Source organism: Oryctolagus cuniculus, chromosome 12 (assembly GCF_964237555.1).
Source record: "Oryctolagus cuniculus chromosome 12, mOryCun1.1, whole genome shotgun sequence".
Classification (NCBI taxonomy): domain Eukaryota; kingdom Metazoa; phylum Chordata; class Mammalia; order Lagomorpha; family Leporidae; genus Oryctolagus; species Oryctolagus cuniculus.
Genome location: NC_091443.1, coordinates 37,960,550 through 38,496,325, shown reverse-complemented (window position 1 = coordinate 38,496,325; position 535,776 = coordinate 37,960,550). Strand labels below are relative to the sequence as shown.

At 38.5% G+C, this 535,776-nt stretch overlaps 3 protein-coding genes across 10 annotated transcripts in view; 1 reads left to right on the top strand and 2 right to left on the bottom strand.

Moving 5' to 3' along the window:
• The window catches only part of SLC25A21 (solute carrier family 25 member 21), a 557,570-nt gene extending 457,462 nt beyond the window's left edge, over positions 1–100,108 (bottom strand). For both annotated transcript variants that reach the window (XM_008269507.4, XM_017348267.3), the window contains exon 1: positions 99,304–100,108. In XM_008269507.4, the coding sequence (XP_008267729.1) occupies positions 99,304–99,373 (70 nt within the window). In that variant the 5' untranslated portion in view covers positions 99,374–100,108. The remainder of the gene's footprint in view (positions 1–99,303) is intronic.
• Positions 100,109–123,105: 22,997 nt separating this feature from the next.
• On the top strand, positions 123,106–476,404 carry MIPOL1 (mirror-image polydactyly 1). Of its 7 annotated transcripts, XM_051822775.2 has the most exons (15): positions 123,112–123,363; positions 168,689–169,005; positions 174,003–174,140; positions 174,695–174,773; positions 177,027–177,098; positions 195,335–195,566; positions 197,843–197,978; positions 199,297–199,402; positions 216,630–216,759; positions 234,784–234,817; positions 235,077–235,247; positions 283,974–284,081; positions 362,970–363,064; positions 422,212–422,442; positions 475,660–476,404. In XM_051822775.2, the coding sequence occupies exons 6-15, from the start codon at positions 195,409–195,411 to the stop codon at positions 475,724–475,726; spliced, it is 1,236 nt and encodes a 411-aa protein (XP_051678735.1). In that variant the 5' UTR covers positions 123,112–123,363; positions 168,689–169,005; positions 174,003–174,140; positions 174,695–174,773; positions 177,027–177,098; positions 195,335–195,408; the 3' UTR covers positions 475,727–476,404. The 7 variants fall into 7 exon arrangements, with proteins under 7 accessions (XP_069909834.1, XP_051678737.1, XP_051678735.1 ...); XM_070053733.1 differs by lacking the exons at positions 177,027–177,098; positions 475,660–476,404 and adding an exon at positions 443,178–468,495 and having other exon boundaries at positions 123,106–123,363; XM_051822774.2 differs by lacking the exon at positions 177,027–177,098.
• Positions 476,405–517,256: 40,852 nt separating this feature from the next.
• Positions 517,257–522,854, bottom strand: FOXA1 (forkhead box A1). The gene is made up of 2 exons (XM_051822779.2): positions 522,593–522,854; positions 517,257–520,253 (listed from the first exon to the last, which is right to left on the bottom strand). Exons 1-2 carry the CDS (start codon positions 522,662–522,664, stop codon positions 518,919–518,921), a joined length of 1,407 nt encoding a protein of 468 aa, XP_051678739.1. The 5' UTR covers positions 522,665–522,854; the 3' UTR covers positions 517,257–518,918.
• Between the last annotated feature and the right edge of the window lie 12,922 nt (positions 522,855–535,776).

The following is a 535,776-nucleotide window of genomic DNA, read 5'->3' as shown; positions in this document are numbered from 1 at the left end:
TACCAGGACTCAATAAATAAAAAAGCAGTTTTCATAATTTTAGGGATGTAATTCATAGCTTCCTTTCTCAGTCATCTTCCTTTGTAAATGCAGCTCTTTTTTTATGTTACACTAAAATAAAACTCAATAAATTAACCTACTTAATTTAGTAGCTATTCTTTTGCTAATGTCAGTTAACATTTTCTGCACCCCGACTCTTTAATCACAACCTCATTGAGGGTGGGTGACCAGAATCGCACACTGTGTTCCCAGTATGAGGCACACCAAGGTACAAAGAGAGATTGTTTATTCTAAAACAACCTCTAAGCAAGCCTGGAAGTGATTAAGATACTTGTGGAATCACCACATACACTGGAATCAAGACGGGCTTTGGGTGAAATGGTGCTTGTCAGTGAAGAGAGGGTCTAGAGGTGAGAAGCAAGCTGCTGCTGTCAGGTTCACCTCCTCTCAACTCTGAGCTGCTTTCCTTGCTGGATAAACTGTCACAACAGATTTTCTAGAGCAAGAAATCTTCACACAAGGCCATGAAATATCTAGAGTGTCTTTGAAAGCATAATTTTCAGCTAACATTGCAAGACAAGTTAAAGGACACTGATCATACTAACCCTGAGCAAGAACTCGTCAGTGTTTTTGGTATTCATTACAAATCAAGTCTAGTTGAAAAATAAGATTAATCTATTTGATACATATTCAGGTCAGAATTCAATTAACTAGGTTTCAACTTTGGGTTACATTCTAGTTCCAGAAATACATTCTGGTTACTCAAGACAGACTAGAGAAAAACCCAAGGTTATTTTTTATACTACTTTTTATTTTTTCAACTCTAAAACGCAGTCAGAATCAAATCCACTATTGTTTTTATCTGTCACTAAAGAAAAATGCTACTAATTCTAAGGCTACAGTAATGATTATATACACCCTGATGTCAGATGTTAAAATGTATGTGCAACTGTGTCTGGAAAACAGTATTTTCATTCTCATATTTTTTTTCAATCTCAAATTCTGAGAGTATGCTTCATCCAGGGGCCCCTGCTCTGATTTTACATATTCTCAAGCTATTTTTTTTATTTATTTGACAGATAGTGTTAGACAGTGAGAGAGAGAGAGACAGAGAGATCTTCCTTCCATTGCTTCACTCCCCAAGATGGCCACTACGGCCAGAGCTACGCCAATCGAAGGCCAGAAGCCAGGTGCTTCCTCCTGGTCTCCCATGTAGGTGCAGGGGCCCAAGTACTTGGGCCATTCTCCACTGCCCTCCCGGGCCACAGCAGAGAGCTGGACTGGAAGAGGAGCAGTTGGGACTAGAACCCAGCACCCAAATGGGATATGGGCACTGCAGGTGGAGGATTAACCAAGTGAGCCACGGTGCTGGCCCAGTCAAGTTATCTTAAAGAAAACTTAAAATCAGTAAATGCTAGGAAATTGAAATGCTACCAGGTAGCTTTTGATAACTCAGTCAGAAGCAGATGAGTAGAATCTTTTTTAAAAAAATTATTTGAAAGGCAGAGTGACAAAGACAGAAATCTGCTACTATTACTACAACTGGGGGTAGACCAGGCTGAAGCCAGGAACCTGGGCTTCCATCTGTGTCTCCCACATGAATGGTAGGGGTTCAAGGACTTGGACCTTACTCTAGTGCTTTCTCAAGGGCATTAGTAGGGAGCTGGAAGTGCAACAGCCAGAACTGGAACCAGTGCTCCAATATGGAATGCCAGAGTAACAGGCAGTGGCTTACCCTGTTTTGTCACAAAGTAGGGTCTTTTTTGAGGTAAGTCTTCTGGTTGACTGCAAACCAAAGTGAGTCATGTTTAATACAACAAATCAGGAAATAGTCTGTGTCGCTCCCCCTCTTCGTGGAGGAACGACACAGGATCCTGCGCTGTTCTTTCATCTGCTCGGCCCTCCCCGGGTTTGCTGCTGGTTCTTCCCGGGTTGGCTACTATCCCTTCCACCTCCGTGGAAGGGCGGTTCCCCCTGGCCGCTTTCCCCACTTCCGCAGGGGAGCGGCACACCGCCGGCCGGCCAGCCGGCCGGCCAGCTCTCTGGGGGGCTGCACAGGTGTTCCCTTAGATGTTCCCTGGTGCATGCCGTCTCTCTCCTCCTTTATAGTCCTCCTCCGCCAATCCCAACTCGGCTGCCCACACGCCGAGTACGCTGCTCTCCTCCAATCAGTAGCAAGTCCTACAGTTTATTGGTTGAACTGGAGGCAGCTGTGCGGAAGCTGTTTACTTCTCTCCCAGCGCCATATTGTGGGAGAGCAGATGCATAGAATAAGTTTTAATTCCAGTAACTCAGTCCAGTCTGGGCTGCTCCCCACAGTCTGGCGGGCTTAAAAGAACCAGTGCACATAGAGATAAAGATGTCATATCTGATGATGTGTTAAGTTCTAAAAATAAAAATACACACAAATGGCATGCTGGTCCTGGTACAAGGTGTCACATGAACATGGTCCCCAGACTCATCAGTCCAGTCTTCCCTTATTAGCATCATTCTGAAGCCAATGAGCTCTTTCAACTTGTGTCCAGACAAAATGGTCTGCCACAGGCACGCTGGTACTGATTCAAGATAAAGTGCTGATCCGTCTTGTTTGGGCAAAACCCAGGGTGGTCTCCTGTTTTCCCATTGCTCCTTGATCGAATGTGGAATTTAACTAGGTCTCTAGACTTCAACAAAGCCGTGGAATCCTAAAAGCCTTCTTTCTTCATCATAAGAATACCATATGTATCCAAGATACAAAATTCCTAGAAAGCAGCCCAGAAATCCATCTTGTCATTCTTTCTAGAAGCAGTCTCTTCACTTCCCCAGAAATAATGTTCATCTCTGTCCAAATAGGTCAGGAACCATCTGACTTGAGTAAATAAGGAAAGAGCTATAGCTCCATATATACAAGTGGACAAATATCTCTAGTCCTTTATGTTCTATTAACAATAAAATGATTCAAATGCAGTAAAAAAGAAAAACCATATAGTTTTTTTTTTTAATACCAAAGAAGGCTGTGTCTAATGACCTGGTACTCATCTAGATTTGAAAGTAAATCCTCTACATTTCATAACATACAACTTACATCATTACAGAAAATGGGACAGCTCTCTATCAGTGGAACTAGAAATCAAAATCCTTGATAATGCTAGATATTGTTTACTCCCCTAGATTCATTTTTCTCTAATTTCAACCTTGCTCTCTTATCCCAGGGAGGCTGATTTCTAAGGGCTTCATCAGCTGAACTCCCTTTTTGCCTTCTGGCTTCCAATTGGGGTCAGCCTACAGTAAGCACCTGCAAGAACTCAAAGGCAGGATGAGAGAGGGGTGTATACCTATATTCCCAGCTCCCTCCTCTCTAAGCATAATTTCAAGCTCTGTCCCCACCCCCACCCCCCATTAAGGCCACATCTCCTAAAAGGCAGCATTTTCCCCCTGCTTCAGCTATAGTCAGGAGTGGTACTGGTTCCCCATTGTGTGCTGCATGCTCCTTTCTTGGTTCCTTCATACTGTCAGACCTTGTTAAAAGTTCTTCCATAACCTCCCTTCACTGACATATGCTTTTTCAGTGTCATTTGCTTCCTGCTGGAACCTGACTGCTACATCAGATTTACAATAATACATGTGACCTAATGCTAAGCATAGATCATTTCTTCAGGCTAACGTCTGAAGGATATCTATCTCCTCCTTAGTGACTTGCTGGTAACCTCAATTTTAAATTGTCTGCCATTTTGCTATCACATATCCCAATTGTGTGTGTTCTTTACAAGAATCCAAGTGTTACCTCTGTTCTAGGCCAGATCACATGGAAGCTCCCTACCTCCACTGTGTCACTCTGTTTACAGCCTGAGAACTGCCTCACCTTTTCCTGTAAAAAACCATAATTCTCCCTCTTTTCCAGCATGCCTTGGCTAATCCTCTTTGGGCTTTCACAGCAACCTGAACTTATCTATTTGTCTCTCCACACTGTCTTTTTAAACTTTTATTTATCTTTCCCACTAGGTTATAAGCAATATGAAAGTACAAATTGTTTTACACACTTCAGTAGGTTTGGCATCTAAATCTGTGCACCAAACATTCAGCAATATAGTAAATGAATGAATATTATTGCTTTTGAAGTTAATGAGAAACAAGGTAAGAAAAAGAAATCACAGGTGGAACACAAATTATTCATAAGCTGCTAATGATTACACTGGCCAATTGTAGCTTCATTCACTGCTTCATTTGTTTATTATTCTATCAAACATGAGTTTAGAGCTTGCTATCACAGAGCTTGAGGCCAGGTCCAGGAAACACAAAGTTGCCAGAGACACTGTCCTTCCCTGGAAGCAACATTGATAATTACATGGACCCTGCGAAGGTCATTTTTTTCACCTTTGATGAAAGTTTCCTATGCAAATTTTTGTTAACTAATTCTTGAAAGAAACTAGCTTCCCTTTGCATCCCAGTAAGAACTTGGAAATTTTGTGTGGTGAAGCTTTTCACCACTAGCACCTCTTGACATAACATTTCCTCTTTTCTCTGAATACTTCGCCTTTCTTTCTCTGGTTTGCACCTTATAAACCATTCTTTGTCACATTTTTTCTTGCTTTGGTTTTTCTGGCAAGCTGTTTCAAATAGTTCTTAAAAGAAGCTGAAGGAAAAAATAACAGAAAAACAGATTGTTTTACTTTTTCCCATTGGACTTGTTATCCACCTTTGAATTTTATTAATTCAACCAATTTTTACTTAATTTTAAAAGTCATAATTGTATTACACTGTTAACAATAGAAAATTCAATTTATGATTAATAAGCAATTGATCCATACCAAACTGTTAATAGTATATGTCAAGTGGGAGCATTCATTGAGGACATTAACTTGCAGTATTACATAATTTTAAAAATTTACAAGCATTTTTACTTGTAAGTATGCAGTAAAAAAGATTTACAGGAAACAAAAGACATTCTAGATTATCTTTGTATTCCCATATCCACATAGTGGTCAAATGAATGTGCAGATTTAAGATATATAGAGTGATAATTTGATTATTGAGTCATATATGACCCAGCTGAATGAATGTAATAACTGTACATGATGGTTTATGTTGTTGATAGGAACTGGTTTCCCTCCTTCCATATTTTAGCAGCCAGTCATTTCCAGAATTGGCTTAGACCTTGACAATGTCCTCCAAAGGGATTGAGTTTTGAGCCTGGGACATTCTCTGACAGCTGGAAGACATTTGGTGACTTCAAATGATGAGGGCCACCAGGAGCGTGTGAGGATGGGCACCTGCCCTAGAGCGAGTCTCTACTTCCCTGAGCTAGGAAACACCTTGCTCTGGTGATGAAGTATCTCTTGGGCTCTTTTGGATATTGAGTTTTGGAAGAAAAACTAAATAATGACAGTTCATTTGAAATAGTCTCATATATAAAGACCATATTGTGTTTTTAAGTTTAATATGAGTCTGAGCATGGAGATGAGGAAGGGTACATCATGAATAAGCTTATTTTCAAATCCATGGCCACTTTCCTCAGAATAATTACAAAGACTAATAAAGCAAGTTCTTTATATTGCAAAGTAAAATTAAGTCTCCACAAAATGTAAACCTAAATGCAAAGCATATGAATAATTAAATACAAGAGTTTCATGTTTACATTCTGATAGCAGAAAACATTTGAGCTGTTTAACATTAAATCCTAAAGATCTAATTAAACATAAGATATCTAAGCACTCAGACACTATAATTTCAACATTGTAGCATTGTATTTACTAGCAGTTATAGTCAGCTCTTTCATTGCATTATCATTTAGTCTATAACTTAAATAAGCATTGATAAAGTTTTCTTTTACAAAAGATGTTATCACAAAACCAGAGGATTTTGTATAACTTCAAAGATTATTTATTATACATTCAAAAAATTCAATGGAAACAGGAAAATAATGTCATGATTTTCTAAACTTGACAACATCTGCTTTTACTTATTTTTCAGCATTATAAAGTCCTCTGGTTTTTTAGTGAATCACTTTACTCTCCCTTACTCCTTTATTTGACCATCTTCACAGTAAGTTGTATATGCACACACAACATACAACCACATTAAAATGCCTATGGTACATATAACAAAGGAATTTTAGAACTTATGACACCAAACATGAAAAGATAAATGAAAAGGTGAGGTGTGTAGAGAGAACAACCCTTTTAAAAAGAAATACTCGAAGTTCTGTATCGTTCTTTCTTATACCATCCAGCACTGAATTACTTCCACATCATTCACAATCTTAGATGCATAGTAGCAAAAAAATTTTCTTAAAAAAGGACTTTTACATATGTGTAATGTGTGAGTACGTTTGTGTGTTTTATACTAATACTCTCATGGGGATTTGGACAACAGTCAGTAAATCTTCAGGTTTTGATCCAAAGTCACTAAAATCTGGTGGTCTACAATATCCTCAATGTTAACCCATCCTATGGGGCTTTTGGTTTTCTTTCCAAATCAAAAGACTTAAATCCAAAGACCTTTTAGAGATGATTTCTAGATTTTTAAAAGAAAGATATTTACTTCTCTATACTCACTGAGAGTTGCCCATAGCACACTAATGTCCCATTATTTTGTGGGACCTGCAAGTCTCATTTCTTATCCTTCTGTGCTTAAAGATTGCATTTATCTCAATTAAGTGATTTCGAAAAACACAACCGGGACTGGTGCCATGGCATAGCAGGTAAAGCCTACCCACTGCCTGCAGTGCTGCCATCCCACACAGCTGGTTCAAGTCCCAGCTGCTCCACTTCTGAATCCGCTCCCTGTTAATGTGCCTGGGAAGACAGCAGAAGATGGCCCAACTGCTTGGGCCCCTGCACCCACATGGGAGACTCAGAAGAAGCTCCTGGCTTCTGATCGGCCCAGACCTAGCTGTTGCAGCCATTTGGGGAGTGAACCAGCAGATGGAAGATCTTGTGCTCTTTGTCTCTGTAACTCTGCCTTTCAAATAAATAAATCTAAGAAAGAAAAGAGAGAAGGAAAAATACAGCTGTCCTTCTACTAGATTTCCAGATTTTTTAAAATTTGAGATTTCAGTTAATTTTAATCAACAGGAGACAGTAGTTAAAAAAAAGGTGATATATTGGTCATCATTCAAATATACCTTTATTCAGAACTTTCTTAGAAACTTTGTTGAGATACTTTAAACATTTGTTGGTGGCTTCTTGTAAAGTCCGTTTAAAGCCTGTAGGTTATTCGTGGCTAACACACAAGAGGGGAAAAAAGAAAAACGGGGGACCTGACCTTTTAGGCACACACTTGGGAGGTTTCACTGCTGGGTTAGCTTCACGTTCTTTCCCTCCCTGCCCTGGTTGGGCTGACCTCAACATTCTTGGTGCCCAAGGCTTCTAAAAGAATGTAAACCACACTGTCTTCCCCAGAGGGGAAAACAGAAACAAAGTTGGATGATATGTCAGGATAAGGCATAGGTCCACCATGTGTTTAAGACGGAAGGAGAGTTCCACCGCAATCACACCAAAAATCAAGGTTTTGTGGACACGGGTTTCTCCACATAAAAAGAAAAGTGGCTTTTCCATTTAGTCAAGGGTCCTTTGCAAGTAGTTAAAAAAGAGCAAATTGGGAGCCATTATTCTTGGTTTCTGCCATATACCTGCAAGATCCATCAACCAGGGAGAGCGAATACGAAGATCTATATCTCCAAGGGATTATAGATGGAAAGATATTGGAAGTCAGTGGTACAGAGAGGGAAAGGAAGCGAGGCCCTTCTTTGGTCATCTCTGAATGCTGGCAAAACTGCCTCTTATGGCTGCTTTGATTATGTGCTTTACTTACAAAGCTTTAGCCATGGATAATTTGATGCTTTGGTTCTCCTTTATTCTCCACTTTTTCACTGCATGTTTAAAAATGGTTTGTGTTCAAAGACCAATTTCACCACAATAGAAGAGACTGATTTGGAATTTGTATGATTTTACTTGAGGTGAAATTAAACTGGAAATCTGTTCTGGAAAAGAAAGGAAATGCAGGCTCTATTCTATTTTTCTTTAAAACATTTTAGAAGTGTTTTCATCTCATATTCTCTTTAAATCAGCACTTCAAAAAACATCCTTTAAATGGCAATCCTCCTCTGAAGGCCCAAAGGCCCTCAGTACTTTTTTTTTTTTTTTTCATTCTTTGGGCTTAGAGAGTTCTAATTAGCATCTTTTAATTTTTTATTTCCAGTCCAGATCTACTGGTGTTTGGAATCATTTATCCAACCACTTAATGGGCAATAGCCTATTCGGTATCTCACAAGTTTAAAACCAAACTAATTTCCTTCTCCCCTACCTCTTTCCCCACTCCCAGCTTTTCCCCAGTCTTCAGTGTCTACCCATGTAGCTCAAATACTTAAGGATTTTTAACTCCTCTGTCTCAATTAATGATCAACTTCTGTCAATCTGCCTCCTTAATCACTTTATATTCATTAATCTGTCCACTGTCACCCTAATTCATCATTATCTGACAAATTTTACTGAAATAGCATCCTAACAGTCTCCTTACCAACAATCTTTTACCCATCCAGTCTATTTTACCTTCACATAACAACTCTAACAGTTATCCTTTCCTGGAGTGATCTTTATAAACACAAACATGTTCATGGTATTCTAGCCTGAACCCCTTTCATAATTTTGCATTTTTATAATCAAGAATAAATGCCTAAACATGACTTAAAAGACTTAATATCTAGCCCGTACCTCCTTCTCCACTGCTGAGGTTTCACTTTCCCTTGCAGTAATACTGAGCATCTTTCAGTCCCTGGAACCCAGTAAATTTTTCATTGAAACTTGCTTTCTCCTTACCTCCTCCAATCCAAATGTAACTTTCTTAGTACTATGAATTAAATGTCTATGTCTTCTCAAAATTCATATCCTGAAACTACCAGGATGGTGGTAGTAGGAGGTAGGGCCCATGGGATGTGATGAGGTTATGCCAATGAGCTAAAATTTAAGAGACACCAGGACTGAAAACTTTGTACAACCATTTCTCACTCTGTCTTCTTAAAGCTTAGTTCTCACAAAAGAAGAGGGAGTAATACTACCTATCCCACATGATTGTTATGAGGATTAATTAGAATATGCAAAATCTTCTAGCACATAGTGGAGTACCTAGCCTCTAGCAGGTATTCAAGAAAATGTTAGTTTCAGCATTACACACTGTGTGATTAAGCTATTGCTTGGGATGTCTACCTCCTATATTGGAGTGTCTGGTTTCAGTGCCAGCTACTCCACACTTGAAATCTAGCTTCCTGTTAATGTGCCTAAGAAGCAGCAAATGATAGCCCTAATAGTTGTGTTCCTACCAAGTAACCCAGATGGAGTTCATGGTTCTTGTCTCTGTCCTGGCCTTGCCATGGTAATTGCAAATATCTGGGGAGTAAACCAGAGGATGGAATCTCTCTCTTCATTTCTGTCATGTTTCATTTCAAATAAATTTTTAAGAGTATCCCCTTCCTTCTCACTTTTCCCCAACCACCCTCAATTACCTAGCGTACCCTGTAGAAGTCAGATGAACACTAGACAACATACAAATCTGATGCTAGCAAATCCATTCTACAAGGCCTTTATTCAGAGTAGTTTGGTCTATCATTTTTCTTACAAAAATTAGAACTTTAAGTTTTTATTCTGTAATAATAAATGTGGCACATTTTGCAACTTTGTGTTTGACAAGGCTATCTATATTCAGTATAGCAACCCAAAGAAATTTCTGAAGTGGATATTTCTATAACTACTCCTCATCTATTTGAACATAACATTAGTATTAAATCTATAATTCACTATATTCTTAAATGCCAGGAAACTCTCCATGAAACTGTCTCATCAAAATCAAGTTTAAATCTATCCTAACTGGCTTAATAAATCAAATTGTTCACAGATGAGAGACAGAATTTCCTTATGCTGCAGTTTATGTTGAGTAGTAGCATATAAGGCATGCTCTAAGAATAAAAAGAATATGATAGAAACCAGTTCTTTGTATCAACACAGTTGTAATAAGTGAGTTCACAAATAATTTATTCAATTGACAAGAATTAAGAGCCTACTACTTCCCAGGTACTGTAAATGCAACAACACTTCTGGAGTTGATTTACAATGCAGTATGTGAAACACCTTCATATTTTTATCTGAGCATTATATACCATGATTCTTTTTGCCTCGCTTTAAAATATAACAAATGTTCAGTCCTTACAATAATGCCAGACACAATGCCAGCTGCTTTCTTTATCCCAATTATTCTTCCCAATATTTATATAAGGTAATGATGGTAATTTCTACTTACCAGATGAGAAGAGAGAGTAGAAATGATACAGTAGTCCCCTGTTATTTAGGAAAGGACAGAGATACATTCCAAAACCCCCATGGGGTGCCTGAATATTACATATATGACTGAAACCTCAGATAGTACCAAACCATACTCTTTCTCTCTCTCAATATATAGATATGTAAATATATACATATATATATATACATATATATATATATATATATATATATATATATAGCTAGAGAGAATACATTTTTCTTATATGGTGATACCTAAATTTATAAATTAGGCCTACTAAGAGATTAACAATAACAGTAAAATAGGACAATATGTTGTAATAAAAAGTATGCAATGATGGTCAGTCTGTCTCTTCAAGAGTCAAGACAAGCTCTACATAACAGGATTTAAGCCAATGATGAATCACATATACAATGGTGGCCCCAAAAGATTATAATTTAGCCTAAGTGTACACTAGGCTATACAATCTAGGTTTACATAAATATGCTTTATGACATTTGCACAATGACAAAATCACCTAAGGACATATTTTTTCAGAAATTATTCCATCATCAAATGACGTATAAGTATATTGATATTTTCAGATAGCGGTTGACCATGGGTAATTCAAACCACAGAAAGTGAAATTGTTGTTGGGGGGAAGGGACTACTATATTTAACTTCCCTAGGACCACCCAGTTAGTAACCAACAAAGCTGAAATTCAAACCAAGTCTGTCAAACTCCAGAGTCTATTCTGTAAGGTCTATACCAGTGCTACTTGTAATCTGGTCTTCCATGAATTGTCAGTATCTGGGAGCTTGTCAGAAATGCAGAACCTACCAAATCATAGTTTCAGGGGATGGAACCCAGTCATCTATATTTCACAAAGCCATCCATGGAATTTTTATGCATGTTTAAGTTTGATAAGCACTACTCTAAACTATTATACTGCATATACTACTGAGTCTCCCTAATTTGTAAGTTATTATTGGTGTTGATGAAATTTTTGCTTGCTTGCACTTAAGAATTTTTTAGCCCTCTTCAGTTATTCTCTTTGGTCAGATTCTATTGGTAGTTAAAATTCAACTCTGTGCCATATCCTTTAAGGAGAGTGACTCTTCATCCTAATTCTTCTAGAACAATCCCATTAAGCCTTTGGTTGTGACACAATAATTAACAGCAGTTTCTTTTACTCTCTGAAGTGTCACAATTTGGACCACAAATCCTATGGCAGCCCTAGCTAAAAGGTATTACTTGCCCTTTTTGCCAGTCTGTATAACCTCAGGTCCTACCACATACTCCCTACTTCTATGCTGTAGTTATAAGAATAACCTTCCTTCAGTTCCTTAAAAAAATATCAAATCCACATGTTTTGCAAGGGTTCAACATTTCCATTCCCTCTCAAGAAGCCTTTCCTTTGTATATCAGACAGTTTGTTGTCCTCAATGCCTTCCCAAGATGGGAAGCAGCTGGCATTGCATATGGGAAATTTTGAGATATTAGTGTTGGTGGAGAATTTTAAAATAATAGTAAAAACCAACTAAAAGTCAGACCACTTTTTATTTATCACATGCACCATCTACACTTGAAACATTAGCAATAGTGATAAAACACTACTCCTCAAAGTATTTCATTAGTTGTCCTTTAAAAACATTGTACTCTACACGGAAATCAGTTTAGAGAATTCCTGGTTATGGTTGGCCTCCAACAGTCAGAGATTTGCATTCAATTCAAGAGTGGAGTTCCTAAATAAGTTCAGGGTAGCTACAGGTCATTTTGAGTACAGTTTGTGTCTCCAACTCCTGTGTTCCTACATACTCCTGAGTTTAAACAACAGATTCTAAATAAATTGTAGCAGCACAATGATTGTAAAGATGAAGAAACAGAACTAAAGTTACTTCTGTTCTGTCATTATATGCAACTTCGTGCAATTTTGATTTGTAGCTAAGAGTTAAAATAGGAAATTCAAGGGAGTTGGAATAGACAAAACAATCTTCAAAAAAGAACAAAGTAGAAGGATTCACACTTTCAATTTCAACACTTACTGCAAAGCTATAGTAATCAAGACAGGGTGGTACTGGCATAAAGGCAGTCATAGAAGTTAATAGAATATAATTGAGAATCCAGAAATAAACCTCCACATTTACAATCAATTTCAACAATGGGGCCAAAACAACTCAATGGGGAGAAAACAGTCTTTTCAACAAATGCATTTGGGAAAAAGGATAACCACAGGCAAAAAGACTGAAGCTGGACCATTGTTTTTTGTTTTTGTTTTTTGTTTGTTTGTTTGTTTTTTTACCAGCCCTGAATGTAAGAACTAAAACTACAGAACTTTTAGAATAAAACAGATATAATTCTTGAACACATTGAATTAGGTCATGGTTTCATAGATATGACACCAACAGCAAGAAAAAAAGTAGCAATTGGACCATATAAAAAAAAAAAAAGAAAAAGAAAAAAGAAACATTTTGTGATATGTGATCCTGGCATCCAATGTTGGTGTGCCAGTTCAAGTCCTGGCTGCTCCACTTCTGATGCAGCTCCCCGATACATGGAACATACATGAACACTGAAAACATGAAGCTTGTGCCAGCACTGTGGCACAATAGGCTAAGCTGCTTATAAATTAGGCATACTAAGAGATTAACACCAGCATCCCATATCAGAGCACAGGTTTGAGTACCAACTGCCCTGCTTCTAAGATTTATTTTATTTATTTGAAAGACAGAGTTACAGAGAGAAGTAGAGACAGATAGAGAGGTCTTTCATCCATTGGTTCACTTTCCAGATGGCTGCAACGGCCGGAGCTGTGCTGAAGCCAGGAGCCAGGAGCTTCTTCCAGATCTCCCACGTGGGAGCAAGGGCCCATGGACTTGAGCCATCTTCTACTGCTTTCCCAGGCCATAGCAGAGAGCTGGATCGGAAGAGGAGCAGCTGGGACTAGAACCGGTACCCACCTGGGATGTTGGCACTTCAGGCCAGAGCTTTAACCTGCTGTGCCACAGCGCCAGCCCCAGCTCTGCTTTCAAATCCAGCTCCCTACTGATGTGCATGGTAAAACAATGGAAGATGACCTAAGTATTTGGGTACCTGTCCCTGTCATACACATGACAGATCCAAATGGGCTCTGGGCTCCTGGCTTTGGCATTGGTCCAGTCCCCAGCCATTGCAGCCATCTGGGGAATGAACCAGCAGATGAACGATTTTCTCTCCCACTCTCTTTATTTATATATATATTTATATTTATATATTTTTTATTTATATATATATATATATATAACTTTGCCTTTCAAATAAAAACAAAAATTTAAAAAACTCAGTGAAAGAAGCCAGTGACAAATAACATTGCACGGTTCTATTATGTGAAATATTCAAAAGAAGCAAATCTATTGACACAAAAAGTACATCACCAATCTCCTAGGGTTGTGTGTTGAGGGGGGAATGACTGTAAAAGTGAAGGGGCTTTCTTTTGCAGATGAAGAAAATGTTCTAAAATAGATGGTAATACAGAAAAACTCTATGAATAAGCTAAAAACCATTGTATACTTTACTAATGAACCCAACAAAAATATGATACCCAGAAAATTTCCACACTCCCACCCCCAAACAGTTAACAGCAAAACTGTGCAAACTGGAAATTGTACAGGTATGCTTTTCCCCTTTTAAAAAAATACAATTATGTAATTAGAAAGTAACCCATTATTTTCCTTTTTTATACAGTAATATTTAATTTTTTAAAATTGATTTTGTGACCTATATGAAGCTCATTGCCTGTGGGCTTTTTTTTTTTTTTCTGGCCATTATTATAGTTTTTTTCCTTGTTTATAGTTAACTAAGAAATAATCTTGTCTGAGGTGAGGGGATATATTAATAGTTTATCCTAGGTATCAAATATACTAGAAATATCACTATTGCTCTTGGATTTTTGCTCAAGTACCAGGTCTCAGAGAAGCCTCCCCTAATCATGGTGTTTAAAATGGGAACCACTCCTTGCTGCCTGAATGACACTACTTTCTATGCCCTTACCCTGTTTTATCCATAACACTTGTGATTTTTGGACACACTGTTTATTGTTACCTCCTGCACTAGAATGCCAGTCCATTAACGAGTCATCTGCCCTGCTCAGTGCACAGAAACATTCAGCCAACTCTTGGTGAATAAATAAATATGGCACGTTCTATCTATTGTTTAAATTAACATAAAAGTTTATATCAATTTAGCTTTGTGCTAATTTTTTTTACAATAAATTGAACACACTCATTTTCATTATTTCTCATCATCAGTCTCTCTTATATGGACACTGTATTCTGTTGATAGGAAAACAAATCCATTTGTTGAAGAGTTACAAATCCAAAAAAATTATGTATGGCATTTTCTTAACTTTGCAATGTGCCTTTAAGTTAGAAAAAAAAAAAAAACCACACACACACCATAATTTTCTTAAGGTTAATCAAGTTTAGATTATCCCAGAATTCATTATTCCAGTCTAGTGATAAAAACCAGCCTACTTTATTTTAGCTAAATGTTGCTGGACTTTGTTAAGTAGACTTCAAAAACACTTACTTCTGAAAATTTGATATATTTTTATAGAAACTACTTCTTGAAACCTGGATTTTTTTATTGCTATTGCTTTATCTCCTTTTCAAAATAATAGTTGGGTTTTTGAAACAAAGCAGAGCTCTGCTATATTTGGTTCACCATTATAATTGTTTGGGCAGATCAAACCGTGTCCCTTCTAAAACACAACAATCACACATACTATAAACTTGAACACATTGTTAGCCTACAACTATTAGGGGTATTTCACTTTCTCTTTGCAACCCCACAGAAAGCAAAATTGTTAGTTATGTACTAGAATCTGCATGTTAAGATACACAGACAGTATCTTTTTAGGTATGTTAGTATAATATTCATTCTAGAAAAGGCTTCTTAAAATAATGAAATATTCTTTGGAGTATCAAGTAATAAATTCAGGGGTTTACTTGTTTGTTTATGGATCCTCAACTACTTAACCAAAGTAAAGGCCACTCCAGAGAACTTTGAAACTGGAATGCTAAAGTCTATATCCAAATCTCTAATCCACCACTCAGTGGCTGTGTGACCTAGGCAAAGCTACCAATTCCCTCAATAACTCAGTCTTATCACTTTTAAAATACAGATAACAGTGCTCATGCCAAGATATTGTGATGATTTGAAGAGCTAGTCCATGTTGAGTAAATAAAATGGTACTTGTTACACCAGACAGTATGAAAAAGTGCTAGCAATTGTCTTTAGGATGAAGATATAAACCATTTAAAACTAAAGCCATAGTTATCAGTAAAGTACCAATTAAAAATAAAAGGATAGTCTCACACATTTTAATATGAAATTGGTAGGAAGACTATTTTTGCTTCAGGCTTTCCATGTATAATTATATTTCACGTGTGCAGCCAAAGTAATGACTTTCTGAAAGAGAAATCTCTGCAGAAGCCTAATAGAGGCAATATTATTTTCTTATACTGTTGCAACCTAGGAGAAAAAAGGGTCCATAGCCCTCCTGCTAAGTTTAGACTAGACGCTTTTCTTAAACAGTCACATATTTCTTCATTAAACTGTTTTTTAATGGCCCTTTTGATGACTGCCAGTTTCCTCCACAATAAAAGAAGTTCTGACCTGTGAATTCATTTTTTTAATCTAGTAATAACTTTGAATATATTAACTGAGCATTGTGGAGCAAAGAAGGGCCAATTAGTTCTATTTTCCATCTTCTGAACGAAATACTTAAAAGGTTGTCTTCATTGGCAAAGAAGTCTAAGTATTGTTCTGCCAACTCAAGTTTCTCTTAGAGAGTAAGGAGCTCTTGAATTATCTGTGACCTGAAACCAATTGTTTCATTTTCCCTTTCCCTTTGTGAAGACTAATCAAGTGACCTATCACCATTCTGCAGTAATAATGCCCACAAAATTACTTTAAGAACTCATTACTTAGAGCACGATCAACAAATTATGACCCAGCATAGTATTCATTTTCTCAAGTAGATGTTGTCATTTTTTCTTGTTCATTATTTTCTTTTTGTTCTCACTCATCTAGATCCTGGGACAAGATTGCCTCTACTCAGCAAGCTACCATCTTGGGCGAACAGACCTCACAGATAATCAACTCATCAGCTAGTTATGACAAGCCAGAAAACAGCCCAGAGTAAGTCTATAATCTTAATTCAAACACTCTCTAAGCACGTTTGTCTTTGGGGAAAGTACATCCTTTCCCCTCAAGCATTTAGTTTTGAGGAGAGGTCAGTGAAACAATTTCAACAAACTTATCACCACTCTGTGCCACTCCAGGTAGACAGTGAAAGGTACCTCAAATCTAACAGGAAATATGATTTCTCTCCTCAGTGCATATTGGAAAAGAAGATTTCATTTTTTGGCATTTCCATGTGATCTTTCATTGGGGGGTTATCAAAAGAGTAAAATACCACATATAACTTTAAATCTGTCAGCTTTGAATATTTTCACAAATAAAAATTGTGTGGGATTTATCAGTTATAAGCAAAACATTTAAATGCATGTTTCTCTTAAAAATGTATCTTTAGATCAGATGATCTTTCATTTTCCTATTTGCTTATATAATTGCTAATATAGAATACACACCAGCTCTACTTTTAAATACCCTGATTTGATAATACTGCTATAGCTGTTGCTTTTGTAGGGTTCATTGTTAAATGAAGTTGAAGAACAAGCAAGCTAATAATATAAGGACAATTCATAAACCATTTTATGTTTAAAAGTAATTAATTGACTGATGACTAATTAAAGAGACCACAAAAACCCTGGCTTTAATACTCACAGGTTCTTACTGTGAATATTTGTTCTGTTACATATTTTGCTGTCAGGCTAAGTCTCCAAGTAGGGAATGGGACCCTGCCAAGTCTCTGAAAATTGATTGTTCAAAAATCTTAATTATAAGAAAAGTAAACAAAGAATGGTTTGAAGCAGTGCAGAGTTCTAATGAGTTAATGTAACAAAACAGCAAAGTCAACTCTCTTCAAAGCCAGCAAGCTTGGCTCTGACAGTCATCCATCAAACTGAAGGTCTCCTTAATAAATGCCAATTATAGGGTATATATGCACAAACGTGGCTAGCATAAGCCATAGGATCATTTCCTTTCAAGAAAATTAGTGACCAAGAAAACACCAGGCAGTGCTACCAACCAACCCACCCGACAGTAAGACTTGCTCCTGATCAGAATCCTAACTAGTATTTCTTTCTTTCTCTCTCTCTCTTCAACTTAGGAAAAGTTCAGAACCACACAGATTTTTGTTTGGGGTTATACAAATTCCTTTACAATTTGTATAGAAGTCTAACATAACTTTTTAAAAGCCATGACATGCCCATAATGTATACAGAGTCTCTGACTTCCGCTGTAAGCGAGGCTTTTTCCTAACTTAATCATACTCAAATTTCACCCCTTTTAAAGATCCTGATTCAAAAATGTTCACTCATTCTCCACAGTCCACAAATTTATACCATCTCTTCCTGTGGTATTTTATGTGCATAAATTAAAAAAGAATGGCCTCCAATGAGGATTAAAAGGTTGGAAAAAAAATCAGACTTTCTAAATTTAGTTTCATTTTTCTTATTTCAACTCTCCAAATGTGTGTGTTAATAAGACATATTTTTCTACACTCTTATGAAATAATCCATTCATGTTAACCTCACTACCTAAATAAAGTGCTGGATTAACTCAGATAGGAAGTTATATTCTAGTTTTAGGATTATATCAATATACAACCCTACATACTTGCAAAATGAATACAGAACTCATGAGAAAAATCCAAAATATGTTCCACTGTAGCTTTGGTTCTTACTGTGAAATTCACACTATTATATGAATCCCAGCTGTAAAAAAATGTTTCTCTGCTGCCTTTTTCATCATCCACCTGGCCAGCCACTGAGCCCATCCTTAAACAGGTTTCTTAGTGCAACTTGATGACATCAGAGGAAGGGAAGAGAATATCTTAGAAAATACAGCTGGAGATCTAGTGTCCAGAAGCCGGAGACTTGCATTTTATATCACAGCACTACAACTTCAATGAAAATAGCGTGGCTTTCAAAACGCAGTGTATCTTCCAATGATGACAGAGATAATTAATGGAGTAAATGAAAACATTCATGTTTGATATTTTTATGAGAATGGATTAGAATAGTCTGAATTAGCCCCAAGTTGATGTCTTATCTAATTGCCCTTTAAAATGACATCTTCCATCACACATGCAGACCCTTGCTAAATTAATTTCCATCTTGCCTGAAATTATGATGAATGGTCTGAGCTCCATTCAATTATTTAAAATGTGCAAAGAAACAGAAACAATGAAACTGGCAAAACCCTCTACATTCTTAGGAACAATTTAGGCTAATTAGCATCAACTTCTCCCCCATTCATCATACCCCTTTAGAAATATAAACAAACTGTCAGCTCTAACCTAACAAACAGATCACTGAGCTACTTAACACAAATTATTCTTACATGAAAAGCTCCTTCTCAGGCAATATTCTCCTTTAGGGCATCTGGGAAGCTGAGCTATTAAAATTGAAGACATATGTTCCAGTCAAACTCAACTCCCGGATTGTAATGATCGCTGTTGTGACAGTTTTCAGTCAGCATACTTGCTGCTGGCAACACAGTCCCGAACTTGAGTGAAACAAAAGTCAAATGGAATGATATGAGCAGATGCCTCCTCACACCAGCTATCACAATTTAGTTGGTGGGCATCAACTCGCATGATCTCCTGTTGTACAGGTTTTTGTGATTTTTGGTTTGGGGGCAATAAGAGAAGGCGGCAACAAATGCAGCCTGGGATAAGACTGTGGATTCTTTTCAATACATCCTATTTTTTTTTTCAATACATCCTATGAAGCGGCTGTTACTTAGCTTTCAAGGTTCAGTCTACTTACTACTTGTTGAATCCTTTTATTTAGTGGGGGATTAAGCTTGTGATTATAAAGTAAATTGAAAGTATGTCATTGTAGAAGTTAAAAGAAAAATAAGGAAGGAGGAGGGTGGGAAGTATCATTATGTTCTTAAAGTTGTATATGTAAAATGTATAAATCTGTTCCCTTTATGTAAGTAAATAAATTAAATAAGTTTTAAAAGCCTGTAAATCTTGGCCTATCATTTCAGACATGCTACAGATGACATAGTTGGGAGAGCTCAGGTGGAGAAAAGCTTGTATTTCCAATAGATTAGGGATGTCCCCCTCAAACACACTACTTAGAAACTCCGAACTCTTTCAACTAAGAATATAAACAAATTATCTACCCCTTTACATCTAGAATTCTGTGATTAAATCCCCTTTGATAGTGAACCATGATAATATTTTCTTCATTTTTTCATATTTAAATGCAGTCACACATGCAATTTAGTCTCACTGTGTGTGGTAATAGTGTCCCACAAAGTCTCAGTGAATGCTGAATTAGCTGATGCTGAATCACTGCTCATAGGGGAAATAGGAAGTCAAGGTACCCAGACCACAATTTCAGCAACAATGAATACATAACCTTGTTGCATGTATGTTTCTGCTTAAAGACGTCTTATGTAATGCATATTGTTCATTTTTAACACTGAGCACTAAAACTCATGAATGAATGCTTATCTAATGCAATGTATTTTCTCGTACATCAACTGATCTCATATTCAGCACTGCTAAGCAACACTTCAGTACTATGCTTGAAAGCATTTTAAATGTCAAAATAATGAACAACAACAACAAAAAAACACAAAAATACCAAAGCATGACACTATATAGGATACAAAAAGGCCATTTGTTTTGCAGTATGAGAACTGAGACAAGACAGAGCATAACCAACTTAGACTGGGAGCCTGGGCTCAGATGACTAATTTTTCACCACCTTGCACTTACCTGAAAATGACCAGGAAAGTACCCTAAGCAATTGATTTGCATGTTACAAATAGCGTTTGGCAAATAGGAAAATTCACAAATAGAACATTTGTGCATAATGAGGGTCAAGCATGAACCCATTCATATATTTTCTCCCCTCAGATTTCCCAATGGAAACCTCTGAGTTGTTTTTCTCAGTAAAGCAAAGTTTATAGTCTGGAAGCCAAGCAAAGCCTTTATAAGCTCACTGATAAAGTAGGTGTTCACAGGCTTCTGGGTAACATGGGGCGCCTCCAAGCCCTCCCAATATGTTCCTTTTCTTCAGCCTCCTAGATGCATGAACCTCGATGTCACCTATAACTCCTACAGTCGAAGAATGAATCCACAAACAGCCTACCCTACACAGCAATATGTGTCTACCTCACCACAGCCCTGGGATTACCAGGATCCCCTCCCCCGCCCTCCTCTGTCTCAGATTTCCCATGCATGCTGTTTCTCGATAGGGTTGTTCCCTTTAGGTGGGCTATTGGCTTTTAAAATTTTTTTTTTTAAATTTAAGTTATACATGTTTCATGCATTTTATATATACAGACTTTAGACCATAGTGATACTTCCCCCACTCTCCTTCCCACCCATGCTACAACCCTTCTTCCTCCTCCCCCTCACATTCCCACTCTAATTTTTACAAAGATCTATTTTCAATTTACTTAATGAGAGTATAGTTAACCCTACACTAAGAAAAAGAGCTCAACGAATAATATGAAGAACAACAACACTGTTTAGCCAACTAGGGTATGCCATTCTCTTATCCACAATGATTCAAGATGAGCACATGCCTCGGTCCCAGCCTGATAACAGATTAGGAGATATTTGCCAAGCACTTCTGTGAAAAATAGTTTCTCTTTCTAAAAGCCATGACAGAAGCATCCTCAGGATGGAGCTCAGCAAGACACAGAAACACAGAAGAACTGGGTTTCATATAATATTGCGGAGCTACTGTAAAAGTCTCACATTTAGTCATTTGTTTAAATTTTTCAATTAAATGGTCAATGAATAGCCTTCGGTGTTTAAGGAAACTTAGGCAAAATTCTGTTTTTCTTGTACCCAAGAGCATCCCGATATATTTACATGCCAGTTTTACCCCCTGCTACACACACACACACACACACTGAAAGAGAGAGAGAGAGACAGAGAGACAGAGAGAGACAGTCAGCAATGGCTTGAACTATCTTTTGCTCAACTTTTTATAAACTGTTTACTGCTTGACATCATGACTGATACATAGCATTGATAAATATATCGAATCTCCATAGAAAGGAGAACACTTTCCCTGGATGGAATAACCAACAATGCACTGCATTAGCCCAGAGTGATTAAACAAGGTGGCTGCTGCCTACTCAGGAAACCAAAGGCCCCATCATAATTACCTTGAATATAAAGTGATTCATTTTACCTTATACACAACTGTATCCTAGAAGACTGAAATATGACCAATCATTGTTCAGTTTGGCAAATAAAATTACAAGGACAACACAATCTTTTCTACACACCCTACAAAGTAGAATAATTTAGGAATACTTTTTCTTCGGTTTCCCTAATTCCAGTTTTTCTGTATTAGGATAATGAATACAACTGAATTTTACTTGTTTCATTCATAAAAGGTGAGCAATACACCAACTTTTTAGTTTCTGCCCCGTATTTTCTTTCTGTATGGGTTGATTAAACAGTCATGATTACTTGTGGATGCCAAACTGTGTGTACAATAAATTGCAACAGCAATTGACTAACCTCAGAACTGACAAGTGACTAATTACTCCCACAGGTGGTCAACTGCTTTGGCAATTAGCCCATTGTGGGCAAAAATCATTGCATGTAAGAAAGAGGTTTCCTTTTCAAAATATTCACACCTACTTTTTAGGAGGATGAGTGAAGGAGAGAGGACTTACAGGGAAGACGGGAGGTCTGAGAATAAAGGGATAAGGAGCAAATGGAAAAATTAATGTTTCCTTTAACAAATAAGCATTTAATTTGAATTTCTCTCTCAATGGGGTGTAATTCTACCACCATCACCATCACTACCACAACCACCCCCACCACCTCCCAAAACAACTCAGTAGTAACCTTAAAGATCAGGCCAGTTAAACATTTTATAGAATGCTAAACTCATTCAGCATGAATCCACATTTTTATTTTGCTTGTTGTATAAGTTTGAAAAAGTCTGAACAATACTAATTTTGAACCCATTCCTCAGAGCATATAACAATCAACAGAGAACAGTTGTATCTAAATGTACTTTGTTTTCCCAGTTATTTTGCTGCAGTTATATTACCATTAGCTTTCTACTAAAATGTCCCTAATTCCTAGATAACATTCCTATACCATAGCAATATTGCCCAGTGTGAAATTTAAGAGTCTAAATATTTCTTTCCATGAGGGCAAGACTAGTAGCACAATAATCATGAACACAATAAGACATCTTACACACCAGACTTGAAAAAAAATGAAGTCTCCATTATTATCAAGCTGAGATGAGGTCTATTAATATGGAAAAAAATCAAAACATTTGATAACTCCAAGTTTTATGATAATGGGGAGATATAAGCATTCACATGTTCTGTACTGAGAACAAAAATTAGTGGGAAATTTTAAAGCATTTATCAAAGTGTAAAGCCAAATGTGTGGGGCCGGTGTCATGACTCACTTGGTTAATCTTCTGCCTGCGGCGCCAGCATCCCATATGGGTGCTGGGGTCTAGTCCCCATTGCTCTTCTTCCAGTCCAGCTCTCCGCTGTGGCCCAGGGAAGGCAGTGGAGGCTGGCCCAAGAGCTTGGGCCCCTGCACCTGCATGGGAGAACAGGGTGGGGGATGGGGGGTGGGAAGCACCTGGCTCCTGGCTTCGAATCGGCATAGCTCTGGCCATAGCAGCCATTTGGGGGTGAACCAACGGAAGGAAGACCTTTCTCTCTGTTTTTCTCTTTCACTGTCTATAACTCTACCTGTCAAACAAAAAGCCAAATGTGTTTGACCCATACATTTCTATTTTGAGGGATTATCCTACAAATCAAGTTTGTACATGCACACTTCACAAATAATACAAATACACACAATCATACACATACACATGTACATTCACACATGTGCACCTACATTAATATAAAACATTGCATGGTTAGCAACTGCACGTTTTAAGTGGAGACAATAGAAATGTCACCACTAGTGACTGGTTGAATAAACTATGGTGCATAGAATAAAATCCAAAACTAGAATATATATTTTTTAAAAAAGGAAGTAGGTCTACATATGGAGACACAAAAGATATGTTCAAGATAGAATATAAGGACTGGTATTGTGGCAGGGCAGGTTAAATAATCACTTGAAATGTCAGAATCTCATATTAGAGTGCTGGTTCAAGTCCCAACTACTCTGCTTCTGATCCAGTTTCCTGCTAATGCACCATCCATGTGGAAGACCAGGTTTTGGCATAGCATAGGTCTGGATATTGAAGCTATTTAGGGAGTGAAACCAGAGGATGGAAGGTTTCTTTCTCTCAGCCTCTTCCTCTGTTACTCTGACTTTGAAATAAATATTTTAAAGTCAGAATATACAGTGGGTTTGGCGATGTTACAAAAGGATAAAAAATTTCAGTTGGATAGAAGAAATAAGTTCAAGAAAACCATTGTACAATATAGTGACTATAGTTAACAGCAGTGTGCTGAATTATTGAAAACTGCTGAGCAAGTAGATTTTGAGCATTCTCATCACAAAAATAAGTATGTGAGGTGCTGGATGTGTCAACTGGCTCCAGTTGGCCATTTCACAGTGTTTACATTTTTCAGAACATGTTGTATACAATATATACCTTTTTTTTCATTTAAAATAAAGAATATTATCAGATTGTAAATAAAGAGTATTGTTGGATTTTGTATGTTTTGACCATTGCTACATCATCAAGATCTAGAATCACGCTCAGCACATACTCAGTAAATATTGAATTAAAATAACTAGTTTTCAGTAAAAGCAAATTGCATGAAAGGTTAGAATTTGAACACCATGACCAAAGTGATTCACATTAGCATCACAAAAGAGGCACAAAAGAATATCACATGTCCCTGGTTGGAATATCTTAAAACATGACACCATTAATGTATATAATATTCTACCCAAAAATGCATAGCCAGTAGCTAATCACAAAGAAATATCTGAAATCCCAAAATGAGAGACATTCTAGTAAACATTTTGATAATGTCAAAGTTAGAAGTAAGAAAGTCTGAAGAACTATTTTAGGTTAACAGGGACTAGCAAAATCCAACAAGTAAATGCACTCCATGGTCCTAAACCATAACTGGTATGGGAAAATAAAAATAACTCTAAAGCACATTACTAGGTCAATCTTAAAAAAAATTGTATCAGTGATAAGTCACTTGAAGTTTTGAGTTTAATAGCTACACTTTAGTTGTGAAAGTCCTTTTTCTTAGGAAATGCATGCAGAACTATCGAGATATTAATGGCCACAACTGCTACTTAAAAGATAGTAGATCTTCTAAGTATATGTGGAGACGTATCTTCTGAATGTCATTGTAAGACATCACTAGAATATATGAGATACTCCTAGATAATCACGTATCTAGAAGTACATACTAAAAACTGTTAGCAGTGTTAACAAACCAGGGAAATGAGACAGAGGGGCTTTGTAGTGTTGGAGATAAGGTGGAATAGTTGAGGAAGGAACTCAGCTTTCATCTAAAGTATTTCTCTACTGTCATAACACGTTCACATTAACTTTGTAAGTAGAATGCCTCCCAATTAATTTTAAGATGGCAGTGCAGAGTTGCAGAAAAGTGCGGACTTTGCAGTCAGACGTTGGCTGAATCTCATCAGATCCCACTTTACTCAGGGAGTAGCTTCGACCAGATCAAGATGTGTGTAATTGTCTGTATATTTTTCCCATCTATCCAGGTATATACCATGGAGCTTTGGGAGTGAAGGGGAATATATTGGTTATAAGACAGCAATCAAACATATGGAAGAACTTTAAAAGAAACTTCCTTGGGTGTAAAATTCCTTTGAAAACCAAGTTTCTACTCCCAGCTTTGCCATGAACTTCCTGGGGGACGTTAGGCCACTTCATCTCCCTGAGCCTCACACCTCTTAAGAGTCTATAAAATGGGCCGGCGCCGCGGCTCAATAGGCTAATCCTCCGCCTTGCGGTGCCGGCACACCGGGTTCTAGTCCCAGTCGGGGCGCCGGATTCTGTCCCGGTTGCCCCTCTTCCAGGCCAGCTCTCTGCTGTGGTCCGGGTATGCAGTGGAAGATGGCCCAAGTGCTTGGGCCCTGCACCCCATGGGAGACCAGGAGAAGCACCTGGCTCCTGCCTTCAGATCAGCGCGGTGCGCCGGCCGCAGCGCACCAGCCGTGGCGGCCACTGGAGGGTGAACCAACGGCAAAGGAAGACCTTTCTCTCTGTCTCTCTCTCTCACTGTCCACTCTGCCTGTCAAAAAAAAAAAAAAAAAAAAAAAAAAAAGGAGTCTATAAAATAAGAAAACTCAACCATGATTTCATGCCAAGTCCATTTGTGCTTTTTTTAAAAAAAAATTAAAAGTTGGTTAGCCAGGACTTTATCTTCTTAAACAGAAGGAGCTCTAGATGGTTTCATTGGAGTTGATGTTGCAGTGCAGTGGGTTAAACTGCCACTAGGGAAGCCCACATCCCATATCAGAGAGCAGGCTACCCTGCCTCTGTTCCAGTTTCCTGGAAATGTGCCTAGGAAAGCAGTGGAAGACGGTCCATATGCTTGGATCCATGACACTCCCATAGGAGATCTGGATGAAGTTCCTGGCTTCTGTCTTCAACCTGGTCCAACCCTGACTGTTGCAGGCATTTGAGGAGTGAACCAGTAAACAGAACATAGTATATATGTTCACTCCTTCACTTTCTCCCCCTGTTGCTTTGCAATAAATAAATAAATACATCTTTATTAAATAGCTGTGACATTTGGGGACTGGCGCTGTGGAGGAGCAGGTTAAGCCGTCACTTGCAGTGCCTGCATCCCATATGAGCACTGGCTTCAGTCCCTGCTGCTCCACTTCCAATCCAGCTCCCTGCCAGTGTGCCTAGGAAAGCAGTGGAAGATGGCCCAAGTACCTGGGCCACTGCCACCCCTATGGGAGACCCAGAAGAAGCTCCTGGCATGGCCATTTGGGGAGTGAACCAGTAGATGGATGACCTTTCAAATAAATGAAAGAAATATTAAAAAAAAAAAAAGTTGAAGCATTCATTTGGAGAAAGGATGATTTACTATCTTCCAGGTTAATGGCTATTATATAATTGATCTTCTAAGAGGTCTTAAATGCCTTCTAAACTTTGGTGTTGAAGCCACACTGATTTGTAAAGAATTTGGACCTTCCCAAAGTCAGAGGCCAATTGTGTGATATCCCGTCCCTTCCTTTTTCCCCCTCCTTTACGTTTTGCAAGGAGCATTTCTCAGCCTCTGTGTTTCTACCTAAAATTCTCCAAAGGGGTCGGTGCTGCGTTGTAGTGGGTAAAGCCACCGCCTGTGGAGCCAGTATCCCATATGGGTGCTGGTTCAAATCCCAGCTACTCCACTTCTGACCCAGCTCTCTGCTATGGCCTGGGAAAGCAGCCAAAGATGGGCCAAGTGCCTGGGCCCCTGCACCCATGTAGGAAACCCAGAAGAAGATCCTGACTTTCAATTGGCCCAGCTACTGCCGTCACACCATTTGTGAAGTGAATCAGCCGATGGGAGATTTCTCTCCCTCTCTAACAATGCCTTTCAAATAAATAAAGTCTTTCAAAAAATAGAATCCTCCACTATCAGCAAGTTCCTGACCAAGCAGCGCTCTATTCTCATGCCTCTTCCCCTTAACAGTTAAAGCCATGCATCACTGAAAGGAAGTTTAATCCACATGCTAGTGAGTAATTTACATTGAACACAATAAAATATTCAGTTGCAATAGTCACTTGTCTCAGTAATTCTGAGTTTTTTTTTAAAGATTTATTTATTTGAAAGTCAGAGTTATAGAAAGAAAAGGAGAGGCAGAGTAAGAGAGGTCTTCCATCCCCTGGTTCACTCCCCAGCTGGCCACAACAGCCAGAGCTGCGCCAATCCGAAGCCAGGAGCCAAGAGCTTCTTCCAGGCCTCCCATGTGAGTGCAGGGGCCCAAGGACTTGGGCCATCTTCCACCGCTTTCCCAGGCCATAACAGAGGGCTGGATGGGAAGTGGAGAGGTCAGGACCCGAACCAGCACCCATATTGGATGCCAGCACTGCAGGTGGCAGCTTTACCCATTACGCCACAGCGCTGGCCCCCTGAGTTTTTTAAAGAGCTTTTATTTTTAGCAAATTCAGTTTAGAATTAAAATAAGGATAGAGAATAACCATCCTTTTGGAGTTCGGATTCCATTATTTTACCCTAAACTGATGTGATTTGCCTACAATCACATAGCCGAAAAGGATTTAGGTGTTACTAACTCCAAATACTGTGTTATTATCTTTAAATGAGAATATTGCAAACAATTGGAGCTCCAACTTCCATGTCACTTCCTCTCTGAATATTTCTCAATTGATATATCCTCCTCGGTCATTTATCACACTTCAACATAATCGTAGTTTTCACGTCCATGTTCCTTTTGGACTATGACCTTTTAAGTTCAGTGCTTATGCAGTGTTCATCTTTATCTTCCCAGAGTCCAACCCATGGTAGATGCTTAGCAGATGCATGTCCATTTGGATATCTCTTTTTTTTTTTATTTTTGACAGGCAGAGTGGACATTGAGAGAGAGAGACAGAGAGAAAGGTCTTCCTTTGCCATCGGTTCACCCTCCAATGGCTGCCGCGCCTGGTGCACTGCGGCCGGTGCACCGCGCTGAGCCAATGGCAGGAGCCAGGTACTTATCCTGGTCTCCCATGGGGTGCAGGGCCCAAGGACTTGGGCTATCCTCCACTGCACTCCCTGGCCACAGCAGAGAGCTGGCCTGGAAGAGGGGCAACCGGGACAGAATCCAGCGCCCCGACCGGGACTAGAACCCGGTGTGCCGGCGCCGCAAGGCAGAGGATTAGCCTAGTGAGCCACGGTGCCGGCCTTGGATATCTCTTAAGATTGAGTTAGAACTGTTACCCATTGGCTCATTTTTCACTCTAGGCACTGAGGACATGGCAAGTTCAAACAAGCACATCTGGAGCCAGCACTGTGGTACAGCAAATAAAGCCACGACCTGGGACCGGCTCTGTGGCCTAGCGGGTTAAAGCCCTGGCCTGAAGTGCCAGTATCCCATTTGGGCACCGATTCTAGTCCCTGCTGCTCCTCTTCTGATCCAGCCCTCTGCTATGGCCTGGGAAAGCAGTGGAAGATGGCCCAAGCCCTTGGGCTCCTGCACCCACGTGGGAGACCCAGAAGAAGCTCCTCGCTTCAGATCGGTGCAGCTCCAGCCATTGCGGCCATCTGGAGAGTGAACCAGCGGATGGAAGACCTCTCTCTGTCTCTACCTCTCTAACTCTTTCAAATAAATAAAATCTTTAAAAAATTTAAAAAAAAAAAGCCACGACCTGTGACACTGGCATCCCACATGAGTGCTGGCTTGAGTCCTGGCTGTTCTACTTCCAATCCAGTTCCCTGTTAATATGCCTGGGAAAGCAGCGGAAGATGGTCCAAGTGCTTGGATCCCTGCCACCCACATGGGAGACATGGATTAGATCTCAGGCCCCTGGTTTTGGTCTGACCCAGCCCCAACTCTTGTAGCCATTTGGGGAGTGAAGTAGTGAATGAAAGATATCCCCCACCCTTACCCACATACAATGTAACTCTGCCTTTCAAATAAATAAAAATTAAAAAAAAAGATCACCTCTCACACCCAAAATGATTCAGGTTCAGAGCCTATTTCTCCACTCCCCATGGACTGTATCTGTGTATTCTCTGAAGCACGTTATCAGTAGGGTGCAGTAGATATACATGGAAACAGCAAATGCAGAGGTCAAGTGAATGTAGTCTGGTACAAACCCCCCTCCCTGAGCACATGATAAATATAATTCCTATTACTGGATGGTTGTGTGGCTATAGACACAACTTATAAAACTGATCTTACACGTAAATTTAGTCCAAGTGTTGCTCCCAACGCCTGCCCCTAACTAGCAAATACAAACTAATAAATTAAATGATCTAATATGATTATTTCACAGATCTTTCCAAAAGACTTGTATATTGTAAATTGATGTAATAATCCTATCTATAGGTATCCAGGCCAAATAGACATAATTTCTATACAAAATACAATTATTAATTAGATACTCTTTCTTCCACAATTTCTCACAGATATACTTCTTTTCCACCTTTAAAGTCTCTACCTCCACTCCACGTTTTTTTTGTATTTTTTTCTTTCTCACTTCTTCTAAGTCTGCTTGTTAACTCAAAAATGTTCTGAAGTCAAGGCTATAAGTTAATTCCCTCTATAAGTCAGACTGTTCCCTGTTTGATGGCTGCAGAATTGACCCCTAATTTTGGCTAACATTACTAACAAACACCAGTTATCACAGGAGATACCAATGGATCAAGATGCTACTTCATGCTTAAAAAAAATTATCTATTGTAATGTAATGTGGTGGAATGAGAAGGCCATGCCAAGATGGCCGCTGGCAAGTGAGCATCAGTTACTCAGGAATGACTTTGAAACCCACCTGGCAACGGAGCCTGCCTGGCAACAAACTGTGATTGGATGGCTTTGGAAACCACATGGCAAACGGAGCCTGCCTGGCAACAGGCTGTGATTGGTTAGGGCATAAGACCTCCCCTTGACCAGATTGGCTGTCTTGGCTATATAAGCTGTTGTACCAACTGAAATAAACGAGTCTGCCGGCTGCTCCCTTCTGGCCCGCTTTCACACGACTCCCGGGGTCTGTGTGGTGACTCCGTGCCTCTTGCCCCCACCATGCTCCTCCTCTCAGAACAAATCCTCTCAGAAAGAAATCAACCTCAACATCGTAGTATTCAGATAAATGGAAAAACACATCATATTTTTTCCAATTGTTAAAAATTTGAGCAGGTATTTGTCCAGTGATGAAGCCGCTGTTTGGGAAGTCCACATTCCATAGCAGGATGTCTGGGTTCGAAGTCCCAGCTCCGCTGCAATTCCATCTTCCTGCTAAAGAATACCCTGGGGAGGAGGCAGGGGATAGCCCAAAGACAAAGGTCCCTGCTGCCCACATGGGTGACCCAGATTGAGGACCAAATCTTAGTAATGGTCTGGCCATGCCCCAAATACTGCAGGCATTTGGAGAATGAACCAGTGAATGGAATGTTTCTGCCAGTCTTTCTTCCCTGTCTATGTGTCATTCTGCCTTTTTTTATTATTATTTCTTTTTTTTTAACTTTTATTTAATGAATATAAATCTCCAAAGTACAGCTTATGGATTACAATGGCTTCCCCCCCCATAACGTCCCTCCCACCCGCAACCCTCCCCTTTCCCACTCCCTCTCCCCTTCCATTCACATCAAGATTCATTTTCGATTCTCTTTATATACAGAAGATCAGTTTAGCATACATTAAGTAAAGATTTCAACAGTTTGCTCCCACACAGAAACATAAAGTGAAAAATACTGTTTGAGTACTAGTCATAGCATTAAATCTCAATGTACAGCACACTAAGGACACATTCTGCCTTTCAAGTAAAAGTAACAGCCATTTTTTAAAAAATTGAAAAATCAAGTATTCAAAACAGGATAATGGACTAACAAACTTCATGGTTTTGCAATGGATTTTAAAAGATGGCTTGTGAAGATTTTTAAGTGACATTATAATGTAATTACAGAACCATATGTATTATATAGAATCCATTCAAACATATTTACTGACACCATATTAACAGAAAACAAAACAAAGAAAATGTGCTAATATTTTAATTGATTACATCTGTGAAATGAAATGAAATATGGGTGATTTTTATTTTTTCTTTATCATTAATGTCAGGGTCGACCTTGTATGAAATTCATTATGCAAATCACTCATGTTTCAGTCTCATCTATAAAATGATAATTTCTTTACAAGTATTGTGATGTAGATGAGATTAATTCTTTAAATAATGTATTAATAAGCATGAAATAAATATTAAATTAGAAAATAATATAAATATTATATTATGGACTATAGCAGTTAAGAGTAGAAAATTTTATTCAAAAAGTGTACAACAAGGGCCAGCACTGTGGCATAGAAGGTAAAGCCTCTGCCTGCAGTGCTGGCATCCCGTATGGGTGCAGGTTTGAGTCCTGGCTGCTCTACTTCCCATCCAGCTCTCTGCGATGGCCTGGGAAAGCAGTAGCAGATGGCCCAAGTCCTTGGGCCCCTGGTCCCACATGGAAGACCCAGAAGAAGCTCCTGGCTTCAGATTGTTGCAGCCACCTGGGGAGTGAACCAGCAGATAGAAGACCTCTCTCTGCTTCTCCTTCTCTATGTAACTCTGACTTTCAAATAAAAAATAAGTATTTAAAAAAAAAAACATAAAACAAATATAATGTGTGAGACTTTTCTTCTGGGACTTTTTCCAGTTTCCTAGGAATTCTTACTCCTTTACCTCCTCTAGCTATGACACTGTTCTTACCAGAAGGGCGGGGGTAATATTAACAGTGATTGATTATCTATCCAGAAGACAAAAGAAAAAAATAGAAATTTCAGAAGTGGACTCCACTATTTTAACCATCTTCACCATCTTCCAGAAGAGCTATATAGTCTTCTCAAAGATAGTTAAACAATATTGTTTAACAATAAGTTAGCATCATATCAATTCCAGCCATACTTACAGCTAAGTAAAGAAAATCAAATGCTCTTTCAAGTAAAACAGAGTATCCCCATTGGTTAAGAGTGAATGTTAGCCAGCGCCGTGGCTCACTAGGCTAATCCTCTGCCTTGCAGCGCCGGCACACCGGGTTCTAGTCCCGGTCGGGGTGCCGGATTCTGTCCCGGTTGCCCCTCTTCCAGGCCAGTTCTCTGCTGTGGCCAGGGAGTGCAGTGGAGGATGGCCCTAGTGCTTGGGCCCTGCACCCCATGGGAGACCAGGATAAGTACCTGGCTCCTGCCTTCACGCCAGCCGCAGCAGCCATTGGAGGGTGAACCGATGGCAAAGGAAGACCTTTCTCTCTCTCTCTCTCTCTCACTGTCCACTCTGCCTGTCAAAAAAAAAAAAAAAAAAAAAAAAAAAAAAAGAGTGAATGTTTCAAGGTGATATGGGGAAGGGTATACCAGAAGAAAGAAATATTTTATCCTACCCTAACTGTCAGTAAAAAGAAAAGGAAATGGCAGATTCTAAACACCGCAGGAGCTTTTATCAGTGGGTTTAGCAATACTCCAAAGCATGGTCTGGTTTTGGTTTCAGAATAAAAATAATTGCCATGGAGCAAATACTACTATATTTCAGGCTCTGGATAAATGTTGCTTCTCTTAAATCTTTCAACAAGCAAGTATTTTATTATATATTTTGAAAATGAAGATTTCAAGACTCAGATAAATCAAAAAACTTGCCAAACACCACAGTGTTCAAGGAGCAGAGCTGGTGTTCAAATCCTTCCAAGACCCATGTTCTTTCCTCTATGTTCTTCTTTGCCACCTACTGCAATATCAAAACTTTTCTTTGCTTCCTAAACCATGAACTAGCATCTTCATGCTCTTCTGACTGCCCAAAATTCTCAACTCTTATAAGAGAGGGTTGCCAGTTCTAAAATATCCTATCCCTTCTCTGACCTCAAGTCAAACTACTTGTATGTGCTTACTTGAGATAGTTATCAAAATGTGAATCATATCTGATACCTAAGTTTAATTTAAAAAAGCAAAGATTATTTGGAAGTTAGAATAGAACAGAGTTTATTCCTGTACATTAATATGAAAGCCTCCAATCTAAGAAATAAGGGTTGAGTTCTGTTGCCTAGGGGAATTCTGTGATGTGAAAGCACAGTAGAGAAGCACCTGCCATCAAGCCACCCATTCAGTCATAAAGCACCTATCAAGAATTTGCTGTTTGTTCAGGATGCTCTCAAGGCATTTGTCACCCACTCGCACTGATACTTAACAAGGCTAGCCAGAACTTACCTACCCAAAATCTTTGATTTCCACCAAATCAAATATTTGATGCCTAGCTTGGGAGATAGAGCACATGCAGGAAGGAGGAGTGTTTCTGGCCTTTCCAGTTCTCATGGACCACTGTCAAGCAGTCAGAAAAGCCTAGCACATAAGGTAAGAGATCACTGCCAGACGAAAAAGTCAGATCTGATTATTGTTTATAGCCCTTGTCTATACACCTGAAGAACAATGTTTCGTGTTTAAGAGTTTTTTATTTGAACCACAGAGTTATAGAAGAAGAGAGGAGAAAAAGAGAAAGAATCTTTCATCTTCTGGTTTATTCCCCACATGGCTGCAATGACCAGGACTGGGTCAGGCTGAAGCCAGGAGCCAAGAGTCTGGAGCTTCTTCCAGGTCTCCCACATTGGTGCAATGGCCCAAGGACTTGGATCATCCTCCGATGCTTTCCCAGGTGCATCAGCAGGGGGCTGGACTGGATGTGGAGCAGCGGGGACTTGAACTGGTGCCCACATGGGATGCCAGCACTGCAGGTGGTGGCTTTAACTGGCTGCGCCACAGCACTGGCCCCAGAACAGTGATTTGTCTACTCACAACTTGTTGAATTCTTTATAATCACAAGGTTAACCTTTCACTACAAACAAGTGAATTGAAAGTATGTCATTGCAAAAGTTAAAAGGAAAAAAAAGGGAAGAGGAAGGTTGGCAGAGAGGGAGGAAAAGGGGGGAACAGTGGAAAGGTAGGATGGAAGTATCATTATGTTCTTAAAACTGTAAACATAACGTATATGAAAAATGTGTACTATTCATATAAATTAAACAATTTAAAGAAGGAAAATGAAAATCCCCTTATACTTCAGAAATGGACACCAGTGATGATTCTGAAATGGTTTGCTTCTGCTATCAAATTGGAATACTACCATATTAGTTATTTTATTAGAAATGCGTGTTCACTGGGCCATCAAAGAAGGAGGTACCTTTCTCTGAAAAGAGGAGAGAACTTCCACTTTGACTATGACCTTGTCTAAATAAGATCGGAGTAGGTGAACTCAAAAGGCTTCCACAGCCTTGGCAACTCATGACAAGAGCCTAGGGTGATTACTGATGCCATAAACAAGAATGTCAATTTGTTAAGTCAACAACAGGAATCACTGTGCACTTACTCCCCATGTAGGATCTCTGTCCTTAATGTGTTGTACAATGTGAATTAATGCTATAACTAGTACTGAAACAGTACTTTATACTTTGTGTTTCTGTGTGGGTGCAAACTGTTGAAATCTTTACTTAATACATATTAAATTGATCTGTATACAAAGATAATTGAAAATGAAAAAAATTTATCAAGTGTGTGAAGTGTTGGTAGGTGAAAAGCATAACATATGGTTTGTGGGTATTACAGAATATAAAAATAAATAAAATTGTGCCCATGAAAAAAAATACGTCTTCACATTTAAACTTCAAATCAAGTTACTCTGTCATTAGTAAACACCCTTATTTCAAATTAATACTTAAAACTGGGAAATGCTATGGTCTGAATGTTTATAGCTCCACAAAACTTATGTTGAATCCTAATCCCTAAGGAGATAATATTGAGAAGTGAGGCCTTTTTGGAGGTGATTAGTCATGAGGATGGAGCCTTTATGAATACCATCAGTGCCCTTGTAGAGGCCCAAGGGAGCTTCCTAGTCCCTTCCACCATGGCAGGATGCAGCAAGAAGGCACCACGTATGAAACAAACAGCTGGTCCTTGCCAGAGAGCGATTCTGCTGGCACCTTTATCCTAGCCTTCCCAGCCTCCTGAACTGTCAGCAATCATCTGTTGTTTATAAATTACCCTGTTAAGATATTTCGTTACTGCAGACTGAACAGACTAAGACAGGGACGTAAAACAGGACGAAGGGTTTAACAGCCCACACCGTGTTCCCTATATTGTGATAAGGCCTTTAAACATACTGTGCACACAAAACAAGTGAGGAATGTACTTTTGGGCCTCCTTCTACAGAGAAGGAGACCAAGGCTTATAGAAAGTAGTTCTCTTTCCCCAGCTCACACAGATAAGCAGTGGCCTGGCCCAAGGTCAGCTGTGAGTAGAGCTAGCTTGAGAGCTTGTGATCTGAACCATGACTACCATGTTGTTTCTTAATCTCTAGGAAATCCATGAAACCAAGAGCGAGCTCTCCACATTTACTGTAATCTCTGATCATTATCACAGCCCCTGGCATACAGCAGGCCTAAGTTCTCAATACATGCTTTTCCTCGTGTGCACATAAGATGTAAGAAGTCAGCTTCAGTCAAACTATTATGACCCACAAGCATTTCCAGAAATGTCAATTCAACCTATTCTTGTTTGTATTATTATAATCATTGGCATACCTACATTTTCAAACATTGGGCCTGGAACATAATATTAGAAATCAGATTCTAACCAGTGACAAATCAACAGCCAGGGTGGATCTCGGGCCTTTGAATAAAAGCCTTTGCCTGAGAGTCAAGGCAGGTGAGTAATAATCCCAAGGACACTAACACTAATGTAAATAGTGGAGAGTGAAATCAAACTCTGAAGCCCAAGAAAAAGTTAGATTTGCAGTCACCCACATACCAAACAAAACAGAATGAATATCTGTTCACTATCCAGACAAAAAACAATGATTATAGTCAGACACAGCCTGACTAAAAATGTGCAAGTCCAAAGGGCTAAAAGAGAACGAGGTGTCTAATCCTGAACATAAAACAGACAGGCAAGGTGCCCTTGGAACTGGAGTGCGGGCCTTCTTTCAGTGGATCAAATCAGCTCAGAACAATTTCAGAGGAAATGCCTTTCTATGTTTCCCATCTCAGAATGTGCCATTATTTATTTTCATTTATTTGAAAAGTGGGGAGACAGACATAGGGAGAGCTTCCAAACACTAAGTCACTCCCCAAATGTTAGTAATAATCAGTGATGGGTCAGGACAAAACCAGCAACCTGGAAATCCATCTGGATCACCTATGTGGATAGCAGGAATCCAACTCAACGACTTGATCCTGCTGACTCCCAAGGTGCACAATAGCAGGATGCTTGAAATAGAAGCTGAGCTAAGATTCAAATCCAGGCACTCTGATATGGGATGTAGGCATCCCAAGCAGTGTCTTAACTGCTGTGCCAAATGCCCATCCCAATTTTATTTTTAATTTTAAGAAATTGTGTGTGTGTGTGTGTGTGTGTGCGCGCGCGCGCGCGCCAGGGGGCGGGGGAGGGGAGGATAAGTCAAGGATATCCATTCCAAAAGGAGCAACCATATATCTTGAGTTATTAAAATGAAGCAACCAAGTCATCTCAAGTATCAGAGATCGCTCATTTCTTAAAAAAAATTGTCAGAACAGCATTAGAAGCATTTTATTAGATTTCAGAAAATGGTAGGTTATGAGGTCTATTTCAGACACTCAAAAGGCTTCAAAATGAAATCAGTTTGCTATTTCTTTCTTTTTTTTTTTTTTTTTTTTTTTGACAGGCAGAGTGGACAGTGAGAGAGAGAGACAGAGAGAAAGGTCTTCCTTTGCCGTTGGTTTACCCTCCAATGGCCGCCGCGGCCAGCACGCTGCAGCTGGCGCACCGCGCTGATCCGATGGCAGGAGCCAGGTATTTACCCTGGTCTCCCATGGGGTGCAGGGCCCAAGCACTAGGGCCATCCTCCACTGCACTCCCTGGCCACAGCAGAGAGCTGGCCTGGAAGAGGGGCAACCGGGACAGAATCCGGCGCCCCGACCGGGACTAGAACCCGGTGTGCCGGCGCCGCAAGGCGGAAGATTAGCCTAGTGAGCCGCGGCGCTGGCCGCTAATGGTCTTTTATGTACATGATAATATTTTGTCAATATCTCTTCAATAAAGTGCTAGGAAAACTGGGTATTTATATGCAGAATATTGGAACTTGACCCTTTCTCTCACTGCATACAAAAATTAACTCAGAACGGGACAAAGACCTAAAGGTAAGACCTGAAACACTTCAAGATGTCTGAATAGACAACAATTTTATGGAGACAACCCCAAAAGCACAAGCAAAGCAAAAGCAAAAAATAGACCAATGGGATTACACCAAACTGAGAAGCTTCCACACAGCAGAGAAAGCGATGCAAAAGTCAACCTGTACACAATGAAATATTCAGCCACAAAAGAGTAGAATTCTGTCATTTTTAGCAACATGGATGGAACTGGAGGACATTATGCTGAGTGAAATAACCCAGATGCAGAAAGACAAATACAATAAAAAATACAAATAAAAAAAGTTGATTTGGATGTATAATAATGATTACTAGAGGCTGGGAAGAGTGAAGGGAAGGGGATGGAGGAAATTTGGATAAGGGCTACCTAAACCAAGAGAGCACAGTAGGGGGACTAGTTCACAATACCCCTTACATATTTTATGGAGAATTAGGAGAAGAATTCAAAGGCTTTACACATAAACAAATAAGGTAGAAGTTATTTGATCATCTCATGCTATATAAATATCCTGAAACATCATATAGATCTCCAAAAATCTGTACAACTACTAGATATTAATGAAAAGTATTAAAAAAAAAAAAAGATTGTGTCACCCAACATGATTGACACAGACATTAGTTTTTTGTTTTTTGTTTTTTGAACAGGCAGAGTTAGAGAGAGAGACAGAAAGATCTTCGTTCCGTTGGTTCACTCCCCAAATGGCCGCTACAGCTGGCACACTGCGCCAATCCGAAGCCAGGAGCCAGGAGCTTCCTCCTGGTCTCCCATACGGGTGCAGGGCCCAGGGACTTGGGCCATCCTCCACTGCACTCCCGGGCCACGGCAGAGAACTGGATTGGAAGAGGGGCAACTGAGACAGAACCCGGCGGTGCCCTAACCGGGACTAGAACCCGGGGTGCCGGTGCCACAGGCGGAGGATTAGCCTAGTGAGCCGCGGCGCTGGCCGACACAGACATTAGTAATATGAGGTAGAGACAGGCAAAGTATAGTACACCAAAATGTAGAGAATATTCACAGAATTGATTCAGAAAAAATCCTCCTGGAATTAAAAAAAAAATGGCTAAGTGATTTTTAATTTTTCCTATTAAAAAGGCAGTTATGGCCGGCGCCGCGGCTCACTAGGCTAATCCTCCGCCTAGCGGCGCCGGCACACCGGGTTCTAGTCCCGGTAGGGGCTCCGGATTCTGTCCCGGTTGCCCCTCTTCCAGGCCAGCCCTCTGCTGTGGCCAGGGAGTGCAGTGGAGGATGGCCCGGGTGCTTGGGCCCTGCACCCCATGGGAGACCAGGAAAAGCACCTGTCTCCTGGCTCCTGCCATCGGATCAGCGCGGTGCGCCGGCCGCAGCGCGCCAACCGCGGCGGCCATTGGAGGGTGAACCAACGGCAAAGGAAGACCTTTCTCTCTGTCTCTCTCTCTCTCACTGTCCACTCTGCCTGTCAAAAAAAAAAATAAATAAATAAATAAAAATAAAAAAAAATAAAAAAAAGGCAGTTATGGGGGCCAATATTCATGTTTTATTATTTGAACCTATACTGTCTATTAAGTACTAAACTGTGTTCCAAACATTTTACTATAATCCAATAATGTAACTATTACCATCTCCATTTCATTGAGACCAAGGCAGAGAGGGTAACTTGCCTAAGAGTTCACATCTAATAATGAATGTTCCAGGATTCAAGCCCAGTCATTCATTCTGTCTCCTATAACCATTATAAGTAATTTTATATACTCAACAAGAGCACATGGGAAGTCAGAGAATCAGTTACAGAGAAGTGAAAATAAGCGAGAATCAGTTATGAGTCCTTGTTAAAGTGAAAATAGTCTTCATTTCCTGGGACAGTTCCAGTTGATATCTATTGTCCTAGTGCCAGATACTGACAACACCCATTGTCATTTTCAACAATGTTCAAGTCTAGGCAATGGATTATAAGTCAACATGTTAGAAAGACTATTCTATGTCTACGGCCACACCACCCTGAATGCACCCGATCTCATCTGATCTCAGAAGAAAGACTCTATTCTAATACCGTGGGCAAGGCTCTCAAGCTTTGTAGCAGATAATCTCCCCATCTGTTAGGTAGGAATGGTAACCTTTGCTCTTTCTGCCTCCCAAGATGATATTTTTGTGGCATTAGGTAGCACAATGTAAATGTGAGGCATTTTCAATGTTTCAAATGTCAGAGTTGTACAGTGAACTTCACCTACTAAGTCCCCGTCTGCACCATGCATGAGGGCGGGTGCTTTCCATTTGCTCACAGACTCACTGCCCCTGAGGACAGAATGTCTTTTACTCTTACAAAACAAACATTTATGATAGAAACCTTGGTGTCAGGATAGAGTACAAACAAACAAATCATTAAGTCACTATTAGCCATTATTACTGAACCAGAAACTATGTCAAGAAACTTGAAAAGGAAGGTTTGCTGATTTCATTAAATAACATCCACTTTATGACTGACTCATTATTTCTACTTAAGCAAGAAAAATGAGCAGAATAAAAGGAATAAGCTGTTTGTTATTTAAAATACAGTTTAAAAGGCAAATACTGATAAGTAATTTCTCAGAAAGAAAGGCTGTAGATTCTTTCAACAAAGGAAAAAGAACATTGAGACCTTGCTACTACAATAACAAGTGGAAATACAGGCAAATCACCTATGCTTTGGGAATTAAAAAGGTGTAAGCTCTGGCATAGGGTATGTCTGGGGCAGAGAGAAGCGGGGTGTAGATGGGTGTAAATTCCTTGTTTTGGCTTTTTATCCTGAAAATTCACAAAAACAGGAGAAATAACATCCAAAAAGCATAATTATATCCTTTTTATCTTTTTGTATTGTTCCTCAGTTTAACTTTTTGTTCCCTTATTTCCACCCTTCACTGACCCACATTCTAATTTCTGATGTGGCTGCAACTTCGTCATAGCCAATCACTTCTTTACTCCCAGTGATCATCTCATCTATTTGAAACTAAGGGAAAAAAAAAAAAAAAAACTCAATACACTGTGCCCATTTTCCCCCCTCAGGTCTCACTCTGCAAAAGCCAAACCTGAGCTCTTCATTCCCTTACCTATGAAAGAAGTTTCAGTTGGTCCCCGTGAAGTCCACAGCTTTTTAATCACATAGCAACAGACCATATGAATGTGGGAGCTTAAAAATGCTTCAGAGTGACAGACAGATGGAGTCCTTGATGATGTGAATGACTCTGTCTTGTTCCTGGCAAGAGGTAGGGGAATCGTACCAACAAACCATGCTGCAATTAAGCAGAAAGTCTCTAGCCAGAAAGAGAAAAATAAAGGACCAAGGAAGGAAAGAAGAACCAAAAGAAAATGAGCAAGGAAAAGAGGGAATAAACATTTGGGTATATAAAAACATAAAATATCAGATTCACAGTGCTTAGGCCCCTGCACACACATAGGAGATATGGAAGAAGCTCCTGACTTCAGATTGGCCCAGCTCTGGCCCTTGCAGCCATTTAGGGAGTGAACCAGTGAATGGAAGACCTCCCTCTCCCTCTACCTTCCTCCTTCCTTCTCCCTCTCTCCCTCCCTCCCTCCCTCCCCCTCTCCCTCTCCACCTTACAAACAAATAAATAATTCTTTAAAAAAAAAAAAGTCAATGATGTGGCGTGGCCAGGAGACCTATGTGCTAGCTGTGCCTCTACTTCTTGTTAACTGCACAAGGGCCAGCAAGCCACTGATTTTGAGAGGCCTGGATTTTGTCATGGTTCCTGAGGCACCTCACAGGAAAGAATGTAAGAAATTATGTGTATCTTTAATCCTTTAGAACTTTTTTACATTGCCAAATGTTCTTACAGTTAACTACTCTTTTCCATAGATAACCTGAGATCTTTATGAAAGAAAAGAAAAACACATTTAGTGAATAATATTTCCAGCTATATTCCTCATAGAGATGTGAAAATTACTAACATTGCATGCCAGAAATCAAATCACAGCTTAAATGTACATAAGGAAAGTAAACTATTCAATATTAACATATTTTATGGTTATTCTTTATGACATCATAGTATTCCAAGAACCAGAGCTTCTGACTTTAAGTTGACCTGTGCTTTCCATGAAGAGCATTTCATACTTGTGAAAAAAATGTATAATTGCCGTAAAACAATAGTTTGTGAACACTACTTCAGACATTCTAATCACACCCTAGGGAATTTTAGAACTCATTTCCTCTGAACTCCTATTACTTATGTTTTATGTTAAGAGGTTACAATGGTTTGCAAAGGCATTAGCTAGCCAAAAAATTAGTCCCTGGAGCACTTGTTCCATTATTAAATGTGAAATAAGATACTAAATAGCAGGATAAAGGCAACTTTCACATTTACCAAAATTACCTACATAGGCCTAAGGAGAACAGGTGAATATTGTTTCATTCCAGTTTATTAAGCACATCCTTGAAACATGGAATACACAAGCCTCTCATAGGACTCTTTTCCTTCCTTGACTTCTCACAACCAAAAACAGCCTGTATAGACAGAAATGATGATACGGATGCAGCAAAGGCACCTCCAGATTGGATAGAAGAGGGCAGGACAGTGATGGGGCCATTCTAACCCATTTCTCTCCAGGTCACACCCTCCATGTGCAGATCCAGAATCAACCCCACCCATTCAACCTCACCAGAAAAATTCAGTTAGAGACCCTATCATATTATACTCAATCATTATCAACTGAATCTGTGACAATGATACTCTTTCACTCCCCAACACAGTTTATCACTGATAATACAATATTCACATGTTACTTGGTTTTGAAGACATTATAAGCTGTTAGAAGAATTTGATTTCCATGTCAAAACTCATTGTTACCAAAAAAGGAAGCTATACATTTCTCAGAATTTTAAATCAATTTTTTTTAAGATTAGAGAGCAAGCTCCAATATGCTGGTTCACTCCCCAGTGAACTTAACCCAGAACTGGGAATTCATCCTGGGCCTCCCAAAATTAAGTCATCACCTGCTGCCTCCCAGGCTGTACATTAGCAAGAAGCTAGAATCAACTAGACTAGAGTGCAACTAGGACTGGAATCCAAGCCCTCTGATACAGGATGAGGTCATCCCAAGTGGTGTCTTAACCAATGCATCAAATGCCTGCCCTAAACAGCTCGATTTTTGTATATCATCAGCAACCAAAAAAAAAAATCACTGACGTAAAAACATTTTGGGGCAAGTTAATACACAGTATAGTGGAAAGAAATCTAGACCAGGAATAAGACATTGGTTTTGCTTTTGAAATCTTTGAGAAATTATACTCTAAGCCCCAGTGTTTTCATATAAAATAAGGAAATTTGGTTCAATTTGAAGGTTTCTACACTTTTATTAGAAAGAATCCTTTTATCAATGAAATTGACTAATTAGTCAACCTGTTAAACTGAAAAAAAAAAAATGACCCTGCTGGGGCTGGCACCGTGGCATAGAAGGTTAAGCCTTCACCTGCAGTGTCAGAATTCCATATGGGCTCCAGTTCTAGTCCTAGCTGCTCCACCTCCCTTTCTGATCCAACTCCCTGCTAATGTGCCTGGGAAAGCAGAGGAAGATGGCCCAAGTCCTTGGGCTCCTGCACTCAAGTGAGAGACCCAAAAGAAGATCCTGCCTCCAGCCCTCACCATTGTGGCCATCTTGGGGAGTGAACCAGCAAATGTAATGTCTCTCTTGGTCTCTTCTCTCTCTGTATTTCTGCATTTCAAGTAAATCTTAAGTAAAACACACACACACACACACACACACACACAAAAGAAAGAAAACACGACCCTGCTTTGGTTGAAAAGACAGGAAACAAAGCATCACCAACCACCTTCCTGTCCCCTCCCTCTCAATCCAGACTGCAAACCACTGAGCTTTAGAATCTCTCAGGTCACTATGATTCCAGAATGACCAAAACCAGAAAACCATTCAAACAGATGTTTGTGTTTAGGGTTAATACTGAGCTATCCGAAGCTCAGGGAAGTTTGAGGAAAAGAAGAAACTGTCCACCCTCTCACAAGAGCTCTGCCTTATGGCAAATGGAGCTTTCTTTATAGATCCCTTTTATGTGCTATAATTCACTGCTAGCTTAAAAGCCAAAGAGTTAATTAATAGAATCAATAAGAAAGAATACATTTATTGTAGCAATTTTCATATTCCTCTTCTGAACTAGTTCACTCTCCTCTAAGGACAGCCAACTCATGTTTAAAGTAGGATTGTCCCTATACTTTTACTCTTGTTCATAGCAATTCTATGTCAAAACATCCTTGAGACACAATTATAATCTAATTCAAAAGGTGGAATCCATATTAAAACAAAGTTAAATCTGTTATTATAAGGTAGTTTGAGACAATACCAAGATAAATTTGTATATAAACTCATCTTGCATTCAGGAAAGACTTTTCTAATGGAAAACTAGCATACTTGAGGTTTTTTTTTTTTTTTTTTAAGATTTATTTTGAGAGTCAAAGTTACAGTGAGAGGGAGAGACAGAAAGGTCTTCCTTCCGTTGGTTCACTCCCCAATTGGCTGCAACGGCCAGAGCTACGCTGATCCGAAGTCAGGAGCCCGGTGCTTCCTCTTGGTCTCCCAAGTGGGTGCAGGGGCTCAAGCACTTGGGGCATCTTCTACTGTTTTCCCAGGCCATAGCAGAGAGCTGAATCGGAAATGGAGCAGCCAGAACTAGAACCGGCGCCCATATTGGTTGCCGGCACCACAGGCAGAGGATTAACCCACTGCGCCACGGTGCCAGCCCCAGCATGTTGGAGTTTGAAACAAACTTGAGAACATAGCAAGATGGAAAAAAACTTCGTTCATTCAACAAGTATTTTTCCAGTACCAACAATGACCCAGGCAATATTATAGGAGTTGGAAATAGAACTGTGAAACAAAGAAGAAAAATCCTTGCTTATATTCTTCCTTCTTTCCCTCTTTCCTTATATATTTCACCTCTTTCCAGAAAGTATTAAAGGTGATAGAGGAAGGCATACCATAGAATTTAAAAAATCACCACACACACCTACCCAGGGGTCAAAATTGTGGTGCAGTAGGTAGAAGATATTGTATGCGATGACAACATCCCATATGAGCATCAGTTCAAGTCCCAGCTACTCTGTTTCTGATCCAGCTCCCAGATAACGTACCTGGGAAAGCAGAAGATGGCCCAAGTAATTGGGTCCCTGTCATCCATATGGGAGATCCAGATGATGTTCTTGGCTCCTGGCTTTGGCCTGCCTGCTGTTTAGGCCATCTGGGGAGTGAATCAGCATATGGAAATTATTGGGCCCAAAGAAATACTATACAGCCTTTTGTGGGCCACAATCCAATAGCAAACACTAGCTACGTAGGTTGAACATTCTCACTGTTATTACTGCATAGAAACAGAAGGAAGAGGAGACAAAAACCAAAGAGATGAATGAGGAGGAAGAAAGAAAAATGGAGAAGCAGCAAGGAAAACTGGAAATGTTAATTAGGGTGCTCTGGCAGAGACCACCGATTGTCCTCCAATATTCATTTTCTTCTTCCTTTCAGTATTAGAACACATCCCCTTCATTACCTTTCAGCTGGACACATTATTGTGTAGCCCCCCAGTGACACTTTCCAGAGTCCTCTGTAGCATTGTACAGCCACATGACAAAGTTCCAGCCAAGAGAATACCAAAGAAAGTGATGTAAACGATTTCAGATCATCTGTGTTTAAAGAAGCTGCTTTCACTCCCTTCTTATAACTATCCCACCGGCAATTCAGGCTGGGGGGAGGATAGTGTGTAGGTAATCCATCTTTCACCAATGCAGAAGGGGTCATATTGTAAGGAAAGCAGAGAAAACTAGAAGTGACAGGGATTTCTCAACTTTATGGAACAAAAACTCCTATATGCCTCCTTTCCAGAGGCACTGTATTTCACTGTATTTTAGGGCCTCTTTGGTTCAGCATCTTAGATTATGTTCCAGTTAACATGTTTGTACCCTATTAATGACAAAAATAGAAAAAAAAATAGATGCAAAGGCACAACACTCATTAAGTGGTCTGTGTCTACATTCAAGTGTGAAAACCCCCAGGGGGTCTTAAGTTGAGCTCAGTTCTTAGAGTGTCAGGTCACACTAAGAAGGTTTCATAAAGTGATTCTGAGGGTTTCTGTGGTCACGTCGGGTCAGCTGGATTTCAACAGTCTGAAAGGAATTTCAGCAGGAGGCTAAAATCATTCACCACAGCCAAATGTTGGCTATAGCTGTCCATTAGTTTTCTTCATGAAGCTTAATACACATCTTTTTTCATATCACACAAATATCTCTACCTTATTATTTTTCTTAGCAGGATGGGTTTGCTGTGGGATTAAACGCAAAATATTTCTAGTCTCCTACTCTTTTAAGATTTATTTATTTATTTTGAAAACCAGAGTTAATAGAGGGAGAGGGAGAGAGAGAAAGATCTTCCATCTACTGGTTTACTCTCCAGGTAGCCACAATGCCTAGTGCGGGGCCAAGAAGTCAAGAGCTTCTTCCAGGTCTCCCACGTGTGTCATCTTCTAGTTTTCCCAGGTGTTAAGAGGGAGCTGGATCAGAAGTGGAGCAGCTGGTATACAAAGTGGTGCCCATTTGGGATGCTGGCATTGCAGGTGGTGATTTTACCTTCTACATCACAGTGCTGGCCTCTTTACTTCCCTTTCTTGTGACAATAAAATAGAATGATATTTTAAAGATAGAGTGGATTACAAAGCCAATGTATATAAACTGGACCAATGAAAATCTTCAGTGCATAGCAGTTATATTTTTATCATTGAAATTGCTTTCTATCCTCATAGACTTTTCTCTAGTTACTTCAACAAAATCACATACAATTACCAAAAGTTATGCCTTGAAATAATGCTAAACTTGTTTCTTTTATTTGGTATATTTTAGCCCTCATATATTTGATACTAAGATATGAGATTTTGAACTGAACATTGAAAAGCATTTATATACTCATATTTTAATAATCTAGGTAATGAAGGATTAACAGAGGGAAAAAAAGATTAAACACTATGATACAATAAAAATGTATAGTGTGTCCTGACATCTCATTTTTCTCCATAGTTTTGTTTGCTTTCCCTCCTATGTACCATAATAAAATGGAATCACAATCAATGTGTAATGACAAATGGTCTCAAGATTGAGTTTGCATTCTTCTAAATATATTGGCATTTGTAAGCTGGAAAAGATAAATGTAATCAACTAGTTCCAGACAAAAGTAGGATGACTATTCTGGCAAAATATTCAAACCACATTAAGCTCTAATTTGAAATAATGTTTGAAAGCAAGCAATGCAACAAGGACCAATTTATTTGTACAGCAACTAAAAACTGAACTCACTAGTCATATTTAAGAGATGGAAACAAATTTGTTTTCTAAATAGACCAAAGTATATTAGAAACTTCGAAGGTTAAAAAAAATCCCATTTTACTAGACTATTTGTTGCTGTGCAATATTCAAATCATTTTCTTTAATGGCCCTCCAAGGTTGTTCTAATAAAACATGCTATTTTTAAGAGTAAATAAAATGTTCAATTTCACATTATCAATATGAAAAAGAGTTTTATTCTAATTATCAGAATGTAGAAGGAAGTAGTTCTAAGACAGTATGGGGCAATTTAAACAGAAAACCACCTAATGGGGTTACTGTTGGCTTTCATTCTTATTTTTCAAAAAAGATAAATTTTTTCTCCCAGTATTCAAATCAAGTTTCTATATTATTCTGAGAAAATTCCAAAAAAAATTGTCACATGGGTCCTCTTAGGTGTCTATCTAGACACAAAAGGCATTTCAGCTATGGATTACAACTGTTCTGGCTCTAAGAAAACTGAAATAGTGATGTCTCTATTCAGGATGATATTCCCTTCCAAGTGCGGGATGGCCAGAAACCAGCATATCATCAAGCCTTTGGCTAATATAAGTACCCTGACCACTCAATCAAGGAGAGTTTCTTTAAGACCAAGTGTCCTAGACTCTCTGGCGTCTTTTCCATGGGGCTATATCCTGGCAAGCCTGGCTAACAGAGGTGGCTCTTTACACATCTTAATGAAGCCCAGGTCCTGGAGGCTAGCACTGCCAAAGTCCCATTGAAGTTTGCCAAGAATTGATGCTACAGAGTATTGAAAACAGGACAGGGCCCTCATCAGTTCCCTTCCTCTGCACCATGAGATTGTAGCAGAGTCCGACCAACCTTTGATTGAACACACATCCAAAGGAATTTGTTTTCCCTAAGAACCACACATCAGTGAAAGTACATTTGGTCTGTGGACCCACATGTAAGACACAGGAGAGACTGACAGGAAAGACATTTGTAATTTTTTAATCTGATTTTTTAATCTCATTACCGCATAACCCCAAAGTGCTCAGTGGCTCTCCTCTGGGCTTCTTTGTGCAGAAACACTAACAAGTTCAAGTGTATTACATGATCCTAGTGGTGTTCCTACCATCCATCTATCTAGGGTTAGGAGAGTATATTTGACCTTGATGTGTATCTATTCAAGCTGCTGAAAAAAATAAAGGATATTTGGGGAGTAAAAGCATTTAGCCTCAATGATATTAACAATGCTGCAATATTGGTGAGACAATTAAAACATGACTAAAACATCAAGGTTAACTAACTGCTTCATTCTTGCCATTCTCAGATTTGATATACAACATTTTAATTGAGAAAAAAAAACCAATGAATTCTTCAGATGCTATCATTCAGCACTTTAGCTAGAGTATTTTTTTGACAAGCAGAGTTAGGCAGTGAGAGAGAGACAGAGAAAGGTCTTCCTTTTTCCGTTGCTTCACCCCCTAAATGGCTGCTACGGCTGGCGCGCTGCGCCCATCCGAAGCCAGGAGCCAGGTGCTTCCTCCTGGTCTCCCATGTGGGTGCAGGGCCCAAGCACTTGGGCCATCCTCTAATGCCTTCCCGGGCCACAGCAGAGAGCTGGACCGGAAGAGGAACAACCAGGACAGAACTGGTGCCCCAACCAGGACTAGAACCCGGTATTCCGGCACTGCAGGCAGAGGATTAGCCTAGTGAGCCGCGGCACTGGCCTAGATAGAGTATTTAAATATTTCAAGTAGTTTCTTCTTTAAGATTTTTTTGTTGTTGTTGAAATGCAGAGTTAGAGAGAGGGAGAGAGAGGGACAGAGACAGATCTGTTCCCTGGTTCACTCCCCAAATAGACACAACAGCCAGGGCTGTACCAAGCCGGATCCAGGAGCCCAGAGTTTCTTCCAAGTCTCTCACATGGGTGCAGAGGCCCAAGTACTTGGGCCACCTTTGACTGCTTCCCCAGGTACATTAGCAGGAATCTGAATCAGAAATGGAGAAGCTGGGACTCAAATCAGCACCCACACGTGATGTTGGCATAGCAGGTATCAGTTTAAACCACTACGCCACAATGCTGGCCCGAAGTGCTTTAAAAGCACTATAAGTATTAAAAAGTAGGGGCCAGCATATGGCATACTGGTAGGGGAGGAGGGTGTGAAGCATCACCTGCAATGCTGACATCACAAATGGGCACAGGTTCATGTCCCGGTTAAGAGCCTGGGAAACGCAGATGTCCACAAGTGCTCGGGCCCCTGCCACCCATGTGGGAGACCCAGAAGTTCCTGGCTTCAGTATGGTCCAGACCCAGCCTTTGTGGCCATCTGGAGAGTGAACCAGCAGATGGAAGCTGTTTCTCCCTCTCTCAATCTTAAAGATAGTAAATGATATGTTTAATTAAAAATACATTGTAAAGAAATTCACATTATAGATTTATTTATGGAAGAAAAATAAAGACAGAATAATCTGTTATAACACAAGGGATAAGAGAATTCAAAAAAATTTTAAAGGATAAGCTTAAAAAAAGCTAAAAATCATTGAGGATAGTCATAAAATTGACATCAGCTAGCAAACATTAAGTGAGCACATATTATACATCATGTTAAGACAGCATGGTTAAATGATCTTGGCACACAACACATTACACAACATCCTCTCGCTTCTACCTCTTAGCTGAGCTTGCTACTAAATGTCCAGACCCACTTAGTACTAAATGTCATATCCAGATTATCTGAACTTTAATTAGCCTACCCTTAGTTGGAGTTTTGAGAGAAAGAACTGCCTTACAGTATCTATACATCCATGATATGTGCATTTTATAACACTTAAGGCACACTAGTATTAGAAGACATATGTTACTTTCTCTAACTTCAACATTACATTCTAAGTCCTGCGACATGCTATTGAAAGCCCTTACTAGGCAGACCTTTCCAAACTAACCAGAACATATCCTTTTAATAAAAAATAATAGCTATGTTCTCATTTTCAAAGTTTGCGATTAAAACCTACAGTGAAAGAATCCAGCTGAGAAGAAATTTCCTTTTGGTTAAAAAAAAAATAATGTCATTAAATTTATCGGAACAATATGAAATGAAGATGTTGTTGTTGGGTCTTTCTCTTATAATGGAAACCAAATAGGCTTGCTGGCTTAGTTAAATCCATAAATTATTCTTCACATAGCATCTCAACAGTAATTTTAAACATATAAAAGGCTAAGATACAAAAGAAAATCCCACTATCAATGATAATCAAACTAAACAATTACACATTTTTTGCATGTGATTTAATTGCCCAGATTTCAAAGAAAACCACATAATCTCATACCGGCACTGTGGGTGCTGTGGCATAGCGGGTAACGCCATTGCGTGCAGTGCCAGGATCCCATATGGGCGCCCGTTCGAGTCCCGGCTGCTCCACTTCCAATCCAGCTCTGCTATGACCTGGGAAGGCAGAAGATGGCCCAAGTCCTTGGGCTCTTGCATCCATGTGCGAGACCTGGAAGAAGCTCCTGGCTTCAGATCCGGTCAGCTCTGGCCGTTGTGGCCACCTGGGGATTGAACCAGTGGATGAAAGACCTCTCTCCCTCTCTTTCCCTCCTTCCCTCCTTCCTTCCCCCTCCCCACTCTCCTTTTCCCTCTCTCCCTCTGTGTGTGTGTGTGTGTGTGTGTGTGTGTGTGTATGTAACTTTCAAATATATATCTTTTAAAATATATTTCTTTTACATATTTTAAGCATGGCAGGACAGCTTTTCAAAACATAGCTTGCAGAATTGGGTGCTATTCCAAACGCCGATTTAGATCACTTGACATGGTAGCTTAGTTGACTAATCTTGGTCTTATACTTTAAAAACAAGTTATTACAACTTTACTGGGTAGCATTCTATTTTTCTCATAGTTTATAGCCTGAAAATGTACTGTTTAATTACTTTTGATATTGACAAAGGGCACTGCTACTCATTTAATTTTTCAAAATAGAGCTAAAAGGTACATGAATCATCCTTTTGAAATTTGGAATGCAGGCAAAACAGTGGATGAGAATGGAAAGTAAATAATTCCTCTCGTCATCTAACCTTTTTTTTCAGAGCATCAGCCTTGGAAAAAGTAATTTTCTTAGCAGTCGTCTATTGCCTAAAAAAAGAAATGGTGAAAATTTATTCCCAGAAAACAGCTTATTTACCATAAGATATGACTTAGCAAAATGTTTGTATTAAAAATTGCAACACTAACTTTCCCCATCAAAGCCTTAGAAAGCAGGCACATTGTAAACATGCTTTTGTATTTAGAGCCGACCCCTTTTTATTTTAGAAGAGGATTTTTCCTATATGTCCCTTTAGTCAGCATTCTTAGATGTGCAGAAATGAGAATAATTCAATAGTATCCTTGTATGACAGATCCAACATAACATATTGGAGCACTCTTTCATTCTCCACATGGGAATACAAAGGAGATGGGGGAAGGGTAAAAATGAAATCCCAGGAGATGAACTGAGCTTAGCTAAAATGATACTTCTCTGTGAAGAATTTTAAGCTCCTCCAAATAGACCAAATACTGCTGTCAAGTTAGAGCCAAGGCTCAATACTGCCATCTCCTTCTTAAATGAAGAAATACAAGAAGCAGTCTCAGAATAAGAATACAGGATAACAAAGCAAAATGAGGGAGCTACTAGGTACATAAAATTCACTAAATATATAATTTTTATCTTAGCCATTTCAGAAAAAAAGCCCAATCACTAAAGACAGTATATAAGCTTTATTAAATATTTTCATATTACAAACAACTAAAGATTCTATGGATCCCCCTTCAAAGGGCAGAATATACTACCTACTTGTTTATTATTAATAGTCTAACTTATTTTTTTCTTATTTTTAAGACATGTAAGATTAGAATGATTAAAGCCTTAAATTCAGGTAGAGTCATTCACAGAACTATTCTAAAGCTCTTATATTCATTCCCTGACTCCAGTGGTTTCCTTCCAAAGAAACTGATCTGTGAAAATCCACCATTACAATGTTTTTTTATTTAAAGCTTTCAGTCCTATTAAAATATAAATAGCTCACAGAAAGCTAAATTTGTAATGTGTCATCAAAGACACAGTTCTCAGGTAGAATAACAGCTTTCTGTACTGTATGGATTTATGTCTGCTCTTCTAGAGAAATTAAGAGCTTCCCTTTGAATTCTGACAAATGATATGATTACCTCTCTGAGGGAGGATTAAGCAGAAGAGAGAAGGCTATTGTGGCGGGGGGGGGGCACTATCAAAGTGAGTAGGAGAGAATAAGAGAATAAGTGGGGCACTGTGGTGTAGCAGGTAAAGCCGCTGCCTGCAGCGCCAGCATCCCATATGGGCACTGGTTTGAGTCCCGGCTGCTCCACTTCCCATCCAGCCCTCTGCTGTTGCCTGGAAAAGCAGAAGATGGCCCAAATCCTTGGGCCCCTGCACCCACATGGGAGACCCAGAGGAAACTCCTGGCTCCTGGCTTCGGATTGGCCCAGCTCCGGCCATTGCAGCCATCTGGAAAGTGAACCAATGGATAGAGGACTTCTCTCTCTGCCTCTGCCTTTCTAACTCTGCCTCTCAAATAAATCGAGGCCGGCGCCGCAGCTCAATAGGCTAATCCTCCACCTAGGGGCGCCGGCACACCGGGTTCTAGTCCCGGTCGCGGTGCCGGATTCTTTCCTGGTTGCCCCTCTTCCAGGCCAGCTCTCTGCTGTAGCCAGGGAGTGCAGTGGAGGATGGCCCAAGTCCTTGGGCCCTGCACCCCATGGGAGACCAGGAGAAGCACCTGGCTCCTGGCTTCGGACCAACGCAGCGCGCTGGCCGTGGCAGCCATTGGAGGGTGAACCAACGGCAAAAGGAAGACCTTTCTCTCTGTCTCTCTCTCTCACTATCCACTCTGCCTGTCAATATAAATAAATAAATAAATCCAAAAAATTTTAAAAAGTGGATGGGGAAGATCAAGAGGAAGTGGGCAACTCGGCAAGTTACACAAGTGCTACCTGTACAGGACTTACACGCAGAATCAGCCTTAGACAATGACTGCCTCATGAGGGGTGCTATGGTACTGTATGGCCCCATTTATCAAAAATGTTTTCTATGCATGGATCTTTAGAACACGGAAACTTATTATCACCTTTGCTGTTGGAGAATTTACTCATTGCCAAAACAGCTCCAGTTCCCTGGCTGATACACAAATAGCCCACATCCTTAAAGGCTGGTTCAAACCCAAGAAGGTACTTGACTCAAGGTGGGAAAAGGAGGATGGGGCCGCTCTTACTGAAGTCACAGTCATAAAGGAGCCAATTCTCTAACAGCCGGAGTGTTCATACTTCAGAAATAGGAAATAAGACACCATCATTTGTGTGAGTTTCATGTGGGCTAGGCAAGGATATGAGGGACAGGAGCGATGGTTTCCAACACCCAGAACTTATGGGCCACCCTATGCCAATTCAACATAGCTAAAGATCCACTCCTCATCGTGCAGCTAAACCTCACTTTATATCAGACACCAGGTGCCTGGAGATGACCATGTGTACCACAGCCCCATCCCAATCCCTTATCCAATAAAAAGGACAACTCCAGCCTAGGTGGGGGCAATTTTCCTTCATGAGGTTGCCCACACTCATGTCTTGAGTATGTACTATTCCTTTGCATTTCAAAAACTCCTGTTTTTCTTCTCATCTCTCTCTCAGTCTTATGGTTGTATTCTTACATACAGGAAGAAAATTACCTGGACTAAGTCTAGTTGGAGGTCTCTCTGAGCCCAGCAAACCCCTACAACATAATTTGGGTGTCCCTACCTCCAACAAGTCTACCAAAGGAACATACTTCTTTTAAGTCATATGAATTATATTAAAGTTCAACTACAAGAATATGATGTTTTACACCTTCTAAATTGGTAAAGAAAAACTACCTTGAAGTTTTGAATTAAGTAAACTACAAAATGAGATCAGACTTAAGAGGAGTTCTCTTCCTCTAACAACTAGCAATCTTTATGTAAAGTTACTGGAGCAAATTATCTCCTTACCTACCATCTCCAAATTTAATCAATGTATGTTTTAAAATTTTTGTCTTCAGACCTTTTAATAAGAAGCATATATTTTACATGCATTTACTGTCATTCAAAAGAATATGTCTTGAAAAGTGATTACGGGTCATATTACAAGAAGTAAAAATGACGTGTTTTTAAATGACCAATTGGAATTTCATGTTCACCAATACGGCCTCTAGTTCTGAAAAAGTAATGCCAACTTTACGTCCTTTCTGCCTTTTAACTAGAAAGACAGCAAGCACAGCTGCCAACTTCTGCAAAGCAGAGGACAGGTGAATCTGCCAAAGAAGCAAAAGGAACACCAGATTGTTTGCTTCACCTCTGTCCCTTGGATAAGAAGGCTGCACCACAACGATCTGCCACTCCTAAAGCTTCAGTACCAGACACATTGGCTCAGTTGTGGGGAAAATGCTGGCCAAAGGAAAACACTTAGAGCTAGCGTGTTTTATGCCTTCCCCTTAGTATTAGCAAGTGGCAGCGTTCTACTGGTGGGCCCAACAATGAGAGCGCACAACACAGAAGTTTCTCCACACAAACACCAATAGAGAAAATATGGAATGCACCTTGAAGAGCACTGCCAGCCACACACTTTTAATTTTCCACTTTTAAGAGGAAAATAGTAGGAGAGCTATTGTGGGTGCTATAGAATTGAGATCACTTATTAAATGATGGCAGTCTGAAGCTAGTAAGTGAGCCAAACAAACATTTCTTTGCAAAAAAATATGATGGCCAAGGACTTTTAACCTTAAGTGACCTGAGGAAATACCCAAAGGTCATAGTAAGGGTAACCATCCCACCTTTAAAAATGACTTTCAATCTTTTTCAGGGGGGAAAAATCCTACTTTCTCACAAAAACTATTAAAAAATCTTGATTTTCCTGATACCCTATTGGGAATGTTCATGTGTAGTTATTTTGCCCTTTCTTCTGGCCGATTACATGATGGAGCATGATTTTTCGCCTGAAATGATAGATGTGAGCTTGAGTTCAATTAATGTTACTAATCTCATCGACTGACTGGGCCGGAGTAAAAGGACATATCAGTGCAAATTAGTGAGCCATACAAAGAATGAGAAATGCACATAACAAATTATCTGTACGTTACAGTCCGCAACTAAGGAGTGCTCACTTAATAAAACACCAAGAATGGGAAATTCATGCTGGAGAAACTGACTCCTTTCCTTAGATTCCATCTCCTCTCATGCTCCAATACTAGGAATCATCAGGTTGTTCATCAAGGGTCCCTGATGCCCAGATATGTAAACTATTCTTTATCTCCACTGGAAATATAGTCTGTCTATTCCTCTTGTCATATTCTATCTTGCATTTTTATTTTTATTTCTTCAGGAACTTTACCATCTCAATTATCTCTAGAGTATAGATATTGCCTTAATATACGATTTTAAACTCCTTTTGGACATCTGAGAATGTCCCTTGCAATTAGAATTTTTTTCTTACCGAATTTCAAAATTCTGTAAACACGTTTCCTTAAGGTAAAACCACTTTGTAACTCACACAGGTCCTGTGTGTTCTAGAGTTCTGCAGAAGTCTAACCTAGCTTTCATGTTATAATCCTTAACTATGTTTCATTTCTCAGACTAAACAATTCCCCTAAGATTGGCTTCTGAACTCTTAATTCTCTTTCTTATCCTGTTTAAACATATCTTCCATTTAGTTCATCAATACCCTTCTTAAAATCTTCACATTAGAAACAGGAAAGACAGATGATATAATACAAAAACAATACAAATATATGAAAAGAACAAAGTACTACAAAAACACAGTGGAAGGGAACTTTATCTGGCTTATGAATCTATTATTTCACCACTGGTGAAATCACCAAACAGGGCTGAACCAAGGTCACAGAATCCTATAGCATCCCCTCATGCACAACAGTGCACAACAGTGGTTCACAGTTTTCCGAGGAATATAGCAAAGTAAGCAAAACTAGCAACATCAAAACTTAATTGAACATATAGCAGGCATTGCACATGTACTTTCCTATATTAACTTATCTAATATTCATAATAATCCTTTGAGGTAGATATTATCATTACATTGTTTTATAAGGTAAGAAACTGAAGCTTCAAGCAAGAATTTGCTAAAGGTTAAACAACTTGTAAATGGAAGAGCTGGAATCCTACTGAAGTCTATCTGGTTGCAAAGAAAAATTTAGGTCTTACAATATATTACTTACTCTTAAAGATGGATGATGGGGCTGGCGATGTGGCATAGTGGGTAAAGCTGCCACCGCCTGCGGTGTTAGTGTCCCATATGGGTGCTGGTTCAAGTCCCAGCTGCTCCACTTCTGATCCAGCTCTTTGTTGTGGCCTGGGAAAGCAATGGAGGATGGCCCAAGTCCTTGGGCCCCTGCGCATTTGTGGGAGACCCAGAGGAAGCTCCTGGCTCCTGGCTTCAAATCAGCACAGCTCCAGCCATTCCAGCTACCTGGGGAGTGAACCAGCGGATGGAAGACCTCTCTCTCTCTCTGCCTCTCTCTCTCTCTCTCTCTGCCTCTCTGTGTAATTCTGACTTTCAAATAAAAAAATAAATCTTAAAAAAAAAAAAGTCAATGTTAAATACCACATCAACAGGATATGGGACAAAAATCACATTATCAGTTTTAAAAAAAAGATGATGGATAGCTATTAAATTAAAAAGTAGGTACAGTCATAAATTACATAAAGAAACAGATAACAGTTCAATTTTTCCAAATCTCTAAATGCCAATATACATTGCTAATCTCCAACAGTGGGATGCAGTATGCCCTGTTTCCCGCACTTATTTACCTAGAAACACATTTTCTAAATGCATCTTGAAGGATTATGGTTATACAAAACACACCTTGAAAAATGTTACTTTAAGTTAGGAACAACTCTAAAATTTTTTGGGTACATCTGTCTAATCAGTTATGAACCTACCCAATAGTATTATACAGGTGAATTTCATACCTAAATTTTTCACTTGGGGAAACCAACTGCCAAAATACAATCTAGGGATCATAGGGGAATGTAGCATTTATTTACACAAAGCAAAGTAATAAAACACTACCAATAACAGACTCTGTGCTAAGTACTAGCCATACAAAAATGGGTATAACATAATTGATTACTTCTGTTAGGGTGCCATTTTTTTTTTAAAGATTTATTTATTTGAAAGTCAGAGTTACACAGAGAGAGAGACAGAGAGAGAGGTCTTCCATCTGCTGGTTCACTCCCCAATTGGCCACAATGGCAGAGCTGTGCCGATCCAAACCAGGAGCCAGGAGCTTCTTCCAGGTCTCCCACATGGGTGCAGGGGCCCAAGGACTTGGACCATCTTCTACTGCTTTCCCAGACCATAGCAGAGCACAGAATTAGAAGTGGAGAGGCCAGGTCTCGAACTGGTGCCCATATGGGATGCCAGCACTTCAGGCCAGGGTGTTAACCCACTGCGCCACAGTGCCAGCCTCATCAATTTTTTTGAAGACATTTTTTGAGAGGGAGAGAGCATGAGCTCCCATCCTCTAGTTTACTCCCAAAATGCCTACAACATCCAGGGTCAAAGCTTGGAACTGGGAATGCAGCTCTCCCGTATGGGTTGCAAGAACCCAATCACCCGAGTCATCACCACTGACTCCCATGGTCCGCATTAGCAAGAATCTGGAACCAGGAGCTGGAGCCAGAAACCAAACCCAGATGGAGGCATCTTAACTCCTAGGGTAAAGGCCTGTTCCCAAAGTGCTGATCGTTTTGTCGGGAAGTAGAGAGATTCACACACTGTACACATCTCCAGAGACTTGACTCACATTGTGTTGCTATAAACAATCAGAGTACCCTCACGTTGAAGCTTTCAATGGGGAAAGATAAATAATACAAGGAATGCAATAGTTGAATCTCCACAAAGTTCAGATTATACACAAAAGCTAATATAACTCCATTTGGATAGATCAGAAAAGATTCCACTGAAGAAGGGCAGCATCCTTTTTCCCTTTGCCCTGATCACTATTCAGAGTAAAAAAAAAAAAAAAAAAAAAAATGCTTCATGCATTTTGTTTCCTAATAACTGAAAATTTTATCAAAACTCTAAATTTTAGTATTTTAAGAATCTCAGTTAACCAAAACTTCCTCTTTTTTACAAAGCAGGTTTTATGTTTTCGTAGATAGCTCCATATTCCTGATAACAATTTGCTGCTACACCTTCATATAATTCTGGAGTGAAATGTGTTCTGTGAATCCTCAGGGCCTAGATTCTCAGATGAAAAGTCACTTATACATCACAAGTGAGATGAATGTTAAGATATAAACTGGCTGTTTCTAAAGCATTTTAATATCTGAAAAACTTGAGCTTTTGGAAAAGGAAAAGACTTCAAGATTATTGCAAAATGCTTAAAGTTAGAACTAGGACTAATTTAATCTAAGGGAAAAGGAGATTAAAAAAAAAAAATGAAATAAACCAGGCTTGAGGAGCATGATTTGCACCAACTGTCCTTCAAATTTCTCAACTTCACTCATCAACAACTAAGTGAAAACAAGCATATGTAACAGACAGGAAAAGAATGGTCAGGTCCATAGAAAGTAAAGAATGTGATTTTCCTTGATATGGAGTTTTTGGTTTTTTTTTAAGTTAAAAAGAAATACTGAAAAACCAACATGTCACCTATGTCATTTCCCTACTAGATACTCTGAACTCTTTCTCTATTAAGATAATGATGTGATGTTAATACTAAAAAACTGGAAAGAATAATATAGGCAACAACAGGGTTTAGATTAAGTAAACTGTGGTAAACTTCATTTAAGAAGTGCTACTTGTACTTATAAATTGGTAGAATTATAATACATGAAAAATTTTAAATGTATCATGATAATTCTATAGATACAAAGATAAAAACTGAAGAATAAAATGAAATATATAAAAATAACCATGATTGTTATTGGGTGGTAGAGTTTCTAGTGATTTTTCTTCTTTATGCTTTTCTATATTTTCCAAATTAACTTGTATTGCTTTTAAAATAAAAAAATTCTCACCAGAGACCCAGATGGAATTCCTGGCTACTGGCTTCCATCTGGACCAGTCTTGGCTTGTGGGCATCTGAGAAGTAAACAAGCAGAAGAAATCTCGCTCGCTCACAAGAAATTTTTTTAAAAATGAGCATGTGGATGTGCTATAATAATTCATTTATTAAATTTGAAAGGTTATTTCCCAAAGCTGAAGATATCAGTAAACCCTCTTTTGGTTACAGTTGCCACCTATATGGAAAATGTAGGCTAAACCATGAATGGGGTCTGAATATGTGACCACTCAACATAAAGAGCTCTGTACTATGTCAACATCCATCTAACACCAAGGCTCTAGTCCTGGAAATGGCACTAAAGTGACCTAGAACGCCACTTTCCAGAGGTGCAACGTTGGGGAATTAGACCATTTAATTGTCTGAGGGCTCTTCTGATAAGATGATGAGTGGCATCTACAAATGCCTAAATATTAGAGAGCTGCATACAGAATGGGGTAATACTTAGGATAATCTATACAGCCACAAAAAATATTTGCTAAAGATCCAGGACCTAACCAGTGGCAGATACAAACCCCAAGTCTGTCGCTAGTTAGGTGTTTGAGCTTCCAAAAATCATTTCATTTCCTTAGACCACTGTAACGGCAGGGGGACTAGATGATCTCTATGTCCTTCAAATTCTAATTTCTAGGACTTGGAACCAAAATCCTGGAAAAGACAGAAGGAAACAGATAAAGGATAAAAACAAAAAAAGAATTCAGATTTTTCTTTGCCCCGAGTTATATTTTCTTTAGTTGTATTACCTGGTAGATGAACAAGTTAGGATAACTATTGCATTCTAGTTGATGGTAGGATAGCAATTATTAAAAGGGGAAAATGTGATTAGATTAAGAGGCAGGCAATCAGCTACCCAAATGTTAACTATTATTTTAAATATAATAATTAGCTCCAGAAGGCAGGAGCCATCTAGCACTTTATAGTAACTAGAAAGCACTCAAATATTTATTTTATGAGTTATGATTACCACTGTTCTATTTGAATGAGGAAGAACTGGGAGCAGGCAGTCTTCAGTGGAAGATTCCAGTGGTTAGAAATTCTGTTCTTTTTTCTATTTCAAAACACTCCAAGTCTATGGACCCATTAAACACCCATTATGTGTTTATGATCTAGCACAGTGAGAAAGAGTCAACTGGGATGCACAGTATTTCACTTACTTTTAAGACTGTCCAAATACTCTGGCAAGATTTCATTGTATTGAGTAAGTGTCAACAGGGACTCACGGAGCCTGACAATTCAAAAGAAACCTTCCTTGTTCACATAAACTAGGAGCAACTATGTTTTCCACCTTTAGTCCAATCAATAAATGACACAATAATTTTCAAAGATACGGATAATATGTGCATGTACTTCAAAAAGTTTGTGGAAAATCAAATTGGAAGTTTATTTGGTACAAAACATTTTTGAAATCTATATATAGTTTTCTTATTATAAACATTTTCTGTGAACTTTTTGAAGATCTTGTTATACAAACATATGGTCCCAATGTCTTTTATCACATTTCCTTTTATCCTGTGTACAACTTAAGAAAATACTGTGTATATTTTCATTTTGCTCATAAGTCATGGAACTGCTTCACTGTGGCCTACTCAATGGCTTTCCTCCTAGCACAAATGCTAGGTGTACACTACAATCAGTAATTGGTCTTTAACAAGGATTGGAATAAGCATCAGTTGCACCCACTGTCACAGCACTGCAGTTCACTGACATCAGATCAACACATTGAAAGAAACTCCTCAGTCTAGGTTTGAAAACATTGGTGCTCCATTAAAACTAGCGAAATGGAATCTGACTAGTATCAATGTCCTTATCACTATATACCTAAGTTAAGGCAGGACACTCATTTGTGGACTTTACTTAGGTAGACATATTATTTACCCTTCAATTTCTGTTTGTGATGCCAAATTAACACTCCAACTGTACATTTCCTATGACAAGTTTGAGGTACTATAAAAAATTGTAACAAATAAGGGTATACACATATATAATTCATGCTTTTGGCAAAATTATACATCACATACATGGTATCACAAACATAGGGGCCAATTGTCACCCAATCGACTCGCACAAGCCTACAATATCTAATTATAGCCAAAGGTTCACATCAACTTGTTGGTCTGATTCAATTAACATTTACAAAAAGGCTGCTTGATACAGGACACAAACATTCGCCTCCCTCCCTTCAAGGAGCTTACAAGGACATTCTAGTCTCCCTTACTCATAAAACTAGAAGGTTAACAATTCCCTTTTTATAGAGTTCTTAATAACAGAAGTTAAGGAACTATATTTTTGCTACATGGCTGGGATTGGAAAGTAGAACTGATCTTATTTGAAAGAAAATAGGATCTATTGGGAACCACTGAAACACCTGTCTCTATAACTGTAGTATTATGAAGATATCACTTGCCCATCTCCAGAGATGTGGTTTTGAGAACCCTGAATTCCACTAAGGTAAAAGACTTTAAGAAGAGACAGAATTCATTATATAGCCTTAGGTTAGACAAGACAAATAATAGTAACTACCATTTGCTGAGTGACAACCAGGTCCCAGACTTGTCATAAATTTTATCCAAGTAACAGTGCAAACATGGGCATTTTCATCCAGGTTTCACAAGTGAAGAAACTGAGGCTCAAAGGATCTAGGAAATTTGACTGGGGTCATAGCCATTTTTCAGAATCAATTCAAGTTTCAGCTCTTCTTCCAACTTGAACCCAGGCACTCTGATAAGGGATGTAGGCATCTAAAGCCCCCTACTTCTCCTCCCTGTTTTAACCACTGTGCCCCTAACACCCACCCCTAAATGCCTGCTTTGATCTCCTTACTTTCATGTCAATGGGCATTTGTCTTTAAGAAATGGCTGAATCATAATAGTTTTAGAAATGTGTTATTTAAGCCAAGTAAGTCCAGAATGTCAGCAAACACCCAAAATTAGGAAAACAACATAGAACAAATTCTTCCTCCATGCCTCTAGAAGGAACCAGCACCACTAAAACACTTATTTTGGATTTCTAGCCTCCAAAATTATGAGGCAATAAATTTTTGTCTTAGAAAAAGGTATTTAATAAGAATTTTATCTCAGAAAAATGCAACATTAGTCATACTGAATTATTTTCACATATTCAAAGGAATGCCAACTCCAAAGTAAACATACAAGTCATTGTGGTTCATTATTCTGAATTTAAAGCATTATTTCTTGCTTAGCACAAAATAATCATCTAAATGGTGCTAATACAAAAGCTATTAGCCATATGTCTACTTAAGTTAATTAAAACTAAGTAAAATTAAGACCTCCACAGTCCCCCTTGCCACATTTCAAGTATTCAACAGCCACATGCACTACTAGCTAGGGCAGATACAGAAGATTTCCAACAGAAAATACAGTGGAAAGTACAGGTTTAGACTTGTAGAAAACCAGAGTTTTATTTTAAGAACTTCTAATATATCCAACACTGACTTCATAACACTCATACAGTGACAGCTATACTCCATAGTCTCATAAATATCATTTTCTTGGATTTACAATCTAGAAAAAAACAGAACAACTGGCACCATCATGCATGGTGGCAGGTCAGCATCTAGTTGAGAGACACTATTGTCCTGACCTTGCTGTTGGCAAGAGTTATCTTGTGCAGTTCCATTTGTCTGGATTAGAACGTGATTGGAGTGAGAAAATGGAAAACATGACGCTTCCTCTTCAGCAGTGACCCTGACTTACCCAGTGTTCCCTGCAGAATTGCTGCCAAGAGACTATGAAGAACATTTCACACCAGCAGTAATCCTGCACTTTCGAAACAGCTATAATAAGCTCTCAAGATAATGAAAGGATTGATCCTGTATAGCTATGAATTTTCCCAGGTCCCATATTCTCTCATTGAGATAGAAACACTGAATATAAAACAGAAAAGTCCAACTGCGGTTAGAACACCCTACCAGAAGACAATCAATATGCCTGGGATGCCTATAGCTCTCCAAATAGGCTCAGAGTCTTCTAAAATTACGTTTTAGGGTTTCAAAACTTTCCATATTCTATTCCTCAACTATAAATCAACATAAACTAAACAGAATAAAATAAGATAAATACATTCACTCTATTTCTTGCCTGAATCAAAGCCTCCAAATACATTTGAAAACTATTTCAATAATTTCTCAAGATCAATGCCTTTAGCATTTTAAAATCTTGAAAACTTTTTTAAAAAGACTCAGTATCCATAGTATAAGAATTTCAAAGAATGAAAATAAGTCTGAGTTATGCATTAAGACAGCCTAGACTCCCCACTGAAACAAAGTAATGGCCAGTATGAATCTAGAGAGATCGCATGATCTACATGCTTGAAAAGACAGAGTTGTATTAACAGCTAAATTGGATCCATCCTGATTATTCTTAACTTTGTTTAAAATAAGCACTTGAAATACGCTATGACACTAAAAGCCTAAACACAAAGAAAAACAATAAAGGGTATTAGTATGGCTACAAATATGATAAGAACTCTGACCTATGCAAAAATAAAAGGAAAACTATTTTTTTTATTTACAGCAGCCTGTGTGTACCCCATGGCTCTTTGAGAAACACAGGCTCTTAGAGGGACTTATAGCCAAAGCAGATTTGGTGGTTTCTCATTAACCCCCTGGCATGTGTATTTCAGAAAATTAAGTAGTTTATGGAGCACATACTCTTGAGACATTCCCTTGCTTGATTAGATGAGGCAACAATACAATGTGGATGTGAATTCTAAACAGATGGGGAAAATAACCATAGAAAAGGAGCTGCTGGCATTAGCCAAATTGTAAAAGGGTTCTCCTAATGGGCAAGCAAAATATACCTCATTGAGAAAGAAATTAGAGGAGATCTTGCCACCAAGCCTAGGAGCCAAGGCTCTCTGTAGGCCTCAGTGTTGGGGAGCAGGGAGAAGGTCATGATGGAAAGCAGGAACACGAGGAACTTCTAGGTTGCTGGTTACATTCTGTTTCTTAACTTAGGTGATGGACACAAGTGTGTACACACTGAGTAATTCAAAAAGCTCCACACTTAGAATTTGTGCACTTTTATGGATGTTACCCTTAAATTTTTTTTCAACATAAAGAAGTTAAATGCCTCCTCACCCTCAACAGTCATAGTCTCAGAATCTTTGTGGGTTTCCAGGAAAGAAACAACAAAAAAAGGAATTTGCTTAATTTAACACTAGGGCACAGCACTGAGTCAGACACATGTTGCTGTGGTGACATTTCATACTCCAAGGTTCCTTTGTGAACATTCTGGTGTGGCACTAGTCCAAGCTATTGCTGCATACTAAATAAGACATTATGTTTGAATATTGGGGATGAACCAACACAGTTGTCAGCCAACAACCATATGTAGAGAACCTCATACATGCATAGCTCTATCTGCTGCACTGGCCATTGTGGCGAAAGAAGTACCCCAACCACAAATGATATAAAAATGGCTTTTTTTTGCATAAGCAATACATCAGCATATGTATTGGGATTTTTTGGAGACAGAATTGATAAGATATAGATACATAGATGAAAGGGAAATTTGGGGGGGGGGTATTGGCTCACATGATTGTGGCAGCTGAGAAGTCCCATGACAAGTCGTCAGCAGGCTGAAGACACTGGGATGCCAGTAGCATGGCTCAGTCCAGGTCCGAAGACCTCAGAACCAGAGAAGCAGACAGCATAATTCTCAGAGGCCAAAAGCCGAAGTACCAGCAAGAGGGATGCATGTGTAAGTCCTGAAGCCCAAAAGTCAACAGTGAAGTCTAAGACAGGAGCCGAGCACACAGCAACTCTCAGAGCAGAAACCCAAGCCACCTTCTATATATAGTGGCCCCAGACACCCCACCTCAAATCAACTGATGGTGCCCACCCACGAAGAGGGTGGGTCTTCCCACCTAGGGCCCTCAGACTCACATGTGGATCGCATTTGTAAATATTCTAATGGATACACCTTAGCAATGCCTTTCTAGGTTTCTGGATATCCCTTGACTCAGTCAAATTTGATCCAGTCAAATTTTGACATATAAAATTAATGATTACAGCATAAAAATAATAATACTATTCACACTAAAATTATAATTTCTAAAGGGAGAATGACTACCCCTACTACATTACTTTAATCATAAAAAATCTCCAAAAACTTGTTGCTAGTTCAGTGCAATGGTCTCACTTTGGCTACTCAGTGGAATCACCTAGGGGAGATTTTAAAAGCAACAATGCTTGGCCAGTGCCACAGCTCAATAGGCTAATTCTCCACCTGTGGCACCGGCACCCCAGGTTCTAGTCCCGGTCGGGGTGCCAGTTCTGTCCTGGTTGCTCCTCTTCCTGTCCAGCTCTCTGCTGTGGCCTGGGAGTGCAGTGGAGGATGGCCCAAGTCCTTGGGCCCTGCACCCGCATGGGAGATCAGGAGAAGCACCTGGCTCCTGCCTTCGGATCAGCACAGTGCGCCGGCCACAGCGTCCACTGTGGGGTGAACCAACGGAAAAGGAAGACCTTTCTCTCTGTCTCTCTCTCACTGTCCACTCTGCCTATCAAAAAAAAAAAAAAAGCAACAATGATTGAGGGCCATTCTGGTTCAAATAGTCTGGGACATGACCTGGTCATTCCATTCTTTTCTAACCCTGCAGATGATTCTAATGTGCAGTCAGGGATAAGAACTACTGCTTAGCTTGGGACTTAAGCTATTTCAGGTGAGGATAATACAAAACAGAACAATAGGAGAATGAATGTAAAGATCCTGTGCCCAGGGAGAATTAGCACTGTTGACCAGATTAAAGGGTCACATGCAGAGGTCAGATTAGATCACTGGTTCCCAAAGTGGTTCCACCACAAGGTAACAAGAAATAAGAAATGTTTTTGTTTTGAAACCTCCATTTAGGCCTGTGCCGCGGCTCAATAGGCTAATCCTCCGCCTAGCGGCGCCGGCACACCGGGTTCTAGTCCCAGTTGGGGTGCCGGATTCTGTCCCTGTTGCCCCTCTTCCAGGCCAGCTCTCTGCTGTGGCCCAGGAGTGCAGTGGAGGATGGCCCAAGTGCTTGTGCCCTGTACCCCATGGGAGACCAGGAGAAGCACCTGGCTCCTGCCATGGGATCAGCGTGGTGCGCCGGCCACAGCGCGCCAGCCACAACGGCCATTGGAGGGTGAACCAACGGCAAAGGAAGACCTTTCTCTCTCTCTCTCTCTCACTGTCCACTCTGCCTGTAAAAAAAAAAAAAAAAAAAAAAAAAAAAAAAAAAAAAAAAAAAAAAAAGAAACCTCCATTTAGACTTAAGGAAGTCAACATGATTCCTCCTGATTGGAGCTATCTATATGATTGACTCACTTCTGTGATTGACTCAGGAATGGAATAAAGTCACAATTTCTTCCTTTAAAAAAAAAAAAAAGATTTATTTTAAAGGCAGTGAGAGAGAGAGAGAGAGATTGAGATTGACTTTCGATTCACTGGTTCACTCCCCAAATGACCACAACCAAGACTGGGCCAAGCCAAACCCAGGATTCAGGAACTCCATCTGGGTATTCCACATGGGGGAAGGAACTCAAGTACTAGCGCTTGTTGCCTCCCAGGTGCATTAGCAGAAAGCTAGACTGCAAGTGGAGTAGCCAGGACTAAAACAACCAGCATTTTGATTATGGGATACTCATGTCCCAAGCCATAGCTTAATCTGCAGCACCATAGCACCTATCCCACAGTGTCTTTATTCTAAAATAGCCCTTTCAAGCTCTGGATGAGGGATACATTAAGGATTTTATGTTGAGGGTAAAGTACTTTGAAACATACTAAGAGTACTTACAACAATCCTGAATTACCAATGTTTCAGTTACAACATAATAACTGAGTGCTAGGACTGCCACCTATGATGCTGGCATTTCATATTGGAGTGCCAGTTCAAGTCCCAACTCCTCTGCTTCTGATTCAGTTCCTTGCTAATGTGCCTAGGAAAGCAGCATAAGATGATCCAAGCACTCGAGTGCCTGCCACTCATGTGGGAGACCAGGATGGAGTTCCTGGCTCCTGTGTGGGGCTGGCCCAGAACTGGCTATCACGGCCATTGGGGAGTGAACCAGTAGATTGAAGATTGTCTCTCCCTTTCTCTGTGTCAGTATTCCTTTAAAATATATAAACATTTAAAATGAATAAATAACTGCATGTCTACTATGTGCCCGATACGCTTTTTGTATTAACTGGTAACCATCACAGCGACCCCATGAGATTGGTACTTTTAATTATCCTAAAATATAAGAAAATTAGGGGCCGCTGCTGCAGCACAGCAGGTTAAACTCCAGCTTCATTGTCAGCATCCTATGCTGGTGCAGGTTTAAGTCCTGGCCACTCCACTTGTGATCCAGCTCACTGCTAATGTTCATGGGAAAACAACAGAAGAAGGCCCAATTCTCTGGGCCCCTGCAACCTACGAGGACCTAGATGAAGCCCTTGGCTTAGGTCTGGCCCAGCCCTGGCCATTGCAGCAGCTATTTGAGGAGTAAACCAGTAGATAGATGTGTGTGTGTGTGCATATAATTCTGCCTTTCAAATAAATAAATCTTTTTAAAAATAGAAGAGAGTGTACCATGGTGAAGAATTATTTAACAAGGTCAATTGTTAATAAATGGAGGATCCAGCATTCAAAACCAGGCAGCTTGGATCTGTTGTAAGCACTTTGCTCACAGGGAAGTTGGAAGAAGATAACACGAGCAGATGGTACAAATTTCAAGATGGAAGCCTTGAATACCAGGCCAAGGAAATTTAACTTGCTTGTGATAGACATAATCATGTGGGGGTGAAACATAACAGGGAGGTTTTTCAAGCAACTAACTGTTGTGCATGAACTAGAAGAGCATTTGACATCACTGACTTCCTGGACATGCTGTTTCACGTCTGATTTACAGGCACTCTCTCCCGCTGGTCTTTCTTCTTCTCTGCTGATTCCGTTTTCAGACTCTTTCATGTCTCCTTCCCTTTCTCCTCCTTCCATACCTACCCTGGAATTTTTCAGATTCTTGATGTGTTTCTTTTCTGCCCTTCTGGCTGCTCTAAGCTACTATTATTAACAAGTGTGTGAAGAGGGGAATGTTTAAGTATCTCAGGTGGAGACGAAATTTAAAATCCCCTTAGGTGATCCCAATATACACAATGAGAATCACTGGCTGATAAACATGTTGATTACCATCAAAACATCTGTGTTCAAGCCTCCAATCACTTATTCAAACTTCAGATACATAAAACACAGTTCATTTCCCCCATCCCTCTTCCTACAGTCTATATCATGCTTAATGATAACAGACATCAACTTCACCTAGACTCTAACTTTGAGGGTCTTTCTCAGTTTCCCAAATCCAATCCACCACCAAATCCAAGTGATTCTTCTTTAAATCCGCTCTTTCACTCTCTTTTATCTTTAAATCCCTCTCTTTCCCATGACCATTGTCCTAACCTACCCTCCTGAGAAATGACAACTGCCTTCCAACCAGTCCCCTTATGGCAATTCAGTTTCTGCATTACTGCTACTTTACTTCCCTAAATATTATAAATTTTATCAACCATATATAATGGGGTCCTCAGTGGCAGAACTACTACTAGAAATCAGGTGTTCTAACGTCCAGGACTTTTTCCACTGGAGTACACTTACTCTTTAGGTTAGATTTCATAATCTAGACTTTAAAATGGAATATTCCAGAAAAAAAAATCTATAGGCCAGGAATTATCAGATGATTTCTCTTAAAGGAGAGTTTCATAATCAAGCTTAATATTTTATACATTTTCTACAATGCTTATTTCTTGACAAATTTGCTCAACATCATTTTTATTGGATCACTTCAAACCTACTTGGAAGTTTTATTTAATTTTGAATTCTGTGGCACCCTCATCATTGATTAAAAAAATACACATAATTAACCCTTTCCTTTTCCCCATATGTAATTTAATAATTGTGCTGGGTGGGCAGAGTTGTATGATTCATGTGAGGGCTCTGAAGCCAGAAGGGCTGACCTTGAATTCCAGTGCTGCCACTTACAGCATATGCAAGACTTACTCAACTTCCTCAGTTTCCTTATTCATAAAATGAAATTGTTAACATGTTCCATAAAACCTGGTTATGTCTAATCTTAAAATAGTCCTATCCCATTTAACTGTTTAATATGTTATGTGTCATTCTAATAATGTTTATTATCTTAGCATCTATGCAGTGATAGTTCAGTAACTATCCTGAATATCTGTATTAATGTTATCTGGCTTTGTTTATAAATTCCTTGGTTGTTCAAGGGTGTATACCCAAACAAAGGTTCTGAAATATGTCTAACAGAGAAATAAATTCTATTATAGCTAGGTCAAAACCAACCTTCAATTACCAAGGGAGACACTCTTATCTCATGAGCACATCCAATAGCTGTCTAATTATGCACTATGTTCTTCACTGTCATTTAAATAACCCATTCTTCACATTAATTTTAATTATCTCACCAAATTATGAGTTTGTCTCACCTTGGGATGAACAGTGGAAAAATGAACAGTGGAAAAGCATGAATTTGAATAATATTTCATACCTATGTAAAATTATTCAGAGAAAGGAACAGAATTCAGTGGTATAAATGCAGGGAACTTTTTTTCTTTTCTTACTATTAACTAAAACTGTGACTATTCCTATATACGAGAGACATTGTTACAACTAAATTTTTTTTTTAAATTGTCAATGATCTAGTAATCACACTCTTAGGTATTTACCCCATTAAGTTGAAAACACTGACACAAAAATGTGCACCTCCATAACTGCCAAACTTAGAAGTAATCAGTATGTTCTTCAATACATGAATACACAATCAAAGTGTGGTATATTCCCTATCATGAAATTAAAAAGAAATAAGCTATTGAGTCATGAAAAGACACATGGCACCAATTACACAATGAAAGAAGCCAGTCTGAAACAGCTACATACTGTATGATTCCAAATATATGACACCTAAAAAAGGAAAAACTATAAAGGTAGCAAAAAAAAAGTTAGCACTTGTCAGAGCCTATAGGGTGGGAGTGGAGAGAGAGATGGGGATTTTTAGGAGAGTGAAACTATTCTGTATGTCTATAATAGTGGCTTCTTTTCAAACCTCATTTTGTTTCTTCTTTAAAAATAATTGAATTATTTGAAAGGGAGAGACAGACAGGGGGGGGATCTCCCTTCCACCGATTCACTCTCCAAATGCCTAACAAGAGCCTGGTCACGTGGATGGCAGGAACTCCACTACTTCGGCCATTACCTGCTGCCTCTCAGGGTCTGCATTATCAGGAAGCTGGAATGGGGAGCAAAGCCAGAACTGAAACGTAGGCACTCCGATATGGGATGTGAGCTGGCATCCCAACAATGCCAGCTTCTATGACAAATGCCTACTTCTGCCCAATATGCAAAAATACCCACTTTATTCCCTTTTTGGACTCATAGACATCAGCTGATTTTCTTAAATAACTTTTTCATTGTTTACTGGAGATATGTAAATGTTTTAGGATGAAATAAGTATAAAGTAAATAAGAAAATATCCCTTAGTAGCTCTCAAATGCATCCCATTTGTGTAAGCTGCCTGATTTTTATACATTACTACATTACAGTGTCATGAATAAAGCCAAAAATAAAGTAGATGCTGTGGTATAAGCCATCACTCCTATACAATGCGCCTAATCTAGGAAGTGGTTATTGTCTCTGTTATTCTCAAAAGTAAAAGATACTAAGAGGCTGCCATTGTGGCCTAGCTGGTTAGCCCGCCACTTACAATACCAGCATCCCATATCAGATGTCAGTTCAAGGCCCAGGTGCTCAACTTCTAATCTAGCTCTCTGCTAATGCACCTGGCCAAAGATGGCCAGATGCTTGGGCTCCAAATACCCCTGTGGGAGACCAGAGTGGAGTTCCTGGCTCCTGGCTTTTGCCTGGCTTAGCCCCAGCTATAGCAGCCACATGGGGAGTAAACCAACAGACAAAATATATCTCTGTCTCTTTCTCTCTCTCTCTCTCTCTCTCTCTCTCTCTCTCTCTCTCTGTTGCTCTGCCTTTTAAATAAATAAAATCTTCTTTTTTAAAAAATTATTTATTTATTTATTTGAAAGGCAGAGTTACAGAGAGGCATAGGCAGAAAGAGAGGCACAGGTAGAGAGAGAAAGTCTTCCATTCTCTGGTTCACTCCCTAAATGGCTGCAATGGCTGGAGCTGGGTCAATCCAAAGCCAGGAGCCAGGATCGTCTTCAGGGTCTCCCACGTGGGTGCAGGGGCCCAAGCACTTGGGCCATCTTTACTGCTTTCCCAGGCCATAGCAAGGAGTTGGATCAAAAGTGGAGCAGCCGGGACTCAAAGCAGCGCCCATATGGGATGCTTGCACTGCAGGCGGCCGCTTTACCCACCACACCACAGCGCCAGCCCCAATAAATCTTCTTTTAAAAGTAAAAGATACTAAGTTCCACCAGGCATCAACTACTCCTTAAAATTTATAGTCTGCTACCATTTTTCATGTCTGTATGTTAGTAAATTAATTTTATAGGTATTTAATAACTACTGACACCCAATAAAAGATGTAGAAAAAATTAAAATATGTAAAAGGTGTATCATCCCTCAAAGACACATTCATCAATGTCAATACTACATTAGTATCCTGTTTTAAAGTGCTTTTACTTATGTTGCTTGCATTCCTCGTTTTTTTTTTTTTTTTTTTTTGTCTTCATTTTGCTCCAAAACTTCTTCCTTAAAAATATTTTATATGTATTCTACCAGCTCCTCTTGGCAAACTCTCTCTTAACCGACCACTTAGGCTTTTAAATGGTGACAGCAGATATCCCACCCCCAAGGAAGCATTTATTTCCCCCACCATTTATTTTTTAAAAGTTTTTGAAGACAAACGATCCCATTTTCAGAAAAGTGAAACAAGCAGAAAACCAATAAAAGAGGTAAATAAAACCAAATAATAGTTCTAGAAGTTTTAAATATGAACTATCTCAATTAATTTATGTACTTTAGCATTCAACAGTCACATTCAAAATTTATAACAAAGCCTTTAAATCATTTATTTTTACATAAACTGATTCCAAAATGAGTAGCTTTTAATAACTGTCTAAAATTTGAGAGGAAATGTGGTGGTTTTCATTGTAGACTGCTTTTTAAAACTAAAATTTCCATAGAAATGTGATTTTCAGTTATAGTATTCTAAGTTCTAAAGAAAATGGCAATATGCAAATACTAATATAGCTATGCCTTAAACACACTTGTTCATACACATTATCTATTGTCTTTGGACAATGTCTGTTAACTCTTATCTCTTTTACTCTATGCAATTGCCTATACATTTTTAACAGCTCCATCTGTTAATTTCTCTTTATTGAAATATTAAATGCTGTTTGTGAACTTTCAAAAAAAATCTTCCAAAGGTACTAACTATATGTTAAAGGTACATGGATTTTCATAAAGCAAAAATAGTTTTAAAATAGGAAAACTATTTTAAATGTTTATGTTTTACCCTACAAAACAGTCTTCAACTAAATTTTTTGGTAAACGATGTTGCAGTCTTTTACCAAGTTCTTTGGTTCAGTATAAATGATATGGTAAATTTGCATTCAAATTCATGGAACTTTTCAAATCTGTTTCCCATTTAGCTGGCCAGCCAACAACAATATTTTCATTTGTAAACAGCTGTTTCATAATCAGCTCTTTTGTATGAAATTCTTTGTGGAATTCCATAAAAGATAGAAAATTTTCTTTAAAATATAAGAATTGCATTAATCTACTGCAAATCATTGATTAGCTTTTGTATACTATCACACAGTTTAGCTTATAAGGGAAGATTTTAGGGAAAATTTAATCTTGTGTCCAAATATAACATTACTTTAAACATGAGGTCATCTAAACATCTGTCTCCAATATATCACTGGGGATTTAAATCAAAAGTCTGCTAAACATGTACAATCATTTTGAAAATAAATAACAGGACAAATTTTGTCTTGATTATGATTATCATGCATTTTAAAAGGAAACATTTATTCTAATAAGAAAAGTCTGAACTAATTTAAGCTTTATTGACATTAAGTTAAAATAGTTTCATACAAGACTAAAATAGATATTTCATTTGTCTGCTGCTTAACAATAATTTTCTTTTCAACATTATACCCTAAATTTTTCCTCACTAAAAAAACACTTTTCATTTATCTCTCCATATATTTCCAATTTTAAAATAGTCAAAGAAAATTTTGAAGTAAATTTTTTTCATATAATAACTGAAAAAGCAATATTTCTGAAGTTTCCTTCCTTTAGTACGACTATAAAACTATAACTATGAAAGTAAAAAGAATAACAACTAATTACAAGAGACAGTTAAGGCAGTTAAGTCATTGTAAGACTCTACAAATGGCAAACAGTGGATGCATTTTTAAAGGAGATTAATTCAACTTATACTGTATACCTAATTTGTGTCTAGTAAATATGAGCATTTAAATTCAGTAACAGGACCACTTCAGAAACCAGCAGAACACTGAGGACTAATTAGTATTAAAAATGAAGCAAAATGCTTAATCATTAAAAGTTTCTGCCAGAACTAAAATGTTAAAAAGTTAAAAAGTTAAAAAGTTGGAGAAGAAGATATGAAAACATCACTGAATAGCACATTTTTAAGAGAACACAACAGCATTCCCTAAATTTGAAGAAATCACCAAAGAATCCAGCTGCAAGGGATGTTAGTGTCCACGTTCATCTTCATCTAATTGGCTACCACAAAATATAACTGTAGAAGGTGGATTTATGGCTTTCTGAACCACCTCAATTTACTCCCACTTATAGTATGGATTTGCAAGCTTTGACAATGTATGCTGCCTCGGTCAGCACAGACCAAGAACTGTGAAATGTATTCACAGCACTGCGTGTGGAACTCTGTGGGTGCGTTCATCTTGGATATCCATCACCCAGGATGAAGTTTGCGTGCTTGGTAAATGCATACGTGAGGTAATGAAAGGAACATCTGACAGAAACCAAGAATTTTCACCTTACTTGTGTTGAACTGATTACTAATAAGCTGCTTTAGTTTTCCCACCAAATGATGATGGGTATTCTTGACCTTTACCCTGAGATATTGGGGGAATTCAATAGAGTCTGTATACAAAACTAACGGTAAAACCAGTGGTAGTTGACAAGCATAATGATTATGATGGATAGCAACAACCTATCTAGGTTAAAATTGTATATGCAGAGAAACAGACACTGAATGTTAGTTAGATTTAGTATTTATTTTTTAAAAATAGTTTAAAGAAGCTTAAAATTGAAATAGAATACTTAACAAAATAATGTGGTGTGTTGATATAGAGAAAAATTCTCTTGAAAAATAGTTAAGGCACTGGCAGCTGCAAAATCCCTTTGGAAAAGTTAAATATGGCAGTATCATTTTTTTCAACTTTATATGATCTTAGGAACTTAAAAATTAATGTCTTTTGGATTACCAGGGAGAAATTGAAGCTTTCTTATATAATTAATACAATTGAGTTTATCCTGGATTTTAGCATCTCCACTCCAAAAGGTTTAATACTATAATAGCTAGCTAAAAATGCTGATTCAGCATAAGCAATATTAAAAAGAATATTTCCAGGTGTTGCCTGTGTTTTTCCCAAATTAAACAAACACAGATATGACTAAAAATGAGAAGAATTTGAAATCATACTGGATTTTGCATTAAAATTGCAAAGAATGGCCGGCGCCGTGGCTCAATAGGCTAATCCTCCACCTTGCGGCGCCGGCACACCGGGTTCTAGTCCCGGTTGGGGCGCCGGATTCTGTCCCGGTTGCCCCTCTTCCAGGCCAGCTCTCTGCTATGGCCAGGGAGTGCAGTGGAGGATGGCCCAGGTGCTTGGGCCCTGCACCCCATGGGAGACCAGGAAAAGCACCTGGCTCCTGGCTCCTGCCAGGATCAGCGCGGTGCGCCGGCTGCAGCGGCGGCCATTGGAGGGTGAACCAACGGCAAAGGAAGACCTTTCTCTCTCTGTCTCTCTCTCTCACTGTCCACTCTGCCTGTCAAAAAAAAAAAAAAAAAAAAAAAAATTGCAAAGAATTGTCTTTATGATTAATTCTTTCAGTTAACTCAATTTTTTCAAAAATAAAACTAAAATATAACATAGTTTTAGTATAGTTTTTGCTTGTGTACATTTGTCTCACACATTCAAAACTTTAGTTCTCATTTATTTTATTACTTTCCATTTCTTCTCTACTAAATTCACTTTACCATGATGCTGCTAATAAGTTTACTCTTGAAAAAAATCACTTAACTTGGTTTTCTCCTATTGTATTTCTTAAAGTATATGCAACAAAATATACAAGATATTTTAAGTTATTTTTTATATTTCTCTAGATCAAGTTGACTTTATTTTTCAAAATACCTACATTAGTTTCTTGCATTTTGTCTAAGACAGGCCTTGCCTTGAAGGACAGCATTTCTCAAACTTGGCTAAGCAAGTTTTAAAATGCTGAGCCCTGGTTCCAATCTGCAGATTCTGATTTTCTCAGTCTTGAGTGTGGCCCTGGCATCAGGATCTTTTAAAGTTGTACAAGAGATTCTAAAGTGTGGTCAAGGCTGAGAACCACTGGTCAGGGAGCTCACAGCGTTGCAGATAATAACAGCAACATGGCTAATACATATATGAAGAAATGCACAATAGCACTAGCCATCAGGGAAATGCAAACCAAAACTACAGTGAGAAATCACCTCGCCCCTGTTAGAATGGCTATGACAAAAAGTCACAGAGTAACAAACACCGTGGAGGACATCAGTAACACGAAACCTTTACACGCCGTTGTTGGGAATGTAAATTAGTACAGCTACTATGGAAAATGGTATGGGGATTTCTTTAAAAACTAGAAATAGGCTTACCATATGATCCAGAAATCCCATTACATGAAATCAAGTAACAAAGAGATACCTGCTCCACTATATTTATTACAACACTTCACAATAGCCAAGATATAGAATCAACCAAGCCACCCATCATCACATAAATGGTTGAAGAAAATGGGGTACATATACACAATGGAATACTATTCAGCCATAAAAAAAGAATGAAATCTTGTTATCTGCTGCACAATCGATGGAACTGGAGGACAGCAATGTTAAGTGAAGTGAAATAAGCCAGAAATGGAAAGACACAGACCACATGTTCTTCTTCATATGTGGGAGTTAAAAAAAAAAAAAACCTCAATCTGAATACAGAATGTTGATCACTAGAAGCTAGAAGGGGTGAGAGTGGGGGATAGAGGGAGTTTGGATGTTAAAAAGTGGGAAGTTGGGAGTGGTTCATTAACATGACAAATATACTATATGAGATGTTAATAATGGCAAAACTGTGGTTTATAGACTGTCAAACATATCATACAATAGAAGCTGTTAATTATGGGGCAGCAGGGTGTGGAATACATGGTAACTCTCAGTACTACTTCACAACTTTTTAAATTTAAAACAATTCTAAAATAATATGATTTAAAAAAACAGCAAGAAACCACCAGTTGATGGTGTGCTTACTGATGCCAAGCAATGGGCTAATTGCTTTCATGTGCTATCTCACATAACTCACAATAACCTTCTGGGGAAAGATTCTATCACTATTCCTATTTTATGAACAGGAAGATGAGGAGTAGAAAGATTAAGAAAGTTGTCCAAAGTCCCACCAGTGTTAATTGGCTAAGACAGAATGCAAATGTCTCTGTCCAGCTCCAGAGTGGGAACTTCAACAGTGCCTCTCAACATGGAGGAAAACATTGCCACTAAGCAAATTGTTTTAGGAGCAGGTCACGGTGTTTGTGAATAGAAGTGGCAGAAGAATCACTTTCAGGGATATAAATCTATGAAAACTGGCCAGATATTGGAAATGTCCACTTTTCTCCTTAGTCTGAGTATTGGAATAAATTGTAAATTTCCTCAAACTAGTAGTATCTGAAGCAAAAAATCAAATCAAATAAAATACTCCCAGGCAGTTTCCCAGTCTGGCTGCATACCTCCCCGTTGTCATGGACACAGGAAGGAACAATGAAATCATTATTTGAGTATTATTTTCTTAGTTGCTGGTCAGCATATGATTCTGTCTGTAAACTGCATCTCTGCATTCCCTATGGATGGGGGAGCTGTCCCTTGGTAGTGACAGAATAACCACAAACAAAACAACCCTGCTCAGGGGAAAGCCATCTTTATCTGTCAGTATTAGTCAGTTCAGAAACAGAGCTTCAGGCAGCTGAAAAAACAGTTTGACTGTTTTAAGTGTACAGGTGGCCTTATAATGGAAAGTTTTACACAGTGAGATGCCTTTTCAACTTAAAAAAAAAAAAGTTTGGACAAAAAAGGGACAAACTTTGGCAGTATTTTCATGCAATGCTGCAAACCAGCTTACGAAAGCAAAATATCAAATTTTAGTAAAGTTTGGTGTATTAAACGCCCACCCTCTGGCAACAGGCTCAGCTGTTACCACCCTTTCTACACTGCACTTTACTCACGGGTGAAATCAGAACAGCCATTCATAACAGTTATCCTGGGGCCTGGAATATATAGAACCTTCTAGAAATGTTTTCTGAATGAATTTATGAACACTGAGAGAGCTCATTTACAAAATACTCCTGAAAAGTAGACAGTATCATAACAATCACGTCAGCATGTAAATAATAACACGGCTCCTTGAAACCTACGTAGAATGTCTTTTAACGTGTGCATTTGTAAATGTGGGTATTGTATGTGTGTGTAATGCTTGTCTAGAAGGAACCAGGATGAAAAGGGAAAGGGGCATTTGACTGATAATTCCTTAATCATTAGCAGCTTGGATCAGATTCTTGCAGTTGCATGAAATATACCTGTTGTGCTTTCTCCAACATTTGAGTCACTGGTGCAGACAGAGCCAGTTTTGAAGTTGCTCAAAATGTATTTTTCCTGATTCTTCCTATTATAGTTTAAACTTTTAAAGTGGCTATCAAAATGGATTAAGCTGGTGGAAATTTTGAATACATTATTCCTACAGAACAAAGTATAATTAATTAAATTTATCAATTTAGCTACTCCTTTCCTAGAAAAATGGTTTTAAAAAGTCAGATTAGGCAGCTATTGAAAAGAGTCAGAAAAGCATGGCATGCCTTGATGGGAAGCCTAGGGCAAGCCTTGACTGAGAACACTGAACCTTGGGTGTCAGCGTTTGGGGAAAAAAATACAAGAAAAGGAAAGCCAGTGAATTACCAACTTGGGTAATGATGTTGCTTCCAAACCCTGGGAGAAGGACTGACGGACCCTGGCTGCTGTAAATCAGTAGTTGTCACATGTTCTCTTTATCACGGGGGTGGGATATGGAAATAATTTACAATAAAGGCAGGGTTTTATATCTTATCTTGATTAATAATGGTTGATAAAATTTTCTCCAAATATATGTAATTTTAACACCTCAAAAGTTTTAAGAGTGATAAATATAATAGAATACCTACAAAAATATAAACTCCTTTTGTAACAAAAAAAAAGTATGTTTCAAGTAAAGGGAGTAATTTAAGTTATTAGGATGACTACTAGGGTAGAGTTAAGAACCACATGTTATCCCATAAATAGTTATAATTATTGCTTGCCAATTAAAAATAAATTTAAAAAAAGAATTCCTCCTATTAGACCTTACATGAGATATTGTGATAAAATATTGCATTGTAATATTGATTTCACTTTTGGAATAAAAAGACCACTTTAGTGAAAAATATTATGCTTATAATATCCAGTTTTGAAAACAAAATAAAATTCTACTTCCTCAAATCAGTAAAGTAAAACAAAATTAAGTTTCTAAAGGGCAAACAGAAAAATATAATTCACAATGGAAATTGCAAACAGAATTACAGTTAACATATACACATATGTTCATATTCATATGTGTAACTCACCTATGAAGATTTTTTAATGCTTGGAAGGTGGCCAAATATTTGCATGTTCCCCCTCTATTAATAACTAAAACTTACACAGCAGTAAGTGCTACTCATATTTCCAAACACTTTATATGTATGAACCTATGTGATCCTTTTAACAATGTTGTAAAGAAGACTGTATCATATTTGTGTTTTAAGAATTGGGCACAGAGATGTTAAACTGCCTGCCCAAGGTAACATAGCTAGTATGTATCAGAATTGGATTTGCTGCAGGACAGTAAACTATCAAAATTCCCACAGGATAGCACCTCCTGTCTTACCTCTATTTTCTTTGAAAGGTAAACTTCACTGTTAAGATACAAATGCCTCATTCGGATCCAGCTAAAAAGCCCATGAGAGTATTTCAGGCATGGAAAGCCAAGACACTCTGGCAAAAAAAAAAAAAAAAAAAAAAAAAACACCTAAATGAAAGATCTCTGTGAGTGAGATCCCAGTGGAAAGAACAGGTCTTCAAAGAAGGAGGTACCTTTCTCTGAAGGGAGGAGAGAACCTCCACTTTGACTATGACCTTGTCTAAACAAGATAAGAGTCGGAGAACTCAAAAGGCTTCCATAGCCTTGGAAACTCATGACTGGAGCATAGGGAGATTACTGATGCCATAAACAGGAGTGTCAATTTGTAAAGTCAACAACAGGAGTCACTGTGCACTTACTCCTCATGTAGGATCTCTGTCCTTAATGTGCTGTACATTGAGATTTAATGCTATAACGAGTACTCAAACAGTATATTTCACTTTGTGTTTCTATGGGGGTGCAAACTGTTGAAATCTTTACTTAATGTATACTAAACTGATCTTCTGTATATAAAGAAAATTGAAAATGAATCTTGATAAGAATAGAAGGGGAGAGAGAGCGGGAAAGAGGAGGGTTGCAGGTGGGAGGGAAGTCATGGGGTGGGGGGAGCCAATGTAATCCATAAGCTGTACTTTGGAAATCTATATTCATTAAATAAAAGTTAAAAAAAATACAAATGCCTCTTGATGGGGTACCTTTTCTTTGTCTTTTTTGTTGATGACTTCAGTTGTACTCACTTCCTTCTCTAACTCCCATGGTATATTCAAAAGTTTGTCAACTACGTAAGTCTGTTTTAAAAACCATATAATTCCCAGGTCGACAGTGTGGCATAGCAGGTTAAGCCTCTGCCTGCATTGGAGGTATCCCATGTGGGGACTGGAACAAGACCTACTTGTTCTACTTCTGATGTAGCTCCCTGTTACTGGCCTGGGAAAGCAGCAGAAGACGGCCCAAATGCTAGGGACCCCAACAACCACATGGGAGACCTGGAAGAAGCTCTGGGCTCCTGGCTTTGGCTTGGCCCAGACCTGGCTGTTGTGGCCATTTGTAGAGTAAACCAGTGGATGGAAGATCTCCGTCTCTCTTCTTTTCTTTGTGATTCTGCCTTTCAAGTAAATAAAAAAAATCTTAAAAAAACCTACATGATTACAAAACAGCTCACAAGTATATATATATATACACACACACACACAAATGAGCAAAAAACTCTTTGAGATACCACAGTAAAAATTTAACAGACAAAAAGAGAAATTTAAGATTAGGTTGCCATGACTCACTGAGTAAGTGTCCTATCACATGAATGCCACACTGTGGGACCTGGTCTCCCTAAGGGAGTATAGGACAAGTAGAAATATTGGCTGTAAAAACTACCACACAGTGGCCTTTGAGTTTCAGTAAATAAACCTATCACCAAACAGTAAACATCTCAGCAATCAAATACTCTACTTCTTTTTTTTTTTTAGATTTATTTATTTATTTATTTGAAAGGCAGAGTTACAGAGAGGCAGAGGCAGAGAGAGAGAGAGAGAGAGAGAGAGAGAGAGAAAGCCTTCCATCTGTTGGTTCACTCCCCAAATGGCTGCAATGGCCAAGCCTGGGCCAATCCAAAGCCAGGAGCCAGGAACTTCCACCGGGTCTCCCACTCGGGTGCAGATACAGGGGCCCAAAGACTTGGGCCATCCTCCACTGCTTTTCCAGGCCATATCAGAGAGCTGGATTGGAAGTGGAGGAGCTGGGACTTGAACCAGTGCCCATATGGGATGCCAACACGGCAGGCAGTGGCTTTACTCACTACATCACAGTGCCGTCCCCTCTAATTCTTAAAACAATTTCTGTAAGCTAGTGTGGGCAAAGAAACAGGTCTACATTCTCACACAGTCAAGGTCCAAGGAGACAAATATCCAGGTTTGCAGAATTAATGAGACTTATGGTTCCTACTAGTATTGTCCATCCAAGATGCACTACTACTCGGATTAACCAAAGCAGGAAAACTAGGGCCCTCTTGCATTTCCTTTTTTGAGGCTAGGAAGAATAAAAGGCAATAGTGTATGTTGGACAGTGCATGGATCTGGGGTTAAGCCTGAATTTGGTGGCAGGTTATAAAAGCAATGATTCTCCTCTTCCCTGGGTATAGGGAAAACTGCAGCAACTCCTGGAGAAAAATCTCCTTTCTTGATGAAAGTTCAGATGTTTTCAAATTAATGAACAAAAAAATTGATAACAGAGGTGAATCTGACCTTTATTCATTCAACAAATGTTTACTGAGTACCTGTCCTATTCCAGGTTCTATTTTAGGTAATAGTGAGATAGCAGGGCACCAAATAGACCAATATTATTCTTCTCAGGGAGCTTACAGTCTACTAATATAGATAAGAATAGCATATTTTAATACCCATGAGTTCTGCAAAAAAATCATGGAAAATAGAATGAAAAACTATTATGTATTTTCCATAAACTTTTTTGTATATCATTTTACACCATTTATTTAACATTTAGCGATATGTTTCCTATCTTTAAATAAACAGAGCGATATTTTCCTATATTTAAATAAACATCAGTGTTACAGGTCAATAAAATACAAAAACTAGAATATTTGCTTTGAATTTAAGATATGATTATTTTCTTAGTGATACAATGTTAGTGAAATGTATATTAAAAGTGTGACTTCTGTCATATTTATTCAAAGGCAATATGTGTGGTCACATAAACCTGCACAAACCATAACAAAATAATTCAGGTATTTTCTAATTTAGAAATAGTAATTTGCTAATAACCTGTGCATCCTAATGACCACTGCAATCCCCATTTTCTCCAAACTTGATGCCTCCTCATTTCCAGCTCTTCGGTTTACACTTTTCTTTTGGCCCTCTGCTGCTTCACTGTTCACCATCATCCATCCATCCATTTCCTCATTGACCAAATATGGGCCAGGAATACTGCCATGAAAACCTCTAGAACAGATTTGTCCTTGGACCCTAGAACCAGAGCCTGATGGAAGTTGAATGACATTCACTTCTTTTTTTTTTTTTTTTTTTTTTTGAGCCTCTCAATACTTAAAAAGTAAAGAAATGGGCCGGGCGCCGCGGCTCACTAGGCTAATCCTCCGCCTTGCGGCACCTTACACCGGGTTCTAGTCCCCGTAGGGGCGCCAGATTCTGTCCTGGCCGCTCCTCTTTCAGTCCAGCTCTCTGCTGTAACCTGGGAGTGCAGTGGAGGATGGCCCAAGTCCTTGGGCCCTGCACCAGCACGGGAGACCAGGAGAAGCACCTGGCTCCTGGCTTCGGATCAGTGCAGTGCACTGGCCGCAGCGGCCACTGGGGGGTGAACCAACAGTAAAGGAAGACCTTTCTCTCTGTCTCTCTCTCTCACTGTCCATTCTGCCTGTCAAAAAAAAAAAAAAAAAAAAAAAAAAGTAAAGAAATGCCAGCTAACGCGGTTATTAACACGCGGTTTATTTAAATTATCTTCATTTCACATAGTAATGCTTTTAATGCAAACAATTGCAATGACAAGGGCAATGACTTTATGTCAAGCCATGTTTGAGGAAAATGTCATAGGTTTACATGTACGAAGCCCTCTGAATGTGAGACCCTATTCTAATGGCCCTCAGGGTCCTACCTGGCTTCCTGTCCCTCTTCCTATCTCAATGCCAAGGGGAAACCACTAGCATATATCCCAGATGAGCAACTCTGTCCTATCCCCCACCACTTAGAGTTCCTAAAACTGCCGGGGACACTGGCCTCAGAAAAGCAGCAGAAGCCACACTTGGACTTGGGTTCTTACATGCTGCAAGGCTCAGGGTTCCTATTAGTGGTAATTTATACGTGTGTAACAGGTTACCAACAAGAAGACAGGCTCGGATGGATGCAAGGAGGAGGAAGAGGAAGCAGAAGGAGGAGGAGGGGGAGGAGAAAGAGAAAGGTGGAGAACAAGGACAAGAAGAGAAAGCAGCAGTAGCTCTTTGTGGCTTTCACGAATCACACACCGTTGTTCTGGGGGAAGTGCACTCTGACCTCAGACAACTCACTGAAAACTACAACATTTTGGAACGCGAACTACACATTAGGGCATTACATGAAACTATACTTTTTCCTCACACATGGCAACAGTATTTATCTTTTTCTTATATGTTTTTCCTCCATATGGTAACTGTGACTCTCCTCTTTTGAATTCAACTTCCCCATAAAAGTAGCTTTACAAAACTGTGTCATCCACTTCTAACTTATGTAAATAATGGGAGCAAATAGCTTTCTTTTTTGAGTTTACAATACAAAATGCTTCTGCATTAGTGGCACACTAGCAGCAACTGTGCGTCTTACAGTGGTTTTGTGTCATACATTCCTTTATAAAGGGGAAATCATATTGTTTAGCATAGGCTCATTTTCACTTGGATACATCTTCAATCAAAAATGCAAAATTTTATTTTCAGCACTCCTCTGAAAGACTATCATGCCTACCAGAAATGTTCCCTGCACTAAAATGCTATGAAAGAGTTAAAAGTACTTTGGCTTCTAAGTCAGAAGGTCTTTATCTCTGACACATTTATGACTGTTTAGGCAAGGATATAAGCAAAATAGGTCTCAATGGAATTATACTGCTTTATAGCAAATGCTATTTGAATAAAAATATATTTATTATGTAGTTACTATATTTCAAGTACTGTGCTAGGCCGAGAAATACAAAATAAACAAAACCTAGTCCCTATGTAAAAAGGGCCTCAACTCTTTGCAAGACTTGAAAAATTAATAGATCTAGTATCATCTTTTAAGTTAATCACACAAAAAATAATCAAAGAAAATTAAATTCATTGTGAAAAGCATCCTTGCAAAGTGAAACATAATACTGCATTTTATGTTCGCATACCAATGAAAACGTAAGTGCAGATAATACTGCATAATAGCTACTTAAATACCCACTATTGAATGGATGGATGATTCATTTTTTAACTATAGAAGATGGAAATCCAACAAGAATCAGATATAATCGTCATCTTTGCTTTTTATAAAACTTAGATTCCAGTGTCTCTACTTTTCTCCTTTTCCTTCCTTCCTTATTTCTCTGTTCAACTTCTAATCTCCAACAAATTTTCTACTTCTGGAAACAGAAAAAGATTTTAGCACCTCTTGATGTCTGATTAGGAAAACACAATGAAACTAAATTTCTCTGTAAAAGAAATTTTCAGATATGCCTTACCATTTTGATATCACCATGTTTCTACCTCTACTTTAAAGAACATAAAATGTATGCTTTCCTAGTGCTAAAATCTGTTTTTAAAAAATCACTTACTAGACTTTTGTACATTCTTTCTTAGGTACTTTCAATAATTGTGCTAAAATTCCACATATGTATATACACACACACACACACACAGACATATATATATATGTCATTCAGAGAGAAAGAAATAATGTGTTTATTTTAGCAATCATTTTAAAAATGTTTTTTAAGACATGAGAAAGTTATACTGCCATCTTGTGGTGCAAAGTTTGTGTACAGAAGCAGGCATGTCTACTTTTTCTCATTAACACAGTACTGGTATTATTAATTTTTTTTTTAATTTTCACATTTGGAAACTACATGTAAGAAAACTGTATTATTCATATATATATTTACACATATATTCCCCTTTCTTATGCTAGAGGTCACTAGATTAAAACAAGAAATGACATTTTTGAATAGCTGCTTCTGGCAAAAAAATAAAAAGAATGGGATTTAGCACTATAGCTCCTGCTCATAGAAGCTAATAATGTACCATTCTGTAACACACACTTTAGTCGTGAGAATTTTTGGAACCAAAATTACAGAATCTAGGATTTTCAGATAATCTGTAACATATACAAGCAATTAATATAATGTTTCTGCTAGTGTTATGAACATTTTTTAATCCAGGAATCTACTTAAGAATCTAAAGCAAGACACAAAGAAAATAAATAACATAAAATAAAAATAGTTTTTCCATCCCTCTTCCCTACTCATATATACAAACCTTGACAAGAATCATAATAAACTGGAAAAACTAATTCCAAAAGTACAACTCTTCATATTTTTCAAGTATAGAATCCTCTAAGATCTATGCAAGGTACCTGTACCAAATGCTTTGCAATGATGGAATCTAATTAGAAAGTAACACATTTCTAGATCAAACTCAATCTGCACAGTTACCCTTAAAAAAGAAAAAGTAAATCACCACAATTATAGGAAGACAGCGCCATCTAAAGGTCCACACAAGTACACAATGATGATCTTGTATTCCAATTTGAATGCCCATGGTAATCATAGCGATCTCCAATTAGACTTACTGCTGGCTTCTCATCAGAAACTCTACAGCCAAGGTAAAAATGGAGAGACATAGTCCAAGTCTTAAGAGAAAAAAACTGTCAACCCAGAATATTTTACCCTGCAAAACTCTAATTTTATGAATGAAAATGAAATAAAAACCTTCCATAACAAACAGAAATGGAAAAGAATTTGTTACCACTCGTCCAGCCTTACAAAAAATGCTTAAGGATGTGCTACACACAGAAACAGAAAGATAGCCATCATTATGAAAGAACGTAAAGGCAGACATTCTCCCAGGAGAAGTACAAAAGAAATCCAAAGTAAACAATAGGAATATTTATGGAAAAATGGCAGGACCAAGTCGTTACTTATCAATAGTAACCTTGAATGTAAATAGCATCAACTCTCCAGTTAAAAGATACAGACTGGCTAAATGAAGTAAAAAATAAATGTACTACCCTCAAAGGAAACTCCAAAGTAACTCTGCTGATCCCTAGATCTCTAGAGGGAATCTTACAAATTATCCCAAAGTATTTTAACCTATTTCTATAATAATTTTCTGATATAATAATGATAATAACAGCCGGCGCCACGGCTCAACAGGCTAATCCTCCGCCTTGCAGCCCTGGCACATGGGGTTCTAGTCCCGGTCAGGGCGCCAGATTCTGTCCCGGTTGCCCCTCTTCCAGGCCAGCTCTCTGCTATGGCCCGGGAGTGCAGTGGAGGATGGCCCAAGTGCTTGGGCCCTGAACCCCATGGGAGACCAGGAGAAACACCTGGCTCCTGGCTTCGGATCAGCGCAATGCGCCAGCCACAGCATGCTGGCTGTGGCGGCCATTGGAGGGTGAACCAACAGCAAAGGAAGACCTTTCTCTCTGTCTCTCTCTCTCTAACTGTCCATTCTGCCTGTCAAAACTGAATGTGATCCCTGTTAAACATAAGAGTGGGGATAAGAGAGGGAAGAGATGTACAATTTGGGACATCCTCAAGCTGACTTGCCCCAAATGGTAGAGTTAGAAACATACCAGGGGACTCCAATTTAATCCCATCAAGGTGGCATGTACCAATGCCATCTCACTAGTCCAAGTGATCAATTTCAGTTCACAATTGATCATAATGAAAGGACTAAGAGTCAAAGGGAGCACATAAACAAGTCTAGTACCTGCTAATACTAACCGATAGAATAAATAAAGGGGAGAGTGATCCAACATGGGAAGCAAGATACTCAGCAGACTCATAGAATGGCGGATGTCCTAAACAGCACTCTGGCCTCAGAATCAGCCCTAAAGGCATTCCGATCTGGCTGAAAAGCCCATGAGAGTATTTCAGGCATGGAAAGCCAAGACACTCTGGCAAAAAAAAAAAAAAAAAACAAAACCTAAATGAAAGATCTTTGTGAGTGAGATCCCAGTGGAAAGAACAGGTCTTCAAAGAAGGAGGTACCTTTCTCTGAAGGGAGGAGAGAACCTCCACTTTGACCATGGCCTTGTCTAAACAAGATAAGAGTCGGAGAACTCAAAAGGCTTCCATAGCCTTGGAAACTCATGACTGGAGCATAGGGAGATTACTGATGCCATAAACAGTAGTGTCAATTTGTAAAGTCAACAACAGGAGTCACTGTGCACTTACTCCTCATGTAGGATCTCTGTCCTTAATGTGCTGTACATTGAGGCTTAATGCTATAACGAGTACTCAAACAGTATATTTCACTTTGTGTTTCTATGGGGGTGCAAACTGTTGAAATCTTTACTCAATGTATACTAAACTGATCTTCTGTTAAAAAAAAAAAAAGAAGAAATTATCAATTCCCAACTTGACTCTCGCTGGGATTAAACATGACAATAGGTCTGATCTGATTTCATCATCATTTAAAAAATCATCTATTATTTTTCACTTTATGTTTCTGTGTGGGAGCAAACTGTTGAAATCTCTACTTAATGTATGCTAAACTGATCTGTATATAAAGAGAATTGAAAATGAATCCTCATGTGAATGGAAGGGGAGAGGGAATGGGAAAGGGGAGGGTTGCGGGTGGGAGGGACGTTATGGGGGGGAAGCCATTGTAATCCATACGCCGTACTTTGGAAATTTATATTCATTAAATAAAAGTTAAAAAAAATTAAAAAAATTTAAAAAAAAATAATAAAATAATGATAATGACAGCTGCAATGATAATGACAGAAGAAAACAGTATTTCTTACAAATGTTATTACTGATTTGGTACACCTCATATACCATAAAGACCCCATAAATACTGGTAACTTTTAGTGATCCATAAATTTGTAACATTTCAAGAAATACTAGTTTGTAGGTAAGTGTGTGCTTGTGTGTGTACTCTCTCTCTCTCTCTTTTTCTCTCCCTCACTCTTTATTATGTAAAGCTTTTTGACTCAATTCTACTTTAGATGTTATCCAATTCTTTTGACACATTAGTTCATTCTTCTTTCTCTAAAAAGAAGGAAGTTATGGGGCCGGCGCTGTGGTGCACTGGGTTAATGCCCTGGCCTGAAGTGCTGGCATCCCATATGGGCGTGGTTCTAGTCCTGGTGATCCTCTTCCAATCCAGCTCTCTGCTATGGCCTGGGAAAGCAGTAGAAGATGACCCAAGTCCTTGGGTCCATGCACCCGTGTGGGAGACCCAGAAAAAGCTCCTGGCTCCTGGCTTCGGATCGGCATAGCTCCAGCCATTGCGGCCATCTGGGGAGTTAACCAACGGAAGGAAGACCTCTCTCTCTCTGTACCTCTGACTTTCAAATAAATAAATAAATCTTAAAAAAATAAGGAAGTTATATCTTCTCTCTAGTAGTCCATTCCAGTTTTTAACAGACATTAAACTTACTTTACCCTTGCATCCAAACTAAAGTGACCAGATTCATACAAATAAAAAGGCACAAAACAAATATATCTCATGCAACTTAAAATGCTCTCCTTTTTCACACAGAGGCTCCTTTTGTTCATTGCAGGGTTGTTCTTGCTCCAGTGAGTCACTCCAAATGTCACTTAGTTGTGTAAGCATTCATTTAACAATACATGAGGGTTAAGGTTTGAGTCATTCCTAAACAATTGCATGTAGGGGATGGCAAAGAACAGATGTCCCCAGAGATGCCAAAGGAGGTCCCTTCTGGATGAAATGGAGAATTTCATATAACTGAAGTTTGGCTGCTGTTTAAAGATTCTTTGAGGCCGGCACCGCGGCTCAATAGGCTAATCCTCCACCTAGCGGCGCCGGCACACCGGGTTCTAGTCCCGGTCAGGGTGCCGGATTCTTTCCCGGTTGCCCCTCTTCCAGGCCAGCTCTCTGCTGTGGCCCGGGAGTGCAGTGGAGGATGGCCCAAGTCCTTGGGCCCTGCACCCCATAGGAGACCAGGAGAAGCACCTGGCTCCTGCCATCGGATCAGCGTGGTGCGCCAGCCGCAGTGCGCCGGCCGTGGCGGCCATTGGAGGGTGAACCAATGGCAAAGGAAGACCTTTCTCTCTCTCTCTCACTATCCACTCTGCCTGTCAAAAAAAAAAAAAAAAAAAAGATTCTTTGAAAATAAGAAATGACGGGGCTGGTGCCATGACACAGTAGGTTAATCCTCTGCCTGCGGCACCCCCCACATGGGTCCCAGTTCTAGTCTCTGCTGCTCCTCTTCCGATCCAGCTCTCTGCTGTGGCCTGGGAAAACAGTGGAAGATGGCCCAAGTCCTTGGGCCTCTGCACCTGCATGGGAGAACAAGAAGAAGCTCCTGGCTCCTGGCTCCTGGCTTCAGATCTGTGCAGCTCCAGCCATCGCGGCCAATTGGGGAATGAACCAGCGGATGGAAGACCTCTGTCTCTCTCTCTGACTCTCTTTTCTCTCTGCAACTCTGACTTTCAAATGAATAAATAAAATCTTTTAAAAAAAGAGAGAAAGAATAAGAAATGGCCTGCTGCACGAAGAGATTACTATGTTTGTTCATTGGTACCCAATGAACTCAATGGGGCTGCTTACCTGGTTTCTCATTGTGCACACTATGAAGCAGCTCATCGCAGGTGAATACACAAGATTTGAAAACAAAGGGGGTAGTTTGGGTTCATTCTATGTCACCAGTCTTAAGCAAGTTGACTTAACTTCTCTGGCTTCACTTTCCTCATCTCCAAGAAATTACAAATTAATATACATGATTTAAGCGAAGTAAGATGCTTTGTACTTAATAAGTAGTCAATAAATGTTGGCACTCAAAAAGGTAAGATTTATCTTATTATCACTAAATAAGATTCATCTTATTTAGTGACTATGATAATAGGATATGCCCACCCAAACATGCAAAGATGGAAGTTCATTTATGACTTAAGATGACATAAGTAATCAATGAAAAAGACTGAATTCAAAACAGGAATGAGTAAAATAATACAACAAACAGAAAATGGTATTTGATTTGATCTAATACAGTTTATATATATACTTTTGAAACATCTTTGAAAATCATTCGAGTTCATTTAACTCTCAAGACTACATTATTTCTATTGTATACATTAGAAATGTGAGTCTCTAGGGCACAGATAAATTGAAGAAACATCCGGGAGTCACTTCCAAACAGATATTGAAGCTAAAGAGTGGATGTGCTACGGCCACAAGTTCAAGTCTCAGCTGCTCCACTTCGATATGGCCCAAGTCCTTGGGCCCCTGCAACTATGTGGGAGAACTGGAAGAAGCTCCTGGCTCCTGGCTTTGGATCAGCTCAGCTCCAGCCATTGCGGCCAACTGGGGAGTGAACCAGAGGATGGAAGACACTTCTCTCTCTCTCTCTCTCTCTGCCTCTCCTTCTCTCTCTAACTCATAAATCTTTAAAAAAAAAAAAAAAGAGTGGACATGCTTGTTCAGGGAAAAAGAGGGTGTGGAACAGAGAAATGAGAATGCTGTAGAGTACCAATTTTTAAGGAAAGCGAAAGAGGAGCCTGCAAAAAAAAAATGTGGTAAAAAAGTGATCAGATATGAAAAAGGGGTTGAAAATCAAAGAGACAATTGAAAATCCTAAAGAGACAACTTTAGGAGAAAAATTGACCAGATATGTGAAATTCCACAAAGATTAAACAAAATTAGGAATGAAAACTGGTAGGTAACAGCTTCACCTGAAAAACAGATATGCCAGTTATGTCAACTTGAAGTTTGAGTGAGAAACTTATTGAGGCTGACAATGAAAGGAAGGAGGAATACAGCACCACAGCTTCAGCTATGGGACTGAGTCTGAGAAACACAGCATAAGGAGAAAACCACAATAGAATGCCTACTGTGAGACAAATCGTGTCCCCCAAAAGATACTTTCAAGTTTAACCTCTGATATCTGGAAATCTGACATCATTTGGAAACTGGGTCTTTGCCGATATAATCATTAAGATGAAATCACATTACAGTAGGCCTTAATTAAATGATTAGTGTCCTGATAGGAAGGAGGAAATATGAACCCGCACACCGGGACACACAGGGAGAGAAGACCATGTGAATATGAAGGCACAATGTATCCACAAACCAAGGCTCACCAGCAACTGCCAGAATCAGGCGAGGCATGGCATAGATCTTCCCTCAGTGCCTTTAGAAGGAACCAGGCCTGCCGACACCTTCATTTGGATTTCAAGCCTCCAAAAACATGAAAGGGTAAATTTCTATTGTGTAGGCCACTCAGTTTGTAGAATATTGTTCTGGACAACCCTAGCAAACTAAAACAATGCCTATAGATAATAATTAAAATACACAGATCTGATAAAAGACTTATAATGTGTACAAAGCATGACTACATTAAAGTACAGAAAGAATTGGCACAAATAATAATTTACATGTTTTAATGACTTGGAAAATAACTGTATGCCAACTTATATATAATATATATGATAACAGTGTAAGAATGAAAGCAGAAACTGGTATTACGGCACAGCCAGTTAAGGGGCAACTTGCCATGCCGGCATCCCATATTGGAATGCCAGTTCCAGTTCCGGCTCCTCCACTTCCTATCCAGCTCTCTACTAATGCACCTGGGAAAGCAGCAGCAAATGTCTCAAAAATTTGTGCCCCTGCCACCCACATTGGAGACATAGATAGAGTTTCTGGCTCCTGGCTTCAGTCCTGGCTGTTGTGGCCATTTGGGGAGGAAACCAGTGGATGGACTCAATCTCTCACTCTTGCTCTCACTCCATGTGTGTGTGTGTGTGTGTGTGTGTGAGAGAGAGAGAGAGAGAGAGAGAAAGAGAGAGAGAGAGAGAGGATGCCTTTTGAATGAAATAAATCTTTAAAAAAGAATGAAAGCAAAAGGAAATTGATAAAAAATCAGTTTCTAGGAATTATAAAAAAAAACTAGTAATTGTAATACTCATAGAAATACCTTAACCTGGTTCCTTTCATTCGTTGGCATTTTGGAGATACCACCTGTTTAAATCATAAAGACGTCTGGAAATGATTTGTGCATCTCTTTTCAGTTTAGCTTCCCACAATGAAAGGTGATACATGAACAAAAAGACTATCATTTGTCTCCCACTCAGAAGGTGGCAGAATTTAGATCTGAAGGTGTCTTTTTTTTTTTAACATGATCTACTGAATGGTCACAACAGAACTAAGTATTGGTGAAAAGCAATATTATCAAGGGTGGGTGTTTGGCACATCAGTTAAAACCCTACTAAGGATGCCTGCCTCCCACATGAGGAGAGTATCTGGATTGGAGTTCCAGGTTCCTGCCGATGTGCACTTTGGGTGGCAGCAGGTAATGGCTCATGTGGCTGGGTCCTTACCACTCATGTGGGAGACCTGGATTATGTTCCTGGCTCCCAGCTTCATCCTGGTCCAGCCTCAGTCATTGTGGGCCTTGGGGAGTAACCACCCCTCCCATCTCTTTCTCTCTGCCTCCCAAAGGAAAAAAATTAAATACATAAAAAAGAAAGGAAGTGCTGCTGCAAACATCGACTGCTTAATGACTAGAACCCCCAGACATATTTCTCTCTCTAGAGCAGGGACCTAAGAATAATGTTCTGTGGCATGGGCTTCTGATACTCACTCATTAATACAGCAAAAAACATTTCTGTGCACCTACAGTGCTATACTCTGAAACACCTCGTCCTTGATGCTCTGAGATGCAGTCGGGGTGGGGGTGGGGGAGGGAAAGCTGGTTTAACGACGTGTTCCTAAAATGTTATGTAAAGTTTGCTTCACGTTTTATGTTGATTGAATCATTTACCCATGCAAGGTACTTACGCCTTTAAAATACCTTTCAGGGAAGGAAAGTAAAATAAGATATCCTTGGCAATGCAATTATGCAATTTACATTTTATTTGTTCTTAAAATTCATATTTTGTAGAACTAGATTTTCTGAAAGACAAGACTACATTTTAATTAAAATGCATCTATTAAAGGTATTTTATAATTAATTTTAGCAATAGAGTTGCTTCCTCCTATGGGGCTGAAATAAGGGGGATTTTTTTTCCCTCCCTAATTACCCAGATAATGGGTTCCAGCCTCCCTTTGATGTGTCATAAAGGCTCACCTGTTTCACTACAACCTGCTATTTATTATCAAACAATTACAGTTTCCCAAATCCTGAATGTCTAAAGGTGCCATTTACCCAAATCACATGTGTGTCCCCTTTGCACCCATTCTCAAAAAGAATTTTCCTTGATCAAAAATTTAACTTTGATTACCCCCTGGTGCATCAGCCCTTTTATTACCTAGTCCAAATTAAAATCCAGAGAACTTCTAGTATACATACTATTATGGCATTTCTTGTAACTATATTTTAGCTGTTCTGTTAGGGTAAGAAAAGGTAGAGATTTATGAAAAAAAAATGTAGATATAATATAGAAGATTAGGAGTTTAAAAAACAAAGATTTGAAATTATTCTATAGCTTGTTATTCTCCTTGGAATCCCTCCCCATTAGAATAAAACACAATTAGCATAAACTCACAGATAATCTCCCAAAATTCTATCCATGAATCCTAGGTTTTTCTTCCCACAAAAGGCCTGTCATTTCACTCTCATTTGACTCTTTGAAGGTGATTAATGAGATTATACTGCACAAAGTACTTGAACTGTGTCTAATGTAAAATTGAGAAACTTCTCTACAGTTGATTAAAACGACTTCAATGAAAGCAATGGACTCCAGAGAAATACACAAAATAAAAACACAGTAAATGATAAAGACATGGTGCGGTGTGGGCCTCCCGATACAGGGGCCTAGGGTGAGGCTACGGAAGAAGAAACAGCAGCCTGGAAAATCAGAGAAGTAAAACGGCATCCAGCCAGCACAGTGAACAGGTATGTGCCAATGGAGGGGAACAATGCTCCAGGAATATTCTGGGTAGGACTGACTGAGCTGGAGGAATACAAGTGTAGGAATCTGGAGGCAGGAGGAGGGCCCTAGAGTTGCCATTGTGGAAAGAAATTCAGTACAGACTGGGTATAGTGGTGACCTCAGAAGGAAGCCTGACTGGTGCTGGCAAGAGCAGAACCTTCCTGGAAGGTTCTGAGGTTGCATGCAAAAGCCTTACGGGGGTCTGGAGAGAATGTCCACTGTGTGGGCCTGAAAAGGATCCTGCATGATGTGAGACATACGAACAGCTCCATGGGCACACAGAAGGGCTCAAAGTATTCCTCAGAGAGAACAGGAGGGTCTGGGGTGGACCCATGCTCCTGGCTCTAAGTAAAAGTAGCAATGAGTGCTGACAGTTGGAGCTTCTTAAGAGCCCTGGTGATGTGCAGACAGAATAATGATGTAAGACACAGTGGCTGTCCAGGTCAGGGATCTTGAGAGCTCTGACCACCGTGGGGCAATTATGTCAGCATAGTAATCAAGTTTGCTGCTAATCTGTTTGGTTTCTTGGTGAGAAACAGAAAAAATGTGCCCCAGGCGGACACATCTGTGCTATAGGACACACAAATTACAGAACAGGGCATGAGCTAGATTTCAGCATCTACTTGCTCCATGGCTAGAGCCCTTTTTCAGTTCATAATCTGTCCAACTACATGTAGAGGGCCTAGATAGAGTATTAATAATTAAATTTTCTTCTTGCCTAAAAGCTACCCCTGTACCTATACAGATATGAAACCATCTGGAGTGAACAAGATACCAATGAGTAGAAAGAGTGTAGAATTCATACACAAAGGCATAGCGAGTTACACCTTTGCCTGTGATGCCAGCATCCAATATGGGCGCCAGTTAGTGTCCTGGCTGCTTTACTGCCAATCTATCTCCCTGCTGATGGCCTGGGAAAGCTGCAAATGATGTCTCAAGTGCTTGCGCCCCTGCTACCCACATGGGGACCTAGAAGAAGCTCCTGGCCCCTGGTTTCAGCCTGGCGCAGCCTCAGCTGTTGTCGTCATCTGGGGAGTGAACCACCGGATGGACGATCTCTCTCATTGTCTCTCTGTCTCTCCCTTTCTCTGTAACTCTGACTTTCAAATAAATAAATAAATCTTAAAAAAAAGAAAATAATTACTTTAAGGAACATAAAATAATAGAAGCTAGTAAGATAATAAGAGTCGGTAGACTTGACTTGATCTCTCCAACTTCTAAAAAGCCTGGCAATGGGAATGACATTTTCCTTGTCCCTTCCCTATCTCTGATGTCCTGCAGACATGTTGCATGCTTGTGTGATCATGGGCATCATAATCATCCCCTTGGTGCATCATTTTCTTCACCTGTAAACAGGGGTTATAAGAGTGTCCACTTCTGATCCAAATCCCTGCTAATGGCCCATGAAAAGCAGCAGATGAGCCAAGTGCTTGTGCCCCTGCCACCCATTTGGGACACCCAGAAGAAGGTCCTGGCTCCTGGCTTCGGACCAGCTCAGCTCCAGCCATTGTGGCTATTGAGGAGTGAATCAGTGGATGGAAGATATCTCTCTCTCTCTCTCTCTCTCTCTCTCTCTCTCTGTATTTGGCTGTTTTGTTTCTGTAATTCTGCCTTTCAAATAAATAAATAAATCTTTTTAAAAGTATTAAAAATAAAACAAACCAAAGCTACTTCAGGAAAAAAAATGTCTATCTTTGGAGTTGTGGCAAGCATTAAAAACATTAATACATGTAAAGCTTAGAACTAGGCCTGGCATCTAGTATTTACCTAATAAATGTTTGCTTGTTCTATTATTTGCATCATTCATGTGTTAATGAGAATGTTAAAGCTGGATGGAGCTGGAGGCCATCTGGGAAACATTTATGCAGAAAACTGTATTCAAGCTGGGCCTAGGAAAATGGGTAAGATTTCACTAGAGGCAGAAAATAAGGAAAGACCTTCCAAGCAGTGGGAACATAGGTGAAAAGGTACAAGCAACTTTCAGAAATGTTGAGTAGACCTATTTAGTGGAAAGCAAAGGGAATGTGCAAAAGTTGGGTAGAAAATAAGCCTGAAAACTAAATTGAGAGTACACAATAAGAAGTACAGAATTCATTCTACTCTCTCTGGTCATTGGTGAAAGCCAAGCAAACTTCACTCATGACCCTCTGCAATCTGACTTTGGCCCTCTCACTTGATGGAATCTCATTTCTCAAAGGTCTTCTAACACAGTGCTAAAACATTTTACAAGTCAACAACTTGGAGACTCCCCAAAATGTAGATGCTGATACAGTATGTCTGGATGATACCCGAGATGTTGCATTTTATACAAGTCTCCAGGTACCGCCACATGCCTTCCTGCTGCTCATCCATGGACTGCACTTTGAGTACCAGGGACCTAATCCAGTGACTTCTTACTCTCATTTTCCACAATCTTGGGTCCTGCTGGTCTTCCTGAAGTTCTCATCACTGACTTCTATGACTCTCTCATCTGTCTCTCATACTATTACTTGAACCTGAGAATCCAAACCAAAACAAATAATTTCAGTGAAAACAAGGGACTTCAGGGAAAATGAACAAAGTAAAAACACAGTAAGCCACAAGATATGGTGGGGTGTGTGCTTACCAGATACCAGGGACTAAATGTGTAGCAAAGAGCAACCTGAAAAATATGGGAAATAAATCAGTGTCCTGCCAGCACAGCAATCAAATTCAAGGCACATGGAGGGCAACAATGCTCTAGGAAGCATTCTAGGTAGGACTGGCAGATTTTGATGGATATGAGAGTATGACACAGAGGCTGGAGGAGGGTTCTAGAGTTGCCATTGTGGAAGGGAATATAGTGTGGACTGGGCCCAGGAGTGCTCAGGAGGAAGTCTAACTGGTGTTGGTAACAGCGGAGCTTCCTAGGGGTCAAGGGGACTTTGTCAGCAACTCTGGGAGGTTCTGAGGTTGGAAACCAAAGCCCTCAAGGTTAAGGAAAATGATCACTTGAGTGAGCCTGAAACACTAAGATCACAGACTTCTGTGTTAGAAACCAGTACATTTTAACCCATCTTGCCTTCATCACACAAGCAAAGGTGCGACTGGTAACTATAACAACTATGTCCACAACTCAAGACCAAGCTTTAGTTATGTATTATCCAAGCAACTGTGAATGTACCTCTTTAGTCTTTTAAATGCAAATATTAAAAACCATTTTCTAATAAAATGCAGGCATATTTCATTATAGAAGACAACTATTTCCCCATCTTATGATGTTTCTAGTTTCTCTCAAAAATTATCTCCACTGAGAAGCCCACTCTACTTGCCCCCAATCCACATAGAGATTGGCTATAATTGACTGGTGCTGAGATGTGCCCCTGCCAATGCTGGGTTATTTGAATCTTTCCTCTGGGTCTTGGACTATCTCCAGAAAACAGAAGTCAAGGGCATGAATTCTCAGAAGCTGTCGGGGACTATGTTCACAGAATGCCCTGGGATTTCCCCAAGTAGAAGGGAAGATAAACAGTCTGGGGAGGAACTGCTCAGAGGCAGTCTTCCTCCTTATCTTGAGGAGGATTGTACAAGGCCAGTTTTCCTCCATCTCCCTAGTTTCAGCTGAGCATGAGACTTTCCACCTTACATTATAGGCAAAGTCTGTAAAACAGCACGACTGTGGTATACAGGTATCTCCTCAACAACAGAGTGACCCACCACTGATACTATCACCCAGCCTCTTCAGAGTTGTCTGGGGTCGAAGGAGCAAAGGGGACTGACACTATTATGACTTGTTCTTGCTGTCTGTAGAAATAATAAATGCCTGAATCCATTAAGACGTGTTTACTCCCTACCAGGCAAATCTGTAGAAGTATGGCAAGCCATCTTAACTCTCTAGCAGTAATACTCATAGGCCTATTATTAGTCACCACCTGCTGCCTGGGGAATAATTTGCCACTTGACAAAGAGAAGTAAAGGATAGAGAGTCCCATCTCAGTGCTCTAATCCTTAATTCCAGTTTGCTTCAGGAATGCACCTGATTTCCATGAGGTATCCTCCTATTTCTCCAATAAACCTCCCCAGTTTCTTTTCTTCTCCTTAAAATGCCAGAATGCACACGTAGTCTTGACCTTTACAATCAAAATATCATCATACACACACACACAAACTGCTGCTGCATTCAATGACACTATCAACAATCAGAACTTCAGTGGCTGATATTAAAATCCATTTTCTTTTTATTAAAATTCTATCTCTCATATTGACTCCTTTCTGGTCCTTTACCTAGTATATATAGTCTGCATTTATTACAGTGCAAGAAATATAAAGTTTTATGAAAATGCTTTTGGCCAAGTATTTCACTATGATGCAAGTATTAATTATTCCCTTTTATCAGTAATTCTATAATACAAACTATATAAATCACAAATGCCATTATTTTTAATATCTTATAAATGTCTTAACTTTTATTCTTGTTAGTTACAATGATAAGAATATATGATGGAATCACACAAAATATCTATGTCAAATATTCACTATCCAATGAAACAGTTAAGTAGGATAAGAGTTGGTCCACTTTCAACATTCTTTGAGTTTAGCTGTGCTTAATAAGTAGTATAATAATCTAAAACAATATAAAGATATTTGTGAATCATCAGTCATAGCTTAGGATGTTGATCAATTAGCCTCAATTCCCTTTGGACCCACTGTTTTCTTTAATCAGCACCACAGAGCGAGAATCAAGCCAGTTAGGTACAGCCTACAGAATCTTGAACATACAGGAATTTGACCGAAAGTGATGAATAAATTGGTATAAATTCATCACCACTACTAGGAATTAACTGGAGAAGTAGGCAGTGGGGCCACTGACATCATAATGTTAAATAGGTAATTTGCAATTATCCATAAGATATTAATGTCCCGAGTGTCATAAAAATGAAATATCTTCAGGAAAGTATACAGATACATAAACAACAAATCTGGGTGCATGGGGTAGCCCTCAGGTGCAAGTACTTCATTCCATAACAACCAATCAAAAAGTCTAAATTTGTTTAAAAATAAATTTTACTAGTCAAAATTAAACATGAGACATCTTCTAGTCATTTCCCTAATATAATTTATTAGAATTACCATAATATAATTTGCAAAAAGAATAACTACATTTGTAAAAAAATATTTTATGGTGATAAGCCAATTATGGTCATATTGCAAATACATATTTAGAATAAAAATGCAAAACAGTATGTACGATTAAATTTTCACCCAACTCAAATTTTATATTATAAAATAGCTTACAATTCATGCACAGAACATACTCTCATTGCTAGTAACTTTCTTCAGTCACTTTTACTAGTGATTCTTTCCAAGTTATAACAGATTTTTTCTAAAGGTTTTCTTGCCATGGAATAATTCTCCATAAACTTACGTGAGCCCATTATATCAAATGTGTTTATATGTTAACACATGCACTTAATTTTAAATGCCTACTTAAGGCGCAAATATTCCCCAAGCAAACACTGTATGCTCTAAGCGCTGTGGAGTCCTGACGTAAAAACTTTGAGAGGCGGCATTTACGTCAGATCTGAATTAGTTTGGAGCAAAGTCCACAACGCATAGCAAACCGAACTCAGACGGAACTGGATCATCTTAAGTAAAATAGCCAGCAAGGAAAAGGGGCTTCCTCAAAGTTGCAGGCCCGGGTTGCGTCCCTTGCTTTTCCAGTTAGGAACTGAGAAGGCCTGGAACCCGAGAGTGGCTGCCTCTGACGCCGGGGCGACTTTACCTGAGGCACCCGGCACCCGCCGCCTGCTCCCGGCCGCCTTTGCTCTGACGCTGGCAGGACTCGGTTCAACGTGAGGGGAGCGCGGAATTTGGAGGAGGAATGCAAGCAATACTTCCGCTTAGAACTTGTTTGGGAAACGTTTCGAGAACACGCAGTGGAAAAAAGCGCCTAGCCTCCGCCGGCGGGGAGGAACACAACGACCTTACCAGCAGAACCACCGGCCACGATCTGCCGAGAAGCTTCGCGCACTAAGCCGACTTCTGCCTTGGCCGACATCTTCGCCCGGCGAACTCGCCGCCTGAACGCCGTCCGCACAGCCTCTCCTGATCCGGAGAGCCGGCTCTGGCTGCCTGTGGGGCTACAATCGTGCGACCGCCTCAGGCTGTTGTTCCGGCTGGGGCTTGCCGCGGGATTCCCAGCGGGTCGGAACCTGCCCGCTGCGCTCCTGCAGGGCGCGCCCTGGTTCCTGCCGGGGTTCTCTGTGCGGGGACGCTCTCTGGAGCGAAGACCCGCCGAGGGGGTTCGGTTTCCCCAACGCACGGATGGGGCTTGGTCTCCTGGATTGGCGCCCACCCGCTTCCCTATCAGGAGCTTCCTGCGGAGTTTGGCTGGCTGGACGGCCGCCTCTGATAAGGCCAAGTGCCCGGGTCTGGAACTCCCTCCAAGGGCAAGGCTGGGGCGACCGTTGCCCTCCTGGCAGGCCAGAGCCCAGTGTAATTGAAAAGCTGGGGCAGGTGAACGAATTCCTCAGAGTTAGCTGTCCTGAAATTGTGGACTGTAGCAACGAAGCAAAGCAAATCCAGTTTATACTTAGTCTACAAAGGAGTTAATGTAGTACTGCTTTACCAAGAAATAGTTTTAATTTAAGAAAATTTATCTTATACCTCGTTTACTTGAGTTTCATTTACTGAAAGACAAAAAATAAATAAAATAAAAAACAGGCTTGCTGAAAAATGTCTCTTCTATACCAAGGACACAAGTTTTCATTGTGGTCTTAATACCCAGCAGTATCAGCATAATTTGTGATTTTCTTAGGAAATCAAATTTATGGGACCTATTGACCTACTGAGTCACTCTCTGGGAATAGGGCCTAGAAACCTGTATCTGAACCGTTTGTGAACCACTGACCTAAAGAGTCAAGAACAGGGCATCGTGGCAGGCTGGCTTAGGCAGCTGCTTGGGACATCTGCTTCCCCATATGGAAGTGCTAGTTGGAGCTCTGGCTACTGTGCTTTGGCTCCAGCTTCCTGTTAGTGCACCCCGGTAGGCAGCAGATGCTGGCTTAAGTACTTGAACTCCTGCCACTCAAGGTGGAGATACCTGGCCCAGTCCTGGCTGTTGTCAGGCATTTGGGGAGTGAACCAGAAGATGGAAGATCGCTCTGTTGCTCTGCCTTCAGGTAGATGAGATGAACATTAAATAAGTTTCTTTTTTAAAGCTCACAGAAAAGATACTTTTTAAAAATCAGAAACAGGATCTTCCTGTGTATTCTCTATAAAATGTGTGTTTATTCTTATTAGCTCAGTTATAGTAAGACAAAACAAAAATATTAATTTATATTATTTTTAAACCACAAGTTGCAAATGCTAAGTATGAGAGAAATATGATTGTGAAATTTTAGAAACATCTGCCACACCCCTAACAGGCAGGAGATGATAACACCAAAAAAATTGGAAAGCTTTGAAATCCCTATTGTCATTTCTTAAACATAGCATTTAATATTTATTTTGTGCCATATAAATTTGCCATTCTTGAAGGTCAAAAAAATTGAATATCAGCACTTTAATATTGCTCTACTTAATATATATCATGCACAACCAGATGTACAGAATACAATCACTTGGTTTCATACTTTATTTCTTAAATCAAACCGTTAAAGTTGATGATAGTGGCAGGCATCTACCCTAGAAGTTAAGACTCCCGTGTGCCATATTGGGGTACCTGGATTTGCTGCCCTGTTCTGGCTCCTGACTCCAACTTCCTGTTGATGCAGACTCTGAGAGGCAGCAGTAATTTCTTAAGGAATTAGATTCCTGCCACCCACGTGGGAGATCTGAACTACGTTTCTGGCTGCTGGCTTCTTCCCAGCCATTGCAGGCATTCCAGTAGTGGGCCACTGGATGTAAGTGCTCACTCTCTTCCCCCTCTTTCTACCTCTCAAATAAACTGTTTTTAAGTTGCTGATAGTAATAGCTAATTATCAGAATTATTTAAAGTGTTTGAGGAATTGGGGAAATGTTATGTGATCAGATATGCAAATAGTTTATCATCTTTGATTAAATATTTGATTGAAATTGCTAAGTTTGAAAGTGTGTACCAAGAAATATAGTTTCCAGAAATTTTTTTAATTGTTGCCTATCTTTTTTTTTTTAATTTATTTATTTGACAGAGTTAGTGAGACAGAGAGACAGAGAGAAAGGTCTTCCTTCTGTTGGTTCACCCCCCAAATCGCCGCTATGGCCAGAGCTATGTCAATCCAAAGCCAGGAGCCAGGTGCTTCTTCCTGGTCTCCCATGCAGGTGCAGGGGCCCAAGTATTTGGGCCATCCTCCACTGCCTTCCCGGGCCACAGCAGAGAGCTGGACTTGAAGAGGAGCAACCAGGACTAAAATTGGCGCCCATATGGGATGCCAGTGCCACAGGCGGAGGATTAACCAAGTGAGCACGACGCTGGCCCCAGAAAAGTATTTTTAATTAGATAGAATTAAGAGCTTTTGAGCAACATCTTTCACTGTCTTTAATAATTAAGTATGAGGGGTCAGCACTGTGGCATAGCCAGTAAAGCTGCCACCTGCAGTGCTGGCATCCCATATGGGTAGGGTTCAAGTCCCAGCTGCTCCACTTCCAATCCAGCTCTCTGCTATGGCCTGGGAAAGCAGTAGAAGATGGCTTTAGTCCTTGGGCCCCTGCACCCACATGGGAAACCCGGAGGAAATTCCTGGCTCCTGGCTTCGGATCAGCTCCGCTCTGGCCGTTGTGGTCATTTGGTGAGTGAACCAGTGGATGGAAGACCTCTCTCTCTCTCTCTGCCTCTGCCTCTGCCTCTGCCTCTGCCTCTGCCTCTCTGTGGCTCTGCCTTTCAAATAAATGAATCTTTAAAAAAAATAAGTATGAGGTCTTGAGTACAATATAGAATCTCTTATTCTTTCAACAAACACTGAAAAGCTATTTTATACTAGGCATATACATATGTGTGAGAGAATTTCAAAGCTCATAGAAAATATTTCCCTCATTTTTCATTACAGAAATATAGGTTTCTACAGTCACACCAGTAATAACAGTATAGTTGGAATTCCATTAAAGGATTCCTTCTGATAGAAGTGGGATTGTAGATTTAAAACATTAACCACAGGCTGAACAAAATAGATCTGCCACACAGAAACCTAAAATAATTAAATGCTCTCCAAAATTTATTTCATGTGTATAAGTAGAGAATCTTTAAAGTTAAAAATAAAATGGCCACAATAACTAATCCCAAAGGCACATTAAGGAACCAAATTCTACATAAATTCACCGAGAGCTTACTAAGTGTAAGCATATATAAAGGAACTATTAGCAGCTAAAATCCTTCCATCCTGGATGTGTAAATTAATGAAGGAGATCCTACAAGCTTGCATTGTAAGTAAAATGTTGCCTTTACTAAATTATTTCAGGAAATGCAATAATATTTTCAGGTCAAGATTTAAAGACAACCTATTGGCATCATTATCTCTATATGTGCCTTCACCTTTGAAGATATTATCCTGAGAAGGTGAGTGTAGGTTTGTGGTCTCACTAAGACTTTAGCCTCTCAAGTCTTTCTTTGGATTCAACAAGACAACTAGCAAACATCCTTTCAAATATCCTGTAAATAAAATTTGTTCCTCTTTTTAATCTCTCTGATCTAGAACAGATTTCTCTGAGCAGTAAATGAAAAACTGGATATCACATGTAATTCAGTACTATACCTGGAATAGTTCAGATAGGGCCAAGGCCTTAGAACATTCTGGAATCAGCTAGGTTCATTCAAGAGTCAACAAGTGCCTACTATGCTGAGAGCTCTGATTATGAAATATATCTCTGATGTATAGCTGAATTTGCCCATGGAAAAATGGGAGTGCTAGAAGCTTAGCACTAGGAAACAATGGTAAAGTCTATTTGACCTACTCTGAAATTCTGTAGACTTAATCCATCATATTGTTCAATTATCATTTTAAATAATGCTGTAATGTACTAATAGAGCAAAACTGCTAAGGTATCAAGCTTATAATTTAAAAGTTATTGATTTGTTTATATTATCTTAGTTAAGAAATACATAGTCATAAATTGACCTACCAGTTTGCAAAATGGCTGAAAATTGAACCTTCAGGAATCTTAAAATACCCACTGAATTTAGATCTAACAATTTCTTCGATGTCTTTTTGGAATAAAGTGGGGGTCTTTTTAGAGAGGGTACATTGGATCAGCTTTTGTACAAGCTTCTGTAACAATAATAGTGGCTTAAGCATGACAAAAGATTGATTTCTCTGTAATGTAATAACCCAAAGTCAAGCCAACAGTAAAGCTTCAGCTAACAAAGGGAGAAAGGTAAGAAGGATAAAGAAAGCCCTGGAAAGTAAAAAACTTCTTGGCCACAAAAGCTATACCTGGGTATCAGAGAAAGAGGAAAATGTATTTTGCTGGGTGACAATGTGTCAAGAAAAACAAATTTAGCATTGTGGAAAAGGGGAAAATATTTTGCAAACAACCAGCTATATCTGCTACAGTTTGGAAAAAAGTTTTAGGAGAAAAAATATATTTTAAAATGACAAGATTTGCTCATTTTGAAAGATTTGGTTTTCTTCAAGTCTATAGTTTATCTTAATATCTAACTAGAAACTGTAATATAATCCCATGGTACTCACTGTGCTATGACCAGAACCATAATTTAAAATACCATTCTCTTAAAAATACATGGCAATTATGTCTTTTTTTTCCTGGTGTCAAAATACCCTTTCCACATACATACACAGATTCTTACACACAGAATTTTACATACCTAGAGCCCATCCATGGAATACGGTGGCAAGTAAGAGAAACTAGTCCGAGGACACCAGATTTAAGGAATCTTGAGCAGTGGAAGAGGTTATATTGGACTATTCAAAAAAGCTATTATTCTATGACATTCTTACACAGAAATAATAGAAATGCTTAAAATCTATAAATATGAGTATCATTGCTTCAATCTTACAATTTAAAAACACCAAAGCATCATGATTTTATTAGGACCTATGTATTAGGTTCCCATCATCTAACAGATCACTTCTAAATTACAAGGAATTCTACTGAACAGTGTAAATGAAATAGTTAATAAGGAAACTTTTTCAATACTTTATTGTGATTTGATAGAAACAAGACTTAGAGATCATTCATTTGACATGTTATTTGAGACTAAATGGGAATCTATCAGTCAAGAGGACCTGTGAACAGTCAACATGAATAAATCCATGCCCTTTTGTCCTATGTATTCCCCAGGTCTTCACTTAGAACTAATTTTAAGGTCAATTTTTAAAAGGCTTGTAGGGTAGAAATCTAATTTTTCTGGTTCACATTTAATCAGGAAGAACATATTAAAAAAGAATGGGAGGCTGGGATTAGCTGAACAGAGGAGGTTCTAGTGAAGAAAATTCGGGAACCATCAGGTCATATTCAGCCTACCTAGTAAATTGTATTATAACAATCATTGAATGCTATGCCAGGCAGTGGGTTAAGTATTTTGTAATTCATCATCACATTCACATATCTTTGTGATGGAGACATTTTACAAGGAGGAAATTCTGGCACTAAGATAAAGTAACTTTTCTGAAGTGGTTCTGATTATTTGGTTATCATTTGAACCTTAGTATGTGTAACTTAGGAGCTCTCTTTCTGTATCATTGACTATGTTGTTTTATAATCTAATTTTTATTTCAAAATTATTTAGAGTAAATAGTTTGTGGCACCACTGATTTTGATAAACAACAAATTGATGGCCGGCGCCGCGGCTCACTAGGCTAATCCTCCACCTTGCGGCGCCGGCATACCAGGTTCTAGTCCCGGTCGGGGCGCCGGATTCTGTCCCGGTTGCCCCTCTTCCAGGCCAGCTCTCTGCTGTGGCCTGGGAAGGCAGTGGAGGATGGCCCAAGTGCTTGGGCCCTGCACCCCATGGGAGACCAGGATAAGTACCTGGCTCCTGCCATCGGATCAGCGCGGTGTGCCGGCCGCAGCGCGCCAGCCGTGGCAGCCATTGGAGGGTGAACCAACGGCAAAAGGAAGACCTTTCTCTCTCTCTCTCTCTCTCTCACTATCCACTCTGCCTGTCAAAAATAAAAAAAATTAAAAAAAAATAAATAAATAAAAATAAAAAAAAACAACAAATTGATAAGCTGGATCAGGAATGTATTCATATCTGAAGTCAGAAAAGCACTAACTTTAGTGCCATAAATGATATATATAAAAATGTTGTAAATTTTGTTTTCTAAGGGTTTCTCAAAAACAGTACTGTTGATGTGTGAGGTCAGATAATTATTTGTTGAGGAAGGCTGTCATGTGTTTTGCTAGATATTTAGCAATATGCTTGGCCTCTACCCAGCAAACACAAATAATAACTCCTTTCCCAGACAACCAAAAATATCTCTGGACATTGTCCTGTGGTACAAAATTTCCCCTAGTTGAGAATCACTGGTTTAAGTAAAAGAGGTAATAATACAGTCTATTTCACTTTCTGTTACTTTAAACATTTGTGTACAAGAGTCTGTGCAGACACATGCTTTCAAATATCTTGGGTATATGTATTAAGTAGTGGAATTATTGGGTCATATAGAAATCCATGTTTAACTTTTTGAGGAACTACTAAACTCTTTTCCATAGCAGCCCTACTATTTTACATTTTGGCCAGCAATATATTAGTATTGAGGATCCTTTTGTTGTGGGGATGGGGATCTTTAAATTACCTTATGGGGATTGAGAGCCCTGGATGGTTTTAGAGAGATCCCCCTCCTGCTAGACACAGTCCAGGTTCTTGCCTTCTGTATGTAAGAGTACAACCGAGAGACCTAGACAAAGCAGAAAAGCAAGATTTACTGAAAGGCAAAGGGATACTATACACTCAGATGTGAATGTGGGCAACCTCAAGAAAGAGAATTGTTCCCATCCAGGTTGGGGTCATCCTTTTATAGCGTAAGAGTGGTGCTCAGGGCAGGGCCTGATTAAAGATCTAAATGAAAGGATGTGGGACAGGGCTGCACGTGGAAATCTCCCAGGGTGTCATGGTGTTTGGAGCTCAGTGGAAAGTGAGGCTTAGCTACATGATAAAGACTGGGTGTGTTGGGTCTTCAGCCATGTTGAATTGGTTGGAAGATGATGGGATTGGCACAGTGCAGGCCTTAGTTCCAAATCCCTTCCAGATTCCCTGCTCCATCCAGATCACTATGTAATGACTTGTTTCTTTCTTGAAGATTTCAAGATTTTCTCTTTGGACAGTTTCATTATAATATGTCTCAGTGTGGATCTCTTTGACTTTATCCTTATTACTATATTAATTATAATTTATTACTTCTATCTAAATGTGCTTTGGTACAGATTATCTAACCTTTCTCTGTCATCCAACCCTTCCCAGCCTCTAATATTCACTCATGTAAGAGTTTTTAGCTTCCATGTATACAAAAGAATATATAGTATTTGTTCTATTTTGTGGGCATCAACACATGAATTTGGAGTTTGGGTGGGCACAGTTCAGTCTACAACAGGGTCATGTCTTTATCAAATTTGAAAACATTTTGGCCATTATTTATTGTAAACTTTCTGTTTTTTTCTATATCTCTTTTCCTCCTCAAAATTGCTGAAATGCATATACTGATATGTTTGGGTAGTATCCCATAAGTCTCTTTGACTCTGTTCATTTTTTAAAAATATTTACTTATTTATTTAAAAGGCTGAGTTACAGAGAGGGAGAGTCAGACAGAGACAGGGACAAAGACAGAAAGAAAGAGACAGATCTTCCATCCACTAATTTACTCCCCAAATGGCCACAAAGGCCAGCACTGGGCCAGGCTGAAGCCAGGAGCTAGGTTCTACCTCCAAGTCTCCCTTGTGTGTGTGTGTGTGGGGGGGTCCAAATGCTTACACCATCTTCTGCTGCTTTCCTGGCACATTAACAGGGAGCAGCATTGGAAGCAGAGTAGCCAGGATTCAAACCAGCATTCATATGGGATCCCAGCATCACAGGTGGCTTAATCTTCTGCACCACAACACCAGGCCAGCTCTGATTACCTATCTGCATTCTTTTTTCTTTCTGCTCTCCAGAGGGTACTTTTAATGGCCAATACTCAAATATGCCAATTCTTTCTTCCACCTGTTCAAATCTTACATATACAAGGAACTTTAAAAAAGTTCATGAAAAATGGGTGTTGTGAGAAAAGCTGCATGGGTTTCAAATTTTTTTCACAAAATAAACATTTATATATTTTGAAAGACAGACAGATACAAAGAGGAGGAGATCTTCCGTCCACTTGTTCACTCCTTAAATGCCCACAACTACTAGGCTGGGCTAGGCTGAAGCCATGAGTTGGGAACTCAATCCAAGTTTCCCATGTGGGTGGCAGGGATCCAATACCTAAGCCTTTACCCACTGCCTCTCAGACTGCACATATGGCAAAAAGCTATAATCAGAGGTGCAGCAGGGGTTTGAACCCAGGCACTCCAATATGGAATGTTCATGCCCCAAGCAGCATCTTTTTTTTTTTTTTTTTTTTTTTTTTTTTTTTTTTTTTTTTGACAGGCAGAGTGGACAGTGAGAGAGAGAGACAGAGAGAAAGGTCTTCCTTTGCTGTTGGTTCACCCTCCAATGGCCGCCGCAGCCGGCGCGCTGTGGCCGGCGCACCACACTGATCTGATGGCAGGAGCCAGGTGCTTCTCCTGGTCTCCCATGGGGTGCAGGGCCCAAGCACTTGGGCCATCCTCCACTGCCTTCCCAGGCCACAGCAGAGAGCTGGCCTGGAAGAGGGGCAACCGGGAAAGAATCCAGCGCCCCGACCGGGACTAGAACTTGGTGTGCCGGCGCCGCAAGGTGGAGGATTAGCCTAGTGAGCTGCGGCGCCGGCCCCAAGCAGCATCTTAACCACTATCCCAAACACTCACCCCTAGACCTACCTTTTATTTCCATTTTGCATAAACTTTTTAAGAAACCCTTATATTGATGCATCCTATCTCCATTTGAGATCTTTTCACTGTACTCCATTCTGTTTCTGTGCCTATTTCACTTTCTCTCCCTCATGAGTAACTCAAACTGAAATCAGATTAGAATCCATTTTTCAAGATCCTGTCTCAACATCACATCTTGTTTACCTTCAGTCATTACTTTAACTCTTCTACTCATCTTGCTCTATCCATCTCCTAACGTGTTCCAAAGTCAGAACTCTCTTCTGTCTCTCAAATTCTCCTGCTAGTCTGTCTGATAATTCTAGCTTATTATCAACAAATTCTTATATTTTCATCTCAGATTTAAATGTTCCCTTCACTTTCTTGCCATAATTAATAATGCATTTGTCTCCCTGAAAGACACTTATTTCTCTACAACTCTCTCAACCATAGTCTTTGTCTCCTATATGATTTTCCTCCATCTTGAGATGGGACAGTTGTCCTCTGATTCTCTACTGATACTTTAAAAGCATTTCTTCTTTATTCTTAATTATTTTTCAGTAAATATTTAAGTTAACAAATGGAAGTTGCATATATTTATCATGTATAACTTCTTAAAAAATATATACATAGAGGGGCTGGCACTGTGGTGTAGTGGATAAAGCCGCTACCTGCAGTGCCAGCATCCCATATGGGTGATGGTTCAAGTCCCAGCTGCTCCACTTCTGATCCAGCTCTCTGCTATGGCCTGGGAAAGCAGTAAGACAATGCCCAAGTCCCTAGGCCCCTGACCCATGTGGAAGACCTGGAAGAAGCACCTGGCTCCTAGCTTTGGATCGGCCTAGCTCCAGCCGTTGTGGCCATGTGGGCAGTGAACCAGTAGATGGAAGGCTTTTCTCTTTCTCTCTGCCTCTGTCTCTCTGTAACTCTGCCTCTCAAATAAATAAATAAAGCTTTAAAAAAATTTACACATACACACACACACACACACACACACATTGTAGAAAGGCTATATTGAGCTAATTAACATAGGCGTTACCTCACATATTTTTAATTTTCTTGCGGTGAAATTCCTTAAAATCTACTCTCTTAGCAATTTTAAAGAATGTAGTACATTGTTATTAACTCTAGTCACCACTTTGTACAATAGATCTCTTGAACTTATTTCTCCTAATTGAAATTTTGTATCCTGACAAACATTCTCCCAACCCCTCCCATTTACTTCATGTACATAAAATAAATATACCTCTTTTGAAATTTGTAACATCATATTGTTATATTGCTGCTTCTCTCAATCAACATGAAATCAACTCTTTGTGAATGATAAATATGGATAATCTACCTTAAACTATGTTGTCAAGAACTGTGAAGGACTTAAAATTTTAACCTACTGGTAAACTAACAAGTTATGCTGCTACAGTTTCATAGACATTGGCAGAAGATATGAGACTTTTGAATCAGAGGCAAAGGATTTTATTACTCAACACAATAGGCATTATGATTCGAATCACTTCCACTCACTCCCCTCATGTTCCATGGGGATAGGGGGCAAGGAAAATTCATACGCAAGTGTATACTGCATACCAGTGGATTGTGTCAGAAATAAGAACTTCAACCTTGAGAAACATCCAGTCTTACAGGAAATATACTAGGAAAAATTACCCAATCTTTGCCCCAGAAGAAGACATTATCTTAATTATACTAGTCAAGAAACATATTGACCCTCTACACTGGAGAGAAGCATTATCTCTGTCTTCCAAGGCTATTTGTTACACAAATATCCTAGAAAAGATAGTCTGGAATGAAAGTTGTCACAAGATCTGTAGACTTGAAAGAGACCCATAGAGAATTTTTCTCCTCCAAGATATGGCCCCTATCCTCCAATCATGTTTTCTTTACCTACTTGCTGACTTCTTTTTATACCTGGACCTTGACGTCAGCATAGTAGCAACATCTCCAAATACTGATTTTACTGATTTTTTAAGAATTCCAACTTCGGCCACTATGTCTTATGCTTGTAACATAATCTATAAACCCAGTGCAGTAACGCTTCAATCTCATCAGATATTCCAAGACATGAATCCAAATATTTCTCAATACCCATCTGCTCTTACCTACTCACTTTTCTCCTTCTATAGCAATAGAATATACAGCCCAAGGCTGGCACTATGCCTCAGTGGGTCACCACCTGGACTGCCAGCATCATATATGAACACCCAGTTTGAATCTTGGCTACTGCACTTCTGATCCAGCTCCGTGCTAATGTGCCTGGGAAAGCAGCAGAAGGTCCATGCACTCGGGCCCCTGTCACCCATTTGAGAGACCTGAATGGAGTTCCAGGCTCCTGGCTTCAGCCTGGCCTTGCCCTGGCAATTGTGCAACCACTTGGGGAATGAGCCAGTGGATAGAAGATCGGTGTGCATATGTGTATGTGTGTGTGTGTCTTGTGTCTGACTTTCCCTCTCTCTAACTCTGGTTTTCGAATCAATAAATAAATCTAAAAATAGGGAATATATGGCCCATAATTATACTCAAGCTCTTAAAATTTCTTAAATTTGCTGCTCCTCTCTTCTCTAATTACTGCCTTGAAAACTCCCTAATTCTCTTCTAATTAAATTATCTCTCCTCTTTGTACCTATAGTAGACTAAACACTGCTAGAGAAAATGATATTTGATATAATTACCAAAGCTTCAAATTGCTACCAGGCATATCTATATACTAGTCAAATAAGATCACATCATTACCCAAGATTACCATTTTATAACTTCCCATTTCTCCACAAATTCTTCCATTTCATTTAACACTCCACTTCATTCATAGTTTGTCTCTTGCATCACTCATCAATCTGATAGAACCCATCAGAAAGGAACTTCCTCATCCTCTCATCTTCAAATCACTCCATCTTTCTCCATACATATTATTGCTTTTTCCATCTGTTACAATGGGGAAAATTAGTTGATACCATCAAAGAGCTAGCTCAGCTAGACACAAAAGATCACATATATTCCTTTATATGAAATATTCAAAATAGATAAATCAATTAAGACACAAAGTAGCTTTGTGGTTGCCAGTAGGTGGGGGCAAGAAGGACTGCAATGAGTAGTACCTGCTTAATCGGTCCAGGGTTTCCTTTTGGGGGATCAATTTAGGAACAGAGATTCTGTGAAGATAATGAATTTATTTGGGAGTAAGCAGAAGGATTATAATCTGGTATGTGCATGTCATAGCAAATCAAGGGCACATCTGTAGAGACTGCGGTATGGGAAAATTTTAAAGGTAAAAGAGAGAAGTACATGTAATTTGTTTTGAAACAAAGAAGACATTGGTTTTAGAGGCTTATCACAGGAGATGATGTCAGCTCTTTAGTGAAGAGTATGTATCAGGCAAGTCTTATAAATCTGGCAAGCTGTCTTTCTGACTCATGTAGCAAGCTACAGTCTGGAAAGTCCTTGGAAAAAGCTCTTATTACAGGCATATATATGTAAAAATCCTTTAGCCCTTTGTAAAAGCTTTTATCGTAGGCATATGTACACAAGGACCCTCCTACATAACATTCTGGCTTGACACAAGCAGGATTGATACAGTGATTCCATTCAGATTCTGGCCACTTTCCCAGGGAGATGAAACTAGCTAAAGATGGTGGTTGCACAACACTGTGAATGTATTAAATGTCAAAAAATTATTCATTCAAAAATGGTTTATTTTCTTATGTAAATTTCACTTCAATAAAGATTAAAAAATAGTCTATTTCTTCCCACAGGTTTGATTATCCCTTCTTCCTCATTCTCCCATGATTGATGATATGAAACCCTGCATCAGCAGTTTCTCACTCTCTATTGGATCAGGCTCACCAACCCACAAATAAGCTCTATTATCTTACATCTTAAAAGACCATGATGACTGGGGGCCAGTACTGTGGCATTGTAGGCTAAGTCTATGCTTACTGTGCCGGAATCCCATATGGGTGCAGGTTCATTTCCCAGATGCTCCTTTTCTGATCCAGCTCTCTGTTTCTGGCCTGGGAAAGCAGTGGAAGATGGCCCAAGTGCTTGGGACTCTGCACCTACATGAGAGAACTGGAGGAAGCTCCTGGCTCCTGGCTTTGGATTGGCCCACCTCTGGCCACTGCAGCCATTTGGGGGGTGAGCCAGCAGATGGAAGACCATTCTCTCAGTCTCTCCCTCTTTGTAACTCTGCTTTTAAGAAACAAACAAACAAAAACTATTAATGACAACAAAATAGAAAACCTCCCTTGACCTCTATTGAATAATCATCTGGAGAACTTTTAAAAATCATTTATTTTTATCTATCTGAGAGGCAGAGAGACAGAAATGGACAGACAGAGTGACAGATAGAAAGACAGAAAGAGCTTGTTTACTCCCCAGTCACCCACAATGGCAGAGGCTGGGCCAGGCTAGTTCTCCCATAGAGGTGGCAGGGACACAACTACTTGAGCTATCACCTGCTGTCTCCCAGGATCTACATTATCAGGAAGCTGGAAGCAAGGGTAGAGCTGAGAGCTGAACCAAGGCACTCTGATATAGGACATAAGTATCCTAACTGGAGTCTTAACAACTACACCAAATGCCTATCCCAGGAAAACTTTTTTAAAAAAGACCTTGTTCTTCTCCTAGACCAAATGAAATCAGATGCTGGGAACAGGGGTACTGGGCATCAGTAGTTTTAACTCAGTTAGGGTTGACAGCATCTGGCTTACAGTAGCTATCCTCCTGGCATCTGTTAGGAATACTTTTAGCTCCAAGTAATAGAAAATCTAATTGCGAGAGGATAATAATAATAAGGAATTATCTTTTTAATCTCCTATACAAGAAGTTAGAGATAGGCAGTCCAGGACCGGTGATGCAGTTTGACTAAGAACCGAATCTTTTTCTATCTCTTCAAGGCACCATCCTCAGTATGTGCAAATAGCTCTTGGTCCTCCACCTTGTTGACTCATGGTAGAATGACTGCCAAGTATTGTGTCCTTACTCCAGCATCCCAAACAGAAGGAACAGGCAGAGGCAAAGGTTTCTCCTCATATGGCTCTTTGCTTTGGAAAGAAAGTCCTTAATTAGATTTTCCTTATGAGCACATCTTGTTAACCAGAACTTGATTATACAACATTCATAGAGACAGCACTGGCAAAAAGAACCAGGGTTCATAAGAGTGGATTAGGTTAATTGTGAGGTGGGGAGCATGCTACTTACTCTTGAGATGAAGGGATCTTCACCAGTAATAAAACTGAAATTCTGAGAGACAGTATCTGCTACTTAGAAAATGTACTATGTCTGTCACACAATTTCTCTCTTGCCTGTCCCAGGAATTAACTGTAGAGCATCTGCTATTTCCTCATTACCCATTTTATCTCCAGGCCACTTTAAACTGGCTTCCCATGGGACCAATTCATTGAAACTATTTTTAACAACATCACCAACCATTCCTGTGTTGCAAAGTCCAAAAGTCATTTTTTCTGACTTTATTTTATTCAACTTTCCAGTAACATTTGATATAAACTGACCACTCTGTCTCTTTAAGCACTCTCTTCTCCGTGCTTCCATGACAACATACTTTTCTGGATTTCTTCTTCCTTTACCATGTGATCTTCTTGGTCTTCTCTATTGACTCTTCTCCCTATACCTAACCCCTTTATATTAGAGTGTTCAGGGCTTGGGTCTGTATTCCCTTCTCAGTGAATCTCAGCCAGGCTCTTAGTTAAAATTAGTTCCTACACTGTGATGAACTTAACCATTCTTATATTCAATTTCCTAGGCAATCCGGGACAATACATCCAAGTGGTACATTTCCACTGGGTATCAAGAAAAAGAGGGATAGAGAAAGAGACCGTGGTGGGGAACTGGCGATGGGATTAGAGACAGGGAGAAGAGGGAGAGGGTTTGAACTTAAAAGAACTTTTGAGTATAGCCCCTCAAACTTCTGTATTCCCTATTTCTGAAAATGGCAATACTAGCCATCCAACAGTTCTCAGCAAAAATGTAGAGGTCATCCTGATTTTCTAATCTTTCTACATCCAGACCATTAGCCTATGATGAAATTTTATCTTCAAAATATATCCTGATTTTATCCACTTTTGTCTCTATCATTGTCACCTTGGTCCCAGTCACATTATCTTTGAACTGTACTACAAAAATAGCTTCCTAATTATTTTCCTAGCCCTTATAGTCTCGACTAGGTATTCAGCATAATTTTCTAGCAATATAAAGTAGATCATTATAGTGCCCTGTTGAAAAATCTTCCAGGGGCCAGCCTTTGTGCCCTAGCAAGTTAAGCTATCACTTGGGATGTGGGCATTCCATATGGAGTTCTGGTTCCAGTCCCAGCTGCTCTGCTTCTGATCAAGCTCCCTGCTGGTGCTCCTGGGAAGGCAGTGGATGATGACTCAAATACTTGGGTTCTGCCACCCATGTGGGAGACTAAGATGAGATTCCTGGCTCCTGGCTTCACCTGGCCCAGACCTGGCTGTTGTAATCATTTGGGAAATGAACCAGTATATGGAAGATTGATCTCTCTCTTCTCCATTTCTCTCTCTCTATCTCTGCCTTTCTAATACATAGATAAATCTTTTTTTAAAAAAGAATAAAAATCCTCCAGTGGTTTTCAGATGCATGAAGAACAAAATCAGACTTATTATGGTCTTTTTGGGACTCTATATGATGGCCTCCCTCTATGTCTTTGTCTTGTACTATTTTGCCCCCATACATTCTGACCCAATATAATGGTCTTTCTGACCATATGTGTAACTTGATCTGCATCATGGACTTTGCACTTGATGTATTCTCTGACAGGAGAATTCTTTGCTAGGCCTGTCTCCTTCTCATCTTAAAGTCTCAGCATTATTACAGTGAATGCTGTTGAGGCATGATTCAGTTCACTTTACTAAGCTGGCCCACACATTCCTCAGCTGCTCTGAGTGTTGGTTGCTAGGAACTTTGGTTAATTCATTTTCAAGAGAAGCATTCTCAGTGCCACCGGCATTGTGGCATAGAGGTAAAGCCACCAGTTAGTGTCCTGGCTGCTTCACTTCTGATCCAGCTCTTTGCTAATGGCCTCAAGAAAGCAATGGAAGATGGCCCAGGTATCTGGGCATCTGCTACCCACATAGGAGACCTGGAAGAATCTTCTGGCTCCTGGCTCCTTGCTTCAGCCTTGCCCAGTCCTGGCTGTGGTGGCCATCCAGGAAGTAAACAAGCAGATGGAAAATATTTCTCTCTCTCTCTCTCCCTATTGCTCTGTAACTCTTTCAAATAAAAGAGAGAGAGAAAGTAATGTTCTCAAAGAGAAGCTTCAGAAGTCACATCACCACCCCTCCTGGGAGGTTACAATCACAATTTGCTGCCTCTCCACTTCACTAGCAGCCCCATACCCAATGACTGACTAAACAGGAACACAAAATGCTGACCTGCTTGCCTTAAGGTAAGAACAATAGCATGTCATAGTTCATGCCCTAAGGCTGCCCATTGGATCTGCCTAAAATTAGGCTATGGCTGAGATCATACCAATGCCTACCTTTGCAAGCAATCTGTCCATTTCATGCAAGTTGTCAAGTTTATTGGCAGAAAATTGTTTGTAATATTCTTTTAGTATCTGTAGAATTTGTAGTGATGTTGCTTTCTAAATTTATGATATTGGTAGTTTGTGTCTTCTCCCTTTTTTATTGATTGATTTTATTGGTGTTATCAGAGAATCAGCTTTTGGTTTCATTGGTTTTTCTCTATTGCTTTTTTGTTCTTGTAGTTATTATTTCCTTTATTTTGTTTACTTCAGGTTTAATTTGCTCTTCATTTATTAGTCTCCTAAGGTTAATGATTTGAAACCTTTTCTAATATTATTGTTTAGTGCTATAATTTTTTGAAGTTCTGTTTTATCAACATCCTACACATTTTTTTCAATTCTTGTAAATCATGGGATTTTATTATTTAGAGTAGCTTTAGTTTTGTACAAAAATTGAACAGTTTCCATATCAATCTCATTACACAGTTTACCCTCCTAGTAACATCCTGCATTATGTATAGTGCATTTGGTAAGATTAGTGAATCAATATTGATACATTGGGGCCAGTGCTGTGGCACAGTAGGCTGCCTCCACCTGCAGCATCGGCATTCCATATGGGTGCCACTTTGTATCCTGGCTGCTCCTCTTCTGATTCAGCTGTCTGCTGATGGCCTGGGAAAGCTGCAGAGGGCTGACAAATTATTTGGGCCTCTGCACCCACATGGAAGACCCAGGAGAAGCTCCTGGCCCCTGGCTTTGGATTGACTCATCTCCGGCCATTGCGGCGATTTGGGGAGTGAACCAGCAGGTAAAAAATCTATCTCTCCCTCTCTCTGTAACTCTACCTCTCAAATAAATAAATAAATCTTTTAAAAAATATTGAGACATTACTATTCACTAAAGGCCATAGTTTATATTAGGATTGTGTTGCTCAGTTTTACAGGTGATTTGAAAGTCTGTTACTTATTTCCCCAAAATTTGGGAATTTTCTAGATATCATTCTCTTTTATTTAGCTTATTCCACTCTGGTCATAAAACATTGTTTGTATGATTTGAATCCTTTTTGATGAATTCGCATTTGTTTTGTGGCCTAGATCATGCTGTCTTTGTAATTATTCCACGTGGACCTAAAAAGAATGCATATATATTTGTTGATAGGTGGAGTGTTCTATAATAGTCAATTAGTCAATTTGTTTGATAGTGTTGTTCAAATCTTCTGTATCCTTACTGATTTTTCTTTTTTTCTTTCTCTCTTGTTCTATCACTTACTGAGAGATGTGTGAATTCTCTGACTATAATTGTAGATTGTGGATTTCTTCCTGCAGATCTAACACATTTTACTTCAATATTTTGATGCTTCATTATTAAGTGTTTAAGAAAGAGAACAGCAGCGGCCAGAGAAATGGACGCTAAGATAAGGAAGGAAATTGAGTTTGATTTTTTAAACAAGAAATTACATATGTGATAAAATAAGTCATGAAGGTATAAAGTTTAGAAAGAAATAAAGGAACAAAATTGTTTTGTGTGCAGATAACATGATTATCCTGTATTGAAAAAGTTGGGGCTGGTGCTGTGCTGGAATGGCTTAAGCCATGGCCTGCAACTCCATCATCCCATAAGGGTGCTGTTTGAGTCCTGGCTGCTGCATTTCCAATCCAGCTCCCTGCTAACGTACCTGTGAAAGCAGTGGAAAATGGCCTGTGTTCTTGGGCCCTTGCATCCACATGGGATGGAAAACCTCTGTCTCTCCCTCTATCTGTACCTCTACCTCTCAAATAAATAAATAAATAAATCTTCTTCCATTCTGAAGAAGCTCTTGACTGCTGCCTTTGGCTTGGTCTGCCTTTGGCTTGGTCCAGTCCTGGTCACTGCAGCCATTTGGGGAGTGAATCAGTGGATGGTGAAGCTCTCTCTCTCTCTCTCTGCCTCTCCTTCCCTTTGTGTATAACTATGCCTTTCAAATAAATAAATCTTAAAAAACAAGAAAATTCCAAAAACCTGACAATATTAACAATGAATAAACCCTCCTGGAACTAACAATTGATTATAGTACAGAATGCACAGTTAATATACAGAAGTCAATTGCTTTTTTTTTTTTTTTTGACAGGCAGAGTGGACAGTGAGAGAGAGAGACAGAGAGAAAGGTCTTCCTTTGCCGTTGGTTCACCCTCCAATGGCCGCCGTGGCCGGCGCACTGCGGCCGGCGCACTGCGCTGATCCGATGGCAGGAGCCAGGTGCTTCTCCTGGTCTCCTGGCACTTGGGCCATCCTCCACTGCCTTCCCAGGCCACAGCAGAGAGCTGGCCTGGAAGAGGGGTAACCGGGACAGAATCCGGCGCCCCGACCAGGACTAGAACCCGGTGTGCCAGCGCTGCAAGGCGGAGGATTAGCCTAGTGAGCCATGGCACCGGCCGTCAATTGCTTTTTTATATACCAGCAATAAACTATTGGTATTTGAAATTAAATACTCAGTACTATCTAGATTAGTTTAAAAATTAAACTACTGCAAAATAAACTTAACAAAATATTACAAAATTTATGAGGAAAACTATAAAACTCTGATAAAATATTTAAATAAATGAAGTATTCCATGTTCATGGAAATGAAGCTCAATGTTGTTGTCAGTTCTTCTCAATCTATTTATAGTTTCATTGCAATCACAATTAAAATTTAAGCAATTGCCTAGAACACATCCTTGCTTGTGAACTATGTACCTATGGATGGAAAGCTTCTCTTAGGTGTTCCCCAAGCAATTCAAAGTCATTGTATGCAAAAATAGACTGTTTTACTCATTCTTCTAATATTGTCAACTAATTTACTAATTTATGCGAGCTTTATGTCACACTTCTTCAACCCTGCCCTACCCTGGACATTTCATTATTTTCAAACTAGATTAAAAAGTCTTGTGACCTTAAGAATTTTGATTCTGATTTATATTTTCCAAATTTATGATTTATTTAAAGTGCAAATTTGATTACACCAACTCCATTTAACTTCCAATTCCTACTGACAACAGAATCAAGGCCAGAATACTTAATGAAATGAAAGGCCATTCATAATCTATCCCATCTTATTTCCTACCATTTCCCACCTTGAATTCTATATTGTAATATTACTAAAATGCTTATACTCCCCCACAGTATCTTACCCTCGTATTAACCCATCTATAATGAATTCCACGGTTTTCTGCTCATCTACTCCCACCTCTTTTTTTTTTTTTAAGATTTTATTTATTGATTTATTTGACAGGCAGAGTTACAGAGAGAGTGGGAGGGACAGAGGTTTTCCATCTGCTGGTTCACTTCCCAAATGGCCGCAATTGCCAGGGCTGGGTTGATACAAAGAGAGGAGCCAGGAACTTCTTTGGTGTCTCTCATGTGGTTCAGGGGTTCAAGCACTTGGGCCATCTTCCACTGCTTTCCCAGGCCATAGCAGAAAGCTGGATCGGAAGAAAAACAGCCAGCGGAACACAAACCGGCACCCATATGGGATGCCAGTGCCTCAGGCCCCCTCCCACCTTTTTAATTTGCAAACTCCTCTCCAAACTTCAAGATTCAGGCATTATCTCCTCCAGATCCTCTTGAATGTTCTTCATAACCATTACTTGCCTCCTCCAAAATGCCATCTATCAGTTTACCTGGTGTGGTTAATTTTATCAACTTGGCTGGGCCATGGTATCCAGATATTTGGTCAAACATTATTCTGTTTCTGTGAATATATTTTCTTGATGACATTATTATTTAAGTCAGTGTATTTTGAGTAAAGCAAATATGCTTGGCATCACCTAATCAGGTAACAGCTTCATTAGAGCAGACTGATGTACCCTAACCCCAGCAAAAAGCATTTCTGCTGGCAGAGGACTTCAGATCTGATCTGCATAATCGGCTTTTCCTAGGTCTCCAGCCTGACTGCTTTTGGACTCAAAGTGCAACTCTTTCTGAGGCTTGCTGGTCTCCATGATTTTGGACTCACTAAACTTCTTTAATTGTACAAACCAGTCTCTTAGAATAAGCGCGCGTGCGCTCTCTCTCTCCACACACACACACACACTCTTGTTGCTTCTGCTTCTCTGGATGCCCCAATACAGTGTTTTTGGCTAGTTTGCACTACATTTGATTCATAATTTTATTCCCAGAATTGACAGGAATTCCTGACACATTGTGGGATCCTGATATATTTGGACTTCAGAGTATTCATGATCTAATATTCTTTTGCTATCAGTAATGAAAGAGGAGTTAATTTTTCTTCTTCATCTATATAGTGCTAAAGCCCAAGTCATATGTGGGTATTTCAGAAAATAGTGAAAATGAAAATAAATTTATTTTGGTACAAAAATTTTGAAATTCATGCACATGAGGGGCCTTCAAAATGCTGATGTAAAAATGTATAACATAAAATGCTATGCATTGATTTAAAACTAATTTTGCACCAAAATAAATTATCTTTAAAATTTATCATTTTTAAAATGTATTTAAAAGGCAGAGCAAGAGAGAAAGTTCCATAAACGGTTTACTCCCCAAATGCCCACAACAGCCAGGGGTGGGCCAAGCCAAAGCCGGGAGCTCAGAACATTGTGTGGGTGTCCCCAGTGATGCCAGAGTCTCAATTAGTTCAGCCATTATCTATTTCTTCCCAAGATATATCAGCAAGAAGCCGAAGTGGGGTAGCCAAGACTCAAACCTAGCTCTCCAGTATGGCACAAGGGCAAACCAAGCACTGACTTAATGCAGTGGGCCACAACATTTGCCCCTAAACTTTTGTTTTTGTTTTAAGATTTATTTATTTATTTGAAAGGCCAAGTTATAGAGACAGACAGACACATACACACACACACACACACACACAAATATTCCACCTGTTGGTTCTTTCCCCAAATGGCTGCAATGGCTAGGGATGGGCCAGGTGTAAGCCAGGAGCTTCATCTGGCCTCCCACATGGGTGGTAGAGGCCAACTACACAAGCTAGATGGAAAGTGGAGCAGCCAGGACTCAAACCCACACTCATATGAGATTCCAGAATCCTAGGCAGCTTAACCCACTGAGCCACAATGCTGGCCCCAAGCTTATCTTTTAAATCCATTTTCCATGAATTTTTAAAGTACACTTGTAGGAGGGATGAGGGCATCAACAACACCTTTGATAACTGGCTTGAGAAAAGCAAAGAAAGCTCTAGCTGCTCTCTTTCATTTCTTGTAGACAGGATGACTTTTAGCAGATGGAAAATGAAGAAATGTGTATATGACTTATGGTAGGAGAAGCAAAGGGGGAAACTAGGTACTGTAGCATGAATAGCTGCTTTAACTTCTTTGCATATAAAAGAAAGCAAGAAAAAAAATCACTGTAAGAAAAGTTTCTCTTAAGATGACATTGGTTTCTCTTTACCCAGGAGACTTTAAAAACCCAGATAATGAGCTTTAAAACACAAGGGAAAATCCACTTTACACAATGGAAAATACTGTAATCACTTTCTTTAGCTATTTATCTTACTAATTCATTTGGTTTTATTTTACTCAATGTTGTATTCATCCCCCCTCCCTTTATTAACTTATTTCCTACCTTGGAAAAGCAACTTTCTCTTCCCCCCACCCCCAGCAAGAGAGATCTATCTATCTATCTATCTATCTACTGGTTCACTCCCCAAATGCCCACAATAGTTGTGGCTGTGCTAGGATGCAGACCAGGAGCCAGGAACTCCATCTGGGTTTGTGACTTGGATGGCATCATCTGCTGCCTCTCAAGGTGAACCTTAGTAGGAAGCCGGATCTGAAAAGTAGCTGGGACATGAACCTGGCACTCTTCTATGGGAAGCTCACTTCCAAGCTGCAGTTTAATTCTCTTTTCCACAGTGTCTGTCCATGTCCTCTTTTTCACACATAATTTGACTTGGCCTAAACCTCTGAACAAGCCATTCTTCCTGACTCCACTCTCTATTCTAACAAATCTACATAACTCCTCTTTTTGTCGCATATAATTTTTTACAGTGTTTTATGCCCATAAATATCTGATTCAATTCCTCATGGCAGCAAAGCAAAAAATGCATTTCAAAGCTAAATCCATAGGTAACCTCCTTAGAACACTAGGGCATTGTCCATTATCAAATAACCAAAATTTTGTGAATGTCATAACCTATTTTTCCCAACTAATTTACATCCATTTCCACTCTTTTTTATACTTACGACAGTGTAAATTCTTTTCATTAACTTTAATCATTTAGGAACCCATCAACACTTCCTATTATGCCTATTTTTGAGTATGTCTAGAAAAATTACTGTATTATTACTTATTATCCAGCATCCAAAAGAGTACCTGGCACACAGCATGTGCTCAGTAAATATTTGGTATCTGAAAGAATAAGTGTAACAGGGGTTAAAGTGATACCTATAAAAGTAATATTGATCTGTGGAAGAAGAAACCCACATCTAGGGCCGGCGCTGTTGGCCGGAAGCGCCGGCATCCTATATGGGAGCCTGTTCTAGTTCCGGCTGCTCCTCTACCGATCCAGCACTCTGCTATGGCTTGCGAAAGCAGTAGAAGATGGCCCAAGTCCTAGGGCCCCTGCACCAGCGTGGGAGACCAAGAAGAAGCTCCTGGCTCTTGGCTTCGGATTGGCGCAGCTCTGGCCTTTGCGGCCATCTGGGGAGTGAACCAGCGGATGGAAGACCTCTCTCTCTGTCTCTACCTCTCTGTAACTCTTTCAAATAAATAACATAAATCTATTTTTGTTTCTTTTTGACAGGCGGAGTTAGACAGTGAGAGAAAGAGAGGCGGAAACTTTGAGGACCTTAACACTGGGAAGCTTCAACATTTTGTCTTGGAGAGGTCAGTGGGCGGACGTCAGACTTAGGATCGCTTTGCAGTACTTAGGTTACAACAGTCACCGCCCCAGGGCTGCAGTCAGAAGGCGCAGCGGCCGGGAGGGGTGGCCGCTCCCGCTCTCTCCACCGGGCAATCTCTCCACCCGCTTTCCCGAGAGCGTCACTCGACTACGCGCCCCTCACCTCTCCCCCGCGCCCCATCACCGCTCTCCCTGAAACTCCGCGCCCACGCACACATAGAAACGCCATCACAAGGCCGCCAAGTCCCGTGAGGACTCACAGCGCCCAGGCTGAGGCCTCAGGACGCGCTTTCCACCACACGTTTCCCCTCCTCTAACCAGATTAGGTTTTGTCTGGTCAGTGTTCTGTTCCTCCGGAACCCCACCACTGTCTCAGACTCGACCGCCGCGGCGCCCTGCTGGAGCAGTCACCGCTCGCCACGAAGCCCGCTCCTTTCCTCCCCAAAGTTCTCCAAGGCTTTCTCTCGTCTCTCTGGGTCGCTCCCGAGGCCCCGCCCTGCGGCCCCGGCGGCGCAGCACGCGCATGCCCGGTGCGCGCCGCCCCGACTCCCCGAAGGCCCTCGCGCTCGGCGGGCGGCAGGCTGGCTGGCTGGCGCCGTCCGTGCCTCGCGCGGCGCGCCCCGCCGGGTGGTTTTGGGGGCGCGCGCAGCTCCGCGCGCTGGCGAGCCCCGGGCCGGGGGAGGCTGCGAGCGAGCAGCGATTGGCTGACGCGGTGGCTGCGCCTCCGAACGGAGAAACCCTGGGCGAGCTCACAGAGTGGGCTCGGGGCGGTGCGGGACGCATCTGAGGTAAACGGGTGGGCTGGGGAAGTTTGGGCGATCGGAGGAGTCCTAGGGGTGGGCACAGAAATGAAAATTCCAGCCTTGGAATTTCCGGCCCCAGTCTCCTTGGAGGAAGAGAAAGGAGTCTGCACCCAGTGAACGCTGGCTGAGCGCGGCCGGGAGGAATGGGGTTTCCTCGCCGGTCCGTGTCGCGGGGTCCTTGGGTGACAGACAACTGTTTCTGGATGTGGTTTTGGCACTTTCCCCTGTTTCCTTTCACGACTTCGTCAGCAGAGCATTGATTCACAGGTGTAGGTGTCTGCTTGTTTTCCCTAAAGTCTCCGCGGGTTGGAAGGTTCTGGTCCTGGCTCTTCCCTGACAGCCACTTTGAGGTTTTGTCTTTCAGATCTCAGCATTCCTCAGTGTGGGCAAAGAATGCGGCGCTGCTTCAGGCACGCTGAGCTACGCTGAGCCACGCTGAGCCTCGCTGAGGATAGAAACTGGTAGAATTGCTAGGTTCCCCGTGTCTGTGGGCCCGCGTTTTCTCCAACTAGAAGGTGACACCACCCAACAGTATTTGAGAACTACTTTAAGCTCTATGGATGAATGGAACTGGAAAAACACAGGTTAACCACATTACTAAACAAAGACAGTAGAAAGAGACAGCCTCCCACAAGAACAGGCTTTCTACAAAGCTCCTTTGAGAATTTTATGTCGGTTAAAACTCTTCGGTAGTAGACAAAAGTAAGCCCATTCAAAAAAAGGTCAAACAAAACCACACTAAAGAGCTTTTGTTTTCTTCCCTTCTTCAGATAAGCTGTATGGCTTTCCACAGTTTCTCCTTGGGCTCTGGTGTGGAACTAACCTAAAATGACAATTACATGATCATCTGAGTACCCTTCGCAGTAGTATACCAATAAAATTAAGAGATGTACATAATTTTCCTTCAAAGGCATGGAGTTTATAGAACTCTAAAAGTGCACAGACCCTAAGTGTGCAGTTCATTGGGTTTTCACAAAGTTTACATACCCATGTGTCCAGTACCTAGATCCTCAAAGAATATTATAGTGCATGCATCCCCAGAAGCCCTCTATGTTCCCCCTTTCCAAGTGTAATCCTGTGTCAGTGGCTCAGGTTATTGATTAGTTTCACCCATCATATTAAAGGTATCATACAGTATGTAGTCCATTGTGCCTGGATTTTGTTCAATATTTGTGAGATTTATACAGGTTGTATAGCAGTAGTTTGATGGTTCAAATGTTATGCTCAGTTTTTAGCTATTACCAACCAGGAGGACTGCTATGAACATTTTTTATAGGTATTTTGTTGGGTTTGTGTATTAATTTCTGTTGGATATGTACCTGTTAGTGAAATGGTTGTAATATGCAGATGTGTATTTCTGGTATACCCAGTCAGAAAAGTTTTCAAGTTGATTGTATTAGTTTACATTGTCACTACCACTGTGTGAGAATTCTGGTTCCTCCCAATATGTGTAACACTTCATTCATATTGTCTTTTGCACTTTAGCCATCTGATATTTAGTTACATCAGTATATGGTATATATAGTAGATAGTGACATCACATTGGGGTTTTTCCATAGTTTCCCTAATTACTAACATTATTGAACTCCTTATATGTTATTGATCATCTTGTATGTTTTTGAGGGACTGGATAGTGAATACAGGCAGTCCTTGCTTTGTAGTTTCAGTTAATGCAATACTATGCGAATCTAGGACTACCAATGTATTTTAGATTTTGCAGGACATATACAGTCTCACATCTTCCTTTCTGCTCCCCCCCCCCCCATAAAATGTAAAAACCATTCTTAACTCACAGGTTATGCAAGAAGAGTTGATAAAAAGTAAACTTATGTGCACTAAAATTTTAGATTTTCATTTATTTCTTCATTGAAAAGAAAAAGGGGGTAGAGAGAGAGAGAGAGAAACACACACTGGTTCACTTCCCAAATGGTTACAAGGGAAGTTTTGTTTGTTGTTTATTTTTTTCATTGAGATAGAGAAGTAGACAGAGCTTCTACCTGCTGGTTCACTCTCCAAATGCCTGCAATAGCTAGGGCTGAGCCAAAAGCCAGGAAATGGGACTCAGTCCAGGTTTCCCACATGAGTGGCAGGTACCTCACTACTTGAACTATCACCTGCTGCCTTTCAGGGTATGAATTGATAGGAAGCTGTAATGGGGGGCAGACACGGGACTCAAATCCGGGTACTCTGATATGGCATGCAAGCATTGTAACCACTTGGTGTATTAGTCACCTTTTTATTACTTTAACCAAAATACCCAATAGGAGCTTCTTGGGAAAGAAAAGGTTTATTTTAGTTTACAGTTTGGAGGTCATAATTCAGGGTCAGATGGCCACAATAAATAGTCTGGTGTTTGATGGAGGCTGGCCATGATGGAGAGGTTGTTAAGGAAGGATCAAATGGTAAGCCAGGAAGCAGAGTGAGAAGCTAGGCTGGACTTAGCTAAATAACCAATTCTTTCATGAGAACTACTTTCTGAGGGCAAGCCCTCAATGATCTAAAGACCTCCCATCGGACTCACCTCTCAGATGCCATAAGTAGATCAAATCTTCACCCTTAATCCATCAACCGTTAACATTAAGACTTAGAAGTTTAAACATCTGTATGCGTTTGGGGAGCCTTGTCCTGCTCAATCCATAACACTGCACACTCAGAACATTTCCCTGCCTTTAGTTTTTACTTACTTATTTGAGAGGGAGAAGGAGCTGGAGATCAAAATTTTGATGAGTTATTTGAGCATCCAGCTCAATAAATCCATGAATGGGGCAGCACTGAACCACAAACAGTTCAACAAAGGGCCACAAGAAGAAAATAGTTACAAAGTGAGGAAGCAAGACAAAGACACTATTTGATTGGTCAAAGTGGAAATTTCCTGGTTTGGTGCTTCAGATTTGTAAAGTTTTGCTTTACTGTTACACTGAGTTAGGTTTAAGTTTGTTTACAAAGAAATCTAAGGAACTGGAACCATCTAAGTTAGTGTCCTCCCAGTTAATTTAGCACAATCAGTGGGCTGGATTTGGGCTGTGGGCCACAAGTTTGCTGACTCATGCTCTATTGAAAGATGGCTGTTTAGGTTTTTTTGCTCACTGATTGGATGTGAAATAAGTAACCAAGATGGACTACATTGGAGAGGTAAAGAACATTGATATTAAGCAGCATATGCTGTAATGCTTTGGGGTTGACTTTTTTTTTTTTTTTTAAAGATTCAATTATTTATTTGAAAGTCAGAGTTACACAGAGAGAAAAGGAGAGGCAGTGAGAGAGAGAGAGAGGTCTTCCATCCGCTGGTTCACTTCCCAGATGGCTGCAGCGGCTGGAGCTGCGCCGGTTCGAAGCCAGGAGCCAGGAGCTTCTTCCGGGCCTCCTACATGGGTGCAGGGGCCCAAGGACTTGGGCCATCTTGTGCTGCTTTCCCAGGCCATAGCCCAGGCCATAGCAGAAGCTGGATCAGAAGTGGAGCAGCCAGGTCTCGAACCGGCACCCATATGGGATGCCGGAGCTTCAAGCCAGGGCTTTAACCCACTGTGCCACAGTGCTGGTCCCCATGGGGTTGACTTTTAAAATCTAAACATACTGGGCCCGGCGCCATGGTGCAGTAGGTTAGTCCTCCGCCTGCGGCACTGGCATCCCATGTGTGCGCCGGTTCTAGTCCCAGCTGCTCCTCTTCCAATCCAGCTCTCTGCTGTGCAGGCGCCTGGCAGTGAAAGATGGCTCAAGTCCTTGGGCCCCTGCACCCACATGGGAGACCAGGAAGAAGCTCCTGGCTCCTGGCTTTGGATCGGCACAGCTCCGGCCTTTGCAGACATTTAGGGAGTGAACCAGCAGAAGGAAGACCTTTCTCTCTGTCCCTCCCTCTCAGTGTTTGTAATTCTACCTCTCAAATAAATAAAAAAAAAATCTTAAAAAAAAAAAACTAAACATACTTTACTTTTTACCAGTTTACTTCAAAACTAATTAGGTTTCTTTAAGTCTTTTCTGAATAGTTCTTATTGTTCCTACTTTCTTGTACCCCTTTAAATCTGAAGAACAAAAAAGAGGTAGTAAGTGAGAAAAGAAAGAAGCACAGGTGCCAGCATTGTGCTCTAGTGGATTAAGCTGCTGCCTGCAATGCCGGCATCCCACATGGGTGATAGTTTGTGTGTGGATGCTCCACTTTTGATGCGGTTCCCTGCTAATGTGCTGGGGAAAACAATGGAGGAAGGTCCAAGTGCTTGGGCCCCTGCACCTAAGTGGGAGACAGAGATGAAGCTTCTGGCTTCCCAGTGTGGCCATGTGGGGAGTGAACCAGAGGGTGGATAATGTCTCTCTCTCTCTCTCTCTTCCCCTCCGCTCCCCCCTTTCCTTTTCTCTATGTGGCTCAGCATTTTAAAGAAGGAGAGAGAGAGAGAGAGAGAGAGAAAGAACTCTTAAAATACTTCATAAAAGGTTAGGAAGGATGAATAGGGGGTTCTAGATGTTTTGAGGAAAAAAAGTATAAAGTATAGGATACTTTCTCTAATTCTCTGAGGTTAATGTTTATTTTAAAATTGATTAATTTTGAGAGAGAGAGAGAGAGAGAGAACGCTCTCCATATCTTTTTGTTCACTCCTCAAATGCCCTCAGTGGCTGAGGCTGGGACAAACTGAAGCCAATAACCATAATCCAGTTCTTCTATCTGGGTGGGAATGACCCAATTACTTGAGACAGCACCTACTGCCTCCTGACTGGGCATTAGCAGGGAGTCAAAATCAGAGGAATGGTGCTGCAATGTGGGATGCAGGTATTCTAGCAGGCAGCTTAACTACTAGGCCAAATGCCTGTCCCAGCCATTGTTTTTTGAGTTTTTCATTTTGGGATGGCTTGATTGAAACCTTCATCTACCTAACTGAGCACACTCACGATACAGGAAGTAACAGCCAATGACTTGGGCCATGAAACTCAACTGTGATGTGCCCACAATAGTGGTCTTTTTTTCCTTAAATGCCATGCTGGTCTGTCCGTCTCCATCTTCTTTAATTATAGACTGCCTTTTCTTCATTACCAACTAAGTTTTACCTTGAGCACCATTCCAGTTAATATTTTTAGCCAACACTATATTTTTGTGTTTTATAGAAATGGATTTGGTATAAGTTTAGATATACACTACCACTATTGAGAGCCTTAGGGTAATCTATCATTGTGATCCTTTCTTTCTGTGATATGAGTGATTAAAGCTTTTACATCTTCCTTGACTGTTATGCAAAGTTGGATTTCAAAAAGGCTCGCTCCACCTTCTACCACCAATATATTATTACTGTCCTTAAGCTTTTCTTATACATAATTTCTGGATGGGATAATGTGTTAGAGAGATTTATATAGCTGATGCATTACTCTTATTAAGTCTGGAAAATTTAAAGAACTACTTTGTCCTGAAGTTTTAATGAGCAATTTCAATATGGAAGATATGTTATTTTTATGTCCTGAAAAATTACATTTTAACTATTTCACTGTAAATGCCATGTTTGGTTTTGGTTATAATTAAATTGGTAGTCATTTGTCTTATTTCAAAACTGGCAACATAAAGAATATTGAAGGGTTGGTTTGGTTTGATGTTTCATTAAACCAGATGACCAGTGGGATAGATTTACCATAGAACTGCTTTAGGCAGTTGGCATACGCACCTGTGATTCAGATATTGTCAGTTCTGAAAGTGTTATTAATTGGGATAGTGCATTGTTGAGTGTGTGTGTGTGTGTGTGTGTGTGTATATATATACATATATATACATTATATATATATATATATATAAGAACCAGGTAGTCTATTCTTGTTAATAATTTACAGTTAGGATAATTTAATTATGTATAAATATTACTTTGAGAATTGCTTTAATATGCCTGGATTTATAAGTTTTGGAAGCCACTGGAGTACAACAGGGGTCATTTTATTGGAACCCTTGATCATGACTGTTGTTCTATTGTTTTTTCTTGAAATATACCAATTTACTATCTTCACAGGTTCATCTCAAGGGTTTTTAGCTATGTAACAAGTTTTGAAACACTGAAACACTAATATAAAAATGACATAGATCAATTAATTTTTTTAAAAACCTTATTTTGAAATGTAATTAAGTCTATGAAGCATATATAGACAGATTAATAAATAAATGAAATATGAGCACCATAAAAATACTTTAAGTTGAATGATCATTGAAACTTGTTAGTACATGCTTTGCATATGATTATTTTTTAAAGCATGCATGTATGTGTATGATATGATTTTTTTCATTTGATGAGTGTGATGCTGTATTAATCAGTTGTTCATAACTATAACAAAATATCTGAGGCTAGGTAATTTATGAAGAAGAGAAGTTTAGCTCACAGATTTGGAGGCTGTAAGTCTAGGATTGGGTGGTCCTGTTGTTTTGGCCTCTAGTGAAGGCCTAATGGAAGATGGCATCATGGTGGGAGTGTGTGCAGGAGGGAGAAATCACATGGTGAGACAGGAACCTAGAGAGCAGGGAGGGTTTTCTAACAAACCTCTAGGGAGAACCTAGAGAGCAGGGAGGGTTTTCTAACAAACCTCTAGGGAGAACCAATGAGACAGGGTCCTGTGAGAACCACATTATGTTCTTCTTCTTTTTTTTTAAAGATTTATTTTATTTATTTGAAAGAGTTACAGAGAGAGGTAGCAACAGAGAGAGAGGTCTTTCATCCGCTGGTTCACTCCCCAGATGGCCGCAATGGCCGGAGCCGCACTGATCCGAAGCCAGGAGCTAGGAGCTTCCTCCAGGTCTCCCCCAAAGACTTGGGCCATCTTCTGCTGCTATCCCAGGCCATAGCAGAGAACCGGATTGGAAGAGGAGCAGCTGGGACTAGAACCGGCATTCATATGGGATGCCGGCGCTTCAGGCCAGGGCTTTAACCCGCTGTGCCACAACGCCAGCCCCCATTATGTTCTTTCAAGGGCAGTGTCCCCAGTGACCTACTTAATTCCCACTAACCCCCACCTCTGAAGGTTCTGTCACCTCCCATGTCACCACAGTGCAGGCCAGGGTTCTAACACATGAACCCTTTGGGAACACATTCAACCATAACTAAACCATAGCAGATGCTTTATATTTATGTCCATTTAGTGACTTTTGTTATTGATGTTGTTAAAAATCTTATTTCTTGGGGCCGGTGTAGCGGCTCAGTTGGTTAATCCTATGCCTGTGGTGCCGGCATCCCATATAGGTGTTGGGTTCTAGCCCCGGCTGCTCCTCTTCCAGTCTAGCTCTCTGCTGTGGCCCGGGAAGGCAGTGGAGGATGGCCCAAGTGCTTGGGCCCCTGAACCCACATGGGAGACCAGGAGGAGGCACCTGTTCCTGGCTTCGGATCAGTGCAGCACGTCGGCCCTAGCGGCCATTGTGGGGTGAACCAACGGAAAGGAAGACCTTTCTCTCTGTCTCTCTGTCTCTCACTGTCTAACTCTGCCTGTCAAATTAGAAAAAAAAAAGAAAAAAAAATCTTATTTCTTTGCTGATTTATGTGTGTATGTATGTGTGCTAAACTCACAGTTTACTATGTGTTAAATCTTCCTGTGTAATTGTGGAATCTCTCCATGGAGTTTTGTAAATCTTTGATTTATTTATTTTGAGATCATGTTATTCAAAGCATTCAACTTTATGTTACATCTATCTTTCTGTAATGTTTTCTGGGTCTAAAAACACCTTTGTTCTGTCCATACTTCACTTATTGACATTAATCACTTTTTATTATAATAGTAATACTTTTTCCACTCATTTCTTTCATTTCTTGAAGACCCCTCTGGCAAAAGATTATCAGCTTTTTTTTTTTTTTTTTTGGGACAGGCAGTGTTAGACAGTGAGAGAGAGAGACAGAGAGAAAGGTCTTCCTTTTTCCGTTGGTTCACCCCCCAAATGGCTGCTACGGCCAGAGCTACGCCGATCTGAAGCCAGGAGCCAGGTGCTTCTCCTGGTCTCCCATGCGGGTGCAGGGCCCAAGCACTTGGGCCATCCTCCACTGCACTCCCGGGCCACAGCAGAAAGCTGGACTGGAAGAGGAGTAACCGGGACAGAATCTGGCGCCCCAACCAGGACTAGAACCCGGTGTGCCGGTGCTGCAAGCGGAGGATTAGCCAAGTGAGCCGTGGCGCTGGCCAGATTATCAGCTTTTATTCATATTTTCAGAGACTCAACTTTTGGTTTCATTGAGTTTCCATTTTCAAGTTTCATTGATGTTAGCTCTTTACCATTTTTTCCCTTCTGCTTGCTTTGGGTTTAATTTTCTCTTAGAATTTTTAAAGGTGCAAACATCTAAGGGTTGGTAAGATGCCTTCTTTGTAGTACTTGCATATGGATTCAGTACAGAAGTCTTCCCTCTAAAAGCAGGAATCGGAATTTTGATATATTGTGTTTTCATTTTTACTCAGTTCAAAATATTTAAAATGTTTCCCTTGAACTTCCTTTTTGAACCATTAGCTATTTAGAATTGTTTGGGTTTTTGCAGATATCTTTCTGTTACTGATTTCTGGCTTATTTTTAATGTATATGATATTTCAATTCTTAAGAATGTGTTGAGGCCTGTTTGATGGATGGAAATAAGATGCATTTTGGTAAATGGGCTGTGTACTCTTGAAAAGAATGTGTATTCTGCCTTTGTTGGATAGCATTTTCTATAAATGACAGTTAAGTCAAGTTGGTTGATAGTAAAGAAAACCAGAGCAAAACAATAGTTAAAGTGGTAAAAACAGGTTTGATTCAGGATCGATTGCAATAGAGAAAGAGACTTCATTGTAGAACTGGACTCAATTCCAAATCCTGGAAGGACAAATAGGGATTTATAGCTCAGGGGCAGGGTGGAGGTCAGTGCATAGGAAATTACTAAGTGAAAAATCAGGAGGAGGGGGATTCTGGTTGAACCAACTGGACAGGATTCTTGCTGAAGGCAGCCTAAAGTTATCAGATACAAAGGATGGGGATTTCTCCAAGCTGATTAGGATTCTTGCTAAATTAGACAATGCAAAGACAAATACAGAATCCCCAAGATCAAGGGCTGAGTGAGTAGAAGGTTTATAGGAGCTGGGTTAAAGTTTGATCTTTTGTTATTGAAAGTGTTGTCCATTTCCTGATTATCTGTGTACTTACTCTTCTGATTACTGAGAGAGATGTAAAGCTTCCAACTGTAGTTATAGACTTGTTTGGTTTTCTTTTCATCAGCTTTTATCTAAGTATTTTGATGCTCTGTTTTTAAGTGCTAATACATTTAAGATTGCTCATGTCTGATTACTGAATTTTTAACTTTTAATTTTTTTTTGTTTTGGTGAATATTCCTTGTTGTACTTTATCTGATATAAATATCGCCATTTCTAAATTACTTTTGATTAATATTTGCAGGCTTTTTTAAACCATATTCTAATATCTTAAATAATACATAGTTAGGATAGGGTAATCTGTCAGATATTTTCATTTTGTGTGCATTTTGTTATTTCTTTGTTTAAATAACAACTTGATTTTAGGAAATATTTTAGGTGTGAGCTGAGATTCTGTAATTTAATGTTATGGTGCAAAGATATAAGTATTAATCACATAATTAGAAAAAAATTGCACTATTTAGTTTCTTGTAAATTATAATTTCTTTCAGGTAGTATTAAAATTTGAGTACTGAAATGCTGTTTTGCATTTTATAAACCATATGTATATAGCCTAAACAAAATTTAATTACTTAAATTTATTATTTTTAATGAACTATTTTTCTGAAGTATGGCAGGCCTCTTTTTTAAACAGCAGGTCTAGAAACTAATTAGTACTTTTATACTTTCATTATCTTCTAAATTTAATGTAAATTGAAGCCACTTCCTTAATTTATGTCCAACAGCTTATTGCCAGCATGAGATCTGCAGATATTGTGTATTATAGCTTATGATATCCCAAAGTAGAACATTTTATTCAGTGGCATGAGCTGACACAGTTGGCAAGATAATTCTAATTCATTTGGGTAAGTGAACTGTAACTTGGGAAGTTCATGTACAAAAATGCACTGTCAGAGTTTCTTTGTTATTCTTTATTGGTAAGAAACTCTGAGTTTAGAATTTCAGCATTGATTTCTATTGCCTTTATTTTCATGGAGGTGATTAATTTTGACCTTATAAGATAAAATGTATATACTTAAGTAGCTAAGTTTTGTTTGCTAACCATTTAGAATGAAAATGTTATAAATTTTTTGTCACATGATTACTAACTGGTGGTTCTGGAAGCTCATGGTCTCCATATAAACATGTTTTAAAAATTAGATAATTATTTTCTTCACTAAAGTTATTTGGAATAGTTTTTCTTCTAAAATAAATTCCTAACATAAGTGGTACTTTATGAAAAGCGAACTCTATATTATTTATATTATCCTCTCAGTGGCTAAATTTAGATGACTCTTTAACATATGTAACATTTAATATTAGTAGGATATTATAAAGCTGCTACAAAGATGTTCCTTTTAGTGCTCATGACAGAATATGACTTTGCCATCCAGTTGAATATTAACTATAAGTGATGGTTTGAAGAAAAATGCTTAGGGTATAATAGTTTGATGAAAAAATCAAATATGTGTAGAAATTGTTTACACATATGAATATGTAAAACAAATAAGGCAAAAGAACACACTAAGATTTTAAAAGCATTGTACATTTTGGTGGATTTTAAGGGGAGGTAATTTTTTCATTCTTTGTGTTTTTGTTTTAATGTATTCTGGACATTTTCCAGAGGATATAGTGATTTGGGCAGAGCCTAGACTTTATATTTCTAAGTTTGCTTTGCTGTCTTCACTGGTTTTTACAAAATCATGAATTTGACATCATTTGAAATTAATGTTGGATCAACTCTAACTTCTAGTGGTTATAGTTAGAATGCAACCCATGTATTTGCATTTTTGAAGAGCATAATGATTTTTAAACTCTTTACAGACTTTCAAATGAATTGTCAAAAATATTTAAAGGTAAATTATTATTTAGCAAAATGTTTTCTGTTATTTTTGAGAAGTTTAAAAATTGGCCAGTGACTTTCTGAGATTGCCTGACTGAACTGTTTCCTATACTAGTCCGCTTTCATCACTAAAATAAAATACCTGAGGCAGCCTAAATATAAAAAGAGAAATGGTATATTTAGCTCACATATTTGGAGGTTCAAGTCTGAGATTAGATGGCCTCAGTAGTTTGGTTTCTGATTAGGGTGGTGAATGGTAGTGGTAGAGTTTGTCCAGAGGAAGGATCACTTTGGTGAGCCAGGAAGCAGAGACTGAGCCTAAACTCAGGCTTTTGTAACCACCCTCTCATGAGAACTACCTTCTAAGGGCACTTGGCCGATGTTCTAAGGACTTCAAGTTAAACCTCCTGAAAGTTATACCACCTCCCAATAGTGCCGTACCAGAGACCAAGTCTTTACCATGTGGACATTTAGGGTAAATTCAACATCCAAAGTAATATCCAAACCATATCATCTCTCATCTCCCTTCCGCAGCTTTTACTTGGACTTCTTTTTCACTTGTTGCAATTGTGCCTTTCCTTTCTACTGAATTTGGATTTTATTTCCAGTTTCTCCTTCGGGTGTAAGAGACTTTTGTCCAAGTGTCTTAAGAGTTCATAAGGTTTTGACTGCTCCATCTCCTTGAGCTGTCATTTAGGACCTTTGTGCTCTAATTCACCTACTCAGAGAATCTTGTTGGTTTGGGGGATTCTCATGATTTTCAGATTCCGGTTTGCCTCCTGTTGTTTTTCTGTGCTTCTTCTTGGGTAGATACTATGTGTCATGCAGGTCTTAAAAGTTGCTGTTGTTGTAAAACTTCATCTAACTTTGTGGTAGTTTTTGTTTATGGGCTTGGTTTTGCTGTCCTTGGTTGCTCTCTGGCAAGATAAAGGGAATTTCAAAAACCGTGATGCCCTTACCACAGTCTTCCCAGAATCCTCCTGGCTTTTTAAAAAAGTTAAATTTATTCAGTTTAAATTTTGAAGTTATGGGCAGCTAAAATGTTTTCTATTTTATGAAAGTCCATTGGTGCTGGCATTTTGGTGAAGTGGGTTACGCTACTGCTTCCTATCCTGGCATCCCATATTGTAGACCTAGTTTAAGTTGTGGCTGCTATTCTTCCAATCCAGGTCCCGGCTAATGCACCTGGGAAAGCAGCATAAGATGGCCCAAGGGCTTGGGCCTCTGTCTGCTATGTGGGAGACCAGTGGATCAAAGATTCTTTCATTCCTTGTCACTCTGCTTTTCATATAAATGAATAAATAAGCAAATCTTTTAAGTTAATGTGTGATTTTTTTTTCCTCTAAGTTGTTAAATTTGTCCTAAAGCTGCTTCCGTATATATTTTACATTTGGCCTAAAGATTTCTGTGTACATATTGAATATTAACCTGATGCAAGACCATAACCTACTCTTGTAACAAGTAGCTAAGTCTCAGAAATCACTGCAACAAGCTATTCCAACCATGTTCACATAAGACAGATGCAAATTGTCATCAATAGGGCTGTCTCTGAACATCTCTGTTTTCATTTTTTTGTCCCCCCCCCCCCATACTTCACTTACTCTTCTCTGGTCATAATTCTAACCTGCCCATGTGGTAAGGTGGAGTATTATGAACCATTTTTGTCTTGTACTTCTGCCGGATTTTAGAATCACAAATAAAACCAATTAAGATCTAAAAAACTAGATTTGTTGTAATTTTATCTTTTAACAAAGTCCTTATTTTATGCAATAAAAAACCTAACAATAGTATTTATTTTGGAGATTTTACTCATTAGTGAAATCTAGAATTTTAATGAGCATTTTTTTGATTCCCTAAAACAGGAAAAACACATGATTTGCCAAAAGCTATAATTAATAAATGGAAACACCTATATCAAAATATTCATTTATATGATTCCACAGAAAGCATCCCTGAATTAGCTTTGGGAAGTAACTGAGAGAAAGGGAACTCTGTTTAGAAAGAGTTTTATCCCTCAGCTGCCACATGCCAGGCTGGATTAAGACTCTTCTGGGTGTTTTAAGAAATTACCCTTCTAGAGAAAATAGAGATAATGATTCTTTCAAACTGCCGATCATCAAGAATTCAGTTTAACAGTTAACTCATAACTGTGATGGCTCCTCTATTTTAAACTTGTTCTAGGAGAAGAGAAGCTAAAAATGTCTGAGTATACTAAGTGGTGTTGAGTACTAGGAAATGTTGTTGGTTTCCTATTATCGCTGTAATAGTTACAACAAATCACTGCAAAATCAGTGGCTTAAACCAACACAAATTTGTTATCTTATGGTTCTAAAGATCAGACATTCGAAATGATTTCTATTGGGTTATAATGAAAATGTTAGTAGGCTGCACCTTTCTTCAGACTTCTATACAAGAATCTGTTTTCTTGCCTTTCCCTGACTCCTAGAGATTGCCTATCAAATGAAAGGTACATTTCTCCCAGGAGCTGATCAATTAACATTTTATAGTCTACTTTTTTTATTAGTTCTTTGAACTTTTTCTGGTATAGTTGATTTTTTCATTCAACCAATAGCCACTGTCTCATTACATCTGGGGTTTGGAAATGGTCATGGAGCAGAGCAGAGACATATCCAAGTTCTAAGACATGAAGTGTGTATGTGTGTGTCTTCGGAAGAGGGGATAGGATGAGCTTAGGGTTAGAGTATATCATGCCACCACAGAATTCATGTTGAGATTTGTTCCTACAACAAGGAAGAAAGTGGCGGTCTCTTTATGTTATATACTAGGATAGGAGCCAAACCATGGCAGAAATCACAGTTTCATCTGTCTTGTGATGCCATCATCAAAAGGATTTCGAAGTTGTTGTGAGAGGGCAAGAGAAAGCTAATGAGCTCACAGGATTCCTGAAATTGACTTGTATTGCTTCTGCCTGCATTTCTATGGCTTCAATTCAAAGGACCAAATGTAAAGAAGGATAGGAAATGCAGGTTTTCTGCACAGTCAGAATATGGGAATTGCTATTGTGATAAGCCAGTCAGTTTTAGGATTTAGAAAGGGAGAGGGCAAAAGAGTGAGAGATGTTTCAATATCCTCTGTCTTTTTTGCCCCAGCCCTGACATTACTCCATGGTACTTGCAGCTTGGACTATTGCTGCTGATCTCTGTAATGGTACAAAAGACACGAATTGTCCTAAGGCAACATGAGCAATGTAGAGCCACAAAGTCTTTTCTCTCACTTGTTCTTTTGGCATCACAAACATCTGCCCTCCGTGAAAACTGCAGGCCTGGGTCTTGCATTGTGGCGTAGCAGGTTAAGGCTCTGCCTGCTATGCCAGCATACCATATTGGCTCCAGTTCAAGACCTGGCTGCTCCACTTCCAATCCAGCTCCCTGCTAATGCACCTGGAAATCAGTAGAAGATGTCCCAAGTCCTTGGGCACTCACACCCACATGGGAGACCCAGAAGAAGCTCCAGGCTCCCAGCTTCGGCCTGGTCCAGCCCCCACCATTGAGGCCATTTTGGGGGTGAACCAACAGGTGGAAGATCTCTGTCTCTCCTCCTCTCTCTATAATACTACCTTTCAAACAAATAGCTATAGTCCTCTCCTTAGCCCTACTTCAATATAGCTAACACATGGATTTCTTTAAGTTTTGTGGGTGGTTCCTCAGTGCAATGAAGAATCTCTTTTGTAGTTCTAGATGATTTGAGTGGAGGGAGTCATATCAACATCTTATAGTTCACTGTCTTTTTTTTTTTTAAATTTTATTTAAGATTTACAAATTTCATGTATTTCCTATATACAGATTTAGGAACATAGTGATACTTTCCACTCTACCCTCCCTCCCGCCCACACTTCCACTCATCTTCCTCCTCCCTCTCATATCCTCATTCTTAATTTTTACAAAGATCTATTTTTTTAATGATTTTATTTATTTATTTGATAGGTAGAGTTACAGACAGTGAGAGGGAGAGACAGAGAGAAAGGTCTTCCTTCCACTGGTTCTCTCCCCAAATGTCTGCAATGGCCGAAGCTGCGCTGATCTGAAGCCAGGAGCCAGATACTTCTTCCTAGTTTCCCACGGGGGTGCAGGGACCCAAGCACTGGGGCCATCTTCTGCTGCTTTCCAGGCCATAGCAGAGAGCTGGATTGGAAGAAGAACAGCTGGGATTAGAACCGGCGCCCATATGGGATGCCGGCACCACAGGCGGAAGATTAACCTACTGCACCATGGAACCGGCCCCAAGGATTATTTTCAGTTAACTTTATACTCACAAAATTAATCCCAGGTATTTAGAATTTCCACATATCAAATGAAAACTTTTGATCATATTATTGATTGAGAAATGTGAGTAATTAGATGTCATGAATGAAAGCTTTTCTAAAAGTCATTTGTTAAGTTTACTACATTAGTACTGAAAAATAAGCTTTGGAAATGTTTGCATATTTCTCCACTAGATGGAGCTGTACGCTAAGGTTACTGCTCTGTAACAGTCAACAGCATGTATCTGAAGAGATAATACTAATACTAAGATTATATTTAAGTAAACCAATATCTACTTGCATGATAGGTAAAATATACCTTTATCCATCACAAATATAAATATCAGTCATCTGCAGGAGTTGTGTATAGTTGAATACTTTGCTAGAGTTGTGAGTTTCTATTGATATGTCTTTATGTTTCAGTCAGTACCCTAGTGACTCAGAATTTTTAAAAAATTTTTCAGTATACAGTAGAAATGTTCTAAAATGGCTACCACTCAGTGCCTTGCCAAAATAATTACAGTTTGCATCCCTTTGGCATAAACATTACTAACTGTTCCCTATGACATATTTAATACTCAGGATAGTAGCTTGATCACTTATCTGAGGAGTATTCAGAAAGTTCATGGAAAATGCATGTTATAGAAAAACTATGCATAGACTACAAAAAATTTGCAACGGAATATCATAGCTTTTAGTGTTTTTTAACTAAAAAAATTAATTTAATTTTCCAGAAAATTTTTGAAGTCACTTTATAGATACTTCAACTCCTGTCAGATCAGTTGATTTATATACCTAGCAAGTGTCAGTGGTGTTTATTCTCAGACCTATTTATACTAGTTTGAACTGTGATTATACTTATATAATTTGTATAGTTTAATTAAATTGAAATATGTTAATAGAAATATAATGAAAGTGATTCTTCCTATAAAAAACAAGGAAAATGTTTTGGAACACTCAGTAAAAGAGGATTGCTAAATAAAAATATTATTAAGTTAGGTGTAAGTGAGGAGATTGTGAAGAAAGCTAGAAGGATTTTGGGAAGAAAGACTTGAAATTCTGTAATTTCCATGCAAAAGTTTGTTTTATTTAATAGTGTGTTTGTAAGTATGGAAGTTTCACATTTAAAAGCTATTTCTAAGTAATGATTCAAGGAAATTTTCCTTCAAAATGCTGAATGCTCTAGATGAAAGTTATTTTAAATGATTTACATACAGGCTTGGTAGTTTTTAAGATTTGTTTCTCCTTTAATGTTACTATCTTATTTATTTATTTATTTTTTTGACAGGCAGAGTGGACAGTGAGAGAGAGACAGAAAGGTCTTCCTTTGCCGTTGGTTCATCTTCCAATGGCCGCTGCGGCCGGCCCCATGGGGTGCAGGGCCCAAGTACTTGGGCCATCCTCCACTGCACTCCCTGGCCACAGCAGAGAGCTGGCCTGGAAGAGGGGCAACCAGGACAGAATCCGGCGCCCCGACCGGGACTAGAACCCGGTGTGCTGGCGCCGCAAGGTGGAGGATTAGCCTAGTGAGCCGCAGCGCCGGCCCACTATCTTATTTTTTAAAAAAAGTTTTATTTATTTATTTGAAAGGCAGAGTTACAGAGAGGCAGAGAGAGAGAGAGACAGGCCTTCCATCTTCTAGCTCACTCTGTAAATGACTGCAGCGGCTGGAGTTGGGCCAATCCAAAGCCAGAAGCCGAGAGTTTCTTCCAGGTCTCCCATGTGGGTGCAGGGGCCCAAGGATTTGGGCCGTGTTCTATTGTTTTCCCAAGCCATGGCAGAGAGCTGGATCAGAAGTGGAGCAATGAGAGCATTTGAGGCATGGAAAGCCAAGAGACTGTGGCAAAAAATGACCTACATGAATGATCTCTGTGAGTGAGATCCCAGTGGAAAGAACGAGACATCAAAGAAGGAGGTACCTTTCTCTAAAGAGAGGAGAGAACTTCCACTTTGATTATGGCCTTGTCTAAATAAGGTCTGAGTTTGTGAACTCAAGAGGCTTCCATAGCTTTGGCAGCTGATGACAAGTGCCTCAGGTAATCACTGACGTCATAAATATGAGTGTCAGTTGTTAAATCAACAACAGGAATCACTGTGCAGTTGCTCCCCAGGTAGGACCTCTGTCCTTAATGAGTTGCACTATGAAAATTAATGGTGAAACTAGTCTTCAAATAGTACTTTATATTTTGTGTGGGTACAAACTGTTGAAATCTTTACTTAGAGTTGATCTTCTGTATATAAAGATAATTAAAAATGAATTTTAGTGAAGAATGGGATGGGAGAGGGAGTAGGAGATGGGATGGTTTGGGGGTAGGAGGGCGGGTATGGGGAAAGAACTGCTATAATCCAAAGCTGTACCTATGAAATTTATGTTATTAAATAAAAGCTTTCTAAAGAAAAAGTAAGTGGAGCAGCCAAGATTTGAACCAGCATCCATATAGGATACCAACACTAAAGGCTACGGCTTTACCTGCTACACCATAGCACCAGTCCCTACTATCTTACTTTATATGCTTATATTAACTGATAATTAATTAGAGGACATCTAAGGAAAAATATTAATAGAAAAGATTATATAGATATTAAGTAAGTTATAGCAATTTTTCTAGGTATTTAAGTAGAAGAAAGTAAAACTATTCTTTATCATAATCTCCAGATACAGAGCCCACAAATCATATAGCTTTTTTAGTCTTGATTTAAATAACAGTTTTTATATTCCATTATTCTTGATTTTAAATAACAGTTTTTGTATTCCATTATTCTAGATTGTGTGATTTGTCAGGATAAGTAGCATGGAAATGCCAGATTTACACAACAGGAAGTTTTGGTTCAGAAGTGAGTTCTTCTCTAATAGGAGCTTCTCCTTCCCTGTTTTAATCTTATGACAGCAATGTGATGTTTCAAAAGGTAGGAGATTTTTTCCTCTACTATAAGGAAAGAACACTGCACTAGGAGTCAGAAGGTCTAGGTTTTAGTATCAGAATCTTAGACCTAGAACAATAAATATTTGCTGAATAAATAAGTGAATGAATAGATCTGCTACTTAATAGTGGTGGGATTATAACCTGGTCAATTAACCTCTCTTAGAACCTTATCTATAAAATGAGATTTTATTAATTCAACACACATTTTTGAGAATTATGAGTCAGGCACACCAATGAGAGATATAAGCCTCCTTTCAATGTAATCAGACTGCTTAATTGGGAGGGACAGATAAGTCAATATTATGCACTGGGACAAGTGCTCTGGTAGAGTATGGGTAGGTAGAGCTCATTAGAGACAAGTGAATAGTCCTGTAAATATCTGTCAAACATTTATTTACTATTGATGAGAGAGATTGATTTTATGTTCCTAAAATTTATTATAAAGAAACCGATTAAAATACTAGTTTTCTCCCACTGGTTGAAGAAAAAGATTCCTGGAAAAGATTTTTTTAAATGTGTCAAGTTTCTTTGCTTTCTGGTTTTCACTATTCAAACAAAGTTCTTGGTAATTCATATTCATATATTTAAAAATATAATTTATCAGTAAAATACTGTGCATTGTTTTCTGATTTTAATACACTTTTGTCAAGGAGTGTATTGTAAATATTGTCAAGGAATGTTTAAATTTCCACTTAATGAATGGTGACATTTGGAAACTAGTTAAGTAACATTATACTCCTAATTTATTCCAGTGATGTTTTACCCTCATAGATTGTTTCCTTACTCACTCTGATCCTGAGCCCTAACTGGCTTCTTGTATTTAAGGTGAACAGAAGAGACTCTTTAAAAATGATCAGTTTTTTAGTTCATGGCTGTGGTAAATCCGCCCCCCCCATCCTCCCCCTCCCCCGTAACTGCAGTTCCTTTAGGATTAACATCTGGCATTTGTATGGTACTGTTATGGTTTGGATAATTGTTTGGATGTCACCTAACCATGTGTTAAGGGCTTGATCACCAGAGTCATATTAGTAGATTAAAAGATGGAAATGGATTCGATTGTGGTATCTGAGGATGGTGCCTTTGGGAGGTAATTGGATTGGATTTCATTACTGGTGTTGATCCCCTTGGTCACGTCATGATGGCTTTATAAAGAGAAATCACATGTATGAGTGTGCTCCTGGTTTCTCTGCTTTCTACCTTACCATGTGATCATCCCTCTGCCATCCTGCAGCCTCACCAAATGTCTGAACCATTGGAGTTGCCTGTCGCTCCCCCTCTTCGTGGAGGAACGACACAGGACCCTGCGCTGTTCTTTCGTCTGCTCGGCCCTCCCCGGGTTTGCTGCTGGTTCTTCCCGGGTTGGCTCCTATCCCTTCCACCTCCGTGGAAGGGCAGTTCCCCCTGGCCACATTCCCCACTTCTGCAGGGGAGCAGCACACCGCCGGCCGGCTCTCTCGGGGGCTGCACAGGTGTTCCCTCAGATGTTCCCCTTAGATGTTCCTGGTGCATGCCGTCTCTCTCCTCCTTTATAGTCCTCCTCCGCCAATCCCAACTCGGCTGCCCACACGCCGAGTACGCTGCTCTCCTCCAATCAGGAGCAAGTCCTACAGTTTATTGGTTGAACTGGAGGCAGCTGTGCAGAAGCTGTTTACTTCTCTCCCAGCGCCATATTGTGGGAGAGCAGATGCATAGAATAAGTCTTAATTCCAGTAACTCAGTCTAGTCCGGATTGCTCCCCACAGATCCCCCTTTCTTTTTATTTTTGGCGTTGATACGTGCCTGTCTTCGGTGTCCCGCGGCACACACTCTGCTCTGCTTGCTAGAGTTGCCACAGGTTCTTACAAGTCCTATCAATCAGGCAAACCGAATCCGGGTCCTCTCTTCGCCATGTTGTGAGGAGGTTTTTAGGCGCTGATGCGTGCCTGTGTTCGGTGCCCTGCAGCGCATGCTCTGCTCTGCCCGCAGGGGCTTACAAGCCCTAACAATCAGGCAAACCGAATCCAAGCCTTCTCATTGCCGTATTGTGGGGGAGACTTATTAGTGTTGGTTCGTGCCTATCTTCGGTGACCTGCAGCTCATACTCTGGTCGAGCTGCTTTCTGGTGCTTACCGCCTTAATCAGGCAGACCGAATCCAAGCCTTCTAATTGCGGTATTGTGGGGAGGCCTTACTGATGTTAATTCGTGCCTGTCTTCGGTGACCTGCGGCGCATAAGCTGCTAGCCGCCCGCAGGTGCTCATCGCCTCACTTAATCAGGCAGACCGAATCCAAGCTTTCTCATTGCGGTATTGTGGGGAGGCCTTACTGATGTTAATTCGTGCCTGTCTTCGGTGACCTGCAGCGCATAAGCTGCTAGCCGCCCGCAGGTGCTCATCGCCTCACTTAATCAGGCAGACCGAATCCAAGCTTTCTCATTGCCATGTTGAGGGGAGGCCTTTCTATTTCTCTATTTCTCTATCTCCGGGCATTCCTATTTCTCCCATTTTACTTCTATCTTCCAGCATTCCTATTTCTCTCACTTTACTTCTAAACTTCTATTTCTCTTATCCCTGCAGCTTCCCGGCGCCTCGCCCTGCCAGCAGCTTCACGGCTCCGCAAGGCTTCCCGGCGCCTCGCCCCGCCGGCGGGCTCCGCCCCGAGGCTGCTTCTCGGCGCCTCGCCGGCTCTGAGCCGCTTCAGCCCGTGCCTCTCTTATCTGCGCGGCTCGGCTTTGCGCGCACACTCCGCGGTTACGCACTAGCCCCGCGTTCCCTATCTACTTGTGCCCCGCACGCTCTCTCTGCGCGCGGCAGCCTCCACGAACCACACAGCGTAGCTTACGTCTCCGCCATTAGCATTCAATCTAAGTTCCCCGGGCTAGCCTGGCGAATTCAACCCAGCTCACGTCTCCGCCCCACGGTTTGGCTTCCCGTCCTTTGCTCCCCGGGCTAATCAGACGGATCCCAACCAGGCTTACGTTTCCGCTTCTGGTTTTAACTTTTCGCCCCCTATTCCCGGGCTAACTTGAGAATCCCAAAGTGGCTTTCGTTTCCGCCTCGGCCTGCCCCCCGCGGCTTCAATTTCCCTAACATTTTTCTCTACCCGGTATGTTTCCCCAAGCTTTCCTCCAACAATACTCCTCCCTCATTTCTCCTGGCCTCTCCCCACAGTCCGCATCCGAGTCAGTCTGTTCTAGCTTTCACTTTCGCTTTCGACCTTAGAGATTTCTCCCAGCTTCCCCCCGTAGTCCGTATCCGAATCTATGCCTAGGCTTTCAGTAGCTTCTTCCGGCACCCTTTTCGTCCGGCTTTTCCCTAGGCTGTTTGCTAGTCTCTCTCTCCGATATTTTCCCAGTTCTTCCCGTTTCTTCCCTCCTAAGTTTCCTATCCGTCCTAGGTTTCCTATCCGAGTCACGGCACCATTATGTCGCTCCCCCTCTTCATGGAGGAACGACACTAAACCCTGCCTAGGCTTCATATCCGAGTCACGGCACCATTATGTCGCTCCCCCTCTTCGTGGAGGAACGACACAGGACCCTGCGCTGTTCTTTCATCTGCTCGGCCCTCCCCGGGTTTGCTGCTGGTTCTTCCCGGGTTGGCTCCTATCCCTTCCACCTCCGTGGAAGGGCAGTTCCCCCTGGCCACATTCCCCACTTCTGCAGGGGAGCAGCACACCGCCGGCCGGCTCTCTCGGGGGCTGCACAGGTGTTCCCTCAGATGTTCCCCTTAGATGTTCCTGGTGCATGCCGTCTCTCTCCTCCTTTATAGTCCTCCTCCGCCAATCCCAACTCGGCTGCCCACACGCCGAGTACGCTGCTCTCCTCCAATCAGGAGCAAGTCCTACAGTTTATTGGTTGAACTGGAGGCAGCTGTGCAGAAGCTGTTTACTTCTCTCCCAGCGCCATATTGTGGGAGAGCAGATGCATAGAATAAGTCTTAATTCCAGTAACTCAGTCTAGTCCGGATTGCTCCCCACAGTTGCCCAATCTTGGACTGTGAACCTTCAAAACTGTAAGCCAAAATAACCTTCTTTTCTAAGAACACCTCTTAGTTACAGTGATAAAAAGCTAAAACAGGCACATTAGTTGTAATTGATGAGCCAATACTGATCTATTGTTATTAACTAAAACCCATCATTTTCCCTAGGGTTCACTCTTAGTGTTGCCTATTCTGTGGCTTTTTTGCAAAACTATAATGATGTATACAGAGACAGAGCCAAAAGCGGACAAAACTTCATTTTTTCAAGAATCCATTCCCATGGTAGTGGAAATAACCCACTATTGTATGGACTTCTTTTTCAAAATGTTTACTTATTTTTTTTTCTTTCCTTTTTTTATTTTTTGACAGGCAGAGTGGACAGTGAGAGAGGGAGAGACAGAGAGAAAGGTCTTCCTTTGCCGTTGGTTCACCCTCCAATGGCCGCCACGGCCAGTGCGCTGCGGCCAGCGCACCGCGCTGATCCGATGGCAGGAGCCAGGTGATTCTCCTGGTCTCCCATGGGGTGCAGGGCCCAAGCACTTGGGCCATCCTCCACTGCACTCCCGGGCCACAGCAGAGAGCTGGCCTGGAAGAGGGGCAACCGGGACAGAATCCGGTGCCCCGACCGGGACTAGAACCCGGTGTGCTGGCACTGCAAGGTGGAGGATTAGCCTAGTGAGCCACGGTGCCGGCCAATGTTTACTTATTTTTTTAAAGATTTATTTTATTTATTTGAAAGAGTTACAGAGAGAGGTAGAGCCAGAAAGAGAGAGAGGTCTTCCATCTGCTGGTTCACTCCCCAAATGACTGCAACAGCCAGAGCTAACCTGATTTGAAGCCAGGAGCTAGGAGCTTCTTCTGGGTCTCCCACATGGCTTGCAAGGGCCCAAGGACTTGGGCCATCTTCTGCTGCTTTCCCAGGCCATAGCAGAAGCTGGATCAGAAGTGGAGCATCCAGGTAGAACCTGCACCCATATGGGATACTGGCACTACAGGCCGGGGCTTTAACCTGCTGAGCCACAGCGTGGCCCAAAATGTTTACTTATTTATTTGGGGGAGGAGAAGAGAGAGAGTTCCATCTTTCATTTGCTGGTTTACTCACAAAATACCATCAACAGTTGAGGCTGGGCTAGCAGCCAGGAACTCCATCTGGGTCTCTCAGTTGGGTGCAGAGACTCAAGAGCTTGAGTTATAGAGCCGGTGCTGCGGCTCAATAGGCTAATCCTCCACCTTGTGGCACCGGCACACCGGGTTCTAGTCCTGGTCGGGGCACCGGATTCTGTCCCGGTTGCCCCTCTTCCAGGCCAGCTCTCTGCTGTGGCCCGGGAGTGCAGTGGAGGATGGCCCAAGTGCTTGGGCCCTGCACCCCATGGGAGACCAGGAGAAGCACCTGGCTCCTGCCATCGGATCAGCACGGTGCGCCGGTCGCAGTGCGCTAGCCGCGGCGGCCATTGGAGGGTGAACCAATGGCAAAGAAAGACCTTTCTCTCTCTCTCCCTCTCCCTCTCCCTCTCCCTCTCCCTCTCCCTCCCTGTCCACTCTGACTGTAAAACAAACAAACAAACAAACAAACAAGATCTTGAGCTATCACCCACTGCCTCCCAGTGTACACATTCACAGAAATGGAGGCAGGACTTGAACCGAGGCCTTATGATATGGGATACTGGCATCCCAGGCAGTGGCCTAGCCTACTGTTCCACAACAACTGTCCCCCTACATGCTTCTTAAAGGACCCATCTCCTAACTCCTCTGTACTGGAGATCAAGTTTTCAACATGTGAACCTTTGGGACAAATTAAGGTCATTGTAGTGTTTTTAGGATTTCTGGGGCTCCTTCACATAATTTCCCACTGCAGAAGATTTCTTTGTGGACTTCCCTATAAACATGGGTGTGATGAATGAATTGATTTTAGTATTTTTGCATACTTCCCTTCTTTGCTGCCTTCATGCTACCTTTTGTGGTTGCAGCTGTTTGGGAGGATGTTCTAGCAGATTTTTCTTTGGGACATGTTCTGACCTCAGAAGGCCAGGAACATCTGTAACTCAGTTCTTTGTGGCTTAGCTTCTCTTAATAGGTCAGATTCCCTGTGAAACAGATTTTGAGGAATCTATCAACAGCCTGTGTGAAGGATGAGAGAGTTGGGATTGGGTAAAGGAAGGAGTTAAACTGCAGTCATGCTACATGGAAGACTTTGGATTATCATCCAGAGAATGAAGATGGTCCTTTAGAGATGTCTTACCTTGCAGTGAAGGTTGGCTTTTGTACCATCAAGTTGACTTCACATTGGAGGCAGACTGCTAGTAGGAAGGGGACATGATCCTGGGTGAGGGGGCTGTCTTTGTCTGAGGGCTGCTTCTGGCAAAGTACTTCGCTGAAGGATGTCAGCAGTCATACTTTGAGCATTATAACTTCTGAACATTAATTCTTCTACTTAAGCTTGTGTTCTCTCTCTCTCTCAAAGATTTACTTATTTATTTGAAAGGCAGTTAGAGAAAAAAGGAGGGAGAGAGAGAGAAATATCTTCCATCCATTGGCTCACTCCTCAAATGGCTGCAATGGCTGGGGCTGGGCCAAGCCAAAACCAGGAATTTAGAACTCCATCTAGGTCTTTTACATGGATGGCAGGGACCTCCAGACTTGGGGCTATCTTCCAATGCTTTCCTAGGCACATTAGCAGGGAGCTGGATTAGAAGTGGAACAGCTGGGACTCTACTGTGCTAGGATATTGAATGCTGGCATTGTAGAAATGCAGTGGCTTAACCTGCTGTGCCATGGCACCAGATTCTCTTTGTTTCTCTCTTTGTTTTTAAAGATTTTATTTATTTATTTGAGAGGTAGAGTTACAGACAGTGAGAGGGAAAGACAGAGAGAAAGGTCCTCCGTCCGTTGGTTCACTCCCCAAATGGCCACAACGGCCAGAGCTGCATTGATTGAAGCCAGGAGCTTCTTCCTAGTCTCCCATGTGGGTGTAGGGCCCAAAGGACTTGAGTCATCCTCCACTGCTTTTCCAGGCCACAGCAGAGAACCAGAATGGAAGAGGAGCATCTGGGACTAGAACCGGCACCTCCTACTCATGTGAAATGATTTTGAAAAATTTGTGATAATATAGAAAAAACTCATCACAATTTTTATAGAGGATAAGTTATTAAGAAATTATCAATGAAATCTAGTTATTAAATAAATTAATACTTTAAATTATCTTAATATGAAGATTATATAATCTGGGTTGTTGTTTTAAGGAGTTGGAAAGAATTTATCATGCTCAAAGTAAAGGAAAGCTTACTATTTAAACATTCTTGTTGGCTGGCACTGTGGCTCACTTGGCTAGTCCTCCGCCTGTAGCTCCGGCACTCCGGGTTCTAGTCCTGGTTGGGGTGCCGGATTCTTTCCTGGTTGCTCCTCTTCCAGTCCAGTTCTGTGCTGTGGCCTGGGAAGGCAGTGGAGGATGGCCCAGGTGCTTGGGCCCTGCACCCACATGGGAGACCAGGAGGAAGCACCTGGCTCCTGGCTTTCAATTGGCGCAGTGCACCGGCTGTAGCAGCCATTTGGGGGGTGAACCAATGGAAGGAAGACCTTTCTCTCTGTCTCTCTCTCTCAGTCTAACTCTGCCTGCAAAACAAAACAAAACAAAAGAAATTCTTGTTAAGTTCTTGTTTGTAGTAACTAATTGTCAGCTCTGGCTGATAGTCACAGATTCTGTCTCCTATAAAATTTCATTCAAGATTATACTTTTTCTTGTGAAGGACCCAGAAATAAGAAGCTTGGTCTCATGCACATGTAGTTCGTCTACCACTTGTGTAGGCATATGCATATTACTTTTAATTTTATTCTCATTCCCCTGGGCCTCTGAGATTTCATGTGGGGTTAGAGAATGGAGATGAAGATATAAGCAGATATTTTCTTCTCCATTGAATTTTAAGTATCTGAGAAAATTACACTTTGTCTTTTGTAGTTTTTTGATTAGTGGGTCTTAATTATGTATTTATATTTATGTATCACTGTTAATTGTATCTCATTTTGTATTATGAAATACATCAAGTATCCAGAAAAGTAAAGAGAATAATATACCTACATTGAGCCATCCAGATTTGTCAGATCTTAAATGTCTTCCATTTTGCCCCATTTCTCTTTTCTTTGCTAAATATAGTTGAAAGTAATTTGTGGAGATCAGGCATTTAGCCTAGCAGTTAAGATGCCTGTGTTCCATATTAGAGTGCCTAAATTCAAGCCCTATCTCTGGCTCCTGATTCCAGCTTCCTTCTAATATAGACTCTGGGAGGTAGTGGTGATGGCTCAAATAATTGAGTTCTTACCACCATGTGGTCATCCTTGATTGTTTTGTTGTTGAGTTTCTTGAGCTCATTATAGATTCTTTATATTAATCCTTTATCAGTTGCATAATTTGTGAATATTTTCTTCCATTATGTTTGTTGCCTATTCACTTTGCTGAATGTTTCTTTTGCAATGCAGAAGCTTCTCAATTTGATGGATTCCCATTTCTGAAATGCCTATACTGGCAAGGGCTGGGCCAGGGCTAGAATTAGGAACTCAAACAACTCACTTAAGAAATGGACAAAAGACTTGAACAGGCATTTTTTAAAAGAAGAAATCCTTATGGCCAACAGACACATGAAAAAATGCTCAGGATCACTAGCCATCAGGGAAATGCAAATGAAAACCACAATGAAGTTTCAACTCACCCCAGTTAGAATGGCCTTCATACAGAAACCAACAAACAACAAATGCTGGCCAAGATGTGGGGAAAAAGGTACTCTAATCCACTGTTGATAGGAATGTAAACTGGTTCAGCCACTGTGGAAGGTAGTATGGAGATACCTCAGAAATCTGTATATAGACCTACCATATGTCCCAGCCATCCCACTCCTGGGAATTTACCCAAGGGAAATGAAATCAGCATATGAAAGAGTTATCTGTACCCCCATGTTTATTGCAGCTGAATTCACAATAGCTAAGGTATGGAATCAACCCAGATGTTACCCTGTCAACTGAAGACTGGATAAAGAAATCATGGGATATGTCCACCATGGAATTCTACACAACAGTTGGTACACAGTTACAAAATGAAATCCTGTCAGTTATAACAAAATGGATGCAACTGGAAAACATTATATTTAGTGAAATAAATCAGTCCCAAAAAGACAAATACCATATATTCTCTCTGATCTATGATAACTAGTAGAGTTCCTAAAAGGTAATCTATAGTAGTGAAATTGACACTTTGATATGTGATGACTTTGAACAGCCCTTGTCTTGACTGTTGAGGAACAGTTTTATTTTTTTCTTCATACTATTTGTTGAACTCTTTACTTAGTATAGGGTTAATCTTAAGTGTATAAAGTTAATTGAAAATAGATCTTAGTTAGCGGCAGCCATTGGAGGGTGAACCAACAGCAAAGGAAGACCTTTCTCTCTGTCTCTCTCTCTCACTGTCCACTCTGCCTGTCAAAAAAAAAAAAAAAAAAAAAAAAGAATGAGAATAGGAGAGGGAGGAGGAAGAAGAGTATGAGTGTAAGTGGAAGGGAGGGTAGGGTGGGAAGAATCACTGTGTTCCTAAATTTGTATGTATGAAATGCATAAAGTTTGTATACATTAAATTAAAAAATTTTTAAAAATGAACCAGTAGATGTATAGGTGGAGCACTTACTTTGTCTGTCTCTCTTACTCTTATTCTTACTCTTTCTTTTCCTCCCTTTCAAATAAATAAACACTAAAAAAGGATGTAAGTTGTTTATTTTACCACATCATTTCTATGTATTAATTTATACAAACATTTAAATATCAATATACAAATATAGTTTTTAGTTTTTTTTTTTTTTTAATTTGGCAGGTTATAGTCAGTGAGAGAGAGACAGAGAGAAAGGTCTTCCTTCTGTTGCTTCACCCTCCCAGTGGCTGCCATGGCTGGCACTGCACCGATCCAAAGCCAGGAGCCAGGTTCTTCTTCCTGGTCTCCCATGTGGGTGCAGGGTCCCAGGCACTTGGGCCATCTTCCACTGCCTTCCCGGGCCACAGCAGAGAGCTGGACTGGAAGAGGAGCAACTGAGACTAGAACTGACGCCCATATGGGATGCTGGCACTGCAGGTGGAGGATTAACCAAGTGAGCCATGGCACCAACCCCAGTTTTTAGTTTTTTAAAAAATAAATGCAGTCATTCTATACATATTTTTTATATTAGTTTCATTTTTCAATATATTATAGATACACTTTTCAATATATTATAGATATTTTTGTGTCAGTACTTGTTGATTTATTTCATTTCATTAATGGCTTTTATAATGTTTTATCTTAGTGTGTTCTCTATGTTCTCTAGTATATAGTAAGCACTCAGTAAATAGTTACTGTGATTGTAATGACAGTATTTTTCCTTTATGATATTTCCTTTAGGATACTTACTTTTCAATCACAGGTCCTTTCATTTTTAGGTAAAAACTGTTTTTTAAAAAAAGAGATTTATTTATATGAAAGGCAGAGTCACAGAGAGAGAGGTAGAGAAAAAGAGAGAGAGAGCTCCCATGTATTGGTTCCCTGCCTAAATGGCTGTAATGGCTGGGGCTTTGCCAAGCTGAAGCCATGAACTGGAAACTCTGTCTGGATCCCCCACAGGGGTGGCAGGGGCCCAAGCACTCAGGCTACCTTCTGCTATTTTCCCAGGCAATTAGCAATAAGCTGGATCAGAAGTGGGGCAGCTGGGACTTTAACCAGTGTCCATAGAGAATGCTGGCATTGCAGGCAGTGGCTTAACCCACCATGCCAAAACGCTGGTCCCTTTAGATAAATTCTTAGTAAATAAAGTGTACTTTAAAATAACAATAATTTGATAAATATTTTCATTTAATAAAATAGCTGAAGAAGCAATCTATTTATTTTCTCATGGACCTTGAAACTCTTAGAAGAGGATTAAAGTCTTCCTCATATCCATATTTACTATGCCAGTTTACTAGGAACTTAGTACCAAAATTTTCTTAGATTGAGAGTTAGCGGACTGTGACCCGTGGGCAAACCTGGCAAACTGCCCATTTTTATAAATACAATTTTACTGAAACACAGTCATGCCTGTGTATTTATGGGTACTTTCATGCTAAAATGTTGGAGTTGAATAGTTTCAACAAAGATCATGTTGTCTACAAACCCTAAAATACTTACCACCTGGTCCTTTACAGAAAAAAAATATATTGGCCACTCTTTTATGTGATATTATATGTTGGCCAATAGTTGAATAGTATCAAGAATATTAAACTTGTAATCAGGAGTTCTAACTTTGACTTAGGGAGTTTTGTTTTATCTTCCTAAACAGTTTCTTAATCTGTAAGATGGAATAATACTAAATGACTTTTGAAGATTGTAGCTCTGTAATTCTGGGAAGCCTTGTGATATTAATATTTTAAAAGGCATTTAGCATATAGGTAGGTAGTTATAGATGTAAAATCTACTAAATATATAAGGTAGATATAAATGAATGTGCAAATGCACCAGAAAAATTGAGAAGATACAGAAACTTGTTCTTAGAGCTTAATAAATATAGGCATCTTCATTACACAAATATGATTTTATATTAAAAATGTGTTAAATAGTGAATTTTCTAGTAATGAAAGCAACTATGTTTTATTATGTTCCATGGGAAAAGTAATAAGGTGTTACTAGCTCAACCCTAAATCCTAACCAGATATTCTGCACATATTACTAAAACACTCTTCAGCATAAATGTGGTCATTTGTAGTTGTCATTGTATGACATTTAAAATATTAATTACCTAATTATATAATTCTTCATGAACCCATTTTCATTAATAGGTGCATGATGGTTTGGCATATAAATTGTGCTTTCCTTGTATACTAGAACATAATGTATTCTGTCTTATAGTATACAGTGTTATAAAAATGTATCATGATGGCCCAAGTCCTTGGGCCCTGCACCCGCATAGGAGACCAGGAGAAGCACCTGGCTCCTGGCTTCGGATCAGCGCAGTGCACCGGCCACAGCGGCCATTGGAGGGTGAACCAACGGTAAAAGGAAGACCTTTCTCTCTCTGTCTCTCTCTCTCTCACTGTCTACTCTGCCTGTCAAAAAAAAAAAAATGTATCATGAATGCAAATAATACTTAGAACATAAATAGTTGAAGTTAACTGTCTAAGGAGTTAATATTCAACTAATAAATTCTGTAGATCAGGGTCTCTAAGGAGTTCTAGTTAAGGTCAAAAGGACATGAGCTATCATCTACTACTTTCCCAGGCCACAGCAGATAGCTGGATTGGAAGTGGAGCAGCGGGGACTCAAATCGGAGCCCATATAGGATAGCCGTACTGAAGGCAGTGGCTTTACCCACTACGCTACTGCACAGGTCCCCAGATTCACTTCTTTTTTGGTCCACTTTTCAATATCATGTCTCTTTAGACCTTTTAAATTAGCCTAAGAGAGTATGTTCCAATTTAGGAGCTCAAGTGACCTTGATTTCCATTTAATTCTGTTAGTAAGCCAATAATCCCATTGTTGAATCATATTACATAACAGAAGTATTAAAATCTGTCCAGTTTAAAATTACTAGATTTTATAATGATGAAAATATTGAGTAGTTTTTCCTGAATGAGATATGCTTTTTGCACTGTAGTTATGATGGTACTATTTCATCATCTTAGTGAGACATTCACTCTACCCTGGTATAGCTTTCTTTCTTGATTTAGTTCCAGTCTTAACTAGTCTTCTAGAAGACAGCACTTTCTGCTATCTCCTTTTGGAGTAACAAGTTTATTTCATTGTGCTGAAATACCATTTAGAACACCACTTGTGTGTTCTTTTTTTTTTTTTTTTTTCCAGTAATTCAAGTCTATTCTGAAGCTTCCAAGTTGTTCTTAGGTTACTAGGGCCAGTATTTCTGTAGCCACCACAAGTGTTGGCATTGAGTAGTTGTGGCATCAGTACAAATTAAATACAATACAAACAAATAAATGTTTTGTCCCTAGAAATAGTCAATTCAATGTATTTCATTTTCAGATATAGAAATGCCACAGTGACCATTTTCTGAATTCCAGAGACAAATCCCTGAATGATACCTACTATGTTATTATGACATTGACTCTCTTAGAGACCACCTTCATCCCATAAATGCTATCCATAGTAGTGTCTCCTAGGCACTCATGTCATTTCCATCTGAAGGATCAAAGCAGGTCTTTTATAACTGAGTAAATTTCAGCAATATTTTTGCCCTCATGTCCCAGTAATTTTCTCAGGAAGGAGTAATCTTATGATTGGCAGCAACACAGAACATGGGTTGTCTGCTATCTGTTAAACTCTATACCACTTGATTGAAAGGTAGAGTCTGTTAAGAACCAATGTGAAAAACAACCAACAAAACTGTGGCTGAACTAATCTACTAATATTTAAGTATGTTATTAATGAGATGTTCTTTGATATCTTTTCTCCAAATTATATGAAGTGAAATCTTCCACAGTTGTCATAAGTCAGCATTTTTTTTCATACCCTAGGGAAAATGAGTCAATTGCCTCTCCCAGCCTTAGACATTTTTTTTTTTTTGCTTTCTGTGAGAAGTGCTTGTGAATGGTAACAGCATTCTTTATTATGTTGTAGCATATTTCTCTGCTCCCTTATTAACTGGTCACTGGTTTTTCTGTTTTCATTTATTATCCAATTTAAACTGTACTTTCCCTTGCCTGGTGGGTACCCTGGGTTGGCCCCAGTACCTTTCCATATGGTGGACAGTTAGAGCAAGCTTGCCAGAATCTCTGCTTTTGTTTGCTCCCAGGAAAACTTCCTTAGAATTGACAGGTGAAGAATTATAGAACTGGGTCTTGCCTAGTAATAAAGCAACACTTACAGTTACTGTCAACTTAGCAACGTAGGGTAAAGTCATGAGCCATTCCAAAGTTTCCTAGGAATATGTACAAAATGAATATTATAGATAATGTGCCATGTGTCACCACTTCTCTGCTTCTACTGGCTGATTGCTGTCTTGTTCCTAGGACAACAGGGTCTGGCAAGATGAAAGAAAACTTTGTGAGGTTGTAAATATACAAAGTTTTGAATTGTATCACGTCCATTTCTTTATCACCACCTCCAGTTCCTAGAAACCCTTCCAAGAGAGTCCTGTCTTTGTTTCCCTTTGAAACTTAGTACATGGTAGCCCAGTTGAGTTACTCTTCAGTGTTCTTATCTCCCATTATTTTGAGTAACAAATGTTTTAATTTCCCATTCCAGTTTTCAAGGAGACCACCACTTTGAAAGTGATAAGGAATATGCTGTACCTATAACATTTTATTTCTTTGCCAATTTTTGTACATAGGTAACAATTAGAGGAAATGTATCCAGGTGGATCAAATTAATAAGTAATGATTTATTCCAAACTTTTAATTGAAAAAAAGTTCTTGTGAGTAGGTTTTTTTTTTTTTTTTGTACTATAAATATTTTCATCATGGGTAATTTCCATCTAAAAACATGGCACTAGCTCATCTTGCAGTTGAGAGGAGACATAAGTAACTTATGCAAGCTGACTTTAGCACACCTATTATTAAACCAAGTGGCGTGTTAACACTTTGGCTGGGTGAGAATCATAGGATTCATGTCATCTGCAATCCATATTGGAATTTCTACCAGTGGATTCCAGGTTACTGAACTGGCCTGTTAGCACAACACTATTTTTTGAATTTATCCCCCAACATAGTGTTCCACATAACAACTCTATGTTGTCAGTGAGCTTTGCTGAGAAACCTCCTCCTTATTTGAATGAGGCCCTGGCTCTCAAAATTAATAGGAAGGCTGACACTGAACTCTCTGTGGACTAAAGATACACATCTCAGGATACACTTTTATCCCTATGAACAGCATCAGACTAGACCACTGTTACTTATAGACACAACTGACATTGATTAAGACAAAAGAAATCACTCAGACACTCATAGGTTCATGTAGGACCAAAGTCAAAGCAAGAATCCAGGTGATACCCTGTATTCCAGCTAAACCATAAACTCTTTTACATTAAAACATACTCCACAATGAAGAAAGAACGTTTAGACTGGATGCACAGACATCAATGTAGGGACATAGGAGACATGAAGATGCAAAGTAGCATGACTCCTCCAAGAATAAAATAATCCTCCAGAATTAGATCTTGAACTGAAGGAAGTTTATGAAATGACAGATATAGAAGTCAAAATGATTGTAAGGAAAGTCAATGAGATATAAGAGAAAACAAATTTTAAAAATGTGGAAATCAATGAGTGACATGAATTAAAATATTACCAAGGAGATAGGATTAATTAAGAACTAAATAGGAATTTTGGAGATGAAATCTTCAATCAATGAAATAAAAAAAATACAACTGAGAGCTTTAACAGCAGACTAGACCAAATGGAAGCAAGAATTTCTGACCTTGAGGACAAGAATTTAGAAGTAACCCAATCAGAGTACAGAATTAAAAATGAAGAAGGTCTATGTGAAATATGGGATACAATCACATGACCAAATATTCATATTATAAGTGTTCCTCAAGGATAACAAAAGGAAAAAGGCATTGAGAACTTGCAAAATGAATTAATAGTTGAACATTTTCCAGGTCTTGAAAGAGATGTGGACATCCAGACACAAGAAGCTCAAAGATCTTCAAGCATACTCAACCAAGAAAGGTCTTCTCCAAGGCATATTGTTATCAGATTATCAAAAGTTAGAGTAAAGAATCTTAAAGACAGTAAGAGAAAAGCATCAAGTTACTTATAAAGGAAAATCAGTTAGATTAATATCAGACTTCTCAGTGGAAACCCAATAGGCCAGAAGAGAATGAGATGATGTATCCAAAATCTTGAAAGAAAAAACTTCCAACCAAGAATATTATATCTAGTGAAGCTATCCTTTAAAATGAAGGGGAAAATATTTTCCAGATAAGCAAAAACAGAGAGAATTCACTATCAACCAGACCAGCCTTACAAGAAATTCTGAAGGGCATCCTGCATTAGAAATAAATATTATGGGGGCTAGTGCTGTGGCATGGCGGGTGGAGGCACTGCCTGCAGTGCTAGCATCCCATCTAAGTACCAGTTTGGGTCCCAGCTGCTCTACTTCTGATCTAGCTCTCTGCTGTGGCCTGGGAAAGCATTGGAGGATGATCTGGGTCTTTGGGCCTCTATGTCCATGTTGGGGACCCAGGGAAGCTCCTGGCTTCAAATTGGCACAACTCCGGCCACTGCAGCCAATTGGGGAGTGAACCAGTGTATGGAAGACATCTCTCTCTCTCTCTCTCTCTCTCTCTCTCTCTCTCTTTAACTCTGACTTCCAAGTAGATAAATAAATCTTAAAAAAAATTATGAAAACACATGACACCATCAAATTCACTAACAGAGTAGGTAGAATCATTATCTAATCAACAAAATGACAAGTCTTAGTTCTTGTGTATCAATGCTAACCTTGAATGTAAATAGATTAAATTTACCAATCAAAAGTCTTAGGTAGGCTGAATGAATTGAAAATAATAATAATTAAAAAATGACCCTGCTATATGCTGCCTACCAGAAAATCACTTCACAAAGATACCCACTGACTGGAAGTGAAGCTGGAAAAAGATATACCAGGCAAATGGAAAACAAAAATAAACAGGTGTACCTATCCTGATATAATAGACTTTATATAAAAAAATTGTAGAAAGAGACAGGGACGTTACATTTTGATAAAACACTCAATTCAGTGAGAAGACATAAAAATCATAAATACATATGCACCTAACTAACACAAGACCACCAAGATATATACAGCAGATACCATTAGACCTAAAAAGAGAGAAAACGCCAATATTGTGCTGGTAGGTGACTTCAACACCTCACTCTCATCAATGGACAGATCAACCAGGCAGAAAATAAAGATACATTGAAGTTGAAACATACTATGGAGCAAATGGACCTAACAGACATTTACAGGACATTTTACCCAACAGCTATAGAATACCCATTTTTTTCATCAACACATGGAACTTCTTCTAGGAGAAACCACATATTAGCCCACAAATCAAGTCTCAGCAAATTTCAAAAGGTTGAAATTTATCTTCTCAGACCATAAAGGAATAAAATTAGAAATCAACAACAAGAAGAACAATGGAACACTCAAATTCTTGGACATTAAATAACATGGTACTGAGTGATCAGAGGGTCATTGAAGAAATTAATAAGAAAATAAAAATCTTTCTTGAAATAAATGAAAAAAATGAAAGCACAACATACCAATATAAATGCTGGCAAGACTATGAAGAAAGGGGGGACACTTGGGAATGTAAATTAATGCAGTCACTGCAGAAACAGAGTGGAGACTTCTTAAGTAAGGAATAGACTTGACATAGGACCCAGGAATCCTGTTACTGGGTTTATACTGAAAAGGCATGAAGACATTTATCAAAGAGATAGCTGCACCACCATGTTTATAGCATCACTGTTTGCAATAGTCAGTATTCAGATTCAAGGTGTCCATCATTAGTTGAATGGATAAAGATAATGTGGTACATATGCAATGGAATATTATTTAGCTATAAAAATGAAATGCTACCATTTCAGCAAATTTGACACAACTGGAAGACATAATGTTGAGTGAAATAAGCTGGACCCAGAAAGACAAATACCTTATGTTCTCCTATTGTGGGAGTTAAAATTAAAAAAAAAAAAATCAACCAACAAATAAACATAAAAAGAAATGCCTGTGTGTATCAGTATTGCTGCAAATACAGTTTAAAAAAATTTTTTTTTATTTTTTGCCAGGCAGAGTTTGACAGAGAGAGAGAGAGAGAGTTATAGGCGATGAGAGAGAGACAGAGAAAAGTCTTCCTTCCTCTTGGTTCACTCCCCTAATGGCTACTACGGCCGGCACTGCGCCGATCCGAAGCCAGGAGCCAGGTGCTTCCGCCTGGTCTCCCATGCAGGTGCAGGGCCCAAGCACCTGGGCCATCCTTCATTGCCTTCCCGGGCCACAGCAGAGAGCTGGACTGGAAGAGGAGCAACCGGGACAGAATCCGGCACCCCAACCAGGACTAGGACCTGGGGTGCCGGAGCTGCAGGCGGAGGATTAGCCAAGTGAGCCACAGCGCCAGCCATAAATACAGTTTTATAAAACTTTTACACCTTTGTCAAATCAATTGTTAATGCTCTTATACTATTATACTTTCAATGATCTGTTTATATTAGAATTCACTAAATATGAGTGAAATGGTCATTTTTCCATTTAATTATTGTTTATTGCCTTTGTCTATATTCTCACTAAACTAGGATCTTCTTGCTTTTTATTTTTAAACTTGTGAAGCATTAAGCCTTTTTACTGTAATGTAAATTTAAAAGATATTATCTCAAAAACTAAAAAAAAGTAGTAAGGATAAAAGGAGGCAGGCAGGAAGGAAATATTCTTAGGATTTTATCAAAGAATTCTATTAAATCTTTTAAAAACTAATTAAAATTATAATTAAAAAATATGAAAATTTAAATTTTTAAAGTTTAAAATTTTTATTATTTTGAAGAAAAAATATTTTCAACAATTTAAAAAACCCTATCTTATCAATATAATTATTCAGATAATCACAACAATATCTTTTACATCATTAAAATACATTCACATCATATAGCTTTTAGCATTGAAGAATTATAATCCAGAAAGGGCAAGAGAAAAACAGAGTAACTGAAGCCTCATATGGTAGACTATCTATGTGAAGAATAATGGTATTAAATCAGTTTAGTTATTGGCAAAATAAAAAGGAAACAAGAAAGGGTATTAAATGATGTTAGATTTTCCTGATTTTTTAAATGACTTTAAAGTCCAGATACAACGTCAGAACTCTGTGACATGATTTCTTCTATTTGGATCATGAATCTGCTACCTGTATTAGGTATTTGAATGGTTTCAAGTATCTAAATCACATTGGAGTTTTTTTTTTTTTTTTTTCAAAAAAATTTTTAACAAATACAAACACTAGCAGGTACTAATTTAAGAAAAAAAAAAGATGGGGTATGCAGAGTTTTTAGTTGTCTGGGAATGCTAAAAATTTTTGATACATGACATAAACCATTAATTATAAGATTTATTTTATTTATTTGAAAGGCACAGTTACAGAGAGAGGGAAGGAAAGATAGAGATAGAACTTCTTTCCTCTGTTTCACTCCCTAGATGGCTGCAATGATTACGGATCGGCCAGATCGAAGCCAGTCAATACTCCTGTAGTTAAAAAACTTTTCAAACTTAACATATTGTTAATTATTGAATAATTGAATAGTTTCAAATTTGGGTTTATTGTTGCAATGATAGAAATATTTTTAAACCGATATTATAAGACATTTATTAAAATAAAATATTTAGCACCAAAATTATATTATAAAGGAGTCTGGTTCATGATCTTTTTTTTTTAATTCTTTTAAAAATATTTCTGGCTGCACTATATGGTTCTAAGGCTGTTAAACAGATTGTTGGTTGATTGGCTTAAGTGCAGAGTTGCAAACCCTGCCTCACTACAGCAAAGGCTTTTGATTTTGATCTTAAGTAGTTAACTTTTGCACCTAAGTTGGTGTTTGGCTTGTTTCTGAGACATTGTACAGGTGGTTAGAAATATCTGATTGCAGTTTGAAGAAGGGGAGAGTCTGTGCACTTGAAGTCTAACCGTGAAGGCCGTTTGCTATCAATATTTTTGTGGACTACATGGCTTGAGTCCTACTCAGTAACACTTATGGTTCAGTTTTGACATGTGAAGATTTTCCTTTCTTATTTTGAGCTTATCTATTTTTTTTTTTTTTTGACAGGCAGAGTTAGACAGTGAGAGAGAGAAAGAGAGAAAGGTCTTCCTTCCGTTGGTTCATCCCCCAAATGGCTACTACGGCTGGCACCCAGCGCCGATCCAAAGCCAGGAGCCTGGCGTTTCCTCCTGGTCTCCCATACGGGTGCAGGGCCCAAGTACTTGGGCCATCCTCCACTGCCTTTCCGGGCCACAGCAGAGAGCTGGACTGGAAGAGGAGTAACCGGGACAGAATCTGGCGCCCCAGTCAGGACTAGAACCTGGGATGCCGGCGCCGCAGGCGGAGGATTAGCCTAGTGAACAGCGGCGCTAGCCAAGTTTATCTATGTTTTAAAATGTATTTTAATAAGTATTTCAAAGAATCAGGTGTATATATCAAGGGATATTCCACAGAATGTTTAATAATATCCATGAGAATGGAATTGAGTTTGTAGTTCCTTGAATAAAAAGCCAAAAAGGAAATCAAACTGGATGTAGGATCTGACTCCAGGACAAGGTATCATTTCTTCCTGGTGCAAGATGACAGACATACACGTGTATTTATTTTATGGGTATGAAAAATTGTTACTTATTAAAGTTATTTTAAACATTATGATAAATTTCAAAATTTGCCTAAATATATTGGTTTAAGAATACAGTTAACACCTACTAAATGGTGGAAGGTGTTGAAATTTTAAATCTTTTTAGTATAGGCATCATCACTGTTTCTGTTTATGATTCTTCCATGACAGTTAACCTTCTTCTTAATTTCAAATACTTGTTATGCATATACAAAGAAATATGACCATAACATAAATGGGAAACACCTGCAATGGAAATAAATGTGTTCTATATTAAAATTACAAAATATTTTTTATTTTATTTAATAAATATAAATTTTCAAAGTACAACTTTTGGATTACATTGGGTTTCTCCCTCCATAACCTCCCTCCCACCCGCAGCCATCCCATCTCCCACCCCCTCTCCCATCCCATTCACATCAAGATTCATTTTCAATTGTCTTTATAAAAAGAAGATCAATTTAGTATGTACTTTCTTTTTTGACAGGCAGAGTTAGACAGTGAGAGAGAGAGAGACAGAGAGAAAAGTCTTCCTTTTTCTGTTGGTTCACCCCCCAAGTGGCCGCTATGGCTGGTGCATTGCGGCCAGCACGCTGTGCCAATCCAAAGCCAGGAACCAGGTGCTTCCTCCTGGTCTCCAATGTGGGTGCAGGGCCCAAGGACCTGGGCCATCCTCCACTGCACTCCTGGGCCACAGGAGAACTGGACTGGAAGAGGAGCAACTGGAACAGAATCTGGCACCCCAACCGGGACTAGAACCCGGTGTGCTGGCGCCGCAGGAGGATTAGCCTACTGAGCCGTGGTGCCGGCCCAGTTTAGTATATAATAAGTAAACATTTCAACAATTTGCACCCACACAAAAACACGAAGTATAAAGTACTGTTTGAGTACTAGTTATACCGTTAATTCACATAGTAGAACACATTAAGGACAGAGATCCTACATTGGGAGTAAGTGCACTCCTGTTGTTGATTTAACAAATGACACTCTTATTTATGGCATCAGTAATTACCCTAGGCTCTTGTCGTGACTTGCCAAGGCTATGGAAGCCTCTTGAGTTCACCAACTTCGATCTTATTTAGGCAAGGCCATAGTCAAAGTGGAAGTTCTCTCCTCCCTTCAGAGAAAGGTACCTCCTTTTTTGATGGCCCGTTCTTTCCACTGGGATCTCATTTGCAGAGATCTTTCATTTAGGTTTTTTTTTTTTTTTTTTTGTCCAGAGTGTCTTGGCTTTCCATGCTTGAAATACTCTCATGGGCTTTTTAGCCAGATCTGAATGCTTTAAGGGCTGATTCTGAGGCCAGAGTGCTGGTTAGGGTATCTGCCATTCTATGAGTCTGCAGTGTATCCCGCTTCCCATGTTGGATTGTTCTCTCCTTTTTAAATCTATCAGTTAGTATTAGCAGACACTAGTCTTGTTTATGCAATCCCTTTGACTCTTAGACCTATCAGTATGATCAATTGTGAACTGAAATTGATCACTTGGACTAGTGAGATGGCATTGGTACATGCCACCTTGATGGGATTGAATTGGAATCCCCTGGCACGTTTCTAACTCCACCATTTGGGGAAAGTCCGATTGAGCATGTCCCAGATTGTACATCTCCTCCCTCTCTTATTCCCACTCTTACATTTAACAGGGATCACTTTTCAGTTAAATTTAAACACCTAAGAATAATTGTGTGTTAATTAGAGAGTTCAACCAATAGTATTAAGTAGGACAAAAAAAATACTAAAAAGAATAAAGTAGTAAGTTGTTTCTCGACAGGATAAGGTCTGATCAAGTCATTGTTTCTCATAGTGTCCATTTCACTTCAACAGGTTTCCTTTTAGGTGTTCGGTTGGTTGTCACTGATCAGGGTGAACATATATTTTTAGATTCACATAGTTGTGATTCCAACAAATGATACACTTGATGACCTACCTTGCAAATGAGTAGCAGTAACTAACTATGTTGTTGCTTTTGGGCACAGCAGATGGTCTCTAAATAGCTTGGTGAGGAAAATGTTTGCTAAAGGTGATAGAGTAGACCTACTCTGTTTCCCACTTGCCCACGTCACTGGTAACATCAGGTCTCGGCTTAAGGAAATGTTAAACCTGAGGTCAAGGAGTAATTCCAAAACATTTAAATAAAGTACATATCCATTGTGGATAGTATTTTCTTTTCAGTTTCTACTGACTAAAATAAAATTTTTAGACTTTGCTCTAAGTTATGTGCAATATAGAGTTCTTATGGAGTTTATGTGAGTATTTGATGTGTATATATGAGTATATCAGGCATGAGGTATTATGAGGTTTTGATACCATTCTGATATGAAAGGGGATACTCAAGCAGGTTCTGTGAAAGAATTGTCAATGAATTTTCCTAGAAAGGAAATGCTACCATTTTGGACAAAAAAAGTAAATGCGATATATTTTCTTACATTTTGCAATTCTTATGTCTTATAATATGTATTTTACTTTTTTATTTTGAAAGATAGGAAATATATTTTTTAAAAAAGTAGAGAAATAGAACAACAGACACTGACACATGCATGGCCCAGCATCGGCAGTTATCCATTGTGATTCATGCGGTTTCATCTGCGTTCCCGTATTCTGCTTGTGCTGTGAATGCTTCTCCTTTCCTTCAATCCCCCATTCCTGCCCCAGGATGATACTTATTAGTGAAGCATATACCCATCAGGAGGCATATAATGTTTGAGTTTTTTTGTAATATTTTCAATATTTAGGATAGGATAAATTTCAATTTTTAACAAAATTTTTAATAGAATCAGCAGTGTAAAATGTTATTACTCATACATGCATTTTGTATTAATCATGATTATATTACATAAACCAAACATAGAGATACAAGTTTCTTGAAAGAAGAATTCCGGGATCAACACTGTGGCCTAGTGGGTAAAGTCATCACCTGTGGTGCTGGTATCCCATATGGGTGCTGGTTCAACTCCTGGCTGCTCCACTTCTGATCCAGCTCTCTGCTATGGCCTGGGCATGCAGTAGAAGATGGCCCAAGTCCTTTGGCCCCTGCACTCACTTAGGAGACACATAAGAAGCTCCTGGCTCCAGGCTTTGGAAAGCTCAGCTCTGGCCATTGCGACTATTTGGGGAGTGAATCAGCAGATGGAAGATCTCTCTTTCTCTGTGTCTGCTTCTGCCTCTCTGTAACTCTACCATCCAAATAAATAAAGGAATCTTAAAGAAAAGAAAGAAAGAATAATTCTTAGATTTTTAAAATGAAAAACCAACAATGTCTTTTGGAAAATATCTTTTTAGAATAATATATATTGCTTTATTTAATATTTTTATTGGAATACTATATAATCACTATCAATATTGTAGGTAATATTTTAAATTGATTTACCATTTAGGATAGGTTTTAAAAATATATATCTTATTAAGCAGAAATTTCAGTTGAGTATTTGCTTCTGAATCCTAAGAAACTATAGTGTGGTAAAAAACATAAAGGACAATACATGTAATTTATATAAAAGTATCTTATAATTTTTTAAATTTAATTTTTATTTATATAAAAGGAAATTGAATATTTTTCATATATACAGTTTTAAAAGCCTAACTACTTGTCGAATTTTTTATTTAGTGGAGGGTTAGCTTGTGATTATAAAGTAAATTGAAAGTATGTCCTCTCTCTCTCCTACTCTCTCTGTCTTTATAACACTGATATTCGAATAAAAAAAAGATCAAGTGGCCGCAACAGCCAGGACTGAGCTAGGACTCCATCCGAGTCTTCCAAAAGGTGCGTGGGGCACAAGTATTTAGGCCATATTCTGCTGCTTTCCCAAGCACATTAGCAGAGAACTGGATCAGAAGTGGAACAGCTGAGACTTAAACTGGTGCTCCTATATTGGATTCCATTGTCACAAACATTGTTGTAAGCTGTGGTTTAACCCAGTGCATGACAACTCCAGCCCCCAAATTTATATATACAATTCAGCTTATTCTTATTTTTAGGGAGCAGGCTTTGTGGCTTAGCAGGCATCCCGTTTGGGCACCTGTTTGATTCCTGGGTGCCTCACTTCTCATCCAGCTCCCTACTAATGCACCTAGAAATGCAGCAGAAGATATCCCAAGTACTTGGGCCCCTGTGCCCACGTGGGGGACATAGTTGGAATTCAGGCTCCTGGTTGTGGCCTGGTTGTTGGGGCCATTTGGGGAGTGAAGCAGTGAACCAGGATGGAAGAGCTTGCTCTCTCTCTCTGTGTCTCCCTCCCTCTCTCTAACTCTTCCAAAAGATAAATCTTAAAAAAAATTTTATTATCTAATACAGGCTGTTATTATTACGTACTTTTAATGAAAAAAAATGAAGAATGATTCCAAAGAAATTAGATATACTTTTGTAGTTCCTCAGAATAATAAATGGTGTGGTTGCAAATTTCTTGACATTGTACAAAAAATTAGAGATTGAAGCCTAATGTTACTTTGCTTCCTTTAAATATTAGATTTTTAGTTATATATTACAATCTAGAAGCTATCTTCAGTATTATAATTTTTTAAAAATGAAATCTTTTGTTTGCATGTAGCACTGTTTATTGAAAATTACAGCAATCTTAGCAAATTTAATAGATAAGCATTGTATTAATTATAAAATTGCTGTTAAGTGTTCAAAAGTCAAATTATAACTGCTGCTATTAGAGTATATTTATCATCACATATTTGCCTGTATTTTTTAATGTGTTTTTGTTAGTATTGTTAAACTACAGAAAGTGTAGAAATTATTAAATGGCTTATGCTCTGTTTGAGGAAATCTGTTAGTAGACAATACAATACTATATAATGAATAAAGAAAATTAAATGATTATACATTATTTTTAGAAAGACTCTATTTGATAGCTGTTTTATTTTAAGTTGCTGCTCATAACAGTTGTCATTATTGGTTAATTTAACCTGCTCTAATACTTTTTTGTCTGTGGTTTGCCAAGAATTTCAGTTGATGGTATGGAAATGTAAGCCTTGTGTGAAGCAGTATATCATTGCATCAGAACTTGACACCCACATGAATCTTAAGAAAACAGGCTGTTTGTTCCTTGGAAAAGCTATTCTATAAACTGACTTTGTTTTTATATTCTGTTCTCTGCTAGATTAAGTGACTTAGTTTAGTTTAGCTTAGGGCAAAACGTTTCAGGATATTGTAGAAAATCCTAGTATATGTTTAGACCTCTGAAAATAATACTAGTTTTTTGGTTTTTTTTTTTTTGACAGGCAGAGTGGATAAAATAATACTAGGTTTAAAGTTTTTTTTTTTAAATCAGCAGTCTGTGCAATGCCATATCCATTCTCAGTGTCATTTGCAAATGACATTGAAGAACATTGCAGTATTCAAAACAGTATATTGTTTTGTTCTCAAATGTTGAAAATGTGGAACCCATATATTTGAAACTCCAAATATTTATTTGTGTATCTTAATATGCTGTACTTTTACGTCTGCATTAGAATTCTACAGAGAGATAATCAGGAGATGTGCACGTGCACACACACACAACAGCGGTGGGGAGGGAGCCTTCACTGTTCATAGGAAATGAATATAATGAAAAAGTCATGCCTGGCTTTTTTTTTTTTTTTTTTTTTTTTGACAGGCAGAGTGGACAGTGTGAGACAGAGATAAAGGTCTTCCTTTTCCGTTGGTTCACCCCTCAATGGCCACTGTGGCCGGCTCACTGCACTGATCCGAAGCCAGGAGCCAGGGGCTTCTCCTGGTCTCCCATGCGGGTGCAGGACCAAAGCACTTGGGCCATCCTCCACTGTACTCTTGGGCCACAGAAGAGAGCTGGACTGGAAGAGGAGCAACCGAGACAAAACCTGGTGCCTTGACCAGGACTAGAACCCGGTGTGCCAGCGCCGCAGGTGGAGGATTAGCCTATTGAGCTGTGGCGCTGGCCCCATGCATGGCTTTATTTTTTATTTTTTTGCACCAAAATAAACTTATCTTTAAATTCCATTTTCTTTTCCATGAACTTTGTTTACACAAACACACACACACACACACACACACACACATACACACACAATTTATTATAAGGAATTGACCTAGGTGATTATGAAGGCTGACAAGTCCCAAGATCTGCAGTGGCAAGTGGTGACGCTAGAGTGGCAATGATGTAGTTCCAGTCTGAGTCTAAAGGCCTGAGAACCAAGAGAGCTGATGGAATAGTTTAAGAACTGAGGCTTGAGCCCAAAACAGTCGGACATTTTAGAGTCTGAAGGCAGGAAAGATGTCCTAGTTCCCTCTTGGTTTCTAGAGGTCGGTCTTTTAACTTTTTCTAGACTCTCAACTACCTGAATGGCCTAGTCAATTTAAGGAGTGCTATCAACCTCACTTATTGTACTGACCCAAATGTTACTCTCATCCAAGAATACCCTTGCAGATACCTAGAGCAATGGTTAAACAAATGTCTGGCACTAATGGCCCAGTCAAGTTGACACATGAAATTTGCCATCATAATGACCTTCAGTGATGGAAAGTAATTTTTTTTAATAGTAATTTTTTCATCACTAACACTATAACAATTGGGAACTGTCTTGTTTTGAACTTTTCACTCTACTTAAACTAAGCAAGCAAGCAAGCAAACAAATAGCTATAGTATAACTGTGTAACCAAATTATAATGGTAAAAGATTACTTAGGCAGTAATAATTTTTTCAGTTTAAAAGGAATTATAAAAATGACTTTCTTCTTATTCATTTGATTATCTCAGTTGTAATGGAATGATTTTCATCTTTCCTATTAAGAATAGAACTAGTACATGGTAAAAAAATCAAGTTACACATGTAGATATAAAATTAAAGATAAGTATTTTTTCCCTCATTTTTTAGCCTCCCTATTCTTAGGCTGTTTCTTCAGACTAACTACTAGTAATTGTTTTATTTTCTTTTTTGTTTTTAAGATTTATTTTACCTCTTTGAAAGTAAGAATTACAGAGAGAGAAGGGGAGGTAGAAGATCCCCCATCTGCTGGTTCACTCCCCAGACGTCTGCAACAGCTGGAATTGGGGCAGGCTGAAGCTAAGAACCAGGAGCTTCTTCTGGGTCTCCCATGTGGGTGCAAGAACCCAAGCACCTAGGTCATCTTCTGCTGCTTTCCCAGGTGCATTAGCAGGGAGCTGAATTGGAAGTGGAGCAGCCTGGATTTGAACTAGTGTCCATATGGGATGCTGGTGCTGCAGATAGCAACTTAACCCACTACACCACAGTGCCAGTTCTGGTAATTTCTTTCTTTCTTTTTTTTTAAGATTTATTTATTTATTTGAAAGTGAGAGTAACACAGAGAGGAGAGGAAGAGAAAGAGAGGTATTCCATCCGCTGGTTTACTCCCCAATTGGCTGCAACAGCTGGAGCTGTACCAATCTAAAGCCAGGAGCCTGGAGCTTCTTCTGGGTCTTCCATGCAGGTGCAGGGGCCCAAGGACTTGGGCCATCTTCTGCTGTTTCCCAGGCCATAGCAGAGAGCTGGATTGGAAGTGTAGCAGCCGGGACCCAAACTTGCACCCATATGGGATGCTGGCACTGCAGGCAGTGGCTTTACCCACTAAGCCACAGTGCTGACCCTGGTAATTGTTTTCCATGTGAAAAAAATACTAGGTGTATTCAAGCATGAATGTGTATGTAAGTAAAATTTTGTATTTTTTTCTGTTACTGTTTTTATTTTTTCTATGTTTCATGCTTATATTATTTTGACTAATGACATACCTGTATAAGAAACGTATATTTTTTAGAGAGATTTATTTATTTGAAAGGCAGAGTTACAGAGAGGCCAAGCAGAGGTCTTCCATCCGTTGGTTCACTACCCAGATGGCCATAGCAGCCAGAACTGGGCTGATCCGAAGCCAAGAGCCAGGAGCTTCTTCCGGGTCTCCCACATGGGTGCAGAGGCCCAAGGACTTGGGCATCTTCTGCTTTCCCAGGCCCTAGCAGAGAGCTGTATTGGAAGTAGAGTAGCCAGGACTTGAACCAGCACCCATATGGGATGCCAGTGCTGCAGATGGGGACTTCAACCCACTGCACCACAGCATCAGCCCCTATATTTATCTTATTTTCTATTTTATACCTAACTCAGACAGTGTCTAACTTACACTGTGAGGTGTTTAACAAGTATCTGTTGAAAGAATCTTCAACACATAGTACATTTAGATATTTTGGCTTTGTGATAAAAACCACATAGATTTTCTGTGTAGTTTAATCATTTCATTTTATCAGTTTTCTATTGATGGACAATTATGTTCTGGTGTCCCAATGATCATTTGTTTCTCCATCTGTCAATGCATCTGTCTATTCATCAAAGACACACTGAGTCCTTACAGTAAACCAAATATTCTTTGAAGGGTCTTGTTTTCATGTACCTTTCATGTAAATCATTGGCAGAGCTATATCAAAACCAATGAAAACCTAAGAAAAAAAATAGTTCAGTGAGGGTAGTAGCTCAAGTAGTGTAATGACAAAAGAGTATCTGCTTTAGATAGGATGGCCAGGCTAACCTTTTTGAAGAAATACTTGGGAGCAAGGTATAAATGACGAAAAAAAAAATGTGATTGAAAATTTGGGAGAAGTGAATTTTAGACAGAGGGTATAGCAAATATTAAAGCTCTGAGACAAGAATCAGCTTCCTGTTGTTCAAGTGACAGCAAGAATTGGAGTATGAATGGGAAGCTTGAGTATTTGTCTTTACAAATATGTACTTCTTTAATGAGTTTCTTTGTACATAACAATCTTTTTAGTTTAAGAACTGTGGGGTCAAGTAGTATATGCATTTTTAATTTGGTAGCTGTGGTGCAGGGCCATTTTTATACCATATCCTTTCTCCCTGAACTACTTCTTACTTTCCCTGGCTCTAAAGAACTTAAGTTGTCTGGGCCTTGGTAGGGATTGGGAACATTGGGTTAAAAGGATTCTTTTTGAGAGAGAATGTGCCAGGAGGCCATGAATGTTTGAGAGACTTTTGTATGATAAGATGAAGCACCAGTAGTAGGGCATAGGCTTATACTGTGTATGTATGTTCTGATAAAATGTTTGGCTCTCAGATATATAGTGCAAAGAAACTATTTCAATGCAGAAATTATCAACATTTCTCTGATATTTAAAAATTATTTTCCTAGTTACAGTTGGATATAATGCAGTATTATAAATGACTCCTTGTTTGACCTTGAATTCAGTTTATACAATTTTTAATCAAATTAAGAAGATATTTAGAAAAAAAAACTCCACTAACCAGAGCAAATCAAAATCCTTTGCAGAAGGCTTTTTGTAGAGGAGTTAAGAAGAACATTTTCTATTTATAATAGGTTTTAAAAAATCCTTAGTGCTATTACATTGGAGAATAAATGAAATTCCATTTTGAAATGTTTCTCTATGAAAGGGTAAATGTTAGAATCACAATTTTTAGACAATTTAGAAATTTTCACTGGTCAAAGAACACATTTTCTTTCAAGAAGTGTTTTAGTACTGAGTAAACAGAGTCAAGTCACATTTGAGGGCATAGAGCTGTTGTTTAAATTTTTCAATCTGCTTTTCTTTGATTGATGAATGCAGGAAACTGCAGAAATGTTGAGATTCCCGTGTACCTAGAGACAGAGAAGGGGATATACAGTTTGCCTTATATTGTTTTCTTCTTTTTGTGTCTCTTCCTTTTGAGAATTAAACAGTTGGAATAAGTTAGAGGATGGGAATCTGTGATGGAGATGATTTTAACTTAACAGGTTAATATGATATATTACGTTGGTTTTATTTTAAACAGAGGTGATTTTTCAGGTACAGCTTGTAAACAAACTTTAGTTCAAAACTGATTTTACTTTGCTTCCAGTGTAGTTCAGTAATTATAAAGAAATTAACATATTTTGTCTGGTCAGCATTTTTATTAAGACATCTAATTTATCTGATTTCTATTGTGAAATTATCTCAGAGTTTTAATGTGAACATATAATTTTTAACTTGAATTCTTGATACTAATTCTTTAAGGTAAGGACAAGAATTAGTATTTGATTAGCCTTAATCCTTTGTTCTGAGAAAGAGAGGATTGTAAAATATGTTGCATGTTTACAGATATCTATTTATATAATATGTAGATATAGAAGTTTTAAATGTTTGAATCATTAAAACATCTAATTTTTGCTTAAGGATATGCAAATGTGCCATTAAATCTGTTTTTTAAGATTTTTCCAGTTTAATGTGTGAATCCAAATTCATAAAGAGTTGGAAAAATGAGATGTCTGAGCTATAGGATTCACAGGGATTTCATATGAAGCCTATTTAATCAGGATAACACTGTTATTAATATTCATAATGTCAGCTGGAACACAAATGACAGACTATGGGGCCTAAAAATTTTACTTGGTGAATTTATTAAAAGTAGCTTAAAAAATTAATGGAATTTAAGTAAAGTTGGTGAATATGAAAATCTTGTGTTAGCAGAAAAAAAAATCTCTATTCAACTTTCTTTAAGACCATTTTGCATTGATGTCTTTTGACAGATTTCATTGGTACTTAAAGAAGAAAGATGCATGAATGGTCATTTAAGAGGATTTAAATACATTGGCACATTAATTTTTACATGAATAATAAGTACTTTCCAAAAGCAATTAACTTACAGTGTACAAGATATGAATTGAAAAATAAGACTCTGACATCAAGGGCAAAGCAAATGTGCTGTACATTTTAAACTTAGTGACAGGACTTTTTAATATTTTGATTTATTTTATAGTTTGCACAGGATCTGACTTAGAAAATGGTTATTTTAATGCATTTGAAAGCAAATTAGAAGGACATTAATTTAATGCTCTCCCACCCCCCAAATACTGGTGTAGTGATAAGCATTATCTTCTGCAAGTGCCATTTGCATTTATTGAAGAAGTAAACATTTGTTGTACTAATTACCTTATTTTACTATAGAATATGTTTAATTCTGTAGAAAGGCAAAGAGATGATACTGATTAGGCTCAGTGGTAGAAACACGTGTTTTAACAGCCATAATGAGTATGACTTAAAGTATAATAAATAAGCTTCTGAAAGTTTAATGCAAAAAGTTAAGGGCTCTCTGAGTAATATGCAAACAAATTCATCATACATTTACCCCAAGTGTGTGATAACTTGAAAATGGCTTAGCTAAGACCAGTATACATTTTAGTTTGGGTGAAATTTGTTACTCTTTGTTTTAAAATGTGCTTGTAATGACAGTTATACCAGTGATCAACCTGTTTTTACTTTTAAACTTCATAAAATCATTAATTTTCGACCATTATATAATGTTTTCTACTTATTATGAAGGCATAATTTAGCTATCAATAACATTCCATTTATGCTTTCCCAAAGCCATTGACCAACACTCCAGATGTTTCTAGAAGTTTAACTTGAAGCCTGTCAATGTCATGAAAGCATTTTTTGTTTCATTGAAGGAATAGGCATCATCTTGGATGTTTTAGGACTCAAACACAGAGCTTTAATGGAAAAAAAAAAAAAAACATAACTTTATTACATATGTTGCTGTATATTACTGTAACATAATATGTATATTTTTATTTTTCATATAAGAAATGAAATCAAATTGAATATTGGTTATTATTACTTTGTGGAGTGTTTTTAAAGTTAGGTTTTTTTTTTCTTTTTTATTGTGACTCTGAGATATTCACTTATATGCCCAGGAGAGGGCAGCATTTTACTATGTCAGGCTCTAAAAAGAATTTGCTCTGCTTAGACTGTCAATGTTTCTTGTAATTACTCCCAGTATATTTGTTGCTTGCTTATGAATTAACTTGCATTTATGGAACTAAATCATTCCAATCATTTAATTACACCTGAGGAGCTGAACTATAATTGCTTGCTTCCAACTAGGATCTGATATGGCTTGAGCAGTATTAATTTGGTGTTTACTTTTCTGAGTGCTAAAAGCATTAAAATGATTGTGCAATGGGATTACATTTTACTAATTGCTGGCATTCATTAGCTGGGTAAATGATGAGGAAGAGTGACTGTATATTGCAGAGGGATAAAATTATGGTTTTAAATAGTATATTACTAAGCACATTAAGGCCTGTAAGACATGTTTTAAAATACTCCAGAGGTTATTAAAGACTGTATTTTCTACATGTCTTGCTATATGAATCTCTTATTAAAATACTGCAATTATTATTAACCTTTTTGGGCAATATGTAGGGAAATGGCTTCATTGACTGGAACATATTTCTTTGATATTAATAACTTACTATATTTTCAGCTAATCCAAAAGTAAATGAGGAAGTTAGAAAAAGACTGCCAACTCCAGATCAACATATTTAGAGAAAATTGGAAAAGGAGAAGCTTACTACAGCTTTATTTGAGGACTTTTTAAGGAACGCAGTGTTCTAGCTGTGAGGTAAATGTAATTTTATTATCCTTAAAAACATGAAAAAATACTTGCATAGCATTTGTCATGTTTACTATGGAAGCAACTGTAAGAAAATACCAATAACTCCACAAGTTAATGTTCCTTTATGTGTTTTAAAAATTGAAAATATCATTCTTAAATTACTTTTACATGCATTAAGTGTTTGATATAAATACATACATGGCAAGTTTAAGTTAAAATTTTGAAATTTTTGTTGTAAAATTTATGGCAAACATAGTAAAAAATTTATTTTTCTTAAACATATGAAGTTAGAGAAAATTTAAGTTAAGTAAATTAAATGGTTCTCAAACCAAATAAGCACAAATGTCTAAAAACTTAACCTGAACTATAGTTATTAAAAGTGTGAAGAATAGGAGCTTTTACTGATAAAGATTTAATTTCATCTGCCGAAATATAGTTACTTGTCCCATTAAAATGTTTTAAAAATTTTGTCCTGTAAATTCTCTGTAAAACAAAAGTAAGGCTTAGGTGTGTTCTGATATTGTTTTAAGTTTATTTATCTAGAGTTGGCTTTATTTTAGCTTCAAATCTTGGAGCAAAAACCAGAGACACTGCCAGAGCAAACAAGAACAGAAGTACAAATGGAGGACTGGTCAAAAGGTAAGGACCTTTAAGGTATTAATGCCAGCCCTCCAGTGTTGTGCTAGTTCATGATACTGAATGAAGTGTGTTTATTCCAACTAATAATGTTAAGACAGAAGCAGGCGAGCAGGTGCGTGAACACACACACACACACACACACAGAGAGGCACATACACACAAGAGACTCACATATTACAAAATAGATACAAAGAAAGACATACAGAGAATGAGACATACTGAAAAGAGACATCAAAAGAGGAAGAAGAAAAAGACCTACAGGAAGAGAAAGAAACACACCTACATGCAAAGAAACAGAGAGAGGAGACAAATGAGTGAGAGAGAGAGGCACAGAGAAAAAGAAATACATGGAGGAAGAGACATAGAGAGAAGATACTTGAGTGAGACATACAGAGACAGAGACATGTAGAGACACACGGAAAGATACCAGAGTAAGACACACATGGTGTGCGCGACGCACACACACTCAAAGGAAGGAAAAATACCAGAAAAAAAAAAAAAAAACAAATGGTGTAAGGAGGGAAAGAGAAAATAAGAGTCAGACAGATGTATATATCAAAACAGAGGGGAAAGACATAGATCTGAAGATACACACACACACATACCCCAAAATACACTGAGACACACACAGACACAGAAGCACATATAGAGGCACAAGCATGTCATGAGACACACTAAGATAGACACTCACAGAGACAGTCAGAGGGAGCCAGGAAGATAGCTACAGAGTTTGAGATCTGCAGAGATGCACAATTGGAGATGAAGAAAAACACTGTGAGGCAGAGAGAGACATAGCACAGCCTCAGACTCAGGGACAGATTTTGAGAAGAAAACACTCACAGATATGCACAGGCAGAAAGACACAGCCCAAGAGACAAAAAGCCACGCACAGAAATCCAATTTAAAAGACAGTCTGAAGACAGACTGAGAGATGGCTGGCTGGATAGCTGGCTGGATGGACGGATAGATGATAGATAGAGATAGACGCATCAGCATCTACATAGGAGGAATGGAAGATTTAATATCTATTACAGTAATATATTGAAAATTTGAAATATTTGGTAAATAAATCATTCTGAATACGTTACATATAGTTGATGACTTAAATCTTTGTGTCTCTGTGTTTTTTATTTCCTCTCAATTTTATTACTTAAACAAATTCTTATTAAAAATCACATAGCCTTTTCCTTTTGTTTGACTTCACTTCTCTCCGTGGGGCTCTTTTCTTTCTTTTGTGTTATTTTTTAACTGTGTGTCAACCACATTATTACATTTTTTGGAAAGCAGAAGGCCATTTTAGAAGTCTATAACCATTTTATTAAGTAAGTTAATTATTACACATTTGTTTATGGTATAAAAGATAATGTGCTTTCTGAGTACCTTTTTCTGATTTCTGTGCTTGTTTTAAATTTCCATACTGGTGTACATCTTCTCCTACTTTTGTGTCCACCATTAGCAGATTCCCTTCTTATTTGTGACTCTGGGCTACTTTCTGTGTGCTCCTCAATTAGATAACTGATTGAATTGCATATAAAAGAGTAATACATAATACCTTAATAAGGTGGTTAAATATTTTTATGAAAAGTTAGTAATTATAGTACATGGGTATGTGACACTAAATTTTGATCTACTGTTTACATTCAAATTTATGATAATATGTTGGTATGAATTTAGAACCAATTTTTGTAGCTATTTTAATTAATTTATTCAAGTAATAGAATAAACATTCTTTCCTTGAGGAGTTCAAAAAAGCATTATACTCAGTTTATGTACAAAATAAGAAAAAGGAAGCAAATGATGATGTACCTATTTTTTATGTTCTGTGTTCACAGGTAACATCACTGTGAATCATGTTGTTCAAATTTGAGAACAAAGTATCTTTAAGGAGTCCAGGGAATTGTTCCTAGTATATCTAAGGAAGTAGAGGCTACGGAGGAAGGACTTATATAAATGTAAATAACTAGGGAAGATGTCAAGTAAGGAGCCACGGAAGCTCTCAGAAAAGGAAGGTGCTGGGTTTAAGACATAGATTGCCTAGATAGTTTGTAGGAGCCACAATCACAACAGATACTACTGAAACTGCATTACAAAAATAAGCATTTTTATAGGTATTACATTAGTAATAGGAGTAGCATATTACGTAGTATAAGTATCTGTTTATAAACGTTATTAACATAACAGAATTAAATGGGTAAGTGATAACTGGTATGTATAAACAATAAAATCTCTCATTGTCATCTCCTTGATAACCAGGTACTTGGGATTTATCTTAAAGCACAAGTTACTTCAAACTTCTGTCTTACACAGATGTCATAATCTGTTTTTGTGAGTAGTTATTTAATATGATTTACTTTTTTTAGAAATTGAGCTACTTAATTAATACTTCTAATACATAGATATGCCTTTACATTGTCTTACAAGTTTCATTATAAGAAGCACAGAAGTGGTCATTCTTTTCCTAGTTTTATTTTAGAAACATTGCTGGAATATTCTGTTGAAGTTGATTAAGTAGATAATGTAATAACTATATCCATTATTGATAATAGACATTGTAGACATTTCAGAAACTGAAAGAGCGGTTGGTAAGTGAGGTGCTGAAGACAAATACTGAATGTATCCCAGTTACTTTAAGTAGTTAAAAAAAGAAAAATCCTGAATAAATATCTTTTAAGGTGGTATGCATAATACAAGTGTGAATAAAATATGTGTTGTCAATGAACAATAGTAAATTATATTATTTTTGTGAAAGCCTTGTATTTTCAAGGTTCTTTTTTATCTGTTTTTAAGAAAAAATGAAATGTCATAATCAAAGGAGTTTATGTGAAATCAACCTTTGGAAAGAATGAGTTATCATATGATAGATATTAGCTTTTTTAGCATTTACTTCTTAGTATAAGAAAAAAAAATGATAAATAGTTCAGAAATCTCTTATGACTAATTATTTCAAATGTTAGAAATTCTTGAATATTTCTTTTATCAATTTTGGTGGTTTTTATTAACAGAAACATGGTCTAATATTTTATAATAGTCAACAGTCCTTTAGAAATAATTTACATATTGTTCATGGATAAATATGTCTGCTATACATATACCTACTTATAATAGTATAGATAAAAATGTGGCCTGGATTTGTAAAATTGAGAAAATTGTGAAACTAACTTAAATTTGAAACCTTTAGGGGTCAGTGTTCCCTAAGAAAGGTTAAAAAAGGTTACTGTGCCTACCAAAATTAAATGGTATGTCTACTATCTTTTAAATATTTCTTACTAATTGAAGATAACATGTGGTATGACAGGTACAGCTTGAAGAAACTTTAGGAAAAAACTTTTCAATTCAGTGAGTTTCTCCAATATTGATTCTAGATTTGTTATTTTAGGGATTCATATTTAATGTATATTTTACACATAGTAGTTATTTTTACTTATCTGTCATCTAAGTTTAGATACGGATTATATTTTTTTACATGTTCCCACTAGTTTTTATTTTTTCCAGTTTTATGTTTTATTTGGCGTGTAAGAAGTAAGAAGTTCTGATATTGTGTTTCACGGTCAATTGGCTATAAATAGCAGTAATATATTATTTATTTTTCTTTAAAAATGCGAGAAAGATTTTGAAGATTTTCACCATAAAGAAAGGATAAATGTTTGAATTATATATTTTTAAGCTAATTTTTTTTAAGCCTAAACATGAACATGATTCTAAGTGAGGAATCTTTGTACTCTTGTGAAACTTGGAGAGAGGAAAAACAATTTCTGGAACTGCTTATGTTAGTAGAATCTTTACATGTTGCAATTTATTGGAAGCTGTAAATGTTTTTTTTTAAAATTTATCTTGCAGGATTTAGTTGTCTTTTTTAATCATCATTTTATTTTAAAAAACAAAACAAAATAATTTTCTGCAAAATTGATCAGTGAAGCGTCCCTAAACAAAACTTGTAAGTTAGTATGTTGGCCTTTTATTGAGCCAAAATAGTGTTTGCTTATGCTTATCATTTTGAAGCTATATTACCATCAATCTCTATTATTAATGGTTTGCTCATCTTTCTCTCTGTTCACAGAGTTTACATTGTTTTTATTTCTTGTTCATCAGTTATTCTGTAATTGGATTATCAATAAAAGTTTTGAATAATTTACAAACATAAAAATACACAACTAAAGAAGCTTTACAGATAAACAGATATGATGCTTTTAAATGTCAATATGATTGTAGAATCTCATATCATTTTCATAAAATATTTTATGTTTAAGACAGAGAAAAAGGAAATGGGAAGTTGCTTGGAGTGAACATCCATTTTTACTAGTAAGATAGCTGACAGAAAAACACTTATTCGCTAGGTACTATGTATGATTAGGTACTTCTTCAAGACTTAGGTAATGTCATTGTGTTAAATTATAACACTTAAATTGTACATAATAATTGTTTTTCTTTATTAGAGGAAAGTAGAAAGAAGTAATAAATAATATAATTAGTATTTTTAGCTTATTGCCTATGTTTTCATTAGAAAGTAGGTTGTACTGGAGAACCAGTGCATTTAATGGTTTTCAGTAGAATGTATTGATAGAAAAGTCACCAGTTTTGGAGCTAGGTGAACATAAATTTCAATGTTTTAATGTTCTACGTACTAGCTACTTGAACTTGGGTGCAGGTTTCATAACTCTTTGTAAACCTGAGCCTACTTGTATATGAAATAGGAAGATGATTCCTTTTGGATTTTTCTGAAGATTGGGATGGTACATGTAAAGACTATTATAATGCCTAAAACAGGAAGTGAGTTTATTTAATATGTATTCCATCCACCAGAGTAATTATTTTTACTAACATGTTGGTGGTAGTGATTACAAATGCTAAAAAATATCATTGACTTATTTTACAAGACCTTTAAGTAAAGTATGATGGCTGTCATTGTTATTCCTTGCAGCTATGGAATGCAGATGTAGTTAAGTCATAAAAGTATTAATAAATGTTAATAACTATTTGAAATTAGTGTTAGTCTTAAAAATCTATTCTCTTCAAATATATTCAGAATATCTTTAGAGATTTGATTTTTCAAAATGGCATAGCTTATATTTAGTCTATTTATAGTATAGAATCTGTAACATTCTTTTAGTGACAAGTCTAATTTTTTCTGTATTAAAATTCCAATAGCAATAAGAATGATGATTAGTGGCATCAGAGAACACTTTATGTGCTGCTTCATTTTGGCAAGTGTCAGTTTAAGATTGTACTTAAAAATTTTTGTAGCGCAGAGGGGCCGGAAAAAAAAAAAGAAACATGTCTGAGAGATGATTTAATTTACTATTTTTTTCCATAAGACCTAGCTTAATAGAGTATAGTAGCTTCTCACACATGACCATAAGAGAATATTTGAGAAAATGGTTTTAGGAATACTGGCAGTTGGCCAACAAGGATTGATTCATTTCCTGTGGAAATGCTTAGGCTACTTTTAGAAGAATGATTGAGGTTATACTCTTTTATTAAAAAATTATTTTAAATAAGCTTATTAAATAAGATTCTGGACTTCTTTCTTTTTTAACTTGAATGATTCTATTACTATTCTTGCTCTCAGTAGAAAAATGGAGTTAAAAATGTTTACAAGGAAGGACAGCTTTGTTTTCTAGCTGGTTATAGCATTTGTTATGAAATATATGTTTTGAAATTCATCATTTTTAACTAGAATACTTAACTTTGGTACAGTCATGTCAAATTCTTTTTAAAAATTATTTCTTGACATTTTAATAGACTTTATTTTTTAAAGTAGTTTTAGATTCATAACAAAATTGGGAAGAGTACAGAGAATTCCTGTTTACCTCCTACTCCTGGCGTGTGAAGCTTTTCACACCTCACCATCAACATCCATACCACAGTGGTAGATTTGTTATAATCAACAACATATTTATAAATTCTTAATAAGATAAAAAGTTTATGAGATCATAGGTATCAATCAGTCTTCCTGCCTGCCTTTTCCTATCCTACCCCTCCCTTCACTTTCTTTCTCTTTCCTTCCCTCTGTCTCTCTACTAAAGAGTGTTTTATATCACTTCAGCGTATACTCTTCATATGGAATTCTTAGTATATCTTGTCTTCCATATTATAAAAAATAATCATTAATAAGAAGAAACTGCACAAAAAATGATGTTTGTCCTATTTAATAAGATCTCCTGTTCCCCATTTGTTTTCTATTGGTATGATTTTTTTTTTTTGTAGAACTTAAGACTGTATGAGTATTTATTTGGCTTTAGGAAGTACTGATTGCTTTTAATATGTAAACTCTTTCAAATTTATTTGTGGCCATGAAAAATATGAAATATATGTGTTTTTTTTTTAAGTATAAAAGGCTAGTTAGAGTGGTCAGAAGTTTTTTGATTTGTTTAAATTTCTCCATACTTAAGATTCTGAGCTCTTATTCATTTGATTATGACATTTCTTGTCAGAACACTTCCTGGAATATATTTACAGCATAAACCTTGATACAATATTACCTAATCTTTAATTTTCCAGGAATTAGATTTTTGGTTTAACATATTTAAGGTGATTGTTGTGATCTCCTCTGTGTGATTACTGTAAAGTTCTGAGGGTGCATTGGCACTTAGGAGACCAAGGTCAATGTACATTGGTATAAAAACTAAATTTAAGGACATTTACAGAATTGGTCCAAGTTGACTCTGGACCAATGATACTACTTCCTGGATTTAAAAGTATTAAAATAGTTTTTAAATTGTCTCTAAAATGTCAGAGTTACATATTTTAGTGTATATTTACTGATTGCTTTTTGGATATAAATATATAGCAGTAGAATAAAATTTTCGTGGAGGGGTTCACCAAATACTCCAACTTTTATACCTTGTCATGTAGGTGATTATTATCTCCTCTGGGAAACTTCAGATATAATTTTTTCATTGTGTTTTGATTGGTTTGGGGCATATGAAAAAAGCAAACAGAAAAAGTTAGACTTCAAAATTTTGAAAATGGTTAAGCTGATGATTTTATAGTCTAAATTATGAACTAAAGTATTCTAATCTGTAGCATTTGGTTAAAATTAATACCCTTTGCCAAATGGTAAAATTGTGTCGACAGTTTATATGGTAAATATATAAGGTAAAAAGTAGCATTTTAAAAAATCATAGTTTGACTTCAATTTTATTTTGACTAATTTTAGTTTTCATTATAACCATTTAGAACTTTAAAATCAGGATACCAGTGGGTAAAAAGTGAAAATTGGTTGATTCATATTGATAAAGTCATGCATGTTACATAGAAACTGAATGTGTTTTTTTGCTGTTTTATTATCTTTTAAATTAATCATTAAATCCTCCTTTTAACTATAGTTTTGCTGTTTACACTAAGGTAATTTGATGTGTTCTAAAATTGACCAACATAGTTAGCTAACATAACTAACAATGTTTATTGAATTTTTTTAGTATAGAAATATAATTAAAATTAAGGCCAAGATACTCTTATTCCCTTCTTTAATTGTTGTTCTCCCAAATTTTCAGATTAATATCAATTCCTAGAAGATTAGAATAGATATGGTTTATTTGGCATTCATTTCCTTGAGCCAACAAGTGATGAGGGAAGTCAATGTGATAGGAAGATAGAACAAAATCTGGTCTTTGAAGTTTCAACTTTTGTACAACTCTAAGATTCGCATTATGGAATGCCAAGTGTTCTGTGTCCTTTTCCAGATTAATGTAAATGTAAATAAATTATAATTTGAAAAAATTCCTATTTTAAATAGATTAGATGATTTTAAGATTTTTATCAAAAACCAGATATCATATAATATAGAGTCACTGAATCCTTTTACCCAATTGTTTTAAAGAGTTTAAAAAATCTGTAATGATTACAGGCCAGTAAATCTGATTGTTTCCTTTCAGAAACGTTCATTGTCTATATTCTTTAATCAACCAGTGTAGAGTTTAAGGCGAGGACAAGACTGCATAAGTCCAGGTAAAAAGAGCAAAGACAAAAAAAAAAAAATTCATTAAAAAAAGCAGTCCTGGATCTCTTGAGAGTCTAGTTGGAACTAGCACTGGAGACTTCTGCATTTTTAATAGGCCATTTGCTTTCTAAGATGTTGTGTATTGACCTTTTATTACCTTTTTTTTGTTGTTTTAAAATCTCTGCCTCTCCTTGAAGTCATTTGAAATGAACATGTTATCAGAAAACAAATTTACTTTTCTGAGGCTTTTTTTGGTGTCAAGTATTTCGTGCTTAAAAAAAAAAAGTTTAAAAGTGCTAAATCTAAGAAGGGATTGATGATGCATAGGTACCTAACAAGGCATTGGTTTCACAGTCACAGTTGATTAATGAAACAGCAGTTCCACCTTTTCCTTTTATGTTTTTGTTTTGGTAAAACAAATGGTGAATTTGAATACAACATACCATTTGCATAGGAAGTTATGTAATGATGCCATATAGCATATAATGATTTCCTAAAACCTTGTATTTAAAGTAACCTGAATTACAATGAGAGATAAACAGAATATTTACCCATCCCTTATGAGCTGCTGCTGATATGTAAATTTATTCTTCTACTTTGCACAAATATACTTTTGAGCTACTGCTTAAACACTTTGAGGTCCTTAGTCAAACAGTTTTAATGATGCCTCCAATATTATGAAAGTGTGACATTTGATGAATGTCTCATATAGTTTTGATATCTGGGCACATGTCAACAAAAAAAATTGAGCATTGGTTTGTCATGCAACACCTAGATAATTTATAATTTTACTGTTTATATCCATCTTGACATTTTTTATCTGCCAAAGGCAGGTTTCATTTGGAATCTTAATCTGAGATTTATTTGGTGGATCTGGAAATCATAGCTAGGGTTCCCACAGGAAATGGTCCATCTACCAACAGATTAAATGGCAGTCCTGCAGTTGTTAGGGGAGCTCTGCATTTAACACACATGCATACTCATTCAGTCAGCACTGTGGAGAAAAATTAAAGTAGTAACCCAGGTTTAGGAACAATGTAGCTAAAAAGTCCCATATTTGCTGAATGACAAAGGGTTATATAGCAGCATTTCATTTTATTATTCGTGCTTGAATTTCTTGTTTGCTTTGTTGAGTCTGCTGACGAATACTAATAAATGCCTGCAACAATCCAGACGAGAGATGCCTGGCAACAAAGCTATGCGGTGGACCTCCCTGATCTTCTCCAGTTCACAACCTGACCTTTTGAAAAATTGGCTGGGCTAAGCTGCAGAATTTGGGTGTAATGGTTATTGTTAACTCCAGCTTTAGGATTTATTAATTTGTGTGATCAAGACTTACCTATACTTCAAAGTTTCAAAAGACCAAACACAATCATCCATCCATTAGAACTAACATTGTGTTTCAGTGATTCTCGCTTAGGATCTGACTGGTGATTCTTCTATTTTGCTTTCTGAATCTAAGGATGTTCTTAAAGAAAATGAAAGACACATATAAAGAAAGTCTATTTTTCTCTCCCTGCACTTATTGGAAAATGTGTTTTTCATAAGTGACTTAGGAAATCTTGAATTCACAGATAATTCATATGTATTCATTCTTAGAGAATAAAAATATATTTTAGTCTATTTTACTTGCAGTTATAGAAATTTAAGACTTCTTTAGCTCATTCATGTTTTTAATTACCTTGTAAAAATTAACCTTATGATGAGATAATTTGAATAAAGCTTAAAAGGTTAAAAATATATCCTAATAGCCATATAGCTCTTATCACTAGGGAAAAAGAATAATAATTATTGTTATATTAGTTAATAAAATTTCAGGATAGTTTTCACAGTCATTTCACTCTAAATAATGTTTTTAATAGAGTGAGAGAAGTGTTACATAACCTTAATTTATATGATATGTTCATAAGTTAGTTAGGTAGCCAAAGCTTCAGGAGATTACACTGTTATACTTTGTTCATTGCCTTTGTGTGATAAAAGATGTTAAAATTGAGAAGTTTAAACATTATGATAAACTTTCACAAATACTTATATAATTTTAAATAATTCTTGCACAGAAATTTGAACTTTCCCACAAAAGAATGATTGTTGATTAATTCATGACTGTTTAAACATGATGAAACAAACATAATCACCACAGTAAATAGTTTTTTAAAAATGAATAACAACATTCCAGTAATTTCTATGAATAGCCAACTAGTAATTTGAAATGTGCTCTATTAGACTGTTGATTTGCTGTATAAAGACAAAATAACCTTACCACTTTTTTTTGACATGTGTGTTTATCTAGATATACAACCATGTGTAGGTACAGAGGATGCAGTTTATTTTGAATGTCTAACCCTATAATGTCCAAATGAATGAGTTATGTGATAATGACACATTTTGTGTCTTCAGATTTTACTTTTATAAAAGCTAATTTTAATTTTCATATCTGGCTTCCACTCCCTAATACATTTTTATTTTCCTTCAATGTATATGCAATACACATTATTAGAACTACATTAGATCGCTTCTCGGCCTTTTGGCTAAGATCAAGTGTAGAACTACATTAGAGGCCGGCGCTGCGGCTCACTAGGCTAATCCTCCACCTAGCGGCACCGGCACACCGGGTTCTAGTTCCGGTTGGGGCGCCGGATTCTGTCCCGGTTGCCCCTCTTCCAGGCCAGCTCTATGCTGTGGCCAGGGAGTGCAGTGGAGGATGGCCCAAGTCCTTGGGCCCTGCACCCCATGGGAGACCAGGATAAGTACCTGGCTCCTGCCATCGGATCAGCGCGGTGTGCCGGCCGCGGCGGCCATTGGAGGGTGAACCAACGGCAAAGGAAGACCTTTCTCTCTGTCTCTCTCTCTCACTGTCCACTCTGCCTGTCAAAAAAAAAAAAAAAAAAAAAAGAATCTGTATGTATGCTCTTCAATATGGTAGCCACTGGCCATATGTGACTTTGAGCACTAAAATGTGACTAGTCTAGACTGAAATACACTGTAAGTATAGTGCAAAAAAAGATACACAATGTCTGAAATTTTATAAAATTACATGTTAATTTATAGTATTTATAGTATTAATATTACTTGTTTCTTATTTTTTATTGAATGTGCTTGCTAAATAATTTAAAATTAGGTAAGTAGAATGTGTGACGTATCATTTAGATAATGCTGATCTACACAATTGAACATATCACTAGCCCTACCCCCCATTTGCCACCAGCGTTTTGTTTGCTTCTTTGCAAGAGTTACTCATGTACTCATGTTGTCTTTCTCCCTAATTCTTTGTTATCTTCCCAGAGACCAAACACTTTGTTATTTGCCTTTACATCTTACACAGCATCTGATAACACTTAATAAGTGTTAAATAAAGTACTCATTTCTAATACTTGTTTGCTGTCCTTAGATCTTTTAGATGATTATCTGAATCAATATTTCCTTTCATTGACACATTTTATTTCAATGAATTAAAGATATAGTATATATGTTTTACGAAGATGAGTATAACAGGGACTTACTGTCTAAAAGGGAAGACAAACATAGATGAGAAGGCTGTAAACTGCAAAGACCACCTCTATATCCATCTTCTTCTATAATGTGTCCACCAACAGTGTGTCAAGTTGGTGATGAGGTTGAAAAGTAGACAAAAGGAAAGAATTCTCCTACAATTTCAATTTTGATGTAGGTAGAGACAACCTAACATATATGTTGGCAAGTTTCTCTAAAGCCTAGATAGAGGATATTAAATATGTATACCAATGAAAATGAAAATATAATTTTATTAATTTAGGGCTGCTGATGCCAAAAAACAAATTTGAAAAATCCTGAGAGAATTAGTGTTCAGCATCCAAATAAGAGCATTGTATTTTTTAAGCCAAAGTATAAAAGGTACCTAATTTTTCTATGACTCTGAAATTAGATTCTTTGAAGGGAAATTGTCAGTGATCTACTTGCTGTGACCCTGATTGTAATTAATATCATGTACCAATATACTAAGTATTCAAATTATATTCTAGAAATGTTATTTAAATTTCATATTTTCTTACTGTGGGTTTCAATTTATAAAAAGTACTATTTTCATTTTATGGGATTCAATTTTGTATTAGAATCTTTCCTTAATATCAGGATTTTAACATCTTAAAGTCCTATTACTTTTATAAAATATTAATGTTATAAATTGATAAGCTTTATTAAGCCATCAAATCATATAGTTTTTATTAAGCCATTATGTATTCATTGCAAATTTGAACTTTCTTTTTTTGCACTTATGTTTCTTGTTTTCTCATAATATTTTATTTATTTTCTGTTTCCACATCTTCCAGTTTTTGGAAACTATTATATATACTAATGTTTCTGAGAGATATTTCTATATAATTGCTTACATTTCCTAGAATAAAAAATTATGTGTGTAAATAACATTTTGGTTGATTAGGATACTGATTTTAGCTACACAACTCTATGTTAGTTATAGATCGTCAAATGTGTTTATGAAACTGAGGAATTTTTAAAATTTGAAGTCCCGAGTAATAATTAGGAAAATAGACATTTTTCTTGATTTTATTCTTAATATTTGAGATAAATTAATTAAAGTTATAAATTTGAATTGAAAGTTTAAATGGGATCATCCTGGGGTCATCCTTGTGGCTCACTGGGTTAAGCTGCCATTTGCAATGCCAACATTGCATATTAGTGTGCCAGTTCCAGTCCCAGCTGCTCTGCTTTGCATTCAGCTTCCTACTAATGTGCCTGAGAAGGCAGAAAATGATGGCCCAAGTGCTTGGGCCCCTGTACCATGTAGGAGACCTGGATGGAGTTCCTGGTTCATGGCTTTGGTTTGTGCCAGACCTGGCTTTTGTGGCCATTTGAGGAGTCAACCAGTAGATGGAAGATACTTTTCTCTCCCCGTCTCTCTCTCTCTCTCTCTGTATCCCTATCTCTCTCCCTCTCTCTTTTTTAAAAAATTCTTATTTATTTGAAAGTCAAAGTTACACAGAGAGAGAAGGAGAGGCAGAGAGAGAGAGAGGTCTTCCATCGGCTGGTTACTCCCCAGTTGGCCACAACAGCTGGATCTGTGCCAGTCCAAAGCCAGGAACCAAGAGCTTCTTCCGGGTCTCCCACGTGGGTGCAGGGGCCCAAGGACTTGGGCCATCTTCCACTTCTTTCCCAGGCCATAGCAGAAAGCTGGATTCTAAGTGGAACAGCCAGGACTCGAACCCGTGCCCATATGGGCTGCCGGCACTGCAGGAGGTAGCTTTATCCACTACACCACAGTGCCAGCCCCATCCTAGCCCTAGCCCTAGCCCTAGCCCTCTCTCCCTCTCCCTCTCCCTGTCCCTCTCTCTCTCCCTCTCCCTCTGGCTCTATATCTTCTCTATCATTCTGGCTTTTAAATAAATAAATCTTAAAAAATGGGATCATCCCAATATGTTGAAATTTTTCTCTTGGAAAGATAAAAGATATTAAAGTAGAGAAACTAGAATTTGAAAAACAGATTTTAAAAATAATGAAAACTAACATTTATTGGGTATGCTGGCACTTTCCAATATATTTAATTTAAACCTTATAACAACTGTTTTAAATACAGTTTTATATTTTTAACTGATAGAGAAATCAGTGAGATGTGAAACAACTTGTTAAAGGTCATACAGAGTTTAAATCCTGTGGTCTGTCTTTAGAACGTGTATGCTGACTATGCTGTAGTAGTTAGACTACTTGGATGGTCTGAGCTTTTCTCTTGTACAAACTCTACTTGTGTTAGGTGGAACCACTATGACAACAAAGAACTTTCTGATGTGCTTTTCCATTATGGTTAGAGAGAAAGCATTTATTATATGCATCTAGTTGAAAAGTTAACCCTATACTCCACTAAAAAATAAGATAGCATTGGTGAGTGAGTGGGTGGATGGAAGGTGGACGATTAGATAGATGGATACATAGATAGACCAACCTACATTTAATTTATATAAGGAATTGATAGAAGTCATTAGAAAGCACTAGTTTATATTGTTTTTCTGATTATTTTGAAATTAACGTTCACTTAAAAAAAACAGTCTTTTACCATTGGGGGAAAATATAATTTGTTTAAAATGTGGGACTACTATAGTAATTCCATTATTACATCAAATTTACATTCTAATAGAAAACGTGATTTTTTTTTTTAATATAATGTGATAGACAATACAGAAAAGAGAAGCAGGGGTAGACATTGTAGCTCAGCAGGTTAAGCTGCTTCTTGAGACATCAGTTCCCATATTGGAGTGCCTGATTCCAGTCTTGGCTATTCTGTGTTGCTGATCCAACTTCCTACTAATGTACCTAGGAGGCAGCAGATGATGATCAAGGACTTAGGTTCCTGCCTCTAGAGGGAATTCAGGATGGATTTCTTGATTATTTACTTTGACCTGGTCTAATCCTGACTGTTAAGGGCATTTGGGGAGTGAAGCAGTACATGGAAGATTCTAATTCTCTCTCTCTGCCTTTCAAATAAATAAATATTTAAAACAGAAAAGAAACAAGCAATAAGTAGTTTTTTTGTTCTTTTGCATTTATTCTAAGATGTAAGTAGAAACCTCCTTCCCTTTCCTTCCCCGAAAAGATAGAATTTAAAGAAGTAATGACCTGTTGTGTTAACAAGTGTCAGAGCACATTAGCAAGTTGCTGGTTTGTTTAAGATTAACGTCTATCTAGTAGCACCTTCATCTGAAGAGACAAGAGAGCAACTTATTTGAATGCATTTGCCCATCTGCTCATTGTTCTTCTATCTCCCTTTCTCTCTGGACACTGGAATGTTGATATTCTGAGTAACTCAGTAGGATCTCTAGAGACCATTCTAGCTCAACCACTTTAAAGAAACAGCTTTGTGAACCGTATTGAACACCCCCCCACACACACACACACACAAGGGACCATCAAATGCATTTACACAGATACCAGTTGTCACAAACTATTTAGAAAGCTAGGCAGAACAAAATTTCCCAAAATTCCTATTTGGTTTTTGTTACCTCCTCACTTCTGTATAGTAGTAGTGAAATAATAGTTGTTTTGGGGCATGAGGCATGATTCCTTGAGAAGCATTAATTTACTGAGTCTATTATACATTAATTATATAGTAACTAAAGTATAATTGGTAAATTGAATTCAAAAGGAATATCAAAATTTTCTTTTCTAGGATAGGAAATGGTATCACAATGCTTTTGATTTTTCTAGACTGAGGAATGAAGGATTAACAACAATAGTAGCATTGAAATAGTTGCACAATCATTTTACATGGCCACGGTAGAATTAATAATAGCAAAATTTGGAAAATACATTTGGTTTAATATATTTTGGCAGATTCTTATGTTCAAATAAAAGTGTGCCCACCAAAGAGCAAATAATGGTTAGTAGCCATGAAGTTTTTCTCATTTAACTCTGAAAAACGTTAAGTCAGACTTCATAGACTTATGGATTATGAAGAGGAGATTGATAATTTATTCTCTAAGTCCATATGGAGAAATGAGTTTAAATAGTATTAATTCAGCTAGTCATAATGATAGAACTACAATGACATTGATTAAACACTGAAGTGGATTACTAAAGAGAGTTTCCATTTCAAAGCATAAGAGAGAGAAAGAGAAGAATCAATAGAATGGCTTTAGTTTTAAGTTTTCATCTACCTAGAGATAAGATTTTTAATCAGAAGTGAATATCCATCTTTCTGCTTAACATTGATCTCTTAAATTGACTTCTGAGCAAAAGAGTCTTATAACCACTTTTTGTGGAATTTTATTGACTTGGGTGTTTATGTTTTTATATGTGATTCTTAAGTGACAGGGTAATATAAATAGGCTCAGCTAAAGTCTTTCATAGCTTTATTCCATTATCACTTCATAAAGATCTTTCACTGCACTGGAGAGTTTTGGGAAAATTAAAGACAATTTAGCTATCATCTTTTGTTTGGAGAAGATACTAATTCAGAAATTGTATTTAAATTGAGCCTTGAATAAGGTTAAGAAAATTTGGCAAAATACAAGATAAAAGAGCAGTATCTTAAAATTTGTTTTGAAAGGGGCTGGTAGGGTGGTGCAGTAGGTTAGGTCATAGCTTGTGACACCGGCATCCTATATTCAAGTACTAGCCAGTTGGAGTCCTGGCCATTCCATTTCTGATCCAGTTTCTTGCTAATATGCCTTAGAAGGCTGCAAAAGGATGGCCCAAGTACTTGGGCCCCTAGCACCCATGTGGGAAACTTCAAGCTAGCCTAGAGTGGCTGTTGCTGCCACTTTTGGAGTAAACCAGTAGGTGAGAAATCTCCCTCTCCCTCTTCTCCTTGTCCCACTCCTGCTCCTGCTCTCAGTCTTTTTCCTCCTTCTCTGTTTCCTACTTTTCAAATAAATAAATAATAAAAAAATTGTCTTGAAAAATCAAAGTGCATCATGCCTATGACTTGTTCTCAAATGTTTCAGAAAAAATTTACGTGATAATGGATAATGAATAAAAAATGTGGTAAGCTGTTAATACTTGGAGAATCTATATTAAGAGTATAAAGGGGGGCTGGTGCCTTGGCTCACTTGGTTAATCCTCTGCCGGCAGCGCCGGCATCCCATGTGGGTTCTGGTCCTGGTTGCTCCTCTTCCAGTCCAGCTCTCTGCTGTGGCCCAGGAGGGCAGTGGAGGATGGCCCAAGTACTTGGACTCCTGCACCCACATGGGAGACCAGGAAGAAGCACCTGGCTCCTGGCTTCGGATCAGCGTATCTCCGGCTGTGGCAGCCATTTTGAGGGTGAACCAATGGAAGGAAGACCTTTCTCTCTGTCTCTCTCTCTCACTGTCTAACTCTATCTGTCAAAAGAAAAAAAAAAGAGTGTATAGGAATTCTTTGTACTGTTTTTTTTTTCAACTTTTCAATAAAACAACTTATTTCAAAATAAAAAAGTAAAAAGAAATGACATCTACCATCAGTTTTTGTTCACTTTTTCGTGGTCTCTGGCTTCCTTAACATGTTTCTGTAGTCATTGAATTCTTTGACATTTGGCACTCATTTCTCCTCTCCATTTCTTGTATTTCTGGATGACTTCAGTGTTTTCAGCAGTGGCACTTCCAGCACCTGATTGCTCCTCTCCAAGTACCTTCACATCAATCTGTTTCATCAACCCATTTCCAGGCAAACTACATCTTACACTTTGTCCTTACCTGATACTTATTGCAGAAAATGGCATTCATTTACAGGAGTGTCTTTCATTTCAATACAAGAGTTATACACTAGGGTTATAGAGATCATGTACATGTAAAATGCCACACATAGTAATGTTCAAATGGAATACTACAGTTTCATACTGACTTCACACACATTCTTTATTTTTCCTAAAGCTGTTCATTCACTGTAACCATTCCTGTTGTTCTTATTCTCTTCTTATTCTCAGAGTCTGTCAGCATTTTTTTTTAAAGAATTATTTTGTTTATTTGAAAGAATTACAGAGAGAGGTAGATCCAGAGAGAGAGAGGTCTTCCATTCCTCTGGTTCACTCCCCAAATGACTGCAACGGCCAGAACTGAGCCCCGAAGCCAAGAGCCAGAGCTTCCTCTAGGTCTCCCATGCAGCTGTAGGGGCCCAAGGACTTAAGCCATCTTCTGCTACTTTCCCAGGCCATAGCAGAGAGCTGGATCCGAAGAGGAGCAGCCAGGACAGAAACCAGCACCCATATGGGATGCTAGCGCTGCAGGCTGGGGCTTTAACCCACTGCGACTCAGCGCTGGCCCCATCACCATTTTGTTTACTTCACTTAACTCTAACCCTTTGGAAGTTTTATTACTTTGCATATTCCCTTTCTCTGTGGAAGCAAAAAATGTGAACATCTGACTATGTGTGGCATTTTACATGTACGTGATCTCTATAACCCTAGTATAGTCCTTACTGCATTATATTCAAGTCATTGAATCAGTTTGCAGTAATCACTGTACTGTTGAGTCCTTAAGGGGAATATCTGTTGCTTGCTTATCTTTGTTTCCCTAGTACCTATCACAGGATAAATCACACTGTAGGTTTTCCATGAGTTATCATTAAAATATTGAATAAATTTGATAGAAGAGTTAAACTTTTGATACGAAATAATTAAATATTGGTAGAGGATAATGTAGTATTACTGAGAAGGACTGCATTGAGAACCTTCAGAAGATTTTATTTTGTTTTATTTTATTTTTATTTTTATTTTTATTTGAAAGGTAGAGTTATAGACAAAGAGAAAGGTCTTCATTCTGTTGGTTTACTCCCCAAATGGCTGCCATGGCCGGCGCTGTGCCAATCATAAGCCAAGAGCCAGGTTCCTCTTCCTGGTCTCCCACGTGGATGCAGAGACCCAAGCACTTAGGCCATCCTCCACTGCCCTCCTGGGCCACAGCAGAGAGCTGGACAGGAAGAGGAGCAACCTGGATTAGAACCCGGCGCCCATATGGGATGCTGGTGCCACTGGTGGAGGATTAACCAAGTGAGCCACAGTACTGGCCCAAGAAGATTTTAACTCTAATTTGCTAAAATTATACTTGTCAAAATAGTTTTTTTAAAAAAAGTCAGGAAAATTTTATGAATCAGCCTTTTTTAATATAAGGTGAAATTATATTCTCAGTAGAGAATATGCAGAATGTGATTTATAAAAGTCTTTAAATGTCTGATGAACAGTTCAGAATAAAGCCCTAAAAGATTTTTCTACTGATGGCTGGTGTTGTGGCACAATGGGTGAATGTGTTGCTTGGATGCCTGTATCTAGTATCAGAGTGCTTCATGTGAGGCCATGCTACTCTAGCTTTTCATTCGGCACTCTGCTCATGCATTTGGAAGGCAGTGCATGATGGTGCATGTATTTGGGTCCCTGCTACCCCTGTCAGAGACTTGGATGGAGATCTTGGCTCCTGGTTTCAGCAATGCCTAGTTTTGGCTATTACAGGTATTTGGGGAATGAGTTAGCAAAAGGAGGATCTTCTGTTTCTCTGTCTCTCTCTCTTGTTTCACTCTTGTCACTCTGCCTTATAAATAACAAATAATTATTTTAAAAAAAGCTTTTACTGATGAATAAAATTAGAGATACCCAAAGACAGAGCCTAATCACACAGTACAGGTTCTTTAAAAATACTTTAAAATTAAGAGTTTAAAATTTTAGAATTTGCTTTTTGAAAAGTTCAAGGGCCGTCCCTGTGGTCCAGTGGACTAAAGCCCCAGCCTGAAGTGCTGGCATTCCATGTGAGCCCCAGCTGTTCCGCTTCCTATCCAGCTCACTGCTATGGCCTGGAAAAGCAGTGGAGGATGGCCCAACTCCCTGGGCCCCTGCACCCACATAGGAGACCCAGAGGAGGCTTCTGGCTCCTGGCTTCGGATTATCTCAGCTCTGGCCATTGCGGTCGTTTGGGGAGTGAACTAGCAGAATGGAGGACCTCTCTCTCTCTCTCTCTCTGTCTCTCTCTGGCTCTACCTCTCTCTAACTCTTTCAAATAAAAAAATTAAAATAAAATAATTCTTTAAAAAAAACTTCAAGATTATTTCTGCTAGAAATAATGAAATGATAATTGCAATCACCATTTGTGCTGTTGATCTAATGTACTAGTAAAAAAGTTATGTGTGCATGTATGATTTTTCTCCCAGAAACCATACTATGCTTTGAAATGTGCACTACTCCTTTGAAACAGATTATATTTACTAGTGGTAACTTAAAAATAAGTTGTGTGATATATCCAGATATTATTCTCTAATTTGAGAGTACTTCACCAATGATGTGTAAATAAAAGTATGAGGAGCTTTTTTCCTTGGCACAATTTTTTTTATATCCATGCATGATTTTTTCAGAATTTGTATTTTCTGTGTATTGTGGAAAAACTTTTGCATGAAAATGAGCTCATACTTTTAATTCCATTTTTCATGAATTTTTTGCAGTATACTCGTGCATGGTACATACCTGATAAAATGAGGGTTAGAAATAATTATTATATTCTATACATTTTCATGTTGTGATGCTTAGAAAAATAGCAGCTAATGTTTATTAATGTGTCAGGTCCTAGACCAAGTACTTCGCATGTATTAGTTGAGTCCTCACAACAACTCAGTGAAATAGATGACGTTATAGTTCCCTTTTATGAACAAGAAACTGAAGCATGGAAAGGTTAAGTAACCAGCCCAAAGCTATGCATTTGGTAGAGCTGAAGTTCTAACCCACGCAGTCATAACCACCATTCCATGTACATTATCATTTTCCTATGACCCTTAACTTACTGTATCTAGAAAACAGTACATCTCTCAACCAGTGGTTTTCAATCTTAAATGTATACTGAAATCATCTATAGTGAGCTTAAAATATAAAGATTGGGTCCTAATCCCAGAGATTCTGATTTTATTAAAATAGGGTGTGGTATGGGTTTAAGATATTTTTGACTCCTTACATTATTCCAATGTGCAACATTGTCAGTTACAATCATAAGTGTCTATTGACTTTGGAAATAGGAATATTGATGGCAACAACCACTCTGTACATGCTTATCCAATTATAGTAGGAGTAAGATTGGTAAGTGTATATTTAAAGTTTTAGGACTATTCAGAAAAAACTATTCATTACTATTCATTTGTATTTAATAAGCAGCTATGGTGTCTCATATATCATGTTATGTTTGTTTAAATACAGATATAGCCCACATTTATCCTGAGCAAGAAACTGCAGGGAGAAATAAAAGTGCACAGTCAGATGAGCAACTGACTATGAATTCCAAGGGAAGCATGCATCAGAAATCCAATGAATTCATAAATGAAGTCCCATACGAGGACACGAAACTGCTAGGGCAGAGTTCAAGGAATTTTCAGATCATCAGTCCTTATCCAGATGATGCGACAGCTTACTGCACTACTGAAAAATGCAAGTGAGTGCTAGCAGCCTGAGATTTAGAAACAGAATTGGGAGAACTTTCTCTTCCTCCCTACCTCCTTCCCTTCCTTTCTTTCTCTGTTTCTTTCTGGTGTGGATTAAATTTGACATGTCATTAACTGACTAGAAGTTGGGATCTTTCCTAGCACTATTTCCATAATAATGATATACTGTGCCTAGTTAGCTAAGTGAAAAAGCACAAGGTGAGTATGAAGGAAAGTGATGAGATTTTATACTTTGTTCAGTATTTCTTTGATATTACATTATAGATGTAGAAATGACTGTTCAGTTAATATAAAAGTATTGTTGCTCAGGAGAGAAAAGCTAGCAGCTCCAGGATAAATTAAACCCCAAAATGTGTTTTGGTTTGGGTTACTACTGTTTTTCATTTAAGTGAATTTTAATACTTTTAGAAGAGTCTTGTTCTCTACCATATGCATTTCCTTATTACTTTACATTCTGTATTTTTTCCATTCACCTTGCCTACCTATCTCATGAAGGGATTTGGACTTTGTGATTAATGTACTTTGATAGCCATGGGCTATGAAAATATTATGTTTTTAAATTTCAGTGATTAATTTTCATTCTAGACAAAATATTTTCTGGAATAATTTCTGACAGTTTTGCATATAAACTGCTATTTCTATGTGCTTATAGATTATTTAGTAGATGTATTAATGAATACTAATATAATGCTATAATATTTTGGTTTGTTCCTCTCCCTCAGCAATCAGTTAGATTCTTGCTGCTCCTCTGCACGCGGAGGAGCCGCACCGGACCGGACGCTTGTTGTTCCCTTTTTTTTACAAGTCCTTTCTATAGTAAAGTAAGAATAAGTAAACAGCAAACTCCCAAAGCAAGAATGAGTAGAGAGAAATGAGAAAGAACGAAGTAACGAACTTCCCCGCGAACTCTCCAACGCACTCTCCAACCAACCCACACCACCATGCCGTCTCTCTCCTCCTATATAGTCCTCTCCACCAATCCGTGCTCTGCTACCCACACGCCGAGCGCGCCACTCTCCTCCAATCAGGAGCGGCTCTTGCAGCTTGTCAAGTTGGTGAGAGGCAGCTGGGTAGAAGCTGTATGCTCCTCTCCCACCGCCACATTGTGGGAGAGCAGATGCATAGAATAAGTCTTAATTCCAGTAACAGTATAGTCCGAGTTGCTCCCCACAGATTTTTACAGAGGTTCAGATTGGAGTACATTTGTGGTGGGGGAGAGGGCAGATAAAGGTAGAGATAAGTGAAAAAGAGATAAACATCTTTATAACCACATGGGGAAAATAAATAGTAGAACTTGGGCTAAACCTGAATTATGAGACTTATAATATGTTGACAACATGGAATATATAAGGTGAGTAGAGTTGTACTAATTGTCAGAGACCTCAATGCTTTCAAAAAATAGCCTATGTCTTTTCCCTTCCTTTCCTTATTAACACTTCCTTACAAGGTGATATTATTCTCAATAGATAAAACGTAAAAAAATTTTGTTTTAACTTACCCTTAAATATTACATGAATAGCTTTTCATTTTTAATGTTTTTGATTTAAAAATGAAAATATATTCTTTCAAAAAATTCTTTAAAATTATCTGATTATTACTCCCATTTTTAGAAAAGTGAGTAATGTATCTAGAACCCCAAACAACAGTATAAAACCTGAATTGTTTCTATAAGATTTACCTATTTATTATGAAAGAGTTATAGAAAGAGGAAGAGACAGAGAAATACTTTCTATCTCCTGGTTCCCTCCCCAAGTGGCTGCAACACCAGGCCTGGGCCAGGCTAAGTCAGGAGCATCTTCTGAATTTCCACCCGTGGGTGGACAAGCCCAGGTACTTGGACCATCTTCTGCTACATTCTCAGGCAATTAGTAGGGAGCTGGTTCAGAAGTGGGAAAGCCAGGTCTCCAACTGGTACCCATATGGAATGCTGGTGTCACAGGTGGTGGCTTTCCCTGCTGAGTCACAACGGTGGCTTCTAATGCCTGAATACTTTAAGTATACTTAACCATGAATCTGTCAGACATCACTAAATACTTTCTTTAAATTTAACTCTCTCAGTTGATAAATTGGCATTTTTCTGTGAAATTGATATATTTATTCTCTTTAATCAATCATATTTTCTCCATAGTACATATAAAGAGAAATTTAAGATCTGATATCTTTTCATATTTGTTGTTAAAATTAAATGTTGCTATTTGAAATATAAAATTTATAGATATTGTACAGTAGAAATCCTATGTATATATTGTTCATTTTTTTATTACAGCATTACAGAACACAAAAATGATGACTTGCATTATGGATATATGATTCCTTGTCAAGTTACTTCAGATGTAAATAAAGAAAAGACAATAGCATTTCTTCTCAAAGAATTGGATATTCTCAGAACAAGCAATAAAAAGGTATAATATAGAAAGTCTGATAGTTATACAGTATACTTTGAGCTGTTGACCTTCTAAATTTTCTTTGTTGCCTGTCATAATTCAGTTTTGTTGGGTCTTGCAATCAACAGCAGCTTTCTGTTGTTGCTGTCCTTTGCTGTCTGGGCATAATTAAGGGACTGGCTATGAAAATTAATTATTTTGGTTCCTGCCTTGCTAGTCAGTGATATCACTTCCTTTTTATTAAGCTTTCATTGCCTTATGTAGGTACCTAAAAAAATAGATTTGTTTGAATTTTACTATCGTAAAACTTTTTTCTTCAGCACTGTGGAGAATGAGAAACATGCCCTCCTTTCATGTTACTATCTTCACTTTTCTTCTTTCTTTATTAGTATCAGTGCCCTGTATTTCACCTCAGTGATATATGTAATTAAACACTAAAGTAGCAAATCTTAGCCAATGTTGTCATTTACCTTGTGTTATCTTGTTGCAGTTTATCCATTCCAATTTGTCATGTCATGTTTTACCTTCTTTTATGAATTTTATTCTAGTTACAGTCCTGTGAGCATTAAATATAAATAGTGTTCTTAAATAATGTTCATTTTATTTGTCTTCTTTTTTTTTAACCTGTGCTTATTTTTCTGTTTTTAATATTCTTGTTATTTGACTGAATCACATTGTTGATGCCTGATGTTAAGAATGTTGATCATGTCTGAAGGAAAACAGCACAATGATAAAAGCCTAGGGAGGAATTAAAAAAAAAAAAAAAACATTTGGAAGGATTCCCTATGAGAGGATGAGATATTTCTATACTTTCATTTAGCAGTTATTTATTACATGCCAATTATGAATCAGATGCCAGTGCCAATCAAAATGGAATGTGATGGGATAGCATTCTCAGAGGGAGATTTGTGTCTGATATTAAGATTATTATGTTAATTAATTTTGTTTTAAAATATTGGAATTACTAAGAGAAGCTAGAAAGCTGTGCTGTCCATTTTATTGAAAGTCCCTTCCAAATCTCTTGCTTTAAGACAAAAGAATAAATGAGATTGCTTTTGTGATAGTTTTAATAATATTGTTGTTTGTAATTTTATTTGCTTAAACATTCTTATCATTCACACATATTTTAGAATGTCTTGTAGTTTTTATACTTTTAACAGTTAATTAGTGACTTATAAAATATAATACTTTTTATATTTTTCTAGATTATCTACTTAAGCAATTTAATATAATATTATATTAAGGTTTAGGAAAAAAATCTTACTTTGAAATTAATTATATTTCTGCAAGACCTTTGTCTGGTAAGAATCTGCATTTTTTGTTCAATATATTTTAGCTTCAAGAAAAGCTGACTAAAGAAGATAAAGAACAGAGAAAACTAAAGCTTAAGCTTGAACTCCGAGAGAAAGCAACAGAAGCTAAAATTGCTGAAAAGACAGCAGGTATGGTAGCTGAGTGTTAACATAGGGCCTTAAGAATTACACGTAGGGTTATTCTGTGTGTCTTGGTGGATACTAGCATAGTGGCTTATTTGCCAAGGGAGGGGAAGCTCCGTCTTTTTTTTTTTTTTTTTTTTTTGGCTTCTTAGAAAATAGGTGGCTTTAACATCCTGGTACTGGTATTAGTGAGAGCTTTACCTGTATTCATACTGATTTGGGCATTAAATGCATTGTTAACACCATGTCAATCCAATCACAAAAAGGTTGTTTGTTTTGTTGGAAGGGCCTGAACAAACAAGGAGAAATAATGATTACCAGTGCTTCTACCTTTCAACCAGCAGTTCAAATACCACTTATTGTTTTAGCTCTTTGAGAGAAAATACTTCTCTTTTGTATGAGGATAGTCATATATTCATTGCCAATGGAAACCTTCATTTGATTCTAAAATCTGTTTAAGTAATTAAGAAGTTTACATCTGATGATGTAAATAACAATAGAGGCAATGTTTTCCCTGAGACTAAAGCTAAAGGTTGCCAAGATTTTCAATGACTGCCTATATTTTGGAGTTTATTTTTACTCACAGGTCTTTGCAAGGGGAAAAATGTTAAACATATCTGTGATATGTTGCACATCAGATGATATGCAGGAGTCTATGATCTCCATCTTTGTATGCTGCTGTGACTGTGACTTTCATAATATTTAGTGTGTCAAGGAAAGAAATTTCATAAGATAATAGGCATTAGTATTAGGAGACATTTTAGAGATCACATTTTTATATCAATTGGAAAGAGTATAAGAAGCAGTTGTATTTTATGATTGAATCTGAGGCTGTAATCATGCTTACAAGCCAGTTAAACTATCATATACTTACATATGAAAGAATTCTTAGCTTTTAGGTCAGAGATATGATTAACTAGTTTTGTCTGTCTTCAAAATACTATTGTGGCATATAAAGCTAAACATCACTATGAAATTTTAGCCAAGATGGCCTTAAATAAATACTTCAAAGGAATATCAGATGGTTGCCTTTCTATTAATGTCAAACTACCATGAAGTTTTTGGTTTGTTTTTGGTGGAGAAATGTGAGAGTGATAGATTATTTTTTAATGAGATGTTAAAAATGAATCAGTAAAATATAAATTTAGAACAATTTGAAAGTTCCTTAGCTTTCTATAATCAAATATATGTAGTAATTGCTAGTACAGTATTACAAGAAATACATTTGTTTTGAGGTATTTTCATAATAATTTAACTCTTCCTGTGTCTCACTTAAGAAATTTAATAAGATTTGTGTTATCCTAACTTCTTGAGAATCTTTTTTTTTTTAATTTATTTATTTATTAAGGCAGAATTACAAAGAGGCAGAGAAAGAGAGAGAGAGAGAAGTCTTCCATCCACTGGTTCACTTGCCAAATGGCAGCAACAACCAGAGCTGGGCCAATCCGAAGCCAGGAGCCAGGACCTTGTTCTGGGTCTCCTATGCAGGTGCAGGGGTCCAAGGGTTTGGGCCATTTTCTGCTGCTTTCCCAGACCATAGCAGAAGCTGGATCAGAACTAGAGTGGCCGGGACTCAAGCTGCTGCCCATGTGTGATTCTGGCACTGAGGTGGTGGCTTTACCTGCTACACCACAACACCGGCTCCCTCCTCCCCCTTTCCTTTTAAAGTAATTAATTTATTTGAATGAGAATCTTGAACTAATATATCTGCATGGCCCATTTATCCCTTGAAGGGGGACACTCATTAAGCAATAAAATGTGTTCTTTTTTTTAAGATTTATTTTATTTATTTGAAAGGCAGAGTTACTGAGAGGTATAGAGAGAGAGAGAAAGAGGTCTTCCATCCACCGATTTACTCCCGAAATGGCCACAACAAGGGGCCAAATCCTTGGCCCTGGCACCCCCATGGGAGACCCAGAAGAAGCTCCTGGCTTCTGGCTTAGGATAGTTGCATTGCGGTCAACTGGGGCATGAACCAGTGAATAGAAGACATCTTTGCCTCTCCTTCTCTCTCTGTGTAGCTCTGACTTTCAAATAAATAAATAAATCTTAAAAAAAAATTAGTATCAGATAGATTCTCTGGAACAAAACAATGTAACTAAAAGAGATTTATCAAATAGAATAAAAAATGTATGTCTATGTATTTTAAAAATAAATAATAGTATGAAATACTCCAAGGAAATTGTAGATATATCCTTAGTAAATAAAATAAAAAGACATATATAATGATACTATAATACTAATGAAAGACATAAATAATGATACTATAATACTAATAAAATGTTAGTTATTATAGCAAAAGAATTTAAAGTGATCCAACAATAAAGGAACTATTAAATTTTGGTGCATGTATATTATAAAATGTTGTTCAGTACCTAAATACTATTTCTGAAGTATATTTGAAGATATAAAAAAAACTTCACAATTGAACGTTAAGTGAAAAAGGAAAGCTATATTTATATTCTAATTTTATTTTAAAAACTTTATACATATATAAAAATGAGAGACAAATTTTGGTAGTTTTTATGCAGAGATATTTTTGCCTTTTTCAGATTTTCTACAGTGAATGTGTATTATATTTAGTATTAGGAAAAGTAAACATTACTTTTAAAAGAAGTGACTTTAAAAATTACTTGCACTCTTTACTGATGCCATAGACAGGAGTGTCAATTGGTAAAGTCAACAACAGGAGTCACTGTGCACTTACCCCTCATGTAGGATCTCTGTCCTTAATGTGCTGTACACTGAGGCTTAATGCTATAACGAGTACTCCAACAGTATATTTCACTTTGTGTTTCTATGGGGGTGCAAATGATTGAAATCTTTACTTAATGTACACTAAACTGATCTTCTGTTAAAAAAAAAAAAAAAAAGAAACTATCAATTCCCAACTTGACTCTCACTGGGATTAAACATGACAATAGGTCTGATCTGATTTCATCATCATTTAAAAAAAAATCATCTATTATTTTTCACTTTATGTTTCTGTGTGGGAACAAACTGTTGAAATCCTTACTTAAGGTATACTAAGCTGATCTTCTGTATACTAAGATAATCGAAAATGAATCTTGATGTGAATGGAAGGGGAGAGGTGGTGGGTGGGAGGGACGGTATGGGGGGGAAAGCCATTGTAACCCATGAGACGTACTTTGGAAATTTATATTCATTAAATAAAAGATTAAAAAAAAATAAAAAAAAAAATTACTTGCACTCTAATCTTAAAATAATTCCTATTATAGGTTTGAGACGTAAGGACCTTATAAACCAAAGTTTTATAAAAACTGTATAATAGCTGTGATCCAGTCATTGCCATTTTACCCATGCCATTTTTCTAGTATTTCAGATTTCTGTGGTATTTATGTTTATATCTTTTATATGTGTTTTTTTTAATTACATATATGTTAGTGTGTCTTTTCTTGTAGCTGCCTGTATGATTTATAAGAATAAGAATCTGGTACAGTCAAAACTATATGAAACAGAATGTGCCCAGTTCTCTGTGGGCAGTGCGAAGCAACTGGGAAAACCAAAAGCCTTGGAGTGAGATTGACCTAGTTTCATTCACAGCTTTGATGCTTAATATTGACCGTATACCTTTGGGAAGTCACTTAGCATCTCTAGGCTTACTTTCTCCCATGTAAAATGTGAATGTTAACTAATTTACTAGGTTAGTTTTAGGACTGCAGATAACATATAAAAGCACCTAGTGTATAACTAGTATTCAGTAAGCTGTATCTAATATTATTTTATTACATTACCTTTATGAAATTCCTAAACCATTGATAATGATAATTGCCAGAAGTCATAAAAAGATACTTTATTGTTTAGCTTTTAATTAAAATGATGATTTACTATTGATAGACTTTAAAAGGGAAATGAGTAAAAATGTCTAAAAATTTTGGAAACAAATGATTGGGTTTATTATAAGGAAAATTACTATATTACTGTACTTTGTAGTACTAACACATTTTACTAAAATGTACGTCCAAAATAAAAGAAATGGCATACAAAGAATTTAGGTTTTAATGCAGTGAGTACCAGTGATAAACCTTCATGTAGACTGTTCCTTAGCTTCAAGTCTGTTGCCTTTGTTTCTCTCTTGGTTTTTGAATCATGTGAATACCATCATTCTAGTGTGATCTTCTAAGTGTGTGAAACTCTGTGTCCTGGAAAGAAGCTCTTATGTCCTCTGTCATGGCAGAATCTCAGGTGTTCAACCCTTTAACCTTCCCCCACTTTCTGATATCATTATCCTCTTCATCATCATCACCATCATCAATACTGCTTATTAGGCACTTAAATGTCTGATGGTAACAGTGTTAAATTCTTTACAAATCAAGTAAATAGTTATGAAGTACCTGTTATGTAAGTACTGAATATACAGCAATAAAAAAGGCAAATTTGAGATTTCAAACATTTCTTTTTCATGTGGACCCTTCTTAACCATAATATATTGTATATGTATAGGTAGTGGCTAAAGGCTGACTTTGTATTCAAGCTTCTGTTCTCCTCTTTGTCCATGTGTAATGATAGCCTCATTAAGCCTTCATTAAAACATAGTATAAGTTACTGTGATGTTTAGCTGGGATAATGTCTATGAAATGCTTAACCCGTAGAAGCCATTCAATAAATGGTAAGTATGATAAGATGAGAATGTTGCTGCCATCTTGTTTTCTTAAGATTTGATTAGCTATATAAATAATTACCCCAGAGTTATTTATGTGTGGGTTAGTTTCACAAGAAATTATTATTTCTTTTTTAAAAATAGTTTATGAAGCTCTTAAATTATTTCATTTGATCCCCATGTTCTTGAGTTTTCCTTATTTTGGGTATTTATCTTCCTTATACAGTTTGAAAATCTGAAAATTAAAAAAGCTACAGCAACAAAATAAAGGAAAATGTATGATAAGTGGTTCTTACTTAGTTTGGGGAAAAGCTAAAATGACAAACTCATTGTCCATACATTAACATTAGGAAAAATATTGTTAACGTTTAAGACTTTTCACTGTGATTTGACTCACTACATTATATGAAAATTTTCAGTATGTTGGTTTTCAAATATTAATATTTTAGAGAAGCACATCAGAAACATTAAATCTTTGTCCTTTACATTAGTGTGTATTTCTTCTCACCTAAAAATAAGTGATTAAATGATACATATTTCAAAATTTAGTTAGTTAAATGGGTTTAAAGTAAGAGGTAGTATTTCATGGTCTGATATGCATCTATTAATTTGCTCTTATGTCAGTGATATAGTGTATTTTTAAAAATACTTTGTTTAATTTAACCTTTCATTTTTACTAAGTAGTATCAGTGGGCATTGTCTAGTATTTATTCTCTCTTTAATTTGTATTATTCTATTCCATTTATACTACACAGATCATATTTAAATTTTATATAAGAATATTTATTTAAAATAATTTCTTATAAGTTATTTCCATATTATTCAAAATATTTATATTTCTTTAACAGCTAATTGTTATATTTCTTAAAAGCTCTATTTAGAGCCTGTGCTTTCTATGTTAGTAATTTTTCTTTCTTGCATGTCATCCATTAAAGATTAGCTGTGGAAGGTTGGAGCATGGAGAGATTATGAATGACAGAACAACTCCTGTAGAATAATAATCAGTTTTTGGTATTTAATGCTGTTTGACTTTTGCAGACACATTTCTTATTAACCTTTGGTACAAAGAGAAATCCAGGTTCCTGATATCTCATGGAGAAGATGAATTTGAGATCCTCTTCCAATTAAACTGAAATAAAGCCAATATTGGGTTTTAGCCAGAAGAACTCCTTAGTTTCTAAGTCTTCTGTTTATATCTCTATCTATCTGTCTTGCTACATTTTAACATATAATTCAGTAGTTACATAATTTGCTTTGTTCATACAGACAATGCAAGCATGTAATCTGCTTTTTATCTTTAAAAAGATTGCTTTTTATGAACTGAAATTGACTGATATTTTGTAAATTAAAAAAATTGTCAATCCCTCCTTAATATAGAGAATGTTAAATTGTTTTTTGTAGGGAGGAAAGGAGCTTAAATGTAATTGTGGAGAGGATTAGAATGTAGAATCCCTGAAAGTTACAATTTAAGTTTTTCTATTCAGGTTAAACTGTAAATATTAAAAATACAATACAGATATATAATCTACCATTATATCAGATGTATCAAGATACCACAAATAATTGACAGAGAAAAGTAAGTATTGTATAATAGAAAATGTTTGCATTGCTATTTTATAAAAAGATTATATGTTACTATGAAATATATCTCTGATAGTATTGAATATTTGTTGAAAAAGAACAAGAGTTATTTCTTTATATCGGAAGAATATAAGCTTCTAGAATATAAGCTTCTAAATAGTTAATAGGCAATAATAAAATTGGATAGCCTTTTATCTGATAATTTTTACATATAAATTATATATGCCCTTTAATCTTTATATTATATATATGAATTATAGTGAAGCATTAAATTTTTTTGCATCTGGAAGAAAAAAGAATTTCAAGAATATGACCACTAATTTCAGATACAAGCAAAATGTCTCATCTCTCTAAAATATATCAGGTAGAAATTTTGACTGCTAAAATATTGATTATATTACTGTCTTGTCTACAGAGCTTTATGGATATGAGTTTGTATGAATTTCAACATATTCCAGGTAAAATGATACCTAGGGATGGAGTATAGGCAGTTTTGTATCTTCTACCTAGAGAATAGAAACTAAAATAAGTGTGTGTAGACAAAGAACCTATTATGTGTAGCAATTTTCAATAATTGGAAATATTTTATTAGATATGGCTTCTGGCAGAATTTAGTATCATATCAAACATTTGAAAATTGAGAATATATGTAATGAAGTTATTTAAAACATAAAAATAACAAAACTTCAGATTGTGATCTAAAGACTTTTTCACATGTTTGGCTAATGATTCTAAAGGGAAATTATACTCCAAAAAGTTTAGGTAGAAGTTATATTTCACAGAATTTTCATATTGGTATCTATTAAAATTAGATGCAGATTGAGTAGTAAATAAGTAAAATATTTTCAGAATTATATTTCAATAGTATACAAAATTATTTATACTGATTTTACTATATGAGGACTAAACTTATCTCTTTCACATTTAACAAGGTAGCTTCAGTATTAATATTTTATGTAAACATTAAACATAATTTTCAGTTTTCATATGATCTTTAGCTATTTATAATAATGCATTATTTAATAATTGAAGGTTTTGTAAAAAATAAAAAGGTTCTTATTTTACTTACCTTAGTATTCTGTATAGTTCCCCAGTTCTTAAAAATGTCCATGCTGCTTCTGTTTATAAATTTATAAAAATTTTACAGAAGAAAGTTTGATGACATATATAGTGTTTGAAATTTTATTTATTCAGTTTTATTTGAAAGGCAAAGAGAGAGAGAGACAGGGATGGACAGAGATCTTTAATCCACTGGTTTACTTGCCAAATACTCATAACAGCTAGATCTGAGTCAGGCTAAAACCAGGAGCCTAGGACTTAATCCAGGCCTCCAAAATGAGTGGCAGAGACTCAAGTACTTGGGCTATCATCTAGTGCTTTCCAGACATATTAGCAGGAAACAGAATTGGAAGACATTATGGAATAGCAGGGACTTGAACAAGGCATGCTTGTCCTCCATATTACTTTTTAAATCAGAAAGGGATTTTTTATATAGAAGATGATTGTATAAAATAAATTCTAGGATATTAAATTAAATTCAGCCATTATGATGTTAAAAATACAAGCTTCAAACGTTTGCCATCTATTTTAAAATTTCTAATAAACAAATTATGCAAAAAGATAAAATATATTTTTAAAGAAATTAAAAGATATTCCATAATATTTGTGGTTCTGATTTATTTACGAGGTAGTTTCATAAAACACTAATTATTATTATTATATTTGCAAGGGATCCATTTGACATTATAACTCTCAGAAAAAAAGCTTTACTCCTCAAGAAAAGCTTTAATCTTAGATATTTATAGAATTTCAGATTCTCCCATATTTGGAAAATGATTGTCCTTTATGAGACTATTGACTATATTTGGTACTTAGAATTTTGGAACATGAATTATATTCAGTGATTATTTGATATATTTAAAATTCTAATTGATTTTTTCCCTCTCTTCAGTTCACACATTTATATTTACATAAGTACCACAGGATGTTAACAAACAGATTCTTTTTCCTAAGAAATGTCTATCCTCCAAATTATGTTATTTAGAGAATCATGATCCAATGTTTAAACTAGAATGTTTTCCAATATACTGTCTCACTCCAACTGTATTTTAAAAGTAGTTTGAAATGTGTAGAATATGGTTCTGTCAATAGACTTGGGTTCTACTAAGAAAATATGTACTCTGCCTTGACTCAATAAACTCATGCTTGGTATGGTTCAGCTTCTTCATATTTACTCTTGCTCATATTAGAAAACAATTAGCTTACTAAACAAATTTGAGTATTTGGTGGGGGTTTGTGGGTGATCCTCTCTGAATCTTTCTCATTTGACTAAGAATTATAGGATATTTGATAACCGTGTTTAAAAATGGAGATATCCAAATATTATTGTAAACACCCAATGATTTGTTTTACCTACAATATAAGTATTTTACTTGGTTGGCTTACATAGTAGCTAATAATATTTGTTAATGTAATTTAACTGCTGTGAACCTTTACTGAACAAATATTGAAATTTATTCAAGTCAAAGAAAGTGAATCTCTAATGACTTTTGTTAAAGCTTCTATTTAATAGTTAAGGAGAAAAGTTTGTATGACATACGAGATGCAATTAACAGTAGATTTTACATTTAATAAAAAGAAAGAAGCATGCGTATTTGCTTTATTCATTCCATCATAATTTGCATTAGAGCTGTGGGTGTTTAATGAGCAAATTCCAACTAAAATGCTATATTGATTTTCTAGTGAACTTTGTAATAGTCATCTACCTTGGAAAAGCTCAGTGTTTACAATTAAGTTTTCTTTACTAAAAATGTTTGAGAGTTGCATATTGATCCTTTAAAAGTACTGAATTCTAGAAAGAATCAGGTTTTTTATAACCAACAAATTTCACATATAACCTAGTAGATGTTAAAAATAATTATGCAATAATATCTTATTATTGAAAAACTTTCATCTGTAAATTTCTAAGTTTTCTCTGTGTATATCCATATGCATTTTTTCTTACACTAAAATTAATCTTAGAAAACTTAAATAATGATGATCTCTTTGTTTTATGTTCTCTTTTGAATATAAACATCTCTGGATTTGCAAGAACATGATAAAGGAAAACTGTTTTCTCTTGATCACACAAGAACAAATAAACCGTATGTGTAAAGTATTTACCTTAAGCATAGAGACAATTAGACTTAATAAAGTCATTGATATTGCTTGCTTTACAACTTTCAGCAGAAGCTAGTGTGTCTAGTGAAATACAACTAACAGTACATTTCACTTTATAAAAATCTGTTCACACTTTAAATGCCAACACTTCCCATCGTCTCTGTAAAGTTTAGGAATTAGCATTTTAAGTATTCAGTATGCCAAAGTACTTAGGGGAATATAAAATCCTTATCATATATCATATATGTAATCATTAGTGTTATACACATTATGTGATAATCTGCATTTATGTTACAATTTAGCATTATTTTGTGCATCCTGTTTGACCTACAAATTGGAAGCTTTTTTTAATGTAAAAATATTTGGGGGCCAGCACTGTAGCATAGTGTGTAAAGCACTGACATCCCGTATGGACTCCAGTTCAAATCCTGGCTGCTCCACGTCTGATCCAGTTCCCTGCTGATGGCCTGAAAAAGCAGTAGAAGATGGTCCAAGTTTTTGGGCTCCTGTACTCACGTGGGAGACCTGGAAGAAGCTCCTGGCTCCTCACTTCGCATCGTCTCAGCTCTGGTCATTGCGGTCATTTAGGGAGTGAACCAGCAGGAGTGACCTGGCGGATGGAAGACCTCTCTCTCTCTCTCTCTCTCTCTCTCTCTCTCTCTCTCCCCCTTGCAAGTAAATAAATAAATCTTGAAAGAAAGAAAAGAAAAAGTCCAAAAGGGAAGAATTTTTTGAATTGGATTTTTATATAAATGGGCTAAGTTAATCAAAATGATTTTATCAATATGTCCAAGAATTTAAGTCACATTGCAAGTCTGTAGGTTGAGTATGGTACCACTACTGTTAGAATGGAACTAGAGTTTGTTAAGGATCCACTTTATTTAAGAGCTTTCATGTGTTGCCTAATTTGATTTTTCTTTTTCTTTTTTTTTAAAATTTTATTATTTATTTGAAAGAGTTACACAGAGAGAGGAGAGGCAGAGTGAGAGAGAGAGAGAGAGAGAGAGAGAGAGAGAGAGAAATCTCCCATCCCCTGGTTCACTCCCCAATTGGCCGAAACGGCCGGAGCTGCGCTGATCCAAAGCCAGGAGCCAGGAGCTTCTTCTGGGTCTCCCACACGGGTGCAGGGTCCCAAGGACTTGGGCTATCTTCTACTGCTTTCCCAGGCCATAGCAGAGAGCTGGATGGGAAGTGGAGCAGCTGGGTCTCAAACCAGCGCCCATATGGGATGCCGGTGCTTCAGGCCAGAGCGTTAACCCGCTGTGCCACAGCGCCGGCCCCTGATTTTTCTTAATGACCCTAAATAGTGGTAATATATTTATTTTATATGCCTGGTCTGCTACTAGCATAATTTAAAAAATTTAAACAATGTTGCTGAAACTCAGTATCTTGGATCTGAATCAAGCCTGTTATCCTCTCTTATACCATTCCTGCTTTTCATATCATAGAAGATTTATCATGTTTTTTTTTTTTTTTCTTTTTAAGATTTTAAAAATTTACTTGAATGGTAGAGCGACAGAGAGGATGAGTCAGAGAACTATCTAGTCAGAACCTATCTGCTGGCCGGCGCCGTGGCTCACTAGGCTAATCCTCCGCCTTGCGGCACCGGCACTCCAGATTCTAGTCTCGGTCAGGGTGCCGGATTCTGTCCCGGTTGCCCCTCTTCCAGGCCAGCTCTCTGCTGTGGTCCGGGAGTGCAGTGGAGGATGGCCTAAGTACTTGGGCCCTGCACCCCATGGGAGACCAGGAAAAGTCCCTGGCTCCTGCCATCAGATCAGCGCGGTGTGCTGGCCGCAGCACGCCGGCCGCAGCGGCCATTACAGGGTGAACCAACAGCAAAGGAAGACCTTTCTCTGTGTCTCTCTGTCTCTCTCTCACTGTCCACTCTGCCTGTCAAAAAAAAAAAAAAAAAAAAAAAAAAAAAAACAACCCTATCTGCTGGTTCACTCTCCAAAATGGTCGTAATGGCCAGGACTACAGGACTAGGACAGGCTGAAGCCAGTAGCCAGGAACTCCATCCCACTCTCTTTTGTAGGTTGCACGGGCCCCAGTACTTGGGCCATCTTCTGCTGTTCTCCCAGGCACATTATGAGGTAGCTAGACTGGAAGCAGAGCAACCAAGACCCCAACCACTAATAAGGGATTCCTGTCAGGTGGTGGCTTAACTTGCTGTGCCGCAATGCTGCCCTATTCATGTTAATTTTTTCTAAGCTGTTATGGTTGTCTATCCTGGAAGGAGATTATATACAATTAAAAAGGGAAAGTAAAATTCATTTTTATGTACTACATTCTGGACACAAATTTATTTATATACAGAGTAATGAATTGCCATATGGTAGCAGAATCATATTGCCATAGTCACATAGCAGTAATGATAATGCTTTTTAAAAAGAGATACGATGGCCGGCGGTGCTGTGGTGCAGCGGGTTAACACCCTGGCCTGAAGCGCCAGCATCCTATATGGCCGCTGGTTCGAGACCCAGCTGCTCCACTTCCCATCTAGCTCTCTGCTACAGCCTAGGAAAGCAGTAGAAGATGGCTGAAGTCCTTAGGCCCCTGCACCTGTGTGGGAGACCTGAAAGAAGCTCCTGGCTCCTGGCTTCAGATTGGCGCAGCTCCGGCCGTTGCAGCCGATTGGGGAGTGAACCATCAGATGGAAAACCTCTCTGTCTGTGTAACTTTGACTTTCAAATAAACAAATAAATCTTTAAAAAATAAAAAGAGATACAAAGTATAAACAATGTATAGATCATGTATCATTCCTTCCAAAATCTGTGTTCATACGAATTTTTCTTTTTTTTAAAAAAAATTATTTGTTTGAAAGGCAGAGTTACTGAGAAGGACAGACTGAGAAATTTTTCCTTCCACTGGTTCACTCCCCATATGGCTGCAACAACTGAGCTGGGCTAGTCTGATACCAGGAACCAGGAGCTTCATCTGTGTCTTCCACCTGGCTCAGAGGCCCAAGCACTTGGGCCATCTTCTACTACTTTCCCATGCACTTTAGCAGGGAGCTGAATTGGAAGTGAAGCAGCCAGGACTCGAACTGGTACCCATATTGAATGCCTTTTTCACAGGCAGCAACTTTACCTGCTATACCACAACTGTGCCACAACTCTGGCCCCTCAGCAACCTTGTACAAATTTTCTGATTAACCCTTTCTAAGCTGTTTAGTAAAAGCATTTTTATTTTATGCATGTGAATATCCTGTTGTTGCAATGCATTTTATCATATATTTTGTTTTCCATTTATTTGCTAATAGAAATGTGAGTCAATTCTAGTTTTGGGCTATTATATATAAAGATGTTATGAATATTTGTATTTAAGTATTTGTATGGACATGTGCTATAACTTATGTTGGTAATATGGTAGGAGTATATTTCATTTTGTTAAAGAAAGTGAGTGACACACTAGTTTTACTATCTTATATTCACATCAGCATTGTATAAAATTCAGTTGTTCTATAACACTTGGTGTGGTTAGTCTTTAATTTTAATCAATGAAGTAGATATGAGGTGTTACTACAATTTTAATTTGCATTTCCTTAGTTTTAAGCACCTCTGTTTTTATTTACTATTTGTGTCTCGATCTTTTGCACCTTTAAAAATTTGCATTGTTCCTTTATTACTGCATTTTAAAAATTTAAAGAATTATGGTCTGGGGTGGGTGTTTGGTGCATTGGTAAAGTTACCACTTGTCATATGCACATCCTATATTGCAATCTCTAGGTTCATGTCCCAGCTCTACTCTGCATTTCAGCTTTTGATAATGTACACCCTGGAAGGCAGCAGGTGATGGCTCAATTAGTTAGGTACCTGCCACCCATGTAGGAAATCCAGATTGAGTTCCTCTCTCCCGGTCTTGGTCAGGCCCAACCATGGCTATTGTCGGCATTTGGGGAGTGAACCAGATCTCTCTCTCTTTCTATTTCTATCTTTTTGCCTTTCAAATAAACATTTTTAAAAGATTCATTTACTTATTTGAATGAATTACAGAGAAAAAAATGAGAGAGAGAGATCTTCCATCTGCTGGTTCACTTCCCAAATGGCCACAATGACTGGGGCTGGGCTTCTTCCAGGTCTCCCATGGGGGTGGCAGGGGGCCCAAGAACTTGGGCCTTCTTCCACTGCTTTTCTCAGGCTATAAACTGGGAGTTCACTTGAAAGTACAGCACCTGTTACTCAAACCAGCACCCATATGGCTTTACCCACTACACCACAATGCTGGACCCTCAAATAAGTATTTTTAAAAATTATGTTCTTGATGCAATCCTTTATTATATGTATATTTACAATTGCATTTTTCCAATTTTTGGCTTTTCTTTTCATTTTCTTATCACTGAATTTTAGAAGTCCAGACATTTTTACTTGAATTAAATCTGAATTCAATTTATCATTTTTTAAAAATAAATCATTCTCAGCTATTATAGTTAAGAAATCTTTGTTTACCTGAAATCACAGGTGTGTTCTCTTGTGTTTTCTTCCAGAAGTTTTGTAGTTTTAGATTTTGCATTATATCTGTGATTCATTTTGTGTAATACAAGTTGTTTCCCATTCAGAAATCCATCAAAATTAACACATTTACAAACCAAGAAGAGGAAAACTATTTAATCTTTTCAAATATAGATTCTAACATAAATTCTAACAACTTCAGTGAGCTTTGGTAACTGACATCTGTTAAGTGCTTTTTCAAATATATGTTGATGAATTTATGAATATAACATTCATAGTATTCTGTTTGTAGGATCTGTAACAGTGTTACCTCATTCATTATTGATATGCATATATTTCTGTCTTCATTTGTTCCTGATCAGTCTGACTAGAAGTTTATTAAGTTCATTGATTTCAAAGTTAGATTTTTATGTCATTGATTTTCTGTATTTTTTGTTTCAATTTTTGTTGATTTCTGTTTCTTTATTATTTTCTTCCTTCTGGATGCTTTGGATTTGTTTACCTCTTTTCTAGTTTCTTGAGGTATAAAATGATTTGAGAGCTTCTTTCCAATGCATTCATTCAATATTATACGTTTCTCTCTAGACATTTCTTTAGTTACATCACACGGATCTTTGTATATTGCATTTTCATTTTTATTCACAATGTTTTCTAATTTCTCCTGAGACTCTGGCACTGATCCATGGATTAGTCAGAAATACATTACTTAATAAACAAGTATTTGGTGGTTTACTTATTTTTTTTTTAAGATTTGTTTGTTTATTTGAGAGGCAGAGTTATAGACAGAAGTAGAGACACAGAGAGAGGTCTTCCATCTGCTGGTTCACTCCCCAAATGGCTGCAACAGCCAGAGCTAGGCTGATCTGAAGCCAGGAGCAAGGAGCTTCTTCCACATGGGTGCAGGGACCCAAGCACTTGAGCTATCTTCCACTACTTTCCCAGGCCATTAGCAGAGAGCTGGATCAGAGGTGAAGCAGCTGGGACTTGAACCTGCGCTTATATGGGATGCCAACACCACAAATGGAGGCTTAACCTTCTACACTACAGCAGCAGCCCCCAGTGGTTTTTTTTATAAATTTATTTTCTATTTTAATTCCAATATTATCAAAAAACTCTCTAGGTATGATTTCAATTCTTCTAAATTTTTGATATTTCTTTTTTTTTTTTTTTTTTTTTTTTTTACAGGCAGAGTGGACAGTGAGAGAGAGAGACAGGGAGAAAGGTCTTCCTTTGCCGTTGGTTCACCCTCCAATGGCCGCCGCGGCTGGCACGCTGCGGCCGGCGCACCGCGCTGATCCGATGGCAGGAGCCAGGAGCCAGGTGCTTTTCCTGGTCTCCCATGGGGTGCAGGGCCCAAGCACCTGGGCCATCCTCCACTGCACTCCCTGGCCACAGCAGAGAGCTGGCCTGGAAGAGGGGCAACTGGGACAGAATCCGGCGCCCCGACCGGGACTAGAACCCGGTGTGCCGGCGCCGCTAGGCGGAGGATTAGCCTAGTGAGCCGCGGCGCCGGCGAGATTTCATTATTTTTAAAATTTTCATTATGTGGAGGACAGAGAGACCGAGATATATTGTATACAATTGTACACTCCCCATTGTCGACAGTAGCCAAGGTTGGGCTCGGCTGAACCCAGGAGGCTGAAACTCAGTCTGTATTTCCTCTTTGGTGACAGGTACCCGATTACTTTAGCTGTCATCTTTGCTTCCCATGGCATGCATTAGCAGTAAGCTGGAATCTAAAATGCAGCCAAGACTTGAATCCAGACACTCAAATATAGGAGTTGAGCTTCCCAATTTGTATCTTCTTTATTTTTGTTTTTGAAGATTTATTAATTTGAAAGGCAGAGTTACAGAGAAAAGAGAGAGAGACAGAGAGAGAGCGAGTGCAAGAGCACTTTCTTCCATTGATTCAGCCCCCAAATAGCTTGGGCCATTCTCTGCTGCTTTCCTCAGCACATTAGCAGGGAGCTGGATACAAAGTGAATCTAGCCAGAACTCGAATTGGCACCAGTATGGGATTTGGCAATACAGGCATAATTTAACCTACTTTGCCACAATGCCAGCTCCACCCTCCCCGCCCAAGCTGGATCTTAACTTCTATACCAAATGCCCACCCTAATGTTTAATTTGTGATCGAAGATTTGATGTATTTTGCTTAATTTACAATGTTTCCTTAAAAAGAATGTATTGAACCATTTCAATTATATATTGAACCATTTCATTATACATTTTTTTCTTTTTTATGCCCTATTATGGAAAACATATAATTGGTTTAGTCTCAGGTTTTGTTTTCTTTTTACCATTTATAATTTAGGTAGTACAATAATAGCTATATTAACTAATTATGTATTAATCTATAACAAGCCTTAGGCATGAACCTAATGTTTCCATAAGCAGAAGAATATTTCAAATGTATTTCATGCTTATTTTGTGGTTTGACAATGTAAATTGATTTATTGATTCTGGTCTTTGAGTCTCTTTTTGTCCAACATTGAAGTGATACTTTTGAAATAACATAAGATATCAGGTATACAAACAGTAGAAATTATGCTTAAGAAATTATAATTTCAGATAATAACAAAGCCCCCCATATAATGTTGCATAAATCTGGTTGATGCCATTTGTAGTACAGTCTGTCTTGATGGTGCTGCTTGCTCTATGCGGATGTGTAGTGCTGAATTAGCCCACTTTGCCCCTTTGTGTTCTTCTGTAATCCATTGCCTTTCTTCTTCTCTCCTTCCCACTGAGATTAGTACTATCTTAAATGTGGTGTTTATTATTTCTGTGGTCTCTTCATTATCCTTACTAACTTATTCATAGATGGTAGGTAGAAGTGATTTATGTTGCAGCTTGCTACTTTTGCCAACTTTTTGTTTTGAGTATTTGCCCTTGTGTTTATAGTTAATTTATTTTAAATTCTGGATAGTATTCCATTCTGAATGTAGAATAAATTATTTATTGCTGCTCATCATGTGGATTGGTATTATTTCTAAGATTTTGCTATTGTAAGCAATGCTGTAATAGTATTTTTATACATGTTTCTGTTTACACTTGTGTAAGAATTTCTCTAGGCTGCATGAAAAAGGAGATTTGCTAGGTTATAACTTAGGCACATCTTGAACTTCAATAAACCTTATTGAATTGCTCTTCAATTATTTGTAAAAATATATATGCCTATTTGCAATATCTTTGAGAGTTTTCTTAATTTCATGTCATTGGTAATTTTGGACCTTTTAACTTTTCCTCTTATTGTGGAAATGAAATGACATTTAATTTTGCAATTTTATCTATTAAAACAATGTTTTTTCAATCAATTGATACAAATTCAATTGAATAAAGATTTTTAAAATAATGAAATTATTTTTACTGAATATATGTGTTTTTCTTTTTTTCTCTGATTGTGGGTTACATATTTTGATAGCTCTCGTTGAAGAAGTGTATTTTGCACAGAGGGAACGTGATGAAGCTATTATGTCAAGACTACTGTTAGCCAATAAGGAGAGAGATGAAGCAATTGCCCGAGCCCAGCACATGGAAATGTCTCTAAAAGCGTATGTACACTTTTAAAATTGCATGATATTGGGAGCATTTGTAAAATTCATACATTATATGGTAGTTACATATTCAAAAATGTTACTCTTCTTGCATATTATACAAGGAAATTACATATTTTCCATAATCTTTTCTAAAACTTGAATGCTAGTAGTTTGCCTATCAGGAATAATAGTCAAAGAAAGAAAGAAAAAGAAATGCACCACACCTCTGGTTAATGACGTGTTTTTGCTTCATGGTTCTGTTACTGATGAGTATGTTTTTCCATACATTCCAGGGTCCTTCCTTTTTATACTTCTTGTATCCTCTCCTCCTGTTGTCACTTTTTAAATTTATTTCTGCTATCTGAATTCTTTCACTGCAATCTGCTTAATTCTCCTGTGTCTATTCTTCGCTATTTTTTACTTGTAAATCTTTGGCCTGGTGTTCTTAAAATTTAGTGACATGTGTAATAGGGTGGATCCCAGGAGTCTACACTTTTAACCAATAATCCATGTGTTTCTGATAAGTAAATGATAGTAAGATCTCTTGAGAAATGATTCTCTAGAAATAAATACTATTCTTTTCAGTTTTATTTATTTTTTCAAGATTTATTTGAAAGATATAATGTATTATATAATGTAGAATATTTAAATATTATAAATAAATATTTAATGCTGATTAGCTGATACAGCGTATGTGCTCTGCACAATGTTGATAAGTAAATAATTGGCCGTACTTGAAAAACAATGCTTTAGATATAAGTATTTTTCAGATTTATTTTTATTTACTTTTTTTTTTTTTTTTTTTTTTTGCAGAGAGACAGAGAGAAAGAGTTATAGACAGTGGTGTGAGAGAGAGACAGAGAGAAAGGTCTTCCTTCCGTTGGTTCACCCCCCAAATGGCCGCTACTGCCGGCATGCTGCGCCAATCCAAAGCCAGGAGCCAGGTGCTTCCTCCTGGTCTCCCATGCTGGTGCTGGGCCCAAGGACTTGGGCCATCCTCCACTGCACTCCCGGGCCACAGCAGAGAGCTGGCCTGGAAGAGGAGCAACCGGGACAGAATCCGGCACTCCCTTCCCCCCGGACTAGAACCCGGGGTGCCAGCGCCGCAGGCAGAGGATTAGCCTAGTGAGCCTTGGCACCGACCTTTATTTACTTATTTTTAAAAGATTAATTTGAGAGAGAGAGAGAGAGAGATCGATCTTCTATCCACTAGTCCTTAACAGCTGGATCTGGGCCAAATGGAAGCTAGGAACTCCTCCTGGATCTCCCAAGTGGGTTCCAGGAACTCAGGTACTTGAATCATCAACTCCTGGTTCCCAAGTCAGAAGCTGAGTAGCCAGGACTTGAACTAGCATGCTGATAAGGAATGTTGTCTTTGGAAGTTGCAACTTAACCTGCTGTGCCACAATGCCCACCAAACTTTTCAGATTTTAATGTACAATATAAATACTTGGGAAACCTGTTAGAATGTAGACTGTGGTTCATTATTTCTAGGATGGGACCAGAGATTCTGCCTTTTAACCATGTGTCAGAAGATATGAATGATGTTAGTCTACAGAATTTGCTTTAATAGAAAGGCCCTGCAGCATCAAGAAATATGTTACCTGTAAAGAGAATATAGTAAATGATGATCAGTGAATATTCTTAACTGTGTATTTGCTCTGTGCAGTGTTATGATAGCCTCTGTGGAGGATCAGAATAAAGTACTAATTAAACACGGTTCATTAGAGAGAAGACATAAATAATTAGCAATGTCTGTGTTCATATTGTGATTAGGAAATGTGATTTATTTCTTGTTTAGCTTAATGGCTTTTTTAAGATTGATAGAAACTCAGTATGAAACAATGAACAAGTTGAGAAATTAAAATAAAACAAAAAAGTAAAACCAAATTCCCCAATTCCTACTCCAAAATAATCATTCTTACCAACAGGCAAACATTATTCCAAAATTTTCTCTTTATTTATGTATTCAAATATTGTTATCTAGAAGGATAGATGATTTATGGTTGAATAGATGTATCCATATAATTAATTTTTTGAATTAATATTTATTTATATTGTACATTAAAATCCATAGAATAATTCCAGTCACACTCTACATGCTTTTTAGTGTAAGAAACAGTGTGGCATTGAAGGGGAGAGCATGATCTTCAGATTTTGCCTTTCCTGCTTGCTCGCTGTACAGGCGTGGACATCTAACTTAGAGTCTCTGAGATTTAGTGTTTGGTTTCCAAATGGATGTACTAATGCCTAACTAACATGTTGTTATGAGGTTAAATGAATTACTAAATAATGTGAAGTATCTAATCTTAGCGTGTGTGTGCTACATAAGTGTTACTTGAATTTGATAGTCATAATCGATTGAAGTGAAACTGAAGAAAATTTTGAACAGCATGCAATGTTTTCTCTCAATATAATATATTGATTTCCTAAAGAGCTTTCTAATTTTAAGAAAAGAGACTATGGAAAACATTAAAATGTTTAAGTCATCAAATTTTTTTAAATACACTTTCTCAGTAAAGTAGTATCATTTGACCCTCGGGTATGAAATACAGAGGTAAGCACTTTTGTAGCTATTGTGAATGGGATTGATCTTAGAAGTTCTTTCTCAGCCATGGTATTGCCTGTGTATACAAAGGCTGTTGATTTTTGTGCATTGATTTTATATCCTGCTACTTTGCCAAACTCTTCTTTGATTTCCAATAGTCTCTTAGTAGAGTTCTTTGGGTCCCCTAAGTAAAGAATCATATCATCTGCAAAGAGGGATAGTTTGAGTTCTTCCTTCCCAATTTATATCCCTTTAATTTCTTTTTCTTGCCTAATAGCTCTGGCTAAAACTATATTGAATAGCAGTGGTGAGAGTGGACATCCCTGTCTGGTACCAGATCTCAGTGGAAATGCTTCCAACTTTTCCCCATTCAATAGGATGTTGGTTGTGGGCTTTTCATAAATTGCTTTGATTATATCGAGGAATGTTCCTTCCATACCCAGTTTGCTTAGAGTTTTCATCATGAAAGGGTGTTGAATCTTATCGAATGCTTTCTCTGCATCTATTGAGATAATCATATGGTTTTTCTTCTGCAGTCCGTTAATGTGGTGTATCACATTGATTGATTTGCGATGTTGAACCATCCCTGCACACCAGGGATAAATCCCACTTGGTCTGGGTGGATGATCTTTCTGATGTGTTGTTGCATTCTACTGGCCAGAATTTTATTGAGGAGTTTTGCGTCTATGTTCATCAGGGATATTGGTCTATAATTCTCTTTCAATGCTGCATCTTTTTTCGGCTTAGGAATTAAGGTGATGCTGGCTTCATAGAAAGAACTTGGGAGGATTCCCTCTTTTTCGATTGTTCTGAATAGTTTGAGAGGAATTGGAGTTAGTTCTTCTTTAAATGTCTGGTAGAATTCAGCAGTGAATCCGTCTGGTCCTGGGCTTTTCTTTGTTGGGAGGGCCTTTATTACTGTTTCATTTTCTGTCTCAGTTATGGGTCTGTTTAGGTTTTCTATTTCTTCTTGGTTCAATTTAGGTAGGTTACATGTGTCCAGGAATCTATCCATTTCTGATAGGTTTCCCTGTTTGCTGGCATACAAGTCCTTGTAGTAATTTCTGATGATTCTTTTTATTTCTGTGGTGTCTGTTGTTACATTTCCTTTTTCATCTCTGATTTTATTGATTTGGGTCTTTTCTCTTTTCAGTTAGTTGGGCCACTGGCGTGTCAGTTTTGTTTATTTTTTTCAAAAAACCAGCTCCTCGTTTGGCTGATTTTTTGTAATGTTTTTTTGGATTCAATCCTGTTGATTTCTTCTCTGATTTTGATTATTTCTCTTCTCCTACTAGATTTGGGTCTTGTTTGCTGCAGATTTTCTAGGTCCTTGAGATGCAGTGAAAGCTCATTTACTTGGTGCCTTTCCAATTTCGTGATGTATGCACCTATTGATATGAACTTTCCTCTTAACACTGCTTTTGCTGCGTCCCATAAGTTTTGGTATGTTGTGCTGTTATCCTCATTTACTTCCAGAAAATTTTTGATTTCTCTTTTAATTTCTTCTGTGACCCATTGTTCATTCAGGAGCATGTTGTTCAATCTCCATGTGTTTGCGTATGCTTTAGGGATTCCTGAGTTGCTAATTTCCAACTTCATTCCTTTATGGTCTGAGAAGCTGCATGGTATGATTCTAATTCTTTTGAATTTGCTGAGACTTGCTTTAAGGCCTAGTATGTGGTCAATCCTAGAGAAGGTTCCATGTTAGCTGTAGGATGAAAAGTTCTGTATATATCTGTTAGATCCATTTGGGCTATAGTGTCATTTAAATCTACTGTCTCCTTGTTGATCTTCTGTCCTGTTGATCTGTCTATTTCTGAGAGTGGAGTATTGAAGTCCCCCAGTACTATTGTATTGGTGTCTAAGTCTCCCTTTAAGTCCCTTAACAAATCTTTTAAATAAACCGGTGCCCTGTAATTAGGTGCATATACAATGATAATCGTTATATCTTCCTGTTGAATTGATCCCTTAATCATTATATAATGCCCCTCTTTGTCTCTCCTAACAGTTTTTGTGGTAAAGTTTATGTTGTCCGATATTAAGATGACTACGCCTGCTCTTTTTTCATTTCTGTTGGTATGGTATATCTTTTTCCAGCCTTTCACTTTCAGTCTGTATGGATCTTTGTTGGAAAGATGCGTTTCTTGTATGCAGCAAATAGCTGAGTTTTGTTCCTTTACCCAATCAGCCAATCGGTGTCTTTTAACTGGATAGTTCAGGCCATTAACGTTCAATGTGACTATTGATAAATAGTAGCTTTGCCCTGCCATTTGCCAAAGATAGTCCGCTTTCTACATTTTCTTCACTAACATTACTTTAAAAATTATAAAACTTGTTTTAGTTTCTATAGTCATATTAGTTTATATAGCCAAAGTGCCATTTGTTACTTGTATTTAAAAGATTGACAAGTCATTACTAGAACTTTTATCGTAGATGGCATTTTTTTTTTGGCTTTTTAATACTACTTTTTATTGTTTGGACAGATGGAAACATGTTTCTGTATTAATAAAACAATGAAAAGGGGCCAGCACTGTGGCTTAGTGGGTAAAGCCACCGCCTGCAGTGCTGGCATCCCATATGGGCAGCAGTTCAAGTCCTGGCTGCTCTACTTCCAATCCAGCTCTCTGCTGTGGCCTGGGAAAGCAGTATAAGATGGCTCAAGTCCTTGGGCCCCTGCACCTGCCTGGGAGACCCGGAAGAAGCTCTTGGCTCCTGGCTTCGGATTGGCGCAGCTCGGCCATTGCGGCTAACTGGGGACTGAACCAGTAGATGGAGGGAAGACCTCTCTCTCTGCCTCATCTTCTCTCTCTGGAATTCTCTGACTTTCAAGTAAATAAATAAATCTTTAAAATAAATAAATAAATATAAATATCAAAGGTACAGCTTTTGGATTATAGCGGTTCTCCCCCCCATAACCACCCTTCCACCCACAAACCTTCCCATCTCCTACTCCCTCTCCCATTCCACTCTTCATTAAGATTCATTTTCAATTATCTTTATATACAGAAGATCAACTTAGTATATACTAAGTTAAGATTTCAACAGATTGTACCTTCACAGACACACAAAGTATAAAGTACTGTTTGAATACTAGTTTTACCATTAATTCGCATAGTACAACACATTAAGGACAGAGATCCTATATGAGGGAGTAAGTGCACAGTGTCTCCCATTGTTGATTTAATTGATACTCTTAATTATGATGTCAATATTCACCCAAGGCTCTTGTCATGAGCTGCCGAGGCTATAGAAGCCTCTTGAGTCCACAAACTCCGACCTTATTTAGACAAGGCCATATTCAAAGTGGAAGTTCTCTCCTCCCTTCAGAGAAAGATACCTCTTTCTTTGATAGGGCCTTCTTGTTGCATCATCACATTGTGGAAGGTGGAAGGGTAAAATGAAGCAAAAGGAAGGTGAATTCCCCCTTACATAATAATGGCATTAATTCTACCTATGAGAGTGAAGCTTTCATGGTCTAATCACCTCTCAAAGGACCCACTTCTTAGCACTGTTTCAATAACAAATAAATTTTAAAATGAATTTTGGAGAGATCAAACATTGAAATAATGACACATGTTTTAGGTTTTGTTGTTACTATCATCTTGTCTCTTTTTTAAGATATGTTTTTTGGTGTATTTGCAGTTGCTATTTCATTTTTTTTTTTTCTGGCCAGAACTTTTCTTTGTTCTGATGTGGTAGAGATGAAATTTCCTTGGTAAACATACCACATTTGTGATCTATTCACCTTCTCTTTGCTACAGTTTCTTGGATGGGTATTGCTGTTTTCCTACTTTTGTGTATAACCCTGGGAGAGTTGTGTGGGAATGGAGGTTGGGAAGACCTGTGTGGAGCTCAATTCCTCTTTTGTGGGAAGCTGTTTCAGGTTAGCACCTCATATCTTTGACATATCCCAATCCTTTTTATTTCTGGCATTACAAGATGCTCCAGGGTCATCTGTTATAGGCATCTTAGGGGTTTGCCTCAGCTCTAAAATCAGCCATTTTCTCCTAAGTGTTCTTTATATAGAAAAGTGGTTTTATTGCGATGCCAGGTGTGATGCCCATTGTTGCTGGAATGTGATTACTTCTAGACCTTCCCAACAGAGTAGGAAATTTATGTTTGCATCCCCTATCTCATGTGCACACACATCTCTGCTTATCAATTCATCTGTATTTGTATTAAACTAAACGTGAGTTCTTACTGATATCCTTAATTCTAATTAATTACTACAGAGTTCATTTTAACCTCACCCTTACTCATATGTAATTTACCTTTCCCAACAGTGAGAACCCAGGCTCCTACCACACAACATCCATTTACGTACTCGTTCAACCCCAGTATGCATTACATGTCCTTCAGAATCATTAGCCCTTTATTTCTATGAGAGACAACTTTACTGATACAGTTCCTTTAGTCTTTATTCTTACAGCTTCCAGTCAATAGGCCATTTTCCAAAGTAACTTGTTGTTTAACTCCCTTATCCTCCTATCTCTTGAAATGAGGCTAAGCCATGTTTTTTACTGCAGGTAGACATTTTTTAAAGCAGAATCTACATTTCTATTCCAGGTTCTGTTGACTACTGGTTGATTCTTTTATTTTATACATTGAGGGTCACTGTGTGCTATAAAGTTCCTGTGGGTTTTGGCAAATGCATGGTGTCATGTGTCCAAATGTGTATTCAGATTAGTTCTGCCACTTAAGAAAACTCTGTTTCTTCTAGTTAAATAGTTGATATTCTCCATCCCTAAACTTGTTGTACCTCTGACCAATTTTCTGCCTTTTATATAATGTCACATAAATGGAATATTATACTATGCAGCTTTTTGTCTAACTTCTTTCACTAAACCCACATGTTGATACTCTAATTAGTACATTATTCTTTTTTCTTATTGAAATCAATATGCCACAGTTTGTTTATCCATTCTCCTAAATAAAGGATATTATATACAGTTGCTTCAAGTTTGGGTGATTTTGAATAATGTTGCCATAAGCTTGTACGTATTTTGTTGTTGCTGTTGTTTGGTCTGCTTTCAAATCATTTGAGTAGTACTCAACTACTCGAACAGTAGTACTGTTCTTGGATCATTCATTAAATCCATTGTAACTTTATGAGAAACTACTAAACACAAACCAGATGACTGTACCATTTTGAATTCCAACCACCAATGAATCAAATTTCCCTTTGCTCTGCATCCTCACAGAAACACAAGAATCAAATGTTTATATACATACTTTTAAAAATAAATGAGTCCCCCCATGTTTCAGTAATGCATCTATTAAAACCTTCGATGCTTTCTTTGAGGACTTACAAGTAAGCTTATGTTCAAGTTTCCATCTACTGAAAAGTGCTATATATACATGAAATTTACGTCTATAAATTTTGTTACCTAGATTGCTAATTTTATTGATGATATTTACTTCTATATAGATTTTGATCTTCAAAGAAATCAAATTTTCCTCCAAAAGATAACAATTCAGGTTATCATTCAGTGCCACAGTTCTTGAGGTTGGTGGCTTTATAGATGAAAAAGCTTAGAGTATTTCATTACTTGGGCAAAGACTCAAAGACAATCAATTGCATGTTATCTACCTTAGTTCTACCCAGGAAACTCAGATTCAAATATCCAAAATGAAATTTGTTAATTCATTCTTAAAACATGATTTTCCTTCTTGTTTCCTTATTCCAGTCAGTAACGTAACCATCTGCCTGCATATGTAAGCCAAACTTCTTCCTCAGGACCCCTTTTTAAATTGATATTCAAAAAAATTTTTTTTTTTTTATTTGAGAGGCAGAGGGAAAGGTCTTCCATTCACCGGTTCACTCCCCAAATGGCCACAATGGCTGGAGCTGGGCCAATCCAAAGCCAAGAGCCAGGAGCTTCTTCACAGTCACCCATTCTTGTGGATCATCTGCTGCTGCTTTCAAAGGCCATAATAGAGCTGAATTGGAAGTGGAGAGCAGCCAGGACATAATGCAGGCAGAGGCTTAACCTACTATACCTAAACAGACCCATAACTGAGACAGAAAATGAAACAGTAATAAAGGCCCTCCCAACAAAGAAAAGCCCGGGATCAGATGGATTCACTGCTGAATTCTACCAGACATTTAAAGAAGAACTAATTCCATTTCTTCTCAAACTATTCAGAACAATCGAAAAAGAGGGAATCCTCCCAAGTTCTTTCTATGAAGCCAGCATCACCTCAATCCCTAAGCCGAAAAAAGATGCAGCACTGAAAGAAAATTATAGACCAATATCCCTGATGAACATAGACGCAAAACTCCTCAATAAAATTCTGGCCAGTAGAATGCAACAACACATCAGAAAGATCATCCACCCAGACCAAGTGGGATTTATCCCTGGTGTGCAGGGATGGTTCAACATCGCAAATCAATCAATGTGATACACCACATTAACGGACTGCAGAAGAAAAACCATATGATTATCTCAATAGATGCAGAGAAAGCATTCGATAAGATTCAACACCCTTTCATGATGAAAACTCTAAGCAAACTGGGTATGGAAGGAATATTCCTCAATATAATCAAAGCAATTTATGAAAAGCCCACAGCCAGCATCCTATTGAATGGGGAAAAGTTGGAAGCATTTCCACTGAGATCTGGCACCCGATAGGGATGTCCACTCTCACCACTGCTATTTAACATAGTTCTGGAAGTTTTAGCCAGAGCCATGACAAGAAAAAGAAATTAAAGGGATATAAATTGAGAAGGAAGAAGTCAAACTATCCCTCTTTGCAGACGATATGATTCTTTACTTAGGGGATCCAAGGAACTCTACTAAGAGACTATTGGAACTCATAGAGGAGTTTGGCAAAGTGGCAGGATATAAAATCAATGCACAAAAATCAACAGCCTTTGTATACACAAGCAATGCCATGGCTGAGAAAGAACTGCTAAGATCAATCCCATTCACAATAGCTACAAAAACAATCAAATACCTTGGAATAAACTTAACCAAGGACGTTAAATATCTCTACGATGAGAATTACAAAATCTTAAAGAAAGAAATAGAAGAGGATACCAAAAAATGGAAAAATCTTCCATGCTCATGGATTGGAAGAATCAGCATCATCAAAATGTCCATTCTCCCAAAAGCAATTTATAGATTCAATGCAATCCCAATCGAGATACCAAAGACATTCTTCTCAGATCTAGAAAAAATGATGCCAAAATTCATATGGAGGCACAAGAGACCTCGAATAGCTAAAGCAATCTTGTACAACAAAAACAAAGCCGGAGGCATCACAATACCAGATTTCAGGACATACTACAGGGCAGTTGTAATCAAAACAGCATGGTACTGGTACAGAAACAGATGGATAGACCAATGGAACAGAATTGAAACACCAGAAATCAACCCAAACATCTACAGCCAACTTATATTTGATCAAGGATCTAAAACCAATCCCTGGAGCAAGGACAGTCTATTCAATAAATGATGCTGGGAAAACTGGATTTCCACGTGCAGAATCATGAAGCAAGACCCCTACCTTACACCTTACACAAAAATCTACTCAACGTGGATTAAAGACCTAAATCTACGACCTGACACCATCAAGTTATTAGAGAACATTGGAGAAACCCTTCAAGATATTGGCACAGGCAAAGAATTTCTGGAAAAGACCCGGGAGGCACAGACAGTCAAAGCCAAAATCAACTATTGGGATTGCATCAAATTGAGAAGTTTCTGTATTGCAAAAGAGACAGTCAGGAGAGTCAAGAGACAACCGACAGAATGGGAAAAAATATTTGCAAACTACGCAACAGATAAAGGGTTAATAACCAGAATCTACAAAGAGATCAAGAAACTCCACAAAAACAAAACCAACAACCCACTTAAGAGATGGGCCAAGGACCTCAATAGACATTTTTCAAAAGAGGAAATCCAAATGGCCAACAGGCACATGAAAAAATGTTCAAGGTCACTAGCAATCAGGGAAATGCAAATCAAAACCACAATGAGGTTTCACCTCACCCCGGTTAGAATGGCTCACATGCAGAAATCTACCAACAACAGATGCTGGCGAGGATGTGGGGAAAAAGGGACACTAACCCACTGTTGGTGGGAATGCAAACTGGTCAAGCCACTATGGAAGTCAGTCTGGAGATTCCTCAGAAACCTGAAGATAATCCTACCGTTCGACCCAGCCATCCCACTCCTTGGGATTTACCCAAAGGAATTTAAATTGGCAAACAAAAAAGGGGTCTGCAGCCTAATGTTTATTGCAGCACAATTCACAATAGCTAAGACCTGGAACCAACCCAAATGCCCATCAACAGTAGACTGGATAAAGAAATTATGGGATATGTACTCTTTAGAATACTATACCGCAGTAAGAAACAACGAAATCCAGTCATTTGCAACAAAATGGAGGAATCTGGAACACATCATGCTGAGTGAAATAAGCCAGTCCCAAAGGGACAAATACCATATGTTCTCCCTGATCGGTGACAACTGACTGAACACCAAAAAGGAAACCTGTTGAAGTGAAATGGACACTATGGGAAACGGTGACTTGATCAGCATAGCCCTGACTGTTAATGAACAACTTAATACATTATCCCTCTTAGTAGTTTTTTTTTGTCTGCTCTACTTAATATGACTGGTTTAATTCTGTAATTAATACACAGTTATTCTTAAGTGTTGAAATTTAACTGAAATGTGATCCCTGTTAAACATAAGAGTGGGAATAAGAGAGGGAAGAGATGTACAATTTGGGACATGCTCAGGCTGACTTGCCCCAAATGGTAGAGTTAGAAACATACCAGGGGACTCCAATTCAATCCCATCAAGGTGGCATGTACCAATGCCATCTCACTAGTCCCAGTGATCAATTTCAGTTCACAATTGATCATAATGAAAGGACTGAGAGTCAAAGGGAGCACATAACCAAGTCTAGTACCTGCTAATACTAACCAATAGAATAAATAAAGGGGAGAGTGATCCAACATGGGAAGCGAGATACTCAGCAGACTCATAGAATGGCAGATGTCCTAAACAGCACTCTGGCCTCAGAATCAGCCCTAAAGGCATTCCGATCTGGCTGAAAAGCCCATGAGAGTATTTCAGGCATGGAAAGCCAAAACACTCAGGCAAAAAAAAAAAAAACAAAAACAACCCTAAATGAAAGATCTCTGTGAGTGAGATCCCAGTGGAAAGAACAGGTCTTCAAAGAAGGAGGTACCTTTTTCTGAAGGGAGGAGAGAACCTCCACTTTGACTATGACCTTGTCTAAACAAGATAAGAGTCGGAGAACTCAAGGGGCTTCCATAGCCTTGGAAACTCATGACTGGAGCATGGGGAGATTACTGAGGCCATAAACAAGAGTGTCAATTTGTAAAGTCAACAACAGGAGTCACTGTGCACTTACTCCTCATGTAGGATCTCTGTCCTTAGCGTGCTGTACATTGAGACTTAATGCTATAACGAGTACTCAAACAGTATATTTCACTCTGTGTTTCTATGGGGGTGCAAACTGTTGAAATCTTTACTTAATGTATACTAAACTGATCTTCTGTAAAAAAAAAAAAAAAGAAGAAGAAATTATCAATTCCCAACTTGACTCTCACTGGGATTAAACATGACAATAGGTCTGATCTGATTTCATCATCATTTAAAAAAAATCATCTATTATTTTTCACTTTATGTTTCTGTGTGGGAGCAAACTGTTGAAATCTCTACTTAATGTATGCTAAACTGATCTTCTGTATATAAAGAGAATCGAAAATGAATCTTGATGTGAATGGAAGGGGAGAGGGTGTGGGAGAGGGGAGGGTTGCGGGTGGGAGGGACGTTATGGGGGGGAAGCCATTGTAATCCATAAGCTGTACTTTGGAAATTTATATTCATTATATAAAAGTTTAAAAAAAAAACCTACTATACCACAGTGCTAGCCCTAAATTGATCATTAGTTTCATTCATTCTTTTTTTTCCCAGCTGATTTATTTCAATATCTCTATAAACCGCTTCCCTAATTTTTAACCCTCCATTTCATATTTGCTTGAATTTTTACACATTTGTTTTTAATTTTATTAGTGTACATTGAAATTTGTATTCCTTGAAGAGTTATTTTCACTTGTTCTTTGTAGTACTGGAAAGGAAGGAATAGGAATCTGAGCATAGGAAAACTTTCAATTTCAAGCCTTTTGTTAATGAATAATTCAGTAAGTACTGAGTATATACTCGGTGTGAATACAGTGCTACTTTCTGGGGGCATAGTGTTATGGTTCTTTTCTTCTCATTTAGTTAGTAACAATAACTAAATTATATAATAGTTAAAGCAATGTTAATTGATAAGAATTGTTGGTTCATAGAAAAATTTGTTAGAAGTCTTCTACCATATCATAGCCTAGGGGTTCTGGTGAGGGAGGGGACTCAGGACAGGCTATACATGCCAATCAAGAACAGCAAGAAGGAGTACCCTTTCAGCATAGATTCAGATGGTTCCTGTGGAGATTCCTTTCTCATCATTTGAGTAGATTCTGAACCTTTAAGATTTCATTATAAGGGCCGGCGCCTGCAGTGCTGCAATCCCATATGGGCGCTGATTTGAGTCCTGGCTGCTCTACTTCCAATCCAGCTCTCTGCTGTGGTCTGGGAAACAGTGAAAGATGGCCCAAGCTCTTGGGCCCATGTACCCACATGGGAGACCTGGAAGAAACTCCTTGCTCCTGGCTTTGGATCGGCGCAGCTCCAGCCATGATGGCCATTTGGGGAGTGAACCAGCAGATTGAAGACCTTTTTTTCTCTGTCTCTGCCTCTGCCTGTGTGTAATTCTGCCTTTCAAATAAATAAATAAATAAATATTTTAAAAATTGCATTATAGCATTAAATCTCAATGTACAGCACACTAAGGACAAAGATCCTACATGAGCAGTAAGTGCACAGTGACTCCGGTTGTTGACTTAACAAATTGACAGTCTTGTTTATGGCATCAGTAATCACCCTATGCTATAACTAGTACTCAAACAGTATTTTTCACTTTATGTTTCTGTGTGGGAGCAAACTGTTGAAATCTTTACTTAATGTATGCTAAACTGATCTTCTGTATATAAAGAGAATTGAAAATGAATCTTGATGTGAATGGAAGGGGAGAGGGAGTGGGAAAGGGGAGGGTTGCAGGTGGGAGGGATGTTATGGGGGGGGAAGCCATTGTAATCCATAAGCTGTACTTTGGAAATTTATATTCATGAAATAAAAGTTTAAAAAAAGTGCATTATAGACTAAATCCTCAATGAGACAAATTTTTACTCGACTGAACAGTATATTTGGAGGCATTTAGTATACAATAAAATTATGTACATTATTTTACATGTCATTTAATTTCTTTCTTTCTATACACTTCAAATTCCTTATTTCTTTTTTTCTCATCTCCTTTGCCTCTGATAGAATTTGTGCCACTCTATTTATAATAGTTGTCTTATCTTTCTCTGCTGCTTCTCTGCCTTGTCTTACCTCTTGAATCTTTAAGGCATTTTTTCTTGACTCTTATTTGCTTATGTGTATTCCAACTTTTGAGATAGTATCATTTCAATTTTTTTTATTGATATTTTTAATCTAATAAGTGTGGCATTGAATTAAAATGAGTTAGAGAATGAAAATAAATTGTAATTTTTCTGATCAGCTTGCTACTAGTTCTTTTTTTTAATCAGTTGAGGTCAATATTTTGCTTCTTACCATTGAACAAGGTGAGTTTCAGAAAGCACAAAGGTTGTATTGACTAATTTAGGGATAAATCAAGAAATGTGACATTTCATGCATGGGCCTTTTCTCTTAGAGTGCAAGGTTGTCAGTCAGAATTTGCATGGTATAGGAAATCAATTGAAACTTGAGCCCATAGACATTTACTTCAGCAAAATTCTTACTAATTATCATGACTATGTCAAGTTACACTGCTGTAGGCATAATTTAGAGTTTACGAAAGGTTTTGATTCTTTTGTTTAGTTGTATACTTCATAGTAATGAAATATACCTTATAGTTCTTCATATGTATTTCATATAACATCAGCCAGTAAGTCTTTACTTATACTAGTAATGTATTATATATTGTCAATGCTATTAGTAAACCTTAGTTCCTTTCCTAAATTCATTTTATATGGGAATTGATAGTCTTGTATAGCTGTTTCATACAGCTTTTTTTTTTTTAAAAAAAGATATGTTGTCTAATTTTTGTGTTGTCTTAAATAATACAGTAATGAAGTATTGATTGTAGGTCTGAATTTAATTTTCTGAAAATCACTTTTTTTTTTTAGCTTAGCTATTGAATGATCCCACTCAGAAAATTATGTCAGATATATCGAATTGGTACTATCAGTGCCAATTGATATCCAAGATCTGGTCTCATTTTCCAGTACACTGTATCAGCAAAGTAAAAGGCTACAGTGCAAATCCAGCCTGCCCCTCTTTTTGGAAATAAAGTTCTATTGGAACACAACCATACCTGTTCATTTACAATGGGTCTATGAATACTTTTGCACTACACAGGCAGAATTTAGAAGCTATAACAGAGGACATATGGCAAAGCTTAAAATATACACTATCTGGTGTGTGTGCTGATAGATGTTCTCTGTAGTGTAGCTGAGACTAAGTTAATATGTAATATTATTATTAATATTATTATTATTATTATTAATATTATTAATATGTAATATGTGTGTGCTGATAGATGTTCTCTGTAGTGTAGTTGAGACTAAGTTAATATGTAATCAGGCTTTGTGACAGATACTTCCTGTGACTTAAGTAAATACAAACACAGAAATTTAAGTATCAATTTTTTTCAGATTCATGTTTGAATTCAAAGTTGTGAATGTCTATAAAAATTTTCAAATCTCAAATTTACCAGTTTTTTCATTTTGATTAACAGTATATTTTTCTCTAGATGGCCATTTATCCCTATACTTACAGCAATTATAAAGATTAATAATTAAGTAACATTGAGATCCAAATGTTACATGGTTGAGTTAGCTCATTCCTCACTGTGTGTCAGACCCAGCACAGTGATTTAATCAAAATATAGTTCAAATGCAAGTATCAGAAAAATGACAAACCTCTATATAGTGTATACATTTAAGGATAGGTACTCAAATTATTTAAAGTCTGAATGCTGGCCGGTGTGCGGCTCAATAGGCTAATCCTCCGCCTGCGGCGCTGGCACACCGGGTTCTAGTCCCGGTTGGGGTGCTGGATTCTGTCCCAGTTGCTCCTCTTCCAGTCCAGCTCTCTGCTGTGGCCCGGGAGTGCAGTGGAGGATGGCCCAGGTCCTTGGGCCCTGCACCCACATGGGAAACCAGGAGAAGCACCTGGTTCCTGCCTTTGGATCGACTCGATGCAGCATGCTGGCCACGGTGGCCATTGGAGGGTGAACCAATGGCAAAAGAAAGACCTTTCTCTCTGTCTCTCTCTCTCTCACTGTCTGCTCTGCCTGTCAAAAAAAAATAATAATAATAATAAATAAAGTCTGAATGCTAAGTTCGTTTGCCAGAGAAACTGTATCGCTCTTGTTAAGAAAATATGATTTTAATTTTTAAAAGAAATTTTAATTTTTTACAGTCATCTTAATATTACAATGTAGATGATTATATTAACCCTTTCTTATTGAAAGGTGTTAATTTAAAACATTGGAACCATTCATCTACTTCTCCTTAACATTATAATTATTTTATATTGCCATTCCTGAAAGCAACTTATGAGAACTACATGAAAATTCTATGTACTTTGTTCTGTTAATTACAAAATAGGTCACATACTACCTTATTATTTTCTTCCTGGTCATTTATAATTCCATGAATCTAAAAATGGAGATTTATAGCCTTTGTAACTAAATTTTTTATCTGCAAAGATTCCTAGGAACCTACCAATCTAAATGTTTCATTATCATGTATTTGTTCACATTTTAAATTCTAAGGTATAATAAAGTCATTGTGAAATTTATGAACACCTACATTGCATTTTATTGGGAATTGCCATATTCAGCTCTTATTTTGATTTCATCTAAAAGACTGGCATTAAGATAAATGTTTCTCACAATGTCTGACTTCCTTATAAGCCGTAGTTAGCTAATCAATAACTGATGGTCAGAAACCACTAGTGTCTTCACATAATTTCACTATGACCATGAATGAATGTAAGAATTTTATATCGTTTTTGCTGCATTTTTCAACTGAATAAACAATAAGTGGTTGTTTTCACAATTCTTGTAGAATAAGCTTATAGTATAATTCTTGTTGAATAAGTAGCGTCTTTTAAATTGTTGATTTATTTTGGAGAAAAGAAATGATGAGTACTTACCATTCTCGAAATGTGGATCCAAGTGGATATTAGTAGTTTAAGATACATAAGTTATATGTAATTCAAAATTACTATCCCTTTCCATTAACTTATACTATCCAAGTACATGTATAATAAGTTTTTAATGTATATTTATATTTTATGTTAAAATATTATGTTCTAAAATTACTAGCATATGTATGATGTAGCAATTTCATTCAGTGGGGAAGTTTGTAATGATTTTTGTAGTATATTTTTTGACTGTCTTCCATTATTTTTTCCTGGTATCATCTTTTATAGTAAATGTTAAATCATTGAAGCACAGAAATGAGAAAAAAAGCAGGAAGTTGGATATCTAAATTTTAGTGCAACTTTTAAAAGCTGGAATTATTTCTAGAATCTGTATCATTTCATTAGTACTCAAAACAGATTTTCTTTTAGTTTATTCAGGTTAATGTTTGCCTAATATACATTTTCTACAATATGTTGTTTAGAACTTCCTTATTTATCTTTCTTCAGTTCATCATCAACAAACATTTCAGTAATCACCATGATGATTAAAAAAAGAATGCATTCATGAGAGCAATCAATTAACTTTCTGTGTCTTTCAATTGAATATATTACCAAAAAAAAAAAAAAAAAAAGAGAGAGAGAGAGAGAAAGGTCATCTAAAAAACATGAGCCAATTTTGGTCAACCTTTCTAGATAGTATATTTGTTTTAATAAATAGGTAGTAGCAAGAGATTTTTTCAGGTCAGTTAGTGTAATTATTTGTCATTGCTTTTGAGGTAACATAGTTAAACTTTGTAATAAAACTACTTGACTTATTTCCAAAAAAAAAAAAAAAAAAAGGAAATACAGTTTCGGGTAAGAATTGAAGGTCCAAGAATAAATATAGTGATGAGAACGAGTGCTTCTATCACTGGGGAACTTTCTTCATCTAAGCACATATGAACAATTGATCCTTGTAGTCATATATAGCAGTAAACATTAATAACTTAACAGTCTGAAGTCAGTGCAGAAGATATGGAGCATTATTGAAAGATGGAGTCGGGCAGGTGGCACTTTAATATGTTCAGTGTCATGGTTGACTCTAAAGACTAGTCGAATAAAATTACTTGAGGTTCTAAAGATTTAAAAAGCGAACTCATTTTGCTGCACTAAGGAAATGCTACTGATCAGGCTTTCTGTGTCCCTTTTTTCTAGGCTAGAAAATATTAACCCTGAAGAAAATGACATGGTAAGCCATTCTCTGAGGAGATTTCTTGATGTCAGTCTTATATCTTAGAGGCTTAAGTTCAATTGAGTGGGTTTCAAGAACTAAGATGTGGGAAAAAGAAGAATTGACACACTAATAATGTACATCTTTGCTGCAATATGAAAATTCAATAACTTCACTCAGTCAATTTACAATTCACATGTGCCTATTAATTAAAACCCTATATTAAATAAAATATATTAAAACTTCATGTCTGACTAACATATAATGGTGTTGGTAGACATTACAGGAATTACTGAACAGAATAAACAATGCAGACACAGGGATAGCTATTCAGAAGAATGGAGCTGTAATTGTGGATAGAATCTACAAGACCAAGGAATGTAAAAAGAGAATAACTGCAGAAGAAATGAATGCACTGATAGAAGAACGGGATGCTGCCTTGTCTCAGGTAACTCTGCATGTATCTGTGAAAGCATATGCCTCCCCTTTGTTTAACTGTTAAAGAGTGACTTGCCCAGATATTTTTCATTTGCTTTCATTTATAGCATATAATGAATACCAACATGTTTAGATATATTGCAATAATTACATACTTTGTTATGCCACAGTTCAAAATTGACACTGATTTCGTAGAAAATCAAATGCATATTCAGTTTTCACAAAATAAAACTTTTTTGATACATGTTAACTTATCAGAGAAATTTAGTGATTTCTTTAAGGTAATCACTTTTACATGACACTTTTTCCTACCCATGTTGCAGCTCTGTGAAAGCTGAGATTGTCTTTATTACTGTTTTATTCCTGATTCCTAATTCAGTGCCTTTTAGATAATGTTGGTAAATGAGTCAGATGATTAGCTCATTCTTTCCTGGACATTCCTTACACCTTCCTACTCTAACTGAAACGTGATTACCTCCCCAAGCTACTGCGTCCACTGTGTCTGCTCAAGCAGTGGCTGTATTCTCTTCCACGTAGTTACAGCACTGGCGTTGGAGGCTTACTGGCTTATTCCTTAATAGTGTTTTTAGGTTAGTGTTCCTTTTTCCTCCCTAAAAACCCACTGTTTTGAAGCCCATGCATCAGCCTGTACCATCTAGTACACATGTGCACACTGCTGTATCACTTCCCTAATTTCTTAAAGATTTTAAGATCTATTCACTGCCTCATTATTTGACCTACTTTTATTATAATTCTTGCTGATTTAAATATCTATGTAGATGATCCTTTCAATACCACAGCCACTCATTTCTTAAGAGTTTCTTTCTTCTAACCATAGTGTACTGACCACTTCTGCCATTTCCTCCATGGTCATAGCCTATTCTTGGTTATTATTCTCAATTTCAAGCATCCCACTTTTTTTTAGGGCAAATTAGATTGGGGTATGTGTTAGTGCTTTAGAATCTTATTTTGTTTTTCTATTTATTCCCTTTTTAAAACATTAAAATTGTTTTGATTATTAATAATTATATATTATATATGGGGTACAGTACAACATTTCAGTATGTATACAATATGTACTGATCAGATCATGGTAATTAATGTTTTCCCCTCATTGGCATTACACTATGATTGGAGCCTTGGAGTTCCTGTGTTACTTGCTCAGAAATTATAATAGACTATGAAGTATAGTTACCCCAGCATGCTGTGGGACTCACTCCTCTATCTAACTCTGAGTTGGTACTCATGATTAAACATCCCTGGACTCCTCCTCCCAGCCTCTAGTAATTACTATTCTTTGTTCAGATTGAGTTTTTGGTTTTTTTGTTTGTTTGTTTTCACCTATCTGGTATTTGTCTTTCTGTGTCTGGCTTATTTCATTTCACTTAATATGCTTTAATTCCTTATATTTTGTCACAAATGATAGAAAATAATTCTGTTATGGCAGAGTCGTATTACTTTTTCTTCATTCGTATGTTGATGTGTTGTGGTGGATTCGTTCTGAGAGGAGGAGCGTGGTGGGGGCAAGAGATGCAGAGTCACCGCCGAGTCACCACACAGACCCTGGCCAGAGGCGAGCAGCCCGCAGATTCCTTTATTTCAGTTGGTACAACAGCTTAAATAGCCAAGGCAGCCAATCCGGTCAAGGGGCAGTTTATGCCCTAACCAGTCACAGCCTGTTGCCAGGCAGTATCCGAAGTCATCCAATTACATCCTGTTGCCAGGTAGTCTCTGTTGCCAGGTGGTTTCCCAGGGGGGTTCCCAGGGGGTTTCTGAAGCCACTCCTGAGTAACAGACACTGGCTTGCCAGCGGCCATCTTGACATGGCCTTCTCATTCCACCACATTGATGGACACCTTAGTTGATTCTGTATCTAGGCTATTATGAACTACAATGGCTGTTTTTGGCTACACTAAACGTGATGGAGCAGGTTTCTCTTTGGTAAATGATTTCATTTCTTTTGAATATATATCCTTTAGTAGGATTGTTGGATCAAAAGGCAGTTCCATTTCTAGTTTTGTTTTTTTGTTTGTTTGTTTTTTAAGAAATTTCCAGGCACTGGCGCTCTGGCAAAGTAGGCTAATCCTCCACTTGCATCGCTGGCATCCCATATGGGTGCCAGTTTGTGTCCTGGCTACTCCACTTCTGATCTAGCTCCCTACTGATGGCCTGGGAAAAACAGCAGAAGATGGCTCATGTGCTTGGGCCCCTACCAGCCAAGTGGGAGAACCAGAAGAAGCTCCAAGCTCGTGGCTTCAGCCTGGTTCGTCCCTGGCCATTGTGACCACCTTGAGAGTGAACCAGAGGATGGAAAATCTCTCTGTTTTTGCCTCTCTCTCTCTCTGTAGCTGTGACTTTGAAATAAGTAAATAAATCTTTCAGTAAATATATTATCTGTTTATGTGGATATTTGGACTTTTTCGTTTCCATTTGGATGCCCTTTATTTCTTTATCTTCCCTGATTGCCCTAGCTAAGACTTCCAGTTCTATGTTGAATAAGAGTAGTGAGAATGAATATTTTTTCTTGTTCTAGATCTTAGAGGAAATGCATTTAGGTTTCCTCCATTTTATATGATATTGGCTGTGGGGGTAGTCATATGTAGCCCCTATTATTTTGAGGTATGTTCGTTTTATCCCAAACTTGTTGAGTATTTTTCTTATGAATGGACATTGAATCTTAAATGCTTTTTCTGCATCTCTTGGGATAATCATGTGGCTTTAGGTCTTCATTATGTTGATGTGATTTATTACATTAATGGATTTGCAAGTGTTCAACCATCCTTCCATCCCTGGAATTAACCCCACTTTATCATGGTGTATGATCTTTTGATGTGCTATGGGATATCATTTACTAATATTTTGTTAAGAATTTTTGCATCCATGTTCATTAATAATACTGGTCTATAATTTTTTCATGTGTGTATTGTAAGTTTGGTTTTGGTGTCAGAGTAATGCTGACCTCATAAAAAGGATTTGTCAGAATTCTGTCCTTTTCAACTTTTTGAATGGCTTGACAAATTTTGGAGCTAGATCTTGGATAAATCTTTTATGGAATTCAGTTGTAAAAACATCAGTTCCTGGGGCCAGCGCTATGGCACAGTGGGTTAACGCCCTGGCCTGAAGCGCCAACATCCCATATGGGTGCCAGTTTGAGGCCCAGCTGCTTCACTTTTGATCCAGCTCTCTGCTATGGCCTGGGAAACAGTAGGAGATGGCCCAAGTCCTAAGGCCCCTGCACCCATGTGGGAGACCCAGAAGAAGCTCCTGGCTCCTGGCTTCGAATCAGCACAGCTCTGACCATTGCAACCACTTGAGGAGTGAACCATCGGATGGAAGACCTCTTTCTCTTTCTTTCTCTGCCTCTCTTCTCTCTGTGTAACTCTGACTTTCAAATAAATAAATAAATCTTAAAAAAAAAAAAATCAGTTCCTGGACTTTTCTGTCATGGGAGACTTTTAATTACTGCTTCAAAATTGTTATTGGTCTGCTTGGATTTTATATATATATATATACTTTTTTTTTTTTTTTTGACAGGCAGAGTGGAAAGTGAGAGAGAGAGAGAGAGAGAGAGACAGAGAGAAAGGTCTTCCTTTGCCGTTGGTTCACCCTCCAATGGCTGCCGCGGCTGGTGTGCTGTGGCCGCGCATCGCGCTGATCCGAAGCCAGGAGTCAGGTGCTTCTCCTGGTCTCCCATGAGGTACAGGGCCCAAGGACTTGGGCCATCCTCCACTGCACTCCTGGGCCACAGCAGAGAGCTGGCCTGGAAGAGGGGCAACCGGGACAGAATCCGGTGCCCCGACTGGACTAGAACCCAGTGTGCTGGTGCTGCAGGCAGAGGATTATCCTATTGAGCCACGGCGCCGGTCCAGATTTTCTAATTTTTTTTTTTTAAAACCTTGGTAAGTTGTATATTCCATAATCTATCCATTTATCCAAGGTTTTCCAATTTTTAGCATATAAGATATCCATAGAATCATCATACTTTCTGACTACCAGCTATATTTTTCTAACTTTCTTACTCTAGAATTCTGACTCCAGTAATTATTCAACCTATTGACACCTATTTCTGTTGATATTACCAACTGTTTTCTTCCCATCAAACCCTTCATGTCTTTCCTTTTATCCTTATCTAGCTTGGATCAGTGGCCACCATAATTATCACCATTTTGCATATGAAATAACCACTCTCTCAGAAGTTGTTGGGGCTCTCTTCCTTTGCCCTATTCACTTAACAATATCACAGCTTTACATTTCAGGATAAAATCACATAATTTTTTTCTCTTCTCTTTTTTTCTTAGATACACAAAGTCTCCTCCTCAACCATTTATCCACCAGCCTTCCTGCATGTGTGCCAAAATACTCTGCTAGAGTAGCGTAGGAACCTTATTTCATTTTCACTACATGCTTCTTTTTTTTTTTTCTCTACCATTTGAGTACTAGTTCATATCTTTTCTCTCCTGCTCTAGGAGATCATTTAACCAACTGTTCCTTTTTTCTCCTACTTCATATTTTCTATCAGTTGACTTCTATTGCTATCCTATTTGCTTTACAAATACTATGGAATATATATGGAAGTTTTCATCCATCTGATCTACTGTGATTCACCGTGTACTTTGAGTGATGCCTCCCAAACTGAGAGCTCAATATTCACAGAGCCTTATTCCTGGAAGATTCTGTATTCTGCTCTTTGTCTCATTAGAATTTATGGCTTTGGGAAATCCACTATTCAGAGATTTGAGGACTTCACTTAACTTCAAGCCCCACGTGGGTTTAGAATTTGGAAAATGATCTAGGGATTAGCAACAAGACTGAAATCTCCAAGCCAATATGAGCTGTTTCTCTGTCCTCAAGAAAGAGCTTCCTGCCTAGTCAAAGTCTGATTTCTCATCTGTTTAATAAGAATCTGTAAAACTCTTAGGAGGAAAAAATGAGTGCAGTTTCTCTAATCACCTCTCTAGTTAACCATTCTATAGAAGTTAGCTATAAAACATTATTGCATCAACAGCTTGCTAATGCCTTTAAACAGTTAATTTTTTTGTATTTAATCTGATTTCTTGTTCTTGGCTGGAGGATTTGTTTGCCACAAGTTATTCCATTCTATGTAGGTATGGAAGTCTGACATTTATCTTCAGACTAGAATTGGAAATATTCCTCAAGCGTTTAATCATTTTGTTCCCTACCAAGTACATACAATCTTAGGTCATATATTATGTGGTTGAGGAAATAGTTCAAATTGTTTTTATTTACTTGAAAACAATTAGAATGTAAATGCAAATATTTTATTTTTTATTGCTTCTTAACTAAAAATAAACACATAGAGAATAATTAAATATTAACTGAAACCCATCCCTTCTTCCTTTCTTTCATGTTCTTACTGCTTTTCATGGTATGAAAAGATAAATAAAGAAATCAACAATTGGTCATATTTGCCAATAAATTTTTATGTATAGATAGGGATTATCTACCACTGGACTATATTTATAGTTATATTTTATGGGGAAGCAGTTAATTAATTTGTATATTTGTGGACCCTTGGGCCCAAGCAATTTTTATTTCAATTTTTATTTTCTGAGTGTATATTCAGTCTTTTAAATTACAGTCTTACAGTTCTAGAATGGAAACTTATTTTTACCTTGATTTTTAAAAAATAAACTTTAGGGCGGTATATGTTCTAGCTGTACAGCTTCCAGTTGGGATGTCTGTATCCCATATTGGAGTATCCATGTTTGAGTCCTGGCTGCACTCCAATTGCAGCTTCCTTCTAATGTGCATCCTAGGAGGCAGCATATGATGTCCAGTCTTTAGGTCTCTGCCATGCACATCAGAGATCTGCACTAAGTTCCTTTTTTTTTTTTTTTTTTTTTTGACAGGCAGAGTGGACAGTGAGAGAGAGAGACAGAGAGAAAGGTCTTCCTTTGCCGTTGGTTCACCCCCCAATGGCTGCTGCAGCCGGCCCGCTGTGGCTGGCGCACCACGCTGATCCGATGGCAGGAGCCAGGTACTTATCCTGGTCTCCCATGGGGTGCAGGGCCCAAGCACTTGGGCCATCCTCCACTGCACTCCCGGGCCACAGCAGAGAGCTGGCCTGGAAGAGGGGCAACCGGGACAGAATCCGGTGCCCTGACCGGGACTAGAACCCGGTGTGCCGGCGCCGCAAGGCGGAGGATTAGCCTAGTGAGCCACGGCGCCGGCTCAACCATGCCTTTCAAATAAATAAATCTTAAAAAAAGAAAATGTGGTACATATACATAGTGAAATACTACTCAGCCATAAACAGGATGGAATCTTGTCATTGTCACTGGTGAAAACATGAATAGAACTAGAAGTCATTATGTTAAGTATATTAAGCCATATGCAGAAAGACAAGTATTCCATGATCTTACTCTTATATGGAATATAAAACAGTTGATGTCATAGAAATTGAAAGTAGAATGTTGATTACCTGTGGCTGGGATAGAAGAGGAAGGGAGAAATGGGAAAGGTTGGTAACCAGGTAGTAAGTTATAATTAGATAAGTGAAAGAATGTCTGGTGTTCTCTTATACAGTGAGGTGACTACAGATAATGATAATGTACTGTATTTTTTTAGTTTATATTTTTAGCCAATTTATGCTCATTTATTTTAGTCCAATTATAGAAATACCTGGAATTAGAGAATAAAGCTGGAAACTGCCATTTCTTTACTCTTCTTGTTTTCTATAATCTTTTAGTTTATCATTCCACACAAACAAAAAAAAAAGAATTTTAAATGCAAAGATTTTCATGAAATCATAGAATGTAAGTTTATTAGGACCCTGGAGACCATCTAGTAATCTGTCCACTACATTGAGTACTCTTATCTATGAATAATACCAATTTAGCCATATATCTATCTTTTGCCATTATCTAGCCATTGATTCTAGTATTGGTCACAGAACATTTGACAAATAAATTATACTTCATCAAATATGTACATATGCCTAGTTATCAGTAATGTCCTAAATCATATAGACTACACTTAGAGGCATGATTAAATCCAGTCCACATACCAAGAACGTTATGGCAGAATCCACAGAAGTGGCTAGGATTGCTGGACTTCATTAGCTTTGATAGCTGCAATCTGCAGTAATTCAAATAACCCTTTCTAAGGATTCTGACAAAATTAGGCTAATCTAGGGTATTTTCCCTTATAAGAACATGTGTGAGTGGGAAAGGCCTAGAAACAGGAGTGTTTGGGCCTTATTGGTATGTGAGTTAGTGGATTATTTTGTAGATATTTTAATTGATTGAACTCCAGCTGGAGCTAGGTGAGGGGCCTGACTCCTGAGATCTGATGAGTTAGGAATGGGAGTGGGGCCTAGTAGATGGGCTTTAGCCAAATGGGACAATGGGCTTTGTAAAGCAAAGTGCATCCAAAAAACTAAGGGAAATACTTATCATAAAGTCTTAGGCTATAGAATGGATGAAAGAAGAAAGTAGTATATACTGTAGGTATTTGGGATGTTGGAGTCTACTCCAGGCCTAAGGGATAATATGCTGTGGCTCTTGGATTGATTTTATTCCCATCAGAAAAGAATGGGGTTGTGATTATATTGCCAGGTTTGATCTTGATTAGTTCAAAAACTACGTGAAAAGGCACATTCAGCCCAAAAAGTTGTAAAATTAGAGCACAGAAAGGCAAAGCAGAAACTAGCACTATTTTGTCATTTTTTAGATTAAACATCTGAGCATTCTTTATTTTTTTCTTATTTTCATCTTATTTGAAAGACAGAGAGACATCTTCTATTTCCTGGTTCACCCCCAAATGCCTACAACATCCAGGGCTGTGCCAGGCAGAAGCCATGAACCAGGAACTCAGTCCAGGTCTCCCACATGGGTGGCAGGGGTGCACATTTCTTGAGTCATCATCTGCTGCCTCCTGGGGTGCATATTAGCAGGCAGCTGGGTTGTTGAGTGGAAGAGCAAGGACTTGAGCCAGGCATTTAGATATGGGATGCGGGTGACTTGGGTGGCGACTTAATGTGCCAAATGCCTGCCCATTGGCATCCTTGAATATTTCCCTCCATTTCTTTTTCCTTTTCAGTATCCTGGATGTTGTTTTCTTCTGGTTGGTCTGTCAAGGCTGGATGAGAATCTTAATTTATCACTGGTTTCTAGATATAAATCATGCTAAGTATTAAGTTCAATATAAATCCTCTTAATTTTTCTACTTTATTGCTTTTATTTCTGTGAATATTTCTGTTATCTCCTTTAAACAGAATATAATGAGCACATTTTTGACAATATATTGATTTCATTTTTGTCAAATGTTGTAATGAAAACTACAGATTCAGACAGGTCTCTTTCATATCAAATTGACAAATACAAAAAATATGAAACAACTAAGAGATAATCCTCAGGATAATTAAAGAAATTCAGCTGAATATTTCAGTAGTTTTTTCTTCCTTCTATATAAGCTACAGTCTAAACCAGTCTCTAAAGTGCAGCTCCAGTAAAACTAAGAAATAAATAAGAGAACTACAAGAATGTAATCTAATAATGTATTGAAGAAAATTCTAGGAAGGTATCCAAGTGATGTATGAAAAGTTCATGGGGCCAATGCTGTGGTGTAGCAGGTAAAGCCACCGCTTTCACTGCCGGCATACCATACAGGTGCCAGTTCGAGTCCTGGCTGCTCCACTTCTGATCCAGCTCTCTGCTAATGCACATCAGAAAGCAGCAGAAGATAGCCCAAGTACTTGGGTCCCTGCACCCACATGGGAGACCCAGAAGAAACTCCTGGCTCCTGACTTTGGACCAGCATAGCTCTGACTGTTGTGACCATTTGGGGAGTGAACCAGGAGGTGGAAAATTTCTTTCTCTGTCTCTTCTCTCTCTCACTTTTTTTTTTTTTTTTTTTTTTAGACAAGCAGAGTGGACAGAGAGAGAGAGAGACAGGGAGAAAGGTCTTCCATTACCGTTGGATCACCCTCCAATGGCCGCTGTGGCCGGCGTACTGCACTGATCCGTAGCCAGGAGCCAGGTGCTTCTCCTGGTCTCCCATGCTGGTGCAGGGCCCAAGGACTTGGGCCATCCTCCACTGCCTTCCTGGGCCACAGCAGAGAGCTGGCCTGGAAGAGGGGAGACAGAATCCGGCACCCCGACCAGGACTAGAACGGTGCAGCAGGTGGAGGATTAGCCTATTGAGCCGCGGCACCGGCCCTCTCTCTCACTTTGTAACTCTGCCTTACAAATAAATAAGTCTATTAAAAAAAAAGAAAGAAAGAAAAGTCCGTTGATCTGTTGCTTTATAGCTCTTTTTGCCTTTCATGTGTTCTTCCCTCACTGAAACATGCTTCCTCTCACCTTGTGTCTCATTTGTGTGCCTTCTACCTCAAAGCTAATTGCAATATTATCTCTTCCATAAAGATCATTCACATGAAGCAATATTCATAGCTGTCTCTGTTGTGCCCACATTTTACCTGGTGTGTTGTTACAGTACTTATTGTACTGTTTTACTGTTAATTTATTTTAGTCTGAACTGTTTTTTATATATCCATGTTGATCAAAATCCCATGACAGTATAGAAATTTAATATGTGTTTGCTAAATTAATTAACTGATGAGTTTGGTTAATTTAAATCTGTTTCAACTTAAAGCATTATTGAAACATATTCATTCATCTACATTTTATTGAGCACCTATTATGTGCCTTGTGTAGGGAATTCAGCAATAATTCAAATAGAAATGGTTCCTATTTTATGGAACTTACATTTTCTTATAGAATTATAGACAGTGAAGAAACAAGTAAATATAGTACTCTGAGGTGGTGGTGTTATGAAAATAAAATAATGAAGACTGACTGTAGTTGCTGGTGGATTGTCACTTTAAATAAGGTGATCACCTCAAGCGTTTGTCAGAGTGAAAAGCTGAACAAGCCTTTAAAGAAGAGAAAGAGGGAGACCTGCAAACAGTCTAAGAGCATTCCATCAGAAAAGAGGGGATAACAATGCCAAATAGGGGGAGGAAGCTTAGTTTGTGTAAGGCATGGTATAAACATTCCAAGCCTCAACATGGTGGAAATACAATAAGTAGGGATATTGTCAGAAGCTAAGGTAGAAAATAGAGACTGCAGGCAAATTTGTGTGGTTTCATAGGTCATCATCAGGAGTAGAAATTATACTCAAGTGAAGAAAAGTTTGAAAGAGTTGTTGAAGTAGTCTAAGCAAAAGATGAAACAGAGAAAAAGTATGGTTCAGGAGAAGTTGACAGACTTAGGAAATACTCTGAAATTAAACAGACCCTGAAGGTGGATTGGATTTGGGTGTAATGGAGCAATTAGAATTAAGGCCTACTCCCATATTTGGGCTAGAACACTGTATGGATAGATGCTCTATGTATGTTTATTGGGAAGTTACTTTGAAGTTTGGACCAACATATTTGGAAGGGGAAATTAAATTTTCCATTGGCTGTAATATAAAGAAAATTCAGATAGAAGTACTGAGTAGATGCTTGGCTGTTACAGCTGTGGGTGTATAGGTAAAGCTGTAGGACTAGGTGGAAGTAGGGAAAGGTCATAAAGAGGAGCTGGAGACCTAAGACCCAGCTCTGTGATGTGGTGACATTTAGTAGTGGGCAAAGTAAGAGTAACCCAGAGGAAAGATTGGAATAGAATGTCATAGGAGTCAGAAGGAAGCTGAAGAGAGTGTGGTGTCAGAGAAGTCAAGAGTAGAAAGTGTTTCTTTTTAATAACCTTTTAGATTTATTTATTTTTTTAAGATTTATTTATTTGTTTTTGAAAGGCAGAGTCACAAAGAGACAGAGACATAGAGAGAAGTCCTCCATATGCAGGTTCACTCCCTAGATGACTACAACAGCCAGAGCTGCACTGATCTGAAGCTAGGAGCTTCTTCCGGGTCTCCCATGTTGGTGCAGTGGCCCAAGGACTTGGGCCATTTTCTACTGCTTTCCCAGGCCATTGCAGAGAGCTGGATTGGAAGTGGAGCAGCCAGGATTCACACTGGTGCCATAAGGTGCTGCAGACCAGGGTTTTAACCCACTACGCCAGCCCTGAAAGTGTTTCTAAAAGATGAGAATGTTCAGTTCCCTAAAGTGGTGTTGAGAGATAAAGTGAAATATTTAATCAAAAGGATTATGTTCAAAACTTTGATAAAAATCTTGTCCAGGAAAGAGGCCATATTGGGGTGGTTTGAGAGGAGAATGGAAAGTGAGGAAGTATAAACCATGAATATATCCACCCTTCCCCCCCCCCTATATATAGAGGTAGAAAATTTGACATTAAATGGAGAGTCAGCTAAAGTGGGTATTCTAGAGCATGTGATTGCTAATGGATATGAACTGAGAAAGAAGGAAAGATGCTGTTTTAAGGGAGAGAAGATAGTTACAATAGCAATTCCTGGAGTAGTAGATTGAGAGTGGATGGGTTCTAGAACACTGCCAATATAAAGAGATAACTTTTTTAGGAACAATAAAACCAGTTTCGTTTTCCCCTGAGGCATAGGAATAACATGGATGGATACAGATACAGACATTTGATTAATTTAATGGTAGGCAATTGGTGATGGAGTATCCTTCCTTTTCTCAGTGAAAATATTAGATTAATTTAGATTTCAAGTGTGATGGGTCTGTGGGTGAAACTAAAGATTTAAGACCATAGACAGTTTGAAATAGTTGTCTTGATCTGTATGCAAATGAATATCACTACAACTAGAGGATGGCCAGGCAGATCTGAATGTACATTTGAGGATTAGAGGTAGTGAATTTAAAAACCCTTCAGGAAACTTGCATGCTTTCTTTTAGCAACATTAATATCTTGATAATAGCACAGTGTAGAGATTGGACTTTAACTAAGGCTAGGGTCTTAAATGGATCAGGTGTTAGGGAGTTATTACAGCAGTGAACCACAGACTCCCTTGCATAACGAGGAAGAGAAACAAGAGAACAGAGGTGTCTAGAGTCACCGAAGGCAGGAACTCAGATAGCAGGAATTGGGAAAGTCCACGGATTGGCATTCATGTTTAGTGAATCACATTTCTTAGAGTATTGTAGGGAATTGTAGTCAGTGAAAGATACCCTTGAAATAAAGATCTTGGAGGTAGAAAAGATACACTTAATAAAGATTTTGGAGGTATTGCAATAAATAAGGTCACTGTATTCCAAATATTTTTCTGCACAATTTTTTAATATGAATTTGTGGGGGCAGCAGTGCTTAAGCCATGCTTGCTACTCCTGCATCCTCTTTGCAGGTGCTGGGGTTCAAGTTCTGGCTCCACTTCCCACCCAGCTTCCTGCTAATGTGCATCCTGGTGGCTCAGTTGTTGAATCCCTGCTACTCACATGAGAGACCCAAGTTAAGTTCTGGCCTCCTGGCTTTGACCTTACCCAGCTCTGGCTATTTGTGGGTATTTGGGAACAGAAGCAGTGGATGAGAGTGCTCTTTTTCTCTCTGTTTCTGTGTGTGTATCTGTGTGTGTTGGGGGGGGGGGTGCGGGTTGGATCTCTCTCAGATAAATCTGTCTCTGCCATTCAAATATATCATTAAGTTTTTAAAATGATGGATAGTTTTCACATGGAAAGTAAAATTCAGAAGTGGTAAAAATCAGGAAACATATCTGATAAAAATCCGATTTAAAATTTGCAAAGCTTTACCTCTTTAATGTAAATAAGTGCAGAAATGCAGATCTGAGAAGATATATAATAACATATATTCCACGATTTGGACTTTCAGGCTAGAACATTCCTGGCCTACTGGTGAATTTCTCACTTGATAGTCTGTGGAATCAAAAATTATTACAAAAGAGCAGATTGAGATTAGGGAGTACAGCATCCACTAACAAAGCCACTGAAAGAGCAAAACTCCAAATCTTGGTCACTAATTTGGGCCAGCAAAATTTGGGTTATTTGAGATAACAGTCCAGTTAACCTTCCACTTTGGGAAAGCAAATAATCCAATAACCTGTGTTCGTTACCTTTCCTTTACTTATAATAAACTTAGTGCATCACATATAGCAGACGCAAGATAATGCTTTGTTAAATTATAGCACCTTGACCAAAAGGTCACACTTGAAAAGAAAATAAATCATAACATTTAGAGTTTCATTTTTCAGGAAAAGAAAGAAACATATTTAACGTTCTTCATTATAGTGACTGTAAAATTCTTATTAATTTTTTCCCCTGTCAATTTCTTAATTTGCTTTCCTGTCTATCATAGAATTATTTGCCTATGTGTTTTTTCCAGCCCATCTTGCTAAAAAATACTGTTGATATTTCATCTATTCTAATTAACTTTCCTTGTTTCTTGTTATAAAAGTTTTATAAGTTTTTGAGAGTTTAGATAACTTTAGAAAGTACAGGTATACAAAAAAGGGGAAAATTGCTGTTCTCTAGAAAAAAAATCATGTACAAACTTTCTTTTCAATGCATATTCTATTTCTTTTTATTAAAAAAAAAGATTTATTTTATCTATTTGAAAGACAGAGTTACAGAGAGGCAGAGGCAGAGGCAGAGAGAGGTCTTCCATCTGCTGGTTCACTCTTCAGATGGCCACAATGGCCAGAGCTGTGCCGATCTGAAGGCAGGAGCCAGGAGCTTCTTCCGGGTCTCCCATGTGGATACAAGGGCCTCAGGACTTGGGCCATCTCTACTGCTTTCCCAGGCCATATCAGAGAGCTGGCTGGGAAGAGGAACAGCCGGGACTAGACTGGCGCCCATATGGGATGCTGGCACTGCAGGCCAGGGCTTTTAACCCGCTGTACCACAGCTCAGGCCCCAGTGCATATTCTATTTCTATAGCTTGATTTTTCACTTTGATTTTACATTTTGTTACATTTGGATGTATTAAGATTTATTGGAACTGCTTATATTTTTCCTGTTTTTATTAGTGGGAACATTTTTGTAGATAAATTACCATGTACATCCATGTTTCTTTCCTCAGAGAAAGTTTCTGGAAATGAAAATTATGTATCAAAGAATGTAAACCTTTTAAAATAAATAGATATTTTCTAGTAGCAGTGTTAGAAAGGTTATACCTAAAAGTATTATTTGAAATTTCATGCAAAGGGGCTTTGAGTAAGAAAATGCTAAGAAATTTGGACTTTAATTTCTAGATAATAAACTCAAAATTTTTTGAGCTTTCTAGTAATACAGAAAGTGCTATACTTAAGGAAGATTTCTGGGTAGTCCTGTGCAAAATGGATTGTGTTTTATAAATCTGTTTGAGGAGACAAACTGGGAACCTATAGAAAGAAATGAGAGAATTTAAACACAAAAAATAAAGATGTGAAAGCTCGCAATTTTTTACTTTTTGAAAATTTGGAAGTATAACTCTCAAAGAGAACAAATTTAAGTGAAATAATTTGATGAAATTTTACATATGTGTATACTCACATACGCAGCACTTAGTTCAAGATGAAGAATGTTTCTAGCTCTCAAGGTTCTTTCATCTCTTTTCCAACCAAAATTCAAGGGGACTCAACAGAGATAATTGCTATTACTTTTGTCACCATATGTCATTTTGCATATTTTTATATTTCATATAAGAAGAATTAGGTATTCTTTTGTGTCTGGCATTTTTCACTCAATAGATGTTGATCTGTATTGTTAATAGTTATCCATATTTTATCTTTTTCATTGTGGTGTTATTCTCTGTTTTATTTATATGCTATGATTTACTTATATTTTCAAGAATGACAGAAACTTAGATTATTTCCATTTTGTAACTAATTTGAATTAAGTACTATGGGTGTTCTTGTGTATGGTTTTTAATGGAATAAGCATTTGTTTCCTTTGGTGAATAGACAGATAATTAGAAAGAAGAAGGACAGCTGAGTCAAAGATTTAACATTGGTAGATAATGTCAAACATTTCCCCAAAATGGTTGTACGAGCTTATACCAGCAATGTAATAGAGTTACTCTAGCTGTGAATGTTAACACTTGGTTTCATTATTCATTTTAGTTTCTATAATTCTGATAGATATGCAGTCATATTTCACTGCAGCATAATTTGCATTTCCCTAATGGCTAATAGCGCTGAGCACCTTTTCATATGTTTACTGGTCATTTTATTTTCTTTTGTGAAGTGTCTCTTCAAGGCTTTTGTCCTTTATTAAATTTAGTTGTTTATCTTTTTCTTACTGATTTTTGTAATTTTGACACGAGTATTTATACAGTCTGTGGCTTACATTTTTGTTTTGTTAATTCAGTCTTGATGACAAAAGTTCTAAATTAAAAATTTATTATTTTTTACTGATTTGAAATCCGGAAATACAGAGAAGTCAGACTGATCAAGCAACCCCCCTTTTTTTTTATTTAAAAATTTTTTAATTTATTTGAGAGGTAGAGTTTCAGACAGAGAGAGGGAGAGACAAAGAGAAAGATCTTCCATCCTCTGGTTCACTCCCCAGAAGGTTGCAACAGCTGGAACTGGGTCAATCCAAGGCTAGGAGCTTCTTCCAGGTCTCCCACAAGGGTGCAGGGGCCCAAGCACTTGGGCTATCTTTCACTGCTTTCCCGGGCCATAATCAGAGAGCTGGACCAAAAGATGGCAGATGGAACATGATTGGAGCCCTTATGGGAGGCCAGCGCCACAGGTGGAGGCTTACCCCTCTAATGCCACAGTGCCGGCCCCAGCAAGCTCTTTTTCATTGGTTCACACTGAAGGTTTGCAACAGCTGGGGCTGAGCTGAAACCACAGCAAGGAGCTAGGAAAATAGCATAGGTCTCTGTGTGGGTGTCAGGTAACCTAATTAGTGGAAACATCACTGCTGCCTCAAAGTCTGCATTGACAAGAAGCTAGAGATAGGAGCCAGAGCTCAGAATTGAACCTAGGTGCTCTGATATGGGAAAGGAGCATTGTAACTGCTAGACTAAATGCCTGCTACAAAAATTCTTAATTTTAGGGGCTGGCACTGTGGTGCATCAGGTTAAATCCCTTTCTGCAGTGCCAGAATCCCATATGCGCACAGTTTGAGTCCCAGCTGCTCTACTTCCCTGATCCAGCTCTCTGCTATGGCCTGAGAAAGCAGAAGATGGCCCAAGTCCTTGGGCCCCTGCACCCACTTTGGAGACCCAGAAGAAGCTCCTGGCTCCTGGCTTTGGATAGGCACAACTCTGGCCATTGCAGCCATCTGGGGAGTGAGGCAGAGGATGGAAGACCTTTCTCTCTCTCTGCCTCTGTCTCTCTGTAACTCTGCCTTCCAAATAAAATAAATAAATCTTTTAAAAAATTTCTTAATTTTAAGGAAATCCAAGTTATCTTCTTTTCACATATGGTGAATGCATTCTGTGTAGGATGCTCTTTCTTTTCCTGTAGTAATGACACAGTGACACATTTTGCTATGCTTTTTTCTAGAACCTTACTTATTTTATTTTGTGCCTTGATCTGTTCAAACTAGTTTTTGTGTGAACAAGATACATCATTTTTTTCACATGGATATCCAGTTAACTTGACTCAACATCATGTATATTTAAAAAATCCTGCACCCCTTCTACCTCTGAAGTTGAGCCCTTGTTGTAACTCAGGTTTGCTGTATATGTGTAGATCTGTTTCTGGATTCTTTTCTGTTGGTGTAGATTTTTTGCCTTGTAATAATACCATACTATGTCTTAATTACTGCAGTATTTTAGTAAATTTTAATTTAAAAGAGTGTAAAAAAACTTCATTATTATTTTTCTTCAGTATTTTCTTAGCTATTCTACATCTTTTATTCAGCTTGTCATTGCACACACAAAAATATCTGGTAGTTGATAGGGAGTGAGTGAATTCTAAAGATCAGTTAAATGAAAATTGGCAATGCAGTGATATTGTCTTCCACATAATTGATCTTTTTAAAGAAAATTTTAATTTTTCCTTATACACTGCTCAAGCTATATCCCACAAGTTTTTTATATGTCATATTTAATTTTTATGTACCACAAAATGTTTTTGAATTCTAATTATGATTTGCATCATGATCAGTGAATTACTTAGAATTCTGTTGCATAATATTTAAATATCACTGGCTGGAATTTAATTCCATGGTGTTATGATTTCACTTATAGGAATTATGATACTTACATTTTGACCCAGAATTAGATCCTATTTGTAAGACAATCCATGTAATTTTTAAATTATTATGTATTTTACAATTCCTAAATATAATGCTCTTCTTATATGTTGTTTAGGTCAAGTAGATTAATCATGTTTTTCAATTGTATATTGAAGATTTATTGTCCATCTGTTCTATCAGTTATCAAGGAAGTTTCTTAAAGTGTAAAATGGTTATGATAATTTTTCCCTTTAATTTTGTCAATTTATATTTTATTTATTTTGAAGTCTTGGTATTAATTACTGAGATGTTAATCATTACTTCATTTTTCTATTCAGTGTGGTTTTATCATTGTTAAAATGCCCATTTTTACCTCTCACGTTTTTTTGCTTGCAAGCTAGTATTTGAATGTAGGCCATTTTCCATTCTTCCTTTCAGTCTTGATTCCCAACATTTTATTATGAAAAATTTCAAATATATGGCAAAGTTGTAAGTGTTTTACAGTGAGTATTTCTGTGTAGACTACCTGATATCTATTATTAATGTTTTTTCTAAACTTTATTTATCATGTTATGCATTTACTCAGCCTCTGTCCATCAACTTATTTCACTTATGATACATTTAAAATAAATGCATAAATTAATCTATTAACTCCTAAAAACTTCATTATAGCGTATTATTAGCTAAAGTTCAATATTTCAACAATTGTCTTTTTTTTATTTCAAAATACACTGGAACGTACGAACACTAAGTGTGAGCTCCCTATGTTTGACACATGTATGTTATTGTGTAATGACCACCACAATCAAGGTATATAACATTACTGTTTCCCTGGGCAGTTCCCTTGTATCCTTTCTGGTAAACACTTGTTCCTATCTTGCAATAGCAATCACTGATCTGGTGTTTTTGACATCATTAATTGGAAATACCATTTAAAATATATAATAGATTATACCAAGAATATATTACAGTTCTTCTCAGTATGTTACTTAGTATAGTAGTAAACCTGTATTGCATTTCCAGAGGAGGCAATGTTCTTCCAGCAGCAAATTGGACAAGACCCTGAGAAATGTGAATTTTAAGCATTAACTCATTATGAACACATTTTATAATTAGTAGACATCTTTATATTTGGGAGAACCTGTATTATAAACTTTTTGGCCTGAAAGCATCTTTATTCTAAAAATAGGAATTTTCTAAGAAAAGCTTAATTTTATAGTAGTATTTTTAGGAAATTACTTGATAGTTTCATAATCTGTCACTTGTGCACAAAGTTTCAAATTGCTTTGAATTTATTTCTTCATAAACTTTTACTTTCATAAAGAAAATTTTAAGTTAAAAATCAGTGAATTACACTTAGAAATTTTATCTTCAAAAACACAATTACACTCAACCGAGTATTTAGTAAATTATCTAATGTACACGAGAAATGTGAGATATCTGAATATATCATTCAAAGCAATGTGCTTGCCTTTAAAATGTCAGAATGCTTTAAAATAAGGCTTGTATTCTCAAGCAGTGTAGTAAGGCCTTCACTTTTCTTTGGAAAATGACTCTGTGGCTGTTCTTGCACATTTGCATACAGGTTTGTTTGATTAATTGCTACTTGACTCATCTATCATAATACTAAGCTCTGAGATCACAAAAGATCAGGTTCCCAAACCACTTCCTGGAATTAATTTAAATATTTAATGTCAAAACCTTGAAAAGATTCAGGGGAAGATGGCTTTTATTATTAATAGTAGTCTGTTTCAGTATTATAATCCCTTGAAAAAAATTCCAAAGTTATTTATTAACTCATTATTAATATTATTTAGCTCATTGTGGTAAAAAGCTATAATAATTTTATAGTTAGGTTAAATATATAATATGTTTTTAAATGGAAGCTTTTCTAAAAACCTTTTCAGTGAATATGTCTCTGAATCCTAAGTGTAGTAAAGATTTTCATGAGTGTTTTATTATTCAAAAAGTCAGAAAATTTTTCATTGTTAATATATTTACTATTTATTTGTAGTTTCAATTTCAAAAAAATTTACACACTTATGAAAAGTATGAGTATTGCCAATTTAATGGGTTTTGACAATTGTCTTTACCCATCTAACCACATCCCTCTGAAGTATAGAACATTTCCATAATCTAAGGAAGCTCCCTCATTTATGTCCACATAAATCATCATTGTCTCACCCAAGCAAAGTTCTTCTTGTTTGAAACTGTGTTTTGCTTATTCTACAATTTCATGTCAGAGGAATCATAGAATACACATATTTGTGATATTAATTCATGTTGCTTGGTATGTCAGTAATTTCTTTCATTGGTAAGTGATACTTCATTGCATAATATTAACATTTGTTATCCATTGCCTTTTCAAAAATATTTGAATATGTCCAGATTTTATCTATTATGATTAAGAATGCTATGATAATTCTTGTACAGATCCTTTTTAGGCATACATTTTCTTTCCTTTTTTTTTTTTTTTGTTAAATACCTAAGATTGAGATGCTAGGTTATATACTAAGATATAATTATTTTTTTAAAAATTTCCAAATTTTTGGTAGAAATGACTGTATCATTTTATGTTCTCTACAGAAGTTTTGGTTATTCCACATTTGAACCAACACTTGATGTTATCAAATGCTTCTGATTATAGCAATTCTAGTAGGTGTGTAATGATGTAACATTGTAATTTTAATCTGCATCTACCAGTGACTAATGGTGTTGGGTACTTTTTCATGTGTTTATTATCTCTTAATATGTTTTCCTTTTTGAAACATCTATTCAAGTCCTTTGCAGATTTTTAAATTGGGCTATTTGGTTTTTTTATTATTGATTTGATGTCATTTATACTTGTATATCCTGACAATGCTTATTGTCGGATATATGTATTAAACATTTTCTTCCAGTCTGTTCATCTTTGTTCATTTTCTTAATACTATATTTGATGAGGAGAATTTTTACATTTTGATAAATCCTAACATTACATTTAAGTGTGTCTTGTCTAATAAATCATTCCTCACTCCAAAATTCCAAAGATACTGCCCTTTGTTTCTCTTTACATTTTTTTATTATTTTAGTTTTTATTCATTTTCTGGATTTATTCTTAATTATGGTTCATGTTACAAAGTAAATCGTGGGGTTCATCTTTTTTGACAAGCTTATATCCAGTTGTCCCAGTACTACTTGTTGAACAGATAGTTTTATCCCTATTAAATGACTGATGGCATTTTTAAAGAATTATTTGGTATATGACTAAGTATCTGTTTATGGATATGCTGTCCTATTTTAATGATCTATGAGAATTTTTCTTTCTTTATGCCAGTGTTACACTGCCTTGATTTGTTGTAAACTTCATATTCTGGCACTGAAAATTATCTAACTTACTCTTTTTAGAGATTGTTTTCATTATGTTAGATTATTTGCATTGACATATAAGTATTAAAATCAGATTTTCAATTTGTATAATTGAGATTATATTGAATAGATAGATCATTGAAGTGGAGGGAGATTGACATCTTAACAATTTTTAGTTTTTCAGTCTGGTATACCTCAGCATTTATTGAATTTATCATAATCCTCCCAGCATTAATAATCCACTACATGATTCATTTTTTAAAAAATTTATTTATTTGAAAGTCAGAGTTACACAGAGAGAAGAGAGGCAGAGAGAGAGAGAGACAGAGAGACAGAGAGACAGAGAGAGGTCTTCCATCCGCTGATTCACTCCCCACTTGGCCGCAACGGCTGGAACTGCGCCAGTCCGGAGCCAGGAGCCAGGAGCTTCTTCAGAGTCTCCCACGTGGGTGCAAGGGCCCAAGGACTGCTTTCCCAGGCCATAGCAGAGAGCTGGATCAGAAGAGGAGCAGCCAGGTCTTAAACCGATGCCCTTATGGGATGCCGGCGCTTCAGGCTAGGGCGTTAACCCACTGCGCCACAGCACCGGCCCCACTACCTGATTTAAATTCTAAGAATCTTTAAACTGTAAAATTGCATTTCCCCTCATCCTTTTGATATGTTGACATGTATATTCTGTTTTACTTCAGATAATAAGATATTTTTCAAAGAAATTATGAGAAGCAAAAATGTGTTCCTCTGTGCTTATCCACAAATTTTATCATCTAAATTTTCTTCATTTCTTCTTCATGTAGAAATGAATTTTGTTTTGTGTTCTTTTCCTTAAGCAATCATCTTCTGACATTTTCTTTATTCCCTTCTTTCCTTTCCTTTCCCTCTCTTCTGCCCCTTCCTCTTTCTCCTCCTTTTCTTCCTCTTTCTATTTTCTAGCACATATTTGCTATTGTTAGATTCATTTCTCTAAAAAAAAAGAAAAAGAAAAGAAAAAAAAGATTCATTTCTCTTTTATCTGAATATGCCTTATTTTAACCTCATTTTAAAGTATATATTCACTAGACATAAATATATGTAATACATAAATGGATATGAGGAATCTATTTCATACATATTCTTCCTTACCTTACGACATAGTGGCATCACAGTTTCCCCTTGGTATTCGGTATCTATCGCCATAGCTGGTACAATAATTATTCGTTAATTCAGAGGCTTTTGACGCCCTAAGAAGCAACGTGGCAGTTCCAACTTGAAGATAAAGAAATCTTTGTTATGTCTCTCAGTGAAAGGTTTTCTCCCTTTGAAATTAAGACTCCTGGATTTGCAACCTCTTAATTCACGGAGATAAGAAGTAAAAATTGTGCTAGTGGGTCACTGGGGAAAATAGTGAATGGAGCTACCACTATTTCCTCCTTTGATTCTTGGACTCATGAATCCTGGCTATGGGTGAAAACACCCTATATACAAATATGTGATTCTCATTTAGAACATATACATTTTCTTGGAAGAATCTTGTCCTAGCCCCACAAGTGTTGTCACCTACCTGGCAGTGTAATCATGACTTCAAAAGACCATTGCACTGTTCTGTCCAGCAAGCTGCTTCAGGATGATGGGGAACGTGGAAAGAGTGAATTCCTTGAGCATGGCCTCACTGCACACAACATTTTCTGTGAAGTAAGTTCCTTGATCAGAAGCAATGCTGTGTAGCATACCAGGACAGTAGATAAGGCATTCCTGTAAGTTTATAGAGAATTGTTTGGCACAAGCATTCTGCTCAGTGAAAGGAAATCCATATCCACAGGAAGTGTCTATTCCAATAAGAATAAAATGCAAACTCTTCCATAATGGAAACAGTCCAAAGTAATCAGCCTGCCATTATTCTCCTTGCTGAGCACCCAGGGAAAGTTGTCATGTCCTGGGTTCATTGTTAGTATCTGTTGCTTGTAGGTTGAACAAGCTGTAGTAGCTTATAGTTTGGTACAAACTACAAGTAGTTTGGTGAGTGGAAGTCCATATTTCTGAACCCTTGCCTTATCTCTGTGTTTACTATCATGTCCACTGTGTTCATGAGCCCACTGAGAAGTGATAGGAATAACTGGAGAAAAAGGCTGCTGAGTACTCACAGAATGGGTCATCCTACCCAGTTAATTAAAATCCTTTGTTGCGATGTGGTTACCTCTTGGTGAGGCAAAAATCAACATTTACATGTGAATACTTTATCCTGAAATGTAAGTTATCTTTCAGATAATCTTGGCAATTAATATAAAGGACTAATATTCTTAAGAGGAGAAAATTAAAATAGATATGTGGGTGGGACTAGGGAAAATCATTGATTTGGCAAAGACTCAGACAGCAAGGAAAGGATTAATGGTCAGTAAATATATGGATCTATTTAGAAATGGATGAAGATGGAGATTTATGCTTAAAGCCCTTGATTTTTAGAAGATTTTTTATTAATGTAAACAGAACAGATTTCATGTTATTTCATAGATACAATTCTAAGAAGATAAGCATTCTTCCTTACTCCCCTCCCTCCCTCCCTTCCTCCTTCAATCTCCTCTCTTTCCTTCCTTTTTTGTCCTTTAATTTTCACAATAATATAATTTCAATTTACTTTATAATCTCAGGCTTATTTGATTTCCTTTATGTGGTGAGATTAGAAGATTGAAAGTTGAATTTAGAGTCTTGAGGTGAGTAAACTTCTGTGGAGTATGAGGAAGAAATCTGGGTAAAAATAAGTGAAAGGATTAGCAAGCAGCATTCCACATGAGGGTTGGAAATAATTAATTCAAACAACCTTTAGCTGAAAGCAGAAGTAGAGAAATAGTTACTTTCCATGATAGTGATTTTTATCCTAGATGGAATATGGAAGGTCTCCTGTGTGGTGAGCTAGATGATGTAGCACAGGTAAAAGGGAACCTTAAGCTAGTAAGGCTGTGCTCTTATTTAAGAGCAGTTTTAGTAATAAAGTAAAAGAATAGAAGGTTGTGATCCACCAGTAAGAGGTTCGTAGTTAAGATTTAAAGAGACTTAATAACAAGATACTGGTTGTGGCCATTGTTTGAAAGTGAATTTTGTTAGAATAAATAGGTCAAGAAATTGTAAGGCTAGTGTGTTGTGTGGGTGACCATTGTTTTTATCTAAATTATTGTCTGGAAGGTTTCCTTTTAAAATGTGGGAGGGTAACCTTATTTATCAGTAGATCACAGTGGCATGAACAAGAACCAAATCATCCAAATCAGTGCTTCTCAAGCTACCTATGGTGAAGGACAAATTAAAATTTTATTCCATAGTGCTATAAACTTTTGTTAACATAAAATAAAAATGAATTACCAAAAATAGAAATGGAGGGTAAAATAAACATTCAAAATCTAAACATCCATTTTAATTATTACTTGGCTCAACAGCCATAAAATTAAATTTCTAATAAATGTTTAATTTCCTACTTGAAGTTTTAGTGATGGCTTCATGGCCATAAGAACAGTTTCAGAGCAGTGCTAGTTTTGGATCACACCTTGAAGAGCATTGCTCTAAATGGATCACAGAATCTTCAAAAGTGAAAGAGTTGTTTAATGAAGGATTAGTAGATTGGAATTGGAGGTTGGGAACCAGGAAAACACAAGTCCTTTTTCCTGCCTCTGAAGCAACATTATGTGAAAGGAGTATGCTCTACAAGAGAGGGTTCAGCAAGAAATGAGGTGGTTTTTATTAAGTAGAGGAAATAAATGGGGTTAAGCTTAAGAATATACAAAATTATCTTGGTAAGGAGAAGGTACTAACAAAGCCCACAGATGACAAAAGTGTAAGAAGAGTAGGTAGCAGAAAGAGCTGAGCCATAATAAATTTATAGTGTTAAGAAGTTAGTTGACTTTATTGAGCTAAATGGTAAACGATTTTTCACTAACATTACTCTTAAAGTTGGTCACCACTAAATGGTTTGGACAAAGTTCTTAACCCTAGAGATACACATCAATAAAATAATTTCAAGAAAATTAAAAATATATAAGTACATGATTGACTTCATTGAAAAACTAGGGAGTACCCTTAGAACTGTCAAAAGTACCCGAAGCTTTTATTATGGTACTTAGTTAATTAGTTCACAAATATTTATAGATTTCTTGTGGAGAACACTAGTTATATTTACCTATTATAATAATTTGGGCCTTATCTCTCAAAGAGAATGACTTTTTAGTATAATATTCAGCTTGTTGGCATTTTAATTTGATATTTAAGTTTTCAGTTTTTCCCCTGTTGAAATCATAGACGTTAGACTGGCTTCAATTAGGATTTAACAATGTTTGGGCAACACATACTATACAGCAAGAAAATTAAGAATGAGCACTTAAGTAATTGACAGCTCTATTGAGATTATACTTATAATGACAAACAAAGTTTGTAAACCAACAGGAAACGTCTGGGATTCCAGGAATACAATAACTGAAAAAGAGCTTAATAAACTATTAAACTGTGGCTGTCATCCAGTGAGTTCTAATACTATTTCCTGAACTCTGCTTTGTGTTTCAAAATAGTATAAGAAGTATCCCTGTCCTTTTGTGCAATAACTGCCAACTTAACATTTAGGTTATACTGTTGTTTGTTTATGGATTTTGAGAAAATCCGTTGAAGTTTACTTAAGAACCAATTCATTACAATGGTATTATTTACTGAATTTTGTTTTCCTGACCATCAGCTAACTGCAGAGTTCAGCATTACAAGGTTATAGCTGTACAAAAAGGATCAAAATACCACATCCTAGTCATTGCATTAGTCAGGTACATAAAGCTATCATCTTAGAATTCATACCTTTCAGCACTAAAGAGATTATAGAAAATGAATAAACTAGGTTACTTTTTCTTTATAGGGTAATTTTATAGTTACCTTTATTTTAATCATTTCACCTATGAAATATTCTATGTTTTGATTTCTAGTTATTCAAATCAAGGTACAGAAATATACTACTCTCTGATATAATTTACATCAAGACAGAAAACTCAGAATAATTCTAAAATTTTTACTTTTATTGTTGAATTTGAGATAGAAGTCTTGTTAATGAATTGTAACTTTTAATTCATCGAGAATAATTTCAAACTCATGTAGCCCTCAGAGAGATTTTAGGTAACCATCCTAAACATCCAGAAACTAGGAAAATACTATCCCATTGTTCTTAAATTTTATATAAACATTAATAATTTAATTTATTTAGTATGAATTTAATTTTTATAATTAATAATTAAAATGATTAGCATCACATTAAATGTTAGCTATAATACCCTTGATGTTTAGAATACCATTTTTTTCTTGCTAAACCTGATATTTAGGGCAGTCATTTGGCACATTAGTTAAGACAGCCCATGGGATGCCCATGTCACATATTAGGGTCCTTAGATTCAAGTCTGGGCCCTGCTTCTGATCTAGCTTCCTGCTAATGCACACCCTGAGAAGCAGTAGATGATGGCTCAAGTGCTTGGATCCCTGCCACCCACCTGGGAAATGCAGAGTGAGTTCCAGGCCCTCAGCTTTCACCTGGCTCAGACACACTTATTGCAGGCACTGGGGGGAGTGAACCAGTGAATGGATGAGACTCCCCCCACCCCCTTTTCTGGGAAAAAAAAAAAAAAAAACCTGGATTGCTGTTCCAGCAGATTTAGATCCCTGTAAGGTCCGGCATTATGAAAGGGCTATTGCAGAACTATAGATTATAGATTAAAGGATTATATTGTGTAGCTTTTTTTTTTTTTTTTACTATTTTGGTCTATGTTTGTTGGAAACTGTTTAGATTACTTTATTGGAATGATCATCCTATAATTTCCTTCTTTTACCACCAGAATATGGGAATGAGTTAGATTACACAGCCAGAGAATTAGGATGCTAGGGAGGAAGGATCAGATAGGAGTGGGTTCAACAGGCAAGTGATAAATTAGTTTTGGGTGGCCTTTTTGTTCAGGGAAATGGTAGTTGCATTTAAAGGGCTAAAATGGAGCAAACATCTGAGATATTGCATTTTTATCTCTTTTAGTTCTTTATATTAGTACCAGTTCAAATGTTAGGAATAATTTTTAAATGTGTTGTAATTAAAATCCAGAACTAGTGATTTCATAGTTCTTCAGTTAGACTCTTACCACATTTAGAAGTTTAACAGTCTCAGATTATTAATACCAGTTAAATGATGACCATTACTAATTTACTCAAAATTTAGTAATTATTATCAACTTTATATGATGGTAAAACCGTGGAAAAAACTTCACTACTAAGGAAATGTCTAAGAATTGGTGTATATAATTTTATTTCCTGTTAACTATTCAAGAAGACCAGCAGCTTTAAATATGGTTGGACAAGCTAATAAAGAGTTATAGTGAATTGGAAGGGAAAGTTATTCACTGTGTGTCGCTCCCCCTCTTCGTGGAGGAACGACACTAAACCCTGCCTAGGCTTCCTATCCGAGTCACGGCACCATTATGTCGCTCCCCCTCTTCGTGGAGGAACGACACAGGACCCTGCGTTGTTCTTTTGTCAGCTCGGCCCTTCCCGGGTTTGCTGCTGGTTCTTCCCGGGTTGGCTACCGTCCCTCCACCTCCGTGGATGGGCGGTTCCCCCTAGCCACTTTCCCCCCTTCCGCAGGGGAGCGGCACACCGCCAGCCGGCTCTCTCGGGGGCTGCTCAGGTGTTCCTTCAGATAGATGTTCCTGGTGCATGTTGTCTCTCTCCTCCTTTATAGTCCTCTTCCACCAATCCCAACTCTGCTACCCACACGCCGAGTACGCTGCTCTCCTCCAATCAGGAGCAGGTCCTGCTGTTTATTGGTTGAACTGGAGGCAGCTGTGTAGAAGCTGTTTCCTCCTCTCCCAGCGCCATATTGTGGGAGAGCAGATGCATAGAATAAGTCTTAATTCGAGTAACTTAGTCTAGTCCGAGTTGCTCCCAGTTGCTCCCCACAACTGTGTATTGTTAGTTTGAAGCAAATGGAAACTTCTCATAGCAAATCAAATTCTGAACTATAAAGACCTTGTCCTTCATAGGGAAAAAGGCTTCTGGACAAGGCAGAGTAGTACCAATCCTGCCATCCCTGTAACAACTATACTATTGGAAAAAACATGTGAACAGCAGGCTACACAGGGGTGACCTTGATGATTCCTCATCTTCATGTTTGGAGGCAGTCTTTCTGAATCAGGAAAGTCACTTTGTGACTATTATAAATAATGCTGCTATAAATATTTCTGTACAAGTTTATATGGACATGTTTTCAGCTTCTTGCATATTTAGAAGTAAATTGTGGGATCCTATGGTAACTCTATATTTAACATTTTGATGAACTGACAAACTCTCTCCCAAAGTTTCTAAATAATTTTACATCCTCACTAACAGTGTTTGAGTTTGAGTTCCAATTTCTTTGCAATCTTTCTAATAGTTCTTACTGTTGTATCTAGAAATTAGTGGGTATGGTTGGTATCTCATGATTTTTTTTTGTTTTTTCTAAATTGTTTTAAAATATATATAACATGTTTACCATCATAAATGTTTGTAAGTATATACTTCCGTAGTGTTAAGTATATTCATATTGTGTAACCATCACCACCAACAATATCCAGAATTGTTTTCGTCTTACAAACTGAAACTCTGTAGTCATTAAACAATAACTCCCATTCTGCTCTCCGCTTAATCCCTGACAACCACCATTTTACAGTCTGTCTGTATGAGTTTGACTGTTCTCAGTACATCAATAAGTGTTTGTGTTTTTGTGATTGATTTATTTCACTTAGTAAATGTTGATTTATATTTTAGTAAATCAGAATTTCCTTCTTTTTTGAGACTGATAATATTTCGTCCTTTGTGTGTATAACATTTTGTTTGTTCATCTGCTGATGACCATTTAGATTGCTTCCACCTTTTGACCAATGCTGCAATTTGTGTATCTTTGTTGGAGAAATATTTGTTTAAGTTTTTGCATTTTTTAAAATTAGTTTATTTTTTGTTGTGGAATTGCGGTGATTTTCTTTTTTTTACATTCTGGGTATTAGCCCGTGGTCTTTGACTGCCTACACTTGTGGTGTTGTTTTCAAGAAATCCAAAGTCGTAAGTTTTTCTCCTATATTTTCTCTCAAGAGTTTATGGTCTCACTGTTATAAGTCATTGATCCATTTTGAGTACGCTTTGTATATGATACTAGAGAAAGATACAATTTCATTTTTTTCACATGTAGGTATTCAGTTGCTTTTTAATTGTCAAAAAGGCTTTCTTTTCTCTGTTATATGGTCTTGATACCCTTTTCAGAAATCATCTGGAAAAATATATTTTTAAGAATTCATTGGGGCTGGTTCCGTGGCTCACTTGGTTAATCCTCCGCCTGCGGTGCTGGCACCCCATGTGGGCACTGGGTTCTAGTCCTGGCTGCTCCTCTTCCAGTTCAGCTCTCTTCTGTGGCCTGGGAAAGCAGTAGAAGATGGCTCAAGTCCTTGGGCCCCTGCACCTGCGTGGGAGACCAGGAGGAAGCCCTGGCTCCTGGCTTCGGATCGGCATATCTCCAGCCATAGTTTCCATTTGCGGGGTGAAACAACGAAAGGAAGACCTTTCTTTCTCTCTCTCTCTCTCTCTCTCTCTACCTCTCAAATAAAAAAAAAAAAAGACTTTGAGTTCTCTAATCTTGTGTTCCATTCGTCCGCATGTGTGCCTTTATGACAATACCACAATTTTGGTTATTGTAACTTTGTTATACATTTTGAAATAAGGAATTATGACGCTTTCCTGTTACTGTTTTACATTCTTTTTGAATTAAGCCTTACATCATTATACAATGTCCTTTTTGTCTTTTATGATAGTTTCTTTTTCCACAGCTGTGTGCTTTTCCATTATAACTGGAGTGAGACATCTCATTGTAGTTTTGATTCACATTTCCTTAGTGATTAATAATGCTGAGCATTTTTTAATGTTCCTTTTGATCATTTATATATCTTCTTTGGAAATGTCAGTTCAGATCAATTTTATAATTGAATTATTTGTTCCATTACTAGTGAGTTAACTTCCTTATATATTCTCATTATTAATCTCTTGGCAAATGTATAACTTGCCAGTACTTTCTCCATTATGTGGATTGTCTCTTCAGTCTATTGTTTTCTTTGCCATGCAAGAACATTTTACTTCAATGAAGTCACATATGTCTATTTTTGCTACTGTTTCCTGTGCTTTTGGATCTTATCAATAAAAATTTTTTTAAGATTTATTTATTTATTTATTTGACAGGTAGAGTTACAGACAGTGAGAGAGAGAGACAGAGAAAAAGGTCTTCCATCCGAAGGTTCACCCCCCAAATGGCCACAATGGCTGGAGCTACACTAATCCGAAGCCAGGAGCCAGGTGCTTCTTCCTGGTCTCCCATGCGGGTGCAGGGCCCACACACTTGGGCCATCCTCCACGCACTCCCGGGCCACAGCAGAGAGCTGGACTGGAAGAGGAGCAACCGGGACTAGAACCTGGTGCCCATATGGGATGATGGCGCCTCAGGTGGGAGATTAACCTAGTGCGCCATGGCACCGGCCCCATAAGATCTTAATCCATCACAGTGTCCTGAAACATTTCCATTAGGTTTTGTTCTAATAGTTTCATCATTTCAGTCCTTACATTTAAGGCTTTAATCCATTTGAGTTGATGATTGTATGCGGTGGAAGATAGAGGGGTCTAGTTACATTATTCTTCATGTGGATATCCAATTTTCATAGCACACTTTATTGAAAAGACTGTCCTTTCTCTGAAGTGTATCAGCACCTTTTCTGAAGACTAGTTTGTTGTGGATGTATTGGTTTACTTTTAGGATGTCTGTTCAGTATATTTTCTAGTTTATGCTGTGTTCTTCTTACATGTTAGTGTTTTTGTCAATTTGAAAATCTCCTTTAGCATATCTTGTAGGACAGTTCTGGTGTCGATAAAATTCTCATCAGCCTGTTTCTGGTACTGTCTCCTTCATATATAAAGGATAGCCTTGCTAGAGACAGTGTTCTGGGTTGTCAGTTTTATTCCTTCATTATTATGAAAATTTTGTTTCTTTCTCTTGTGGCCTGAAAGGTTTCTATGGAGATGTCTATAATCAAGTGAATTGGGACACCCTTATATGTTACTTTTTCTCTTTTTTGTTGTAGCTTTGTTATTCCTCTCTTTATCGTTAATCTTGAAGACTTTATTTTAATATGTCTTGAGGCAAACTTGATTGAGTTGAATCTGGTGACCCATAACCTTCCTACATCTGGGTAGTTATATCTTACTCTAAGTTTGGGAAGCTTTTTGTTTTTACCTCTTTCAGTATTTTTTTCTACCCCCTTTGATTTCTGAAGTCCCTCATGAACCTCAGTAACTCAGACTGCTCCCTAAAGCCATCCCAAAGTTCCTATAAATTTTCTTCAATCCTCTTTATTTTTTCTTTGTTAAAGTAGCCTGTGTTTAAGCTCATTGATTCTTCTGTTGGATATATTCTGGTTTTGATGTCTTCTATTGCATTTTTAAATTTCACTTAATATGCTTTTCAACTCTAGGACTTTTTTTTTTTTTTTTTTTTTTTTTTTTTAACAGGCAGAGTGGACAGTGAGAGAGAGACAGAGAGAAAGGTCTTCCTTTGCCGTTGGTTCACCCTCCAATGGCCGGCATGCTGCGGCCGGCGCACCACGCTGATCCAATGGCAGGAGCCAGTAATTATCCTGGTCTCCCATAGGGTGCAGGGCCCAAGCACTTGGGCCATCCTCCACTGCACTCCCTGGCCACAGCAGACAGCTGGCTTGGAAGAGGGGCAACCGGGACAGAATCCGGCGCCCCGACCGGGACTACAACCCGGTGTGCCGGCGCCACAAGGTGGAGGATTAGCCTAGTGAGCTGCGGTCCCTTGATTCATATAGCTTTGCATGTTGAAAGATTAGGAATTTTTTGCAGTTATTTTTTAGCTTTGTACCTTTCTTCTAGAAATTCTAAGCAGGCTGTTTATTTTCCCTACGACTGTGAACACTTCCACCATTTCTACACTAGATGTCAGCTTAAGTCAAAGTCTGAAGCAAGTTGCCTGGGGGTGTGCAGTTGGTATTTCAGCACTAGAGGGTTCCCTTATCCCATGTTTGGCCTAAATCTGCACTTGATAGGTCATTCAGATTGAGCTGCTGGACGCTCCATTAAGGAACACTAGTCTGGAGATAGAGATCTTTGGGATTTACCTAATTTTAGGTCTTACCATGGGAGTCCTGGCATCATGGTCTTGAGGTTTTGTACTGATGTATGCAGCTCCACTGTCTTCCAGAGTTTGAAGGAAGGGTAGTGGAGGCAGTCCCTTGGCAACTTGGCTAGAGAGCTTGCAGAGACTTAGTTTGTAGCCACTGGCCTGGGAGCAGGCACCATGAGGTTTTGCCTGAACTAAGTTTTACAGTAGCAGGCCTGGTACTGGATTTCAAGTCTATGGTCTAAAAATTTCGACTCTCTTGCCCAGGTGGAAAGTGTGGAGCTATACTACTCGGAGGTATAGGAGGGGTGAGGTAGGGAACCCTTCACTTCCTGCTTTATTCAATACATTTCTTTTATTTTTTATACTAAAACCAGGCATTGTGGTCTCTAAGTTGGCTTCCTTAACTCTTGTTCATGAAAAGCTGTTCAAATTGGTGTCTCTCTGGGAGAGGATAACTAGAGTGCCTTACTCAGCCACCATCTTGCTCCATCTCCCATAAATGAATCCTTAATTTATATGTTGAGTGAAAGAATCAGACAATAGGTTAGGGTTAAAAATCCTATTGTTTCTTCATAGAGTTCAAGAATAGATAAAATAACTCATGGTATTAAAATGCATCATTATTTATGTAGAAACCTGTGCAAAAGTGTGCATGAAAAGTTGATATTTGGAAAACTTTGATAGTTTAACATGCCTTACCTGGAGCATAGTTTGTGTTTAGGAGGAATCAGAAAATATGGAGTAGATCCTTTTCATGATATGCTTCTGTAATTCTTCAGAACTTGTTTTTAATTCTGTAAGCAGTGTAGGAGTTAGGTAAGGATATCAAGTTAGGGTAGGTAGAAATTAGTGTGATACAAATAGTCCAGTATTTTAGAAATAGCTCTTTAGAAATTTTTAGCTCTGAAGAGCAACCTAAACACCTTTTTGAAAATTCCACATGTGCTTGTGGGTGGCGAGGTGGCACACTGGGCTAATCCTCCACCTGCGGCACTGGCATCCCATATGGGCACCAGGTTCTAGTCCCAGTTGCTCCTCTTCCAGCCCAGCTCTCTGCTGTGGCCTGAGAGGGCAGTGGATGATGGCCCAAGTTCTTGGGCCCCTGCACCCACATGGGAGACCAGGAAGAAGCTCCTGGTTCCTGGCTTCGGATCGGCGTAGCTCCAGCCATAGCGGCCATTTGGAGAGTGAACCAATGGAGGGATGACCTTTCTCTGTGTCCCTCTCTCTCACTGTCTGTAACTCTGTCAAATAAATAAATAAAAATCTTGAAAAAAAGAAAAAAAAAGAAAATTCCACATGTGCATACACACAGAGAAACCCACACGTTGTTGTCACTGGTGATGCTGATCTGCAGCCAGCCCTCGGAACTACTACAATTTGGGAGGACTTGTAACTGAGGGCATGGCACTTGCCATGTAATGAGAAACTTAGAGACTGAATCTAAAGATTGACAATGGGGAAAGGGGAGAAAGTATATTTAAAGAATAAGACTTACTGTGATTTTAGGGCTTATTTTATTTTATCTTTAAAGGTTTATTTATTTATTGGAAAGGCAGAGTCACAGAGAGACAAAGAAACAGATCTTATAGCTGCTAGTTTACTCCTTAAATGGAAGCAATGGCAGGGGCTGGTCCTGGCTGAAGCCAAGAGCCCAGAACTCCCTCTGTTCTCCCATGTGGGTGCCAGGGGCTCAAGTTCTTGAGTCATCTTTCTGTACTTTCCCAACATATTAGTAGGGAACTGAATGACAGCAAAACAGCAGGCACTTGAACCAGCACTCCGATATGGGATACTGGCATCGTGGGCAGCAGTATAACCTGCTGCACCTCCGGGTGGGCCTGAGGGTCCAATTTTAGAGCTCAGAATGATTCACGAGTTTAGCAGGAATGTTTGAGTAAATGCATTTATAAATAGACAACACTGTACATAGTCAAAAATTGATTACCTCTTACGTTTTAAATACTTTGCTACTGTTAGCAATGATCAGACACACTGGGCTCTATTCAATTTATAGAAAATGAATTGGTATGGCCAGCACCGCAGCTCACTAGGCTAATCCTCCGCCTTGTGGCGCCAGCACATTGGGTTCTAGTCCTGGTCAGGGTGCCGGATACTGTCCTGGTTGCCCTTCTTCCAGGCCAGCTCTCTGCTGTGGCCAGGGAGTGCAGTGGAGGATGGCCCAAGTGCTTGGGCCCTGCACCCCATGGGAGACCAGGATAATTACTGGCTCCTGCCATTGGATCAGCGCAGTGCGCTGGCTGCGGCGGCCATTGGAGGGTGAACCAACGGCAAAGGAAGACCTTTCTCTCTGTCTCTCTCTCTCTCTCTCACTGTCCACTCTGCCTGTCAAAAAAAAAATAAAATAAAAAAAAATGAATTGGTATTTTTGGTGTTGTCATATGAAGGAGAGGTGATGCCAGTTCTCTACAAAGAGTTTGAGTATTTGTTTAAGCATTCATATATGTTACAACATTAATATTTATATAATATATGTACATCTATATGCACATATGCACATATATAAATTTTATAATACCTTTATTTAAAAATAAATATTTCCAATGTTAAAAGCTGTCTTGATGTATTATATTCCTCAAAGCAGCATTATGATTTTAGATACTATGCTAGCCCTAGAATGTTCAATTAAAAGGTGAGAAAATCTGCTTAGGTGGTGTTCATTAATTTAGCATAGTTTCTTGGGTATGGATAAACTTCATTAAAAGATAACAATTTGAGGCTGGTGCTGTGGTGTAGTTTAAGCCTCTGTCTGCATTGCTGGCATTCCATATGGGTGTCAGTTTGAGTCCCGGCTGCTCCATTTCCAATCCAGCTTCCTGCTAAAGTGCCTGGGAAAAGCAGAGGAAGATGGCCCAATTATTTGGGCCCCTGCTCACATATGGGAGACTCAGAAGAAGCTCCTGGCTTCTGGTTTCTGCCTGGCACAGTCCCAGCCATTACAACCCTTTGGAGAGTGAACCAGCAGATGGAAGATTCTCTCTTTCTCTCCCTCTCTCCCTCTCTTTTCCCCAACCTTTCCTCCCTCCCTCTCTCCCCTTCTCTCCGTATCTCTGCCTTTCAAATAAAAGTTTTTAAAAAGCTAATACTTCTATATACTATCTAGTCCTTGTCATTCTAATATGTGTTAAGTATGTCTTTCCTTGTGTGGTACTTAAAAAATTATGTTGGCACTGCCATTGCAGCTCAGTAGGTTAAGGGGCTGCTTGTGATATGGGCATTCCATATTGGAATGCCAGTTCCACTCCTGATTGCTGTACTTCCAATCCAGCTTCTTGCCAATGTGCCTGGAAAGGCAGGGGATATGCCAAGGGCTTGGACCCCTGTCACCCATGTGCGAGACCAGGATGGAGTTCCAGGCTCCTAGCTTTGGCATTGCCCACACCTGGCTGTTGAGGCCATTTGGCAAGTGAATCAGTGGGTGGAAGGTTCTCTCTCTTTCCTGCTCATTTGCTCACTCATTTTGTTGTTCTGTCTTCAAAATAAATAAATCTATCTTTAAAAAATTATCTAACTGCACAGTTCTAGCTTTAAAATAATTAACTTTTTGTAGTTCTACTTATTTCCTTTTGCTATTGTGTGGGTTTGTGCACACTATGAATTTATTGATAAACTGAATTACACTCCTTGAATTGGAATTCTGCTTTTTATTAGTTTCATAAATTTGGAGAAGTTAGTTATTACTCTTTGCTTCCACTTCCTATTCTATAAAATGGAATACCACTGTCTAACTCATAAAGTGTGACTGAGTTAATACATGTAAAATGCTTGCAACAGGGCCTAGCGATGCTGATTTCTAAGAGTTGGCTGCCATTAATAATTAATAATTGACTCATTATTCAGTTCACAATTGATCATAATGAAAGGACTGAGAGTCAAAGGGAGCACATAAACAAGTCTAGTACCTGCTAATACTAACCGATAGAATAAATAAAGGGGAGAGTGATCCAACATGGGAAGCGAGATATTCAGCAGACTCATAGAATGGCAGATGTCCTAAACAGCACTCTGGCCTCAGAATCAGCCCTAAAGGCATTCCGATCTGGCTGAAAAGCCCATGGGAGTATTTCAGGCATGGAAAGCCAAGACACTCTGGCAAAAAAAACAAACAAACAAAAAAAAAAACAAACCTAAATGAAAGATCTCTGTGAGTGAGATCCCAGTGGAAAGAACAGGTCTTCAAAGAAGGAGGTACCTTTCTCTGAAGGGAGGAGAGAACCTCCACTTTGACTATGACCTTGTCTAAACAAGATAAGAGTCGGAGAACTCAAGGGGCTTCCATAGCCTTGGAAACTCATGACTGGAGCATGGGGAGATTACTGAAGCCATAAACAGGAATGTCAATTTGTAAAGTCAACAACAGGAGTCACTGTGCACTTACTCCTCATGTAGGATCTCTGTCCTTAATGTGCTGTACATTGAGACTTAATGCTATAACGAGTACTCAAACAGTATATTTCACTTTGTGTTTCTATGGGGGTGCAAACTGTTGAAATCTTTACTTAATGTATACTTAACTGATCTTCTGTAAAAAAGAAAAAAAAAGAAATTATCAATTCCCAACTTGACTCTCACTGAGATTAAACATGACAATAGGTCTGATCTGATTTCATCATCATTTAAAAAATCATCTATTATTTTTCACTTTATGTTTCTGTGTGGGAGCAAACTGTTGAAATCTTTACTTAATGTATGCTAAACTGATCTTCTGTATATAAAGAGAATCGAAAATGAAAAAAAATAATTAATAATTGACTCATTATTAATAATTAGAATCATTAAATAGGTGAAAATCATTTCTCAAATGAATAGCTTTTATGAATACAGTTAACATAATGTTAAATAATACTACCAAGAATGTTTCAATAACATCACACACTAAGTACCCATGTAGATCTTGTTACCTTTTTAAAAAAAAATTATTTGTTTTAAAGTCAGAGTTACACAGAGAGAGAAGAGGCAGAGAGAGTGAGAGAGAGAGAGAGAGAGAGAGAGGTCTTCCATCTGTTGGTTCACTCCTCAGATGGCCACAATGGCCGGAGCTGCGCTGATCTGAAGCCAGGAGCCAGGAGCTTCCTCCTGGTCTCCCACGTGGTTGCAGGGGCCTGGGGACTTGAGCCATCTTCTACTGCTTTCCTAGACCATAGCAGAGAGCTGGATTGGAGGAGGAGCAGCCAGGACACGAACCCTCGCCCATATGGGATGCCAGTGCTTCAGGCCAGGGCTTTAACCCACTGCGCCTCAGTGCCGGCCCCAATCTTGTTACCTTTGTAATAATTTTATATGTGTACTAATACTTTTGTTTTATAATTTAATATGTTTATTTTTCCTAAATTATTTACTAATTTAAGATAGTTTATAGTTTAAGAAGTACTATATTTGTGTTAAACTCCTATTTACTTTCACATGGTATTTTTCAGAATGTCTATATATAATTAGAAATATGTATGTTGGGACAGGCATTTTTGTAATGCAGTTAAAGCTGCCAATTAAGATACCACATCCCATTGTTGGAGTGCCTAGTGGAGTCCCCACTCTGCTTCCTTTCCAACTTCCTGCTAATGTGCATCCTAGGAGGCTACAGATGATGGCTCAAGCACTTGGGACCCTGCTACACAACCCCAGCTGTTGTAGACATTTGAAGAGGGAATCAGGAGATGGAAGATATCTCACTTTGTCTGTCTGCCTCTGTCTCTCTCTGTCACTCTGCCTTTCAATAAATAAAAAACCTATATATGTGTGTGTGTGTGTTATATATCAATATATAGGAACATGCTATTGCCTGGCTACTGCCTGGTGGTAGTAGTAGTAGTACATTGCCAGGTGGATGCTCAGTGAATATTTATTGAATAACTTAGTTATATATACACATCTGCATATGTGTATATACACATGTATACGTATATGTGTGTGTGTGTATACTCATACAGAGAGAGAAACATCAACTGTAACATTTGAGGCTTCAAACATTCACATAATTATTATTTTTATTTTTTAACCTACAATATTTGTAAAAATCATATATTGTATAAGTATTTGTTTAAACCAAGTTGTTGATATTTAGAAGCAAGTTAGCTTTTCAAGTTTAAAAAACATTTCATTCTAAGTTACTGTAATGTGAGAAAAGCATTGTGTTTATTGTTTTAAATATTTATAAAGTGACTTTTAAAAACTCTTCTAAATGAAAAGGAATAAAAACTTCTTTATATAATCATAAGTACTTCCAAACATCTGAAGTTCAAAGTGCATAGTTCACATTGACACCGAAGTTTTGTTTTTGTTTTGACTAGATGAGCCTGATATGAATTTTATCTTCAAAGGAAAAGGTTGTATAGCATCCATGAAGGAAGATGTTTTATTGTAGTATGATTAAGATGTTTTGTGACTAAACGTAGGTTGCACAGTAGGAGAAACAGTAGCTGTTAAAACTTAAAATTAAAGAACTTTATGTCATGAAGCTTTTGCATGTTAATCTTCTAGAAAGTAAAAAAAAAAGATAAAACAGAATCATAATTACTTGATTGCTATAATTTTTTTAAAATTTTATTTAAATTATGCAAGTTTCATGTATTTCATATATACAGGTTTAGGAACATAGAGATATGTCCCACACCCCACCCTCTTTCCACACAAGCTAAAAGTTCCTCTCTCCCTCTCATATTCCGACTTTTTTTTTTAAAAACTTTATCACAAAGTGAAATTTTTAGAATAGCACTCTCAAACATTTATGTATTGCCTTTTAAAAAGGAATTAAAATATGGCCCGCGCCGTGGCTCATTAGGCTAATCCTCTGCCTTGCGGTGCTGGCACACCGGGTTCTAGTCCCGGTCAGGGCGCTGGATTCTGTTCCGGTTGCCCCTCTTCCAGGCCAACTCTCTGCTGTGGCCAGGCAAGTGCAGTGGAGGATGGCCCAAGTCCTTGGGCCCTGCATCCCATGGGAGACCAGAAGTACCTGGCTCCTGCCATTGGATCAGCGCGGTGCGTTGGAGGGTGAACCAACGGCAAAGGAAGACCTTTCTCTCTGTCTCTGTCTCTCTCTCTCTCTCTCACTGTCCACTCTGCCTGTCAAAAAAAAAAAAAAGAAATAAAATAATTCAAGGAAACATAAGCCTTTAAATATTTTGTGTGTGTGTCCCAAGTTTTCTATAAGATGGAGCCAGTGGGGCATGATAGTAATAGTTCTGAAATATCCTTTAAATAGTCCATGATTATATATCCAGTTAAATAGAAAAACTATTGAGAAACAATGCAAGAAAAACCAATGTACAAGAACAATGATTTTATAGATCAGGATCAAGATTCCAATACACACTTGACCGTATAAATGAACTCTTAGGAAGGGAAATCTTTTGGTTCTCTTTTGTGTTGCTGTTTTTAGCAATGGTGAGTCCAAACAAAGAATTTGAAAATCTTGGCTTTTTAAAGGAAATTCAAAGCCATAAGATAAAAATCCCTTATTAATGATTCTTTGTTTCTTTGGCATTCACCTTTCTGGATCAACCTCATTTCCCTTTTGTTAAACGTCTTTAGAGAGGTTTGCTTTAGAGAGTGCTGCGTACCTTTCCAATTTCCTGGCTTTCCATTTTAATCAGATCTGTTCCTTCGTTTTGTTGTACTTCTTTTATTTTCTTAAATTTTACAAAGATTGATTTTCGGGCCGGCGCCGTGGCTCACTAGGCTAATCCTCCACCTACAGCGCCGGCACCCCGGGTTCTAGTCACGGTTGGGGCGCCGGATTCTGTCTCAGTTGCTCCTCTTCCAGTCCAGCTCTCTGCTGTGGCCTGGGAGTGCAGTGGAGGATGGCCCAGGTGCTTGGGCCCCGCAGCCACATGGGAGACCAGGAGAAGCACCTGGCTCCTGCCATTGGATCAGCATGGTTCGCCGGCCGCAGCAGCCATTGGGGGGGGTGAACCAACAGTAAAAGGAAGACCTTTCTCTCTCTGTCTCTCTCTCTCACTGTCCACTCTGCCTGTCATAAAATAAAACATAAACAAAGATTGATTTTCAGTTTACTTAACAATTATATAGTTAACCCTACACTAAGTTAAATAATTCAACAAATAGTATGAAGAAAAAAAAACAGTTGTGGGGCCGGAGCTGTTGCTCACTTGGTTAATCCTCTGCCTGTGGCGCCGGCATCCCATATGGGCACCGGTTCTAGTCGCGGTTGCTCCTCTTCCAGTCCAGCTCTCTGCTGTGTCCCGGGAGGGCAGTGGAGGATGGCCCAAGTGCTTGGACCCCTGCACCCGCGTGGGAGACCAGGAGGAGGCACCTGGCTCCTGGCTTCAGATCAGCACAGTACTGGCTGTAGCAGCCATTTGAGAAGTGAACCAATGGAGGGAAGACCTTTCTCTCTGTCTCTCTCTCTCTCTCTCTCACTGTCTAACTCTGTCAAATAAATAAAAAAGAAAAAAAAAGAAGAACAAGATAAATGGCATTACAGAGATGCAATGAAAATCAGAAAAGTCTACAAGAAAACTGACTTGATGTGGTTTAAAAAATTCCAAGGAGGAAAAAAAAGGAGAGAATCTATAAATTAAGAGTGGTGTGTCAATTTAATCATTAGATGTGTAACTCATACTTACATAAAGATACAAAACAGAGGTAGAGAGGGAGAGACAGAGAGAGAGGTCTTCCATCTGATGGTTCACTCCTCAAATGGCTGCAACAGTGGGAGCTGTGCCAATCCAAAGCCAGGAGCCAGGAGCCAGGAGCCAGGAGCTTCTTCTGGGTCTCCCACGTGGATACAGGGGCCCAAGGACTTGGGCTAACCTCCACTGCTCTCCCAGGCCATAGTAGAGAGATGGATTGGAAGTAGAGCAGCCTGGACATGAACCGGCGCCCATATGGGATACCAGTGTGGCAGGCGGACACTTTACCCTAAAAGAGAAAACTCTATGAATACTTCAAATTTTGAACTAAAGTTTTTTTTTTTTTTTTACTTTTATATTACATCTGCATCATCTCCTATGGCAAGAATGGTAGTTCTCAGTGGTGGTATGAGAGTATAATGATGGCATTTCTTTAAGTTCAATTTGAGTTAGAAGTTCTTTAAAATGAAAAAATATAGTAATTCTTGTATTTTTACCAATGCATAGAAACCTTCAACAAAATTACTGTTTGACAGAATGTGAAGAGGGGATACATTGCATTGTTATTAAATGTGTCCATTCAAAAGGTAACTTGATAACCATAGGGAAAAATTATGAGAGAGAGGTTTCCAAGATGGTGGAATAGGAAGGGAGCTTACATGGTAGTCCTGGAGAAGATAGTTTAATAAAATTGGAGATAGTATAGTTTCAGGGAAGAGTTAGGGAAAAAATGGCAGAGGAAACTCTTCCATAATTAGAGGGGCTTGGTGGATCTATATGGACACCCATGGCTCAGGACCCCAGCTGCTGAGATATTCCGCACCAGCCCTGGAAAGTGAGGTGAGACAAAACCACAGTAGCCCAAGACACTGGTGGAAAAGCGGTAGGAATAGCCTAGAGGGAACAGGGCTTGAAGCCTCGTGGGGGAAAGTACACCAGCCTAACTATAGGAGAGAAAAAAATAAAAGGGAAGATACAGATACAATTTTCTCTTTCCAATCACCTTACAAAGGCGTATGAGCTGACAAAGTAGGTATCCTTTTGGACATACATAACAGCTGCGCCAGCTCGGGCCTGCACCCAGCATTCAGCCAAGCAGAAAAACCTGACTCTTTTGGGGAGTAGTAACAGGAGACTAAGACCTAGTGAATGTGTGGAGCTTATGAACTGGGACTGTGGAAAAAAAAAAAAAAACAACTGAGGATGTGTGGGAGAACTCACGGTGTGGCTGAGATGTGAGTAGTCTCTGTGGGAGATGCCACAGCTTGGGTGGCCCTGGCTACCCGGTGAGAGATATTGCAGGGGAATCTGAGCTTACACTGAGGACTGAACAGATGCTTTGTGTGGTCCTTGGGACAGAGCAGACAAATATACCCACTGGGGCTATCACTCAGGCACTGATTGCCATTGAGAAGAGCTCAGCTGAGTGGAATTACTTTCCTTCTGATTAAAAAAAAAGAGAGAGAAGATTTACTATGCCAAACGTGGGTGTGTCACCTTGGGCACACCCTTAACCCTGAAGAACTTAACAGGACTCTCTGGCCACACCCACCACAAGCTTCTAGAGATTCACTGAAAGCAGACAGTCCACTTATCTACAGAGTCATAGTACAACAAGAAAAGACAACACAGTCGGGGGGGGGGGGGGCGGGGAGGGGAGAGAAGAAGAAACCAATGAGTATATCCACAAATGCCAAACTACAAACACAACAACCGAGGAAGCAAGAATAAGGAAGAAAACATGATGCTCCCAAAGACATGACACTTCAATACAAGATTATGAAGACGATGAGATAGAAGAAATGCAAGAAATGGAACTCAAAAACTTGATGATAGGATTACACAGAAGTAATCAAAAGCAAATGCACTAACTACTGAAATCCATGCAGGACATGAAAGAAAATCTTTCTCATGAAAATGAAATCTTAAGGAGGAATCAAAATGAAATGAAAAATTCAATAGAACATGAAATTGAGATATTGAAGAGAAATCAAAATGAAATGAAGAATTCAATAGAACAAATAAAAAATACATTTGAGAGCCTTAACAGAATCAGTGAGGCAGAAGAGAGAATATTGGATTTAGAAGACAGAGCACAGAAAAGTATACAGTCAAACCAAAGACAAGAAGAGGAAATTAGAAATCTAAAAAATATTGTTGGTAATCTACAGGATATTATTGAAAAGCCCAACATTCGGGTTCTAGGAGTTTCTGAAGGCATGGAGAGAGAGAAAGGATTAGAAGGCCTTTTTAGGGGCCGGTTCCACGGCTCACTAGGCTAATCATCCGCCTGCTGTGCCGGCACACTGGGTTCTAGTCCTGGTCGGGGCGCCGGATTCTGTCCCGGTTGCCCCTCTTCCATGCCAGCTCTCTGCTGTGGCCAGGGAGTGCAGTGGAGGATGGCCCAAGTGCTTGGGCCCTGCACCCCATGGGAGACCAGGATAAGTACCTGGCTCCTGCCATCGGTCAGCGCGGTGCGCCGGTCGCAGCACACTGGCCGCGGCGGCCATTGGAGGGTGAACCAATGGCAAAGGAAGACCTTTCTCTCTGTCTCTCTCTCTCACTGTCCACTCTGTCTGTCAAAAAGGGGGGGGGGCTTTTTAGTGAGATACTAGCAGAAAACTTCCCAGTTTGTAGAAAGAGAAGTCCAAGTCCAAGAAACACACAGAACTCCCAATAAACATTACCAGAAAAGATCCTCACCACGACACAATGTAATCAAACTCACCAGAGTGAAACATAAAGAAAAGATTCTAAAATGTTCAAGAGAGAGATGCCAGATTACTCTCAGAGGATCTCCAATTAGACTCACAGTAGACTTCTCATTAGAAACCCTACAGACTAGGAGGGAATGGCAAGATATAGCCCCAGTACTGAGAAAAACACTGCCATTCCAGAATATTATATCCTGCAAAGCTCTCATTTGTGAATGAAGGTGAAATAAAGACCTTTCATAGCAAACAGAAATTGAAAGAATTTGTCACCATTGGTCCAGCCTTGCAAAAGATGCTTAAAGATGTGTTACACACAGAAACATGGCCATCAATATGAAAGAAGGTAAAGGAAGAAAATCTCTCAGTAAAAGATCACAGGAAGTTCAAAGTATAAATTAGAAATATCATAAGAAAAATGTCAGGGCAAAGTCACTACTTATCAATAGTCACATTGAACGTTAATGGCCTCAACTCTCCAGTTAAAAGACACAGACTGGCTGAATGGATTAAAAAAACATCTATTTACTGTTTACCAGAAACACATCTTTCCAACAAAGGTGCATGCAGCCTGAAAGTGAAAGGTTGGAAAAAGATATTGCATGCCAAGAGGAACTAAAAAAAAGCTGGCACAGCCATACTAATATCAGACAAAATAAACTTTAACACAAAAACTGTTAAGAGAGACAAATAGGGGCACTATGTAATGATTAAAGGATCAATTCAACAGAAGATGTAACTATCATAAATGTATATGCACCTAATTACAGGGCACCAGGCTATTTAAAAGATATGTTAAGGGAAAAATTATAACTTACACTTATTTAGGAACACATATCGTCTATAGAAATTGACTTGTTTCTTTTCATTTGTTTAAGTAAAGAATATCACTGTATACCTGAAGATGTAGTACTTTGAAAAATTTGCCTCTTGAATGGTCTCTGTTCCTTATTTTCTATTCCTCTTATACCCCATGGTCATAGATATTGAGCTCTACTATGCAATATGGATGAATACTTTCAGTGCAAAAATAGCTTTATTATTCTTATATTATACTTATCTTCTTAGTCACAGTATTTCTTGCAAAAATTGGCTCTCCCCATACACATATGTACCCATCTTTTTAGAAAGAATGAAAAATGGAGAAAGACTGTAGTGTTAAAAGTTACGAGGATAATTAATGAGCTAAAAAATATACAGGTTAACTAGGGTTATAAGATCAGATACAGGCTGGCGCCATGGCTCACTAGGCTAATCCTCCGCCTTGCGGCGCCGGCACGCCGGGTTCTAGTCCCGGTCGGGGCACCAGATTCTGTCCTGGTTGCCCCTCTTCTAGGTCAGCTCTCTGCTGTAGCCAGGGAGTGCAGTGGAGGATGGCCCAAGTGCTTGGGCCCTGCACCCCATGGGAGACCAGGAGAAGTACCTGGCTCTTGCCATCGGATCAGCGTGGTGTGCCGGCCACAGTACGCTGGCCGCAGCAGCCATTGGAGGGTGAACCAACGGCAAAGGAAGACCTTTCTCTCTGTCTCTTTCTCTCTCACTGTCCACTCTGCCTGTCAAAAAAAAATTAAAAAAAAAAAAAGATCAGATATATTGGCCGGCGCCGTGGCTCAATAGGCTAATCCTCTGCCTTGTGGCGCCGGCACACTGGGTTCTAGTCCTGGTCGGGGCCCTGGATTCTGTCCTGGTTGCCCCTCTTCCAGGCCTGCTGTGGCCAGGGAGTGCAGTGGTGATGGCCCAAGTGCTTGGGCCCTGCATCCCATGGGAGACCAGGTGAAGCACCTGGCTCCTGCCTTCAGATCAGCGCATTGCACCGGCCGCAGCGCGCCAGCCATTGGAGGGTGAACCAACGGCAAAGGAAGACCTTTCTCTCTCTCTCTCTCTCTCTCACTGTCCACTCTGCCTGTCAAAAAAAAATCATATATAGATCTCAAGGCCTAGAAACTGGGATTTTATTGCCCTTAAAAAGACTGATTATAAGGCCACTTGAGGTGGGAATTGGGTATAGATCTTTGCATATAGCCAGACAATAGAAAGTGTGCCTCTTCAGTGAAAAAGAGTCTATAAAAAATAGTAAACAATTTATAGGTTCAGAGAAGTGACAAGAAAGTTTATCTTTGGTCATGACTAGGGATGAAGTTATCATGAGAAATTAAAGGGTTAAATTTGCTTCAAATGGGAGTATAGACTCAAATTACTTATCCATCATGGCAAGAATCCCTAAACTAGGATATTAACATATAATTTTTTTTTCTAATTGGATAAAGCCTTTAGTTACTAAGCAGACAAGAATGCAAAACCTCTTTAGCAGTTCTTTCACATACGTGTTACAATCCAAAAAATAAATCTTTGCTAAAGTTAGACCTAATCAAAATCTACTTAACACATAACAATCTACCATGAAGGATAATTTAAAAGATTAGACCATCAATAATTTGAGGTATAATAAAACATGAGAGAGTATAAAGAATGTATGTTTTAACAGAGACATCATTGAAAGGACATATTTTTAATGACAGTATAGGGGCCGACTCTGGCACAGTGGGTTAACACCCTGGCCTGAAGCGCCAGCATCCCATATGGGCGCCTGTTCTAGTCCCAGCCTCTCCTCTTCTGATCCAGCTTTCTGCTATGGCCTGGGAAAGCAGTAGAGGATGGCCCAAGTCCTTGGGCCTCTGCACCCACGTGGGAGGCCCGGAGGAAGCTTCTGGCTCCTGGCTTTGGATCAGCGCAGCTCTGGCCGTTGCGGCCAATTGGGGAGTGAACCAGCGGATGGAAGACCTCTCTTTCTCTCTGCCTCTCTTCTCTCTGTGTAACTCTCTGACTTTCAAGTAAATACATAAAATCTAAAAAAAAAAAAAAAAAAAAAAAAAACCAGTATAAAAAAGATGGACATGATTTAAAAAGAACACAATGGAACATTTTAGCATTGAGAATGATAATCATTGAAAGTAAAGTATTAGTGAAAAAGGAAGAATAGACACAACTGAAAATAGAATTACAAGTCTTGGATACTCAGAGTTCACACACAAATTGAGTGTTGAAAATATAAAGGATGAAAGTTATGAAAAAGAAAACAAATGATTCTTAGATATAATAGCAATCAATATGAGTTTCAAAACAGTCGTTAGCTAGGTGGCTGTGTATCTCCAGGTTTCAGATGTACAAAGAATATCAATAAGGTAAAAATAAATCCAACATGTTGGTTTATTGTTCTTGAATGTGTCAAACCAATGTTAAACTACAGAGGTATTAAAAGCAACCATTAAGAAAAGACAGATCAGACCATAAAGGAATTACTATTAGACTAAGAGAGTTCATATTTGCAGTAAGGGCGCCATATTGCAGATGGATAATCTCTTCAAAGTGCCGAGAAATAACATTTGTCCTAGAACCAATTTTGCACTTGCTAATGAATATACAGTTAAGTACCTTTACCTCAAAATAAATTTCAGAATTAAAGAGTATAGAAAAAGAAAAAAGAAATTATACATGTATTAAGATTGTGAGTGTGTTAGACTTTCCACATATAAATCAAATGAAGGGGTCAGGGCTGTGGTGTAGCAGGTGAGACTGCCGGCTGTAATGCTGGCATCCCACGTGGGTGCTGGTTTGAGTCCCAGGTGCTGCGTTTCCGGTCCAGCTCTCTGCTATGGCCTGCAAAAGCAGTGGAATATGGCCCAAGTCCTTGGGCCTCTGCACTCGCATGGGAGACCTGAAAGAGGCTCCAAGCTCCTGGTTTAGGATTGGTGCAGCTGCAGCTGTTGCAGCCAGTTGGGGAGTGAACCAGCGGATGGAGGACCTTTTTCTCTCTGCCTCTCCTCTCTCTGTGTAACTGTGACCTTCCAATAAATAAATTAATCTTTAAAAAAAATCAAATGAAGATCTCATATAGGATTAAATTAACTTTAGATATAGTTAAATTTAATTTATAGATGTATATTGCCAAGAGTATTTATATTTATTTTTATACACTTCAAAATTCAGTCTACCTCTCGTAATTTGAGTCACAGGTAAATGTTAGATTTAACCCTAATAAAAATGAAAGCAAATTCAACATTTATTTCTTGAGCTAAAATGAGTGAATTCATTTTTGATTTTTCAGCATACATATGAGGAAGATCTTTATTTTGGGTTCATTTCAAGTTATAATAAAAAGAAATGTTGGTCAGACAACTCATGCCCATGGTTGTGTTTCAACTTTCATACCTTTTCTCCTCTATTATTTTTCCTCCAATTTCAGTTTACAAAATTCAGTAATCAAAACAATCCAAATTCAGATGTCATCTGCTCCATGAAACATTATTTTCCTCTCATAGCCAAAACCATCTACCTTCCCTTTGAGCCCTCTTAGCTTATATTTAGTCATTATATTTTTGTACTTGTCGTAATAGTTCTGTATTAAAATTGAACATGTTCCAGGACTATTCTAGTAGAGGGTATCTCTACTAGATTGTGATACCAACTGCTGTGTTTTATTCATTTTCATGGTTCATGGTTTGAGTCTTCTCTAAACATTTTTATTTTTATTTCATTATTAGCAAGTATTTCAATTGTTATTGACTAAAAAGATGACATTTTAATGTGTAAATCCTTGTCTCCTCCAAATAGGGGCCAATGATATGTTTCACAACACTTTTGTATAATTTTTTAAATGTGTGGGTGAAATAAGATGTCACATAGCACATGTTGAAATAGACATGACACTATAAAAGGATCTATCACTAAATTAGTCAATTCATAGATTTCAAAATTTTTGTACCAAAATAAATTTATCTTTTAATTACATTTTCATGAACTTTCTGATGTATTCTTATGTTTGTAAAATGTAGCTTTAACAAAATTACCTGATAGATTAAATTTTTATAATTTCAAAGGTCTTGATTTGTGGTCCTAATTTAATTTGTAAGTTTTCTTTGGTTTTATAATTATGTGTGCATGAGGTATGTATACTCAAATTGTTTATAAATATCTTGTGATCTAAGTCAATATGAAGAGTCTGGTAAGATTTTCTTTGGAAAAGATTTCTTTATTCAAAGTTTTGGAAATTCTGATACTGACTACATGATATTATAAAGATCAGAGGCAGAAGAAATCAATTTCAGAATAATAAGAAATGCCAATTTGGAATACAGTTGCATCTTGATTGCATCATAATAACTAATGATTTCGATTCGTTATAGCAACTAGCTATTTTTCAAATAACCAAGAAACATCTTTGTCCATCTCTTTAATCAATATGTGCACTTATTGTTATTTTAACTTCCTAAGTTAAAACTAGATAAATTAAGGGTGATTTTTTAACCTTTTCCTAAAACATGAGTTTAGTACCTTATTCTTTTAGCCAGTCTCCCATGCCTCTTCATATTGTACTGATTTGCAGGATATCTGACTCTGTAATTGTGTAAAATATTTCAAATCTGAAATGTCTTCTAATGTATATTTTAATTTTAAAAATTAATAAATATGGATCATAGAATGCCATAATATAGTTTACTTAGGATCCAATGTGATTTTTAGAAGCATGCTTTGATTCAACCAACAGATAGATATATACATATATATATATATATATATAGAACCATTTGTTAATGAAGAAAGAAGTTTTGAGTATAATGTGACAGTAATTTCATATAATACATATTTTTGTCATAACAGACTAATGAAAAACTGAAAATATAATTGAATTTACCAGAGTGCTGTAAACATTTTTTTTTATTTGTGTTCAACAATTCAACAATTGTTTTACTCATCTTTCTTGTTGCAAAAAAAAGTCCTTGTCTTTTAGAGAATACAATGGTATTATTTACATTAATTCATGTGGCTTGGTGGGAAAAAAAATGCTATAACTCCTTTACTTAATGTGATTCTTCCCCTGTGGCAGTGCAAACGGCTAGAGCAGGAGCTTCATCATCTGAAAAAGCAGAACCAGACTTCAGCAAACAACATGAGACATCTGACTGCTGAAAACAATCAAGAACGTGCTCTGAAGGTAAATCTCCGTTCCTTCTTGCAGGCAAATTAAGGTTGTAAGCCCTTGGTGCCAGCCTTTGGTGCTGCATATATCAGTTGTGTACATTTCAGCAGAAGTGAGCTGTGGTGTTTGCCAACAACCCCTTCTTTAAACACAGATACAGCACCCTTCTGTTATGGTATTATTTTATTTCATGTATGCGTACATGAAAACAACATATTTTTGGAATTTTTAGTGGTGATATATTAATAACTTTGAGTACTTGTTCATTCCTTTTCTGCTTTTCTGTTAATATCTTTTATAGCTAATAAAAAGTGCCCACACTAAACGAAGAAATAATTAAATCATGGGCCTTTTCTTCATTGATATTCATTATAATAATTTTAAAGTGACTTGTAATATTAATAATGCATTGAGCTGATATTCTTGAAAGACATTTTAACTATTTTGCAAATTTGAAGGAGTATTTAGACTATAACAACAGAAGAAAAAGATATTACATTCAACTAGGACTTGAAATAAGTGAAGAAAGGATTTCTTAATATCTCAGTGTAATGTAGATCTAGGACATGAAAAAAAGACATTGTTCCAACTTCTAATCATATGTACTTTTGAAGATACTTGTAACTTCCCATTATGATGTTTGTCCTTGCCCCACTTCCTAGTATAGTTCATGTGTTCCATTGTGTTCTTTACCCTCAAGGTGCTTGCATTCTCATGAATGGGTTGAGAATAAATCCATGGTGAACAGAAAAGATTATCATTGCTTTTATTATGAAGTAAGAAAATTGTATGCTTCTGTTGTCTTAAATATGTCTGCTTTACTGTCGATTGTAGAGAAATCCCAGAGCATTAGCAGTGTAAGTCACTAAGCCAGAGTTGAGAAAATTCAGGTATCAAAATTGATAAAAATGCTGACCTCTTGTTGTGGAAAATATTTTTAATCTGTCCAAAATGTATGCAGTTTAGTGATAGTTAGGTATTTCTGCAAAATATGTTGAGCTTCATGTTTAAATTCCTAGTGTTGGGCATATAATAACGTATTAATATTGATTAATGTATTTTTTCTTCTTTTGTATTGAATTTATATATAGGCCAGAAAGATAAATGAAAAAGGAAAGAATTACAGATTTTAGTGATTATTTTTAGTTCCTTTAAGGAATTTATTACTGGCGAAAATAAAGTATATTAATTTTAAAAACATATACTTGAAAATGACAAACAACATTGTTTTAAAGGCAGCTTCCTTAATGTATGCTAATTTATGATCAGTGTTAGGGGGCATAGTCCATGTACTCAATGTGATTGGCTATTTCCACTTAAAAAAATGACATAAAATAAAAATTCTAATTTGTTAAATGTGTAGTCATCACATGACCTTTTTTTCTTCAATTTGGGTTGTGGGTTTAAGTTAAATTTAATTAAATAGAAGTTGCTGTTTATGAGATAGAGATGCAGATTTATAAAAAGCTATTCAAATTAGAAGGAAATCAGTAGGCAAAAAAAAGACTTGAATGTTCAAAACAAAAACCAAACACAATTAAAAAATACTTTGTGTCGCTCCCCCTCTTCGCGGAGGAACGACACAGGACCCTGCGCTGTTCTTTCGTCTGCTCGGCCCTCCCCGGGTTTGTTGCTGGTCCTTCTCGGGTTGGCTGCTGGTCCTTCCCGGGTTGGCTATCGTCCCTTCCACCTCCGTGGAAGGGCGGTTCCCCCTGCCACATTCCCCACTTCCGCGGGGGAGCGGCACACCGCCGGCCGGCTCTCTCGAGGGCTGCACAGGTGTTCCCCTTAGATGTTCCTGGTGCATGCCGTCTCTCTCCTCCTTTATAGTCCTCTTCCACCAATCCCAACTCTGCTACCCACACGCCGAGTACGCTGCCCTCCTCCAATCAGGAGCAGGTCCTGCTGTTTATTGGTTGAACTGCAGGCAGCTGTGTAGAAGCTGTTTCTCCCTTCTCAGCGCCATATTGTGGGAGAGCAGATGCATAGAATAAGTCTTAATTCCAGTAACTTAGTCCAGTCCGGGTTGCTCCCCACACTTTGTAAACTGTAGATAATGTAATTTAAAGTAATATATGGGTATTAACTATATTAAAATCTTTTCTCGTTCATCTTTTTGTGAAAAAACATATTTTTCTGGCATCTTTTAAGCCTTCCCAACTTTATCCATTAACTAAGGCAGCTTAAGCCTTAATAGGGGAACAATGGGAGGAAGAATTAGTTTTCAAAGACTTGCTCATCAAGTCGTTCTTTCTTAACTCCTGTATTCATTTCAGTTCTTCTAAAAATATCTTGGGACTGGCATTATGGCTCAATGGGTTAAACTGCCACCTTCAATACCAGCATCCTACATGGCACTGGTTTGAGTCCTAGTTCTTCCATTTCCAATCCAGCTCCCTGCTAATGAGGCTGGGAATGCCACTGCTATCCATGTGGGAGACTTGTAAGAAGTTCCAGGCTTCTGGTTTCAGGCTGGCCCAGTCTTGAGTATTGAGGCCCTCTGGGGAGTCACCCAGTGAATGGAAGATCTCCTCTCGCTCTCTCTTTCTGCCTTCAAATAAATAAATTAATTAAAAATCTTTCTTTGATAACATTACCTTTGAATCATTTTATGAGAAAATGTTCAATTTATTATGAAAATTGGGCCATTTTAAATATATCTGGTTTATTCTAAGTTGTTTTTAAAAACTATTCTTATCTTTCGGAATTTTTGTTCTATATTTGGTGCTTTTTTGTATCTTTTATGATATTATATATCTTTAAGTTGTCATATAAGTTATGAAAAGCCACTCAAGCTATATGGGTAGTAGACTGTCTCAAAGGAGACAGGCTACTGACCAGTATGCTTAACTTTTATAAACCGAGTAGAAGTACCACTTTTTGTTTCTTAACTGATTTAATATTTGGTTAGTGTATAAATGAGCATTAGGAATTTGTTTTCTAATTTTTTATTTGTTTTATGTATTTGAAAGCAGGGAGAGACAGATATACTGAGAGAGCAACCTCCCATCTGCTGGTTCACTTCCCAGGCTGGGATGGGAACTCAATCCAGGTCTCCTGTGTGTTTGCCAGGGACCCTGAGCGATCACCTGATGCCTCCCAGGATTTGTATTAATAGGAACCTGGAATCAGGGGCTGGAGCTAGGACTCAAATCCAAGCCATCAGATACTCTGTGCAGGCCTCTTAGCTGTTAGGTGAAATGTCTGCCCCTGTATATTATTTTTTATCTAGCAACGGAAGATTACATTTTTGGTGATTTTTTATAAAAATTGTTTTGGAATAGCATGGAATTATACTAGCTAAATCCACCAGCCATAGCACTGTTTCTCCTACTTCTATGTTTTCAGTTTTTCCCTATAAATAAAGTAAAGCACACTGGTACCTGTTGGGTGAGGTACTGAATTATACTGCCAATAGTATATAGTTTGAAAGTTAACTTTAAAAAAAATCCCATTTAGACCAGCACCGCGGCTCACTTGGCTAATCCTCCGCCTGTGGCGCTGGCACCCTGGGTTCCAGTCCCGGTTGGGGCGCCGGATTCTGTCCTGGTTGCTCCTCCTCCAGTCCAGTTCTCTGCTGTGGCCCAGGAAGGCAGTGGAGGATGGCCCAAGTGCTTCCGCCCTGAACCTGCATGGGAGACCAGACCAGGAGGAGGGACCTGGCGCCTGGCTTCGGATTGGCACAGCACACCAGCCGTAGCGGCCATTGGGGGGTGAACCAAGGGAAAAAGGAAGACCTTTCTCTCTGTCTCTCTCTCTTATTATCTAACTCTGCCTGTCCAAAAAAAAAAAATCCCATTTAAGGATTCACTTATTTTCAGAAATTGGTTTCCTGAATACATTTTTGGACATTTGATGTTTTTAAGATAAATTTAGATTAGCCATGAATATTCTGACACCAAACAAGTAATTTCATATACACTGACTTTTTTTCTTTTTTTATTATAAAACTTACCTTTGTACTACACATCTTTAACCTCCCACATTTACTAAATTCTTCAATATAATTCCGCTGAAAATCATTCTTTCTCATACCATTTGTGAACTCAGAAAGTTACAAGCCTCTAATACATATTATCTAAAATATACAGATATTTTTGAAAGATATTGATATTTTTGGAATATACACAACATTTTCACTGTCCCCTAAATCCTCTGTGTTCTACCTATTTATTCCTTCCAATCCCCTTTTGACTGACTCCATCTATATTCCCACTAATGATAATTCCTGTTGCTTCATATCTTCATTGGGTAAGTTTTTTTTAAAAGGTTTATTTATCTATTTGACAGGCAGAGTTACAGAAAGAGAGAGGGAGAGGTGCCTTCCAACTGCTAGTTCACTCCCCAGATGGCTGCAATGGCCAGTTAGGAGCCTGGAATTCCATCCAAGTCTCCCATGTGGGTGGTAGTGACCCCAAGCACTTAGGCCATCTTCTGCTGCTTTCCCAGGCTCATTAGCAGGGAGCTGGATCAGAAGTGAAGCAGCCAGGACTTGAACTGATGCCCATATGGGATGCCAGCATCGCAGGCAACAACTTAACTAGGTATGCCTCAATGCCAGCCCCAGATATTTCTTTTCTTATTACCTCATGTCTTCTAAATTTCACCCATTTTCATAACATTGCCTATTGTTTATGTCATAATGACTTTCACATCTGCCCTAATGTCTGCTTAACCTCAGCAAATTTGAAACCAAATGCCAATTTTTTGACTATATAACTCTTCTCCCTGGGAAAAAGCCAACCACTATATAACTCAACGTTTATTTCCAGTCATATTCTGCTTTGCATGCCTTTGATATAGAAGCTATAAAAGTTCAATACTTTCTCAGGCTTTTTTTTTTTTTTTGCTAATTAGACATAGTAGTCTACAGCAGGAATAGAAGAAAGAAGAGTATCTCAGGAAAAGGTTTTGTTTTCCTATAATAAGGGCCGATGAAGTAAGTGCATTCCTTATTCCCTTCATATTAACCTTGAACACTTACCTACTGTCTAGAATTGCAGCAGCCATTTTATAGTCATGAAAAAAAGACCAAAGAAAGCTGGTTCTAGCATCTCTGAGCCCCTGACCCAGTGAGCTACTCAAACTTTAAGCGTTTATGTCTTAGCTTGTTTTTTGGCAAGACAGTGCAGACCTACATTTTAAGTCATTCTTGTTTTAATTAATTTATTTGAGAGGTAGAGTTACAGTCAATGAGAGGGAGAGACAGAAGGAAAGGTCTTCCATCCACTGGTTCACTCCCCAAATTCTCTCAATGACTAGAGCTATGCTGATCCAAAGCCAGAAGCCAGGAACTTCTTCCGAGTTTCCCACATGGGTGCACAGGCCTAAGCACTTGGGCCATCTTATACTGCTTTCCCAGGCCATAGCAGAGAGCTGGATTGGAAGTGGAGCAGCCGGGACTAAAACTGGCACCCATATAGGATGCTGGCACTGCAGGCGGAAGATTAACCTACTGTGCCACAGTGCTGGCCCCTAAGTCATTCTTAATAGTTTTCTATTATTAACTGCCATATAGATCAGTTAACATCTATTCATTAGTGATACCACCATCCTCCTAGAAATATAGGTAAATAATTGACATAATATTCTTATCCTTGAAGTTTTCACCTACCATAAAGCAGTTCAGTGTGGGGAGCAACTGAGACTACACTAAATTACTGGAACTAGGACTAATTCTATGCATCTGATCTCCCACAATATGGCGCTGGGGAGGAGTAAACAACTTCCACACAGCTGCCTCGCCAATTTGACTGATAAGCTGCAGGAGCTGATCCTGCTCCTGATTGGAGGAGAGCAGCGTGCTCGGCGTGTGGGTAGCAGAGTTGGGATTGGTGGAAGAGGACTATAAAGGAGGAGAGAGACAACATGCACCAGGAGCATCTGAGGAACATCTGAGCAACCCCTGAGAGAGCCGACTGGCGGTGTGCTGCTCCTCCGCACAAGCGGGGAAAGTGGCAGGGGTGCCGCCCCTCTGCGGAGGCGGGGTGGGGGTGGGCGGCAGCTAACCTGGGACGGTGTCGTTCCTCTGCGAGTGAGGGAATGGCAGCAAACCCAGGAAGGGCCGAGCAGACAAAAGAACAGCGCAGGGTCTGGTGTTGTTCCTCTGCAAATGGGGGAGCGACAGTTCAGCACCCAGTCCTGTCACTTATGCAGTAGTTCTTTCTTTCCTATATTTCTCTCAAATTTATTATCTGACCTATGTTAAGACCATGATCTAGGTGATAGTACTCTTGTAATTTTTTAACCCTTCAGTTTCTCACCTTTCTGATCATTTGTCACACTGCCATCAACTCTCATTCTAAAACTTTCATTCTAAAAGATGTCATTTTGCTACTCAAAAATCTTCATTGAGTCTTAGATTTTCAGCAGTATAAGGAAATATTGATATTTTGAATGATTTCCTGATATAAGCAATAAAAAGATATGGCTAAAGAACATTGTTAAATCATATCATATACTTAGTAAGTTTTTAAGATGGAAATATCAGTTTTAATTCATTCTAGTTGAAGTCAACAATTTTGATATCTACTGTGTTCAAAACATGGATGACATGGAAGCATTATGGTATAATGTTGGCTTAATAACCACTACCTGTGACCAGTTAAAATTCTGTAGGTAGATTTCTAATTTGTGCTAAAATTTCTTGGGTTATACATTGAACAATATACTATCAGGTATTCTGATTTACACTGTTGTCTTCTAAATATTGGTGGGAGACTGGTGCTGTGGTGCAGCAAGTTAAAGCCCCATCCTGAAGCACCTGCATTCTATATGGTTGCCAGTTAGAGTCTTAGCTACTTCTCTTCCAACCCCAGCAGAAGGTGGCCCAAGTCCTTGGGCCCCTGCATGCACATGGGAGACCCAGAAGAAGCTCCTGGCTCCTGGCTTCGGATCAGCCATTGTGATGATTTAGGGAGTGAATCAGCGGAATGGAAGACCTATCTCTATTTTTCTGGCTCTACCTCTTTCTGTAACTCTTTCAAATAAATAAAATAAATCTTTAAAAAAAAATTGGTGGGCCAGCACCGCGGCTCACTTGGCTAATCCTCCGCCTGCAGCGCTGGCACCCTGGGTTTTAGTCCCGGTTGGGGTACTGGATTCTGTCCTGGTTGTTCCTCTTCCAGTCCAGCTCTCTGCTGTGACCCGGGAAGGCAGTGGAAGATGGCCCAAGTGCTTGGGCCCTGCACCCACATGGGAGACCAGGAGGAAACACCTGGCTCCTGGCTTCGGATTGGCGCAGCATGCCTGCCATAGCAGCCATTTGAGGAGTGAACCAACAGAAAAAGGAAGACCTTTCTCTCTCTCTCTCTCTCACTGTCTAACTCTGCCTGTCAAAAAAAAAAATTGGTGGAAGATCTGTTGGTTTTTTGCTGTTAAGAGTTCACTATAGAATAAGCTCTTTTAAGAGGCTGAGTAAATAGCAAATACTCATCGAACTTGATAGTAAATAATATGATTTCTGAAGATGAAATTGTATATTGAGATGAGTTATTATTCTTTTGTCTATAGCAGCCAGTCTGTCATTTACCCAGACATGTAGCCTTTTAGTAGGTATGGATTGGTATTATTTTCTAGTATATAACCCAATAATAGATTTTTTTTCATTTTCAATTAACTTTATTTTTTTTTACCAAAGAAAGTGTTTATTTAATGAATACAAATTTCATCTTCCCATCATACACACCCGCCTGCCCCCACTCCAACTCCACCTCCTCCTCCCTCTCCCATTCCCAAACCCATTCTCCATAAAGAAAAAAAAAAAACAACCTGTTCCTTGACATTCAAGACAAGGGCTGTTCAAGTTATTACTTTTCAAAATGTCACTTTCACTTCTACGGATTTCCTTTTAGGTTCTCTATTAGTTATCACAGATAAAGGAGAACATATGGTATTTGTCCCTTTGGATATAGAGTATTTTATTAAGTACAGTCTTTACCAGATTCATCCATTTTGTTGCAAATTACTGGATTTCATTTTTTACAGCTGTATAGTGTTCTATAGTGTATATATCCCATAATTTCTTTATCCATTCTTCAGTTGATGGGAATTTAGGGGTTTTTTTTTGTTTTCCCTCTTGTGATTTGATTTGAGCTGCAGTAAACTTGGGGTGCAGATACCTCTTTTAATTTTTGATTTCATTTCCCTTGGGTAAATTTAAAGGAGTGGAACAGCTGAATCATATGGTAGGTCTGTATTCAGATTTCTGAGATATCTCCAAACTGATTTCCATAGTGGTTTTATCAGTTTACATTCCCACAAACAGTGGATTAGGGTAACTTTTCCCCCACATCCTCGCCAGCTTTTGTTGTTTGTTGATTTCTGTATGAAAGCCATTTTAACTGGGGTGAGGTGAAACCTCATTGTGGTTTTGATTTGCATTTCCCTGATGGCTAGTGATCCTGAGCATTTTCTCATGTGTGTGCTGGCCATTTGGATTTCCTCTTTGGAAAAATGCCTGTTTAAGTACTTGGTCCATTTCTTAATTGGGTTGTTTGTTTTGTTTTTGTTGAGTTTCTTCATCTCTTTCTGTATTCTGGTTATTAATCTTTTATCAGTTATATTGTTCATAGATAATTTCTCCCATTCTGTTGGTTGCCTCTTCACTTTGCTGAGTGTTTCTTTTGCAGTACAAAAACTTCACAATTTGATATAATCCCATTTGTTAATTTTGGCTTTGACTGCCTGTACCTCTGGGGTCTTTTCCAAGAATTCTTTGCCTATGCCAATGTCTTGGAGGGTTTCCCCAAAGTTCTGTAATAATTTGATGGATCAGGTCATAGATTTAGGTCTTTAATCCATTTTAAATGGATTTTCATGTGAAGTTAAGGTAGCAGTCCTTCTTCGTATTGCTGCATTTGGAAATCCAGTTTTCCCAGCACTATTTGTTGAAGAGATTGTTGGTTTTAGCTCCTTGGTCAAATATAAGTTGTTCATAGATGTTTGGATTGATTTCTGGGATTTCTATACTCTTCCAATGGTCTATCCATTTGTTTTTGTACCGGTACCAGGCTGTTTTGATTATAACTGCCTTGTGGTATGTCTTGAAATCTGGTATTATGATACCTCCAGCTTAGTTTTTGTTGTATAATATTGCTTTACCTATTTTAGTTTTCATGTGTTTCCATATGAATTTCAGCATCATTTTTTTCTAGATCTGAAAATGTCTTTGGTATTTGATTGGTATTACCTTGAATCCATAGATTTCTTTTGGAAGAATGGATATTTTGATGATATTGATTCTTCCAATCCATGAACATGGAAGATTTTTCCATTTTTTTTGTGTCTTCTATTTCTTTCTTTAATGTTTTTGTAATTTTCATCGTAGAGATCCTTGACATCCTTGGTTAAATTATTCCAAGGTATTTTTGTTGTTGTCGCTGCTGTGGATGGGATTGATCTTAGTTCTTTTTTCAGTTGTGTCATTGTGTATATAAAGGCTGTTGATTTTTGTGTTTTGATTTTATATCCTGCTATGTTACCAGACTCTTCCATGAGTTCCAGTAGTCTCTTGGTGGAGTCTTTTTTTTTGAAATATTTATTTTATTTATTTATTTGAAAGTCAGAGTTACACAGAGAAAGAAGGAGATGCAAAGAGAGAGAGGTCTTCCATCTGCTGGTTCACTCTCTAATTGGTCGCAACAGCCGGAGCTGCACTGATCCGAAGCCAGGAGCCAGGAGTTTCCTCCTGGTTTTCCCACATGGGTGTAGGGGCCCAAAGACTTAGGCCATCTTCTACTGCTTTCCCAGGCCACAGCAGAGAGCTGGATCAGAAGTGGAGCAGCCAGGACCTGAACCGCTGGCCATATGGGATGCCTGCACTGCAGGCAGTGGCTTTACCCACTAAGCCACAGCATCGTCCCCTTGGTGGAGTCTTTTGAATCCCCTTTATATAGAATCATGTCATTTGCAAATAGGGATAGTTTGACTTCCTCATTCCCAATTTTAATCCCTTTGATTTCTGTTTCTTGCCCAATGGCTCTGGCTAAAACTTCCAGGACTATATTGAATAGCAGTGGCAAAAGTGGGCATCTTTGGTTCCAGATTTCAGTGGGAATGCTTCCAAATTTTCCACATTCAATAGGATGCTGGCCATGTGTTTGTCATAAATTACTTTGATTGTGTTGAGGAAGATTACTTCTATACCAGTTTGCTTTGAGTTTTCATCATGAAAGGGTGTTGTATTTTATCAAATGCTTTCTCTGTATCTATTGAGATAATCATATGGTTTTTGTTCTTCAGTTTGTTGATGTGATGTATCTTCTCGCTCCTTTGTTTTGGTTAGTTGGGCCATTGGTGTGTCAATTTTGTTTATTTTTTCAAAAAAACAGCTCTTCATTTTGTTGATTTTTTGTAATTTTTTTTGCTTTCAATTTGTTGATTTCTTCTCTGATTTTACTTATTTCTTTTCTCCTACTAGTTTTGGGTTTGGTTTGCTGTTGTTTTTCTAGATCCTTGAGATACATCAATAGCTCATTTATTTGGTGCCTTTCCAATTTCTTGATATAGACACCAGTTGCTATAAATTTTCCTCTTAACACTGCTTTTGCTGTATCCTATAACTTTTGATATGTTATATTGTTGTCTTCATTTGTATCCAGAAATTTTTTTTTATTTCTCTATCGATTTCTTCTATGACCCACTGTTCATTCAGGAGCATGTTGTTCAGTCCCCATGTGTTTGCATATGCTCTAGAGATGATGATTTCCAGCTTCATTTGCTGGTGTCCAGAGAAGATGCATGGTATGATTTTTTTTTTAATTTGCTGAGACTTGATTTATAGCCTAGCATGTAGTCAGTCCTAGAGAAGGTACCATGCACAAGTGAGATGAATGTGCATTCTGCAACTGTAGGATGAAAAGTTCTGTAGACATCTGTTAGGTCCATTTGGTCTATAGTGTCATATAAATCTGCTATTTCCTTGCTGATTTTCATCTGGTTGATCTGTCCATTGCTGAAATTGGGGCAGTGAAATCCACCATTACTGTTGTATTTCAGTCTATGTCTTTTAAATACCCAGGTGCATATACATTTATAATATTCACATGTTCCTGTTGAATTGATCCCTTAATCATTACATAGTGCCCTTCTTTGACTCTTTTAACAGTTTTTGTGTGTTAAAGTCTATTTTGTCTGATATTAGAATGGATACACAAGCTCTTTTTTAGTTTCTGTTGGCATGGAATATCTTTTTCCATCCTTTCTCTTTCAGTCTGTGTGCATCTTTGTTGGTGAGATGTGTTTCTTGTAGGCAGCAAATATATGGGCTTTGTTTTTGATTCCATTCAGCCAGTCTGTGTCTTTTAACTGGAGAGTTAAGGCCTTTTACATTCAAGGTTACTATTGATAAGTAATGGCTTTGTCATGCCAATTTTCCATAAATATTCTCATTTTTACTTGGATTTCCTTTGTACTTTTACTGGAAGCTTTCCTTCTTCCACCTTCTTCTGTAGTGATGACAATGTTTCTGTTTTTCTGTGTGTAGCTCATCCTTAAGTATCTTCTGCAGGGCTGGACAGGTGATGAAAAATTCTTTCAGTTTCTGTTTGTCATGGAAAGTCTTTATTTCACCTTTGTTCATAAATGAGAGCTTTGCAGGGTATAGCATTCTGGGTTGACAGCTTGGACTATATCTCACCATTCTCTCTTGGCCTATAGGGTTTCTGATGAGAAGTCTGCCGTGAGTCTAATTGGAGATCCTCTGAAAGTAATCTGGAATTTCTCTTCTGCACATTTTAGAATCTTCTCTTTGTGTTTTACTGTGGAGAATTTGATTACAATGTGTCATGGTGAACATCTTTTGTGGTCATGTCTGTTAAGAGTTCTATGTGCTTCCTGTACTTGGATATCCCTTTCTTTCTCTAAATTAAGGAACTTTTTCTGTTATTATTTCACTAAAATTGCTTTCTAATCCTTTCCCTCTTTCCTCACCTTCAGGAACTCCTAGAACCCGATAAATCAGTAATAGATTTTTGAACTTATTCCAACTTACCAGTTGTCTGACATGGGAAATTCAGTTAAATGCTGTGTGTATTGGCTCTCTAACTTGTCAGATAATCAGGGCAGGGATATTGCTTCAGTTGATAAAAGTATGTCAATATATTTATAAAGTATGATACAATATACCAGTGCTTCATATGATATGGTAGTAATAACATTGTTTTCTTGTATTTGGCCTGCCATGAACAAATAGTCTTTGTCAAGTCATTTTAAGTCTTCAAAGAGGGAGTTAGATAACATTCATGATCCTTCAAATTAGAAAATAACATGATTTTTATGAATTTGTAGTGCTTAGTCATAGTTTTACTTGTTTATTCAATAATATATATTTGTAAAATATTCTGAATTGATGACCTCCTGATTCTTTTTTTTAAATATTTATTTATTTATTTGAAAGGAAAAGTTACAGAGAGGCAGAGGCACAGAGTGAGAGAGAGAGAGGTCTTCCATATTCTCTGTTCAATTTTTTAAAAAACTTATTTTCATCCCCTAAATTAACCACATTAAGAGGCCATTTTCCCATGGGATTTTTATGTTTCTACATGTCTTACAGAGACACTAACCTTTGTTCCACAGTAGGTTTTAGGGGGCATTCTTTTAGTGAATAGCTTTGGAATGTAAAGATAGTGCCTCCTTTTAAAGGGGATGGTAGACTTGTTTACTTTCCAGTACCTTAAAGTAATGTCTTCCTCTTAGGCAAAGGTTGGGCAGACTTTCTTGAAGTATATTATAAAAGATTTCAGTTGCCTAAGCTTGGAGTTCTCCAGATGTAGAGAAATTTAGTGCAAATGCCCTGTGTGTGCAGTGTCCACTCAAGCCCCTCTGCAGGTTCCCTTGTGACTTATGGGGCAAAGGGAACTAATGCAACCATGAAGCTCATGCCTTTTGCTGTCCTGAGTACAGTCCCTTGTCTGTGACCAGCATGCATGAAGTTATCTAAAAGTATTACTTTTTTGGCCGGCACCATGGCTCAATAGGCTAATCCTCCGCCTGTGGCGACGGCACCCCGGGTTCTAGTCCTGATCGGGGCACCAGATTCTGTCCCGGTTGTCCCTCTTTCAGGCCAGCTCTCTGCTGTGGCCCTGGAGGGCAGTGGAGGATGGCCCAAGTGCTTGGGCCCTGCACCCCATGGGAGACCAGGAGAAGCACCTGGCTCCTGGCTTCAGATTAGCGCGGTGTGCCGGCTGCAGCAGCCATTGGAGGGTAAACCAACAGCAAAGGAAGACCTTTGTCTCTCTCTCTCACTGTCCATTCTGCCTGTCAAAAAAAAAAAGTATTACTTTTTTAAAAAAATTTATTTATTTGAAAGTCAGAGTTACACAGAAAGAAAAGGAGTGGCAGAGAGAGAGAGAGAGGTCCTCCGTCCGCTGGTTTACTCTTCAATTGGCCGCAACAGCTGGAGCTGTGCTGATCCGAAGCCAGGAGCCAGGAGTTTCTTCCATGTCTCCCACGTGGACACAGGGGGCCCAAGGACTCAGGCCATCTTCCACTGCCTTCCCAGGCCATAGCAGAGAGCTGGGTTGGAAGTGGAGCAGCCAGGACTCAAACCGGTGCCCATATGCCCACGCCACAGTGCCAGCCCCAAATTATTACATTTTTAAAGAGGATCTGGACTCATTGTTCTGTAGGACTAGCACATTTTTTTTTTTTTTTTGCAGGCAGAGTTAGATAATAAGAGAGAGAGACAGAGAGAAAGGTCTTCCTTCCATTGGTTCACCCTCCAAATGGCCACTACGGCCGATGCATTGCACCGATCCGAAGCCAGGAGCCAGGTGCTTCTTCCTGGTCTCCCATGCGGGTGCAGGGCCCAAGCACTTGGGCCATCCTCGGCACTGCCTTCCCGGGCCACAGCAGAGAACTGGACTGGAAGAGGAGCAACCAGGACAGAATTCGGCACCCCAACCGGGACTAGAACCCAGGGTGCCGGTGCCGCAGGTGGAGGATTAGCCTAGTGAGCTGCAGCGCCAGCCACATTATTGATTTTGAAACTTGCTTTGAATGCCATTTGTGGATTCCTTAATTTCTCCTATAATGATTCCCTATTTCCTGGGTCCTCTATTACTTCTTTATTTATTCTTTCCTTTTGATGAAGCACATTTTTTAATAGTTTTCTGAGAAATGTTGTATCAGAGATAATTTTTTAGGACTATACATTATTTCTTTTCTTTTTTAAAAAAACGATTTATTTATTTGAAAGGGAAGGTGGAGTTACAGAAGCAGAGGCACAGAGAGAGCGAACCAGTAGGTTCACTCCCCAAATGACTGCAATGGCCAAAGCTGAGCCAATCTGAAGCCAGGAGCCTGAAGCTTCTTCTGGATCTCCCATGTGGGTACAAGGACCCTTCTACTGCTTCCCCAGGCCATTGCAGAGAGCTGGATTGGAAATGGTGCAGCCAGAACTTGAACCTCCACCTTATATGAGATGCCAGCACTGCAGGTGGCAGCTTTCTCCGCTACACTACAGTACATACCCCCGTACATTATTTCTTTTTTTTTTCTAAAAGATTTATCTATATATTTGAAAGTCAGAGTTACACAGAGAGAGGAGAGGAAAAGAGAAAGAAGGAGAGAGAGAGAGAGAGAGGGAGGGAGGGAGGGAGGGAAGGAGAGAGTGAGTGAGTCTTCTTCCGCTGGTTCACTCCCCAATTGGCCACAAAGGCCGGAGCTGCACCGATCTGAAGCCAGAAGCCAGGAGCTTCTTCCAGGTCCCCCATGCAGGTGCAGGGGCCCAAGGATTTGGGCCATCCTCCACTGCTTTCCCAGGCCACAGCAGAGAGCTGGATCAGAAGTGGAGCAGCCAGGTCTCAAACTGCTACCCATATGGGATGCTGGCCCTTTAGGCCAGGGTGTTAACCTGCTGTGCCACAACACTGGCCCCTCCATACATTATTTCTTTTTTTTTTTTTTGAAGACCCCTCATATTTATTTAATTTTTTAACTTTTATTTAATGAATATATATTTCCAAAGTACGGCTTATGGATTACAATGGCTTCCCCCCCATAACGTCCCTCCCACCCGCATCCCTCCCCTTTCCCACTCCCTCTCCCCTTCATTCACATGAGGATTCATTTTCGATTCTCTTTATATATAGAAGATCAGTTTAGCATACATTAAGTAAAGATTTCAACAGTTTGCTCCCACACAAATATAAAGTGAAAAATAATAGATGATTTTTTAAATGATGATGAAATCAGATCAGACCTATTGTCATGTTTAATCCCAGTGAGAGTCAAGTTGGGAATTGATAATTTCTTCTTTTTTTTTTATAGAAGATCAGTTTAGTATACATTAAGTAAAGATTTCAACAGTTTGCACCCCCATAGAAACACAAAGTGAAATATACTGTTTGAGTACTCGTTATAGCATTAAGTCTCAATGTACAGCACGCTAAGGACAGAGATCCTACATGAGGAGTAAGTGCACAGTGACTCCTGTTGTTGACTTTACAAATTGACACTCCTGTTTATGGCATCAGGAATCTCCCTATGCACCAGTCATGAGTTTCCAAGGCGAGTTTCCAAGCGAGATACTCAGCAGACTCATAGAATGGCGGATGTCCTAAACAGCACTCTGGCCTCAGAATCAGCCCTAAAGGCATTCCGATCTGGCTGAAAAGCCCATGAGAGTATTTCAGGCATGGAAAGCCAAGACACTCTGGCAAAAAAAAAAAAAAAAACCTAAATGAAAGATCTCTGTGAGTGAGATCCCAGTGGAAAGAACAGGTCTTCAAGGAAGGAGGTACCTTTCTCTGAAGGGAGGAGAGAACCTCCACTTTGACTATGACCTTGTCTAAACAAGATAAGAGTCGGAGAACTCAAGGGGCTTCCATACATTATTTCTTAAGAATGGATTGTCCAGAGTTAGAGTACTTAAATATCAGTGAGAATATTTAAATTCATATACTAGGATTACTGCAGCAAAATATATGAGAAAAGTGCTCAGAAATCTTAAAAACTTAAAAAAATTAAATTCATCTAGAAAATTTACATGTTACTTAAAACCACAATGGGATAACATCACACCTATTAGATGGCTAAAATGAAATACTGATAATGTTGAGAGGATATGTATTAATGGAGTCGTTTATACATTGCTGGGAGAAATATAGAATGGCTCAGCCATTCTGGAAGACTGCTTTGCAGTTCCTTCTAAAAATTATTGTATAACCCAGGAATTGTACTTCTGGGTGTTTATCTCAGAAAAATAGAAATTCATGTCCAATTAAATCATGCTTTCATAGAAGCTCTATTTGAAATTTCCTGGGACAAGAAAGAAGCCACATGAACTTCGCAGACTAAGTAGATAAATGTCCACACAATGGAATATTACTCAGCAATAAAAAGAACAACCTATGGATTCTCATATGAATTAGATGGATTTCAAGAGCATTGTGCAGTATAAAAAAAGCCATTTTCTGAGGGTTAAATCCATACAACTCCATTTCAAAGTGACAAAATTATAATGAGAACAGATCAGTAGTTACTAAGAATTGGGTTGGGAAGGAGGATATGAACAGTTTAAAAAGTAATAGGAGGGAATTTCTTCATACTGATATAAAACTTCTGTGTTCCTATTGTGATATTGAAATGTCACAGACTTGTATACCAGGAGGGAAGGTAGGGAGTGGGAAGAAATAAGGGAGATATGGAGGTTAAGAGGGAGGGAGGGAAAGAATAAAGCAGAAAGAGTGAACAGAAAAATGAGTGCAATCCAGATAAGTTCTATATTTGAGCTAGTAGCAGTGAATCAGTGTTAATTTTCTAATTTTGGGCAATACATAGTGTGTTACATATTCAGTAAGATTAGCATTGGGAACAGCTGGATTATCACTTTGAAAATGATAAATTATTTGGGAGAAGAAAACTGCACAGGAACTCTGTACTTTTTTTGTAACTTCTGTTATATATTGAATTATTTCAAAATAACTTAGTAAAAATTATTCATATCCATTATATACAATGAAAACTATGTTCAGATATATAAAAATCTTAATAATCTCTCCCTTTTCCTTCTCACTGTTCTAAGGCCTGCCGAATTAATTTTTACTATGAATTATAATAATGGATATCCCTGTCTTTTACCTTATTTTGATGTACAGGATTCAAAATTGTTCAATTTTCCATGAAATTTTCTATTTTATCTTAATAATTTTGAAAACTCAATTTTATAGGTCATCTCTGAATCTGGTTTTATGATTGCTTTTTCTTTTGATGTTATTTTGGTTTCCTTTTGATTTATCTTTGTGTGTATCTCGTATATTTTAATTGAAAGCTGGTCATTGTGACTACAACAGTGGCTCTACTGGGTCATTAGTCTCAGTATTGATTTGGTCATCTCTTGAGTTGAGCTATATTTGGTTTTGACGTGATTGCTGTTAGTGTGTTATAGGTTTTATACTGTTCTACTTACAGGTGGCTGATGGCTTGTGTTCAGGATGGAATCTTAGGTGCTGGAGGGTGTCCCTCAGTGTTCATGCTCTTTCATTGATCCTTTATGCTTGCACGTCAGAGGTATCTCACACTATGCTCTTATCCTTCTCCCAGGAGTAGATTATAATTTCCAGGCTGATGCTGCGGGGATGGAGTTCTCTGCTTCAAACTTGAGAGTCCTCATGTAACTTGGTCTTTGGAGCAAGGCTTTTCTCAGAATTCTTTTCCAAGTTAACAAACTCTGGTTTTTATCTATGGCACGTCTTCTACAGGAGAGAATTTTCATTCTCAGTGGTACAAGCTATCTAGTGGTATTGGTATAGAATCTTGGGCCCAAATCTATTTCTGCCACTCACCCAGAGCTAGAAGGAGTTTCTTCTTCAATCATTCCCCAAACATTGAGTTTTTCCTATGTCCTCTGTGGTTTTTGCCCTTCTTTTAGCTGCATATCACTTTTGGGTAGAAGTGATTTTTTGCCCTTTTCCATAACTACACTCAATCTCTTCCTTACCCCTTGCCTACCTGCATTACCTAGAGAACCTGTCTCTGAGCTCCTACCCTGTCCTTGGTATTTCTCATGAATAGGCAGTGGATATCTGTGTAAAAGAGCCTTGAGTGAATATAAAGTATCCTTTTGTCAAATATTCCTAAAAACTCAGTGGTGGCTGGCCCATTTTCCCCCCAGGCTGTGGCCCAGGTGAGCTAGTCCATTCATTCCCTTTCTCCTGGGAGACTAGTCCCTCCTTGAAACTCAGTGTTTGGTTGCCTTGTGAGGTTGGCTGTCTGATGGGTTCATGAAAAGTAATGACTGTACTTTACTCAGTTTTTCTTATTGATAACATAGAGTGATGTTTATTCTATCTTTTTGCTTCCTAGGCAGAAAAAAGCTTTCCATCTACTGTTAGAATTTGAAAAGCATATTGTATCATATTTAAGTAGTTTCTTTTGACAACTGTTTTCACAAGTTTTTGTTAATAGATATAACGAATTTTGCTGAGCTATTGATATTGAGAATTCCTTGAATAATCTGTTGGATTTGCTTTGTTATTGTTTTCCTGGGAATTTTACAATTATATTTATAATAGTCTGCCTTCATAAGACACTCCCTAAGTGCCAGGTAATATTCTTAACACTTTTATTATATTAAAGCATGTGTGGAGCCAGCCCTGTGGCATAGCAAGTTAATCTGCCACCTGCAGCACCGGCATCCTATATGGGTGCCTGTTCAAGTCCCTGATGCTTCACTTCCGATCCAGATCTCTGCTAATGTGCCTGGGAAAGCAGCAGAAGATGGCCCAAGTGCTTGGGCCCCTGTACCCATGTGGGACACCCAGAATAAGCTCCCTGCTCGTTGCTCCAATCTGGTTCAGCTCTGACCATTGAAGCCATTTTGGGAGTGAACCAGCAGATGGAAGATCTCTCTTTCTATCTTTGCCTCTCTATATATAACTCTACCTTTAAATAAAATAAATATATCTTTTTTTAAAAAAAAGCATATGAGCCTCAAAGTGACCCTGTGAAATAGATGGTATAACTATTCCTATTTTATGGTAAACAAACTGAGGAACATGGAGCTAATAGACTTGACCAGTGTTATGGGGTAGTAATACTTGGTGAACTTCAGGTCTGAATCCTGGCAATTTGGCTTAATTTTCATATTATTTAACTGAAATGAAATAGAACTAGAGTTTTATTTATTTTTTACTACATGAGGAGTTTTTGTTTAGTTTTGATTTGGGCATTTCTAATGAGAAGTCAATTGGGATGTTGGGGCCGGCGCCGCGGCTCACTAGGCTAATCCTCCGCCTTGCGGCACCGGCACGCCGGGTTCTAGTCCCGGTCGGGGCGCCAGATTCTGTCCCGGTTGCCCCTCTTCCAGGCCAGCTCTCTGCTATGGCCCGGGAGTGCAGTGGAGGATGGCCCAAGTGCTTGGGCCCTGCACCCCATGGGAGACCAGGAGAAGTACCTGGCTCCTGCCATCGGATCAGTGCGGTGCGCTGGCCGCGGCGGCCATTGGAGGGTGAACCAACGGCAAAGGAAGACCTTTCTCTCTGTCTCTTTCTCTCTCACTGTCCACTCTGCCTGTCAAAAAAAAAAAATTGGGATGTAGTTTTTTCATATGTTCAAGACGTGTTAGAGGAAGCATGTATGAGAGTATAAATAAACAAGCAAACACACAATATATATATACATATATACACACACATACAAATGTACTTCAAAAAGTTCATGGAAAATTGAATTGAAGTTAAGTTTATTTTGATACAAATTATTTTGAAATTCAGGCATAGTTTTTTTTTTTTTTTACAATATGCATTCCCCTGAATTCTATGAAGACTGTATATGTGTATATGTGTTTATGTGTTTGTGTGTGTATGTGTATATATGTTAATGTTTTTCCCAAGTTTTCTACTGGCTTTTGTTTCCTGGAGAGTTTTTTCTCTTGGGAGAGAGATATTTCAGTATTACTGATATTTATTTCATAAACCACAAAATTCACTTAGAATATAATATCAGTGTTTTTAGTATATCCACACATTTGTTCAACTGTTACTACAACCTAATTTTAGAACATTTTCAGCAGCTCTGCCAAAATTCTATAGACTTTTGTTGTAATTGCCCATTCCCTTTAATATCCTTCTTCTTTCCTACCAGCTATGTTCTCAAGTCTCTTCCATTAGAATATCAAATTGAAGCCAGTGATTCTTGGCTTTTTTCTCAACATTATAACAAATGTTATACAAAATGTTATACAAAAATGGAATAACTTACCTTTGTTATGAAGATCCCTATCTATAAATACATATCTACATGATCTTTTTTTTGGGGGGTGGGGTGTTCCTGTAGATCTTAATTCTTAATACGTAACATTTAATTTTCTTTGTCCTTTATGTCAGAGCATTTTTTATATCTGAAGCTTTTCAATAGCATATACAAAATATTGAAACAACTCTTGTGTGTATAGCTTCTCCCTAGTGTATAGGTGATTACAATGGAGAATATAGTCTTCATCACCTGGTTATTGGACCTATTTCCTCTGATTAAAATATCTGCCCTGTATCTTCCTATACCCAGTTAATATTGACTTATTTTGGTGATAGTACTTTAGTCTGCGGTCAACATGAGAGAAATTTGGATGGTAGAATAAAATTGTATTAGCTGGAAAATGAGCACTGACCTGAAAGTAAATGAGGAACTGTCAGTTCTCCAAGTCTTCCTCCCAGGCCTTTCCTATCTTTGACACATCAACAGTGAGTGCCTTCGTTCCTACTCTCCTTGCCTTTGGGTCTCACCCATTTATCATCTCCTTCCTTTTTATCCTGACCTATAGAATTTTGGTAGAGGAGCAAGTTTTCATGATATATTGTTGAGAACAATAACCTAGATCATCTTAAAAGCAATACATTCGAGAGATCCAGTTCATTGTTGTTTGGTAACGATTACAGGTAAATATTCATTACTGAGACATGTATTAGAGTCATCAAAAGAATATTTTAAAAATAAGAAATCTGGGTCTGTCCCAAAGTCTACTGAATTGGAATATCTTTCTCTGAATTTGAAACCTTGCCCTACGTGGCCTTTATGTTTGGAAAGTAAAATAGGGATGAAATACTTCCCCAGCTTTCTTTTAGGTCTATCAAATGTTTTTATTCTTAAAACAATACCAACTGTGCTTTTAAATTTTATTTATATTTAATTTTCTACTCAATCTCTGTATTATGCTGGTGACAGTATTTGGTGGCATTACCAGATTTATGTCTTTTTAGTGCATTTTTGACATTTTAAGGATAAATTGGATGAGGATACATGGACAATTTTGGTCAAATGAAATTTTTCTCTTTCAGTGTTAGCTGTTTGCAGTAAAAAATTCTACATGAAGTTGTCCCCAAAAAATGACTTGAAAAGGTGACACATTAAATTCTCTTATAAATTGTGACATAATAATACTATGAAAAGTCTAGTGCAAGATCTAGGTGTTTATTTAAACACTATAATGTTTAATTTCATGGATGTTTAAAAGCTATACTTTCCAAACTAGAAATGTATTTTAAGCAAACAAACTTTGGTTTGTCAAATACAATTATTGACTTTAGCTAGTAAGTCACAATGTTTCTGATTTGAGACATGATATGGAAAACAGTTGAGTTTTTATTGGAGATTATATGAAATTCTTAATAAAAGTAACCGCATAAACCAATGTTGTTTTTGGTACCAAATAAATCTTTATTCTAATAGTATTTTTAACATGAGTGTTGATTTTCAGATACATCAGTCTTCTCAGTGCATCTATAGAACTTAATCATGCTCACTTATTTTCAAAAATCTATCATTCACAAACTGACATAGATATAGTCTGCCCTCTATAACAAAATGATTTTATTGTGTTGTTCTGTGTTGGATAGTTTTTCTGTAATGTTGATGCATTAAAACAGATATTAAATTTTATCATTAATTCAGTGCCTGGTCTCTCATCAAATCCCCTTAATTACAAATTGACTCCAAGGATTAGACAGCATGGATTTTAATTTTAACTGAAACAAAAAAGGCATCTTGGAAAATCACTCTTGCCGAGTGACTCATAGAGACATTTTTAAAGATCTTTAATATATTGTTTAATATTTAAATTCAATACAAAAAGCACATTGCTAAAGTTTTTAGTCTTTCATATTTATATTAAATATATGTAGACTACATTTCACAATCTTGTTAGAAATCCTATATTTTTAGATGAATGGAAGCCTCTGGAAGTTTTGATAACTTGTAGCCTTTTGTTTAGAAAATGTTAACGTAGAATCTTGCACAACCAAATTTGGATTTCAATGGCATTTATAGTACCTTACTTCTACTTCCTTGATAACTTCATAAAATCATACAGTGTAGTCCATGGAAGTATTTCCAGTATAGTCTAGTATCCTGTTTCCTATATTGTTTGTGGTTTATAACTATCTAGTTAAATCTTCACTCCTTTTTTATACTTGCTATTTTAAGTCCAGAATCATTTTTGTACATTTTACTTCAAAGATATCTCAACATTTCTGTCATTCCTAAAAGTAACTATTTTAACTGGTTTATTATATAAATTATTCATTTTAAATTCTAAAGTGATTATTCTTTTTAACTAGAACAAGAGGTTAATGAAATTAAGTCATGATCACAGTGACCAAAGAAAGTGCATTTGTCCATTGTATTTTCTCTCTATTATATGATAGTCAGCTTTTAACTGTGTGTGACCCTTTGAAATTCATTTATTATACTACTAGATTCTGTAATTTAACTTAGTAATTTATGGTGCTTTTTATCTAGATCCATAAATATTTAGCTAATTACCTTGAGAAAGATCAAGAAATAATTACTAATAACCCCTGAGTATTCTAAGGTGAACTATTTGTTTTTGATAAGTTATTTTAAATATCTTCCCCTTTTAGAAATTTTAAAGTATAATAGTGTCCTTTCAAATCAAGCAAAGTTTGTCTTATATTTTTGTTAACTTGATTTTTAAATGACATTCCTTTATCAGCTTTTGCTGCACTTGCTGTTAAACTGGATTTTTTACATGCTGAAAGATATTTAGCGTACAAATGAACTCAGCTCATCATGGCAGAGGAAGAAATAAATTGCCTAGAAACAGATTGTTTACGTAATATTAGATGGTAATATAAACCAACAAAAGCAAGGAAATTAACTTTAAGGCCGACACACTGCCCTTACCTCGCTCCTTTGTGTCTGTAGGTACCGTGTGTATAATAATACCAAAGTACAGTGGACTCAGTTAGAAACTGTCAAACTTAATACTGAATTTCTTTAGTTTGCTGGTTTATGTCATAACTGAACATTATTATTTTGTCTCTTAATGCTGTATAATGTCCTTCACATGTGAGATGAAGCAATGCATGGGTGGATCTGAATGAGCAGATAAACGTTTATTTGCTTTTCTCTCATTTATAGTTGATTGCCTCTGATTAGCCAAATATCATGCAGCTCTACTATTAGTGCTTCACACATTATAAAAAGGTAATATGGGAGAAAATCATAAAATGTCTGAGGAAATTTTTGAAGAAACGTGGATATTGACATAAAATTATTATTTGTTTGAAATTTATATTCCTGTTGATTTTTCTTTTATCATTTAAAAATAATGCAGATAGCTCCTTTTATTAAGAGCTTAGAGCAATATGGAAACTGTAGTATCTTATGAATAACCAAATACACAATGTGTTTTCACAGAATAGTTCTTATTTGAATTGCACAAAGGACTTATTTATGAGATTCTGAGGGTAGGGCAAAATTTCTCAAATCTCCACAATTAATTTGGGAACTGATAGAATACTTGGCCATTCTCTTAACAGCACCTGATTTTAATATTTGTTTTAAAATTTAAGGAATTCAAACTTTAATTTATATATTTGCTAGTTAGGTAGTTACATCAATTCCGAATGAATTTTATGCCTGCTTTTTGTGGCTATTTTATTCTATTACAGTGATTAGGTTAATATTTTATTGATTACAGTTATGAATGTAAGTTCCACATTTTGCAGCAATTTGGAAATTATTTTACTTTGTTTTTGACTGAAAATGATAATTTTTATTTCTTTATAGGTACCTGTTAAGACACAGTTCTCTAAAGAGTATCATATATTTTAATTAAACCTCTAACTTTTTTAAGATTCTTATTATTTCTGATTTGTGAGTTAAACTTCCCATGGGAAAAAATCACCTATTTTTTTGTAAACTTAATAAACAACCTAAATATGATCAAACAAAAGATTTTGCTTTTAGAAACCAAAGAAATTTCTACAAAATATAGCAGCAGAGGGGATGTAGGTTTGGTATGGTAGTAATTCTTTAAGAAGTTATTTTTATTTTATGCAATTAATATTTAATTGGCTACATTTAAAAGCACTGAAAAAATACGATCTATTTGCTAGAGATTTGCGAAACAATACTTTAAGCTCTTACTTATTCTGAGGTGTTGAAAGGTGAAACATTTGACATTTTCTTTTCTGGCATTGCTTTAAAAAACAGAGGGCGGGGAAAGAGGCGTTGCCACATCAGAGTTAAGGGTGTTTGTGGTTGTCCGTGACAGCAGCTCTAGTTTTAAAACACCTGTGTTTACTTTCCAGCTTTTCAGAATCTGCCTGAAAGTGGCCTAAGAATGGCACAGGCCTTCATGATGGCTGGGTTTTTTTATAGTACAAAAAAAAAAAAGAAACCTAAACTTTACACTTTTGTTTTCTGTTGCAAGCATTTAATTCTCTTCTCTTATTTATACATTTTACCCTACATAAATTTATATATGTGCATAAGGTAATGTAGAATTTATATAATCTATAAATTTTACTTTAACATAGCTGTTCAGATATCATAGTGATTAGATATTTTCTCAAAAGTGTTTTGCTTTTTGTTCACTGCCTAGAAAATGTTGGTGAAAAGCAGTCAAATTTTACTGCAGAAATGTATTTTCTTTCATAATTGAAGGAAGGTTCTAAAAAATTGAAATTCATATACTTTTTTGATAGAAGGTGCAAGAAAATTACATGAGCATAATGTGTTATAAAATGTATTATTTTGTATTCTTTTGTTTGTCTTGTAGCAGTCTTCAGTATTTTATAATTTTTTGGCTTTATAAGAATTCTTTTAACTTTAATTTTTTAATAAATTTACAAATGTGATTTCTTATGAGTTTAAAAATTTTTATAAATTTACAAATGTAAACTTTATCTTTAGATTTATTTATGCCTCTAGTGGTTTGGAAATAGATTGATGTTTCAACTTACCTATCATTACTTAATTGTTTCCAATTTATAGACATATGCCTTTTAAATAATTATTTTTACGTTTCTTATTACTTTATGGCATTCATATGACATATTATATAAATTTTATTATTCTTAATTTGTGACATTCCTTCTAACTTTAGTTTAATAAGCTTGAGGTTTTTTCTGGTTTGTTTTAGTATTTTTTATTGTGAAACCTCTTAATTCTTTAGTACAGTAGGCACACCCACATGTCATTTACTCTGTGATGGATTCTTTCTACATTCAAATTCTTGTTTATAGTGGTAGTAGCAGGACAGTCTATGAGATTACTGTTAATGTCAAGCCTGATTGACATGTAAAAGGAGTAATTCCATCTTTTGACAAGAAATTGAAATTTACTTCTCCATATAACTAGGGTGTTTTTCTTAACATTTTATATATGAGACTGTTTTGAAAAGCCCATGCAAATTTTGTCTTTTCTCTTAAAAAATCACAAACATGCACAGAAGTATGCATATAATTTCAAGGAGTGTATTCTTACCTAAAGCCCATCCATGAACCCCAAATTAATAACCCCTATTCTAGGTGTTATTTTCTTTAGGTATTTGTTAATCCTTTGATAGTAGTTTTGCTAGTTGTTAGTGTGGTAAATCACAAAGAAATCACTGAGTCAAATAAAGAATTAAATGCTTATTGTAAGTCACCAAATACATAGAGCAAAAACAGACTTTACAAAAACATTTAAATAGTATTTTAACATACTTAATACTCCATGATGGTAACACATATATGTATGTCCTAATCCCAGTATCTCAATGGATTTCAAATACATTTTTCCAAATGGAGACAACTGACAATATACCTATTGCATTATTAAAAAGTAAATTTAACTAGTATAATTGCTTAAAAATGCAAAAAATAATATTCCATTCAAAAATTGAGTAATTTTCATGGAGGCATCCATCTAAGTGATGAAGGGTCAGCTACAGACAGTACCTTAAGGAAAATTACTAACAACTGAGTTTTTAAAATATGAAAGCATTTAGGAAAAGGCAAAAGATTTTCTAAACATAGAAAAGTAGTAAATTATTTTAAGGGGCCATAAATTATATAATAAGTAAAATATGTTAACAAGGACTTGTAATACTACTATAGTGTATGTAGATTAGCATGGATCAGGATGCTTTGATCAGATTCTTTTTTGTACTGAGCAATAAAGTAATAATTTGATTTAAAATCTTCCCTTTTTTCTACTTTTCTATGACTACTGAGGAGGAAGTAAAATAGAGAAAAGATTCTTTTAGAGCTATTAGTACATTTGTTTCCAGAAACTCAAATTGCACAGCTTAAATCATGAAACCTGATATACTATTTCCGTTGGGTGTGTCAGTTTTGTCCTGCTAGCAATTCCCATTAGGTAGCACTATAAATCAGTGACCTAAGTTTCAGCCTAATTTATGTATATTCACTTTATTCTGTTATATAAGATTTATACTTCCCTAGTGAAAATCTAATAGGTAAATTTGTTTCATAAATGTTCAACTTCCCTATTTCTAAGTTTTCCTCTTTATGCATTTAAGAAAATGCCAAGTTTTTTCAATTTTGAAACTATCAGTCTTGTTTCTTAAAATAATGCTGTTTTTTATAACTCCTGTTTCTCCGCAACTGATATTTTCCAATGTAGCTTTTTTTTTTTTTTTTTTTTTTTTGGACAGGCAAAGTGGACAGTGAGAGAGAGAGAGAGACAGGGAGAAAGGTCTTCCTTTTGCCGTTGGTTCACCCTCCAATGGCCGCCATGGCCGGCGTGCTGCGCTGATCCGAAGGCAGGAGCCAGGTGCTTCTCCTGGTCTCCCATGCGGGTGCAGGGCCCAAGCACTTGGGCCATCCTCCACTACCTTCCCGGGCCATAGCAGAGAGCTGGCCTGGAAGAGGGGCAACCGGGACAGAATCCGGCACCCTGACCGGGACTAGAACCTGGTGTGCCGGCGCCGCTAGGCAGAGGATTAGCCTATTGAGCCGCCGCGCCGGCCCAAATGTAGCTTTAAGAAAAAATGGAAAATTTCAAGATCCAAAAGATATCGTAAAACTTAATAAGAAAATAAGACTAAAATAAGAAAGTAAGATTACTGAACCATGAAGAAAACCAAAGAAACTGATTTGAAACTATGTAAGTGTGGCAAGCTTTGTGGCACAGAAAATCAAGCAGCGATTTGGAATGTCTGCATCCTGAGTGCAGATACCAGTCCCAGCAATCCTGTTCTGATCTAGCTCTGTGGTTACGCACCCAGGGAGGCAGAAGGTCATGACTTAGGACCCTGCTACCCACGTTGGAGACCCAGAAGCAGTTCCATGCTCCTGGCTTCAGCCTGGCACAGCTCTCACTGCTGCAGGCATTTGGGAGCGAAGCAGCAGATGGAAGATCTGTCTCTGTACTCTGTCTTTCAAGTAGATAAAACATAAACTTTTTAAAAAAAGATTTATTTATTTATTTGAAAGGCAGAGTTACAGAGATGCAGAGGCAGTGGCAGAGAGAGAGGTCTTCCATCCACTGGTTCACTCCCCAATTTGCTGCAATGGCCGGAGCTGTGCCGATCTGAAACCTGGAGCCTGTAGCTTCTTCTGGGTCTCCCACATGGGTGCAGGGGCCCAAGAACTTGGACCATTTCCACTGCTTTCCCAGGCACATTAGCAGGGAACTGGATTGGAAGTGAAGCAGCTGGAATTCGAACTGGCACCCATATTGGGGTGCCAGCACTGTAGCACTTTACTTGCTATGCCACAGTGCTATGCCCTTATGAGCATTTTTTAAAACAGCATTTTTTTTTTTAAAAAAGTTGTGGAAAAACGATCTAAATGTTTGATAATGTTATTTGGAGAATTATATATTTTCTCTTGTCCAGTTAGATGTGTGAATAGAAAAAATACTAAAGCAGTGATTAGAAAAACATTATGTAATAGATCATAAACAATAATGGCTTCAGAAACATTGTTGAAGTCTATTCTTAGAAAAGATTAAAACTCAGTTAAATAGCACTATTGGAGAATTGTATTTTTTGTTTAGAAAGGAAACTGAGTCACTGAGCATATAGAAGCCCTTTTGTTTCAGCCATTATTTACTTTGTTTCAGAAATATGTTAGCACATTTGCTTGTCATGATAAATTCTGTAAACTGAATGTAATTGTATCATAGTGTTTTCTTGTTTTGAGGGTCAGAAAACCACACCCTCAATTTTTTTGCTTGAGCAAAAATGAAATTTATTGGCCCCATAACTGAAAAGACCAAGGATGAGTTTAACTTTCAGATGTAATTGGCTCCTATCCACAGGTTCTGCATTCATGAATTCATGGGTTAAAAATATAGGTAGGCCGGCCGGCGCCGCGGCTCACTAGGCTAATCCTCCGCCTAGCGGCGCCGGCACACCGGGTTCTAGTCCCGGTCGGGGCGCCGGATTCTGTCCCAGTTGCCCCTCTTCCAGGCCAGCCCTCTGCTGTGGCCAGGGAGTGCAGTGGAGGATGGCCCAGGTGCTTGGGCCCTGCACCCCATGGGAGACCAGGAAAAGCACCTGGCTCCTGGCTCCTGCCATCGGATCAGCGCGGTGTGCCGGCCGCAGCGCGCTGGCCGCGGCGGCCATTGGAGGGTGAACCAACGGCAAAAAGGAAGACCTTTCTCTCTGTCTCTTTCTCTCTCACTGTCCACTCTGCCTGTCAAAAAAAAAAAAAAAATATATATATATATATATATAGGTAGGCCTACAATGCCTGCACTGCACTAAACATGTTCTGACTTTTTTTCCTTATATTCTAAACAATACCATATCACAACTATTTACACAGTTTCACTGTTTATCAGGAATTATTGGTAATTTGGAGATGTTTAAAATATACAGGAGGATGTGCATAGGTTATTTGTGAATACTACTCACTTTATGTAAGGAACTTGAGCATGAGGGATCCTAAAACTAATCCCCCACAGACACAGACAACTGACTGTATTTTTTTGTCTGTTTTGCTTTTGTTTTAGTCAACTTTATTAAGATGTAATTTATATACACAAATTATCTCTTCTTAAGGCATATAATTCATTGCATTTGGATGGGTGGATGTCCTCCATTATGAAGATCCAGAGCATTATTCTCCCCCACCAAAAGACTGTGCTACTTTCCAGTTTATCTGAGCTTCCACCCTTGGTCCTAGGCAACCATTGATCTGCTCTTTGTCACTCTAAGTTCGTCTGCATTTTCCAGATTGCTATATAAATAGAATCATGTAATATGTACTCTTTTCTGTCTGGCTTCTTTCTGCATACTGATTTTGAGATTCATCTATGCTGTGTGTAATGGCAGTAGATTCCTCTTTTAAATTCTAGATAGTCTTACTTAGGATCCAAAAGTTTTATTCTGTTTCTTTTTTTAGCATATTTAATCCATTATATTTTTTAGAAAACTTTTATTTAATCAATATAAATTTCAAAAGTACAAGAGTCCTGGCGCTCTACTTCCAATCCAGCTCTCTGTGTTGGCCTGAGATAGCAGTATAAGTTGGCTCAAGTCCTTGGGCCCCTGCACCTGCCTGGGAGACCCGGAAGAAGCTCTTGGCTCCTGGCTTCAGATTGGCGCAGCTCGGCCATTGCGGCTAACTGGGGACTGAACCAGTGGATGGAGGGAAGACCTCTCTCTCTGCCTCATCTTCTCTCTCTGGAATTCTCTGACTTTCAAGTAAATAAATAAATCTTTAAAATAAATAAATAAATATAAATTTCGAAAGTACAGCTTTTGGATTATAGCGGCTCTTCCCCCCATAACCACCCTTCCACCCACAAACCATCCCATCTCCTACTCCCTCTCCCATCCCACTCTTCATTAAGATTCATTTTCAATTATCTTTATGTGCAGAAGATCAACTTAGTATATACTAAGTAAAGATTTCAACAGATTGTACCTTCACAGACACACAAAGTATAAAGTACTGTTTGAGTACTAGTTTTACCATTAATTCGTATAGTACAACACATTAAGGACAGAGATCCTACATGGGGAGTAAGTGCACAGTGTCTCCTGTTGTTGATTTAACAATTGAGGGCCGGCGCCGCGGCTCACTAGGCTAATCCTCCGCCTAGCGGCGCCGGCACACCGGGTTCTAGTCCCGGTCGGGGCTCCGGATTCTGTCCCGGTTGCCCCTCTTCCAGGCCAGCCCTCTGCTGTGGCCAGGGAGTGCAGTGGAGGATGGCCCAGGTGCTTGGGCCCTGCACCCCATGGGAGACCAGGAAAAGCACCTGGCTCCTGGCTCCTGCCATCGGATCAGCGCGGTGCGCCGGCCGCAGCGCGCCGGCCGCGGCGGCCATTGGAGGGTGAACCAACGGCAAAAAGGAAGACCTTTCTCTCTGTCTCTCTCTCTCTCACTGTCCACTCTGCCTGTCAAAAAAAAAAAATAAAAAAAAAAAAAACAATTGATACTCTTATTTATCACGTCAATAATCACCCAAGGCTCTTGTCATGAGTTGCCAAGGCTATGGGAGCCTCTTGAGTCCACAAACTCCAACCTTATTTAGACAAGGCCATAGTCAAAGTGGAAGTTCTCTTCTCCCTTCAGAGAATGGTACCTCCTCCTTTGATGTCCCATTCTTTCTCCTGGGATCTCACTCACAAAGATCTTTCATGTACATCATTTTTTGCCAGAGTGTCTTGGCTTTCCATGCCTGAGAAATTCTCATGAGCTTTTTAGCCGTATCTGAATGACGTAACGGTTGATTCTGAGGCTAGAGTGCTTATTAGGGAAATTGCCATTCTATGAGTCTGTTGGGTATCCTGCTTCCCATTGTGGGTGGTTCTCTCTTTTTAATTTTATCAATTATTATTAGCAGACACTGGTCTTATTATATGATCCTTTTGACACTTAATCCTATCTTTATGATCAATTTTGAACTTAAATTGATCACTTTAACTAGTAAGATGGCATTAGTACCTGACAACTTAATGGGATTTGGAGTCCATGCAACGTTTCTAGCTTTACACTTAAGGGGTAAGTCCAAGTGAGCATGTGCCAAACTGTAAATCTCCTCCCTCTCTTTATTCCCACTCTTATTTTTAACAGGGATCAATTTTCAGTTGGTTTTAAACTCCTAAGAATAATTGTGTGTTAAGTAAAGAGTTCAACCAATGGTATTAAGTAGAAAAGAAAATAATAAAAATAATAAAATAGTAAGTTGTTCCTCTACAGTCAGGACAAGGGCTGATCAAGTCACTGTTTCTCATAGTGTGCATTTCACTTCAACAGGTTTCCTTTATGGTGCTTGGTTAGTTGTCACCGATCAGGGAGAACATATGAGATTTGTCCCTTTGGGACTGGCTTATTTCACTCAGCGTGATGTTTTCCAGATTCCTTCATTTTGTTGCAAACGACCGGTTTTCTTTTTCTTTTTTTTTTTTTTACTGCTGTGTAGTATTCTATATAGTACATATCCCATAATTTCTTTATCCAGTCTTCCGTTGATGGACATTTAGGTTGATTCCAAGTCTTAGCTATTGTGAATTGAGCTGCAATAAACATTGAGGTGCAGTTAGCTCTTTTTTTGCCAATTTAATCTCCCTTGGGTAAATTCCGAGAAGTTGGTTGGCTGCGTCATGTAGTGGGGATATATTCAGATTTCTGAGAAAGCTCCAAACTGTCTTCCATAGTGGCTTTACCAGTTTGCATTCCCACCAACAATGGATTAGTGTGCCTTTTTCCCCACATCCTCGCCAGCATCTGTTGTTAGTTGATTTCTGTATGTAAGCCATTCTAACCAGGGTGAGGTGAAACCTCATTGTGGTTTTGGCTTGCATTTCCATGATGGCTAGTGATCCTGAACATTATATTTAACCAAGGAGCTAAAACCAATTCCTGGAGCAAGGACAGTCTGTTCAACAAATGGTGCTGGGAAAACTGGATTTCCACATGCAGAAGTATGAAGCAAGACCCCTACTTTACGCCTTATACAAAAATCCACTCAACATGGATTAAAGATCTAAATCTACGACTCAACACCATCAAATTATTAGAGAACATCGGGGAAACCCCACAAGATACAGGCACCGGCAAAGACTTCTTGGAAAAGACCCCAGAGGCATGGGCAGTCAAAGCCAAAATTAACAATTGGGATTACATCACATTGAGAAGTTTCTGTACTGCAAAAGAAACAGTCAGGAAAGTGAAGAGGCAACTGACAGAATGGGAGAAAATATTTGCAAATTATTCAACTGATAAAGGATTAAAAACCAGAATCTACAAAAATATTAAGAAACTCCACAACAACAAAATAAGCAACCCACTTAAGAGATGGGCCAAGGACCTCAATAGACATTTTTCAAAAGAGGAAATCCAAACGGCCAACAGACACATGAAAAACTGTTCTGTTTCAGGTTTTGTTTGTTCTTCTGTGTGTATTGGTCTAATTTCTAGGCTATCTATTGGGAGAAGCTTCAACCTTCTTCCTTCCCTGTTGAAATCTAGAAGGAAAGAAAAGTTATTTATCAAAATGAAAACTAAAATCTTGGAATTACATATTATTAACTTGGACTGGACTTCTAGGTGTTAAGTGCTTGTTCACTTATCTCTAAAATAATTCCTGTGGCCAAAGGAATTAAATAAACTGACTGCTTACAGACTAGGTCTAGCCATAAAATTATGTAGTGAATGGTTCTTTTTAAAGATTTAGTTATTTATTTGAAAGAGTTACAGAGAGACAGAGAAAGAGGGAATTTGCAAGAGAGCAACAGAACAATCTTCTATCTGCTGGTTCACTCCCCAATCGCCACAACAGCCCAGAGCTGGTTCAAGTCAAAGCCAGGAGCCAGGAGTTCCATCTGGATTCCTGCATGGATGGAAGGGGCACAAGCATTTAGGCCATCTACTGCTAATTTTCCACGCACATTAGGAAGGAACTAGATGGGAAGTGGGGCAGCTGCACTCAAGTTGGTGCTCATGTAGGTTAATCCACTGTGCCATAATGTCAGTCCCAGGAAAGATGGTTTCCTAACAGCAGGTTAAGCTATTTTTAAAAATTTTTTGAAATGTTTGTTTACTATCATAACGATGAATGAAGTTCGGCACAAACAAACCAATACCAGGTTTCCACTGAAATAATGTCGTCGTCTTCTTTTAATATGGGATACCAGTATTGAGAGCAGTGGCTTGATCTGTAATACTGCAACACTGGCCCGTCTTTGGATGCTTTTTTTTTAACTTTTATTTAATGAATATAAATTTCCAAAGTACAGAATATGGATTACAATGGCTTCCCCCCCCATAACGTCCCTCCAACCTGCAACCCTCCCCTTTCCCACTCCCTCTCCCCTTCCATTCACATCAAGATTCATTTTCGATTCTCTTTATATACAGAAGATCAGTTTAGCATACATTAAGTAAAGATTTCAACAGTTTGCTCCCACACAGAAACATAAAGTGAAAAATACTGTTTGAGTACTCGTTATAGCATTAAATCTCAATGTACAGCACACTAAGGACAGAGATCCTACATGAGGAGTAAGTGCACAGTGAATCCTGTTGTTGACTTAACAAATTGACACTCTTGTTTATGGCATCAGTAATCAACCTAGGCTCTTGTCATGAGCTGCCAAGGCTATGGAAGCCCCCTGAGTTCACTGACTCTGATAATTTTTAGACAAGGCCATGGTCAAAGTGGAAGTTCTCTCCTCCCTTCAGAGAAAGGTACCTCCTTCTTTGATGACCCGTTCTTTCCACTGGGATCTCACTCACAGAGATCTTTCATTTAGGGTTTTTTTTGTTTTTGTTTTTGTTTTTTTTTTTTGCCAGAGTGTCTTGGCTTTCCATGCCTGAAATACTCTCATGGGCATTTCAGCCGGATCCGCATGCCTTAAGGGCTGATTCTGAGGCCAGAGTGCTGTTAGGACATTTGCCATTCTATGGGTCTGCTGTGTATCTCACTTCCCATGTTGGATCATTCTCTCCCTTTTTGATTCTATCAGCTAGTATTTGCAGACACTAGTCTTGTTTATGTGATCCCTTTGGTTCTTAGTCCTATCATTACTATCAATTGTGAACAGAAATTGATCACTGGGACTAGTGAGATGGCATTGGTACATGCCACCTTGATGGGATTGAATTGGAATCCCCTGGTATGTTTCTAACTCTACCGTTTGAGGTAAGTCAGCTTGAGGATGTCCCAAATTGTACATCTCTTCCCTCTCTTATTCCCACTCTTATATTTAACAGTGATCACTTTTCAGTTAAGTTTTAGCACTTAAGAAAAATCATGGATGCTTTTTTTAAAATAAAAAAGAGTTTTTGGGGCTGGTGCTGTGGCTTAGTAGGTTGAGCTTCCAGCATCCCACATGAGCACCAGTTTATGTTCCAGGAAAGCAGTGGAAGATGACTCAAGTGCTTAGACACCTGCACCTGAGTGGAAGACCCAGAAGAAGCTCTTGGCTCCTGACTTCAGATTGGCTCAGATCCAGCTATTGTGTCCATTTGGGGAGTGAACCAGGGGATGGAAGACCTCTCTGTTTCTTCCTCCCTCTGTAACTCTGCCTCTCAAATAAATAAATAAAATATTTAAAAATATGTAATTTATTTATTTGAGTTACAGAGAGAGAAGGTGATAAAGAGATCTTCCATCTGCTGGTTCACTCCCCAAACAGCCACAACAGGCTGGGCTGGGCCAGGCTGAAGCCAGGGGACTGAAACTCCATCTGGGTGGCAGGGGCCCAGGCACTTGGGCCATCTTCCACTGCTTTCCCAGGTGCATTGATGGGGAGCTGGATTGGAAGAACAGCATCTGGGATTCAAACTGGGATGCTAGTGTCGCAGATCGTGGCTTAACCCTCTGTGCCACAATGCTAGACTCCGATAATATCTTCTTTATATGAATAAAAAATGCTGTCATAAAACAGAGTATGGTTTATATTCATCTTCTCCTAAAGAGAATCACATATGCATATATTTATATATGTACATACATATGCTTAATGACCTGATTTCTATGGAGTAAATCTATGGTTTTCTAATGACATTCCTTGATAGTCTGGTAACCTGAGTCTTATTGATGCCAAATTTTATAGTATATGAGTATACTTGTATTCTTTGTCCTATCTTCTGGACCTTGCTTTTTGATTCTCGGTTATCTCTTTTTCTAAATTTAGCTAAACCAGAGGCTTCAGCTCTAGATGAATTGGTTTACTGCAGTCCAGCACTGCTTTTGAAAACAATTTAAGAATTTGGAAAACATCATGCTGAGTGAATTAAGCCAGTCCCAAAGGGACAAATATCATACGTTCTCCCTGATTGGCGACAACTAACTGAGCACCAAAGGGGAAACTTGTTGAAGTGAAATGGACACTATGAGAAACAGTGACTTGATCAGCTCTTGTCTTGACAGTTGATGCAGAATGTAATACTTTATCCATTTTAGTATTTTTTTTTGTTTTAGTACCATTGGTTGAACTCTGTAATTAACACACAGTTATTCTTAGGTGTTTAAATTTTAACTGAAAAGTGATCCCTGTTAGGAATTTGGAAAACATTATGTTGAGTGAAATAAGCCAATCCCAAAGGGACAAATACCACTTGTTCTCCTTGATAGGTGACAACTAACTGAGCACCAAAAAGGAAACCTGTTAAAGTGAAATGAACACTATGAGAAACGGTGACTTGATCAGCCCTCACCCTGACTGTTGATGAGTAACTTGATATGTTATCCCTCTTAGTATTTTTTTTTGTTTGTTCTACTTAATACTTTTGGTTGAATACTGTAATCAATACACAATTCTTCTTAAGTGCTGAAACTTAACTGAAAAGTGATCACTGTTAAATATAAGAGTGGGAATAAGAGAGGGAAGAGATGTGCAATTTGGGATATGCTCAAGCTGACTTACCTCAAACGGTAGAGTTAGAAACATACCAGGGGACTCCAATTCAATCCCATCAAGGTGGCATGTACCAATGCCATCTCACTAGTCCCAGTGATCAATTTCAGTTCACAATTGATCATAATGATAGGACTAAGAACCAAAGGGATCACATAAACAAGACTAGTGTCTGCAAATACTAGCTGATAGAATCAAAAAGGGAGAGAATGATCCAACATGGGAAGTGAGATACACAGCAGACCCATAGAATGGCAAATGTCCTAACAGCACTCTGGCCTCAGAATCAGCCCTTAAGGCATGCGGATCCGGCTGAAATGCCCATGAGAGTATTTCAGGCATGGAAAGCCAAGACACTCTGGCAAAAAAAAAAAAAAAAAAAAAAAAAAAAAAAAACCCTAAATGAAAGATCTCTGTGAGTGAGATCCCAGTGGAAAGAACGGGTCATCAAAGAAGGAGGTACCTTTCTCTGAAGGGAGGAGAGAACTTCCACTTTGACCATGGCCTTGTCTAAAAATTATCAGAGTCAGTGAACTCAGGGGGCTTCCATAGCCTTGGCAGCTCATGACAAGAGCCTAGGTTGATTACTGATGCCATAAACAAGAGTGTCAATTTGTTAAGTCAACAACAGGATTCACTGTGCACTTACTCCTCATGTAGGATCTCTGTCCTTAGTGTGCTGTACATTGAGATTTAATGCTATAACGAGTACTCAAACAGTATTTTTCACTTTATGTTTCTGTGTGGGAGCAAACTGTTGAAATCTTTACTTAATGTATGCTAAACTGATCTTCTGTATATAAAGAGAATCGAAAATGAATCTTGATGTGAATGGAAGGGGAGAGGGAGTGGGAAAGGGGAGGGTTGCAGGTTGGAGGGACGTTATGGGGGGGGAAGCCATTGTAATCCATATTCTGTACTTTGGAAATTTATATTCATTAAATAAAAGTTAAAAAAAAAATTTAAGTTGTCAGAGAGCAGTTGGGGCAATGAAACAAGAAGGACTAAGACAGTGGAAGAGAAAAACCTGAAAAGAAAGCTGCTTTGTATAGGTATTTATTCATTATCTGCAGGCAAAAATATGAAAAGTCCAACTGTACACTTAGAGAGCCACTGCCATGATGAAGAAAAGCCAGAAGATTTCTCAGTTGATGTTGAGCAGAAGGAGCCTCAAGCAGAAATCCTATAGCAGCTTCATGAAATCGGGCTTTGCAGAGTGGAAGATTGAAGACATAAACAGAGCCAGGGCTGTGGCTTACTAGGTTAATCCTCCGCCTGCGGCACTGGCACCCCGGGTTCTAGTCCCGGTTGCTCCTCTTCCAGTCCAGCTCTCTGCTGTGGCCCGGGAGGGCAGCAGATCGTGGCTTGGGTCCCTGCACCCACATGGGAGACCGGGAGGAAGTACCTGGCCCCAGCTTCGGATCGGCGCAGCACCGGCTGTAGCAGTCATTTGGGGAGTGAACCAACTGAAGGAAGACCTTTCTCTCTGTCTCTCTCTCATGTCTATAACTCTCTCTTTGTCTCTCTCTCACACTGTCTAACTCTGCCTGGCAAAAAATAAAAAAAAAAAAAACATAAACAAAAAAGTCTGAAAAGCAGGATGGACTTTACAGTTCTTTTGTGAGACTTAAGGCTGGTAACAGGCATCTGTACATCACAGTGCTATATTTTATACTGATTTATTTTTTTCTTTTCTATTTTTTTTAAATTTTTATTTATTTGAAAGGAAGAGTGAGAAATGAAGAAAGAACTCCTCCATCTGCTAGTACAGTCCCAAGTGATTATGGTCAGATTTGGAGCTGGCCAAAGCTAGGAGGCAAGAACTAATGCAGATTTCACGTATGAATAGAAAGAACCCATGTACTTGAGCCATCACCTGCTGCCTCCCAGGGTACGCATTAGCAGGAGGCTAGAATCAGAATTCGAGCCAGAATTGAACTCAGGCACTCCAGTATAGGATGTAGATATCCCAAGCTGCAACTTAAGTACTATACCAAACACCCAGCCCACTGTTTAGTTCCTAAATAATATGATCACTCCTCACTCTGTCTTCCTGGATGAGTTAAAGCAAACCTCTAGAGAAAATAATCTCAATCTCTTTCTCTGTTTTATATATACATATATAAATAAAAATATATAATGAATATATTATAAATATATAATATACATTTATATTAATATATTAAATTATTATGTATAAAATATATAGTAAATATATGTGAAATAAATAAAATAATATATAAAATAAAAGTATATATATTTATACATGTACACTTTTATTTCACATACAATGAAAGACATTCAATTGAAAATTACCAGACACAAAAAAAGATGGCACCATAGGATCAGAAAGAAGAGAAATGCACATTATATAAACTGATTCAAACTTGAACCAAATTTTGTAAATGATAGATAAAATGATAATAGCTTTTGAATATTTAAATATTCCAATAAAAGATACATAAAATGTAGAAGTTACATGAAAATACTAAGCAGAACATCAAGTAGATTTTTGAGTCAAGAAGCCTTCTTAGAAATAAAGTAAATCTAATACTGATAAACACCAACAATGTATACTAGCAATAAATCTGTATATCCCTATTAGTAGCTTCAGAATATATAAGGCAAAGACCATTGGAACTGAAGGTAAAAATAGACAAATTTATAAACATATGGTAGATTTTTAACATATTTATGTCAAAATTAATAGAATAAATCAATAAAAACTATGAAAGATATGAAATATTTGAAAAATGCAGTTGACAAAATTAATCTAATTGCCATAAAAAGAAACATACACTTAGCATAATTACAAATGCTGTTTTAGTAACAGAAACCACATGTCATATCATAAAGCAAGTCTCATTAACTTCCAAAGGCTGAAATAATTTAGAAAATGTTCTCTGATGATAGTAGAATTAAGTAAGCAATTGTCAACTGTTTGGAAAATAAACACTACACTTCAAAGTAACCCATGGCCCAGTGAAGAAATCACAGTGGAAAATAGAAATTATTTTTGATAATGAATTTATTACATAGCATACTTGTGAAATGTAACTAAGGCATGCATAGAGAAAAGAACTGTACTTAAAATGTATACACAGTCTTAGGAGCCAGCACTCTGGCGCACGCAGTAGGTTAATACTCCGCCTGTGATGTCAGCATCCCATATGGATGCCGGTTCTAATCTCGGCTGCTCCTCTTCTGGTCCAGCTCTCTGCTGTGGCCTGGGAGAGCAGTAGAATATGTCTCAAGTATTTGGGCCCCTGCACCTGATTGGAGACCAGGAAGAAGCACGTGGCTCCTGGCTTCGGATCGGCACAGCTCTGGCAGTTGCAGCCATTTGTTGAGTGAACCAACGGAAGGAAGACCTTTCTCTTTTTCTCTCCCTCTCACTGTCTGTAACTCTACCTCTCAAATAAATAAATAAAAATCTTTTAAAAAAACTGTATACACAATCTTAGCAGATATAGAAAAAATGATATTGTTGGGGCCAGCGCTATGGCGCAGGGGATTAATGCCCTAGCCTGAAGCACTGGCATCCCATATGGGCGCTGGTTCTAGTTCCGGCTGTTCCTCTTCTGATCCAGCTCTCTGCTATGGCCTGGGAAAGCAGTGGAAGATGCCCAAAGTTCTTGGGCCCCTGGGCCTGGTGGGAGACCTGGAAGAAGCTCCTGGCCCCTGGCTTTGGATTGGCACAGTTCTGGCCTTTGCGGCCATCTGGGGAATGAACCAGCAGATGGAAGACCTTTCTCTCTGTCTCTCTACCTCTCTCTGTAACTCTGTATTTCAAATAAATAAAATAAATCCTTAAAAAATAATGTTAAAATTCATATGGAAACACAGGAGACCTCAAATAGCTAAAGCAGTCTTTTTTTTTCCTTTTTTTATTTAGTAAATATAAATTTCCAAAGTACAGTTAATGGATTACAATGGCTTCCCCTTCCCATAATTTCCCGCCCACTCAACCCATCCATCTCCCGCTCCCTCTCCCATTCCATTCACATCAAGATTCATTTTCAATTCTCTTTATATACAGAAGATTGATTCAGTATATATTAAGTAAAGATTTCATCAGTTTGCACCCACACAGAAACACAAAGTGTGAAATACTGTTTCAGTACTAGTTATAGCATTACTTCACATTGGACAACACACTAAGGACAGATCCCACATGAGAAGTAAGTACACAGTGACTCCTGTTGTTGACTTAACAATTTGACACTCTTGTTTATGGCGTCAGTAATCTCCCTAAGCTCTAGTCATGAGTTGCCAAGGCTATGGAAGCTCTCCCTAAGCTCTAGTCATGAGTTGCCAAGGCTATGGGAGCCTTTTGAGTTTGCCGACTTCAATCTTATTCCAACAGGGTCATAGTCAAAGTGGAAGTTCTCTCCTCCCTTCAGAGAAAGGTACCTCCTTCTTTGATGGCCCCGTTCTTTCCACTGGGATCTCAATCGCAGAGATCTTCCATTTAGGTCTTTTTTTTTTTTTTCCAGGGTGTCTTGGCTTTCCATGCCTAAAATACTCTCATGGGCTCTTCAGCCATATCCAAATGCCTTCAGGGCTGATTCTGAGGCCAGAGTGCTATTTAGGACATCTGCCATTCTATGAATCTGCTATGTATCCTGCTTCCCATGATGGATCGTTCTCTCCCTTTTTGATTCTATCAGCTAGTATTAGCAGCCACTAGTCTTGTTTGTGTGATCCCTTTGACTCTTAGACCTATCAGTGTGATCAATTGTGAACTGAAATTGATCACTTGGACTAGTGAGATGGCATTGGTACATGCCACCTTGATGGGATTGAATTGGAATCCCCTGGTATGTTTCTAACTCCACCTTTTGGGGCAAGTCCAATTGAGTATGTCCCAAATTGTACATCTCCTCCCTCTCTTATTCCCACTGTTATATTTAACAGTGATCACTTTTCAGTTAAAATTTAAACACCTAAGAATAATTGTGTGTTAATTACAGAGTTAAACCAATAGTACTAGAACAAAACAAAGAGAAAATACTAAAAGGGATAAAGTATTACATTGTACATCAACAGTCAGCACAAGAGCTGGTCAAGTCACTGTTTCTCATAGTGTCCATTTCACTTCAACAGGTTTCCTCTTTGGTGCTCAGTTAGTTGTCGCCAATCAGGGAGAACATATGATATTTGTCCCTTTGGGACTGGCTTATTTCACTCAGCATGATGTGTTCCAGATTCCTCCATCTTGTTGCAAATGACCGATTTCATTGTTTTTGACTGCTATATAGTATTCTATAGAGTACATGTCCCATAATTTCTTTATCCAGTCTACTGTTGATGGGCATTTGGGTTGGTTCCAGGTCTTAGCTATTGTGAATTGAGCTGCAATAAACATTAATGTGCAGACAGCTTGTTTGTTTGCCAATATCATTTCCTCTGGTTAAATTCCAAGGAGTGGTATGGCTGGTTGGAATGGTAGGGTTATATTCAGGTTTCTGAGGAATCTCCAGACTGACTTCCATAGTGGCTTGACCAGTTTGCATTCCCACCAACAGTGGGTTAGTGTCCCTTTTTCCCCACATCCTCTCCAGCATCTATTGTTGGTAGATTTCTGTATGTGAGCCATTCTAACCGGGGTGTGGTGAAACCTCATTGTGGTTTTGATTTGCATTTCCCTGATTGCTAGTGATCTTGAACATTTTTTCATGTGTCTGTTGGTCATTTGGATTTTCTCTTTGGAAAAATGTCTATTGAGGTTCTTGGCCTATCTCTTAAGTGGGTTGTTTGTTTTGATGTTGTGGAGTTTCTTGATTTCTTTGTAGATTCTGGTTATCAACCCTTTATCTGTTGCATAGTTTGCAAATATTTTTTCCCATTATGTCGGTTTCCTCTTCACTTTCCTGACTGTTTCTTTTGAAGTGCAGAAACTTCTCAATTTGATCCAATCCCAGTAGTTAATTTTGGCTTTGACTGCCTGTGCTTCTGAGATATTTTCCAAGAAGTCTTTGCCAGTACCTATATCTTGCAGGGTTTCTCCAATTCTCTCTAATAATTTGATGGTGTTGAGTCGTAGATTTAGATCTTTAATCCATGTTGAGTGGATTTTTGTATAAGGCGTAAAGTAGGGGTCTTGCTTCATACTTCTGCATGTGGAAATCCAGTTTTCCCAGCTCCATTTATTGAATAGACTGTCCTTACTCCAGGGATTGGTTTTGGATCCTTGATCAAATATGAGTTGGCTGTAGAAGTTTGGATTGATTTCTGGTGTTTCTATTCTGTTCCATTGGTCTATCCATCTGTTTCTGTACCAGTACCATGCTGTTTTGATAACAACTGCCCTGTAGTATGTCCTGAAATCTGGTATTGTGATGCCTCCGGCTTTGTTTTTGTTGTACAAGATTGCTTTCGCTATTCGAGGTCTCCTGTGTCTCCATATGAATTTCAGCATCATTTTTTCCAGATCTGAGAAGAATGTCTGGTATCTTGATTGGTATTGCATTGAATGTATAAATTGCTTTTGGGAGAATGGACATTTTGATGATATTGATTCTTCCAATCCATGAGCATGGACGATTTTTCCATTTTTTGGTATCCTCTTCTATTTCTTTCTTTAAGGTTTGGTAATTCCCATTGTAGAGATCCTTAACGTCCTTGGTTAAGTTTATTTCAAGGTATTTGATTGGTTTTGTATCTATTGTGAATGGGATTGATCTTAGAAGTTTTTCCTCAGCCATCGCATTGCCTGTGTATACAAAGGCTGTTGATTTTTGTGCATTGATTTTATATCCTGCTACTTTGCCAAACTCTTCTATGAGTTCCAATAGTCTCTTAGTAGAGTTCTTTGGATCCCCTAAATAAAGAATCATATCATCTGCAAAGAGGGATAGTTTGACTTCTTCCTTCCCAATATGTATCCCTTTAATTTCTTTTTCTTGCCTAATATCTCTGGCTAAAACTTCCAGAACTATATTGAATAGCAGTGGTGAGAGTGGGCATCCCTGTCTGTTACCGGATCTCAGTGGAAATGCTTCCAACTTTCCCCATTCAATAGGATGTTGGCCGTGGGTTTTTCATAAATTGCTTTGATTGTATTGAGGAATGTTCCTTCCATACCCAGTTTCTTAGAGTTTTCATCATGAAAGGGTGTTGTATTTTATCAAATGCTTTCTCTGTGTCTATTGAGATAATCATATGGTTTTTCTTCTGCAGTCTGTTAATATGGTGTATCATGTTGATTGTTTTGCGCACATTGAACCATCCCTGCATGCCAGGGATAAATCCCACTTGGTCTGGGTGGATGATCTTTCTGATGTGTTGTTGCATTCTATTGGCCAGAATTTTATTGAGGATTTTTGCATCTATTTTCATCAGGGATATTGGTCTGTAATTCTCTTTCAATGCTGCATCTTTTTCTGGCTTAGGAATTAAGGTGATGCTGGCTCCATAAAAAAGAATTTGGGAGGATTCCCTCTTTTTCGATTGTTCTGAATAGTTTGAGAAGAATGGGAGTTAGTTCTTCTTTCAATGTCTGATAGAATTCAGCAGTGAATCCATCTGGTCCTGGGCTTTTCTTTGTTGGGAGGGCCTTTATTACTGTTTCAATTTCTGTCTCAGTTATGGGTCTGTTTAGGTTTTCTATTTCTTCTTGGTTCAATTTAGGTAGGTTGCATGTGTCCAGGAATCTATCCATTTCTGATAGGTTTCCCTGTTTGCTGGCATACAAGTCCTTGTAGTAATTTCTGATGATTCTTTTTTTTTTCTGTTGTGTCTGTTGTTACATTTCCTTTTTCATCTCTGATTTTATTGATTTGGGTCTTTTCTTTTTTCAGTTAGTTGGGCCAATGGGGTGTCAATTTTGTTTATTTTTTCAAAAAACCAGCTCTTCGTTTGGCTGATTTTTTGTAATGTTTTTCTTGATTCAATCCCGTTGATTTCTTCTCTGATTTTAATTATTTCTCTTCTCCTACTAGATTTGGGTCTTGTTTGCTGCAGTTTTTCTAGGTCCTTGAGATGAATTGAAAGCTCATTTATTTGGTGCCTTTCCAATTTCTTGATGTAGGCACCTATTGATATAAACTTTCCTCTTAACACTGCTTTTGCTGCGTCCCATAAGTTTTGGTATGTTGTGCTGTTATCCTCATTTACTTCCAGAAAATTTTTGATTTCTCTTTTGATTTCTTCTATGACCCATTGTTCATTCAGGAGCATGTTGTTCAATCTCCATGTGTTTGCGTATGCTCTAGGGATTCCTGAGTTGCTAACTTCCAACTTCATTCCTTTATGGTCTGAGAAGCTGCATGGTATGATTCTAATTCTTTTGAATTTGCTGAGACTTGCTTTATGGCCTAGTATGTGGTAAATCCTAGAGAAGGTTCCATGTACTGCTGAGAAGAATGTAAATGCTTTCTGTGTAGGATGAAAAGTTCTGTAGATATCTGTTAGATCCATTTGGGCTATAGTGTCATTTAAATCTACTGTCTCCTTGTTGATCTTCTGTCCTGTTGATCTGTCTATTTCTGAGAGTGGAGTATTGAAGTCCCCCAGTACTATTGTATTGGTGTCTAAGTCTCCCTTTAAGTGCCTTAACAAATCTTTTAAATAAACCGGTGCTATGAAAGGTCTTTCTTTCACCTCCATTCACAAATGAGAGCTTTGCAGGATATAATATTCTGGGATGGCAGTTTTTCTCTCTTAGTACCTGGGCTATGTCTCGCCATTCCCTTCTAGCTTGTAGGGTTTCTGATGAGAAGTCAGCTGTGAGTCTGATTGGAGATCCTCTGAGAGTAATCTGACGTTTCTCTCTCGCACATTTTAGGATCTTTTCTTTCTGTTTCACTGTGGTGAGTTTAATTACAACGTGTTGTGGTGAGGATCTCTTTTGGTCATGTTTACTAGGGGTTCTATGAGCTTCCTGTACTAGGATGTCTCTGTCCTTCTCCAAACCTGGGAAATTTTCTGCTGGTATCTCACTAAAAAGGCCTTCTAATCCTTTCTCCCTCTCCATGCCTTCAGGAACTCCTAGAACCTGAATATTGAGTTTTTTAATAGTATCCTGTAGATTTCCGACAATATTTTTTAGATTTCTAATTTCCTCTTCCTTTCTTTGGTCTGACTGTATCCTTTCCTGTTCTCTGTCTTCTAAGTCCGATATTCTCTCTTCTGCTTCACCCATTCTGTTTTTAAGGCTCTCTAATGTGTTTGTCATTTGATCTATTGATGTCTTCATTTCATTATGATTTCTCATCACTATCACAATTTCATATTCTACTCGTTGTTTCATTTCATTTTGATTCCTGCTTAATATTTCATTTTCACGAGAAAGATTTTCTAGCTTGTCCATTAAGGATTTCTGTAGTTTAAGAATTTGTTTTTGAGAACTTCTTAATGTTCTTATCAATTTTTTGAGATCTGCTTCTTGCATTTTTTCTATCTTGTCATCTTCATAATCTTGAATTTGGGTGTCTTTATCATTTCGGGGCGTCATAGTGTCTTCCTTGTTCTTGTTACCTCGGTTTCTTCGTTTGTTTGGCATTGTGGAGATATTCTTTGGTTTCTTTGCTGTGGTGTTTTTTCTTGTTAAACTATGACTCTAGATTAAGTGGACTGTCTGCTTTTGATGGAGCCTTAGAGGCTTGAGATGGGTGTGGCCTGAGAGCTCTGTTTGGTTCCTCAGGGTTAAGGGTGTGCCAAAGGTGACACTCCCAGGTTAGTCGTGGTAAATCTCTCTCTTTCTTTTTTTGATTTAAGAGGGAAGTAATTCAACACAGCTTGCGTTCTAGCGCTGGTGTGTTGAATCTGCCGCTGGTGTCCTGAACTGTGGGCTCCCACGCTCTCCACGCAGGTCCACTGTGAATCACTAGTTCTGGAAGAGTTTCCTCTGCTGTTTCTTCCCCTACTCTTCCTTGAACCTGCAGTATCTCCACTTTTATTAAACTGTCTCTTCCCGGACTATCAGTGCGCTCCCTTCCTATTCCACCATCTTGCCACTCCCTCTCCCCAAATGTATGAAGTTTGTAACTACAAAGCAATATAGTTCTGCATATATTCCTATGCACTTACTTCTAAGTGTACAGTTTATTTATTTTATTTTTTTATTTATTTCTTTTTTTACAGGCAGAGTGGACAGTTAGAGAGAGAGAGACAGAGAGAAAGTTCTTCCTTTGCCGTTGGTTCACCCTCCAATGGCCGCCGCAGCCAGCGCGTTGCGGCCGGCGCACCGCGCTGATCAGAAAGCAGGAGCCAGGTGCTTATCCTGGTCTCCCATGGGGTGCAGGGCCCAAGCACTTGGGCCATCCTCCACTGCTCTCCCTGGCCACAGCAGAGAGCTGGCCTGGAAGAGGGGCAACCAGGACAAAATCTGGCACCCCGACCGGGACTAGAACCTGGTGTGCCGGTGCCGCTAGGCGGAGGATTAGGCTATTGAGCCGCAGCGCCAGCCCTAAGTGTACAGTTTAAAAACTTGCCATGGGACACCAAATTTCCTTAAGCTGGTTGGTTATAAATAGTAGTGTAAGTGTTTTGGCAATCATATGGATAAGATTAAGTGTTAAAGTGATCATATGGATAGGATCAAGTGATAAAGTGATCATATAAATAGAACTAAGTGTTTGGTAACAATAATAGTGAAAATTAAAAAGGAGTGAATGTTCCAACATGGGAAGCAGTCCGTATAGCTGACTTTAGAATGACAATTGCTTTAAGTAGCGCTCTGACCTCAGAATCAGCCCTTAAGGCATTCTCGTCTGGCTGAAAAGCCCAGGGGAGCATTTTAGGCATGGAAAGCCAAGACACTGGCAAAAAATAAATTATGTAAAGGACCTCTATGGGTGAGACCCCAGTGGAAAGAAGTGGCCACCAAAGAAGGATATACTTTCCTCTGAAAGGAGGAGAATACTTCCACTTTGCTTTTGGCCATGTCTAGTTAGTGGATCCAAAAGACTTTCATGTCAAGAGTCTCAGGTGATCACCTTGTCATACATAAGAGTTTTAATTGTTAAATAAACAAAATTCACTGTGCACTAACTTCCAATTCAGGATCTCTTTCTTCAAAGAGTTGTATCATAAGACTTAACAGTAAAACTTGTTCTCAAGAATCACTTCCTTTTTGTGTATCAAGTGGAGGATATTCTTATGTCTCATATGTTATAGTTAAGGGGCTGGCACTGTGGTGTAGCCGGTAAAGCCACAGTTAGCAGTGCCAGCATCCCATGTGGGCCCCAGTTCGAGACCCGGCTATTCCACTTCTGACCCAGATCTCTGCTATGGCCTGGAAAAACAGTAGAAGATGGCCCAAGTCTTTGGCCCCTGTACCCATGTGGGAGACCCGGAGGAAGCTCCTGGCTCCGTTTCGGAGTGGCCCAGCTCCAGCCATTGTGGCCAATTGGGGAGTGAACCAGCGGATGGAAGGCCTGTCTCCCTCCCTCCCTCCCTCTCTCTCTCTTACTCTGCCTCTCCTTCTCTCTGTGTGTTACTCTTTCAAATAAATAAATAAATAATCTTTAAAAAATTTTATAGTTATGTCTAAGAGCTCACAAAGTATGTATCATCCTTAGATTCTTCTTTAAAGATAATTAGTTCTAAAAGAAAAGAAGGGGGAGGGAGGAAGGGAAAAGAGGAAGGAAATAAAATGTGAAATTACCTTTGAGATGCAATAACATTGAACAGCCCTTTTTTGGACTGCTGAGGAACAGTTTTGGTTTTTTTTTCTTTTTTTTCTTTTTTTTTCTTTATCTTTCTCATACTACGCATTGAACTCTTTACCTAGAATAGAGTTAATCCTCTGTATATAGAGTTAAATGAAAATAGATCTTAGTAAAAAACTGGACAGAGAACAGGAGAGTGAAGAGGATGAGAGATGGGAGAGTGGGTGGGAGGGCAGATAAAATGGGAATTATTACGTTCCTAATGTATTTATGAATTGCATGCAAATAAATAAATAAAAGAATTTAGACAAAAAATAAACTGTATACAGAAAGGGTTTTCAAAAAGCTTATGTAAATGCATGTCATGAAAAACTGTCCATGGATTTCAAAAATTCTTTGCGCCAAAATAAATAGATAATTCCACTTTTTTCTTTTAAAAAATGATTTATTTATTTATTTGAAAGTCAGAGTTCCACAGAGAGAGGAGAGGCAGAGAGAGAGAGAGAGAGAGAGAGAGGTCTTCCATCTGATGGTTCACTCCCCAGATAGCCGCAATGGCCGGAGCTACGCCAATCTGAAGCTAGGGGGCAGGAGGTTCCTCCGGGCCTTCCACGCGGGTGTAGGGGCCCAAGGATTTGGGCCATCCTCCAGTGCTTTCCCAGGCCGTAGCAGAGAGCTGGATTGGAAGGGGAGCAGCCGGGTCTTGAAATGGCGCCATATAGGATGCCAGCGCTTTAAGCGAGGACGTTAACCCACTGTGCCACAGCACCAGCCCCAATAATTCCATTTGTTCATACACACACAGAAATCTTTTAAGTTTTAGTATTAGTTAAGCAAAAGGGCCAAAAATAGTATGCTAAGATTCAACCTCAGGAAGCTAGAATAGGGGCCAGTGCCATGGCACAGCAGTTAAAACTGCCACCCATAGTGCTGGCATTCCATGTTTTCGCCAGTTCGAGTCCTGGCTTCTCCTCTTCTGATCCAGCTCTCTGCTGTGGCCTGGGAAAGCAGTAGAAGATGGCCTAAGCCCTTGGGCCCCTGTACCCACATGGGAGACCCAGAGGAACCTCCTGGCTTCAGATCGGCACAGTTCTGGCCGTTGCGGCTCCCTGGGGAGTGAGCCAGAAGATGGAAGACCTCTCTTTCTGCCTGTTTGCCTCTCTAGGAACTCTCCCTTTCAAATAAATAAATAAATAAATCTTTAAAAAAATAAGTAAATCTTTAAACAGAAAAAGAAGCTAGAATAAGAGGATGAATGACCATTATAAGCTTGGCAAAAAAGGACCTATTGACAGAACATTTTGGGGAGAGTGGATAAAGTAAACACTTTAAGACATGAATGTGTATGATGTATTAAGCAAATAGAAATCTAGCATGACTGGAACATAATTAGTGATGAGGGGAATGGAAGCAAAATTAAATATAAAGGTAAGCAGGGGCCTTATTATGTCTTTATAGTATCCTTTACAATGATAAATAGTTTGAATTTAATGGTAAGTATAAATTAGTGGTACTAGTTAATAGCAAGTAACACTACTTAGGCTTAAGATCACTTTGGCTAATGCACACAATTTCATTTATAGATGGATAAGAATGTAATTAGAGACAACTGTTAGGAGATTGTTATAACAGTTTAGGCAAGAGATGATAGTGGCTTAGATTAAGTGCTAGAAGTACAGAAAGGAGCATAGGTGGGTTTAAAATTCCTTATCAATAATATCATAATACTTACTAGTATATTCTGTTTACATTGTGTGTGTGAATATGGTAGTGATCGTAATAGTGTTTATGGAGGGTTTTGAGGGATAGCTTGAGGCAAAGAGAAAAATCAAAATAAGTGGCTTTATGCTGGACAAATGCTGGTACTATGTCTGAGACAGAGAAGATAAGAAGAAACAGTAGAAATTTAAGTTCTTTGTGCTATTTTGGTTTTAATAGTAGATGTCTGCTGTGGCTGTCTTTTTTTCTCAAGGGTTCTTGGGTCGGAAACTTGGTCCTTAGTGCGGTAGTGGGTCTTTCAAATGATCTGAGTGGTCTTTAGGTTATTGATGATGGTGACCTTGGAAGGAACAAGGCAATTCATGTGAATCCCCAGCGGAATAGTTACAAGAGCAAGCCCAAGTTACAAGCCCAATCTCCAAGTCACTCTCATGTGCTCTATTTTATGATAAGATCTCTTGCTCCCATACACACTCTTGCCGTCATACACTTGGCCAAGATGTGCTGCAGCAAAGAGAGCCATCACCAGAGGCCAAATCCACGGGACTGCCCAAGGGGGGACTCTCAAGCCTCTAAAACTGTAAGTTAAATAAATATCTTTTATTTATTTATTTTTGACAGGCAGAGTGGACAGTGAGAGAGAGAGAGACAGGGAGAAAGGTCTTACTTTTGCCGTTGGTTCACCCTCCAATGGTTGCCGCGGCTGGCGCACCGCGCTGATCAGAAGGCAGGAGCCAGGTACTTCTCCTGGTCTCCCATGGGGTGCAGGGTCCAAGCACTTGGGCCATCCTCCACTGCACTCCCAGGCAACAGCAGAGAGCTGGCCTGGAAGAGGGGCAACCGGGACAGAATCCGGCGCCCTGACCAGGACTAGAACCTGGTGTGCCGGCGCCGCAGGCGGAGGATTAGCCTATTGAGCCATGGCGCCAGCCAATCTCTTTTATTGTAAGAGGTTACTTAGCCTTAGGTATTTTGTTATTATAATGAAAACTGACTAATGCACATCTAAGTGATCATGTCCTGAAGACAGATATGCAAACTTGGAGTTCTCAGCAAAGAGGCCAGAGATTATATAAATATAAATATATATAAACATCTTTAACATATGATTAGATTATTTAAGGGAAGGATAGGGTGAACAGGAAGAAGATGAAACATTTTGAGATCAAGGAAAATAGAGGAATCAGGAAACAAGAGATAGGAAGAAACACAGAAGAATAGAATATCTGAGAAACCAAGGAAAGTTTTATGTCAGAAGGAACATGTGGTAAATTCTTTTAAGTGTTAAGTGTCATCTAGGGAATAAAGACAAAATATTTTTCATTAGATTAGATTGTGGAGATTTATGGTGACTGTAGTAGGAGTAGTTTAGGGAAAAAATAGATAGTAGCTTTGAGTGTGCAGGTTGAAGGAAGACTGGTTAATAGTAAAATAAAATAATATAAACAAATTTAAAAGTTTTGCTGCGTAAATAGAGATATAGAGGACTGGCTGAAGGAAGACTTGAGTGAAGGGAGAGTACATCTGTGAAATATAGACCATATATAGTATGATGAGGGATATGCATTTATCCATGTAACCAGTTTGAACAATGTTTTTACCTTAACTATTTAGTTTGATAAAAGTGAATACTAGTCTATTGAATGAAGAGAATGAATGAGAAATGAGAAACTAAAGACACATTTTTTGTGCTCATATATTACTATGTTAGATTGCATTTCCTACACTGTGTCCATGGTAAGTTTATGCCAGATCATCTCAGAACATGTCAAAAAATTCTTTCCTAGCTCTGTAGGCCTCACCAAAGTAAAGTCTCACCTTTATTGCTTCAGTAAAATAGGGATACAGGCTCTTATTCTCAGCCACCTTTGTTCCCCCAAAAATTCATTGCCAAAAAAGAAAAATCCACAGTCTCATTTTCCTTGCCTCTTTCCTTTCTTTAATGCTTTCTTATCTGGAGCAATCTAATAATAAAATTTATTGAGGGTAAATTAAGCTAGACTTGTCTTATGCCACAAATAGCAGCAGTAGTTGAACTTTGAATAGAACACTTTGTGATAAATTAAAGAGTTTGATACTTGTTTTACTCCACAAATTTTCAATTTAATAAAAATGATTTTAGGCATTCAAGATGTCTTATTGCTTAGCCCAACATTACTATTAGACATACATTATAATCTACATAAAATTATTAATAATTTTAAATATTTTTCTAAATAGTGAATCACTTTTAAATATTTGGAAAGTTTTGTATTTTTGGATTTTTTTTACGTAAATATCTAGTACACAGTAGACCAAGGATTATGTAATAAATAGGTATTTTGTTTTCAATTTCTCAGTCTAGGAATATTATTTTTGAGGGCATGTTAGTAGGTGTGTTAACATTTTTCTGTGCAAATAGGTTTACATGCAATGGAAACAAATTTAAATGTTTCATTTCTTCTGTGGGATATCTAAATGTCTTTAATATGCCAGAGTTATTTATGCATCTGCAGAAGACAGATACAAGGTATAGCAAGGACACTTACATTTATATGAACCAAAGATTCTTTTTTCTCAAAATAAAAGTTATCATCTTTTGTTGCTAGTTTCCTGTTGGGAAATAGTGGCACTGGGGACATTCAAAGGTGGGCTGAATTACAATTCCATCACAAACTTATTACCATTATTGTATTGAAGTGACTTCAAAGTATAGGCTGAGCATCCCTAATCCAAACTCTAAAATAGTCCAAAATCCTAATGTTTTTAAATATCAAACTTTCAGATTTTGGAGCATTTAAGGTTGTGGATTTTTGGACTAGAGATGCTTAGCTTGTAAAATCTATACAAATATTCCAGAATCCAAAAACTCCAAAATCTGAAATACTTCTCATCCCAGGAATTTTAGTTAGGGAATACTCAACCTATGTATACAATACAAACACTTCTTGTTATTAAACCTAAACTGCTACAAGAAGTGGTAACAGAATCCAGCCGATTAGTGTGACAATGGCTTGTTTTTTAAGATTTATTTAGGGAAATGAAATCCCTACTCTTATTCAAAGATATTCTATGGGATGGGAGAGGGAGTGGGAGATAGGATGGTTGTGGGTGGGAGGGAGGTTATGGGGGGAAAGCCACTATAATCCAAAAGTTGTACTTTGGAAATTTATATTTATTAAATAAAAGTTGAAAAAAAAGATATTCTATTTCCTCCTGCTTTCGATCTATTCTTTTTCTCTGCTGTAACCATCATTTCCCACTGACAGCTCATGAATCAAATATGTACCAAAATTACCACTAGAATTATTTTTTTAAAGATTATTATTTATTTGAAAGTGTTACAGAGAGAGGTGGAGACAGAGAGAGAGGTATTCCATCCGCTGGTTCACTCCCCAGATGGCCGCGATGGCTGGAGCTGCGCTGATCCGAAGCCAGGAGCTTCTTCCAGGTCTCCCATGTGGGTGCAGGGACCAAGGACTTGGGCCATTTTCTACAGCTTTCCCAGGCCACAGCAGAGAGCTGGATTGGAAGAAGAGCAGCTGGGACTCAAACCAGCGCCCATCTAGGATGCCGGCACTATAGGTGGCAGCTTAACCTGCTATGCCACAGCGCCGGCCCCACTATATACATCTTTAAGAAGCTATAGGTTAGTAGTGAGTCTTAAAGTTGGATATCTTGAGGACCCTAGTTTTATTCTATTTTTTAAAATTGTTTTAGCTATTCCTCTTTCTTTTAGGAAATTTTTAAATCAGCCTGTCTACATCTACCAGAAATTCTTCTGAGATGTTAATAAGAGAATTTGCATTTTTACTATGTTTAGTCTTCTGATCTTTGAACATAGTATATTACCCCAGTTATTTAATCTCTTAAAAAATTTCTGTGATCAGCATTTTGAGCTGTGAACATACAAATATTGTACATGTTTTGTTATGTTTACATCCAAGCATTTAATGTTTAGCAGTATTACAAATGTTATTGTGTTTTAAATTTTTATTTTCCAGTTGTATCTTATAGTATATAAAGATACAATTGATTTTTGGCATATGAGAGTACTTCAAAACATTTATGGAGAAATGGAATTAAAAGACAATGTTTATTTTCCACAAACTTTTCAAATATATATTTTTTGTTTCATTGTGTATACTAAAGCTTTGCTAGGATTATTTGTTCTACAATTGTCTTTTAAATATCTTTTGGAATTTTTCGATGCAGATAATCATGTCGTCTGCAAATAGACATTTTTATTTCTTCCTTTCCAATTTGTTTGCCTTTATTTCCTTTTGTTTCCTTAATGCACTGGTTGGAAGTTATTCAAGTTACTATGTTAAATAAGAATGGTGAGAGCAGACATCATTACTTTGAGGGAAAGCATTCTACATTTTATTTTAAGTGTAATGTTAGCTGTGACTTTTTATATAGATCTTTTACTATCATAAGGAACTTTTAATTTTAGTTTGGTGAAAGTTTTTTTTTTATCATGAATGGTTGTTGGACTATATTGAAGGTTTTTTCAGTATCAGTTAAACACAGAAGTAGATTCAGTTTGTGAAATGGATTCTAAGTAAGTTGCAGTTAGTTAAAGAAATCGAGAAGGTCATTTCCAACTTGATTGCTAAATGAGTAGAATTTTGTTCCCCAAAAGATATGGCTGGGTCCCAATCCCTGGTACCTATGAAGTGACCAAATTTGGAAATACAGTTTTTGCAAATAAACCAAACTTGCCATGAGATTATGCTGGATTAGATCCGATGACTAGAGTCATAAGAAAAAGAAAACTTGGAGGCAGAAGACATAGGAAAGAAAGCCATGTGATGATGGAGGCAGAGATTGGAGTCATGATTCTAAAACCAAGGTTGACCAAAGACAGCAGAGAGGCATGGGATGTATTTTCTCTTAAGGTTTCCAGAATGAACCAACCCTTGCCAACATCTGTTCTCCCAACATGTAAGAGAATAAATTCCTCTGGTCTTAAGCCACCCAAAATGTGGTACTTTGTTCTAACATCCCTAGAAAAGTAGCACACTGATTCTTAATGATAATTTTTTAAGTTCTGAATTTCTTATTTTCCCAGAAAAATGAACCTTTTGTTTTGACATTATGAGCATTTGTTGTAACCTACACATAACATGAAAAAAGTGTTCCAACTGTCTAGACGCCTTATGACTTTTTAGGTGATTATCAAGTAGGTTTATATAGAAGTATTTAAATTTCTCTTTTTTAAAATATAGCTCTTTAAAATTTTATTTATTTTCATCTATTTGAAATATTGAATACATAGAGAGAGATGTATCCACTCATTTACTCCCCAATTGCCTGCAACAGCAAGGGCCAAACCAGGCCTAATCCAGGTGCCAGCCTCTCATTCCAGATCTCCTACATGGAAGGCAGGGACCCAAGCAATTGGGCCATCAGCAGCTGTCCCAGGGTATGCATTAGTAGAAACCAGGCACTATGATATGGGATGTGAGTGTACCAAGCAAAGACTTAACTGTTGCACCAACCACCTGCCCCTATAAATTTCTTATCCTCAATCTGTTTCCAAATTAAAGAAGGATACTTCTATTGTTCTACACTTTCAATATATGATTTTGTGAAGGGTCAGCCTTTACTGTCTCCTATGGCCAGCAATATAACCATCAGAGGTACATTTAAGGTAGCTTTCTACCTGCATTTCTATAAGGCAATAAAACTCACTAAGTAACACTGCATGTTTTGAGAAATTGAAAAGTGACCAAATATTTTCATTATGAAGGCTTCAATATGATAGGTAAGCAAATCACACACTTTCTAGAAGTACTGTGTACAAAGTGTGCAGGACATTGAGTAGGTAAATTCCTTCATTTTCATTGAAAAGAATTGGATAGGGGCCGGCGCTGTGGCATAGTAGGTAAAGCCACCACCTGCAGTACCAGCATCCCATATGGGTGCCGGTTCAAGTCCCGGCTGCTCCATTTCCTGTCCAGCTCTCTGCTGTGGCCTGGGAAAGCAGTAGAGGATGGCTCAAGTCCCTGGGCCCCGGAAGAAGCTCCTGGCTCCTGGCTTTGGATCAGCGAGCTCCAGCCATTGCAGCCATCTGGGGAGTGAACCAGCGGATGGAAGACCTCTCTCTCTGCCTCTCCTTCTCTCTCTGTGTAACTCTGACTTTCAAATAAAAAAATAAATCTTAAAAAAAAAAGAAGTGGATAAAGAAATTATGTTATATATACACTATGGAGTACCACTCATCTGTTAAAAAAAGAAAACTGACATCTTGCAGCTGGGACTTGAACCAGCGCCCAAATGGGATGATGGTACTGCAAGCTGTGTCTTAACCTGTTATGCCACAGCACAGGCCTCTCCATTTTTATTTATCCATAGACATTTTAAGTATACCCTCTGAGTTAAGATTTAGAACTCAATCAGTTTTCATAGAATAGTCATGATTATGTTTGTTCCATGTGTTGTCTATGCTACTTCAGCAGCTACTTTTATTGTCATTTTGGGAGATAAACCAAACCAAGATGCAAAGTTCTTTGAATTAGAAATACTTACAAGTCACATTCCATATTTGGGATTCAGTCTTAATATGTGATTTCGTATCTCCTTCTCCAGCATGCCCATATGCAAATTCTTTTCTATATACTATGCAAAATATTCTGGTTTTGGTTGTTTATCTCTAAGCCAGTGGTACGTATACTTCTGTTTAGCCTTCGTTTTTGATGATGCCTGGATCAAGCTGGCATATATTACTATTATTCTCATTTTCATTATCTGAACTCACAGAAAGCATAGTCATAAGGTTCACAGTGTTAAAAATTAAACTAGTGTTGCCTTAGTATAAAGCACAATAATTACCAGAGAAAGTCAAAGATGGCTTGGTAATTCTCGCATTTACAATGTACTTATGTTGCATACTCAAGTTGCATCACAAGGAATGACGCACAATAGATAAGCCATTATAGTGAACTGCAAATCAAGTTTGCCAACCTTACTGGTCATGGGAAAAAGCAGCAAATACAGGAAGTAGGTAGTCTGTGCCATATCCCTCAGACACTAAAACCAGTCCTTCATTTAGCTCTGTTTTTTAGACAACCATATAGATTTGTTCTTTTTCCTAACCTCTGAATTCATAGTCAAAATTTGAGACTTTACACAATTCTTGGAGGGATTTCCCAGAATGGTTGGTCATACTACGAACAACTCTGAAGTTGTACAATGGGCTCTTAAAAAATAAATAAAGGTTATTTTTAGTGAAGTACAAATTATAAGCTCTGAAATTTTTTTCCTGGAGGAGTGGTAATATGTATGACTTGATAATAGGATAGCTGAAAAAAAATTTCGCAGGTTCAAATGTTATTAAATGAGACAGAGGAAGCTAAGAAAGACAGACTTGGAGATTATTATTAAAGTATTTCATTCTTCAATAAAGAAGATTGAGACTTTTGAATCACAACAGCAGGCATAGGTATAAAGAGTATGGAGACATTTTGACATAAACAGCAAGACTTCTTGACTTTGGATATAAGATATGAAGGAGAGGTTCCCAATAACATCAACTTTTCAAGGCTGACTAATTAGGGAAATGGTGATATCACTGATAAAGTTAGTGACATTGGGAAATTGATTTGACTTGTGGAGACAAACGACTTTAGTATGGAATATGCCAGCTTTTAAGACTGAGAAACACATTTATGTTTGGTATTTGAAGATACTGGGACTGGAGCTCATTTATAAGGAAAGTACACAACTCAGTGAACACTCTGAGGAACCAATACTAATTCCCTATGGAGTCAATATTATGATTCAGAAGGGGGACTACTTGCCACATGTACAGAAGCAAAACAAATGCAGCTTTTAAATATTTGAATGAAATGTGGAAAAAGAAGCTATGGAATGAAGTTTACTTTAGCGCTGACTACCTAAGGTCCAGTAGGTTCTCCTAGAACCCTGTCCAGTTAACGATTGTGCCCTAAAGAAACTTTCCAATTTTTCTCATGAAGAATTTACTTAGTTACTCACTATTTCTCATTACCACTATTTCAAGTATGCTGATTTTCAGAGATGCTTAGGGAATCATACTATCTGATAGGAATAATAGGCTTGATAGACCATGTGTAATTCATCAAAATTGATTGCTTCGTGGAGAAGGAACACATTCTCTGAGACTTTTGATAAAAGGAAAAGAAAAATCTTAAAAATAATACTCATTATGTAGAATAAATAAATAAATCTTAAAAAAATCAGTGAAAGATACTATATATTATATAGGTAAATTTAAAGCAGTGATATTTTAATTGTGGTATGATTTAAGAAAACTCAAAATGTACATACCTTATGGGAAGTCCAAAATATGTCATAGAACTATAATTTTTAATTTTTCCAAATAAACTATACAAGGAGGCATATCAGGGAAGGTTTTTTTTTTCTTTTGCCTTTAAATTTTTCCCTTTATCTGTTAATCTATTAAGCATGTCAATGATAGGATAATGTAAAACTAAAATTAGTATGCTGAATTTGAGATTCAGTAGTCAGGTTGATGCTTCAGTTAAGGAAATAAGTTTTTCTGTTCATAGGGATATACACAATGGAACAACCATGATTAAATAAATCATATCTTCATGTGATAAAATTATAAACACATTTATTATTTTTGAACAATTATTAGACAGATGTCTTCCTGATTTTTATATTTACTCATTAAAAATATTTAAGGGCTTTTATTTACTAATGCTTAGAATACAAAAATAAAAAGAAAGTTACCATTTATTAGGGAAGTAATTGTACCACAAAATCCAGATTAAATGGGTACTATAGTAGATATATACAGAAGGTGAAATGAGGCATAGGAAAAAGATATGGAAGACTGAACTGTGGCACTGTTTTTGAATCTACCAGTGAGCAGGGTAGGAAAGGGATACTGAACCATGGGAACATACAATATACTTGAGAAAATCAGGAGTTTATCCCAGGTTGTGAGCCATTCAGTGAAATTCTTAAACTGAAATGCATTGAAATTGGTATGAAAATGACATATCTTAGATATTGCCTGTTGAAAATGACTCTAATACCTGAGTTCTGCTTGAGGTAAGGCCTAGGTGTTTTTAAATTTCAACACAGCATTTCAAGAAACTGTGTATTGCAATCAGATGTTCAATACATACTGGTATTGGCTTTTTGCCAAGGATAGAGACTGCAATTTTCGAAGTTTGTATCTAATCGCAGTGAGTTTAGAACTTTGGCTTCAGAAATAGGTTTCACTTTTGCCTTCCCTGCTTTGGTCATCTCAGATATAATGAGATGGCAGCCTTTTTGCTTTGGTAGTAGCAAGGGCTGCCCTGCATGGTTAATAGATGTGTTTGGCTTCTCAGGTGGTCACACAACCTGTTCCTTTCCACAGAGAAGAGAAAAAAAGCATGACTGGCAACTATGTTGCTCGTGTACTTTTGCGATTAGGTCTTTTCTAAACCAGAAGTCAAAGAATAATTCTATGGTCTGATAGAGATTTTCAAACATAAAAGCTAACAGTTTCTTCCTCTGTTTACACATTTTGTTAGCTTCTTTATATCAGGAGATTCCATGTAAAAGACAGAATCATAACTATTAGATATTCTCCTGGGAGATTGGTTTCGTTGAGATGGATAACCTTCTATTTTAAGAGGTAGAGATAATGTGCTTATTTCTCACATTTTGTAATCATGTAAATGTTGGAATTCCTATACTAGGAGCCATAATTACAAAGAATGTGGTGAGAGAGTTTTTTAGCTAATTTTTTTATATCAGACATAGGTAACATGCACATGGCAACCTAAATCATATTGCTTTAGAAAGTTGGTTTTGTAATTATTTTTTATTACAACCTCTTGGTAAAAATTATGTATTTACATGTTATTTAAAGTTTCTTTCCCTATTAATTGTCCTGATGCCTAACTGTGGTATTCAGAACTGATAATCAGTAGGCTTTTCTATTTAATGCTGGAAGAACAAGCTGCTTGTGATGACCCAACAGAGACACGAGGAAGGTCTGTGAAAAGGGTGTATTCATCCAGCTCTAATCCTTGTTTTCAGAAAGGCAGTGTCTTTAAGTGTTCTCTAATTAGTGAATAGATATGGTTGTAAATTCTTGTAGACTCCTCTTTTGTGGACAGAGATGGTTTGCCTAGCTTGTTTAAGTTGTTTTTTTTTTTTCCATATCTTGTAAGTGAAATTTTAATATGAACACTTAAAAGTAGAAACAGTAAAAGTAATTTTAAACCCTGTAACCATTGCTATTTTATTAGTGTGATACTTCTTTTTTATCATCATAATTAGGAACCTGAATGGTATATATATATCATAAAAAAAGCCCCTACATAATAAAATAATGCTTTGCTTTTTTGTTTTTCTGCTTGCTCGTTTTGCTGATCTCTTTGTATACAGGAATTGTTTACTGCTATGAAATAAATTCTTTTTGGGTTTGCAAAATTGCTTCTACCAGACACCTAGGAAATATAAGCTAGGGAACAAGACACTGGTATTTAGGCATACCAAGAGGAAATGGATTGCTTCAGTGAACTGAATATAAAACATGATCAGTGAAAACACCTGGAAATCAAAAAGAACAGATTTTAGTTATGCTTCTCTTTTTCAAAGAACTTAAGTGCTTAGCTATTATTGTTAGTACCAGAGAAGTTGGCAGTGACATTTGAAATATGATAAATAAAAGCCTACAGAATGTCTGCTTCTACTTTTAGCACTTGTCTGATTCCTTCTCCAGAAATTGCAAAATGGAAACTACCATAGAGTTAATGCGACTCTAATACATCAAACTTGCTTATTGTAATAAATGTATTCTCTATTACTGTGTAATAATAAAGCCATAAATATTGAAACTGCTAGGGTTATTGAAAAAGAGTGATGATGGGAGCTTTTTGCCTTTATCACCTGTATTATTAATTGGAGATAATTACTGCCGAGCAGCTGGCTGTTGGTTTTAGGGAGCATCAATTGTTCTTCTCACCCAGCTGTTAACTAATAAGGATAGTCAACACATCTGTTTCAACAGCTGGTAATTAACAAAAGCCTAATTGCTGCAACTCTTTTAACATCCAATCTGTGAAAAAGGAGGGATATGGAAGAATATTATTTACTTTGTGCTTTGCACTTTCTGAGAGCAGTTTCTCTTTTTTCTCTCTCCCTACTTTTTTTTCTTACTTTGAACACCACTGCCTTTGTATGAAGCATTGAATGGCAGTAGAACACAATATGGTAATCCAGAGCTTAACTTTTTCAGATCTTTGTTGGTGTTTCTTATTGCAACATTTCTTTGCTAACTTGCAAGATAAAATGGATCAAAAGCATTTTGAGTAGTTCCATACAACAGTTAAAATCCGCAGCAGTGTGCCCTAGGCTGTGTTGCTGTTGTCTGAAGCATCCAAAAGGAAATAGGGAATTCTTTTTTCTTATGTTTTTCACATGCTTAGGTATAATTCCCAAATAATTTCCACTTGATATACAGAATTTTTGTTTAAATTGGTGCATATGTTGATAAACATGAATGAAATCAGGTTTAGCAAGCCCTCTTCGTTTGATTAAAAACTTCTATTTACTTATTTTAAGGCCTAAATGTCAAGTTAAAGTCCATACAAAAACTTTTAGTGTACTTGTGAAATCTTGCTAGGTCTGCGTTTCTTTAAAATGTAATTTGATCTTTCCATAAAGTTTCCTTTAATTCAGGTAAATTTATTTCTTCCTCATTTTTATAAAAAAAGTGAATGGAAAATTTGTAGGTTGGGAGTTTTATACCTGCATAAAACTATTTCAAAAATGAGAAACTTATAAGTTAATATTTTATTTGAACATTTTTAATGCCCTTAGTTGTAAATTCTTTCAGTAAAAAGGACATTTAATATAACCTTGATTATAAACCCTTATATTTGTGATTTTTATAGTGATGATTTTAGCTAGTTATATATACATGTAAAAATCTGCTTATTTGTCTCCTGTTTAAAAATTTTCCATGTAAATTATAACAATAAAGTCTTGTTTTTCTGTCTTTAATAATATGTTTTTTCAGTTATCACAGCTAGTTTCTTTGATAGCCATTTCCATAGTCTCTTACTTTTTTTAGCATAGCCTTTCTATATAAAAATCTTAACTGAATGAAAGGTGTATGTTTATTAATAGAGATCATATAATGATACTAATTTTCCTTTGAATACATATGTAACATTTTGGGTAATGTTATGGTTAATTTGATAGACCATGATTGTGGTTCTTAGCTGATGTGAATCTCCAGAAAGTATTTAGCTAAAATAATAGTCAAGTGCACTTGATTAAACTCACTTCACTAACCTTCTAGTTGGCAATATTTCTATGCAGACAGTTCTTTAATTGATGTTGAAAGGTATAGAAGAAATTCTACCCAAGTGCTTGCCATGGACTGAATTGCAGATTGCATAATTTCAAAATTTTTGCTGGCAAGACAAGTTTGGTTCAGCAGGTGTTCAGGTGATGAAGTGTATTATAGATGTTGTGAAAAAACATACACAATCCTGAACAAATAAACAAAATACTGTTGGCTAAAAGTCTATCTAAATAGAAGGGTACTGGCATGCAGAGAAATGTTTACGACTCATGTGTAAAGAGTTGAATATTGTCATTTTGGGAAATGTTTGCTTCTTGAGCTTAAATAAGAATTTAATTTTCTCTGTGTGCTCATGTTCTTAGGTAGTACCAGAGAGCTTAGTGAAAGGAATGTATCATGCCATGAGAAAGGAGATTGGGCCTTTTTTTTTTTTAGAACCCACATTTCATCAGATGCTTTGTTTTCTTGTATGTACTTTTTTTTTCCTTGAGAAAATGATCTCAAAGGTAGAGGGGTGGTAGGGAGAAATTCAGTAATTTAAGAGTAACTCTCTGAAGACCATAAATACTACATGATTAACCTGTTTGCTAGATGTTCAAAGAGGCAAAACTGATTAAATGAGGTAGGTAGTATCTTTGTACATATCAGTAAGAATGACTTCGAGAGGTGAAGTCAAGAAGTCTCAAGGGCCAGCATCTAACAAGCACCTAGCCAGCAATAAACTTAAGGTAATGGTAATTATCTTCTAAGATAGGGCACAATGTACATAAGAGATATAAGGAAAAGATAAATCTTCTACAAACTGGATTAATGCACAAAGAAATGGTACAAGACAAGGATTTTAAGTTACTTATAGCTTAAAAGGTAACTATAACAGACATTAAAAATATATTGGCAATGAATGGGAAAGAGCTAAAAACTGGAGTAAACAGTGTCAACTGGAGTTATCACGGTCGGAATGGTGGCATATTTGAAGTTGGGGAAGAGGCTGGCAAAATAGTTAATATGTAGACTCATGATTGTTTACTGAACTGGTAATCAAAAATGGGTAACTAGGTTATACTTTCTAATTTTAATTTTTTTATTTATATAAGGTGAACAAATTTCATATATTTCATATATATATATATTTAGAAGCATATTGATACTTCCTACCCTACCTTCCTCCTGCCCATACTCCCACCCTCCATTCTCTAGGCCATAAGGCAAGTCTTAGCAAATTAAAAAAAATTGAAATTATACCATGTGTCTTTTCTGACCACAATGGAATGAAGCTGGAAATTAACAATTTAAAAATCTCTAGAAAATGTGCAAGCAGCATGGAGACTGAACAACACACTCCTGAATGAAAAGGGGGTCATAGAAGAAATCAAAAGAGAGATTTGAAAAATTTCTGGAAACAAATGAAGATAACTGTACAACATATCAAAACTTATGGGATACAGCAAAAGCAGTATAAAGAGGGAAGTTTGTAGCAATTAGTACCTACATCAAGAAATTGGAAAGGCATCAAATAAATAAGCTATCAGTGCATCTGAAGGACCTAGAAAAACAACAATAAACCTAACCCAAAATTAGTAGGAGGAAAGAAATAATTAAGATTAGAGAAGAAATAAACAAAATTGAAACAAAAATATTTACATAAGATCAGAGAAATGAAGAGCTGTTTTTTTTTTAAATTGATACACCATTAGTCCCACCAACCAAAAAAAAAAAAAAGGCAAGGGGGGGGGGTAGGGAAGAAGACCCAAATAAAAATCAGAAGAAAAAGGAGATGTAACAGTGAATACCACAGAAATAAAAGGAGCCATTAGGAATTACTACAAACAGTTATATGCCAACAGATTGGAAAACCTAGAAGAAATGGGTAGATCCCTGGACATATGCAATCTACCAAAATTGAGTCTGGAAGACGTAGAAAACCTAAGCAGACAAATAACCAAGATGGAGATTGAGTCAGTAATAAAGACCCTCCCAACAAAGAAAAGTCCAGGACCAGAGGGCTTTACTGTTGAATTCTACCTGACATTTAAAAATGAACTAACTCCAATTCTTCTCAAACTAGTCAAAACAATTGAAAGGGAGTGAATCCTCCCAAACTCCTTTTTTTTAATATTTATTTGAAAGTCAAAATTACAGAGAGAGAAGAGGCAGAGAGAGAGAGAGGTCTTCCATCCGCTGGTTCACTCCCCAATTGGCTGCAACGGCCAGAGCTGCCGCAATCCGAAGCCAGGAGCCAGGAACCTCCTCTGGGACTCCCACATGGGTACAAGGGCCCAAGGACTTGGGCCATACTCTACTGCCCTCCCAGGCCATAGCACAGAGCTGGATGGGAAGAGGAGCAGCCGTGACTAGAACCGGCGCCTATATGGGATGCCGGGCTTCAGGCCAGGGCCTTAACCCACTATGCCACAGCACCAGCCCCCTCCCAAACTCCTTCTACAAGGACAGTATCATCTTAATTCCAAAACTAGAAAAAGGTAAAACAAGGAAAGAGGACTATAGACCAATATCCCTGATGAACATAGATGCAACAACCCTCAATAAAATACTAGATAATCAAATCCAAAAACACATCAGAAAGATCATTCACCTGGACCAAGTGGGATTTATCCTTGGTATATAGGGATGGTTTAACATACGCAGATCAATAAATGTGATACATTACATTAACAAATTACAGAATAAAAATCATATGATTATCTCAATAGATGCAGAGAAAGCATTTGATAAAATATAGCATCCTTTCATGATAAAAACTTTAAGCAAATTAGGTACAAAAGGAACATTCCTCAACACAATCAAGGCAATCTATGACAAACCCAGAGCCAGCATCTTATTGAATGGGGAAGAGTTGGAAATATTTCAAGATCTGGAAGCAGACAAGGATGCCCACTTTCACCATTGTTATTCAATATAGTCCTGGAAATTGAGTGAAAGCCATTATTCAAGAAACAAATTAAAGGGATAAAAATTAAAAAGGAGGAAGTCAAAGTATCCCTCTTTGCAGATTACATGATTCCATATATAGAGGAACCAAAAGAATGGACTAAGAGACTATTGGAACTCATTAAGAAGTCTGGTAAAGTTGGTGAGGTATGAAACCAACACACAAAAAATCAGTAGCTTCTGTATACACAGACAATGCCATGGCTAAGAAAGAGCTTGTAAGATCAGTCCCATTCACAATAGCTGCAAAAAAAATGTAAATACCTTTGAATAAATTTAAACAAGGACGTGGAAGATTTATAAAAAAAAATACAAAATGTTAAAGAAAGAAATAGAAAAAGACACACACACTAAAGGAAAAATCTTCCATGTTCATGGACTGAAAGAATTAATATCATCAAAATATTCATACTACTGAAAGTATTTATGGATCCAATGTGGTCGCAATCGAAATACCCAGGACATTCTTCTCAGATCTAGAAAAAAACAATGCTAAAATTCACATTTGAACTCTGCAGCTGATAAAGTTTTAATATCCAGAATCTATAAAGGGTTCAAGAAACTCAACAACAAAACAAACAATCCACTCAAGAAATGAACTTGAACAGGCATTTTCCAAAAACATGAAATTCAAATAGCCAACAGACACGTGAAAAAAATGCTCAGGATCACTAGCCATCAGGGAAATGCAAATCGAAACCACAATGAGATTTCACTTCATCGAAATTAGAATGGCTCTCATACAAAAATCAAAAATCAATAAATGCTGGTGAGGATGTGGGGGAAAAGGTATCCTTATCAACGGTTGGTGGAAATGTAAACTAGTAAACTAGTACAGTCATAGTGGAAGACAGTATGAAGACTCGAAATCAGATTTTCAGAAATCTGAAAATAGATCTATTATATGACTCCCCCATCCCACTCCTTGGAAATTGCCCAAAGGAACTGAAATCAGCACATGAAAAAATTATCTCTACTTCATGTTTATGGCAGCTCAATAATGGAAACAACCTAGATGACCATCATCTGATGACTGGACAAAGAAAATGTGGTATGTGCATATATATTATGGAATACTACTCAGGTGTAAAAAAAGAGAAGAAATTCTGTCATTTGCAGCAAAATGAATGCAACTAGAAACCATTATACTTAGTGAAATAAGCCACTCCCAAATAACATGTTTTCCCTGATCTGTAGTAACTAATAGAGTACAATAAAATGTAATGTAATATATATGAGCAAAATTGACATTTTGAGATTTGATTATTATTTACAGTCCTTGTTTCCACTGTTAAAAAATAGTGCTTTTTCTTGTTCCTATTTGTTTAATTCATTACTTGGTGGAGGTTAAGTTTATGATTATAAAATAAATGAAGTATGTCATTATAAAAATTAAATGAATGTCTAATTTCAATATTTACAAAAATTTACTACACATCTTTTGTTGTACCATGTATATATGCAAGCATAATTCCAACTCTTAAGTAGGTCATATTTTAGAAGGCAATACAAATATTAATGTATTCTTTTAATATTATTAAACATTTAAATGCCAATGGAAATATTCAAACAAATAGAAGTAACAATGAAAAAACCTCCATAAATAAAATGAGTAAAGCGGACAAAGCTGTATTGTAACAGGTTAAACCACCTTTGTGGAGCTGACATCCCATTTGGGTGCTGGTTTCAATCCCGGCTACTCTACTTCCAATCCAGCTCCCTGCTAATGTAATATAATGTACTGGGAAAGTAGTGGAAGATAGCCCAAGTGTTTGGGCTCCTATATTCACATAGAAGACCCCGATGAAGCTCCTGGATCCTGGCTTCAAACCAGCCAAGCCCCAGCCATTGTGGCCATCTAGGAAGTGAACCAGCAAATGGAAGACCTTTGTCCCTCCATGTGCTCTCCCTGTCTCTCTCTAATGCTGTCTTTCAAATAAATAAATAGATCTTAAAAGAAAAAAAAAAAAAAGGAAAATGAGAAGATGTGCCAAAACTAGGGTAAACTTCCTGTTTCTGCAGATTAACCATATTCCTTGCCTTCTAGTCCTCTTCCATCATCAAGGTCAGCAATAGTCATTTAATCTTTCTCAATTTGCTATCTGTCTAGTTCTCTCTCCTGCCTCTGTCTGCTACTTAAAAGATACTTGTGATTACACCGGATTCACCCAGCTAATCCAGGATGATCTCCATCTCATGGTCAGCTAATTACTAACCTTAATTCCATTTGAAACCTTAATTCTTCTCTGTTATAGAACCTAACATATTCAGAAATTCTGGGCAGTAAAGTATGGACCGCTTTGGGAGCTATTATTCCACCTGTGATATCAAAAATAAAAACTGTTCCCAGTGTATACATACTCAGAAGACCTCACAAGGAATCAAATACATCTGACTGGACTGAGGAATAGAAAACGAAGCAGTTCTTAAGGCTTGTAGTTCGAAAGACTTTTTTAGACTGTTCTATGCCATAAACATGATGACTCAGGACTACCATCTTCAAAAGCTTACAGCAATGCCTGGGAGTCAAATACAAGTTAAAAACAGACTGGATTTTTTTTCTTTTAATCTATTAACTGCTGCTGGCTACAAATGTAAGTGTGATACATTTCAGTTGTAAAGGATGCAAATGAATATTACTCAACCATTGATGATTATAATAGCACATAAATATATGTAAAATTCAGTTTAATCAGATGTAAGTTTTTAAGTTTAAATTAGAGAAATAAAATTATTTATTCTTAACTAAAAATTACAAATATATTTCAAATATTCAGTTAATTTTAGCAGTGGACATACTTTCATGTGTTTGTTATATTGCAAGAATGGGTCCATATACATGAATGGCTAGAGTCTAGTGGACTTGAAATTACTATAATGTCTTTACATTTTTTCAATTTGAGAGAGAAAGAGAGAGCATATGCATGAGAGAACTCTCATCTGCTTGTTCTCTGGGACCAGGGACAAAGCCAAGAGCCCACACAGGTGGAAGAATACTCACGTCGTTGAGCCCTCATTGTTGATGTCAGAAGCTGCAGCAGGGAATTGAAACCAGGTGTTCTGACATGGAATGCAGGAATAAGGAGAGTCAGATATCTTCCATCCACTTGTTCACTCCCAGGTGGCCACAATAACCACCAGGGCTGGACCAAGAGCCACATCCAGGTCTCTCACATGGGTAACAGGGGACCAAACACCTGGGCCATGTTCCACTGCTTTTTCCAGGCCATTAGCAGGGAGCTAGATCAGAAATGGAGCAGCTGGAATTCTACAACACTGGCCCAGGATGTAGACATCTTAACTGCTAGGCTAAACACCTTCTCCCCATAAGGTCTTCAGAATCACCTTAAGTCATCTGTTCCAATGTTTCTCAGGTTGTAATTCCAAATTACATGCAGTTATAGGGATTCCACTAATGTTGGATTTTTTGTCATTTTTCTTGGCCATGAAAAGCATTTTAAAAAATATTTCATTAATAAATGTGCCCATACTGACATATCACTATGTCCATATAGATTTATAAAAATTGTTTCCAGGCTAGAAAGTAAAGATACATTATTATGTATTATGCAACAGCCCCACAGGATGAGGACAATGACCCATAATCAAACACAATATTTCTGCTGCAAAATGTAAATATTTACAATAAGTGAGATAAAGGAAAGCCATAAATAGCTTTATATCAGTTCACCCAAGTTTTGCCATCAATAAATTTCAGTACCAATATTGAATTTTTTTGTTTTTTGATTTTCAGAAATTGTCACATTTTAGTATTGTCAACAGAGGATTGCAAACCTGTAGTTTTATTAAAAATTAAGTCCAACATAATATGGCCATTAAAAGTGCTCACAATACATATGAAAAAACAACTTGATTTCTTCCCAATTTAATGAGTGGTATATGATTCATCAGTAACTAAAATACAAAATAGGTCACAGGATCAATATTTTCAAAAAGTTTCTCATCTGTTAGACTAATTTTTACCCTGACCAGAAATGTAATATTTATCTAGTCTTTCACATCTTAGCCAGTACATCCTAGTATTATTAATCATTTTAATTTTAGTTATTCTGTGGATGAACTAATAGTATTTTTTAGCTTTTATTTAATAAATACAAATTTCATAGGTACAGCTTTAGGAATATAACAGTTCTTCCCCCCATACCCACCCTCTTCACCCTGACTCCCATCCCACCTCCTACTCCCTCTCCCATTCTTCATTAAGATTCATTTTTAATTAGAAGTGATAGTATATTAATTTTTTTTGTTTTTGTTTTTGACAGGCAGAGTGGACAGTGAGAGAGAGAGAGAGAGAGACAGAGAGAGAGAGAGAGAAAGGTCTTCCTTTGTCGTTGGTTCACCCTCCAATGGCCGCTGCGGCCGGTGCGCTGCAGCCGGCGCATCACACTGATCCAAAACCAGGAGCCAGGTGCTTCTCCTCGTCTCCCATGCGGGTGCAGGGCCCAAAGACTTGGGCCATCCTCCACTGAACTCCCAGGCCATAACAGAGAGCCGGCCTGAAAGGGGCAACCGGGACAGAATCCGGCGCCCCGACCGGGACTAGAACTCCGTGTGCCGGTGCCGCAGGCGGAGGATTAGCCAAGTGAGCTGCAGTGCCGGCCAGTATATTAATATTTAAATGTTCTTTCCCTGGTAACTATTGATGTTGAGCATAAATGTTGAGCATCAGCCTGGAGATATTTTCTTGTGTGAAATATCTACTTTAATAACTTTAAAAAATTTTAATGGAAAACACTGTATTCTTATGGAATACGTGTGTAATATGCATATCAAAGTAAACATACCTGCTCAAGCATTTATCATCTCCTTAGGATGAAAATATTCAAAATCTTCAAGCATTTTTTTAAAAGTATTTGTGAGCACAAATCATTACTTTTATCTATAGTCACTCTGCAGTAAAACACCAAGTTCTTTATCTCCCATCTGTAACTTATTATTATTGCCATCTCACCATTACTGCATTTGTCCCCAGCTTCTATTAACTACTATTTCTATGAAGTCAGTTTTTTCAGATTCCTCACATGAGCAACATCATACAGGATGTGTCTTTCTGGACTTGGCTTATTTCACTTATCATAATAAGTTCCCAAATGCTGGAATTTCATCCTTCTTTATGACTAAATAGTATTCTATTGTGTATAGGTACCACATTTTTTCTTTACATACTCATCAGTGGATGTGAACTTAGGTTGTTGTGAACATTGATGCCATAAACATAGGAATATAGATGTCTCTTTGCTGAAATGATTTAATTTCATTTAAATATGTACCCAGTAGTGGGACTGATGAATGATATGGTAGTTCCATTTTTAGATTTTGAGAGGAACTTCCATTCTCTTTTCCTCAATGCTAGTTTGCAAACATTCTCCCTCTTCTCTGCAGCCTTGTCAGCACTTGTTACCTTTTGTCTTCTTCACAATGATAATTATTACTAGAGTGTGGTGATATTTCCTTGTGGTTTTTCTGATTTGCATTTCCCTTATGATTGTAACTCTGAGCATTTTGTCATCTATTCATTGACAAGTTTTATAGTGAATACACTTTTTAATGTGCTGTTGGATTCAGTTTGCAAGTACTTTGTTGACGATTTTGCGTTTGCGTTCATCAGGAATAGTGGCCTGTTGCTTTCTTTTTTTGTTATTGTGTCCTTGTCTATTTTTTTTTGTTTTGTTTTGTTTTGTTTTTTTGACAGGCAGAGTGGATAGTGAGAGAGAGAGAGACAGAGAGAAAGGTCTTCCTTTTTGCCATTGGTTCACCCTCCAATGGCCACCGCAGCCAGCGCGCTGCGACCAGCACATCGTGCTGATCCAAAGCCAGGAGCCAGGTGCTTCTCCTGGTCTCCCATATGGGTGCAGGGCCCAAGCACTTGGGCCATCTTCCACTGCACTCCCGGGCCATAGCAGAGAGCTGGCCTGAAAGAGGGGCAACCAGGACAGAATCCGGCGCCCCAACTGGAACTAGAACCTGGTGTGCCGGTGCCGCAGGTGGAGGATTAGCCTATTGAGCCATGGCACCAGCCCCTTGTCTGGTTTTAATATCCTTCTAATGCTGACCTCATAGAATGAGTTTGTAAGAATTCCCTCCTCTTCTATTTTCTGGAATAATTTAAGAAGTATTGGTATTAAATCTTCTTTAAATGTGTGATAGAATTCAGCAGTAAAGTCATCTGGTCCTGGGCTTTTCTTTGCTTGGAAAATTTCATTACTGATTCAATTGCTACTCATTGTTGGTCTGTTTAGATTTTCTATTTCTTCATGATTCAATTTTAGTAATGTATATGTATCCAGAAATGTCTCCCTTTCTTTAAGGTTATTGAATTTGTTGCTATGTATTTGCTCATAATAATCTAATGATCCTTTATATTTTCATGGTATCAATTGTAATGTCTCCATCTTACCCATGATTTTATATATTTGAGACTTCTCTCTTTGTCTTTAGTATAGCTAGATTTTGTCCATTTTGTTTATCTTTGCAAAAAGCCAGTCTTTTTTCATTGATTTTTTGCATTTTAATCTCTATTTCATTTATTTCTATTCTGATCTTTATTATTTCTTTCCTTCTATTTATTTGTCATTTTGTTTGTTTAGTTTTTGTAGTTCTTGAGGTAAAATTATAAGTTGTTTGAGATCTCTGTGCGTGTGTGTGTGTGTGTGTGTGTGTGTGTTTACTATGTGAGAGGCAGAGAGAGAGGAGAGCAAAGTACATTCTTCTTTGATGGCCCCTTCTTTCTATTGGGGTCTCACTCACAGAGATCCTTCATGCAGAACAGTTTTGCCACTAAGTCTTGGCTTTCCATGCCTGAAATGCTCTCATTGGATTTGCAGCCAGATCCAGATGCCTTAGGAGTTGATTCTAAAGTCAGAGTGCTGTTTAGGGCATTTGTCATTCCGAGTCTGCTGTGTGGACTGCTTCCCATTTGAAATTTTCTCTCCTTTCTATCTATTATCACTGTTTTTAAGCAAAGTATTTGTATAAAAGATATTATTATAAATAACAAACAGCATCCAGGATAAAGTACACATAATGAAATAAATTATGTGAAAGAAAGTTTTAAATATGTTTTTTAAAAGGGATCATTGAAATCTCATGACATATTAAAAGGACATCATTAAGAAATACCATTTCTGGCATCCAGTGCTATGATGCAGTGGGTTAAACTCAAGCCTGGAGCACCAGCATCCCATATGGGTGCCGGTTTGAGTCCTGGCTGTTCCACTTCTTATCCAGCTCCCTGCTAATGTGCCTAGGAAAGCAGCACGTCCAGGTCCCTGGGCCCCTGCACCCACGTGGGAGGCCCAGAAGAAGCTCCTGGCTCCTGGCTTTGGATGGGCTCAGCTCCGGCTGTTGTGGCCATTTGGGGAATGAACCAACTGATGAAAGACTTCTCATTCTCTCTGTCTCTACCTCTCTTAATTCTGTCTTTCAAATAAATAAAATAAATCTTTTTTTATGAAAAGAAAAGAAATACCACTTTTGTATGTTATTTTTGTCTGGAAAGACACTTAAATGGTCCATGATGAAGAACAAAAGCAACATGCTCATTATTTGATCAACAAAGGTTTTTTGGTAAAGATACATAGAATCATGAGGAAAATGATAAACAAGGCCTTTCATTCTGAGTGAAAAGATTTTCTAAAACCAGGTCTACACTGTGCTCTTACTTTCTTGCAGCAGATCTTCACTGCTTTCTTATCTGCTGACTCATTAATTTGATGATTCAGCTAGTTTTTGTTTTCCTACTATTTATTTAACAATCAGTTATTAAACCATTTACTCCATGCCAGACGCTGTTTTAGGTGTGTTACAGATTTTAACTCATTTTTCCTAACAGGGGTGCTGTAAGTTACACAGTACAAGTATTCCATTTATTGGTGAAGAAACTGAAGTGCATGAAGTTTGCTAACTTGCCAAGGAAGAACAGTTTGTGAGTGGTTGATCCAGAATGCAGTTCCAGTCACTCTGGTTCCACTGTGTTCTCAATCCCTGTTTTTCTATTGCACTTCTCTCTACTCTCTCTTTAGCTGTTCCATGACTTATACTCTCTGCCTATGAATCAGTTTCTGCCTTCAAACGTTTTGATGTCTGCTTCCACCACCAGCTTTCTTCCCTCTCTCACATCAAACCACTTCATTGATCACTAAGCAGAGCATATCTATGACTACTTCTGCGTGGGGAACTTGATCATCATCTCTCTGGTTTAACTGAGGTATGACCTGAGGACGAAGTTTAATAACCTCTAAGGATCACCTTTAAAGAGCTATGCAGATACACTGTGGCAAATGATCCAAGTCTTCCTACAAAGGAGAGCTGCTATTAAAATCTGATCATTTTTATCCTTTTGGTTATAGCTTTTAATTTTTAAAATTATGCTTTTGTAATGTATCTAATTATGTTTCTTTCCTACTACGTTCTCAACCCACATGTGAGGTTAAAAATACAATCCTACAATGACTTATTGGTATATTGTTGAAGCAACTGTCTGTTAAGACATATTATTTTAAAATATCTGATCAGGTATCTTATTGATCTGTGTAATAGTGCACCACACTCGTATATATTTATAGTTACTCTGTAAAATAATTCCATTAAAATAGTTAACTTACATATTAAATTATAACCTTGAAATGTATTGTTTTATGGTAATATTAGCAAAAGCTTTTAGAGACTTGTATTCTAATTCCAACTTCTCCTCAAACCAGCTATGAAACCTTGGACCATTTCCAAATGTTTCCCTGAACATGTTGTATTAGCAAGAATTTCCTCATCTATAAAAGTAGGAGACTTTCCAAGCCTAAAATCATTTGGTTCTGTGATTTAATTTGTACTGTGTGCTTCTTTATTTAGTAGGTATCACACATAAGATCAACTGCCTCTGTTCTGTCATAAAAACAGATTTCCATTAATAGTCTTATAGTTACCAAAGGAAGGTTTAACTATATCAGACAATAACTATTAAAAACACATTTAAACCAAACATAACAAGATTTTCAAACAAGATAAAAGTGATTTATCCATAATACTCAACAAATAAGGTTCAGTGATGTGAATAGTATAGTGCTTTCTTTTTCTGCCATTCTAAGTTGCTAGATAAAACTGTAAGGAAACAATGTAGTTTATTTCTAATACAGTATCAGATATAAATGATTGTTTTATTTATCTACATTGCTCAAGCTAGATGTCAAAATAGGTATATACTGGGACATTAACTATAAGACAAACCCAACAATAGTTGGCCAACCTTTTTTTTTCAATCCATCACTTAAGGTGTAGAATGAGGTAACAAGATGTAAAACACATTGTGATTATTAATATGCCTGCAAAAGCAGTGGAAGATGACACTAGTCTTTGGGTCCCTGCCACCCATGTGCAAGATGCAGATGAAGTTCCAGGTTCCTGACTTTGGCCTGGTCCAGCTTGAGTCCTTTATGCCATTTGGGGAGTGAAGCATCAGATGGAATATCTCTATCTCTGTCTCTCCCTCTCTATATATAACTCTGCATTTCAAACAAATAAATAAATCTTTAAAAAGGTAAGTTTAGGGGCTGGCACTGTGGCATAGCAGATAAAGCCTCTGCCTGTGGTGCCTGCATTCCATATGGGCACCTGTTCAAGTCCTGGCTGCTCCTCTTCTGATCCAGCTCTCTGCTGTGGCCTAGGAAAGCAGTAAAAGATAACCTAAGTCCTTAGACCCTGTACCCATGTGGGAGCCTTGGAAGATGCTCCTGGCTCCTGGCTTTGGATCAGCCCATCTCCAATCGTTGGGGCCATTTGGGGAGTGAACCAGCGGTTGAAGACTTCTCTCTTTCGCTCTTTGCTTCTGCCTCTCTGTAACTCTGCCTTTCAAATAAAACTTTTAAAAAAGTAACTTTAAATATACCTGTGATCACAGTGTACATATAAGATGATAAATATAGTAAATACATGCACCTATATGAATAAATTCTAAAGTAGAATGCTATCTAAATACAATTGTGAAATATATAGAATGTCACATACATAGTTTTATAACTTCTAAACAATAATATAGTATCTGCATGTACATAAATATATAGTAAAAGTATAAAATATTGTTTTTTAAAAAAAGTAATGGAACTAGCATTGTGGCAGATTAAGCCACCACCTGCGATGCTGGCATCCCATGTGAGCACCTGTTCGAGACCCAGCTGCTTCACTTCTGATCCAGTTCACTTCGATTGCACCTGGGAAAGCTGCAGAAGGTGACCCAAGTGCTTGGGCACCTGCCACTCATAGGAGAGACCAAGATGAAGTTCAGGATTCTAGCTTCAGCTTGGGCAATGAACAATGAATGGAAGATCTCTTTCTCTTAAAAATTATTTGAAAAAAATTATTTGAAATTATTTCAATTTATTTAAAAGGCAAAGTGACAGAGGGAGAGATAGAGAAAGAAAACTCCATCCTGGTCTCCCCAATGAGTGACAGTTGCCCAGGTACTTGTGCCATTACCTGCTGCTTTCCCAAGTGCATTAATAAAGAGCTACTTTGGGCCAGTGCCGTGGCTCAACAGGCTAATCCTCTGCCTTGCGGCGCCGGCACACCGGGTTCTAGTACTGGTCAGAGTGCCGAATTCTGTCCCGGTTGCCCCTCTTCCAGGCCTGTTCTCTGCTATGGCCCGGGAGTGCAGTGGAGGATGGCCCAAGTGCTTGGGCCCTGCACCCCATGGGAGACCAGGAAAAGCACCTGGCTCCTGGCTTCGGATCAGCGCGGTGCGCCGGCTGCAGTGCGCCGGCTGTGGCGGCCATTGGAGAGTGAACCAACGGCAAAGGAAGACCTTTCTCTCTCTCTCTCTGTCTCTCACTGTCCACTCTGCCTGTCAAAAAAAAAAAAAAAAAAAAAAAAAAAGAAGAAGAAGAAGAAGAAGAAAAGAAAAAGAAAAAAAAATGAGCTACTTTGGAGCAGAGCAGCCTGAACACGAACATGTGCTCCAATATGGGATGCTGACATCTCAAGCAGTGGCTTAACCTACTGTGCCACCATACTGGCCCACAAAATATTCTTGAACATAATAAACCTAAATTCATAAAAGTGTTTTATTGTGGGTCTAGGAGGGAAGGGAAAAAATGTGATTGGTGAATTTTATATGTAGGTTGAGATAAATGAGTTATTTTTGTTTATATATTCTGAAGAAAATACAATTTTTAAAGATTAAAACAAGGTTATAACTGGCATTGAATGCTGTCAATTTTGTAAATAAGGTATTTATTTGCATATCTATAAATACATGTGTGTGTGCTCTTGGATGTAAATAGAACATCTCTGGAAGGATATACAACAAAGGTGACTAGTGCTCTCAGAGGAGGGATTTGTAGTACTGAGTGCTGAATGTGGGAGATGTGCTTTGTGTATTATCTTACACTGAGTTTTGTTAGTTTTTTTAAATATATGCATTTATTTATGTGAGTATACATGCAAACAAATGCGTAACATTTTTATAAAACATTTTTCAGACATATTTGAGTAGGATTCCAGAAAAGCAAGGAAAATACCTGTTTGCTAATTTTCTTAATGTTTTTGTTATGAAGTCTGTCTTTGAACTAGTGTATGCTGGAATTTGTGATATTAGTAAGTCTAGGGAATGCAATGGAAGTAAATAGCACATTTAAATTAAAGGGGTTTTGCACAAATCAAGCTAGCCCAAGCCCTCTGTTCACCCTTCTCCCCAGAATGTCCAAGAAGTAGATCTGTATATGTCTCCTAGCATATATGGGTCCAAGAGTATAAATAATTCTGTTTTGTTTTTCTGCTGGTAGGATGATGTACTCTGGTTGGATAACCTAGCTTGTATACTTAGGGTATTGGGGGATGATCATCTTAGGTGCAAGGACTGAGCAGGATAAGTGTGGCATAGGGTAAGGATATTTCCACAAAAAAGCAATGCTGGCCAGATAAGGTTATATCTGATAAAGTGAAATATGGAGGTTATAAAGCTAGAAAGTTTATAATAGCTTTGAGCAAACTGTACAGGGTCTGGCAGAAAATTAGACATTCAGAATTCAGAAAATGAAGTTACACTAAATCTTTGTAGCCAAATAAATGTGGGAGGGAAAGTGAAACATTCAATATTACCTGAAGCATGGGAATCTAGGAAAGTCTTCAGGATCCCACTGTCATGGACACTTCTAGGCAAAATATTCATTTTGGTGTTTTCCTGCAAGAACGTTTGCTGGAAACATTTTTAATTTTACATTTTTAATGTAAAATGTTCTTCTTTGTTTCTTGTAACCTCTCCTTTTTTTGATTTTTTTATTCATTTGTTTGAAAGGCAGAGTGACAGAGAAAGAGAGGTAAAGACAGAGAGTTTCCATCCCTAGTCCGCTCCCTAAATGATTGCAAAAGCCAGAGCCAGGCCAGGCCAAAGCCAGGAGCCAGGAACTGCATCCAGGTCTTGTACATGGGTGGCAGGGGCCCAAGCACTTGGGCTGTCATCCACTGCTTTCCCAGGCTCATTAGCGGGGATTGGAAGCAGAGCAGGCGAGACTTGAGCTGGCACTCTGATATAGGATGCCAACATCACAAACAGTGGCTTAATCCACTCTGCCACAATGTTGGCCCCAAGAACTTTACTTTTGTGTGTTTTTTGTTTTGTTTTGTTTTTGCTCTTTTGAAGAGGTTCTAGGTTTAAAAAAATAAAACTACAAAATAATCATCTGAAGTATTTAGCTCTGGTACATATTTATTTAGCAAATTCTTTATTACCTGACAATATTTGATATTCCTTAAAAACATGTAACAGCTTCTGAAGTTTTCTAAGTTCAATGTGATATATCATTTTTGGTTTGATTCTTTTTGACTGTCCATTAGTTAAGAGTATATACCTGTGCCTTCCAAGCTGCCACTTCACCCATATTTTTATGTTATGCTGAAAACTGACAAGATTATTAATTAGAGATGTCAAGATCCAACTACTTAACTTTATTTTAAATGCATTTTCTTAATTTTTTGAGAATGTTTCATCTATAATTATGAAATAGAACTTGTTAAAGCAAGCTTTCAAGCATCTTCAGTTTAATTATACAATAACTGAGAATTTGCTAGCCTGGAGAGAGGGCAAGTTAATATTTTAGTGCCTAAGTTTATATGTGAAGATCTCATTATTGTATGTTTTCTTAATTTACCATTATTAAGATAGAAAGTGATGTTGCTTAATGTTGATTTTATTGCATTAATCTTCCTAGAGTCAGGTTTTCATAATTTATCTTATGACTGAATTTTCCTGCAAGAAAATCATTCCAGTGAATCGCATGGACTCAACAAAATTCTGAATGTCTGCCTCCAAACTTGCAGTTACCTTTTCATTATTGGCATTGTTTTTGTTTGTGACATTTGTGACAAGGTTTACTCAGTGTTATATTCCCAACACCCTTTAAAGTGAAAGACGATCTTTTCATGCAATTAAACTTTGAATAAATAATACTGGAAACTGACTTACTTATGTGTGCCATATCTTAAAAGTTATGTTGAAAACTCTTTTTGTTGATGCTTAAAATCTATTGGGAAAGATGGTGAGAACATGGTAAATTCTTTTAAAATTACTACTTGGAATTCTATCAAAAATACTGACCATACTACCCAAATATTATAGTGAGTGAGGAGTAATAATATCCCTTTTGAATAACATATCTCACACATGCAAAATTGCTGCCATTCTCCTTTTAAGGAATTATTTCCCCTGTGTAGAAAAGAAATGAAAAGGTTAAATCATATCAGTAAAAATCAGGTTGTAGTCTTGTGTATTTCTTTCCATGTTAAATATCCAAGATGGCTCGACAACATATTTAGAATTTTCTGAGTTTTACTATTAATAAAGTTAAAAGGAAATCTGGTGTGATCAGGCAGTGGAGCCACATTAAATTTGTATGTGAAACACCCATTGTGCTTATCTCTATTCTAGATATTGCTCTGAACCTGTGTTCCACATTCTGAATTCTGTGTATAAAGTTAAACATTGCAGAAGGGCATACATCTGATGATACAGATAAATAAGGTTGAAGTTTAGTACTGAGCAAAGTCAGTAAAATTTAATATGTTCATGTCTTTTGTATTTTCAATATTAATATTTTTAGACTATTTTGTGTGAAATTCTGAGACATTACTGAAAATACTGATAGATTTTAGCTACCCCAAATTTAAGACTCCTCTTCAAACTGTAGTACTATATTTTAATATATCAAAACTAATATCAGATTTCTCAAAATATTGATTAATTGCAGGCAAAGTTGTTATCTATGCAACAAGCCAGAGAAACTGCAGTGCAGCAGTACCAAAAACTAGAAGAAGAAATCCAAACACTTCGAGTTTACTACAGGTAAAAATCTTTTTGGACTGGGGTTAAGTAAATATTGTTAGTTTGAGAAATGTTTCTACTTGAGTTTACAATATGAGTCATGAAATTGAATATTATTCATTTAAAACATTTTTATAATAAAATAATTCAGGCCTAAATTTTTCATTATTATCTCTTTCTTCTTTCCCACATTTGTTGAAGTTTAAATATACATTCCCATCAGAATTGTAATATGTATGTAACTCATTACCAGTTGTCTAGCTGTAGCCTCAATAGTTATTTTTTAAAAAAAAGATGTATTTATTTATTTATTTATGTATTTATTTCTTTATTTATTTGAGATACAGAGTTACAGAGAGGCAAAGGCAGAAAGAGAGAGGTCTCCATCTGTTGCTTCACTCCTCAACATGGCCGCAATGGCCGGAGCTATGCCGATCTGAAGCCAGGAGCCAGGAGCTTCTTCTGGGTCTCCCATGAGGATGCAGAGGCTCAAGACCTTGGGCCATCTTCTACTGCTTTCCCAGACCATAGAAGAGAGAGCTGGATCAGAAGTGAAGCAACCGGGACTTGAACCAGTGCTCATATGGGATGGCAGCTTTACCGCTACACCACAGCGCTGGCCCTGCCTCATTAATTCTTGCACTATTTGCCCATCTGAATGCCACCTCTAACAATGAAGACATATGTTTTAAAATAGCAAATGAGTAGGGGCCAGTGCTGTGACGCAGTGGGTTAAAGCCCCAGCCTGCAGCACCAGCATCCCATATGGGTGTCGGTGTGAGTCCCAGCTGCTCCTCTTCCCATTCAGCTTTCTGCTATGGCCTGGGAAAGCAATAGAAGATGGCCCAAGTCCTTGGGCCCCTGCACCTGCGTGGGAGATCCAGAAGAAGCTCCTGGCTCCTAGCTTCAGCTCAGCTCAGCTCTGGCCATTGTAGTCATTTGGGGAGTAAACCAGCGGAATGGAAGACTCTCTCTCTCTCTGGCTTTACCTTTCTCTGTAACTCTGTCTTTCAAATAAATAAAATAATTCTTTAAAAAAAAAAAAGCAAATGAGTAGCAGAATAACAACCTTTGGCCTATTACAAGATTTTTATATTATGAGATTTTCTAAAGGATTTTTTTAAACGCTTTTTGTTCCAGAAATAGTTGTGAAAAGAATTCCGTAGGTCAAAATGGGCATTTTTAATGAAAAAAAAATTGTGCAGAAAATATCAGAGTACATCTTCTTCAGCAAGGGTAAAAAATGTTTTGTGATACTTTTGTTTCAGATTTCTGTTGTGTATATGCGGAACAGATAAGATTATATATTGGGTTATATATAAAATATGTATTGTCACAGTTGATCATGATTTAAAAAAAAAAAAAGTTTAGAAAGCATTACTAACATACAATGCCCTGGATATTATTTGGTTACTAAATCTGAAAAAATGTCTGAAGTCTGAAATGTAAGAACTCACTAACCTTTGCTGAGAATAATGTCAAATGTATTAAATATAAAATTAAATAGAAATAAATTTACTGAAATAAAATTATTAAAGTCATATTAATTTAATCTGCATAGTTATAAATGTTTAATCAGGTCTAGCAGCAGATATATGTCAAGTGTAATTTCAGACTAATTCTAACTATTACATAGTATTTTTAAATGTATTTATTTATTTGACAAGTAGAGTTACAGAGAGATGTTGGGAAGGAGGGAGGAAGAGAGAGAGAGATCTTCCATCTGCTGGTTCACTGTCCAAATGACTGCAACTGCCAGGACTGGGCTAGGCCGGACTTAAGCCTGGAGCCTGAAAATCCATCCAAGTCTCCTACATGGGTATCAGGGGTCCAAGAAATTTCCATATGCAGCCAAGTTTGAGAGCTGATATTTAACATATACCTTTCAATTATTTATATTAAATTAGGATCTCTTCTTGGTAGAATGGTAAATGAGGCACATATTAAATATTTTATCAAGACTTATAAAGACTATTTTGATGAATGACATGTGATTTGTACCTGGTCAAAAATGTTGCAGTGTAAGTAGTAGTAGATTCACCTCATGGATAAGGATGGTCCTTATGAAACCTTCTGCTACTGTTTTGAGATAGGCAAGCAGCTGCTTTACTGATAAATTGACCGTAACCAAGAATGCCAAGAGGTATATTATAATCTTGCATGAACTGACATTTCTTCCTGAAAAATCTTTTTTTTATTTTTTTTTATTTTTTTTTATTTTTTTGACAGGCAGAGTGGACAGTGAGAGAGAGAGAGAGAGAGAAAGGTCTTCCTTTGCCGTTGGTTCACCCTCCAATGGCCGCCGCGGCCGGCGCGCTGCGGCCGGCGCACCGCGCTGATCCGATGGCAGGAGCCAGGAGCCAGGTGCTTTTCCTGGTCTCCCATGGGGTGCAGGGCCCAAGCACCTGGGCCATCCTCCACTGCACTCCCTGGCCACAGCAGAGGGCTGGCCTGGAAGAGGGGCAACCGGGACAGAATCCGGCGCCCCGACCGGGACTAGAACCCGGTGTGCCGGCGCCGCTAGGCGGAGAATTAGCCTAGTGAGCCGCGGCGCCGGCCCCCTGAAAAATCTTGATGCTAGATGTTAAGGTTCATTCTCTTTACAGAACTGCAGAAGATTATTGAATTATTGTTGAATATTATAAAGGTATAATATTTTTAAAACTTTTCTTTAATCTACATGAATCTAGTACCTCCACAATCTCTTCTAAGTAGAGAGTTAGCAAGTAATGCCTCAGAGTTATGATTCATGAGTTTTCTTCTCATTGCTGCTTAAAAAACAATTTGCAGGTGGTGTAGTAAAGTTAATGGGAGAGTAGACAGCCTTGTACTGTATAACTTTGTATAAGTGAACCTCACCAAGCCCATTTCTTTTTTAAAAAATGAGAATAATAGTTCCTAATTCATAGGATTCTATTAAATAATATACCTCTTAGCACAGTATTTGGCATATTTTTAGTGGACAACCAATGTGAAGATAAATTATTTTTTAAAAAAGAAATTCAGTGTGGTAGGAGTAAAATAAAAAAGTGTGATAGCAGGGCTGGTGTTGTGGTGCAGCAGGTTAAGCTGCCGCTTGCACTGGCATTCCATAACTAGTCCCAGCTGCACAACTTCCAATCCAGCTGCCTACAAATGTGCCTTGGAAGACAGCAGATAGTGTACCTGGGCCCCTGCCACGTATGTGGGGGACCAAGATTAGTAGCCTGACCCTGACCTGACTTTTGCAGCTATCTGGGGAGTGAACCGAGAGATGGATCTCTCTCTCTCAAATAAGTAAATAAATAAACTTTTCTTTAAAAAAAAAAGTGCAATGTCACCAAAGCCAAGATTGGAAATTTCCTAAAAGAAAAAAAAAAAGAATTCAAGTGTTACCAAATGGGTAAGTAATATAAGTACTAAAATTATCCTTTGCGTTTATAATTAGGTAGTCAGTAGTGGCGTCTATTAGTGTACTTTCAATAGAGTATTAAGTGGAGAAACCAGTTTTCTGTGAATTAAACAGTGATTAAGGGGTAAAAAAAAACTAGCAATTTGAAAAATTGAGCAGCTTATTGAGGAAATTTAAGTAAGAAAGATCGTAATGATAGTTGAGAAGGTGGATTAACAATTTTGGTTTATGAAAATGACATGTTTGCCCATGTTTAAGGCTACCTAGAAGAAACCGGTGGAAGGAATTGCTAAGGGAGCAGAATTCCAGGAGAGGTAGAAAGAGATGGAATGTGGAGTGTCTGCCCGAGAGTTCACCTTGAACAGGAGGGCGGAGGAATTGCCATCATAGATGACAATGAAGCAGATAAAATAATTGTGGGCACAAATAAATTTGAAGCCACAATTAGATTCCTACTTTTCTGTAAAGTAGAGGTCGCTGTAGGCTTCTGACCATGAGAGGGCATTGAAGGCTTGAAAGGCATTGCATTATTTAAAATAACTGCAGAAGGAAATGGTACACAGAACTAACAGCAAGGAAAAAATCGAAGTCATAGAATCCTGAGGAATTGGAAATGGGTGCCATAAATTCATGTGAGCTCCTAGTTATAATACAGTTATGTAATTTAACACATTCAACTGTTTGTATAACAGCACAGAACTCAAAGATTTAAATTATTCCGTATTACAGGTTTACAGAGCAAAATGCTGGATACTAGCAAAAAAGATCATTGAAATGATGAATGATATTCTGAGCTAAATATGTAAAAAAAAAAAATCAGTTGAAAAGATATACAAGCTGACAGGCAAAGGAAGAACCAAGAAATTATAAAACTTGAGGAGAGCATGTAGTAAGGATAAGAAAATTCAAGACCTGAAATTATAGGAGTTTGTGGTCAAACAGTGGAACATTACTATTTAAGATCTCAGAATTGAAGCACTCAGTTCTGAGCAGTGAAAATATTTCAGGCATTTACTCAGATCTGGATGGTTGAAATGAGAAGAGATAAGGGTCAACAGAGATGAAGAAATCAAAGACTATGAAACTAAAGTATTGAATATCCATTCGGATATTGTCCCTAAAAATATTGGGTACCTTGGTGTGCTCACTATAATGCCATAGTAGAAAATGACCTAAAAAGAGATAAGAGATACATATTGAAATGAAGAGTATACCAAAAGAAGAAATCTATATGATATATAATGCATACAAGAATGTGTGTTATAAACTCAAGAAATGCAAGGGAACTTTCGTCCTCTGGGGATATCTGTGTTTCTATCAAAACAAAAAGGCACAGAGAACTTTCATGCATTGCTGATGGGAATGTAAAATTATGTAGTTACTGCACAAAACAACCTGATGGTGCCTCAGAAGTCAAATACAGAATTACCATGTTTGATCTTTTTTTACTTCTTGGTAAATACGGAGAAGAATTGAATGCAAGGGCTCAGATAGTTGTACACCAATTTCCATACTAGTAGTATTTTTAGTAGCCAAAGGGCAGGCACAACTCGGGTGTCTATCAGCAAATGAGTGAATAAACACAGTGTGGTATAAACATACAATGAATATTATTCAGCTCCAAAAAGAAAGAAATGCTAATGCTTGTTGCAATACTGATCAACCTTAAATACATTATGTTAAGTGAAATAAGCCGCACGAAGATGACAAATATTGTATGATTCCACTCTGGCATACTAAAATAGGCAAATTCATAGAGATACAAAATAGAATAGAAGTTACTAGGAATTAGGTGAAGGGGAAAATACAGTTACCAGGTGCTAGGAGAAAGGAAGCATGGCGAGTTGTATGATGGGGATGGAGTTTCTGTTTGGGATGACAAGCTTAGGAAAGGATTAGTGGTGATAATTGCACAGCATTGTGAATGTGCTTACTACCACTGCGTTGTACATTTAAATTGACTAAGATGATAAATTTGATGCTGTTTTTTACCATAATATTTGAAAAAGATACAGAGAACATTTGGCAAGGTTATACAGAAGTTTATTTTAAATGGAATAAGATTAAGATTTCTACAATATAAAATTCTAACAAGTTAGCTGAAGTTACCAAAAAAAAAGAAGTTTAAATTTATTGGAAGCTCAGATTCTGATTAAATTTTATTTAAATGAAAATACACAGTATTTCTTGCACACCTGAATAGATGGTGCTTGCAAATTCATGTAAAAATGCAGCTAATTCACAGAGAGGTTAAAATTTTTCCTCATGGTTCCCACATTATAGAGGAAAAGAAAAAGTTTCTTTTTTATGTGAGGGTACCAAGAACTAATTCTTAATTTTTAGATAGGTAGCTCAATCTCATAAATAATGGATTTGTTTACCAAGGGTTAAAAAAATACTTTCAGTTTTTCAAATCAGTTTTATCTTTACATATATAATATGCATTCATACATAAATTATCATATTAAAAAGTTATTTGCCAATAATTAAGAAATATTTAAAAACTTATTTGCCAATAATTAATAAATATAAGAGAAGGAGTGTTAACTGGAGCCAAGAACCAGTCACGATACAACTTGCATGTATTCCATGGAGAACTAAAGGAGTGAGCCTCAAGTCTGGCTGTTAGCTTCCCAACAGCTAGTTAGTAGTTTTAAAACTAGACTAAAATACGCTGATAACTTTCATCCTTTAATTTTACCAATTAGTGACTTTACCTTATTTTTTTCCCAAAATTATTTTCTTCTCTAGATTAGAATAAGAACTACTATTTTCTAGCCGGCGCCGCGGCTCACTAGGCTAATTCTCCGCCTAGCGGCGCCGGCACACCGGGTTCTAGTCCCGGTCGGGGCGCCGGATTCTGTCCCGGTTGCCCCTCTTCCAGGCCAGCCCTCTGCTATGGCCAGGGAGTGCAGTGGAGGATGGCCCAGGTGCTTGGGCCCTGCACCCCATGGGAGACCAGGATAAGCACCTGGCTCCTGGCTCCTGCCATCGGATCAGCGCGGTGTGCCGGCCGCAGCGCGCCGGCCGAGGCGGCCATTGGAGGGTGAACCAACGGCAAAGGAAGACCTTTCTCTCTGTCTCTCTCTCACTGTCCACTCTGCCTGTCAAAAAAAAAAAAAAAAAAAAAAACTATTTTCTAAAAGCATTCATTTCATTGTAAGGAAATACAGAAAATGGGAAATTTTCTAAGTTTTTCTATTCTGCTTGTTTTTTTTTTTTTTTTTTTTGAGTTCTGGAAGACTTTTGAGTCTTTGCTCAGAAAATGAAATGTTAGTCTTTCATGTCTGTTGGCAGAGTAATAGCTGAGGGCCAAGAAGGTGAGTAGGTAAAGACACTCAAAATCAAAACTATAACTGATAAGCCCCTTCAGGTTAAAACATAAGCAATAACTATATAGGATTAACAATATGAAGTTTGAAAATAAATTTCACTTATTACAAAAGCATTCTTAGTAAAGTATTAGAACCTCCGTATTACTGTGCTAAATCTATTTGTGATGCTTTATTAGTCTCAAGTCTAAATGATTTCTTCAAGGAAGAAACTTAAACTTATAGGGATTAGATTTGTATTTAGTAATGATTTTTCCTGCTATTGTAAACCTGTAGTGCTGCATTCCTAAGTTCAGGAGGCATAATAATAACAAAGTATTTTATAATCTGGGGAATGCCTAAGATTCAATGTTTGCTGATTTTATACTGCTTCCTTATATTTCCTTTTGCCTAAAGAAAATGTAAATTAAAATATTTAGACAAGAATTAGATCCTCTTCTTCAGTGCTAGAATAGGGTTTAATTTACTTACTTATCATGATAGCAGCAGGTCATATATTTAAAGTTACTATTATTTTAGGTGTGAATATGAATATGTAATACCAATCAGAACATGCTAAATTTCACATTTTAGATAATGTACTGTATTTTAAGATAACATGTCTCCTATAATTGTACTGGTATTTTTAAATAATTAAATAAAAGATATGTTACATATATTGAAAAGTAAGCTAAAAGTGAATGTAACTTACTAAGTATATACATTATAAATATATACATTTCACAGACATGGTGACTGTAAAAGTAAAGGATAAATGAAACATAAAAAGAATGACATTCCAAATTTTTGTCTATTTTATGTTATAATTTTATGTTTCTATAATGACTTGAAATTTATTTGCCTCACAGTTTGCAGGCTTGGAAATCCAGTGGCATGGCACTGGTATCTGGGCCTGTGTACTGTATTAGACATGGCAAAAGGTAGAAGGACAGAGAGGAAGAAACAGAGTGGGTAGAGAAGAGGTGCCTGAATTTACTATATTAAGTTATAATAACTAACTCATTCTTGCTATAATGACATTAATCCATTTATGAGGGCACCGGCTTCATGACTTACTCACCTCTTGTTAGGTTTTACATCCCATGTATTGAGAAGTAAGTTTACGACAAATGAACCTTTTGGGACACATTCAGATCATAGCAATTCTTTTTATAAACATTTTATTCACTATGGGTATGTATATCTGTGTGTGTGTGTGTGTGTGTGTGTGTGTATAGAGTCCGGTATCCTTAGCAATCAGAACTGTTGCTGACTGTCACTAGTATCTGATCTTTTGTAAGTGGTGTTGATAGTTTTTAATTGAACCATATTCTCTATAAATCTGAACTATGAATTGATAAGACACTCACCAATGATTATTGCATGCAAACCCTGGTCATGCAGCAGTATTTTTCTCAATGCAAATCTCTCATCGAGAATGAAGTTGAACACTTTATCTTGACATCATTAGGTCTATGTTCTAATCAATGTGGCAGCTGGCATAAAAATTCTGTTACATCTCTGTTTTCCACAGTAATTAATTATTTGAAGAACAGTATTGGCCGGCACTGCAGCTCAATAGGCTAATCCTCCGCCTGCGGCACCGACACCCCAGTTTCTAGTCCCGGTTGGGGCGCTGGATTCTGTCCTGGTTGCTCCTCTTCCAGTCCAGCTCTCTGCTGTGTCCCGGGAGTGCAGTGGAGGATGGCCCAAGTGCTTGGGCCCTGCACCTGCAAGGGAGACCAGGAGAAGCACCTGGCTCCTGGCTTCGGATCAGCGTGTGGTGTGCCAGCTGCAGCACGCCGGCCACAGCGGCCACTGGTGGGGGGGGGGGAACCAACAGAAAAGGAAGACCTTTCTCTCTGCCTCTCTTTCTCTCACTGTCCACTCTGCCTGTCAAAAAAAAAAAAAAAAAAAAAAAAACAAAACAAAACAAAACAAAAAAAAAAAACAAAAAAAAACAGTATTATGATTCCATGCTGGGGAAAAAAAAAAAAAAACAGTGATAAGAAGAACTCAAGAATTATAATTCCTTCTCTGGCATTAATCTATTTTTAAAATCTGAGAAGTCTCAAACTTTCTTTAATTTTGTCCCTAGACAATTTTTCTATTATTAACATTTTATAAAATCTCTTAACCTTCCAAATGAAATAGATTAAATTTTTTTGTTTAAATTCAAGAACCATGGGTCGGTGCTGTGGCTCACTTGGTTATTCCTCCACCTGCAGCGCTAGCATCCCATATGGACACCTGGTTCTAGTCCCGGTTGCTCCTCTTCCAGTCCAGCTCTCTGTTGTGGCCCAGGAGGGCAGTGGAGGATGGCCCAAGTGCTTGGGCCCCTGCACTCGCATGGGAGACCAGGAGGAAGCACCTGGCTCCTGGCTTTGGATCGGTGCAGTGCCGGCCGTAGTGGCCATTTGGGGAGTGAACCAGAAGAAGGAAGACCTTATTAAAAAAATAAATAAATAAGTTCAAGAACCTGATTTCTTATGCTGTTAAGTTCCAAGGCATTTTTAATGTACAACTGACTTCCCCCTTGCTATATGTTCAGCGATTTAGAATATATTTGTTACAGATTATTCCTCTCAACCTAAAGGATATGACATTTAATAATTTACTTTCTGAATGTCAGTTACTTCATCTGAATGCAGAGATTATATGGGACCTACTTATGAAGAAAATCAGAGATACTATTCTTGAATTTTTAAAAAATGGTGAAGCACTATGCAAAGGAAATGTATTAATAGTGTTATTTGTAAGATTCCTGAAAATATTTTTGCTTTTTGGAGGCACTGAGACAATTAAATTGGTAAAGAGGATATGGCTTCATAAATAATTTTGGTCTTCTATAACTTTGCGTCCAATAGGACAGTTTTTAACTTTACTGATTTTCACTATTTTATGTGCTTTATGCAACACAGCATTTTATAGTAATAATTCTTAATTTCAACATGTATAGCTCTCAAGTGCTATTCATTCTATAAAATGATCCTACCTCCCCTATTTTAAGAGCATTTAGCAAAATATTTTGTGATTTAATGGTTGTGCCTAGCAAAGGATCCAGAATTAGTACTGGAATGGGTGTGTCATTAGGGTTGGAGATTTGACATTTAGAAATATTATTGCTATTAGCTCAGGAAAAAAAATTTACATTTTGTTAGAAAAAATAAATGCAATATTGCACCTGGTCATGGCAATCATACTCAACATTAAGCTTCCACAAGTGCCTGATGATTCCTACAGTAGTATTTTTTTTTTTAAGATTTATTTATTTATTTGCAAGTCAGAGTTACACAGAGGGAGGAGGGGCAGAGAGAGAGAGAGAGAGGTCTTCCATCCAATGGTTCACTCCCCAATTGGCTGCATCGGCCAGAGCTGCGCCGATCTGAAGCCAGGAGCTAGGAGCTTCTTCTGGGTCTCCCACATGGGTGCAGAGGCCCAAAGACTTAGGCCATCTTCTACTGCTTTCCCAGGCCATAGTAGAGAGCTAGTTTGGAAGTAGAGCAGCTGGGTCTCAAACCCACGCCCATATGGTATGCTGGCGCTTCAGGCCAGGGCGTTAACCCACTGCACCACAGTGTCAGCCCCAGTAGTATTCTTTGATTTGTCTTCCTTTTAATAATGCTTAACTTTGAACTATTGATTTGTTTTCATTTTCTTAAAAGGCAGAGTAGGAGGCCCGCACTGTGATATAGTAGGCTAAGCTTCCACCTGAGGCACAGGCATACCAAATGGGCTCCAGTTCGTGTCCTGGCTGCTCCTCTTTTAATCCCGCTCTCTGCTCATGGCCTGGGAAGGCAGTGGAAGATGGCTCAAGTGCTTGGGCCTCTGCAGCTGCGTGGGAGACCTGGAAGAAGCTCCTAGCTCCTGGCTTTGGATCAGCCCAGCTTCAGCTGTTGCAGCCATTTGGAGAGTGAACCAGCACATGGAAGACATCTCTCTTTGTCTCTCTTTCTCTCTGTCACTCTGCCTCTCAGATAAATAAATAAATCTTAAAAAGGGGGGGGGGGATGGGCAGAGCGACAGAGAGAGAAAGATTGATTGAAATTGATCCATCCACTAATTCACTCTGTAAATCGCGGCAAAAGCCATGGCTGGGTCAAGCCAAAGCCAAAAGCCTGGGTCTCCCATGTGAATGGTGAGGACTCATGCACTTAAGCCATCATCTGCTGCCTCTCAGGATGCACTAGCAAGTGGAGGAGCCAGGACTGAAACTGGCACACTGACATGGGATGTGGGCATACCAAGCAGTCACTTACCCTGCTGCACCACAATACCCACCCAACTTAATTTGTAACCAAGTGTTACTGGATTTTCCCTTGCAGTCACTGTCACTTTTGTTTTCTCCTACTTTAGGCCACACCTGAATAATTTTATGACTGTTTCTTGTTACCTTATCTACTTGTCTATGCTTCTTACTTTTGAGATTTCTGAAACATTATTTTCAACCTCTCTCACTCAGAATGCCAACAACAGTTAACAATAAAACATTACCTGTAGAATGAATTCCAAAATCTTTAACCTAAATATCTGTGAACTTCTTTGATACAGCTACCATCTCTGTTTCTGGTTTAATATTTCACCAATCATCTGTTTACTTCTATATTGCTGGTATACTGCCTCACACATAGTAGGCATATAACAAGTATTGGTTAACATTGAACTGACTGTGATACCCACTATTTTTCACTATTTCATAGACAGACCCAGCAAATTTCCAATTCAGTGCTTTCCCTTATGTCACTTGTTCTTCCTGGATTACTCCATCTCTATCTTTCTGCTCCTTGTTATTTGGTTTATGTATTGTTAAAAATACATATTAATTTAAAGGGTTCTGAGGGGACATTGTGGCACAGTTGTTAAAGTCTCTGCTTACAACACAGGCATCCCATATCTGAGTGCCAGTTTGAGTCATAGCTACTATGCTTCTGTTCCAGCTTCTTGCTAATGCTCCAAAGAAGACAGTGGAAAATAGCCCAAGTGCTTAGGCCACTGCTACCCATGTGGCAGACCAGGATTGGAGTTCCTGGCTCCTGGCTTTTGCCAGGCCCAGACTAAGAGGCTGTAGTTGCCATTTGGGGAGTGAGCCAGTATATAGAAAATCAATCAATCTCTCTCTTTCTCTCTCTCTCTCTCTCTCTCTGATTGTGCTTTTCAAATAAATAAATAAATCTTTAGATATGTGTGTGTGTATAAATTAGTTACCAAAATAAAAATTGGGAGATCTGACAACATGTGACCTTCAGGATTATGGCATGGCACTTTTACTGGTAAGTGGTCTCTAGAGAAATAGAACCAACAAACTGGTTGAAGATACTTATTTTAAGGAATAGACTCAATTAATTATGAGGACTTGTAAATGATGTTGCAGAAATGAATCCCAGAATTTCTTCTTCAGGGGACTTCAGTCTTTTTCTCTTAAAGTCTTTAGGTGGTTGCACAAGGCCTACTTGTGTTATGGAAGCCATCTGCTTTACTCAAAGCCTAGTGATATAAATGTTAACCTCTTCTAAAAACCACCTTTGTAGCAACACCTAGACTGCTGTTTGACCAAATATCTAGGTACCATAGCCCTGCCAAGTTGACTCATAAAATTAACTACCACACATATGTCTTTCATCAATTGACTGGAGCAAGGACTGCATCTCTAAAAGGGGTATGCACACTCTATGTCAATGCATTTCCCATTCTGCCTACTTTATTCATTTAAAATAATCTACCTGAACCCTATAGGCATTTTGTGAATGCAAACATATACTGTGATCCTTTTTATTTTATAGAAGTGGTATTTGTACACATTTACTGTAGTATTTGGCTACCTCTCTCAGCTCAGTCCTTTGCATGCTTCTACACTTGACTCATATCGGCTCCCTTATTTCATGGATTCTAAGCATGCTCCCATCTCTGGGCCTCTGCCTGGAGTGTTCTGCCTGTAGAATATCATGTGTCCACTCCTTCACTCTCTTCAACTGCCTACCTAAATGTCCCTGACCACAGTACTTAAAACAGCCTCTCACTCACTGCCTACATGACCCTATACTATACTATACTTCCTTTAGAAGGTGAGTTTTTAAGGACAAGAATTTTCTTTTACCACCACATCTTAAGCCAGAATCAAGGTCTGCCACACCTTTGATGCTCAGTGAAGGTTGTTTGAATCAGTGAAGAGACACATGAATATACCCAAATATTATAATGAATCAGAAATTTAAGTTTAAATTTAAGTTCTTTAAAGTTTAAGTTTAACAGCAGGTTGTTGGGAAGTGAGATGGAGCCTAGCAGTCAGATTTCTTACAGTATGATGTGAGTAAGAAGAGAAAATTTAACTTTCATTTAAACTCTCATAAAGTATCAATTTTTTGTGTGTTTGTACTCCTTTTTTGTGTATTTTTACTTTTACATAAAAATTATAAGAATAATTTTGTTAGTTTTAAAAAGACCCTGATCTTTAATGACCTGCACAAAATAAATTTGGTGCCTAGAAATAGATATTTATGAAAAATAGATTTTATTAGTGTTGTGCTTTGCAAAAAGGAACTAAAATAAAGGAACTAAAATCCAAAGTATATTTGTTCGCCTACATTGTTAAGAATAATCTTACTTATGTTTTAGGTTTTCCAAATAGTTTTACCTGGTTTTGAAGGTACCTTACATTGCAGGATTTTGAGCACTTTTAAAATATAATAGAATGTTAAGGGAAATATTATCAAATTTAAAGAAATATTAACCTCAACATTGTTCTGTCAGTTAATCAAAGTGGGGACCAAAACAGGTTGGTGGAAAAGAGGGCACCTTTTTTAAAATTTCATTCTTCTGAACATTAGCTATGCCCAGAAATGATTATGAAAGGCGACAAGTCCCTCATATTTCAAGAAACTTCATCCTGTAGAATTAGGTTTATTCAGCATATTTAAATCACAAATGTTTTATCCTTCCTTTCTCTACAGGATATACATATTATTAAATTCATTAAAGTTTTTATTAAATCTGAACTAGTTAAAAATATTTGGCAAATGGAAATAATAGGTAATAATTGAAGGCATTTGCTCAGGAACACTCATTAATTACAAAAACAGTAAATAGCAATAGTAACATACAGTACAAGATATAATAAACCGAGATCTTTCAGCTGCCTTGATTTCCATAAACTTTCTAATGCCACTGCTGTCATAAAGAGCTTCGTAAATATTGACTGAGGAGGAGGAGGATGATCTAGTAATATTTTTAAGACTGGGCGGTACTGGCAGTACAGTCAGATATCCGGGATTTCGCATTGTGTTTTGCCATGGGGCTCTTCCACCTGGCCCTCTCCCAAAAGGATAAATATTTACCTGCAGTTAGGCATTTAAATGTGTAAATATTCCAGATTCAATTATATATGAAGTAGCTGGAGTTTTTATTCTTTAAATCATGAAATAATTGTTCTTTAAAGTTTAAATTGATGTTACAAAAGTTTGCCAAAGTCAAAATAGAATTGATTGAATGCTTTTCCAATAATTCCAAACAAAATGTTCTTTTATAAATGCAGCTCAATATATAAATACAGTGTTCTGTTGACTGTTCCAAACCTAACATATTAAGAAACTTCTGAATTTATGAAAGCATAACTTAATATTCTGTTGTTAAGTATTAAATGTTATCATACTATTTATCTTATTCCCTTTAGGCTTATAAGGGCTTTATGACTATCAGTATTCTTATGCATTTCCAGTTATCTCCACAAATGTCTTCTAACACTTCCTGGTTCTCATTGAATCAGAAATAAGCACTATTCAATAATTATGGGTAATAATCAGGGTATTCAGAAACCTAGGATTTTTTGGTTTAGTTTTATTAGACATTATTAATCTGATACAGATTTTAATTTATTTTAAATCCATGGAAAATTCAGATGTCCTATCAAGCTGAATCATAAAAAATGAAAATTTTCTATACCGTCAATTATATGAAACAAGAAGACAACTGAGTATTTGTTTAAGAAAGTTGAACACAGATAATTTAAATTTTAATTCATAATGAAGAAAACTTCACATATTTCTAAATCTGCACTAATTAGGTCTTGTTCATCTTTTTATTTGTAAATTTTGGGGGTTTTGTTCATTATATTTGTTTGATAGAATGGTTGAATTCAGAGCTAACACTACTAAGTAAGACAGATGGTGCAAATTCTGACTTTCTGGCTGAGTGACCTTTAACAGGTAATTAACCTCTCGAAGACTCAATTTCCTGATCTGTAAAATAGGAATTGTAATTATATCTGCCTGCCTCATATCATTGTGGAGAATAATCAAATGAAATAATGTAGATATTATACTTTATATATAACCTCAGTACTCAGGTATTTGATAAAGGTAAACCATTGTTATCATAATCCAAGTTTGGAGTTTATAAGCTTTTCTTTGAGATTCTATTCTATAATTTTTTAGTATTTTAAGCTGAAAGTACTAGCAATATGAAATCATTTTATTTTTATTGAGAATAAGTTTTCACTGCAGTTAAGTTTTTTTTTTTCTTGTAAGGCATTTAAAACATTTTTAAATATTATAAAAATATGTGCTTGAACTAAGAGTTAACCCTTTTGGGTTAAGTTTATTTTCAGGAGTTGATTATTCACACAGAAACATTTGAAGTTTGTAAGTCTATGTAGAGTTAGAAATTTATGATTTTCATCACTTTTTCCACAGACTACACTATTTTCTCCAGTGTCTTTTGTTTTAGAAATTCACCTCAGAAAATAATAAGGATATAATTTTGAACAATGTTTCTGATTCCCTGTGTCTTCTGTCTTGGATTTGTTATATACATTATGTTTCTATATAATCCCTTCCCCATTCTGTAAGGCAGCTTCCCTTTTCACAAATGGGGAAGCTGAAACACAGAGATGAACTTGCGTGCCCCATGTCGTACCACGGCCAGTGACAGAGGTGTGAGTATTATCTTACCTGTCTGATACCTGGGCCTTCTGCTCTACCTTGTGACAGCTTCCCCCACCCCCACCTCCCTCAGAATTACTGCTGAAGCAGAACTGGTACTGCAGTGTTGTTTTCCTGATATGAATGTGCTTGATAGGTTTATTACATAAAGCACACTCTGAGACCATGTTAAAGGCGCGTGAGAAGGTTAAAGGAATCTGACCTGCTTTGGAGTTTGACAGTTACTGTCTGTTCAACTCAACTATACAAATGACAATGGCATTCATTGCTAAATTTATAATTAAACTGCCTCTGAATTTCTTTATAGCACTTTTAAGTTCTAGCACTGTATCTTCTATCCGGACACAAACGTAAATACTGTGTCTGATCATAGTTTTATCTACTTGATCATAATACTATATTTTATTAGTATGTTGTAGTATTAATATTGTTTTTAATCAGTGTTCTCGCCTAATCACTAACATAGCAAAACCATATTTAAAAGTAATCATTAACCAAAAAGCCACTTTCAATTCTATATGAACTTATTTTTTTTTTTTTTTTTTTTTTGGACAGGCAGAGTTAGACAGTGAGAGAGAGAGAGAGACAGAGAGAAAGGTCTTCCTTTTTCCGTTGGTTCACCCCCCCAAGTGGCCGCCACGGCCGGCGCTGCACCGATCTGAAGCCAGGAGCCAGGTGCTTCCTCCTGGTCTCCAGCAGAGAGCTGGACTGGAAGAGGAGCAACCAGGACAGAATCCAGCGCCCCAACTGGGACTAAAACCTGGAGTGCAGGCGCCGCAGGCGGAGGATTAGCCAAGTGAGCCGCAGCACCAGCCTCTGTGAACTTATTAAGAGCCAATCTGTACTAAGAATTCTGAAGACTCCTATGAGAAACAGAATAACAAAGGAAGTAATATAATTACTACCTTCAAGGCCGGCGCCGCGGCTCACTAGGCTAATCCTCCACCTAGCAGCGCCGGCGCACCGGGTTCTAGTCCCGGTCAGGGCGCCGGATTTTGTCCCGGTTGCCCCTTTTCCAGGCCTGCTCTCTGCTGTCGCCCGGGAGTGCAGTGGAGGATGGCCCAAGTCCTTGGGCCCTGCACCCCATGGGAGACCAGGAGAAGCACCTGGCTCCTGCCATCGGATCAGCGCGGTGCGCCAGCCGCAGCAGCTATTGGAAAGTGAACCAACAGCAAAAAGGAAGACCTTTCTCTCTGTCTCTCTCTCACTGTCCACTCTGCCTGTAAAAAAAAATAATTACTACCTTCAAATGGGTTAAAATTAAGTACTGAGAAAATAATATACTCTTAAAAAGAGCATTTAATACTATAAGCTGTTAAGTGAAATAATTGAAAATCTTCATAGAAAGTCACTAGATAGAGAAATTATTGTAAACTAATATAGACAAGAGTTTATGGATTACTTGGGACTAATGTATGAACAAATAGGTTCTCAGAAGAGGAAAAAAAAAAGGATCTTCAAGCCTAGAAGAACAGTATAGACAAAAAACAAAGAGGTTGTAGTAAGCATATAGTGTTATCTTTCGGAATTGAGAGAAGTTTGGAAAAATTTTAATACTGACATATGTTTAATTTTTATTTAACCACAGAACCTTGAGAATCTGGAATTTATTCTCTTAAAAAAGTGGAAATTATATTCAAATATTTATATAATTTTTAAAAAGGAAATTTTAAAAGCTTATGGAGAAGTTTCAACAAGTTTATGGAAAAATGTAAACTATGAATAACCTATGAATGGATTTCAGAAATTTTCATGCCAAAATAAACTTATCTTAATTTCATTTTGGAGGGACTTTTTGAAGTACCTTCCTATACAAAAGTGGACAGCATAAACCCCACATATGCTCAACACTTGCCTCCAAAACCATCAACCCCATGTGAATCCTATTCCATTTATGCTTTCTGCCATATGTGTACTCTTACTTTCTATTCCAGTTATTTTAAAGCAAATCCCATATCCATATACTAAGTAATGTAGGTATCTCTAAATATGAGGACTCTGATTTTAACATGAACACAGTATCTTTAACGCATTTAAAAAGAATGTAGCAATAATTTCTTAATAATCATCAAATACCCAGTCAGTGTTGAAACTTTCCATTGTTTCATTCATATTTAATTTGTTTGTTTTAGTCAGGACTTAAGTACATCCACGCACTGAAACTGACTTACATGTCTTTTTTTAAACTGCATGCTTCTACTCCATCTTTTTTGTTAACATTTTTGATTGAAAACCAGTTTTTTTGTTCTTTAAATTTTTTATAGTCAGAATTTTGCTGATTGCATCTTTACGATATAATTAATCTTGAATGAATTTTTCAAGTTACCTAAGATTTAGGGAGAGGAACACAGCACCGGCCCCAATGCAAAATTTTTAAAAATTACCTTTACTTCCATTACTCATTTCATGAAAATTTGAATATTTAATTCTGAACTTTTTCCTGTGTGTAGCTATATAGTGCTTTGTATTTTCAAAAGTATTTTTCATTCTAATTATACTCTCATTTCTTAAACTATATATATAATATTATAATTTTATATTATTTCTCTCATAGTTCTTGAACTGTAGTCAACACTGATTTTTAGCTTCTTTCATGTTTCTCACAAGTGGCAGTGGGTAAAAATTGTCTTACCATGAACTGAAATTGGAGTTTAAAATTCCATAAAACTGATATCTTGAACACTATTCATACAACTGTCATGCAAATTTTGTTGTAATATGTTCTCATAGCATGCTTCATATTCATACCACATAGATTGTTCCCTGAGAAAGACCTTAAAGAAAAAATATAATGAGTTCTCTTTAGCCTTCATTTCAGAAATTGAGGTACTTTTGACCTTCTCTTTCCTCAGGTTTAGATACAAGCAAACAACAATTGAAAATACATTTTTTTAATTTCAGCTGTACTGAACATGTACAGACATTTTTCTTGTTTTTCTGAAACTTTATTTAGCATTTACATTATATTAGGCCTTATAAGGAATACAGACATAATTTGAAATGTACAGAAGGATGTGTGTAGATTACATGCAAACACTACATTGTATATATATAATGCTTGATTGTCCACAAATTATAATATCCGCAGAGGTCATGGAATCAATCCACCACTAATTCTGAAAGAGAACTCTTCTGGTAGAAACTCAGTCACAAAACCATGTCTCCTACTAAAAATCTTAAAACAAAGCTCCAGTTCTCATTAAAGTTAACACTTACAGCCAACTATAGTGATATTTAATAAAAGGAGAATAATAAAAATTGGTGAGAATGTAGAATAACCAGAACATTGGTACATTACTGGTGGGAATGTGAAATGATATAACCACTGTAGGAAATAGTTTCATAGCTGCTTATGAAATTAAACATATAATTAGCTTGTAATTGAGCAATTCCACTCCTGAATACTCAGAAGAACTGAAAAGTTATTTAAACAATATCATGTGTTCTGATATTCATAACACTATCTACAATACCTAAATGTTGTAAACAGCTGAGCTGAACTATTACCAACTAATGAATGGATAAATATAATGTCATATATGAGGGATCTTCAAAGCATTCATGGAAATGCATATTATGAAAAATCAACATTTGTACCAAAATAAACTTATCTTTTAAATATTGATTGATTAATCAATTGATTTGTGAGTAAAGAGACAGAAAGGGCATCCGTTTTCTGACTGACTCCTCAAATGCCCAGAATGGCCAGAACTGTACCAGACCAAAGTCAGAAGCTGGTAAATCTATTCTAGATCTACCCTAGGTGGGTGGCAGGGACCCAAGTACTTGAGCCATTACCTACTGACTTCTCGGGTGTGCATTAGCAGGAAACATTGTGCTAGAAATTTACTTGCCTTGCAAGAAAATGAAAAGAAATATTCCCAGATTGGAAAAGAATTAACATGATCATTATTCACAGATGACATGGTCATATATATTGAAGACCCTATGAAATTCACTAAGAAAACTATTAAAACTAATGAACTAAAATTACTGAGATTGCACAATTAAAAGAAAATCAGTGTGTCAAAACAAGTTGCATTTCTATACACCTGTATTGAACAATCCAAAAGTGAAATCAAGAAAGAAAAACCTTGGAAAAATATGTGAGAATTACAAAACTTGTACTTTAAAAGCTCCAAAAACATTTTTAAAAGAAATTAAACATCTTTAAGATGGAAAAATTCCATGTCTATGGATTAGAAGACTTTATATAGTTAATATAGTAAAATTTACCAAGTCAATCTATAGATTCAGTATAATGCCTATCAGAATCCCTACAGACTTTTTTTGGATAAATTCAAAGTTAATTCTAAAATTCATATAAAACTGTAAGGTCCAAGAATGGTAAAAACATTCTTGAAAAGGAGAACAAAGTGGGCAATACACAGATCCTCGTATCAAAACTAAATTAAGAAGCTACGTTCATCAGCATGAAGTGGTACTAGTCTAAGAATAGATACTGAAATCAATATATTAACATTTGGAAGTCTAGAAATAAACCTATAACTGACTTAAGAAGTAGAAACTCTGAACATCCCTATGCCAATTTTAAAATTGAATTCATAATTTAAGATTTTCTGCAAAGTAACTCCAAGCCCAGATATCTTCAGGATAAGTTGTTGTTTTTTGTTTGTTTGTTTGTTTGTTTTTGACTGATAGAGTTAGGCAGTGAGAGAGAGAGAGAGAGAGACAGAGAAAAAGGTCTTCCTTCCGCTGATTCACCCCCCAAATGGCCACTACTGCTGGAGCTACTCAAATCCAAAGCCAGGAGCCAGGTGCTTCCTCCTGGTCTCCCATGCAGGTGCAGGGGTCCAAGCACTTGGGCAATCCTCCACTGCCTTCCTGGGCTATAGCAGAGAGCTGGACTGGAAGAGGAGCAACCAGGACTAGAACCTGGCACCCATATGGGATGCCGGCGCCGCAGGCGGAGAATTAACCAGGTGAGCCATGGCGCCGGCCCCCAGGATGAATTTTAGCAACCGTTAAAGGAAGACATGATAACAATCCTAACACAAACATTTTCAGAAAGCAGAGAAGGGAATATTTTCCCATTCAGTAATAATGTCAGTCAGTTTTATGTTAGTTTTAAAACCAGGTCAGGGTTTGACAATAATGAAAACTGCAGATCAGTGTTCCTCAGGAACATAGACTCAAAGCACCCTCCATAAAAATTAGCAAAACAAGTCCACCAAGATATAGAAAGAATCGTGCATTATAACCAAATGGTGTTGATTTAATGTTTGAAAATCCGTAAAATTCACCATATTAACGGAATACAACGATTCAAAACAGCTATTGTATTTAATGATAAAGTTTCAATTATTTTATGTAAAATGGGGATAAGACAAAGATATTGATGCCTATCTGACCACTTTAACATTCCACAGGAATACATAATCATTGTAAACTTAAAAGGAAAAAATAAAGTTGCCTTACTCATAGACAGCCCTAAGGCATCTTTTAAAAAGCAAGGAGAGGAGCTGGCACTGTTAGGTAGTAGCTAAAGCTGCCGCCTACAGTGCTGGCATCCCATATGGACGCTGGTTTGAGACCCAGCTGCTCCTCTTCCAAGCCAGCTCTCTGCAATGGCCTGGGAAAGCAGTGATAGACAGCCCAAGTCCTTGGGCTCCTGCACCCATGTGGCAGCTCTGGCTGTTGCCACCAGCTGGACAGTGAACCAGCCTATGGAAGATTCTCTCCCTCTTCCTCCCCTTCCTCCTCACCTCCATCCCCTGTCCCCTCTCCCTCTCCCTTTCTGCCTCTGCCTCTCTGTAACTCTGCTTTCAAATAAATCTTTTAAAAAAGTGGTGAGAATAAGTGAATTCAGGTTGATATATACAAAAATCAATTTTATTTTGACTAGTAGCAGTGAACCATCAGAAAGTAAAATAAGAAAATCAATTTTAAAGTCATCCAAAATTACAAAAAATTTAAGTCCAAACTTAACACTGTACCCTGAATACACAGAAGATTGCTGAAAGCAGCTATGGAGTAAGTAAAGAAATACACTGTGTTCATAAATGAGAAGGTTCAGTGTTGCTAAGGTATCAGTTCTCTGGAAATTCATCTGTAGACTTCACATTATTGTAATAAAAAGTATATCAGTCTATGATGTAGATTTTTGACAAGCTAATGCTAAAATTTACGTGAAAATGTAAATGATTTAAAGTTGCCAAAGCAATTTTATAAAAGAAACAATTGGAAGAATTGTAATACCTGATTTCAAAACATACTCTGTAAAGTAATAGATATCAGGATATTGGTGTTAGTGATAGATTAGACATACATTATAGACCATCAAAAAAAGAGAGGCGGACATTTGGTGCAGTGGTTAAATTGCCACTGGAGACAAACACACTTCAAATGAGTCCCTGAGTTTGAGTCCCAGCTCTGCTTCCAACCCAACTTCCTGCTGATACACACCCTGGAAGGTAGCAGGTAATGGTTTAAGTACTTGTGTTCCTGCCCCTACATGTGAGAAGTGGATTGAGTTTTAGTCTCCTGGCTTCTACCTAACACAGTACCAACAGCTGCAGGCATTTGGGAAGTAAACCAGCATATAGAAGATATCTCTCTCACTCTTATTCTTGCTCTCTGTCTCTCCTTTTCTAATAAATACGTTTTTTACTTTTAAAAAATGTGATAAAACAACTAGATGACTGTATTTAAAAATTAACATTAATCCTTACCTTATATTATTTGCAAAAATTACCTTGACAGGAATTTGTATTTTTCTTACTGACTTTTCATTCCCATACCTAATATACTGTCTGGCTATTCATAGGTGTTTAATAATTATTTGCAAAATGAATAGGTCTTCTGGTTTCAGACTGTAATCTTATGAGGGACACTTATCACACTTTTAGGAGGCTCCACAAACTTAATGTTTTAGCTTCAAAAAATACAGCCTAATTATACAGATTCTAGTTTCCTCATTTAACTGTGTCTTTCTGAGTATCTTTCCAGTCGTAGTTTCCAGATGCACTCAGCTAGCACTGAAATACTTAATAGTTGCACATGTATTTCCTTGTGTCTTTGCATTTGTATATAGTAGAAGCTACCAGAATAATTATATGTTAAACATAGAGTAAGAAGAGGCAGATATCCATATATGTCTGTGGATAATTCAGTACTATTTGTTGATGCTGCTGATTTGCATTTTACTCCCACTGGAAACTAGAATCAACATGACTTATTCATTTATCATAATATGTTAATTCCAATAATCTTGTTGTTTTTTAGTAATATAGATGTAATGTGATTTTTTTTGCTCAGAGATCTTAAAAAATATTGGTACCTATCTTTTCAATGTATGGGCAGATAGGGAGCTATTAAGGTTGGTTAGTGGAGCCAGCTCCGCGGCTCAACAGGCTAATCCTTCACCTAGTGGTGCCAGCACACAGGGTTCTAGTCCTGTTTGGGGCGCCAGATTCTGTCCTGCTTGCCCCTTTTCCAGTCTAGCTCTCTGCTGTGGCCCGGGAAGGCAGTGGAGGATGGCCCAAGTGCTTGGGCCCTGCACCTGCAAGGGAGACCAGGAGAAGCACCTGGCTCCTGCCTTCGGATCAGTGCCAGCCGTGGCGGCCATTGGAGGGTGAACCAACGGCAAAGGAAGACCTTTCTCTCTGTCTCTCTCTCTCACTGTCCACTCTGCCTGTCAAAAAAAAAAAAAAAAAAAAAAAAAAAAAAAGTTGATTAGTGAACTAAAGAGGTAAAATGACTTGGCCATTGACAAAGAAGACAAGATCGTGACCAAAGTTCAGGACTGTGACAGCTGATTTATAGAACAATCCTTGAAGAAAGATTGTACTTTCAAATACCTCTCTCCTTATAATTAAAGGCAAAAGGGTTGGGGGGAGGGCTGGCTGAACAAAAACGAAATTTTTCTCCCCAAAACTCTGTTTCCCAATATTGTTTCAGTTACTGCACCAAAGAGAAAACTCCAACTGAGCACTAATGTCCTTTATAGCTTTTCAGTATCTACTAATCCAGGTAAGGGGAACAGTCTGTGCACTGTAGTAGAAGCTGTCATAGTCAGTGTGGACTGATGGAGGACTGGAAAAGAGCCATTATGGAAGGCAGAACAAATTCTGAAACAAGGAACAGGAATCCAAATGTCCTATGTGTGCTTCTTGGTTTGAAACTGGTCCTTGGTTTTTTTTCCAACTTTGATTTAATAAATACAAATTTCCAAAGTACAACTTTTGGATTATAGCGGCTTTTCCCCCCATAACCTCCCTCCCACCCACAGCCATCCCATCTCCCGACCCCCTCTCCCATCCCATTCTGCATCAAGATTCATTTTCAATTATCTTTATATACAGAAGATCAACTTAGTATATACTAAGTAAAGATTTCAACAGACTGCACCCACACAGACACACAAAGTATAGAGTACTATTTGAGTAGTAGTTTTACCATTAATTCGCATAGTACAACACATTAAGGACAGAGATCCTACATGGGGAGTAGGTGCACAGTGACTCCTGTTGTTAGATTTAACAATTGACACTCTTATTTATGATGTCTATAATCTCCCAAGGCTCTTGTCATGAGCTGCCAAGACTATGGAAGCCTCTTGAGTTCACAAACTCCTATCTTATTTAGACAAGGCCATAGTCAAAGTGGAAGTTCTCTCCTTACTTCAGAGAAAGGTACCACCTTCTTTGATGGCCCCTTCTTTATGCTGGGATCATTCACAGAGATCTTTCATTTAGGGTTTTTGTTTGTTTGTTTGTTTGTTTGTTTTTGCCACAGTGTCTTGGCTTTCCATGCCTGCAAAACTCTCATGGGCTTTTTAGCCAGAACCGCATGCCTTAAGGGCTGATTCTGAGGCTAGAGTGCTATTTAGGGCAATTGCCATTCCATGAGTCTGCTGTGTATCCTGCTTCCCCTGTTGGATTGTTCTCTCCTTTTTAATTCTATTAGTTATTATTAGCAGACAGTAGTCAGAAACTGGTCTTTGTAGTTCATTTATATGTGCCCACAGTGTCGCTAGCTGAAAATCATTTTTGTTTTCATTCATGTTGTTATAAATAACTTCTAAAATAGCAAAACTCTTATTACTTACCATACTATATTTATCGACTTTTTTATTCATAACATTGTATTTGATTTGCCAATAAATAATTAATAACAACTAGTAAAAATATCCTAACAATTTTCAAAGTATCAACAGTTCATTTTATTCTTTTATTATATAGTCTTAAAATCTTTACGAGGAAGTTAGTGTCACTGTTTGCTGTGCAGTTACATTTTATTTTTTATTTATTTATTTTTTTTGACAGGCAGAGTGGACAGTGAGAGAGAGAGACAGAGAGAAAGGTCTTCCTTTTGCCGTTGGTTCACCCTCCAATGGCCGCCACGGTCAGCGCGCTGCAGCCGGCGCACCGCGCTGATCCGATGGCAGGAGCCAGGAGCCAGGTGCTTCTCCTGGTCTCCCATGGGGTGCAGGGCTCAAGCACTTGGGCCATCCTCCACTGCACTCCCTGGCCACAGCAGAGAGCTGGCCTGGAAGAGGGGCAACCGGGACAGAATCCGGCGCCCTGACCGGGACTAGAACCCGGTGTGCCGGCGCCGCAGGCGGAGAATTAGCCTAGTGAGCCACGGCACCGGCCTGTGCAGTTACATTTTAAAATCTGTTGATGGGGAGGGGTTAAGCAATAGAGTACAAGGCAGAAATCTTAGATGGATTTTACAGAACTAATAGTCTTCCTTTTTACTGTTAGTTTTACAAATATTAAGTATATAGAAGAACCGCAGATGCTTGGATTTTCAAGATCAGTATTGTGCTGACTCTTTCATTTGTATGGAGATCACTCAGTTTTTTTATTAATAAATACTTGTGTTGAATATATGCTATGTTCAAATTTCATGACATTCACTTTCCTTTGTGACTTCAAGTTTAAGATCTTTGGGATTTATTTTCACATAACTTTATTTATATATATATATATATTTTTTTTTTGACAGGCAGAGTTAGACAGTGAGAGAGAGACAGAGAGAGTTATAGACAGTGAGAGAGAGAAAGGTCTTCCCTCTGTTGGTTCACTCCCCAAATGGCTGCTATAGCCGGTGCTGCGCCATTCGAAGCCAGGAGCCAGGTGCTTCCTCCTGGTCTCCCATGCAGGTGCAGGGACCCAAGCACTTGAGCCATCTTCCACTGCCCTCCTGAGCTACAGCAGAGAGCTGGACTGGAAGAGGAGCAACCGGGACAGAATCCAGTGCCCCAACCGGGACTAGAACCAGGGGTGCTGGCGCCGCAGGCAGAGGATTAGCCTAGTGAGCCATGGTGCCGGCCTCACATAACTCTTTAATCTTTTCTAACTCATTTTCCACTCAATAGACATACTCAGGAACCACCTTAAAATAATTTCTGTTTTATGCCAACAAAGAAGGGAATGGCAGCATGATCACATTCTTCCTTCTGTCACCTGAAGAGGTATTTTGCACATTCCACGCATCAGTACTTGATCAGACAGGTTGCTGAGACTTTTGCTTTGTCAAAGTCATCTCTAAGAATCAATAGCTTGTTCCATTTTCTTTTCATCTCTATATTAAAAGTTTCTACAATTGATTTTATCTGTAAAAATGGAAGAAATGTTTGACAGATAATCTACAAATTAAAAAAGTACTTCAATAAAGCATGCATATACTTTGGTTATATTTTAAATAATTATATTGAACAGTATAAAAATTGACATAATGTAGGCTTGTAGAAAACATTGACATAATAACTATAGATTTGTAAAGAATCCTGATTTTCCCAAGTAACCTTAAAAAGTTATCCAACATCTTAAATGAAAATGAAGAATTTGAATTTTATTTTTCTTCTTTGTATCATCTGTATCTAGTGGATTTAAAGATTAAATTATGTATTGCTTTATATGCAATGTGAAAAATAAGAAACATTATTAAGTATATTAGCCATGTAGTATTCTAGAATTATAGTTCCTTTTTTTTTTATTTTTTGACAGGCAGAGTTAGTGAGACAGATAGAGACAGAGAGAAAGGTCTTCCTTTGCCGTTGGTTCACCCCTCTAATGGCCACTACGGCGCGCTGCGCTGATCTGAAGCCAGGAGTCAGGTGCTTCCTCTTGGTCTCCCATGCGGGTGCAGGGCCCAAGTACTTGGGCCATCCTCCACTGCCTTCCCGGGCCACAGCAGAGAGCTGGACTGGAAGAGGAGCAACCGGGACAGAATCCGGTACCCCAACCGGGACTAGAACCTGGGGTGCTGGTGCCGCAGGCGGAGAATTAGCCAAGTGAGCCATGGTGCTGGCCTAGAATTATAGTTCTTTTCTTTTGGATTGAAATTGTGAACCCTGTGCCAAAGAGAATGTCCTTTGGATCAAGAAAAAAGGATTTCTTAAAAATACTCCATCTGTTTCTTAAAATCATGCCACATTTTTATGTTTCTATTTGAGCCAGGACCTTTTTTGCAGTTTTTTTTTTCATCTTGTCTGAAATTCCTAATTTCTATTCTTTTTGTTGGATCTTGTGCTTTATTATTTCAGCTTTTTCCATCCCATCACTCTCACCTTCTGTGTTATGCAGTCCCTCTTTGACTAAGCCCTCCACCCTCCTGTTACAGTCTGGACCTGTTGGTAACTTTCTAGGCTGCAGTGCAGTTGTCATTCAGGGATTTCTCTTCACTTTTGTTTGTTTGTTTCACTGTTTCTAGGATTTTCTTTCTTGCTTTATTTCCTCTTCAAGTCACTTACAAATGGAAAAGTTCTCTGAATATAAAATTTAAATTTGAACATAATATATCCCGTCAAAACTCTTAAGATATTTTTCTACCCCTTTCCTGCTTCCCATAACTGATTCCAGAATGGGTCAAATCAATCTTCCTTTGTAGACATTTTCTCATGGAAGATGTTAAAAATTTTTTCACCTTGTTGTTCTCAAACACCATGATAAGTTGTCTGGGAGTGGATCTTTTTTCATTCATTGTGATCCATACTTGCAGATGCTTTCAATTTGAAGATTGCTGTCTTTTTTTTTTTTTTTTTCTGACAGGCAGAGTTAGTGAGAGAGAGAGAGACCGAGATAAAGGTCTTCCTTTTCCGTTGGTTCACCCCCAAAATGGCTACTACGGCCAGCGTGCTGCGCTGATCCAAAGCCAGGAGCCAGGTGCTTCCTCCTGGTCTCCCATGCGGGTGCAGGGCCCAAGCACTTGGGCCATCCTCCACTGCACTCCCAGGCCACAGCAGAGAGCTGGACTGGAAGAGGAGCAGCTGGGGCAGAATCCAGCACCCCGACCGGGACTAGAACCTGGGGTGTCGGCGCCGCAGGTGGAGGATTAGCCTAGTGAGCCGCAGTGCCGGCCAAAGATTGCGGTCTTTTAACTCTGAGAAATGCCCCCTTAAAATCATTTGATAATTTTCAACCCCTTTCCCCTCCTATGTCTACTTCTGGTTTTCTGATTGTCAGATGATGTTCTCTTGGACTGATTATTTCATACTTTTCTTTCCATTTCTTAATCTGTAAATTTCCGATATCTGGTCTTTGAAATTTCTTCAAATTTATTTTGAGTTTTTTCATTATCATGTATTTGAAACATTTACTTGCATGAAAGTAAAAACATAACTACTTCTTCAATTTTGTTTCTAACTAGTGTATTAACTAAGAGGAATTTTTCTGAGAAATGCTTTTCCATTTGGCAAGTTGGGTGAAAGCTTACATGTTATGTTTTTCTTAATTGTATGGCCTAAAATTTACCACTTTAACCATTTTTAAAGATTTATAAAGATTTATTCATTTATTTGAAAGGCGGAGTGACAGAGAGACAGACAGACAGACAGACATCTCTTCCATGTGCTGGTTCACACCCCAAATGGCCACAACAACCAGAGCTGGGCCAGGCCGAAGCCAGGAGCCCAGAACTCTGTCCAGTTTTCCCACATGGGTGGCAGGGGCCCAAGAACTTGGGCCATCCTCTGCTGCCTTCCCAGGTGCATTAGAGGGAGCTGGATCAGAAGCGGAAGCGGAACCAGTGTTGCAGGAGGCATCTTAGCTCACTCAACCACAGCACTGGCCCCCTACTTCAGCCATTTTTCAGTACACAAGTAATTCAGTAGCATTCAAGTGCACCTTGTTGTGCAACCAAGACTTCCTATTAACCTGTAAGTTCATAATTGATATCATTATTCTCTAAAAAATACTTTCTTATTTTGAATTCTTTTTTCATAGCATCCTGATATTGCATAGTCAGTATGTCTTTTCATATTTCACTATTTTAATTTTTTTCTTATTTTTATGTAAACTATTTATTTGGAGATCAATGTTTCTATTTATGTAACTTGTTTCTTTGCAATCCTGTGATACTCAGCATCTATACTTTCATAGTCAGAAAGTGTCTGGTTGGACTTCCTTAGCTATTATGTGAGTGAATCAGTTTCTTTATGTGAATTCTGTGAAAAGCACTGAGTTTGAGAAAATAAGGGACACAAACTGGTAGGATTTGCTTTCATTTTAAGCTGTCGACTAAATAATTCCTCAAGTGCTGAAACAAGGACCGTTTTACTTTGTGTGTGCTTATCCAGACTAGTTTCCTTCAGATAATTCATTTTTCTAATAGTTCAATGAGTTTCTTTAGAGAAAAGATAGCAAGTTCTTTGCTTGTTGGTAAACAGAAGGTGCCACAATATGGGATACCAATGTTGTAAGTGGCAGCTAAACTATCTAGCAGTAACTTTTTTAAAAGGTTTATTTTATTTATTTGAAAGACAGAATCACAGAGAGAGAAAGGGAAAGACAGAGGAAAAGAGCTATCTTCCATCTGCTAGTTCACTCCCCAATTGGGCACAACAGCAAGGTTGGGCCAGGTGAAACCAAGAGCCAGGAGCTTCATCTGGGTCTCCAGGCGGGTTCAGGGACACAGATACTTGGACCATCTTCTGCTGCCTTCACAGGTGCATTAGCAAGGGGCTGGATCAGAAGTAGAGCAGATAGGTCTCGAACCAGTTGCCCATATTGGATGCTGGCACCGCAGGCAGTGGCTTTACCTACTACGCCACAGCTCCAGCCTCTATTTCTACATCTTATGTGCACTGTCTTGTAAATTAGCATAAGTGTTCACTTAACATTTGTAGAAAAGAAAAAATGTAGCTATTGAGATGGTCTTATAGGTGTCTTAGCAGCCAATTTTTCTGAGGCTGTCATTTGCCAGTGTTTTGGTTGCCATTTGGGATGGCTGCATCTCATATCAGTATGCCTAGGTTCAAGTCCTGGCTCTACTCCTTATTCCAGCTTCCTTCTGCACATCCTGAGAGGCGGCAGATAGTGACTCAAGTAATTTTATCTCTGCCTCCCACATAGGAGTTTCCCAGCTCCTGACTTGAGCCAGGCCCACACCTGGCTGTCAAGGCATTTGGGGAGTGAACTGGTGGATGTGAAATCTCTCTCTCTCTCTCTCTCTCTCTCTCTCTTACTCTGCCTTTCACATAAAAAAAAAAAAAAAAACATTAAAAAAGTGAATGTTTCTGCACTTGCACGTACTTGAAAAAAAATTTTTTCTTTTGATGGGCAGAGTGAACACTGAGTGAGAGACAGAGACAGAGCCAGGAGCCAGGTGCTTCTCCTGGTCTCCCATGCAGGTGCAGGGCCCAAGGACCTGGGCCATCCTCCACTGCACTCCTGGGCCACAGCAGAGAGCTGGACTGGAAGAGGGGCAACTGGGACAGAATCCAGAGCTCTGACCGGGACTAGAACCCCGTGTGCTGGCGCTGCAGGTGGAGGATTAGCCTATTGAGCCGCGGCGCCAGCCTGAAAATTTTTGAAAAATAAATTTTTATGCCTAAATAAGATAGTCTAAAACACTGGTGAGACTCCTTTAGTTTAAAAAAGATGGTACATCAAAAGTTTATCTTATCTTCATCAAGGGCAACTCATTCACCTGTCTTTTGGGGTAAGTCTGTCATTCTTAAACAATGAGCTTTTCTGTGTAAACTCTGATTCTTCAGGGAAATGGAGTTGATTATTTCTCATGATAGCCCTAGGATTGTTCAAAAAAGAAAGCACATTTTATTGTAGTAAAAGAATCTGTATCCAGTAGATTTTAGAAAACAAAGCATGGGTTAGGTAAAACAAAGGATTATTTTTAAGGGGAAGACTGTAAAAGTGTTCTAGTGGGTTATATTTGTCAAATCACATCAAATAAATCATTATGAGCCTTAAGGTTCTTTTGTCTATTCTCTTTGCCTAGCACTTGACCATTAAGGACTTGAGATGAAAAGAAAGAGATATGGCTACTAAACAGTCTCTCTTTTCAATGCATTTGTAGTAACAAAATAAGAAATCTGGAACTCAGCCAAGTGTTAGTTATTAATATCTTAAAATAATTTTAAATATAATTTACATTTATTAAAATTTACTATAACAGAAAAGCTTGAATTACAGAAATGATCAATGAGTATGAACAGCAAATGAAAACGATTAACAGTGGGCATATCAAGCATTCTTTTCTTGAAGTATCTTGCCAACTTCTGAGCAATGCTTTGATTTGGTTTGAACTTTTTGATGTAACAGTTTTCAGTGCAAGTCACTACAGTTCTTTTTGAATAATATAGGTCATGAGAAGTTCATTTGTAGGTGGGGCAACTGTACTACTTTGGGGGACTGTCTTAATAGATCCATTTCATTAATTGTCATGAATTTTTTATTAACAAAACCAGTATATCAGGTTTAGCCAGCTAAAAACTGTTCTCATAGTTGTTATCTTTATTGTCAGAAAGAATATTGTGAAAATAGGGAATGACTGCACATACTTTAACTCTTCACAAAACAGAGGAATGGTAGTATCCATGAACAATAACTTAGGGGCATGTTATCAAATTGACATAGGGTGTTTCAGTTGTGCAACTCCCATTGACTTTAAAGCCCTGTGCTTTAATTTCAGTGTCTCCCAGTGAGGAGTAATGCTAAAGCCATCTGTTAGGTACCCTGAGTTAATGTGATTAATGTCAAGTAGTAAGATATTCATTCTCTCTTCCTTAAGCTTTAGTCCTTTGGTATTTTCTGGTTTAATGGCCTTCTAAGGAACTGTCTTTCGGAAACTAGGCAGTGGTATTAAGGAGCAGCAATAGTGGATTGGAAAATGAATGATGTTGGCATGTGCATTTTATTTACTAGTGGAAGACATTTCATTCAGTGCTCTTGTGATGATCTTGAGTATTGTCATGCACTGAGAATGAGAGATTGTTTTTAACTTTAAGATGTTTCAGAAGCTTTGTTCAATGTGTGATGAGCAATTATGTTATTATCCATAGTCTTCATCTGGTCATAAGCACTTTTGATCAAGATAATGAGTAACTTGAATTATCTTCATTTAAATTGCTTAAAAAGTAAAACAGGGAGAGGCTTAGTGATTTTTACAGGGTTCCATAACTAATATTTGATATATATCTTCCATCCACTGGTTTACTGCCCAAATGGCCTCAAAGAATAAGGGCTGGGCCAGACAAAAGCCAAGAGCCAGAAGCTTCATCCAGGTCTCCTTTGTTCATGCAGAGATCCAAGCATCCTCTGCTGCTCTCCCAGGTGCATTAACAGGGAGCTGGATGGGAAGTGGAACAACCAGGACTCAAACCAGTGCCCATATGGGATACTGGTGCTGTAGAGGGCAACTTAACCCATGGTGCCACAGGGCTGTCCCTTCTAGTTTTTCAAGGCTTAGTTTAGGTATTATGTCTTCTAAGAAGCCCTCTTTGATCTCAAACAAACTGGTTAGATTCCCCTGCTGTGTGATACTGTAGTTTCTTGGGCTTGACTTTTGCAATTTTCCCAAATAGACAGTTTCTAAAGAAACATTAAAAAGTTTAGAACTAAATCACCTATAGCATTGAACCACCTGTTATTTGGCTTTAGAATTTAACCGGCTGATAGAATGAAGTTGATACAGTTTGGTTTTTTGTTGTTGTTGTTTTTGTTTTGTTTTGTTTTGTTTTTTTGACAGGCAGAGTGGACAGTGAGAGAGAGAGAGACAGAGAGAAAGGTCTTCCTTTTCCATTGGTTCACCCCCCAATGGCTGCTGCGGCCTGCGCGCTGTGGCCGGTGCACCACGCTGATCCAAAGCCAGGAGTCAGGTGCTTCCTCCTGGTCTCCCTTGCGGGTGCAGGGCCCAAGCACTTGGGCCATCCTCCACTGCCCTCCCGGGCCACAGCAGAGAGCTGGACTGGAAGAGGAGCAACCGGGAAAGAATCTGGCACCCCAACTGGGACTAGAACCTGGGTGCTGGCATCGCAGGTAGAGGATTAGCCTATTGAGCGCCAGCCATATACAGTTTGTTTTTGCATGTGTATCAGAGCCAGAAAAAATTTTTTAAGATTGACTTTTTTTTTATTTGAAAGATAGGTTAGAGAGAGAGGTAGAGACAGAGAGAGAGGTCTTCCATCCACTAGTTCACTCCCCAGATGGCTGCAATGGCCGGAACTGCACCAATCCAAAGCCAGGAACCAGGAGCTTCTTCCGGGTCTCTCACGTGGGTTCAGGGGCCCAAATACTTGGGCCATCTTCTACTGCTTTCCCAGGCCATAGCAGAGAGCTGGATCGGAAGTGGAGCAGCCGGGACTAGAACCTGCGCTCATATGGGATGCTGGCTCTTCAGGCCAGGGTTTTAACCCATTGCACCACAGCGCCGACCCCAGAAAAAAAAATTTTTAATTCATATTTATTTCAGCAACAGTACACCCACTTTGTATTTTTTCACTTACATAATTAATTAGTTACCCATAGAGCATGAGTTAACTAGCATGATAATTTTTACTTATTTCAGTGAAATATTTTAGTGGCCATTTTAGATTAAGGCCCTAAAAATGTACCTGCCAACCTGCCCCTATTTCTTGTCTGAACTGGGTCTCTGGCCAAAATTTGAGAAGTAGAAGTGTATCTTTGTTTTCTATACCATTTCATAAATCAAAATTGAGATTGACATGTCTTCAGTAGATAAAAACCAGGAATACTAACTTAAAAACATTTATATCTTATGCCATCTTTCCAAACTTTGATATGCTAAGATCAACAGCATACAAAATGAAACTCCTTTTAAGTTTGGAATATGGTACCTTGCACTTTCAACACATTCCAATATTATTAAATAATCCTTTGACAAGATTTTAGAAAAAATTGAGAAACCTTTCCTTTATAACATTTGGACCATTGCTAGTATCTTAAAAGTTAATTTCATATGTCATTGATAGTATAAAGCTATTTCTCTTTCAAACACCAACCATGTCAGGCAAATATATATACATATATACACATATTATATAAAAATATATATATATAAACATTCCTTTCAGACCACCACATAGTAATATAAACAGATCATTTCAGAATTGCTAAATCCAACATGACCACCTCAAATCTGGCACATTTGAACTATTTTTCCATTCTGAAAACTTAACTTACCTTTTGACATTAAAACTTTTTTTTTCAGTTTTAACCCTTTTGATGGACTATGCTTCTTGAAGGAGCATTGATTCTTTATAATACTTTGGGTCATCAGCTTTTATTTGATTCTTAGGAAAATAATTTGTGTCTTTTTACAATTAGGCTATTAAATTTCATACTTCAGTCAGGTGTTTAGAAACTATATTGAATTTTTAGACTGAAATACATGTAAATGATTGCTGTGGCCAGAATAAAAACAAAGAATTAAAATATGTAAGAATGAAAGAAATACAAATTTAAAGAAATCAACCTCATTTCTAGAAAGGACTTGAGCAATTATCAAGCATTCTAATAAAATTTAAGTCTGTAGATAGTTCTTCCTATTTAAAAAAAAATAAAACTCCTGGTTTTTCTGCCTAATTAGGAATGAAAGAAGATAAAAATAAAAGGAAATAAAATTCAATAGAGAATTAAAAAGTTAAATATGTAAAACTAAACATTTATTGTGTAGAATAAAAACAAAAAATTAAATGTCTTCTGATTTTTACAGACTATGTTGCAACTCTATAGCAACAGAAATTTTATAACATTTCCTTATGAGAGCAGCTGTATAACAGGTTTTGAACAAGTCTAATTTAGTGTTTAGTAAACTAGAAGGGGCTGGATTTATACTTGAAGTTGGCATATTTCCAAGGTAAAAAGTTTCAGGGTTGCTGTTTTTCCTTCTTATGTTTAAGTGACATAGTACTTGATTAAAATGAGCATTATTTTATATATTAATTTCCATGTGATCTTTTTCTGAGCAAGATACAATGAAATGAAATAATCCAAATGCTTTTACACCTACACAGTATATTGCTGAGCAAATTATTTATGGAAGAGAAGGCAAGATAAAGTTGCTTTTAAGATCCTTTAACATATCAGTTTGATAACTAGCAAAACACCTTTACAGCCATTAAATATTTACCAAGACTTGGCTTTGGGCAAGGGGGTAGTTTAGTGCACCAAATTTGACTCTGTGCAATGCCATTGATTAGCTATCAGAAGGACATAGTTAATAAGTAACTTTGGGTATTACAGAGCACTCTACATTCTTGTCAAATCTTTTCTCTGAAGATGACCTAAAAAAAGTCAGTTACAACCAGCATTCACCCCACCGCTGATTGCACAAGCACAACTTTGAAAGAAATAAAGGCCAGGCTAGTCAGTTGAGCAGCACTTAAGCAATCTTTCCTAGTGACTGTTGTCATTGCTGCTGGACTTTAGAACTGAACGTGTTTACATTTAATTAGAAAGGACACACAGTTTACAGCACAGTAGCTATCAATATCGAATCAGAATTGATTTCCGCTTTCTCCCCAGTGATTGCTTCCTTCAAGCTAATTAAAAAAGGCATATAACCAAATGACTCATAAATTTTAAAGCAAAGTAAACAGTATTCCCTGGAGACCAAAACAAAAGTAAATGACATTCATTCTGATTATTAGCTACATTTTTAAAAGAATTCTGATGCTTATAAATGTGGTATAAAGCACATTTTAGTGTTATCATACTGCTGATGTACCAAGTATTCCATTTTGAAGAAACCTCAATGAATGCTTAGTGAATACTTTAGCTCTCAAAGAGACAATAACCCTACTTTTATCTTTGTAATCCCTAAAACATGTAGGCAAACAGTTTGAAAGAAGCTTGGGCTGACTTTGTTCAAGTTTTCAATTCCATGTATTGTACAGAGAAACTACTGAAAATGGGATAAAATAATGAATTGATTTCCTTATAAAGAAGATAGGTAGAGCACCTGTATGATTTGCTAAAATTTGAGATCATCCTGGTATGAATGAATACCATAGGCAAAATTATCAACAAAATTATAATTAAAATCATTTCTCCCCACCTATTCATTTTTAAGAGACCTGCTTTAAATTGTATTGTTAAATTATGGTGAAATGATTTTAAAATCTGAGAGTTAAAGGAAAACAAGAGAGAAGTAGAGATTAATCCCAGGGGAATCGTGCCACAATCCTCCTTCCCCATATACAGATCTGCTGTGCAATACCATGTCTGAAAATGGAAGGCCATCAAGACATAAGGATGATTCAGGTTGGATCCCGGCCCTAAGAAGCCATTAGTTAACAATTCATAAATACTTTTTAAGCATTTTGCAGATGCTAATGATAAAATGGTGAATAAATGTAGTATGGAGATTTTTTTATGCTTTGGCTACTATTGTATCTCAAAGCATTTACTATCTACTTGCCACATATAGCGTGCGTGTGTGTGTGTGTGTGTGTGTGTGTAGATGCTCAGTAAGCATTTACTGAATGAATGAACCCCCTTTCTAGAACTTTGTCACAATAAGTAAATGTTAACTCAGCCACCAGGGGGGCCTCCAGTAGCACTTGTTTGGGGTGTTAAATGTAAACTGCTGAAATCCACAATGATTCTACTGTGAGGAGAGTTTTTTTAAAACCCCCATCCAGAGTAGAGTAACTCATGGCAGTTACATTTGCTTTCTTTCTTAAATCTGATTTCTTTTAAATCTTATGCTTTTTATTCTTATTACTCACAAAGCAACCAACCTATAATCCACATTGGTTAACTATAGACCAGTACCAAATATTCATAGCTTATATTCTCAGGGCACATACAAATTACAAAGATTTTTGTCAACCATTAAAACATAAAAACTAGCAGCCACATGATCAGGCCTAAGGAAACTAATTAATTGATCCATTTCAGAAATATTTATTTGATCCTTTTCTTTGTAGCAGATAAAGATCAAATAGCGAACAAAGTTTTCCAGGATGCTTACTGTCTATCCAGTATGAAAGCACACGATAGGATCACCTAATCTAGACACCAGGTCAGATTTCTTAGAGCAACTCATACTCAAGCTGAGATCTAAAGGATGAAAAGGAGCCAGTTAAGTAAAAGGAGATAGTGTCATTGTTTTAAGGTTACTCATCCTGTCTGGAGTTTAGAGGTAAATAGGTAGATGAGAAATGAGCTGGAATGAGAATCATGAAGAGCTTTGTAAATGATGTTTAAGGAATTTGGGCTTGATCCTAGGAACAGTAAGAAGTCATGAAAGAGTTTTAATCCAGGAAATAATACATTCATATCTATGCTTTAGAAGACTCACTCAAGGGAAGGAACAAGAGAAAAGACTATTGCAGTAATCCACTTGAGAAAATGGTGGTAAGCACTAGATTAATGGTGGTAGAGCTACATGTAAATTGAAAGTTGCAAAGGAGACTTAAGTTTAAATCAATAGAATTGAATACGTTTGTAAGTGAAACATAGTTTATTAAAGATGATGCATAGGTTTGGCATTTGAAAAATTCAGTAGATGATTGTGTCCTTGGCAAAGAGGAGGAAGAAGAATAACTGATTTAGAGAGGGGTATAAAATGAGATCATGAGTTCAGTTGTAGATCTTTGCAGAATGGTTTAAAGTGGGGATGTCTGTGAAGTGATTATATAGATCTGGTGCTCAGGACAGATATCAGAGCTAGAGATAAATTACTTCAGAATTAAGGGTCATTAGCTATATAGATGATAAAGTGAAGCCATGAAAGTGGATTAAAATCAAGGGAGTGTGGGTAGAAAGAGAAGACACCAACAATTAAGGGACAGGTGCGGAAATGAAGTTTCTCTCTACCCCAAGGATACTGAGAAGCATCAAGAAAAATGAATATTCAGGGAGAGCCAAAAAAGAAGGTATTTTCAGAAGGCACAGGCTTCAGATAGGTCAAACAAGGTAAGGATTGAAAGCAACACATAGGAATAGTTGGACAAAGTAGATTGTAATACCGTGAATTAAAGATGAGAAAGTGAAAACAGCAAGTGCAGACAACTTGATCCTAAATGAGATGATCCTAAACTCAAGATCTTCCAAGAGATATCCCATCTATAAGACAGGTGTATTTTGAGAATTTAGTGAGTCATAATCTCTGGTAGAAAACAAAATAAAATCTTCATAATTAATATATCGAGTTCAGGTTGAGTTCAGGTTGAGTTCCTGATTTTTTTGCTATCTTGCCTAGATTTGAGCCTCAGTATACTTCCGTGTTCTCTTGAACTATCCTGTCTTGAACTATCCTGTCTTGAGCTTCTGTGAGTTATCCTGCTCACAGAAGGAACAAAGAAGGTGCAGCTTAGCAGTTAGAGGCATATTGTCCAATCAGGTGATGGAGACACTTTTAGCTATACAAAATACCCTATCGTCATAGCAGTTTTTTAAAAAGGCAAATCTTGAGTTTGACGTTGTGACGTATCAGGTAAAGCTACCACCTCTGACACCAGCATCCCATATGGGTGCCAGTTGGTGTCCTGGCTGCTGCACATCTGATCCAGCTTCCTGTTAATGGACTAGGAAAGCAGCAGAGGATGGTCAAAATGCTAGGACCCCTGCCACCCATGTGGGTGACCCTAATGAAGCTCCTGTTTCCTGGCTTTGGCCTGGCTCAGCCCTGGCCGTTGTAGCAACTTGGGGCATGAAACAACAAATGGAAGATTCTCCCCCACCCCCCATTTCACTCTGACTTTCAAATAAATAAATTTTGTGAAGGCTCTAAGTGGTCCAGTGCTATGTTTTCATTTGTTTGTTAACACTAGCCTGGTGGGGCTTCCTTTAGCTCTTTAGACATCCTTTCTTATAACCATGAAGCCTTTTCCCGTGTTCTTTCTGTGCCTGAAATTCTTCCTCCACCCTTCCTCTAATTAATACCTACATTTATCTTTAAATCTCAACTCAAATATCATCTCCCATTCTTTATAGCATTTATAATCATTTGAAACATGTGTTTAGTCAATACTCTTATCTCTAGCCCTAGCAAAGTGCCCAGCACACAGTAGTCATTCATTTATAGAAGGAAGGAAAGCAAGGCCTAAGGTGTCACAATGCAGCCACCCAACTCCAAGTAAAACAAAATGTATGCTTATGATTTGTTTGTGTTGACTGAATCCTTTATTCAACAATTCAGTTAGCCAAAGAGCTCTTCAGGAATAGCTGTATACCATGTATTGTGCATTTGAATAGTCTCATAAAATGCATGCATTTAGATCTGGTGTCTCGGATCAGCATCAAAGCTTATCCAGCTATTTATAATATATAATATAATATATTTGATTTACTTTTACTATAAGAGTTGAGACATTAATAAAATTGAAAACTGTTGAACCTATGTTCAACCTTATCAAGCAATTTTTACATTTTTAGTGTAATCATTTTTCATGCTGTTAAAATTGCAAAAAGTATTCAGTAGTTGAACAAACTGCTCAGCCATTTCCTAAGAAAATTAGCTAGAGTGTATGCTGAACTATGATCCTCCAACTTTGTGACTGATCTTAGAGTACCCCATCTAAGTAGAGTTAGAGTAAAAATTTATGATATCTGCCATTTATCTAGGCCTCTGTATTGAGAGATCCTTTATATTTAGAGATAATTTGATCAGGCCTACAGAGATTTCTTCTATACCATATCTAACAGCTTGTTGTACATTTAGTGGCTGTATTAATACAGTGAAAACAACTCATTTTTTGGTAAGGCATCAACATTCTGTTTTACAATCCTAATCAGTAATTCCCATTGTGAGCTGGAATCTGTTACTCCTGGAAGAAGCACAGAACTCCATAAACTGCCTCTACAAATATTTGAATATACTTATTATTATAACATATATCAGATGTTATATTATATATTCAAAATATTGAAAATATTTCTAATTTTTTCTTAATTTCTGGTCAGTGTGTTTCATCAAACATTTTTTAGTAACCATGTAAGTTTCACAGATCATTCCCCTACCTGGTAAACCCTCCTGTGAAAGTGCTCCAGTTTATCACCGTTATAAATTACGACAGAGATAGCCGAATTCAGGTTTTCCCGGGTCTGAAGTGGACACTATACTGACCATGCTTAACTGTTTCTTTGTTCTCTGTCAGTTTGATTCCTACTGAATTTGGTTAGGCAGTCTTCTTTCCTACTCCACGTGTGGAGAAGAAGAGCTCAGTTAATAGACTTTATTTATCAGAACAGTTTAGATTTACAATAAGATGGAGGAGATAGCATAGAATTCCCACATACCCCCTCCAGGCTCAGGAACATTTGTTGCAACTAACAAAAACATATTTATGTCTTATTGTTACTTGAAGTTTGTAGGTTACATTAAGGTTCACTCCTTATATTGTAATGGGTGTTTGCGTTTTGAAAAATGCATTATGTCACATATATACCCTTACAGAATCATAAGGAATAGAAGAATCCATGTTCTTTACCTTTTTATAGCTCTCCCTCTCCTGAATGCCTCACAACAACTGTTTTTTGTTTTTACTTCTATACTTTTGCCTTTTCCACAGTGTTATGTAGTTGGAGTGTGGAACCTTTTCAGATGAGCTTCCTTCACTAAACAAATACATTTAAGGTATATACGTCCATGGCATGATAGCCTTTTTTTTTATCACTAAATAATATTCTATTATATGGTTGTACCATTTTTTTGCTTATCCTTATTTGTGTATTAGAAACCATCTTGGTTGCTTCCACTTTGGAGAAATTATGGATAAGCTGCTAAACATTCATGGGTTTTTGTAGACATAGGTTTTCAAATCTATTGGGCAAATAACTGGATGCTTACTTGCTAGATCCTACAGTAAGACTGGTTTTGTAAGAAGCGGTCAAGCTCACTTTTAAAGTGGTTATACCATTTTCCACTCCCAGCAAATGAGTGAGAGTTCCTGCTCTTTCACAGCCTCAACAGCAATTGGTATTGTTAGTTTGTTACTATTATTTTTATTATTTTAGCAATTCTAATTCTGTGATGGTATATCAATTTTGTTTCAGGTTACAGTTCCCTGGTAACATGAGAAGTTGATTGTCTTTTCTTACATTTGTTTGCAATATGTATATCCTCTTTGCCAAAGTGACTGTTCAGATCTTTTACTCACCTTTTTATTTGAAGGAGAGTGGGGGTGGGGAGGAAGAAAGCGAAAAATTTTCCATATGTTAATTCATTTCCCAGATGCCCACAACAGCCAGGGCTAGATCTAGCCAAAGCCAGAGGGAACTCAATTTGGGTCTCCCACATGTAGAACTGGGACCCAAATACTTGAACTATCACCTGCTTGGTCCTGGAATTCACAGTAGCAGGAAGCTGGATCAGAAGCAGAGCCAGTACTCCAACCCAATCCCTCCAATTTGGGAGGTGGACATCCTAAGTGGCATCTTAACCTGCACCAAATGACTGCCTCTCTCTTGTCCATTTTCAAATTGGATTGGCTATTTCCTTGATATTGAGTTTGAAGAATTCCTTGTGTTTTTTAGATACCAGTCCTTTATCAGATAATGTGTTTCATAAAGGCATTCTCCCACTCTGTGAATTGTATTTTCAATGTCTTAACAGTTTCTTTTGCAACACATGAGCTTTTAACTTTAATAAGGTCCAAATTCTTTTTTTTTTTTTTTTGCAGGGGTCAAGTTTTTAGTATTACATCTAAGGATATATTATCAAACCCAGGGTCATCTAGATTTTTCTTGTTATCTATTAGAAGTAGTATTATTTTGTGTTTTGCTATTTAGTCATGTATCTATTTTGATGTACCTTTTGTGAAAAACATAAGATGTATTTCTAAATTCATTTTTCTTATGGATATCTAGTTGTCCTATCACCATTTGTTGAAAGAAACCTGCCATTTATCCATAGAATTGCCTTTGCTTCTAAAAATCAGTTGTATTTGTGGACTTTCTATTCTCTTCCACTGATCTGTTTGTCTCTTCTTTTGAAGTATAATGCTATCTTGATTGTTGTAGTTTTATAAGTTTTAAAATTGGGTAGTGTCAGTCCTCTGACGTCATTCTCCTTCAATATGGATTCAGCTCTTCTCAGCCTTTTGTTTCTCCACATAAATTTTTTTTGAAAGATTTATTTATTTATTTGAAAGAATTACAGAAAAGGAAAGGCAGAGACAGAGAGAGAGAGAGAGATATCTTCCATCGACTGTTTCACTCCCCAAATGGTCACATGGGCTAGGGCTGGGCCAAGCTGAAGCCAGGAGCCAGAAGCTTCATCCAGGTCTCCCACTTGGGTCCAGGGGCCCAAAGACTTAGGCAATCTTCCCCTGCTTTCCCAGGCACATTAGCAGAGAGCTGGATTGGAATTAGAATATCTAGGAATCAAACTGATGCCCATATGGGATTCCAACACTGCATTACCCACTATGCCACAGTGTCAGCCCTTCCACAGAAATTTTAAAATCAGTTTGTCATTATCCACAAAAGAATTTGTTGGATTTTGATGATGATTATGTTGACTCTATAGATCACAACTTAACAGATTTGAGTCTTCTTTTTTTTTTATTTGACAGAGTTAGACAGTGAGAGAGAGAGACAGAGAGAAAGGTCTTCCTTCCATTGCTTCACCCCCCAAATGACCACTACAGCCAGAGCTACATCAATCCAAAGCCAGGAGCCGGGTGCTTCCTCCTGGTCTCCCATGCGGGTGCAGGGGCCCAAGCACTTGGGCCATCCTCCACTGCCTTCAAGGGCCACAGCAGAGAGCTGGACTGGAAGAGGAGCAACCAGGACTAGAATCTGGCACCCATATGGGATTCCGGCGCTGCAGGCAGAGGTTAACCAAGTGACCCACAGTGCCGGCCCCCAGATTTGAGTCTTCTTGTCTATGCACGTGAAATTTCTCTCCATATATTTAAGATTTTGATTTATTTTGATAGAGTTGTTTAGTTTTATTTGTATAGATCTTATACATGGTTTTTGGTTTTGTATCCAAGTATTTCTTTTTTTTTGCATTGATGTAGTGGTATTTAAATCTCAAATTATGATTGTTCATTATGATTACATAGGAAAGCAACTGATTTTATAATTACTTTGTATCCTGCAACCTTACTATAAATCATGTGTTAGTTCCAGTAGTTGGTTTTGTTTTTATGGCTTGGTTTTTGCTAATTCCTTAAGATATTCTACATAGACCATCATGCCATCTGCAAAGACATTTTTTCCTTCCCAGTCTGGGTACCTATTATTTCCTTCTCTCTTTTTATTATACTAGCTACGAATTGTAGTACAATATTGAATAGAAGTGATGAAATGGGATATCCTTTCCTTGTTCCTGACCTTAAAAGAAAATTATCTAATTGCTGACTATTAGGTATGATAACTATAGATTTTTTTGCAAATGTTCTATATCAAGTTGAGAAAGTTTCTCTCTATTCCTGCTTTTCCAAATGTCTTCATCACAGTGGGCTTTAGGTTTTTGCCAAATAGTATGTCTGCATTTGCTGGTAGGATGAATGATTTTTTTCCTTTCGTATATTTTGTGAATTGCATTAACCGATTTTTTAATGTTGTGCCAGACTTGCAAACCTGGAATAAATCCTGTTTGGCCGTAATTCTTCTATATTTTTGTTGGGTTTGATTTCCCCATATTTTGGTATAGATTTTGTGGGGAGCAATCCGGACTGGACTAAGTTACTGGAATTAAGACTTATTCTATGCATCTGCTCTCCCACAATATGGCGCTGGGAGAGAAGTAAACAGCTTCCGCGCAGCTGCCTCCAGTTCAACCAATTAACTGTAGGACTTGCTCCTGATTGGAGAGCAGCGTACTCGGCGTGTGGGCAGCCGAGTTGGGATTGGCGGAGGAGGACTATAAAGGAGGAGAGAGACGGCATGCACCGGGAACATCTATGGGGAACATCTAAGGGAACCCGTGCAGCCCCCGAGAAAGCTGGCCGGCGGTGTGCCGCTCCCCTGCGGAAGTGGGGAATGTGGCCAGGGGGAACTGCCCTTCCACGGAGGTGGAAGGGATAGTAGCCAACCCGGGAAGAACCAGCAGCAAACCCGGGGAGGGCCGAGCAGACGAAAGAACAGCGCAGGGTCCTGTGTTGCTCCTCCACGAAGAGGGGGAGCGACATAATGGTGCCGTGACTCGGATAGGAAACCTAGCTCGGATAGGAAACCTAGGACGGATAGCAAACTTAGGAGGGAAGAAACGGGAAGAATTGGGAAAATATCGGAGAGAGAGACTAGCAAACAGTCTAGGGAAATTACCGGAGAGAGAGACTAGCAAACAGCCTAGGGAAAAGCCGGACGAAAAGGGTGCCGGAAGAAGCTATTGAAAGCCTAGGCATAGACTCGGATACGGACTACGGGGGGAAGCTGGGAGAAATCTCTAAGGTCGAAAGCGAAAGTGAAAAGCTAGAACAAACAGACTCGGACGCGGACTGTGGGGAGAGGCCAGGAGAAATGAGGGAGGAATATCGTTGGAGGAAAGTTTGGGGAAACATACCGGGTAGAGAAAAATGTTAGGGAAATTGAAGCCGCGGGGGGCAGGCCAAGGCGGACACGAAAGCCACTTTGGGATTCTCAAGTTAGCCCGGGAATAGGGGGCGAAAAGTTGAAACCAGAAGCTGAAACGTAAGCCAGATTGGGATCCGTCTGATTAGCCCGGGGAGCAAAGGACGGGAAGCCAAACCGTGGGGCGGAGACGTATGCTGGGTTGAATTCGCCAGGCTAGCCCGGGGAACTTAGATTGAATGCTAGTGGCGGACACGTAAGCTACGCTGTGTTACTCGCGGAAGCCGCCGCGTGCAGAGAGAGCACGGGGCGTGAATAGATAGGGAACGGGGCTGGCGTAGGCCGTGGTGCAGACGCGAAGGGCGTGGAGACCGCGGAGCGCGCGAAGCCAAGCCGCGCAAAGCCGGGAAGCTGCGCAGATGAAAGAGGCGCGGGCTGAAGCGGCTCAGCTGGGAAGCCGCCGAGAAGTAGCCTCGGGGCGGGCAGCGGGAAGCTGCGGGGATAAGAGAAACAGAAGTTTGGAAGTGGAGTGAGAGAAATGGGAATGTTGGCAGACAGAAGTAAAATGGGAGAAATAGGAATGCCCGGAGATAGAGATAGAGAAATAGAAAGACCTCCCTACAGTACAACAATTAGAAGGCTTGGATTCGGTCTGCCCGATTAGTGAGGCGATGAGCACCTGGGCGGCTAGCAGCTTATGCGCCGCAGGTCACCGAAGACAGGCACGAATTAACATCAGTAAGGCCTCCCCACAAAAAGGCAATGAGAAGGCTTGGATTCAGTTTGCCTGATAGGGCTTGTAAGCCCCTGCAGGCTCGACCAGAGCATGCGCTGCAGGGCACCGAACACAGGCACGCATCAGCGCCTAAAAACCTCCTCACAACATGGCGAAGAGAGGACCCGGATTCGGTTTGCCTGATAGGACTTGTAAGAGCCTGTGGCAACTCTAGCAAGTAGAGCAGAGTGTGTGCCGCGGGACACCGAAGACAGGCGCGTATCAACGCCAAAAATAAAAAGAAAGGGGGATCTGTGGGGAGCAATCCGGACTGGACTAAGTTACTGGAATTAAGACTTATTCTATGCATCTGCTCTCCCACAATATGGCGCTGGGAGAGAAGTAAACAGCTTCCGCGCAGCTGCCTCCAGTTCAACCAATTAACTGTAGGACTTGCTCCTGATTGGAGAGCAGCGTACTCGGCGTGTGGGCAGCCGAGTTGGGATTGGCGGAGGAGGACTATAAAGGAGGAGAGAGACGGCATGCACCGGGAACATCTATGGGGAACATCTAAGGGAACCCGTGCAGCCCCCGAGAAAGCCGGCCGGCGGTGTGCCGCTCCCCTGCGGAAGTGGGGAATGTGGCCAGGGGGAACTGCCCTTCCACGGAGGTGGAAGGGATAGTAGCCAACCCGGGAAGAACCAGCAGCAAACCCGGGGAGGGCCGAGCAGACGAAAGAACAGCGCAGGGTTCAGTGCTGCTCCTCCATGAAGAGGGGGAGCGACAGATTTTTGTGTCTATGTTCATAAGAGATATTTCTCTATGAATTTTCCTTCCTGTAATAACCGTATCTGATATTGGTATTAGGGTAATGCTGGCTTCATTGATTGAGTTAGGATGTATTCTCTCTACTTCTTTTTTCTGAAAGAGATTGTGGAGTATTGGTAAGAATTTCTTTTTTAAATATTTGGTACCATACACCAATGAAACCATCTGAGCTTGATGCTTTCTTTTTGAAATACTAATGATTACTGATTTAATTTCTTTAATAAATGCAGGCTTATGATGGTTATCTATTTCTCCTTGCATAAATGTTTTACTAGCTTATATTTTTAAAGGATTTTATCAATTTCATCAAAGTTATTAAGTTTGTAAGCCATTGTTCTTTGTGATATTTGTCGCTCCCCCTCTTCGTGGAGGAACGACACTAAACCCTGCCTAGGCTTCATATCCGAGTCACGGCACCATTATGTCGCTCCCCGTCTTCGTGGAGGAACGACACAGGACCCTGCGCTGTTCTTTCGTCTGCTCGGCCCTCCCCGGGTTTGCTGCTGGATCTTCCCAGGTTGGCTGCCGTCCCTTCCACCTCCGTGGAAGGGCGGTTCCCCCTGGCCGCTTTCCCCACTTCCGCAGGGGAGCGGCACACCGCCGGCCGGCTCTCTCGGGGGCTGCACAGGTGTTCCTTCAGATAGATGTTCCTGGTGCATGCCGTCTCTCTCCTCCTTTATAGTCCTCTTCCACCAATCCCAACTCGGCTGCCCACACGCCGAGTACGCTGCTCTCCTCCAATCAGGAGCAGGATCAGCTCCTGGAGGTCATCACTCAAGTTGGCAAGAGGCAGCTGTGTAGAAGCTGTTTTCTCCTCTCCCAGCGCCATATTGTGGGAGAGCAGATGCATAGAATGTCTTAATTCCAGTAACTTAGTCTAGTCTGAGTTGCTCCCAATTGCTCCCCACAATATTTTTATTTTTTCGTGCCTATGATAATAGTGATGATGATAGTAGTCTATGACAGGTAGTGATGATACCTTTTTTATTTCTGTTATTAGTAATTTGTATCTTCTTTCTTTTTTTCAGTTAGCTTAACTAGAGGTTTATCAATTTTATTGATTGTAGTAGGCTGAAAATAGCTCCCCAAAACCCAATAGATATCTACATTAAACCATTGGAGCCTTTGAGTGTTGATGAAAGACGAGATTAAATTAATGAACAAGAGGAGAAGCTTTTTCTGGATTATCCTAAATGTAATCACATATCTCTTTGTAAGAGAGAAGCAGAGGGGCGGGCACTGTGGCATAGCAGGTAAAGCTGCTGCCTGCAGTGTCAGCATCCCACATGGGCACTGGTTCAAGTCCTGGCTGTTCCACTTCTGATCCAGCTCTCTGCTATGACCTGGAAAAATAGTGGAAGATGGCCCAAGTCCTTGGGCCCCTGTACCACATAGGAGATCAGGAGGGGACGGCGCCGCAGCTCTATAGGCTAATCCTCCGCCTTGCGGCGCTGGTGCACCGGCTTCTAGTCCCGGACAGGGCACTGGATTCTGTCCCGGTTGCCCCTCTTCCAGTCCAGCTCTCTGCTGTGGCCCAGGAGTGCGGTGGAGGATGGCCCAAGTGCTTGGGCCCTGCACCCCATGGGAGACCAGGAAAAGCACCTGGCTCCTGGCTTCAGATCAGCACGGTGCGCCGGCCGCAGCGTGCCAGCCGCGGCGGCCATTGGAGGGTGAACCAATGGCAAAGGAAGACCTTTCTCTCTCTCTCTCTCTCTCACTATCCACTCTGCCTGTCAAAAAAGAAAAAGAAAAAGAAAAAAAAAAAGAGATTGGGAGGAAGCTCCTGGCTCGTGGCTTTAGATCGGCTCAGCTCCTGCTATTGTAGCCATCTGGGAAGTGAATCAGCAGGTGGAAGACCTCTCTCTTTCTGCCTCTGCTGCTCTGTAACTATGCCTCTCAAATGAATAAATAAATCTTAGGAAAAAAAAAAAAAAAGAGGACATACCAACTTAACCAATCCCTCCAAAAATGCCTCTTTCCTAATTAAAAGAAAAAACTATTAGTAATATTTTAGGGAACGTCCATTGCTTTCAAGTTGTAAGTTTTAAATTGTTTGTAGTAATCTCTTTGCCTTTTTATCTCTGCTAATGTGTGTTTTTTCTCCACACTTAGGTGCTTCTTTCTGCTCTTCATTATTTTCATTTGCTTCTTTTTTTTGCATTTGTTTTGCTATTCTCTTTCAAGGTTCTTTTATTTTAAGATTTATTTTATTTATTTGAAAGACAGAGTTACAGAGAGTGGTAGAGACAGAGAGAGAGGTCTTCCAACCGCTGGTTCACTCCCCAGATGGCCGCAACAGCTGGAGCTGTGCCAATCTGAAGCCAGGAGCCAGGAGCTTCTTCCGGGTCGCCCATACAGGTGCAGGGGCCCAAGGACTTGGGACATTTTGTACTGCTATCCCAGGCCATAGCAGAGAGCTGGATGGCGAGAGGAGCAGCCGGGACTAGAACCGGCACCCATATGGGATGCCGGCACTTCAGGCCAGGGCTTTAACCTGCTGTGCCACAGTGCCGGCCCTCAAGGTCCTTGAGTAGAAAGCTTAGACTGTTGATTTGATACATTTACAGTTTTCCTGTTTGAATTTGGGGCCACAAACTTCCCTCTCCACACTGTGTGTCTCTATATAAATTTTTTTTTATTTTGTATTTTTACTTTCATTCATTTGTTGATATCTTCTTAAATTCCCCTTGATAATTTCTCTTTCTTTGTAGATTATTTAGTATAATGTATTATTAAGTTTCCAAGCATTTGATTATTTTACTTTGAATATAATATATAGAGCAAAATTAGCATTCTGATACTGATTTCTGCTTTGATTCTATTGTGGTCAGAAAACAAACCAAGGGGTGAGCATTTGACACAGTGGTTGAACACTGCTGGGGATGCCAAAAACCCATATCAGAGTGCCATAATTCAAGTCCTAGGTCTGTTCCTGATTTCAGCTTCCTGTGGATTTACACCCTAGGAGGCAGCAGGTAATGGCTTGAGTATTTGAATCCATGCCATGCATGTGAGAGCACAAGACTGAGTTCCTGGCTCCTGGCTTTGGCCTGGCCCAGCCCTACCTGTTGTTGGCAGTTGGGAAGTATTATGAACCACCAGATAGGAGATCTCTGCCACTGGCTGCGTGCTTGCTCTCACTCTCTCTGCCTTTCAAATAAATAATGTTTTTAAATAATAAAAGAAAACATACCATTTGTCATTTCAGTTCTTAAAGTTATTTAGATTTGTTTTATGGCCCAGGATATTACCTATCTTGGTATATGTTCTGTAGGTATTGGAAAATAATGTGCGTTGCTATTATGTAGAATTTCTGTAACTGTTGGATAGATGTTGAGTTTTTCTGTAACCTTGGGTTATTTTCTGTCTAGTTAACAGAGGTCTTGAAATCTTACACTGTAATTGTGGATTCTGTTTGTGCTTTAAATATTTTCATTTTATTTGATTAGTACATACATATCTAAGGTTGTTCCTCCTAGATTGACTCTTTTACCATATTATGCTCCTCTGATAGCTTTCTTTGTTTTGAAGTCTACTTTAACTTATTTTAATATAGCAATCCCTCTTTTCCTTTGACTTATGTTTACATGATGTATCTTTCTTTATCCTTTTACTTTAATTTGCTTATATCGTATGGGCAGTGTGTTTCTTATAGTCAGTACTCATATAATTCGACCATATTTTAAATTCTTCTTTGTCATTATCTTTTAATTGTTATATTTTAGACCATTTACATTTAATTTAGGACTTAAGTTTGCTGTTTTTGCTTTATGTTTTCCATTTGCTTTCTCTGAAGTTTCTCATGATTTTTCTGTGAAGGATATTTTTGGTTTTTTTCTTTATTGTCATTTTCCTTCTGTGAACTACTGTATCATATTTTGGAATTCTGTTTTTCTATAACTACAGTGTTTTTCAGTATATCTTTTTTGTATACCTTTTAAAATTGTTGTTCTAGGTATTACATTATATGTTAAATAAAATGATGTTATATCAGTCTCTTGATATAATTTTCCCAGTTCCACTGGAATAGATAAACCTTACTACCTTTAATAGTACTTTTCTCTCCTTTGTTTATAGCTGTTTAAAATACATCTCTACAAACATTTAGAAAAAAATCAATTTTTCCTTGACCAACATAATTTTTAAAATTTAACTGGGACGATTATATTTCCTCATGTTTTGCTTATTCTTTCTTCTTTCCTGAAATACAAAGATAATTTCTGTTATCACTTGCTTTTTGTTCAGATAACTTCTACTAGCAATTCTTTTCAAGTAGTTGTGCTCAAGGAAATTCCTTAGTTTTCTTTCATCTTATAATATGTTGATTTCCACCTTTGTTCTTAAAGTCTATTTCATTAGCTGTAGGATTCTGGGTTGCCAGCTTTCTTTCAGCTCTTGAAAACTATTGTGCCACTTTCTTCTGCTCACCATGATTCCTGGTTAGAAATCTGTGTAATTTGAATTGCTTTTCCTTGTGTATAAGGTATTCTTCTCTAGCTACCTGCATATTTTGTCTTTTAGTTTTCAGAAATTTAATTATGATGTGCCTATGAAATACTCAAATGAATTTTTACTGGTTAGAGTTTTCTCAGCTTCTCATGGTTCTACATTTCTGCTGTGTTTGGGAAGCTTTTCACCATTATTTCAGCTCTGTTCTCTTCCATTTTTACTTCCATGACTACTGACTTGAATGATCACTCTTGTTGTTGTCCACAGGTCCCTGAAACTCAGATCTTTTTTTTTAAAGTCTGTATCTCTGTTGTTAATATTGGGTCATTTTAAATTTTATAAAGATTTATTTATTATTGAAATACAGAGAGACAAACAGGGAATGTTCCAAGCCCTAATTCACTACCCAAATGGCCACAACAGCCAGTGCTACGCCAGGCTGAAGCCAAGAGCCAGGAGCTTCATCCAGGTCTCCCAAGTGAGTACAGAGGCCCAAGCACACTGGCTATCTTCTGTTGCTTTCCCAGGCACGTTATCAGGGACCTGGATCAGAAGACTCAAACCATCACTCTGATAAGGGATGCCAGCATTGTAAGCAGCAGCTTAACCCACTGCAGCACAATGCTGGTCCTCATTTTGATGTTTTTAAAATCATCAGGTTAAGTGATTCTCTTTTCTGTGTCTCCTCAGTTTTGCATTTGGGCCCATCCACTGAGATTTTTATTTCAGTTATTGTGTTTATCATTCTTAAAATTCTCATTTTTTTTTCTGTACTCCTGCTGTTTCTCTCATCTTCTCAAAAACAGATTTCCCTCCTATTGAATTTGAAAATATAATTTTTTCATTTAATTTCCTTTCATGACTGCTATTTTATAGTATAAGTAATACCTATAAAATCAAATTTATGTAGAATAAAATTTACGATACACTCTGGTTCCTCTGATCTATGCAGTTTCATATAAGTGGCTTTCTGTGTATAATTCCCTACTAGTTTGTTTCCTAGGTCACCAAATTCATGAAACATATAATCCACTGTTAGATGATTGGGAACTGACCTTACATCAATTCCAAGTTTATTACTTATATGTTTCTAAATGAATCTCAAAAATTAGTTGTTTAAATTATAACATTTCTTTTCTAATTAATGAATTAAAAGATATTTAGTGACCACTAATTTATATCACAAAATTGAATGTCCATGAGACTTTCAATAAGTATTAATAAATATGTTGACCACCATATCCACTTTAAAGTTCTGTTTTAATTGGCTCCTTTGACAAAAAGGAAATTGTTTTCTCTCTGAAATAATTTTACAAATCATTTCATGAAACTAAACTGCAGCAACAGATGATGCAAATCACTGGAATCACTAGTCATCTGATTTACAGATAAAATCCTCATCCACACTTTTAACCCTTTTGAATATATTTCCTTCTATCTGCTTGTCATTCCGAACTCAGGTCCGTTGTAGCATAAGCTGATCTTCTCAGGAACAAATAGAGAAGTCAGCTAGTATTTTCTGAAAAGGGCCTTACCAAATTAATTAATTGATTAAGTAATTAATTGATTAAGTAAACCAGGATAAAAGCACATATTGTCCTTTCAGAAAGTATAAACTTAGGAAAAGGTAGCACATGCTTTTGCCTTTCATACTTGTTTTGGTTTTACTTATTTTAATTCAGAAAAACAAGCCAAACCTGCCTCTTTTGTTAAAGAATGACTTAAGAATGTTATCAGTATGTGAACAAAGGTTGAGAAAACTAGCTTACTTCTGCCAGTTCGTGAAAAACCTGTAGAAACAAGCAATTATTTTCCAGAGAGGTATTTATAAAATGTCTGAGTATCATGTAAGATTTTGTACTAAGTTCATTATATATAAACCATGTCTTTTAAAAATTGTACAGGTAGAAATGCCTTGTCTTTGCTAGGTATTATTAATTTTAATTTTTAATTTGTTTTTAACAGTTTCAATGTGCTTTCTAGGTACAATTCTAAGAACATAATGATATAGATCACCTTGTCTCTTTCTTATAAGAACTCCATGACATTTTCCTCATTGTTTTAGAGTTGATACAATTAATATTCAGTGGCACAGTGTTTTTAGCAATGGTACACACAAGACTGAAATTTGAATCTAAAACTTCTGAGTCCAGTCCAACATCTTTTCATCTACGCTAGGTTCAGCACTCTTGACTTACTGGACTAGATAGCTCTTTGTTGTAGGATTCTGTCTACTGCATTACAGGATGCTTGGCAGCATCTCTTGCCTTTACCCACTAATGCTAGTGTACGAAGTCTTCAGAAAGCTCTCAGCAGGAGTGGGCGGAGGGTGAGGGGAGGGCAGCAGCGTTGTGGCGCAGTGGGTGACACTGGCATCCGGTATGAGTACTGATTCCAGTCCTGCCTCCTCCACTTCCCATCCAGCTTCCTCCTAATGCACCTGGAAAAGCAACAGCACATGGCCCAACTTCTTGGGCCCCGGCCACCCATGTGGGAGACCTGGCTGGAGTACCAGGCTGCTGACTTTGGCCTGGCCCAGCCCCAATCAGTGCAGCCATTTGGGGAGTGAACCAGCAAACTGAAGATCTCTGCCACTCCCCTAGCCCCCTCTCTCTGTAACTCTACCTTTAAAATAAATAAAATAAGTTTATTTCTTAAAAGTTCATAGAAAATATATATCATAAAAACATATGCATTGACTACAAAACTTTTTGCACCAAAATAATCATCTTTAATTCCATTTTTCCACAAATGCTTTGAAGTACCATTATAGTGTCCTCTCCCTCGAGCTGTTACAACCAAAAATGTCTTTGGCGTTGTAAAATGTCCTCAGAGTGTCGAAGTTCCTCCTGGTTGAGAACTCTAGTCTATGTTATAGTATCTCACCTCTGAGTTTCATTCGAGGGACGCGGATAGAGGCAGGGGGCAACAGCGTTGGGTGGCACTGGGTGACACTGGCATCCCATATGAGCACTGATTCCAGTCCCAGCTGCTCCACTTCCCATCCAGCTCCCTCCTGGTGCACCTGGAAAATTTACCCAACTAATATTTATCCAACTAAAATAGCTTACATAGAACATTCAATTGATTGAACAATTACTATAAAATGACGCATAAACAGAAGAGTAAGTGCATAATGTAGAATGATGATGAAAATAATCTTATAACTTGAATAAAACTTGGTGTTTGAGATGAGAAGAAGCCAGGAAAGGCAGCATCAAGACTTCATGTAAATTGAAAAGTACTAGTTCAATAATCTGAACCCTTGTGTGAGATTACAGTTGTGAGAGGCAGAGTTCACTGAGCAGGTAAACAGACAAGTTGAGGAGAACATAAATATCTGTGAACAAAACATACAAATAGATCATAAACCTAATGCTTCCAATATATTTTAAGCTTGAGCAGTACAGAGAGTCAGGACCAGGAAAATAGTCAGTGCTACAGACCTGGGGCGTTCGATCAGAAGCGTTGACACTAAGACAGAAATCACAACAGAAAGAAAATCTCTTACAAGTTACTGATCACAGTAATGCCTAGTGAAAGGCACCTTCTACGTCAGCCTGCCACCAGACTCAATGTAGTGAACAGCATAGGAGATAAAGTACCACCTTAGTTAATGTGAATTAGAAATTCGAAGTATTACAAAGTATTATCAAGTAAAAGCATTTTAAAGTCTCACTTTCTTTACCAAATTAGAAAAACTGAATTCATTAAGATTATATAATTTCAAGACTGGAAGAGTAAACTGAAAAATTGTTTATGGTAGTAGTCCAACACGAGTAAATATCGTGCAAGGCACACTATTTGTCACATGCTTTGAACTTCTGACGACGATAGTAAGGACCCCCATCCTTTCTTCTTACGATAACTTAAAACATGTTCACATACCATTGAGCAGCCATTTGATTGTAATGCTACTGCTATGCTAAAAAAATGCATGTGAAAATTGGTAACTTTGGAAAGAGATAAAATATGATAGGACCATCTGAAGAAAGCTAAATAATGGGTCACTGTTGTCAATTTAGGGAAGAATATTTTGAGGGAAAAACAGTGCTAAAGCAAACATTCTCTTCTATGGTTATAGATTTATATATACTGAGAAGATACTCCCTTACACACACACACACACACACACACATCACTTTTTCTTACAGGAAATTTCCTTAGAATTTTAAACGTTTGCACTTAAGTTCTTTTTTATGTATTTTTTAAACATTTATATATTTATTTGAAAGGCAGAGTTGGGGCTGGCGCTTGGTGCAGTGGGTTAAAGCCCCAGTCTACAATGCCAGCGTCCCATATGGGCACCGGTTCGAGTCCCGGCTGTTCTACTTTTGATCCAGCTCTCTGCTTTGCCCTGGGAAAGCAGTAGAACATGTTCCAAGTGCTTGGGCGCCAGCACCCTTGTGGGAGACCTGGAAGAAGCTCCTGGATGCTGGCTTCGGATCAGTGCAGTTCCAGCTGTTGCGGCCAAGTGGGGAATGAACCAGCAGATGGAAGACCTTGCTTGCGTGCACTCTCTCTCTCTCTCTCTCTCTCTCTCTCTCTCTGCCTCTCCTTCTCTCTCTGTGTAACTGTGACTTTCAAATAAATAAAGTCTTTAAAAACAAAAAAGGAATAAAGGCAGGGTTTCAGAGAGGCAGAGGCAGGGAGAGAAAGAGAAAGAGAGAGAGGTCTTCCATCTGCTGTTCACTCCGCAATGGCCAGAGATGCACTGATCCAAAGCCAGGAGCCAGGAGCTTCTTCCAGGTCTCCCACGTGGGTGCAAGGGCCCAAGAACTTGGGCCATCTTCTGCTGTCCCAGGCCACAACAGGGAGCAGGATTGAAAGTGGAGCAGCAGGGACTTGAACTGGTGCCCAGATGGGATGCCTGCGCTGCAGGTGGAGTCTTTACCCTTATACTTGAGTTCTTAAGGGATGTATTTTCATAAAACAGAATTGCACTGTGTAGGTGGAATGTTAATATATTGGAAGTGGGAAGTTACAAAATAAATTTTTTAGAAATGCAAATTTCAGTAAGAAGGAAAAGAGTAGTATTTGTGAGACACATAAAAAAAGAGGAAGCATCAAAATTTGAGTCACAAAATAGAGAAAACAGCATTTATGCTGATGATGATTGAGTAGCAATTTGACACATAAAAGCATGGAAGGAAAGGTAATCCAAATAAATGCTTTAAACAGGAGAAAACTGAATGTTCTTGAATGCCTGGCTAAGAGGAGATGTAGAGAGGCCAGATGGTGCAGGGTGGAGGAATATTGAAGCTCAGGGAAAAAGACGTGGGTCCGGATTCCGTCTCTGCCAGCTACACAGGTTTGCTTCAACTACTTGCCTGTTTCAATTCCTCCATCAGTAAATCTGAAGCATCGATAGCACTTCCCACAAAAGTTGCTGTGAGAGCTCTATGGAGTGGGGATATAGTTTGTTATTTTTAGAGAATTGTTTTTTTTCTGAGTGCAATGAGTGCTATTGCAGGACTTGAAGTGACATTATCTACTTTATATTTTTCAAAAGATCACCCCAGACTCTATTTGAGAAATTCTTGATGGAAATGAAAACATTGCCAGGGCATTTTGAATGATGTAATGCTTTTTGAGCTTGAAAGTAAAGGATATAATTACATATGTATGGCAGAGAAAAAAAAATCAAAATTAGGTATAAATTTGCCAACAAAAATATTAACTTATAAAAAACTAGGAAGTGTTTAATAATTGGGATGCCATAGTTTTCAATAATGGTAAGATTTTAGAAGATGAATCATTACTTTTTTTATTTGACAGATAGACTTAGGCAGTGAGAGAGAGAGACAGAGAGAAAGGTCTTCCTTCTGCTGTTTCACCCCCGAAATGGCCGCCACGGCTGGCGCGTGGCTGATCCGAAGCCAGGAGCCAGGTGCTTCCTCCTGGTCTCCCATGCGGGTGCAGGGACCCAAGGACCTGGGCCATCCTCCACTGCCTTCCTGGGCCACAGCAGAGAGCTGGACTGTAAGAGGAGCAACCGGGACTAGAACCTGGCACCCATATGGGATGCCAGCGCTGCAGGCAGAGGATTAACCAAGTGAGCCACAGCGCTGGCCCCTGAATCATTACTTCTTAACATTCAGTTGGTTATGGGATACTAGTTTGTGTTTTAGGCATCAAATACAAATGCAGAATTCTCAAACCTGGCCTACCATAATTTCCAAGTGGACCATATATACAATGCTAAAATATAAAGGAATATGATAGGCTAAGATTTTTAAGAATAGAACAGAAAAAAGGCAATGACATTAAAGAAACAGTAACAAATTGGACTTCAGGGGCCAGCGCTCTGGCATAGCTGGTAAAGCCTGCAGTACTGGCATCACATGTGGGTGCCAGTTCAAGTCCCGGCTGCTCCACTTCCAATCCAGCTCTCTGCTATGGCCTGGGAAAGCAGTAGAAAATAGCCCAAGTCCTCAGGCTTCTGCACCCACGTAGGAGACCGAGAAGAAGTTCCTGGCTCCTGCCTTCGGGTCAGCACAGCTCCAGCCATTGCAGCCAACTGGGGAGTGAACAAGGGGATGGAAGATCTCTCTCTCTCTCTCTCTCTCTCTCTCTCTCTCTCTCTCTGCCTCTCCTTCTCTCTGTAACTCAGACTTTCAAATAAATAAATAAATCTTTTAAAAAAACAAATTGAACTTCATTACAATCAGAACTTACCTTCAAAAGACAAGGAGCAATAAGAGAATGAATGTGTATATATATACACATTCTAAAATAATTATATATATAGATATATATCACTCTATCCCCATTAGAATGGTTCAGCTTAGAAGCAGTGACAATACTCCCTAAAAGATGATGTAGGATAAGTAAAACTCTCACACCTGATAGGAGTGTAAATTGGGATAACCAATAGGGAAAATATTTGCAGGAACTACTAAACCTGAACATATGTACACTCTATGAAGAAATTCTCTCCAGAAATGAATATGAGGTCCAAGAAAAGATGCAGGCAGGAATTTTCCTAGCAACAAGAGTAGAGCAGTTAAATAAGTTGTGGTGTATATGTGTGTGTATCCAAATATTTTGTGTGTGTATCCAAATATTTTAAAACAACTAACTACATGCAACAATGGAATAAGATTCACAAACCTAACTCTGATGAACATAAGCCAGACAAGTTCCAAATCAGGCAGTACTGATGTTGATGGAGTTTTAGTTAGTAATTATATTTTAGAGAAGGGAATCAACTGAGAGAGAAAACTGGGAAGTCATGGATTCCTACATTTGTTCTATGTTTTGTTCTTTGCTCATTGCCAAACTGAATACTTTAGATACCTATGTTTTATGTAATTTAAAATATAATTAATAATTAAAATGAAAGTAATGTTATAAATGTACAGAACATGAATTAAGGTTTTGGGGTTTTGTCTTGTTTCCTCTCAATTCCTTCTTGCCTGTATCTTTGGAGTAGATAAAGAGGGTGTGCTGAAGGAAATTGGAATTTGGAAAGGCAGAATGCAGATAATGTAAGACAACATAGAATGGGAAAGTGGGCAAGAGACAGAAGTCTTTAGACATATGGGTTAGAAGAAAGAACAGAGAAACAATGAAATAGATTAACAGTGTGAAAACTCAGAAGAAAAGTACTGTTTTTTACCTTCTACAAATATAACATTGTACATTTACTAATTCTATATGTAGCAACTAACTAACCAGAGTTTAGCAGCAGTTGCTATTCTTATGGACTAATTTTAATCCTGAAATTATTTCTTTTGGTATGCTAAACATCCACATTTCATGTCTGCCTTATTTCTGTCTGACACTCACAATATGAGCACACAAAAAGAAGAAATTTATGATTATTTTAGTTTGAACTGGTTTAAGTAAAGTATATAGGCCAGTGGTAATGTTCACTAACTTTTTGCAGCTTTAAAAATTATACTGCCGTCTTTCACACTACCAATCTGTGTTATATAGTTAGATTGTTTTAAGTCCCCAATCGACATTTCCTTTGTATGCATATACTGAAATGATTTTATTTAATAAAAAAGGAACATCTCCTATGTGGATTTTGAATTTCCCTTATTAAATATTTATATTTTCAAAATGTCTTTATTTAATTGAGTGAGGTGCTTGGTGCCATTTCAAAATAACCTCAGGTGGTAGGTGTAATGACATACCAAAGATTTGACCTTTAGCATTTTAGGATTCTATTTGTCTGCATTTTCTTCTGCACTCATTTAGTCTTAATTTATATGCTCTTTCTCTGTATGTCTTAATGAGTGGGTCTATTTGGCATAAGATTTATTATCCAAAAAGAAAATCTGATACATATTATATCTGTGCAATCTGACTAGTGATTTTTAACTTCAATTATAACTTAACTGTGACAAGTAAAAAATTCTGTGTGAAAGGCTAGTGGGTGTTTGCACAAATCTCATTCATTCTCAAGTAAGTGCTTAGCAGAATAGACTCTGGCTCTGCTAAACTGATGCCCATTCTCTTACTTCTCACTTCTTTGCAATCATCTTATTATATTCTTTTATTTACCTAGAGATATTTTATTTTCAAATTCCCTACTATTCCTTTTAAATAAAATTAATATTTATACTGATGTAATTAGATTAAAATCTTGAAGCATCTTTTTTTTTATGCTTTGGTAACATGGATAATCATTTGGGTAACTTTCAGCCAAGAAGCAGAAAAATAAAACAATTTAACTTATCATAATTATATATAAAAATCTTCATGTACCCATTTAGGTGTTTCTTTATTAATTTTTAAAAATTAACATGATAAATGGAGATTGTTTAATAAGTAGATCATTGATCAGTCATCCTACATTATTTATTTTTACATTATTTTGTATTTTCTCAGTTTACACAAATCTTTATCTCAAGAAGAAAATCTGAAGGATCAGTTTAACCACACCCTTAGTACCTATGAAGAAGCTTTGAAAAACAGAGAGAGCATCGTTTCCATCACTCAACAACAAAATGAGGAACTGGCTACCCAACTACAACAAGCTCTGACAGAGCGAGCACACATGGAACTGCAGCTTCAGCGTGCGCTGGAGGCCTCCCGAGCGGCCAGTGAGAAAGTTCAGACGTAAGTAAAATAATCTTGCATTATTTCCAAAACCTGAAACCAAGCAAAACAAAAACACTTTCTTTGAGGAACTAAACAATATATATTTGTTGTCCATGCCATTAAGAGATTAAGGCAAAAGTATATTGAACTAAATGAAATTTGTAAAATTGCGCATCATGTCTGTAATTAGGGCCGAATGTTATTTTTGCAATAATCATTGTTACTGTTTAGTGCAAACCATGTTTTTCTATAGCTGATCTTCCTCAGTTCATGGAAGCCATACTCTCTTCACAATTTCACACCCCCAGTACATAGGCAAATTTATTAGCTAGGAGAAGAGGCATCAAGTTACCACCTGTGCTCATTTGGATTCACGATAATCCTGCCTGAGTTGAGGCGTTGGTGACCTTGCAGTCTGGGACGTCTAGTTACATAGAATTTAGTGCAGTGGAATTAATTTTCTTGTGTTGTTCGTGTAAAGGATTCAATATATCTTTTCACAGTGTATAATTATATTTGTTTATTTTAAACGATCTATGCATTTTTATTAAAATTTAAATAAACTTGCATAATCCTTGTGATAGCTATTAGAAAGTTATCAGTAACTTAATAGCATAGAAGTCACTTGTTAATTTATGGAGCTTCAACATTGTTGACAAATTTTTTGAGGCAGCCTTAATGTGATGGAACTTGTCATTTTAACCTTTATTGTATATTGTTAGCAATATTACATCATTCACTTACCTGTCACCTTCAATTTCCTTAATTTATTTTCCATATCTGTAAGAGGAAATAGTATCCCTTCAAGGTTTATTACTTCTCAGTACTTTTTCCTGAAAATAAGTCATCTCAACATTTCCAAATATTGCTGAAATTGCAATTTGATTAAAAACCCAAGACCAGATAAATCTGTAGTCAAGATCATTTTAAAACCATTTAGGGATTGTGGATATTAATCTTAACTACAGTATACCCTGAAACTTTTGATGTAAGTATGTAAGTATTATGAGACTATTTTTGTAGGCTTAAAGATTAGGTTTTTTTTTTTTTTTTTTTTTTTTTTTTTGACAGGCAGAGTGGACAGTGAGAGAGAGAGACAGAGAGAAAGGTCTTCCTTTTGCCGTTGGTTCACCCTCCAATGGCCGCCGCGGCTGGCGCGCTGCGGCCGGTGCACCGCGCTGATCCGATGGCAGGAGCCAGGAGCCAGGTGCTTTTCCTGGTCTCCCATGGGGTGCAGGGCCCAAGCACCTGAGCCATCCTCCACTGCACTCCCGGGCCACAGCAGAGAGCTGGCCTGCAAGAGGGGCAGCCGGGACAGAATCCGGCGCCCCAACCGGGACTAGAACCCGGTGTGCCGGCGCCGCTAGGCGGAGGATTAGCCTAGTGAGCCGCGGCGCCGGCTAAAGATTAGGTTTGTAGTTTCAGAAACTGTATCTACTTGTTCACAATGTACATTATCTGTGTTAAAAACACAATGATATATAGGTAGATCTCATTTCATTGTAAATCCCAATAGTAACTTCTGAGAGAAAGAATCCGATTTAGTTCTGTTTGCTCAAAGTCTACAAGTAACTACAAATCTCAAAGATTTTTTTTTACATATGATCCTTTAATTTCTATAGATACCTAAAATTCCTTTAAACAGTGGTTCCCTGAGACCAATTAGATTTTTCTGAAGATATCTTTGGGAATGTTGTCTGCCTTTAATTTTTTACTTTTAGATCTCATCAACTTTCATTATTTTATAAAAGAAACAAATTTTGTATGCCAAAAAGTAGAAATAATATCTCATATAATGCTTTAAATATAATTTTTATTTTGTACATTTAGCCACAAATCAAAATTTTTTATAAACTAGTACCAATTCATGAATTGAGTTTGTCATTTATAAGAATGAATTGTTAAATTGAAATTTTACTCTGAGTTTCAACAAAACCTACATAAAATATTATGAAATCCCATATATATTCCATAAAATATTATGGAATCCCATAATATCCTTTCCATATTCAGTCAATGTGGATATCAGCCTTACTTATTGTGCTTAAAAAAAAGGCATTCTCCTAAAGAAAACTAATAAGACTTTGTAAAATGCTGTTAATATTCTCCATACCATCTGAAATTGCTGCTATTTGCAGATATTTTAGAAAATCCTTTGAAAATATATCAGTAATCCAGGCAATTTGAAATTTCAACTAAAGAGGTTCACATTTTCTCTTTTCCCTTTCCAAACAAATTTCTTAAATAACTGATCTATAGTCACTATCTCTAATTTTTCTTTCTGTATTTTCCTTAAATGCTTATTTATTTATTTGAAAGGCAAAATTAGAGATAGAGGGTAAAACAGAGAGAGAGAGAGCTATCTTCCATCCACTGGTTCACTCCCCACAAATAGCTGCAATAGCCAGGGCTGAGCTAAGCCAAAGCCAGGAGCGTGGAACTCCATCCAGGTCTCCCACGTGGGTGCAGGGGCCCAAGGGCTTCAGCCATCTTCCCTGATTTCACAGGTGTGTTAGCAGGGAGCTGGATCAGAAGTAAAGCAGCCAGGACTTGAACTGGCTCCCAAATAAGATGCTGGCATCGCAGGTGCAGCTTAACTTGCTGCACCACAATGCCAGCAACTTCTCTTTTTGAATTCCTATTTACTCTTCTACTACTCAAGATCACCAATCATTTTCTAACTCCTAATTTAATGGCCCATTTTAACTTTTTTTATATAACTAACATGATCATGGTAAACAAAATTAAGATGTTCATATATCTTCAGCTATGTAATATAGAACTCAGGCTTTAGACTAAGAAAGTGTAGGCTTATGCACTGGGACATCTTATTTTAAAACACTGTGCTGATGAGTGTCAGAGGAAGATGGTGGAATAGGGAGGGAGTTTAATGATCTAGTCCAGGAGAAGATAATAAAAAAAAAAAGTGGAGATAGTGTAGTCTCAGGGAAGAGTTAGGGAAAAAAACAGCAGAGGAAACTCTTCCAAAATTAGAAGGACACAGTGGACCTATGTGGAGGGCGTGGGCTCCCATGGCTCAGGATGCCAATAGCTGAGAGCCTAGGCACCAGCGCTGGAAAGTGAGGTAAGAAGAGAGATGAGACCACAGTAGCCCAAGAAGCTGGTGAAAAAGTGGCAGGAAGAGCCTAGAGGGAACGAGGCTTGAAGCCCCACGAGGCAAAGTGCACCAGCCTAACTAGAGGAGGAAAAAAAAAAAAAAAAAAAAAAAAGATGGTATGGACACGTTTCTCTCTCTCCAGTCACCTTACAAAGGCATCTTAGCTGATAGAGTGGGCACTATTTTGGACATACGTAACAGCTATGCAGCTCATGTCTGAGCCCAAGATCAGCCAAGCGGGGAATCCTGACTTGGTGGGGAAAAATAACAGGGGTCTAGGACTTTGTGACTGTGTGAAGCTTTCGAACTGGGACTGTAAAAAAAAAAAAAAAAAAAAAAAAAAAAAAAAAAACAACAACAACTGAGAGTGTGTGGGAGAATTCACAGTGTGGCTGAAACTGAGGAGTCTTGGTAGGAGAAGCCACAAGCTCAAGTGTTCCTGGTTACTCGGTGAGAAACATTGCTGGGGAATCTGAACTTACACTGAGAACTGCACAGATCATTTGTGTGGTCCTTGGGACACAGCAAACAAATATTATACCCACTGGGGCTAGCGCACAGGCACTGGTCTCCATCGAAGAGAAGAGCTCAGCTGAGCAGAATTATTTCCCTTCTGATTAAAAAAAGAGAGAGAAGATTTACCATGCCAAACCTGGGTGTGTCACCTTGGGCACACCCTTAACCCTGAAGAACTTAACAGGACTCTCTGGCCACACCCACCACAAGCCTCTAGAGATTCACTGAAAGCAGACAGTCCACTTATCTACAGAGTCATAGTACGACAGTAGAAGTTGCCACAGCGGGGAAAGAAAAAGAAGAAGAAACCAGCGAAGTATCTCCACAAATGCCGAACTACAAACACAACAACCGAGGAAGCAAGAATAAGGAAAAAAACATGATGCTCCCAAAGACATGACACTTCAATACAAGATTATGAAGATGATGAGATAGAAGAAATGCAAGAAATGGAGCTCAAAAACTTGATGATAAGATTACAGAGAAGTAATCAAAAGCAAATGCACTAACTACTGAAATCCATGCAGGACATGAAAGAAAATCTCTCTCATGAAATTGAAATCTTAAGGAGGAATCAAAATGAAATGAAGAATTCAATAGAACATGACATTGAGATATTGAAGAGAAATCAGAATTAAATGAAGAATTCAATAGAACAAATAAAAATGCAGTTGAAAGCCTAAAAATCAGAAACAGTGAGGCAGAAGAGAGAATATTGGACTTAGAAGACAGAGCACAGGAAAGTATACAGTCAAATCAAAGACAAGAAGAAGAAATTAGAAATCTAAAAAATATTGTTGGTAATCTACAGGATACTATTAAAAAACCCAACATTTGGGTTCTAGGAGTTCCTGAAGGCATGGAGAGAGAGAAAGGATTAGAAGTCATTTTTAGTGAGATGCTAGCAGAAAACTTTCCAGCTTGGAGAAAGAAAGAGAAGTCCAAGTAAAGGAAGCACACAGAATTCGCAATAGACATAACCAGAAAAGATCCTCACCACGACACACTGTAATCAAACTCACCACAGTGAAACATAAAGAAAAGATTCTAAAATGTGCAAGAGAGAAATGTCAGATTACTCTCAGAGGATCTCCAATCAGACTCACAGCAGACTTCTCATCAGAAACCCTACAGGCTAGGAGGAATGGCAAGATATAGCCCCAGTAATAAGAGAAAAAAACTGCCATCCCAGAATATTATATCCTGCAAAGCTCTCATTTGTGAATGAAGGTGAAATAAACACCTTTCATAGCAAACAGAAATTGAAAGAATTTGTCACCACTTGTCCAGCCCTGCAAAAGATGCTTAAAGATGTGTTACACACAGAAACACAGAAACACAGTCATCAATACAGAAGAAGGTAAAGGAAGAAAATCTGTCAGTAAAAGATCACAGGAAGTTCAAAGTATAAATTAGAAATATCATTGGAAAAATGGCAGGGCAAAGTCACTTAGTATCAATAGTCACATTGAACATTAATGGCCTCAACTCTCCAGTTAAAAGACACAGACTAGCTGAATGGATTAAAAAACAAAACCCATCTATTTCTTGCTTACAGGAAACACATCTTTCCAACAAAGGTGCATGCAGCCTGAAAGTGAAAGGTTGGAAAAAGATATTCCATGCCAAGAGGAACTAAAAAAGAGCTGGCGTAGCCATCTTAATATCAGACAAAATAAACTTTAACACAAAAACTGTTAAGAGAGACAAAGAGGGGCACTATATAATGATTAAGGGTTCAATTCAACAGGAAGGTGTAATTACAGGGCACCAGGCTATTTAAAGATATGTTAAGGGACTTAAAGGGAGACTTAGACTCCAGTACAATAGTATTGGGGTCCTCAATATTCGACTTTCAGCAACGGACAGATCAACCAGACAGAAAATCAACAAAGAAAACAGCAGATTTAATCAACACTATAGAACATGTTGACCTGACAGTTATCTACAGAAATTTTCATCCTACTGTTGCAGAATACACATTCTTCTCAGCAGTGCATGGAACTTTCTCTAGGATTGACCACATACTAGGCCATAAAGCAAATCTCAGCAAATTCAAAAGAATCAAAATTATGCATGCATCTTCTCGGTCCACAATGGAATAAAACTGGAAATCAGCAACAACTCAGGAGTCTCTAGAACGTATGTAAACACATGGAGACTGAACAACATGCTCCTGAATGAACAGTGGGTCATAGAAGAAACCAAAAGAGAAATCATAAACTTTCTGGAAGCAAAAGAAGATAACAATACAACATATTGAAACTTATGGGATACAGCCAAAGCAGTGTCAAGAGGAAAGTTTATGGCAATAGGTGCCTATATCAAGAAATTGGAAAGGCACTAAATAAATGAGCTACCAATGCATCTCAAGCATCTAGAAAAACTAGAGTAAACCAAACCTAAGCTAATAAGAGAATAGAAATAATTAAAATTAGAGAAGAAATCAACAAAATTGAATCCAGAAAAACATTACAAAAGATCAGCAAAATGAAGAGCTGGTTTTTTGAATAAATAAATAAAATTCACACATGATTGGCCCAACTAATGAAAAAAAAAAGAGAGAGAGAAGACCCATATCAATAAAATTAGAGATGAAAAAAATAATGTAACAACAGACACCATAGAAATAAAAAGAGTCATCAGAAATTACTACAAAGACAAACAACAAACTGGGAAACAACAAATTGGGAAATCTAGCAGAAATGAATATATTCCTGGACAAATATAACCTAGCTAAATTGAACCATGAAGACAGAAAACCTAAACAGACCCATAACCAAGTCAGAAACTGAATCAGTAATAAAGGCCTTCCTAACAAAGAAAAGCCCAGGACCAGATGGATTCACTGCTGAATTCTACCAAACATTTAAAGAAAAACTAACTCCAGTTCTTCTCAAACTATTCAAAACAAGCGAAAGAGAGGGAATCCTCCCAAATTCTTTCTATGAAGCCAGCATCACCTTAATTCCTACACTTGAAAGATGCAACTGAGAAAGAGAACTACAGACCAATTTCCCTGATGAACATAGACGCAAAAATTCTCAATCCAGGCCAATAGAATCCAATGAAACATCAGAAAGGTCATCCACCCAGACCAAGTGGGATTTTTCCCTGGAATGGAGGGATGCTTTAACATCTGCAAATCAATCAGTGTGATACACCATATTAACAAACTGCAGAAGAAAAACCATATGATTACCTCAATAGATGCAGAGAAAGCATTTAATAAAATACAACTCTCTTTCATGATGAAAACTCTAAGCAAATTGGGTATGTTATAGAAGGAACATTCCTCAACACAATCAAGGCAATTTATGACAAACCAATGGCATCATATTGAAAGGGGAAAAGTTGGAAGCATTTCCACTGAGATCCATTAACAGGCAGGGATGCCCACTCTCACTACTGCTATTCAATATAGTACTAGAAGTGTTAGAGCCATTAGGCAGGAAAAATAAATCAAAGGGATACAAATTGGGAAAGAAGAAGTCAAACCATCTCTCTTTGCAGAAGACATGATTCATTATTTAGGGAATCCAAAGAACTCTACTCAGAGACTATTGAAACTCATAGAAGAGTTTGTTAAAGTAGCAGGATATAAAATCAATGCACAAAAATCAACAGCCTTTGTATACACAGACAATGCCACATCTGAGAAAGAACTTCTAAGATCAATCCAAGTCACTATAGTTACAAAAAAAATCAAATACCCTGGAATAAATTTAACCAAGGATGTCAAAGATCTCCATGATGAGAATTACAAAACTTTAAAGAAAGAAATAGAAGCCGGTGCCGTGGCTCACTAGACTAATCCTCCGCCTTGCGGTGCCAGCACACCGGGTTCTAGTCCCAGTCGGGGTGCCAGATTCTGTCCCAGTTGCCCCTCTTCCAGGCCAGCTCTCTGCTGTGGCCCAGGAGTGCAGTGGAGGATGGCCCAAGTGCTTGGGCCCTGCACCCCATGGGAGACCAGGAGAAGCACCTGGCTCCTAGCTTCAGATCAGCGCGATGCACTGGCCGCAGCACACCAGCTGCGGCGGCCATTGGAGGGTGAACCAACGGCAAAGGAACACCTTTTTCTCTGTCTCTCTTTCTCACTGTCCACTCTGCCTGTCAAAAAAAAAAAAGAAAGAAATAGAAGAGGATGCCAAAAAAAATGGAAAAATCTTCCATGTTCATGGATTGCAAGAATCAATATCATCAAAATGTCTATTCTTCCAAAAGCAATTTACAGATTCAATATAATACCAATCAAAATACCAAAGACATTCATCTCAGATCTAGAAAAAATGATGCTGAAATTCATATGTAGGCACAGGAGACCTCGAATAGCTAAAGCAATCTTGTACAACAAAAACAGAGCCAGTGGCATCATAATACCAGATTTCAAGACATACTGCAGGGCAGTTATAATCAAAACATCCTGGTACTGGTACTGAAACAGATGGATAGACCAGTGGAAGAGAATAGAAACACCAGAAATAAATCCAAACATCTACAACCAACTTATATTTGATCAGGAGCTAAAACCAATTCCTGGGCCGGTGCCGTGGCTCACTTGGCTAATCCTCTGCCTGAGGCACCGGCACGCCAGGTTCTAGTCCCACTTGGGGCACTGGATTCTGTCCCGGTTGCTCCTCTTCCAGTCCAGCTCTCTACTGTGGCCCGCGAAGGCAGTGGAGGATGGCCCAAGTCCTTGGGCCCTGCACCCACATGGGAGACTGGGAGGGAGCACCTGGCTCCTGGCTTCAGATCAGTGTAGCTCCAGCCGTAGTAGCCATTTGGGGGGGTGAACCAATGGAAGGAAGACCTTTCTCCCTGTCTCCTCTCTCACTATCTAACTCTATCTGTCCAATAAATTAAGAAATAAATAAAAGTAAAAAATAAAGAAAGTATGGGATGTATATTCTATGGAATACTACACAGTGGTAAAGAAAAACGAAATTCGGTCATTTGCAACAAAATGGAGGAATCTGGAAAACATCATGCTGAGTGAAATAAGCCAGTCCCAAAGGGACAAATCTCATATATTCTCCCTGATCTGTGACAACTAACTGAGCACCTAAAAGGAAACCTGTAGAAGTGAAATTGACACTATGATAAACAATGACTTGATAAGCCCTTTTCCTGACTGTTGAGGAACAGCTTATTATTTTATTCTTTTTACTATTTTCTTTTCTACTTAGTACCATTGATTGAACTCTTTACTTAACACAGACTTAGTCTTAGGTGTTTAAATCCAATTGAATATTGATCCCTGTTAAAAATAAGAGTGGGGAGAAATAGCCACTGTAATCCTTAAGCTGTACTTTGGAAATTTATATTTGTTAAATAAAAGTTAAAAAAAAAAATAAGAGTGGGACTAAGAGAGGGAGGAGATGTATAGTTCAGCACATGTTTCCATGGACTTACCCCTAGGGCTAAAGCTAAAAACTTGGATGGGACTACAAATCCAATTAAGTTGGCAGATACTACTGCCATCTTACTAGTTAAAGTGAGCAGTTTACATGCATAACTGATCATATGGGTAAGAATAAGTATCAAAGGGATCACATAAATAAGACCAAGTGTCTGCTAATAATAATAAACAGTATTAAAAGGGAGAGAATGATCCAACAGGGAAGCAGGCCACACAGCAGACTCTTTGAATGACAAACATCCTAAACAGCACTCTGACCTCAGAATCAGCCCTTAAGGCATTCAGATCTGGTAAAAAGTCCATTAGAGCATTTCAGGCATGGAAAGCCACAACACTGTGGCATGACTGTATGATCACATAATATTACTTTAGTACTTATTCAAGTTAATGTAGAGAACTTTTAGAATATTTTTCCTACTTAAACTGTCTTTATCATTTAATACTCTTCACCATTCCTTCTTAAACCAAGTCCATTCTTGAGCTCTACAGCACCATTTCCTTCTACATCTACCATTTGACTATTCCTACTTCATTTCTTTCTGGAGATTTTTCTCCCAGCTATCCCTAAATAATGGTTATTCTGAAGATTTTATTTTTCCTTTATATCTACAGAGTTCCCAAAAAATGTTATTCATTTCAATAAGCTTTAACTACTATTAGCTGAATAACTTCCAAATCTTTATCCTAGTACTCTCCTGAGATCTGTTCTCATATTACCAAAGTTCTTTACTCTTCATTCCCCTGAAAATTAAGTTCTCCCCTCTATCCTGTACTTCCTGCCCCAGTTGATGGACTACAGCAGGTTCAGCACTGTCCTTGCTCCCTCACTTTTTAAAAAAAAATTTTTAACGTAGGGTGAGCAAATTTCATGTGTTTCATATATACAGATGTAGGAGCACAGTGATACTTCCCACCCACATTCCCATCTTCTCTCCTCCTTCCTTTTTTATTCATTCTTTTAATTTTTTTTTTTGACAGGCAGAGTTAGACAGTGAGAGAGAGACAGAGAAAGGTCTTCCTTCCGTTGGTTCACCCCCCAAGTGGCTGCTACAGCAGGCGCACTGTGCCAATCCAAAGCCAGGAGCCAGGTGCTTCCTCCTGGTCTCCCATGGGGTGCAGGGCCCAAGTACCTGGGCCATCCTCCACTGCCTTCCTGGGCCACAGTAGAGAACTGGACTGGAAGAGGAGCAACTAGGACAGAATCCAGCGCCCTGACTGGGACTAGAACCTGGGGTGCCAGCGCCACAGGCAGAGGATTAGCCTAGTGAGCCGCAGCGCCGGCTTTTAATTTTTCTAATGACAAACATTCAGTGCTTTAACATTCATATTCACTTTGCACTAATTCCTATTTTGTGTGCTGCCTGAATGTCTCCTGATTCCCCTCATACATTCCTCACTAGGTACCTGCATTAAATCAGGCCCTCATCATCCCCCATTTAGACTATTTTAATAATCATAAAACTAGTCTACTTGCCTTTGGATCTGTCAAGTGAATCTTCTTCACTGCTACCAGAATGGATCTTTCTACAACAAAGATCAGATCCTTTTATTTCCATGTATAAAATTTTTCAGTGGCTGTAGTCTGGTAAATTTTTGTTACTCCCATAGCTTTAACTGGCTTCTGGTAAATTGCTCCTGTATTTTCTTTCTTTATTGTTATTGTAGTATTTCATCTGTACCTGTATTACATGTATTAATCATCAAAGTGTTTTAATTGTTTTGTATGCCTATTTCCTATCTACTCCACTGTCAGATTTTCCAAGTAATGGTTTGTGTTCTATTCATCATTTTATCTCCATCTCCAAAAACACACAGATGCCTACAATGAAGAAGGTGCATTGCAAATGCTTATGAACAAATGAACTGAAAAAAATTCAATGCTTAGATAGAATAATGGAATAAAGTATAAGCAAGTCAGACCAAGAATACACAGGAAAATTTCAGATGTACTCTTATCTTCTTTAAGTCCTAGTTAAAAACTTTCCTTGGTGCCCAAAGTTTACTAGATTATGGGAAAAAATGACCTCTATGACTAATCCTGCTTGTCTCCCCTCATTGGCCCAACCGTACTTTTACCCTCCTAGAAACTAGAATCTCTGTTCCTCCTGACTATATTTTAACCCTTGTTCTCACCATCTACTTTCATTAATTTTAATTACATTTAAAGGACCTGAGATCTTTAGTAATAGTACAGATAAGTCGTATGCTGTTGCTAATTGTAGATTTTTATGTTTGTATTTCATTTTCTTCCAGTGACATAAAAATTTTTAGTGTTTTCTTAAATGTTTTAATCTATGGAAATATTTCTGGAAAAAGAAGTTGCACAGATTTACCATCCATAAAGCTAGCCAGTGTCTATAGGCATGTAATCACTTACTGGATAAAAGTCAGTGAATGCCAGCTATCTTTGCCTAAAAATAGCTTGAGCCAGCTATCATGAACCCTAAAATTTAACCACTGAAACACCATGCCTCAGGTTAAGTATTATTCTGTCTATGTAGTTCTCCTGAGAAATATGTATGTTTATGGAAGGGTAATGTACTGCAATTTAGCTTTTAGATTCCTCTTTTCCTAATACTAATGCATTTGGTGTTTTAGAGACATTTGTGGAAGTAGAGGAAACTAAAGATCACAGGAAATTTGTAAGGAAAACTTCTCTTAATAATTTTGCCAAGGACCATCTCGACCCCATTTATTAAAGAGAAAACTGATAAACCAAATCCATTAGATTGTATTTTCATCATCATGAGAGGTTAAAAGTTATGATGTTTTATAAATATTTTATTTTCCATCTAAAGTATGTATGCTTCTTGTGGCCTGGACCAAAAGTTCCAATGGGTTTTTGAAAATATATTTTGGTATAATTAGCATACCTAAGCAAAATGTAATATTTTAAATAAAAACAATTACAACCAGGATTGGAAGGCTAGACTATCTCCCAAATATACAGTTTTACATTGAGATAACTTTTGTCACATATTATCTTCACTGATTTATAGTAATATGATTTAAATTTCCCCATAAACTATGGATCAAATAGTTGTAAAAATATTGTAAACTGTCAAGCTTGTTTTTGAGAAAAGATGTATGGAGTCTTCAAAACCTGCTTTCATTGCATACTTTTCAAAAGAAAATCAGTTTCTTAAAATTTGCCTGAATTTCGGACATTTAAAAATTCTATAGCATAATTAAAATATCAAAGATCAAGACAAAGCATTTCAATTGATATATTTTAAGTAGTAAATTGCCTTTTGAAATATGAGACATTCTGCATCTTTTGAGTGTTATCAATAGAGAAAAAAGAAAGACCACGTAAAGCTAACAAAGTCTTTCCTGCCTCTTGGTCAAATACTGATTTCTATGAAGAAGTTGAGGTTACAAAGAAATTGGGAATTCTCAGCCTGGTTTCCCTGCTGATGAGTAAGAACTGTCTGCAGTTCTCTTCGAAGTGTCAAGGGAGTCACCATAGTGTCACACAAGGGTTCTTAGCGTAGAGCAAACATACTTTCCACAAACTCAGCTGCTTAATCTGTTTGCAGGTTGAATTATAAAATAGGATAGATGACTCTGGGTGCTGGGAAGGGGAACAGAACATTTCCACAGTTTCTTGATTAAAAAAAAAAAAAAAGAAGTCAACTATTTTCATCAAAAGATTTATTAGAATTTTAGTGTTGTTGCTAGCTCCAGAATCTGATTTTAACTGTAGTGAAAAATAACTATGCTAAAATACTCTTAAATAGTTTGATATGAAAGCCTCAGTGAATTCTTTTTATAATAGCATAGTCTTTTCACTAAAATTCCTCTGCTGCTTGTCAACTTTTCCTGTGCTTTTTTTTTTTTTCTTACAGTATGTTTAGATAAAAGTTCCAGGGCAATATTAGACATGTACGAATACTGTATTGATACAAAGAATGTCTCATAAATTCCCAAATCAGTATAAAGTGTAAATCAACACTTTAATGCAGTGTTTAAAGTTTATTCTTTAAGTGGAAAGACTTAAAACTTTTCTGGAAATTGCTCCTTAAAATGTTTGTTTTGTGCTTGAGCTTTAAAAACACTGTGAAACATGTTATATACTTCAGCAAATAATAGGTCAAATAGTTAATTTGTTTGTGATGGTACCTATAAATGAGCTCCCCAATCAGCTTTGGTAGGCACCTTTTAAGTCTCGGTCTAACTAGATACAGCGTTATCATCATTTATGTATGGAAGATGGACTAGGATGACTCCTTAGCAGAATTCTAAGATGCACAGCTTCTAAACATGCTTAATTTTTATTTTTGAATACATGACAATATATTCAGAATTTTTAAAATCATAACTATGTTTTTAAATGAACTGATTATATACTTAGGTTATCAAATATAAGTCTGATACTCTGTCAAACAGGCATATATTTATTAAAATTATCAGTTCCATTAAATATTTGTATAGTGGGTCACCTTTCTCATCTGAGCACATAAATTAAGTTTCAATAGAGCTGCATTTATTCTACACAGAGATATGTAACCATGTTTGACTGATACATAATTATATTCATTCATTTATAAAAACTAAAGATTTGGGCTTACATCTTAAACTTTAGGGTATGTCTCACTTCCACATGAACATTAAACATAGTTTCAGTTACCTGGCTCACTCCTTTATAGTAAGGAAGAATTAATGTAGGGTTGTTAGGATTGGAGCCTAACCCAGAATTCAAGAATTCTAATAAAGTAGACAGTAAAGGGTCCAGGCTGAAAAAGAAGGACTCTGAAAACCTAAGCTCTGCTACCCCTGATAAGATAGATCCCTTTTACGATTAATCTTATGGAATGAATTTTGATAAAGCACAAAAGTGGGACTAAAAAATTAAAAGACAACATGGCTTCTTGTATTTGATCCACTTCATTTCAGAAGCTATCTTCCAAAACATGAAGTAGAGTTGGGCTAGTTTACATTTCTGCATACTAAGATAGAGAACACATTTCAGACAAGCACAGTAGAAAAAACTGAAAGAAAAACAGCCAAAGACTAAAATGTGAGGGATCCAGTCTGCCTCATAGTAGAGGAGTTTTGTTGTTTTTCATTAATTCTAGCACTAAAGTGATTAAAAGTAAGAGATAAAGTTTGTATCATTTTACAGAAATTATAGAATCCACTTGTGATGGACATGGACATCTACATTTTTAACTAGGATTTGATACATGAAAAATAGCAGGAGTTCTTATGCTTCATATGTGATTTTCACATATATATTTCATTTGTGAAATGTGGTTTCCTTAGACTGGATGTATGATCTATTAACTATCCTTTTCCTTGGTTCTGTTCTTAGCTGTACTTAAAAAAAAAGGAAGGTCTTTTTGCTGTTTTAATACTTGACAAGCTGTATAGTTCAAGGATACTTTGAGAAGTCAGGGGAACTCATTCATCTTTCTTGAGAATAATTTAACAATTGATAAAAATAAGATGTATATAATGGCTTGAGCTACCTAGAATAAAGTTGCTAATAATGCTAAGTGCTAGTATACTTATTTTTGTAGTAGTAAATTAAAAAAAGGAAACTATTATAGAAAATAGATTTTTAAAAGTTTTCATTTTTTCTGCTTGGGTGTTACACAAGCTTATCATTCTTGATATAATGTATCACTATACTGGATACTTGATATAATTCATTCAGAATTTTCCCTTTTGCTCTCTCTATTCATAACAGCATAAATTGAATAATAATACATGTAATTGTTATTTGGAAATATATATTTTATATAAATCAGGGTATCATTTTCTTTTAATAACTCCTCAGTATACTTATCTACCATCTGCTGTATGCGTTACACAACTAGCCTAAACAAATAGTCATTCCTTAAGAGGTATAGATTTAATTTCCAAAGTATTACTGGGAAAAATTCAGGTGATCCCAACAGCAAGTAAACATGCAGATTTCACCTGGACTTTAATAAGAGTTCATGATTGATTACCTCTTCCTGTTAGGTCAGGGATTTGCACTGGAGTGTATTTGGTCCTTGGTAAATTTGTAAGATTAAAAAATTATTTGCTTCTTTCAGTGTGACTTTTTCTGATGGTAAAATCATAAGCATTATCCATACATCAACATTTACATTTAAAGAGGAAAAAATGCTCTTAACAGGAATATATGGTTGCAGCTAAAGTCTGTTTTTCTTCTTTCTACTGTTATATGTTCTTGAACAGCTCAACAGCTGTTAAGTTGTTTTTTACTCTCTCAATTCTTAACCTAACTACAGTATAATAAAAGCAGTTATAAGATTGTAGATTACTTTGTTAGGTATTTCTATTAAACATGACTAAAGGTAAATAGTAAGATTTCAAAAATCATGTAATAAATGGCATTTTGGAACTTACAGAACTAATGTTAATTTTTTTAGTTGCTTTGACATTTCTTAGGTTGTTTCTTTTTGTTACCATATTTGCCATATAGCAAGCTATAAAATGACAAAAATAACATAAAACATTTAATATCTTAAAACATATTTATCCTTAAATTAATTAAACTAATCTGCCCTCTGCACTGAGTTATGTGCATTTCACATCAGTCTTCCAAGAAGTTCTCTACTACTGACTTTCAGAGGGCCTAATCTTTCCCAGAATGGTGGGAGTAGCACAGTTCAAGAACAAGAATGAATCTCTGTATAATCACACCACAATGTGAGGTGACCCTAAGACAGAGAACTGACCAGATACACATATGGGTTTTAGGAAGACTTTCTGATGCTCTTTTTTAACACAGCTGTGAGAAGAATGTGGCTAAGACCCAATAGTCATTCTTGAGTAGAGCTGGCAAAGGAAACCATGAGGAGAAGAGAATTTAACACATGGGTGTAAGAGAGTACGGCTTCATTGATGCTATCTGAGGGGAATGCCTAATGACTGGAAGAATCAAACTTGGCAATGAAAACACAAAGCTCTTTTCATCAATTCAAACGCAGACTCTAAAGCTGCAGATGGTCACCTCCAGCCTTGTCTATTCAGTGTGGGGTTTTATAAAATGGCACTTTGGTGAATACTAATAGATCAAAACAAAGATTTAATAACGCAAAGATGTGGTGTTCATTTTTAAATGAGCATACAGGTCAGTGTCTCAGAAAAGGATAAAAAGACTACCTTTTATATGTGGGTCTAAAGTCTTTTTGTTATTTTTCAACTTCAAAAATAAATGACATCTTTAATGTACAGATTGTGTTTTATGGAGAACAGTTTACTTTATGAAAGAGAGACCAAAATCGGGGTTTCTGTTTATGCTCATTGATTTCTTGCTTCTGTTTGAGGACTCTCACTTTGTAATGTTTGTTAATGTCATCCTTTAATATTTTCTTGAGGCTCACTTGGTGGGATAAATCTGTGTTGCCATTCTAAAGGATGAATCAATCTGATTAAAATATAGGTCAAACATTTTATACTTGGAATAGAACTTTTTTCCTTATCTTTTCAGAGAATGCAAAGAGATGTGGTTTACTACAAAAGAAGCCTTTGAACTTTAATCCAGTCTTGAAATTGCATTTTTATACTTTTCATTTGATTTTCAAAGATTTTAGAAATTCATAGCAATTATTTATATATTAAAAGGTAATTCACTGTATTCAACTTGTTTCTTACATTTACATAACTGAGTCTTATTTTAAATTAAAATATGGTATGTTTTCCAGAATAAAATTATCATTAGACTTGGTTAATAATTTATAATCTGCAGATTTATTTATTTATGATTATTTGTTTGCAAGAAAGAGAGTGAGAGAAAGACACGTACACACCAGAGACAGACAGAGAGAAAGAGATCCCTAAATCTCCACAAACAGCTGTGGCTAGGTCATGCTGAAGCCAGGAGCTGGAAACTCAAACTGAGTTTCTCATGTGGATGTCAGGGAACAAAGTCCTCAGTCCAGCATCACCTCCTGCCTCCCAGGGAACATATCAGCAGGAAGCCAGAGTAAGGAGCAGAGCCAGGATTCTAACTCAGGTACTCTGATGTGGGATGCAGGCATCCCAAGTGGCATCTTAACCACTTTTGCAAACATTTGCTCTTTAAAGTTATAACATTCTTAAGCTAAACTCAAACAAATGAAGCTTTATCCAAAATAAACTTAAAACATAAACATAAATCTATAATAATTTTCTCATTTCTGCTATTTGCAAAGTAAATATAATGATTAAACTGTATTCCTAGAAACCTTTTATTTAAGGTATACAAACTTCATGCATTTCATAAATACAACTTTAGGAACATAGTGATTCTTCCCTCAACACCTGCCCTCTCACCTGCTCTCCCACACTTCTCCCTCCTCCCTTTTCTATTCCCATTCTTATTTTTTACTAAAATCTATTTTCAATTAATTTAATACACAAAAGATTAATTCTAGTCTAAGTAAAGAGTTCATCAGATGGTATGAAAAAAAAAAAAACCTGTTGCTCAACAGTTTTTTTATTTCTTCTCTGACCCACTCTTCATTCAGGAGCATGTTGTTCATTTTCCATGTGTTTGAATATGTTCTAGAGATTTTTTAGTTGTTAATTTCCAGCTTCATTCCTTTGTGGTCAGAGAAGACACTTGATATGATTGTGATTATTTTTGTAATTTGCTGAGACTTGCTTTATGGCATAGCCTGTGGTCTATCCGAGAGAAAGTTCCATGCACTGGTAAGTAGAAAGTGTATTCTGCAACTGTAGGATGAAAAGTTCTGTAGATATTCCTTAGGTCCATTTGGTCTATAGTGTCAATTAACTATTGTTTTGTAGTTTATTTTCTGTCTGGTTGATCTGTCCATTGCTGAAAGTGGGGTATTGAAATCCCTCATTACTATTTTATTTGTGTCTATGTCTCCCTTTAGAACCCTTAACATTTCTTTTAAATAGCCTGGTGTCCTGTAGTTAGGAGTGTATACATTTATTATAGTCACATCTTCCTGTCGAATTGATCCCTGAATCATTGCATAGTGCCCTTCTTTGTCTCTTTTAACAGTTTTTGTGTTAAAGTCTATTTTGTCTGATATTAGGATGACTACACCAGCTCTTTTTGGGTTTTGTTAGCATGGAATATCTTTTTCCATCCTTTTACTTTCAGTCTGAATTATTTTTGTTGGTAAGATATGTTTCTTATAGGCCACAAATAGATGAGGTTTTTTTAAAGATTCATTTATTTATTTGAAAGTCAGAGTTACACAGAGAGATGAGAGGCAAAGAGACAGAGACAGAGAGACAGAGACAGAGACAGAGAGGGGTCTTCCATCCGATGGTTCACTCCCCAGATGGCTGCAATGGCCGGAGCTGCACCAGTCTGAAGCCAGGAGCCAGGAGCTTCTTCCTGGTTTCCCATGCGGGTACAGGGGCCCAAGGACTTGGGCCATCTTCCACTGCTTTCCCAGGCCATAGCAGAGAGCTGGATCAGAAATGGAGCAGCCAGGTCTCCCCCAGATGGGATGCTGGCGCTTCAGGCCAGGGCGTTAATGCGCTGAGCCACAGCACCGGCCCCATGGGTTTTGTTTTTTAATCCATTCAGCCACACAAACAATCCATGCAGTTCTCAGTGTGAGCACAGATCCCACAGCAATGACCCTCAGCAGGGAATCAGGGAACCCCAAGTGTGTGGAGTCTCCCACAGTGACTACCAAAGACCCAGCCACATTCCATGCCCTCACATGCAGTGTTTTCACAGTCCCAGCACATAAGGCTACCACAGTCACGAGCACCCAGCCTCCTGTCAGTTCTCCCAGCCAGACTCAGGTGTCTTCTCTGGCTGGTTGCTGGATATAGACATGAGCTTGCATAGCTATTACGGATAGCCAAAATGGTGCCTGCCCCCTCTTGGCTAGTTACAGGACACTAGTGCTGGGTGGTCAGGAGAGAGAAACATGCCCCCCTTTTATTCCCTCCAGGTTGGCACATACTGTCCCTCACAGGGTTCCATGGTAGGCTAGACTCATGACAGCTCTTCCTGCAGCTTTACCACCAGTGGCTTGGACTGCTCAATCTGGTCTCACCTCACTCTCCAAAGCTGGTGCTGAGGCTCTCAGCTACTGGAATCCTGAATTGTGCGCATCCACACCCTCCCCGTAGATCCACACTGACACTCTAATTTGTGTGGAGTTTCCTTTGCTGTTTTCTCCCTAACCCCTCCCTGAGATTGCACTCTTTCCACCCTTTTTTTAACTGTTTTCCCTTAGACTGGATCAGTAAGATCCCTCCGTATTCTGCCACCTTGGTGTCTCTTCCTGATGCTTTTATCTAGCAAATTGCACTAAAATATAACAAAAATACTGAAGTTGGAAGTTAAAGGTGACAACTTTATATCTGGTAAAAACAAACCAGTGAATTAATAGGACAAGTTTATATAAATTATTAAATTATATTTCCTCTCAATTTACTCATCTGGAAGATGGGGCTGATATACTTACTCTAACTACTTCAAAATATGGCTGTCAGGATCAAATAAAATACATGTGCATAAAAGTTCTTGAGAAGTACAATGTGCTTTATAAATGGAAGCCATTTCATGTCTTAGAGTATATATTTTAAATTTAAAATTATAATTGCCTCTTTGGAATAGAGATATCAGTGTAAACTCATGATTTCCAGTAAGTATATTTTTTTCTTAGTTGGATTCACTGAAGAAGGCTTATCAGTAATGGGCACACCTAGTCCCCAGATTTTAGTTTGTAAATATCTTTTCCCTTAATGGGTTCCAAAGCTGCTACTAAGTCAAGTCACAGAGTTAGGCTAGAATATCTTTTTTGTACCAGAAAGCAACAAAATGCTTAAGAACTAATGAGGTCATATTGAAAAGGACATAGGAAGCAGCTTTAAAAGGTTCCCACAAACCAAATTTGGGACAATTTATATCTCTCAAAAAAAATTGTGCTTGATTGCAAAATATTGAACTTCAACATTTTAAAGTCCAAAATGATACAAAAAATGGATATGGATAATGGAGTGGTAAAAGCCTTGTGTACAGAAGAATATCAGGTAATAAATATAAATGGAATTAGAAAACCACCACTGTGTCCACCCCATTGTAATCAATTTCAGCAAATACCATCAGTAGCCATATAATTAATTAAAAGAAGCTACATTGGCACAAGAATCAATCAGTCTAAACAGTTTGGGAAAACTTACTTAGCATAAAGAGTTTGGATCTTAAAAATCAGAGTGGGGCTTAAATATAGGGATTTGGGTGTCAGTTGCCTTAAACAATATTTAGGGATTTGTTTATTTATTTATTTTGACAGGCAGAGTGGACAGTGAGAGAGAGAGACAGAGAGAAAGGTCTTCCTTTTCCGTTGGTTCACTCCCCAATGGCTGCTGCGGTCGGTGTACCACACTGATCTGAAGCCAGGAGCCAGGTGCTTCTCCTGGTCTCCCATGCGGGTGCAGGGCCCAAGGACTTGGGCCATCCTCCACTGCACTCCCGGGCCACAGCAGAGAGCTGGACAGGAAGAGGAGCGACCGGGGGACAGAATCCGGCGCCCTGACCAGGACTAGAACCCGGTGTGCCAGCACCGCAGGTGGAGGATTAGCCTATTGAGCCACAGAGCTGGCGGGATTTATTATTAAAATTTACTTGAAAACTTTTCTAACTCAAATATTCTATAAATGTAAATATTATATAATTGATAGCAGATAAGTATAAACCATTCAACCTTTTATCAAAATTCATCTTTTTTATTAAATATTTATTTTATTTATTTGTAACAGAATTACAAAGAGAGGAAGAGACAGAGATCTTCCATCCAGTAGTACACTCCCCAGATGACTACAGTGGCTGGAGGTGGGCCAGGCCGAAGCCTGAAACTTCGGGTCTTCCATGTGGGTAGCAGGGGTCCAAGTACTTGAGCCATCGTCTTCCATTGCCTTCCAGGTACATTAGCAGGGAGCTGGACCAGAAGTGGAACAGCCAGGACTCAAACTGGTACCCATATGGTATGCTGGCATCATGGGTGCCAGCTTCACCCACTACTCAATGACACCAGCCCTATCAGAGTTCATCTTTTGAAAAAACTCATTACAATGTGAAGTTTTGCCTTAGAGCCAGTCAGTATTGGGTTAGGTACTGATGATCCTTGCCTTCTTTAAAATCTTAATATTATGTTTATCATGAAGTTTTTATATTAATTTTTATTCATAAAAATATTTCATTAAAATATTACTTATCTCAATTACTGACTTTGTTTACACCCCTTAATTTTTAGCTTGAGATTGGGTGCCTCATTCACTTTCTCCTAGTTCTAGCCCTGAATATTCAATAAAAGATGAAGACACCACTAAAGAAAGAAAACAAGCAATCCTAATTTATCTTCATTGAAAATAATGATGGCGATGATAACTTACTATGTTATTTTAACTTGTATAATTTCTGTTGACTGGTGTTTGATATTCTGAAATATGGGGCATTATGGACCTAAACAATTGTGATTCTTCCCACCCTATAGAATTTATCCAGGTTTTAAAAATATTTGCATTCCAGAAAGCCTAACAATGTCTACACTGTTTCTGATGTCATGTTCAGTACCTGCACCACTTTTGTTAACTGTTGCTTTGTCTATTATAATCATTTCATCCTCTGTGCAGATCACTCATCATATCTATGAACAGTAGAGTCCTCATTTTACCCTAGTCCCTAAATATTTATTTAAATTCGAGGATATATGGTTTTTATAAATCAAAGTTAACTCAAGGACAGAAAATGACTGTTATGACACTTGCTTAATAAGTTGAATATTACTTTTACTTTGTAGGCCCATGGCTTAGTCTGAAATTTGAAGTTGCACTGATATATTATCCCTACTAGTCTCCCCAAGGATGTTGCCAGTCTTTTGAATTAAACTTGAATAAGGTTGATTTGTAGTCCCTGTTAATCAAAATTTGAAATGTTGACATTAGAAAATTTCATTCAGTGCTAATTATATATGACTTTTATGAAAGTTAGGAAGGAAAGAATCCTACATTTTAAAGTTTAGTATCAGCCTAAAGCCCTGTGAAAACAATAGTGAGTAGCTTAATAAGCCATCTTAATAAGATACCTTAATAAAACTAACCAGTTATTCTGGCTTTCTGCATTTCACTCAGCAGTATAAAAATCAGTAACTCACTTCTGTCAATTAATTGAAACTTTTCTGGGTTTAAAATGATCAAAAACCTTAGCAACATTTCCCATCCTTTCTTGACTCTTAAATCTCCTTAATAGCAATATATATTCTCCAGGTAGTGCTTTAAACATTCTTTTTGCTGTCTTATAAAAAAAAGAAGTTAATTTACATTGATTTTTATACATTTTATTTAAACACAATCTTTAATATTTGTAATATCGAACATCACATGGTATTTGACTTCAGCTAGGTAAGAAAAAGCATAATTTGCTAAAATTATGATGGTATATTGTTTGGATTAGGGACTGAATATAAATAAGAAAGTAGATTAAAATATATTAACATTATAGCATTAAATAACTGCTTGTGAGCAGTTTGGAATTTTTAACATTTTAAAAAATGAAATAATAGAGCATTTCAAGCCTCCATTTGCTAGAATATTTCCACAAATATTATGCTTTGGGTGTTTTACTCTTTAATATGTGAAAAACAGAATATTTCAATATTTTCTCTGTTTAGCTTTGTTTTTAAGTAATAGCTACTTAATAGTCAATAAGAGTAATTTGTTTTTTTATTATTTTATTTACGGTATACAAGTTTCATGCATTTCATGTATACAGATTTAGGAACATAGTGGTACTTCCCACCCGATTCTCCATCTCGACCATGCTCCAGCCCTTCTTCCAATATGAGTAATTTGATCAAGTGAACACAATTTATAGTTCTAGTGAAGGGACCCTTTTTAATATTTATTTATTTATTTATTTCGAAAGTCAGAGTTACACAGAGGAGAGGCAATGAGAGAGTGGTCTTCCATCCACTGGTTCACTCCCCAGCTGGCCACAATGGCCGGAGCTGGGCCAATCCAAAGCCAGGAGCCAGGAGCTTCTTCCAGGTCTCCCACATGGGTGCAGTGGCCCAAGGACTTCGGGCTTCTTCTATTGTTTTCCCAGGCTATAGCAGAGAGCTGGATTGGAAGAAGAGCAACCGAGACTAGAACCAGCAGGCATATAGGATGCTGGCACTGTAGGTGATGGCTTTACCCGCTGCACCACAGCGCTGGCCACGAAGGGACTCTGAAAGTGAGTCTACAGATTTATTTTTATGTCTCAGTTATCTGCATTTTAACATTAATGTACAATGTGAGCTTTCTCTAAGTATTCAGTGATCCATTAAAGATGGAAATGAAGCAGTTTACAGTGAGAAAGGTGAAGAAATTATGCCCAAACCAACATGCTGGCCAACTATGTTCAGCTGAATGGTCAATCAGCTGAAGGACTGGGTCATGAACACGCTCTGCTGATTTGCTTAAGCTCTAGTTTGTTCAAGTGTGGACACAGGAGTCCCCAGACCATTCCACTTTAAAAAAAAAATTTACCAATAATTTTATTCTCTGGCTTTAAAAATAGAACTCAGAACAGACAGCATCACTGCCTTTGGCTACATGATCTCCTGTGAACTTTTAAATTTAAAAATGATACTTCAGAGACTTTCACTATGTGGTTTTTTGTTGTTGGTGGTGTGTGTGTGTGTGTGTGTGTGTATGTGTTTGACAGGCAGAGTGGACAGTGAGAGAGAGAGAGACAGAGAGAAAGGTCTTCCTTTTGCCGTTGGCTCACCCTCCAATGGCTGCCATGGCTGGCGCACTGAGGCCGGCGCACCGTGCTGATCCAAAGGCAGGAGCCAGGTGCTTCTCCTGGTCTCCCATGGGGTGCAAGGCCCAAGCACTTGGGCCATCCTCCACTACCTTCCCGGGCCACAGCAGAGAGCTGGCCTGGAAGAAGGGCAACCGGGAAAGAATCTGGCGCCCCAACTGAGAAAGAGCCCGGCGCCCCAACCGGGACTAGAACCTGGTGTGCTGGCACCGCTAGGTGGAGGATTAGCCTATTGAGCCGCGGCACCGGCCACACAATATTTTTGCTCTTTTGTTCATTTTAACACATGCTTATCTAAAAATACTCCAAACATATTTTTGAATATTTTTATTACTTATTAACCAAAAAGCCCTACAAATACACATGAGTCAAAGACATTACCTGAATGTATTAGTTAAATGAGGGTGAAAGTTATTAAAAGAAAGATATTGTTTGCTGGAAGTATGTTTTACATCATATTAGATAGATATTAAATATTACAAACCTTCAAATAAAATATTTTGCAAAAAAAATTAATAGTTCGTTATAATTGACTGCATGCCCTTAAATACCAAGTAAATACTTTTCTCATCATGAAAATGTAAGCAATTCTGAAACCTAATTTGCTTGTATTAGTGGACTTACTAAATATTAGTCTTTGGGAGTCCAGTTTACACCACTTATCTTTCCTATGCCAACATTCTGTTTTTACGCTGAAGTATTCTACAATTTGCTGTTACATGATACTAGCCTCAGAGCTAGCTTTTTCAGTTTACTGAGTATGCTTAGTGTATTCTGTAACTGATAAATCAATAAAAACCTTATTGTAATATATAAACTGCCATCTCTAGGAAGCAGTTGTAAACAAACTAAGTGAACACATGGGTCCAAAAAAAAGGTATGTTGTGATTATATTGACTCTGAAAACATTTGGCTTTCATTTATTGTGTAGTGTAAATTGGTTATAGTACAGCTCATAATTTTTTGAATAATGAATCCAGTGAATAGTAAAACAATAAAAATATTTATATCCTAGGAATGCATTTTAAGTAGTTATTCTGGAGAGATACATGTTAGTAGAAAATTAATAGATGTGAATCATATTTCTTCTTTGGGGAATGAAACTGGAACATGTGAATAAAATTTTTATCCTTAGTAATTGAATTTTATATTGAGTTTATGTACTTTATCATATTATGATAGCAAAAATACACAAAACTTTTAAGTATCCTTTAAGTGACAGTTTAAACACAATAAACTGCAATGATTATGTATAAATGTTCTTAGGAAGGAGTAAAATGACTGCATCAAAGATTTACTTTAGATGTGAGCATTGTGGTCAGCAAGTTGGCCCTCCCCTCCCCCACATGTCCCAGCCCCCTTATGGTACCTGCATCCCATATTGGAGTGCCTGAGATCAAATCTTGCCTCCACTTCCAGTCCAGCTTCCTGTTAATGTGCACCCTGGGAGGCAGCAGATGATGGCTGAAGTATTTGAGTCCCTGACACTCACATTGGCCGTGACTTAAACACTTTCCTAATTATAATTACAAGAGAGGGTATTGATTTGATTCATGTCTTTATTCAACACATATTTTTTAAACATCTACTATGTGTCAAACACTGTGCTAGGCACAAATTAAAAAGTTCAAACTGTACCTTGGCCTCATTAAACAAATAGTCCTTCAGGAAATACAAATATCAAGTATTTACACAAATAAATATATCATGATAAATTATGTTTAATGGTTTGAAGAAAAATCCCTGTGGACTATAGGAAAATGTAACAGGGCAATTTAATTTAAATTTATGTTAAGGAAAGAGGTTTTTATTGAGCTTAGACCAAATAAAAAGCAATTAGCCTGGAGGAAAGTCTTCCACGTGAGAGCTAAACCCTGCGAGAGAATCCAAAAGATCTTTGCACAGAGTTGGGGTAGCATGGAGCAAAAAGGAGGAAAGAGTTGTGTGCAAAGGCATGTCTTGCAGAGCAACTTAGCATTTATTAAAGTTTCCCATCTGTTAGTTTCATTTTGTTTATTTCTTTCTTCTCCTTTCCTTCCTTCCTCCCTTTCTCCTCCCTGCCCCTCTATTTTTATTGTTTTTAGAAAGAGAAAGACATTTGGGTCCCTACCACTCATGTAGGAGACCCAGATTCAGGTCCCAGCTCACGGCTCCTTTCTGGCCCGTTGCTGGCATTTAAGGAATAAACCAGCAGATGGGAGATCCATCTCTGTCTGTCTGTCTCTCTGTGTCTATCTTTAAAATTCATTATGTAAATAGCATTTTTATGTACTAATAACAAATTTATTAAGAAATAAGAAAGTTTTTCACAATCATACAAAAACTAGTTTAAATAACTTTAACCAAGGATATGAAAGACCTCTACAATGAAAATTACAAAATACTAAAGAAAGAAATTGAACAAGAGGGACAGACAGGTTAAACCACTGCCTGTGATACCCACATCTCAGAGGGCTGATCTTGTAGTCCCAGCTCTACTTCCAATTCCATCTTCCTGCTGATGCACACTCTGAGTGGCAACAGATAATGGTTCAAGAACTTGAGTCCTTGCCACCCATGTGGAAGACCTAGATGAGTTCCTAACTCCTGGCTTAAGCCTGGTTCACTGCCGGCATTGTGAGCATTTAGGAAATGAACCCCCCCCCCCTTAAAATAAATGAAAGTAAATAAGTAAAAATTATTAAGATAATTTTAAAAAGAAATTGAACAAAACACACACACACATACAGAAATCTTTCCACAAAAATAGAAAACCTCCCAAATTCAGACTGGAAGAATTAATGTTGTTAAACTGTCTATACTATCCAAAGCAAGGTACAGATACAACACAGTTACCATCAAAATACCAATGACATTTACATAACAAGAAAAAAATCCTAAAATTCATATGAAATCACAAAAAAACTTAAACAAAGAAATTCTGAGCAAAAAGATCAAGCTGGGAACAGCACAATACCAGACTTGACTACAAAGTTCTTATAACCAAAACAACATGGTACTAGCATAAAAACCAGATGCATAGGCCAATGGTACAAAACAGAAATCCCCAAAATGCAACTACACATCTGATCTCTGACAAAGGCACCATAAATATGTGCTAAAGAAAGTACAGCCTCTTCAATAAATGGTGCTGGGGAAACTGGATATGTATAAGCAGAAAATTCAAACAAGAACCCCCACACACATACCTTTCACCCTATACAAAAGTCGACTCAGAGTGGATCAAAGAACTAATTGTTATACATGAAACTACTAGAAGAAAGCATAGGGGAAACACATGACACTACTAAAAGGAAACATAGGGGAAACAAATAGATATTAGCATAGGCCATGGCTTTTTGGATAAGACCCCCAAAGCACAGCAACAAAAGCAGAAATAGACAAATGGGATTATATCGAACTGAGAAGCTTCTGCACAGCAAAGGAAACAATCAACAGAGAAAAGTATAAAAACAAGAGAATGGGAGAACATATTTGTAAATTATTCATCAAAGGATTAATGTCCAGGATGCTTAAGGTACTCAACCTCAACAGCAAAGAAGCAAAGAATTCAGTTAAGAAATGAGAAAAGGATCTGTGTATACATTTTTCAGAAGAAGTACAAATAGACATCAAAAATGCTCAGCATCACTAGTTCTTAGAGAAATGCAAGTCAGAACCACCATGAGGTATCTTCTCACTCCAGTTAGAATGGCTGTTATCAAAAAGACAAAAAATAGCAAATGCCTGTGAGGGATGTAGAAAAAAGGGAAACTTTATATACTACTGGTGGGAATGTAAATTAATACAGTATGGAGAACAGTGTGTAGATGCCTCAAAAAACTAAAAATAGATCTACCATTTGAACCAGCTATACCCTTCTGAGTACATATCCAGATGAATCAAAATCAATATGTAAGACACCTGCACTCCCATGTTCATTGTAGCACTGTTAACATAACTACAATATGTAATCAGCCTAGGTGTCTGTCAACAGAAAAACAGATAAAGGAAATTTTGTATAAATACATAATGGATTATTATTCAGCCATTAAAAAGAATGAAACCCTGACATTTGCAGCTAAGTAGAAATAACAGGAGATCACTAGGTGCAGTAAAATAAACCAGAAGTAGAAAGACAAATACCATATATTATTTTTCCTGTGGAGGTTAAAAGTTAGTTGAGCTGAACCTAGAAAAGTTAGTGCTATGGAATGAGAATGGTGGAAAGAGTGGGGATGGGTGAAATTGGATAATGGTACCAAAACACAGTCAGCTGGAAGTAATAAGTTCTACTGTTACATAGCATAGTGGGGTGACTATAGATCACAATCATGTATTATATGTTATATAAAGAAGGTACACTCCAAGCACAAAGAACAAATCGAAAATCTTGTTGTCTGGCTTGATTGGTTAGCATTCCATATATTTGATGAAGTATTTGCACTGTATTCCTGAAAAAATGTCCAATTATTATGTTAATTAAAAATTCAATAATAAAATTATTTATAAAAAATTATGCAGTATTTATATTATATTTTTTAAATTTCTAATGATAGGCAGGCACTTTATACAGTAGTTAAGATGCCACTAGGTTAACCCATCCCTTATCAGAGTGCCTGAGCCCAAGTACCACCACACTCCTGATTCCAGGTTCCTGCTAATGTGTACTCTGGGAGGGAGCAGGTGATATCTCAAGTACTTGGGTCCCTGCCACCTACATGATATCAGGCTCCTGGTTTCAGCCCAGCCCAACCATGGCTCTTATGACCGTTCAAGGAGTGAATAAGTGGATGGAAAATCTTTGACTATCCTTGTATCTCTGTCTCTCTGCCTGTGAGGTAGATTAAAATTTATAAAACAAATTTTTTGATGTTCAAGGATGTGCCACACACAGAAACAGGAACTCTCTACGAAAGAAGATAAATGCAGAAAATGACCCAGTAAGAGCACAAAGGAAACCCAAAATGCAAAATTAAGACTCTTTACAGAAACATGGCAGTATGAAGTCAGTACTTAACAGTTGTCACTCTGAATGTTAATAGTCTCAACTCTCCTGTTAAAAGACACAGACTGGCTAAATGGATTAAAAAACAAAACCCATCTTTTCACTGCCTGCAAGAAACACATCTCACCAACAAAGGTGCATGCAGACTGAAAGTGAAAGGGCGGGTATGGTGGGAAGAATCACTGTATTCCTAAAGATGTACTTATGAAATTTATACTCATTAAATAAAATGTTTCTAAAAATAAATAAATAAATTTCTAATGATACGAGGATAACCTATTAGTTCTCTTGCATGGTAACCTCACCATTAGGCTAAATGAGGAGGTCAGATAATGTCATGTGATGTAGTTGATGTTTGCAGTACTAGACTACAAGACCTCTCATTTGCTGATTAGGGTTGTATAAGACCAAATCCTGAAGCACGAGAACTTAATCCAGGTCTCCCACATGGATGTCAGGAACCCAAGTACTTGAGTCATCCCTTGCTGCCTCTCCAGATGCACATCAGCAGTAAGCTGAAACTGGCAGCAGAGCTGGGGTTTGAACCCAAGCACTCCAATATGGGATGCAGGCATCCCAAGCAGTGGCATTTTATTGTTTTTGTTTGTTTGTTTTTAGTGACAGTTTGTCCATCCACTGGTTCACTCCCCAAATGGCCACAACAGCCAAGGGTAGGGTCAGGATGAAGCCAAGAGCCAGGAACTGCATCTGGGTCTCTCACTCAGGTGACAGGAACCCGAGTATTTGGAACATCATCTGCTGCTTTCCAGTTGCATTAGCAGGAAGCTGGATCAGAAGTAGAGCAACCAGGAATCAAACTAGCTCTTCAGAATGGGATGCCAGCATCCCAGGTGGCTGCTTAGCACACACACCACAATGCCAGCCCTACCGTGAAGCATCTTTAACTGCTTTGCTAAACACCTACCACTCAGATTGTGCCTTTAAAAAGTTGTATCAACTAATAGTCTATACAAATGCTTGTTTCCCCAAGCTTTCACCACTATTTCTTAAAAAAAAAAAAAGATTTTATTTATTTATTTGAAAGGCAGTTACAGAGAAGCAGAGTCAGAGAGAGAGAGCGAGAGAGAGAGAGAGAGAGGTCTTCTATCCGCTCGTTCACTCCCCAAATGGCTGCAATGGCGGAGCTGCACCTATACAAAGTCAAGAGCCAGGAGCTTCTTCTGGGTCTCCCACGCAGGAGCAGGGGCCCAAGGACTTGGGCCATCTTCTGCTGCTTTCCCAGGCCAAAGCAGAGAGCTGTTGTGGAAGTGGAGCAGCTGGGACTCGAACCAGCACCCATATGGGATGCTGGCACTGCAGGCTGTGGCTTTACCCACTATGCCACAGTGCCGGCCCCTCACCACTATTGCTTGTTAACCTTCCAGTCTGATAAGTGAAAATTTTATCTCATTGTACTATGCATTTCTTTAGGGACAAAATGAAACATTTTTGAAATTTTTAATTGGCAATGTGTTTTTCCTTATATGAATGCCCTATGTTTGTAAGCATTCTATAAATAGTAAATGAATTGGCCTTTGATTACATACTATAAAAATTTTCCCTGTTTATATAAACTTCATATGTTATTTTCTTTAACAGAGTTTTTTTTTTCTTTTGCAGTGCCAGATTTATTTGTTAAGTTGTAGTATTTTATGATATCCAATGCAGTTCACTGTCTTTTGTGTTGGTTATGTAAGGTTTTTTGTTATTAGTTGTGGTTATCTGTCTAAAAATCATTTGAACTGCTTGTAAACTTGCTCTTTGTACACTTTCTTTCTCATCAAATGGTTGCTTTTATTAATTAAAAGCCCAGTTGGTAATAGTTTTCATACTTTAATACTAATTCAAATTGGTTTATCTTCACAAATACGCTGTTTAGTCATAGTTATTCAGCCATAAATCTCCTCTTCCAAAATAAATATTCTTCAAAGATAGAACAAACAGAATTAAAACATAATGAGAGGTTTGAAGCTTTAAATGCTTAGATTAACTTCATTTAGGTGTGGGCGTTTAAAGGGAAGCACCTGAGATAGTCTTGACTGTAAAAGGAAATCTATGTCTTTCAATTCAAATAATTTTTAAAGTATTAAACTATTTAGTAAAATTATACAGCCTTGATTTATGATGTTAAGTAATAAAGAAACAAGTAGTTCTCCCATCTTGGTGTACCATACATATTTCCTCTTAATTTATTTTTCTGGAAATCATCAGGCTATTAACAAATAAAATTATGACACCTACATAATATATATATATAATATGTATACTTAATATAAACTTTATAGCCACACATCCACATATAACTGTTAAGTCTAACGCTCTCTGTCAGGTTCATAAGATCCTTAAGCCCATGGAGAATTCAGCAGAGTAATGAGCATAATAAGAGAAAAATAGTTGCTGTATTTTTCTCTTTTAAATACCCTGTGTTTATTTTAGCAGTTATATACTGTGCTTACCTTGATCAAGAGAAAGAGTAAATATTTCTTTGATAGGATAAAAAAAAGGAATTATATATATATAATAAGAATTTTAATGTAAAAATATTATATATATATATAATAAATGACTGGCAATACAGATTATTTTTAGAAAAAAATTTGATTATAGCTGAACAGATAGCACTTTTACAAAATACTTTATATAATACAGTTTTATAACTTTGTTTCATTTAACTTATTATGAATAACTTTCTGTGTCTATATGTTATATATAATCTTTTACTTAATAGTTGAAATGACTTCTTGTTTGGTTGTACCATAATTAATATAACTAATTCATTATTATTTTGATTTAATTATTTCAAATATCATTGCAGTGAATATAATTGCAGCCAAATTTGTACACATACATGCAATTATTACAAAGGAAACAAATTCCTGGAAATGAAATTGTGGAGTTAAAGAGTAATTTAGAAGTGTTAGAAAAAGTTTATTAATTAGAAAAACAATTAGGTTATTTATAGATACACCATTGGGGAAATTTGGATTTTTAACTCTAGATATATGGGGCTGGTGCCATGGTAGTAAGTTAAGCCTCTGCCTCCAGAGCTGGCATCCCATATGGGTGCTTGTTCAAGTTCTGGCTGCTCCACTTCTGGATCCAGCTCCCTGCTGATGGCCTGGAAAAGTAGTGCAGGATGGCCCAAGTGCTTCAGCCCCTGCACCCTCATGGGAGACCTGGAGGAAGCTTCAGTTCGACGCAGCTCTGGCCATTGTGGGTGTTTGGGAGTGAACCAGCGGATGGAGGCTTTCTCTGTCTCTCCCTTTCTCTGTCTGTGACTCTGCCTCTCAAATAAATAAGTAAATCTTCTATTAAAAAAAAAAAAACATATATAAAGGCTGGTGCTGTGGCACAGCGGGTTAATGCCCTGGCCTGAAGCGCCAGCATCCCATATGGGCACTGGTTTGAGACCCAGCTGCTCCTCTTCTGATCCAGCTCTCTGCTATGGCCTGGGAAAGCAGAAAATGGCCCAAGTCCTTGGGCCCCTGCACTCACGTGGGAGACCTGGAAGAAGCTCCTGGCTCCTGGCTTCGGATCGGTGCAGCTCATGGCTTTACATTGGTGCAACATAGTGCCATTAATAGAATCTTTAGTTCAGTGCTAAGAACTAATTCCTTTCTGTTTAACTCTAATTAATAAACTTATGAGAAAAAATACTGAGTTTGAGAGCAGTACTCCAGGTGTCAGATATAAAACTCATCAAAATTGGCTTCAAGAAACTTTACAGCAAAAGAAGGGAAACACTTCCAAGGATTTTTCTCTGGGGATAATAGAAATATTCATAGGAATTTCTTTGGAATGAGAGAAATTTAGATTCTATAACCCCATTTCCCACATAATTCACTTTCTGTGGAGTTTAGTGTTAACAGTTGGGATGTTGGAAAGTTCTTCTGAATCATAAAGATTATTCTGAAGAGCTGCATCTCAAGGTATTCAAAGACAGACCACTTGTCAAGGCTGCTGTTGGAGGTGTCATTCTTCCAAAGGCAATCTGTAACTGGGCAAACAGCAGAGGAGTTCTGGCTGATATATTCAGATTGGGAAGAATTATGTGAACCAGCCTCGTGTGTGAGTATCTAAAAATTCAGATGCATGAGCAACTGAAAGCAGCATGTAGGAAGAATTTTACTAATTATTTTGTTTAAGAAAGGACAGGATGAAGATGGCCCACTAGCAAAGATTTACAGTAACTATGCATAAATGTTATATGGTTGATTTACTGAAAAGAGGTATTTCTACAAGATTTACGTAATGCAACCCATACCAAAAGAGGCAGACACTGCATACTGCCCAACCTATGTGAAACTAAGGAAAAATAATAAATTACAAGTCTCTTGTACTGTGTTTTGTAGAGTATTTGAAAATCCTTGAGGATTTCATTAGGAAGCAGGTTTGAGACTATTTTCTTCCTCCTGATGGAAATTGCTCTACCAAGTAAGGTAAAAGAATAATAGTTTGCACTGGCCTAATAGAATGTCCTCTGGTTCCCTGTGGATAATCATTATAGGTACATGAGGCCTTATTTATTATCATCTTCGCTGCTTATTTCAGGTAATTTGTAGAAATATAAAGATCTATATGTAATGTTAACAGTAAAATTTTATTAAGAATAAAACAAAGCATTTGAAAATTTTCTCTGTGAATAAATTACTCATGTAAAAAAATTTCAACATAAGTATAATTCACATTTAAGATAACTGTAACTCAGCTCCTGATGCAATTTACCAAATAGTGTCCTGTCAGTTTGATTGAGTTAACATATCCCTATGTCACTAGATTTCTACCAAAGAAAAAGCTAGGTACTGAGAATAAAGTCCACCAATCCTTACTATGAACACTTTCACACATAAGAAAGATGCCTGTAACTTCATTTTAAGTTATTTGTGGCACTTGAAAATTACCAACTGTGAAGTGATTAGATATTAAAGAGTGGAAATTACAAATACAAGTGACATAAAAATCAGAAATCAGGAAAAACTAAAATCCAGTCAGAAATATTAGTCTTCATCTTTCTATGCTTCCACAATTCCCTATCCATGGAGTAAAAAAATAAAATAAAATAAAATTTAAAATGTATACATGTTTGAAATGTACACTATTTTTGAGATCAAAGAAATATAAACCTGTTTCATTCAACCTTTATAACCTTTTCCTTTTTATATATTTTGGTGTGATCACAGTCCCAGTTAAATTTTTTTCTATGATAAGTATGCATCATAAACTTTTTACAGAGATCTGCCTTTTACAATTATGTTACTTAACTAAATTTTCATGTTTTAGAAAGATGGATCTCTCTTATATAAAAAAAATTTAGGGCTCAGTGACAAACATTTGACACAGTGGTTTAAACTGCTTGGGACACCCACATTCCACATCGGAGTGCCTGGGTTCAAGTTCCAGCTCCACTTCTGATTCCAGTATCCTGCTAATGTGTACCCTGGAAGGTAGCTAGTGAGAGTTAAAGGAATAGGATCCTTGACACCCGTGTGGGAAACATGGATTGAGTTTTTGCATCCTGGCCCAACACAGCTGTTGCAGGCATTTGGGGAATAAATCAGTAGATGGAAAATTCTCTCTCCCTCTCCCTCTCCCTCTCCCACTCCTTCACCCTCTCCCACTTCCTCCTTCTTGTCTCCCTCTCCCTCCCTCTCCCTCCCTCTCCCTCTTCTTCTCCCGCTCTCCCTCTCCTTCTCCCTCTCTCTCCCTCTCCCTCTCCCTCTCTCCCTTTCTTTTCCCCCTTCACATGGGTGCAGGGGCCCAAGGACTTGGGCCATCTTCCACTGCTTTCTCAAGCCATAGCAGAGAGCTGATTGGAAGTGGACTGGAACCAGCGCCCATGTGGGATGCCGGCACTGCAGGTGGTGGCTTAACCCGCTACGCCACAGCGCCCCCCGGCCCCAAGAATGTAAATTATATTATGTCTTATTCCCAGCACATGGGAGTGTGATATTTATTAATACAAATATCCTATTGTTTTCTGAGTTCCTGTTCTGCTGGTTACCAGAGCAAAACACACAATACCCCTACCTTCAGGTAACTTTGTGGGCCTGTCATTGGTGTCAGGTTTCCTGGGGAATCTTCCATATGATTTAAATATCCTCTGATAGACAAAGGGAAAGAACTCAATAAAATTATCACTTGATCCTGATTCCTTCCATTATCTCAATCACTTTCTAATGTTAAGTTAGGGGCTTACGCAAAATAATTCCATTATCTTCTGTTAAGTACTTTCCTAATAGTATCATCCACTGCACTAGGGCTGCCACAGACTAATTGGAATCCAGTGGACAATCCAAACATGTAACTTACAAAGTCTTGAATAAGCCATAGTAAAATTACACCAAAGTTATTTTAAAATCCAAGACTTGGAATAGAAGTGCCTTAGAGAAACTATAAAGAAGGAAATAAAGTTTTAATCCTTCTCCATGTTATAATTTTTAACTGGGTGAAACGAAAGTAAAGAATGCAAAGTTTTAGCTGGCGCCGCAGCTCAGTAGGCTAATCCTCCGCCTTGTGGCGCTGGCACACCGGGTTCTAGTCCCGGTCTGGGCACCGGATTCTGTCCCGGTTGCCCCTCTTCCAGGCCAGCTCTCTGCTGTGGCCTGGGAGTGCAGTGGAGGATGGCCCAAGTCCTTGGGCCCTGCACCCCATGGGAGACCAGGAGAAGCACCTGGCTCCTGCCTTCAGATAGGTGCGGTGCGCCGGCGGCAGCGCGCCAGCCACGGCGGCCATTGGAGGGTGAACCAACGGCAAAAAGGAAGACCTTTCTCTCTGTCTCTCTCTCACTGTCCACTCTGCCTGTCAAAAAAAAAAAAAAAAAGAATGCAAATTTTTGTGTATTTTGATTGTTATATGTCTAAATTTTATGTTTGTTATTCATTTAAATAGATATGATGGATTGGTGTAACTCTTTAGTTACATAGGTAACTTTCCAGTGCCTTAGACATTTTGGAGATTGGTGACATTGAATAAAAAAAAGGTCATATATCTCATCTAGGTGCAGCTGAATATATGTGGAATAAGTTTTCTGTATATTCTCATTAATCTCAAAGATAAATTCAAGTTTCTTGCTTAGTTTCAAGTTGGACTTGATTAATTTGAATGTTATAGTAGAAAAAAAAAACAAATTAAATAGTAAATGTATAGTACTAATGCTTTAAAACTAAATATGGTTGCTCACATTTCCCAGTATTTTCTTATTTTTGTCCTCTTCTTCTTGAAATATATATAGATTCATCATGTAATACTAGTTGACAACAAATAGTGATAATCTTTTATATAGACAGAAATCACTTAAGAGAAAATGCAAATCCCATAATATATTGTGTTTCCTATTTATCAGTTGATACATGAAATTCCTCCACCAAATATTCTCAGATTTGATTTAAAGCTTTGTATTATAATAAAATGCAGATATACTTTTTTAAAAAAGGATTAGTCTCAAAAAAATAATAATAATTTGAAAGCTTTATTTCCTGAATATCACCTTGTGTTTCAGATAATAAGGGCTATGAAAATGATGTGTACTGAGTTTATAGTATTTATGAGTCAATCTTTGTTAGATCAAGAATTAGAGCTGAGAGAGGCATGTTTATGCTGAAGGTAGGCTTTTTTACTGAAATATATTTAAACAAAACCAAGTTATCTACTCTACTTCAAAATTCATATAGACTCTAAGTTTACCAACATTTCTGTACTGATGGCAATTCTCAAGTCTCATGACAGTGACAAGATATGAGAGAGATCTGAACACAGAGGATCAAGGAGATAGTAAGAGGATTTTTAAAAACGCATTCTTTGGTTTCTTCTTTACGTCAAGAATCTTGATGTGAGGATTAATGGAGAGAAAAATACTTGATTCTAATTGTTATCATATATCCATGTAAGCTCTCAGTGACATTTTAACTAAGCTTGAGATTTTTAACACAATTTTTGTCCCAGAATACATTAAAAAATATGTTGCTAGTACCATTCTAGATTATAATGCACAATTCTTTGCCAACAAGTTTTATAATTTAGAATAAATGGATACATTCCTTTACATATACATCTTACCAACATTATCCATGAAAAATAGGAAACCTGAACAGACCAATATAGAGTAATGAAATATGTAAAGTTCAGAACCAGATCACTTCACTGTTGAAATCTACCAAAAATTTAAAGAACCAAGGCCAATTCTTCTCAAACTGTTCCAAAAAATTTGAACATGAGGGAGTTTGTCCAAATTCATCCTTAGAGTTCAGCCTTAGCCTAATACCAAAACCAGAGAAGGACACAACGCAAAAAAAAAAAAAAAAAAACACACACACACACCAGTTTCCCTGGTGAACATGTATGTAAAACCCTCAACAGAATACTAGCTGACAAAATTCAGCAGCACACTAAGAAGATAATTCATTGTAACCAAATGGGATTCTTCCCAGAGTTGCAAAGATGGGCAACACATACAAGTCAGTAGCCACATCAGCAGAAAGAAGGACAGCAGCCGTATGATCATCCCAGAGTTGTAGAAAAAAAGCATTTGATAAAGTTTCGACATCCCTTCGTGATGCAAACTAAGCAAATTAGGTATAGCAGGAATAACACTCAGCACAATAAAGGCCATTCACAAGTATAATAAGCCCACCACTAGTTTCACAGTGAATGGGGAAAAACTGAAAGCTTTCTAAGATCTGAAGCAGGGATACAAAATTTCATCACTTTTATTTAATACAGTGCTGAAGTCCTAACCATAGCAGTCAAATAGAAAGAAATAAAGGGCATCCAAATTGCAAAGGAGAAAGTTAAATTTTCCCTGTTGGTAAACAATGTAATCTTATTTACAGAAAACCCTCAACTCTACCAAAAAGACTGTTAAAACTAATAAATGAATTCACCAGAGTTGCAGGATACAAAATCAACATACAAAAATCAATAGCAGTCTATATGCCAATAATGCACTATCTGAAAAAGAAATCAAGAAATCAATGCCATTTACAGTGGATACAAAAATAAAATACCTAGGAATAGATTTAACAAATGAGGTGAAAGATCTCCATAGTGAAAGTTATAAAACATTGATGAAAGAGGCCAGCACTGTAGCGTAGTAGGTTAAGCATCTGCCTGCAGCCCCGACATCCCATATGGGGGCCCAGTTTGAGTCCAGGCTGCCCCACTTCTGATCCAGCGCTTTGCTGATAGCCTGGGAAAGCAGTGGAGGATGGCCCAAGTGCTTGGACCGCTGCACCCATGGGGAAGACCCAGAAGAAGCTCTTGGCTCCTGGCTTTGGATTGGCACAGCTCCCACTGTTGCAGCCATTTGGGGAGTGAACCAGCAGATGGAAAACCTCTTTCTCTCTCTGTCTCTCCCTCTGTCTGTAACTGTGCTTCAAAATTAAATAAATAAATCTTAAAAAAAAAAAAAACTAATGAAAAAAATTGAAGAAGATAACAAAAAAAATTGGACAGATATCGCTTGTTCATTGATTGGAAGAATCAGTGTTGTTAAAATGGATTAAAGACTTAAATCTACGACCCGACACCATCAAATTATTAGACAGCATTGGAGAAACCCTGCAAGATATAGGTACTGGCAAAGACTTCTTGGAAAAGACCCCGGAAGCACAGGCAGTCAAAGCCAAAATTAACATTTGGGATTGCATCACATTGAGAAGTTTCTGTACTGCAAAAGAAACAGTCAGGAGAGTGAAGAGACAACCGACAGAATGGGAAAAAATATTTGCAAACTATGCAACAGATAAAGGGTTGATCACCAGAATCTACAAAGAAATCAAGAAACTCCACAACATCAAAACAAACAACCCACTTAAGAGATGGGCCAAGGACCTCAATAGACATTTTTCAAAAGAGGAAATCCAAATGGCCAACAGACACATGAAAACATGTTCAAGATCACTAGCAATCAGGGAAATGCAAATCAAAACCACAATGAGATTTCACCTCACCCCGGTCAGAATGGCTCACATTCAGAAATCTACCAACAATAGATGCTGGAGAGGATGTGGGGAAAAAGGGACACTAACCCACTGTTGGTGGGAATGCAAACTGGTCAAGTCACTATGGAAGTCAGTCTGGAGATGCCTCAGAAACCTGAATATAACCCTACCATTCAAGCCAGCCATACCACTCCTTGGAATTTATCCAGAGGAAATGAAATTGGCAAACAAATAAGCTGTCTGTACCTTAATGTTTATTGCAGCTCAATTCACAATAGCTAAGACCTGGAACCAACCCAAATGCCCATCAACAGTAGACTGGATAAAGAAATTATGGGACATGTACTCTATCGAATACTATACAGCAGTCAAAAACAACGAAACCTGGTCATTTGCAACAAGATGGAGGAGTTTGGAAAACATCATGCTGAGTGAATTAAGCCAGTCCCAAAGGGACAAATATCATATGTTCTCCCTGATTGGCGACAACTAACTGAGCAGCAAAGGGGAAACCTGTTGAAGTGAAATGGACACTATGAGAAACAGTGACTTGATCAGCTCTTGTCCTGACGGTTGATGTACAATGTAATACTTTATCCCTTTTAGTATTTTTGTTCTAGTACTATTGGTTGAACTCTGTAATTAAAACACAATTATTCTTAGGTGTTTAAATTTTAACTGAAAAGTGATCCCTGTTAAATATAACAGTGGGAATAAGAGAGGGAGGAGATGTACAATTTGGGACATGCTCAATCGGACTTGCCCTAAATGGTGGAGTTAGAAATGTGCCAGGGGATTCCAATACAATCCCATCAAGATGGCATGTACCAATGCCATCTCACTAGTCCAAGTGATCAATTTCAGTTCATAGTTGCTCACACTGATAGGTCTAAGAGTCAAAGGGATCACACAAATAAGACTAGTGTCTGCTAATACTAACTGATAGAATCAAAAAGGGAGAGAACGATCCAACATGGGAAGTGAGATACACAGCAGACCCATAGAATGGCAGATGTCCTAAATAGCACTCTGACCTCAGATTCAGCCCTTAAGGCATTTGGATATGGCTGAAGAGCCCATGAGAGTATTTTAGGCATGGAAAGCCAAGACACTCTGGCAAAAACAAAAAAAAAAAAAAAAAAACAAAAACAAAAAAACACCTAAATGAAAGATCTCTGCAAGAGAGATCCCAGTGGAAAGAATGGGGCCATCAAAGAAGGAGGTACCTTTCTCTGAAGGGAGGAGAGAACTTCCACTTTGACTATGACCCTGTCAGAATAAGATCAAAGTCGGCAAACTCAAAAGGCTTCCATAGCCTTGGCAACTCATGACTAGAGCCTAGGGAGATTACTGACACCATAAACAAGAGCGTCAAATTGTTAAGTCAACAACAGGAGTCACTGTGTACTTACTTCTCATGTGAGATCTGTCCTTAATATGTTGTCCAATGTGAATTAATGCTATAACTAGTACTGAAACAGTATTTCACACTTTGTGTTTCTGTGTGGGTGCAAACTGATGAAATCTTTACTTAATATATACTAAATCGATCTTCTGTATATAAAGAGAATTGAAAACAAATCTTGATTTGAATAGAATGGGAGAGGGAGCAGGAGATGGGAGGGGTGCGAGTGGGAGGGAAATTATGGGGGGGGGAGTCATTGTAATCCATAAACTGTACTTTGGAAATTTATATTTACTAAATAAAAAAAGGAAAAAAATGTCCATACTATTCAGTGCAATCTATAGATTCATTTTAATCCACATTAAAATACCCATGACATTCTTCACGGAACTAGAAATAAAAACCAGAATAGACAAAGCAATCTTGAGGGGAAAAAAGCAGGATACATTATACTACCTGATTTTACAATGTTCTACAAAGTTATGGAAATCAAAACAGCGTGGAATTGCCATAAAAACAAACATGTAGACTGATAGAACAGAGCCTGGAAGTAAACCCACACAGCTTTAATCAACTGATCTTCAACAAAGGTGCTAAAAATAGGCAATGGGGGAGGGTAACCTCTTTAAATGGTGATGGGAAAAATGATGTCCACATGCAGAAGAATGAAACTAGATCTCCATTTCTCACCATATGCAACAATCAACTCAAAATAAATTAAAGACTTAATACTTGGAGCTAGGCAACTACTAAAGAAAACATAGAGAAAGTGCTTCGTGACATTGAAATAAGTAAGAATTTTGTTTTTAAGATTTTGAAAGCACAGGAACAAAAGGAAAAATAGACAAATTGGATTACATCCAACTAAAAAGCTTCTTCCCAGCAAATGTAACAATCAGCAATTTACAAACCATACATCTGATATGGGGTTAATATCCAGCATATATAAGAAATTGAAACAACGTTGTACAAGTCAGTCAGGGGATGCTGATGCCAGTCATGCTTTCCTGTGGCAGGACCATAAAACATCCTGGTGTGATCACAGCCAATGTCTTTGTTTTATACTGCTGGCTTATTAAGTGCCAATGGCACTAAAAATATTTTGGAATGCTTTATTCTGTGCCTCCGTCAGCATTCTGTTCTGTTCATATATTGCAGCCCTTTGTCCCGCTGACTCTTTAAAAAAAATTCCATATTTGAGATTCAAATATTGTTAGATACCTGCAGGATTTAAGATCAACATGGCAGTATTTGTTAATGGTTAAGAAAGTTTGCTTTATTATAGAATGATGATCCATTTTTTTAGCTTCTTAATCAAAACTTCTCTTCTGTTACCCATTTTTGAGAGCAACAAAAGTTGAGGGTCAACTTCCTATGTAAAATTCTAAGTGTGTAAACCCAGGAACTTAGATTATCCAAGTCATTCCTTAGAATTCAGCATTTTGACCACTACTGGGAAAAAAATTTAAAATTCTACTTTTCTGGTAGATCACTGAAGTGGGAAGAGCATAAAAATTGCACTTTTAATGCTCTTGCTATTAAAACTTGTGATATATTTCTACCAAAGAGGAGGCTGTAGAAAAGGCTCCCCTTGTTTGCTAGGGAGGTGAAGCAGGAGGTGTGAGCACTGAGACAAGTGCCATCTGCCTTTCACAGTGTTTCCATATGTCAGCCTGCCTTCAGGATGTACACACAAAATCACGAGACAGGGTGATTGAAAATGGTTTATCATAGAGCTGTTCTTTTAGTGGGGCACTATTTTCTGAATATTGCTTGTTGGGAATCGTCACGTAATACCCTTTGTTCAGACAGGAAAAATGGAATCTAGAGTAAGATATGAGTATTTACTTGGATACAATTCAGTTGATGATGAGGAATTTATTTTCACTCCTAATCTGTCCCTTTGCAATAAAATTACCTACTCATTAGGAGTATTCAAGCCCACCAAAATTCAGAAACAAGCTTTGACAGTTTCAATACTTTTCAAAGCAGTGTGGCAGGTTTGAGAGATCAAGGATATAGTAGTTAGAATTAGCATCACATCCCAGTGTCACAACCACAAACTATATACCTCTGATCACATTACCTTCTATATGCTTTTGTTTTGTCATCTGATGGTAATATTTACTATGGAAATAAAAATTAAATACATGCATAAATGACTGCTCAAAGTGCTGGTATATAATCAGTAATCATTGTGTATTACTTTCCTTTCAAAATATATCTCAATATTCATTAAGTATGAAAAATGGAAATCAACACTTGGGAAAAATGATTAGTAACTTCTAGTCCATCCAAGTTATTTGATGGAAAAATGCATTCCATTATAGTATGTGCAGTCATATAATGACATGGAAATAAGAAAGTAACATTTTAAAAGGATTTATATCTAAAATATAGCTGTTAATATATTTTCATGTTTATGTAGAAATTACATTATCACTAATAATAAATTGTAACTATTAGTACCTAATGGTTTTACAGTGTTATGAATTTACTTTTATAATGTGTTGGTAAACTAGAAGATGAATTATACCACTAAGTAGCTATCCCAATTTGACAAGTAATTTTGAAGAAAAATCTGAAATCATGTTATCAAGATAAACAGTTCATTAATCTGTAACCTGAAATCTGTAGGTCTCTGGTAACTCATTTACATAAATAGGTCTGAAATGAAAACAAGGAAACTAGCCTAGGTTTGTCACTATTTTACCTGAGAACCTTGTTATTAAGATTTAGTTGCCTGTGTTTCAGTTTCTTCCTATTTAAAATAGACAACTCCTAATCCTAGCTCTTGCCCTTTTTCTATTCTATGAAGCCCTTGGGAAGATGTTACTGAGTAATATGTATAATGGTTGGAGTCTATATTAGTGAGCTACATAGTTGTTAAAGGATATTACAGAATAGCCTGTAGGCAAATCCTGTAAGATGCTTCACACAGATACACAGCTACCTTCCTGTTGGCACAGCCCGTGTTGGGCACATGTATCCCATTCCTTCCAGAAAGGAAAAGGTACTTCATTGTGTTTCAAAAGTCAGTTAGCTTTTATAAAACTAAGTAATTGACATTTTACTCATTTCTGAGATTTTCATAAATCATTCAACCTGGATAAACTTGAGAATGTGGTTGATCTAGTAATTGTTGATGCATAGTGGACACTTTACAAAACATGATAGTTAAGTATTTCCTCCTAACCTTTTACCCTAGCAAGATATGAGAGTTGTAAATGGAAAGATGTCTTAATGTAATATAAAAAGGAAGTAAAAGGATGATGAGCTGCAGAAGCCAAATGAAATATGATGTAGACTCATCTCAGCAATTTGGGATTCCACTGATTCTGAATTTATAGTAATTTAAGTTATACAAAGTGGAGCTTACTTTGTACTATCAGGAAGGTTGGTTTTAGTTTTTGTGTTTTTCTAGTTAGTATAAATGATATTGCCAGGGAGGGAAACACTTAACCAAATTGAAAGCAGTATTTTCTGGCTCTCGACAGCACATGCAGAGCCTCGATCAATCCTGAATCAAGAAGAATTTCACATGATGAAGAAAGGATAGGCAGGAGGCCTTCAGTAGTTCCCAGTTACGTCACAGACACATGAAGTATTTGCTGCTTTGAGAAGCCTACAGCCCATGCAGGCCCTGAGCCCTGTTAGGGGAGCTGCTGGGGAATCCATATTACTTCATTGTCCCAGAGAAATGGGGGTGGGAGGGAGATGAAGGTGTTGTGGCACAGCAGCTTAAGTCACTGCTTTGGATGCTCGCATCCTGTATCGGAATGCCTGCAATCAAGTGCCGTCTTTGCTTCAGTCCGTCTTCCTGCCAGATACAAGAGAATACAAATGATTCAGTGAAGTTAAGAAAACAATTCATGGTCTGAATGAGAAATGTAGTAAAGGGATAGAGATCATAGAAAAGAACCAAGAAGTGTGATGCTAAAGAAACCAATAAATGAAATTAAAAATGCAATTGATACCCTCAACAGACAAAAAATAAATAAAAAGTCAAGCATGAGAAAGAATTTGTGAACTTGAAGACAGGTATTTTGCAATTACCCAGTCTGACAAAAAGAAAAAAATAGAATAAATGAAGTAAGCCTAAAAGACTTAAGTACACCAGTAAGTACAAATGTTCACATTATAGGCATTCAAGAAGGAGATGAGAAGGGAAAAGACATACAGTCTGTTCAATAAAATGATAGCTGAAAACCTTCTAACTCATGAGAAATATGTGGAAATTCAGGCCCAGGAAGCTCAAAATATCTCAAGTAGATCTGAGCAAAAGCATTACTACTGAGACATATTATAGGCAAACTGTTATAAGTAAAAGACAAATAAAAAATTCTGAAAATAGCAAGAGAAAAGCATAAAGTCAAGTATGAGATAATGCCCATTAGATTAACAGCACATGTTTCCACAGAAATCTTACAGGCCAGGAGACAGTGGGATTCAGTGACCTGAAAGAAGGCTTCCAACCAGGAATATCATACCCAGAAAGCTATCCTTTAGGACAGGGGCCAGCGCTGTGTGGGGCCTGCAGCATCGGCATCCTATATGGGTGCCAGTTCTAGTCCCGGCTGCTCCACTTCCAGTCCAGCTCTCTGCTATGGCCTGAGAAAGCAGTGGAGATGGCCCAAGTCCTTAGGCCCCTGCTGGCCCCTGGCTCCTATCAGCACACCTCCAGCTGTGCCGGCCATCTGGGGGGTGAACCAATGGAAGGAAGACCTCTCTCTCTCTGTCCCTACCTCTCACTGTCTGTAACTCTACCTCTCAAATAAATAAATAAAAAAATCTTAAAAAAAAAAAAAGAAATAGAGGACAAATAAAGTTTTTCCAAGACAAGCAAAAATAAGAAATTCATCACCAAACAGGCCTTACAAGAAATCCTTAAGGGATTCTTACAGTAGACGTGGATAGACAATAACTAGCATCATGAAAACACATGACAGTATAAATCTCACTAGTAGAACACAAACACACAAAAGAAATCAAAATTTATCAGTACAGAAAACTACCAAACCACAAAGATGAACAATAAGAGCAAAAGAGAAACAAAGGATACACACACACACACACACACACACACACACACAAACCAGAAAAAAACGAAGAAAATTACAGGAATAAATCTTTTTCAATAATAACCTTGAATGTAAATGGATTAAATTCTCAAATTAAAAGATGTGAACTACCTGTATAGGTTTTGAAAAACAAGGCCCATGGGGCCGGCACTGTGGCTTACCTGGTTAATCCTCTGCCTGTGGCGCCGGCATCCCATATGGGTGCCAGGTTCTAGTCCTAGTTGCTCCTCTTCCAGTCCAGCTCTCTGCTGTGGCCCTTGAAGGCAGTGGAGGATGGCCCAAGTGCTTGGGCCCCTGCACCCGCATGGGAGACCAGGAAGAAGCACCTGGCTCCTGGCTTCGGATCTGTGCAGCGCTGGCCATGGCGGCCATTTTGGGAGTGAACTAACGGAAGGAAGACCTTTCTCTCTGTCTCTGTCTCTCTCTCTCTCTCTCTCACTGTCTATAACTCTACCTGTCAAATAAAAATAAAGAAATAGAAAAACAAGACCCAGTGTTGCCTGTGCTGTGGCATAGTAAGCTAAGCTTCCACCTGCAGTGCCAGCATTCCAAATGAGCATGGTTAGTGTCAAGGCTGCTCCTCTTCCAATCCAGCTTTCTACTATGGCCTGGGAAAGCAGTAGAACATGGCTCAACTCCTTGGGCCCCTGCATCCACATGGGATACTTGGATGAAGCTCCTGGCTCCTGGCTTCAGATCAGCTCAGCTCCAACTAGCTGTTACAGCCATTTGGGGAGTGAACCAGAAGATAGAAGACCTTTCTTCCTTCTTTGTCTCTCCCTCTCTCTGTAACTCTACCTCTCAAATAAATAAATAAAATCTTAAAAAAAAAAAAAAAAAAAAAAAAAAAAAAAAAAACAAGACCCTCTGCCTATAGCAAACACACTGCCTTTAACAAACTATCACACAGACCTCCACAGACTAGCAGTGAAAGGATGGTAAAAGATATTCCACAGAAATAGAAATAAAAAGTGTGCAGGGATAGCTATATTAAATCAGACAAAATAGTCATTAAGGGACAGACATTATAGCACAGTGAATTAAGCTGCCGTTGTGACATCAGTGTCCCCTATCAGAGTGCCAGCTCGACTTGCAGCACCTCCACTTCCAAGCCAGCTTCCTGCTATTGCACATCCTAGGAGACAGTAGATGATGTCTCAAATACTTGGGCCTCTGTTTCACACTTGGGACACCCAGATGTAGCTTTGACTGCTGGCTTCAGCCAGGCCCAGCACTGGCTTTTGCAAGCATTTGAGGAGTGAACCATGAGATGGAAGTTTTTTCTCTCCCTCTCCTTTCAAATAAATAAAAAATAAGTAAACATTAAAACTATTAAAAGAGACAAATATTATCATTATATAAAATCTACCAATTCAAGAAGATATAATCATAGATAGATACACAGCTACTTCAAAAAGTTCATAGAAAATAGAATTAAAGTATGTTTCTTTTGGTGGCAAAAAAATGAAATCCATGCATACTTTATAATTTTCTGTGGAATTTTTTTAAAAAGCATCAAATTCATTCAAATGTGTAGGAAAAACATTATTAGATCTCAAGGGAGAGTAGATTGCTTTACAATAATTGTTGGAAACTTCAACACTCCACTTTCATCAGTGGAAAGATAATTTGGATGAAAAAAATGAACAAAGAAATGTCATTGTTAGACTATATTATAAACCAAATGATCTGAACGGAAATTTCTCAATTATTAGTCCGACCAGCACATGAAACATTTTCTGGGACAAATCATGTTTAGACCACAAACACATCTTAAGAAATTAAAAAAAAAAAAAACTGAAATGATAGTGAATATCATCTCTGATTGCAATGAAATGACAGTAGAAATCAACAAGAGAAACTTCAGAAATTGTACGTACATATACATGGATGATAAGCAACAGCTTCTCAAATAACCAGTGAAGTCAGTGAAGAAATCAGAAGGGAAATTTAAAAATTTCTAAGGTTGGTGTCGTGGTGCAGTCCCAGCTGATTCACTTCCAGTCCAGCTCTCTGCTAATGTATATGGGAAAGCAGGGGAAGAGGGTCCAAATACTTGGGCCCCTGCCCCCAACAAAAGAGACCCAGATGGAGTTCTGGCTCCTGGCTTTGGACTGACCCAAGCCCAGCCTTTCTGGCCATTTGGAGAGCAAACCAGTGCAGTAGATGGTTGATTTGTCTCTTTCTTTCTCTCTCCCTCTCTCTTTCTCTCTCTCTCTCCCCTGCTCTCACTCTTTCAAGTAGATGAAAACAAAATAAACATTAAAAATACAAAAAGTCAACAAAATGAAGAACTGGTATTTGAGAAGATAAATTAAATTAGCATATCATTAGCCAGATTAACCAAGAAAAACAGAAAGAAGATCCAGATTAATCAGAGATAAAAAAGAAGACATTACAAAATTTCTTTTAAATTTTTGTCCACAAAAATGATAGGAATTATGTGGTACTTTAATGTTAATAATTTTGTGAATATTTTATAGTTTACTTTATATAAGTAAAGTTGAACATCTTTTTTATTATTGATTATAGCCCTTGACTATTTTCCTTCTGGACTATGGCCTTCTTACATTTTATTGAACTCTTTATTTAATAGAGCTAGTAAGCCTTTGACTATAATTATCATAAAAATATGTTACCTAAAGAAACTTTCTAAAATAGCATAAAAAGGAATATATTACAACTAATACCACAGAAATACAAATGGTCATATTGATCATTATAAACATCTATACACCAACAAATTGGAAAACCTAGAAGAAATGGATACATATTACCAATGAAACTGAAAGATTAAAATGTAAACAGACCAATAAAAAGTAATGACAGTTAATAATTAATAAAATGCCTCCCAACAAATGAAATCCCAGAATCAGATGACATCATTGCTGAATTTTATCAAAACTTCAAACAAGAACTAACATTCTCTGAAGCCAAAATTACCCTGATACCAAAACCAGAAGAGAATAAAACCAGAAAAGGAAGCCATGGGCCAGTGTCCTAACAGAATAATAACAAAATGAATACAATAGCACATCAAAAACATTGTACACCAGGATCCAGTGAGATTTATCCAAGGGGCTCAAGAATAGTTCAAAATACTCAAATCACAAAGCATAATACATGAAATCAACAGAGTAAAGGACAAAAAAAATGATCATTGCAATAGATGCAGAAAAAGCATTAAAAATTTAACGTCTCTTCATTATTAGAAAATTAATATTAAGGATACATCACACTTTTTATAAAGGGAATTTATCATAAATTACAGCCAACTTCATACTATATGAGAAAAATCTGAAAACATTTGCTGTATGATTAAGAACAAGATAAAAGTGTTCCCTTTTACCACTCTTATTCAACTTAGTATTGGAGGTCCTAGCCAGATCAATAAAGCATAGAAAATAAATATAGGACATCCAGATAGAAGTGGAGGAAGTTACAATATCCCTATTGCAGAAAACATGATTTTATATAGAGAAAAACCTGAAGACTCTGCCAAAAATGCTGTTAGACCTGTCAAGAAACTCAGCAGAGTTTCAGTATAAAGAATCAGCTTGCAAAAGTAAGCAGCACTTTTATATACCAATAAAAAACTTGCTGAGAAAGAAATGAAGAAAGCAATCCCAGAATATCTTTAACCAAGAAAGCGAATGATCTATGTAATGAAAGTTACAGAACAATGATGAAAAAATAGAAGAAGACACTAAAAATTAAAAGATGTCTTCATCGGATCAGCGCGGTGCGCCGGCTGCAGCGCGCCGGCCGCAGCGGCCATTGGAGGGTGAACCAAAGGCAAAAGGAAGATCTTTCTCTCTGTCTCTCTCTCTCACTGTCCACTCTGCCTGTTAAAAAAAAAAAAAGATGTCTCATGTTCATAGGTTGGAAGAATCAATTGTTAAAAAGTCCACACTACACAAAGTAATCAACAGATTTAGTGCAATCCACATCAAAATAGCAATGAAATTCATTGCAGAACTAGAAAAGTAATCCTAAAGTTCATAGAAACCACAGAAAATACCAGAGAGCCAGACAGATAATGAGCAAAAGCAACATATAGCTGGAAACATCACAATACCTGATCTCAAAACATGCTATAAAGTTAAAATAATCAAAACAGCATGCGTTGGCATAAAAACTGTCACAGACCAGTGGAACAGAATTTTAAAACCCATAAATAAATCCATGCATTACAACCTAGTGATCTTTTACAAAAATGCTAAGAACAGCCATTAGGGAAAGAAGAGTTTTCAATAAATATTGCTGGGAAACTGGATATTCATATGCAGAGGAATGAAACTATACCCCTGTCTCTTACCTTATGTAAAAATAAACTCAAAACAGATCAAAGACCTAAATGTAATGCCTGAAAAACATGGGGTAAATTCTTCAAGACATTAGTATGGCCGTGATTTTTTTATAAGTCCCCTAAAACACAGTCAACAAAAGCAAAAATAAACAAATGGAATTGTCAAGCTAGGAAGCTTCTAAACAGCAAAAGAAACAATCAATAGAGTGAAGAGACAGTGAACAGAGTGACAAGATAGCAGACAGAATGGGGAAAATGTTTTTGTACACTATTCATCTTATCATATCCAGAATATTGAAAGAACTCAATAGTTGAGAGAAATCTGAACTTTAAAATTGGGAAGTGATCTGAATAGACATTTCTCAAAAGCGGATATAGAATTAGATAACAAGTATATGAAAAAAATTGTTAACGTTACTAATCATTGGGGAATAAAAGAAAACTACAATGAGATGTTCTCCCACCCAGTTAGAATGGCTATGATCTGGGGCCAGCACTGTGGGGTAACAGGTAAAGCCAAAGTCTGTGCCACATGGGCGCCGGTTCAATTCCTGACTGCTCCACTTTCCATCCACCTCCCTGCTAATGCACCTGGGAAAGCAGCAGTGGATGGCCCAACTGCTTGGGCCACTACACCCACATGGGAGACCCAGGAAAAGTTCTTGGTTCCTGTCTTTGGATTGGCCCAGCCCTGGCCGATGCAACATTGGCCATTTGGGGAGGGAAACCAGCAGATGAAAGATTCTCTCTCTCTCTCTCTCCCTCTCTCTCTCTCTCTCTGCCTCTGCCTTTCAAATAAATAAATAAGTCTTTTTAAAAAATAAGTGAAAAAAAGTTTATTTAAAAAGAGAATGGCTATTTAAATGACAAAAGCTAACAAATACTGGCAAGGATAGGAAAAAGGGGAAACTCTCATACACTATTGGTGGGATTGTAAATTAGTACAGTCATTATGGTACACAGCATGGATTTTCCTCAAAAAAAATGAAAATAGAACTACTGTATGATCCAACAATCCCACTACTGAGTATATATCCAAAGGAAATAAAATCAGTATATCAAAGAAATAGCTGCACTCACATGTTTGTTGCAGCACTCTCCATTATGGCAAAGATACAGAATGAACTGAGGTGTGCATCAACAGATGAATAAAGAAAATACATTGTATAAACACACAATGGAACACTATTCAGCCATAGAAAGAAAGAAATTGTATAATTTGTGGTGGAACTGGAGGACATTAAATAAAATATGCCAAACACAGAAAGACGAATTCCATATATCTTACTTATATGTGGGAAGTAATAAGTTGGTTTTATAGAAATAGAAAGTACAGTAGAGATTACTAGGGGTTAGGGAGAGTAGAAGGGAAGAGGAATAGAAAGATGTTGGATAAGAAATAAGTTCTAGTGTTCTGCAGTGGAATAGGATGACTATAGTTCACAGCATATTATATGTCTTATAAAGAACTAGAAAAGAACCAGAAAAGAAGTTTTAATAGCCTCCTAACAGAGAAATAATAAACATTTAAATAGACATAAATGCTAATTACCCTGACTTGATCTTTACACATTATATACTTGTATCATCACAGTGTATCCTGTAACTATGTGTAATTATTGTGTATCTATTTTTAAATCAAATTTTAACAAGCTGTATGCAAGGATGTGCAATGAATATCTTGTTAAGATTGATACTGGGAAGCCGGCGACGTGGCTCACTAGGCTAATCCACCTGCGGCACCGGCACACCAGGTTCTAGTCCTGGTTGGGCGCCAGTTCTGTCCTGGTTGCTCCTCTTCCAGTCCAGCTCTCTGCTGTGGCCCGGGAGTGCAGTGGAGGATGGCCCAAGTGCTTGGGTCCCTGCACCCGCATGGGAGACCAGGAGGAAGCACCTGTCTCCTGGCTTCGGATCTGCAGGGCATGCCGGCCATAGCTGCCATTTGGAGGGTGAACCAATGGAAAAAGGAAGACCTTTCTCTGTCTGTCTGTCTGTCTCTCTCTAACTCTGCCTGTCAAAAAAAAAAAAAAAAAAGATTTATACTGGGAGCCATCTGCTAACATTAATTCAACTTACTATCAGATTTTAACAATAAACTTAAAATTGAAGAGTGTAGTTGTATAATAGTAACGTCTTTCTCCTTCACAATTCAAGTTAATGAAACTTCATCTTAAAGAATTCATCAAGTCCTATTAACCAAAATATTCAGAGTGTGTAAGATGGCAATAGTTTTTACTATTAGGAAAGTCAACTAATGCATACTGATCAGTGAAGGCAGTGAATTTTTCAGCATATCATCTAGTTTACTAGACTGTTTTAGTGATATATTACATTTATATATCGCTTGCAGTTGAGAAATTTGTAGTAATAAGCCTAGGCAAGATTTGCAATTTTACTCTAAGATCATTACCATGTTTCTTAAAGCAGAAGTTCTGATGTGCTGAAATAGTTTGTTCATAGTCCTGTTTTCTGTTAACAAGTTTTTTGATATGTAAAGAATCATCCGTAAGCTTGAGCTGCTATTTTACTGTTGTGTGTGGTTGATTTGTCCATTCCTTACAGAAACTCCCAAAGAGTCTAAACCACTGAGTATGACACTAAGAATACCCCCATTGCTCTAGTGTCTAGCTCTGTGCTGTGTTTATTTGCAGAGGACCCTCATGCATGAATCCATACAAATGAGGCAAACTGGAGCAGACTAGACTATGCCACTCACCAATCTTTGAGGAGGGAAGGTTGCGTATATGAAAGCTGCAAGGCATGATTTTCACTTATAAGGAAGGTTTCAGTGCATGTAGCATTAATCAGGGTTTATAGTTCAGGTTTTTTGCTTTCAATAAAGAAAACAAAAGGAAATAGAAACAATCATCTGATTTGGTCATCTTTTGTCAAGGAAAACTCTCTGATCTACATGAATGGAACTTCCCTCCCAATGAGTAGCCTGCAGAATGGACTTCTGAATCTTGATTGGTTTTTTTTTTTTTCAGTTTAATGAACTGGTTTTTAATCAACTAAAATTAATTTCTGTTGACTAAAAAGCCTATACAGGTAATTCCTAGCCTATACTGAGAAATAGGAACTTTTTTAAAATGTAGCACAAAAAGTCTATTAGAATAACATCAAATAACTTGTGTTTGTTTCAGTTATTTCCATGCTACTGGGACCTGAAATTTTTCCCACTTAACCATCTTTCTCCAGGTTTTATTTCCATTGCTTACTGTACAAAGAAGAAAGATATTTAATGCTTAAGAATTGCACAGTTTATCATCCAATGTGTCACTTATTTAAATAGTTAAGTAACAGGTGTAAGATTGCTAGTATTTCTGTGTTGAAATAGGTGCTTCTCCTAAGGAAAAATCTTTTTGAAACGGCTCTACATTTAATGTGGCATCCTGTCATTGCATAGTAAATGATTCATCCATAACTTTAATGCAAGTAAGTAAATATGTTGGTGAATATCCTGTGTACTTCATGTGGCATCTAATGCTAACATAATCTGAAGATTTCAGTTGAAGTTTGTGTTGTTGCTTTTTTTTTTTTTTTAAGCTGAAATACTTGGCACTCTGCACAAGTGTCTCTCACTCATGATAATGCTTTGTTTCTTAACAAGACTACCAGGACATTTGGGTCCCAGACCAATATCCTTTTCCAGCCAAAACATCTCTGACAACAATTGCACTTTTTCTTTTCTTTTTCCCCTTCCCTCCCCGACTTAGGTTGGAAAGGCTGGTGGACGTCCTGCGGAAGAAGGTTGGAACAGGGACCGTGAGGACAGTGATCTGACTGAGAAAACGACAGTCTGGGGAAGTGATCACATCTGGTGACCAGGCTGCTTCATTCAACACTGTGTAAACACTAACGCCTTAACTTAGCAAACAGTTGTTAGAAGTGGGACACTCCAACCACATTCCAAGCTGAGATAAAATCAAATCACAAATGTTTAACCACTTTGCTGCTGACTTGAGTTATTTATCCAAATATATTAACCACAGACCTTTACCGATGGGTAGCTATAAGGTTGCAGCTTATTTTGTAATGATTTTATATCTCAATGCCTTTAATATAAATCTTTTTACTGAGAGACTATTGTAGAACCATGGTAAAGTTGGTCAGGATCATATCTTCACATATGGCCCTTTCTGAATCAAAGTGCAGCAAAGTAAATATTGTCTAAGCCTTAATCCACTGTGTTAGGTCAAAACTTCAAATACATGCATTTTTCAATAGAGAGTATATTTCTTAACTCATGAGAGAGTCTTAGACATAGGGGTATGTCATCTTCCTTCAATGCACATATGTAATCTTTGTTGATATTAAAGGATATCAAGTATAGATGCCATGAATTAAATGTATAATTTGCTTTCTTAAGAGTTTGATACATTAAAATTATACTCATCAAGCCATGGTTTTGTTTCACGATAAACAATACAGACCATTCTCAATAAAAATTGATTAATAATGTGTACTTGTAAGTTCATATTGCCAGTATTGTCAGTATTTTTAATGTTGAGTCAGAATAATTACCTAACCTCTACTTAAGCTGCAAAATCACCAGGTCTTTGTCTAATAGGTTAGAACACTTTGAGCTTGAATATTAGCATGTGCCAGCCTGTCTCTCTCCTAAAAGGCAAGAAACCATCAAATCTAAGTATTCTTATTGTTTATCTTTTTGTGGAGGAGGGAAATCCAATATATAGTATACAATGTAGACATATAAGAGTTTAGAAAAAAAGTAAACCTGGATTTAGTTCAGGTTGTCCACCTTTTATTTTATTGAAGGTACAACTTAAAAAGTTACAGCTTAGCAATTGCTTCTAATTATATGAAATTATGAATAAAACAGATTTTTTTGTATTTGGAATTGGAAAAGTATCTTTATTTTTGAATTGAATCCAAATCTAATTCAATCTCAAAGATTATACACTTAATTGGCGAATATACTTGAATTGGTCAAAATTATATATTTTTAAATTCATCTTTAATATTGACCCAAATTTTCAGGGTAAGTATTTTCAGGACAATTTATTACAACATACTTTTTCACTTACTGTTGGAGATTATTCATTTTAATTTTTTTAATTTTGCAGAAAAATGTAAAGTATTTTATCAGAGATGACAAAAAGAGAGTCATAATACTAACAAATCCTATTTCTTCCTTATTAAATCTGTATTTGTTAAATTGGCAATTAGAATCATCCCATTGCATTCAGATTTGGAATTTACTCATGCTGCCTGCTTTTAGTGATTTTTTAAACTTAGAAAATAAGGTACAGAAGAGATTAAAAGTTAACTAACTGGATTTTCTCTATAGTCTTAAAGGTGTTATAGCCTCCCGGGTGAGTGACAATATAGGGAAATTTAAAATAATTTGGTCCTGTCTCTGGGCTCTAATTGAAACCTGTAACAACTCCCTCTGTGAGGAACCACAGCTATTAAAGTCATCTAGGAGGTTCAGGTAAGTAAAGAGAAATAGTTCACTCCCCTAAATAGCCCATACCTGAGCCTTCTCAAAATAAATCACAAGTAGCTGTAAATTTTCAGTGTAGTCCTGCAGACAGACTTCTCCTGAGTTATTTTTGCCTGGGATTTTAAAAAACACAAAATGTAATGTAAAGACATTTTACAATTTCCAAACATCATTTTTTACATCTGAATGCTCAGATGAGAGCAACTAATTCCTATAATCAGTATCTGGAACTTTTATAGAATATATTAAATAACAATATTATTATTAATTGTATTATATATTAATATAATTAATGGATTGATTAAAATATAACATATTGTATATTAATATAATTAATAATAATATTATTTATAATAAGTTAAATCTGTAAAACAATTCTAAGATTCACATTGCTGTTTAGGTAATCTCCTAAAGTATCATATGTCCTTGAAAATTAAAGACCTATGAAATTATAAATTCAAAGTATTATAGCCAAATATGCATTTTTTCTAATTTTTTGGTTTTAAAATATTATTTTTTATATGAAGAACAACCTTACTCACTGAAGATCAGTTATCTACCTTTTCAATCATAATGCAGCTTCAGAATTATTCTTCACTGCTCAGAAATGTTCTTTGGGTTTTTGGGTTTGATTTAAACATCATCAAGTCTGATTCCTGTAGTAACATGGGGATTCACTTCTTGTACAAATAAGTAGTTCAGAGGAAAGGCAAAAAGGATAATATTAACATTTGTAGCACTGATGTTTTATAAACTCCTTTTCCATCTTTTTTATTTGATTCTGTCAATAGCCATATAATAATAACATATTATATCTCTCAACCATATAATTGTAATTATTAGAATAACTTTAGTATTACTGTTGTTATTGTTATAATTGCATTGCTTATACAGATGAAGAAACAGAGTCAGCGAGTTTTGGAACTTGCCAAGGACTGGCTAGTACTTAGGAACGAAGACTTTATAATGACACGCCATGCAACTGTATGTCTCAAAACCTTTCTAAAAGAAAAAAATTTAGGTAGAGATTTTAGGTCTTGCAATTTCTGTTATGGTACCATTTCTTTTATACACATATGAATTCCTTCATAATTAAAATATTGCACGTTTCTTTCAGTGAAGTACAGTAGTGAGGACTGTGTATGTAAAGGGCATTACATTATTACCACCTCCCTCGTATTACAGTAACAGCACACTTGCATCAGCCTTCACTCATGAGGAATATTGTGACAATTCATCGTTAATAAAACATACCCTGGAGTTACTTTGTAATGTTTTTAATTTGACCTGATGATAAAATCTGACAGTGCAGTTATATAAAATAATAGTCTGGATATGGTAAAGCAACTGTTAGAGATAAATCCACTGATAAGTTATTGGTTATAAATGAAGATAGGCAGTTTTAGCAAAATTATTATACTAGGAGTTTTTAATACAACTTTTATAAATAAACCACTGTTAAAAGTATTTAAAATGTTTAAATGTAGAATAAAATAATTTTGCTTACTTTTTTTCAATGAAAAAGTTGATATTTTCTGTATTTCTTTATTCAAATAAACTTATTCAGATCACTTATAGAATTATTTACTTACAAAAAGTAGCATATAAAATATTTAATTACTTACATATTTTATATGTAGTGTTCCTGAAGATCATATTTTTAAAGTTTCTATTTTCAATCGTAATTATTAAGGAATTACATGATAAAATATCCATTGTCCATACATTTTTATTTTCTTACATATGGTTTTAACGTAGCCCAATTTTTTCACAGATATTATCTTGTTGGTAACTGTTATTTACAACTAAGCTGTTTATTCACATATATACACACACAGATGTAAAATTACATTTGCTCTTTTAAAAATTATTTTATAAGTCAGCTGTTAGGCTCCAGTGATTTCAACATTTTCTTCTTGTTTTATTGGAAATACACGTGGTTTCTGAGACTTTTAAACAAATACATAGAATGGCTGAAAGATTTATATTGCTCATGCTTAGCTAAATATGTCATCCCTAGAAAAGATGTGGTTTATTTTGGCACTGTTTTAAAAACTCAGATATTTTAAACATTTGTTAAGTTGGAGCTTGCACATTTGAACTAGTAGCATACATCCCAGAATAGCATCTCAAGTTACCAAACTCTCTGTAATCCTTTTACTAGAATAACCTTTTTTGTAAAGGTTTTCTTTTTTGTTATGTACTTTGGTATAAGTTAAGTCAAACTTACAAAGGTTGAAGTTATTATTTTTAATGTAGTACTTCATAAATAGAATTTGGCAGTGATAAGTGTATATTTCTGAGAATCATGAAAATTAAAGGATTCAATGTTCATTTACAGAGCTCTCCACATGCTCATCTTTAATGTTTACTAAATACAGTTTTGGAGCATGCTAGTCTTTTAGAATCCACCAGTTTTCTTGACTGTCTGATTATTAACAAGGTTGTATTTTAATCACAAACTCAAATATTTTAAATGCGGAATTACCTATTTTTTTAATTATTTATTTGAGAGGTAGAGAGAAAGAGAGATCCCATTCACTGATTCAGTCCCCAAATGACCCAAGCCAAAACAAGGGACCTAAGAACTCAACCCAGGGCTCCCACAAGGGTTGTAGGAACCCAACAACCTGAGCCACCCCTGCCCTCTAGGATCTGCATTAGCAGAAAGATGGAGTCAGGAGCCAGAGCCAGGGATCTACGAGGTACTCTGATAGGGGACACAGACGTCTGAGCCACCAGACTAAACACCCATCCTTTTTTTTTTTTTTTTTTTTTTTTTTTTTTGACAGGCAGAGTGGACAGTGAGAGAGAGAGACAGAGAGAAAGGTCTTCCTTTGCCGTTGGTTCACCCTCCAATGGCCGCCGCGGCCGGCTCGCTGCGGCCGGCACACCGCGCTGATCCTAAGGCAGGAGCCAGGTGCTTCTTCCTGGTCTCCCATGCGGGTGCAGGGCCCAAGCACTTGGGCCATCCTCCACTGCACTCCCTGGCCACAGCAGAGAGCTGGCCTGGAAGAGGGGCAACCGGGACAGAACCCGGTGTGCCGGCGCCGCCAGGCAGAGGATTAGCCTAGTGAGCTGCAGCGCCGGTCTATACATTGATCTTAATCAGGTTTGTAAGTGTTCAGTCCTGAAGCCACTGTACAAGATTTATACAATAAGATATATTGCAGTAAGGAAACATTAAGTTCACCGTCAAACTGTGTCTAACTTCCTTAACAAGTTTAATAAATTGAGTGTTGAGGGGCTGGCGCTGTGGCATAGTGGGTAAAGACGCCGCCTGCGGTGCTGGTTCGAGACCCAGCTGCTCCACTTCAGATCCAGCTCTCTGCTATGACCTGGGAAAGCAGTAGTAGAAAAGTGCTTGGGTCCTTCCACTTGTGTGGAGACTGGGAAGAAGCTCCTGGCTCCTGGCTTTGGATCAGCCCAGCTCCAGCTGTTGTGGCCATTTGGGGAGTAAACCAGAGAATGGAAGACCTCTGTCTCTCTGCATCTGCCTCTCTGTAACTCTGCCTTTCAAATAAATAAACAAATCTTTAAAAAAAAAATAACAATGTTGATACAAATTTGCTAGGTACCCTGGGAACCTTTCAAAACTATTTAAATATAAAATAAAATTACAGCAATAAAAAAATTATAGAGAAATATTATTTTTTATTTTTCTTTTTATTTAACAGAGTTAGTTAGAGAGAGAGAGAGACAGAGAGAAAGGTCTTCCTTCTGTTGGTTCACCTCCCAAGTGGCTGCTTTGGCTGGCGTGCTGCGCCGACCCGAAGCGAGGAGCCAGGTGCCTCCTCCTTTTAGCACATATGGTTAGAAAGAATCTAAAAAGGAATATCATATCCTTTTAAATTAAAAAAATCAACTTAAATCCACTACAAATCACTTATAATTTTAGAATGTGTATGTGGAATTTCACTGTAACCAGCAGATGAAATTTAAAAACATTGTTTCTTCTGTGTTTGATTATTGTCATAGGAGATAAATAGACTATAGCACTCTACCAGTGAACTTAGAATTTAAAGCTTAGGATACACGCTGTAAGAGGACCTGAATAGGGTGAACATTGGAGTCTTTGGGACCAAAATTCTACAAACTGGTATTATCTAAAATGTCATATTACTGTGTAAAAAAGCTATTGTCTCATCATGTATTATATTGTGATATTGTCATATTTTACTTCTACATATGCAGAAAATAATAACATTGTTATTGGTTTTATTTTATTATTTGATTATGTTTAGATATTATTATATTTAGATATCTTATAATATTTAGATATTATTATATTTAGATATTTTAAAAATAAGAATGTTCGTCTGGTCCCAGGTGCTTGAGGGGCCACAGTAATGGTGCAGACATGGCCAGATCCAAGGATCACACTACACACAGTTGGTCCCAAAAATGCACAGAAATGACATCAGGAAACCCTGATCACAAAGATATGAATCCTTTAAGGAGGTGGACCCCAAGTTGCTGAGATACATGCATCCTGCCGAGAAGCACAAGAAGAAGTGCCTCAAGCAGGTGCAGGGCAACAGTGCCAAGGCTGTGAGCACACATGCTGAGGCTATGCTATAAAGGGCCTTGTCAAGCCCAGGGGAATTAAGCCAATGGTGCCAAAGTGTGTCAGCCAATTGATTTCCCCTATCAGCCACTCTAAGCTGCAGAGACCTGCTTGAACCCACATTGTCAAGGGTTTTAGGCTATTCCAGCCAAAGGCAAATGAAGCCCAAGGCCCAGGCCCAGACTCAAATGAAGCTGCAGCTCCAGTTTTAGCTCAGGATCAGCATCCCAAAGGTGCTCAGGTCTCTAAAAGGGCCCATGCCCCCATGAAGTTTCCATAGTAACTTCCGCAGTCTGCTAATGTGAGGGCAGAAGGACTGGTATGACCCCATGAGCTGGCACCTACATAGCACAACTGTCCTCCTGTGCGTTTGTATAAATAAACCTGAGGCAGGCTTTCTTAAAATAAAAGAGGTAAATTGTATTTTTCTGTGCATTTATAATTTCCAGTTTTCTTCATTTCTTCTGTTATCATTTTCCTTCTGCCACAATTATTTATCATCTATACTAGTGCAAAGCTTTTGGGTCAACTTTTAGATGTCTGAAAATGCCTCTCCTTTTCTGTCTTTGCTTTGTGAAAACAAAAAATTTTGTCCATTTTAGGAAATTTTAGCCAATATTTCATTCTCCTCCTTATATACTCCAATTATATATATGTGGACTTTCTCGTTAGGTTCCCATGTATCTTTTCCACCCTTACTCCTCCATAATTGCTCTTGCTAAAACTTCCAGTACTGTGTTGAATAAAAGTGGTGAAAGTGGACATCCTTGTCTTGTTCCAAATCTCATGGGAAATGCTCTCCGTTTTTCCCATTTTTTTAATTTCAGTCTTGAATTTTTAAAATTGTCTTTCATTTCACTAATGCCATCTTCTGCAGCCAAAGCCATCTGTTGAATTCTTCATTTTTGATTCCGTATTTTTCAATTTTAAAGTTTTCTCTTGTTATTATACATAATTCTCTGATGAAATACTCATCTAGCTGAGTATATTTTGCTTCTCTTTGCTCCTGTCAAAGTTAAAGTAACTTTAAAGTCCAAGTCTACTAGCTCCAATATCTGAAACACTCATAGGTCTTTCTCTATTGTCTGTTTTGTCTCTTGGCATGCCTATTCATTTTTTATTGTATGTAAGACATCCTGAATTTCCAGGTGATGTTGTCGTTCTCTGGAATAGGTTTATCTTTTCTCTGCTGAGAACACCAAGTGGAGACTTATTCCCTTAATCTGGTCAGGTGTTATGCTGAGTTGAAGCTGGGTTGAAGTTTGAGTAAGACTGTTATTTATGGTTTGTGGTTTTCTCTGTGGCCTAGTTTCACTAGGGCTTTCAGTGATGGAAGTTTTATTTTCACTGGGACCCTTTTAGATATTCTCTTCTCAGCTTTTACAGTCCCACGTAAACAAGCTTAGAATTTGTGAAGTATCTTAAGTAGAAACTAGGCTTGTGTCTCAGGCCCTGTGGATTTGTAACCTAACATGGCTATTACCAAAAGCTCTGCTGGTTTCTCTGTACCTCGCAGCAGTTTTCTGCTGGGACAAAGACCTGACTGTCAATTTTCTCATCTTCACCAAACCCATCAGCTGCCCACAGGGAAAACGTGCCTACATATCATCAGTTCGCCTCTCTGTTCTCTACTCCTGAGTCTAATTCCCTCCAGTCATCTTTGTTTTAGCTCCTCTCCAAAACTTACCAAAAAAAAAAATTGTCATAACTATCTTAATGCAAGAGAGACACAAACAGAGACAGACAGACAGATGGAAAGATAGAGCAAACTGCCTCTGCTGGTTCACTCCCCAAATGCCTGCCATGGCCAGGACTGGGCCAGGGCCAGAGCAAGAAGCCAGAAACGCAATCCAGGTCTTCCACATGGGAGGCAGGAACCCAATAGCTTGAGCCGTCACCACTACCTCCCTGAGTCTACGTTGACAAGAATTGACTCAGAAGCTGGAGCTGGGAATTAAACCAAAGCACTCTGCTGTAGGGCGCCTGCATCGTAACTGCGAGGCGCACTGCCTGCTGTCCTCTCCGATGCTTTTAAGCAAATGCTCTTTTTGTGACTTATCCAGCTTTTCTCATTGTTTTTGGCAGGGGCATGGTATGGGACAAGCTACTCAGGCTACAGGCAGAAATCCAGTGAGTTTCTGCTTTCTGGTATAATTTTCACTTCTGGAGATGACATTCTGTTTATCTCCAAATATGTTTTTGTCATTTCATAGTCTTTGTTCCTATCTCATATTTTTAATTCTCTTTAACTTTTCCATCTGTTTTTAAACATATTTATTCCATACTACTTTCTGATGGTATCTCAAGTATTCAGCGCTCAGATGTTACTGTCTGATTTCCGCTAGCCGTACTTACATCGCCTCATTTCTCTGAATGTTTGATGATCCCTGAAAATAAGCTTCTACTTAGAACTCTTCTCTGTGGGACTTTTCAAGGCCTAGATTAAAGGCTTCCCCCCATAAAGTCTGCATTTGTTTCTTCCATTCTCTCAGAAACATGTACAGGCCTTGGATCATATTAAAGCCTTTTAATTTTATTGAGTCACTTAGACAATATTAATTTAGATGGAAAACCCACATGAGGACTGTCTTGTGGTTATAAAATTTGTAGAGGACACTCTTTGGTCCTCCATTCATAGCCTGAATTTAAGATTCCTTTCCTTGGATGCATCTGGAATTTTGCTCCCCACCCTCTGCTACTTGGAAAGCTGTGGAAAGCACAGCTCAACTTTACCCTTATCAGAAAGCAAATGCTTTCAAGGTGAAAATTGCCTTTTGTGCTCTACTTTCCAGTTTTACATAGTCTTTGGCCACTAAATATTCCTAACTACTAACATGATCATGTGTTTCTTTAAAAAAAAAAAATTTATGTATTTGACAGGCAGAGTTACAGAGAGAGAGTCTTCCATCTGCTGATTCACTCCCTAAATAGCTGCAACAGCTGGAGCTGGGCCAGAGCCAGGAGCTTCTTCCCAGTCTCCCACACAGGTACAGGGACTCAAGCACTTGGACTATCTTTTGCTGCTTTCCCAGACACATTAGCAGTAAACTGGATGGGAAGTGGAGCAGCCAGGACTCAACCGTTATGGAAGTGCTGATGTCATAGCACAGGCCCTGATCAGGCGTTTCAAAAGATTTTTGTCATTTTCTATCCAGCATTTTTAGTTGCTTACTACAGGAAGTACAAGTCTGTCATAGCAGGAAACAGTTGTAGTCTGGATTGAATATTATTAAATTTATACACACCCAGAGAGAGAGAAAGAGAGAGAATTATACTTCTAATGAAATGTTCTGAATTTAGTATCTCTTGTATAAATGAGTAAAATTAGTAGATTATAAATTTACCTTACAAGATCCATAATTGTGACTGTCCACACCAGTAACTACAGTTTTTCATTAAAGAAAAGAAAATGATTGAATAATCCAAATTAACCTAAGCAAGAAAAACTAACAGCTGCCTAAAATGAAATGTTTGAGTTATGAGCCATGTGCCACCTTGGTTTATCTGCAGCCAAAAGGATTGGGACCCTGATTCAATTAACCACATTGCTTGGGGAGGGCCTGGTTGCCCTGAATAAGAGCTGCCTGGTGATGAGTAAGAGGTATCCGTGACACACAAGTTCAGACCTTGCAACTCTGTTTTTGTTGTTTGAACTTTCTTCTCTGTTGTAGCTAGGGATCCGGCCTGGAATTTAAACACTTGTGTGGTAACTCCATTCCTTCAGCCATTGTGTTGTTAAGCTCTAGCTAACGAACTTTTAACACTGGCTCCAATAAGGCAAGACTTAGAAAACAGCAGCAATCAAGATTTCTAGTTTTGTACTTAAAACCATATGACTTCTATGCCTTTATGTGGATAAGATGCTCTTTCCTGTCTAGTCCAACTGCTCCCCCAAAAGTAGCCTTCACAATATGTATGAAAAAGAAAGAAAGAAAGTGCTCCTAAGGAAGCTTACATTAAGAAGAGACTGATTTCAAAAAATCACATCACTATAGCAGAAAATTCAAAATACAAACCCGTCTTAAACTTAGGAACTTTACCTCCAGTACAGGAACCAAATCATATTTGAGAAGGTAAGAGCTGCCAAATTGTACCCGTCACGTATACGTTATCTCATGTGGCTCTTTTCTTCCATGCCAATGTTTGTGTTGCTTAGGGAGATCTTCTGGATAATGTCACAAAGAATGTCTCTCAGACCCATATAGATTATGTACACATTGACTTGCAAAGGACAAGTTTTGCTTTAAAACCTCTAAGCTTCATTTTGGTTGTTAAGCATACTGTTTTGAATCTAAAAACCAAGTAACAGAAAGAGACTGATTTTATTCTCAAACTCAGACCAGTTCTGACGTAATACTGGAGGAGAAAATTCAAATATACTTTGAATAAGCATATAATGATTTGACAAAAACATCTCAGTGTTACTGCTTTGACTATCCATTACTTAAATGTATATACTGATTACCAATGTCTTATTATATTGTAGTCTTATCACTTCACAAAACTATATCTTTTGCGTCTTTTCCTAAACTGGTCAGATTATAAAGAGTAATTGTATACTTTTATTTAGGTGACATAGAGGTATGTGAGTATGTCATCTTGTTTTTCAAATAAAAGTAAGGAAAACTTTTGAAATCAGAATTCTCCATTTGGTTGAAATACCAATAATTTTGTTTCTACTTGTATAAAAATTGCAACACTATAGATATATTGTAGGCTGAAAGTTCAAATATTGCAGACATAATTATCTGCAAATTTTAGGAATTTTGTCTGGATCCATATTGGATTTTTTTAAGAGCCAATTCCCAAGTCATATCCAGAAGTTCCATGTCCTATTATTTTGTTACCTTATGGATGTCACAAAAATTAATAAAAGTGACTTTTATTGAGAGCATACTAATACCTTAGACTATGCTCTAAGACTTTTCATTTCCATTCCTCCCTGTATTTTCATTATTTAATTCGTTTCCCATTTTCAGACCTGCACCCAGTCAAATCTACTCTCAGTTTTTTAAATCCAAGTGATCCTTCAAGACCTTTTACATGCCACCCCCACCCACCTCCAAGTTGTAGTTAATCTCTCTTTTGGCGTCTTATAGCTCTTTCTTCAACTCTCTATTTAAGGTCAGTTATTAAATTTTCTCTTGTTTCAGTATTCCTCTACTATCTCCTATTAGAATGCAAACTTCTGAAGATCAAAGATTCAGTCTTGTTCATATTTCTTTGTACAGGTAAATACTTAATGAATGATCATTCTTGTTTCATGATGAAGCTTAAAATTTCAAACTGTTTTAATTTTCTCAGCATTTGTATGACATTTCTTTCTAAAAAATATGACTTCAAAGTTTAAATTTTAAGATCCTTTTCTACCACCATGTTATTAAAATATGCTATTTTGTCTGATTATCCAGCACTTGGCACATTACCAGGTGTCTACCTGAAGACTAGCTTTTTAAGGATAATCAATTTAAAGTGAAGGGTTGCTGTGGGATTGTTGTTGTTGTTGTTTGGTTTGATTTGGTTTCTGTAATCAGAACTTCTGGAATAGCTATTAAATTTTGGTCTCATACAACCAAAAGTTTGAAATTTCGTTCTATGATCAAAGTTAAGTCGTAGCTTGGTTTCATTGACTACAAAGTTTATACAAAATATCCAAGCCACAGAACAGGTGATTTAAATCCTTACTGAACAAGGGTGATAACTAAACTATTTTCTGGAACCTAGTGTGTCTAAATTAGGCAAGGAGAGGGAGAATGGACACCATGTGTAAACCAGTTTGGTGTTTCAGGGTGCGCTGTGATGTGGCAGTATCCACTGTAAATCGTAACTCCAAATTTAGTGGCCCCTCATTTCCTAAAAGTAACAAAAGTTTTCTGAATGCTCTTTGCTTTGATATATTTTCCTAAGATTTTCACTTCCTGGTTATATTCGTATGTTGTTCTTTCAATACCCAAGCCATATTTTAAGACATGTAAGAGCAACAATAAATTGAACATGAATATTACCCATCAAGCTACAACTTCAAAAATTAATATTACTTATTTTATTTTGTTTCTACTTCAGTCTCCACCAGTTTTCATCATGGAACTTGTTGAATGAAGATCCTAAAGCTTTAAAATCTGCATACCATATTTCAGTAAATACATCAGTTTTGTCAATGGCTTTCTGAAATACTCAAACACAGCATATTCACTGCATTTTCTTCATAAGACCATGACATGAACACACTAGACAACTCTAAGTTACTTAAAGATTTTCTTCCCATGCATCCATCTTACTGTGGCTAAGCAAATTACATTTTCAATATGGTGTATTCTCTAAAATTGTTTCTCACAAAGTTAGCTATCTTGATTATAATTCACTGCCAGCAAAGTAATTCATTTTTGATAACAGTATTTTGTCTGTGATTTTCTCCACTCCTCAAGAAACTGTAAGCCAAAACAGACAGTATTGTTTACTATGTTGAGAAATGAAAATCACCTTAATGAGTAGCGTCCACATGCTGGTACCAGGCCAAATGAATCATATTTGTCCGAAAGTAGCAAAAATGTTACCTGTTGTGCTCATACTTCATTTTTCTTGCAGTTCATCAGGAAAGAAGTGAAAATGCTATAGATTTTCAGTTTTTGTCCTGAACATCTAAATACCTTTTTACTTACCTTGTATCTTTAATGCCAGGATCCCCTGTCTCTGCAACTGCTTAACTAAAACATATAGTCCTCTTACAAAACTTTCCTATTTGGGTAAAATGAGAACAAAGTAATTGTGACAACTTGCATAGTGTGACATAAGCAGGCATTTTCAGAGCTAGAAGTACAAATGTGTATCCATTCACACACTCTTCAGTTTTTCAGCCATTCTGCTACCCTAGCTACTGCTGTTAGGAGCTGAAATTTGTGCCCTCATGGTTAATGTTTTGACAGATTTTATCATAAACCTTGCTGTTGTAAGTTCGTCTTGAGCCAAAATTTAACATATTGTAAGCTCAGAAATAGTTTTTACTGTTGGTGATCCAGAAAAGGAAATAAATCAATTACAATCCTTTGAATGATATGAGGATAGAATTTAACTCCTTTAAGGTTACACATTACTTGAGATTTGAGAGAAATTCCCATATTTTGCATCCATATTCTAAGCCTCTACATTGTCAGTAAAACCATTATGATAATTACAAAGGAGAAGATACCAAAGGCAATATTACGTGGCTTATATGTGCTCACTAAACTTATAACCAAAATATTACATGTAATTTTTTAAATGAAAATATCTTTTGCCTTAGTATATAGAATCAAAAATGTAAGCTCTCAACAGATGGTTAAGTGATTAAAAACCATGGAATGGCCACTTTGTTTCCAGAATTCTCTTTAGTTAGACCCTGTTTTATGGTGTTTGTCTTCTATGATTTTATAACTATTTAGAGTACTTTATTAAACATGCTACCAGCCATTGCTGCTTCTAACAACCTGTAGATCTAGACTTTTTTTCTCTTCAGTGACCATGACCATTAATATTTACTCATAAATGCATTTGTACACAGGCTGAACCATAGCACATCAATGAAGACAAAAAGAGTTGTTACTCAGATCTTTACCCTAGAATAAATCAAATCAACAAATATTTATTGAATGTCTAATATGTGCAAATAGCTTTGGACTGGTCAGCTTTTAAAAGCCATCCAGCTTTTCTCATTGACAAATGAAAGCATTATTATTTCAAGCATTGCAGAAGCCACTTCTATGTTCTTAAGATGATCAAGCATATGAGGATTCTACAATTATTGAAAGACAAGGAAGAGAAGGAATTTACAGAACAAAAGAAGAAGAAAGAATACTCTAAAATTTTGTCACCGCTGGACTGCATTCCGTATGTAGGTGTGTATGAGTATATATGTATGAGTGAATATTATGCATATGTGTATTTGTGTTTATATGCACATATACACACAGAGAGAAGAATGAATGAATTGGGGTAAACACCCTTTCACATTCAATTTCAGAGTTTTGCTTTTAAAATAGTCTTAACAGTCTGGTGTTAAGTCCATGGTGCCACAGAACCAAAATATATCATAGCATATAGAAAGATTACTCAACTTGGAGTCCCACATTCTAAAACTTGGCTTGCTCCTTAAATCTATTATGATGTGATGTCATCAATCAATTTATAGTAAAAAGAATTAACTTCTTACATTGTTACAAAAAACTATCAGAGGTCTAAGTAAGTTAATTTTATCATTAATAAGATAAGCTAATTAAAAGGTCATTTTTATAGATTCTAATTGCTAGTAAGAATGAAATAAAAGCTACTGGTAAAAGGGGAAACGTGCACATTAATAACCTATGTTATTTTGTGCATTTCATTTTGCTACTCGGTAAAGGTTAAAACAATGTAGTATCCACTCATATCAAATAATTCAATGTATTTTCTCAGTTAGGTATAAAAAGAAGCCTGATAATTTCTAGGTTTGCCAAATGAAATTAGTCTTGACTGCTTCACATAAAAGGTATGTAGTGTGTTAGCCATGGAAGAATTCCCATTGACATTCTCACAGGGAATATCTGGTGCCAACTTAAAAAACAGTTGCTTAGGAGAATGAACTTTTAAATATCAATTTTTCCTTCTTACTAGTAGGCTAGACTAAAGTTTTATTAAAAATCAAAACAGATTTTAAATAATCTTTTTAAGCAGCAGCTTTCATCTTTCCTAAAATGCCTAAAATTAACTTCTTCATTTTTTATGAGACAAAAAACTCTCATAGCCCTATTCAGAGTTTATGCTTCTGTTCTGAAGTTGTTCATTATTAAGATCACCTTGAAACAAGGATATTTTCTCATATTTCTTTTAAATCATTTAATACTTTACCTACCCAGCTGTAAATTATTTTCAAAACATATTCTGATTGTTTTATAGTAAATTTTTGATTTCTTCCCACTTGCGATCTTTCTCCTCTTGGACTTTTTAAAAAAATTTATTTAAAGTATACAAATTTCATGTATTTCATATATACGGTTTAGAACATAGTGAACTTCTCACCCTACTTTCCCTCCAGCCCACTCTCCCACCCTTCTCCCTCTTTCGAATCTTATTCCCACTCTTAATTTTTACAAAGATCTATTTTCAGTTTACTTTATACTCATAAGGTTAAGCCCACACTAAGTAAAGAGTTCAACAAATAGGAAGAAGAAAAAACACTTCCTCAACAGTAGAGACAAGGGCTGAAGACAATCTTTGAATCTCAAAATGTCAATTTCACTCCTATTGGCCTCAAACCTAGTGAATCCAGTGTTTAGTACCTTTCATTTATTTTCTTGGTGCATTGTAATTAATGTCTTTGCACATATTCTAAATAAAATTCGCATGAATGATCCAGATCTAAGGCTTATGTTCATGAAGAAATACTATCTTTAGAATTGTTTCTGTTGCTTAATTCATCTTTCCCCCTCTTTTGATCATAATGCCCCACACAGAGACCCTCTTACCTAGGAACTAGTCTGGATTCACCTGCCCCCTTGTGGTGTTCCTCTCCAAAAAGTTAATTGATTTCCGAAGTTTAGATTTGGTATTACCTAGCTTGAGACAAGAAACCTCATTATCCTTTTGTAGCAGTCTGGAGTTACAAAACTTCTCTTCTGTTTACCGCTGTCTAACATAAAAGATGGAAAGCATTTGTTCACTTTTTATTGAACTCACAGAGTACAAGAAGGAAATTGAACACTATAGAGAAATGAGTTAGTTGGAAAAAACGATGATGCTGAATTTTGTCCAGAAGCAGACTGATAAAGACATCTCAAAAGTTCTCATATAGCAACTTAAATCAAGTTGATTCCATGTCAGTGTCTCCTTTTTTCGTAAGTGGAAGAAGAGAGCAGACTGCTATTCTATTTAAATAGATGTCCTAAACCTTTCATCAAGAATGAATTTATAAATATAAAAATGAGTCAAATCCTATGTAACACATGAAAGTGTTTCATATAATGGACACAAATAGATGTTCGTTTTCCTCACTCAAAAAGGAATTCCTTCCTGTGTCACTGCATGCGGTTTTACCCCTTCAGTTGAAGTCAGTACAATTTGCACACAGATGTACACCACACGTTCCAAGGGTGAATTACCTAGCGACGAACTCGGCAGTATTTTGCAAGAAAAAGGATTTCAGATTTAGGCCTCTAATTAATAAAGAATAATAAAGATGTTTTCAAAAAGGGAGAAGGAAAAGAAATGTACTGTTGACATAAGCTATATCATTCTTAAAAGGAGGCGATGGATTAATGAATTATTACTGTTAGCAAGACCCCCGGTAAAAATTTAAAGATCGCTTTTCCTGTCAGTTAGCTGTAAAATATTTTTAGCAGAAAGGAGCTGTCTCTTTCTGTACTGTTCCACCCCCACCCCCATTCCCGCCCTCCACTCAAGCCTGGTTGGATTGAGTAATACTGATACTCTGTGCCATTTAAACATCCTGTCACCTCACCTGAGAGCTAAAAGAAAAGCAGCATGTGGGCTTTAATAAAGCAATTTGTAGGCCAATTTCCAAATGTCTAGTATCTACCGCTCCTTTGCAGTTTCTCTTACATTTGTTAACAGTTGACCTACTAACAGGTTCCCAGAAACAGGTCCAAACGTTGGCAGGCTTACCTCACCTCTTTGTCCTTCCAAAGTACATAAATGCTAAACTGTGTTCACAGTGAGGAAGGGAGAGTCATTCCAAGGAGACTTAAAAATCAAGACCCCTTCTGCTCTCCACCAAGTTACTGCCATCCTCTCCAAAGAAGAACGTTTCCTCAGTGTGCCCTGGGCATAATTTCTTCAGCCTGGATTAAACACAGGTGACTGAAAGTCTGCCTTATCGCCACAGGGCATTAGTCACTCTATAAAAGTTAAATTTATTATGAAATGCTTTGTTTGTGCTAACATATATCTTCTCTGGGAAGTTGGAAACAAAGGCATGTCCTTTAAGACTCCATATGGGGAAAACACATCCTCCTTTGGAATTTAACCTTAATTTGAACCAAGATCTGTGAAAGAAAAGCACTTTAGTGTATTGTTCCCTGGCTCCACCCTTCTAGCCCCTTATCTAAATGGAGTTACTGTTACTTCATGGTTTTCTTTTAACTCTTCCAATTCCAAACCTTGTTTTCTTGAGTTTAAAACTTACCTTAGAAGTGGCAAACAATTACACTTCTCTTTTAAGAAGGATTGGTTTATGTAATACATAATTCTGATATCCTTAAATTAATAAACATACGGCTATCACATGCTTATTCACCATCACTGTTTATTTGGTTGTTTTGAGGTGTGTTGCAGAGAATATTTTATTTCCAAAAAGTTAATTTACTGCAAATCTTCTCAGATTCTCTCACTAGCAAACGTTGTCATATATGCATAGTTGATCCTTTATTAGCAGTAAAGAATAATTAGACCTAGGAAAAGTTTGCATTAGGAATGATGATGAGGTGCTGTTCGAAGACCAGTATTCAATCTTGCTTTCCTTCCATCTGTTTACAAGTTCTTGGCAATAATTTCTATGGATCTAAAAATCTGTTGATTCTCCAAGGGCCCCTTTGCAAAGACAAAAGCAAAACCTCCATCGCTGCTCTCCCACTAAAACAGTGCAATTGTTTATAGCATCAGAGAAAGTATTTCAAGGGAAAATCTTTTAATTTGACATTTTAAAGAATATTGTTTATATAGATGCTAAAGTTTCTTTCATCACATCTACCAACAAACAAAATCCTCCTCTTTTTTGCCTTTTTTACATTACAGAAAAATCACAATCTAAGTTCAACCATAAGTTTAGATATTCATTCATTTTTAAAAAACCAGAATCTTAACATATACTTGTATTCAACCATTCTGAAAAGTGCTATCCTTGGCAGTATTGAATTTGTTAAATTTTTTTAAGTACTAATACCTTTATTATAGCATAAAGCAGTATTTTAAACATTACTTCATTTTATGGTAAAAACATTTTTATGTACAACTGTAGAGAAATTCCTGTATATATAACTCCAACTTAAAAATGGTTTATAATTTGAAAGTCAATTGAATTATTTGATATGTAAATTGAAAAATATTTTTGCTATAAAAAACAGGAAAAATGAGAACATTTTACAGGCTTAGTTCAACAAGCTCATTTAAACCAAGCAGTAGCTGAATTATATACTTATAAATATGGCTTGAATTCTGAGATCAAGAAAAAATGTTGGCTTAATTTATCAGAATAGTTATTCTTAAAATTAAGTTGCATGAAGCAAAATTCCTATTACTCTTCTCTTGTATTCTTGATTTATGCCTGATTATTTTCTGTTGGCTAACCCATAACCGACAACAAGGTTTTAGCTGTTTCTTCCTAAAGGATAGGCACTATATATTTTTGATCTGTTTGATATAGGCACCTATTCCTACCCAAGTCATGAAACATTTTGGTTTATAACTAAAGCATGCCCAATATTTAGGCAATGCCATAATGTAGTAAATTTTAACCCACAGGCACATGTGGGCCATCAAACACCTTCCCCTGAATTTGTCAAATTTCTTAACAAAAAATTAATAGCTCAAAGCAAAGTATTTACAGATTCCTTAAGTACATATTTCATTTCCTAATAGTATATTTCATGTAATTATAACATTGAAATTACTTTGATAGACATGTTTTAGATGTGGAATATATACACAATACATTTAGGACATTAGGATATGTCATTAGTTATATCAAATCAGGGTTTCATTGCTTACCACCACAGCCACATCTACATGTATTGGTTCCACTCAAACCAACCCTCATCTAACAGTTGTTGAAGCTTAGTCTCTAACACTTGTTACCACATGATCACATACTACCATTATTTAAATTCATAATATGTATCAGATTTCTTCATGGAAATTATAAATTCACATGGAACAGTAATAAGTTGACAGTTTGATTACTTGGCCTTCAGACTTTAGCTCCTTGGTTCTCTTGGACTTTGCTCTGCACTAAATATGAATTTGATACAAACATTCTTAAAAGATGAAAGCCCTGTGCTTTTTGTTGCCTAAATTTTTCCAAGGATAATTTTGGAGGAGTATCTTCATGGTATATTTAGATGATTGCACAGGTATATCATTTATTCATGGTCCTACCACAAGATAGTCATAGAACGATCTTTCACAGGCATAAAAAACTCAAAATAGTAGATGAGTAAGAGAAGAAGTGAAGATAATTATGTACAAGGGTAAAAAAACAGATCTTAACCAGAATCAAACAAAGAATTAAAAATATGGGCTTTACTTATGGCAAGAGGAGACAATTTAGCAATAACCGAAATAAGGAAGCAAAAGAAAGTGCAGAGAAAAAAAAAAGATGACTCCAACCAGCCACCATATATCAATGTTGGTAAGTCACAAAGTATTTGCAAAATTGAATTTAAAAAAAAGAGGTCATGTTTGTGTGTGTGTGTGTGTGTTTAAATGTTTATTTTCATCTGCTTGAAAGAGTGACAGAGCAATCTTCATACACTGGCTCACTGCCCAAATGCCCACAACAGCCATGTCAGAGCTAGGCTGAAATCACGAGCCAGGAACTTCATCCAAGTCTCCCACATGTCAGTAGAAGCCTAGGCACTTAAACCACCATCTGCTGCTCATCACTGCCTCCCAGAAATCAGCAGGAAGCTGGATTGGAAGCAGCGTAGCAAGGCATCTCAAGTGTGCCATAATGCCTATCCTGTGTTTGCGTATTCATAAGAACGCAGACAAGAGTGATCTTCACATGTTAAAGATATAAGGATGTTTCAAAATAATTACAATAATAAGATACTGAGTTTTATTGACTCTAGCAATATCATTTAACCACCAGCCATTAATTAGATACAACTGTGTTAGAATAAAGTGGAAATAAAGAATAAATTTCTTCATGCTTCATTTTTATTAATTCTGATTAATTCTGATTAATTCTCATATGAGACCTTAAAATGGTTAGCTAAATCAAAATAGTCCTTATCCCATGAGACCTCAATATGACAGAGTCATAAGAAGTATAGATAATAAAATGTGGCAATGAGAGAGAGGGGATAAGAAATCCAATTGTAAAACAGCTAAACCTCGTAAATATATTAATCATTTGATACTTTGTAAATCTAGTACAACATTTCCTCTTACAGTAAATGTTTCTATTCTGGTTATACTTGTAAGTCCTCAAAAAAGTTTCTACTCTAATTATATTTAAAAGTCATTAGTAAAAAAAAAAGTCATTAGAGTTTTTTCTAAAAGAATATCTTACAGAGAGGCTTGAAAGAGATACTGGAGGCGGGGTTATTGATTGCATTTATTGATAATTCAGGGAAAATCCTACCTGGTGCCTGGGATACAAAGTTGAACAAGACAGTCTCTGACCTCATGGGAATCAGTCCAGGAGGAATAACATAGCTGTAAGTAATTATAATATGGTAGGGGCCATAATAGAGGCCCAGAACATTTTGGCAGAATAGATGAAAAGGCATCATACTGTGTGAGATTGTGGAATGCTTCCCAAAGGAGATAATGTTTGCGATGAGTGCCTTTGGGACTGGCAATTAAGAAATCCTTGGTGACTTTAATGAGAATTATTTCTACTTTAAGAAGGGACAAAATCCAGATTGCAGTGTACTAAGAGATGAATGAAAAATGAGTAAGTGGAGACAGTGAATATAGACTATCTTCCCAGAAAATCACTTTCTAACTGTTCTTACTTACTGCCTCTGAAAAGATTTAATAAGGAATTTCAGGTGCATAGCACAATTAAGTGCTATTGATAGTCATGGATTTCTTTTACCTGGGTGTTAGTGAATAATTGCATTCTACTTGTAAAAGCTTAATAACAGGAATCCTTCCAGAAAGAGCCTTAGCGCTGGAAGGAGGGGTATAGCTACAATTTTGCGTTACAGATGGGTTTGATTCTCAATCCCTTTCCTGTGCTGGAGCTTCCTGTTCTCAATTGCTAAGTATACACAGATGAAGCTTTCTCCCCCCCTCCCTTCTCTCATCATTCTACTTTTTCCTCATACCTCTAACCACATCTCCCCAAGTGATACAAGTATTTTAGTATCTACACATTATCTTTCCAATGATTTTTATTACCTAAGGAAACTACAAATTTCTCAGAGCATTCAGGGCCCTCCAGAATTTGTTCCAGTCCACTTTGTGTGACCTTTATCTTTATCTTTCTTTATGAGACATTCTCTTTCATGCTTCAGCTTCACATTTTCCTCTGTGCTCCCTGAACTCTGTAGCTTCCAATTCCCCGCACTATTACTGCCACCTTGAATTGTGCCCTACCTGAAACCTCATATCTAAATCCTATCTGGCATTTATGGTCTTGCTCAGTTGTCATATTCCCTGTAAGAGTATTTTTTCATCTTTATACATTTAAATAACTTTTCTTTTTGACTCTTTGTATTTTATATGTGCCTCCTTTTTGCCATTCAATCATTCAAAAACCTGTATTGAGTCCCTACTAGATGCCAGGAATGGAAATGTCCATTATCTACCTTTTCCCTTAGGTATTCATGTTTGCTCTCATCAGTCCTACCTGTACATGTGCTGAGATTAAGGATCATCTACTCTCACTCTGTAAATATCTATTGCAATGCTTTACACATAGTAAGTGTTCAATAAATGTATTGAATATGTTAATGAATAAATTAAGCTCAAATGAACATCTCGGGAATTTGGTAAGGCAAAAATAATACCTAAATCTTCCATCCTCTGTGCCATGGGTTTCTCTCCTACTATTATCTATAAGATACCATTTGAGGGCCGGCGCCGCGGCTCACTAGGCTAATCCTCCGCCTTGCGGCGCCGGCACACCGGGTTCTAGTCCCGGTTGGGGCGCCGGATTCTGTCCCGGTTGCCCTTCTTCCAGGCCAGCTCTCTGCTGTGGCCAGGGAGTGCAGTGGAGGATGGCCCAGGTGCTTGGGCCCTGCACCCCATGGGAGACCAGGAAAAGCACCTGGCTCCTGGCTCCTGCCATCGGATCAGTGCGGTGCGCCGGCCGCGGTGGCCATTGGAGGGTGAACCAACGGCAAAGGAAGACCTTTCTCTCTGTCTCTCTCTCTCACTGTCCACTCTGCCTGTCAAATAAATAAATAAATAAATAAATTAAAAAAAGATACCATTTGATACATCTTCAGTTTAAGTTTCTTAAAACAGCATTAAAATATCTTTCCTTTCTAAGAGAGTCTTCCATTTTGGACATTATCTAATTTAAACTGTATAAACTGAATTTATTCGGTTAGACTATTCTCTGTCCCTAGTTCTATTCATGCTACTGAAAGATTCTGCAAGTAATAGTATTTTTTTTTTTTGACAGGCAGAGTGGATAGTGAGAGAGAGAGAGAGAGAGAAAGGTCTTCCTTTTGCTGTTGGTTCACCCTCCAATGGCCGCCGCGCTGCAGCCAGTGCACCACGTTGATCTGAAGGCAGGAGCCAGGTGCTTCTCCTGGTCTCCCATGGGGTGCAGGGCCCAAGCACTTGGGCCATCTTCCACTGCACTCCCTGGCCACAACAGAGAGCTGGCCTGAAAGAGGGGCAACCAGGACAGAACCCGGTGTGCCGGCGTCACAGGCGGAGGATTAGTCTATTGAGCCGCGGCGCTGGCCGCAAGTAGTAGTATTAAACCTTTCTACTTTACCTCCATTATGACCTCACTTGGCTGATGACCATACTACAATACTACAACTTCCCTCTAAAAAGTTTCACTCAACCCCAGTGACTTCCTTTTTTCAATCCATATTACATGTCTTACCTTTGAACATAGATTCAGATTATATTTTTTCAAATTTCTCTTCTTCCAATAGATAATATAAGATTGTTTAAGTTTTAACACACTTGCATTTCTTCTATAAACTTCATCTTCTTACTATTAGTCTTCAATATTTTGCTTAAAATATCTTTCAACTCTAGAACATTCTACTTTCTTTATTTCTACCAGCAGTCTACCATCACTGGAGCTTTCTACAAGCCAGTTTAAAATCCCTTTTCAAGAGAATATTTCATTAATGCAGATTTGTGTACCCCTAAATTTTTCCTATATATTGTTCAATTACTTTATTAACTTGAATCAAATATGTATTCATGCAACTTTTCTAAGAGAGTCTTCCGTTTTGGACATTATCTAATTCAAACTGTATAAACTCCAATATAAATCCTGTAAATTAAGCAGTATTCTAAGTGTGAAGGTTTGCTCTTCATAGTGATATTAATCTGTGGTTTTCTGCCCTTTAGGTAAAACAGCCTTACTAGATTAAACAATATAAAGATCTTCAACTCTTCTAGAATTATAATACATAACCAGATGATCTTTATTGACTAACCAACCAAAGTTTAGAGAAAAATAAATGCTATGGTAACCATGACCACAAATATATGCCAACTCATATATAAAATATGAGTAAGAAAGTGATTTGAGGCTTGAACATAGGTAATTAAGAGAATCTCATAGTACTCACCAAGACTTTTGGGTTAGGGACTCAAGGTTAGAATATAACAAGAAAATATCTTTTGCTGCTTCAGCTATAACAAAATCACTAGAAGCAGATTAGTTCACTCACAGAGTGTAACTATGAAACTTGGACAAAACACAAAACAAAACTAAGTCTGAAATCTCTGGAGAATAACCAGTGCAGCCAGGACCCGAGGGGCCAAGATCCTGGAGGGACCCTGAGTCCCGCATTCACAGCTGTGTTCTCCCCGTGGGGTGTTTGCTGATTCAGGGCCTGGGCATAGACGCCTAACCAATACAGCATTCTTGAGTTGGTGGCAGTTTCACTGGGCTGAGGAAACCAAAAAGTGGAATTAAAGTTTAAAGTAAGCAACTATGCCTGCAGAGGCCAAGATCCAGAGAAAAGTAGACAGCTGAGAAAAACATTTTATGTTCACTTTTCCTCAAGGCATTTTCTGACCTCCAAGAAGCTAGACTCAAGGCCCAGAGAAACCAAGTGAAAAATCCTGGCTAAGAAGATAAAAAGCTGAGATAACTCATCAGTTCCATCATACTGGGGAGACAGAGATTGGACTGCAAATCTCACCAAAGAGGAGCCCCTAAAGTTTTGATTCAGATCCTGGAAAAGCTGTATCGAAGGAATACGGACAAATTGTAAATAGACCAGCCTCCACTATATCAAAGTGATCTTCCCAAACTCTGTCATTAAAGAAGAAAAATGTTTACATCTCTGTAGAAGAGGACAGTATCAGCTAGAACCCCTACTATTTTTCATGCTCAATATATAACACTCAGTTATAAACCAGCCGAGATGCTAGGAAATAAAGCTCAATGACCAAAACCAAGAGGGAAAAAAACAAACAAGAAAATACGACCAGACTCACCAGGGATTCAGATGTGGCAGATATCAGACATGGGCTTCATAGTTTTTATCATCAAATATATTCAAGAGAATTTATTTTAAAATGGCAATTTTGAAAAAGAAAAAGAATTAAGTGTGAGCCTAGGAACAGAAAAACATAAGAACTATAATTAAGAATTCAATAGATGGTTTTCCTAGCATATTAGACCCAGCAGAAAAGTAGATTCAGTAACTGAAAGGGAGGCTAACATGAAATACTCAAATTGAAAAAGAGAAAACAAAAGATAGAAAATCTACCAAATACCCTAAAATATGTTGAACATGGCAAAAAGTTTAACATGTGTGTAACTGGAGTCTCAGGACAGATGAAGAAACAGGATGGAATCAATATTTAAAGATATATTGACCAAGAATTGTCCAAAACAAGGGTGGGAATTTGCAGGGCAATTAAGTTGCCAACTGGGACACTTGCATTCCATATCAGAGTGCCTAGGTTGAAGAGCCAGGCCGAGTTTCCAATCCAGTTTCCTGCTGATGCCCATCCTAGGAGACAGGAGTGATAGCTCAAGTACTTGGGTCCCTGCCACCCCCATGAGAAACCCAGATGGTGTTCCTAGCTCCTGGCTTTGACTGGACCCAGCCCCCCACCCTATCTTGGCTATTGCAGGCATTTGGCTCTTTGTGTGTGAGTGTGTGTGTACGTGCACGCATGCATTCATGCATGTGTCCCTTTAAAATAAATATAAAGAATAAATTTTAAAATTGCAAACAGTGACCAGTGTTGTGATGTACCCAGTTAAACGTCAGCCTGAAATGCAAGCATCTCGTATGGGCACTGGTTAGAGACCTGGCTGCTCCACTTTCAATCCAGCTCCCTGCTAATGTGCCTGGTAATGCACAGATAGATGGTACTTGGGCCCCTACACCCATGTGGGATACCCAAAAGAAGCTCTGGCCTCCTGGCTTCAGCCTGGCACAAAGCCAGCCATTGTGGCAATTTGGGGAGTGAACCAGTAGATGGAAGATCTCTCTCTCACCCTCTCTGTTTCTCTCCTTCTCTCTGTGTAACTCTGCCTTTCAAATAAATAAAATCTCTTCTTTAAAAAATGTAAATAAAGAAGCAAAGAGATCTTCCAAAACTGAGCAATAATTTCATACCACTGAATTAAGAGGCTAAAAACTTAGGAAAACACACATAGATATATCACAGTAAAACTGCTTAAAGAGCAAGTGCATAGATAAATGTTGAAAAACAACCAGATACACAGTTCTACCTCTACTTAAGACACAGAAAGCAAAAAGAAAATTCATGACTTAAGAATGAGAAAAAGGTGTTTATGCACAAAATTATATTTGTTTAGTCCTTCAGAGAGCTAAAGTGATGAGGCAACCTGGTAACCTAAATTCCAAAGAGGGATAAGCCCATCTGAGAAGAAATGAAACCCATGGTGGTAGTCACAAAGCTGAAGGAAACAAGGCATGAACAAAGCCTTCAAGGTGCATGTTGACAAGCACAACAGTGTAGAATCCCTGGGAGTCCCAAAGTAAAGGGGAAGTTTGCCCACCCGTATCAACACTTTGATAATCCTCCACTGAGTGCTAGTGAGAAATACTGAGAGAGCCCCTCTCCTATGGCAGATCTGTGCAGGAATTGCCAAAGTGTGGGCAGAGCAGGAATACCTGGAGAATCTCATTCAAGTTCCAGGCCCCTTTTGAGTACAGGGGTGGCATGGCCACCACTAGGAGCAAATATGTGGCTATGGACAGGTAGAAAAACTATACTCTGGGCCCTCCATTTATTTGAAGCAAAAAGCATCTACCAAGCAGGGAGAGACAAAAATAAATCTTCCCATATCCTGGATCTGACCCTACTTTGACCAGAAACAATAGCTGTATGCCACTGAGAGAGGAGCAGGAATCATCCCACGCCCTAAGGCTAGGCAATGTTTTGGTTGAGACTTGAGAAGGTCTTGCAAACTCACACATACAGAAGACACCCTACAAATGCAAGGCAGGATTTGGAGGAAGGGGCAGGGAACTTGCGTGTATCCTACACTCCACCCTGGATAGGAGGGCCTACCAGTGGAGAAGGCCAGGGTGCCCAGGACTCGTCTAAGACTGAAAAAATCCCTCCCCTTCAGAAGCCTTGCATCTTTTTTTTTTTTTTTTATAGGCAGAGTGGATAGTGAGAGAGAGAGAGAGAGAGAGAGAGAAAGGTCTTCCTTTGCCGTTGGTTCACCCTCCAATGGCCGCCGCGGCCAGCGCGCTGCTGCCTGCGCACCGCACTGAACCGATGGCAGGAGCCAGGTACTTATCCTGGTTTCCCATGGGGTGCAGGGCCCAAGCACTTGGGCTGTCCTCCACTGCACTCCCTGGCCACAGCAGAGAGCTGGCCTGGAAGAGGGGCAACCGGGACAGAATCCGGTGCCCCGACCAGGACTGGAACCTGGTGTGCCAGCGCCGCAAGGCAGAGGATTAGCCTAGTGAGCCGCGGCGCCGGCTGGAAGCCTTGCATCTTAGCAGGTAACAGCCATGCAATGTTGGGGGAGGAGCAAGAAAAAAATAGAGACCCTTATTCTGCAAGTATGAAGAACCTGATCAATCTCAGAGTGAAACAGGGAAACTCAAAGAAACTCTGCAGCATTCCAAGCCTCAGGCCAAGTACAAAGTCGTGGCAGTCCAGCCCATCACTGAAGGAATTTCAAGTCTGTAGTCCACTTGAGATAGCTGGAGCAATGGTAAAAAGCAACACATCTCAAATGTTAACTATATTGACTCAAATCCCCACACTAATAGTGTGAAAGGGCAGGAGGAGCTGCTTTTTTTTTTTTTTTTTTTTTTTTAAGATTCATTTATTTGTTTGAAAGGCAGAGTTACAGAAAGGCAGAGGCAGAGAGAGAAAGAGATTTTCCATCCGCTGACTCACTCCCCAGAAGACTGCAATGACCCGAGCTGCACCGATCTGAAGCCAGGAGTCAGGAGTTTCTTCCAGGTTTCCCATGCCGGTGTAGGAATCCAAGGACTTGGGCCATCTTCCCCTGCTTTCCCAGGCCACAGCAGAGAGCTGGGTCAGAAGTGGAGCAGCCGGGACTCAAACTGGCACCCTTATGGGATGCTGGCACTGAAGGCAGTGGCTTTACCCGCTGTGTCACAGTTCTGGCCCCAGGAGGGGCTTTTGATTTTATAAAATAAGGAACACTTTAAAAAGAAAAAGACCATGTGAAAAGGCAAAATAGTCCACAGAAACAGACCCAGAGATGACCCATAGGTTGGAACTAAGCTACCAGAGATGCAACAACACAAAAACCAGAATTAAAGCCTGGCGTTTGACACAGCAGTTAAGACCCCTGTTTTGGACACTCACTTCCCATATTGGACTGTTTGGATTTGAGTCCCAGCTCTACTTCTGATTCCAGCTTTCTGACACTGTGCACCCTGGGAGGCAGCAGCTAACAGCTAATGACTTGGGTCCCTGATTCCCACATGAGATTTGTTAAGTTCCCAACTCCTGGCTTCCATGTGGAGAGAGTGAACCAGCAGATGAAGATTATCTATCTACCTGCTATCAGCTGTCTATCTATCTATCTATCTATCTATCTATCTATCCATCCATCTATCACCTATCTATATCTATCTTTCATCTATCTATCTCTGCTTTCCAAATAAAATGAAAATAAATAAATACAAATTTTATGGAACAAAGTTGAAAGATATGTTACTTTCAAAGTAGTGGGAATGAGACTGACAGCTAACCGCAGAGAAACAGAAATCAGAAACATGAACTATAATCTTCAAGGGCTGAAAGTAAAAAATCAATAACCTGGAAAATGTCACAAGCAGAATGTCACTAAAATGAAATCCTAAAAGAAGACGGTTAGGCAAAAAGAAGATGATCTCTGAGGAAAGCATGATAAGAGTAATGAGAGCAGGGGCGGGGCTGTGGCGTATCCAGTAAAGCCACTGCCTGCAGTGCCCGCATCCCACATGGTGCTGATTCCAGTCCCGGCTGCTCCTCTTCTGATCCAGCTCTCTGCTATGCCCTGGGAAAGTAGAAGATGGCCCAAGTCCTTAGCCCCTGCACCCGAGTGGGAGACCTGGAAGAAGCTCCTGGCTCTTAGTTTTGGACCGGCCCAGCTCTGGCCATTGCGGCCATTTGGGGAATGACCCAGCAGATGGAAGACCTTTCTCTTTAACTCTGCCTTCCAAATAAATAAATAAATCTTAAAAAGAGCAAGGGGGGGGAGGATGAAGAGGGGAGAGGAGGAGGAGGAGGAGGAGAAGGAGAAGAAGAAGAAATAATAATAATGAGAGCATCAGAAATGGTAAATATGCAAGATAAGACAAATAAATATGGATTGTTGTTTAAACAATAATAAACATGAAATCAAAAGTTAATTTTTTCAAAGCAAATTGAAGTTGGATGGCCATAGCAGAGTCAATAAAGCACACATTTGAAGGAAATGTTTCTTCAAGTGGTCACCTAGTCTACACTTGAGTGTTCAATGTTGAGAACTCACTCTTTCCTGAGGTAGCTTGCTCAATCTATAAACATGTGACAAATGACTTTATATGAGCTGTAATCTGTAATCCTGTCATTCCTACTCTCTGGCACTAATTCTGCCCTTTGTAATTACTTATAATAAATAATACTAGTCTCTTTTGCATATGCTTGAAATAACTATAATATCCTCCATTGCAGCAAAAATGTTTTATTTTGTGGCCAAACATTCCCAATCTAAACTACCCTTCACAAAGCATGGTTTAGTTCTCATTCATATCGAGAATCTTTTTAAATGCACCTCACTTTCTCTATATTTCTCAAAGAATAGCGCCTGACACATAAAACAAGATTCTAAAGTGACCATTCCTTCTTACTTACTCCATTCTATGTATGTGGCTTAAGAGAGTACCATCTTTTCTAAGGGAAAGGAATTCATGCTATTTATTCATAGATAATTTTTGACTTTTATCTCTGTGGAAATTGTGACTTCAAGAGGCTAAAAATGATCTGCGTTTACTGAAAGCTATTATTAGAAATGTTACGGTTGGACATTCAGCACAGCATTGACTGTTTCCTGTATCAAAGTGCCTGGATTTGAGTCTTGGCTCTACTCCCACTTCCAGCTACCTGCCAATGCATACCTGGGAGGGAGCAGGTTATGGCCCAAATACTTGGGTCCCTACCACCCACGTAGGAGACCCAATTTCCTAGAGCTTGGTTTCAGCATGGCCCAGCCCCAGCTGTTGCAACCTTTTATAGAGTGAATCAGTGAATAGGAGATCTCTATCTCTCTGCCTTTCAAATAAAAATTAAAATAAAAAAAAAGAAACATTAGACTAGAAATAGTACGGAGTAGAATTGGCCAAAGAGCATACAGAGGCTATTTTAACATAGTGGGCAGTAGTGTAGACTAGAATTGTGACCTTTGGAATGTCAAGGAAGGAGAGGTTGGGGATAATGGAGATTATTGACAGGGCATATTAATTAATCGCAGGATATGTAGGCAGTAAGAGGGATAAGTCAATGTCCCTATGACTTTTCAAGCCTGAGTGACTAAGTGAATGAGAAAAATATAGAAGTCAGGAAGGGTGCCTTGTTACTAAGAGAAATGTGTTGTTTTAATTAAGTTTGTTGAATATTCATGGAATACCTTATAGACAGGTATAGAAATAAGATGGGAGTTTTTGTTAAAAGACAGGGGTGAACTTTTAGCTTGTTATGTGATAGCTCAAGTTGTGAAACAAAGGAACAAAGGGCCTGTCAATGTCCTTTAACCAAAGACCATCAGGAGCATACCTATAGTTGAACAAGTTTGTTTTATTGCCTGTTGCAAATAAGGGAGACCACACACCATGGAATCCGTGTGGCATTTCAGTGAGAGGATGTGAGAAAGAACTTCTTATAGGGTTGGGGCTTAGGTGATTTGGGGGAGGGTTCAAGAAAGTGAAACTTTGGATTGGAAGCTGTCAGATCCAAGGAGTAATTCTATGATTGGGTTTCCTAATAATCTTATCTAGAAGGAGGGAAGAGAACAAAGCCAAAGCTGTCATTTGTAAAGAAGCAACAGTGACTCTAGTTTGCTGGGCTGGGGGAAGGTTTGCTGTGTGTGTGGCTTGCATAGTGACCTTGTTTCTTCCATGCCTAGTCAAAATTGCAAAGTGATCCTGTTTTTATCTCATTTATCTATGGCTATATAGCTGCCTTATCTAATATTGGTGTTTGGTTAAATTGTTCAGTGAGTATGTTTGTTCCAGAGAGGAAGCCTAACTGAAGGGATATTGGTATACAAATAGAAATGTTGAGTTAGAATATAAGGTGAATGAGAGAGTCAATGACAAGTAAAATATCTCTCTCTCTCTCTCTCTCCTCACTCTCCCTCTCCCTCTCTCTCTCTCACTCTTTTCCTTTCTAGTGAAGTTACAAACAGGCTCATCTGCCAGGGTTTAAGAAAAAGGGAGATGAAGAATCCCGGAGAAGGTTTAGGTCATCTGAGAAGCTGTTCAGTGAATCAACAAAAAGATGCATTTTCCATAAAGTCATCTATCTTATTAGAGAACAAAATGCAACTATTGCTGAAAATCATGAATTTATAATTATCTGGAGGAGAGAGATTTTACTTCTTTGTCAAAACAAAACAGATGGGTTACTATCTTTTTATATAAAAATGGTACCAACAAACCTAGTATTGGAATACTCCTGCTAGGCTAAATATTATTTGATATGAATAAGCTGCAACCATTATTTTGACTTTTGGACTGTGTCTCCCAGAGCAGGGGAAAAACAATCATGCTACTTTCAAAAGCTAAGCAAAACGTCAACGGGTAACAGCCACACAGAAGACTGACTTCCAAAGTATCCGAAGCAAAGAAAATGAATGCTTCCACCCACTCCTCCTTGAATTCTGTGTTTATGTGCACGGAATAACTGGATGCTCGCTCACTCCCGGCATTAGGTGTGATTGAGAGATAACTCACTCAGCGGCCGCAGCAGCAGTTTCTGTGCATGCTGCAGCCCATGCTCTTCCGAGCATCAAAAGGAGATGAAGCCTGATTAACCATTTTGAAATCTATCGGATGAGGAGAAGTCCTTACAAAACAACTTTTATACGCTTTAATTAAAAACGTGTTCCGGCAGCTCAGAGCTGAATGGGCTTCAGGGGGGAGCAGGGCTGAGCCCGTTGCTATGACGACACCAAATCTTTTCACGCCTGGCCCTGCCTCAGTGCGCTCTGTCTAGCCCTCTCCAGCCACTAATTTGCCTCTGTCCCATGTCTCACTCCCTGGGTCCCCTGGCCGGTCAGTCTGCCCTGGATCCGACACCTGCAGCTTCAGCTGTGGTGCTCCTCTTTCCCTCTACCTCGCTCCTCTTCTCTCTTAGGTTTCCCTGGAAATCTCCCTTATCTGTTGCTCTTGAAAACAAATTATATTCCTAAGTTAAAACACTTCTACAAACTTTTTTTTTGGGGGGGGGTCAAGGCATGGTAATCAAAATTTATTAGCCCTCATGACAAGTACAATTTTAAGGGCCTTGGGTGTGGTCTCTTGGGAAGAATCTCAGCACTTCTATATGTACATATATTTCAGGTGGAGTGCTGGCTGCTTTACCACTCTTTCTGTTGCTAACGATAAGACTGAAATAGGAAAGGCCCTGTTCCACTCTGCTAATTTGCACTTATTATTAAAATCTTAGGTTGTTCCATAAACAGCATCATCTAGTAACGATTGTAAAGTGATGAAGGGCTCTAAAATACAAGCATGTGTTTAACACAAACCACCATAAACAGCAAACCTTACTTTAAATATTTTTAAAGTTGTGTTCATTATAAAGGGAATTGAGTAGAACTCAAAATTGTCATTTGTTGTATCAACAACAAGAATCAAGAGTTGGGTAGAGTTGGCCCTCTTGAGACCCAGTAGCCAACTTGAGGGAAGCTGACATCTTTCCAGTCACTGGATTGATATAGACACAACCTCTTAATGTTACTCTTTGAGTTATCAGAAGCCTTACAACCTTTTATGACAATTTTGATTTTCCCTTTCAGCTATCCGATTTTAGAACATGAGATAGGTGAATGAAATGCATTGAAGACCATTCCCAGCATCTCTCATTTCCTCTCCCTACTCACTCAACTCACAATCTGGTCTTGCTATAATTATGTTTGGAAAGTGAACTGCTTGCCGCTTTAAATTAGTGTTTCCATTCTAACTGCCTGACTCAGTAAGATATTGTAACTTAAGAAACAGGTGTAGTCTGAGGAGCTAATCCTTGGCATGGCATGGCTCAGCGGTCACTATACAGAGAGTGAGCAAATTGTTTAACCTGTTGGGAACCCAGAATCCCATTCTGAGTCTGAGATTCCAGACACAAGTTTCATAATGAACTCCTTTGGTACAAAACTCTAATGTAATATATTCCTGATAGTCCACAAGTCTAAGTAACAAATACTCTGAAAATTTTCCAGTATTTCTTTTCTTCTAAATCCCCCAACTGGTTTCTAAACTTTTTTCCTTTAAGTTAAAAAGTTACCAAATTTAAAAAAGTTGATGTCCTATGACTTCTCACCATAAATCATACATAAAAGGTAAAGAGGTGGCACAGCCTAGCATGTGGGTTTCAGCTCACAAATGGACCAAGTCTCCTGAATAATGCTGGTTTCATTCAAAGGAGTTTGAGGTTTAACTTTGTTTTTCCCCTCTCAGTGTTTAGCACACAAAATCAAATGCTTTTATATGTTAAAGGTGTTTTCCTTTCTGGAGTACTTAATTTGGATGTTTTGGAAGAGAACTCAAGAAAGCAGTGTGTATCACTTTGCTGAATAAATTAAAGAGGCAAGCATACAGGTTTCTGAAACAGATTTGAGACTTAATAAAAACGGATACTTGAAGAGGCATACTTAAAATGCAAAGTAATTTTACCTAATTATTAGAGAAAGCATTCAGTTTACAAAATGTTCTACACCGTGAATATAGAGCTTTTTCCTTATATATACATAAACTCAGGAAGTGGGAGTCCTTCAATTCTTAATAGTGAAATCTATTCTGGACCAGACCTAGGAACATTTGCAGGGAAGTGATCTTGCAGAGGACTGACCCAGATGGCCTAAGGGGTCTTTCTGTCCCTGTGTTCTATAGCCCCATGTTTCGGGGAATCTCAAGATAAAGTGTGCTTTGGGGTTGCACTTTAGGTAACTTGGAATTCCCATTCCTGCTGAAATGCTTTACCTCCTCTTCCCTCCTTTGGCTCTTTGGCTCTTGCACAGCCGAAGACACCCACATGAGGATCATGGTATCTTGTGTTTAGTAATTCATCCATGCTGTGGTGCCCTGCTCACCTGAGGTCACATAATCCCTTCTGTGTGCTCTGGCACTTGACAAATTGTTTATGTGATTAACCACGGGACAGTCTTGTCGCTTCTGTGTGTGGTCTGGTGGATGTATGTCACAATTAAAGCTTTTGTGTGGTTTTCTTGAACACACTCTTCTCCATGGAATAGTTCTTACACTGGAGCCAGAGTGTCATTACTCTGAAGGCTTCAAAAATCATAATTCCCAAACAGCTAGACCTACATATAACTTACTCTGATCAAACACGTTAAACTCATTCAAATTGTTAATATGCAAAACTGAAATCACTGCCATCTTTACCTTGTATAAGTACCTGTCTCTCCTCAGTATTTCCACGCATGTGACAATGAATATGTAAAGGAGACACAGCAGTCCATGAGGTGGGGAAATGTGTGCCACAATTGAAGATGGAGATTAAACCACCATCTGATGTTGCAAAAGAATTTCTTAAAAGGTGACTGAAGTTAACCTACCACACTGTAAATGAACCAGTCACCAAGATGCAAAGCTATCTTCGGTAGCAAAAATGAGTAAATGTCCAAAGGAGGAGTCACTTTTTTTTTTTTGATAACCATTAGTACGTGGAGTTGAAAACTCACATGAAGGATAGAAGTTCTCATAAGCTTCCTTATTAAGATACTGAGAATATCTATAAGATAAATGTTTTACATCTTTTCAAAGATAAATGAAAACTTTGAAGACTTCCCAAAAGTAAATATATCCTTTAAAGTAAATTATAGGCAGGAGGTTGCCCTATAAGACAGAAAGAAAAAAGGAAAAGGAGAGGAAGAAAGAACTGAAGTCTTGCTCTTCAGTTTTTTACCTATCACAGTGGAAGTTTTTCTCCCTCCCTCCCTGTACGCAGGTCTAAAAAAAATGAAGGGCACGGGTCGGAGTCCCCTGGCCTAAATTGATAAAGGTTATTCTATTTTATGCTTGAGGAAATTAAATAACGAAATCCCTGTCTCCTGGTGAGAACAATGCCTCGCTGCAAGTCTTACGTCTGAAACACCTTTCCCGGCGTGCCCTAGACCGCAGCTCACTCAGGGTACTGCTCCCTTGCTTTGGGAACAGTCTTGTGGCTGCTCCTCCGACTCCGCAGATCTCATGTTTGTGTGACTACAAACAGATACATCTCCTATAGCAAACGTGAGGGGCTCGACCTCCCTTAAGAGAAAGGTAAGGGTTGATTGCTTGAAGCGGTGACAAACGACCAATCCACAGTTACTCTCACACGGTGTTCCTGTAAAACAAAAAAAAAGTACTTAGAATTCGGAAATAAAGCTGCCATCCTCGCTTTCCCGAGGAACGGTGACTGGAAAAGAAGGGTTGTGTGCAGGAAGCGTGCTCGGGAGTGACTTTAGCCGGGGTTTCAGATCCCACGCTGCAGCGAGGTCCTCTTTGATCAGGATTCTTAATCCAACCCCACCCCCACCCTCACCCCAGGTCAAGGCACGTGACAGTGCCTGTTTCCTCTGTGTCCACTTCCGTACACTCAGGGGAGCACCGTGGCAGGGGCTGCAAGTGGCTGAAAGGGCAAGGTTGCGGTGGAACCCGGGAGGAGGCACCCGCGCGGGGTCGCGCTCCCGGGCAGAGTCTAGGGGGCAGGAGGAGGGCGCCCCATTACGCCCGGCACCCGGACCCCGGCACCATCCCAGCCCAGGCTCCGGACGCGCCTTTCTGCAACAGCTGCCTCCAAAGCGAATGGGGACCACCTGAGCAGAGGGGGCCGGTTTGTCAGTTGTAGGTCCCGAGCAGGGCTGGCTCCAAGTCGAAGGCGCCTGGGCGGCGCGGCGTGGAGAGCCGGGACCCGCCGAGCTGGGGGCGCTGGGCGGTCGTTCTGCCCAGCACGCCCGGGCGCCAGCGACTGCCTCGCAGCTGGAGGTCGGGCTGGAGGAGAGTAAACACCCAGTCTCCAAGCCACCCTCGGGAGAGAGCTGCAAAGGGGGAGACGAAAAATAAACGCGCTCGGAGGGCTGCCCCGCCCCCTCCCCGCGCGGCCCCCGCGAGCGGCGCCACAGGTCCTGCAGCCTTGGCGCGGACCGCGGCGCCCGCCGCTGCCGGACCCGCGGGCCGGGGCTGCGCCTCGGAGCGGATCCCCGAGAGCGCGCCTCGCCCGCCCGCCCCGCCCGGCCGGGCCCCTCGGGCGGGATAGAGTCCTGCTTTGCTCTTTTCGTTGGCCAAGCACAATTGTGTTATTGGAGATAATGAATTCAATCCCCATCAAAGGGCATTAGGCTCGCCCGGGCCCTGGAGTTGCTGATGCCTTTTTTTTTTTTTTTTCCTCCAAACCCAGAATGAAAGGCTGAGTAGAAAAAAAAAATTCTCTGGGGGAGCCTTTCCCCTGATCGCCGCTTTTGAAGTGAAGGGGCCCTCTCATTGTTGTTCACCTCGCGGCCCATACGGCTGAAGAAAGCCCGAGCTTTTGATGGGCTGAGAACCGCCTCGGCCAGGAGCACCACGTCGGGCCGCGCGGCCTGCGGGCAGCATATGTCTCGGTGCGCCCGGGCACCGTCTGGCGGGCGGGGCCGCGGGCCTGACGGGGAGGGGGCTCGGCCAGGGAGGCTGGGGCAGGAGGCGAGGCCTGCAGCCAGCCGCGGGAACCCGGGCCCCAGGCCACGGGCTCCGTGCTTCTGCGCGCGCCCGCCTCGGACTGGTAGGCCGCGCGGCCCCGTGGGGGGCGAGAGCGGGGAAAGCAAGGGGTCTCTTTGGAGGACAGCAGGTCTGGCTGCCTGGAAACCTGTTCTTTTCCACCCCTGGGACCCAAGCATGGAAGGAGGCTGACTGAGGTGGAGCGCGATGAGACTGCGACAGCGCGCACATCCAAGAGGGGCACCTGCGCCAGGTGCAGCGGGAAGCGGGCCTCCAGGTCCGCGGGTCGGGGACGCAGACCCTCAGCCAGAGGGGCCGGTTTCTCGAGGGTCGGGGAGTCTAGGCCCAAGACAGCGCCTTCGCATCAGGTGACCTTTTCTAAAACTTGTTGCTGGCATTTAAGTTAACTTTTCAATGCCCCCAACGCGAACTTCCCTACCGTGATGCGCTCCCCCTCCCCCGCCCCGCCCCAACCCAGCCTACCTTTAGGCTCTTTGGCCCGCGGGATCTGCAACCAGAGCTGTTGCGTTCCCTTCCCGTCCCCACCCCCTCCTCGGAGGATCCGGGTTGTCCGCCCCATTAATATATTAGCCAGGCAGAACACAAAGGAAGCGCGTGTCAGCAGAAGGCAGCGTGACTGCAGGGAGAGGCGAAGAAACCTGGCCCGTGCCCCGCGCTACCCCCACGGCTCGCTGCAGCTCGAGCTCGTGCAGCGGCCCCCGCCCAAGAGCGGCGGTGGAGGACGCGGCAGGAGTTGGCACCCGGAGCTGAAGGCGCTGTTAGGTTGTGCGTTGATGACCTGGCTGCGGGAGTGAAGGCGAAGGCTCCCAGGTCGAACCCAGAGCTAGGGGGACGCTGCCCAAACGCCCCACTCACCTGGATCGTGCCAGGGAAACCAGCTGTCCAGGTGTCCCACTTTCTCCCTCCCTCCATGCAAGTTAAATATATAAAGGAAACAACCCGCTGAAAAGCCTTTTGGATTCTTCTCATTAAATTGCCTTTCAAAATAACAGCTCCTTGATATAAAAGAGAGAAAGGAAAAAAACTGACCTGAGACATGATTAGACAAGCGAAGGAGTAACAGATTTCATAGGAGAGGGGAGACAGAAACTGAAGAGGTTTCCACTGTAATTCATTGTTTCCTACTTCCAGGCAAAGCTCTGGAGGGATTTTCCAGGTTGTTTTTCTTGGTTCAGAAATAAATAAATTTTAAAAAGTCCCTGATGTGTAATCTGCAAGAGTGGTTGAGAGAAGTAGAGAGTGGAAGCTTAGAACCGCGGGTCGGGCCTGCGTGGGTGTCCGTGGCCCGGTTCTGAACTTGGCTTCACCAGTGACTTGACCAGTAGCCCACCTCCCCACCCCCACCCCGACCTTGAGCTCTGCGACCAAGGTTTTATTTAAGCCCTTTCCTTGCCAGAGTCTGAGTGGGAGTACCTTGCCTCTGTGCTCTAGATTGACCAGAACACAGAGAGACCCCCAAATCTCAGGAGGTGGCATCCAGAAAATGGAAGGCTCCTCACTTCCAGGGGCAGCCAGGCGGAGGGGCGCTCACACTTAATGCACACTTAGCTCTTAAGCGCTGGAGTCACAGCTACCATAATTGGAAAAATGAGGAAGTTGGAGGAAAAGAAAGGAAGCAACTGAGGATTTCCCCCTTGTCAGGTTTTTCAAACGTGTTTATAATAGGAAAATGCATGCACTTTACAAGTTCAAATTGAACTTCATTAGTAAACTGCAGCTCATGTTGCCTGCTAGAATGATGACCCGGGAGGAAAGCAAGGTGAGGGCTACCGTTGGAGCTGAGCAAAGTTCACTGAGCAGAACAGGGCGGGGATCTAAAAACAGAAGCATTGACAGAACCATTATGTCCCCAAACTTCACCATTCGGAAAAACAAAACAGAAGGTTTAAAGTAATCTGTTGTTTAATGTTATTTGGCTACGCTGAATAACATCATGGGTAGAAAATAAAACTTGAATGAAGGGATATTTAATATTTTTTCTGTCTCCCCAAATGGATTCTAATCAGGAAAGCTGTAAAATCGTCTAAGTCTTTTCAGTTTTTAAGTTCTTATTCTCATGAGTAATTATTGATGCCAATGTTTTTTTTAATTTGCGTAGATTTTGTTTTTAATTGTCAGCATAATTTGATTACCCGTTCAGCTAAAGGTAGCTTTAAAATAATCATCTTTTTGAGCATAATTATATTAAGTCATTAGGCATTATCTTAATTCCATTTACTTGGAAGACACACTTTATTGCAAAACACAAACAATTTAATTTTTGAAGGCAAAATACTTTACTAACTCATTAAATATCAAGTAAATAATGTAAGCAATTTTATGTTTCAACGAGTTTTTTCCCCTTCACATACTGAGGTATCGCATTAAAATACATTATAGCTAAATGTTCTGCAATATTACTGCTAAATCAACAGAAAACCAATTGATCGCGAGGAAAGGTTAATTAATTTGGGCTACAGGTCTCCTACTTTGGTCCGCATTGAAAGGAATTTGTATCGATCGCGACAGTTTTTCGCAAAGAAATTTAACAATCATTTTCACTGCATGGAAATCAATTTTTAAAATGTTCAAACAACAAGATTTAAAAATTGTGGCCCTCCAGGAATTCTTTCCTATTGTGGCTCATCCACATCTGTTAGACTCTTGAGAAAAACCGTGCTTTTTATACTTTCGGTGAAACCAGTCAGGTACGCAGCCTCAAGAAATGAAAACAGAAGTTAAGAACTTTAATAGGGGTTTTGTTTGTTTTGATCTCTCCTCCCACAATAATTCTCGTCTCTGTATTCTGCTAGGAGAGCGCACAATGGAAATTAACATTTTCTCTTTGATTTAAATACTGTACGAATGGAGCAGCCTCCTCGCACAACTACGGAGTTGTTCGGTTTCTGCTGAAAAGAATTGGTGATCCTTTCGTCTGCCCTCTCTACCGGTGGCTGAATGCTCCCTGCGCGTTAAAAACGTTTCCAACGTGCGCAGTTTAAACGCAAGGTGAAAGTAACACATAGAGCTCAGCTTCCCTGCACCACGCTCCAACAACACATTGCTGTTCTTTTTCTCCAAAAGTGTTTGCTCGGTGGCGTCGTCCAGGGATCGCAGGGCCTCCCGAGCTCATATTAGGGCCAGAAGCGAGGTTTTCGTCTCCTCTCTCCCTGCTTCCCTCCCTCCCCTTCCGCAGACCCCTCCCCCACCCCGTCTAAATTCCTAAAGAAAGCGAGTCCGTGGAGGGGGACCGGCTGAGCGGCCGGCATCCACCTTCCGCCTCTCTTCTCCCGAAGCATTAGAGGTGGAAAAATAGGGAGAGGTCGAGGCGCGAGGCGCAAAGAGGGGTGGACAGTTCGCGGCAGGCTGCGCGCTCCGGCTGGGTCCCGCACTGCCTCCGAACCACGGTCGCTTTGCTGCTGGCCCAGGGGCGCGGCGCCCCAGCCCCGGGCGTTCCGGCGTTTGTGTGTCCGGGTTTCCGAGGAAGGGATTACGCAGCGGGAGCGGCCTCCGCAGCGCGGGCCGCTGGGGCCGCGGGCGCGGTAACGAGGCGCCTGGCCTTCTTTGTTGACTTTTAGGTCTCGGGCTCAACAGAAGATTTATTCGCTAGGAGGGAAAATGCCCAAACAATGAAGAACTAACTGCACTTGTCACCTCGAGATGCTTACGGTCCTGCTCTGCCCCCCATTCCCCAGCAACCAGCTGCCCTGGCCCCAACCCGCGCGCGTCGTGACGCGCGGGTCCCAGAACGCATGGCTCGGAGGTGGCGAAGTGCGGGGTCTGGGAATCGCAGGAGATGCCTACGGGGCGGAAGCTCTGGGCCGGAGTGGCCTTTGCGCCAAGGCAAGAGCGGCCAAGTGGCGGCCGTGAGCCTGCGGTGGCGCGCCTGGCCCCCGGCGAACCTAGAAACTGAAGCTCCGCCAAGTAAGAGAGCGAGAGTGAAGGCCCCCTTAGCGCGGCGCGAGGTGGGGGCCGGGACACGGACAATACCTGCAAGAGGAGAACATCACGGAGGCGACACCACAAAAAGTTAGATGTTTTAGATTCAGTGCGGCCGGGAAAAATTCCGCGACCAAAGCTCACGCGCTTCTGTACATTTGGAATTCGAATTGACCAACGTTTGTTTACTCGCCTTATAAATATGAACAACCGTTGAGATTGAAGACTTCTCCCCTCTCTGGGATTTTAAAGCATTTCCTAGGCTTCCAAATTAGGTTTTGAAATGACCCAAATCAGTACGTTTCCGCCCCTCGCTCTTTCATGAGCAGAAACGAGGGGGGCTTGGGATTTCTGAATTTTTCTCAAGTGCTGGATAAAACCTTTTCTCTCATCTGGGGAGGCAATTACGCCATAATTAAGGGACTCACGCAGCTCCTTTTGAAAATCTAGTCCGCGGTGTGCAGTGGGGCGAAGAAAGCATGGACTGTCCAAGTTCAAGCCCTGGTGAGGATGGAGTTCCTACCGAAGGCTCAGGCCGGCCAGCCTCTGCCTGGGCTGGGGCTGTTCCTGTTGATGTCAATCCCAACAAGACTTACAAAGAAATAGGTGGACTGGAAAGTGAGCCTACTATCAAAGGAGATTAATGATTTTGTGATCCTAGGCAACTCTGGGGTGTGAAGTCGCATTTAAAAGCTTCTTAGAAGGCAAACAAATCATTTTAAGTTCTTAGGAGCAATATTTTTAGAAATAATATTACAAAAATACCTTTACACAATACAGAATAGCAGCTACCCTGAAAAGTCCCGATGGCACAAAGCTCTCCCTACGCACACAGGAGTGAATGAACTCTCCTCCTCCTGTCCACACCAAAGCTGCCGTGATGGCTAAGTTTTGTTTCTCTTTTAAGGAAGAGGGTGGTTCAGGAGTCTCTGTTGCAGACAACTTAATTTTGGCAGCCCGAGGCTGTCATTTTATTCTCACTAGGATAGTCCATGCATTGCAAAAGGGGGGAAGGTAGCTGAATTAACAATACTTGATTTTAACACTAGGAAGATGCAAAGGAAATAGAAAGTTTAAGCCCGCATAGAAACACTGAAGTAAACATTACTGGGAACAAAGATTTTCCAGTTCTCAATACTTGGAAAATTAAAACAATTTATCTACTCACTTTAGTTGATTTACTTTCACTACTTTTCACTAGCTACATGTTCATTTAAATCAGAAAAAAGCTTTTTTGGATTATTTTCCTTGACATTTATATTAAGTTCCAGAATAAAAAAATATATTCATAATATCCATTTTGGATTTAATTAAGTGAAGGAAAATACAGAAATCCTTTTTTCTTAACATTTGATTTATTTAAAGTTCTTAACTGCAAATGATCAAGAACATATTCCACGGCTTTATATCTGGCATTATTTTTGTTATTTAAATCAAAATATTTAATTACAATCACACTGATAAAAATTAACATTTTAATTTGTAATTTAAACCATCATTTAAAACAATTTCAGCTGTAAAGAAAAGAAATAAACCATGCAATAAATTAACATTGAGAAAGCAAAAAAAATAATGAAACCCGTCTGGCTATACTAACACCATGTCCAACTGTGGAAAGTGCATTAACACTGGATGAAACAAGCACATGATGGCAATAATTAAAATGGCCACAATCAATAGGACTTCGGAATCTTGGACCAAATTTTGGAATACAGCTCCCTACAACTTCTCTCTCCTCCAATATCATCATACTGCCCAAAAGTCTGGAGAAAAATATTCAACGGTATGCACAAAAGCTAGTTTTATACATTAAGTGACCTCAGAATGACATGACCATGGCACTCTGCAAAGCCAGGTGCAGAGTTCCTCAGGGGGGCAATTCCTATGTGGGCAGAAAGGACCAGGGCTGTGGGGTCCTTGTAACTTCTTGGTCAGGCAACTCTTGAAAACAGTAGCATGTGTATCACCAACTATTACATCTATAAGTTATGTAAATATATGGAGGATGTCTACAAATGTGAGCATGTGCATGATTAAGTCTGAACACAATGTATATGAATTTCATTTAAGAACACCTGCTATCTGAAGGGACCGGAAAGGTAAACTGAAAAAACCCAATGGCTCTGGTGTTTGCAGTCTGTTTACGTCTTGCTGTGAAACAGCAGCGAAGTCTTTCCATACTTTTAAGAGCCCCTAGTGTCTGCCTGTTTCTTCACTTCCATTCTTAGGGTTTAAGAGTATTGCCACAGACCTGTAAACTTGTGTGTGTGCATGTGTGTGCACGCATGTGTGTGTGTAAGCACAAATATTTTACAAACTTGACCACTTTTTTTTTAAATAAACCCTGCCCAGACTAGAATATGTCTGAAGAGGAAAGAGGACAGAAAGGAAGGAAAAAGGAAGGAGAGTCACACACACACACACACACACACACACACACTCTTGTGGATCATCCAACGTCCCAGGAAAAAAACTTGTTGGTTTGGGGATTGGTTGGTTTTGTCATAATGTACACAATGAGTTTTGAATACAATAATAAAGTAACAGTCCTTTGCACTGGGGGAAAGATTGTGCACGAGAAAAGAAATAAAATAGCTGTCAGGAATTTATGCTGTTGTCAGTTTGGTGTGTGTGAGTTTTTGTTTTGTTTTATTGTTGGCTTTTTTTTTTTTTGCTTTGTTTTGTTTTGTTTTGTTTCCTCTCCTGCTACCAGCGCGACTGTGGCAGACAAACCCCCAGTCCCGGGAGCTAGGAAGTGTTTAGGACGGGTCTGGAATACACACCTTGGTAATAGGCTGGCTCCAAGGCTGAGGGCTCGATGGGACTCCTGGTGGCCACCGATGCGCTGCCCAGGGGCAGGCTGGCGGGCAGCGCGGCGCCGTAGGGCGAGTACTGCAGTGCCTGCTCGTAGGCCTTGAAGTCCAGCTTATGCTGCTGCTCCGAGGAGGACATGAGGTTATTGATGGAGAAAGGGTGGTTGAAGGAGTAGTGGGGGTCCCCCTTCAGGTGCAGCTGGGACTCGTGAGGGGCCAGGCCATGGGCCGGGTGGGAGGGGGGCACAGACGCCAGCGCCCCGGGCCCAGAGCTTATCGGGGGAGCAGACGAGGAGGCCGGAGCCTTCAACTCGGAGGCGCCCCCTGTCGCCGCAGCCCCGCTGTGGTCCAGAGTCTGGGGGCTGGCGGCGGGCCCGGGGGCCGGCGCGCCCTCTAGCTGGCCGGCCTTCCCGTGCACCCCCCGGTGCAGGGGCGAGTCGGCTCCGGGGTGAGCGGCGCCCGAAGGGTCCTTGCGGCTCTCGGGGCCGCCCTTGGCACCGCCGCCGCCTCCCCCGCCGCCAGCCCCCGGCTGCTTCTCACACTTGAAGCGCTTCTGGCGGCGCAAGTAGCAGCCGTTCTCGAACATGTTGCCGGAGTCTGGGTGCAGCGTCCAATAGGAGCCCTTGCCCGGCTTGTCGGGGGAGCGCGCCACCTTGACGAAGCAGTCGTTGAAGGACAGCGAGTGGCGGATGGAGTTCTGCCAGCGCTGCTGGTTCTGCCGGTAATAGGGGAAGAGGTCCATGATCCACTGGTAGATCTCGCTCAGCGTGAGCATCTTGCTGGGCGCCTGCTGGATGGCCATGGTGATGAGCGAGATGTAGGAGTAGGGCGGCTTGGCGTGCGGGTAGCTGCGCTTGAACGTCTTGGCATCGCCGCCTCCGCCCGCACGGCTGCGGCCCAGGTTGGACGGTGCGTACGCCATGGGGCTCATGCACGGGTTCATGGCGGCCGCGTAGGGGCCCAGACCGTTCATGGAGGCTGCGGGCTGTGCGCCCATGGCGCCCATGCCACCCGGGCTCAGCGCCGTCCCCATTGCCGTCACGCCCGCTGCCGTCATGCTGTTCATGGCGCCCGCCGAGCCCGCAGGCATGCCGGCCACCGCGCCAGGACTCAGGCCGGCCCCCAGGCCCGGGTTGGCGTAGGACATGTTGAAGGAGGCCGGGGTCATGTTGCCGCTGGTGGTCATGGTGTTCATGGTCATGTAGGTGTTCATGGAGTTCATGGAGCCCAGGCCCGAGTTCATGTTGCTGACCGGGACGGAGGAGTAGGCCTGGAGCGGAGACAGCGAGCCAAGAGGCCCCGAAGGGCGGGGTTAGAGGTGGGCGCTGGACGCGGGGGGGGGGGGGGGTCGTCTGGCCGGCCAGGGGAGGGGGCCAGCCCGGGAGAGCACGCCTGCCAAGCACGCAACGACCCCCTCCCCACCCCACATCCCCATGCACGCACACACACCCGGGGCCAACTGCTGGGCGCTCTCCCCAGACGGAGCCAAGATGTCCTGCACCGCAGGGGGACCATCCCAGCGCGGCAGGCATGAAAGGCGAGCGCACACAGAAAATATGTCCCTGGGAAGATGTGTAATCGCCTTACGCGCCAGGCCTGGGGAGCCTTCCCCGCCTCCTCCATCCAGCGCCAGGCGGTAGCCCAAGTCAATACCCCGGACCAGCCTCGGCAAAGCGCCCTTTGGGGGCAAAGCGTCTGTAGAACTCGGACAGCAGAATACTCTGCTTTTTCACTTGCCCCCTAGGGCGCCCTGCGTGCGCGGCGCGGGCCGCAGAAGCCAGCCCCTGCGCCCACCTCGCTCCGGCCTGGCCCTTACCGCCGCGCCGCAGGCTCGGGGGTGCCAGGCGGCTGTTAACGAAGTCCCTGCCGGAGCAGAGCCGGCAGCCGTCGGAGGCCCTGACCCACTAATTTCCCAGCAACTTGATGGCCTTGATGATCTTAGGAGGGTTTTTAAAAATTTTTTATTTTTTGACAAATGATGACTTTTTGAGAGTATAGCAGCAGAGTGCTCCGCCTTCTTGTAGCTACTGTAATATTAAAGAGGACGCAGACACAGAAGTCAGTTTTGGGAGATAAAAGTAACAACAGATCTTCAATAGAAGGGGGAAAGCGCTGCCTGACACAACTCTCCGCGTGCATTTTAACTTTGTCACAACTACCGGTTCGCACCTCTGCAGGCCGTTCAAAAACTTGCATGGGTTTTGCTAGGATTTCCAGTCCCGCAGGGTTTGACAATTTCGGAGGCACAATTTATTGAAATAATCACACACACCCCCACCCCTAAATATTGATCTATTGCCGCTGATCATTTTTAAAGCCCGGCGGTTGACACTACAGGAGTAGTTTCAAATATTTTTAAATCTGTAGATCAAATTCGACTTATTTTCTCCTCAGGCTATATTCTAGTTCCCAATTCTCAGTTTTAAAGGAACAGAAGGTTCTTTAGAGGTCGTAACTGTGGTGGGTCGAGATGTCTGCATCATCGTTAAACCTAAGAGTTCTGAGGGTTTCTAAAAACCATCAGCTGGTTAAAACCCATCCACAGCCATTTGGGAAAACGCAGAGCCCAGCGATGCTAAAAACTGTCTGATAATTTAACAAAGAGTAATGATTCCTCGCAAGGATTTTCATCAGCAACTGTGACTTAAAGAGAAATCCTAAGTGGTGAACAATTCGATTTAAGTAGCAACATCCCTTAAGGTAAGGCGTGCAAATGCACTCAGGTAAATCTGGGAGTCCAGAAACACACACAAACCAATTGCCTTGAGAATATTTCCTGATTTCGAGCTTTTTTTCTGTCCACGTCTTAAGATATTTTCTACTTTGGCGTTTATTTTCTTTTCGTCTTCTCAGGATTATCCAAGACAATTCCAGCAAGTCTTTTCAATGATGCTAATCAAACTTTGAGGGGGGGGGGGTATCGCCAGCTGTTCGTAGAAAAATACTTTTAGTAGGTGGCAGTCCTGCCTGTACCTGGTGGCTTCGCAGTCCTTTTGTGAGCACTGTAAAATAAACCCCACGAACGTGCCACCAAGGGGACAATGAAGAGAAACAGGTTCTTGGCCCCGAGTTCTGGAAAAAGATTCGGCTCGCACCAGCGCCACCCAGCGGTTCTGGAGACGAAGGAGCACGCTTCTCCCCGAACAGGGCTTTTGAAGAACAAGTTTTGTAAAATTGAGGAATCGTTTTCACTCTCTAGACGCCCAAACGAGCGGCAGGGCGTTCTCACCAGAAGATGCCCGATTGTTACACGGCGGGACGGCTCTGGGTTTCGAAGCTGCTTTCAGCCCGCGCCGGCGCCCGCCCGCCCGCCGTGGCCCCCCGGCCGGGCTCGGCTCCCGCTCTCCGCGGGCAAGCGCCAAGTACTTCCCGGAGCGCTGCTTTTCAAGCCTGGAGTTCCCTAAAACTCTTCTCGCCCGCTGCGAGCGCCCGGGTCCCGAGCGCCCGCGGGGCCGTCCCCCACCATCCGGCCGGCCGCAGAATGCACCCGGGGCACCGAGGCGACGCCCCCTGCCCGCCCGCCGCCGCCCGCCCTGCCCGGCGCCCACTTGGCCCCAGCCTCCCCCGACTGGGGCACTGGGAGCGCCGCGCCGCCCGCCCGCTTCTCACCTCCTGCGTGTCCGCGTAGTAGCTGTTCCAGTCGCTGCTCTCATGCCCTTCCATCTTCACAGCCCCTAACATCCTGGAGCCACCCTGCCCGATGCGACCATGCAGCCCTGTGCGAGGCGACGGGCGGCCGCGCGGCGCGGCGCGGCGCGGGGGAGGGGAGCCGAGCAGCTGCAGTCACCCGAGCGCCCGCGCGGGCCCAACGCCACCCCTGGGCGGAGGGAGCCCGGCGCTGCGGGGCGCGGCGTGCGCGGCGGCGGCGGCGGCGGCGGCGCGGCGGGCGGGGGCAGCGCCGGGGGCAGGCGGCTGCCGCGGAGCGCGGCGCCGGGGAGCGCCTCGGCGGGAACTGAGCGGGCGGCCTCTGCGAGGCGAGTGCAGTTGAACTGATGTGGATCTTACGTCGCCCGAGTGCCCACCTCCTCGTCCTCTCCCCATTTGTCCGCTGCACAAAGACGCTCGCACCTACAAAGCCCGAGGTGCACCTGCGAGGCGGCCGCCCGCCAGTCCGGCCGCCGCGCCTCCCGCCCCGCCGCGCCGCCGCCGCCGCCGCCGCCGCCGCCGAGCGGCGCCCCTCCCGCCGGGCCCCCTCCCCCCAAACCCGGCCCTCACTTTGTTTGCAAAGCAGTGTAATTGGTTTAAGCCCGGAGGCCGGGAAAAGAGGGGGAACGGGGTTGCGTTGGGGTGTAGCCCCCCCTTTGGGGGGAAAAACAGGAAAAAAAAGAAAGAAAAATAGGCGGGGCCGGGCAGGCAGGCGAGGACTCGGGATGGGAACCGCGTAGCCGGAGAAGGGCCGGAGCTTAGGGACTGTGCGGGCCGAATGACCCCTGGGCCCCTCCCCGGAGGCGCTCAGCACGCCCGAGACCTGGGCTGAGGCCCCGTACGGTCTTCTGCCTGTCCCTGTCCCCCCCACGCCCACCCCGCCCACCTTTCCTGATTCCTGACCCCAAAGTGCAGTCCCGGGAGACTGAAGGATGCAGACTTTTTATTTTTCCTTTCCCTCCTGGGCTAGGAAAGGGGAAGAGCCCCGATTTGGCCTCGTCGCTGACTCAGCCGAGCCGGTGACGTCGGGCCGGCCCGGGCTCCCGGCTAGCAGAGCGGAGGCGCTGCCACGAAACTCGTACCTGCGGCTAAGAGCAGGTGAGTCACAGCACCGTTTTATATCTTTATGACATAACTTTTTTTTTTTTTCCGCCTCGATCCACTCCACTCCCCTCGTCATCTGTTAGCGATCGTGAAGAGGAAGAAACTGAGAGCAGATGTCTGTGTGATAGGGCAGGCGGACCCACGTCGGGCCGTCCTCCCGCTGCCCGGCTCCTCCTCCCGCCCCCCTTCAGTAGCTCAGAGGACCGAGCCGGAGGCGACCGTCTGGTTTCTGATAGGGAAAGGTCAGGGGGAGGGGACGTCTCTCTCAACACGCGCCTCGGCTGGACTCGCAGGGGCCGGCGCTGGAACGCGTCTGCCCAGCTCGCCCAGCGCCAAGCCCGGGCCAGAGGCGGCTGGCAGCAGGGCGCTCTCGGCTCTGTGACCTGGAGGGGCCGACCTAGAACCCCAGGGCCTGAGCCGGCTCCTAGACATGGGTGGGAAAGTCTCCTTTTGGGTAGTGGAGTGCCCGCGTGTCCTGGGGAAGGAGACTGGGTGACAGGCGCTGAGCTGGTGGCAGGTGCTGTGTCTCCGCGTGTGTTTTTCTAAGTATGTGTGTGTGTGCGTGAGAGAGACCAAGCAGGTGTTGTACTGCCTGTACATCCATGGGTTCCATTAAGTGGCAATAAAATAAAAGTCTAAAGTGAGAGCCCGCAAACTATTCTTGTTTTGCCAAGTTTTAAAAATGCCATTAATCTCATTTTAAGAAATGTGTTTTTACTTGTCTTCCAAACAGATTGCTTATTCCCCCCACCCCGTGCTTTGTTCTTTTAAACCTTTCTTCCTTGAAATCTGGCAAGAGAATCGCGTTAAATCCTTGAACCAAACAAATCTCTTAAATCAGCAGGGGAGCAGAGAGGGTGAAGATGTGCAGTTAAGGAAATAAAAAAGATAAAAGCATTGGATTACAATTCCTTTAAAAAAAAAAAAAGTGCATGGGAGGGAGGACACGTCACATTGTCAGGAAAGGCATGAGTGAAATTAAATCCACCTGGAACTCGGCAGCGCAGGCTCCCTCCCCAGAGCCGGCTCCCGTCACTGCCAGGCGGTCCTATCACTTGGTGTAAATGTATCTGTGAATATGTCTCAGCAACTCCTTCTTTTGTTCAAAGTTCCCGTCAGCAGCAGGACCTCAGTTCCATTTGCAAAGTACACGGGTGTGGGGGACTTTCAGGGCTAATGAGCTTCCTTGTTCCTGCCCCCGGTGATTCTCCAACTTGGCGCTTCTGCAGTGTTGAGCACGACTGGCGGCTTTTCTAAGGGCAGTAACAGCTTGGCCGCAGCTGCTAGTTTCCAAACCTACTGGCCTCTCTTTTTTTCTTAAAGTCAAATATATATATATAGAAAGTCCTAGTCACTTATATAGAAAGTCGTGTATATGCGCATATATATATCCCAGTCGGTCGTAGAGCAATGGCCAAAGTGAGGTTTCTCCCAGGCTTCTTCAAAGGCCAAGACTGGGGGTGCACAATGGTCTGGACAAGTCAGCCCTACAGCCTTGGTCCAGGTCTCGGGTTCCCGGGTCGGCAGCCCCGGGAATCCGCGCGAACACAGCGCCTCCTGTCGCAGACTAGGAAGGCTGAGTGCCTGGCAGGTGCCCCCAGCCGGCACCGCCGGGGGAGAGGGGCTTGGAATCCCGCGCGCATCCTGCCAGAGGCCACCAAGGCGAGCTGGCATGTGGCATCTCAGGGGCAGCATCGCACAACACCCGACAACTTCAGGAGCTGAAGTCGTAGTGTGCCCAGGTGCAAGCCGGCCAGTCTCTTCGAGGTTGAGGGGTGAATCAGCGTGGCGGAGCCGCCCTTTGACTTGGAACACAGAGGTTCACGCAGCCATAAACTTAGGAGGCTACTGGCCAGCGGGCAGCCAGGTAACCTGCGTGGCCGCCTAAGCCAGCTCCTTCCTGACCTCTTTCCCCAAACAGGCCCTCACACCACTGCAGCATTGTGCTTTGCAAACGTGCGGGCAATAGGGTGCACGAGACCTTTTTTCAGCTCTGGGCCGCCTGGGTGGCCCCGGCGCAGGGGACGAACGAGAGCAGCCACGTGGCGGCTCCCAGGGCGTCCCGTGCCACATCGCCTGGGTGCCTATGGGGCTGGGGCAGCCTGCGTCCGCCCAGACAGCGCTGAGGGCGGGCTCCTGTAGTGCAGGAAGCCCCGGCGGTGAGGACCGCGCGCGGGGCGCGGGAACTCGGGGCTGCCGAGGGCAGAGGAAGCGGCTCCGCCCTTCCCGGAAGCGGCGACTGCAACTCCCCTGGGGCCTGCTCCGGTGCAGTCGGCCCCGCACGAGGGGCGGCACGAGGTCCCCTGACCCAGCTCGGCTGCTGCAGCTTAGCCTTCCCAGCGTGAGGCCCCGGGGCAGCCCCTGGCGGCCGCACACCCTCAGCTGGAGCGCGCAAAGCAGAGGGTGCGGACGGCGAAAGGAGCAGGGAGAGGCCTGTCGTTCCGAGGGGTGCAGGGTGGGCAGAAGGCAGGGTCTGCGCCCCTCCCCCCGTCGGGGCTGTGGTCAGGTCACGGCCGCCGCAGGTCCAGCCACTCTCTGTGCGGGGTGGTCCGAGCCCCTCCGCGGGCCTCCACCCCCCACCCAGATAAGAAGCTTATGTCCTCCTCCCGCCGAGGAGAATCAGACGCAAGGAAACTAAGACCTGTGGTCTTTAACCCAGTTCAAAGCCGACCCCGACTGGGACCTGGCTCGGCTTTGGAGCGGGGAAGGCCTGGGATGTTGGAAGCGACTAGCGTACGTTGTAAAGCAGAGGTGTGCGCTGGGTTGGGGACGGGGCCCGGGCAGCGGGCGAGGGCGGCCTCCGGAGTCTGCCTCCTGCATCCCACCCTCACCCGCACGAGGCGCCTTGGCCCGTGTCCGCGGGGCCATCACCGCCCGGACCTGTGGCGCGCAGCGGGCAGCACTGGGCCCACTCCCAGCCTCCTGTTCCTTCGCTGCCTCTCTTTCCTTTCCTCGCTCACACTGCCTTTCCTTCCTCCCCTCCCATCGTTAAGTCATTAAGGAATTCACAACACACGAGGCGTCCGACTCCCAGTGGGTAAGGGCCCTGGGACCACAGACGGGCCTTGGCTGGCTGTGTTTGCTTGGAGTCCGCTTCTACTGCGGCGTCCTGCGTGTGCGTGCGTGCGTGTGTGTGTGTGTGTCTGAGTGTAGGAGTGGGTGACCAACACTTAACACTTATCCACCACTTCGCCTGTTCTGTTGAAAGAAAAACAGCCACTGGGTTTGTCCCTTCCCTGACTGCTCCCAGAGCCTCCACCGGGTTTCTGCACGGGCCGGTGCGCTGGCCAGGCTCGCCCGCAGCCGGATGCCGGAGCCGGAGCTGCTCCCCACCCCGCCTCGCCCGAGGGAGACAAAACCGTCTGGCCGCGAGCGAGCATCGTCTTGCCAAAAACGACTCACATTTTCATGTATTCAAATGAGAAAGGTTGAGAAGGGCGACTTGACCTCCTGGGCAATCCTCTGCACTGGGAGGAAAAAGTGTCCCACCAGTCCGCGCGTAGAACAGGAACCTGCCTTTCTCGGGGGCTTTGGCGCGGGGCACGGCCGGCTAGTCCAGGCCCGGGTCCCCGCGGCTGTCGCGCCTCTCGCGGCTTCTGTGCCCCCGAGTTACCCCGACTGCCTCATTTACATCCGTCAGTTCCCGCTGGGGGAAGTGCTTAGGTCCAGCCAGTCCCTTCCTGCTTAGCTGCTGGGGGTCAGGGTCTTCGCCGCGTGGTGCCCACACTACCTGTGCCTTTCTGCGTGTGTTTTAAAAAACACCAGTGTTAGGGGACTGGGGAGGAATTGGAAACCCATGCTTCACCATGAAGGTGGGGCATTAGAGAGAAGTGACGCCTCTTCAGTCTGAGTTAGTGCAGAAAGAACCAGAGCAGCTGAGGTCCTACTGTGTGTCAGGGACTGGGCCCAGGGCCTTTGATATCCCAGCGCTTTTCCACCTGCTGCTCCAGTGTGCGGGAGCTGGGAGGTCGGAAGGTTGGGTGCAGGTGGGTGAGTACCTCGGTTCCTCCCCAGGGGCAGAAGCTCGCACTAATGGGCAACGGACGATGGAAAAGTCAACGAATTTCATCTCTTGCCTCGAGGCCTGCAGCTTAGTACTAAATCCTTCCTGATGGGTGGACTATGTTTAGTTTCTGCAACCCCAACCACCACACTTTCCAATCCACATTCTTCCCTCCCCCAACACACACCCCCAGGAGCTTTCCCACAGCCCCTCAGTTCTCCTTCGTGGTTTAACTTTGCCTATACAAATAGGATACCCTTGGATTTACATAGTTCTATTTAACAAATGCTTTGTAACAGTCATATTAATGGTAGCTTACACTTGGGGGAAAAAAAAGCTGTAAAATTGCATTCTAGTCAGTATTTTTTTTTTATTGTATTGGTTTCCCTAGTGTCCTCCTAATTTCAAAATCATGCTGTGGCCTCACAAAAAAGACTAATTTATTGACGTGACTAGAGGGAGGTCACATCTCCTATTTAAAATGAAAATTCGATTGGAGGGCTCTGTCTCTTCTGAAACTCCCAGCAGCTCCTCCAGCACTAACAGGAGAGGAAGTTTTTGTTTTAAAAGTGCTGCATTTGTTTGAAGCTCTATTTTCCTTCTCCTACTGACCGCAGAGCAAAACTACGGCTTAGCTTATCTTGCTGCGAGTTTGCTTGTCAACAGCAGCACTACCAGGAGGACTCCTTGGCGGTATTTGCTTTTGCTGGGATACTAATAAGATTTGCAGGACTTGAGTCCCTTTCTGAATGCTGCAGCTTTGATTGCCTACTACAGATGGACCAAACTGAGGCATTGCAGGGCCCCGTGGGGTGTTACCTGCTAGGGCAACTGCTGAGCAGGCTGCCGACATCCCTGGGGAGAGCTTCGTGGCTCACCCTCAACTGACTGCTCCTGGACCTCCATAGGGCCACAGCTTCCTCTACACTTCTGCCAGCTTCATTTGGTTGACACATAGCACATTCTGTTTTTTTGTTTGTTTGTTTGTTTGTTTGTTTTTTGTTTTAAACTGGATGTGTAGACCCTCCTGGGAGCAGAAATGCTATGGTTCCTGCTACTAGCCTGGAGTATAATAGACTTGCAATAATGGTTGTTGAGTCAATCAATTACTGCAGTCCAGAGTCTAGCCACACTGGTGTCTGGCAGGGAAGGATTTTTGAGTGTAGACATCATATCCACAGGCTCCAGAGTGCTCCTTCCTCTAGTGCTTTCAAAGTCTCCAGGTGAAAGCAGGGGTGGATGTGTCCCACCTGGGTGCACTCGAGAAACCAGGGGCTTGTGATTTGAATGGGCCAATGGACAGAGGCGTGTCAGAATGGATAGAACACATGGATCTCAGAGCCTTGGGATGGGTGGGCTTCCAAGCCCATTGGGCCTGGCTCTTCCCCAGGTTTATACCCTATTTTCACCAAAATCATCCCATGACGTTATCACATTGGAAATGTTTCCATCCCCAGGTATCTGGACATGAGTGAAATCAGCGCTGTACTTTGTGCCTAGAGGGTGGTCAATGTGTTGTTCAGGGCAAGCAGACCACTTTTCCCACTCTGAAAAGGCAACAGCAGCCCCTTTCAATAGCAGATACTGATGGAAAGTTTAGGAACACCTCGATTTTCCATCAAGCAAAAGATTTTACTTGGTGCTTTAAAGGAAACGTCCGTGTTTAAATAATATGTTTAAATTGGCAAACAAAGCCAAGGCCTCATGAGGTGAGAAGGAAAAACCTTGGAACATACTCTGTCAGAGGTTGTGCCTGTCTCAGAGCGCGCAGTGTTGCAGCCCTGACGCTGGGGGGCGCCAGGGGCCCCGGGCGCCTTGGGGGCCGGTTTGCTCAGCTAGCATCACAGGCGTGGTCCTTCCGGGTGCCTGCCTTTCAGCTGGCAATGGTGAGGGCAGAGTGCTAGAAATTGCTGGGCATTGACCTCGATTTCCTGTCTGTCTTTAGGAAACAAAATAAATTACTCTATGCACCTTCCCTGCGTAATGCATTCTTTTCTTCAAGGACCACCAATCCCTCTCAACGTTGTCCCGTGATTGCTGCAAAGTATTGTTAACTGGAAACCTCTTCTGTCAGTTTTCTCCCTTGAAATTTTATTTGCCACGAAAGCAGGCATTGAGGGAACTGTTGCGGGAGAAAGCCCTTCTGCCTGTGCTTCTGGGTTGCACCATCCTCCAGCCACATCTGGTGTCCTCACTGCCCTCATCTCCCCCTCCCCTCGCCCCCAGCTCCCACGAGGTTGGACGGGGTCTCAGCCTTGGCTGCGACACTGTTCTGGGTCCGCGCTACCGCCTCGCCTCCCTGCTTCCAGCTAGCTTGGTAACCACGTTTGCAGGGCACCCAGTGCCGGATCCCTGCCTCGGTGTAGCGGGGCTCGGGACAGGTCAAGCCCCACCTGCCTTGGGGATCAGGTCAGGTCCTGGCAGATTTGGTGTACATTTTTCTCTCACATATTTCCCAAGCTGCGGTTGGTGGGGGTGGATCTCACTTTCCTCTCCCCATTGTCGCCCTGCTTCCCCAAATACCTTCCATTGTGAAGCAAGGGACTCCTCTGACCTCCTCATGACCCTCTCCAACACTCCTGCCTAGAGAAGTGGTTTCAATAAATAAAGCCCAGCGCTGGGGTTGAAGGTCAGTTTACACTGGAGCAGGAGCTTCTAAAACTCCTGCAGGTGCTGCAATGGGAATAAACCAGACTGCCGTGCTTGGAGGTGAGAGAGGGAGGGAGCGAGGACTGGAGAGGCAGTGAGGAGTTTCAGATCAGTGTTAGAGTGGCTAGAGTCAGGTCAAGGAAAGCATAGTCAAGGGCTTGGCCCCTCCGGGCTACCAATCCCAATTTTGCAGAGGAACCAGGTTCCTCCTTTTACAAATGAGGAGTCTGTATCGGATGCCTGAGTTCCGGCAGTCAGCAGTTGTTGCTACAAAGCCTGGGGTGGTAGAGTCAGGCTTGAAGAGCCTACCCAAAAACGAGGACCAAGAGAACTTAGGAAGGGAATCATGGCAAGGCATCTCTGCAGGAGAACATCAAGACTCTTGGATAATTAATACCACAAAGACTTCCTTCCCTTCTGCTCAGTATCCAGTTTTGTGGCCCATGACTGGTGGTAAATTGTGCACAGAAGTCTCCCCCCTTTTCGCTTGCTAACATCTCCATTGACGGCAGCCAGAGGAGAGAGCTGAGCATATGCTTCTACTTCCAAGCCCACACAAAGCTTCCTTGGCATGGGAGCAGCCCAGAGACCTGCACACTCCCCACTATGGCTGGAGTCCCCAGGCCACTGGCGTTCCAGGCTCAGGATCTCTGAGACAGTCTTTCTCCTTCGACAAACCTCAAGAAGCACGTTCATTGCAACTGGCGAGGATTCAAGTCTATGTAGGAGAGTGGGGTTTGGAATCAGAGCTGCATTCCAATCCAGATTCTGTAGACGAGCCCTCTCTGAGCCTCAGTTTTCTCAACTGGAATAAAATAAAAGGACTTATTAGACCCACCACTCATCAATACCATTTAACTCAGAGCAAGCACACAAGAAAGTGGTAGCACAAATAAGAGAGCCTTCTCAAGGCTTGCGTCTCTCACAGGCACCTGCAAGCAAACTGGGTTGAGGGGTCCTGGATCCAGGAGACACCCCCATGGGGAAGGCGAAGAAGGAAGAAAAGAAAGGCTACGCTGGGCTTCTGGGAAGACACTGCAGCTCTCAATGCCCAAGCTTGCGGTAAAATGAGATGAGAAAGCAGGACCCTTGATTTCACCCAGACACTTTCTCCTTCCACCACTTGCCTTCTCACGGACAGTGAGTCATTTGTGATTCCCTTGAAGAACATTTTCTAAACTCCTGAAAACCCAAGAGCTTCTCACAGCGAGGAAGATTTCATTTCTGTCTTTGAGAATTATTTGATTTAAATTCCCTACAAAAGTTTCTTCCTGGGAATGCAGGTCCATCTGAAATGAAGCAAGCATGCTGGATTTACGGTGGATCCTTCAAATATTAAAGACTTTAAATATTACCTTGCATGTGCGAGAAAGCTTAGTGGGCTGCCAAACCTTAATGAAGAGAATATAGTATGTGAGAAGAGAAAATCACACAAGGGTTTCCTCAGTTGTCATCCATCTGTCGAGGTGACGATTCGTGAGTCAGTTACCCCCCTTCTTCTGAGACAGCTTGGAAGGGCTGCAGCTCAGCTGTGGATCTAAAGACTCCCCTGAAAAGTGTCTGAAATTTTTCAGACAGGGCTTGGATGGGCTTACAAGGTCCTGAGGACAGGCTCTGATATGTTTTTGCTTCACTCAGTAACTCAGAATCCAGCTGGGTACAATAAAATATTTCCTACATGCGGGTGGGGGGAACAGACAAACTATGCATCTTCAAAGCTGATTAATTTTCCTTGGATTGCTGTTGGGGGAAGTGGGCCAGTACACAGAAGTCTCAGGCGGTGATCTCTGGCTAAATGCAGCTTCTGTTTTTACAGCTTACTTAGGGAGAGCTGTTAGTTTTTCTAAGCATTCACCAGGCATTGGTTCTCTAAGCTCAATGTTTAGGCTACAAAGCCTATACAACAGCCTTACATAGCTACCTTTAGAAAAGGCATGCTTCTGACCTCAAACTCAGCAGAGTCTCTAGTGTATTTCCATACTTGGGGAACATTGGAGCAAAGCCCTTTGGAGGTAAAAGTGTAACTGGAATGCTAAACGCCAGCTACTACCTCCAAGAAAAATAAACCTTTAACTCTCAGCCAAGTACACCTGCTTGGGATCTGGTTATTAGAGTTATTTGTATCTTTCCTTTTCAAATGGGTGGTTTCACTCAGGGTTTTCTTTCTGCTCAGTGCTTGCTATTTTTGCCTTAAGAAGCCTGAGAGCAGGCCTGGTGCCAGACTTCTGAGGGGCCTCAGGGAAGGGTGATCAGCGGCTTCCCAGGGGTCCATACCTGAACTCCACAAGCTTATATGTTAGAACCGCAGCAGGGTTTAAGGACTGTAGGACAGCCCAGCATATGCTCAGGAGGGCACCATGGGGAGAGGGAGACGAGCAGGGCGCTTGGAGAAAGCCGGTGATGAACAATGCCAGAGAGGACCCTGTGAGAGTAGGAAGACGGCTCAATACATGACTTTCAGTGGTACCAGTGCCTTCTGCTAGGCGACTCTGCTGGTTATTCTCTCACATACTTCCTGGCCAGCTCCTCTGCCCTGCTATTGGCCCCAGGAGTCTGACCTCTATTGGCCATGTTGCCCGGTTGTCCTTGCCTGTGGGCTTCCAGTTGGATTGGGCCAGTGAGGCAAGATGGTGCAGAAGTGGAGGGCCCCAGGACAGAGCCGCAGGGTACTGAGTCCTCGTGCTTCTCCCATGTCCTTTTGGCTTTGTCCCTTACTTCCTCTGTGTTTTCACTGCTCACAGGCAGCCCTTCCACGGCTCAGCTCTCCCCAGGCTCTGCTAACACCTCCTTTGTTCCCTTGGCCCCTTTAGATCCAGGGTGGTAGTGCTTCTCTTGCTAGACTGGCGAAGAGCTAAAAAAAAAAAAAAAAAAAAAAAAAGGCTTAGGGAAGTAAGGTATAATGGTTTAATCGTTCCCTGTGTCACCCTCTTAACCATAGCTCATCGAAAAGGTTCTCCTTCCCATCACCATATTGGAGTTCAGCCATGAGGGTTCCAGGGTTTCCGTGGCAGCTGCTTCCTTCGGGGAAGGCTGCCTTTGGTAGCAAGGGAGCAAACTCCGAATTTGTTTGTTTTATGTTTGCCTTTTCAAGTTGTTGATTTACATTTGCTGACTTTATTAAAGTTATTAATGCTAAACCTAATTCCTGATAGTACCCAAGTTGTTTTGACCTTTAATGAACTAACATGTGCTATAAGTCAAGGCCAAAACTTTTGCTTGGGGTTAGTTATGTTAGTATAATCTGATGTTGACTGAATTAAATCCGCCGCGTGAGAGTCCCTTGGGAAGTGTTCATGCGTGTTCTTCAAGGCCTGAGCATCTTTGCTCTCATCTCTAGAGTGTTATGTCTAGAGCTCAGTTTTCTTCAGACCTGTGTCTGGCAGTAACTCAGCTTTGACTAAAGCTAAGTCACTGGCATTATTTAGGCCTTGAGTGGCTTTTGAACTCTTCTAGGTCTCTATATGTGGCTCTGGGCTAGACCCTAAGGATACTAAATTTTAGACGAGATCTTTTTCTTCTAATGTTCAGAATAATACTTCAATATCATTAATTTATAATTTTTATATACTGCTGTGTGGGTAAAGCTCATAAAAGTGAAAATTTGGGATTGAAAGACATGGAAGTACTTAAGGCTACCTGACATCTAGCAGAATGCCACCAGAAACACATGAGTGATCCTGTTCCCACACTCCCCTTACACACTCTGTTACTTACAGAGTAAGTAACAAGTAAGTAAGTAATCTGATTGGTGAAAATTGCATACTATTGTTTTAACTTGTATTTTTGAGGTTATTACTAAGGCTACTTCTTTGGTCCATAATATTTCTCCTCTTGAGAACTGCCGACTTACACATTCTTTAACCAATTGAAAATTTTGAGTATTTATTTTTCATTTATAGAATATTGACCATGTCTGAGGTAAATGTTATAGAATTTTCATCAATTCCATTTGCTATAATGTTATTTTTTAATGCATGAATTTAAAAAGTTTTAACTTTCTGTTTCTACCTTTTATGATTCAGTGCTTACAGGTCTTCACTAGAACAAATCAAAATCTTCCATTCAGTTGGAGTTTATATTTTGACGCATAATATGAACTGAAGATACGACTTTAGTTATTTAGCTTCCAAATACTTAAACCTTTGGGCATGCCCACAATGTCGAGTGCCTCAGATTCTCTTCAGGGAATTGTTTGGACTTTGTTCGACGGTTATACCTCAGCGATGCTGAAGCTGAGAATTCAGTTGAGTCTGCCTTCTCTTGCAGTGTAGTAAACTGGCAGACTCCAAAACTAGATGACAGGAGGGACAACTAGATGAAACCACAGTGTTTCGATGACAGCTTGGGTGATTTTATGCTGTTCTTCTAATTCCCTTATTTTAAAGATGGTGCCAAAAGTATTAGCACTTTCATATGAAGACATTACAATATCAACAATGAGTTTGAACAACCTTTAGATCAATAACTACTCCTGTACTTCCTTCCATTCCTCCCATTCTCTCTCTCCCTCTCTCTACTTCCCTCCTCCAGTTTCTTTGGTAGGAAAGTAGGCCTAGAATAGAGCTTCCTAGTACAGGATTACGAAGTAGGGGAGCATTGTCTAATCTCTGAGCATCAATGCCTTATCTCTAGAATGAAGATAATGATTATACTGGGCCTATAGATTGTACTATTCTATGATACAGATATCTGAATATTTAATTCATGATCTTGGTATACAAAACGTTAATGAATAATATTTAGTTGCCATTTAAATTGTTTCCTGACCTTATTATTATTATTATTATTATTACAGGCAGAGTGGACAGTGAGAGAGAGACAGACAGAGAGAAAGGTCTTCCTTTTGCCATTGGTTCACCCTCCAATGGCCACCGTGGCTGATCCGATGGCAGGAGCCAGGTACTTATCCTGGTCTCCCATGGGGTGCAGGGCCCAAGCACTTGGGCCATCTTCCACTGCACTCCCTGGCCACAGCAGAGAGCTGGACTGGAAGAGGGGCAACCAGGACAGAATCCGGCGCCCCGACCAGGACTAGAACCTGGTGTGCTGGCGCCACAAGGCAGAGGATTAGCCTAGTGAGCCGCGGCGCCGGCCTCCTGACCTTATGATATACATATTTCAAGGCCACATTAATCTAAAGCATTTTTTCCAGTTTAGAAACTTGGCCTGTATATCATTTTTGTATTACACTGAGGATGCTACCAATAACAATTACTTCACAAGCAGTTTGTCTAGTTGCTTATTATTTTAATTAGAACAGAAAAGTGATTTACTCCTGGCCTCAAGGGGCTGCTCCCATTCTAGAGTGGTACTCCTCACTCGCATTCTAGAGTGGTATTTTCTTGGTACTGTTCATGTACTTACCATCATCTCCCTCTCCCAAGATGCCTGC

Bases quoted from the DNA above. Each gene is read 5' to 3' on its own strand.
- MIPOL1 (XM_017348269.3), top strand. The intron at 195,567-197,842 runs GTGAGTGCTAGC...TTTTTATTACAG, and splicing joins TGCACTACTGAAAAATGCAA to CATTACAGAACACAAAAATG. The intron at 284,082-362,969 runs GTAAATCTCCGT...GATTAATTGCAG, and splicing joins ATCAAGAACGTGCTCTGAAG to GCAAAGTTGTTATCTATGCA.
- FOXA1 (XM_051822779.2), bottom strand. From the start codon at position 522,664: ATGTTAGGGGCTGTGAAGATGGAAGGGCATGAGAGCAGCGACTGGAAC. The intron at 520,254-522,592 runs GTGAGAAGCGGG...TCTCCGCTCCAG, and splicing joins ACTACGCGGACACGCAGGAG to GCCTACTCCTCCGTCCCGGT.